Genomic DNA, 576,716 nt, shown 5'->3' with positions numbered 1-576,716 from the left:
GGCGTTGTGACCCACAGACGCCCCACTACCACTTACCACCAGGAGGCGGCACCCTTGTCGGCAGGGCCTGTGGGAGCTGATGCGCAGGCTTTGAACAATGACCCGGCTCCAGACCTGCACCATCAGGTCCAAGAGCTAGCTAAAAGCGTTGCTGCGCTAACCCGAACTGTGCAGTCTTTACAGGTTTCCACTCCAGGGAAGATCCAGCTGGCATCCGGACCGGAATTGTCTTGCAGAGGTGATTTTCCTTTTACAGCAGGTAGCCAAGAACGCCAGCTCCGGTGAGCAGCGAGTGCTCCAAAAAGAGATCCGGGCACTGATGCGACGGCAACAGGTGGAACTCTCCGGCGGTGAGATTGGTAGCGTGAGAATGTGTGACCCTTTCCCTATTGCCATGCCCCCAAAAAGTGAAATGATGATTTAGTGCCGGGCAGCTATTGGTCTGAGAGGTAGAGATTACCAGGCAATGGTAGAACCAGTTTACTCAGACAGTAGGCCCACCATCTTGACAGCACGGGGGGTGGTTAATGTACGCCATGGGAGGGTGCCCGTTCGCATAATCAATATCGGGAAGAGGGAAGTGTACCTGCCCCGGTATGCCACGCTAGCCAAATTATATACCATTAACCAAAATGCTATACAATCTGTGGAACCCTTGCCTCCATCTCACCCGGAGGAAGGTAACGGCTCTAAGAAAACAATGGAGGACTGGTGTCAGCAACTACATTTGGGTACTGACTCCACTCCCTCACACCAGAAACAGGGAGTCTATCGGGTGGTTCAAGAGTACGAGAGAGTGTTTAGTAAACACCCGTTAGACTTCGGGCGAGTCAAGGGGGTAGAACACCACATCCCCACGGGAGACCATCCTCCCATAAAAGAGAGGTATCGACCCGTACCCCCTGCACACTACCAACACGCCAAGGGGATGCTTAGAGACATGAAGGAGGCTGGGGTGATCAGGGATAGCTGTAGCCCCTGGGCAGCTCCACTAGTCTTAGTCAAAAAGAAAGACAACACCATGAGGATGTGTGTAGATTACCGGAAAATCAACCGTATCACACACAAGGATGCGTACCCCTTACCAAGGATAGAGGAGTCTTTGGCTGCTTTAAGATCTGCTAACTTCTTCTCTACCTTGGATCTCACTAGTGGGTACTGGCAGGTTCCTGTAGCAGAGGCGGACCGGGAGAAGACCGCATTCACCACCCCGATGGGACTTAGCGAGTTTACCTGTATGCCGTTCGGACTCTGCAACGCACCAGGAACCTTCCAACGATTAATGGAGTGCTGTCTGGGCCACAGAAACTTCGAGACGGTCCTGTTGTACCTGGACGATGTCATCGTATATTCTAAGACTTATGAGGACCACCTGAAACACCTGGCGGAAGTGTTCGAAGCTCTGGCAAGCTACGGCCTAAAGGTGAAACCCTCCAAGTGTCACCTCCTGAAACCAAAGGTGCAGTACCTGGGACACGTGGTGAGCGCTGACGGAGTGGCTCCCGACCCTGATAAGATAACCGCAATTAAGGAATGGCCAAGTCCCTCCAGTGTAAAGGAAGTGCGGCAGTTCCTCGGGTTGGTAGGCTACTACCGCAGGTTCATCCCCGGTTTCACCAAAAAGGCAGCTCCTATGTAGGACCTCCTGATAGGCCAGTCCCGGAAGGCCAAGAACCAGAAGCCGCCCTTCAGATGGGAGAAGTTGGAAGAAGAGTCCTTCCGCCAGCTGAAGATGGCCCTCACGGGGGATGAAATCCTGGCGTACCCGGATTACAGCCAGCCCTTTATCCTCTACACCGACGCAAGTAACATCGGGCTAGGAGCCGTGCTGTCCCAGATCCAGCAGGGGAAAGAGCGAGTAATCGCTTACGCCAGCCGAAAACTGCCACCCACTGAAAGAAACCCTGAGAATTACAGCTCATTTAAGCTAGAGTTCCTGGCAGTGGTGTGGGCAGTCACCGAACGCTTTAAGCACTACCTCGCTTCTTCCCGGTTCGTCGTGTACACGGATAACAACCCGTTGACACACCTGGACACGGCAAGACTCGGTGCCCTAGAGCAGAGATGGATGGCCCGCCTGTCCAACTACGAGTTCACCATCAAATACCGGGCAGGACGCTCCAATACCAACGCGGACGCCCTGTCCAGGATGCCAAACCTACCGGACGTAGGAGAAGATCCAGAGGGACTGGAAGAAGTCGAACTCCCCGCGTTTCACCGTCATGGGACTATCCAGTATTCCCATCGGGTAAGGAGTAAGCAAGGCGCTACGCTTAACCCCTTACCTCACTACAACTGGGCGGAAACGCAAGACAGTGACCCTGCCGTCCGGCTGGTGAAGGAGATGCTGACTCGGCCAGAGGCTCGCCTTGATCCAGACGCTCCGGAGGAAGCCAAGCAACTGTGGGCAGAAAAGAGTAGACTGTTCCTTTACAAGGGGAAGTTGTGCCGCAGGATGGTTAACTCCCGGACGCATGAACTAATCTGGCAAGTAGTGGTGCCACGACGAGACGCAGCCATGGTGATGGAGGCATACCACGATGGAGCTGGGCATTTCGGATGGAAGAAGCTGGAGTTCCTGCTGCGCGGGCGGTTCCATTGGATAGGCATGAGGGGAACCATCGAGAGGTGGTGCAGAGACTGTGGCCCGTGCAACCTGAGGAGGAAGGACCGTGCCAGCCAGAATACTCCCCTGCAGTCCATCGTCACCCGGCAGCCGTTGGAACTGGTAGCCTTGGATCATGTAAAACTGACCCCAAGCAGAAGTGGCTACGTCTACGCATTAACCATCGTGGATCACTACTCCCGGTTCTTGGTTGTCGTCCCCGTCAAGGACTTAACAGCTCGAACAGCAGCTAGAGCCTTCCAGCAGCATTTCTGCCGTCCAAACGGGTACCCGGACCAAGTGTTGACAGACCAGGGACCTGCCTTTGAAGCGGAGGTCTTACAAGAATTCTGCACTCTGTATGGCTGCCGGAAGATAAGGACGACACCCTATCATCCGCAAATTAATGGACTTTGTGAGAAAATGAACCAGGTGGTGATAGATCTTCTGAAAACATTGCCCCTGGAAGAACGCAGTCTGTGGCCTGAGAGGCTGCCCGACCTAGTGGACCTATACAACCACATCCCGGTAGGTTCCACCAACTGTGCCCCGGCTTACCTGATGAGGGCAAGACCTGGGAAGCTACCTGTTGACCTGGAGATGGGAGTCCTGACACCCGAGGACACTTCACCAGAAGCAGACTGGGACACAGAGAGGCAGCAGCAGTACCGGAAAGTACAGGAGAGCGTGGAGCGAAGTCTCTGTCAAGCTAGGGAAAGACAAGAGAAAACTTACAACCAGTGTGCTCCCGCTGTTCCCCTGGTACCCGGAGAGCAGGTCTTGAAGAGGAAAAGGCGGCTCCACAAGTTGGACGACCAGTGGGAGAAGGACCCGTACATCGTACTGCCCTCAAGCCACGACAACCCAAAGGTCTGTACCATCAGTAAAGACGGAGGGGAAACCACAACCATTGTATCCCGGGATCACCTGAAGAAGTGTCCCGAACAGCTACGGAACCCTGAAGAGGAACAAGAAGACCCTCGACCCGTAGAGGAAAGGGAAGATATGGTTAGTACTGTGCTCGGAGACTTCCCTCGGTCTTGGACTCAAGTCAATGGCGCAGTTGTGGTACCCATACTCACCTTCCTCCAACCAGCATCCCAAGCACCTACGGAGCAACAGCTAGAGCTGGAAGAACAGCCGGTCCAGGAGGCAGAAGACCCCACACCAGCAGACCAGGAGGATCAACCCTCTGCTTATAGTGAACCTGCCATGCCTCTAGTGAGCCAAAGGGCCCGTGGACAGCTGCCCAGTTTACCCTTGACAGTTCCTACACCCTGTAGTTCGGGGCTAGACAGTCAGCTCCGTAGGTCCACTAGGGCCACGAGAGGCCAGTTACCCGCACGATGGAGGATTTGAAGTGTATAAGTTGTTTTATTTATGGTTACCTGTTTTTCTTGTTGCTTGTAAATAATTATGTGTTTCTAGTTATTTTTAGGAGTCCTTGGTGGATTTACCGGGAATCCTTGTACAATTAGTTGGAGCGTAACCCAGGATGGACTAAAAGACTGATAAGGACTCGGGGCAGGACAGACCCCTACCTGGTTACGTCTCCCTGTTTTGGTGAAATGGACACCTTTGTTTTCTTCAAAACTGCACCAGGTTGCGGACACGCCGTAACCATCTTTATGTGTTTTTCTTATTGTATTATTATTGTTTATACCTTGTTATGTTTTTTCTAAAAATATGTTTAGTCCCGGAGTACTAAAGTTCACTAGGGGGGAATGTGACACCCCAGGGGTCTGGTTGCCACAGTGATAGAGATATTACGTCTGAGAGCAGGTGGGAGGTCTCTTGGTCAGGGATCCTATGCATGCCACGCCTCCTGCCCAGTCCTGGGAGGGGAAGAACTTCCCCTTTATAAACCTAGGGCTGAGGCAGGGTTAGTGAGTAGAGAAGAAGTAGAGACAGAGAAAAGAAGCAAATATAGGAACAGAACATCAGGAGCTCTGTGGGAGCAGTGTTACAAGGAGTCAGGGGCTGGCAGCTGCTGAGCTCGCCCTGACTGAGAAGATTTCTTACCGGACCCGGAGTCCGAGGCTGTGGGGACTAACTCCTACCCAGCAGCAGAATCCGTCAGGCAGGGGATTCCAGGTCCTCTGGCCAAGAAACCCGACGGCCCCGAGTCACCGGCCATACGGGTGAGCACCACACGGTACACTGAGGGACGTGGGCTACTTATACCTGCCTCTAGCAAGGTAGCCAGAAGAGTACAGTTAGTTTGGGAGGCCTACAACTCCGCCTGGCCAGGGGAGATCCCATCTGCTCAAGGACTGACCAGGCCCCAATCGCTAGCCAGTACTCCGGGAGGGTCTATCTTTGTCACCAGTAAAGACCCTGAACTACACCGTACCGTCTCCGAGTGGTTCCTGCTACCCCCATCATCCACGTCAGCTGCCCTGAGGCCATACCCCTCCCGTTGGGGGTCACACTATCACGCTGCACAATCCTACCACCGGCCTCAGCGGTCTGCCCTGCAGCAGCAGCTCCTTAGCTGTACTCAACGGGTGGCATAGTCGTCCAACATCTACCGCTGATACATCGCCGCTCAGTTTGACTCCCTGGGCACGGACCGGGTCACCGCCACGAGACTACAACCCTCAACAGATCCGGCTCCGGGTAAGCTCCCGCGTGCGCAACGCAGCGCGACACAGGCCCAGGGGCGCGTCATATACAGCAGACGATGCACCCGCCCTAATGATAATATACGGACCTGTTACATGTATACAGCAGACGTTACACCTGCCCTAATGATAATATACGGACCTGTTACATGTATACAGCAGACGTTGCACCCGCCCTAATGATAATATACGGACCTGTTACATGTATACAGCAGACGTTGCACCCGCTCTAATGATAATATACGGACCTGTTACATGTATACAGCAGACGTTGCACCCGCTCTAATGATAATATACGGACCTGTTACATGTATACGGCAGACATTGCACCCGCTCTAATGATAATATACGGACCTGTTACATGTATACGGCAGACGTTGCACCCGCCCTAATGATAATATACGGACCTGTTACATGTATACAGCAGACGTTGCACCTGCCCTAATGATAATATACGGACCTGTTACATGTATACAGCAGACGTTACACCCGCCCTAATGATAATATACAGACCTGTTACATGTATACAGCAGACGTTACACCCGCCCTAATGATAATATACGGACCTGTTACATGTATACAGCAGACGATGCACCCGCCCTAATGATAATATACGGACCTGTTACATGTATACAGCAGACGTTGCACCCGCCCTAATGATAATATACGGACCTGTTACATGTATACAGCAGACGTTGCACCCGCCCTAATGATAATATACGGACCTGTTACATGTATACAGCAGACGTTGCACCCGCCCTAATGATAATATACGGACCTGTTACATGTATACAGCAGACGTTGCACCCGCCCTAATGATAATATACGGACCTGTTACATGTATACAGCAGACGATGCACCCGCCCTAATGATAATATACGGACCTGTTACATGTATACAGCAGACGTTGCACCCGCCCTAATGATAATATACGGACCTGTTACATGTATACAGCAGACGTTGCACCCGCCCTAATGATAATATACGGACCTGTTACATGTATACAGCAGACGATGCACCCGTCCTAATGATAATATACAGACCTGTTACATGTATACAGCAGACGTTGCACCCGCCCAAATGATAATATACGGACCTGTTACATGTATACAGCAGACGATGCACCCGTCCTAATGATAATATACAGACCTGTTACATGTATACAGCAGACGTTGCACCCGTCCTAATGATAATATACAGACCTGTTACATGTATACAGCAGACGTTGCAGCCGCCCTAATGATAATATACGGACCTGTTACATGTATACAGCAGACGTTGCACCCGTCCTAATGATAATATACAGACCTGTTACATGTATACAGCAGACGTTGCAGCCGCCCTAATGATAATATACGGACCTGTTACATGTATACAGCAGACGTTGCACCTGCCCTAATGATAATATACAGACCTGTTACATGTATACAGCAGACGTTGCACCTGCCCTAATGATAATATACGGACCTGTTACATGTATACAGCAGACGTTGCACCCGCTCTAATGATAATATACAGACCTGTTACATGTATACAGCAGACGTTGCACCCGCCCTAATGATAATATACGGACCTGTTACATGTATACAGCAGACGTTGCACCCGCTCTAATGATAATATACGGACCTGTTACATGTATACAGCAGACGTTGCACCCGCCCTAATGATAATATACGGACCTGTTACATGTACACAGCAGACGTTGCACCCGCCCTAATGATAATATACGGACCTGTTACATGTATACAGCAGACGTTGAACCTGCCCTAATGATAATATACGGACCTGTTACATGTATACAGCAGACGTTGCACCTGCCCTAATGATAATATACGGACCTGTTACATGTATACAGCAGACGTTGCACCTGCCCTAATGATAATATACGGACCTGTTACATGTATACGGCAGACGTTGCACCTGCCCTAATGATAATATACGGACCTGTTACATGTATACGGCAGACGTTGCACCCGCCCTAATGATAATATACGGACCTGTTACATGTATACGGCAGACGTTGCACCCGCCCTAATGATAATATACAGACCTGTTACATGTATACGGCACACGTTGCACCCGCCCTAATGATAATATACAGACCTGTTACATGTATACGGCAGACGTTGCACCCGCCCTAATGATAATATACAGACCTGTTACATGTATACGGCAGACGATGCACCCGCCCTAATGATAATATACAGACCTGTTACATGTATACGGCAGACGTTACACCTGCCCTAATGATAATATACGGACCTGTTACATGTATACGGCAGACGTTACACCTGCCCTAATGATAATATACGGACCTGTTACATGTATACGGCAGACGTTGCACCCGTCCTAATGATAATATACAGACCTGTTACATGTATACGGCAGACGTTACACCTGCCCTAATGATAATATACAGACCTGTTACATGTATACGGCAGACGTTACACCTGCCCTAATGATAATATACGGACCTGTTACATGTATACGGCAGACGTTGCACCCATCCTAATGATAATATACGGACCTGTTACATGTATACGGCAGACGTTGCACCCGCTCTAATGATAATATACGGACCTGTTACATGTATACGGCAGACGTTACACCCGCCGTAATGATAATATACAGACCTGTTACATGTATACAGCAGACGTTACACCTGCCCTAATGATAATATACAGACCTGTTACATGTATACGGCAGACGTTGCACCTGCCCTAATGATAATATACAGACCTGTTACATGTATACAGCAGACGTTACACCTGCCCTAATGATAATATACAGACCTGTTACATGTATACAGCAGACGTTGCACCTGCCCTAATGATAATATACAGACCTGTTACATGTATACAGCAGACGTTGCACCTGCCCTAATGATAATATACGGACCTGTTACATGTATACAGCAGACGTTGCACCTGCCCTAATGATAATATACAGACCTGTTACATGTATACAGCAGACGTTGCACCCGCCCTAATGATAATATACGGACCTGTTACATGTATACAGCAGACGTTGCACCCGCCCTAATGATAATATACGGACCTGTTACATGTATACAGCAGACGTTGCACCCGCCCTAATGATAATATACGGACCTGTTACATGTATACAGCAGACGTTGCACCTGCCCTAATGATAATATACGGACCTGTTACATGTATACAGCAGACGATGCACCCGCTCTAATGATAATATACGGACCTGTTACATGTATACAGCAGACGTTGCACCCGCCCTAATGATAATATACGGACCTGTTACATGTATACAGCAGACGTTGCACCCGCCCTAATGATAATATACGGACCTCTTACATGTATACAGCAGACGTTGCACCCACCCTAATGATAATATACGGACCTGTTACATGTATACAGCAGACGTTGCACCCGCCCTAATGATAATATACGGACCTGTTACATGTATACAGCGGACGTGGCACCTGCTCTAATGATAATATACGGACCTGTTACATGTATACAGCGGACGTGGCACCTGCTCTAATGATAATATACGGACCTGTTACATGTATACAGCAGACGTTGCACCTGCCCTAATGATAATATACGGACCTGTTACATGTATACAGCGGACGTTGCACCTGCCCTAATGATAATATACGGACCTGTTACATGTATACAGCGGACGTGGCACCTGCTCTAATGATAATATACGGACCTGTTACATGTATACAGCAGACGTTGCACCTGCCCTAATGATAATATACGGACCTGTTACATGTATACAGTGGACGTTGCACCTGCCCTAATGATAATATACGGACCTGTTACATGTATACAGCGGACGTTGCACCCGCTCTAATGATAATATACGGACCTGTTACATGTATACGGCAGACGTTGCACCCACCCTAATGATAATATACGGACCTGTTACATGTATACAGCAGACGTTGCACCCACCCTAATGATAATATACGGACCTGTTACATGTATACAGCGGACGTTGCACCTGCCCTAATGATAATATACGGACCTGTTACATGTATACAGCGGACGTTGCACCCGCTCTAATGATAATATACGGACCTGTTACATGTATACGGCAGACGTTGCACCCACCCTAATGATAATATACGGACCTGTTACATGTATACGGCAGACGTTGCACCCACCCTAATGATAATATACGGACCTGTTACATGTATACAGTGGACGTTGCACCTGCCCTAATGATAATATACGGACCTGTTACATGTATACAGCGGACGTTGCACCCGCTCTAATGATAATATACGGACCTGTTACATGTATACGGCAGACGTTGCACCCGCTCTAATGATAATATACGGACCTGTTACATGTATACGGCAGACGTTGCACCCGCCCTAATGATAATATACGGACCTGTTACATGTATACAGCAGACGTTGCACCCGCCCTAATGATAATATACGGACCTGTTACATGTATACGGCAGACGTTGCACCCGCCCTAATGATAATATACGGACCTGTTACATGTATACGGCAGACGTTGCACCCGCCCTAATGATAATATACGGACCTGTTACATGTATACGGCAGACGTTGCACCCGCTCTAATGATAATATACGGACCTGTTACATGTATACAGCAGACGTTGCACCCGCCCTAATGATAATATACAGACCTGTTACATGTATACGGCAGACGTTGCACCCGCCCTAATGATAATATATACGGACCTGTTACATGTATACAGCAGACGTTGAACCTGCCCTAATGATAATATACGGACCTGTTACATGTATACAGCAGACGATGCACCTGCCCTAATGATAATATACAGACCTGTTACATGTATACGGCAGACGTTGCACCCGCCCTAATGATAATATATACGGACCTGTTACATGTATACGGCAGACGTTGCACCCGCCCTAATGATAATATATACGGACCTGTTACATGTATACAGCAGACGTTGCACCTGCCCTAATGATAATATACGGACCTGTTACATGTATACGGCAGATGTTGCACCCGCTCTAATGATAATATACGGACCTGTTACATGTATACGGCAGACGTTGCACCCGCCCTAATGATAATATATACGGACCTGTTACATGTATACAGCAGACGTTGAACCTGCCCTAATGATAATATACGGACCTGTTACATGTATACAGCAGACGATGCACCTGCCCTAATGATAATATACAGACCTGTTACATGTATACGGCAGACGTTGCACCCGCCCTAATGATAATATATACGGACCTGTTACATGTATACGGCAGACGTTGCACCCGCCCTAATGATAATATATACGGACCTGTTACATGTATACAGCAGACGTTGCACCTGCCCTAATGATAATATACGGACCTGTTACATGTATACGGCAGATGTTGCACCCGCTCTAATGATAATATACGGACCTGTTACATGTATACGGCAGACGATGCACCCGCCCTAATGATAATATACGGACCTGTTACATGTATACGGCAGACGATGCACCCGCCCTAATGATAATATACGGACCTGTTACATGTATACGGCAGACGTTGCACTCGCTCTAATGATAATATACGGACCTGTTACATGTATACAGCAGACGTTGCACCCGCCCTAATGATAATATACGGACCTGTTACATGTATACGGCAGACGATGCACCCGCCCTAATGATAATATACGGACCTGTTACATGTATACGGCAGACGTTGCACCCGCCCTAATGATAATATACGGACCTGTTACATGTATACGGCAGACGTTGCACCCGCCCTAATGATAATATACGGACCTGTTACATGTATACGGCAGACGTTGCACCTGCCCTAATGATAATATACGGACCTGTTACATGTATACGGCAGACGTTGCACCCGCTCTAATGATAATATACGGACCTGTTACATGTATACGGCAGACGTTGCACCCGCCCTAATGATAATATACGGACCTGTTACATGTATACGGCAGACGTTGCACCCGCCCTAATGATAATATACGGACCTGTTACATGTATACGGCAGACGTTGCACCTGCCCTAATGATAATATACGGACCTGTTACATGTATAAAGCAGACGTTACACCCGCCCTAATGATAATATACAGACCTGTTACATGTATACAGCAGACGTTGCACCTGCCCTAATGATAATATACGGACCTGTTACATGTATACGGCAGACGTTGCACCCGCCCTAATGATAATATACGGACCTGTTACATGTATACGGCAGACGTTGCACCCGCTCTAATGATAATATACGGACCTGTTACATGTATACGGCAGACGTTGCACCCGCTCTAATGATAATATACGGACCTGTTACATGTATACAGCAGACGATACACCCGCTCTAATGATAATATACAGACCTGTTACATGTATACAGCAGACGTTGCACCCGCTCTAATGATAATATACAGACCTGTTACATGTATACAGCAGACGTTGCACCCGCTCTAATGATAATATACGGACCTGTTACATGTATACGGCAGACGTTGCACCCGCCCTAATGATAATATACGGACCTGTTACATGTATACAGCAGACGTTGCACCCGCTCTAATGATAATATACAGACCTGTTACATGTATACAGCAGACGTTGCACCCGCTCTAATGATAATATACGGACCTGTTACATGTATACGGCAGACGTTGCACCCGCCCTAATGATAATATACAGACCTGTTACATGTATACGGCAGACGTTGCACCCGCCCTAATGATAATATACAGACCTGTTACATGTATACGGCAGACGTTGCACCCGCCCTAATGATAATATACAGACCTGTTACATGTATACAGCGGACGTTGCACCTGCTCTAATGATAATATACGAACCTGTTACATGTATACAGCGGACGTTGCACCTGCTCTAATGATAATATACGGACCTGTTACATGTATACAGCAGACGTTGCACCTGCTCTAATGATAATATACGGACCTGTTACATGTATATGACGCGCCCCTGGGCCTGTGTCGCGCTGCGTTGCGCATGCGGGAGCCTACCCGGAGCCGGATCAGTGGAGGGTTGTAGTCTCGTGGCGGTGACCCGGTCCGTGCCCAGGGAGTCAAACTAGACGGCAGTCTATTAGTAGTAAATAGTTGATGACTACGCCACCCGTTGAGTGCAGCCAGGGAGCTGCTGCTGCAGGGCAGACCGCTGAGGCCGATGGTGGGATTGTGCAGCGTGATAGTATAACCCCCAACGGGAGGGGTATGGCCTCAGGGCAGCCGACGTGGATGATGGGGGTAGCAGGAACCACTCAGAGACGGTACGGTGTAGTTCAGGGTCTTTACTGGTAACAACGATAGACCCTCCCGGAGTACTTGCTAGCAAACGGGGCCTGGTCAGTCTTTGAGCAGATGGGATCTCCCCTGGCCAGGCGTAGTTGTAGGCCTCACAAACTGACTGTACTCTTCTGGCTACCTTGCTAGGAGCTGATGTAAGTAGCCCACGTCCCTGAGTGTACCGTGTGGTGCTCACCCGTATGGCCGGTGACTCGGGGCCTTCTAATGGCTTCCGCTCCACGATGGCGGTGCTGGTCCCACGCGTGTGACCGTGCCTTCGGGCTTCTGGGCCAGAGGACCTGAAATCCCCTGCCTGACGGATTCTGCTGCTGGGTAGAAGTTAGTCCCCACAGCCTCGGACTCCGGGTCCGGTAAAGAATCTTCTTAGTCAGGGCGAGCGCTGCAGCTGCCAGCCCCTGACTCCTTGGAACTCTCCTGTTTCCTATGCTACTTCTTGTCTCCACTCTCCTTGTCTGACTCACCCTGCCTCAGCCCCGGGTTTATACAGGGGAAGTTCTTCCCCTCCCAAGACTGGGCAGGAGGTGTGGCATGCACAGGATCCCTGACCAAAGGACCTCCCACCTGCTCTCAGACATAACATTACATTACTGTGGAAAACCAGACCCCTGGGGTGCCACATTCCCCCCTAGTGAAATTTAGTACTCCGGGACTAAACACATTTAGAAAAACATAACAAAGTATAACAATAACAACACAATAAGAAAAACACAGAAGATGGTTGCGGCGTGTCCGCAACCGGGTGCAGTCTTTGAAGAAAAGCAAAGGTGTCCATTTCACCAACACAGGGAGACGTAACCAGGTAGGGGTCTGTCCTACCCCGAGTCCTTAACAGTCTCTAGTCCATCCTGGGTTACGCTCCAACTATATACAAGGATTCCCGGTAAATCCACCAAGGTTTCCTAAAAACAACTGGAAACACAAAATTATTCACAAGCAACAATACACAGAAAAACATAAATAAAACAATTTATACACTTTAAATTCTCCAGCGTGCGGGTAACTGGCCTCTAGTGGCCCGAGTGGACCTACGGAGCTGACTGTCTGGCCCTGAACTACAGGGTGTAGGAGCTGTCGAGGGTAAACTGGGCAGCTGTCTACCGGCTCTTTGTCTCACTAGGGGTACGGCAGGCTCACTATAAGCAGAGGGTTGATTCTCCTGTTCTGCTTGTGTGGAGTCTTCTGCCTCCTGGACCGGCTGTTCTTCCAGCTCTACCCGTTGCTCCGTAGGTTCTTGGGATGATGGTTGGAGGAAGGTGAGTACGGGTACCACAACTGCACCATTGACTTGAGTCCAAGACTGAGGGAAGTCCCCGAGCACGGTACTAACCATATCTTCCCTTTCTTCCACGGGTCGATGGTCTTCTTGTTCCTCTTCAGGGTTCCTCAGTTGTTCGGGACACTTCTTCAGGTGGTCCCGGGATACAATGGCTGTGGTTTCCCCTCCGTCTTTACTGATGGTACAGACCTTCGGGTTCTCGTGGCTTGAGGGCAGTACGGTGTACGGGTCCTCCTCCCACTGGTCATCCAACTTGTGGAGCCGTCTTTTCCTCTTCAAGACCTGCTCTCCGGGTACCAGGGGAACAGCGGGAGCATACTGGTTGTAAGTCTTCTCTTGTCTTTCCCTAGCCTGACAGAGACTTCGCTCCACGCTCTCTTGTACTCTCCGGTACTGCTGCTGCCTCTCTGTGTCCCAGTCTGTTTCTGGTGAAGTGTCCTCAGGTGTCAGGACTCCCATTTCCAGGTCAACAGGTAACTTACCAGGTCTCGCCCTCATTAGGTAAGCCGGGGTACAGTTGGTGGAACCTACCGGGATGTGGTTGTATAGGTCCACCAGATCGGGCAACTTCTCAGGCCACAGACTGCGTTCTTCCAGGGGCAATGTTTTTAGCAGATCCATTACCACCTGGTTCATTTTTTCACAAAGTCCATTAGTTTGCGGATGGTAGGGTGTCGTCCTTATCTTCCGGCAGCCATACAGATTGCAGAATTCCTGGAAGACCTCCGCTTCAAAGGCAGGTCCCTGGTCCGTCAGCACTTGGTCCGGGTACCCGTGTGGACGGCAGAAGTGCTGCTGGAAGGCTCTAGCTGCTGTTTGAGCCGTTAAGTCCTTGACGGGGACGACAACCAAGAACCGGGAGTAATGATCCACGATGGTTAACGCGTAGACGTAGCCACTTCTGCTTGGGGTCAGTTTTACATGATCCAAGGCTACCAGTTCCAACGGTTGCCGGGTGACGATGGACTGCAGGGGAGTCTTCTGGCTGGCCCGGTCCTTCCTTCTCAGATTGCACGGGCCACAGTCTCTGCACCACTTCTCGATGGTTCCCCTCATGCCTACCCAGTGGAACCGCTCGCGCAGCAGGAACTCCAGCTTTTTCCACCCGAAGTGTCCAGCTCCGTCGTGGTATGCCTCCATCACCATGGCTGCGTCTCTTCGTGGCACCACTACTTGCCAGAGTAGTTCATGCGTCCGGGAGTTGACCATTCTGCGGCACAACTTCCCCTTGTAAAGGAATAGTCGACTCTTCTCCGCCCATAGTTGTTTGGCTTCCTCCGGAGCGTCTGGTTCAAGTCGAGCCTCCGGCCGAGTCAGCATCTCCTTCACCAGTCGGACGGCAGGGTCGCTGTCTTGCGTTTCCGCCCAGTTGTAGTGGGGTAAGGGGTTCAACGTAGCAGCCTGTTTACCCCTTACCCGGTGGGAATACTGGATAGTCCCATGACGGTGGAACGCAGGGAGTTCAACTTCTTCCAGTCCCTCCGGATCTTCTCCTTCGTCCGGCAGGTTGAGCATCCTGGACAGGGCATCCGCGTTAGTATTGGAGCGTCCTGCCCGGTATTTGATTGTGAACTCGTAGTTGGACAGACGGGCCATCCACCTCTGCTCCAGGGCACCGAGTCTTGCCGTGTCCAGGTGTATCAACGGGTTGTTATCCGTGTATACGGTGAACCGGGAAGAAGCGAGGTAATGCCTAAAGCGCTCGGTGACTGCCCATACCACGGCCAGGAACTCTAGCTTAAATGAGCTGTAATTCGCGGGGTTCCTTTCGGTGGGTCGCAGTTTTCGGCTGGCATAGGAGATCACTCGTTCTCTCCCCTGCTGAATCTGGGATAGTACGGCTCCTAGCCCGATGTTACTGGCGTCGGTGTAGAGGATGAAGGGCTGGCTATAGTCTGGGTACGCCAAGATTTCATCCCCCGTGAGGGCCATCTTCAGCTGGCGGAAGGACTCTTCTTCTAGCTCTTCCCATTTGAAGGGCGGCTTCTGGTTCTTGGCCTTCCGGGACTGGCCTATCAGGAGGTCCTGCATAGGCGCTGCCTTTTTGGTGAAACCGGGAATAAACCTTCGGTAGTAGCCTACCAACCCTAGGAACTGCCGCACTTCTTTTACGCTGGAGGGGCTTGGCCATCCCTTAATTGCGGTGATCTTATCGGGATCGGGAGCCACTCCGTCAGCGCTCACCACGTGTCCCAGGTATTGCACCTTTGGTTTCAGGAGGTGACACTTGGAGGGTTTCACCTTTAGGCCGTAACTCGCCAGAGCTTCGAACACCTCCGCCAGGTGTTTCAGGTGGTCCTCATAAGTTTTGGAGTATACGATGACATCGTCCAGGTACAACAGGACCGTCTCGAAGTTTCTGTGGCCCAGACAGCACTCCATTAATCGTTGGAAGGTTCCTGGGGCGTTGCAGAGTCCGAACGGCATGCAGGTGAACTCACTAAGTCCCATCGGGGTGGTGAATGCGGTCTTCTCCCGGTCCGCCTCTGCTACAGGAACCTGCCAGTACCCGCTAGTGAGATCCAAGGTAGAGAAGAAGTTAGCAGATCTTAAAGCAGCCAATGACTCCTCTATCCTTGGTAAGGGGTACGCATCCTTGTGTGTGATACGGTTGATTTTCCGGTAATCTACACACATCCTCATGGTGTTGTCTTTCTTTTTGACTAAAACTAGTGGGGCTGCCCAGGGGCTACAGCTATCCCGGATTACCCCAGCCTCCTTCATGTCTCTAAGCATCCCCTTGGCGTGTTGGTAATGTGCAGGGGGTACGGGTCGATACCTCTCTTTTATGGGAGGATGATCTCCCGTGGGGATGCGGTGTTCTACCCCCTTGACTCGCCCGAAGTCTAACGGGTGTTTACTAAACACTCTCTCATACTCTTGAACCACCCGATAGACTCCTTGTTTCTGATGTGAGGGAGTGGAATCAGTACCCAAATGTAGTTGCTGACACCAGTCCTCCATGTCTTTCTTAGAGCCGTTACCTTCCTCCGGGTGAGATGGAGGCAAGGGTTCCACAGATTGTATAGAATTTTGATTAGTGGTATATAATTTGGCTAGCGTGGCATACCGGGGCAGGTACACTTCCCTCTCCCCGATATTTATTATGCGAATGGGCACCCTCCCATGGCGTACATTGACCACCCCCCGTGCTGTCAAAATGGTGGGCCTACTGTCTGAGTAAACTGGTTCTACCATTGCCTGGTAATCTCTTCCTCTCAGACCAATAGCTGCCCGGCACCAAATCATCATTTCACTTTTTGGGGGCATGGCAATAGGAAAAGGGTCACACATTCTTACGCTACCAATCTCACCGCCGGAGAGTTCCACTTGTTGCCGTTGCATCAGTGCCCGGATCTCTTTCTGGAGCACCCGCTGCTCGCCGGAGCTGGCGTTCTTGGCAACCTGCTGTAAAAGGAAAATCACCTCTGCAAGACAATTTTCAATTACGTTAGTTCCTAGAGTTATTTTTGGGTGACTCTCATGTTTATCAATATCTACAATGATCAGTCCCTGTGCGGCCAGTTCGACTCTACCGATTTTGAGGGCCACCTCCTTAAATCCGATCTGTGGCACGGGCTGGCCATTGCTGGCGATGATACTCAAGTCGTCGTCAGGGTAGTGGGTAATATCCGAGTCATTCCAGTACTGCTTGAAGAGCACGTACGGGATGGTGGTGACCTGTGACCCGGTATCCAGTAGGGCACTCATGGGAATGCCATCCAGTACCACAGGCAAGACTGGACGTCCTCCCACATATCTGTCGCGCCAGTTCGATGGGCCTGGTGATCTTTTTCCTGGGGGTTGGCCCTCTACCCCAGGTTGTGCCCGTTTAAAGAACAGTACCTTTCCATATGTCCGGGTTGATTGCAGCGGCGGCAGATGGGTCGTCCGTCCTCGCTGTATCGGTCACTGGGTCTTCCTCTGGCCGGTGGGGTCCTCCTTGGTCGACGCCACGGGATGTCCTCCGGTCCGGATGCCAGCTGGATCTTCCCTGGGGTGGAAACCTGTAAAGACTGCACAGTTCGGGTTAGCGCAGCAACGCTCTTAGCTAGCTCTTGGACCTGATGGTGTAGGTCTGGAGCCGGGTCATTGTCCAAAGCCTGCGCATCAGCTCCCACAGGCCCTGCTGACAAGGGCGCCGCCTCCTGGTAGTAAGTGGTAGTGGGGCGTCTGTGGGTCACAACGCCACCTGGTGCCGGTTCTCGGAGCACCCGGATGGCTCTGTCCTTGAACTGTGCAAAGTCCAGATGGGGATCCTGTAAGGCCATTGCCCGCAACTGGGTTCGGTGGGCATTGCAATATAAACCCTCTATAAATTGTTCAGTCAACAGCCTGTCCTCGTTTCCCACCCCATCAGGGTCGGTCTGCTTTATGGCCCTCAGGGCCTCTTGTAGGTTTAGTGCATAGTCCCTTATACTCTCATGCGCTCGCTGCTTGCACCCGTAGAATCTAAGCTTAATCTCGGCTGAGGTGCGGGTATCAAAGGTGTCCTTCAGCCGGGTTAGTATCCCTGCGACAGTCTTCCTCCCAGGTGGCCAGGATTTTACTTCCCTTTTGGCTGCCCCGGTTAGTTGGGCCACCAGGATGCTCACTTTTTGCTCTTCTGTGAGGGGGTAGACCTGGAAGAGGCTATCCAGCTTTTCTCTAAAGTCATGCAGAGTATGTGACTCCCCTGAGTACTGGGGTAGCCAAGCTGCTCCCGGGATATAGGGCATGGTGAAGGGCATAACTGCAGCAGCGGTAGCGCTGGCGGGGGTTGGGGCAGTGAAGCTCTCCTCCGTATCCGACATCTTCCTCCCCCCTAGTGGACCGTGGCCTACCTTGCGATGATCCTCTTCCGTAGGCCGCGGCTCCGCAGTGGATCGTCAGGGTTGAGGACCTTCCGTCGCGCTCCTGTGACGTCGGCGTCTGCTGGGCTCCTTCCAGGACCTTACGCAACGTCCGGACGTGAGGCGGGGCTTCAGTTCTCGCGCGCTTTCGGAGTCCACGCCCCTCTTCTTCCCGCGCGGCGTCCTCAAGATGGCGTCCAATGGCGGGAAAACTCCACAGATGGCGGGAAGAAGGTCGAAGATGGCGCCGGATGGCGGGAAAACTTCGCGGATAGCGGGAATCTTCACCACTGGTAAGCTTGAACAGTCTTTGCTTTTCAGGCACGCAGTACCCGGTGGTTGCGGGCACGAAATCCTGCCGACTACGCCAAAGTTGACGCGCCCCTGGGCCTGTGTCGCGCTGCGTTGCGCATGCGGGAGCCTACCCGGAGCCGGATCAGTGGAGGGTTGTAGTCTCGTGGCGGTGACCCGGTCCGTGCCCAGGGAGTCAAACTAGACGGCAGTCTATTAGTAGTAAATAGTTGATGACTACGCCACCCGTTGAGTGCAGCCAGGGAGCTGCTGCTGCAGGGCAGACCGCTGAGGCCGATGGTGGGATTGTGCAGCGTGATAGTATAACCCCCAACGGGAGGGGTATGGCCTCAGGGCAGCCGACGTGGATGATGGGGGTAGCAGGAACCACTCAGAGACGGTACGGTGTAGTTCAGGGTCTTTACTGGTAACAACGATAGACCCTCCCGGAGTACTTGCTAGCAAACGGGGCCTGGTCAGTCTTTGAGCAGATGGGATCTCCCCTGGCCAGGCGTAGTTGTAGGCCTCACAAACTGACTGTACTCTTCTGGCTACCTTGCTAGGAGCTGATGTAAGTAGCCCACGTCCCTGAGTGTACCGTGTGGTGCTCACCCGTATGGCCGGTGACTCGGGGCCTTCTAATGGCTTCCGCTCCACGATGGCGGTGCTGGTCCCACGCGTGTGACCGTGCCTTCGGGCTTCTGGGCCAGAGGACCTGAAATCCCCTGCCTGACGGATTCTGCTGCTGGGTAGAAGTTAGTCCCCACAGCCTCGGACTCCGGGTCCGGTAAAGAATCTTCTTAGTCAGGGCGAGCTCTGCAGCTGCCAGCCCCTGACTCCTTGGAACTCTCCTGTTTCCTATGCTGCTTCTTGTCTCCACTCTCCTTGTCTGACTCACCCTGCCTCAGCCCCGGGTTTATACAGGGGAAGTTCTTCCCCTCCCAAGACTGGGCAGGAGGTGTGGCATGCACAGGATCCCTGACCAAAGGACCTCCCACCTGCTCTCAGACATAACATTACATTACTGTGGAAAACCAGACCCCTGGGGTGCCACATATACAGCAGACGTTGCACCTGCCCTAATGATAATATACGGACCTGTTACATGTATACAGCGGACGTTGCACCTGCCCTAATGATAATATACGGACCTGTTACATGTATACAGCGGACGTGGCACCTGCTCTAATGATAATATACGGACCTGTTACATGTATACAGCAGACGTTGCACCCGCCCTAATGATAATATACGGACCTGTTACATGTATACAGCGGACGTGGCACCTGCTCTAATGATAATATACGGACCTGTTACATGTATACAGCGGACGTGGCACCTGCTCTAATGATAATATACGGACCTGTTACATGTATACAGCAGACGTTGCACCTGCCCTAATGATAATATACGGACCTGTTACATGTATACAGCGGACGTTGCACCTGCCCTAATGATAATATACGGACCTGTTACATGTATACAGCGGACGTGGCACCTGCTCTAATGATAATATACGGACCTGTTACATGTATACAGCAGACGTTGCACCTGCCCTAATGATAATATACGGACCTGTTACATGTATACAGCGGACGTTGCACCTGCCCTAATGATAATATACGGACCTGTTACATGTATACAGCGGACGTTGCACCCGCTCTAATGATAATATACGGACCTGTTACATGTATACGGCAGACGTTGCACCCACCCTAATGATAATATACGGACCTGTTACATGTATACAGCAGACGTTGCACCCGCCCTAATGATAATATACGGACCTGTTACATGTATACAGCAGACGTTGCACCCGCCCTAATGATAATATACGGACCTGTTACATGTATACGGCAGACGTTGCACCCGCCCTAATGATAATATACGGACCTGTTACATGTATACGGCAGACGTTGCACCCGCCCTAATGATAATATACGGACCTGTTACATGTATACGGCAGACGTTGCACCCGCTCTAATGATAATATACGGACCTGTTACATGTATACAGCAGACGTTGCACCCGCCCTAATGATAATATACAGACCTGTTACATGTACACAGCAGACGTTGCACCCGCTCTAATGATAATATACGGACCTGTTACATGTATACGGCAGACGTTGCACCCGCCCTAATGATAATATACGGACCTGTTACATGTATACAGCAGACGTTGAACCTGCCCTAATGATAATATACGGACCTGTTACATGTATACAGCAGACGATGCACCCGCCCTAATGATAATATACAGACCTGTTACATGTATACAGCAGACGTTGAACCTGCCCTAATGATAATATACGGACCTGTTACATGTATACAGCAGACGTTGAACCTGCCCTAATGATAATATACAGACCTGTTACATGTATACGGCAGACGTTGCACCCGCCCTAATGATAATATATACGGACCTGTTACATGTATACGGCAGACGTTGCACCCGCCCTAATGATAATATATACGGACCTGTTACATGTATACAGCAGACGTTGCACCTGCCCTAATGATAATATACGGACCTGTTACATGTATACGGCAGATGTTGCACCCGCTCTAATGATAATATACGGACCTGTTACATGTATACGGCAGACGATGCACCCGCCCTAATGATAATATACGGACCTGTTACATGTATACGGCAGACGTTGCACCCGCTCTAATGATAATATACGGACCTGTTACATGTATACAGCAGACGTTGCACCCGCCCTAATGATAATATACGGACCTGTTACATGTATACGGCAGACGATGCACCCGCCCTAATGATAATATACGGACCTGTTACATGTATACGGCAGACGTTGAACCTGCCCTAATGATAATATACGGACCTGTTACATGTATACAGCAGACGATGCACCCGCCCTAATGATAATATACAGACCTGTTACATGTATACAGCAGACGTTGAACCTGCCCTAATGATAATATACGGACCTGTTACATGTATACAGCAGACGATGCACCCGCCCTAATGATAATATACGGACCTGTTACATGTATACAGCAGACGTTGAACCTGCCCTAATGATAATATACAGACCTGTTACATGTATACGGCAGACGTTGCACCCGCCCTAATGATAATATATACGGACCTGTTACATGTATACGGCAGACGTTGCACCCGCCCTAATGATAATATATACGGACCTGTTACATGTATACAGCAGACGTTGCACCTGCCCTAATGATAATATATGGACCTGTTACATGTATACAGCAGACGTTGCACCCGCCCTAATGATAATATATACGGACCTGTTACATGTATACAGCAGACGTTGAACCTGCCCTAATGATAATATACGGACCTGTTACATGTATACAGCAGACGTTGCACCCGCCCTAATGATAATATATACGGACCTGTTACATGTATACAGCAGACGTTGAACCTGCCCTAATGATAATATACGGACCTGTTACATGTATACAGCAGACGTTGAACCTGCCCTAATGATAATATACGGACCTGTTACATGTATACGGCAGATGTTGCACCCGCCCTAATGATAATATATACGGACCTGTTACATGTATACAGCAGACGTTGAACCTGCCCTAATGATAATATACGGACCTGTTACATGTATACAGCAGACGTTGCACCTGCCCTAATGATAATATATGGACCTGTTACATGTATACGGCAGATGTTGCACCCGCCCTAATGATAATATATACGGACCTGTTACATGTATACAGCAGACGTTGAACCTGCCCTAATGATAATATACGGACCTGTTACATGTATACAGCAGACGTTGCACCCGCCCTAATGATAATATATACGGACCTGTTACATGTATACAGCAGACGTTGAACCTGCCCTAATGATAATATACGGACCTGTTACATGTATACAGCAGACGTTGAACCTGCCCTAATGATAATATACGGACCTGTTACATGTATACAGCAGACGTTGAACCTGCCCTAATGATAATATACAGACCTGTTACATGTATACAGCAGACGTTGAACCTGCCCTAATGATAATATACGGACCTGTTACATGTATACAGCAGACGATGCACCCGCCCTAATGATAATATACGGACCTGTTACATGTATACGGCAGACGTTGCACCCGCCCTAATGATAATATATACGGACCTGTTACATGTATACAGCAGACGTTGCACCTGCCCTAATGATAATATACGGACCTGTTACATGTATACGGCAGATGTTGCACCCGCCCTAATGATAATATATACGGACCTGTTACATGTATACAGCAGACGTTGAACCTGCCCTAATGATAATATACGGACCTGTTACATGTATACGGCAGACGTTGCACCCGCCCTAATGATAATATATACGGACCTGTTACATGTATACAGCAGACGTTGAACCTGCCCTAATGATAATATACGGACCTGTTACATGTATACAGCAGACGATGCACCCGCCCTAATGATAATATACAGACCTGTTACATGTATACAGCAGACGTTGAACCTGCCCTAATGATAATATACGGACCTGTTACATGTATACAGCAGACGATGCACCCGCCCTAATGATAATATACGGACCTGTTACATGTATACAGCAGACGTTGAACCTGCCCTAATGATAATATAGAGACCTGTTACATGTATACGGCAGACGTTGCACCCGCCCTAATGATAATATATACGGACCTGTTACATGTATACGGCAGACGTTGCACCCGCCCTAATGATAATATATACGGACCTGTTACATGTATACAGCAGACGTTGCACCTGCCCTAATGATAATATACGGACCTGTTACATGTATACGGCAGATGTTGCACCCGCTCTAATGATAATATACGGACCTGTTACATGTATACGGCAGACGATGCACCCGCCCTAATGATAATATACGGACCTGTTACATGTATACGGCAGACGTTGCACCCGCTCTAATGATAATATACGGACCTGTTACATGTATACAGCAGACGTTGCACCCGCCCTAATGATAATATACGGACCTGTTACATGTATACGGCAGACGATGCACCCGCCCTAATGATAATATACGGACCTGTTACATGTATACGGCAGACGATGCACCCGCCCTAATGATAATATACGGACCTGTTACATGTATACAGCAGACGTTGCACCCGCCCTAATGATAATATACGGACCTGTTACATGTATACGGCAGACGTTGCACCTGCCCTAATGATAATATACGGACCTGTTACATGTATACGGCAGACGTTGCACCCGCTCTAATGATAATATACGGACCTGTTACATGTATACGGCAGACGTTGCACCCGCCCTAATGATAATATACAGACCTGTTACATGTATAAAGCAGACGTTACACCCGCCCTAATGATAATATACAGGCCTGTTACATGTATACAGCAGACGTTGCACCTGCCCTAATGATAATATACGGACCTGTTACATGTATACGGCAGACGTTGCACCCGCTCTAATGATAATATACGGACCTGTTACATGTATACAGCAGACGTTACACCCGCCCTAATGATAATATACAGGCCTGTTACATGTATACAGCAGACGTTGCACCTGCCCTAATGATAATATACAGACCTGTTACATGTATACAGCAGACGTTACACCCGCCCTAATGATAATATACAGACCTGTTACATGTATACAGCAGACGTTGCACCCGCCCTAATGATAATATACAGACCTGTTACATGTATACAGCAGACGTTGCACCTGCCCTAATGATAATATACAGACCTGTTACATGTATACAGCAGACGTTGCACCCGCCCTAATGATAATATACAGACCTGTTACATGTATACAGCAGACGTTGCACCTGCCCTAATGATAATATACGGACCTGTTACATGTATACGGCAGACGTTGCACCCGCCCTAATGATAATATACGGACCTGTTACATGTATACGGCAGACGTTGCACCCGCCCTAATGATAATATACGGACCTGTTACATGTATACGGCAGACGTTGCACCCGCTCTAATGATAATATACGGACCTGTTACATGTATACGGCAGACGTTGCACCCGCTCTAATGATAATATACGGACCTGTTACATGTATACGGCAGACGTTGCACCCGCCCTAATGATAATATACGGACCTGTTACATGTATACGGCAGACGTTGCACCCGCCCTAATGATAATATACGGACCTGTTACATGTATACGGCAGACGTTGCACCCGCTCTAATGATAATATACGGACCTGTTACATGTATACGGCAGACGTTGCACCCGCCCTAATGATAATATACAGACCTGTTACATGTATACAGCAGACGTTGCACCTGCTCTAATGATAATATACGGACCTGTTACATGTATACGGCAGACGTTGCACCTGCCCTAATGATAATATACGGACCTGTTACATGTATACAGCAGACGTTGCACCTGCTCTAATGATAATATACAGACCTGTTACATGTATACAGCAGACGTTGCACCCGCCCTAATGATAATATACGGACCTGTTACATGTATACAGCAGACGTTGCACCTGCTCTAATGATAATATACAGACCTGTTACATGTATACAGCGGACGTTGCACCCGTCCTAATGATAATATACGGACCTGTTACATGTATACAGCAGACGTTGAACCCGCCCTAATGATAATATACAGACCTGTTACATGTATACAGCAGACGTTGCACCCGCCCTAATGATAATATACAGACCTGTTACATGTATACAGCGGACGTTGCACCCGCCCTAATGATAATATACGGACCTGTTACATGTATACAGCAGACGTTGCACCCGCCCTAATGATAATATACGGACCTGTTACATGTATACAGCGGACGTTGCACCCGTCCTAATGATAATATACGGACCTGTTACATGTATACGGCAGACGTTGCACCCGCACTAATGATAATATACGGACCTGTTACATGTATACGGCAGACGTTGCACCTGCCCTAATGATAATATACGGACCTGTTACATGTATACAGCGGACGTTGCACCTGCCCTAATGATAATATACGGACCTGTTACATGTATACAGCAGACGTTGCACCCGCACTAATGATAATATACGGACCTGTTACGTGTCTACTGCAGACGTTGCACCTGCCCTAATGATAATATACGGATCTGTTACATGTATACAGCAGACGTTGCACCCGCCCTAATGATAATATACAGACCTGTTACATGTATACAGCAGACGTTGCACCCGCCCTAATGATAATATACGGACCTGTTACATGTATACAGCAGACGTTACACCTGCCCTAATGATAATATACGGACCTGTTACATGTATACAGCAGAGGTTGCACCTGCCCTAATGATAATATACGGACCTGTTACATGTATACAGCAGAGGTTGCACCTGCCCTAATGATAATATACAGACCTGTTACATGTATACAGCAGACGTTACACCTGCCCTAATGATAATATACGGACCTGTTACATGTATACAGCAGACGTTGCACCTGCCCTAATGATAATATACAGACCTGTTACATGTATACAGCAGACGTTGCACCTGCCCTAATGATAATATACGGACCTGTTACATGTATACAGCAGACGTTACACCCGCCCTAATGATAATATACAGACCTGTTACATGTATACAGCAGACGTTACACCTGCCCTAATGATAATATACGGACCTGTTACATGTATACAGCAGACGTTACACCTGCCCTAATGATAATATACGGACCTGTTACATGTATACAGCAGACGTTACACCTGCCCTAATGATAATATACGGACCTGTTACATGTATACAGCAGACGTTACACCTGCCCTAATGATAATATACGGACCTGTTACATGTATACAGCAGACGTTACACCTGCCCTAATGATAATATACGGACCTGTTACATGTATACAGCAGACGTTACACCTGCCCTAATGATAATATACAGACCTGTTACATGTATACAGCAGACGTTACACCTGCCCTAATGATAATATACAGACCTGTTACATGTATACAGCAGACGTTACACCTGCCCTAATGATAATATACGGATCTGTTACATGTATACAGCAGACGTTACACCTGCCCTAATGATAATATACGGACCTGTTACATGTATACAGCAGACGTTGCACCTGCCCTAATGATAATATACGGACCTGTTACATGTATACAGCAGACGTTGCACCTGCCCTAATGATAATATACGGATCTGTTACATGTATACAGCAGACGTTGCACCCGCCCTAATGATAATATACGGACCTGTTACATGTATACAGCAGACGTTGCACCTGCCCTAATGATAATATACAGACCCGTTACATGTATACAGCAGACGTTGCACCTGCCCTAATGATAATATACAGACCCGTTACATGTATACAGCAGACGTTGCACCCGCCCTAATGATAATATACGGATCTGTTACATGTATACAGCAGACGTTGCACCCGCCCTAATGATAATATACGGACCTGTTACATGTATACAGCAGACGTTACACCCGCCCTAATGATAATATACGGACCTGTTATATGTATACAGCAGACGTTGCACCCGCCCTAATGATAATATACGGACCTGTTACATGTATACAGCAGACGTTGCACCCGCTCTAATGATAATATACGGACCTGTTACATGTATACAGCAGACGTTGCACCCGCCCTAATGATAATATACGGACCTGTTACATGTATACAGCAGACGTTGCACCCGCTCTAATGATAATATACGGACCTGTTACATGTATACAGCAGACGTTGCACCCGCCCTAATGATAATATACGGACCTGTTACATGTATACAGCAGACGTTGCACCTGCCCTAATGATAATATACAGACCTGTTACATGTATACAGCAGACGTTACACCTGCCCTAATGATAATATACGGACCTGTTACATGTATACAGCAGACGTTACACCTGCCCTAATGATAATATACGGACCTGTTACATGTATACAGCAGACGTTACACCCGCCCTAATGATAATATACAGACCTGTTACATGTATACAGCAGACGTTACACCTGCCCTAATGATAATATACGGACCTGTTACATGTATACAGCAGACGTTGCACCTGCCCTAATGATAATATACGGACCTGTTACATGTATACAGCAGACGTTACACCCGCCCTAATGATAATATACAGACCTGTTACATGTATACAGCAGACGTTACACCTGCCCTAATGATAATATACGGACCTGTTACATGTATACAGCAGACGTTACACCTGCCCTAATGATAATATACGGACCTGTTACATGTATACAGCAGACGTTACACCTGCCCTAATGATAATATACGGACCTGTTACATGTATACAGCAGACGTTGCACCCGCCCTAATGATAATATACAGACCTGTTACATGTATACAGCAGACGTTACACCTGCCCTAATGATAATATACGGACCTGTTACATGTATACAGCAGACGTTGCACCTGCCCTAATGATAATATACAGACCTGTTACATGTATACAGCAGACGTTGCACCTGCCCTAATGATAATATACCGACCTGTTACATGTATACAGCAGAGGTTGCACCTGCCCTAATGATAATATACCGACCTGTTACATGTATACAGCAGAGGTTGCACCTGCCCTAATGATAATATACAGACCTGTTACATGTATACAGCAGACGTTACACCTGCCCTAATGATAATATACGGACCTGTTACATGTATACAGCAGACGTTGCACCTGCCCTAATGATAATATACAGACCTGTTACATGTATACAGCAGACGTTACACCTGCCCTAATGATAATATACGGATCTGTTACATGTATACAGCAGACGATGCACCTGCCCTAATGATAATATACAGACCTGTTACATGTATACAGCAGACGTTACACCTGCCCTAATGATAATATACGGACCTGTTACATGTATACAGCAGACGTTGCACCTGCCCTAATGATAATATACAGACCTGTTACATGTATACAGCAGACGTTACACCTGCCCTAATGATAATATACGGACCTGTTACATGTATACAGCAGACGATGCACCTGCCCTAATGATAATATACAGACCTGTTACATGTATACAGCAGACGTTACACCTGCCCTAATGATAATATACGGACCTGTTACATGTATACAGCAGACGTTACACCTGCCCTAATGATAATATACGGACCTGTTACATGTATACAGCAGACGTTGCACCTGCCCTAATGATAATATACGGACCTGTTACATGTATACAGCAGACGTTGCACCTGCCCTAATGATAATATACGGATCTGTTACATGTATACAGCAGACGTTGCACCCGCCCTAATGATAATATACAGACCCGTTACATGTATACAGCAGACGTTGCACCTGCCCTAATGATAATATACAGACCTGTTACATGTATACAGCAGACGTTGCACCCGCCCTAATGATAATATACGGACCTGTTACATGTATACAGCAGACGTTACACCCGCCCTAATGATAATATACGGACCTGTTACATGTATACAGCAGACGTTGCACCCGCCCTAATGATAATATACGGACCTGTTACATGTATACAGCAGACGTTGCACCCGCTCTAATGATAATATACGGACCTGTTACATGTATACAGCAGACGTTGCACCTGCTCTAATGATAATATACGGACCTGTTACATGTATACAGCAGACGTTACACCCGCCCTAATGATAATATACAGACCTGTTACATGTATACAGCAGACGTTGCACCCGCCCTAATGATAATATACAGACCCGTTACATGTATACAGCAGACGTTGCACCTGCCCTAATGATAATATACAGACCTGTTACATGTATACAGCAGACGTTGCACCCGCCCTAATGATAATATACGGACCTGTTACATGTATACAGCAGACGTTACACCCGCCCTAATGATAATATACGGACCTGTTACATGTATACAGCAGACGTTGCACCCGCCCTAATGATAATATACGGACCTGTTACATGTATACAGCAGACGTTGCACCCGCCCTAATGATAATATACGGACCTGTTACATGTATACAGCAGACGTTGCACCCGCTCTAATGATAATATACAGACCTGTTACATGTATACAGCAGACGTTGCACCTGCCCTAATGATAATATACGGACCTGTTACATGTATACAGCAGACGTTGCACCTGCTCTAATGATAATATACGGACCTGTTACATGTATACAGCAGACGTTACACCCGCCCTAATGATAATATACAGACCTGTTACATGTATACAGCAGACGATGCACCCGCCCTAATGATAATATACAGACCTGTTACATGTATACAGCAGACGTTGCACCCGCCCTAATGATAATATACAGACCTGTTACATGTATACAGCAGACGTTGCACCCGCCCTAATGATAATATACAGACCTGTTACATGTATACAGCAGACGATGCACCCGCCCTAATGATAATATACGGACCTGTTACATGTATACAGCAGACGATGCACCTGCCCTAATGATAATATACGGACCTGTTACATGTATACAGCAGACGTTACACCCGCCCTAATGATAATATACAGACCTGTTACATGTATACAGCAGACGTTGCACCCGCCCTAATGATAATATACGGACCTGTTACATGTATACAGCAGACGTTACACCCGCCCTAATGATAATATACGGACCTGTTACATGTATACAGCAGACGATGCACCCGCCCTAATGATAATATACAGACCTGTTACATGTATACAGCAGACGTTGCACCCGCCCTAATGATAATATACAGACCTGTTACATGTATACAGCAGACGATGCACCCGCCCTAATGATAATATACGGACCTGTTACATGTATACAGCAGACGTTGCACCCGCCCTAATGATAATATACAGACCTGTTACATGTATACAGCAGACGATGCACCCGCCCTAATGATAATATACAGACCTGTTACATGTATACAGCAGACGATGCACCCGCCCTAATGATAATATACAGACCTGTTACATGTATACAGCAGACGATGCACCCGCCCTAATGATAATATACAGACCTGTTACATGTATACGGCAGACGTTGCACCCGCTCTAATGATAATATACAGACCTGTTACATGTATACGGCAGACGTTACACCCGCTCTAATGATAATATACGGACCTGTTACATGTATACAGCAGACGTTGCACCCGCCCTAATGATAATATACAGACCTGTTACATGTATACAGCAGACGATGCACCCGCCCTAATGATAATATACAGACCTGTTACATGTATACAGCAGACGTTGCACCCGCTCTAATGATAATATACAGACCTGTTACATGTATACGGCAGACGTTACACCCGCTCTAATGATAATATACGGACCTGTTACATGTATACAGCAGACGTTGCACCCGCCCTAATGATATATACAGACCTGTTACATGTATACAGCAGACGATGCACCCGCCCTAATGATAATATACAGACCTGTTACATGTATACAGCAGACGATGCACCCGCCCTAATGATAATATACAGACCTGTTACATGTATACAGCAGACGATGCACCCGCCCTAATGATAATATACAGACCTGTTACATGTATACAGCAGACGATGCACCCGCCCTAATGATAATATACAGACCTGTTACATGTATACAGCAGACGATGCACCCGCCCTAATGATAATATACAGACCTGTTACATGTATACAGCAGACGATGCACCCGCCCTAATGATAATATACAGACCTGTTACATGTATACAGCAGACGATGCACCCGCCCTAATGATAATATACAGACCTGTTACATGTATACAGCAGACGATGCACCCGCCCTAATGATAATATACAGACCTGTTACATGTATACAGCAGACGTTACACCTGCCCTAATGATAATATACAGACCTGTTACATGTATACAGCAGACGTTACACCCGCTCTAATGATAATATACGGACCTGTTACATGTATACAGCAGACGTTACACCTGCCCTAATGATAATATACAGACCTGTTACATGTATACAGCAGACGTTACACCTGCCCTAATGATAATATACAGACCTGTTACATGTATACAGCAGACGTTACACCTGCCCTAATGATAATATACAGACCTGTTACATGTATACAGCAGACGATGCACCCGCCCTAATGATAATATACAGACCTGTTACATGTATACAGCAGACGTTGCACCCGCCCTAATGATAATATACAGACCTGTTACATGTATACAGCAGACGTTACACCCGCTCTAATGATAATATACGGACCTGTTACATGTATACAGCAGACGTTGCACCCGCCCTAATGATAATATACAGACCTGTTACATGTATACAGCAGACGATGCACCCGCCCTAATGATAATATACAGACCTGTTACATGTATACAGCAGACGTTGCACCCGCCCTAATGATAATATACAGACCTGTTACATGTATACAGCAGACGTTGCACCCGTCCTAATGATAATATACAGACCTGTTACATGTATACAGCAGACGTTACACCCACCCTAATGATAATATACGGACCTGTTATATGTATACAGCAGACGTTGCACCCGCCCTAATGATAATATACAGACCTGTTACATGTATACAGCGGACGTTGCACCCGCCCTAATGATAATATACAGACCTGTTACATGTATACAGCAGACGATGCACCCGCCCTAATGATAATATACAGACCTGTTACATGTATACAGCAGACGTTGCACCCGCCCTAATGATAATATACAGACCTGTTACATGTATACAGCAGACGTTACACCCACCCTAATGATAATATACGGACCTGTTATATGTATACAGCAGACGTTGCACCCGCCCTAATGATAATATACAGACCTGTTACATGTATACAGCGGACGTTGCACCCGCCCTAATGATAATATACGGACCTGTTACATGTATACAGCAGACGTTGCACCCGCCCTAATGATAATATACGGACCTGTTACATGTATACAGCGGACGTTGCACCCGCCCTAATGATAATATACAGACCTGTTACATGTATACGGCAGACGTTGCACCCGTCCTAATGATAATATACGGACCTGTTACATGTATACGGCAGACGTTGCACCCGCACTAATGATAATATACGGACCTGTTACATGTATACGGCAGACGTTGCACCTGCCCTAATGATAATATACGGACCTGTTACATGTATACAGCGGACGTTGCACCTGCCCTAATGATAATATACGGACCTGTTACATGTATACGGCAGACGTTGCACCCGCACTAATGATAATATACGGACCTGTTACATGTATACGGCAGACGTTGCACCTGCTCTAATGATAATATACAGACCTGTTACATGTATACAGCAGACGATGCACCCGCCCTAATGATAATATACGGACCTGTTACATGTATACAGCGGACGTTGCACCTGCCCTAATGATAATATACAGACCTGTTACATGTATACAGCAGACGATGCACCTGCCCTAATGATAATATACGGACCTGTTACATGTATACAGCGGACGTTGCACCTGCCCTAATGATAATATACGGACCTGTTACATGTATACAGCAGACGTTGCACCCGCCCTAATGATAATATACGGACCTGTTACGTGTCTACTGCAGACGTTGCACCCGCCCTAATGATAATATACAGACCCGTTACATGTATACAGCAGACGTTGCACCTGCCCTAATGATAATATACAGACCTGTTACATGTATACAGCAGACGTTGCACCTGCCCTAATGATAATATACAGACCTGTTACATGTATACAGCAGACGTTACACCTGCCCTAATGATAATATACGGACCTGTTACATGTATACAGCAGACGTTGCACCTGCCCTAATGATAATATACCGACCTGTTACATGTATACAGCAGACGATGCACCCGCCCTAATGATAATATACGGACCTGTTACATGTATACAGCAGAGGTTGCACCTGCCCTAATGATAATATACAGACCTGTTACATGTATACAGCAGACGTTACACCTGCCCTAATGATAATATACGGACCTGTTACATGTATACAGCAGACGTTGCACCTGCCCTAATGATAATATACAGACCTGTTACATGTATACAGCAGACGTTACACCTGCCCTAATGATAATATACGGACCTGTTACATGTATACAGCAGACGTTGCACCTGCCCTAATGATAATATACGGACCTGTTACATGTATACAGCAGACGTTGCACCCGTCCTAATGATAATATACGGATCTGTTACATGTATACAGCAGACGTTGCACCCGCCCTAATGATAATATACGGACCTGTTACATGTATACAGCAGACGTTGCACCTGCCCTAATGATAATATACGGACCTGTTACATGTATACAGCAGACGTTGCACCTGCCCTAATGATAATACACGGATCTGTTACATGTATACAGCAGACGTTGCACCCGCCCTAATGATAATATACGGATCTGTTACATGTATACAGCAGACGTTGCACCCGCCCTAATGATAATATACAGACCCGTTACATGTATACAGCAGACGTTGCACCTGCCCTAATGATAATATACAGACCCGTTACATGTATACAGCAGACGTTGCACCCGCCCTAATGATAATATACAGACCCGTTACATGTATACAGCAGACGTTGCACCTGCCCTAATGATAATATACGGACCTGTTACATGTATACAGCAGACGTTGCACCCGCCCTAATGATAATATACAGACCTGTTACATGTATACAGCAGACGTTACACCCGCCCTAATGACAATATACAGACCCGTTACATGTATACAGCAGACGTTGCACCCGCCCTAATGATAATATACGGATCTGTTACATGTATACAGCAGACGTTGCACCTGCCCTAATGATAATATACGGACCTGTTACATGTATACAGCAGACGTTGCACCCGCCCTAATGATAATATACGGACCTGTTACATGTATACAGCAGACGTTGCACCCGCTCTAATGATAATATACGGACCTGTTACATGTATACAGCAGACGTTGCACCCGCCCTAATGATAATATACGGACCTGTTACATGTATACAGCAGACGTTACACCCGCCCTAATGATAATATACAGACCTGTTACATGTATACAGCAGACGTTGCACCCGCCCTAATGATAATATACGGACCTGTTACATGTATACAGCAGACGTTACACCCGCCCTAATGATAATATACGGACCTGTTATATGTATACAGCAGACGTTACACCCGCCCTAATGATAATATACGGACCTGTTACATGTATACGGCAGACGTTGCACCCGCTCTAATGATAATATACGGATCTGTTACATGTATACAGCAGACGATGCACCTGCCCTAATGATAATATACAGACCTGTTACATGTATACAGCAGACGTTACACCCGCCCTAATGATAATATACAGACCTGTTACATGTATACGGCAGACGTTGCACCCGCTCTAATGATAATATACAGACCTGTTACATGTATATGGCAGACGTTACACCCGCTCTAATGATAATATACAGACCTGTTACATGTATACAGCAGACGTTACACCCGCTCTAATGATAATATACAGACCTGTTACATGTATATGGCAGACGTTACACCCGCCCTAATGATAATATACAGACCTGTTACATGTATACAGCAGACGTTGCACCCGCCCTAATGATAATATACAGACCTGTTACATGTATACAGCAGACGTTACACCCGCCCTAATGATAATATACAGACCTGTTACATGTATACGGCAGACGTTGCACCCGCTCTAATGATAATATACAGACCTGTTACATGTATATGGCAGACGTTACACCCGCTCTAATGATAATATACAGACCTGTTACATGTATACAGCAGACGTTGCACCCGCCCTAATGATAATATACAGACCTGTTACATGTATACAGCAGACGTTGCACCCGCCCTAATGATAATATACAGACCTGTTACATGTATACAGCAGACGATGCACCCGCCCTAATGATAATATACAGACCTGTTACATGTATACAGCAGACGATGCACCCGCCCTAATGATAATATACAGACCTGTTACATGTATACAGCGGACGTTGCACCTGCCCTAATGATAATATACGGACCTGTTACATGTATACAGCAGACATTGCACCCGCCCTAATGATAATATACAGACCTGTTACATGTATACAGCAGACGATGCACCCGCCCTAATGATAATATACAGACCTGTTACATGTATACAGCAGACGTTGCACCCGCCCTAATGATAATATACAGACCTGTTACATGTATACAGCAGACGATGCACCCGCCCTAATGATAATATACAGACCTGTTACATGTATACAGCAGACGATGCACCCGCCCTAATGATAATATACAGACCTGTTACATGTATACAGCAGACGATGCACCCGCCCTAATGATAATATACAGACCTGTTACATGTATACAGCAGACGTTGCACCCGCCCTAATGATAATATACAGACCTGTTACATGTATACAGCAGACGTTACACCCGCTCTAATGATAATATACGGACCTGTTACATGTATACAGCAGACGTTGCACCCGCCCTAATGATAATATACAGACCTGTTACATGTATACAGCAGACGATGCACCCGCCCTAATGATAATATACAGACCTGTTACATGTATACAGCAGACGATGCACCCGCCCTAATGATAATATACAGACCTGTTACATGTATACAGCAGACGTTGCACCCGCCCTAATGATAATATACAGACCTGTTATATGTATACAGCAGACGTTGCACCCGCCCTAATGATAATATACGGACCTGTTACATGTATACAGCAGACGTTGCACCTGCCCTAATGATAATATACGGACCTGTTACATGTATACAGCAGACGTTGCACCCGCCCTAATGATAATATACAGACCTGTTACATGTATACAGCAGACGATGCACCCGCTCTAATGATAATATACGGACCTGTTACATGTATACAGCAGACGTTGCACCTGCCCTAATGATAATATACAGACCTGTTACATGTATACAGCGGACGTTGCACCTGCCCTAATGATAATATACGGACCTTTTACATGTATACAGCAGACGTTGCACCTGCCCTAATGATAATATACGGACCTGTTACATGTATACAGCAGACGATGCACCCGCCCTAATGATAATATACGGACCTGTTACATGTATACAGCAGACGTTGCACCTGCCCTAATGATAATATACGGACCTGTTACATGTATACAGCAGACGATGCACCCGCCCTAATGATAATATACGGACCTGTTACATGTATACAGCAGACGTTGCACCTGCCCTAATGATAATATACAGACCTGTTACATGTATACAGCGGACGTTGCACCTGCCCTAATGATAATATACGGACCTGTTACATGTATACAGCAGACGTTGCACCTGCCCTAATGATAATATACGGACCTGTTACATGTATAGAGCGGACGTTGCACCCGCCCTAATGATAATATACAGACCTGTTACATGTATACAGCAGACGTTGCACCCGTCCTAATGATAATATACGGACCTGTTACATGTATACGGCAGACGTTGCACCCGCACTAATGATAATATACGGACCTGTTACATGTATACGGCAGACGTTGCACCTGCCCTAATGATAATATACGGACCTGTTACATGTATACAGCGGACGTTGCACCTGCCCTAATGATAATATACGGACCTGTTACATGTATACAGCAGACGTTGCACCCGTCCTAATGATAATATACGGACCTGTTACATGTATACGGCAGACGTTGCACCCGCCCTAATGATAATATACAGACCTGTTACATGCATACAGCAGAGGTTGCACCTGCCCTAATGATAATATACAGACCTGTTACATGTATACAGCAGACGTTGCACCTGTCCTAATGATAATATACAGACCTGTTACATGTATACAGCAGACGATGCACCTGCCCTAATGATAATATACGGACCTGTTACATGTATACAGCAGACGTTACACCTGCCCTAATGATAATATACAGACCTGTTACATGTATACAGCAGACGTTGCACCTGCCCTAATGATAATATACAGACCTGTTACATGTATACAGCAGACGTTACACCTGCCCTAATGATAATATACGGACCTGTTACATGTATACAGCAGACGTTGCACCTGCCCTAATGATAATATACAGACCTGTTACATGTATACAGCATACGTTACACCTGCCCTAATGATAATATACAGACCTGTTACATGTATACAGCAGACGTTACACCTGCCCTAATGATAATATACGGATCTGTTACATGTATACAGCAGACGTTACACCTGCCCTAATGATAATATACGGACCTGTTACATGTATACAGCAGACGTTACACCCGCCCTAATGATAATATACGGACCTGTTACATGTATACAGCAGACGATGCACCCGCCCTAATGATAATATACGGACCTGTTACATGTATACAGCAGACGTTGCACCTGCCCTAATGATAATATACGGACCTGTTACATGTATACAGCAGACGTTACACCTGCCCTAATGATAATATACGGACCTGTTACATGTATACAGCAGACGTTGCACCTGCCCTAATGATAATATACGGACCTGTTACATGTATACAGCAGACGTTACACCTGCCCTAATGATAATATACGGACCTGTTACATGTATACAGCAGACGTTACACCTGCCCTAATGATAATATACGGACCTGTTACATGTATACAGCAGACGTTACACCTGCCCTAATGATAATATACGGACCTGTTACATGTATACAGCAGACGTTGCACCTGCCCTAATGATAATATACGGATCTGTTACATGTATACAGCAGACGTTACACCCGCCCTAATGATAATATACGGATCTGTTACATGTATACAGCAGACGTTGCACCCGCCCTAATGATAATATACAGACCTGTTACATGTATACAGCAGACGTTGCACCCGACCTAATGATAATATACGGACCTGTTACATGTATACAGCAGACGTTGCACCTGCCCTAATGATAATATACAGACCTGTTACATGTATACAGCAGACGTTGCACCCGACCTAATGATAATATACGGACCTGTTACATGTATACAGCAGACGTTGCACCCGCCCTAATGATAATATACGGACCTGTTACATGTATACAGCAGACGATGCACCCGCCCTAATGATAATATACGGACCTGTTACATGTATACAGCAGACGTTGCACCCGCCCTAATGATAATATACGGACCTGTTACATGTATACAGCAGACGATGCACCCGCCCTAATGATAATATACAGACCTGTTACATGTATACAGCAGACGTTGCACCCGCCCTAATGATAATATACGGACCTGTTACATGTATACAGCAGACGATGCACCCGCCCTAATGATAATATACGGACCTGTTACATGTCTACAGCAGACGTTGCACCCGCCCTAATGATAATATACGGACCTGATACATGTATACAGCAGACGATGCACCCGCCCTAATGATAATATACAGACCTGTTACATGTATACAGCAGACGTTGCACCCGCCCTAATGATAATATACGGACCTGTTACATGTATACAGCAGACGTTGCACCCGCCCTAATGATAATATACAGACCTGTTACATGTCTACAGCAGACGTTGCACCCGCCCTAATGATAATATACAGACCTGTTACATGTATACAGCAGACGTTGCACCCGCCCTAATGATAATATACAGACCTGTTACATGTATACAGCAGACGTTGCACCCGCCCTAATGATAATATACAGACCTGTTACATGTATACAGCAGACGTTGCACCCGCCCTAATGATAATATACAGACCTGTTACATGTATACAGCAGACGATGCACCCGCCCTAATGATAATATACAGACCTGTTACATGTATACAGCAGACGTTGCACCCGCCCTAATGATAATATACAGACCTGTTACATGTATACAGCAGACGTTGCACCTGCCCTAATGATAATATACAGACCTGTTACATGTATACAGCAGACGTTGCACCCGCCCTAATGATAATATACGGACCTGTTACATGTATACAGCAGACGATGCACCCGCCCTAATGATAATATACGGACCTTTTACATGTATACAGCAGACGTTGCACCTGCCCCAATGATAATATACGGACCTGTTACATGTATACAGCAGACGTTACACCTGCCCTAATGATAATATACGGACCTGTTACATGTATACAGCAGACGTTACACCTGCCCTAATGATAATATACGGACCTGTTACATGTATACAGCAGACGTTACACCTGCCCTAATGATAATATACGGACCTGTTACATGTATACAGCAGACGTTGCACCTGCCCTAATGATAATATACGGACCTGTTACATGTATACAGCAGACGTTACACCTGCCCTAATGATAATATACGGACCTGTTACATGTATACAGCAGACGTTACACCTGCCCTAATGATAATATACGGACCTGTTACATGTATACAGCAGACGTTACACCTGCCCTAATGATAATATACGGACCTGTTACATGTATACAGCAGACGTTGCACCTGCCCTAATGATAATATACGGACCTGTTACATGTATACAGCAGACGTTACACCCGCCCTAATGATAATATACGGACCTGTTACATGTATACAGCAGACGTTGCACCCGCCCTAATGATAATATACGGATCTGTTACATGTATACAGCAGACGTTGCACCCGCCCTAATGATAATATACAGACCTGTTACATGTATACAGCAGACGTTGCACCTGCCCTAATGATAATATACAGACCTGTTACATGTATACAGCAGACGTTGCACCCGCCCTAATGATAATATACGGACCTGTTACATGTATACAGCAGACGATGCACCCGCCCTAATGATAATATACGGACCTGTTACATGTCTACAGCAGACGTTGCACCCGCCCTAATGATAATATACGGACCTGTTACATGTATACAGCAGACGATGCACCCGCCCTAATGATAATATACGGACCTGTTACATGTATACAGCAGACGATGCACCCGCCCTAATGATAATATACGGACCTCTTACATGTATACGGCAGACGTTGCACCCGTCCTAATGATAATATACAGACCTGTTACATGTATACAGCAGACGTTGCACCCGCCCTAATGATAATATACGGACCTGTTACATGTCTACAGCAGACGTTGCACCCTCCCTAATGATAATATACGGACCTGTTACATGTATACAGCAGACGTTGCACCCGCCCTAATGATAATATACGGACCTGTTACATGTATACAGCAGACGATGCACCCGCCCTAATGATAATATACAGACCTGTTACATGTATACAGCAGACGTTGCACCCGCCCTAATGATAATATACAGACCTGTTACATGTATACAGCAGACGATGCACCCGCCCTAATGATAATATACGGACCTGTTACATGTCTACAGCAGACGTTGCACCCGCCCTAATGATAATATACGGACCTGTTACATGTATACAGCAGACGATGCACCCGCCCTAATGATAATATACGGACCTGTTACATGTATACGGCAGACGTTGCACCCGCCCTAATGATAATATACGGACCTGTTACATGTATACAGCAGACGATGCACCCGCCCTAATGATAATATACGGACCTGTTACATGTCTACAGCAGACGTTGCACCTGCCCTAATGATAATATACGGACCTGTTACATGTCTACAGCAGACGTTGCACCTGCCCTAATGATAATATACAGACCTGTTACATGTATACAGCAGACGTTGCACCCGCCCTAATGATAATATACGGACCTGTTACATGTATACAGCAGACGATGCACCCGCCCTAATGATAATATACAGACCTGTTACATGTATACAGCAGACGTTGCACCCGCCCTAATGATAATATACGGACCTGTTACATGTATACAGCAGACGATGCACCCGCCCTAATGATAATATACAGACCTGTTACATGTATACAGCAGACGTTGCACCCGCCCTAATGATAATATACGAACCTGTTACATGTATACAGCAGACGATGCACCCGCCCTAATGATAATATACGGACCTGTTACATGTCTACAGCAGACGTTGCACCCGCCCTAATGATAATATACGGACCTGTTACATGTCTACAGCAGACGTTGCACCCGCCCTAATGATAATATACGGACCTGTTACATGTATACAGCAGACGTTGCACCCGCCCTAATGATAATATACAGACCTGTTACATGTCTACAGCAGACGTTGCACCCGCCCTAATGATAATATACGGACCTGTTACATGTATACAGCAGACGATGCACCCGCCCTAATGATAATATACAGACCTGTTACATGTATACAGCAGACGTTGCACCCGCCCTAATGATAATATACAGACCTGTTACATGTCTACAGCAGACGTTGCACCCGCCCTAATGATAATATACGGACCTGTTACATGTATACAGCAGACGTTGCACCCGTCCTAATGATAATATACAGACCTGTTACATGTATACAGCAGACGTTGCACCCGCCCTAATGATAATATACAGACCTGTTACATGTATACAGCAGACGTTGCACCCGCCCTAATGATAATATACAGACCTGTTACATGTATACAGCAGACGTTGCACCCGCCCTAATGATAATATACAGACCTGTTACATGTATACAGCAGACGATGCACCCGCCCTAATGATAATATACAGACCTGTTACATGTATACAGCAGACGTTGCACCCGCCCTAATGATAATATACAGACCTGTTACATGTATACAGCAGACGTTGCACCTGCCCTAATGATAATATACAGACCTGTTACATGTATACAGCAGACGTTGCACCCGCCCTAATGATAATATACGGACCTGTTACATGTATACAGCAGACGATGCACCCGCCCTAATGATAATATACGGACCTGTTACATGTATACAGCAGACGTTGCACCTGCCCCAATGATAATATACGGACCTGTTACATGTATACAGCAGACGTTACACCTGCCCTAATGATAATATACGGACCTGTTACATGTATACAGCAGACGTTGCACCCGCCCTAATGATAATATACAGACCTGTTACATGTATACAGCAGACGTTGTGACGCGCCCCTGGGCCTGTGTCGCACTGCGGTGCGCACGCGGGAACTTACCCGGAGCCGGATCCGTGGAGGGTTGTAGTCTCGTGGCGGTGACCCGGTCCGTGCCCAGGGAGTCAAACTGGACGGCAGTCTATTAGTAGTAAATAGTTGATGACTACGCCACCCGTTGAGTGCAGCCAGGGAGCTGCTGCTGCGGGGCAGACCGCTGAGGCCGATGGTAGGATTATGCAGCGTGATAGTATAACCCCCAACGGGAGGGGTATGGCCTCAGGGCAGCCGACGTGGATGATGGGGGTAGCAGGAACCACTCAGAGACGGTACGGTGTAGTTCAGGGTCTTTACTGGTAACAACGATAGACCCTCCCGGAGTACTTGCTAGCGAACGGGGCCTGGTCAGTCCTTGAGCAGATGGGATCTCCCCTGGCCAGGCGTAGTTGTAGGCCTCCCAAACTGACTGTACTCTTCTGGCTACCTTGCTAGAAGCTGATGTAAGTAGCCCATGTCCCTGAGTGTACCGTGTGGTGCTCACCCGTATGGCCGGTGACTCGGGGCCTTCTAATGGCTTCCGCTCCACGATGGCGGTGCTGGTCCCACGCGTGTGACCGTGCCTTCGGGCTTCTGGGCCAGAGGACCTGAAATCCCCTGCCTGACGGATTCTGCTGCTGGGTAGGAGTTAGTCCCCACAGCCTCGGACTCCGGGTCCGGAAAGAAGTCTTCTTAGTCAGGGCGAGCTCTGCAGCTGCCAGCCCCTGACTCCTTGTGACTCTGCTGTTTCCTATGCTGCTTCTTGTCTCTACTCCACTTGTCTGACTCACCCTGCCTCAGCCCCGGGTTTATACAGGGGAAGTTCTTCCCCTCCCAAGACTGGGCAGGAGGTGTGGCATGCACAGGATCCCTGACCAAAGGACCTCCCACCTGCTCTCAGACATAACATTACATTACTGTGGAAAACCAGACCCCTGGGGTGCCACATTCCCCCCTAGTGAAATTTAGTACTCCGGGACTAAACACATTTAGAAAAACATAACAAGGCAAAAACATTAATAATACAATAAGAAAACATATAAAGATGGTTACAGCGTGTCCGCAACCGGGTGCAGTCTCTGAAGAAAGCAAGGTGTCCATTTCACCAACACAGGGAGACGTAACCAGGTAGGGGTCTGTCCTACCCCGAGTCCTTAACAGTCTCTAGTCCATCCTGGGTTACGCTCCAACTATGTACAAGGATTCCCGGTAAATCCACCAAGGATCCCTAAAAATAACTAGAAACACAAAATTATACACAAGCAACAAGACACAGAAAAACATAAATAAAACAATTTATACACTTCAAATTCTCCAGCGTGCGGGTAACTGGCCTCTAGTGGCCCGAGTGGACCTACGGAGCTGACTGTCTGGCCCTGAACTACAGGGTGTAGGAACTGTCAAGGGTAAACTGGGCAGCTGTCTACCGGCTCTTTGTCTCACTAGGGGTACGGCAGGCTCACTATAAGCAGAGGGTTGATTCTCCTGTTCTGCTCGTGTGGAGTCTTCTGCCTCCTGGACCGGCTGTTCTTCCAGCTCTACCCGTTGCTCCGTAGGTTCTTGGGATGATGGTTGGAGGAAGGTGAGTACGGGTACCACAACTGCACCATTGACTTGAGTCCAAGACTGAGGGAAGTCCCCGAGCACGGTACTAACCATATCTTCCCTTTCTTCCACGGGTCGATGGTCTTCTTGTTCCTCTTCAGGGTTCCTCAGTTGTTCGGGACACTTCTTCAGGTGGTCCCGGGATACAATGGCTGTGGTTTCCCCTCCGTCTTTACTGATGGTACAGACCTTCGGGTTCTCGTGGCTTGAGGGCAGTACGGTGTACGGGTCCTTCTCCCACTGGTCGTCCAACTTGTGGAGCCGTCTCTTCCTCTTCAAGACCTGCTCTCCGGGTACCAGGGGAACAGCGGGAGCATACTGGTTGTAAGTTTTCTCTTGTCTTTCCCTAGCCTGACAGAGACTTCGCTCCACGCTCTCCTGTACTCTCCGGTACTGCTGCTGCCTCTCTGTGTCCCAGTCTGTTTCTGGTGAAGTGTCCTCGGGGGTCAGGACTCCCATTTCCAGGTCAACAGGTAACTTACCAGGTCTTGCCCTCATTAGGTAAGCCGGGGTACAGTTGGTGGAACCTACCGGGATGTGGTTGTATAGGTCCACCAGATCGGGCAACTTTTCAGGCCACAGACTGCGTTCTTCCAGGGGCAACGTTTTTAGAAGATCCATTACCACCTGGTTCATTTTTTCACAAAGTCCATTAGTCTGCGGATGGTAGGGTGTCGTCCTTATCTTCCGGCAGCCATACAGATTGCAGAATTCCTGAAAGACCTCCGCTTCAAAGGCAGGTCCCTGGTCCGTCAGCACTTGGTCCGGGTACCCGTGTGGACGGCAGAAGTGCTGCTGGAAGGCTCTAGCTGCTGTTTGAGCCGTTAAGTCCTTGACGGGGACGACAACCAAGAACCGGGAGTAATGATCCACGATGGTTAACGCGTAGACGTAGCCACTTCTGCTTGGGGTCAGTTTTACATGATCCAAGGCTACCAGTTCCAACGGTTGCCGGGTGACGATGGACTGCAGGGGAGTCTTCTGGCTGGCTCGGTCCTTCCTTCTCAGGTTGCACGGGCCACAATCTCTGCACCACTTCTCGATGGTTCCCCTCATGCCTACCCAGTGGAACCGCTCGCGCAGCAGGAACTCCAGCTTTTTCCACCCAAAGTGTCCAGCTCCGTCGTGGTATGCCTCCATCACCATGGCTGCGTCTCTTCGTGGCACCACTACTTGCCAGAGTAATTCATGCGTCCGGGAGTTAACCATTCTGCGGCACAACTTCCCTTTGTAAAGGAACAGTCGACTCTTCTCTGCCCATAGTTGTTTGGCTTCCTCCGGAGCGTCTGGTTCAAGGCGAGCCTCCGGCCGAGTCAGCATCTCCTTCACCAGTCGGACGGCAGGGTCGCTGTCTTGCGTTTCCGCCCAGTTGTAGTGGGGTAAGGGGTTCAACGTAGCAGCCTGCTTACTCCTTACCCGGTGGGAATACTGAATAGTCCCATGACGGTGGAACGCAGGGAGTTCAACTTCTTCCAGTCCCTCCGGATCTTCTCCTCCGTCCGGCAGGTTGGGCATCCTGGACAGGGCGTCCGCGTTGGTATTGGAGCGTCCTGCCCGGTATTTAATTGTGAACTCGTAGTTGGACAGACGGGCCATCCACCTCTGCTCCAGGGCACCGAGTCTTGCCGTGTCCAGGTGTGTCAGCGGGTTGTTATCCGTGTACACGGTGAACCGGGAAGAAGCGAGGTAATGCTTAAAGCGCTCAGTGATTGCCCATACTACGGCCAGGAACTCTAACTTAAATGAGCTGTAATTCTCGGGGTTCCTTTCGGTGGGTCGCAGTTTTCGGCTGGCGTAGGCGATTACTCGTTCCTTCCCCTGCTGGATCTGGGACAGTACGGCTTCTAGCCCGATGTTACTGGCGTCGGTGTAGAGGATAAAGGGCTGGCTATAATCCGGGTACGCCAGGATTTCGTCCCCCGTGAGGGCCATCTTCAGCTGGTGGAAGGACTCTTCTTCCAGCTCTTCCCATTTGAAGGGCGGCTTCTGGTTCTTGGCCTTCCGGGACTGGCCTATCAGGAGGTCCTGCATAGGTGCTGCCTTTTTGGTGAAACCGGGAATAAACCTTCGGTAGTAGCCTACCAACCCGAGGAACTGCCGCACTTCTTTTACGCTGGAGGGGCTTGGCCATTCCTTAATTGCGGTGATTTTATCAGGGTCGGGAGCCACTCCGTCAGCGCTCACTACGTGTCCCAGGTACTGCACCTTTGGTTTCAGGAGGTGACACTTGGAGGGTTTCACCTTTAGGCCGTAACTCGCCAGAGCCTCGAACACTTCCGCCAGGTGTTTCAGGTGGTCCTCATACGTCTTGGAATATACGATGACATCGTCCAGGTACAACAGGACCGTCTCGAAGTTTCTGTGGCCCAGACAACACTCCATTAGGCGTTGGAAGGTTCCTGGTGCGTTGCAGAGTCCGAACGGCATGCAGGTGAACTCGCTAAGTCCCATCGGGGTGGTGAATGCGGTCTTCTCCCGGTCTGCCTCTGCTACAGGAACCTGCCAGTACCCGCTAGTGAGATCCAAGGTAGAGAAGAAGTTAGCAGATCTTAAAGCAGCCAATGACTCCTCTATCCTTGGTAAGGGGTACGCATCCTTGTGTGTGATACGGTTGATTTTCCGGTAATCTACACACATCCTCATGGTGTTGTCTTTCTTTTTGACTAAAACTAATGGGGCTGCCCAGGGGCTACAACTATCCCGGATTACCCCAGTCTCCTTCATGTCTCTAAGCATCCCCTTGGCGTGTTGGTAATGTGCAGGGGGTACGGGTCGATACCTCTCTTTTATGGGAGGATGATCTCCCGTGGGGATGCGATGTTCTACCCCCTTGACTCGCCCGAAGTCTAACGGGTGTTTACTAAACACTCTCTCATACTCTTGAACCACCCGATAGACTCCTTGTTTCTGATGTGAGGGAGTGGAGTCAGTACCCAGATGTAGTTGCTGACACCAGTCCTCCATGTCTTTCTTAGAGCCGTTACCTTCCTCCGGGTGAGATGGAGGCAAGGGTTCCACAGATTGTATAGAATTTTGATTAGTGATATATAATTTGGCTAGCGTGGCATACCGGGGCAGGTACACTTCCCTCTCCCCGATATTTATTATGCGAACGGGCACCCTCCCATGGCGTACATTGACGACCCCCCGTGCTGTCAAAATGGTGGGCCTACTGTCTGAGTAAACTGGTTCTACCATTGCCTGGTAATCTCTACCTCTCAGACCAATAGCTGCCCGGCACCAAATCATCATTTCACTTTTTGGGGGCATGGCAATAGGAAAAGGGTCACACATTCTTACGCTACCAATCTCACCGCCGGAGAGTTCCACTTGTTGCCGTTGCATCAGTGCCCGGATCTCTTTCTGGAGCACCCGCTGCTCGCCGGAGCTGGCATTCTTGGCAACCTGCTGTAAAAGGAAAATCACCTCTGCAAGACAATTTTCAATTACATTAGTTCCTAGAGTTATTTTTGGGTGACTCTCATGTTTGTCAATATCTACAATGATCAGTCCCTGTGCTGCCAGTTCGACTCTACCAATTTTGATGGTCACCTCTTTAAATCCGATCTGTGGCACGGGCTGACCATTGCTGGCGATGATACTCAAGTCGTCGTCGGGGTAGCGGGTAATATCCGAGTCATTCCAGTACTGCTTGAAGAGCACGTACGGGATGGTGGTGACCTGTGACCCGGTGTCCAGTAGGGCACTCATGGGAATGCCATCCAGTACCACAGGCAAGACTGGACGTCCTCCCACATATCTGTCGCGCCAGTTCGATGGGCCTGGTGATCTTTTTCCTGGGGGTTGGCCCTCTACCCCAGGTTGTGCCCGTTTAAAGAACAGTACCTTGCCATATGTCCGGGTTGATTGCAGCGGCGGCAAATGGGTCGTCCGTCCTCACTGTATCGGTCACTGGGTCTTCCTCTGGCCGGTGGGGTCCTCCTTGGTCGACGCCACGGGATGTCCTCCGGTCCGGATGCCAGCTGGATCTTCCCTGGGGTGGAAACCTGTAAAGACTGCACAGTTCGGGTTAGCGCAGCAACGCTCTTAGCTAGCTCTTGGACATGATGGTGTAGGTCTGGAGCCGGGTCATTGTCCAGAGCCTGCGCATCAGCTCCCACAGGCCCTGCTGACAAGGGCGCCACCTCCTGGTAGTAAGTGGTAGTGGGGCGTCTGTGGGTCACAACGCCACCTGGTGCCGGTTCTCGGAGCACCCGGATGGCTCTGTCCTTGAACTGTGCAAAGTCCAGATGGGGATCCTGTAAGGCCATTGCCCGCAACTGGGTTCGGTGGGCATTGCAATATAAACCCTCTATAAATTGTTCAGTCAACAGCCTGTCCTCGTTTCCCACCCCATCAGGGTCGGTCTGCTTAATGGCCCTCAGGGCCTCTTGTAGGTTTAGTGCATAGTCCCTTATACTCTCATGCGCTCGCTGCTTGCACCCGTAGAATCTAAGCTTAATCTCGGCTGAGGTGCGGGTATCAAAGGTGTCCTTCAGCCGGGTTAGTATCCCTGCGACAGTCTTCCTCCCAGGTGGCCAGGATTTTACTTCCCTTTTGGCTGCCCCAGTTAGTTGGGCCACCAGGATGCTCACTTTTTGCTCTTCTGTGAGGGGGTACACCTGGAAGAGGCTATCCAGCTTTTCTCTAAAGTCATGCAGGGTATGTGACTCCCCTGAGTACTGGGGTAGCCAAGCTGCTCCCGGGATATAGGGCATGGTGAAGGGCATAACTGCAGCAGCGGTGGCGCTGGCGGGGGTTGAGGCAGCGAAGCTCTCTTCCGTATCCGACATCTTCCTCCCCCCTAGTGGACCGTGGCCTACCTTGCGATGATCCTCTTCCGTAGGCCGCGGCTCCGCAGTGGATCGTCAGGGTTGAGGACCTTCCGTCGCGCTCCTGTGACGTCGGCGTCTGCTGGGCTCCTTCCAGGACCTTACGCAACGTCCGGACGTGAGGCGGGGCTTCAGTTCTCGCGCGCTTTCGGAGTCCACGCCCCTCTTCTTCCCGCGCGGCGTCCTCAAGATGGCGTCCAATGGCGGGAAAACTCCACGGATGGCGGGAAGAAGGTCGAAGATGGCGGGAAAACTTCGCGGATGGCGGGAAGAAGGTAGAAGATGGCGCCGGATGGCGGGAAACCTCCACGGATAGCGGGAATCTTCACCACTGGTAAGTTTGAACAGTCTTTGCTTTTCAGGCACGCAGTACCCGGTGGTTGCGGGCACGAAATCCTGCCGACTACGCCAAAGTTGACGCGCCCCTGGGCCTGTGTCGCACTGCGGTGCGCACGCGGGAACTTACCCGGAGCCGGATCCGTGGAGGGTTGTAGTCTCGTGGCGGTGACCCGGTCCGTGCCCAGGGAGTCAAACTGGACGGCAGTCTATTAGTAGTAAATAGTTGATGACTACGCCACCCGTTGAGTGCAGCCAGGGAGCTGCTGCTGCGGGGCAGACCGCTGAGGCCGATGGTAGGATTATGCAGCGTGATAGTATAACCCCCAACGGGAGGGGTATGGCCTCAGGGCAGCCGACGTGGATGATGGGGGTAGCAGGAACCACTCAGAGACGGTACGGTGTAGTTCAGGGTCTTTACTGGTAACAACGATAGACCCTCCCGGAGTACTTGCTAGCGAACGGGGCCTGGTCAGTCCTTGAGCAGATGGGATCTCCCCTGGCCAGGCGTAGTTGTAGGCCTCCCAAACTGACTGTACTCTTCTGGCTACCTTGCTAGAAGCTGATGTAAGTAGCCCACGTCCCTGAGTGTACCGTGTGGTGCTCACCCGTATGGCCGGTGACTCGGGGCCTTCTAATGGCTTCCGCTCCACGATGGCGGTGCTGGTCCCACGCGTGTGACCGTGCCTTCGGGCTTCTGGGCCAGAGGACCTGAAATCCCCTGCCTGACGGATTCTGCTGCTGGGTAGGAGTTAGTCCCCACAGCCTCGGACTCCGGGTCCGGAAAGAAGTCTTCTTAGTCAGGGCGAGCTCTGCAGCTGCCAGCCCCTGACTCCTTGTGACTCTGCTGTTTCCTATGCTGCTTCTTGTCTCTACTCCACTTGTCTGACTCACCCTGCCTCAGCCCCGGGTTTATACAGGGGAAGTTCTTCCCCTCCCAAGACTGGGCAGGAGGTGTGGCATGCACAGGATCCCTGACCAAAGGACCTCCCACCTGCTCTCAGACATAACATTACATTACTGTGGAAAACCAGACCCCTGGGGTGCCACAGTTGCACCTGCCCTAATGATAATATACGGATCTGTTACATGTATACAGCAGACGTTGCACCTGCCCTAATGATAATATACAGACCTGTTACATGTATACAGCGGACGTTGCACCCGTCCTAATGATAATATACAGACCTGTTACATGTATACAGCAGACGTTGCACCTGCCCTAATGATAATATACGGACCTGTTACATGTATACAGCAGACGTTGCACCTGCCCTAATGATAATATACAGATCTGTTACATGTATACAGCAGACGTTACACCTGCTCTACTGATAATATACAGACCTGTTACATGTATACAGCAGACGTTGCACCTGCTCTAATGATAATATACAGACCTGTTACATGTATACAGCAGACGATGCACCCGCCCTAATGATAATATACAGACCTGTTACATGTATACAACAGACGATGCACCCGCCCTAATGATAATATACGGACCTGTTACATGTATACGGCAGACGTTGCACCTGCCCTAATGATAATATACGGACCTGTTACATGTATACAGCAGACGATGCACCCGTCCTAATGATAATATACAGACCTGTTACATGTATACAGCGGACGTTGCACCCGTCCTAATGATAATATACAGACCTGTTACATGTATACAGCAGACGTTGCACCTGCCCTAATGATAATATACAGATCTGTTACATGTATATGGCAGACGTTGCACCCGCTCTAATGATAATATACGGACCTGTTACATGTATACAGCAGACGTTGCACCTGCCCTAATGATAATATACGGACCTGTTACATGTATACAGCAGACGTTGCACCCGTCCTTATGATAATATACGGACCTGTTACATGTATACAGCAGACGTTGCACCCGTCCTTATGATAATATACGGACCTGTTACATGTATACAGCAGACGTTGCACCTGCCCTAATAATAATATACGGACCTGTTACATGTATACAGCGGACGTTGCACCTGCCCTAATGATAATATACAGACCTGTTACATGTATACAGCGGACGTTGCACCCGTCCTAATGATAATATACGGACCTGTTACATGTATACGGCAGACGATGCACCTGCCCTAATGATAATATACAGACCTGTTACATGTATACAGCAGACGTTGCACCCGCCCTAATGATAATATACAGACCTGTTACATGTATACGGCAGACGTTGCACCTGCCCTAATGATAATATACAGACCTGTTACATGTATACAGCAGACGTTGCACCCGCCCTAATGATAATATAGAGACCTGTTACATGTATACGGCAGACGTTGCACCTGCCCTAATGATAATATACGGACCTGTTACATGTATACGGCAGACGATGCACCCGTCCTAATGATAATATACGGACCTGTTACATGTATACAGCGGACGTTGCACCCGTCCTAATGATAATATACAGACCTGTTACCTGTATACAGCGGACGTTGCACCTGCCCTAATGATAATATACGGACCTGTTACATGTATACAGCAGACGTTGCACCCGTCCTTATGATAATATACGGACCTGTTACATGTATACAGCAGACGTTGCACCCGTCCTAATGATAATATACGGACCTGTTACATGTATACAGCAGACGTTGCACCCGTCCTAATGATAATATACGGACCTGTTACATGTATACAGCAGACGTTACACCCGCCCTAATGATAATATACGGACCTGTTACATGTATACAGCAGACGTTGCACCCGTCCTAATGATAATATACGGACCTGTTACGTGTCTACTGCAGACGTTGCACCCGTCCTAATGATAATATACGGACCTGTTACATGTATACAGCAGACGTTGCACCCGTCCTAATGATAATATACGGACCTGTTACATGTATACAGCAGACGTTGCACCCGTCCTAATGATAATATACAGACCTGTTACATGTCTACTGCAGACGTTGCACCCGCCCTAATGATAATATACGGACCTGTTACATGTATACAGCAGACGTTGCACCTGCCCTAATGATAATATACGGATCTGTTACATGTATACAGCAGACGTTGCACCCGCCCTAATGATAATATACGGACCTGTTACATGTATACAGCAGACGTTGCACCCGTCCTAATGATAATATACAGACCTGTTACATGTCTACTGCAGACGTTGCACCCGCCCTAATGATAATATACGGACCTGTTACATGTATACAGCAGACGATGCACCTGCCCTAATGATAATATACGGACCTGTTACATGTATACAGCAGACGTTGCACCTGCCCTAATGATAATATACGGACCTGTTACATGTATACAGCAGACGTTACACCTGCCCTAATGATAATATACAGACCTGTTACATGTATACAGCAGACGTTGCACCCGCCCTAATGATAATATACGGACCTGTTACATGTATACAGCAGACGTTGCACCTGCCCTAATGATAATATACAGACCTGTTACATGTATACAGCAGACGTTGCACCCGCCTTAATGATAATATACGGACCTGTTACATGTATACAGCAGACGTTGCACCTGCCCTAATGATAATATACGGATCTGTTACATGTATACAGCAGACGTTGCACCCGCCCTAATGATAATATACAGACCTGTTACATGTATACAGCAGACGATGCACCCGCCCTAATGATAATATACAGACCTGTTACATGTATACAGCAGACGTTGCACCCGCCCTAATGATAATATACAGACCTGTTACATGTATACAGCAGACGTTGCATCTGCCCTAATGATAATATACGGACCTGTTACATGTATACAGCAGACGATGCACCTGCCCTAATGATAATATACGGACCTGTTACATGTATACAGCAGACGTTACACCTGCCCTAATGATAATATACAGACCTGTTACATGTATACAGCAGACGTAGCACCCGCCCTAATGATAATATACAGACCTGTTACGTGTATACTGCAGACGTTGCACCCGCCTTAATGATAATATACAGACCTGTTACGTGTATACAGCAGACGTAGCACCCGCCCTAATGATAATATACAGACCTGTTACATGTATACAGCAGACGTTGCACCCGCCCTAATGATAATATACGGACCTGTTACATGTATACGGCAGACGTTGCACCTGCCCTAATGATAATATACGGACCTGTTACATGTATACAGCGGACGTTGCACCTGCTCTAATGATAATATACAGACCTGTTACATGTATACAGCAGACGTTGCACCTGCTCTAATGATAATATACAGACCTGTTACATGTATACAGCAGACGTTGCACCTGCCCTAATGATAATATACGAACCTGTTACATGTATACAGCGGACGTTGCACCTGCTCTAATGATAATATACAGACCTGTTACATGTATACGGCAGACGTTGCACCCGCCCTAATGATAATATACAGACCTGTTACATGTATACAGCAGACGTTGCACCCGTCCTAATGATAATATACAGACCTGTTACATGTATACAGCGGACGTTGCACCTGCCCTAATGATAATATACGGACCTGTTACATGTATACAGCAGACGTTGCACCTGCCCTAATGATAATATACGGACCTGTTACATGTATACAGCAGACGTTGCACCTGCCCTAATGATAATATACGAACCTGTTACATGTATACAGCAGACGTTGCACCCGTCCTAATGATAATATACGGACCTGTTACATGTATACGGCAGACGTTGCACCTGCCCTAATGATAATATACGGACATGTTACGTGTCTACTGCAGACGTTGCACCCGCCCTAATGATAATATACGGACCTGTTACATGTATACAGCAGATGTTACACCCGCCCTAATGATAATATACGGACCTGTTACATGTATACAGCAGACGTTACACCCGCCCTAATGATAATATACGGACCTGTTACATGTATACAGCAGACGTTGCACCTGGTCTAATGATAATATACGGACCTGTTACATGTATACAGCAGACGTTGCACCCGCCCTAATGATAATATACGGACCTGTTACATGTATACAGCAGACGTTGCACCCGCCCTAATGATAATATACAGACCTGTTACATGTATACAGCAGACGTTGCACCCGCCCTAATGATAATATACGGACCTGTTACATGTATACAGCAGACGTTGCACCTGCCCTAATGATAATATACGGACCTGTTACATGTATACAGCAGACGTTGCACCCGCCCTAATGATAATATACGGACCTGTTACTTGTCTACTGCAGACAGGGTCGGTCTGGGCTGGCGGGATACCGGGAAATTTCCCGGTGGGCCCCGCCCCTGCTGCAGAGTAGAGGGGGGAGAAGAGAACAAAAAAAAATCCTGCGGTTTTAAGGGGCACGGGCCCTTTAAAAGCGCAGGCACAGTGTATGCAGGGACGCGCGAACGCAGCGTTCATTACCTGAACCACCGCGGCGCACGTCCCAGTGAAGCAGCTGAAGCTGCGTGTCTCCCTTCGCCGGCCGGCGTATGACGTCATCGTCATGCGCCTGCTGTGAAGGAGGCGCGCAACTCAGGAGAAGGAGGACACCGCACGGGATCGCAGGAAGGTAAGAGGTGTGTGTGTGTGTGTGTAATGGTCTGGACACACAAGGCGGGGGCCAGCAGGACACACAAGGGGGGGCCCAGCTGGACAGACACACAAGGGGGGGCCAAGTTGGACAGACACACAAGGGGGGGGCCCAGCTGGACAGACACACAAGGGGGGGCCAAGCTGGACAGACACACAAGGGGGGGCCAAGCTGGACAGACACACAAGGGGGGGCCAAGCTGGACAGACACACAAGGGGGGGCCAAGCTGGACAGACACACAAGGGGGGCCCAGCTGGACGGACACACGAGGGGGGGCCCAGCTGGACGGACACACGAGGGGGGGCCCAGCTGGACGGACACACGAGGGGGGGCCCAGCTGGACGGACACACAAGGGGGGGGGCCCAGCTGGACAGACACACAAGGGGGGGCCCAGCTGGACGGACACACGAGGGGGGGCCCAGCTGGACGGACACACGAGGGGGGGCCCAGCTGGACGGACACACGAGGGGGGGCCCAGCTGGACGGACACACGAGGGGGGGCCCAGCTGGACGGACACACGAGGGGGGGCCCAGCTGGACACACGAGGGGGGGCCAAGCTGGACACACGAGGGGGGGCCAAGCTGGACACACGAGGGGGGGCCAAGCTGGACACACGAGGGGGGAACCCTGGCTGGACATGCAAGGGGGGGGCCCTGGCTGGACACGCAAGGGGGGAGCCTTGGCTGGACACGCAAGGGGGGAGCCCTGGCTGGACACGCAAGGGAGGGGAGCCCTGGCTGGACACACAAGGGGGAACCAAGGTGGACCCAGGCAAAGGGGGGTGGGCAGGATGGGTATATGGGGGGCAGGATGGATATATGGGGGGGCAGGATGGATATATGGGGGGGCAAGATGGATATATGGAGGCCAGGATGGATATATGGGGGGGGGCAAGCTGGACTTATGGAGGCCAGGATGGATATATGGGGGGGGGCAGGCTGAACACATGGAGGCCAGGATGGATATATGGGGGGGGCTAGGATGAATATGTGGGGGGGGCGGGCTCGATACACATGGGCTAGCATAAATATATGGAGGGGCACGCTGGATATATGGGGGGTGTCAGGATGGATATATGCAGGGGGTAAGCGCAGTATGGATATATGAGGGGAGAGGCTGGACACATGGAGGCCAGGATGAATATGTAGAGGGCAGGCTGGACACATGGAGGATATATGGGGGGGACATATGGGGGCGCAGGCTGGAAACATGGAGGCAAGGATGGATATGTGGGGGGGCAGACTGGCACATGGGGGGGCTAGGATGGGTATATGGGAGGGGGCAGGCTTGATACACATGTGCTAGGATAAATATATGGAGGGGTCACACTAGACAAATGGTGGCCAGAAGGGACATATGGGGGTGCCTGGCTAGACAAGGGACTTAATTACTGTTTGGGAGCCAGATTGAGGAACATACTTTATTAGTTTATGGTGACCAGTGGGGAACATTATTACTTTAGATTCCAATTATTATTACATTATTACTTCTGTAATATAATTTACTTTTTAGGAAATTGTTTTCCATGGGATGGGACAAAAGAGAGGTCCTGTTACTGTGCAGGACGGCACTATGTTGCTTTTTTTCTTCAACTGGTGTAGTGTAGAGGTCGGGGGGGGGGGAAAGTGGGAATATTCTCTAGAAGAGATCAGTTATTAATAACTGTGTGTTATTTTCTGCAGAGATGATTCCTGGCTGGAAGAAGTGATGGCTGTCTGTGCCAGATGAAGAATAAAAGCGAAGATGAAGGACTTCACCTAGAGACATCACTGGTGAGTCAGTGTATTACATGTACACTTACACTACACACGTGGTCAAAATTGTTGGTACTCCTCGTTTAATGAAAGAAAAACCCACAATGGTCATAGAAATAACTTCAATCTGATAAATTACAAATTTTTGAAAATGAACAAATGAAAGTCAGACATTGCTTTTCTGCTTCCACAGAATTTAAAAAAAAATTAACCTCATGAAATCGGCCTGGACAGAAATGATGGTTCTTCTTCTTAACTTAATATTTTGTTGAACCTTTTGAGGCAATCACTGCAATCAAACGATTCCTGTAACTGTCAATGAGACTTCTGCGCCTCTCGACAGGTATTTTGGCCGACTCCTCATGAGCAAACTGCTCCAGTTGTCTCGTGGTTGAAGGTTGCCTTTTCCAGAATGTTTCAGCTCTTTCCAAAGATGCTCCATAGGATTTAGGTCAGGGCTCATAGAAGCCACTTCAGAATAGTCCAATGTTTTCCTCTTAGCCATTCTTGGGTGTTTTTAGCTGTGTGTTTTGGGTCATTATCCTGTTGCTAGACCTGCGACTGAGACCAAGCTTTCTGACACTGGGCAGCACATTTCTCTCTAGAATCCCTTGATAGTCTTGAGATTTCATTGTACCCTGCACAGATTCAAGACACCCTGTGCCAGGTGCAGCAAAGCAGCCCCAGAACATAACAGAGCCTCCACCATGTTTCACAGTAGGGACAGTGTTCTTTTCTTGATATGCTTCATTTTTCCATCTGTGAACATAGAGCTGATGTGCCTTGCCAAAAACTTCAATTTTTGTCTCATCTGTCCATAGTACATTCTCCCAGAAGCTTTGTGGCTTGTCAACATGTAGTTTGGAAAATTCCAGTCTGGCTTTTTTACTATTTTTTTTTTCAACAATGGTGTTCTCCTTGGTCGTCTTACATGAAGTTCACTTTGGATCAAACAACGGTGGATAGTACGATCTGACACTGATGTTCCTTGAGCTTGAAGTTCACCTTTAATCTCTTTAGAAGTTATTCTGGGCTCTTTTGTTACCATTCATATTATCCGTCTCTTTGATTTGTCATCAATTTTCCTCCTGCACCCACGTCCAGGGAGGTTGGCTACAGTCCCATGGATCTTAAATTTCTGAATAATATGTGCACCTGTAGTCACAGAAACATCAAGCTGCTTGGAGATGGTCTTATAACCTTTACCTTTTAACATGCTTTTCTATAATTTTCTTTCTAATCTCCTGAGACAGCTCTTTCCTTTGCTTCTTCTGGTCCATGTTGAGTGTGGTACACACCATGTCACCAAACAACACAGTGAGTATCTGTAGCCCTATATACAAGCACAGTGAGTATCTGTAGCCCTATATACAAGCACAGTGAGTATCTGTAACCCTATATACAGGCACAGTGAATATCTGTAACCCTATATACAGGCACAGTGAGTATCTGTAACTCTATATACAGGCACAGTGAGTATCTGTAACCCTATATACAGGCACAGTGAGTATCTGTAGCCCTATATACAGGCACAGTGAGTATCTGCAGCCCTATATATAGCACAGTGAGTATCTGTAGCCCTATATACAGGCCCACTGACTGATTACAAGATTGTAGACACCTGTGATGCTAATTAGTGGACACAACTTTATTTAACATGTCCCTTTGTCACATTATTTTCAGGGGTACCATCATTTCTGTCCAGGCCGATTTCATGAGTTTAATTTTTTTTTAAATTCAGTGGAAGCAGAAAAGCAATGTCTGACTTTCATTTGTTCATTTTCATAGATTTTTAATTTATTATTACTTTTGTCAGATTCAAGTTATTTCTGTGACCATTGTGGGTTTTTCTTTCATTAAACGAGGGGTACCAACAATTCTGACCACGTGTGTATATAGTATATACAGAACTCCTGTGTATGTCACTGGTGATCACTATATTATGTATACACTATATACAGAGCTTCTGTGTATAATGTCACTTGTGACCACTGTATTACCTGTGCACTATATACAGAGCTCCAGCGTATAATGTCACTGGTGATCACTGTATTACCTGTACACTGACACTATATACAGAGCTCCTGTGTATAATGTCACTGGTGATCCCTGTATTACCTGTACACTATACACTATATACAGAGCTCCTGTGTATAATGTCACTGGTGACCACTGTATTACCTGTACACTATATACAGAGCTCCTGTGTATAATGTCACTGGTGACCACTGTATTATCTGTACACTATATACAGAGCTCCTGTGTATAATGTCACTGGTGACCACTGTATTACCTGTGCAATATATACAGAGCTCCTGTGTATAATGTCACTGGTGACCACTGTATTACCTGTACACTATATACAGAGCTCCTGTGTATAATGTCACTGGTGACCACTGTATTATCTGTACACTATATACAGAGCTCCTGTGTGTAATGTCACTGGTGACCACTGTATTACCTGTGCACTATACACTATGTACAGAGCTCCTGTGTATAATGTCACTGGTGACCACTGTATTACCTGTACACTATATACAGAGCTCCTGTGTATAATGTCACTGGTGACCACTGTAATACCTGTACACTAAATACAGAGCTCCAGTGTATAATGTCACTGGTGATCACTGTATTACCTGTACACTGACACTCTATACAGAGCTCCTGTGTATAATGTCACTGGTGAACCCTGTATTACCTGTACACTGACACTATATACTGAGCTCCAGTGTATAATGTCACTGGTGGTCACTGTATTACCTGTACACTGTACACTATATACAGAGCTCCTGTGTATAATGTCACTGGTGATCCCTGTATTACCTGTACACTGACACTATATACAGAGCTCCTGTGTATAATGTCACTGGTGATCCCTGTATTACCTGTACACTGACACTATATACAGAGCTCCTGTGTATAATGTCACTGGTGGTAATAACAGTGTAGTTAGTATTGTGGTTTGTATTCATGATCAGTATTGTAGTATTTGGTCACTTTGGGGTGGTAATATGTGGTCTGGTCATGGTGTGGCCGTATTTGTTCCTTGTATGTAGTATTATTCGGTCACTATGTGGTGGTAATATGTGATCTAGTCATGGTGTGGCGATATTTGTCTCTTTTGTATGTGGTATTATTGGTGTTGATATAGTGGACTGTGTTGTGTATGGCAGTCATTTTGTTCTTGCTGATATTAACTAGGAAAAGATTTTTTTCCATTAGGCCACAGCCCCACCATCAGTATTCGGTCAGTATTTTTTCTCAGGAGTAGCTGCCAAAACCAGGAGTGGGTGATAAATGCAGAATTGGTGACTTGTTTCTATTATACCTTTTCTCTGATTGTTCCTCACCTGGTTTTGGCTCCCACTCCTGAGAAAAAATACTGACCAAATACTGATAGTGGGGCCGCAGCCTTAGAGATTAAATACTTGGACCAGAGCGGCAGAGATGCACTTACAGGGGTTCTCTGGTGAAAACAAGTAATCACCTCTCCACAGGATCAGTGCTAATATTGATTGGTGGGGGTCTGACTGCTGGGACACAATCGGCAGAATGTGAAGCTTTTCTCCCCATTAGACTGGAGCGGCATGTGAGATGCGACCACTCATCCAGTCATTCCCTCAGTGACTGTGAGCGCTGCTCTTTTTTGGAAGCTGCATTTTAAAATGGGGATAAGTGTCCTGTCAGGGATGAAACTTCCCCATTCTTCTGATAGGCGCGTTTTCCAATGTTCGGACCCAAACGATCAATAAGTGATCACCGATCCTGTGGATCCCATGGATCGGTGATAACTTGTTTTAACCAAAGAAGCCCTTTAATGCAAACTACCGTAATTGTACATCCCAGTTATAGTGGTGCACAGTAGATGTGCAGGAGCCGCCAGTCAATGCTCCACTATAACAGGGATAGCGGATAACAGATATTTGCATATGGCTGTAGGTGGGCCCCTAGAGTCAGTTCTCCCTGTGGGCCCCAGACACCCCAGTCCGACCCTGACTGCAGACGTTGCATCCGCCCTAATGATAATATACAGACCTGTTACATGTATACAGCAGACGTTGCACCCGCCCTAATGATAATATACAGACCTGTTACATGTATACAGCAGAAGATGCACCTGCCCTAATGATAATATACGGACCTGTTACATGTATACAGCAGACGTTGCACCCGTCCTAATGATAATATACGGACCTGTTACATGTATACAGCAGACGTTGCACCCGTCCTAATGATAATATACGGACCTGTTACATGTATACAGCAGACGTTGCACCCGTCCTAATGATAATATACAGACCTGTTACATGTATACAGCAGACGTTGCACCCGCCCTAATGATAATATACGGACCTGTTACATGTATACAGCAGACGTTGCACCCGTCCTAATGATAATATACGGACCTGTTACATGTATACAGCAGACGTTGCACCCGTCCTAATGATAATATACAGACCTGTTACATGTATACAGCAGACGTTGCACCCGTCCTAATGATAATATACGGACCTGTTACATGTATACAGCAGACGTTGCACCCGTCCTAATGATAATATACGGACCTGTTACATGTATACAGCAGACGTTGCACCCGTCCTAATGATAATATACGGACCTGTTACATGTATACAGCAGACGATGCACCCGCTCTAATGATAATATACGGACCTGTTACATGTATACAGCAGACGTTGCACCCGTCCTAATGATAATATACGGACCTGTTACATGTATACAGCAGACGTTGCACCCGTCCTAATGATAATATACGGACCTGTTACATGTATACAGCAGACGTTGCACCCGTCCTAATGATAATATACAGACCTGTTACATGTATACAGCAGACGTTGCACCCGTCCTAATGATAATATACGGACCTGTTACATGTATACAGCAGACGTTGCACCCGTCCTAATGATAATATACGGACCTGTTACATGTATACAGCAGACGTTGCACCCGTCCTAATGATAATATACGGACCTGTTACATGTATACAGCAGACGTTGCACCCGTCCTAATGATAATATACAGACCTGTTACATGTATACAGCAGACGTTGCACCCGTCCTAATGATAATATACGGACCTGTTACATGTATACAGCAGACGTTGCACCCGTCCTAATGATAATATACGGACCTGTTACATGTATACAGCAGACGATGCACCCGCTCTAATGATAATATACGGACCTGTTACATGTATACAGCAGACGTTGCACCCGTCCTAATGATAATATACGGACCTGTTACATGTATACAGCAGACGTTGCACCCGTCCTAATGATAATATACGGACCTGTTACATGTATACAGCAGACGTTGCACCCGCCCTAATGATAATATACGGACCTGTTACATGTATACAGCAGACGATGCACCCGCCCTAATGATAATATACGGACCTGTTACATGTATACAGCAGATGTTGCACCTGCCCTAATGATAATATACGGACCTGTTACATGTATACAGCAGACGATGCACCCGCCCTAATGATAATATACGGACCTGTTACATGTATACAGCAGACGTTGCACCCGCTCTAATGATAATATACGGACCTGTTACATGTATACAGCAGACGATGCACCCGCCCTAATGATAATATACAGACCTGTTACATGTATACAGCAGACGTTGCACCCGCCCTAATGATAATATACGGACCTGTTACATGTATACAGCAGACGTTGCATCCACCCTAATGATAATATACGGACCTGTTACATGTATACAGCAGACGTTGCACCCGCCCTAATGATAATATACGGACCTGTTACATGTATACAGCAGACGTTGCATCCACCCTAATGATAATATACGGACCTGTTACATGTATACAGCAGACGTTGCACCTGCCCTAATGATAATATACAGACCTGTTACATGTATACAGCAGACGTTGCATCCACCCTAATGATAATATACAGACCTGTTACATGTATACAGCAGACGTTGCATCCACCCTAATGATAATATACGGACCTGTTACATGTATACAGCAGACGTTGCACCCGCCCTAATGATAATATACGGACCTGTTACATGTATACAGCAGACGTTGCACCCGCCCTAATGATAATATACGGACCTGTTACATGTATACAGCAGACGATGCACCCGCCATAATGATAATATACAGACCTGTTACATGTATACAGCAGACGTTGCACCTGCTCTAATGATAATATACGGACCTGTTACATGTATACAGCAGACGTTGCACCTGCCCTAATGATAATATACGGACCTGTTACATGTATACAGCAGACGTTGCACCCGCTCTAATGATAATATACAGACCTGTTACATGTATACGGCAGACGTTGCACCCGCCCTAATGATAATATACAGACCTGTTACATGTATACAGCAGACGTTGCACCTGCCCTAATGATAATATACAGACCTGTTACATGTATACAGCAGACGTTGCACCTGCCCTAATGATAATATACAGACCTGTTACATGTATACGGCAGACGTTGCACCCGCCATAATGATAATATACAGACCTGTTACATGTATACAGCAGACGTTGCACCTGCTCTAATGATAATATACGGACCTGTTACATGTATACAGCAGACGTTGCACCTGCCCTAATGATAATATACGGACCTGTTACATGTATACAGCAGACGTTGCACCCGCTCTAATGATAATATACAGACCTGTTACATGTATACGGCAGACGTTGCACCCGCCCTAATGATAATATACAGACCTGTTACATGTATACAGCAGACGTTGCACCCGCCCTAATGATAATATACAGACCTGTTACATGTATACAGCAGACGTTGCACCTGCTCTAATGATAATATACAGACCTGTTACGTGTATACAGCAGACGTTACACCTGCCCTAATGATAATATACAGACCTGTTACATGTATACAGCAGACGTTGCACCTGCCCTAATGATAATATACAGACCTGTTACGTGTCTACTGCAGACGTTGCACCTGCCCTAATGATAATATACAGACCTGTTACATGTATACAGCAGACGTTGCACCTGCCCTAATGATAATATACAGACCTGTTACGTGTATACAGCAGACGTTACACCTGCCCTAATGATAATATACAGACCTGTTACATGTATACAGCAGACGTTGCACCTGCCCTAATGATAATATACAGACCTGTTACGTGTCTACTGCAGACGTTGCACCTGCCCTAATGATAATATACAGACCTGTTACATGTATACAGCAGACGTTGCACCTGCTCTAATGATAATATACAGACCTGTTACATGTATACAGCAGACGTTGCACCTGCCCTAATGATAATATACAGACCTGTTACGTGTATACTGCAGACGTTGCACCTGCCCTAATGATAATATACAGACCTGTTACATGTATACTGCAGACGTTGCACCTGCCCTAATGATAATATACGGACCTGTTACATGTATACTGCAGACGTTGCACCTGCTCTAATGATAATATACAGACCTGTTACATGTATACAGCAGACGTTGCACCTGCCCTAATGATAATATACAGACCTGTTACATGTATACGGCAGACGTTGCACCCGCCCTAATGATAATATACGGACCTGTTACATGTATACAGCAGACGTTGCACCTGCCCTAATGATAATATACGGACCTGTTACATGTATACAGCAGACGTTGCACCTGTTATGTTCTGCTACCAGAGCTAAGGAAAGAGAGGAGATCTGTCCCTACGATAGAACTCAGCTTAATCCCTATGATGTAACAGGGAACCTGATCCTGCGATCAGACCTGCTAAAGTCCTAAGCTAGTCTGTACGGAGACCTATAGATGTGGGGGAGGAATCCCTACAAGTACTAAGGACTGGGAGGAATATGGGACACCTCCTAACAGAAATAGTAGCAGACAGACGAACTAACAAAATATATAGAACATAGAGGTCAGTAGACCAAGCAAACTAACAGAGCAAGACACAGAGCACAGGCTAGCTAGAAAGTAGATATACAATGAAGTCCAGCAAAGCCAGAAGTGCGGAGCAGGATTAAATAGGCCAACAAGGTCATGTGACCAGCAAAGGAAAAAAAAAACTAAGAGCAAGGTTCTAACAGTACCCCCCCTTCTAAGAGGATCCTCCGGATCCCCTAGGACCAGGCTTATCAGGAAATCTCCTGTGAAACGCTCTGATAAGTCTGGACGCGGAAACATCATCCGACCTCACCCAAGAGTTATCCTCGGGACCGAAACCTTTCCAGGCCACAAGATACTGCAAACTACATCTATACCGTCTAGAGTTAAGGATGCGAGAAATTTCATATTCCCCGTCCTCCACCACCGGAGGAACAGAGGCAGAGGTGTCACAATCCGATACAACAGCTTTTTTCAACAGAGAGACATGAAATACCGGATTAATTCTCCAGGAGGTAGGAACCTCCAACCTAACAGCAGATTGGTTGACAACCTGAAGCACCTTAAAGGGCCCTACAAACTTGGGACCCAATTTCTTTGAAGGAATCCTCAACCGCAGATTCCTAGAGGACAACCAAACCATGTCACCAACAGCGAACAAAACCTCCTGTCGTTTCCTATCAAAGTAGTCTTTAGATTTTCTGTTGGCCTCCTGAAGATTACCACGCACATCCGTCCAAACTCTCTCCAAATCACCGGAAAAATTCTCCTCCTCAGGCATGGCAGATCCCAACTTGGAGAACGACCCAAACGACGGATGTCTCCCAGAACAGCAAAAAAAAGGCGAACAACCAGCAGAAGAAGATGTATGATTGTTCAGAGCAAATTCAGCAAGTGGCAGAAACTCAGACCACCCCTCTTGATTGTCTGCCACAAAACAACGCAAGAACTGCTCAACATCCTGGTTTTTCCTTTCTGTCTGGCCATTAGATTCAGGATGATATCCGGACGAGAACGACAAATGAACTCCCAACCTATCACAAAAGGCACGCCAAAAACGAGCCACGAACTGAGAACCCCTATCAGAAACAATGTCAGTAGGAACGCCATGAAGTCTGACAATTTCCTTGACAAAGGCCTTAGCGAGAGTTTTAGCGCAGGGCAGTTTGACGAAAGGAACCAAGTGACACATCTTGCTAAAACGGTCCACGACCACCCAGATGACAGTAAAACCCTCAGAGGGAGGAAGGTCAGTTATAAAGTCCATAGCCAAATGTGTCCAAGGAGCACTGGGAACCTCCAAAGGACAAAGCAACCCCGCAGCAGGAGTATGTGAGGACTTAGATCTAGCACATATAGTACATTGACGCACCCACTTAATGACTTCCTTCTGCCATCCAGGCCACCAAAAACTGCGACCCACCAGTCTCTTGGTCTCAGAGATTCCGAGATGACCTGCCAACCGAGATTCGTGACACTCAACAAACAAATCTCTCCTAAAGGTCCCAGGCACAAACAACCTCCCATGAGGAGTATTAGAAGGGGCATTCTCCTGTGCTTTAAGAATCTCATTTTCCAAAACGGAGTCCAAAGCAGCTATCACAACACCTTCTTGTAAAATGTTCTCCTCTTTCTCAGCACCGACTATGGGAGAAAAACTGCGAGACAAGGCATCCGCCTTAACATTCTTAGTACCAGGGATGTAAGTAACGGAGAAATTAAACCGCGAGAAAAACAGTGCCCACCTAGCCTGACGGGCATTCAGGCGCTTGGCAGCATCAAGATATATCAGATTTTTATGATCCGTAAGAACCTGAACGGGAAATTCCGCACCTTCCAAGAAGTGGCGCCAGTGTTCAAATGCGAGTTTAATAGCCAATAATTCCCGATTACCAATATCGTAATTCAGTTCAGTCTCCGAAAATTTTTTTGAAAAAAAGGCACAGGGATGTAATCCATCCCCGTTATCCTGAGACAATACTGCGCCAACCCCCACAGAGGAAGCATCAACCTCAACCAAAAACGGCCTAGTAACATCAGGCTGCATAAGGATGGGAGCAGAGGTGAACTTCTCCTTGAGATACACAAAAGCTTCAATGGCCTCAGAAGACCACTGAACCGCATCAGCACCTTTCCTGGTGAGATCAGTCAGAGGTTTGACAATACTAGAAACATTTTTTATGAATTTTCTATAGTAATTGGCGAAACCCAAAAATCTCTGTATCGATTTCAAACCAATAGGCCTAGGCCATTCCTGCACAGCCTGAACCTTAACCGGATCCATCTCAAAACCTTTGCTGGAGATAATGTAGCCCAAAAAACTAATTCTCTGTACAGCGAACTCACATTTCTCCAGCTTAGCAAAAAGCAAATTGTCCATTAATAACTGTAATACCTCACGCACGCTCCGCCAATGAGACTCCAGATCCGGCGAATAAATCAGAATGTCATCCAAATACACAACCACATTTTTACCGATCAAAGGTCTAAGGATGTCATTAATCAGATTCTGAAAAAATGCAGGAGCATTAGTAAGACCAAAAGGCATAACCAGATTCTCAAAATGACCCACAGGAGTGTTAAAAGCAGTCTTCCATTCGTCACCCTCCTTCATGCGCAACAGATTGTATGCCCCCCGAAGGTCAATTTTAGAGAACCACTTGGCCCCCATTAACTGGTTAAACAGATCAGGAATCAATGGCAGTGGGTAAGGATTGCGTACAGTAATTTTGTTAATCTCACGAAAATCCAGACAAGGACGTAAACCGCCGTCCTTTTTTTTTACAAAAAAAAATCCAACCGCCACAGGAGACTTAGAGGGCCTAATGTGACCGGCGGCCAAACTTGTCTGTATGTATTCCTCCAAAGCCTTCCTCTCAGGAATAGTAAGGTTAAATAAACGACTTTTAGGAAGAGTCGCTCCAGGGACAAATTCAATAGAACAATCATAGTCTCTATGGGGAGGCAAAACCTGCTATTCCTTCTCAGAAAAAACTCTCCAAAAATCCTGAATAGGAACAGGCAATTCTCCCCTATCCAAAGCTGCAATACGCCCGTTACAACACTTGTCATAACATTTATGGCTCCAGGATTTAATTTCACTGGTAGACCAATCCAGTACAGGATTGTGAAATTTTAACCAGGGCAAACCCAATATTACTGGAGAAGGCAAGTTATTCAACACTACCAAATCCAATTTCTCATGGTGAACACCATTAATAGTGAGAGGAAATTCACAGACCTTGAGAGTAATATTCTTCAAAGGGGAACCATCCACAGAAACCACAGCAATGGGGGATGATAAAGGTTCAGGTTTTAAATTGAGTTTTTCCACGAATCCCCCATCAATTACATTCAGTGTAGACCCACAATCGACAAACATCCGAAATTCCATTAATTTTTCCTGAGCAATCGTGGAAGCAGCTAAAAATACACCCTTGGAATTTAAACAGGCAATACGGGCATGACTGACCATTTTTTTTTCTTTCTTCATACGAAGCTCACAGCCTTTAATCAAATGACCAGATTTTCCGCAATAGAAACACAAGCCTTCAAAAAATCGACGGTCTTTTTTCTTGAGAGCGAGGTGCCACCGATCCAATCTCCATCGGTTCACCACTGTTAGTACACACATTCTCATAACCAGAAACTGACATAGCAGAGGATTTGCTCTCATTAACCCTTGCACGCAGTCTTCTATCCACCCGTATAGCTAATTGCATAGCCTGTTGCAAATCTTCAGGTGTAGGATAAGCAATTAGTAGGTCTTTAACCCTTTCACTGAGCCCAGCAAGAAATAGACTTTTCAGAGCAGAATCGTTCCACCCTGTTTGAGTAGACCAACGGCGGAAATGAGTACAATATTTTTCCACATTACCTGATCCTTGTTTTAAACGTCTCAACTCAGTCTCAGCTGATGCGACACGGTCAGGATCATCATATAATAGTCCCAAAGCAGAAAAAAAACTATCCACTGATCTGAAGCATGTATCACTAGGTTGCAAAGAAAAGGCCCACTCCTGAGGCTCTTTGCGCAAAAGTGACATTATGAACCCTACGCGCTGGGATTCATCCCCAGAGGACTTAGGTCTCAAACGAAAATACAATAAGCAAGCATTTTTGAATGAAAAAAATTCTCGGTGTTCACCAAAAAATAAATCCGGCAAACATACCTTAGGCTCCAAGAAATGTGCTCCAGAACAGTTACTCACGTGCTGACGGAGCTCGGCCACCTCCAGAGAGAGTCCCTGCAGGCGATGAACCAAATCCTGAACCGACACCATGATGGAACAGAAAAATCTTTCCTTAGAGAATTTGCGGGCTGGACTTACTGTTATGTTCTGCTACCAGAGCTAAGGAAAGAGAGGAGATCTGTCCCTACGATAGAACTCAGCCTAATCCCTACGATGTAACAGGGAACCTGATCCTGCGATCAGACCTGCTAAAGTCCTAAACTAGTCTGTACGGAGACCTATAGATGTGGGGGAGGAATCCCTACAAGTACTAAGGACTGGGAGGAAAATGGGACACCTCCTAACAGAAATAGTAGCAGACAGACGAACAAACAAAATATATAGAACATAGAGGTCAGTAGACCAAGCAAACTAACAGAGCAAGACACAGAGCACAGGCTAGCTAGAAAGTAGATATACAATGAAGTCCAGCAAAGCCAGAAGGGCGGAGCAGGATTAAATAGGCCAACAAGGTCATGTGACCAGCAAAGGAAAAAAAAAACTAAGAGCAAGGTTCTAACAGCACCTGCCCTAATGATAATATACGGACCTGTTACATGTATACAGCAGACGTTGCACCTGCTCTAATGATAATATACGGACCTGTTACATGTCTACAGCAGACGTTGCACCCGCCCTAATGATAATATACAGACCTGTTACATGTATACAGCAGACGTTGCACCTGCCCTAATGATAATATAAGACCTGTTACATGTATACAGCAGACGTTGCACCTGCCCTAATGATAATATACGGACCTGTTACATGTATACAGCAGACGTTACACCCGCCCTAATGATAATATACAGACCTGTTACATGTATACAGCAGACGTTGCACCCGCCCTAATGATAATATACGGACCTGTTACATGTATACAGCAGACGTTGCACCCGCCCTAATGATAATATACGGACCTGTTACATGTATACAGCAGACGTTACACCTGCCCTAATGATAATATACGGACCTGTTACATGTATACAGCAGACGTTGCACCCGCCCTAATGATAATATACGGACTTGTTACATGTATACAGCAGACGTTGCACCTGCCCTAATGATAATATACAGACCTGTTACATGTATACAGCAGAAGTTGCACCTGCCCTAATGATAATATACGGACCTGTTACATGTATACAGCAGACTTTGCACCTGCCCTAATGATAATATACAGACCTGTTACATGTATACAGCAGACGTTGCACCTGCCCTAATGATAATATACGGACCTGTTACATGTATACAGCAGACGTTGCACCTGCCCTAATGATAATATACGGACCTGTTACATGTATACAGCAGACGTTGCACCTGCCCTAATGATAATATACGGACCTGTTACATGTATACAGCAGACGTTGCACCTGCCCTAATGATAATATACGGACCTGTTACATGTATACAGCAGACGATGCACCTGCCCTAATGATAATATACAGACCTGTTAGATGTATACAGCAGACGTTGCACCTGCTCTAATGATAATATACGGACCTGTTACATGTATACAGCAGACGTTGCACCCGCCCTAATGATAATATACGGACCTGTTACATGTATACAGCAGACGTTACACCTGCCCTAATGATAATATACAGACCTGTTACATGTATACAGCAGACGTTGCACCCGCCCTAATGATAATATACGGACCTGTTACATGTATACAGCAGACGTTGCACCCGCCCTAATGATAATATACGGACCTGTTACATGTATACAGCAGACGTTGCACCTGCCCTAATGATAATATACGGACCTGTTACATGTATACAGCATACGTTACACCTGCCCTAATGATAATATACAGACCTGTTACATGTATACAGCAGACGTTGCACCCGCCCTAATGATAATATACGGACCTGTTACATGTATACAGCAGACGTTGCACCCGCCCTAATGATAATATACGGACCTGTTACATGTATACAGCAGACGTTGCACCTGCCCTAATGATAATATACGGACCTGTTACATGTATACAGCAGACGTTGCACCTGCCCTAATGATAATATACGGACCTGTTACATGTATACAGCAGACGTTGCACCCGCCCTAATGATAATATACGGACCTGTTACATGTATACAGCAGACGTTACACCTGCCCTAATGATAATATGCGGACCTGTTACATGTATACAGCAGACGTTACACCTGCTCTAATGATAATATACGGACCTGTTACATGTATACAGCAGACGATGCACCTGCTCTAATGATAATATACGGACCTGTTACATGTATACAGCAGACGATGCACCTGCCCTAATGATAATATACGGACCTGTTACATGTATACAGCAGACGATGCACCTGCTCTAATGATAATATACGGACCTGTTACATGTATACAGCAGACGTTGCACCTGCCCTAATGATAATATACGGACCTGTTACATGTATACAGCAGACGATGCACCTGCCCTAATGATAATATACGGACCTGTTACATGTATACAGCAGACGATGCACCTGCTCTAATGATAATATACGGACCTGTTACATGTATACAGCAGACGATGCACCTGCCCTAATGATAATATACGGACCTGTTACATGTATACAGCAGACGATGCACCTGCCCTAATGATAATATACAGACCTGTTACATGTATACAGCAGACGTTGCACCCGCCCTAATGATAATATACGGACCTGTTACATGTATACAGCAGACGATGCACCTGCTCTAATGATAATATACGGACCTGTTACATGTATACAGCAGACGTTGCACCTGCCCTAATGATAATATACGGACCTGTTACATGTATACAGCAGACGATGCACCTGCTCTAATGATAATATACAGACCTGTTACATGTATACAGCAGACGTTACACCTGCTCTAATGATAATATACAGACCTGTTACATGTATACAGCAGACGATGCACCTGCCCTAATGATAATATACGGACCTGTTACATGTATACAGCAGACGTTACACCTGCTCTAATGATAATATACGGACCTGTTACATGTATACAGCAGACGTTACACCCGCCCTAATGATAATATACGGACCTGTTACATGTATACAGCAGACGTTGCACCCGCCCTAATGATAATATACAGACCTGTTACATGTATACAGCAGACGTTGCACCCGCCCTAATGATAATATACAGACCTGTTACATGTATACAGCAGACGTTACACCCGCCCTAATGATAATATACGGACCTGTTACATGTATACAGCAGACGTTACACCCGCCCTAATGATAATATACGGACCTGTTACATGTATACGGCAGACGTTACACCTGCCCTAATGATAATATACGAACCTGTTACATGTATACGGCAGACGTTGCACCCGCCCTAATGATAATATACGGACCTGTTACATGTATACGGCAGACGTTGCACCCGCCCTAATGATAATATACAGACCTGTTACATGTATACAGCAGACGTTGCACCCGCCCTAATGATAATATACAGACCTGTTACATGTATACAGCAGACGTTGCACCCGCCCTAATGATAATATACAGACCTGTTACATGTATACAGCAGACGATGCACCCGCCCTAATGATAATATACAGACCTGTTACATGTATACGGCAGACGTTGCACCTGCCCTAATGATAATATACGGACCTGTTACATGTATACAGCAGACGTTGCACCTGCCCTAATGATAATATACAGACCTGTTACATGTATACAGCAGACGTTGCACCCGCCCTAATGATAATATACAGACCTGTTACATGTATACAGCAGACGTTGCACCCGCCCTAATGATAATATACGGACCTGTTACATGTATACAGCAGACGTTGCACCCGCCCTAATGATAATATACAGACCTGTTACATGTATACAGCAGACGATGCACCCGCCCTAATGATAATATACAGACCTGTTACATGTATATGTAGCACCCTGAGGATTCGGCTGCTACAGGGGTATTGCACCTCAACCCAGAGGTGTGATATTCCACTCCCGGGTAAGGATGGAGTGTGGAACTGAGCTCAGAACGCTGCATGCACTACACACATCCCATTTCCGAGGAACAGACCAACGGTACTCCCACTTAGAAATGTGCAGGTACGACCGAGTCTGTTCCTGGCTGGAGTGGGAGGGGGGTGGTACATCCCAGTAGTGTAGGGGCAGATAGGGGGAGCAGCCTGGGTAAAGATAGGAGCTCATTGGGTGCTGGTCACCTGAGCTCACACATAGAGGGAGTATTTAAGGTGGGCACCATCTAAGATCAGGGTCAGTCAGCCACAGTCAGTCTGTGAGAAGTCTTTGCAGAGAGGAGAGGAAGAGAGCAGAGGAGCAGAGCAGCCCCAGAGCGAGAGTGAGAGAGGAGAGCCAGAAAGACCCAGAGGGGGAGACAGAAAGGAACTCTGAGAACCCAAGTACAACCCCAGGGTGAAGAGTTGGCAATAGGGTACCGGATCCCAAACTGGTGGGGGCTAAAGCATACCTCAGCCAGAGACCGGAGGCCGTGGGCAGGATCTGCCACGGCCACCCACCACATCCACCCTGAAGGCAAACCACGTGTAGGGTCAGGGAACCCAAGGCCAAGGGTCTCCCAACAGAAGGCCCGAGGGAGCTGGACCTAGGTGGATCCCTGGTGGGGACGGCCAGAAGAAAGGACAAGAAGGGGGGCTCAGGGACACGCTCCGGACTTGCTTGGGGGTTGGCTGAATCCAGGACCTGGTGGACGCAGCACGGCTCGGGTGGTCACTCAAGGTCGGAGTGACCGGAATATCTGCAGTAAGTAAACACCCTGAACTGCACAAGCCGACTCTGTCTCTCATTACCATCATCCCTGCACCACCACAACCCCCATCCTCTGCACCTGACCCCCTGAGGCCATACCCCTCCCGTTGGGGGTTATACTATCTAAAGCTGCACCAACACCATCAGCCTCAGCGGACCCTGCTGCAGCGGCGGCCGTAGTGACCGCAATCCAACGGGTGGCGTAGTCGACATAACGAACTTTGTAACATCTGTAGGACTGCCACATACTCTGAGCTTGACACCCTGGGCACGGACCGGGTCACAGCCACTCGGAGACTACAACCCCCATCTGATCCGGCTCCGGGTATTCCCCTAAAGAATATGGCCCAGGGGGCGCGTCATATACAGCAGACGTTGCACCTGCCCTAATGATAATATACGGACCTGTTACATGTATACAGCAGACGTTGCACCTGCCCTAATGATAATATACAGACCTGTTACATGTATACAGCAGACGTTGCACCCGCCCTAATGATAATATACAGACCTGTTACATGTATACAGCAGACGTTGCACCTGCCCTAATGATAATATACGGACCTGTTACATGTATACAGCAGACGTTGCACCTGCTCTAATGATAATATACGGACCTGTTACATGTATACAGCAGACGTTGCACCCGCCCTAATGATAATATACAGACCTGTTACATGTATACAGCAGACGTTACACCCGCCCTAATGATAATATACGGACCTGTTACATGTATACAGCAGACGTTGCACCCGCCCTAATGATAATATATGGACCTGTTACATGTATACAGCAGACGTTGCACCCGCTCTAATGATAATATACAGACCTGTTACATGTATACAGCAGACGTTGCACCCACCCTAATGATAATATACGGACCTGTTACATGTATACAGCAGACGTTGCACCCGCCCTAATGATAATATACAGACCTGTTACATGTATACAGCAGACGATGCACCTGCCCTAATGATAATATACGGACCTGTTACATGTATACAGCAGACGTTGCACCTGCTCTAATGATAATATACGGACCTGTTACGTGTATACAGCAGACGTTGCACCCGCCCTAATGAGAATATACAGACCTGTTACATGTATACAGCAGACGTTGCACCCGCCCTAATGATAATATACAGACCTGTTACATGTATACAGCAGACGTTGCACCCGCCCTAATGATAATATACAGACCTGTTACATGTATACAGCAGACGTTGCACCTGCTCTAATGATAATATACGGACCTGTTACATGTATACAGCAGACGTTGCACCTGCCCTAATGATAATATACGGACCTGTTACATGTATACAGCAGACGTTGCACCCGCCCTAATGATAATATACGGACCTGTTACATGTATACAGCAGACGTTGCACCTGCTCTAATGATAATATACAGACCTGTTACATGTATACAGCAGACGTTGCACCTGCCCTAATGATAATATACGGACCTGTTACATGTATACAGCAGACGTTGCACCTGCCCTAATGATAATATATGGACCTGTTACATGTATACAGCAGACGTTGCACCTGCCCTAATGATAATATACGGACTTGTTACATGTATACAGCAGACGTTGCACCTGCTCTAATGATAATATACGGACTTGTTACATGTATACTGCAGACGTTGCACCTGCTCTAATGATAATATACGGACTTGTTACATGTATACAGCAGACGTTGCACCTGCCCTAATGATAATATACGGACTTGTTACATGTATACAGCAGACGTTGCACCTGCTCTAATGATAATATACGGACTTGTTACATGTATACTGCAGACGTTGCACCTGCTCTAATGATAATATACGGACCTGTTACATGTATACAGCAGACGTTGCACCTGCCCTAATGATAATATACGGACCTGTTACATGTATACAGCAGACGTTGCACCTGCCCTAATGATAATATACGGACTTGTTACATGTATACAGCAGACGTTGCACCTGCTCTAATGATAATATACGGACTTGTTACATGTATACTGCAGACGTTGCACCTGCTCTAATGATAATATACGGACTTGTTACATGTATACTGCAGACGTTGCACCTGCTCTAATGATAATATACGGACCTGTTACATGTATACAGCAGACGTTGCACCCGCCCTAATGATAATATACGGACTTGTTACATGTATACAGCAGACGTTACACCCGCCCTAATGATAATATACGGACTTGTTACATGTATACAGCAGACGTTGCACCTGCCCTAATGATAATATACGGACTTGTTACATGTATACAGCAGACGTTGCACCTGCCCTAATGATAATATACGGACTTGTTACATGTATACAGCAGACGTTACACCCGCCCTAATGATAATATACAGACCTGTTACATGTATACAGCAGACGTTGCACCTGCCCTAATGATAATATACGGACCTGTTACATGTATACAGCAGACGTTGCACCTGCTCTAATGATAATATACAGACCTGTTACATGTATACAGCAGACGTTGCACCCGCCCTAATGATAATATACGGACCTGTTACATGTATACAGCAGACGTTGCACCTGCCCTAATGATAATATACGGACTTGTTACATGTATACAGCAGACGTTACACCCGCCCTAATGATAATATACGGACTTGTTACATGTATACAGCAGACGTTGCACCTGCTCTAATGATAATATACAGACCTGTTACATGTATACAGCAGACGTTGCACCTGCCCTAATGATAATATACGGACCTGTTACATGTATACAGCAGACGTTGCACCCGCCCTAATGATAATATACAGACCTGTTACATGTATACGGCAGACGTTGCACCTGCCCTAATGATAATATACAGACCTGTTACATGTATACAGCAGACGTTGCACCTGCCCTAATGATAATATACAGACCTGTTACATGTATACAGCAGACGTTGCACCCGCCCTAATGATAATATACGGACCTGTTACATGTATACAGCAGACGTTGCACCCGCTCTAATGATAATATACAGACCTGTTACATGTATACAGCAGACGTTGCACCCGCTCTAATGATAATATACGGACCTGTTACATGTATACAGCAGACGTTGCACCCGCCCTAATGATAATATACGGACCTGTTACATGTATACAGCAGACGTTGCACCCGCCCTAATGATAATATACGGACCTGTTACATGTATACAGCAGACGTTGCACCCGCCCTAATGATAATATACGGACCTGTTACATGTATACAGCAGACGTTGCACCCGCCCTAATGATAATATACGGACCTGTTACATGTATACAGCAGACGATGCACCTGCCCTAATGATAATATACGGACCTGTTACATGTATACAGCAGACGATGCACCTGCCCTAATGATAATATACGGACCTGTTACATGTATACAGCAGACGTTGCACCTGCTCTAATGATAATATACGGACCTGTTACATGTATACAGCAGACGTTGCACCTGCTCTAATGATAATATACGGACCTGTTACATGTATACAGCAGACGTTGTACCCGCCCTAATGATAATATACGGACCTGTTACATGTATACAGCAGACGTTACACCCGCCCTAATGATAATATACGGACCTGTTACATGTATACAGCAGACGTTGCACCTGCTCTAATGATAATATACAGACCTGTTACATGTATACAGCAGACGTTGCACCCGCCCTAATGATAATATACGGACCTGTTACATGTATACAGCAGACGTTGCACCTGCTCTAATGATAATATACAGACCTGTTACATGTATACAGCAGACGTTGCACCTGCTCTAATGATAATATACGGACCTGTTACATGTATACAGCAGACGTTGCACCCGCCCTAATGATAATATACGGACCTGTTACATGTATACAGCAGACGTTGCACCCGCCCTAATGATAATATACGGACCTGTTACATGTATACAGCAGAGGATGCACCTGCCCTAATGATAATATACGGACCTGTTACATGTATACAGCAGACGTTGCACCTGCCCTAATGATAATATACGGACCTGTTACATGTATACAGCAGACGTTGCACCCGCCCTAATGATAATATACGGACCTGTTACATGTATACAGCAGACGTTGCACCCGCCCTAATGATAATATACGGACCTGTTACATGTATACAGCAGACGTTGCACCTGCCCTAATGATAATATACGGACCTGTTACATGTATACAGCAGACGATGCACCCGCTCTAATGATAATATACGGACCTGTTACATGTATACAGCAGACGTTGCACCCGCCCTAATGATAATATACGGACCTGTTACATGTATACAGCAGACGTTACACCCGCCCTAATGATAATATACGGACCTGTTACATGTATACAGCAGACGTTGCACCCGCCCTAATGATAATATACGGACCTGTTACATGTATACAGCAGACGTTGCACCCGCTCTAATGATAATATACAGACCTGTTACATGTATACAGCAGACGTTGCACCTGCCCTAATGATAATATACGGACCTGTTACATGTATACAGCAGACGTTGCACCTGCCCTAATGATAATATACGGACCTGTTACATGTATACAGCAGACGTTGCACCTGCCCTAATGATAATATACGGATCTGTTACATGTATACAGCAGACGTTGCACCCGCCCTAATGATAATATACAGACCTGTTACATGTATACGGCAGACGTTGCACCCGCCCTAATGATAATATACAGACCTGTTACATGTATACGGCAGACGTTGCACCCGCCCTAATGATAATATACAGACCTGTTACATGTATACGGCAGACGTTGCACCTGCCCTAATGATAATATACGGACTTGTTACATGTATACAGCAGACGTTGCACCCGCTCTAATGATAACATACGGACCTGTTACATGTATACAGCAGACGTTGTACCCGCCCTAATGATAATATACGGACCTGTTACATGTATACAGCAGACGTTGCACCCGCCCTAATGATAATATACGGACTTGTTACATGTATACAGCAGACGTTGCACCTGCTCTAATGATAATATACGGACCTGTTACATGTATACAGCAGACGTTGTACCCGCCCTAATGATAATATACGGACCTGTTACATGTATACAGCAGACGTTGCACCCGCCCTAATGATAATATACAGACCTGTTACATGTATACAGCAGACGTTGCACCTGCCCTAATGATAATATACGGACTTGTTACATGTATACAGCAGACGTTGCACCTGCTCTAATGATAATATACGGACCTGTTACATGTATACAGCAGACGTTGTACCCGCCCTAATGATAATATACGGACTTGTTACATGTATACAGCAGACGTTGCACCTGCTCTAATGATAATATACGGACCTGTTACATGTATACAGCAGACGTTGCACCTGCCCTAATGATAATATACGAACCTGTTACATGTATACAGCAGACATTGCACCTGCTCTAATGATAATATACGGACCTGTTACATGTCTACAGCAGACGTTGCACCCGCCCTAATGATAATATACGGACCTGTTACATGTATACAGCAGACGTTGCACCCGCCCTAATGATAATATACGGACCTGTTACATGTATACAGCAGACGTTGCACCTGCTCTAATGATAATATACAGACCTGTTACATGTATACAGCAGACGTTGCACCTGCTCTAATGATAATATATGGACCTGTTACATGTATACAGCAGACGTTACACCTGCCCTAATGATAATATACGGACCTGTTACATGTATACAGCAGACGTTGCACCCGCCCTAATGATAATATACGGATTTGTTACATGTATACAGCAGACGTTGCACCTGCCCTAATGATAATATACAGACCTGTTACATGTATACAGCAGACGTTGCACCTGCCCTAATGATAATATACAGACCTGTTACATGTATACAGCAGACGTTGCACCCGCCCTAATGATAATATACAGACCTGTTACATGTATACAGCAGACGTTGCACCTGCCCTAATGATAATATACGGACCTGTTACATGTATACAGCAGACGTTGCACCTGCCCTAATGATAATATACGGATCTGTTACATGTATACAGCAGACGTTGCACCCGCCCTAATGATAATATACAGACCTGTTACATGTATACAGCAGACGTTGCACCTGCCCTAATGATAATATACGGATCTGTTACATGTATACAGCAGACGTTGCACCCGCCCTAATGATAATATACAGACCTGTTACATGTATACAGCAGACGTTGCACCTGCCCTAATGATAATATACAGACTTGTTACATGTATACAGCAGACGTTGCACCCGCCCTAATGATAATATACAGACCTGTTACATGTATACAGCAGACGTTGCGCCTGCCCTAATGATAATATACAGACCTGTTACATGTATACAGCAGACGTTGCACCTGCCCTAATGATAATATACAGACCTGTTACATGTATACAGCAGACGTTGCACCCGCCCTAATGATAATATACAGACCTGTTACATGTATACAGCAGACGTTGCACCTGCCCTAATGATAATATACAGACCTGTTACATGTATACAGCAGACGTTGCACCTGCCCTAATGATAATATACGGACCTGTTACATGTATACAGCAGACGTTACACCTGCCCTAATGATAATATACGGACCTGTTACATGTATACAGCAGACGTTGCACCTGCCCTAATGATAATATACAGACCTGTTACATGTATACAGCGGACGTTGCACCTGCCCTAATGATAATATACAGACCTGTTACATGTATACAGCAGACGTTGCACCCGCCCTAATGATAATATACGGACCTGTTACATGTATACAGCAGACGTTGCTCCTGCCCTAATGATAATATACAGACCTGTTACATGTATACAGCAGACGTTACACCTGCCCTAATGATAATATACGGACCTGTTACATGTATACGGCAGACGTTGCACCTGCCCTAATGATAATATACAGACCTGTTACATGTACACAGCAGACGTTGCACCTGCCCTAATGATAATATACGGACCTGTTACATGTATACGGCAGACGTTGCACCTGCCCTAATGATAATATACAGACCTGTTACATGTATACAGCAGACGTTGCACCTGCCCTAATGATAATATACGGACCTGTTACATGTATACAGCAGACGTTACACCTGCCCTAATGATAATATACGGACCTGTTACATGTATACAGCAGACGTTGCACCTGCCCTAATGATAATATACAGACCTGTTACATGTATACAGCGGACGTTGCACCTGCCCTAATGATAATATACAGACCTGTTACATGTATACAGCAGACGTTGCACCCGCCCTAATGATAATATACAGACCTGTTACATGTATACAGCAGACGTTGCTCCTGCCCTAATGATAATATACAGACCTGTTACATGTATACAGCAGACGTTACACCTGCCCTAATGATAATATACGGACCTGTTACATGTATACGGCAGACGTTGCACCTGCCCTAATGATAATATACAGACCTGTTACATGTACACAGCAGACGTTGCACCTGCCCTAATGATAATATAGGGACCTGTTACATGTATACAGCAGACGTTGCACCCGCCCTAATGATAATATACGGACCTGTTACATGTACACAGCAGACGTTGCACCTGCCCTAATGATAATATAGGGACCTGTTACATGTATACAGCAGACGTTGCACCCGCCCTAATGATAATATTCGGACCTGTTACATGTATACAGGAGACTTTGCCTGTAGTCCCTGCCATAGCCCTATACTGGAAACCATAGAAACAGTGATATCTGTTCTAGGTGATGGTAACTGTAGCATCGGCGTCTCTGCCCCCTGCCAGGCAGAGACGCCATCCCTCTCACCTCCTCGCTCCCCGCACTCCTTGCTCGGCTTCCTCCTGCGCTCCTCTTCCTGCTGTTTCCGGCGCGCGCAGCTTCCTGGGCACTGTGCTTAGGGCGCGCGCGCTCCCTCTCTCTTAAAGGGGCCGCGTGCGCCGTCCTAAGGAGTCCCCGGCCAATTGCCGGAGGACCTCTCATATATAAGGCACCTCCTCCAAAATGGAGATGCCCAAGCAAAAGTTGTTGCACAATGTTTCTTACCTCTGCTTCAGCCCTCAGGTCCCGCTGCTAGCCTGACTATCAGTCCTGCCTGCTACCTGCCGTGCCTGCCAGCCCGCTCACCTGGGAGCACTTGCCTGTTGCCTGCCAGTTACCTGCCGTGCCTGCCAGCCCGCTCACCTGGGAGCACTTACCTGTTGCCTGCCTGTCACCTGCCGTGCCTGCCAGCCCGCTCACCTGGGAGCACTTGCCTGTGACCTGCCTGTTATCCGCTTGTTACCTGCCGTGCTTACCCGGAGGCTCCTGCCTGTCACTTGCCGTGACCACCTGCCAGCCCACCTAGAGACTCCTGCCGTCACTTGCCGTGTCTACGTGATAGCCTACCTAGGGACTCCTGCTGTCACTTGCCGTGTCTACCTGATAGCCTAACTGGAGGCTTCTGCTCGCCTGCCTGCCTGCTGTGCCTACCTGCTATTCCGGTCAGTCCCTGCCATCTGTACCGTGGGAGTCACCTGCTCCCTTACAAGGTCGTCCCCAGAGTAGCACCTGGTCCCTCGGCTCGGTCCCTCCCTGGTCACGGAGTCGTTAGCCGTCGTACGACCAGGGTCGGTCCGAGTTGATACTTAGTTACGCCCCTCTGGGTCCCTCCTTGCACCGTAGCACAGAGGTTCCACCTCCCGGACCCGTAACAGTAACATACTAGCAGGTATTAAATCTTCCCGTGAAACACCATAGATGTTGCCATTCCTGTGACATTTTATTTTATTTTCTTCATTTCAACACCCAAAGTGCACTGAAACTCTCAGGTGTTTCCATATAATAAAATGACTTACCAATATTGGTTTATTGTATTAGTAAAAAAAATAATAAAAGCTGTTTGTAACTTTATTGCATTTACGTTTTTTTGTGGAGATTAGGGACCATTCCCACTGCAGGGTCAGTTTGACCTATACCGCGGCAAAGCTCCTGGTGCATAAAGCAAATATATCAATAGACCCCTAAACAGATGAATGGTAAAACAAAGTAAGAGCAGCTGCTTGTTATCTGGCTCATACAGGGGGTCCCACTCGATGACATCCACATGCACAAATAGGCATAGAGAAGGAGGGGTGGTCCAGATTAGAATGCACCCTTAATGCAGCAGCCGTCGCTACAGTGTATGGGGCCTCTTGGAATAAATGTTTCATCTATCTCCTAAAGCGATGATTCATGTTCCCCCTGGTTCGCATAGCAGTTGTAATATGCTTTGAGCCACACATATTTGTGGCTAGTCACAGGAATCTGTAGGAGTGGCAACATGGAAAACTAACAGCAACTGCAAAGGCTGGAAAAAATCCAAGTAAACTACAGCAATGTTCCCAGGAGGAAGGTTGTCAGTTTTTCTGCTTGCATCTGGTCTGTATTAGTTTTCAACCTGTAAGGCTATGTGCCCACGATGCAGAAATGAAGCAGAAAATTTCTGCAGCATTTCTGCATCTCCGGGGCAGAAAAAACGCATGCAGATTGTGTATGCATTTTTCCTGCAGAATACATGCGGAATACATGCGGGTTCACATGCGGATTCATATGCGTTTCCGCATGCGGACTGACAAGCACTTTCCAGGCGATAGCATCACTAGGAAAGTGCTTGACAACTAGGTCACACTGTATAAATCCATGCAAACGGCATGGATTTATATAGTGTGACCGCAAAAATAAAAAAATAAAGCTATACTTACCCCCGATGTCCCGGCGTGTGCTGCAGCGCTGGTCCTGGCTTCTTCCTGGTTGCCGGCATCTCGCGAGACAGCCTGCGGTCACATGACCGCGACGTCATCTCAGGTCCTGGAAGATAAGCGCTGCCGGCAAGCAGAGAGAAGCCGCCGGACAGGTGAATATAAACTTTATTTATTATTTTATTCTTTTTTTACAGGTACAATGGTACCCAGGTCTGGATGAGAGTCTCCTCTCCTCCAGAACTGGGTACCATCCGCACATTGAAACGCATAAAATCCGCGTGTACAAATGTACAGACACGGATTATATGCGTCTCAATGCAAGTCAATGGCGGCAATTCCGCTGCGCTTCCGCAAAATTAATGAACATGCTGTGGATTTATGAGCGCTGCAGAAACGCTGCGGAAAAATCCGCAGCATGTGCATTGACATTGCGGAATGCCATTGGGGACCATGGGGTGCGGATTACCAAGCGTTTTTGAGTGCAGTTTGAGTTTTTTATTTTTTTTAAATATACTGTTATCATAGGCAGTTTGTACAAAAACCTTTCAATTGTACTCTAATAGTTATTTGACTGGAAAATTACAATGACTGCAATTCATATAGGTAATTTGGGAAAATCTGAGAAAATATTATTTGCATAATAATTTGGAACACAGTGTATAAAGCGATTTAGCACGTGAGGCGCAAGTTTTAATAGAAGTACAATAAAGATTTGTTACCTTTTATTCAAGAAGTGGAAATACTGTGATCCTTAATATTCATGGATTCATTTGGGGAATCTTTATGCACTTTTGTCTAACTTTACACCACCTAATGGTCGGTTACTTTGTGCCTTTTTTTTGTGCTTAAATTTTAGTGCAATTTGGTGCATGTTGTCCTATAAGCTCCGTTGTCAAATGAGCACAAAAGAGTATAAAAAAGTCTTTGGGGGTGTGTGAAGAAGCAGGGTGAAACGCGCCCTTTGAAAAGGCAGGGCGAAAAGCGCGTCAGAGTAGAGGAACGCGTATTTTTGCACTTGCCATTGAGTATATTACTGGTTGATAGTTACCTATTTCAACTACACTGAGCCTTGTTGTTCTATATATGAATAGATTATTATGGTAGACACCTTCGGGTGACACAAGCATTTTTCCCCTTTTTCTCTCTCATCCACCTGAGTGGGGCATGGTCTGACACTAATTAAAATTTTCGCCCTAAAAGATAGTATCGCAGTGTGTCCACCACCCACCTAATGGCCAAGCATTCCTTTTCTACAATGGAATAATTTTTCTCAAATGCCGACAGTTTCCTACATAGGTAGAAAGCAGAATGCTCCTCTACGTGTATCTCCTGAGAAAGGACCGCTCCTAATCCGACTTCTGAGGCGTCCATTTGGAGTACAAATTCCAACATGTAATAGGGAAACCTGGTGTCAGCCTCAGACTCCAGTGCTATGCTGTTTATAACGGTTACCTTATTGAACACTTCTTTTAGACTTAGGTCCCTATGTTTGGCAGACACAAAATTTTCCCCGGTCACCCCTATCTCAGGAATGTCGGCCTCCGGGGATACTACCTCCTCATCTCCCACCATTACACAGAAGGAAAACCCGTCAGGCACTTGGGTTGGTGAGGCTTCCTTAGGGCCAACCCATCTCTTAACCAAGCAATCAAGATCTCCGCCCCTCCCCCACAAGTTCCAAAATAACATAAAGTCCCTGGCCTATGATAATTGGGTGCAATAAATCCTGGACAACACCGACCTTATAGGACTCAGTACCTTGTCCGTCTCAATGACCTCTCTGGCCACTGGATAGTCTTTTGCATCCCCGTGAATACAGTGGACATGCACCTTCTTCCCAGGGATCAATTGGAGAGGGAGTGTGGCCCTCACAAGGGTCACCAAACGCCCTAAGTCTACTAGTCCAGTCATTTGCAGACCATTTACTTTCAGAGGACAAACTTGGGGCCCCTTGCCAGGCGGACAGTCCACACTGCAAGCCGGAATATATGTAGAATGAAAACTGGCGTCCCATGCTACAGTTCATTTGCTTGGTGGTCAGGGGACAACAGGCAGCTATATGACCTGGGCCGTGACATTTTCAACAAATTACATCCCTCGATGAGACCCTCAGCATGACCTCTGCCGCCCCCTTGGACTTTGGACGCTGCACCCCGTTTTTAGCCTTTGCCCCCTGATGGGACCCCAAGTATGGAATGGGTTGCCTTCCCAAGGAACCCTCAACCCCCTGATACCTTTCGACCAGTCTGACCAAGTCATCGGCGTTCCGGGATCTCCCTGGGCAACCCAAGTCTGCATCAGGCTCGGAAGGTAGTGCACGAACCTGTCCATTACAACTCGCTCTACCATCTGAGCTGGGTAGAGGACGCCGGCTGCAAACACTATTGGAAGAGGTACAGCAGATCAAACATTTGGGAGCAAGGTGGTTTGTCATGGTGATATTCCCAGCGGTGGACCCGTTATGCCCTGACAGACATTGTCACCCCCAAGCATGCCAAAATTCCTGTTTTCAATGTCACATATTCTTTGGCGTCCTATAAGACTAAATCATAGTAAGCCTTTTGTTAAGTATGGCTCCAGGACTTCCACCCACTGCTCTGGCGAAAGTTTTTCCCTTCTGGCAACGCTTTCAAAAATGGTTAAAAAGGTCTCTATGTCGTTTCCCAGGATCATTTTCTGCAAGGATCTCATCACTAGAAAAATCATCAGCTGACCCTGGAGTCAAAGCTGCCGCCCTGCCACGAACTGCCTCTGTAATTCAATCTGCTGCTGCTGTTGTTGGTGCTGGACTTGTTGCTGCTGTTGCATAAACAGTTTATTTGACTTCTGTTGTACCAACTATTGTTGTTCCTGCTGCAGCTGTTGTATACGCAGCTTACTTGTCTCCTGTTGAGCTTGCACCAAGTGTTTAATCAGGTCTTCCATGCTATCTGGTGTTACTCCCTGGTTTATAGCTGCCTTTACTCATGACATGCAGTACTTCTGTAGCAGTCACACTTGTTCCCTGGGAACGCTGCCCGCATTCTCCACCAAATGTAGCAATGCTACTCACTTGGGAGTGATATGAGGTATCACAGGAACCGTTTCTATCTACAAGTCCAGCTGGTTTATTTCAGTCCTCATAAACCACATCAGAGGAAACTCAAATACAGCCCTTGTCTGACATAACGTAAAATATAAAGCAAAAAGTCCATACAGTAGTGCTGATTAGCCCGCCTGGGTTAGATTCCAGCTTCTCAGTCCTTTTGCAAAGGCACTCAATCCAGGAGATCTGCACACCTCCACATACAGGTGTGAGACAAACAGACCATATTTCACAAAGTGAACCACACCCGGGGGTGGAGATATGGGGAGGAGCCATCTCTCCCAACTCTTTAGCTGCTCACAATCAACCTGTCATGGCCAATTAACCCCTTTTAGTCATCTATGTACTAAAGCATTACTCCAGATTTATATCCCATCCACTATGTGTCTGACATCCACCTTACAATGCTTATACTGGAAGTGTTATCCTATTGGGTGTATTTGGATTATGAATGGGACATTAATTTGAATAAGTTTCATAAATCTGTCCTTGTGCCTTTATGCCGAGGCTCTGCATTACTAGGATGATGCCAGAATAAACCGTGGTGCTGTCACAATAGTGTCTTTATTGCTGGCAGAGTGATAATAGCGGCATTCTAGAATTACATGGGGCACAGGTATAGTAGGTTCACAACCTACTTCTGACTAGAGAGCGAACTTCTGCATACTCTACATGTAAATTTAATGCAGCTTTTATTTATAAATTCTTATTCTTAAAAGGCAAATCGGATACCTATTATATTGTATACTCTGTCCTGAAGATAGTCGTCAATGTACCTGAAGAGCTTTGATCTGTTTTTATTTTTAATGTTTTTACCTTGATTTTATGTCTTTATGGCAATTGTATAATTGACCTTTTCAATGGAACCTGCTGTCTTATCAGCTTCTGACATATAGTCGGCACCCCTGTCATCAGCTTTTGGCATATGGAGCTGGCGCCCTTCTCGTCCGCTTTGGCATATGGAGCGATCAATCTCCTAGTCAGCTTTTAGCATAGGGACCTGGCGCCCCTGTGGCGCCATGTTATTATATACTAAATGCAATTATGTCTTTGTAAAAGCTTTCCATTTTGCCGTTTTTTTTTATCATTCGATCTTTAGACTTTCGGTGCCATGCATGTTATTCATTCCTTAGGGCATTGTAACAGAATGGCGACGTCACGTAGTCATTCCTGCAGTCATGCCCAGTACACATTAACTTCACTCCAACATGACAGTGTCACAGAGACATTGCTGCAAACACGCCAAATCAGAGTGATCGACATCCTCTTAGTGTTAGAACCTTGCTGTTAGGTTTTTTTTTCCTTTGCTGGTCACATGACCTTGTTGGCCTATTTAGTCCTGCTCCGCCCTTCTGGCTTTGCTGGACTTCATTGTATATCTACTTTCTAGCTAGCCTGTGCTCTGTATCTTACTCTGTTAGTTTGCTTGGTCTACGGACCTCTATGTTCTATCTATTTTGTTTGTTCGTCTGTCTGCTACTATTTCTGTTAGGAGGTGTCCCATATTCCTCCCAGTCCTTAGTACTTGTAGGGATTCCCTCCCCACATCTATAGGTCTTCGTACAGACTAGATTAGGACTTTAGCAGGTCTGATCGCAGGATCAGGTTCCCTGTTACATCGTAGGGATTCAGCTGAGTCTCATAGTAGGGACAGATCTCCTTTCTTTCCTTAGCTTTGGTAGCAGAACATAACAGTAAGTCCAGCCAGCAAATTCTCTAAGGAAAGATTTTTCTGTTCCATCATGGTGTCGGTTCAGGATTTGGCTCATCGCCTGCAGGGACTCTCTCTGGAGGTGGCCGAGCTCCGTCAGCACGTGAGTAACTGTTCTGGAGCACATTTCTTGGAGCCTAAGGTATGTTTGCCGGATTTGTTTTTTGGTGAACACCGAGAATTTTTTTCATTTAAAAATGCTTGCTTATTGTATTTTCGTTTGAGACCTAAGTCCTCTGGGGATGAATCCCAGCGCGTAGGGTTCATAATGTCACTTTTGCGCAAAGAGCCTCAGGAGTGGGCCTTTTCTTTGCAACCTAGTGATACATGCTTTAGATCAGTGGATAGTTTTTTTTCTGCTTTGGGACTATTATATGATGATCCTGACCGTGTCGCATCAGCTGAGACTGAGTTGAGACGTCTAAAACAAGGATCGGGTAATGTGGAAAAATATTGTACACATTTTCGTCGTTGGTCCACTCAAACAGGGTGGAACGATTCTGCTCTGAAAAGTCTATTTCTTGCTGGGCTCAGTGAAAGGGTTAAAGACCTGCTAATTGCTTATCCTACACCTGAAGATTTGCAACAGGCTATGCAATTAGCTATACGGGTGGATAGAAGACTGCGTGCTAGGGTTAATGAGAGCAAATCCTCTGCTATGTCAGTTTCTGGTTATGATAATGTGTGTACTAACAGTGGTGAACCGATGGAGATTGGATCGGTGGCACCTCGCTCTCAAGAAAAAGACCGTCGTTTTTCGCAAGGCTTGTGTTTCTACTGCGGAAAATCTGGTCATTTGATTAAAGGCTGTGAGCTTCGTATGAAGAAAGAAAAAAAAATGGTCAGTCACGCCCGTATTGCCTCTTTAAATTCCAAGGGTATATTTTTAGCTGCTTCCACGATTGCTCAGGAAAAATTAATGGAATTTCGGGTGTTTGTTTATTGCGGGTCTACACTGAATGTAATTGATGGGGGATTCGTGGAAAAACTCAATTTAAAACCTGAACCTTTGTCATCCCCCATTGCTGTGGTTTCTGTGGATGGCTCCCCTTTGAAGAATATTACTCTCAAGGTCAGTGAATTTCCTCTCACTATTAATGGTGTTCACCATGAGAAATTGGATTTGGTAGTGTTGAATAACTTGCCTTCTCCAGTAATATTGGGTTTGCCCTGGTTAAAATTTCACAATCCTGTACTGGATTGGTCTACCAGTGAAATTAAATCCTGGAGCCATAAATGTTATGACAAGTGTTGTAACGGGCGTATTGCAGCTTTGGATAGGGGAGAATTGCCTGTTCCTATTCAGGATTTTTGGAGAGTTTTTTCTGAGAAGGAATCGCAGGTTTTGCCTCCCCATAGAGACTATGATTGTTCTATTGAATTTGTCCCTGGAGCGACTCTTCCTAAGAGTCGTTTATTTAACCTTACTATTCCTGAGAGGAAGGCTTTGGAGGAATACATACAGACAAGCTTGGCCGCCGGTCACATTAGGCCCTCTAAGTCTCCTGTGGCGGTTGGATTTTTTTTTGTAAAAAAAAAGGACGGCGGTTTACGTCCTTGTCTGGATTTTCGTGAGATTAACAAAATTACGGTACGCAATCCTTACCCACTGCCATTGATTCCTGATCTGTTTAACCAGTTATTGGGGGCCAAGTGGTTCTCTAAAATTGACCTTAAGGGGGCATACAATCTGTTGCGCATGAAGGAGGGTGACGAATGGAAGACTGCTTTTAACACTCCTGTGGGTCATTTTGAGAATCTGGTTATGCCTTTTGGTCTCACTAATGCTCCTGCATTTTTTCAGAATCTGATTAATGACATCCTTAGACCTTTGATCGGTAAAAATGTGGTTGTGTATTTGGATGACATTTTGATTTATTCGCCAGATCTGGAGTCTCATTGGCGGAGCGTGCGTGAGGTATTACAGTTATTAATGGACAATTCGCTTTTTGCTAAGCTGGAGAAATGTGAGTTCGCTGTACAGAGAATTAGTTTTTTGGGCTACATTATCTCCAGCAAAGGTTTTGAGATGGATCCGGTTAAGGTTCAGGCTGTGCAGGAATGGCCTAGGCCTATTGGTTTGAAATCGATACAGAGGTTTTTGGGTTTCGCCAATTACTATAGAAAGTTCATAAAAATTTTTTCTAGTATTGTCAAACCTCTGACTGATCTCACCAGGAAAGGTGCTGATGCGGTTCAGTGGTCTTCTGAGGCCATTGAAGCTTTTGTGTATCTCAAGGAGAGGTTCACCTCTGCTCCCATCCTTATGCAGCCTGATGTTACTAGGCCGTTTTTGGTTGAGGTTGATGCTTCCTCTGTGGGGGTTGGCGCAGTATTGTCTCAGGATAACGGGGATGGATTACATCCCTGTGCCTTTTTTTCAAAAAAATTTTCGGAGACTGAATTGAATTACGATATTGGTAATCGGGAATTATTGGCTATTAAACTCGCATTTGAACACTGGCGCCACTTCTTGGAAGGTGCGGAATTTCCCGTTCAGGTTCTTACGGATCATAAAAATCTGATATATCTTGATGCTGCCAAGCGCCTGAATGCCCGTCAGGCTAGGTGGGCACTGTTTTTCTCGCGGTTTAATTTCTCCGTTACTTACATCCCTGGTACTAAGAATGTTAAGGCGGATGCCTTGTCTCGCAGTTTTTCTCCCATAGTCGGTGCTGAGAAAGAGGAAAACATTTTACAAGAAGGTGTTGTGATAGCTGCTTTAGACTCCGTTTTGGAAGATGAGATTCTTAAAGCTCAGGAGAATGCCCCATCTAACACTCCTCATGGGAGGTTGTTTGTGCCTGAGACCTTTAGGAGAGATTTGTTTGTTGAGTGTCACGAATCTCGGTTGGCAGGTCATCCCGGAATCTCTGAGACCAAGAGACTGGTGGGTCGCAGTTTTTGGTGGCCTGGATGGCAGAAGGAAGTCATTAAGTGGGTGCGCCAATGTACTATATGTGCTAGATCTAAGTCCTCACATACTCCTGCTGCGGGGTTGCTTTGTCCTTTGGAGGTCCCCAGTGCTCCTTGGACACATTTGGCTATGGACTTTATAACTGACCTTCCCCCCTCTGAGGGTTTTACTGTCATCTGGGTGGTCGTGGACCGCTTTAGCAAGATGTGTCACTTGGTTCCCTTCGTCAAACTGCCCTGCGCTAAAACTCTCGCTAAGGCCTTTGTCAAGGAAATTGTCAGACTTCATGGCGTTCCTACTGACATTGTTTCTGATAGGGGTCCTCAGTTCGTGGCTCGTTTTTGGCGTGCCTTTTGTGACAGGTTGGGAATTCATTTGTCGTTTTCGTCCGGATATCATCCTGAATCTAATGGCCAGACAGAAAGGAAAAACCAGGATGTTGAGCAGTTCTTGCGTTGTTTTGTGGCAGACAATCAGGAGGGGTGGTCTGAGTTTCTGCCACTTGCCGAATTTGCTCTGAACAATCATACATCTTCTTCTGCTGGTTGTTCGCCTTTTTTTTGTTGTTCTGGGAGACATCCGTCGTTTGGGTCGTTCTCCAAGTTGGGATCTGCCGTGCCTGAGGAGGAGAATTTTTCCGGTGATTTGGAAAGAGTTTGGACGGATGTGCGTGGTAATCTTCAGGAGGCCAACAGAAAATCTAAAGACTACTTTGATAGGAAACGACAGGAGGTTTTGTTCGCTGTTGGTGACATGGTTTGGTTGTCCTCTAGGAATCTGCGGTTGAGGATTCCTTCTAAGAAATTGGGTCCCAAGTTTGTAGGGCCCTTTAAGGTGCTTCAGGTTGTCAACCAATCTGCTGTTAGGTTGGAGGTTCCTACCTCCTGGAGAATTAATCCGGTCTTTCATGTCTCTCTGTTAAAAAAAGCTGTTGTGTCGGATGGTGACGCCTCTGCCTCTGTTCCTCCGGTGGTGGAGGACGGGGAATATGAAATTTCTCGCATCCTTGACTCTAGACGGTATAGAGGTAGTTTGCAGTATCTTGTGGCCTGGAAAGGTTTCGGACCCGAGGATAACTCTTGGGTGAGGTCAGATGATGTTTCCGCGTCCAGACTTATCAGAGCGTTTCACAGGAGATTTCCTGATAAGCCTGGTCCTAGGGGATCCGGAGGATCCTCTTAGAAGGGGGGGTACTGTTAGAACCTTGCTGTTAGGTTTTTTTTTCCTTTGCTGGTCACATGACCTTGTTGGCCTATTTAGTCCTGCTCCGCCCTTCTGGCTTTGCTGGACTTCATTGTATATCTACTTTCTAGCTAGCCTGTGCTCTGTATCTTACTCTGTTAGTTTGCTTGGTCTACGGACCTCTATGTTCTATCTATTTTGTTTGTTCGTCTGTCTGCTACTATTTCTGTTAGGAGGTGTCCCATATTCCTCCCAGTCCTTAGTACTTGTAGGGATTCCCTCCCCACATCTATAGGTCTTCGTACAGACTAGATTAGGACTTTAGCAGGTCTGATCGCAGGATCAGGTTCCCTGTTACATCGTAGGGATTCAGCTGAGTCTCATAGTAGGGACAGATCTCCTTTCTTTCCTTAGCTTTGGTAGCAGAACATAACACTTAGCATACAAGGGACATCTGAGCAAACATCTCGACTGTTAGAATCTATGTTGTTTTACTGTTCAGCCATCTTTTTGTGGTTTGCTGGCTTCTAATCTTTTCCTCTGGTACTGGGTGTCTTGGTCACATGATCTCCTCACTCTTTATTACTCAGCACCTGTCTCCCACTCCTCGCTGGGCATCAGTGTTGTTACGCTTGTGCTCTGGCTAAGTTGCCTTGTTAGTTCTTTGTGCTTAGGACAATTGATATCCTGGGACTTCTTGTTCCACCAGTTTTGTTTCCTTTAATCTTTGTTTCTGCAGCTAACTTTTCTATTAGGAGGTCACCTGTTTTTTGCTCCCAGTCCTTAGATCTTTTAGGGACACCCTTTCCCCTTCCTTCAGGTCTTCGTTTGAGTTCAGTGCAGGATCGTCGGTGGGGCTATTCACAAGGAATAGGGCACCCACCCCAGCGTAGGGTTTAAACTGAGTCTCAGTGCAGGGACAGCTTTTCCCTTCTATTCCTTAGTTCTTAGTTGCAGAACATAACACCGACGTCATTTAGCTTCGTCAGGAGGTTGGACCAGCAGCTCAACAATATCATTGGTCATAACTTTAAATCAAACGTGCCCTCCTGCAAAACAAGACAGGAAAAACCCTTTAATAACCTGTAACAACATGGCTCTTACTTCCTATTCCAAAAGCGGATAACAGGTTCCCCTTAAGGGTAAGTATGTGAACACGACGTCTTATACCTTAGTTTTTCAGGCAGAAGACACTTCCGGAAAATGCCAGCGGTGTCACAAATGTATCTGAACTTTATTTTTCATGGTGGTGTCACTTTCTGCAGGGTACAATAAGGCCATTCAGGGCAAGCCAACGGTGAGCGGGGACTCCATATCGTTTCTTAGGGCGCCAACCCAGGCAGCAAGGCGGGGTAAAAAGTAGGCCGAACTAGGGCCAGAACCCCTGCCTCTATACGTGTGACCTATCCCTGCCATACTAAGCCCCCCCTTTAATATTTATGAATTAAAGTTGCAGTATAGTAGGAGGGTCTTTTTTAGTTGTTTGATAACTTGGGACCTGTTTTGTCAGGCTGTGTGCCCACGATGCGTTTTTTAAGCATTTCCGCAGCGGCAAAACGCTGCAGAAACTCTTAAAAAATGCATGGTACAAGGTTCCCCAATGATAATCCGCATGTGCTGTGCACATGCTGCGGACATTTCTGCTGCGGATTATCATTGTGGAAAAAAATGCAGCACTACCAATTATTTTGCAAAAGTGCTGCGTTTTCGCCGCCATTGACTAGCATTAGACCGCATGGATTACGCATCACTGCATAAGTAGATGCGCATTCCATGCGTTCTAATGTGCGGATGGTACCCAGGTCTAGAGAAGAGGAGACTCTCCTCCGGACCCGGGTACCATTGAAAACTGTAAAAAAAATAATAAAATAAAAAATAAATATATACTTACCTTCTGGCGGCCCGCGGTGCACTCCTCCTTGCTTGGCAGCAGTTTGCGATGGAATGAAGGACCTGCGCTGACGTCAGAGTCATGTGACGAGTCACGCGACGCTGACGTCGGCAGGTCCTTCACTCTACCGCTGCCGGGACGGAGGGAATCAAGACTGCGGGGGCCATCGGAGGGTAAGTATACATTTATTTTTTTACATTCTCTCGGGTCACACTATATAAATCCATGCCGTTTGCATGGATTTATACAGTGTGACCAAGTTGTCAAGCACTTTCCAAGTGATGCTAAAATCGCTTGGAAAGTGCTTGTCAACCTGTATGCGGAAATGCAAGTGAAGAACGCTTCACATCCGCATGTCCCTGGCAGGAAAACGCATGTACAATCCACATGTACAATCCGCATGTACAATCCACATGTATAATCCGCATGTATAATCCGCATGCGTTTTTTTCTGCCAGGGAGATGCAGAAAATCTCAGGAAAAAATCCTGAGCATTTCTGCATCGTGGGCACATAGCCTTATTTGGTTTATGTGTTTTTGCCAAATACATGCTGTCACCCTTGGGTAGGGAGAGCTGCCGGCCAGTCCGAGCATTGCGGTACGATCCTTATCTGAGTTATAAGGTCGCCTGATTCCCCAAGAGAGAATGGGGCGGGGAGAAGCTAATGGGGGCCTACCTAAGATCAATCAGCCAAGATGCATAGTCCTAGGCCGGCCTCTCAAATTATGTTTTTTATGAAACACTGCAGCATTTCAGAGAATGACATAACCTGGCTGCGATTGTGCATTCAGTGTCTGATCCATGCTGCATGAGGTTCAGGCAGCATGAATCTGCTGACAAGTTCTCTTTAAATACTGTGATCTTGCCCGGGCAACTGTTGGGCTGCCCAAAGTCCCCTGCTGCGTGACCGTGCTGTGCTGATCATGTAGGCCCCCCATTGCCGCCATCTTGGTACTCTTTTGAAGTCTATCCGTAAGCTGAACTTCATAGGAGATCAGTATTTATGCTGCAATAATGAAGTACTGCAATATATAATATAAGCGATCAAATGAATGCAGGTTAAAGTCCCCTACGGAAACTATAAAATAAAGTGTAAAAAAAAAAAGTTTTTAAAGATTAAAAAAACATATATACTTCAAATCACCGCCTTTTCCTGTTAAAAATAAATAAAAATAAGCATATTTTGTATTGCTGCATCCGTAAAGGTCTGATCTATGAAGACATCAAATTATTTCACCCGTAAACATCATTAAAAAAAAGAAAGAAAAGAATCGGAACAACACAACCGCTGCTTGTCAGTGTCCGTCCCTCCATCAAAAACTGCAAGAAAAAGTTAGCAAAATGTACGTAACCCAAAATGACGCCAAATAAAATCTACTGCTCGCCATTAACCCATACAGTGCCATCAATAGGAAAAATAAAAATGATGTATCTCAGAAAATGGCAACAAACCAATTTTTCTCTTTTTTTTATTAAAGTTCAGATTTTTTTTAAGACACTAATAAAAGAAAGAAAAAAAAAAGATAACGTTTGGTATCAGGTCATTTTTACCGCACAATGAGCGCCATAAAAGATAAGTAAAAAACAATGGCGGAATTTAGTTTGTTTTTTTTTCCCACCATTTCACCTTTTTTTTTTCCTGTTTTCCAGCACATTTTATGGTAAAAATAAATTGTATCAACAAATTTTAAACAAAAAAGAAATCTAATAACAAACCAAACTAAACAAAAAAAAATAACAATAAAAAAAAAAGTTTTAGCTTTTGGAAGAGGAAAAAAAAGAAACCTGCCAGGAAGGGGTTAAAGGAGTGTTCTATAGTCGGGAAGTTGGATGGAGTTATATGGAGGTGGCTGTGACGTAAGAATCATAGAGTTTTATCGCAGGCAGTCAGACTGGGGCCGCTACAGATTCCTTCCACAGTTTACTGACTTGCAGGAATTCTCCACTGAGATCCTAATAAGGACACGCGCTGCCCCGATGCTCGGAGACTTCTGGCAAGAAACCCGAAGAGTCAAGCCCAACAGAGCGGCCCTGAGCCACGCCTTCCTGTCAAATCACACGTGTTGTAGTCACATGACTGTCTTTACTATGCGTTGATTGGTTAACTTTCTTCACAAGTCACGCCTATTTTACGTTGCCGTGGAAACCGATCCTGACTCAACGCCAGGTGGAGCGTGATTGGCTAATAAAAGAAAAGAAAAAAAGTAGCGTCGTCCAATCGTATAGCGTATTTTACCATAGCTGCATGTTGATTGGGTCTTCGTTTACGCACTGGCCAATGAGCGCAGAGGGCGGGAGCGTATAAAAACTAGCGCAGTAGAGAGCGTTACGCAGTTGCAGGACAACTTGGTCAGGATGAGTTCTCCTATCTCGCTTGCTGTGGGCATTGATCTGGGCACCACCTTCTCCTGCGTTGGGGTGTTTCAGCTAGGCAAGGTGGAGATTATCGCTAACGACCAGGGTAACCGTACCACTCCGAGCTATGTGGCCTTCACAGACACCGAGAGGCTGATCGGAGATGCTGCCAAGAATCAGGTGGCCATGAACCCAGCTAACACCATCTTTGACGCTAAGAGATTGATCGGCCGACGCTTTGACGATCCAACCGTACAATCCGATATGAAACATTGGCCTTTTACTGTGATTAATGATGGGGGCAAACCCAAAGTGCAGGTGGAGTATAAGGGGGAGGTGAAGACGTTCTTCCCGGAGGAGATCTCGTCCATGGTTCTGACCAAGATGAAGGAGATCGCTGAGGCTTATCTGGGGAAGAAGGTGCCCAGCGCGGTCATCACCGTCCCCGCTTACTTCAACGACTCGCAGCGACAAGCGACCAAAGACGCGGGGACCATCTCCGGCCTCAACGTCCTCCGCATCATCAACGAGCCCACCGCGGCTGCCATCGCCTACGGGCTGGACAAGAAGGGCAGCGGGGAGCAGAACGTGCTGATCTTTGATCTGGGCGGCGGCACCTTCGATGTGTCGGTGCTAACGATCGACGACGGCATCTTCGAGGTGAAATCCACAGCCGGAGACACTCACCTGGGCGGCGAAGACTTTGATAACCGCATGGTCAATCACTTCGTGGAGGAGTTCAAGCGCAAGAACAAGCGGGACATCAGCGGGAACAAGCGAGCGCTGCGACGGCTGAGGACGGCCTCTGAGCGGGCGAAACGTACCCTATCCTCCAGCACGCAGGCCAGCATAGAGATCGATTCCCTCTATGAAGGCGTCGATTTCTACACCTCCATCACCCGCGCCCGATTCGAGGAGCTTAATGCCGATTTGTTCCGTGGCACCCTAGAGCCAGTGGAGAAGTCACTCCGTGACGCCAAGCTGGACAAGGCCCAGATCAAGGAGATTGTGCTGGTCGGTGGCTCCACCCGGATCCCTAAGGTCCAGAAGATTCTTCAGGATTTCTTCAACGGCAAAGAGCTCAACAAGAGCATCAACCCAGACGAGGCGGTGGCTTACGGGGCAGCGGTGCAGGCGGCCATCCTCACCGGGGACAAGTCCCAGAATGTTCAGGACCTGCTGCTGCTGGACGTCGCCCCATTGTCCCTGGGCATCGAGACAGCAGGAGGAGTGATGACCCCACTCATCAAGAGGAACACCACCATCCCTACCAAGCAGACCCAGTCCTTCACCACCTACTCCGACAACCAGGCCAGTGTGCTGGTGCAGGTGTTTGAGGGCGAGAGGTCCATGACTAAGGACAACAACCTACTGGGCAAGTTTGACCTGACCGGCATCCCACCTGCCCCTAGAGGAGTGCCACAGATTGAGGTGACCAATTTTTCTAATCTTTCATTGTATCTATAGTATCTCAGCTGCTATGTAATAGGCATAGATATATCCAGGTGACATTTTCTTCTGTCTGTGCAGCACAGTGGTTACATTGTATCCACAGTAGATCACAGTTGTTACATTGCATCCATAACAGGTCAAGGTGACCAGCACTTATATCTGATTGTTACGTTGTATCCATGGCGTATGATCAGCACTGTCACATTGCATCCATACACAGATAGCATATATTCTTGTACCGTGTTAGCCAGTAGATAGAAAAATATTTCGATTTGAGAGTCCTCAGTGGTTGATACCTTTTAATGGCTAACTGAAAAGATGGTATCAACCACTGAGGACTCTCAAATCGAAATATTTTTCTACACAGATAGCAGTGACTCTTCTCTCTTTTCTGGCTGTATAGCACAGTTGTTATGTGGTATCCAAAATAAATGAACCTGAACTAGAGAGAAATCATGGAAACCAATCTGGGCATCACTAGTACCTGGTACCAACCTGATGGTTTAGACTTTAGTAGACCAACTTAACTTGGGGGAAATGTTAAAATAATAATTTCTGGATAGTAGAGGTATGTTTTCTTAGGTCCTGACTTAAATTGTGACACAATATTCTCATTTGTAGCATTTTGTAATATGCTTTTGGCATTTTTTGAGTCTGCCATACACCATCAATAGTTTTGACTGACAGCTATTCGACCATACATATGTAAGATCTGAGTCACTCGCTTTAAGGCACCTCTGTCAGCAACTTATTTCCAGAAATAACAGGATCGAGCTATGAAATTCCACATTTCCCTTCCTTCCCTCTGGCATTATCAGGCTGCCTCAGGACATCCCCATACACTTCACATACAGAAGATTTTTTTATTATGTATTTTTTCCATGTTATTTGTAACTGGAGACTAGGAAAGGAAGAGAGAATGGAGCGTCTATGTGATATAGATTTATTTGTGTTCCTGTGCAACTTTTTATGTTTTGCATCACTTTTATTCAGCACCTGCCTTGATAGAAAATGTGACCACACTAAAAATTATATATAATATATGTGTGTATGTATTATTATTATTATTATATATATTTTTTTCTCTGTATGGATCTGTGATAGGAATTGCCGACATCATGATTTATCCCAACATTGTAGAAAAAAAATAAATGGTAAAACTAATTCAGTTTTCTGTGATGAAAATTCCATGACTGCCCCCATATATTTTGGGATGGGACCACACTCTTTGGCCGGCTACATGAATCCCAATTTCCTCCCACTGGGATGTCCAATAGCTGCAGAATTTGACTTCAAAATCTTGCCGCCATTGGGCATCATAATGGGGTGGATTTTCCAATGCATGTAGCCAGCCTAGGTATGTGGTCTTACCCTTAAAGGGGTTGTTCACCTTTTTGGGTACATTTATTTATATATTTTTACTTGTATACATGTATATGAAGCTAAAAATAATTTTTGCAATTGGGTTTCATTAACATTTTTGTACTGTTTCCCTTCTATAACCTCTGGATTGCGCTTTATATTGTTGGCTGCAGAATGAGTAAACTGAGAATACATCAGTGAGCATGTTCTTGTAGTCTGAAAGGAGTTTTTATAACTTTTTAACATGTCCTTTTTCTGAGCAGCTCTCAACTGATTTAAGACCACAGACCAACATCAAAGTTGAACCAAGAAGCTTGTAAAAGTAAAATGGTGCAATGTTTTTAATGGAATCCAATAGCAAAAGGGTTTACATGAAAATACTGACATAAGTCACACCTTTTTTTTTTTGTAAAAACGACAGTGTTACAGTACGTTTGCTCATCGCAGGCTTTTTTGCATTTGTTTCAGGTGACTTTTGATATCGATGCCAACGGCATCCTGAACGTGACGGCGGCCGACAAGAGCACCGGGAAAGAAAGCAAAATCACCATCACTAACGACAAAGGTCGGCTGACCAAAGAAGACATCGACCGCATGGTGAACGACGCCGAAAAGTATAAGGAGGAAGACGAATCCAACAGGGAGCGCGTATCGGCCAAGAACGGGCTGGAGTCGTACACCTACCAAATCAAGCAGACGGCCGAAGACGATAAGCTGAAGGGTAAACTAAGCGACCAAGACAAGGAGAAGATATTGTCCAAGTGCAAAGAGGTCGTCGAGTGGCTGGAGAAGAACCAGATGGCCGAAAAAGAAGAATTTGAGCACAAGCAAAAAGAGTTGGAGAAGTTGTGGAACCCAATCATGAGCAAAGTGTATCAGGGTGGGGCTGGCAACCCCGGCCCTGCAGGAGCTGGGGGCCCGACCATAGAAGAAGTAGATTAGATTTTTTTCATTAAAGGATTTTTCCAGTTTCAGAAATCCCCTTTCCTTCCCCACCCCAACTGCATTATTAAAACAAAATGTGCCTTACACTTGTGACTTACCCAACCTCCCCGGGTCCAGCACTGAGGTCTCTGCCGCTGATGTCTGTTGTTCCTGCAGACTGTAAGAGAGCAGCAGCGGGGACTCAGGGTGTGTAAAACCAGTTTTGTTTTTTTTTTTTTAAGAAAAGCAAAACTGCAGCCTGGAGAGGGGTTACCTGAAACCAGAAATCTGCTTTAAGGGCTATATATCACTGATGGTTATATGCAGATACCAGTATATTATTCCCTTTTCCTTTAAAGGGCTTCCAGCTTCTACATTTTATCTGTAGCACTTATTAGAGAGAGCTTAAATGACCATTGACATTTCAGAGAGGATATGCCAGAAATGCCTAATTAATGCAGGCCTCGCCCTTAACCCCCACAACCTATGTAGAGAGTAGAGCCCCGTCTTGTGTCCCTGTGACTTGATGATTCTATTCCCATGCATATCCCACCTGACACTTGTCGCTTATCTTCTGGATATGCCATAAATGTCTGAGATGGGACCCCTCCCCCCCCCCACTTCTTCAAAGGAAATTTCCACCTTTTTATGGAAGTTTTACCCAGTCCCAGTAAAACAATTGCCAGTATCTTAGACTTCACAATTACTAGTATGCACTATGGGTCGGCATTGTTCTCTGGGACTGTTGACTGATCTGAAGAAACTGCCACAGATATAGACCAATTAGGAAACTTCCACAAAGGTGGAGATTTCCTTTAATTCCTGTTGACTTTTTTTTCATTGCTATTACAGTTGCCAAAGTCATTACATAGCTTTACTGCTCAGGGTGGTGTGCGTGGGTTTCTAATAAATGGTTCCTCCGGCATAATGATGTGTCCTTCATTGCTGCATTATAATTAGAGGATAAAAATGACATCACGGTTACATATGGCGGAGGACCTTGTAGTGACGGAGGACCTCATAATGACCACCTAATGGCTCAGTGTAGGTCAATACCAAGACCGCTGTTGTTTGGGCGTGCACAGTAAGACATGTTCCTCCAGACGTCTTAGCTGTCTTTTGAAGGGTTCAATAAAAATGATGCACTGTTTGCCTTCTATAGTCTATGTACTGAGCTCTCTATTGCTGGTTGCAGAATGAGTTATCTGGTAATCTGTCAGTGAGCTTCTGGTGGAGAGTTCCAGACAGACCACATCAAAGCTGAGCTACATGTTGAAGTTTGTGATAAATCAGCTGAGAGGAGCAGATAACAGTTAACAAACATCTTCAGAATAGCTCACTGACAGATTGTAAGAGAACTCATTCAGCCGCCGTCAATCTGCGGCTAAACAAAGAGGCTATAAACGCCAAACTGCAACATTTTTAATGTAATCCAATTGAAAACATGATTTTTTAGCCCAATATACACACTTTTAAGTAGAAAACAAATGTTCCCAATAGTGTCCCTTTACTCTAAGATGTGGTTCAAGGGAGTCCAATTCAGATTACTGGGGAAGCCTGTGGTCATCTAAGTTGTGCACTCGTGAACCGCACGGCGTTCAGGACTTATGGCCGCTCGCATGGTCTAAAAGAAGCTTCGAAATTGGGAATTTTTGGAAATCTTAACACAAAACAGCCTCCTAAGAGTTGTGAAACGTTGGCTTAAAGGGAACCTGTCACCAGTTTTGAGTCTTTCAACAAATGTCACCACCTTTATCTGCTCCTGTGCTGCATTTCACAAACATGTATATTGTCGAGACACTAAAGCTGGTTCCCTTTAAGTCAGTCGTGATGATTAGCCTCCAGGGTGCCTGCCAATAACGTGTATAGGAGCGGCCAGGCAGCGACGTACCTGCATGTTGGATTTCATCATCCATGTTCCCGCAGGACATAGGTCACGACTGATAGGCAGGGAAAAAGCAATCACGCTATGTGGATGGTTGGCTTTAGGATGTTTGGGGATCAGGGCTTGCACCGTGTGCCGTCCTGTCCATTTTAAATACCCATGTTGTGTATTGGAATTATTCACACGTTTAAAAAAAAAAAGGCACGGCGAAACCATCAGTTTTTAATGGATCTGCAAAAACGGACAGGGGCATATGAGTGTGATACATGGAGAGGCAGCCTCATCTGTGGTCAGGACTGATGTAGGTAACCCTAAGGCTATGTGCACATTCAGTATTTGCAGCATAAAAATCTGCAAATACTGATGTGTTGGCAGGAAATATATAATACAGGCATTTTTTGCATGCATTTTTCTCATTCATTAGTATGGGTGAAATCTGCAGCAGAAGCGTTGAAAGAATTATTAATCCGCTGCAGTTTTAATTCTGCTGCAAATCTGCAAGGAACAAATAAGCAACGTGTGCATGAGACTTCAGCAATCTCATTCAATTGGTTGGTACCAGGAAATCCTTCAGGTTTTGTGACAAATCTGTGCAGAAAAAAAAAAAAAAAAACGAGACAAAAACGCAAGGTGTGCACAGACACTTAAGAAGTATTGAGGCCAGTAACGTACACAGAGCAGTGGGGGGGGGGGCACAGAGCAGTGTGTGTGTGTGGGGGGGGGGGGGGGGGGGGAAACACCCCTTAGATGGACACTACCAGTTATGTTCCTGATTAGAGGTTTTTGGAACTGTTCACACCCAGCGTCGACGCTGCAGAATTCCTGCGTGTTCTAGCACCCACAAATGTCCGTCCTCCTTTTTGTTAGTCTGGGCCGTACAGAAGAAGCCAGGTTCTTTCTGCCTTTAGGTTTAGGGATTGCGGCCACCATGATCCAGGGATCGTAAGAATTCCGCATCAGTCATTTCTATCTTCTCGGCACCATTTGTCTTAACCAAGTTCTTTGTATCAGAAAAGTTTACAGAATATTGGGAAGTCTTAAGTTTATTTCTTCTAGCAGGTGACTGTTTTCGCCCTTATCTTCGTGCAGAGGGAAGTTTAGTGCCTGAGCTTGTCATTCATTATTCCTCATATGTTCAATTTCTTCTTATGGATAATAAAATATTTTCTCAGCAGGGCGGTGAATGAGGTTTTTTTTTTTACATTTTGCACTAAGTGGCTCTGACATCAGGGGTCCCCCATACATACATGGCTGAAATCTAATAAGTTTTATCCAATGTGAATGGACACGTATATTATAGGACACTATGACCGTAGCATTACTTCCAGTACCATGACCCTTAGGGCTCTTGCGTCCAGGAACCTCGGTCCGATCACAGACCGGACTGACTGCAGATTTCCTGACCTGAGCTCAACAGTCTCTTAGACATATATAAAGCTGTCGAGTTTGGGTCAGGAGACCTGCAGATGGTCCGTGCATTGCGGTCTGTGCTCGGACTGATTTTCTTGGATGCCTGTAGGAGCCCTAACAGGTTCTCTGCTACTTATGATTTATTAGGACTTCTGCCAGTCCGCATAATAAAGAGGCCTCTACGGTCCTGCACAAACATTCATTGATGACCTATCCATTGGAAAGACCATTAAAGGGGTTGTCCAAGTTCTGCAGGATAATTTATAGCTTACTGATCGGTGGGGTCCGAGCGCTGGGATCTTCACTGATTGGCAGAACGGGGAATTTTTATCTCTGTTGCAAAATAGAGCAGCAGGTCAGATGCCCGACTACTGCTCCATTTATTCTCTATGGGACTGCCAGAAAAAGCAGAGCGCAGCGCTCAGCAGCTCCACAGGGAATGAACGGAGCTCTGGTCGAGCATACGTTCTGCCGCTACATCCTAACGGGGATAAAAGTGCCCCATTCTGCCAGTCACTGCGGGTCCCAGCTGTCAGATACTGACAGATCAATAAGATATCACCTATCTTTAATGCTAAACTCACAACCCCTTATACATATATTCTTGTATATGGCTCTTCCTCACCCCTCTGCCACCAATCTTATGTCCTGCAGAAGCAAGGAATCTTGTATGTTGATATTCCCCCATCCTTTTTTCAGCTGACGTCTGCTCTCGTCGATCTGACCAGTATCGGTCATACCCCATACAGGTTGGATCAATGACCAATGCAGAGAGACATGTAAGTCGACCACCACATTAAAGAGGTATGAGACGGCCCCTATCTTGGGAAAGGTCTGGGACCGGCATCTATCAGACAGTTATGGTATTTACTGTCGATGTGGAAATACCCCTTTAAGGGGAATGTGTCATTAAAATGTTACAGATTGTTTACATTTGGTTTTTGTGTTAAATGTACTTTTAATACCTGTTTAGCAATGTTTTTTTCCCTGATAACATACTTTATAAAAAAAAATATATATATCTTGCAATTTTTACTCTGGCCCTTAGGGATATTTTGGATTCTTAACTTCAATTTTTTTAAGGAATGTACATGGACATTAGCCTCAATGGTCAGACTCTAACCCTGTCTTTTATATTGAAGCATCTAATGAACGTGTGAAAAGGTCATTGTGAAAAGAGGGAGAGGAGGTGAGCTGTAACATCACCTATTGTGATTGTTGGATCCTGTGTTACTAGCTGTGTATAGAGGTGTTATCAGTTCTTGTACAGGAGGAGGTGAGCTGTGATATCTGTTGTGATTGGTGGATCCTGTGTTATCTACTGTATATAGAGGTGTTATCAGTCATTGTACAGTAGGAGGAGGTGAGCTGTGACATCACCTATTGTGATTGGTGGATCCTGTGTTTCAAGCTGTGTATGGAGACCTTATCAGTCATTGTACATGAGGAGGGGGAGGAGAGCTGTGATATCTGTTGTGATTGGTGGATCCTGTGTTATCTACTATATATAGAGGTGTTTACATTCATTATACAGGAGGAGGTGAGCTGTGACATCTCTTGTGATTGGTGGATCCTGTGTTACCAGCTGTGAATAGAGGTATGCCTGTCATTACAAACCTGCCTCTGCTAATGAGACTACTGAAAACGTCCTGAAAGGACAAGAAGTATGAATCTAAACTAACCCCAGTGGCCAGTGTGATTACGGTATATATATATATATATATATATATATATATATATAATTTATTATTATTTTTTTTTATAAAGATAATATGAAAAAAAATATTAAAACATGTATGTAACGCAAAATCCTGATTTCAACAACTGGTTATTTTCTGACGACACATTCGGTAAGCTCGGTGGGGCCGCATAGCGTACACTCGCTGCCTACATATTCACTATAGTTTTTTGCTATGAAAGGAGATGGCAGTTTTGAAAGTTGGTGAAATCCCAAAGAAGAATTTACACAAAGCGCCGGATGTTTGGTTTGGTTACAGTAGATGTGGACGGTGTATACAGCGCTGCGTTATACGTAGATGACAGAGGCTGGGACTGTCGCATGTTTGGCACATAATTATATCTGTGTAATGGGAATTAGTAGCTGGCATCAACTTCTAAATAAACCTCGGGGAGCGGTGACTACTAATAATCTGTAATGTCCCCGAGATGAAAGGTAAGAATGTGGAAAATTATCATTAACGCAGTCCGAGCCCTGACGGATGAGTTTATGGTTCACACATTATAACATCGGGACGTTTTGTTCTCTTGTATTTTTTATTTTTAATTTCCTGTCTGTTTCCCAAACCAACGACCGAGCTGCATCTAATCCTGTATACCTGCCCCCAGCTGTGCTGTATCTAAGCCCCTGTGCCTGCGCCCCTGGCTGCGTCCGGTCGTCCTGCCCATTCACTGATACAATAGAATAGTTACCAAGCGACACAGGAGCGCAGACAAACACTGATTACAGTCCGGTCTGGTGACCGTCCATGGAGCAGGTAAGGGATCTAACCCTCCAGACACATCACTGGCGATATATAACCTCGCCTGCAACTAGAAGTCACTTTTTAGTTACATATTGACTATAAAATCAAATGTGATTAAATATCCTGCTACTATTTATGCAATTCCGTATATTTATTGTGGTAGTAATACAATGTAGCTATACCTGGCACTTGTCGACTAGTAAATAATCTTATAACTGGCAAATATGTAACGTAATCTTCAAATATTTATTATTTACATATAATATTCTAATATAATATTACTCAATGGTTTCTTTTTACAAAGATAAAGCAATTGCATAATATATGTAAGTAATAAATTGAAGATTAGGTTACAAATGTGATTGTCAACCTGCCAGCTGTAAGGTCATTTACTAGATATAGATATATGTACACACACACACATATATATTATATATGTAATATATACATACAGTACCTGTCCTGGTCTCAATTTTGGACTTGCATTGGACAATGTCCTGTGCGATAATTTGTGTCGATGTACCCATTTTTATAATAACAGATGTCTTGCAGTATGTTGTATGTTGTCCCCCCCCCCTTAAAAAAAAAACTACAATGATTTGACCAAAAAACATTTCTGTACAGTTACCTATTGCACAGTGCTAAAGTAGCCACAAAACATGAATACTACCCTACAGTGGTCATATAATGGCAACATACAGTATAGTGTCCAAATAACAGCTTCATACATAAAATAATCTGATAACAGTGGAATAAACTGCTATACAGCTAATGGCAATAGTCCAGTCAGGCTCTGATTCATGCTGCAGCCGCACAGCCGGGCTCTGATTCATGCTGCAACCGCACAGCCAGGCTCTGATTCATGCTGTAACCGCACAGCCAGGCTCTGATTCATGCTGCAACCGCACAGCCAGGCTGTGATTCAAGCTGCAACCGCACAGCCAGGCTCTGATTCATGCTGCAGCCGCACAGCCAGGCTCTGATTCATGCTGCAACCGCACAGCCAGGCTCTGATTCATGCTGCAACCACACAGCCGGGCTTTGATTCACGCTGCAACCGCACAGCCAGGCTCTGATCCATGCTGCAACCGCACAGCCGGGCTCTGATTCATGCTGCAACCGCACAACCAAGCTCTGATTCATGCTGCAACCGCACAGCCAAGCTCTGATTCATGCTGCAACTGCACAGCCAGGCTCTGATTCAAGCTGCAACCGCACAGTCAGGCTCTGATTCATGCTGCAGCCACACAGCCAGGCTCTGATTCATGCTGCAACCGCACAACCAAGCTCTGATTCATGCTGCAACCGCACAGCCAAGCTCTGATTCATGCTGCAACCGCACAGCCAGGCTCTGATTCATGCTGCAACCGCACAGCCAGGCTCTGATTCATGCTGCAACCGCACAGCCAGGCTCTGATTCATGCTGCAACCGCACAGCCAGGCTCTGATTCATGCTGCAGCCACACAGCCAGGCTCTGATTCATGCTGCAGCCTCACAGCTAGGCTCTGATTCATGCTGCAGCCACACAGCCGGGTTCTAATTCATGCTGCAGCCGCACAGCCAGGCTCTGATTCATGCTGCAACCTCACAGCTAGGCTCTGGTTCATGCTGCAGCCGCAGAGCCGGGCTCTGATTCATGCTGCAACCGCACAGCCAGGCTCTGATTCATTCTGCAGCCGCACAGCCAGGCTCTAACTTTTCAGTTGTGGTGATCAGTGCATCTTGCCCTTCCAGCCAGCCTGGAGCAGTGTAGTGTTAGATGCCGGTGTTGGGGTCCCGGGCTGTTCTTCTTTCCTTACCAGAGAGTGAGGCACCACCAGTTGTAGTACCTCTGTGGCGACTGAATCCTCAGGGGCGCCACACTCCCCCTTGGTAAAACACAGCACGTCCGTGGGCTGGAACAGAGCAAAACAGGGTATTTTAGACATGCAAAAATTTTAGAATGCATTCTCATATAAGATTGATCATAACTTTTTCTTCCCTTTATGGGAGGCACATTACTTGAACGTTGCAGGTACTTTTATCAAACATTATAAAACTAAAACATTTCTTTTATAAAACATTTTCAGCCGGCTACAGCGCGATCTCTAACCAGGTGTCCATTTTTTTTCAACAAGGTGCAAAATCAGCAGCATGAGGGACCCGTCCGAAAAAGCTCAACGTAGGCCCTGGGCGTGGCCGCAGGGCATAAGTGATCCAGGTTCTGGACCTCGTCTTCGGCCACGCCAAACGGGTTTCTGTTCTGAGGTCTGTGGTTGTGTATATAAAACCAATAAAGAGCACTTCAAGAAGCGCAACTATCCACAGGTGTAAGTCTTTGGCTGCTCACAGTCCTCAGCCTGTCAGTCTTTGGACCCTTACGTGTAACTGGGCAACAAACACTAAGTCACTTCACCCTTCCGGGCAACTTATGTACAGTTCAAGTTCAGTTCAGTTCCATCTACTGCGCTCCGTAGTGGTATCCCCACTGGGGATGTTCCTGGTGCTCGCCGACTGACCCGGCCGCGTCATCAGCCTCAGGCTGCAGGGGCATGTCCTCGTCCTCCTTAAACACGCGATGGACTCGGAGGGCTTACTACCCGCGTTCCCCATGGTGCCTGGTGTAGGAGACATAGTCACCAGGGTATAAATTTCGGTCAGGGTGTCCTTGTTGTAGGTGGGACTCGACATCCCGCCTGTTTACAAAAATGTCCCGGTCGAATTCTGGGTCGCGAATAAAGCCCCATCCGGCTTCTTGGTTGAACTTGACTATTAGTCCCTCCTCCTGGGGACTAGGCCGAATGGACTCATTTTGGCGTACTTGCGCTTTGGCGGCCTTGCTTCTGGCCTCCAATTACTCAGAGCGCACCCGCCAGGTGCGCCGCTCCTTTGCTAGCTGCCGGAGCTTCTCCCTGCAGAACTCCTCCCTCTGCAGGGCTTGGGCCTGGGTCGCCTGCGGAAACCCCATCAGGCCCCCCCCCCGGTTGTCCCACCTATACTCTTCTCCTTCATGGCGGGCGGCCGGGGGCGCTGGTGCGGGGAGAAGAGGGCGTTGCTGCAGGTCCTCGAACTTGGCAGACCAGTCAAACGAGGGAGCTCCGTACACCCACTCGGGTGCCAGGGCTGGCTGTTCCGGGAGGGAGCCGAGCAAGAGGTCCGCGGAGTCAGCGCCCGGGGGTGGAGGTTCCGGGCTTAGCAGCTGCTCCAGGGTGTACGTGGCTGGGGACTGAGGGTGATGTAGGAGGCCCAGGAGCAGGTCAGCGCTTTCAGCGCCCGGGACGGGGGAACTTCTCCTACCTGGTCCTGTGCTGGATGCGACCTCCTGGCGTTCATCTGGCTCCGCCTGGGCCGGGGTGCTGCTGGTGGCACGCCACGCTGGCCGCCGCCGTGCTGCGATCTTCGCCAGCAGCTCCGTTTTCCACCTGGCGATCGTCGCTTGCTGGGCCTTTTCCAGCTGCTGGCTCAGCTCCTGTACCTCGCCTTGGAGGAATTCGGTCTCCTCCGGGGACAGCTTAACAATTGCCCCCTCCAGGGTGAGAGGGGTCGCCAACTCCGGCAGGCCAGAGGCAGAGGTTTGGTCCTGACCTCCTTCCATGCTGGCTGCCGGGTGCAGTCTGTCTAGACTGGTTAAGACCACACCCTGTCTCCACTTCTTCTCTCCTCCTCCTCTCCCCTTTCGGGGGCGGTTCCATGGCAGCCTGTTGTCGGTCACTCCCAGGAGCGGCTCCCCCACTTTGACAGACACATCTACATACATGGTCACTGTTGCTTGGGGCCGGCCTCCCTATTGGCGCTATTCTGGAACCCTGCCCACGATGGGAGGTGATTCCTTGTTGTCTTTGAGTACGCACATAATGGTGCCTGTTCTTCTGGGGCGGGCGCCACATTCAGTGAAGATATACAGTTCAAATAAGGCACACAGTACCCGGTGGGAACGGGCACGAAATCCTGTTCGTGACGCCAGGAAAGAGTGATGTCTCGCCCAGGGGGATATATGGGGGAGACTCGGTACCCGGGCCTTTACCTTCTTGGGATGTCGTGGCAGTTGGCTCCCGGGCCCGTCCTCTGGGTCACTCTTTAAAAAGGGGTTTTAGTGTTTTTGTTAACAGTTTGTCTCGTGACGCCACCTGTGGTTTCTGGTAATAGTTACCAGCACTGCTGCAGACCTCCGGGGGTGATGGGATGGCAGCTGGGATGTTTCTGCTCCCCATAGTTGGAGCGGGCCCCCGGGGCAGAGTTGATAGAAGGGATGTAGGGCATTGTAACCTAGGAGGGATGATGGCTCAGCGGCAATAACCGACAGAGACAGTGGAGTGCAGTCGTCCGATTTTACTCAGGAGTTCTTTTTAGATTCCTCAGGTACACTATACAGGTTACCGCTTCCCGCGTCGCGCTGCGTTCACCAAGCAGGGATTCAGAAGTCCCTCCAGCAATTCGAGAGTACTTATCGCGACCCCCTTTCTATATGTTCCTTTCCTCAGCCGACTTTCCGCGCTGGGTCTCTCCCTCCTGCCCTGCGCCTCACAAACTGAGTCCCAAGATGACGTCCTCGGATCCTTCAGGGTCACCTGGAGTTCCCTGATCCTACACGGCTACCTTTCTTGGCTACTTGGATGCGAGTATGGCAACTGCACCATAAAAGTCAGAAGCCTCCGGTTTCCTAGCCGAGACTTGAAGTGACACGTCTAGCTCAGGGACCGGTTCCCTTCTTGCGGCCTGGTCCCTCTGACACTTGACAGATTAGAGCGTACGGGTGGCTTCCTGCTCCTTCCGTACCCCTGGGACCCCTTCAGTTACTGGAGCCTTCCTCCTCTGCTCCCCTCCTCTTCTCTCCTCTGCTGGGCCTCATTCACTAGGCCCAACCTGGAGCAGAGCTCCTGCAGATCACCTGCTCCTCTCACTAGACTCCGAACTCTCTCCTTACTCACTGCACACTCACTCTAACTAAGATGGATCCCCTATTTATACTCCTAACAAATGCTCCCCTAAACTCCTTCCTCCACCCACACCCACTACTTGGTTCCCCCTCACTCTGGTTCCCCCTACTCCAGCCAGGGACAGGGCTCAGCAGAACACAGTGCATCTTGCCCTTCCAGCCGGCCTGGAGCAGTGTAGTGTTGGATGCAGGTGTTGGGGTCCCGGGCTGTACTCCTTTCCTTACCAGAGAGTGAGGCACCACCAGTTGTAGTACATCTGTGGCGACTGAACCCTCAGGGGCGCCACAATTGCATTATACATCTAACAAGAGAGGACGGTATGTAATAAAAAACAGGGCGCTATAGATAATCCGATATGTAAGGGACAGTGCTGTACATAACAAGAGAGGGCACTGTGTAATAAGGGGCAGCAATATACATAATAAAGGAGACTATGTAAGATATATATATGTGGCTATATATATATATCTGTAGCTTTGTCGCCATGAAACGAGGGGGGTCCAGACATATTTCTTGCACAGGGGCCCCAAGCTGTCAGTTTCCGCCCCTGTTCTGATTCATACCACGCAGTCAGGCCAGGCTATGATATATGCTGCAACCGCACAACCAGGCTCTGATTCATGCTGCAGCCGCACAGCAGGGCTCTGATTCATGCTGCAGCCACACAGCCAGGCTCTGATTCATGCTGCAACCGCACAGCCAGGCTCTGATTCATGCTGCAGCCGCACAGCCAGGCTCTGATTCATGCTACAGCTGCACAGCCAGGCTCAGATTCATGCTGCAGCCGCACAGCCAGGCTCTGATTCATGCTGCAGCCGCACAGCCAGGCTCTGATTCATGCTGCAGCCGCACAGCCAGGCTCTGATTCATGCTGCAACCTCACAGCCAGGCTCTAATTCATGCTGCAGCCGCACAGCCAGGCTCTGATTCATGCTGCAACCGCACAGCCAGGCTCTGATTCATGCTGCAGCTGCACAGCCTGGCTCTGATTCATGCTGCAACCGCACAGCCAGGCTCTGATTCATGCTGCAGCCGCATCGCCAGGCTCTGGTTCATGCTGCAGCTGCACAGCCAGGCTCTGATTCATGCTGCAGCCGCACAGCCAGGCTCTGATTCATGCTGCAACCGCACAGCCAGGCTCTGATTCATGCTGCAACCGCACAGTCAGGCTCTGATTCATGCTGCAACTGCACAGTCAGGCTCTGATTCATGCTGCAACCTCACAGCTGGGCTCTGATTCATGCTGCAACTGCACAGTCGGGCTCTGATTCATGCTGCAACTGCACAGTCAGGCTCTGATTCATGCTGCAACTGCACAGTCAGGCTCTGATTCATGCTGCAACTGCACAGTCAGGCTCTGATTCATGCTGTTACCGCACAGCCAGGATCTGATTCATGCTGTAACCGCACAGCCAGGCTCTGATTCATGCTGCAATCGCACAGCCAGGCTCTGATTCATGCTGCAGCCGCACAGTCAGGCTCTGATTCATGCTGCAGCCGCACAATCAGGCTCTGATTCATGCTGCAACCGCACAGCCAGGCTCTGATTCATGCTGCAACTGCACAGTCAGGCTCTGATTCATGCTGCAACCTCACAGCCGGGCTCTGATTCATGCTGCAACTGCACAGTCGGGCTCTGATTCATGCTGCAACTGCACAGTCAGGCTCTGATTCATGCTGCAACTGCACAGTCAGGCTCTGATTCATGCTGCAACTGCACAGTCAGGCTCTGATTCATGCTGTTACCGCACAGCCAGGATCTGATTCATGCTGTAACCGCACAGCCAGACTCTGATTCATGCTGCAATCGCACAGCCAGGCTCTGATTCATGCTGCAGCCGCACAGTCAGGCTCTGATTCATGCTGCAGCCGCACAATCAGGCTCTGATTCATGCTGCAACCGCACAGCCAGGCTCTGATTCATGCTGTAACCGCACAGCCAGGCTCTGATTCATGCTGTTACCGCACAGCCAGGCTCTGATTCATGCTGCAGCCGCACAGCCAGGCTCTGATTCATGCTGCAACCGCACAGCCAGGCTCTGATTCATGCTGCAGCCGCACAGCCAGGCTCTGATTCATGCTGCAACCGCACAGCCAGGCTCTGATTCATGCTGCAGCCGCACAGCCAGGCTCTGATTCATGCTGCAGCCGGACAGCCAGGCTCTGATTCATGCTGCAGCCGCACAGCCAGGCTCTGATTCATGCTGCAGCCGCACAGCGGGCTGTGATTCATGCTGCAGCAGCACAGCCGGGCTCTGATTCATGCTGCAACCGCACAGCCGGGCTCTGATTCATGCTGCAACCGCACAGCCAGGCTCTGATTCATGCTGCAACTGCACAGTCAGGCTCTGATTCATGCTGCAAGCGCACAACCACGCTCTGATTCATGCTGCAAACGCACAGTCAGGTTCTGATTCATGCTGCAACTGCCCAGTCAGGCTCTGATTCATGCTGCAACCTCACAGCCGGGCTCTGATTCATGCTGCAACTGCCCAGTCAGGCTCTGATTCATGCTGCAACCTCACTGCCGGGCTTTGATTCATGCTGCAACCGCACAGTCAGGCTCTGATTCATGCTGCAACTGCACAGTCAGGCTCTGATTCATGCTGCAACTGCACAGTCAGGCTCTGATTCATGCTGCAACCGCACAACCAGGCTCTGATTCATGCTGCAACCGCACAGCCAGGCTCTGATTCATGCTGTAACCGCACAGCCAGGCTCTGATTCATGCTGCAATCGCACAGCCAGGCTCTGATTCATGCTGCAGCCGCACAGCCAGGCTCTGATTCATGCTGCAGCCGCACAACCAGGCTCTGATTCATGCTGCAACCGCACAGCCAGGCTCTGATTCATGCTGTTACTGCACAGTCAGGCTCTGATTCATGCTGCAGCCGCACACCCAGGCTCTGATTCATGCTGCAACCGCACAGCCAGGCTCTGATTCATGCTGCAGCCGCACAGCCAGGCTCTGATTCATGCTGCAACCGCACAGCCAGGCTCTGATTCATACTGCACCCGCACAGCCAGGCTCTGACTCATGCTGCAGCCGCACAGCCAGGCTCTGATTCATGCTGCAACCGCACAGCCAGGCTCTGATTCATGCTGCAGCCGCACAGCCAGGCTCTGATTCATACTGCAGCCGCACAGCCAGGCTCTGATTCATGCTGCAGCCGCACACCCAGGCTCTGATTCATGCTGCAACCGCACAGCCAGGCTCTGATTCATGCTGCAGCCGCACAGCCAGGCTCTGATTCATGCTGCAACCGCACAGCCAGGCTCTGTTTCATGCTGTAGCCGCATAGCCGGGCTCTGATTCATGCTGCAACCGCACATCCAGGTTCTGATTCATGCTGCAACCTCACAGCCGGGCTCTGATTCATGCTGCAGCCGCACAGCCGGGCTCTGATTCATGCTGCAACTGCCCAGTCGGGCTCTGATTCATGCTGCAACCTCACAGCCGGGCTCTGATTCATGCTGCAACCTCACAGCCAGGCTCTGATTCATGCTGTAATCGCACAGCCAGGCTCTGATTCATGCTGCAGCCACACAGCCAGGCTCTGATTCATGTTGCAACCGCACAGCCGGGCTCTGATTTATGCTGCAGCCGCACAGCAAGGCTCTGATTCATGCTGCAGCCGCACAGCCAGGCTCTGATTCATGTTGCAACCGCACAGCCAGGCTCTGATTCATGCTGCAGCCGCACAGCCAGGCTCTGATTCATGCTGCAACCGCACAGCCGGGCTCTGATTCATGCTGCAGCCGCACAGCCGGGCTCTGATTCATGCTGCAACAGCACAGCCAAGCTCTGATTCATACTGCAACCGCACAGCCAGGCTCTGATTCATGCTGCAGCCGCACAGCAAGGCTCTGATTCATGCTGCAGCCGCACAGCCAGGCTCTGATTCATGCTGCAGCCGCATAATCAGGCTCTGATTCATGCTGCAACCGCACAGCCAGGCTCTGATTCATGCTGTAACCGCACAGCCAGGCTCTGATTCATGCTGTTACCGCACAGCCAGGCTCTGATTCATGCTGCAGCCGCACAGCCAGGCTCTGATTCATGCTGCAACCGCACAGCCAGGCTCTGATTCATGCTGCAGCCGCACAGCCAGGCTCTGATTCATGCTGCAACCGTACAGCCAGGCTCTGATTCATGCTGCAGCCGCACAGCCAGGCTCTGATTCATGCTGCAGCCGGACAGCCAGGCTCTGATTCATGCTGCAGCCGCACAGCGGGCTGTAATTCATGCTGCAGCCGCACAGCCGGGCTCTGATTCATGCTGCAACCGCACAGCCAGGCTCTGATTCATGCTGCAGCCGCACAGCCAGGCTCTGATTCATGCTGCAGCCGGACAGCCAGGCTCTGATTCATGCTGCAGCCGCACAGCCAGGCTCTGATTCATGCTGCAGCCGCACAGCGGGCTGTGATTCATGCTGCAGCAGCACAGCCGGGCTCTGATTCATGCTGCAACCGCACAGCCGGGCTCTGATTCATGCTGCAACCGCACAGCCAGGCTCTGATTCATGCTGCAACTGCACAGTCAGGCTCTGATTCATGCTGCAAGCGCACAACCACGCTCTGATTCATGCTGCAAACGCACAGTCAGGTTCTGATTCATGCTGCAACTGCCCAGTCAGGCTCTGATTCATGCTGCAACCTCACAGCCGGGCTCTGATTCATGCTGCAACTGCCCAGTCAGGCTCTGATTCATGCTGCAACCTCACTGCCGGGCTTTGATTCATGCTGCAACCGCACAGTCAGGCTCTGATTCATGCTGCAACTGCACAGTCAGGCTCTGATTCATGCTGCAACTGCACAGTCAGGCTCTGATTCATGCTGCAACCGCACAACCAGGCTCTGATTCATGCTGCAACCGCACAGCCAGGCTCTGATTCATGCTGTAACCGCACAGCCAGGCTCTGATTCATGCTGCAATCGCACAGCCAGGCTCTGATTCATGCTGCAGCCGCACAGCCAGGCTCTGATTCATGCTGCAGCCGCACAACCAGGCTCTGATTCATGCTGCAACCGCACAGCCAGGCTCTGATTCATGCTGTTACTGCACAGTCAGGCTCTGATTCATGCTGCAGCCGCACACCCAGGCTCTGATTCATGCTGCAACCGCACAGCCAGGCTCTGATTCATGCTGCAGCCGCACAGCCAGGCTCTGATTCATGCTGCAACCGCACAGCCAGGCTCTGATTCATACTGCACCCGCACAGCCAGGCTCTGACTCATGCTGCAGCCGCACAGCCAGGCTCTGATTCATGCTGCAACCGCACAGCCAGGCTCTGATTCATGCTGCAGCCGCACAGCCAGGCTCTGATTCATACTGCAGCCGCACAGCCAGGCTCTGATTCATGCTGCAGCCGCACACCCAGGCTCTGATTCATGCTGCAACCGCACAGCCAGGCTCTGATTCATGCTGCAGCCGCACAGCCAGGCTCTGATTCATGCTGCAACCGCACAGCCAGGCTCTGTTTCATGCTGTAGCCGCATAGCCGGGCTCTGATTCATGCTGCAACCGCACATCCAGGTTCTGATTCATGCTGCAACCTCACAGCCGGGCTCTGATTCATGCTGCAGCCGCACAGCCGGGCTCTGATTCATGCTGCAACTGCCCAGTCGGGCTCTGATTCATGCTGCAACCTCACAGCCGGGCTCTGATTCATGCTGCAACCTCACAGCCAGGCTCTGATTCATGCTGTAATCGCACAGCCAGGCTCTGATTCATGCTGCAGCCACACAGCCAGGCTCTGATTCATGTTGCAACCGCACAGCCGGGCTCTGATTTATGCTGCAGCCGCACAGCAAGGCTCTGATTCATGCTGCAGCCGCACAGCCAGGCTCTGATTCATGTTGCAACCGCACAGCCAGGCTCTGATTCATGCTGCAGCCGCACAGCCAGGCTCTGATTCATGCTGCAACCGCACAGCCGGGCTCTGATTCATGCTGCAGCCGCACAGCCGGGCTCTGATTCATGCTGCAACAGCACAGCCAAGCTCTGATTCATACTGCAACCGCACAGCCAGGCTCTGATTCATGCTGCAGCCGCACAGCAAGGCTCTGATTCATGCTGCAGCCGCACAGCCAGGCTCTGATTCATGCTGCAGCCGCATAATCAGGCTCTGATTCATGCTGCAACCGCACAGCCAGGCTCTGATTCATGCTGTAACCGCACAGCCAGGCTCTGATTCATGCTGTTACCGCACAGCCAGGCTCTGATTCATGCTGCAGCCGCACAGCCAGGCTCTGATTCATGCTGCAACCGCACAGCCAGGCTCTGATTCATGCTGCAGCCGCACAGCCAGGCTCTGATTCATGCTGCAACCGTACAGCCAGGCTCTGATTCATGCTGCAGCCGCACAGCCAGGCTCTGATTCATGCTGCAGCCGGACAGCCAGGCTCTGATTCATGCTGCAGCCGCACAGCGGGCTGTAATTCATGCTGCAGCCGCACAGCCGGGCTCTGATTCATGCTGCAACCGCACAGCCGGGCTCTGATTCATGCTGCAACCGCACAGCCAGGCTCTGATTCATGCTGCAACTGCACAGTCAGGCTCTGATTCATGCTGCAAGCGCACAGCCAGGCTCTGATTCATGCTGCAACCGCACAGTCAGGTTCTGATTCATGCTGCAACTGCCCAGTCAGGCTCTGATTCATGCTGCAACCTCACAGCCGGGCTCTGATTCATGCTGCAACTGCACAGTCAGGCTCTGATTCATGCTGCAACTGCCCAGTCAGGCTCTGATTCATGCTGCAACCTCACTGCCGGGCTTTGATTCATGCTGCAACCGCACAGTCAGGCTCTGATTCATGCTGCAACTGCACAGTCAGGCTCTGATTCATGCTGCAACTGCACAGTCAGGCTCTGATTCATGCTGCAACCGCACAGTCAGGCTCTGATTCATGCTGCAACCGCACAGCCAGGCTCTGATTCATGCTGTAACCGCACAGCCAGGCTCTGATTCATGCTGCAATCGCACAGCCAGGCTCTGATTCATGCTGCAGCCGCACAGCCAGGCTCTGATTCATGCTGCAGCCGCACAACCAGGCTCTGATTCATGCTGCAACCGCACAGCCAGGCTCTGATTCATGCTGTAACCGCACAGCCAGGCTCTGATTCATGCTGTTACTGCACAGCCAGGCTCTGATTCATGCTGCAGCCGCACACCCAGGCTCTGATTCATGCTGCAACCGCACAGCCAGGCTCTGATTCATGCTGCAGCCGCACAGCCAGGCTCTGATTCATGCTGCAACCGCACAGCCAGGCTCTGATTCATGCTGTAGCCGCACAGCCAGGCTCTGATTCATACTGCAGCCGCACAGCCAGGCTCTGATTCATACTGCAGCCGCACAGCCAGGCTCTGATTCATGCTGCAGCCGCACAGCCAGACTCTGATTCATGCTGCAGCCGCACACCCAGGCTGTGATTCATGCTGCAACCGCACAGCCAGGCTCTGATTCATGCTGCAGCCGCACAGCCAGGCTCTGATTCATGCTGCAACCGCACAGCCAGGCTCTGTTTCATGCTGTAGCCGCACAGCCGGGCTCTGATTCATGCTGCAACCGCACATCCAGGCTCTGATTCATGCTGCAACCTCACAGCCGGGCTCTGATTCATGCTGCAGCCGCACAGCCGGGCTCTGATTCATGCTGCAACTGCCCAGTCAGGCTCTGATTCATGCTGCAACCTCACAGCCGGGCTCTGATTCATGCTGCAACCTCGCAGCCAGGCTCTGATTCATGCTGTAATCGCACAGCCAGGCTCTGATTCATGCTGCAGCCACACAGCCAGGCTCTGATTCATGTTGCAACCGCACAGCCAGGCTCTTATTTATGCTGCAGCCGCACAGCAAGGCTCTGATTCATGCTGCAGCCGCACAGCCAGGCTCTGATTCATGTTGCAACCGCACAGCCAGGCTCTGATTCATGCTGCAGCCGCACAGCCAGGATCTGATTCATGCTGCAACCGCACAGCCGGGCTCTGATTCATGCTGCAGCTGCACAGCCAAGCTCTGATTCATGCTGCAACAGCACAGCCAAGCTCTGATTCATGCTGCAGCCGCACAGCAAGGCTCTGATTCATGCTGCAGCCGCACAGCCAGGCTCTGATTTTTCAGTTGTGGTGATCAATAGTCTCAGTTGCCAAGCCATTTGTGGCATCTTCAAAAGTGCTTAGGTCATACTAGCCCTAATGTTGCCCTGCCAGGTATGGGTTTCTATTAATGGAGTGCATATCTATTGGTAATTTTTGCTTTAATGAAAAAGCGGCAGAAAATGTCCTTCTCAGTTGCCTAGAGTCTGTACCATGGGAACAGCTAAAATCTAGATGATATGTTTCTTCATCATTTTACCTACAGGCAACAAAAGTTCCTCCAGGAAAATGGTACTGGAAAGAGGAAACGAAAACACTTGAATTTACAAGGTACATTTTTTAAATGTATTTTCTGCAAGGAAGATGCTGGACAGGATTGAGTGTTACTAAGGCTCTGGCGATGTCAAATCTAGGATGAATGTACAGAGAATACGAGAGTCCTGGATATATCAGGCTACTGTATGTTAGGATATAACTGCTTCATCCGTATTGAAAGCAGAGTCACCTACAACTGGATGCAAAAAGTAAACCTATACCATGCATTTTAGTCCTACAGTTATATCTTATATTTCAGCTCACACACCATTTAATAGGGCCGTTTGAACATGGCTGCTGAGCCTGTGCCCCAGCCGTATATAGGCTGGGGCACAGGCTCAGCAGCCATGTTCAAACGGCCCTATTAAATGGTGTGTGAGCTGAAATATAAGACCCGGACAAATCCTTTTTATGGTTGGACCACAACTTTCAATGACTTTGGTGCAAAAATATCTTCATATGGACAAATGGTAAAGTTCCCACAAACTTTGTATTGGATCTGTGCCTTCAAATACTTCAGAAACAATTGCGTCATTACTATAATTTACCCCCAAAATAGAGCCACTCCTGAAAACAATAATATCAGTGCTAAACAGTGCCCTTTACTGTGCCTCAAATGTTAATGGTGCGGAACACAGCAAAAGCGCCATTTTTCTATTGCCCCACACAGTAGTAGTGATCTCCTATGAGTCCCCAAACAGTAGCACTGCTCCTAAAATAATCATGCCCTAACTTTCCCTTATAAAGTACAATTTCTCAGAGTGCGCTCTATAAAGCAATAAAGCACCAAGTGCCGCATAACATCTTCTTAACATATAAGAATGCCAGAAGTGCGCCCCAGAAAATAAAATTGCCCCCTTAAAAAGTAATACCGCCCTCCATAAAAACATTAAGTTTGGCCTTAATATTTAATAATGCCCCCTAGGTACCCCACCTCTAAAAATTAATAGTGGCCCAAGTGGCTGCTTAAAATGATAAACGCACCAGCAAAAAATTTTTTACTCACCTAACCTTCGATCCACATAAATCCACCAGCCAAGTTTTTTCCTACCCAGCTAGCGATCAAGTGCACATGGGGCAATATGGTGATGTCATTGCACTGCACGCTCCGAGATGCTAACTTCCTGTGTTGACCCTGCCATTTTGTAGGATGCAGGCCTAAACTGACCGGCATCCTACAAGATGGAGAATGGTGTTATGCTTGTGTAGTAACTCACTTGGGAAAATAGGTAATATGCTAAAAAAACTGCAACCGACCTTGCTGATTCCTGTACAGACTAGATATCCTGACACCGCAGTCCCTAATTGTATCTGCGTGAGCAGAGATAGCCCTAACCACAGACTCGCAACTCGGATCTAGACTGCCTAAAAGGCCGTCGAGTTGCTTCACGTTCCCCCTAACGAACCAGAGGGCAGAGCAGAGTATGAATTATGTACAAGAAGTGTGCTGAACAAAGGAAAGTTCCCAGAGTGAGTAAAGTAAATAATGAAATACCAAATAAAGAATAAAGCAAGTATTCTTAACAAATATCATGTCTACTTCTGAAAGATGAACAGAAAATAGGTGCAACGTATAGCAAAGAAACAGCAAAGCGAAAACCCTTAGCTGGCATTTCGCAGATTGGCTCTAAATACCAACAAAATCGCAGAACATCCAAAAGAATCAATCAACAGCAGAAAAAGTGGGTATGGGAACAGAATATAAAGCCTCATCCGAAAGGTGATAGGCAGACAAATGAAAACACCTGTGTTAAGTTGGACAGACTGCAGCCAGAATAGCAGAACCCAAACACCCAGAGAAAAGGTGTGTCTCCTGTGGCACGACGGAAAGAGATGCCAACCACCACAAAAGATAAGCTCAAGGGATCTAATCCAGGAGCCCATGGCTCCCTGCTCTACTAGAGGTTTTGACTGTGGCGCTAACAGTTAAGGGTGGGCCTCATGAGTAAGTGGTCCCAGAGTGACTGCGCCGTTAGTAGCTAGCTGCGTCAATGCCGCATAGCCATAGGATAGGATCCCCAGAAATCATTCATTGATCAGCCAAATTGTGGATAGATCCTATATTAACAGATGTGGATAACCGGATACCAGAATATGTGTTACAGCAGATTATTTGCTACACAAAAAAAATCAATCTAGAGCCAATGTGGACTAAAATAAGTCTTCCAGATATTTACTTCCAATACCTAACGTATATAAAGTATTACACCCCCTAGGTATTACCAATAATGCAAAAAGGGACCTATCTAACTGGTGTGATGCGCTAACTGGGCTCCCATCATGGGGCCATATTACATAAGTATAAATGCACAGTATTCTCTTCTGACTATCCTATGGACCCATTCTTTTCACCAGTCTCTTGATTGATGGGGTCCTGGCAGAGGGACACCCTGCAATCATGGATTTATCACTACCTGTTGTTATAGGTGATAAATCCTAAGGACCTATTAAATTCTCCTTCCTTTCAAAAACAATGGAATGGATCTTGAGCAAAATTTATCACCAATCACAGGAAGAGTTAAAAGCATGATAGCGTGGGGTCCCACTGCCAGGACCCTCAGCCATCATGCAATTGTGGAATTTAAAGAGAGAAGAAAATACTGATAAATGGCATCATGTTGCGAATATAGTTTGCATGTAGCCGCCAACTAAATAGAGCCCGTTTTTGCATAGTGGGTAATATCTGACGGGTGCAATACTTTATCTATGTGCAGTTATCTCGTAGACATTGTGGACCCAGCATAAGGGATCAGAAGTGCATAACTGGTGTATTTCTGTGGTCGCAGCTGAACAATGGCAGCCTTATAGCAGCACACTACTTCTGGTTTGCTTTTTGCATAGCAAATAATCTTCTGGAACACATGTTCTGATCTGTCTTCTATTATCACATCTATTCTGTTGCAATGACTGGAACATTGGAGAATTTACAATATGATAATATCTTGGCACTGGCGGATCCTGGCCTTACAGTATTAGATTTCCAGCAGCTTAGCCGGCCTTGCCAGACCACAAAAGTCCATTTATAGCCCATCATCTGGCAGGACTTTACAATAGACCATTGCTTTACGTTGAGTGATATTTAAAGTCGGAGAAGAGATGGATCATGGTATAACTCATCTACTGTTCAGCCGTCTCTGAGTTTATCTGCTCCAGGAAAAGCTGGGTAAAACATGTACTCCAACATGGAGAAGGGCATTCCTCCTTCCATGGTGTGCAGAGCTGGGAGATAACCCATATATAAGCAGGAGGGACAGAGAGGGACATTGACCCGTAGAGATTGATGAGTCTGTTTTTTAGCTGGTTCAATGTAGCTAGTGATGCCATTTTACCGTGCACTGGATGACTTCCGTATTGTTAAAAATAGACTAAATGTATTATTGCTTTTTTTCTTAAGAGGTTTTCCAATGATTAATGTGGATGAACTGTCAATCAGAGCTTTAGAACAGTGATCGTCATTGATTCAACTATTTTCGAGGAAAAAAAAAAAGGTCAATTCTGATATGTGGTCAATCCTCATTAAAAATGTGGACATTAAGATGATGTATGATATTGGGGGTGTGGAAATAACAAGTGTCCTGGACCATGAAGGTTCAAAAACCTCGCCTGGTTCATGAATGGTCAGAGACCTCTGAGAGGACACCTGTATTACAAATATATAATAGATTGGGGTCGTGTTGTAGATTTTGAACTGGGGTCAAGGAACTTAATATAATACCTATGATATCATGGTCTTTTTTGGTTTATCCCGTACTTGACAACATTTTTATGGTAAAAATTAATGAAAAGTATCTGGCAAATTTATATCACAGCCAAACCCTTTTCTAAACTATGCCCCTCAACACCCATTACCCGCTTCTCCAAACACAATTATTGCCTGTCTCCCTGATTGAAGAAACCACTTGGAATAGCTGTTGTCCGTGAGGTTTCAGGCAGGTTCAGTAGGGCCGAGGAGACTTTCTGATTTTCCCTGGAGTATAGTAGATCCCCCTTTACTCCAGGAGCTTCCTTGATGTTCAGGAAGATTTTGAAAGAATGACTGATCCATTGCCTTAAAGAGCTGTTCTAAGCTTCTTTCTTTAGGATTGTACTTTGCTGCCCAACTTCTATACATTGAAAACGTATACAAAGACATAATGTCAGTGTAAGAACCCCTCTGAATTAGGTGACCTTGTTGTGGCAGGTGGGTTCACACAATTTGATCAAAATGCTAAAAATCTTATATTTAAGTGAACACAACAGTAATGCAATTGGGAAATGACTCAAATGTTCAGTGTTTGGATTTATATTACCGCTGGATGCATTTTATCATTTTTTGTAAACGTTTGTGTCCTACTTCATTATTATTTAAGACGATCAGACTTTCGATGGGGACCTGGATCTAAATCTCCGGAAAGAAGTACCACTGACAGAATGACTAAATCTCCTAAACATAACAAGAAGGGACAACATGAATTTGTGACTCTAGATGATGTCAAAAGTAAGTGTCATTCATGTTATATGTATAAAATCTCAGAGGCATGTGTATACAGGGTACATGTATATATAGAAGAAAGCTACCTTGCTGTCTAATGGTCCAAAAAGGGACAACCACCTGAATTTCCTAGAGTTCCCACTGTCTCAATGGGCAGATGAAACCAACCCTCGGGGAGTCCTAGAGAAAGATTATGCACCCCAGTTAGAGTAAGTGGGGTCATAATGATGTGGCGGGAGTGGGCTAGAAGAGTCAAGGACAAGCAGGCTCAAGAGAAGTAGGACTAGGCACCAGGAGGGTAGCGGCCAGGTGATCAAGGTGACTAGTGGGCAAGGGCCTGGAGGATATGTTCAGGAAGGGAACATCCAGGATGCAGAAGGTGTGGTAGCACCCTGGACCTAGAGCTTGATGAAGCCCAAAATATTCCTCAGCCACAAGACCCATTACAAATGTTGGGTTCAATATAAAAGCACTAAAGATTACCTAAAAATATACAATATCCTACAATTTCATATTCGCCAAGAAGTCTTGGCTAATGACGAATAATTGTAGGATACAGTATTACAAATATCCAGTGATAAGTATGACAGATTTTGCGTGGGGGAGAGCCATAAGTTTCAAGTTATATCGCTGCCTAATTTATTCGTATTCTCTTGCCTATAGGGGTAAGTGGTCGGCCATAGTTCCCCTCAAAAGAGTAAATTAATATATAGTTGATGTACAGTCTAGAACAAGGAATGGATGGGATTTTGTTGCAGTTCTGTACGGGGCGGGTGGCTGCGATCAGCAGAAGTCCCATAGGTCAGACCCTTCACCAATGATAATGTTGTGGCAGATCCAAGTGATCATCAGATGCCAGATTAATGATGTTTGTTTATGAAATGAGAAAACTTGAGAACACACGTTACGTATGAATCCATGAATCCACTGTTTTCCAGGAGTGGCATTAAACTTGATAGAAGAACAAGAACGACTTTACTTTACTTTTGGATTTTCCAGCATTCTCAGGTACGTCCAATCCACAAATAAAACATAAATCACATTACTCACTGACACTGCTCACTGTGCCCGCGCTTCGGCCATCGCTGTGCTGAATGCCTGCGGCCGAATGAAAGAGCCAGGCGGCCGCAGGCATTCAGCAATGTCAGGGTTTTTTTTGTTTGTTTTTTTTTAAACGGTGGACCCCTCTCTGGGAGGCAGGAGGTAGCACCCTAGGCGGGTGCCTACCCTGCCTACACCTCGTCCTGGCCCGTATTTGGTGCTAAATTTATTTTCGAAAAATGTATGCACCGATTGGATTTTACAAGTTTTTTTTCCCTGCACATTAAACTTTGATGTGGTCTGTGGTTATAAATCAGCTGAAAAGAGCTCATAAAAAAAAGAGTGACGAAAGAGTCACAAACTCACCATCAGAGAGGTATAGCGAGTTGACTGATGGTAACCAGTTAGCTCATTTTGCAGTTAGCAAGGCTATATGAGGCAAACGGGGCAACATTTTTTATGAGACCCAATTACTAAAATGATTTTTAGCCTCGATTACATGAATTTAATTAAACTAAAAAAAATTGTTCCCAAAGGTGGACAACCACTTCTGTTGTGTTTGGCTGGAACTCCCCCTTGTACAATCAAACTCCAAACGTTTAAAGTGTTGACATGTTGGGTGATGAGGTTATGTGGGATATGTTGTCCATGTAATTGCACTTCTCTCATTCCATATGTGGATATTTCTCTTATTTATAAAAGACATATTTAAAATGGCGCCAGTGCGTGGTCTTCACAGCAGCTGGGGCGTGCCAGGGATAACGGCTGATGACAAGAATGAAGTGCATTATAACAAGTTTGTGGTGCAAAAAGCTCTGGAAATGTCTGGAAAGTTGGAGGTTTTCTTAACAAGTCAGAAGGAAACTACTTTACTGTCCAACGGCTGGAAAAAGGGATAACCGCCTGAGTTTCCTAGCGTTTTAGTGAGGCAATGGTCGGCACTGCAGAGTGTAGTTAGAAGTTCCAGGAGGGCTCTGCCCAGGTAACCAAGGTGACTGGTGGGAGAGGGCCTGGAGGATATGTTTAGGAGGGGACCATCCAGAAAGAGTGTGATAGGCACCACTAGTGGGTGAGGGTCTGGAGGATATGTTCAGGTGAGAACTGTACAGGAAAGTGCAATAGGCACCATTAGTGGGTGAGGGTCTGGAGGATATGCTTAGGAGCGGAGAGTTCAGGAAGAGTGTGATAGGCTCCAGTAGTGGATGAAGATCTGGAGAATATGCTCAGGGAAAACTGTACAGAAAGAGTGTGATAGACACCAGCAGTGGGTGAGGGTCTGAAGGATAAGCTCAGGATGGGATCATCCAGGAAGAGTACGAAAGGCACCAGTACGGGGTGAGGGTCTGGAGGATATGTTCAAGGGGGTAGTGTATGGGAAAAGTGCAATAGGCACCAGTACAGGGTGAGGGTCTGGACGATATGCTCTGCTGGAACTGTACAGGAAGAGTGCGATAGGCACTAGTACTAGGTGAGGGTCTGGAGGATATGCTCAGTAGAGGACCATCCAGGAAGAGTGCGATAGGCAGCAGTAGTGGGTGAGGGTCTGAACTAAAAGAATAGTGTGCAAGTAGAGTGGAGCCGCCATAACAGCGGTGTGAGTGTGCAGCTCATGGAGAGAACTGGGGGAGTAGTAGATATGACCGATACAGTGTCAGTGAGTCCAGGATTTTTCTGGTTGGTGACATGAGCCCAGACGCGCCAGGGAACAGATTGTGCATATGCTGAAGTCGCATTATGTTTAGTAACATTAAGAACTTAAGTGCCTCCATACAGGACATAGGATAAAGCTCAGGCTGCTCAGTTTTCCTGCTCTCTTTGGTATCTTGTTGGGGAGCCATGTACTCAGCCTGATTGCAGAGGACACCGAGACCTCCAATCTGCCCCTTACAATCCTAAAATTAATTTAAATATTGTTCTTTGCATTGATGATGGATGATGGACGGGACTGTCCCTGCCAGCATTATGCATGAGTTGCTGAGATTTATCCTCGGTGCCTTCATTTCGGCAAGTCGTGTCGGAGTTGTGCTGCCCCTCTGGCCAATGACCATGAATTCTTCACATTTAAGTAATCAGTCAATGATCGGTCGGACATGAGAAGGTCATTGCATCTTCATGTGCAATAGTTTATCTTGCAGGTAAAAAAATGAATAATTATCATGTTTTGTATTAATTATTTATTACATCCTTTTATATTTAGATCCCAGCAACTTGATGATTTCCTCATGGTTCTGATTAACTACTTGTATTGCTTTTTGATTAAACAGTCACGTAGTAAACAACCCAAATCTTTTCTGCCGTAAGTGTTTTTATGTATGATGTAGGGATAAAAAAAAGTTTTTTGTTGTACTGGGATTCTGTATAAATATGAGACACATCCTTAAAGGGGTTGTCTTGTGAAACTGAGGGAGTGTCACATTGGCTATCCCTGCAAAGGAAACGCAGTATTGATGTAATTCACAGACAGGCTGATGGCACCTCTCCACTCTGCTTAATAGAGGGCTGTCTTAAAGGGATTGTCTGCTTTCGGGACATTTTTATTTCTTTTAACGTAAATGCATGCATATGCATCTAAAAATATTTTTTGCAATTGGGTTTCATTAAAAATTTTGCACCGTTTGGATGTTACAGGGTTTTTGTTTCTCTTAACATTCAACTTTGATGTGGTCTGTGGTCATAAATCAGGTGTGGAGAGCTCAGAAAAGTCCTATAATAGAGTTACAAACTCACCATCAGATCTGCATAGTGGGCTGACTGACCGATTCTCAGTTAACTCACTCAGCAGCCAGCAATAGATAATGCAACAAAGAGGCTATAAAAGGCAAACAGTGCAATTTTTTTTAAAGAAACCCAATTACAAAAAATATTTTTAGCCCCAAATACATGAATTTATGTAAGAAAAAAATACATGCATTTAAATAAGAAAAAAAACACAACCCCTTTAACTTAGCTGAGCCCTTATGATTCACAGAAAGACTTAGCCTTCTCTATAATAAATGACAGTGCTTGTATAACAGTTTACAAAATTAAAATCATCAATGTATGGAATGTTCCAAGCAATTTCAGCTCTGAAGCTTGCAAAATTGTGAATGCAGCTCTGAAATATAATATAGGCTGTAAATTATCAGGGCAAATTAAGAAATGAAATGTATTTAAAATGTTTCTTCATTTTTAGAATGATTCTGTGTTTAACCTGTAAAATATTCTTGCTTTTCCTAGGAGACCAAAAGTTCTAGAAGAGGAAGAGATGGCGACCCTTAATAAGACACTAGAAGTTGCAATGAAGCACCTTGCTTTTAAATACTCTGTTCTTGTACTTGGAGAGGGAATGGACAAACAACATCATTTGGCATGTGGAAAGTATGATATCCATAGATAACAAATGTGCCATTATCTATACCACCCATAAGGGGTATATAAAGGAGAACATCATAGCATTTCCCAGTATAACTTATAAGCAGTCATAATGGTTATCTTCCAGATCCTACAATAGGAGACATGTTTTTGGTTCATTTTCCATATCACTAGCTATATTAAAGAAGCACTCCCATCAAAGCTTTTATCCCCTTAATATATTGCAGTCATCCTATTACATAGCTCTGTGTACTTACAATTGCTCCTTTTGCCTTTCTACCCAGCTAATTCTTCTCTTTTCTCTGCTCCATGTAGAAGCAGGAAGTCTCTTTTCCTTGCAGGACTCATTGCCTTCTTCAACTCCTGACCCATCTGCTCCCTCGTCCTCCTGCCAGCAACTTTTGCAGTGACTCATGACTTGTGCAGAGAAAATTGACCTCCTGTTTCTACATAGAGCTTAGAAGGATTCAGCTAGTCAGTTTTTAATAACGTGATGTCAGAAACCTAATGGAAAACAGAAGAATTATCTGGGTAGAAAGGCAAAATGAGCAACTGTAAGTACACAGTGCTATATAATATGATGATTGCAATATATTACGAGGACAAAACTTTCATGGAAGTGCTTCTTTAAATGAAAATCCTGAAATCTTGCAGTTTTTCACTGACTACTGATACTTCTGTTTTGTAGAGATCGCCTCCTTCATTGCACTGCACATAGACCTCTGCATAGGTCACAGAGCATGCCCACAATACTCTCCCATAGAAGCTGTTTGAAAAAATGTAATATCATGTAGCAGGCATGTGAATGAATGGCCTGTAGTGATTTAATGCACCATGCATTTAGTGATTCGATATAGAAGTCCTTTTACATCTGTATACAAGATAAAACTGCACTAAGTGGCATACATGAGCCCTAACACTAGCCATGTAATTCAACATGCCCAATCCTTTTTTTCCCCATCATTGACCAAATGAACATAAGCCAAAAATACCTTAAAGGTTTTTTTGGGGGGTATCACAATATTGATTGACTAGGTACTGCAGAGCAAACAATTAAAAGGTCAAACAGTTCCGACCCTTTAAAACCTGATCAATGGGGGGTGAACAGAATCAGACCGCCTCCGATCTGATATTCATTACCACCATACAAATGATATCAGTCAAACGATCGCTCGCCAGGCTGCTATCTCTTTCTACTTCCCCATACAAGTGAGCACTTGACTCTACCGAGTGTTCATGTGTTTTACATGGGGAGAGAGGAGTAAGCTGATGTCAGACAACTTATCTCTCCTGAAAACAAAAGGATCGACTTTTGAAATTACACCCTGACATCATCTGTAGGAGAAGAGTCGGGAGGCCCCCATATAGATTTACAAGTTTAAATCGCCGGATTCCTCCTACTTTAATCTAATATATATATGGGGGACTTAAGAATAGAGCATAATTACTGTGATTCTGGAAACCCCCTTTAAGGCTGTAGAATAGATACACAAGGATGTTGTCTTTTATCTTTGTGTTTGTTCCTTTCAAAAAGCACAAACCTGATGACTGAATCTGGAACTACACCGCGTCTTTTGTCCATTTTGTGTAGTCTTTTTGCTTTCAGTCATCCGGATCGGTGTATTTTGCACTGATGTGGCGGTATAAAGCCTTTTCTTTGCGTTGGCACTGTTGTTTAGAACGTATTTTGCTGGCATTTTGCTCCCCATTGTTTGTTAACTGTTTACATACTTGTGCACAGGCCAAACTGGGATCATGTAAGGACGGGCGGCGTCTTTGCTCGTTGTAGGGAGAGGTTTACTTGTACTTGCACCAACAGTAAGGCCATTTTAGAAAGGAGCGCCGGTTGGAGACACTTATTAAAGCTTTGTTTTCTGCTGAGGAGTCTTTACTCAGCAGTTTTGAGACAAGTCCTGACATCTGTTTATATATCCTACTTGTATTTCTGCATTCAGAGGAATACGTTCAATTTCTGGGCCCCTATCCAAAATTTGTATCAGTCCCTCTTCCTAAAATGTGTCTGGTGTCTTCATTATGTGACTTTGCCCCCTTAAAGAGGTTTGTCTCTTTTTTATTAAATGGGTAAAATCGCAAAGTGCTTGTAAAAACTAGCAACTTTGTAAATGACCTCTTATTAAAAATCCTTTCTGTCCTCAAGAACGGAGGGATTTTTAATTTCACAGATTACTGTTCATTGCCAAAGTTATTGGCCATTTTAGAAGTGGCCAGTTTCCTAGGCAAAGAGCACATGCTTGCAAGTGCCAGTGTGCAGCTGGCCGGGTCTCTGAATCCTAGCGCTCCTCTGATACTGCAGAGACAAAGCTGCCTCTGCCTGTTTTCTTAGAGGACAGGTTGCTGGTTTAGGTAGCCTGTATTTTGCCCTATCAAAGCAATGCCCACACAGACTACGAGGTGCATAACGATCACGGTCGCAGTGAGTTTGACCTGGGCCAAAGGGGAACTTGCTGACGCTCGTGCTTATTTCAGCTGGCACATTCTGCTGAAATGCATTAAATGTGTTAGAGAACAGCAGAAGAACAGGGAGCATTACTACAGGATGGACCCAGGAGCTGGGACATTACACCAGAAAGGGGCCCAGGATGGGGGGCATTATTACTGGAAGGGTCCAGGGTGGGGACCTCAAACTAGAATGGAGGAACTTATTACTGAAAGGGCCCAGGATGGGGGACATTACTATGGTAAGGGGCCCAGGGTAGGGGACATTATTCCTAGAAGGGTCCAAGATGCGGTATTACCCTAGAATGGGGGACATTATTACTGGAAGGTTCTAGGATGCGGATATTACACTAGAATGGGGGACATTATTCCTAGAAGGGTCCAAGATGCGGATATTACACTAGAATGGGGGACATTATTCCTAGAAGGGTCCAAGATGCGGATATTACACTAGAATGGGGGACATTATTCCTAGAAGGGTCTAAGATGCGGATATTACACTAGCATGGGGGACATTATTACCGGAAGGCTCCAGGATGCTTATATTACACTAGAATGGGGGACATTATTCCTAGAACGGTCCAAGATGCAGATATTACTGTAGCATCAGCGTCTCTGCCTCCTGCCCTGGTCCGGCGTCTCCTCCTCCTTCCGCCTGCTCCACGCCTTGCACCAACCTTCCAAAGGTCGGTCTCTCCCCAGGTCCTTGCCTCAGCATCTGTTAGGGTGAACACTTTGGTATGTTCACTAGTTGCCTGCTCCTGGCCTAATGGATATGATCAAGTGCATGCAAGAAAGAATAACATCAGACACACACACACAGTCGGATGTAAGCTCTCCTTGATCAGCTATGGCACAGCTCCAAGTGTGTTTATTCAACCCGAACATAGACTTATATTAACACTGTATGTGGGCTCGGTTAGCTCAGAATGTGAATAACCAGGTGTACTGATTGGTTAGTACGTGTGGTCGTGGTCCATGAGGTCATCCGGGGGCGCAGTCCCTAGGTCATCAGGGGGCGTAGTCCGTGAGGTCATCAGGGGCCGTGATCCATGAGGTCATCAGGGGGCGTAGTCCATGAGGTCATCAGGGGGCGTAGTCCATGAGGTCATCAGGGGGCATAGTCCATGAGGTCATCAGGGGGCATAGTACATGAGGTCATCAAGGTGGGTTGGTCCATGAGATCATCAAGGGGCGTAGTCCATAAGGTCATCAAGGTGGGTTAGTCCTTCTATAGACTGCAGCTTCCTCCCAAAACAGAGCATTGCGTGATGAAACAGGAAATGGCAGCCATCTTTTGATCTAAACAACCTTATGTAAGGTGAAATAATACACTTTGTGGGTCTTTTCTCTCAATCTCCTATGCCTTGAGGTTAATTAAGTATTTGAGCCTATAGCTCTCCTCAACACATCCATCCCTGAATCTATGCAGGTAGACCAGGTAAAGATGGTCAAGTTTCGCCAGGAGGTCCACCAAGCCGAGGGAAGATTCATTTACTGTAGCAGTTCAGAGCATCTTGTTATGATCTGCTACAAGAACTAAGGAAAGATAGGAAAACTGTCCCTACAATAGGACTAAGCTGATTCCCTACGATGCAGCGGGCAACCTGTTCCTTGTGAACAGACCCGCCTTCGGACTCAGCTAGTTTGAACGCAGACCTATAGATATAAGGGAGGGGTCCCTAAAAGTACTAAGGACTGGGACAAAATTGGACACCTCCTAACAGAAGTTGTAGCGGAGCAAAAAGACAAAAATACTTAGAGGTCCAAGGACCAAGCAAACTATAGAGAGAGGTACAAAGCACCTGGCTAGATTAAGAGTCAAAGTAACACTGAAGTCCAGCAAAGCCAGAAGGGCGGAGCTGGAATAAATAGGCAGCAGGTCACGTGACCACAAAATAGAAAAAACTAACAGGAGGGTTCTAACAGTACCCCCTCTTCTATGAGGATCCTCCGGATCCTCCAGGCCCAGGCCTATCAGGGAACCTCCTGTGAAACGCTCTGATAAGTCTAGGAGCAGAGACATCATCTGCCCTTACGCAGGAGTTATCCTCAGGACCGAAACCTTTCCAAGCGACGAGATACTGCAATCTCCCTCTATACCTTCTGGAATTCAGGATACGAGAAATTTCATATTCACCGTCTTCCACCACCGGAGGAACTGTGACAGTGGCATCCCTATCCGATACATCAGCTTTTTTCAACAAGGAAACATGAAACACCGGACTAATCTTCCAGGAGGTGGGAACCTCCAACCTAACAGCAGACTGGTTAACCACCTGAAGCACCTTAAATGGTCCCACAAACTTCGGACCCAATTTCTTAGAAGGAATCCTCAACCGCAGATTCTTTGAGGACAACCAAACCATGTCACCAACCGTAAACAAAACCTCTTGACGTTTCCTGTTAAAATACTTCTTGAACTTTTCGTTAGCCTCCTGAAGATTACAACGTACATCAGTCCAAACTCTCTCCAAATCACCGGAAAAATTCTCCTCCTCCGGCACAGCCGACACCAATTTGGAGAACGAACCAAACGACGGATGTCTCCCAGTACAACAAAAAAACGGAGAACACCCAGCAGAAGAGGATGTATGGTTGTTAAGAGCAAATTCAGCAAGTGGCAGAAGCTCAGACCACCCCTCTTGATTGTCTGCCACAAAACAACGCAAAAACTGCTCAACATCCTGGTTCTTTCTTTCAGTCTGTCCATTAGACTCAGGATGATTCCCAGATGAAAATGACAAATGGACTCCCAACCTGTCACAAAAGGCACGCCAAAAACGAGCCACAAACTGAGATCCCCTATCAGAAACAATGTCTGTGGGAACACCATGGAGTCTGACAATTTCCTGGACAAAAGCTTTAGCGAGTGTCTTAGCGCAGGGTAGTTTAATGAAAGGAACCAAGTGACACATCTTGCTAAAACGGTCCACGACCACCCAGATGACAGTGAAACCCTCAGACACAGGAAGGTCAGTAATAAAATCCATTGCAAGATGCGTCCAAGGTGCACTAGGAACCTCCAGAGGGCAAAGCAACCCCGCAGCAGAAGCATGTGAAGCCTTTGATCTAGCACACACCGTACATTGACGCACCCATTTAATGATTTCCTTCTGCCACCCAGGCCACCAAAATCTGTGACCTACCAGTCTCTTGGTCTCAGAAATTCCTGGATGACCTGCCAACCGAGACTCATGATACTCCACAAACAACTCTCTCCTAAAGGTTCTAGGTACAAACAACCTCCCATGGGGAGTGTTAGATGGGGCATCCTCCTGGGCTTTCAGAATCCCATCTTCCACAATAGAGTCCAATGCTGCTATCACAACTCCTTCCTGTAAAATGCTCTCCTCCTCCTCGGTACCAACCATGGGAGAAAAGCTACGAGATAAAGCATCAGCTTTAACATTCTTAGTACCCGGGATGTAAGTAACAGAAAAATTAAACCGCAAAATAAAAAGTGCCCACTTAGCCTGACGGGCATTCAAGCGCTTGGCAGCATCTAGATAGATCAGATTCTTATGATCAGTGAAAACCTGAATGGGAAATTTAGCACCTTCCAAGAAATGACGCCAATGTTCAAATGCGAGTTCGATAGCCAGCAATTCCCGATTACCAACATCGTAATTAAGTTCGGTTTCTGAAAATTTTTTTGAAAAAAAAAGCACAGGGATGAACCCCATCCTTGTTCTCCTGAGACAAAACCGACCCCCACCGAAGAAGCATCAACCTCGACCAAAAAAGGCTTGGTCTCATCAGGGTGCATAAGGATGGGGGCAGAACTGAACCTCTCCTTGAGATACACAAAAGCTTCAATGGCCTCAGTAGTCCACTGGACCGTATTCGCACCTTTCCTGGTGAGATCGGTCAGCGGCTTAACAATTATAGAAAAATTCTTAATGAATTTTTTGTAATACTTGGCGAAACCCAAAAACCTCTGTATCGATTTCAAACCAATAGGCCTAGGCCATTCCTGCACAGCCTGAACCTTCACCGGGTCCATCTCAAAGCCCTCGCTGGAGATAATGTAGCCCAAAAAACTTATTCTCTGCACAGCGAACTCACATTTCTCCAGCTTAGCAAAAAGTGAATTGTCACTTAATAACTGCAATACCTCACATACGCTCTGCCAATGAGACTCCAGATCCGGCGAATAAATCAAAATGTCATCCAAATACACCACCACATTCTTACCAATCAAAGGTCTCAGGATGTCATTAATAAGGTTCTGAAAAAACGCTGGTGCATTGGTAAGACCAAAAGGCGTAACCAGATTCTCAAAATGACCCACCGGGGTGTTAAAAGCAGTCTTCCATTCATCACCCTCCTACATTTGCAACAAATTGTATGCCCCCCAGAGATCAATTTTAGAGAACCACTTGGCCCCCACTAACTGGTTAAACAAGTCAGGAATTAACGGCAGTGGGTAGGAATTGCGTACGGTAATTTTATTAATTTCGCGAAAGTCCAGACATGGACGTAAACCGCCGTCCTTTTTTTTTACAAAAAAAAATCCAACAGCCACAGGTGACTTAGAAGGTCTAATGTGACCAGCAGCCAAGCTCGTCTGTATGTATTCCTCCAAGGCCTTTCTTTCAGGGATAGTAAGATTAAATAAGTGACTCTTGGGAAGAGTAGCTCCAGGAACAAACTCAATGGTGCAATCATAGTCCCTATGAGGAGGGAGAATTTGCGACTCCTCCTCCGAAAAAACCTTCCAAAAATCCTGAATAGGTACAGGTAATTCCCCTTTTTCCACAGCAGCAATGCGACCGTTACACCATTTATCATAACACTTAGGACTCCAAGATTTAATCTCATTAGTAGACCAGTCCAGTAAAGGATTGTGCAGTTTTAACCAAGGCAAACCTAAAACTACTGGAGAAGGTAAATTATTTAATACCACTAAATCCAAATTCTCTTGGTGAATACCATTAATAGTGAGGGGAAATTCAAAAACCTTGTGAGTAACACATTTCAAAGGAGTGTTATCAACAGCAACCACAGAAATAGGAGATGACAAAGGTTTGGGTTCCAATTTAAGTTTTTCCAAAAATCCCTTATCAATCACATTCAGTGTAGAACCACAATCCACAAATACCTGAAATTCAATCAACTCCTCCTGCAATGAGGTGCTCCCTGAAAGAAATACTCCCTTAGAGTTTAAACAAGCAATACGGGCGTAACTGACCTTTTTTTTTCTTTGTTTAACAGAAGCTCACAGTTCTTAACAAAATGGTCAGATTTACCACAATAAAAACACAATCCCTTGGAAAACCTGTGGTCTTTTTCCTGAGAGCTTAGTGGCATCGCCCCAATCTCCATCGGTTCTCCGCCGTCCGAGCAGACCCTCTGATGACTAGGAGCTGCCATAGCAGGATTTTTCTCTTCATTAACCCTAGCACGCAGTCTCCTGTCCACACGTATAGCTATTTGCATGGCTTCTTGTAAGTTTCCAGGTGCAGGGAAAGCAATCAGCAGATCCTTAACCCTTTCACTTAAACCAGCAAGAAACAAACATTTTAATGCTGAATCATTGTATTCCACTTCAGAAGACCACCTTCTGAAGTGTGTACAATAATTTTCAACATCACCTGACCCCTGCTTTAAACGTCTCAGTTGTGTCTCAGCAGATGAAACTCGATCAGGATCATCATACAACAACCCCATAGCAGAAAAAAAATCTTCCACTGATCTAAAACACGGATCATTAGGTTGGAGAGAAAAAGCCCATCCCTGTGGTTCCTTGCGCAAAAGTGACATGATAAACCCAATGCTCTGTGATTCATTCCCAGAGGACCTGGGTCTCAGAGTTGTTTGATCGCCTAAAGGGCGCCAAGGTCTTTACTAAGCTCGATCTCCGTGGCGCATACAATCTGATCCGGATTCGCCAAGGTGACGAGTGGAAGATGGCATTCAACACTCGGGATGGCCACTACGAGTACCATGTGATGCCCTTCGGACTCTGCAACGCACCAGCAGCCTTCCAGGAACTGGTGAATGACATCTTCCGAGATCTTCTATATTCATGCGTGGTAGTGTACCTGGACGATATCCTAGTGTTCTCTTCGGATCTGCCCTCACATCGAAGAGACGTTCGACAGGTATTGCAGAGGCTCAGGAGGAGTCATCTGTATGCCAAATTTGAGAAATGTGTTTTCGAACAGACATCTCTTCCCTTCCTGGGATACATAATCACGGAAACCGGGCTCATGATGGATCCAGAGAAGGTATCTGCTGTCCTAAAGTGGCCCTGACCTGAAGGGTTGAAGGCTATACAGTGGTTTCTGGGATTCGCTAATTATTATCACCTGTTCATTCCTCATTTTTCCTCCTGGACTGCTCCCATCTCTGTCTTGACCCGCAAAGGGGTCACTCCCAAGCAATGGACCCCAGAGGCGGAAGAAGCCTTTGTGTCCTTGAAACAAGCCTTCTCTGCTGCTCCGGTGCTTCATCGTTCTGACTATAACAAGCAGTTCTTCCTGGAGGTGGATGCCTCTTCCTCTGGGGCCGGGGCAGTTCTCACCCAGAAAACCTCGTCTGGACGAATGGTGACCTGCAGCTTTTTTTCCAAGCTCTTCTTGCCCTCAGAAGGCAACTATTCCATTGGAGATCGGGAACTGCTGGCCATAAAACTGGCGCTGGTAGAGTGGCGGTTCCTACTGGAGGAGGCCCTGCATCCAGTGGTCATCTACACGGACCACAAGAATCTCGCCTACTTGCAGTCCGCTCAACAACTCAATCCTTGTCAGGCCAGATGGTCCCTGTTTTTTGCCCGCTTCAATTTCATTCTCCACTTCCGACCGGGATATAAGAATATCAAGGCAGACGCGCTCTCCAGATCGTTTCTGTCAACTGACCAAGAGGAGGAGCCTCAACACATCATTGAGTCCTCCAAAATAATTACTGTTGCTCCGTTTGATCTGTCTCATCTTCCCCCTGATAAAACTTTCGTGGCGGCTCCGGATAGGAAGAGGGTCCTGCTCTGGGGTCATTCGTCTAAACTAGCAGGCCATGCCGGACAGAGGAAAACGTCCCTGCTTATTTCCCTACATTATTGGTGCCCGGCCCTACGTAAGGATGTTGCGGATTTCGTCTCTGCCTGCTCTTCCTGCACCCGAAACAAGATGCCTAGGCAACTTCTGACGGGTCGACTGCTTCCTTTACCCGTGCCTTCCACCCTGTGGCAGCATATCACAATGGATTTCATCACGGATCTTCCTGTATCAGCCGGATGTACTGTCATTTGGGTGGTTGCTGACCGCTTCTCCAAGATGGCTCATTCCTCTACCCGGTCTACCCTCTGCGCCAGAGCTTGCTAAAGTGTTCTTTCTGCACATCTTCCGTCTCCACAGCTTACCTCTTCATATTGTCTCGGATAGAGGGGTCCAGTTTACTTCACACTTCTGGAAAGCCATGTGCAAGCTGCTAAAAGTTGCATTAGACTTCTCTTCGGCTTATCATCCACAGTCTAATGACCAGGTTGAGCTTATCAATCAGATCCTCACTAGCTCCATCGGCACTTTGTCAACGCCCACTATAGCAACTGGGTGCAGCTCCTGCCTTGGGCCGAATTTTCCTACAATGATCATGTGAGTGAGTCCTCTGCCAAGTCTCCGTTTTTGTGGTATACTGTCAGCATCCCAATATTCCGTTTCCTATTTCCACTTCTGTTGATAATCCCGCCGCAGAGTCTCTTGCTAAAGACTTTTCTGTGATCTGAGAGGACACTAAGTCTTCAGTGCTACAGTCCTCTGAGCGGATGAAGAGACATGCAGACAAGACACATCTGCATCCGCTGGTGCTTCGTCCAGGGGACAAGGTTTGGTTATCATCCAAGTATGTGCTCTTCAAGATACCCTTATACAAGTTGGGTCCGCGGTTCATCGGTCCTTTCGAAATTTTGAGTCAAATCAATCCGGTGGCGTAAAAGTTGAAACTCCTTGCCTCGTTACGGATCCCCATTTCCTTTCATGTGTCTCTCCTCAAGCCTGTCGTCCTCAATTCCTTCTCTGACGATTCGGGTACCACTTCAGCTCCAGTCTCCGCTGAGGACGTTTTTGATGTAGAGAACATTCTAGCTACCAAAAGGGTAACAGGAAACTTTCTTTCTTGTGGATTGGAGGGGGTTTGGTCCTGAGGAGAGATCTTGGGAGACCAGGGAGAACATTCATGCTCCCCTTCTTCTGAAAAAATTTCTTGCGGGCTTGAAGAAGAGGGGGCGTAAAGGGGGAGGTACTGTAGCGTCGCCTGGCAGAGACTCCGCTCCCCTTACCGCCGCGGCCCTGGTCCGGCGTCTCCTGCTCCTTCCTCCTGCTCCCACACCGTGCCTGCCCGGGGTGCGCGCACAGCGCGCAGATCCCCGGGCACTGCTCTTAGAGCACGCGCGCGCGCTCCCTGTTTCTTAAAGGGGTCGCTCACGCCATCCTAAAATGTCCCCGGCCAATGGAGGTGCCTGCGCAATGTTGTAGTTTGTTGTCTAAACACTCTCTCCAGCCCTCAGGTCCCAGTGCTTGCCCGCCAGCCTGTCTATCAGCCGTGCCCGCCAGTCTGTCTATCAGCCGTGCGCGCCAGCTTGTCTATCAGCCGAGCCTGTCCGTCTTCCTGCACTACCTGCCTGCCTACCAGCCATGCTCATCTGCCAGACCATCTGCCGTGCCTGTCCGCTTCGGCTACCAGTCCCATGGGGGTCGCCTACTCTCTCAAGGTCGGTCCCAGAGTGGCACCTGGACCACCTTCCCGGTCCCTCCTTGGCTCACGGAGTCGACTAAGCCGCTGTGTAGCCAGGGTCGGTCCAGGTAGGCTCTTAGTCACTCCCCTCTGGTGCCTCCTTGCACCACGGCACAGTGGTTCCACCATCCGTATCCGTAACAATTACAATAGAATGGGGGACATTATTCCTAGAAAGGTCCAAGATGCGGATATTAAACTAGAATCGGGGACATTATTACTGGAAGGGTCCAGGATGTGGACATTACACTAGAATGGGGGACATTATTACTGGAAGGGGAACAGGTTGCATGCCATTATATCAGGAAAGGGCCCAGAATGGATGACATTAGTACAGGATGGGGGACATTATTAGATTATGGGGGGTCCAGGCCCAAATTTTGCTTCTGGGCTGATCAGACTTTAGTTATTCCACTGTAGACTACTACAGTGTTTTAAAAAGAATTGCCTCTGAATTTGGTAAAGTATCTGCAAAAATTTGTGGGCATATTGGATTTGAATATGCCCATTTGTTTGCCCCTACAGGACGTAAGGTGCCACCAGAACTGTCTTCAGTGACATATCTCCATCTCTCTATTAAAAAGCATGGACACTAGGGAGGAGCGAGGAATACGTGTCAGATTTTTTTTTAATAAAACATTCTTTGCACAGTAGGATTTGTGCATGCTTTTTATATGCTTTGTCATAATATCATAAACTAAAAAAAAATATTTCGCTAGTCCAAAAGCTGATTGCAGTTCCCTATATATCTGTGTTACAGAGGCCGAGCTTCTTCTACACTGAGAGACCGCAGATTCTTTGAGGTACGAGTATCTCTCCTGCTCTTGTAATGATGGGAATCAAACATGAAACTTGAGTAAGGGCTGATTATTATTACATGTCAGCTTCAGGTGGGAACATTCCTCGTCCTGCGAGAAAATGATAGTCATGTATTATAGTCATATCCCACCTGGCACCATATCAGATGAGGGATAATCCATTGTATATGAGCAGAACTTGTAGTGTTTTCCTCTACGCTGCTGTTTTTTTTTCCATCTATTTCCTCTTCTCATTTTACAAGCCAAAATTAAATATAATAAAACAATTCAATACATTACTATTATAGGAAATATACTGGACTGCATTGTTTCCTTCAGAATTAACTTTTGTAGTCTATCCATTGTGATGCTTCTGCATAGCAGACAGATATTAGATACAGTAGATAGATAGATAGATTGATAGATACAAATAGATATGTGATTGATAGATATTAGATAGATAATGAAGTAAATATATTAGATAAAAAGTAGATAATTGATAGATAAATAGATATTATATAAATTGATAGATATTAGAAATATATTAGATAGTTATGTGATAGATAGATGTGGGATAGATAGATCGATGGATAGATAGATAGATAGATAGATAGATAGATAGATAGATAGATAGATAGATAGATAGATAGATAGATAGGAGATACATAGGCCATATATAACACACAATTTCATCTGCAGTTCAAATTACAAAAAAAGTCTGAATTTCTGCAAGACTTTATAAACAGGACCAGATTTATAACTCTAGCTGCCCTCGGGCAAAACATTTCGTGGGGGCCCCTCCTTTTTTAAAAGGAAGCGTAGGGAGGGAGACGTGCTAAAATTATTCAGGCATAAGATAGAAATGTATTCACTTACAATATATTATAATATTGCACACAGAAGTAGAATTATAGCAGAAATAACCTTAACATTACATGATATGCCCATATTGTGTATGAACCTATGCCACTACAGTGCCCAAGTAATAATACCCAAATATTAACACCGCCAGACACTGTCCAAATAATAAAGCTATATAATATTTAAATAATGATATCACTACCATATACTGCCCCATAGTAAAGCCTCCATTATGCTGGGTCTCATATTTATTTTTATAGTATATATATTCTTGTATAAAAGCCTCCAAAAAGTTTGGATCTGCACAGTTATCAGTCTCATTGTGCATAGAAGATAATGAAAAGAACACTTTTTTTTTTTATAATTAATCCCAATTCGGTTCATTTCTCACATTGGCGTGTCTGTTCCCTCCAGTGCTTGTACAGCTACTGCATTCAAGTTGGCTGGGTCGTGTTCAGACGCAAGAAACTGGAAGCAATTCAGGAAGAGATTGGCAGAATATTGCGTACTGATCATTTTAATCCTGCCCTAAGGATGACAGATATCATGCCAGGCAGAAACCTGTCTGGGAATAAGAAGAAGAAGATGGCTACATATGCTAATGACAGGTGAAAGACGATATTGCGTAAGACTCAATTGCGGGATCAGCATTCATTCACAACGACAGTGGGTAATCAAACAGAGGTCTTTACATTGGTCATTATATGCATTTTCCCCTCTGCTGGCTCTACAGTCATGGCCAAAAGTTTTGAGAATGACGCCAAAATTATATTTTCACATGATCTGCTGGCCTCTGGTTTTTATTAGTGTTTGTCTGATGTTTATATCACCTACAGAAATATAATTGCAATCATATTATGAGAACCAATAGGTTATATTGACAGTTAGAATGAGTTAATGCAGCAAGTCAATATTTGCAGTGTTGCCCCTTCTTCTTCAAGACCTCTGTAATTCTCCCTGGCATGCTCTCAATCAACTTTTGGACCAAATCCTGACTGATAGCAGTCCATTCTTGCATAATCAATGCTTGCATTTTGCCAGAATTTGTTGGTTTTTGTTTGTCCACCCGTCTCTTGATGATTGACCACAAGTTCTCAATGGGATTAAGATCTGGGGAGTTTCCAGGCCATGGACCCAAAATCTCTATGTTTTGTTCCATGAGCCATTTAGTTATCACCTTTGCTTTATGGCAAGGTGCTCCATCATGCTGGAAAAGGCATTGTTGGGCGCCAAACTGCTCTTGGACGGTTGGGAGAAGTTGCTCTTGGAGGACATTCTGGTACCATTCTTTATTCATGGCTGTGCTTTTAGGCAAGACTGTGAGTGAGCCGATTCCCTTGGCTGAGAAGCAACCCCACACATGAATGGTTTCAGGATGCTTTACAGTTGGCATGAGACAAGACTGGTGGTAGCGCTCACCTCTTCTTTTCCGAATAAGCTGTTTTCCAGATGTCCCAAACAATCGAAAAGGGGATTCATCAGAGAAAATGACTTAGCCCCAGTCCTCAGCAGGCCACTCCCTGTACCTTTTGCAGAATATCAGTCGGTCCCTGATGTTTTTTCTGGAGAGAAGTGGCTTCTTTGCTGCCCTCCTTGAAACCAGCCCTTGCTCAAAGAGTCTCCGCCTCACAGTGCGTGCAGAAGCACTCACACCAGCCTGCTGCCATTCCTGAGCAAGCTCGGCACTGCTGGTAGTCCGATCCCGCAGCTGAAACAGTTTTAAGATACGGTCCTGGCGCTTGCTGGTCTTTCTTGGGCGCCCTGGAGCCTTTTTTACAACAATGGAAGCTCTCTCCTTGAAGTTCTTGATGATGCGATAGATTGTTGACTGAGGTGCAATCTTTGTAGCTGCGATACTCTTCCCTGTTAGGCCATTTTTGTGCAGTGCAATGATGGCTGCACGTGTTTCTTTAGATATAACCATGGTTAACTGAAGAGAAACAATGATACCAAGAACCAGCCTCCTTTTAAAGTGTCCAGTGATGTCATTCTTACTTAATCATGACTGATTGATCGCCAGCCCTGTCCTCATCAACACCCACACCTGTGTTAATGGATCAATCACTAAAACGATGTTAGCTGCTCCTTTTAAGGCAGGACTGCAATGATGTTGAAATGTGTTTTGGGGGTTAAAGTTCATTTTCTGGGCAAATATTGACTTTGCAAGTACAGTAATTGCTGTTAAGCTGATCACTCTTTGACATTCAGGAGTATATGCAAATTGCCATTACAAAAAATGAAGCAGTAAACTTTGGAAAAATTACTATTTGTCTCATTCTCAATACTTTTGGCCATGACTGTATTTCTAATGTTCAGTTCTCCCTGAGCTAGTGGAGCAGACACACTGCTATTAATGTTAATATTATTTATATTTACAGCATCATTGATTCTATGTGTCTGTACATGTGAACAGGCTGCTATGATGCTGCCCTTACACCGCACACACAGACACGAGGGATTCCTATATCTGTGTAACATATGTTCAGACGTAGCAGCATGGAGGACATTATAATGAGCAGTGTAGCTGTGAATCCATCACTGTGGTGAGATAAACACTTACTACAAAGCAAAAGCACTTCCTCCTTCTCACTTCTCGCTAGGTTTCAATAGGCAGCTGTAATATGTTCCCTCAGTGAGCTGGACGTCCATCTTGATTTAATCAAAGATTGATTTTAGAGAGAACCTATGATAAAATCAAAATGAACATATTCACTATAGTAAGTAAATAAATGAATAGTAATTTTGATAAAAAAAAAGTCGTAAAAGCCATCCCAGGTGTAGGCAATCAGGACGGTCCCTAACTCTTGTAGTTCAGCTCACTTACGTGTCAACAGACCTCAATATAGATGAGAACCAAGCAGGACCCAGACCCGACTGCTCAGACACCTGTGCGTGGAAAGCTATATAAATAAAATGAGCAAGCCAAAAAGGGGGAGCCACGCCTCTGTTTGTACAAGGTACAAAAAACTAAAGCAAAGCCAAAAATAAAGAGCCGGATCATATACTGGTATAAGTGCAGTGCATAGGTGTGCATTCACACTGTGGCCATGTAACAGACCGAACCTAAGATAGAATCAGAATGAATGTGAATGCACTCCTAAGCATTGCACTTATAACAACATGTGTTCCAGCTCATTTTTTCTGTTTTGCTTCAGTTTTTTTTGTACTTTGTACTGTAGCAATGCCAGATAGGCTAGGGTTAAAGGCTAGCTCTGCAGGCTTTGATTTTTGCACCTGGCTGGCTCTGTATATACACAGCCTAGTGTTCATCTGAGTCAGTCAGCTTAGGGAAGCTGAGCAGACTGGATGTGTCTTGAAGCTGAAAAGAGAGACAAGCCAGAATCCCTCTCTGAGAAGAGTCTGAGCAGGCCATATGCAGAGAAGCACAAGTATCAGTGGACGGTATGGACAATAGCTGTTTTGTTTCACCGAGCTGGGGCTAGCGCAGCCATGTAGGAGTAGTCAGGGTCTGTTCTGTTTAGTTAGTACCTGGTCAAGGCTAAGGATTTATGTTTATGGGTTTGTTTTAGTGCAGTGGAAAGCAATAAAAACTGCACGCGTTTGGACCAAAACTGCATTGCCTGTGTGAATGCTACCTAAGACTTAATGCCTACCAGATAGAGTGAATCCCTATAGTACATACAGAGGCGTGGCTCCCTTTTTGGGGCTGTTCATTTTGTCTATATAGCTTTCCACGGACAGGTGTCTGAACAGTCAGGACCCAGGTCCTTCTCTGCCCTTAGCTATTTTGATGTCTGCTGACACACAGGGGAGGTAAAAGAGTTAGGTACAGTCTTGATTGGGGTCACCTTGTCGCGGTGGGATGGCTTTTACGTTTTTTAATCAAAATAGTGTTACCTAAGTCTCTTATGTTATTTATATGTATTATTACTATTTGCTTTCTTACTGCAGGGTATTTGCTCATTTTGTTTTTATCTTAGGTTAAGTCTGTTAAATGGCCACAGTGTGAATGCGCACCTATGCATTACACTTATACCAAAGATTGCTTTTAGCAGTTTGTCACAGTAAATTATGTGCACAGGAAGCAAGGAGAGGAGGGGAATGTGGCTCATAAGAGGAGAAAGATGCAAGTTTCTCCAATACTTTACAACCCCAACTCTCTTATAGCCATATTTTATTCACAATAGGTCGACCCTGTCCCACCTTTTTTTTAGATGTTTTGATGTCATCAGTCTCTAAATGTGTTCATTTCTTAAAATGAAATGAAAATGTTTAATATTCACCTTCTGATCTGTATGTTGTGTTGTGAATAAAATACGACTATAAGAGGTTTCCATATCAGTGCATTCTTATTTTCTTTACATTTTATACAGCGTCACAACATTTTTTGGAATTGGGCTTGTATATTACAGAGTTTCTTATCATTGTACTATTGATTTATTCAAAGTTTGTTGGCCGTGTATTTCTTTCCCTGTGATAACTGAGCTCCTCCGGCTGCCAGCATTGTCCTGTGACTACATTTGCATTCAGTATACTAACCACAGGATACCGTGTCATAGTACATTATAATAGAGACTTACTAATGTCCCCAGTTTGCATTAACATTGCACAGAACACGAGGTTTGCAGCTGCACAAACAGCTCGGGAGCCGCACCTTGAACTACAACTGATACTGATACATGTAATTGATAACACACCCATCATGTATTATTAATATTATAGATTGGTCTGATGTTAAAGAGAACATATCAGTAAGAATCTTCCTGAAGTAGTGCAGGACAGGAAAACATTCCCAAGAATACCTATACTCTCGTCAGCCGGTGCCCTGTTGGACTCCAAAACTAGGCTTCCAAGTGCACCTATGGGAATATAAGTGCACTTGCAGTCCCCGTCTCTTCTTCTTCCCGCCCTTTGCTTCTTGATTGACAGCGGAGAGCATAGGGGACTTTATGCAGCAGAGTCTTTGTCAATCAATAAGTGGGTGGCGGGGTGGAGGGAGAAGATGAGCTGAGGACTGCAAGTGCACCGATTAGCCCACAAGTGCATTTCTGATCCTAATTTGCGTATGATTAAAATACAAATATTGTTGCAGCAGAGCGCCGGATGACAACAGAATAGATATTCTTGGATTCTCACTTTTTCTTTATTAGGCTGTGGCTCAAGGTGACTTTCCAAACATTGTTGAAGATGGCACCGTAATGAAGGCGAGTGTGGTTGCATTGCAGCCCATAACCGGCGACACACACTTTGCAAACAATCCTTATCCGTTGGGGTCCTAATTATGGTGCAATGCAGCATTGCCATGCCGCCATCTTTAGCTGCACATTAGTTATTAAATGGATGCAGCCTGGATGGTGCGGAGATTGCAGCCCACTGCATGCCGACTGATACAGCACGCCATACTGTATTACTACTGCCATAGTCGTAGAGTTCTGTATTTTATGTATAAAAGATTTCTTTTTGGAACAGGAAAACTAATGCGAAAAGAATCCCCATAAAGAAAATCATCACCCAGCGCTCCCCCGTGCTCAGCTCCTTAATTCCAACTCCTAAGGAAAGATCTCAATACCTGTTCCAGCAACATGAGCTTCACCCTAAAGGCAGTGATCAAATGGATATGGAGGAGCCTCTGGATTACAACATCCCAGCCTGGTAAATAAATGATCATGCCTGTTATTCTTCAGTACCTGCTCTGTATTGGCAATTTGTGTTTTAATGTATTTTAAAATTTCTGTCTCTATGCAGCCACCACTAGGGGGAGCTAAAAACAGACAGATGTATACAGATCATATTGAACACACAGGGAGCTGCGCAAATCTGTATGCAGTGAGCTCCCCCTAGTGACAGCTGCAGGTAATCTATAAAAAAACGAATTTAGAATGCCTGAGCCCCATACTGACAATCTGTTGTTCCTGTCATTTTTAGTAGAGCTGCTTAATTAACTATATAAGGGCTGGTCTTCTATATTGAAAACAGATAAATATTCCCATGTTCCCAAGGTATTAATAAAAGAAAGTGGATGAAATCTTTGCCAAAACCCCTGAGCTGTCTGCTCAAAATATATTTTTGAAGCTGATCTGCTTGAAAATTCACATTAAAAAAATTTCAAATACACATTGAATTTTTTTAATGTGAATTTTATAGTGAATCTGCTTCAAAATCCACATAAAAAAACACAATGGTATGTTCACACGCTGTGATTGCACTGCATTTTTTTGCTACAATTTTACAAAATCACAGTGAAAACGCTACACAAGTGCCTGATGTAACGTATCCTAAATTCTCATAGATCTCCAGGATATGTTCACACGTGGCGTTTTTATACTTTTTTTTTTCTCTCTAAAAAACGCATACTCTGGTTGGAAAATCTGTACGTTTTTCATACTTTTTGGTGCGGCCTTAGGTGTGGTTTTTTTCATAATTTTCTGTGTTTTTGTTGCTCAGCTTTCATTGATCTCAGTGGTGAGAAAAGCAGTAAAAAATAAGTAAACCTTTTTCCTGCCAAGGAGGTGCAGAAACGCTGCTGATTTTCTGCAAGCAATTCCTGAACGTGCGCACATAGCCTTAAGCGTTTTTTTTCCTGCTTTTGGAAAACCCATCTGCAAACTGTTCCTTACTCACCCTTCCCAGGTGAAGCACTGAGTCTCTGCAACTGTTCCCAGTGTCTGTTACTTCGTCACGTCAAGAGCGCTGCAGCCATTCAGTGAGCTCAGTGGCTCATGCCCTCAGCTCAGGGATTGGCTGCAGCGCTGCCGTTGTGATGTCAGCGTTGCAGACAATAACAGACACTGAGGCTCAACACTGGACCAGGTGAGGATGAGTAAAGCAGTTTGTTTTCTTAAAGCAAACTGCAGCCAGGGGACATGGGTTTTTCTGAAACTGGAAAACCCCTTCAAGGTCCTAATGCTTTTTGTCTCAAGCTAATGTTTTGCACTCCTGTCATTGGAGCACATACACTGCTACACTTACATACAAAGGGCTTGATAGTAACAGGGCTGCTGCACACTGGAACATAAGAGTAATATGCGAGGAGGGGTGCAAGTACGAGCCAAACATCCGAAAACAAGACAAGACATGAGATCAGCTTCATCTCACGCTCCTCTTTGTCTCCACAGTATTGGGATAATCGGAGAACCTCTGAAACAATTCCACTTTCATGACCTGACGCCATTTGGACTTGATGAAGACGAGGAACCAGATCTGGAAAAACATAATACTGCTTCATCCTTGGACTTCCAAGGCTTCTCGGGTTCTCACTCACCCGTACGGCCCGCTACTGGCCGCCAGAGCCAGGTTATATCGAGAGCCACCACGGAGGCCACGTATTCTGATATTTACTGACAACTATGAGGACTAACTATCCAGACTATGGACTACCCGCGCTAAAGATTTACCAAGTCATCATCTTATGCTGTATCCATTATTATTTAACATTAAAACCGTTCATCTTTTTTTGATTATCAGTTTCATCATTGTGTTATGTTAATGACTGAAAAGTCACTGCCTCCTTCAAGGCTAGGACCCTCTTCTCCCGCTGTTGTCAGTATTTCTATGATTACAGGTCACTCTGTCTTTGTCCAATTTCTAGGATGGGGTAAAAGTAATTGTCATAATTCATAAATGATCTGTCTTAGGCTTTATTCACACATCAGTATTTCATAAGTATTTGTATGCTGAAATCAGGAGTGTGTCCAAAACACAGGACAGGAATCAATCTTTCAATAATAGTTTTTCACAGTAAATTCCACTTCTGGTTTTGGCATACAAACACTGATGCAAAATATTGACGTGTGAATAATCCCCAAAGTATGTGTTCTCATGGGTCGGTAAGAGGCAGCAATGCCAAAAATTGTCAGATAAACTCATGTTTTACAATGAATTTCCTGCACTTTTCCAAAAGTTGAAACAATGGATTTTAATATGCTTCACTAGTAAAACAAAAATTTGCCGTACAGAATCGGCTCATGGGACTACACCCTAGCTGTGCAAATCTTTAATATGTCATTTTCTATAGAAAACTAATTGATAGATAGATACAGGGGCAGACATATCATTGGTGCAACCTATGCGGCTGCACAGGGGCCCAAGAGGTGAGGGGGCCGATTTTTAAAGCAGGTGCAATTTTTCATTTTTAGGAGCTCTTGGGCTGCAAAGGGCCCCTATATTGTTCTTGCACAAGGGCCCTTTTCTGTCAGTGTCCGCCAGTGGTTAGATAGATTAGATAGATAGATAGATAGATAGATAGATAGATAGATAGATAGATAGATAGATAGATAGATAGATAAATAGATAGATAGATAAAGTATTCAGACCCCTTTAAATTTTTCACTCTTTGTTTCATTGCAGCCATTTAGTAAATTCTAAAAAGTTCATTTTTTTCTCATTAAAGTACACTCTGCACCCCATCTTGACTGAAAAAAAACAGAAATATAGAAATTTTTGCAAATTTATTAAAAAAGAAAAACTGAAATATGACATGGTCATAAGTATTCAGACCCTTTGCTCAGTATTGAGTAGAAGCCCCCTTTTGAGCTAGTACAGCCATGAGTCTTCTTGGGAATGATGCAACAAGTTTTTCACAGCTGGATTTGGGGATCCTCTGCCATTCTTCCTTGCAGATCCTCTCCAGTTCCGTCAGGTTGGATGGTGAACGTTGGTGGACAGCCATTTTCAGGTCTCTCCAGAGATGCTCAATTGGGTTTAGGTCAGGGCTCTGGCTGGGCCAGTCAAGAATGGTCACAGAGTTGTTCTGAAGCCACTCCTTTGTTATTTTAGCTGTGTGCTTAGTGTCATTGTCTTGTTGGAAGGTGAACCTTCGGCCAAGTCTGAGGTCCAGAGCACTCTGGAAGAGGTTTTCATCCAGGATATCTCTGTACTTGGCCGCATTCATGTTTCCTTCAATTGCAACCAGTCGTCCTGTCCCTGCAGCTGAAAAACACCCCCATAGCATGATGCTGCCACCACCATGTTTCACTGTTGGGATTGTATTGGGCAGATGATGAGCAGTGCCTGGTTTTCACCACACATACCACTTAGAATTATCACCAAAAAGTTCTATCTTCGTCTCATCAGACCAGAGAATCTTATTTCTCATAGTCTGGGAGTCCTTCATGTGTTTTTGAGCAAACTCTATGTGGACTTTCTTATGTCTTGCACTGAGGAGAGGCTTCCGTCGGGCCACTCTGCCATAAAGGCCCAACTTATTGGAATACAAGGCTAAAAGGATACCACTTATTTGCAAGAAACAGACTTGATAAACGAGGAGGAGGTGTCGCATTGTATGTTAGAAAAGCGAATATCTGCACAGAGATTGAAGCTTCAGAGACTGGGAGTTCTGTGGAAACTGTTTGGGTAAGAATACAAGGAGAGAACAACGGAAAGGACACCATTGTAGGCATTTACTACAGGCCACCTGGGCAAGCTGAAGATATGGATGAACTCTTTATGTATGAAATGACCAAGTTCTCCAAAAAATATGACGTAGTGGTCATGGGAGATTTCAACTATCCAGACATTTGTTGGGAATCTCTCTCAAGTAAAGCTAACAGGTCAAGCAAATTCTTATCTTCTCTTGCTGACATGACTCGCCCCCTGGGCCGTGGGGCACGCGGAACCGGGCAATAGGGAGACACTGGGAGTAGTAGTGGCGGCCCGGTCCCGCGGCTCAGGGTGGTCAGACCAGTGGCAGTCTTTTAGATGTTTTAGATAATGTCCGACTACGCCACCCGTGGATTGCGGTTATTAGGAACCGCCGCTGCAGGGCAGACCGCTGGGGCCAATGATGTATGCAGCTGGGATGGTGCGACTCCCCACGGGAAGAGTGCGGCCCCAGGGCAGAGTAGTGGATGGTGGGAGTGATGGTGGTGAGAGTCCCAGTACCGGTAGTGCCAGAGGAGCGAAAAAGCACACAGACAACGTACTGCAGTCCAGGGTCTTTACTCACGGTTAATATCCAAGTCACTTCTGCAGGGAATGACCGCCCGAGCCGTGCTGCGTCCACCAGGTGAGGGGCTCGGTCAACTCCCAGGCAGCTCAAGAGTATGGCTCAGGACCCCCTTCAATCCTTTCTCTGGCCTGCCTCACCAGTGACCCACTTTTGTCCAGCTGCCGCGGACTCGTGCGGTTAAACGTGGGCCCCGTCCTCCGCTGTCCTATATGGTGCCTTCCTAGCAGGTTTGATGAGGTGTCGCACCAATAAATGATCACGACGTCCGGTCTTTGGCTGAGGGTAGTTTCTCCTCCACCAACTTGGGATCCGGCATCCTTAATCTGCCTGACCCTTCACCCTGGATTCTCGTGGGTTCTTAGGGTCCCTTCCACCTTCTTGTTCCTGAGCCCTTCTGTTTCTCTCTCTTCTCCTTCTTTCTTGTTCTGTCTTCTCCTCCTTCCCTTGGCCTCTTCTCCAGGCCCACTTCTCCTTCTCCTCTCAGGCTCTGGCCTTTTCTCTAGGCCTGCCTCTGAGCAGAGCTCCTACAGAGCCTCTGCTCCCTGTCTTCTCTGACTGGACTTCTCTTCTTCTACTCCCAGAACTAAGATGGTGCCCACCTTATATACCTCCCTCTGACCATGAGCCCAGGTGACCAGCAACCAATGGGCTCCTTCCTACGCTCAGGAACCAACCCCTATCTGCTCCTACAGCACTGGGTGTTCCACCCCCCTCCCCACTCCAGACAGGGACATAGTCGGTCGTGCCTGCACTTCTGTCTAGTGGGAGCACCGTTGAGCTGTCCCTCGGAAATGGGGTGTGTGTGCTGTATGCAGCTAACTGAGCCCTGGTCCATACTCCATCCTTACCCGGGAGTGGAATATCACACCTCTGGCAGAGGTGCAATACCCCTGTAGCGGCCGAACCCTCGGGGCGCTACATTCCCCCCTGGTAAACCACAGCACGTCCTTGGGCTGGAAAAGAGCAAAAACAGTTAATTACAGGACATGCAAAACTTTTTAAAACTTTTCACATCAGGAAACAGGCAACACGGTTCAGTTCCCTTTATGGGAAACACTTTTCTTTTCTTGGCACACTATTATAAAACACATACTAATACTTCTGGAACTCTTTTGACATATAAACATTATGGAAAACATTCACAATACTATTTAGCAACATATAAAAACTTTTCATATAAAACATTTGCAGGAAAACATTTTTACAACACATTCTTGGATCCTGGCGGTGGTGGAACTTGCGACCAGGTGTGCACTCTTCTTGTAAGTGCAGGAACTTTGGCAAACTTGTAAACACGAGGGACTTGCTGTCCCGAGGTAGACGTGGTAGTCTTTTTATAAAACCAGTAGGGGGCGCTTTAGGAAGCGCAACTATTTACAGGGGATTGGCCGCTCTCAGTCCTCGGCCAGTTTTGGGAAGGGGAATGGCTGCTCACAGTCCTCAGCCTGGCAGGGGATGAGGGGCACACTGGTAACAGTCTCTTAACAGTAATCAGTTCTCTGTACCCTGACGGGTAACTATGTACACAGGTACGTGGCTACTTACTAGTAGCGGTGTCCTCCATATGCTCCTTCTTCCTCCTCATACTGTTCTTCAGACCCATCCGGGTTCTCTTGGCTCTCCTCATAGCCGTGGTGTTGTAGTTCTTCCTCAGTGAGCCGATGAACATGTAGGGCGTACGGTCCTTTTGCGCCCACGTGGCGGGTGAAGGTGACCACATCACCAGGGTACATGTCACGGCCATGGTGTCCCTCGGGTAGATGACTCTCAACGTCCCTGCGGGTCACAAAGACGTCGCCTGCGGTTTCTGGGCCCCTGATGAAAGCCCAGCCGTTTTCCATGTGGAATTTGACTATGGTCCCGGTGATTGGGGGACTACGGGCTGCTCGGGGGTCTTGGCGGGCCTTGCGTTTCTGTTCGGCACTCTGGGCCTGCAGCCGCTCCTCTCTGATGCACCTCTCTCGTCGTTCCCGCTCAAAGGTCGCCAGTTGTTGATGACAGGCCTCCAGACGACGGACCGCGTCTGCCCGGGTCTCTTGAGTGAACCCCATCAAGTTCTCGCCGGCAGGGTCCCACTCAAATTGGACGTCCTCCAGTGGGGGTAGGGTTACCTCTACGGGTTCTGGAGCCGGTATCAGAGGCTCGCGCGGGGGCTGGGCCTTCCATGGCTGACTGCTGGTTACTACAGCCGGCCACTCCAGCGGCAGTCCATCCGGACTGGAATGATGTGCAATCAGGTCCACACCCAGCCGTGGTATAGTAGAGGGACCTGATCTGGGAGCAGCGCCCGGGGGCACTCGGCCTTGCGACCAGGCTGGGGGTCTCTCGGCTGCGCTAGGTGGCAGTCCCGTCCGGGACAGGGGCGCAGGCTTAGTAATGGCGCCCGGGTCATCCAGGCCTTGCGACCGGGCCGATAACGCTTCTCGCTTTACGGCGCCCGGGGTCAAGGGGTGTGGCGCCAGGCGGGGCGTGGCCGCGGCACTTGCCGCTTGAGGCCTAGCTGGGAGCAGTGGCGGCGCGGCAACAGGTGCGGTGAGTGGGGCTTCGGGTGCTGCGACGGGAGGCTGGGGCAGGCTTGCTGTTCCTGGGCCTGGGGTGGTGACGTCCCCTTCACTTGCCTCAGTCCTCGTGGCTCCCTCCGCGGCGTCGCCTCCGGTCCTCTCTCCTCCTGCGCCATCCTCAGAGGCAGGCAGACTCCGGGGTGCGGTTGAGGCTTGTCGCTGGTGGATTCCAGCCTGCCGGGCCAGCTCTTCTCTCCACTCACTGAGCGCACCCCGCTGCGCTTGGACCATCCTCCTCTCCAGATCCTCCAGTGCAGCTCGCGCACGCTCAGGGTCTCGGGGGAGCTGCGCTAGGACTTCTGCTAGGCTGCAGAGCGGTTCGGCCTGCAGCAGGCTCCAGGCCAGGAGGCTGGTGCTGCTGAGGGCGTCCATCCCCGGGTGCGGTCTGCCTGGACTGATCCAGACCACCCCCTGCCCCGCAGTTTTCTTCTCTTTCTGCCCCCATGGGGGGTGGTCCTGGGGCATTCTGCTGACAATCACTCTCAGGGGCAGCCCTCCCACGTTGACGGACATTTCCACAGCCGTGCTCATGGTTGTTGGGGGCGGGCTTCCTCTTTGGCGCCATTCTGGGACCCAGCCCACGATGGGAGGCGGCCTCCTGTGGACTTTTTGCGCGCACATTATGGCGCTCATTCTTCTGGGGCGGGCGCCATCTTTAGTACCGTAAAACAGTCTCTTTTCAGGCGCGCAGTACCCGTGGTTAGCGGGCACGAAATCCTGCCGACTACGCCAAAGCTGACTCGCCCCCTGGGCCGTGGGGCACGCGGAACCGGGCAATAGGGAGACACTGGGAGTAGTAGTGGCGGCCCGGTCCCGCGGCTCAGGGTGGTCAGACCAGTGGCAGTCTTTTAGATGTTTTAGATAATGTCCGACTACGCCATCCGTGGATTGCGGTTATTAGGAACCGCCGCTGCAGGGCAGACCGCTGGGGCCGATGATGTATGCAGCTGGGATGGTGCGACTCCCCACGGGAAGAGTGCGGCCCCAGGGCAGAGTAGTGGATTGTGGGAGTGATGGTGGTGAGAGTCCCAGTACCGGTAGTGCCGGAGGAGCGAAAAAGCACACAGACAACGTACTGCAGTCCAGGGTCTTTACTCACAGTTAATATCCAAGTCACTTCTGCAGGGAATGACCGCCCGAGCCGTGCTGCGTCCACCAGGTGAGGGGCTCGGTCAACTCCCAGGCAGCTCAAGAGTATGGCTCAGGACCCCCTTCAATCCTTTCTCTGGCCTGCCTCACCAGTGACCCACTTTTGTCCAGCTGCCGCGGACTCGTGTGGTTAAACGTGGGCCCCGTCCGCCGCTGTCCTATATGGTGCCTTCCTAGCAGGTTTGATGAGGTGTCGCACCAATAAATGATCACGACGTCCGGTCTTTGGCTGAGGGTAGTTTCTCCTCCACCAACTTGGGATCCGGCACCCTTAATCTGCCTGACCCTTCACCCTGGATTCTCATGGGTTCTTAGGGTCCCTCCCACCTTCTTGTTCCTGAGCCCTTCTGTTTCTCTCTCTTCTCCTTCTTTCTTGTTCTGTCTTCTCCTCCTTCCCTTGGCCTCTTCTCCAGGCCCACTTCTCCTTCTCCTCTCAGGCTCTGGCCTTTTCTCTAGGCCTGCCTCTGAGCAGAGCTCCTACAGAGCCTCTGCTCCCTGTCTTCTCTGACTGGACTTCTCTTCTTCTACTCCCAGAACTAAGATGGTGCCCACCTTATATACCTCCCTCTGACCATGAGCCCAGGTGACCAGCAACCAATGGGCTCCTTCCTACGCTCAGGAACCAACCCCTATCTGCTCCTACAGCACTGGGTGTTCCACCCCCCTCCCCACTCCAGACAGGGACATAGTCGGTCGTGCCTGCACTTCTGTCTAGTGGGAGCACCGTTGAGCTGTCCCTCGGAAATGGGGTGTGTGTGCTGTATGCAGCTAACTGAGCCCTGGTCCATACTCCATCCTTACCCGGGAGTGGAATATCACACCTCTGGCAAAGGTGCAATACCCCTGTAGCGGCCGAACCCTTGGGGCGCTACAGACAACTTTATCTTCCAAAAGGTAGGGGAGAAAACAAGGGGATCTGCTACTTTGGATCTAATCCTTATAAACAGGGAGGAAATGGTTGAGGAGGTAAAAGTGGCTGGAACTCTAGGAGGCAGCGATCATGCTATTATAGAATTTTGGATAACTAGAAGAGGAAGACATGTGAAGACTCAAACTTCAAGGTTAGATTTCAGAAAGGCAGATTTTAAGCGACTCAGAAAGAGAATAGGAGGGATCCAATGGCTGGATGTCCTTAAGGACAAAAATGTCCAGGAAGGATGGGAAATTTTTAAAAATGAGATTCTCAAAGCACAATCGTTAACAATCCCGAAAAGTAGGAAGAATGGGAAGCATTTAAGGAAACCAGGATGGATGAACACAGAACTTAAACACATGCTAAAAAAGAAAGAAAGAAATGTTTATCAAATGGAAAGAGGGAGGCATATCTAAAGAAGATTATAATGCAGTCTGCAGATCCTGTAGAGCACGTATCAGGTAAGCTAAAGCTGAGAATGAATTAAGGCTTGCAATAGATGTCAAAAGCAATAAAAAAGGATTTTGGGGGTATGTCAAAAGTAAAAGAAAAGTCAAAGATGCTATAGGATTTTTACAGGATGAAAATGGTGAAATGGTAAGAAAGGATGTTGAGAAGGACGAACTTTTTAATTCCTATTTTGCATCTGTTTTCTCTCAGAAAGAAAATGTAACATCAACTGATCTTCACTGTCCTATTAAAGGAATAGAAGAATCCAGGTTATCTGTAAACAGAGAGATTGTGAGGGAATATTTAGCTAATATAAATGAGTTCAAGTCTCCAGGTCCAGATGAATTACACCCCAGAGTACTGAAGGAGATCGTAGAAGAAATTTTAGAACCACTCTCCATAATCTTTGAAAATTCTTGGAGAACAGGAGAAGTCCCAGAAGACTGGAGAAGAGCAAATGTTGTTCCTATCTGCAAAAAGGGGAAGAAGGTGGACCCAGGGAACTATAGGCCGGTGAGTCTGACTTCTATACCAGGAAAGATCTTTGAACAAATTATTAAACAACATGTATGTAAGTACCTGGATAAGAATGAAGTGATTAACCAGAGTCAGCATGGGTTTGTAACTAACAAGTCATGTCAGACTAACTTAATTTCCTTCTATGACAGAATCACTGACTGGGTGGATCAGGGAAATGCTGTAGATATAGTATATCTTGACTTCAGCAAAGCATTTGACAAAGTATCTCACACCATCCTTATTGAAAAAATTACCAAGTATGGAATGGACAAGGCAACTGTTAGGTGGATTCATAACTGGCTTAGTGATCGGACTCAAAGAGTGGTCATAAATGGCTTCACATCCAGTTGGATGAATGTCTCAAATGGGGTACCACAGGGCTCTGTCCTGGGACCTGTATTGTTCAACATCTTTATCAATGATTTAGATGAAGGAATTGAGGGTAAACTTATTAAATTTGCTGATGACACAAAGCTAGGAGGGATAGCTAACACTAGAGAAGAGAGAGAGAGGATTAAAAAAGACCTAAATAAACTGGAGCAGTGGGCAGCAACTAACAGAATGTTTTTTAACAGGGAAAAATGCAAAGTACTACATCTGGGCAATAAAAATGAAAAAAGCATATACAAAATGGGAGCAATAGAGCTAAGCAACAGTACATGTGAAAAAGACTTAGGTATACTAATAGATCATAGACTGAACATGAGTCAACAGTGTGATGCAGCAGCAAAAAAGGCAAATACAATTCTGGGATGTATTAACAGAAGCATACAGTCTAGATCACGTGAAGTCATTATCGGACTTTACTCCTCTTTAGTCAGACCTCATCTGGAATACTGCGTCCAGTTTTGGGCACTACATTTTAAAAAAGACATCGACAAACTGGAGCAAGTTCAGAGAAGAGCGACCAGAATGGTGACCGGTCTGCAAACCATGTCCTATGAGCAACGGTTACAGGATTTGGGAATGTTTAGCTTGCAACAAAGAAGACTGAGAGGAGACTTAATAGCTGTCTACAAATATCTCAAGGGCTGTCACATTGTAGAAGGATCATCTTTATTCTCATTTGCACAAGGAAAGACTAGAAGCAATGGGATGAAACTGAATGGAAGGAGACACAGATTAGATATTAGAAAAAACTTTTTGACAGTTAGGGTGATCAATGAGTGGAACAAGCTGCCACGAGAGGTGGTGAGTTCTCCTTCAATGGACGTCTTCAAACAGAGGCTAGACAGACATCTGTCTGAGATGATTTAGTGAAACCTGCTTTGAACAGGGGGTTGGACCAGATGACACAGGAGGTCCCCTCCAACTCTACCATTCTATGATTCTATGATTCTATGATTCTATGGTGGAGGGCTGCAGTGATAGTTGACTTTGTGGAACTTTCTCCCATCTCCCTACTGCATCTCTGGAGCTCAGCCACAGTGATCTTTGGGTTCTTCTTTACCTCTCTCACCAAGGCTCTTCTCCCACGATTGCTCAGTTTGGCTGAACGGCCAGGTCTAGGAAGACTTCTGGTGGTCCCAAACTTCTTCCATTTAAGGATTATGGAGGCCACTGTGCTCTTAGGAACCTTGAGTAATGCAGAAATTCTTTTGTAACCTTGGCCAGATCTGTGCCTTGCCACAATTCTGTCTCTGTGCTCCTTGGGCAGTTCCTTTAAGCTCATGATTCTCATTTGGTCTGATATGCACTGTGAGCTGTGAGGTCTTATATAGACAGGTGTGTGCCTTTCCAAATCAAGTCCTATCAGTTTAATTAAACACAGCTGGTTTCCAGTGAAGGAGTAGAACCATCTCACATTTCACAAGGAAATGGACAGCATGTGACTTAAATATGAGTGTCTGAGCAATAGGTCTGAATATTTATGACCATGTGATATTTCTGTTTTTCTTTTTTAATAAATTTGCAAAAATTTCTACATTTATGTTTTTTTTTTCAGTCAAGATGGGGTGCAGAGTGTACTTTAATGAGAAAAAAATGAACTTTTTAGAATTTACCAAATGGCTGCAATGAAACAAAGAGTGAAAAATTTAAAGGGGTCTAAATACTTTTTGTACCCACTGTAGCCTCCGTGTTGCACGGTCTATTGCTGGCTGTAGAATGAGTTAACTGAGAGTATGTCACTGAACTCCCCATTAAGGTGTGACAATTAGTTTGTAACTCTTATCTGTAAGTTTCTGAGCTCTTCTCATCAGATTTATGACCACAGACCACATCAAAGTTGAATGTGAATGGAATTAAAAAGCCTGTAAAACAATGCAAAATCTTTAATGAAACCCAATTGCGAAAATAATTTTTAGCTTCAAATGCATGCATTTAAGTTAAAATGAATAAATAAAAATGTCATCAAAGGTGGACAACCACTTTAAGACACCCTGCTTGGGACAGCCCTCCATTTAGCTGAGTGGAGAGGCGCCATCAGCTTGTCTGTGTGTTACACGCACTCCGCTAGGTTCAGATAGGGGCGAGACAGGTTCAATGAATTCTTTGGAATCCTGGGGGAACCGTTACTCAGGGCGACCATAGACCATGTGCTGCAGCTTCTCTCAGGCACACAGGGGTATTGACCCTTAGGCACAGACACGTAGGTTGTTTTTCTTGCTGACCAGACACACTTGACAAGAGTCCTCATAAACGGTAGAACAGTAGCATTTAATAAGAAGCCGCACAGCCAGTGCAAGTTAAGTCTTATGAGCAACAGGCTCCCATTGACAAACAGTACAGATTCCTTAGCAGCACAGCAGTTCACAGTTTTCCCCATAGTACAGGACAGCAAGATTTTAATGCAAAGGCACATTAATGAACACAGCATTCTTTACAGCACAGTGAGATGGAGGAGGAGGGGAGGGTTTGCTGAGGGAGATGATCCCTGTGACACCATTTCTCACAGTCCTTATCTTTCTGCTTGACAATACACTGCACTGCTAGTTCAGGAACTCTACCTGACCTGTGCTTAGCTTCACTCCTGACTCGAATCCTTTTCACTTGCAGGGGCGCTTCTGTCAGATGCAGAACACGCACACCACCTCTCTCTTGGGCTCCAGCCAGACAGTAAACAACTTCCCCACAATCCCCCTGGTGCTCCGCTAAAACCCTGCCTGTCTCCTGTGACTGTGTTAACCCCTCTAGTTGCTGGATGCTTCTGGAGCACAACACTTCCTGTCTCATGTGCTTGTGTTACTTTTAATAGTTGGTGAATGCTTTTAAAGCAACAGCACTACTTGTGACTGTCACACTCTGCAACAGCACTACTTCTGCATGTCACACTCTTCCCTCCTTTTTGAATGTCGTCCTCGACATTCGTCTTAATTGGTCAATCTGACCAATTCTGAGACAGTGGTGAAAGTTGGATAGCTTTATATACAAATTGGCATTGACAAATTGGTATAACGTTCATAAACATTGATAACAACCTATTCATACGACCTTTTTCTTGTAGGACGCCTGTAAGAAATAAACAATTAACAAAATTAAAGCAATCAGCATCTCTTCAGCTGGAGCTTTTCGTACATCTTCAACTAGCTCTCTCTAGTCACTTTACCAGTTATTTGATTATACAAAGTCTATTAAGAAAAATCAAAGCATGAAAACAAGTCTTTCCCGTAGGCAACATCTTCCATACTGCCTCTCGGTGGTGAATACCACTCAAGTGGGCTTACCTGGTCCGCAGGCAGAGATACCTGTTTCCAGTCAACAGTTCTTGGCACTTGACTCTGTTCACCAAGTGTCTCATACATCAGCATCATGGGCCTCCTCACTTCTCAAGTCGACATCCTCCTGGTGGGTTGTTCCTCAGATACCATGGGTTCTTCGGTCACAGGAATTTCTTCCGCCGCACTAATTTCCCGTGCTTCCTCAGATACTCTTGCAGCTGCCTCTGTAAGTTCATGTACTTCTCCTGAGTCACCTGTTTCCGCACGGTCTGGTAATTCTGCTCCTCCTGAGTGTCGATCGGTCTCTTCAAGGACCGGTGTTCGATCATCAGATCTGAATTGGACTTCATCTGCACTCCTTGGTACGAACTCTGGAGCCTCAGGACTTAGTTCACTCTCCTGAGGATGGTACGTCCCTCTCCTTGCCAGTCCGAGAAATACGACGGTGTGTCCTTCTCCATCGGAACTTTCAAGGTCACTATCCACCTCCGGAGCTTCAGTCTGTGGTGGTCCCTTAGTCAATCTCGGACGATGGCGGTCTACTTCTGGGAAGCCTTTGTAGCATCGGCGTCTCTGCCCCCTGCTAGGCAGAGACGCCGTCCCTCTCACCTTCTTGCTCCGGGCGCGGCGTCCTCCAGCGCTCCTTCCCTCGCTGCTGCCGGCGCGCGCTCCTTCTCTCTTAAAGGGACCGCGCGCGCCGTCCTAAGGAGTCCCCGGCCAATTGCCGGAGGACCTCCCATATTTAAGGCACCTCCTCCAAAATGGAGGTGCCCGAGCAAAGTTGTTGCAAAGCATACTCACCTCTGCTTCAGCCCTCAGGTCCCGTTGCCAGCCTGACTACCAGTCCTGTCTGCCTGCTTGTCTTCTCTTCAGCCCGATAGTCTGTCTCCTGCATCCGCCAGTCTGTCTATGGGCAAGTCCACCTGCGAACCAGGAAGCACCTGCCAGTTACCTGCCTGCTACCTGCCGTACCTGCTAGCCCGCTCACCTGGGAGCGCTCACCTGCTACCCGCCTGCTAGCCTACCTGGAGGATCCGCCGTTACTTGCCGTGACCACCTGCCTGCCAGCCAAGAGACTCTTACCTGCTCAGCTGTCACTTGCCGTGACCACCTGCCTGCCAGCCAAGAGACTCTTACCTGCTCTGCCGTCACTTCCCGTGACCACCTGCCTGCCAGCCAAGAGACTCTTACCTGCTCTGCCGTCACTTCCCGTGACCACCTGCCTGCCTGCCAAGAGACTCTTACCCGCTCAGCCGTCACTTGCCGTGACCACCTGCCTGACAGCCAAGAAACTCTTACCTGCTCTTCTGTCACTTCCCGTGACCACCCGCCTGCTCACCCAGAAACTGCTACCTACCTGTTGTGTCCACCCGCTACTCCGGTCAGTCCCAGCTATCTGACCCGTGGAAGCCACCTGCACTCTACAAGGTCGTCCCCAGAGTAACTTCTGGGTCCCCCCTTGGAACGCGGCACAGAGGTTCCACCACCCGGACCCGTTACAGTCTTGTTGTGGTGGGAGATAATCGCAGGGTAGTAGTAAATTCCGATGGACTATTCTGGTTTTCTTGTCTCACGTTTCCAATCGGATTTCATACATTGGGCTGTCATCAGCTTTCCTCCTTACGACCACATACTCCTTATCTTCCCAGTACGAACAAAGTTTTCCTGGACCGCTTTTCTCACATACGTTCTTGATTAGCACCCGGCTTCCCGATGCCAATTCTGCTCCATAACATTTTCTCCTTACTCTTGCTGTGTCCTTGCGTAACCACTTTGGACGCTATGTTGTATGCTTCTGCCATCCGTTCCTTCCATTTCCGAACGTACTACGGATACGTCCTGTAAGTCTCTGACACCGGAGTATCAAACATGATGTTGATTGGCAGTCTTGGCGATCGTCCATACAATAGGAAAAAGGGTGAGTTGCATCGCTCTTTATACAGTTATAAGCATGTGCCACTTTTGACAGAGAACTCTTCCAGTCCTTCTTCTCATCAACTGTTAAAGTGCGCAACATCGACAATAATGTCCGGTTAAAACATTCCACTTGTCCATTACCCTCTGGGTGATAGGGCGTTGTGTGGGATCTCTGAATTCTACAGTACTTTCCTAGTTTGGGAAAGAGCTGGTTCTCAAATTCTCTTCTTTGGTCAGGGTGTAGCCTTGTAGGGAACCCAAACCTCAAAGCAAAATCATTGAAGATCTTCTCTGCCGCTCTTCGACCTGATTTATTGGTGGTGGAATATGCTTGGGCAAATCGAGTGAAATGGTCCATCACCACCCAGATGTATTCGTAACCACCCTTGCAAGTCTCGAGATGTAGAAAGTCTATTGAGACCATCTCAAACGGATACGTAGTTTGGATGTTGCCCATAGGTGCCCAGGTTGATGTGTTGGGATGTTTATCTTTCAGACATGCACACTCCCTGGTCACGTACCTCTCAATATCTCTCTGCATGTACGGCCAGAAGAAACGTTCACGGATCAAGTTTGATGTCTTTTCCACTCCCAGGTGTCCCATGTTATCATGAAGTTCTTTGAAGACCAACCTACAGAATACTCTGGGTAGTACCAACTGCTGGTTTTGTCCTCCTTTACGATACAGGATACCGTCTTCACTGAGGTAGAGCTTCATCCATTCTTTGCCCTGCAATGGTTTACAGGAGATTTACACGTTTGGCAATGCAGACAGCTGCCTAGATAGGAGGCTGTGTTTATGACCCAGCAACTACCTCCCTTTTATTCTGGGTGTATATATACCTGATGTGTCTAGGTGGGCGTCGCCGGTTATACTCATTCCTACTTGGAACTTGGCTGAAGTAGCATCACGTCCTCTTTGGAGTCTTGAGGCCGTGTGCCCTGTTAGAGTTTCTTCTAAAGCTAAGTTGTAATTCCCCTGTGTTGTTTTCCCCTTTGGTTTTTAGAGTGCTAGTGGAGGTTGACTAGTGCTCATCACCTTCCACCCCCAGTTGTAGCCTTATGCCAGGGATAGTAGGGCGAGGCACGTGAGCGGCGACAGCTGCGGAGGCAGTATAGGGACGGTAGGAGAAGACAGGGTGACGCTAGTCCAGTTTAGGAGGTAACCACTTCCCCTTTCCCTAGTGTCTGGGCTCCCTTTACCTTTCCCCCCTGTATTGCACTCACACCTGGTGTGACAGATAGAGCTTCGTCCATTGTTTAATTAAAACAGATACTGCTGGTGACTCATTGTCTCCCGTTTACTTGGAAAACGGTTTTGGTCAACATAAAGTGGTATTCTACCAATTATCTGATCTTCCCGTTGTGCTCTATGGATTTTCCCTTTTGGTAGTTGTTGAATAGACTGGGGGTGATCTTGTTCTCCCTCTTTTATGGTGGTTTCTACCATCAACGGACACCACAATGGTGTGTCTTCCTCCTGATAAGCTTGTACTGCTTGGGTAGTGCTCTCAATTGCTTCCAGACTGACTTCCTCTGATCATTCTTGCATGAACTCTTCAGGCTCTAGTGGCATTCTTGACAATCCGTCAGCATCCGCATTGCATTTTCCTGGCCTTTGTTACGGATCCGGGTGGTGGAACCTCTGTGCCGTGGTGCAAGGAGGGACCCAGAGGGGCGTAACTAAGTATCAACTCAGACCGACCCTGGTCGTACGGCGGCTAACGACTCCGTGACCAGGGAGGGACCGAGCAGAGGGACCAGGTGCTACTCTGGGGATGACCTTGTAAGAGAGCAGGTGGCTCCCACGGGTCAGTTGACTGGGACTGACCGGTATAGTGGATGAGCACAGCAAGCAGGCAGAAGTCTCTGGGTTAGCTGACAAGTGGTCACGGCACTTGACGGCAGAGCAGGCTGAAGTCTCTAGGTTAGCAGACAGGTGGTCACGGCAAGTGACGGCAGGAGCCTCCAGGTAGGCTATCAGGTGGTCACGGCAAGTGACGGCCAAGCAGGCTGAAGTCTCTTGGTTAGCAGGCAGGTGGTCACGGCAAGTGATGGCAGAGCCTTCAGGTAGGCTAGCAAGTAACAGGCAGGTAACAGGCGAGTGCTCCCAGGTGAGCAGGCTAGCAGGCACGGCAGGTAGCAGGCAGGTAACTGGCAGGTGCTTCCTGGTAAGCAGGCGGGCTTGCCCATAGACAGACTGGTGGGTTGAACGGAAGACAGACTGTCGGGCTGGGGAGTAGTCAGGCTGGCGGACTGGAACAGTAGTCAGGCTGGCAACTGTACCTGAGGGCTGAAGCAGAGGTAAGAATACTTGTGCAACAACTATTGCTCGGGCACCTCCATTTTGGAGGAGGTGCCTTATATATGGGAGGTCCTCCGGCTATTGGCCGGGGACTCCTTAGGACGGCGCGCGCGGCCCCTTTAAGAGAGGGAGCGCCCGCGCGCCCTAAGCACAGTGCCCGGGAAGCTGCGCGCGCCGGCAGCAGCAGGAAGAGGAGCACGGGAGGACGCCGGGACGGCGTCTCTGCCTGGCGGGGGGCAGAGACGCCGATGCTACAGTACCCCCCCTTTACGCCCCCTCTTTTTTAGGCCAGACAAAAAATTTTCTAGGAGAAACGGGGCATGGATGTTCTCCCTGGGTTCCCTAGTTCTCTCCTCTGAGCCAAACCCCTTCCAATCCACCAGAAAAAAGGTTCTCCCTCTTACCCTTTTGGTGGCCAGAATATTCTCTACCACAAAAATGTCCTCAGCGGAAACCGGAGCAGGGGAGGAACCTGGATTGTTGGAAAAAGAATTAAAGACAACAGGTTTGAGGAGAGATACGTGGAAGGAGTTGGGAATCCGTAAGGTGGCTGGGAGTTTTAGCTTGTAGGCCACTGGATTGATCTGTTTAAGGACTTCAAAAGGACCGATGAACCGAGGGCCCAACTTGTAGGAAGGTATTTTGAGCTGAACGTGTTTGGAGGAGAGCCAAACCTTGTCTCCCGGATGGAATTGAGGCGGATCCAGACGTCTCTTGTCAGCATGTCTCTTCATCCGCTCGGAGGACCGAAGAAGTGCGGATCTAGCACTCTCCCAAATGGTGGAAAACTCACTGACCAGAGACTCCGCAGCAGGGTTGTCCACAGAAGCGGAGACGGGAAACGGAATCCGGGGATGTTCACCATAGACTATAAAGAACGGAGACTTGGAAGATGCTTCGCTCTCATGGTTATTGTAGGAGAACTTGGCCCATGGCAAGAGATCCACCCAATCAGTATTGTGAGCGTTAACAAAGTGCCGGAGGTAGCTGGTAAGGATCTGGTTGATCCGCTCCACTTGACCATTGGACTGTGGATGGTAAGCGGAGGAGAAATCCAGGGTGACATCCAGCAGCTTACACGTAGCTCTCCAGAAACGTGAGGTGAACTGAACCCCTCGATCTGACACGATGTGGAGGGGTAGGCCATGAAGACGGAAGATGTGAAGGAAGAAGTCCTTAGCTAGCTCTGATGCAGACGGGAGACCAGGCAAAGGGATGAAGTGGGCCATTTTAGAAAAGCGGTCAGCGACCACCCAAATGTCTGTACAACCGACAGAGACAGGGAGATCTGTAATAAAGTCCATAGCAATGTGTTGCCATGGGGCATCAGGTACGGGAAGAGGCAAGAGATGACCGGCAGGTAGATGTCTGGGAACTTTGTTGCGGGCACAGGACGAACAGGCTGAGACGAAGTCTACCACATCCTTGCGCAGGGTAGGCCACCAGTAATGCCGGGTGATAAGCAGGAAGGTCTTCTTTTGGCCAGCATGGCCGGCTAGTTTAGATGAATGACCCCAGCGAAGAACCTTCTCATGATCTGGTACTGCTACAAACGTCTTACCGGGTGGAAGACAAGTTACATCCAAGGGAGCCACCTTCATCACCTTGGAGGGGTCGATGATGTGCATAGGCTCCTCCTCTTGATCGGAGGACAGGAAGGATTGGGACAAGGCGTCGGCTTTGACATTCTTGTCCGAGGGGCGGAAATGCAGGACGAAGTCAAAGCGGGCGAAGAACAAAGACCACCGGGCCTGACGCGGATTGAGTCTTTGGGCATTTTGGAGATATGCCAGATTTTTGTGATCCGTATAGATGATCACCGGGTATAGAGCCCCTTCCAGCAGGTAGCGCCATTCCTCCAGTGCCAATTTAACGGCTAACAATTCTCGGTCTCCAATGGAGTAGTTGCGCTTAGACGCGGAGAAGAGTTTGGAGAAGAAGCCGCAGGTAACCATTCTCCCGGATGAAGACTTTTGGGTGAGCACCGCTCCGGCTCCGGAGGAGGAAGCATCAACCTCTAGGTAGAATTGTTTGTTGCAGTCCGGACGGTGCAGTACCAGGGCGGAGGAGAAGGCTTGCTTTAAGGAGAGGAAGGCCTCCTCAGCTTCGGGCGACCATACCTTAGGATTTGCTCCCTTACGGGTGAGCGCAGATATGGGAGCAGTCCGGGAAGAGAAGTGCGGAATGAAGAGACGATAGTAGTTGGCGAAGCCCAGGAATCGCTGAATAGCCTTCAACCCGTCCGGACAGGGCCACTTTAGTGTTATGAACTGCTACAAGCACTAAGGAAAGATAGGAATTCTGTCCCTAATATAGGCCTAAGCAGATTCCCTACGATGCAGCGGGGGACCTGTTCCTTGTGAACAGACCCGCCTAAGTCCTCGGCTAGTCTGAACGCAGACCTATAGATATAAGGGAGGGGTCCCTACAAGAACTAAGGACTGGGATATAGTTGGACATCTCCTAGCAGAAATACGCTGTGTTCCAAATTATTATGCAAATAATATTTTCTCAGATTTTTCCAAATTACCTATATGAATTGCAGTCATTGTAATTTTCCAGCCAAATAACTATTAGAGTACAATTGAAAGGTTTTTGTACAAACTGCCTATGATAACAGTATATTTTTTAAAAAATAAAAAACTCAAACTGCACTCAAAATGCATGTTCAAAATTATTATGCACAGCAGAGTTTTCAACCTTTTCATTTTAATAAAGAACAAAAAAATGGTCATTTTTGAAATTATAAGCATTAGCAGGTTATTACAAACTGAAATCAAACAGTTTTCAACTCAAAACTTTATTCTAGGTGATGTTACATTTGCACGTAGGACCGCTTGTTCAAAAGGAGCTTCTGAACTCTCTCGTCCATTGAATTTGTCAGGTTTTGGATGGTTTCTGCTTCAATTGTTTTGCATGAGGACAGAATACCCTCCCAGAGCTGTTGCTTAGATGTGAGCTGCCTCCCGCCATCATAGACACTCCTTTTGATGATGCTCCAGAGGTTCTCAATGGGGTTGAGGTCAGGGGAGCATGGGTGCCACACCATAAGTTTGTCCCCTTTTATGCCCATAGCAGCCAGAGATGTAGATGTGTTATGTACAGCATGAGATGGGGCATTATCATGCATGAAATGATCTCGATGGTCCAGATGGATAGAGTGGAGGATGGCTGGTTGATGGACACCCCATGCAAACACGGCTACGGCGCTATCAAGGAGGAGGTGGAGTAATGTTTTGGGCTGGAATCATGGGGAGAGAGATTGTCGGCCCCTTTAGGATCCCTGAAGGGGTAAAGATGAACTCCATAATGTATGTTGAGTTTCTCAAACAGCACTTCCTTCCATGGTTCAAGAAGAAGAACCGTGTATTCCGCAGCAAGATCATTTCATGCATGATAATGCACCGTCTCATGCTGCACATAACACATCTGCATCTCTGGCTGATATGGGCATAAAAGGGGACAAACTTATGGTGTGGCACCCATGCTCCCCTGACCTCAACCCCATTGAGAACCTCTGGAGCATCATCAAAAGGATTGTCTATGATGGCGGGAGGCAGTTCACATCTAAGCAACAGCTCTGGGAGGGTATTCTGTCCTCATGCAAAACAATTGAAGCAGAAACCATCCAAAACCTGACAAATTCAATGGACGAGAGAGTTCAGAAGCTCCTTTCGAACAAGCGGTCCTATGTGCAAATGTAACATCACCTAGAATAAAGTTTTGAGTTGAAAACTGTTTGATTTCAGTTTGTAATAACCTGCTAATGCTTATAATTTCAAAAATGACCATTTTTTTGTTCTTTATTAAAATGAAAAGGTTGAAAACTCTGCTGTGCATAATAATTTGGAACATGCATTTTGAGTGCAGTTTGAGTTTTTTTATTTTTTTAAAAATATACTGTTATCATAGGCAGTTTGTACAAAAACCTTTCAATTGTACTCTAATAGTTATTTGACTGGAAAATTACAATGACTGCAATTCATATAGGTAATTTGGGAAAATCTGAGAAAATATTATTTGCATAATAATTTGGAACACAGTGTAGTAGCAGAGCAAAGACAAACAAACACAAAGTACTAGTGGTCCAAAGACCAAGCAAACTACAGAGTTAGGTACAAGGCAGCTAGCTAGCTTAAGAGTAAATGAAACACTGAAGTCCAGCAAGGCCAGAAGGGCGGAGCTGGATTATATAGGCAGAAAGTCATGTGACCAACAAAATAGAAAAAAGACTAACAGGAGGGTTCTAACAGTACCCCCTCTTCTATGAGGATCCTCCGGATCCTCCAGGCCCAGGTCTATCAGGAAACCTCCTGTGAAACGCTCCAACAAGTCGAGGAGCAGAGACATCATCCGCCTTTAACCAGGAGTTATCCTCGGGACCGAATCCTTTCCAAGCGACGAGATACTGCAATCTCCCTCTATGCCATCTAGAATTCAGAATACGAGAAATTTCATATTCATCGTCTTCCACCACCGGAGGAATAGAGACAGTGGCGTCCCTATCCGAAACATCAGCTTTTTTCAATAAGGAAACATGAAACACTGGATTAATCTTCCAGGAGGTGGGAACCTCCAACCTAACAGCAGATTGGTTAACTACCTGAAGTACCTTAAACGGCCCTACAAACTTCAGGCCCAATTTCTTAGAAAGAATCCTCAACCGCAGATTCTTAGAGGACAACCAAACCATGTCACCAACCGTAAACAAAACCTCTTGACGTTTCCTGTCAAAGTACCTCTTAGATTTTTTGTTAGCCTCTTGAAGGTTACAACATACATCAGTCCAAACTCTCTCCAAATCATCAGAAAAATTCTCCTCCTCCGGCACAGCCGATACCAATTTGGAGAATGACCCAAACGACGGATGTCTCCCAGTACAACAAAAAAAAGGAGAACACCCAGCAGAAGAGGATGTATGGTTGTTAAGAGCAAATTCAGCAAGTGGCAGAAACTCAGACCACCCCTCCTGATTGTCAGCCACAAAACAACGCAAAAACTGTTCAACATCCTGGTTCTTTCTTTCTGTCTGTCCATTAGACTCAGGATGATATCCAGATGAAAATGACAAATGAACTCCCAACCTGTCACAAAAGGCACGGCAAAAACGAGCCTTGAACTGAGGTCCCCTATCGGAAACAATGTCGGTAGGGACACCATGGAGTCTGACAATTTCCTTAACAAAAGCCTTAGCGAGTGTCTTAGCGCAGGGCAGTTTGATGAAAGGAACCAAGTGACACATCTTGCTAAAACGGTCCACGACCACCCAGATGACAGTGAAACCCTCAGAGGCAGGAAGGTCAGTAATAAAATCCATAGCAAGATGCGTCCAAGGTGCACTAGGAACCTCCAGAGGGCAAAGCAACCCCGCAGCAGGAGCATGTGAAGACTTAGATCTAGCACACACAGTACATTGACGCACCCACTTAATGACTTCCTTCTCCCACCCAGGCCACCAAAAACTGCGACCTACAAGTCTATTAGTCTCAGAAATTCCTGGATGACCTGCCAACCGAGACTCATGACACTCCACAAACAAATCTCTCCTAAAGTTCCTAGGCACAAACAACCTCCCATGGGGAGTGTTAGACGGGGCATCCTCCTGGGCTTTCAGAATCCCATCTTCCAAAACAGAGTCCAATGCAGCTATCACAACACCTTCCTGTAAAATGCTCTCCTCCTCCTCGGTACCAACCATGGGAGAAAAGCTGCGAGATAAAGCATCAGCTTTTACATTCTTGGTACCCGGGATGTAAGTAACAGAAAAATTAAACCGCAAAATAAAAAGTGCCCACCTAGCCTGACGGGCATTCAAGCGCTTGGCAGCATCAAGATAGATCAGATTCTTATGATCAGTGAAAACCTGAATGGGAAATTTAGCACCTTCCAAGAGATGACGCCAATGTTCAAATGCGAGTTTAATAGCCAGCAATTCCCGATTACCAACATCATAATTAAGTTCGGTCTCAGAATTTTTTTTTTTAAAAAAAAGCACAGGGATGTACTCCATCCTTGTTTTCCTGAGACAAAACAGCACCGACCCCCACCGAAGAAGCATCAACCTCGACCAAAAAAGGCTTGGTCTCATCAGGCTGCATAAGGATGGGGGCAGAACTGAACCTCTACTTGAGATACACAAAAGCTTCAATGGCCTCAGTAGTCCACTGAACCGTATTCGCACCTTTCCTGGTGAGATCGGTCAGCGGTTTAACAATTATAGAAAAATTCTTAATGAATTTTCTGTAATAATTGGCGAAACCCAAAAATCTCTGTATCGATTTCAAACCCATAGGCCTAGGCCATTCCTGCACAGCCTGAACCTTCACCGGGTCAATCTCAAAGCCCTCGCTGGAGATAATGTAGCCCAAAAAACTAATTCTCTGCACAGCGAACTCACATTTCTCCAGCTTAGCAAAAAGTGAATTGTCACTTAACAACTGCAATATCTCACGTACGCACTGCCAATGAGACTCCAGATCCGGCGAATAAATCAAAATGTCACCAAATACACCACCACATTCTTACCGATCAACGGTCTTAGGATGTCATTAATAAGGTTCTGAAAAAACGCTGGTGCATTGGTAAGACCAAAAGGCATAACCAGATTCTCAAAATGACCCACCGGAGTGTTAAAAGCAGTTTTGCATTCATCACCCTCCTTCATTCGTAACAAATTGTATGCCCCCCGGAGATCAATTTTAGAGAACCACTTGGCCCCCACTAACTGGTTGAACAAGTCAGGAATTAATGGCAGTGGGTAGGAATTGTGACGCGCCCCCTGGGCCTGTGCTGCTGCTGCTGTGCAGGGGGAATACCCGGAGCCGGATCGCTGGGGGTTGTAGTTCTCAGTGGCGGTGACACGGTCCGTGTCCAGGGTGGTCAAACCAGTGGCAGTCTAAATGTTGTAATAAGTGTCCGACTACGCCACCCGTGGATTGCGGTCATTGGGGACCGCCGCTGCGCTGCAGACCGCTGAGGCTGATGTTGTTTGCGCAGCTGAGTATGGGATGACTCCCCACGGGAGAAGTATTGCCTCAGGGCAGCTAATGTGGAAGATGATGGGAGTGATGGTGTGAGGGTCCCAGTGCTAATGGTGCTGGAGCGGCAAGGAATCACAGAGACGTGAGGTGCAGTTCAGGGTCTTTACTGATGGTACAAGACAGACCCTCCCGGGAGTACTGGCTAGTATAAGGGGCCTGGTCAGTCTGCGAGCAAGCAGGAGTTCCCCTGGCCAGGTGGAGTTGTAGGCCTCCCCGTTAATCTGCACTCTTCCTGGCTACCTTGTTGTCAGCGGTTACAAGTAGCCCACGTCCCTGAGTATACCGTGTGGTGCTCACCCGTATGGCTGGTGACTTGGGGCCTTCTGTTAGCCTCCGCTCCTGGATGGCGGCGCTGGTCCCTTCCTTGTGACTGAGCCTCCGGGCTTCTATGGCCAGAGGACCTGGAATCCTCTGCCGGCTGGTTTCTGCTGCTGGGTGTATATCAGTCCCCACAGCCTCGGACTCCTGTGTCCGGCTTTAGTATCTTCGTCCAGGGCGAACTCTGCTCAGCTCCAGCCCCTGGACTTCTGCTACTGCTCCTACAGAGCTCCTGTTCTTGCTTTCCCTCTCCAGCTTCTGACTGCTCTAATCCCGCCCCAGACCCAGTTTAAAAGGGTAGATTCCTCCCCTCCCAGGTCTGGGCGGACCGTGTTGCATGCTTAGGGATCCTGACCAGAGAAACCTCCCACTTGCTCTCAGACATAATATCTCTATTACTGTGGCAACCAGACCCCTGGGGTGTCACATTCCCCCCTAGTAAATTTTAGTACTCCGGGACTAAACATATTTTTTAAAGAAACATAAATACAAGGTATAACAATAATACAATAACATATTTACAAGAAACTTTAGTCTGTAGAGGTCACGGCGTTTCCGTGACCGGGTGTCCATATCACCCAAGGTGAAGTTTATGAAACAAAGGGGGTGTCCATGTCACCCAACAAGGCGAAGTCTTGGCACAGAATAGGGGACCTGTCCAAAGCAAACCCCTTGCGTTGTCCTTGGGCGTGGCTGCAAGGCTGGAGCTAACTACTTTGGGCCGCAAGTAGGCCACGCCAGACAGGTTTTCTCTTCTGCGACCATCTTCGCAAGAGGCACCAAGGTGCAACTATCTACAATACTGTTCCGGTTATCCAGTGTCCATAACCTGTTAGTCCAAATAAATCTGCAGGGTAACTGAGAAACATAATTAGTAACAGGCAACAAACATAAACCATAAACATTTTTCAATAAACAGTCAACTCTACAGTGCATTGGTTTAGATTCTCCAGCGAGCGGGCATCTGACCTCTAGTGACTCTAGTGGACCTACGGGGCTCACTAACTGGTTCTGCACTACAGGGTGTAGGAGGTGTTATGGGCAAGCTGGGCAGCTTTCTGCGCACTCTTTGGCTCACTAGGGGCACGGCAGGCTCACTACTAGCAGAGGGTTAATTCTCCTGTACTGCTGGTGTGGACTCTTCTGCCTCTTGGGCCGGCTGCTCTTCCAGCTCTACCGGTTCCTCTGTAGGCACTTGCGGGGCTGGCTGGAGAAAGGTGAGGACGGGTACCACGACAGCGCCGTTTACTTGTGTCCAAGACCGGGGGAAGTCTCCGAGTACGGTACTGATCATTTCTTCCCTTTCCTCTGCGGGTTGAGGGTTTTCTTGATTTTCTTCAGGGCTTTGCAGCTGCTCTGGACACTTCTTCAGGTGGTCTCTGGAGACAATGGCTGTGGTTTCTCCTCCATCCTTACTGATTACGCAGATTTTTGGGTTCTCATGGCTTGATGGCAGTACGGTGTACGGGTCCTTCTCCCACTGGTCGTCTAACTTGTGGAGCCGCCTCTTCCTCTTCAAGACCTGCTCTCCAGGTACCAGGGGAACAGCGGGAGCATACTGGTTATAAGCCTTCTCTTGCCTTTCTCTAGCTTGAGACAGACTTCGCTCGACGCTCTCCTGTACTTTCCGATACTGCTGCTGCCGTTCTGTATCCCAGTCTGCCTCTGGCGAGGTGTCCTCAGGCGTCAGGACTCCCATATCCAGGTCAATAGGCAGCTTACCAGGTCTTGCTCTCATTAGGTAAGCCGGGGTACAGTTGGTGGAACCTACAGGGATGTGGTTATACAGGTCCACCAGATCGGGCAGTTTCTCAGGCCACAGACTGCGTTCTTCCAGGGGTAATGTTTTTAGCAGATCTATCACCACCTGGTTCATCTTCTCGCAGAGTCCATTGGTTTGAGGGTGATAGGGCGTTGTTCTTATCTTCTTGCAGCCATACAGGTTGCAGAACTCCTGGAAGACCTCCGCTTCGAAGGCTGGTCCTTGGTCTGTCAGCACTTGGTCCGGGTACCCGTGTGGACGGCAGAAGTGCTGCTGGAAGGCTCTAGCTGCTGTTTGAGCCGTTAAGTCCTTGACCGGGACCACCACCAGGAACCGGGAGTAATGATCTACGATGGTGAGGGCGTAGACATACCCAGATCTGCTTGGAGCCAGTTTCACATGGTCCAGGGCTACCAGTTCCAGTGGCTGTCTGGTGATGATGGGCTGCAGGGGAGTCTTTTGGCTGGCACGGTCTTTTCTTCTCAGGTGGCACGGGCCACAGTCTCTGCACCACCTCTCGATGGCTCCTCTCATGCCTACCCAGTAGAACCGTTCACGCAACAAGAACTCCAGCTTCTTCCATCCGAAGTGTCCTGCTCCGTTGTGGTATGCCTCCAGAACCATAGCCGCGTCTCGTCTTGGGACCACTACCTGCCAGGTCAACTCATGTGTTCGAGAGTTAACCATTCTCCGGCACAGCTTCTCCCTGTAGAGGAACAGCTTACTTTTCTCCTTCCACAGTTGCTTGGTCTCCTCCGGAGCGTCTGGGTCAAGACAGGCATCGGCTTGGGTCAGCATTTCCTTCACCAAATGGACTGCGGGATCACTGTCTTGCGTCTCCGCCCAGTTGTAGTGGGGCAAGGGATTGAACGTCACGGAGCGCCTGTCCTTCACACGGTGGGAATACAGGGTAATCCCATGACGGTGGAACGCAGGGAGCTCAACTTCTTCCAGATCTTCTGGATCTTCCCCTACGTCCGGTAAGTTCGGCATTCTAGACAGGGCATCCGCGTTGGCATTTGAGCGTCCTGCCCGGTATTTGATGGTGAATTCAAAGTTGGACAGGCGGGCCATCCATCTCTGTTCCAGGGCACCGAGCCTTGCAGTGTCCAGGTGTGTCAACGGGTTGTTATCCCTGTACACGGTGAATTTGGAGGAGGCAAGGTAATGCTTGAAACGTTCGGTCACTGCCCACACTACTGCCAGGAACTCCAGCTTGAATGAGCTATAATTCTCAGGGTTCCTCTCTGTGGGCCGTAGCTTTCGGCTGGCGTAAGCGATTACCCGTTCTTTCCCTTGCTGGATCTGGGACAGTACGGCTCCTAGCCCGATGTTGCTTGCGTCCGTGTGGAGGATAAAGGGCTGGCTGTAGTATGGATATGCCAGGATTTCATCCCCCGTGAGGGCCATCTTCAGCTGGCAGAAGGACTCCTCTTCCAGCTTTTCCCACCTGAAGGGCGGCTTCTGGTTTTTGGCTTTCCGAGATTGACCTATCAGGAGGTCCTGCATAGGGGCTGCCATTTTGGTGAAACTGGGAATGAATCTTCGGTAGTAGCCTACCAACCCGAGGAACTGCCGCACTTCCTTTATGCTGGAGGGTCTTGGCCAGTCCTTAATCACAGTGATCTTATCAGGGTCGGGAGCCACTCCGTCAGCACTCACCACGTGTAACAGGTACTGCACCTTTGGTTTCAGGAGGTGACACTTGGAGGGTTTCACCTTTAGGCCGTAATTCGCCAGAGCTTCGAACACTTCTGCCAGGTGTTTCAGGTGGTCCTCGTAGGTCTTGGAATAGACGATGACACCGTCCAGGTATAATAGGACCGTCTCGAAGTTCCGGTGTCCCAGACAGCATTCCATCAACCGTTGGAAGGTTCCTGGTGCGTTGCAGAGCCCGAACGGCATACAGTTAAATTCGCTGAGACCCATCGGGGTGGTGAATGCGGTCTTTTCCCGGTCCGCCTCTGCTACAGGAACCTGCCAGTACCCGCTAGTGAGATCCAAAGTAGAGAAGAAGTTAGCAGATTTTAATGCAGCTAAGGACTCTTCTATCCTTGGTAACGGGTATGCATCTTTGTGTGTGATACGGTTGACCTTCCTGTAGTCTACACACATTCTCATGGTGTTGTCTTTCTTTTTCACTAAGACTAGTGGAGCTGCCCAGGGGCTACAGCTGTCCCTGATTACCCCAGCCTCCTTCATGTCTCTAAGCATCCCCTTGGCGTGTTGGTAGTGTGCCGGGGGTACGGGTCGGTATCTCTCCTTTATGGGAGGATGGTCTCCCGTGGGGATGTGGTGTTCTACCCCCTTTACTCGCCCGAAGTCTAGCGGGTGTTTACTAAACACTCTCTCGTACTCTCGAACCACCCGATAGACTCCCTGTTTCTGGTGTGAGGGAGTGGAGTCAGTACCCAAATGCAGTTGCTGACACCAGTCCTTCATTGGTTTCTTAGAGCCGTTACCTTCCTCTGGTTGAGATGGAGGCAAGGGTTCCACGGCCTGTACAGAATTCTGGTTTATGGTGAACAATTTGGCTAGCGTGGCATACCGGGGCAGGTGTACTTCTATCTCCCCGATATTTATGATGCGAACGGGCACCCTCCCATGGCGTACATCGACCACCCCCCGTGCTGTCAAAATGGTGGGCCTACTGTCTGAGTAGACGGGTTCTACCATTGCTTGGTAGTCTCTACCTCTTAGACCAATAGCTGCCCGGCACCAAATCATCATCTCACTTTTTGGGGGCATGGCAATAGGGAACGGGTCACACATTCTCACGCTACCTATCTCACCACCAGATAGTTCCACCTGTTGCCGCTTCATCAGTGCCCGGATCTCCTTTTGGAGCACACGCTGCTGGCCGGAACTGGCGTTCTTGGCAACCTGCTGTAAAATGAGAATCACCTCTGCAAGACAATTTTCAATCACATTAGTTCCCAAGGTTATTCTAGGGTGACTCTCATGACGGTCTATGTCCACTATTATCAGTCCTTGTGCCGCCAGTTCGACTTTACCGATCTTAATGGTCACCTCTTTGAATCCCACCTGCAGCACGGGCTGAACATTGCTGGCGATGATACTCAGGTCGTCATCTGGGTAGCGGGTTATGTCCGAGTCATTCCAGTACTGCTTGAAGAGCACGTACGGGATGGTGGTGACCTGTGACCCGGTGTCTAGTAGGGCACTCATAGGAATGCCATCCAGTACCACAGGCAAGATTGGACGTCCCCCTACGTATTTATCACGCCAGTTTGATGGGCCTGATGGTCTTATGCCTGGGGGTTGGCCCTCTACCCCAGGTTGTGCCCGTTTAAATGACAGTACCTTGCCACATGTCCGGGTTGATTGCAGCGGCGGCAGATGGGTCGTCCGTCCTCGTTGTATCTGTCGCTGGGTCTTCCTCTGGCCGGTGGGGTCCTCCTCAGTCGGCGCCACGGGACGTCCTCCGGTCTGGATGCCAGCTGGATCTTTCCTGGAGAAGAGACCTGTAAAGACTGCACAGTTCTGGTTAGCGCGGCAACGCTCTTAGTCAGCTCTTGGACCTGATGGTGCAGGTCTGTAGCCGGGCCACTGTTTAAAGCCTGCGCATCAGCTCCCACAGGCCCTGCAGACAAGGGCGCCGTCTCCTGGTGGTAAGTGATAGCAGGGCGCCTGTGGGTCACAGCGCCACCTGGTGCCGGTTCTCGGAGCACCCGGATGGCTCTGTCCTTGAACTGTGCAAAGTCCAGGTCAGGGTCCTGTAAGGCCATTGCCCGCAACTGGGTTCGGTGGGCATTGCACAGTAGACCCTCAATAAATTGTTCAGTCAACAGCTTATCTTCATTTCCCACGCTGTCAGGGTCTGCCTGCTTAATGGCTCTCAGGGCCTCTTGTAGGTTTAGAGCATAGTCTCTTATACTCTCATGTGCCCGTTGTTTGCACCCATAAAATCTTAGTTTTATTTCGGCTGAGGTGCGGGTATCAAATGTGTCTTTCAGCCGGGTTAGTATGTCTCTGACAGTCCTCTTCCTCCCAGGTGGCCAGGACTTTACCTCCCTTTGGGCTGCCCCGATTAATTGGGCCACCAGGATGCTCACTTTTTGCTCTTCTGTGAGGGGGTACACCTGGAAGAGGCTATCCAGTCTTTCTCTAAAGTCATTTAGGGTATGTGACTCCCCTGAGTACTGGGGTAGCCAGGTTGCCCCCGGGATATAGGGCATGGTGAATGGCATGACTGCTGCAGCGGTTGCGCTGGCGGTGGCTGTGGCAGTGGAGCTCCCCTCGGTATCCGGCATCCTCCTCCCCCCTAGTGGACCGTGGCCTACCTTGCGATGCTCTTCTTCCGTAGGCCGCGGCTCCGCAGTCGATCGTCGGGGTTGAGGACCTGGCGTCGCGCTCCGATGACGTCAGCGTCGCTCTTCCTCCCTTCCAGGACCTTGCGCAGCGTCAGAGCGTGGGGCGGAGCGTGGGGCGGAGCTTCGGATCTCGCGCGCTTTCGGCGTCCACGCCCCTCTTCTTCCCGTGCGGCGTCCCGAAGATGGCGTCCGAAGGCGGGAAGCAGCTGCGGATGGCGGGAAGAAGGCAGAAGACGGCGGGAAACGGTCCAAGATGGCGTCTGATGGCGGGAATCGGCTCCGGATGGCGGGAAACGACTCCGGACGGCTGGAAACTTCACCACAGGTAAGTTCAAAAGTCTTTTTCAGGCACGCAGTACCCGGTGGTTGCGGGCACGAAATCCTGCCGACTACGCCAAAGTTGACGCGCCCCCTGGGCCTGTGCTGCTGCTGCTGTGCAGGGGGAATACCCGGAGCCGGATCGCTGGGGGTTGTAGTTCTCCGTGGCGGTGACCCGGTCCGTGCCCAGGGTGGTCAAACCAGTGGCAGTCTAAATGTTGTAATAAGTGTCCGACTACGCCACCCGTGGATTGCGGTCAGTGGGGACCGCCGCTGCGCTGCAGACCGCTGAGGCTGATGTTGTTTGTGCAGCTGAGTATGGGATGACTCCCCACGGGAGAAGTATTGCCTCAGGGCAGCTAATGTGGAAGATGATGGGAGTGATGGTGTGAGGGTCCCAGTGCTAATGGTGCTGGAGCGGCAAGGAATCACAGAGACGTGAGGTGCAGTTCAGGGTCTTTACTGATGGTACAAGACAGACCCTCCCGGGAGTACTGGCTAGTATAAGGGGCCTGGTCAGTCTGCGAGCAAGCAGGAGTTCCCCTGGCCAGGTGGAGTTGTAGGCCTCCCCGTTAATCTGCACTCTTCCTGGCTACCTTGCTGTCAGCGGTTACAAGTAGCCCACGTCCCTGAGTATACCGTGTGGTGCTCACCCGTATGGCTGGTGACTTGGGGCCTTCTGTTAGCCTCCGCTCCTGGATGGCGGCGCTGGTCCCTTCCTTGTGACTGAGCCTCCGGGCTTCTATGGCCAGAGGACCTGGAATCCCCTGCCGGCTGGTTTCTGCTGCTGGGTGTATATCAGTCCCCACAGCCTCGGACTCCTGTGTCCGGCTTTAGTATCTTCGTCCAGGGCGAACTCTGCTCAGCTCCAGCCCCTGGACTTCTGCTACTGCTCCTACAGAGCTCCTGTTCTTGCTTTCCCTCTCCAGCTTCTGACTGCTCTAATCCCGCCCCAGACCCAGTTTAAAAGGGCAGATTCCTCCCCTCCTAGGTCTGGGCGGACCGTGTTGCATGCTTAGGGATCCTGACCAGAGAAACCTCCCACTTGCTCTCAGACATAATATCTCTATTACTGTGGCAACCAGACCCCTGGGGTGTCACATTTGCGTACGGTAATTTTATTAATTTCGCGAAAGTCCAGACATGGACATAAACCGCCGTCCTTTTTTTTTACAAAAAAAAATCCAACAGCCACAGGAGACTTAGAAGGTCTAATGTGACCGGCGGCCAAGCTTGTCTGTATGTATTCCTCCAAGGCCTTTCTCTCAGGGATAGTCAGATTAAATAAGCGACTCTTGGGAAGAGTAGCTCCAGGGACAAACTCAATGGTGCAATCATAGTCCCTATGAGGAGGCAAAACTTGCGACTCCTCCTCAGAAAAAAACTTCCAAAAATCCTGAATAGGTACAGGTAATTCCCCTTTTTCCACAGCAGCAATGCGACCGTTACAACATTTATCATAGCACTTAGGACTCCAAGACTTAATCAAATTAGTAGACCAGTCCAGTAAAGGATTGTGCAGTTTTAACCAAAGTAACCCCAAAACCACTGGAGAAGGCAAATTATTTAATACCGCCAAATCCAAATTCTCTTGGTGAATACCATTAATGGTGAGGGGAAATTCAAAAATCTTGTGAGTAATACATTTCAAAGGAGAGCCATCAACAGCAACCACAGAAATAGGAGATGACAAAAGTTTGGATTCTAATTTAAATTTTTCCAAAAATCCCTTATCAATCACATTGAGTGTAGAACCACAATCCACAAATACCCGAAATTCAATCAACTCCTCCTGAAATTAGGTGCTCCCAGAAAGAAATACTCCCTTTGAGTTTAAACAAACTATACGGGCGAAACTGACCTTTTTTTTTTCTTTGTTCAAACGAAGCACACAGTTCTTAATAAAGTGGTCAGATTTACCGCAATAAAAACATAATCCCTTAGCAACCCTGCGGTCTTTTTCCTGAGAATGGGGTGACATCGCCCCAATCTCCATCGGTTCTCCACCTTCCGAGCAGACCCTCTGAAAACTAGGAGCTGCCATAGCAGTAGATTTCTCTTCATTAATCCTAGCACGCAGTCTCCTGTCCACACGTATAGCTAATTGCATTGCCTCCTGCAAGGTTCCAGGTGTTGGGAAGGCAATCAGCAGATCCTTAACCCTTTCACCTAGACCAGCAAGAAACAGACATTTTAATGCTGAGTCATTCCATTCCACTTCAGCCGACCATCTTCTGAAGTATGTACAATAATTTTCCACATCACCTGATCCCTGCTTCAAACATCTTAATTCAATTTCAGCAGATGAGACTCAATCAGGATCGTCATACAACAACCCCATAGCATAAAAAAATCTTCCACTGATCTAAAACACGGATCATTAGGTTGGAGAGAAAAGGCCCATCCCTGTGGTTCTTTGCGCAAAAGTGACATTATAAACCCAATGCGCTGTGATTCATTCCCAGAGGATCTGGGTCTTAAACGAAAATATAATAAACAAGCGTTTTTAAAGGAAAAAAAATCTTGCTGTTTACCATAAAAAAAATCTGGCAGTCCTACCTTCGGTTCCACAAAATGCGCTCCAGGACAGCTACTCACGTGTTGCTGAAGCTCGGCCACCTCCAAAGACAGTTCCTGAAGGCGTTGAGCCAACTCCTGAACCGACATCATGCTGATATCTGGATTTCTTTCCTTAGAGTGTATTATTTTTGTTTTGGGCTGGACTTACTTATACAGTTACATAGTTACATAGTTTATAAGGCCGAAAAAATACAAGCGTCCATCCAGTTCAGCCTATTTCTTGTGCACTGCAGCTATTCCGCAGCGTTGATCCAGGGGAAGGCAAAAAAAACCCATGCGGTATAGGCCAATTTACATCATTGAGGAAAAATTCACTTCCCGACTCCAATCTGGCAGTCAGATTAAATCCCTGGATTAATTAACTATCACTAAGCATAAGATGTAATTTTATTGTTCTCAAGAAAGGCGTACAGGCCTCTCTTGAACTCATTAAGTGAGTTGGACATCACCACTTCCTCTCCCAGAGAGTTCCAGAGTCTCACGGCTCTGACCGTAAAGAATCCCCTTCTATGCTGGTGCAGGAACCTCCTTTCCTCCAGACGCATAGTGTGCCCCCTCGTCTTTGTCACCATCCTTGGTATAAACAGGTCATGGGAGAGATCTCTGTACTGCCCCTGATGTATTTGTACATGTTTATGAGGTCTCCCCTAAGCCTTCTCTTTTCCAACATAAATAGGCCTAATTTTGACAACCTCTCTGGGTATTCTAGTCCCTACATTCCCTTTATTACCTTAGTTGCCCTCCTTTGTACCCTCTCTAGCTCCAATATGTCTTTCCTGAGCCCAGAACTGTGCACAATATTCTAAGTGCGGCCTTACCAGCGCTTTATACAGAGGAAGAACAATGTTCTCATCATATGCCCCTATTCCTCTTCTGATGCATGCCATGACTCTATTTGCCTTCGCAGCTGCTGCCTGACACTGGGCACTCCAATTTAATTTGCTGTTAACCAAGACGCCCAGGTCCTTCTCCATGTCAGATTTCCCCAGCGGTTTCCCATTTAATATGTATGGGTGACTGCTGTTTTTCTTTCCCATGTGCATGACCTTACATTTATCGGCATTGAACCCCATTTGCCATTTTTTGGCCCAACTCCCCAATTTATCTAAATCCTCCTGTAGCTGTGCCCTATCCTCATCTGTGTTAACTACTTTCCAAAGTTTAGTATCATCTGCAAATATTACTATTTTACTATGCAACCCTTCCACTAGATCATTAATAAATATATTAAATAATATAGGGCCCAAGACAGACCCTTGAGGCACCCCGCTAGTAACCCTGACACACCCTGAGCTTACTCCATTGATAACCACCCTCTGCTTTCTATCACTCAGCCAGCTGTTTACCCACTTGCACACATTATCCCCCAGACCAAGCATTCTCATTTTATATACCAACCTTTTGTGTGGCACGGTATCAAAAGCTTATGAGAAGTCAAGGTATACAACATCTTACTGTTAGGAACTGCTACAAGCACTAAGGAAAGATAGGAATTCTGTCCCTAATATAGGACTAAGCTGATTCCCTACGATGCAGCGGGGGACCTGTTCCTTGTGAACAGACCCGCCTAAGTCCTTGGCTAGTCTGAACGCAGACCTATAGATATAAGGGAGGGGTCCCTACAAGAACTAAGGACTGGGATATAGTTGGACACCTCCTAGCAGAAATAGTAGCAGAGCAAAGACAAACAAACACAAAGTACTAGTGGTCCAAAGACCAAGCAAACTACAGAGTTAGGTACAAGGCACCTGGCTAGCTTAAGAGTAAATGAAACACTGAAGTCCAGCAAGGCCAGAAGGGCGGAGCTGGATTATATAGGCAGATAGTCATGTGACCAACAAAATAGAAAAAAGACTAACAGGAGGGTTCTAACATTTAGGACAGCAGAGAGCTTCTCAGGATCCATTCGTAAGCCTGTCTGGGAGATAACGTAGCCTAGGAATGGAAGAGAGGTCTGCTCGAAGAGGCATTTCTCGTATTTAGCATAGAGGTGGTTCTGCCTGAGCCTAAGCAGGACCTGACGAACATCCCTCCGGTGTGTGGGAAGATCCGGAGAGAAGACCAAGATATCGTCCAGGTATACCACCACACAGGAGTAAAGAAGATCACGGAAGATGTCGTTGACCAATTCTTGGAAGACAGCGGGAGCATTGCAGAAACCGAAGGGCATCACACGGTATTCATAGTGATCGTCCCGGGTATTGAATGCCGTCTTCCACTCGTCTCCTTGACGGATTCGGACCAGGTTATACGCTCTACATAGATCCAGCTTGGAAAAGATCCTGGCGCCCTTAAGGAGATCAAACAACTCGGAGATGAGCGGTAGGGGATATTTGTTTTTTATCGTGATCAGATTGAGTCCTCTATAATCAATACAGGGGTGTAGCGAGCCATCCTTCTTCTTGACAAAGAAGAATCCGGCTCCAGCCGGGGAGGTAGACTTCCGGATGAATCCCCTAGCCAGATTCTCCTCAATGTACTCCGACATGGCCCGGGTTTCAGCCGCCGACAACGGGTAAATACGCCCACGGGATGGAGTGGCGCCAGGTACCAGGTCGATCGGGCAATCATGTGGCCTATGAGGTGGCAATGTCTCTGCTTCCTTTTTACCGAAGACATCCGCGTAGGACCAGTAAGGAGCCGGTAGACCGGGTAAATTAGCTGGGGTAGGTGGTGGACGAGTCGGGCGAACCGGAAACCAGGCAAGTCCTATGGCAGTGCTGACCCCACCGGAGTACTTCACCGGATTGCCAGTTCAGCACGGGTTCATGTATCTGGAGCCAGGGTAGACCTAGCAAAGGGAGTGAGAGAGTCCGGATAGCACATGGAAGGAAATTTTCTCAGAGTGCAGCATTCCCACCTGCAGGGTTATGGGTTAAGTGATGAGCAGGATGGTCACCAGAAGGAGTCTTCCATCCACGGAGGCGACTGATAATGGTTCAGCCAGAGGTTTGGTGGGAATTCGGTATCTCTCTACCAGGGACTGGGAAATGTGGTTTCCTGCAGCTCCAGAATCCAGGTGAGCGATTTCAAAATGACGGTTCTCTCCCCAGGAGATAGAGACAGACAAAGTCAGGGATGGAGAGGGCTTACTTTTGCCTAGGACGACCTCTCCGAACGGTCCTAGACACTGGAGTTTCCCGGCTTCTCCGGGCAGGAACGGATCTGGTGCTCCTTACTGCCACAATAGAAACAGCTCCCCTCAGCTCGGCGTAACTCTTGGCTAGAATTGACCATCTTGGTCTGGTCGATCTGCATGGGTTCGGGCGAGTGCGCCCGGGGAGTGACTGGTTGAGAGGCAGGTCTCTGGAAAGTGGGAGCAAGGCGGGGAAACTTTTTCTCTCGGGTGGTTTCTTGGGGGCGTTCTTGGAACCGGATGTCAATCCGGGTAGCTACTGACACCAGGTCATCCAGGGTGGTAGGAATGTCCCGACCGGCTAGCTCGTCCTTTATCCGACCGGAAAGGCCCTCCCAGAAGACGGACACCAGGGCCTCGTTATCCCAGGCAAACTCAGAAGTGAGGGTACGGAACCGTATGGCATATTAGCCCACGGTGAGATTCTCTTGGCGGAGACGTAGCAGAGAGGAGGCTGAAGAGGTTTTTCGTCCTGGTTCATCGAAGACTTTCCGGAAAGCAGAGAGGAAAGATGACAGGTCGGACACCAGGGGATCCCCTCTCTCCCACAGGGGATTTAGCCATGCCATTGCCTCCCCAGTGAGATGGGACATGATGAATGCCACTTTGGCCCGGTCGGAGATGAACTGATGTGCCAAGAGTTCAAAGTGCAGGGTGCACGGGTTTATGAAACCTCGAGCTAAGGCTGGGTTGCCACCAAAACGAGGAGGTGCAGAAAGCCGGGGACCGGGGCTGGATGCCATGGTATTGGTGGGCAGCGGCGCTACCGGAGCGGGAGTCGTACGACTCGAGGTGAACGCAGGAGGAACAGGCAGTGTGTCCAGGTGGGAGTTGACACTCCGCAGGTAGTTCAGGATGGTTTCCTGTTGGGATCTCTGATGGGACACCTCCTGGTATAGGTCAGAGAGCGAGGGAGCTTGGGTGCCACCGGGTTCCATGGCCCGAGCAAACTGTTACGGATCCGGGTGGTGGAACCTCTGTGCCGTGGTGCAAGGAGGGACCCAGAGGGGCGTAACTAAGTATCAACTCAGACCGACCCTGGTCGCACGGCGGCTAACGACTCCGTGACCAGGGAGGGACCGAGCAGAGGGACCAGGTGCTACTCTGGGGATGACCTTGTAAGAGAGCAGGTGGCTCCCACGGGTCAGATGACTGGGACTGACCGGTATAGTGGATGAGCACAGCAAGCAGGCAGAAGTCTCTGGGTTAGCTGACAAGTGGTCACGGCACGTGACGGCAGAGCAGGCTGAAGTATCTAGGTTAGCAGACAGGTGGTCACGGCAAGTGACGGCAGGAGCCTCCAGGTAGGCTATCAGGTGGTCACGGCAAGTGATGGCAGGAGCCTCCAGGTAGGCTATCAGGTGGTCACGGCAAGTGACGGCCAAGCAGGCTGAAGTCTCTTGGTTAGCAGGCAGATGGTCACGGCAAGTGATGGCAGAGCCTCCAGGTAGGCTAGCAGGTTACAGTCGAGTGCTCCCAGGTGAGCAGGCTAGCAGGCATGGCAGGTAGCAGCCAGGTAACTGGCAGGTGCTTCCTGGTAAGCAGGCGGGCTTGCCCATAGACAGACTGGCTGTTATGTACTGCTACCAGAGCTAAGGAAAGAGAGGAGATCTGTCCCTACGATAGAACTCAGCTGAATCCCTACGATGTAACAGGGAACCTGATCCTGCGATCAGACCTGCTAAAGTCCTAAGCTAGTCTGTACGGAGACCTATAGATGTGGGGAAGGAATCCTTACAAGTACTAAGGACTGGGAGGAATATGGGACACCTCCTAACAGAAATAGTAGCAGACAGACGAACAAACAAAATATATAGAACATAGAGGTCCGTAGACCAAGCAAACTAACAGAGTAAGATACAGAGCACAGGCTAGCTAGAAAGTAGTTATACAATGAAGTCCAGAAAAGCCAGAAGGGCGGAGCAGGCTTAAATAGGCCAACAAGGTCATGTGACCAGCAAAGGAAAAAAAACCTAAGAGCAAGGTTCTAACACTGGCGGGTTGAACGGAAGACAGACTGTCGGGCTCGGGAGTAGTCAGGCTGGCGGACTGGAACAGTAGTCAGGCTGGCAACTGTACCTGAGGGTTGAAGCAGAAGTAAGAATACTTGTGCAACAACTATTGCTCGGGCACCTCCATTTTGGAGGAGGTGCCTTATATATGGGAGGTCCTCCGGCTATTGGCCGGGGACTCCTTAGGATGGCTCGCTCGGCCCCTTTAAGAGAGAGGGAGTGCGCGCGCGCCCTAAGCACAGTGCCCGGGAAGCTGCGCGTGCCGGTAGCAGCAGGAAGAGGAGCGTGGGGATCGGGGAGGTAAGAGGGACGGCGTCTCTGCCTGGCAGGGGGCAGAGACGCCGATGCTACAGCCTGTACTTGATGCTGAAATTGAAGTCAGTAAGTTCAGCGACTCATCTCTGACCCGTTGCATTCAGTTTGACTGTAGTAAGGACATAGGTCAAAGGGTTGTTGTCAGTGTATACCTCAAACTCTTTGCTGTAGTAGAGATAATCTCTAAATCGTTCACAGATAGCCCATTTCAGTGCCAGGAACTCCAATTTTCTGGAATGTAGATGGTAATCATGCTCGGCATCTGTCAATGTTCTAGAACCGTAACCGATGACTCTCAATTTTCCATCTTGATGCTGATAGAGGGCAGCTCCCAGTCCAACTTGAGAAGCGTCACAATGAAGAACAAATGGTAAATTGAAATCAGGATATCCCAAGATGGGTGGTTTTACCAGGTAGTCTACTAGTTCTTCCAATACCTCCTTGTGGTCTGCTGTCCAGAGAATGGGCTGTTGGGATGAAACGGCGTTGTTTCTTTTAAGCCTGGTCCTACCCGCGTTTTTCTTTTTTTCCGTGGGTGTTGTCGTCTTTGTTGTCCCCCCCAAGAGGAGGTAAAGTGGGATGGCAATCCTGGAGAAGTTCCGAATGTAAGTACGATAGTAGAAGAGGAATCCTAATATCTGCCTCAACTCCCCGACAGTAGAGGGCCGCTTGTCTTTTAAGGCCAGTACCGGAGCGATTTCTGCTGGGTCCATGGTGTATCCTTCTCCGGACACAATTTTCCCTAGAAATCGGACTTGCCTTTTGAACAGTTCACACTTCTTTGGGGTCAACTTAACTCTGTGCTGTTGATACTTTTGTAATATGGTCCTCACGTGTTCAACATGTTCCTGGAAGGTTTTGCTGTGTACCACATTGTCATCCAAGTACGGCTGGCAGATATCGTCCCTCAATCCTTCTAAACATGTCTCCATGCTACTCTGGAATTCTGCTGGAGCTGAACTGAGCCCAAACGGTATGCGGATCCACTAATATAACCCCCACGGTGTGATGAATGCTGTCAAGGGTCTACTGGACTCTTCGACAAACCCTTGGTGGTATGCCTTACCCTGATCGAGGACAGAGAACCAGGTACTTCCTGATAGGCTATCCAGCATATCTTGGACCTTTGGTATTGGGTGCCGATCAGATACTGACTTTCGGTTTACTTCCCGGTAATCACAGCAGAGTCTCAACGTACCGTCCTTCTTCCTAATACAAACAATAGGAGAGGAATAAGACAACTTTGACTTTTGGACCTGGCCTCTGTTGATTAGGTCTTGTAAATACTCTTTCACTTCACGGTGTAATGGTTTCGGCACAAACATGTAACTTTGGGTTACTGGAGTCGTGTCTTTCAAATTGATCTTCAACTGCAACGATGGGATACAGTCTATATCAGAGTCATCTTTGGAGAATGCATGACACTCTTCTCTCAGCATCTGTTTTGCTACCGCTCGATCTTCAGCACACAAGTGTTCCAGGGGTACTGGGGGATCCCAGGACTCCGAGGTGGGTCATGCAATTTCTTCTCCTGGGCAACTCCTGTTCATTGATGGGGAGCCTGAATTCACTGTAGACTCCTGGGCAGGTCCCACACTGGCTGGATATACCGTTTTAACGGTTTCAATGTGACCTAACACAGTCTTTGGATCCAGTCTAATTTCTTGTTTCGTAGTATTCATCACCGGTACTGTCACTCGAACAAACCCACCAGTAGGAATAGCAAGCACAGTCTCACCTTGAACTAGGCCTTATGGAAGTTTTGAGGAGTCTTTTGGCACGAACAGTCTTTTCTGGACTTTTCTTCCTGGTTCTACCCGTACTCCACACCTCACCCCCACCATTTGGTTTGCAGGGATGATGGCTGTGCGCCAGCCTACCATGACTTCTTTTAGGTCCATTGTATTCTGTGCTTTCTTTACTCTATGAATCACATTTTCCTCCACAGCGTTGGGTTATGGCACGTGATGTGGCAATTGCATCCACCACCAACGTCCCTGACTTGTGTTTCATGATGATCTCACTGATTACATTATAACCCAGGATAGGATCCTCTACCACGTTCTGATCACTGGTCACGAGAAAAAGTACCAAAAGCTCAATTGTGTTGCTGTTCTTCGTGGCCCTCAGTTGGAAAGTCACTTCCACCCAGCCTTTGAAAGGGATTTCAGTCTGATTGATGGCTTTGCCGTGGAGTTCCACTGGTCCTAAGAGTTCTTTTAGCGACCAAAGGCAGGTATGTGGCAGGTACCGCCTTCTCCATTCTTCATTTAAAAGGCTCGCTTGGGCTCCTGTGTCCCACAGTGCTTTTGCCAGGAGTCCATCTAGCTGGTACTGTATAAAGCACCTTTCACCGCTTAGGCTGATGAGGCTATCTTTACTGACCGAGGAATCCTCCTCCTAGGAGTACATCGTTTGACCTCCGCACTGGGCATTAAGTAACTGATGCCCCTGTCTCTCTTGCAGCTGTTGTAGACGGGAACACTCTTGGGGATAGTACTGACGCAGCCGTTTTACCTCATGCGCCATTTTGGGGTTTGGTGAGATTTGGATTTGCTTCTGGGGCCTCCTCCATGTCGCGGTTACCAGCCGTCCCGCACTGGCAACCTCCTGTCTTTTAACCCAAACGACCGTGACCATTGGCATTCCTTGGCATAATGTCCTTCCTCACCACATCTTAGACAGTGGACACACACCGTACTCTGATTTGATGAACGGCACGCTTCACAAGCCGGGTATCTTCTGTTTTGGAACCCACTCCTGGGTCTGAGGGATACAAGTTCTGGCCTGGAACGAATCAACTTTTTCACCTCAATCAACTCGGCTCGCAGTTCTCCTATTACTTTTTCCCAGTCAGCTCTGGCGGTTCTCTCTTTTGTTGGTGATTTAAGGTTCCCTCTTGGAGGCGGCACTGGAGGGTCTCCATGATGATCTTCAGACTGGCCACTGGGGGTCTCCAACTTCAGCTGACTCATTTTGGTGATTTTAGGAGCAGAGCCTTTCTTTAACTTCTGTTCGCTCTCTGACTCCAAACTAGCTGCCTCATTCATTTTTTCAATTAGGACTTCGTCCAGAATGCCAGGATCTTCAAGGTACTGTTTCAGCTGCAACTTGATGTCTTTGCTGATTAACCCTGATCCAATGATCTCAAGAACTTCTTCTGGACTAGTCCAGCATCAAACTTCTCTTCCGCTTCTATATCTCTAGATGCAAACAACATTCTATCCTTCAGTTCAATTGCTCTGAACAAGAAACTTTGCGGTGATTCACTATTTTTCCGTGAGAGGTTAATGAGTTGGTGGAACAATTCTGAAGTACTCTCTTTTTTAAAGTGCCCTTTTAAAATCATCTTCAGCTGTTGAAAGGTCAGTTGACTCTTCATTTCTAGCATACTCCAGAGGTTCAGTCCTGGGCTGATCGCTTTCACCACCCCCTCAACGATCTCATCTGGCTGGTAGCCTTTCTGTAAGCCTGCATCGATCTGGTGCAACAAGTTCATATAAGACAGTTTCCCTTTCTGTTCACACTCTCCAATCTGTCCCAGGATCTTGAATTCTTTCCTTATGGTGATTTGTGGTGTTAGAGAGGACTGTCTCCCTGATTTATCTAACCCGAGCAGGTTAAAGGTCCTGTCTGAGTCTGTCACCCATTCAGAGGTTTTGGTCGATTCCTGCAGGGCTGTTGTTAGGGCTTTGAATTGTTCTTTCAATTCTTTTAGTTCAGTCTGTGGACGGAGATTCCCGCTTTTAGTAATTGGTGCTGCCCCTCCATCCTCCAACTTCAACCTGGTTAGAAACTGTGTTAGTTCCTGGAGGAATGTCCCCATGATGTCTTCAGCTTGTTTCTCCCCCAGCTCATCCATTTGTGCATTAATGGCAGCTAACAGTTGCCTGTGGTTGTGTGCTTTAGAAATCTGTTCTTCTGACATCTTTATATGTTCTGCTACATCCCCTTTAACTGGTGTAGCAGAGTTGAGTTGAGGTGCTGTGCTGCTGTGTTTTTCCAGACACTTTTCATCTTCTCCCTCAACACTCTAATTCCCGCTCAGGATTCCCCGTACGGGCCATCAATGTTACATGCACGCCGCTAGGTTCAGATAGGGGTGAGACAGGTTACATGAATTCTTTGGAATCCTGGGGGAACCGTTACTCAAGGCGACCATAGACCATGTGCTTCAGCTTCTCTCAGGTACACAGGGATATTGACCCTCAGGCACAGACACGTAGGTTGTTTCACTTGCTGACCAGACACACTTGACAATAGTCCTCATAAATGGTAGAACAGTAGCATTTAATAAGAAGCCGCACAGCCAGTGCAAGTTAAGTCTTATCAGCAACAGGCTCCATAATAATAATAATTTTTATTTTTATAGCGCCAACATATTCCGCAGCACTTTAAAATTTTATGGGGGACTTATACAAACAATACAGAATAAGCATAGCTCAAATCAAAAGGAGTGAGGGCCCTGCTCGCAAGCTTACAATCTATGAGGACATGGGGGAGACACAAAAGGTAAAATGTACATGTATTGTATAATGCAGCCTTGATATACTAAATAGGATAAATAATAATACATGGACTGGTCGCCAGCCAGTATGTGTACAGTCCTGACCGAGGCTATTAAGTGCATCGATGGTATGAACCTGAAATTGAAGAAGATTTTAATATGTGGGAAAACTGGGACGGACAGATAGTGTGTTGAGGCGATACACCAGTCTAAAGAAATGGGTTTTTAGGGTCCGCTTGAAACTGTGGGTATTGGGAATTAATCGAACTGTCCTGGGAAGTGCATTCCAAAGAATTGGCACAGCACGCGAGAAATCTTGGAGACGGGAGTGGGAAGTTCGGATTATGGAGGATTTTAGTTTTAAGTCATTGACAGAATGGAGGGCACGTGTAGGGTGGTAGACTGAGACAAGGGATGAGATGTAGGGGGGTACTGAAGCATGGAGCGCTTTGTGGGTAAGCGTGAGAAGTTTCAATTGAACTCTATATTGGATGGGCAACCAATGCAATGACTGGCACAGGGAAGAGGCATCAGTGTAGCAGTTGGCGAGGAATATGATTCTGACTGCTGCGTTAAGGACGGATCGGAGAGGGGAGAGTTTAGTAAGAGGGAGACTGATTAGTAGAGAGTTGCAATAGTCGAGACGAGAATGAATAAGAGCTACAGTTAGAGTTTTTGCCGAGTCAAAAGTGAGAAAAGTCCTGATTCTTGAGATGTTTTTGACGTGTAGATGACATGAACGAGCGAGTGATTTGATGTGAGGAGTGAAGGAAAGATCTGAATCAAAAATGACCCCAAGATAGCGGGCTTGTTGCTGGGGAGTAATGGTTGAGCCACAAACGGAAATGGCAATATCGGGCTCAGGTAGGTTAGTGGAGGGAGGAAATACGAGTAGTTCAGTTTTTCACAGATTCAGTTTTAGACAGAGGGAGGACATAATGTTAGACACAGCAATGCAGTAATGTAGTAATGCAGGGGTGATGTCCGGAGCAGAAGTGTATAATTGGGTGTCATCAGCATAGAGATGGTACTGAAAACCATCAGCATAGAGATGGTACTGAAAACCGAATCAACTGATTGTTTGTCCAATAGGAGCGGTGGATAAGGAGAAAAGAAGGGGGCCTAGGACTTATCCTTGAGGAACCCCGACAGTAAGGGGAAGGAGAGAGGAGGAGCCGGCAAAAGACACCGAGAAGGAGTGGTCAGAGAGACAGGAGGAGAACCAGAAGAGAAAGGTGTCCTTGAGGCCAATAGTGTGGAGCATGGTGAGGAGGAGCTGGTGATCCACAGTGTCGAATGCTGCAGAGAGATCCAGGAGAATCAGCAGGGAGTAGTGACCATTAGATTTAACTGTTAGTAGATCATTAGAGACTTTAGTGAGGGCAGTTTCAGTAGAATGTAAATGTAGCATCGGAGCCTCTGCCCTCTGCCAGTCAGAGACGCCGTCCTTCTCACCTTCCCGCTCCTGGCGTGGCGTCCTCCAGCGCTCCTCTCCCCGCTGCTGCCGGCGCGCGCTCCTTCCCCGGCCCTGTGCTTAGGGCGCGCGCGCGCTACCCCTCTCTTAAAGGGACCGCGCGCGTCGTCCTAAGGAGACCCCGGCCAATAGTCGGAGGACCTCCCATATATAAGGCACCGCCTCCAAAATGGAGGTGCCCGAGCAAAGTTGTTGCACAGTATATTTCCTCTGCTTCAGCCCTCAGGTCCCGTTGCCAGCCTGACTACTGTTCCAGTCCGCCAGCCTGACTACTCTCCAGCCCGACAGTCTGCCCTCTGCTCCACCCGCCAGTCTGTCTATGGGCAAGCCCGCCTGCTGACCAGGAAGCACCTGCCAGTTACCTGCCTGCTACCTGCCGTGCCTGCTAACCCGCTCACCTGGGAGCACTCGCCTGTTTTCCTGCCTGTTACCTGCTAGCCTACCTGGAGGCTCTGTCGTCACTTGCCGTGACCACCCATCTACTACCTAGAGACTTCAGCCTGCTTGGCCGTCACTTGCCGTGACCACCTGATAGCCTACCTGGAGGCTTCTGCCGTCACGTGCCGTGACCACCCGTCAGCTAACCCAGAGACTTCTGCCTGCTTGTCGTGCCCACCTGCTATACCGGTCAGTCTCAGTCATCTGACCCATGGGAGCCATCTGCTCTCTTACAAGGTCGTCCCCAGAGTAGCACCTGGTCCCTCTGCTCGGATCCTCCCTGGTCACTGAGTCGTTAGCCGCCGTCCGACCAGGGTCGGTTCGGGTAGATACTTAGTTACGCCCCTCTGGGTCCCTCCTTGCACCGCGGCACAGAGGTTCCACCTCCCGGACCCGTAACAGTAAAGAGCGGAAACCAGATTGTAGAGAGTGTTGTCTAAGTGATTTTGGATTAGATGGGAATGGACCAGGCATTCCAGGAGTTTAGAGATAAATAGAAGATTAGAAACAGGTCTGTAGTTGGCCGTGCAGTTCTGGTCAAGGGATGGTTTTTTAAGTAATGGATGTATGCTGGCGTGTTTAAAAGAAGAGGGAAAGATACCAGATGAGAGGGAGAGGTTGAAAATTTTAGTTAGGTGAGTGGTGACAGCTGGAGAAAGGGACTGAAGGAGATGTGAGGGAATAGGGTCACTGGTGCAGGTAGTAGGGCGAGAAGATGCAAGGAGCCTGATCACTTCATCTTCCGTGACTGGTTTGAAGTCAGAAAGTGAGCAAGATACAATGTGGCAGGGGAGAGCATGCATAACGTTTGGGGATTGGGAGAAAATTTCCTGTCGGATATGGTCAATTTTTTCTCCAGTGGCAAACAGTACAGTTTCCTTAGCAGCACAGCAGTTCACAGTCTTCCCAGTAGTATAGGACAGCACAGTTCTAATGCAAAGGCATATTAATGAACACAGCATTCTTTACAGCACAGTGAGATGGAGGAGGGGGGGGGAGGTTTGCTAAGGGAGATGATCCATGTGACACCATTTCTTCCATTCCTTATCTTTTTGCCTGACAATACTCTGCACTGCTAGTTCAGGAACTCTACATGACCTGTGCTTAAAAAAAGGAGGGTGACCCGAAGAAAATGAACGATACTGGGTCATCAATATGTGAAAAAATGTATAAATATCTTTATTAATATCATAATTACAGACAGATGGAATAAAGTGCGTCAGACAAATAAATAAAAAGCAACACCTAAGGTGCTCATAGTGGTAGGTACTGAATTAATATATTAAATATAGGGATATGCAAAGGGTATGTACAATACACAATACACAATATAGTAAATCACGTGCTATCCATAGGCTATGTGGCTTGGTTTGCATACATTGTACTATCAACATAACCATAGCATTATATTACCTCAATCACTTAGAGTCTGAACCAGCCACGTAGAGCACCTCCCCCATAAAAATAACAACTAAAGTGCTCGTAGTGGTAGGTACTGGATTAATGTATTAGGTTATTAAATATAAGGACATGCAATGGGTATACATAGTATTGTTATGATCTGCAACATAGGCTAAGGAAAGAAGGGGAGAGCTGTCCCTACAGTAAGACTAAGCTGAGTCCCTACGTTGTAGCGGGCAACCTGTTCCTTGTGAACAGACCCGCCTTCGTCCTCGGCTAGTCTGAACGAAGACCTATAGAGAAAGGGAGGGATCCCTAAAAGAACTAAGGACTGGGACAAAATGGGACACCTCCTAACAGAAGTTGTTGCAGAGCAAAAAGATAAACTGACAAAAAGTACTAGAGGTCCCAGAGGACCAAGCGAACTAGAGAGAGATAGGCACAAAAGCACCTGGCTAGAGAGACAGTCAAAACAACACTGAAGTCCAGCAAAGCCAGAAGGGCAGAGCTGGAATATATAGGCAGATGGTCACGTGACCGCAAAACACAAGTTAGAAACAAAAACAAACAGGAGGCTTCTAACAGTACCCCCTCTTTTATGAGGATCCTCCGGATCCTCCAGGCCCAGGCCTATCTGGAAATCTCCTGTGGAAAGCTCTGACAAGTCTAGGGGCAGAGACATCATTCGCCCTTACCCAGGAGTTATCCTCGGGACCGAAACCTTTCCAAGCGACGAGATACTGCAATCTCCCTCTATGCCCTCTAGAATTCAGGATATGAGAAATTTCATATTCGCCGTCTTCCACCACCGGAGGAACTGTGACAGTGGCATCCCTATCCGATACATCAGCCTTTTTCAACAAGGAAACATGAAACACAGGATTAATCTTCCAGGAGGTGGGGACCTCCAACCTAACAGTAGACTGGTTAACCACCTGAAGCACCTTAAATGGCCCCACAAACTTCGGACCCAATTTTTTAGAGGGAATCCTCAACCGCAGATTCTTTGAGGACAACCAAACCATGTCACCCACAGTAAACAAAACCTCTTTACGTTTCCTGTTAAAATACTTCTTGGACTTTTTGTTAGCCTCTTGACGGTTACAACGTACATTAGTCCAAACTCTCTCCAAATCACAGGAAAAATTCTCCTCCTCCGGCACCGCCGACCCCAATTTGGAGAACGAACCAAAAGACGGATGTCTCCCAGTACAACAAAAAAAAGGAGAACACCCAGCAGAGGAGGATGTATGATTGTTAAGAGCAAATTCGGCGAGAGGCAGAAACTCAGACCACCCCTCTTGATTGTCCGCCACAAAACAACGCAAAAACTGTTCAACATCCTGGTTCTTTCTTTCAGTCTGTCCATTAGACTCAGGATGATACCCAGACGAAAATGACAAATGGACTCCCAACCTGTCACAAAAAGCACGCCAAAAGTGAGCCACAAACTGAGGTCCCCTATCAGAAACAATGTCGGTGGGAACGCCATGGAGCCTGACAATTTCCTTAACAAACGCCTTAGCGAGTGTCTTAGCGCAGGGTAGCTTAATGAATGGAACCAAATGACACATCTTGCTAAAACGGTCCACGACCACCCAGATGACAGTGAAACCTTCGGACACAGGAAGGTCAGTAATAAAATCCATTGCAAGATGCGTCCAAGGCGCACTAGGAACCTCCAGAGGGCAAAGCAACCCCGCTGCAGGGGTATGGGAAGCCTTTGACCTAGCACACACCGTACATTGACGCACCCACTTGATGACCTCCTTCTGCCACCCAGGCCACCAAAAACTGCGACTGATAAGTCTCTTAGTCTCAGAAATACCTGGATGACCTGCCAACCGAGACTCATGATACTCCACAAACAAATCTCTCCTAAAGGTTCTAGGCACAAACAACCTCCCATGGGGAATGTTAGATGGGGCATCCTCTTGGGCTTTAAGAATCCCATCTTCCACAATGGAGTCCAATGCTGCTACCACAACTCCTTTCTGTAAAATGCTCTCCTCCTCCTCGGTACCAACCATGGGAGAAAAGCTGCGAGATAAAGCATCGGCTTTAACATTCTTAGTACCAGGGATATAAGTAGCAGAAAAATTAAACCGAGAAAAAAAAAGTGCCCACCTAGCCTGACGGGCATTCAAGCGTTTGGCAGCATCCAGATAGATCAAATTCTTATGATCTGTGAAAACCTGAATAGGAAATCTAGCACCTTCCAAGAAATGACGCCAATGTTCAAACGCGAGTTTAATAGCCAGCAATTCCCGATTACCAACATCGTAATTAAGTTTGGTTTCTGAAAATTTTTTCGAAAAAAAAGCACAGGGATGTACTCCATCCTTGTTCTCCTAAAAAGATTTCCTCCAGGCTATTTGCGCTCCCGAATAACTTGTAAGTACAAGCTATAGTATTATCCTGTATGGATCTTTATTATTTCTCCAATAACATGTACATACAATGCATTTCGACAAATAAAATGTCTTCCTCAGGTATTTTGTTATAAGTAGTGTTGAGCCACCCCCGTAGTGTTCGAGTTCGGTTCGGTTCGTCGAACACCCGTGTGTTCGCCGAACTGTTCGTCGAACTGTTCGTCGAACACCTTCGAACACCGTTAAAACCAATGGCAGGCAAACAAAAACACATAGAAACACATAGAAAACACCTTCAAAGGTGTCCAAAAGCTGACAAACTGCTCAGAAGACACAACTAACACATGGAAAAGTGACAAGTACATATAGTCATGCGAAAAGAAAAGAGGTGGAGGAGTAAAAGGAGGGGGAGACACAGATATAGGCATGTCATGCCCTTCTAAAATCCAAAAAGTGAGAAGCCGAGACGGCCAGTCCGCTCCTGCCCGTGCCACCTCCGTGTCGCCGGGTTTGTGCCAGAGCCGCGGTGAACCCTGACGGCCAGCCCCCCTCTCCCAATACTGGTGCCTGTCCGCTGGTGGGTCGAGAGAGCCCCCCTGTGGTGGAGGCAGCTCTAAGCTTTTTAATTTAAACTGTCCCTCTAATTTGAATGAATACACTTTAAATCCATTTACAAGGATCTATTGGAGGGCAAGTCTCATGCCAGCAGCCGCGTAATTCCAGCTCCAGTAGCGTCCACTAAAGCTGCTGCAGTTAAAAAGCTTTTATAAGGATCGAGCTCGGCTGTCCACCGCAAGGCATCCTAGTGCCAGTCCCAGCCCCTATGCCTTGGGGTGCCTCCTGATGCTCTTCACTAAGTATCCCGTGGTCCCGAAGCATTTCCTTTGAAAAAATTAAGTGTCCAAACTACAGGTGGTGTAGCTTGCTTAACAGCCGGGATAATCCGCTGACTAGCAGACACTGCTACTAGGCACAAAGTATTTCCTGGGCTAGATGCAGTTAAAAATTTGTAAGTAGATACTCTCGTTGGATGCTGAGAAAGCATTCCATAGAGTCTCCTGGCACGCCATATATGATTCTCTTAAAAAGCTTGGGGTAGGGGTCTAGGGGACCCTTTTATAGCCAAAATCACGGCCCTGTATCACAATACGTCACCTAGGCTGAAGATAAATGGAACTGTAGCACCGAGGGCTCGGTTGCTACAGACGTATTGCACCTCACCCAGAGGTGTGATATCTCACTCTCAGATAAGGATGGAGTGTGGATCAGGACCCGACACCTGCATGCATTACACCACATTGCCGTGGGGCAGGGCGACCAATATGCCCCTGAGATGGGCACGACAGTCCCTGTCCCTGGCTGGAGTGGGGGGAGGGAACACTGAGGAAGGGGAACCCTGCAGTGCAGGAGCAGGGAGGAAGCAGTTCCTGGGTGCATTGAGAAGGGAGTATAAAAGGTGGGCACCATCTTAGTTCAGTGCAGAGAAGTCTGAGCAGAAGTGGCAGGGAGCAGGGGCTCTGCATGAGCTCTGCTCCGGAGGCGGGCCTAGTAACAGAGGCCCAGGCCTGCAAGAGGGAGAAGGAAGGAAGAGAAGCGGAGAAGGCTCCAGGAACGAGGAATGAAGGGATCCCAGGGGTGCGGACGGGCGAGTCGCCACCGCACGCCCGAATCCACCTGCGTGGAGGGGTCAGGCCAAAGGGGGAGACCGGTCCCCGAACTAGTGGAGGCAGGAAACGACCCTCAGCTAGAAACCGGAGGCTCTGACATTTTATGTGGCGCAGCCCCTTGCTCCACCCGCTAGGAAGGCACCACATAGGGTCAGGGAAACTGGCGCCAAGTTTACCAAGATGAGGCCCGAGGCAGCCGGACAGAAGTGTTGGTAAGAAAGGCCAGACAAAGGACACACAAAGGGGGTCCTGTGAAGCGCTCCAAAGTTATCTGGGAGTTGTCTGAGCCCCTCACCTGGTGAGTACAGTACGACGTGGGCAGCCGTTACCTGCAGACGTGGTCTGGATAATAAGAACTGTGAGTAAAGGCCCTGAACTGCATCACTGACTCCGTGTCGTTACTGCTGCTGCCCTGCACCATCACCCCCATCCTCCGCATACACTGCCCTGAGGCTATACTCCTCCCGTGGGGAGTTATGCTACGCTCTGCTGCACCCACAACACCAGCCTTAGCGGTCTGCCCTGTAGCGGCGGTTCACTCTGACCGCAATCCACGGGTGGCGTAGTCGGACATTTAAACATCAAAACCACATAAATAGTTCCGCCACTGGTTTGACCGCCCTGAGCCACGGAACCGGATCGCCGCCACGAAGACTACAACCACCAGCATCCACCAAAAAGGGTCCGGCTCCGGGTGTCCCAAGGCCCAGGGGGTGCGTCAGAACATTTTCATCACCTTTCACAATCACCAATGGGACAAGGCAGGGATGTCCTCTGTCCCCTCTCTTATACATCCTAGTGACGGAGCACCTGCTCTCATCAATTCGCCATAACCCCAATATTAGGTGGATTGAGGTGGGAGGCACCGAGTACAAGTGCTCTCTATTTGCTGATGATGTCCTAGTATATATCACTCAATCACATATATCCATACCTGCTGTTATGGCTGAAATAGATCACTTTGTTACATGGTAAAATTTTAAAATCAATGCAGCGAAGTCTGAGGCCCTCGATGTCTCCCTCCCTAAATCCATATAGGATTCCATCCAGTCCAACTTTCCCTTTGCCTGGCCCTCACAGGGTATCAAATACTTAGGAATTCCTATTTATAGAGACCTCTCCCATCTATGTTATCTTAATTTTGGGCCCTTTATTGAACAATTCCATACAGACCACGGTTGGCAAGTTGGAACTGTGAGATTCACTACGTGCACCACTGGTATTTTGTGGAAAAGCACATGTAAGATTCTGCAACAGTCTCTGCTGATACTCCTGCATGCGTGCATCCCTTTCTATGGCAGGAATAATTTCTGCAAATTTACTTTTGTACCGGGGATCTAACAGTGTGGCAACCCAGTAGTCAGGATTATTTCTAATTCTCACAATTCGAGGGTCATGTTGCAGGTAGTGCAGCAAGAAGGCACTCATGTGTGTTGCGCATCCAGGAGCACCAAGTCCCTGTTGTGTTGGTGGTGAGGTAACAATCATGCTTCCTTCCTCTGTCCTCTCCCCCCAACCTCGCACAACAGAAATGTGATCAAGGTCTCCCTCATCTGATGAGTCTTCCATCAGTTCGTCCTCCACTTCTTCCTGGGCTCCTGCACCTTCCTCACTAGTTTGGCTGCTACCATGCGCCCTGGTAAAATCATCTCCCCCACCCTCACATGCCTGCCGCCCTGGTGCTGCCGACCGTCTGGACCTTGCAGATGTTAGCCCTTCCGCATACAACTCCTCCTCCTCTACTTCCTCCACCTCCTCTTGTGCCACCACCTGACTCCGAATTCTGTTTAACATGTGCTCCAGCATGTAAATCACCGGAATAGTCATGCTGATAATGGCATCGTCAGCACTAAACATCTTCGTCGCCATTTCAAAACTGTGCAGAAGGGTGCATAGGTCCCTGATCTGAGACCACTCCTCCAGCGTGATTTGCCCCACCTCTGAATCTCGTTGGCCCAGGCTATACGTCAGAACGTATTGCACCAGGGCTTGTCGGTGCTGCCACAGTCGCTGCAACATGTGCAGAGTTGAATTCCACCGGGTAGGCACATCGCATTTTAGCCGGTGAAGTGGCAGGCCCAACGACTTCTGTAGAGATGTAAGTCGCTGAGCTGCGGGATGCGAACGGCGGAAGTGAGCACACAGCGACCGTGCCCTCTGCAGAAAGCCATCTAGTCTGGGATAGTGGGCTAAAAATTGCTGGACAACCAGGTTCAACACGTGAGCCATACAAGGCACGTGTGTGACATTGCCCCGGCGAAGGGCCGCACCCAGGTTTGCAGCATTGTCGCACACGGCCTTCCCTGGTTTCAGGTCCAGTGGAGACAACCATTCATGAAATTGGTTCTCCAAAGCTGACCACAACTCCTCAGCTGTGTGACTCACATTTCCCAGACATTTCAATGTAAAAACCGCCTGATGACGTTGAGCCCTACTGCCAGCATAGTAAGGAGGTGTGCAGGATCCCTTCTGCGCAGTTAGAAAGCTTGTGGCATGACCAGACAGGCTTTGGGTGCAGGTGGAAGACCGAGAGGAGGTTGAGGAGGCAGAAGCAGTGGAGGAAAAATGACATAAAGAGGATTGACGCACAACTCGTGGGGATGGCAAGACTTGGACAGCAGCCCCTTGTCCTGCTGTCACCATAGTTACCCAGTGCCCAGTCAGCGACATGTAACGCCCCTGTCCATGCCTACTCGTCCAAGTGTCTGTGGTGAAATGCACCCTGTCACACACAGAGTTTCTCAAAGAAGCGGTGATGTTGTGTGCGACATGCTGGTGGAGCGCAGGCACACCTTTCTTTGAGAAGTAGTGCCGACTGGGCATCTGGTACTGGGGCACTGCGACGGACATAAGGTCTCGAAAATCCTCTGTGTCCACCAGGCGGAAAGGCAGCATTTCTGTAGCCAAGAGCTTGCAGATGGTGAAATTCAACCTCTTAGCTTTCTCATGGCTAGGAGGAAATGGTCTTTTACTTGTCCACATCTGAGGGACCGAGGGCTGGCTATTGTGCTTAGACGGGGTTGATAAGGGTGTCCCCGGCAAACTGCCGGTCTGTGAGGAAGATGCAGGCGGACATGTTAGGTTGCCTTGATCCAAAGGTGGTGCTATCGATGTCGGACAGCGCTCAAGACCAGCTGGTGTTACCACCTCCAAAGAAAATGATGACCTGCCAATCACGCTGGCTGTTGCGGGTAAAGAGGTGGCAGGTCTGCGCCCCAAAACAGGTGTGACTGCTGTCCCCCCAGTCACAGAGGATGAAGAGGCCGCGGATGCACAAGATATGGCAGACGGTGGTTGGCCCGGCCGGCTAGACCGCATTGTAGCACACTGAGCTTCCCACTGCAACTTATGCTTCATGTCCATGTGCCGGTTCATGCATGAAGTACTCAAACTATGTATTTTTTGGCCTCTACTTAGCTTTTGCTGACAAATGTTACAGATAACACGAGTTGGGTCATCTTTATCGATCTGAAAAAATGCCCAGGCTATGCAAGGCTTAGCACCCATGCGACCTGAAGAGCCACCACGACTTGTGGTGAGAGGCAGAGTTGTGTTTGAGGATGCAGTTGTTGACGTGCTTCCAGTACTACGTCTCTGTCCAGGAAGGCGCAACCTGACCTCGTCGTCACTAGCATCTTCCTCCACCTCCTCTGCTGACCTCATCTCTTGGCTGACTGTGGGTTGACAGTAAGTGGGATCTCCGACCTCATCATCATCACCCTGTGCGTTATCACACCCGTCGTCCTCAGAGCCAACCTGTTCCTGCCCTGACAAAAAACTAAAGTTGTCGCTCCAATCAGGTATTTGAGTCTTATCATCGTCTTCCTCATTGTCTCCACCAACAGGAGTTACAGTTTGGGAATGAGGGTCTACATTATGGTCAGAACCTTCTGCGTCTGGTCCTGGATCCGACTCATAAAGATTCTGGGCATCAGTGCAGATCATTTCCTCATCTGGATTCACAGAAGCGCTGGAGTCGACCTCTGATTCCCAGGCTATAGTATGAGTAAACAGCTCTGCAGACTCAACCATCTGTTCTACCTCATACTCAGACGGGCAGCTGGAGATTTGGGAGCTGTGAGGAAGCAAGTGCGATTTGGGTGACACCTTTGAGGACTGGAGTATTTGTGATGTTGAAGTTGATGTGGAGGAGAGCCCACTTAAAGGAGCACTTGATATCCGTTGAAGCACCTGCTGTTTTTGTGCCTCATCTGGAATTTGTAGCGATTGGCGTGGCCGTAAGAAAGGGATCTTATCACATTGTCCGCTAAAAGAAGTAGACATTTTAGTTTGGCTGGAAGATGGTCTTTCTTCTGCACCTACCCCACGGACACAACATTTTTTCCCCTTCCCAACACGCCTATTCCCCTTTCCACCAGCAGCAGGCCTTTTTCCACTCATTTTGGTGGTTAACTAATTCACAATTCTGGAGTTGTTTGCACAAAAAAACAATGGATGGTAACCGAGCAGAGCTGAGTGGCCAAACTGTGGTATTAGGCCAAAACTATTGGCTGGGTTAGATGCAGAAAAAAATTATATTCAATTTGCAACCTGATGGAGGTCAGTATAGATGGACTAATAGACCAAGTCCCACACACCGCTAGAAGCCCAAATATTTTTTCAGAGCTAGATGCAGAAATTTTTTTTATTCAATTTGCAACCTGATGGAGGTCAGTATAGATGGACTAATAGACCAAGTCCCACACACTGCTAGAAGCCCAAATATTTTTTCAGAGCTAGATGCAGAAAAAAATTATTTTTAATTTGCAACCTGATGGAGGTCAGTATAGATGGACTAATAGACCAAGTCCCACACACTGCTAAAGCCCAAATATTTTTTCAGAGCTAGATGCAGAAAAAAATTATTTTTAATTTGCAACCTGATGGAGGTCAGTATAGATGGACTAATAGAACAAGTCCCACACGCTGCTAGAAGCCCAAATATTTTTTCAGAGATAAATGAAGAAAAAAATTATTTTTAATTTGCAACCTGATGGAGGTCAGTATAGATGGACTAATAGACCAAGTCCCACACACTGCTAGAAGCCCAAATATTTTTTCAGAGCTAGATGCAGAAAAAAATTATTTTTAATTTGCAACCTGATGGAGGTCAGTATAGATGGACTAATAGACCAAGTCCCACACACTGCTAGAAGCCCAAATATTTTTTCAGAGCTAGATGCAGAAAAAAATTATATTCAGTTTGCAACCTGATGGAGGTCAGTATAGATGGACTAATAGAATGATGCTATGCCCAAAAGATTTTACTTCACTAGGTGCAGTAAAAAAATTGGTATTCTATACACAGGTGGTATATCTTGCAACACAGATAGGCTACTCCACTGACTAACACACTCTGCAATAGGCCAAAAAGGATTAGCTTTGCTAGATTCAGCCAAATGCTGTGAAAAAAACTTGCACAGCACTGGCACAGACCTGCCTGGCAAAAACTGATAGGAACTGATGTAACCTAGTCCTGAAAAGGACTCCAATTACAATTAGTCTTTACTCCCACAATCTATCTATTTAAGAGCACAGACCTGCCTGATAAAAGTCGTAGGAAATGCTGTAACCTAGTCCTTAAAAGGACTGCAATCACAACTATTCCCTACTCCCAAGCTATCTGTATATTTGTGCGAAAATTGGCTTGAAATTAACAAGGTATAGCGCACACAGCAACAGCGGTGCCGTCTAACACGCAGCTGCAGCAGTGAGAAAATGGTGGCGACGGGGAAAATGGCTTGGTCTTATAGGGCAAGGACATGTGACATACACTGCCAATCACACATGCCCTTGCTTGTGTGAAAAAAAGCACTTAGCTCCGTGTGTGCGCTGCTGATAGGCTGACAGATTGCACCTCCCCACTGCAAATGCGGGAAAGAGAAAAAAAAATGGAGATCTTCATTGTTCCTGCAGAGATCCATCCCCTGCCCCTCCCCCCGCCCCGCTGTACACTCAAACTGCGTATTAACATTAATTTTCATCATTACTGAGAAAAAATCCAGTTATGATTTTGGTGCACGAACAGTTATCGAACATAACCTCGAACAGCCGAATTTTTCTCAAATTGTTCGTGTTCGCCGACCGGCTCGAACACCGCCCAAAACAGCTCGAATTTGAGATTGGCGAACAGTTCGAGTAGAACAACGCTCATCTCTAGTTATAAGTGCTACTTAGTTCTGATCAGCTTTTATAAGAAGTGTTACTATTGGGCGGCATGGTGGCGCAGTGGTTAGCATTGCAGCGCTGGGGTCCTGGGTTCAAATCCCACCAAGAACAACATCTGCAAGGAGTTTGTATATTCTCCCCATGTTTGTGTGGGTTTCCTCCAGGTTATCTGGTTTCCTCCCACACTCCAAAGACATACTGATAGGAAATCTAGATTGTGATCTCCGATGGGGACAGTCATGATAATGTATGTAAAGCGCTGCAGAATATGTTCTCGCATTCTGCGCCAATTCTTTGGAATGCACTACCCAGGACAATTCGATTAATTCCCAATACCCCCAGTTTCAAGCAGACCCTAAAAACCCATTTCTTTAGACTGGCGTATCGCCTCCACACACTACCTGTCCATCCCAGTTTTCCCCCATATTAAAATCTTCTTCAATTTCAGGTTCATACCAATCATGCACATAATAGCCTCTTTTGTGTCCCCCCCATTTCCTCATAGACTGTAAGCTTGCAAGCAGGGCCCTCACTCCTTTCGATATGAGATATGCTTATTCTGTATTGTCTGTATAAGTCCCCCCTAAAATTTGTAAAGTGCTGCGGAATATGTTGGCGCTATAAAAATAAACATTATTATTATTATTACTATAATGGTCTGGGTGTGGAGCACATATGGTTAATTTTGACACACCCATTCCAAAAAGGCACTACAAGTCAGTAGTTAGTAAAAAGGAAAAAATCCCTATATAAATAGATATATAAATACATAAAAAAGTTAAAATGTGATATATATAACTGCTTACATGATTGTTGTATGTTACGAAACTTTTTAAAATACTGTTAAAAAACAGTCATTATAAAAATATATATTGGAAGACTCATAAAAACTATAACATATAAAATAAACAGTATCCAGAGGTATAGTAATTCTTCCTATATCCCCTCAATAATATCATTCAGCCCATCTGGGTGTAAAGTGCCCATTTTAAATATCCAAAAGGATTCTTTACGGTTTAATCTCTCAGTGCGGTTTGGACAATTCTCAGGGATTTGTTCCACTGGTGTAACTTTTATGTTGAATTTTTTATTGTATTTCAAGCACAAGTGTCTAGATAGGCTGTGTTTTTCGCATTATGCCTGTGGCCATTCATACGTGTTCTTAAGGTCTGCATGGTACGTCCTACATACTGAACGCCACAGGCACATGTGATGACATACACCACAAACTGGCTGTCACAAGACAGCTTCTGTGTAATTGGGAAACGTTCACCCGTATTATTGCAAAGGATTGTATCCACATTGTGGTCAATAATTTCACAACAGCAGCATTTTTTCAAATGACATCGTGTTACACCGATTTTTTTATAAATGTTCTGTCTATGTTCCCATTTATTTGGATGATTTTCTGACCTCCCTGTGGTGCTGATTTTAAGTTACTGGGAGCAATAATGCCTCTCATGGTTTGTCCCCTGCGAAAGGTGATATTCGGTCTTTGTGGCAGGATTTTTTTCAGATATGTATCCCTTTTGAGTAGATACCAATATTTATTCAATATCTTTCTGATGTCATTATTATTCCGATTGAAGGCTGTTACAAAATTATACTGCCATCTATTGTTTCTTTTTTTTACTTCCTCACAGTTTTTATTATTTTTATCCTTATATTTGACCAAACATTCATCCTGAGTTTTCTGTAAATTTGCTGCATAAGCACTCATGGTCAATTTTTTTGGATATTTTTTATCATCAAATCTGTTGATTAGAATTTTGGACTGTTTAATATAGTCATCTGTAGTCGTGTTATTTTTTCTAATCCTGTGAAACTGACTGTAGGGAATATTAGATTTCCATTTTTTATAATGCGCGCTGTAATAATGTAAAAAACCATTTGCGTCTGTTTTTTTAAAAAAGGTTTTACTGATGATCCGTTTATCTTTATGTGATAACTCCAGGTCTAAAAAGTCAAATTTTTCCTTACTAGTTTTAGCGGTGAATGTAATCCCCCACTGGTTTCTATTCATCTCGCTGATAAACTGCTCCGCTTTTTCCTCACTCCCCCTCCATATAATCATTAAATCATCAATAAAATGACGGTATAGCACTATATTCTCAGTATAATGTTGTTGGTTTATTGGCGATGAGGACTCGAATAGCCCCATGAACAAATTTGCGAAACTTGGGGTTACCCGCGTCCCCATCGCTGTACCGAGTTGCTGTATATAGCGTTGGTCTTGGAAAATGAAGACATTATGTTCCAATATAAATTTAAGACCTTTCAGAAAGAATTCCCTCTGAAGGTCTGGCATATCTAGAACGCCATTCAGATAGTGCTCCACCGCTTTTATTCCCAGGTCGTGTTGGATATTCAAATACAAGGCGTTTACATCCATAGTGATGAAAAGAAAGTCATCCTCCCATATGATGTTTTTACATTCACTTAGTAACTGATTTGAATCCATTAAATATGAGGGTAAAGTTTTAACTATATCCTGCAAAAACAAGTCAATGTAATGGGACAGCTGTCTTGTAAGGGAACCGATGCCTGCTATTATAGGCCGGCCCGGTGGGTTATTTAGACATTTGTGTACCTTTAGAAGGTGATAAAATATAGCTGTATTAGGGTTCTTATTTATCAGAAATCTTCTCTCTTTTTTGTTTATAATGTTTTTCCCAAAAGCTTCATTAATTAAATCATAGTATTCCTCCAAAATCTTTTTAGAGGGATCCTTGCTCAATTTTTTATAATATTTCTCATCAGCAAGTATTCTATGAGCTTCTTTCAGGTATATTTCCCTATCTTGAAGTACAATACCCCCTCCCTTGTCTGCTTCCCTTACTACTATCTTAGTATTTTCCTTTAGATTTTTCATAGCCCTCCTTTCTTCCCTAGAAATGTTTTGCTTATAACCATTTGTTTTTATGTTATCATCATTTTTCTTTTTGGATTTTTCATTCACATTTTTATTTTTTATACCAGCAGTTTTTGCATTAATATTGAGAAATTCTTCATTTATCAACGAGAAAAATGTCTCCAAATTACTACCCCGGTGATGAACCGGGTTGAATTTGGACTGTGGGCATACTTCTTTATGTAAAAAACTATCCAAATTTTCATCAGGTTTTTCCATTATATGTTCAGCTTTATCATTTTCTGAGCATTCCTGTATAGAAAAATGACGTGCTATTGTAAGCTTATGGATATACTTATTTAAATCTATAAAAAGGTCAAAGACTTTTGCTTCTTGTGTTGGACAAAAACCTAGACCTTTAGAAAGGACAGTTAATTCCGATTTTGTCAAACAGTGTTCAGAAAGATTAAAAATCTGGATTGTATTTTTCTTATTTTTATTTTCTTCTGCTATAGCTTCTTTTCCTTTTCCACAGTCTGCACTTTTTTTCTTTTTTCTCCCTCCTCTGGACCCCCTGTCTTCCTCAGGTATTATGTTGGTGTGTCAAAATTAACCATATGTGCTCCACACCCAGACCATTATAGTAATACTTCTTATAAAAGCTGGTCAGAACTAAGTAGCACTTATAACAAAATACCTGAGGAAGACATTTTATTTGTCGAAACACGTTGTATGTACATGTTTTTGGAGAAATAATAAAGATCCATACAGGATAATACTATAGCTTGTACTTACAAGTTATTCGGGAGCGCAAATAGCCTGGAGGAAATCTTTTTCGGATATTTTTCCTATGATAACTCTGCTTGAGTTAAACAATAGCCACCAGGGATCTGCAGCATACCGCTCAAAAAGGAAGATCATTACTGGATGTTCTGTGGTTCTAAGGGACCTATAAGCAAGTGACCAAGGCCTAATAAAGGTGAGTGCAACTAACACCTATCTGTGATCTGACCATACACCTACATTTAGATCGGTGCGCTCTCTGCTTTCTTTTCCCTCTCTCCTGCTGGACATCCTTGTTCTCCTGAGACAAAACTGCACCGACCCCCACCGAAGAAGCATCGACTTCGACCAAAAAAGGCTTGGTCTCATCAGGCTGCATAAGGATAGGGGCAGAACTGAACCTCTCTTTGAGATACACAAAAGCTTCAATGGCCTCAGTAGTCCACTGAACCGTATTCGCACCTTTCCTGGTGAGATCGGTCAGCGGCTTAACAATTATAGAAAAATTCTTAATGAATTTCCTGTAATAATTGGAGAAACCCAAAAATCTCTGTATCGATTTCAAACCAATAGGCCTAGGCCATTCCTGCACAGCCTGAACCTTCACCGGGTCAATCTCAAAGCCCTCGCTGGAGATAATGTAGCCCAAAAAACTAATTCTCTGCACAGCGAACTCACATTTCTCCAGCTTAGCAAAAAGTGAATTATCACTCAATAACTGCAACACTTCCGGACATGAACATAAACCCCCGTCCTTTTTTTTAACAAAGAAAAATCCAATGGCCACAGGCAACTTAGAAGGTCTAATGTGACCAGCAGCCAGGCTAGTCTGTATGTACTCCTCCAAGGCCTTTCTCTCAGGTATAGTCAGATTAAATAAGCGATTCTTGGGAAGAGTAGCTCCCGGAACAAACTCAATGGTGCAATCATAGTCCCTATGAGGAGGTTAAACTTGCGACTCCTCCTCTGAAAAAATCTTCCAAAAATCCTGAATAGGTACAGGTAATTCCCCTTTATCCACAGCCGCAATGCGACCATTACAACATTTATCATATCACTTAGGACTCCACGACTTAATCTCATTAGTAGAACCAGTCCAGTAAAGGATTGTGCAGTTTTAACCAAGGCAAACCTAACACGACTGGAGAGGGTAAATTATTTAATACCACCAAGTCCAAAATTTCTTGGTGAATACCATTGATAGTGAGGGGAAATGCCGCAACCTTGTGAGTAATACATTTCAAAGGAGTGTTATCAATTGCAATCACAGAAATAGGTGATGACAAAGGTTTAGATTCCAATTTAAGTTTTTCCAAAAACCCTTTATCAATCACATTAAGTGTTGAACCACAATCCACAAATACCTGAAATTCAATCAAATCTTCCTGCAATGAGGTACTCCCTGAAAGAAATACTCCCTTAGAGCTCAAACAAGCAATACGGGCGTAACTGACCTTTTTTTTTTCTTTACTTAAACGAAGCTCACAAAACTTAATCAAATGGTCAGCTTTACCACAATAAAAACACAATCCCTTGGAAAACCTGCGGTCTCTTTCCTGAGAGTGGAGTGACATCGCCCCAACCTCCATCGGTTCTCCGCCGTCCGAGCAGACCCTCTGGGGACTAGGAGCTGCCATTGCAGGAATTTTTTCATCATTAACCCTGGCACGCAGTCTCCTGTCCACACGTATAGCTAATTGCATGGCTTCCTGCAAGGTCTCAGGTGCTGGAAATGCAATCAGCAGATCCTTAACCCTTTCACTTAGACCATCAAGAAAAAAACATTTTAACGCCGAATCATTCCATTTCACTTCTGAGGACCACCTTCTGAAGTGTGTACAATAATTTTCAACATCACCTGACCCCTGCTTCAAACGTCTCAGTACTGTCTCAGCAGATGAGACTCGATGAGGATCATCATACAATAGCCCCATAGCAGAAAAAAAATCCTCCATTGACCTAAAACACGGATCATTAGGTTGGAGAGAAAAGGCTCACCCCTGTGGTTCCTTGTGCAAAAGTGACATGATAAACCCAATGCGCTGTGATTCATTCCCAGAGGACCTTGGTCTCAACCGAAAATATAATAAGCAAGCATTTTTAAAGGAAAAAAAATCTTGCTGTTTACCATAAAAAATGTCAGGCAATCCTACCTTGGGTTCCACAAAATGCGCTCCAGAGCAGCTACATACGTGTTGCCGGAGCTCGGACACCTCCAGAGACAATCCCTGCAGGCGTTGAGCCAAATCTTGAACAGAAACCATACTGATCCCCGGATTTCTTTCCTTAAGTTTTTGTTTGGGCTAGACTTACTGTTATGATCTGCAACATAGGCTAAGGAAAGAAGGGGAGAGCTGTCCCTACAGTAAGACTAAGCTGAGTCCCTACGTTGTAGTGGGCAACCTGTTCCTTGTGAACAGACCGCCTTCGTCCTTGGCTAGTCTGAACGGAGACCTATAGAGAAAGGGAGGGATCCCTAAAAGAACTAAGGACTGGGACAAAATGGGACACCTCCTAACAGAAGTTGTTGCAGAGCAAAAAGATAAACTGACAAAAAGTACTAGAGGTCCCAGAGGACCAAGCGAACTAGAGAGAGATAGGCACAAAAGCACCTGGCTAGAGAGACAGTCAAAACAACACTGAAGTCCAGCAAAGCCAGAAGGGCGGAGCTGGAATATATAGGCAGATGGTCACGTGACCGCAAAACACAAGATAGAAACAAAAACAAACAGGAGAGTTCTAACAAGTATACAGTGCAAAATGTGAAAAGTCACATGATAATTATAGGCATGTGGCTATATATCATCGATTTACATAGATTATATTATCCCACATAACCATAGCAGTATAACCATTGCATTATATTACCTTAATCTTTTAGGGTCCAGACAAGCCACACAGTGCACCTCCCCCGACGCGCGTTTTGGCGTAAGCCTTTCTCAAGGGGCGTAAGCCTTATCTTTCTGCTTGACAATACACTGCACTGCTAGTTCAGGAACTCTACCTGACTTGTGCTTAGCTTCACTCCTGACTTGAATCCTTTTCACTTGCAGTGGTGCTTCTGTGAGATACAGAACACACACACCACCTTTCTCTTGGCTCCAGCCAGACAGTAAACAACTTCCTGACAATCCCCCCTGGGGCTCTGCTAAAACACTCCCTGTCTCCTGTGACTGGGTTAACCCCTCTAGTAGCTGGATGCTTCTGGAACACAACACTTCCTGTCTCTTGTGCTTGTGTTACTTCTAATAGTTGCCAAATGCTTTTAAAGCAACAGCACTACTTCTGCATGTCACACTCTGCAACAGCACTGTTTGTGACTGTCACACTGCAACAGCACTACTTCTGCATGTCACACTGAATGTGAATGTAGAAGAAAACAAAGAGCCTGTAAGCAAAATGGTGCAAAAATTTTAATGAAGCCCAATTGCAAAAGTGATCGTTAGCCCTAAATACATGCATTTAAGTAAAAAATATATATAATAAAAATAGACCCCAAAGGTGAATAAAGCATTGAATAACAAGATGACTTGACTGTTTTAGCAATTCTTGTATTTCCCATTACATAACGATTGTAGAGCAGCTTCTCTTAGTACTCTGCAGATTTGGTATCCAACCAATGTGATGGCGGCGGCTCCAGTGGTGGCGACAGCTGGTCCTGTGCTGCGGCTAGTTGTATCAGGGCGACATCTAGCGGTGAATTTTCAGAATGACGGCGTGTGTACACCTTACGGTTGCCTTGGTTTTCAGTCACGCGAGATTTGGATCGGGAAGTGGCCTGCAGCGCCGCCGTGTGCAGGCCGTGACCGGGGCCGGCTGCTCAGCTCCATGTGAGGATCAGTCGCCACCATGAGTAGCCGGGTGTGTAAGAGCTGCGGCTGCACGGACATAGATGTGGACGCGGCCCGCGGAGATGCGGTGTGTACGGGCTGCGGTTCGGTGCTGGAGGACAACATCATTGTGTCCGAGGTGCAATTCGTGGAGACCGGAGGCGGCGGGTCCTCGGCGGTGGGACAGTTCGTGTCCTCAGAGGGTAAGAGACTGGGCATGTGCAGTGCCAGGAAGGGTGGGCACAGTGCTGCATGCAGTGCCAGGAGAGGTGGGCACAGTGCTGCGTGCAGTGCCAGGAGAGGTGGGCACAGTGCTGTGTGCAGTGCCAGGAAGGGTGGGCACAGTGCTGTGTGCAGCGCCAGGCGCAGTGGGGGGCACAGTGCTGTGTGCAGTGCCAGGAAAGGTGGGCACCATGCTGTGTGCAGCGCCAGGCGAAGTGGGGGGCACCGTGCTGTGTGCAGCGCCAGGAGAAGTGGGGCACCTTGCTGTGTGCAGTGCCAGGAGAAGTGGGGCACCGTGCTGTGCCTGGAGAGGTGGGGGGCACCGTGCCGTGTGCAGCGCCAGGCGCAGTGTGGGGCACCGTGCCGTGTGCAGCGCCAGGCGCAGTGGGGGGCACCGTGCCGTGTGCAGCACCAGGCGCAGTGGGGGGCACCGTGCCGTGTGCAGCGCCAGGCGCAGTGGGGGGCACCGTGCCGTGTGCAGCGCCAGGCGCAGTGGGGGGCACCGCGCCGTGTGCAGCGCCAGGCGCAGTGGGGGGCACCGCGCCGTGTGCAGCGCCAGGCGCAGTGGGGGGCACCGTGCCGTGTGCAGTGGCCGGAGCTGAGGAAGTCATTGAGCTGCTACATCTGTCATGTATATTGTGGTGCCAGTGGTTGTGTGCTGTGGGCAGTGGGGCACAGGGGTCTGTATACAGAAGGCAGCATGGCGCAGGGGCCTGTGGGCACAAAGGGCAGGAGCGGGGCGCAGGGGCCTGTGGCACAGAGGGCAGGGGCCTGTGGGCACAGAGGGCAGGAGCGGGGCGCAGGGGCCTGTGGGCACAGAGGGCAATAGGACATGGTGCAGTCTGGTACGGGCAGTCGTCCCTCTTTCTCCTGGCACCACTTTATACGAGCTGCTGGGTTATTTGCCTCCCTCCTGTGTGAATTCCTGTCATTTCTCTGAGGACGGCCTGTTGCAATGAGCGACTGCTCCAGTTTTTCACCTTTTTTCATGCACCTTGCAGATAGGGGGCGCAGCATACAATTGTTTTGTAAATCAATGTAATTAATATCTCTGACTTATCCTAGAATATTGTCCATGATGAGAATATGCAGAATGTACATGAAGTGTTGTCGGCTTCGCTGCTGATGCAGGAAACTGCTCGGTAGATCTGGAACGATCTGCGATTGGTTTTGTAACCTGGTGCGATGTCTGTGCTGGTGACTTGTGTGTTTCCTTTGTTGTACGCTGGTTACTATGTGGTTATAACACAATGATCCGCCTGTGTCTGTGCGGGGTATTAGGCTGATGTGGCTGATGCTGGTTGCCCCCCTTAGCCGTCAGCTGACCACTCTCTCTCCACTCCTCCATACATATGCCTTTTTTCCCAGAAGTAAGCTGATGTCAGACACCTCTGGTGGCTGTTAATCTATTGGGAAAAACAAAAGAATCGGACATATGGAAATTCAACATGTGTGATCCTTCTTTTCTCTGACATCTGTTAATATGGGTCATGCCCAACCTGATGTATAGGGGAGGTTTGGCTGATTTTCATCTCATGTGAATGGGCTCGTTCACCCTGCTGTATAAATCGGATGAGTGTACTGCGAGAAAACATTGCTTGTCACAGCATCCGGGTTCACACGCTATTCTCAGTGCGGTCCGGTGGCCATAGTGAGTAGTCACGTTACTGATCGTTGTGTGACGTCCATATTATAGATTACGGACGACCCTGTGGATTATTTTTTTATATATGTAATAAATGGGTAAAAGAGGGTAATTGCCGGGGAGTGCTTTTTACAATTAAAGGATTTTTGTATGTGTGTTTCTTTTTTTGACTACAGGGTTAGTAATGAGGGCGTCTGATAGACACCTCTCCATTACTAACCCCTGGACTTTATGTCAGCAGACGTTACACAGCTGACATCAACCCCAAAACCATTACCCCAATTTACACCGCACCGCGGCAGTCGGTAAGAGCCGAGGCTAAGCGCCAAAATTGGTGCATCTAATGGATACGCCATTTCTGGGGTGGCTGAGTGCTGGTGTTGTCAGTCTGGGTAGGGGCCAATAACCTTGGCGCCTTCCCAGCCTATTAATAACAGCTCACATCTGTCTGCTTAGCTTTTGCTGGTTATTAAAAATAGGGGGACCCCACATCATTGCGTTTTTGAGGGCCCAGAAAAAAATGACAGCTGTGAGCTGTTATTAATAGGCTAGGAAGCTCCATGGATATTGGCCCCTTCCCATAATAATAATCCCAGCTCACAGCTGTCTGCTTTCCCTTAGCTGGTTATTTAAAAAGGGGGGACCCCATGCCATTTTTTGAAATTAAGTATTTACTTAGTAGGTTAAATAAGGCTAAACACCCTTTAGTGCCACATGAAAGGTGCTAAAACTGTGCTAGTTTATTATACATAGGGGGCTTGTATCATTAAATATCTACAGGACATCTATCCTATTTATTCTATCTATCTCAGTTTGTAAACTAGCTTTAAATGACTGAGAATTACAGTATGTAAAAGCCGATGTTAAAAAAAGGTTTGCATACAGATTACATATGCATGTCATTCGGATGCTAGGTGAGAAAAATCACATTGTACTTTTATGACACTTGTCCTAATTTTCTGGAACAACGTCGGACCGATTTATTTTATACGTTTGTGTGAATCCAGTCTGAAAGGGATTGTTTGGGATTACATTTTGTTGTCCCATTGGGTTTCAGCTTTAGAAAATAACAAACACAAAGCTATTCTCACCCTTCCAGTACCAGTGCTCCCATGGTGACATCACACTTACCATGCACATGACCACTGCAGTCAGTCAGTTATTGGCTGCAGTGTTCACTTCTGATGTAATAGTGACGTTACTGCTACAATCTGTCCTGTCATCAAACACCGGGCATCGCTATATCCAGAGAGGGCCAGTATAGCGCTGTTATTTTCTATAGCTGCAGCACTATCAGACAAGAAAGTTTTGTTCCTGGACAACCTATTTAGAGGCAATGTGTCATCAGAAAACTATCTATTGTTTAGATCAGATTCTTATGCTAATTGTATTTTTTTTTTAGTAATTTTTTCATTTTTTAAATCAGAATCCAAGAAATTCTAAAATCTGGCAACAAGGGCTAATATTAGACTTCTACGTCCTACACATAAACATTAGCAGCAATAGACCAACCCAGACCCTATTTGTTTTTATAGAAATGTTATTTGAACATGCTCTAATCTGGGCAAAGGTCATCCTGCAGGGAGGGGGAGGAGGTGAGCTGTGATATCACCTATTGTGAATGGTGGATCCTGTATTATCTACTGAATATGGAGGTGTTATCAGTCATTGTACAGGAGGAGGAGGTGAGCTGTGACATCATCTATTGTGAATGGTGGATCCTGTGTTATCTGCTGAATATGAAGGTGATATCAGTCATTGTACAGGAGGAGGAGGTGAGCTGTGATATCACCTCTTGTGAATGGTGGATCCTGTGTTATCTGCTGTATATGAAGGTGATATCAGTCATTGTACAGGAGGAGGAGGTGAGCTGTGATATCACCTCTTGTGAATGGTAGATCCTGTGTTATCTGCTGTATATAGAGGTGTTATCAGTCATTGTACAGGAGGAGGTGAGCTGTGAAATCTATTGTTAATGATGGATCCAGTGCGATCATTCATTTGTAATTCTGTCTGTAAAGATAATGAGACAGCTGAAAAGTTATCTATATAGAACAGGAAGTGTGAATCTAGTACAGGTGCTTCTCACAAAATTAGAATATCATCAAAAAGTTCATTTATTTCAGTTCTTCAATACAAAAAGTGAAACTCATATATTATATAGTGTCATTACAGAGTGATCTATTTCAAGTGTTTATTTATGTTAATGTTAATGCTGATGATTATGGCTTACAGCCAATGAAAACACAAAAGTCTATCTCAATAAATTAGAATAATTAACAAAAAACACCGGCAAAGGCTTACTACACGTCTAAAAAGGTCCCTTAGTCTGTTTCAGTAGGCTCCACAATCATGGGGAAGACTGCTGACTTGACAGATGTCCAGAAGGCAGTCACTGACGCACTCCACAAGGAGCGTAAGCCACAACAGGTCATTGCTAAAGAAGCTGGCTGTTCACAGAGTGCTGTATCCAAGCATATTAATGGAAAGTTGAGTGGAAGGAAAAAGTGTGGTAGAAAACGGTGCACAAGCAACCGGGATAACCGCAGCCTTGAAAAGATTACGAAAAGGCCATTCAAACATTTGGGGGAGATTCACAAGGAGTAGACTGCTGCTGGAGTCATTGCTTCAAGAGCCACCACACACAGACGTATCCAGGACATGGGCTACAAGTGTCGCGTTCCTTGTGTCAAGCCACTCATGACCAATAGACAACGCCAGAAGCGTCTTACCTGGGCCAAGAAGAAAAAGGCCTAGACTGTTGCTCTGTGGTCCAAGGTGTTTTCAGATGAAAGTACATTTTGCATTTCTTTTAGAAATCAAGATCCCAGAGTCTGGAGGAAGAGTGGAGGGGCCACAATCCAAGCTGCTGGAGGTCTTGTGTGAAGTTTCCACAATCAGTGATGGTTTGGGGAGCCATGTCATCTGCTGGTGTAGGTCCACTGTGTTTTATCAAGACCAAAGTCAGCGCAGCCGTCTACCAGGAAAGACTGAAGCTTCATGCTTCTCTCTGCTGACAAGCTTTTTGGAGATGGGAATTTCATTCTCCAGCAGGACTTGGCACCTGTCCACACTGCCAAAAGTACCGATACCTGGTTTACACACAACAGTATCACTGTGCTTGATTGCCCAGCAAATTCGCCTGACCTTAACCCTATAGAGAATCTATGGGGTATTGTCAAGAGGAAGATGAGAGACACCAGACCCAACAATGCAGACAAGCTGAAGGCTGCTATCAAAGCAACCTGAGCTTCCATAAGGCTATGTGCCCATGATGCAGAAATGCTCCGGATTTTTCCTGAGCGTTTCTGCATCTCCCTGGCAGAAAAAACACATGCGGATTTTACATGCGGATTGTACATGCGTTTTCCTGCCAGGGACATGCGGATGTGAAGCGTTCTTCACTTGCATTTCCGCATGCGGGTTGACAAGCGCTTTCCAAGCGATTTTAACATCACTTTGAAAGTGCTTGTCAACTTGGTCACACTGTATAAATCCATGCAAAAGGCATGGATTTATATAGTGTGACCCCCAAAGAATGGTTAAAAATAAAAAAATAAATATATACTTACTTTCCGATGGCCCCCGGAGTCTTGCTTCACTCCGTCCTGGCTGCTGGCAGATTGCGGTACACTGAGGACCTGCCCACGTCAGCATCGCGTGACCCGTCACATGACTATGACGTCAGCGCAGGTCCTTCAGTGCATCGCGATCTGCCGGCATGGGAGGACTAGCGCAGTGGGGGCCGTCAGAAGGTAAATATAACATATATTTTTTATTTTATCCTTTTTTTTTTTTTTTTTTTTTTTTTACAGGTTCTATGGTACCCGGGTCCGGAGGAGAGTCTCCGGTCCTCCACACCTGGGTACCATCTGCACATTAGAACGCATGGAATGCACATCTACATATACAGTGATGCATAATCCATGCGTTCCAATGCAAGTCAATGGCGGCGAAAACGCCGCGCTTCCGCAAAATAATTGGTAATGCTGCGTTTTTTCCGCAATGATAATCCGCAGCAGAAATTTCCGCAGCATGTGCATAGCACATGTGGATTATCATTGGGGAACATGGCAGGCCTTCTACCATGTGTTTTTTAAGCATTTCTGCAGCGGAATTGCCGCTGCGGAAACGCTTAAAAAATGCATTGTGGGCACACAGCCTTACACCTCATCAGTGCCACAGGTTGATCGCCTCCATGCCACGCCGCATTGATGCAGTAATTGATGCAAAAGGAGCCTGACCAAGTATTGAGGGCATTTCCTGAACATACATTTCAGTAGGACAACATTTCAGATTTTAAAACATTTTTCAAGCGGTTGTTATAAAGTATTCTAATTTACTGAGATAATGACTTTTGTGTTTTCATTGGCTGTAAGCCATAATCATCAACATTAACAGAAATAAACACTTGAAATAGATCACTCTGTGTGTAATGACTCTATATAATATAGGAGTTTCACTTTTTGTATTGAAGAACTGAAATAAATTAACTTTTTGATGATATTCTAATTTTGTGTGAAGCACTGTATTAGTCGTAGTAGCTAGTGTGAAAATTGCAAGACTTTCGTTGTGTGTTGGGTACCGGTGAATATGATGAAGCCTTATGGATATAGAGATTTCCTGCCTTATTTGCTGAACATGTAGACATAGTGAGATGTGAACACGGGTTTACCTGGGCTGAGTTGTCACATCAATGATACACTGAGCCGATCAGTGCTGTTCATACAATCTCTCACTTTCTATATAGTTTGCTTATTGTCTGCTGCTTATCTCTATTTGCATAAAAAGTTGGCGGTGATGATGATGTTACGACCCTAACACCTTTAGAGGAGTCCAGGATCAGCTGGTATCGCACATTCGTCTAAGCAGGTGTGTATTTTTGCTGTGTCAAAAACGCAGCTTCTGACAGTTCCAGCAAAGTTTCCTTTGCAGATACGCTGAGCTTGTGCAGATTTTCCCCCATAGACATGGGTTAGATGCGGAAAATCCGCAGATTAAAAAAAAGCGCTTAATCCGCACATGACTGTACCAATAAAATTTTGCTAAAGCCAAATAACAGAAAGTATAAAAAACAAAGCAGCTTTATTCAAAGTATGACAGCAAAAATAAAGGAAAACCAGAGCATCAAAAACGCAATAAAAATAAAACAATTAGCCTCATTTACCTAATAGGTGCAATATCAAAAACTCACCAAATACTCATCTTTGGAACATAGCCTAATGTATATGGGTCCTCCGATGTCAGGGGAAAGGAAGATGGGGCTGCTGGAATTCAACATGTCCCATCCTTGTGTTCTCGGGGAGATAAGCTGATGTAACATCGAGATTTTTCATTTTACAGCAAGCCTTTTTTTTTTTTTTTCTGCATCACTTTTTTTATGCGTATTTCTGATTTGATCTGCTACAAACTTGGCATTAAACTCAAAAAGCTGAAAAAAACGTAGGGGAAAAAAAAGCTTCAAAAGCTGCATCGGAACTGCAAACTGCAGCAAAAATCCAATTGGATTTGTGACTTAGCTTTCTCTTAAAATCAGATTTTTTTCATCTCTATGTGAAGCCATTGAAATAATGTAAACTCTGTACTTTTCCCTAATAGAGGAGGTTACAAACCTTGTAAACGAGAACCTGGTTGAGAATAATCCAATATCTATTTCGATATGATTGACATTTGGATCCATGCTAGGTTCCGTACCGCCACATAGTGCGGGACATGAATAGAAAGCATTATCGTCCCGCTCCTGATCCTACGTCTTATTTCTTTCTCTGGAGCCTGCGTGGCGTGTGACACATAAGAGGGAGAATTGATTTTATATTTTCTAATTAGATTTGCTCTTAGCAACTTGACATAAGCAGAAAATCAACAAATGTCAGAAAAAATGGATCTTTGTGAGCGTACGATCTGGCGAGTGACATTGTTATGCAAAGCAAATATCCGCTCCTGAGCTTTTTCCCGTCATTGGAGTTTGAAGACCTCTTTATATCTGCACCTTGATCAGACCCATTACAGCTGGACGGGAAATCAATCCCGTACCCTGGCTGCCAGCCATGCTGCCATTACTATACTGGCAATATTGAACCAGTGTACTTCTTAGAGTTAAGCAGTAAAGTAGCACTGTCCTCGGCTTGTTAGCTGGTAGGGGGCTGCTGATATAGAAGTTTTTACAAGTGCACAGACCTGTATACAGTCACTATAAGGCTGCGTGGCCACTATGCGTTTTTCAAGCGTTTTTGCCGTGGAATTTCCACAGCGAAAATGCTTAAAAAACGCTTGGTAATACGTGCCCCATGGTCCCCAATGATAATCCGCATGTGCTGTGCACATGCTGCAGAATTTTCTGCTGCGGATTATCATTGCGGAAAAATACGCAGCATGTCCATTAATTTTGTGGACACGCAGCGTAATCGCCACCATTGACTTGCATTGAATCGCATAATACCGCATGAACACATACAGATATTAAGCGATTAAATGTGCGGATGATACCCTGGTCTGGACAAGAGGAGACTCTCCTCCAGACCCGGGTACCATAGAATCTGTTAAAAAAAAGAATTTAAAATAAAAAATAAAGATTATACTTACCGTCTGATGGCCCCCGGTGTTTTCTCCGCTATGTCCGGTTTCTTGTACAGCTCGCGATGGTCTAAAAGGACCTCGGCGGTCGCGTGACCTGTCGCATGACTAAATGACGTCATGAAAGGTCCTTTCACACCACTGTGAGCCATACAAGAGACCGGACGCAGCGGAGAAAAGACCGGGGGCCTTTGGAAGGTAAGTAAAATCATTATTTTTTATTTTTTACCATTTTTATTCTTTTTTTAACTATTAACTTGGTCACACTATATAAATCCATGCCGGTTGCATGGATTTATATAGTGTGACCAAGTTGTCAAGCACTTTTCCAAGTAATGCTAAAATCGCCCCATAGACTGTCTGTTAAAACCACGGATAACACTCTTACGCGAATATTGGATGTCTGAATGGGGCCTAATGCAGAGGGCTCGGGGACCTCTATATAGACTGAAGAATTTGTCTGCTTTTTACTAACACTTTTTTTTGTGTGCTGAAAGTGTGAGCTGGAAAAATAAATGCATGTACAAAGCTCAAGAAAGACATACACCTTAGATCATACATGTCAAACTCTGGCGCGTGGGCCAAATCTGGCCCCCAGGGTGATTATATTTGGCCTGCAACACCAGAACCTCCACCCCTAAGTGGGGCCCATTATACTGTATGGAGGACTATGTGGGGCCCATTATACTGTATGGAGGACTATGTGGGGCCCATTATACTGTATGGAGGACTATGTGGGGCCCATTATACTGTGTGGAGGACTATGTGGGGCCCATTATACTGTGTGGAGGACTATGTGGGGCCCATTATACTGTGTGGAGGACTATATGGGGCCCATTATACTGTGTGGAGGACTATGTGGGGCCCATTATACTGTATACTGGTTGGCCCATGACTTTGTCCAAGTTTTTCATTTTGGCACTGTGTGTGTTTGAGTTTGACATCCCTGCCTTAGATAAATCAGCTGATAATCCAATGTGCAATGGGGTCTGCCAGTATCTAATTCCAAATTGCCTTATTAGTCATTGCCCAGAAGCGTCTCATCATACAGTACCAGTTACAATAAACGTGCATGCTCAGCCGATCCGTGCAGATGTGTGTATGTGGCAGTTGGAACAGATATGTATCCTCTGTCTTGAAATGCAAGTTGCATAGCTGCCCACGCACACAATACAAGATGTGCTGCAGTTTCTTCTTTGTACAGTAGATGGCAGTATTTATAAGATTCAAGTTTTCAGTGTGTGTGTGTGTGTTTGTGTGTATATACACGCAACTGCAATTAAACAATTATTAAAATATTTATACTAAAATTGTTATTTTATAGTACATATATATAATACAGTTTACACTCAAAATTTATCATGCAGTTTGTGTTCACTACACAGCCTTATCTCTCTCAATCTTTTCTAGGTATTGGAAAATCTTCCACACTTGTCGGGGGATTTCACACAAATTTGGGAAAGGAATCTCGGACCCAAACACTACAGAATGGTACGTAGATGACATGACGTTTGTTCTATACGATAGAAGCGAGCACTACATAAAATCATAGGCCTACGTCCATGTTTCTTCTCTCGTAATTCTTAATTTTCCAAAAATGTAAACGGAATTTAGAAAAGGAATTTATTCTGCAAAGTTTCTTAATGGATAGTGTCTCCTGAGCTTGGCTCACTTCTTTATTTTTGGTAATAAAAGTTATTTTCTCACAATAAAATCTGCCATGTCGCCAACACATTTCTTTTCCTGATGATGGAGGAGTAACTGGTGGGACCACCCGAATTCTCAGAGTTATGGGGGTCACAGTATTAAGTGTTTTATTTATAATTTTTACCTTCACAGCGACGCTCATAGCCTCCATCAGTACAGGGAACTGCAAAGACGGCCCCATGTTACCTGAATGGTCTTAGTTCTTCGGATCAGAGGGTCCCGGTGCTGGACTTTAAAGACCATCGGTGATAATGTTACCACATATCTAATAACAAAGCAATATGCAATGACATTAACCCCTTAGTGACCGAGCCAATTTTTTTAAAATCTGACCAGTGTCCCTTTATGTAGTAATAACTCTGGAAATGCTTCAACATATCCCATTGATTTTTTAAGATTGTTTTTTTCGTGACGCATTATACTTTATGATGATGGTAAATTTAGCTAGATATGTTTTGCGTTTGTTTATACAAAGATCAGAAATTTTAGAAATATTAAATTTTTTTTTTGCAATTTTCAAACTTTGATTATTCCTTTAACCCCTTAACGCCCGCGTAACACATTTTTACAGCGTCAGTTAAGGGTACTTATGCCTCAGCGCCACTCTTTCACAACGCTGAGGGATAAGTGAATAGCGGCGCCTGGCGGCGGCGCTGATTCCCGCGGGTGTCAGCTGTCTGTGCCAGGTGACACACTGCAGTATCGGCCCTGGCCGGTTTCGATGCCGGTTACCATGGTACCCTGAGATCATGTGATGATCCCAGGGTACGGTGGCCTGTGAGATCCAGCAATAAGATGGATCTCACAGGCACAGTGAGTCAGTGACTCACTGACAGGTCTCATGCACTGCAGTACAGGAGTACTGCCGTGTATGAGACCAGCGATCAAAGTGAAAATTACACGTGTCCCACAGTGGGACTTTGTGAAAAAGTAAAAAAAAAAGTGTAATAAAATCTGTAAAAAAAAAACATAAAACAAGCTCACACAAATTGCTAAAACCCGTTTCACCGCTCAAAATGCAGTGTTTGGGATAAAACAAAAATAAACGAAAAAACATACACATAATTGGTATCGCCGCATCCAGAACGACCCGCTCTACAAGGCTATGTTTACACCTATTTTTTCTGTTGCAAATCTTCTGCAAATCTGCTTCTAACTTTTCTCTGGCAGGAGAAGAGCTGCGTTAAAAATGCAGGTTTTGTTGCGTTTTTTACTGCATATTTGCTGCGTTTTTTTGACCACCCATTACTTCCTATGGGTGAAAAAACGCAGCAAATACGGTGCGTTTTCTGCTGCAAAAACGCTGAAAGAAGTGACGTGCTCTATTTTCCAAACACGCAAGCAAGGCAGAAAATACGCAGCAAACAAATAGCAGCATGTGTGAACAGAGAATTCTGGTTTCTCATAGACTTTGCTGGTACTGCTAGACGCAGCTGAAAATTTGCATAAAAATCTGCTGCTAAATACGTAGCAAAACACAACATGTGTAAAACTGTCCAAGTATTTATTCCATTTGGCGAACGTCGTAAAAAACAAAACAAAAAAACATGCTATTTCATCATACTGAGTCACAAAAAAAGTGAATAAAAAGCGATCAAAACGTCGTATGTAAAAAAAATTATAGTAATAAAAACGCCAAACCGTCCCGTAAAAAACAAGATCTCAAGGTGCTGATGGGATTAGAGAGGGAGCCCCCACACTCTGTTAACCATCTAGATACTGTAGCCTCTGACAGCAGCATTTAAGGGGTTAAACAGCCATAGTCAGAACCAACACTGATGCAAGTTATCAGCTATAGTGCACAGCTGACAACTGCTGGATTGTCACCCATCGGGGGATGCTAGTCTCTTATATGGCAGGTCAGTAAAAAGATGTGTTGGTGGTCACTAGTGGATTCAGCCCACATTCACACGTTCAGTATTTGATAAGTATTTTACATCACTATCTGTAAGCCAAAACCAGGAGTGGAACAATCAGAGGAAAAGTATAATAGAAACAAGTCACCAATTCTGTATTCATCACCCACTCCTGATTTTGGCTTACAAATACTAATATAAAATACTGACCAAATACTGAATGTGTGAACGGGGCCGAAAAGATGGATATACTGAACAATCCAATTCAATTAGTGACACCGTTGTTTCACCTGGTGTGTATAATGATGAGGACCACAATAAATTTCCTTTTAAAGGGATTGTCTGGTCTCTCCATATTGATGACTATCCAAGCAGATCTACATTTGACTAATCCATCTACTGTCCAACCTGTTTTTCCAGTTTAAAGGGCATTTTAACCATGAGATTGGCGGGGGTCCGACATCAGACTCCCCCAGTAATCAGCAGAAAACACCTCCAGCAGCCAGATGTAACACAGAGAACATAGTCCCTTCTATCTAGGCAACTGTCTTTGTTATATGCTCTGAAGAAAATATTGTGTTTCTTACATTTTTTTTGTCCCCAAGGAAGGGCTTTTGGGTTGATTTTGATTGTATATTGTATTTCTGAAATTACTGTAATGTATGTAAAAAAATACATCTGGATATATCTCTGTGACTTACACAGTGTCAGAGCTGTTTACCGTTTTGACTCGTACTCAAATAACAATTCAATTATATTTTTAATTTATATATTTTTAAATGAAAAAAATATATATTTACCCTCAAATTTAACTATTTAAAAGAGTTGGTCACTACCTGGACAACTCCTTTTTAAAAGAAGTAGTGCTCCCCTCATGTAAACACTGCAGCCAGTCAGCAGCTGCTATTGAATTAAGGCCATGTTCACACCTTCAGTATTTGGTCAGTATTTTACATCTGTAAGCCAAAACCAGGAGAGGAACAATCAGAGGAAAAGCATAATAGAAACATGTCACCATTTCTGTATTTATCACCCACTCCTGGTTTTGGCTTTGAAATACTGATGTAAAATACTGACCGAATACTGAACGTGTGAATGTGGCTTAAGAGCGCAGCTTCTGAATTTCGGGGATCTGTCAAAGCTGAAACTGTGCTAGTGCAGGAGGTCAGTGCCTGCTATTTTTGGGACTACTTAGTGTATGAAAAATTTTGCAATGCAAGAGCTGAGCCTGATCTGTGCGGCACAAGGTGGCGGCTGTGTCGTGCGGCGCAAGGTGGCGGCTGTGTCGTGCAGCGCGGGTGGCGGCTGTGTCGCGCAGCGCAAGGTGGCGGCTGTGTCGTGCGGCGCGGGTGGCGGCTGTGTCGTGCGGCGCAAGGTGGCGGCTGTGTCGTGCGGCGCAAGGTGGCGGCTGTGTCGTGCAGCGCAAGGTGGCGGCTGTGTCGTGCAGCGCAAGGTGGCGGCTGTGTCGTGCAGCGCAAGGTGGCGGCTGTGTCGTGCAGCGCAAGGTGGCGGCTGTGTCGTGCAGCGCAAGGTGGCGGCTGTGTCGTGCAGCGCAAGGTGGCGGCTGTGTCGTGCAGCGCAAGGTGGCGGCTGTGTCGCGCAGCGCAAGGTGGCGGCTGTGTCGCGCTGCGCGGGTGGCGGCTGTGTCGTGCAGCGCAAGGTGGCGGCTGTGTCGCGCAGCGCGGGTGGCGGCTGTGTCGTGCAGCGCAAGGTGGCGGCTGTGTCGTGCAGCGCAAGGTGGCGGCTGTGTCGTGCGGCGCAAGGTGGCGGCTGTGTCGTGCGGCGCAAGGTGGCGGCTGTGTCGTGCAGCGCAAGGTGGCGGCTGTGTCGTGCAGCGCAAGGTGGCGGCTGTGTCGTGCAGCGCAAGGTGGCGGCTGTGTCGTGCAGCGCAAGGTGGCGGCTGTGTCGCGCAGCGCAAGGTGGCGGCTGTGTCGCGCAGCGCAAGGTGGCGGCTGTGTCGTGCAGCGCAAGGTGGCGGCTGTGTCGCGCAGCGCAAGGTGGCGGCTGTGTCGCGCAGCGCGGGTGGCGGCTGTGTCGTGCAGCGCAAGGTGGCGGCTGTGTCGCGCAGCGCGGGTGGCGGCTGTGTCGTGCGGCGCAGGTGGCGGCTGGTTGGGATTGTACCTCCCCTGAGGTGAAGCTCCGCTCAGGTTGCACTTTTTACCTCAGAGTCTTTCAGGCGGCGTTACGTACAGACGTGTTCTGTGGTAGAGATGTAAATTCTGTGGGATTTTTACCACAGAAATTACATAAATTCTCTCCCTTTTTGCTGCAAATGGTCAAAAGTAGGTGGGAATGTTTAGTTTTTGGTCACGATTTTTTTTTTAAAATCCTGTGAAATCTGTATTTCTAGTCAGACTCCAATTTTAGAAGATGTTTCTGACTAATATATTCTGTATCGCAGCCGGTATTTATACCTGAACCACCTGTGTGTGGGGGAAAAAATGGCAGTTTCTTCTGATTTTTGGCTCAGATTTGCCAATGTATTCCAGTCTCTTCCACTATAAATGGCTCAGGCGTGCCTTTCTGAGGTAAAGGAAGCCATTGCTTCCTCAGTCATTGCCACCCGCTATGTGAGCCGGAGCGGTGTCACTTCTCTGAGGTAACTGTGGAGAGTCCTCCATCTTGCTCCTGTCACACCTGCACTACAAAGGTCCAGAGCGGCTTTGTACAGAAAGACCCTTATTAACTCCCTAATGACACTGACCATTTTCGTTTTTGCTCTTTATTTTTTTCCTCATTTCTTTTTTTGTTTAGTGGGATAAGTTGTAACTTTTAATTTTTCAGCATCCACGGCCATTTTTGGGTGTGCTTTCTTCATACATCCAGCAGGGGGCTCTATGGTCTTACATCTATAATTTATTTTCTAGCCTCAGTGCAATGAATCCGTTTCCCCCCTGCGCTGTGGCCGCTGTGCAGCTGATTGTGTGAGTTCTGCTCTTCAGCTGAAGTTCTCGTGTACTCGCCATATTTACCCTCTCATCATGGTTTGCTGTGAGGCGGACCGGGCTGCAGCGTGTCGTCATCTGCCAGTAACTGCCCGCTCAGCAGAATGCTCCTTCCAGCCGCTTGTAAGTGAATAGTTGCCCTTGTATACCGCTAATCGGGCATGACATGATGGGAAGGAGACAGGAGCAGGGCTGTATTACACAGCGAGATGTTATACTGACAGCCTGTTACCACATAATAAGCACCTCTCCTTGGATTACAGTAATAGGCCTGTGTTACAATCCATATTCTGGATGTCCAGGTCTATGGTGCCGTCATTGTGGATCAGAAGAGGCCATGAAATGCAGCTTAGTTCAGCAGGCTGCTATCTCTTCTGACCCCCGCCCCATACATCAATGCACATCTCTTATTTTCCCTGAAAACTAAAAATCTATTGAAATTCGAACTGCCGCGCCCTGCGTCTGCCTGCCCCCGGGCCCTGCGTCTGCCTGCCCCCGGGCCCTGCGTCTGCCTGCCCCCGGGCCCTGCGTCTGCCTGCCCCCGGGCCCTGCGTCTGCCTGCCCCCGGGCCCTGCGTCTGCCTGCCCCCGGGCCCTGCGTCTGCCTGCCCCCGGGCCCTGCGTCTGCCTGCCCCCGGGCCCTGCGTCTGCCTGCCCCCGGGCCCTGCGTCTGCCTGCCCCCGGGCCCTGCGTCTGCCTGCCCCCGGGCCCTGCGTCTGCCTGCCCCCGGGCCCTGCGTCTGCCTGCCCCCGGGCCCTGCGTCTGCCTGCCCCCGGGCCCTGCGTCTGCCTGCCCCCGGGCCCTGCGTCTGCCTGCCCCCGGGCCCTGCGTCAGCCTGCCCCCGGGCCCTGCGTCAGCCTGCCCCCGGGCCCTGCGTCAGCCTGCCCCCGGGCCCTGCGTCTGCCTGCCCCCGGGCCCTGCGTCTGCAAGCATGCCCCGAGAGCAAGCTGTCAATCAAAGTGCACGGGGGCGTGTTTACAGTGTCTTCCCACAATGTAAGTGCTGACTGTAGCCGCTCTGGCCATGCCTTTATGACTGAAAGCTGACAGCTTCTGGGAGGAATAAAGTTAATTTTCTCCCTGTAGCCACACACTCAGTATGGCAGCTGGACAGCATTGTAACGCTAATTTCCTGCAGATTAATAGCATTTAGGGACATATCACTTTTAAGGTCCATGAAACGGCTGATATTTAATCTGCTCGTTTGCCGATCTATATCGGCTTGTGTAACCACGCTAGCAGTCAACCGATGGATGAGCAAAACTCTTGTTCAACGGGTGATTGCATCGTTCATGCCGACATTACAATCATCCTTATCGGCAGATATCGTATTGTGTGCTGCCGATTATGATATGAAAGATCGTATCCAGACTTGATTGACTTAGGTCTTCTTTTCAACCTACTTAACTATGTATTGACTATCATTCTGGTCATACTGGTAAATGACCCCCAATCTGCCATCGTTTAACGCCTGCTGCCATCAAACGTAAATAGGTCTTTAGGGAATGCGTGTAAGTGACGTTTCCTCTGCACACTTCCCACAATAAGATCCACTGAAGATTTCATTGTGAAAATGGACATTTCACTGTTTGCATTGCAAATTTTAATCCAGAACGCCGGATAATTTACACTGTAGATATTCTCCGCAGTCAGTGCATAAGATTTCTTAAAAGCTTCTCCACAGAGCTGTGACTGTAAAAGAAGGATGGAGCAATCCAGCGGTTATGGCTCCGTTTGCTCCGTACCCTTAGGGTCCAGACACATGGCGGTTTTCATGATCCGAATGGATGGATATGACATTAAACACACAACTGTAATAAGAGTAGCTAACATAAAAGCACAGATGCTCCAAGAAGTTACAGACACCTTTCTTCCATTGTTAATCCAGACATCCCTGCAGACTGTACTTCACCATATCCAGCCCTCTGATGACTTTTGCAGGCCATGTGCAGTCAGAGGAGTGCCCAGTAGGTGGCATCTACACAAATAACTTAAGAGCAGAAGGAATTTCTTTTGTCCTCTGCTGGATTTCTTTGTATTTTGCAGGGTCCAGATCTTACAGGAGGAATGTTGAGTCAGATCCAGTTGTTGTGGCTTATAAATAGATGCTTTTCAAATTAGATTCTTTTCTTCTCGGAGCTGAGCGGTCGCCCTGGTATGCGGGGCACAAATAGCTTTCACTGGTAATCTTACCACAGATTATTCTCATTTTCTTTCCAATTTAAGATGCATGCACATGTTGCGGATTAACACCCCTCCCCTTTATAAATGGAATTTTATTAGACTTTGTGCTGCGATTGTTCTTTGCAAGACATTATATGAACTGCTCTGGAAAATTGCGTACAATTGCACAAGTTAAAGCTCATTGCAAAATCACAAATTGCTTTTTTTTTTTTTTTTTGTGAAACCATGGCAAAATCCCTGCATTTTGTGTCAAGCTTTGTTGCAGATATCTAATCCAGAGCGCTGCTGCTGTGATGCACATCGGCTGCAAAATCGTAGGACATTGCTAACAATTGGCAGCAATGTATCCCCTTTCACTTCCAAGGAAGTAAATAAAAATAGGAGGTCAAAACGTTGCCATAGTTTTGTAGAGCAAAAATATTTGCAGGTCCTGCGGCTACGTCGATCTTCCTCCTATCTTCTGGTGTCTCCAGCGCCTCTTCTGAGTTGTAAATCCCGCATGATATTGGACGCATGTTGTGCTTTGGTGATGACGTTTTGCCGAGCTTACAAATCAGAACAGGAGGCAGGGATGCCAACATATAAGAGGAGGGCACTAGGTTCTGGTCCAGCAACCATAGGCTGCCCGCATAGCCACCAGCCAGGGTCCTGCAAGTCTTTTTGCTCAACTCTACTATCTATTTAACTTCAAGAAGCTTTGTAAAATGGCCACGTTGTGACCTATTTTTTTTTTCTTGCTTCATGACCTTGGAAGAGGAAGTGGATGCATCGCTGCCAAATGTTAGTAGCGCCTAAAGTTATTTGTATCTTTTATGTATAAATATTTTCCACGGTTTGTCACTGTGGATCTGTTTGCAGCTAAGCAGACCTGTTTTAATATGTAAACATCTTCTAGTGTTATGGACTACGAACTATATTTAGAGTAATAGCGTGTTACATTGTAGGAGCCCTATACAAATAGATGTTTAGGATCCCCACCTGGAGGCCGCTGAGCACCTCACCCTGCATGGGAGCCACCTGAGAACCCGCCGCTCAGCAGGTCCCTGCTTTTGGGAGCCCCGCCGCTCAGCAGGTCCCTGCTTTTGGGAGCCCCGCCGCTCAGCAGGTCCCTGCTTTTGGGAGCCCCGCCGCTCAGCAGGCCCCTGCTTTTGGGAGCCCCGCCGCTCAGCAGGTCCCTGCTTTTGGGAGCCCGCCGCTCAGCAGGTCCCTGCTTTTGGGAGCCCCGCCGCTCAGCAGGTCCCTGCTTTTGGGAGCCCCGCCGCTCAGCAGGTCCCTGCTTTTGGGAGCCCCGCCGCTCAGCAGGCCCCTGCTTTTGGGAGCCCCGCCGCTCAGCAGGCCCCTGCTTTTGGGAGCCCCGCCGCTCAGCAGGCCCCTGCTTTTGGGAGACCCCACTCCTAGGAGGCCACTTTCAGCTGCCCCATGCTTTTTGGAACCACCCTGCTCAGCTGCCCACACTTTTAGGCCCCTTTCAACTGCCCCTGCTTTTTGGAGCCCCCAATCTTGAGAATCTCATTCTGATCAGTAACATATGGGTGCTTCCGTAAATGACACTGCATGTGAAAAGCCAGCACTGTTACAGACCAGGCCTATATGGGGGGTATGGGGGGGAACACATGAAGTCCCCAAGGTCCTGTGTCATAAACCATCTGCCCTCCATGTGCTGCAGTATGGTGTCTGTGTGCTGCCCTTCACATCTGGGAGAATAGATTGTTAGATTTTGGGGTTCCCTTTGGGCCTGTAACAGGATACGGGTGCCATATTGTAGATCTGTACAGCCAAGTGTTTGACTCCTTTAGAGATGCTTATCTTCTGTGACATGGGACTGATTGCCTGTTTTCAGAGGATTAAAGACTCATTGTCAGCACTCTCATCCACTGCCCGAGGGAATGACTACCTTCACCGACTGATAGTTACGGTGTCACAAGGTGGACAGTGACTTAACATCTGTCATGTCAAAGAGCTTGTAGCAACCTGACCCCCTGGTATTGTTTACCATGGTAATACGAGGACGGCTTATAAACTTGTGGTAAGTGGGGGTCCCGGGTCCCCTTGAACATTGTACAGCTTAGGAGTGCACACAGTATGGATTCAACAGAATAATTAATGCCAGATATGAAAAAACTGCAGTGAAAATGTACTCTTTTTGAGCGTTTTTGGTGATTTTATAGGAGTCTATAGGAACAATGTCAGAAAAAATCTCCATACCCAGATCATGCTGCAGTAAAAAAAAATAAAAAGCTTACTTGCTTCTCAGTTTGCTACAGACTTTAACATCTGAATGCAGTATTTTGGAGGGTGGAAAATGCAACAAAAATGCTGCACGTGAGCCCAGCGTAAATCATCACAATTAATTTCATTTTCAAAAATGATAGATAACACAACAGATTAAATGAGGTCGCTGACTTTGATGGAGGAGGATGCTTTGATAGAATAACCAAACCCCTTAAAGGTTGTCTCCTAGGTGTTACTAATCGTATAGTCATAATGTCTAGAAACGCTTTAACCTTTGACTCATGTCCTCGGGGCAGGACTTCCAGGCAGCATTGCTGATCACATCCAGCCTGGCGTATAATGATGTGTGCGACCCTTCTGCTACTGACCTCCTAATGCCGTGCACACAATCATCCGGGGTCGTGCGTCCCCTCTGTAAAATGGGTTTGTTGCAAAATGAATAGATTATCCTTGTCCATTCATGACTATAAGACCTGGTGTACTTCTGATCTATTGCTTTTGCTTTCTTTCATCATCTACTTTCAACAAAATATGGCTAAAAGCTTCCTAGGAAATGTATATGTGGCCAGTTCATGCGCTTCACATTCTTTTCTTTTTTTTATTACATATACCGTAACTACCATTAAAATACAGATCTGGCTGATTGGCATTCTGACAGCGGTCCTATAATCCATAGTCTAAGGGTCCGCATACACATTAGACAAGACTGCTCAACCTTTGCTTTTGGCAGAACTGGTCAACCATCTAGGTTGTTTGTGACTTTTTCCTAACAGATCTGGGCGCCTCCTGACTTTTCCCCAAAAAAGTGGAGAGAAGGATCGAGAAGATGGGATTTCAGGGCCCTACTCTTTTTGTTTTCAGCAGAGAAAAGCCGCTCAAAGAGGAATCTGGCAGCTGCTTTCTACTTTTCCTTTTTGAAAACACCTAAATTATCAGCCAAGCTGAGCGCCCAAAAAGTGTATGGGGGTCTCAGGATCGATAACTGTCAAATGAACATTCAGCCAACGGCTATCTCATTAATATGGCCAGCTTAAAGGGGTATTTCCATCTTCAAGATCCTATCCCAATATTTAGTAGGTGGAATAATAATAATAATATTAGCAAATACCTCCAATTAGAAATGAAGTATAGTTCTTCTGATTTGCTATGTTGCTTACCTCATGAGCAGGGCATTGCAGTAGATTAGGTATCCATGGTTACAACCACTCGTATAATGACAGTTAGTTGTTAGTAGTCGTAATCATGGATACTAAGCTACTGCAATGCCCTGCACATTAGGTAAGCGACATAGTGAATCAGAAAAACTATTCTTCATTTCTAATTGGAGATATTTGAAGTGCAGACAGGCGGTAAGCGTCCGTCATCCGTCCTGTGCCTCACCTTCCCTTGCGGACTATAGGAGTGACGGACATAGCTGAGATCAGCACTTGGCTGTTAGCCCCTTAGACGGTGGCGCAAGGTGTGCATTTTTGTTCTTGAGATTTGTGGGGGGTACAGTAAATACAGATACAGTAGTGAACACCCCTCTTGGGTTTTCTACTTCTGATGTGGTATAGTATCACTTTAACAATTCTAAGTATTAATGTAAAATAATTGATATTGCATTGAATGCTGTATGTAGGTTTACGTGAATATTACGCCGGACGATCACGTTCTTGAACTGTAACTTTATTATAGATAATCCGCTTCAGTGCTTCTGCCGCATTCACGGTAGTAAAACTTTACAAGCGGCTGCTACCTTGACAACGCTGCCATTTTTTTTTCTTTGTCCGTGCGAAACGAAGATGTGGGATCTGTGGAGGAACGTGTCTTTTTAGCATACGGGGAAAAATAGTCCCCCCAAAAAGCAACACTGTTTACTAATTATATTTGACTTAATTGCATCGCTCCCTGTACAACCTCCCTCCACATTGTAGAGCGGTCATGGGCGCCCATTCCACACTCAGACATTTGTGCGGCCCCACCGTACCTCAGTATACCTTCTATTTGGAAAATAACAAATATCATTGGGATATGGCCCATCGGATGTGGAATTAAAGAACTATTCGCTCCCAAAAATATTTCTTCTAATGAATAAAACTTCCGTCATATGCCACACCCAGTTCTTATAGAGCCACAGGACGCCCCATGTCCTGCCATACAACATCCTGCACCTCTGAAATGTCAGGCCTGTTTTGGTGTAATAAACTGTAAAGACCGTTTACTCTGGCTTTGATTGATGTTTTAAGAACTGGATTGACACTCCTTTAAAGGGGTGTTCCCATCTACACGATCCTATCCCAATATGTTGTAGGTGTAATAAAATTAGCAAATAGCTCCAATTAGAAATGTAGGATAGTTCTCCTGATTCGCTGTGTTGCTTACCCCATGTCCAGGGCATTTCAGTAGCTTAGGTATCCATGGTTATGACCACGTACTAAGAACTAACTGTCACTATATGAATGGTGGTAACCATAGATACCTAAGATACTGCAATGCTCTGCACATGGGGAAAGTGACACAGCGAATCAGAAGCACTATACTACATTTCTAATTGAAGGTATTTGCTATTATTATTATTATTCATGGACCGGCTGATTATTAACCTGTCTGATGATGTAGAGTAACGGCATGTTCCTTTTTTCCAGGGAAGAGACAGATCCATAATTTGGGAGTCCAACTGCAGCTCAACAAGCACTGTCTGGACACCGCCTTCAACTTCTTCAAAATGGCCGTCAGCAAGCACCTGACCCGCGGTAGGAAGATGACGCACGTTATAGCCGCCTGTCTCTACCTGGTCTGTAGGACAGAAGGAACTCCTCGTATCCTTTTTATTTTTCTGGTAGTATAACAAGCAGCACGACATTTTTTTTTTTTTATTTTTGCAAAGTCTTTTCTGTGTGAGCGTTTTCCACCTTCATGAGCTATAAATGCGCTATTAGGCCCCACTACCTGTCAGAATAAACATTGTGCAATCCGCCTTGAACAATACCTGTTACTTCTCACCTCTCCGTAATGTTACATTAAGTGTGACACTTTTATTCATTTTCTTACTCGAGCTGGAAAATCCGGTCTCCTGAGACTCCTGTTGTTACACGGAGATGTAGGAGGCAGCTATTTTAGCATCGCCGTGTAGCGACTGTTCCCAGCTCCCTCACGTTCTGCCGTTACCAAGTATCTGCATGAGGTATCTCAAGGGCATTGTCCAGGGAGACCCAAGACATGGTTGGCGGTGGTTGTCTGAGGGCTTAGTAATGCCTACCTTGTACTGTCTGATTGCCAGATAATCGGATTAACTGTGTCTATTAATTGTCTGCGTCTGCAGCCGGCGTTCACAAAACACCGTGTCACTGACCTCTTGTAGAGGTGGACATTTTGGTTTGCAGGGGTCTCTTGTACAGCCTGGGGGTTTTGGCTTAATGTTGGAAGGCTTATTGTAAACCTTATCCTAGGAGTTTGCTAAAGAAATGCACAGAAGGCTCTCAGGGAAATAAATGCTCTGCTGGAAAATCAAATGTGTAAACTGCGTCTGATAGACAACTCCATTCTAGGAAAATAGGAAGGTTTTATTCCAGGAGGATCAGAAAAGATGAAGACGAGATTTCTCTCCTTCCCGGTGGTGCATTTACATGATCACAAGCACTGATCAACTATATACAGTACACGCCAGTCAGCGCTATATTAAAGGCCTAATCACACAGGGCCGATACAAACAGTATTGGGACAAAGATCGTTAATAACATCGTACTGTACTCCTACAGCGCATACAGTGGGTACGGAAAGTATTCAGACCCCTTTAAATTTTTCACTCTTTGTTTCATTGCAGCCATTTGGTAAATTCTAAAAAGCTCATTTTTTTCTCATTAAAGTACACGCTGCACCCCATCTTGACTGAAAAAAAAACAAAACGAAATGTAGACATTTTTGCAAATTTATTAAAAAAGAAAAACTGAAATATCACATGGTCATAAGTATTCAGACCCTTTGCTCAGTATTGAGTAGAAGCACCCTTTTGAGCTAGTACATCCATGAGTCTTCTTGGAAATGATGCAACAAGTTTTCACACCTGGATTTGGGGATCCTCTGCCATTCTTCCTTGCAGATCCTCTCCAGTTCCATCAGGTTGGATGGTGAACGTTGGTGGACAGCCATTTTCAGGTCTCTCCAGAGATGCTCAATTGGGTTTAGGTCAGTCCTCTGTCTGGGCCAGTCAAGAATGGTCACAGAGTTGTTCTGAAGCCACTCCTTTGTTATTTTAGCTGTGTGCTTAGGGTCATTGTCTTGTTGGAAGGTGAACCTTCAGCCAAGTCTGAGGTCCAGAGCACTCTGGAAGAGGTTTTCATCCAGGATATCTCTGTACTTGGCCGCATTCATGCTTCCTTCAGTTGCAACCAGTTCTGTCCCTACAGCTGAAAAACACCCCCATAGCATGATGCTGCCACCACCATGTTTCACTGTTGGGATTGTATTGGGCAGGTGATGAGCAGTGCCTGGTTTTCTCCACACATACCGCTTAGAATTATCACCAAAAAGTTCTATCTTCGTCTCATCAGACCAGAGAATCTTATTTCTCATAGTCTGGGAGTCCTTCATGTGTTTTTCAGGAAACTCTATGCGGGCTTTCATATGTCTTGCACTGAGGAGAGGCTTCCGTCGGGCCACTCTGCCATAAAGGCCCGACTGGTGGAGGGCTGCAGTGATAGTTGACTTTGTGGAACTTTCTCCCATCTCCCTACTGCATCTCTGGAGCTCAGCCACAGTGATCTTGGGGTTCTTCTTTACCTCTCTCACCAAGGATTTTCTCCCACGATTGCTCAGTTTGGCTGGGCGGCCAGGTCTAGGAAGACTTCTGGTGGGCCCAAACTTCTTCCATTTAAGGATTATGGAGGCCACTGTGCTCTTAGGAACCTTGAGTAATGCAGAAATTATTTTGTATCCTTGGCCAGATCTGTGCCTTGCCACAATTCTGTCTCTGAGCTCCTTGGGCAGTACCTTTGAGCCCATGATTCTCATTTGGTCTGACATGCACTGTGAACTTTGGGGTCTTATATAGACAGGTGTGTGCCTTTCCAAATCAAGTCCTATCAGTTTAATTAAACACAGCTGGACTCCAATGAAGGAGTAGAACCATCTCAAGGAGGATCACAAGGAAATGGACAGCATGTGACTTAAATATGAGTGTCTGAGCAAAGGGTGAATACTTATGACCATGTGATATTTCAGTTTTTCTTTTTTAATAAATTTGCAAAAATGTCTACATTTCGGTTTTTTTCAGTCAAGATGGGGTGCAGAGTGTACTTTAATGAGAAAAAAATGAACTTTTTAGAATTAACCAAATGGCTGCAATGAAACAAAGAGTGAAAAATGTAAAGGGGTCTTGAATACTTTACGTACCCACTGTATATTATCGGCAGCACATCCTCAGCGATGATTTGACTGTTTGCTCATTCGGCAGCATATTTACACGGATCAGTGAACGTTCGTTTGCCTATTGTTGGGTCGCATAAAGGTTTTAACAAAGTATCCGTGTGGGTAAATGGAGAAATCAAGACTAATTTCCATGTCTGTAAGATCAAAGATCTGTTTGTAAACTCAAAAGATAGAAAAACTTCTAGTTTGAATATTTTCTGCTTCTCTGTCCACAGCTAAACATATAAGCAAATGAAGCCTGTCATAGACATTAGATGGCTCAGCATTGTTCAGCCGATCTCAGGCCGCCGTATGGTCAGCTATCTCAGGGAAAACAATTCGATCAGAACTCCAAAATCGGACATGCACGATCAACATCTCGCCCAAATATTAGTCACCCGGCATCCCCATACACATTAGACTATTGGACGAACCCGTTGATATTGGCTGGTTTGGACCATCCTAATTTAATGTGTATGCGGGCCTTAAGGGTTAGTTTAGACCAGATGATGATCAGTGGTTTATTGATCTGTTTAGAATTCTATGTGCACAGAAAGATCATTAATACGATCTTTCTGGGCACATAAAAAAATAAATCGTCATGATAAGCAGGACGATGTGCTTATCGAATGATTTAAGTGCCAGCAGAGACAATCCGATCGTCTCATCGAACAAGCATTTTGCTTGGGTAGCTGCCTATTTATACAAGCACATAATCGTCAAACAAGCATTCTCATCTAAATGAGCTTTAAGTCCCATTACATGTTCATACATTGCATTTTTCCTCCGAGTATCCGCAGCAAAATCCGCAGGTGCAGGTTTCACCAGCTGCAAACGGAGAAATCCTTACTGAATCCACACAAAGAATTGACATGCTACGGATTGTAATATATATGAAATTTATTAAAATCTACTTTACTTAGATGGTCCTATATTATGCTACGGATTTTCTGTACACAAATCTGTCCTGAAATTCTGCACCAAATATGCAACTTGTGACCTTCTGATTTTTTTTTTTTTTTAGTTCTGCCAATCATCTTATGAGTGTGTGGATGTCCCTACCCCCTCATAACAGTAGATCCTTTTGTTCTTTTAGGAAATAAACTGACACCAGCGATAGCTGACAGCGGGTTATTCTCTTCTCCGGTTTGAGACATGCTGACACAGCCGGGCATGCATGCATATGGGGGAACCAAATGGATAGTTGTCACTCAAACGAGCATGTAGCCAGCAGCTTTCTTAGGTGTACGCGCGCCCTTGCAGTGTGCCGCTTCAATTGCTTCCTAATTTCTGCTTGCTTTTCAAAATCCCATTTGCTGCAGTGTAACATCTGGCAGCAGAGGTCACAATGCGTTCGTTGTAACTGACCTCCGGCTGTATTTCACTTACATACAGACTTTGCCTAACAGATCAAAACTTGGCACTGCTGAGCGGAGAAATGGTAAAGCTGCTTGGCAGCAATCGGTCCATGCCAGGCTCCCTCTCAAACTGCATTAGTAATCAGATTTTTTTCAGGTGGAGTGCCTGACCTTTCAGTAGACACTTCTGCATTTAATGAACAGATCTGCGATGTGATCATGGCTTTCCAACATTAGGGTAGAGCCTGGCTTCTGCTTGTAGGACCTGACTGATCTGCTCTTTGTTTGCCCTGCATGTTGCCCGGCTTCTGCTTGTGGAGCTGACTGACCTGCTCTTGGTTTGCCCAGCTTTTGCTTGTGGAGCTGACTGATCTGCTCTTTGTTTGCCCTGCATGTTGCCCGGCTTCTGCTTGTGGAGCTGACTGACCTGCCCTTTGTTTGTCCTGCATGTTGCCCGGCTTCTGCTTGTAGAGCTGACTGACCTGCTCTTTGTTTGCACTGCATGTTGCCCGGCTTCTGCTTGTGGAGCTGACTGACCTACTCTTTGTTTGCACTGCATGTTGCCCGGCTTCTGCTTGTGGAGCTGACTGACCTGCCCTTTGTTTGCCCTGCATGTTGCCCGGCTTCTGCTTGTGGAGCTGACTGACCTGCTCTTTGTTTGCCCTGCATGTTGCCCGGCTTCTGCTTGTGGAGCTGACTGACCTGCTCTTTGTTTGCACTGCATGTTGCCCGGCTTCTGCTTGTGGAGCTGACTGACCTGCTCTTTGTTTGCACTGCATGTTGCCCGGCTTCTGCTTGTGGAGCTGACTGACCTGCCCTTTGTTTGCACTGCATGTTGCCCGGCTTCTGCTTGTGGAGCTGACTGACCTGCTCTTTGTTTGCACTGCTTGTGGAGCTGACTGACCTGCCCTTTGTTTGCCCTGCATGTTGCCCGGCTTCTGCTTGTGGAGCTGACTGACCTGCTCTTGGTTTGCCCAGCTTTTGCTTGTGGAGCTGACTGATCTGCTCTTTGTTTGCCCTGCATGTTGCCCGGCTTCTGCTTGTGGAGCTGACTGACCTGCTCTTTGTTTGCACTGCTTGTGGAGCTGACTGACCTGCCCTTTGTTTGCCCTGCATGTTGCCCGGCTTCTGCTTGTGGAGCTGACTGATCTGCTCTTTGTTTGCCCTGCATGTTGCCCGGCTTCTGCTTGTGGAGCTGATTGACCTGCTCTTTGTTTGCCCTGCATGTTGCCCGGCTTCTGCTTGAGGAGCTGACTGACCTGCTCTTTGTTTGCCCTTCATGTTAAGATGTCGTGTTTGTTTTTGAGCAGTGTCGTCTTCCTGCCTCGTCCTCCTTTCTGGATTCCCGGCCTTGTTTAGCTTGTTGTAATGCATTGCATTAAAGTTTCCCCTAAGCAACAAAGCTTTTACATGTCGCCCTGCAATTACTTTACATAAATCTTCCTGCTGATTTAACCATTTCCAGCTTCCAGGCATTGCTGTCGCCACCAGCTTGTATGTTTAGAGGGGAGTGCACTTACCTTTCTGGTGTCTTTCAGGACATCTGTCACTACAGCTGCGGCGGCAGAAGGGGAGGCCGGTCATCCATTACAATACATTGTTGTCAGGCTTTCTTTTTAAGGTTTATCACATTGCATCTCTCACCTGCGTACACTGCTGCCAGGTGTTTTGTGGGCTGAACTAATACTATGCCTATAGCTCAGGCAAACTAGAGAGGAAACATTTGGCAATTCTGAGAAACTCCCTTGTGTCCTGAATTAAACCTCAGCATCTAATGATCTGTCTTTCTATAGATAGTAAAAGCAGGTACCCCCCAAACCTGGGATGCATCATATTTTCTCTTCTGAGCATCACATACCTTTTGTCATGCAAACTAAATAATAATTTTAGCATATGTTAGTGGTTACCTTCAGTTGCAATAGGTTTCCGACTGCAACCTTCATTCCACCTTATATGCAGTTTGCAGCCTACTCCAATTTTTCGATTTTTCTCTTTTGCGATTGTCTTTCTCAGGAATATAGGTTGGATATTGTGTGTATCTATGGTGTCTTCAATAGCTCATATATTGACACAGCTTCTATCCTGCTCTTATTTTCTTTTCATTTACTTTCCTTCTTATTTGTAGCCTGCTTTCTATGCCCTCATAGAGACACTATATACTTAAACTTCTCCCGTACTGTGGAGATCTGATTACAATTCCCTCCCGACTGTATCTCTAACACTTAGAGAAGAGAGGTAGGGGCATCAGGAACAGCTCTGTTAGATGTTGATCAGTTTTGCACATCTCTTTGGCTAGATAAAGGACTTGCAGCAGCAAATAGGACATAGTTTTAATAAAAAAAAAAAATTAGAAAGTTGTTTAACTTTATATTTAGTATCCTAATTAGCAATATATTGTGTATGAAGATATATAAAGGATTGGTCATATTGAAATTCAACATGCTCAATCCATTTTTTCCCCCTGTGATCTTCCAAACAAGCTGTACACTTAATATATATTACATGGTTGGCTTGTTCCTCAAAAACTGGGGTTCTTGGTGCTTAATGTAAATGGTCACTTATAGATTGTCGTCTGTGTCCACATTTGCTTTATCTCTTCCTTTTATTTCCCTTTTCTGCTGAATTTTCCTCTCATTACAAAAAGGCACGGCTACATTGTTATCTGCCTTGTCTTTGAATTGTGCTGCGTCGGATCAATAGCATCTGATTAAACCAATAATTACCTGCTTCTCTCTCCGCCACCTGTTTATTGCTCCAGCCTGTCCCAAATATGCTGGTTTATATTGTTTTTTTCTGTTTTTTTCATTTCGTGTAAAAAGTTCTTGGAGAATTGCTGTTGGGATTCATGCATCTCCTTAGGAGAGTCCACTTCTTCTACGTTTCCCATCTCTTCTGTCTGAGGTTTAATAAAAGCCATTTCAGTGCAATTGTGCTCAGAACGGCTTTGCAATTGAAATTAGATTGGGAGGTTCCTGACTTTTTCACAGAAGAAGAAATTTTCTTGGACTCAAGGGAAATAAAAAAACAAAATAATAATAATACAAAAGGAGATGTAGAGCAACCCCAGCGATATTTTCTGTGTATCATTATGTCATATTCATATAAAGCCTGAGGAATATCTGCAGCTTTCTATTTTCTGCAGAAAATGAATCTGTTCCTCTACCGTAGCTCTCATAGGCCATGTTCCCATTTAGTGTAAGTGCTAATTTTTAGGGGTTTTTTTTGTGTAGAAAATCTACTTCATTTAACTGTCCAACCAAACTGAATGTGTTTTCATGAAAACTTGTGCCCACTGTGCTTCTAAAGACTCTGGGGAACTGTGCGGCTTCTGGTGCATTTTTTCTCTGATGTCCTCTATGGGGAGCCTGAAAAGAAATGATGCTTAAATTCTGTACCAAAAACTAATTAAATGAAAGGAAAAATAAAAAAATAACGCAATAATCAGAGAAGATTGTTATTGCAGAAAATATGTAAAAACAAAATTCATCATTTACACTCAAGTGTGTACTGAGCTGTATTGGTGCTCATTTGACTTTCTTGATATTATGAAAGCATCCTCTTGGATGGATATTTTTTAGGATAGCCCTAGCTTAGTACAATGAAGGTATTTTGGCACCCTGTAAATTATGCATCACATTTTAGATATGCTTAAGGGCTCTTTTGTCTCTACTGCAGCTCTCCCCCTTAAAAATACCTGAGGTTGGATCCTGATTGATTAAATTGTGTCTCAATCTGTGCCTCTTTTTTTCTTGCTCTTTGCGCCTCTGCTTTTCTCTCTCTCTTTGCGCCTCTGCTTTTCTCTCTCTCTCTTTGCGCCTCTGTTTTTTTTCTCTCTCCCCCTCTCTCTCTTTGTGCCTCTGGTTTTTTCTCTCTCTTTGCGCCTCTGGTTTTTTCTCTCTCTTTGCGCCTCTGGTTTTCTCTCTCTCTCTCTTTGCGCCTCTGGTTTTCTCTCTCTCTCTCTCTTTGCGCCTCTGGTTTTCTCTCTCTCTTTGCGCCTCTGGTTTTTTCTCTCTCTTTGCGCCTCTGGTTTTCTCTCTCTCTCTCTTTGCGCCTCTGGTTTTCTCTCTCTCTCTCTTTGCGCCTCTGGTTTTCTCTCTCTCTCTCTTTGCGCCTTTGCTTTTCTCTCTCTCTCTTTGCGCCTTTGCTTTTCTCTCTCTCTCTTTGCGCCTCTGCTTTTCTCTCTCTCTCTTTGCGCCTCTGCTTTTCTCTCTCTCTCTTTGCGCCTCTGCTTTTCTCTCTCTCTCTTTGCGCCTCTGCTTTTCTCTCTCTCTCTCTTTGCGCCTCTGCTTTTCTCTCTCTCTCTTTGCGCCTCTGCTTTTCTCTCTCTCTCTTTGCGCCTCTGCTTTTCTCTCTCTCTCTCTTTGCGCCTCTGCTTTTCTCTCTCTCTCTCTTTGCGCCTCTGCTTTTCTCTCTCTCTCTCTTTGCGCCTCTGCTTTTCGCTCTCTTTGCGCCTCTGCTTTTCGCTCTCTTTGCGCCTCTGCTTTTCTCTCTCTCTCTCTTGCGCCTCTGCTTTTTTCTCTCTCTTTGCGCCTCTGGTTTTTTCTCTCTCTTTGCGCCTCTGGTTTTTTCTCTCTCTTTGCGCCTCTGGTTTTTTCTCTCTCTTTGCGCCTCTGGTTTTCTCTCTCTCTCTCTTTGCGCCTCTGGTTTTCTCTCTCTCTCTCTTTGCGCCTTTGCTTTTCTCTCTCTCTCTCTTTGCGCCTCTGCTTTTCTCTCTCTCTCTCTTTGCGCCTCTGCTTTTCTCTCTCTCTCTCTTTGCGCCTCTGCTTTTCTCTCTCTCTCTCTTTGCGCCTCTGCTTTTCTCTCTCTCTCTCTTTGCGCCTCTGCTTTTCTCTCTCTCTCTCTTTGCGCCTCTGCTTTTCTCTCTCTCTCTTTGCGCCTCTGCTTTTCTCTCTCTCTCTCTTTGCGCCTCTGCTTTTCTCTCTCTCTCTTTGCGCCTCTGCTTTTCTCTCTCTCTCTCTTTGCGCCTCTGCTTTTCTCTCTCTCTCTCTTTGCGCCTCTGCTTTTCTCTCTCTCTCTCTTTGCGCCTCTGCTTTTCGCTCTCTTTGCGCCTCTGCTTTTCTCTCTCTCTCTCTTGCGCCTCTGCTTTTTTCTCTCTCTTTGCGCCTCTGGTTTTTTCTCTCTCTTTGCGCCTCTGGTTTTTTCTCTCTCTTTGCGCCTCTGGTTTTCTCTCTCTCTCTCTTTGCGCCTCTGGTTTTCTCTCTCTCTCTCTTTGCGCCTTTGCTTTTCTCTCTCTCTCTTTGCGCCTCTGCTTTTCTCTCTCTCTCTTTGCGCCTCTGCTTTTCTCTCTCTCTCTCTTTGCGCCTCTGCTTTTCTCTCTCTCTCTCTTTGCGCCTCTGCTTTTCTCTCTCTCTCTCTTTGCGCCTCTGCTTTTCTCTCTCTCTCTCTCTTTGCGCCTCTGCTTTTCTCTCTCTCTCTCTCTCTTTGCGCCTCTGCTTTTCGCTCTCTCTCTCTCTTTGCGCCTCTGCTTTTCGCTCTCTTTGCGCCTCTGCTTTTCTCTCTCTCTCTCTTGCGCCTCTGCTTTTCTCTCTCTCTTTGCGCCTCTGGTTTTTTCTCTCTCTTTGCGCCTCTGGTTTTTTCTCTCTCTTTGCGCCTCTGGTTTTCTCTCTCTCTCTCTCTCTTTGCGCCTCTGGTTTTCTCTCTCTCTCTCTTTGCGCCTTTGCTTTTCTCTCTCTCTCTTTGCGCCTCTGCTTTTCTCTTTCTCTCTCTTTGCGCCTCTGCTTTTCTCTCTCTCTCTCTTTGCGCCTCTGCTTTTCTCTCTCTCTCTCTCTTTGCGCCTCTGCTTTTCTCTCTCTCTCTCTTTGCGCCTCTGCTTTTCTCTCTCTCTCTCTCTCTTTGCGCCTCTGCTTTTCTCTCTCTCTCTCTCTCTTTGCGCCTCTGCTTTTCGCTCTCTCTCTCTCTTTGCGCCTCTGCTTTTCGCTCTCTTTGCGCCTCTGCTTTTCTCTCTCTCTCTCTTGCGCCTCTGCTTTTCTCTCTCTCTTTGCGCCTCTGGTTTTTTCTCTCTCTTTGCGCCTCTGGTTTTTTCTCTCTCTTTGCGCCTCTGGTTTTCTCTCTCTCTCTCTCTCTCTTTGCGCCTCTGGTTTTCTCTCTCTCTCTCTTTGCGCCTTTGCTTTTCTCTCTCTCTCTTTGCGCCTCTGCTTTTCTCTTTCTCTCTCTTTGCGCCTCTGCTTTTCTCTCTCTCTCTCTTTGCGCCTCTGCTTTTCTCTCTCTCTTTGCGCCTCTGCTTTTCTCTCTCTCTCTTTGCGCCTCTGCTTTTCTCTCTCTCTCTCTTTGCGCCTCTGCTTTTCTCTCTCTCTCTCTCTCTTTGCGCCTCTGCTTTTCTCTCTCTCTCTCTCTCTTTGCGCCTCTGCTTTTCTCTCTCTCTCTCTCTTTGCGCCTCTGCTTTTCTCTCTCTTTGCGCCTCTGCTTTTCTCTCTCTTTGCGCCTCTGCTTTTCTCTCTCTCTCTCTTGCGCCTCTGCTTTTCTCTCTCTCTCTCTTGCGCCTCTGCTTTTCTCTCTCTCTCTCTCTCTTTGCGCCTCTGCTTTTCTCTCTCTCTTTGCGCCTCTGCTTTTCTCTCTCTTTGCGCCTCTGCTTTTCTCTCTCTCTTTGCGCCTCTGCTTTTCTCTCTCTTTGCGCCTCTGCTTTTCTCTCTCTTTGCGCCTCTGCTTTTCTCTCTCTTTGCGCCTCTGCTTTTCTCTCTCTCTCTCTTTGCGCCTCTGCTTTTCTCTCTCTCTCTTTGCGCCTCTGCTTTTCCCTCTCTCTCTTTTTGCGCCTCTGCTTTTCTCTCTCTTTGCGCCTCTGCTTTTCTCTCTCTCTTTGCGCCTCTGCTTTTCTCTCTCTTTGCGCCTCTGCTTTTCTCTCTCTTTGCGCCTCTGCTTTTCTCTCTCTCTCTCTTTGCGCCTCTGCTTTTCCCTCTCTCTCTTTTTGCGCCTCTGCTTTTCTCTCTCTCTTTGCGCCTCTGCTTTTCTCTCTCTCTTTGCGCCTCTGCTTTTCTCTCTCTCTTTGCGCCTCTGCTTTTCTCTCTCTCTCTTTGCGCCTCTGCTTTTCTCTCTCTCTCTTTGCGCCTCTGCTTTTCTCTCTCTCTCTCTTTGCGCCTCTGCTTTTCTCTCTCTCTCTCTTTGCGCCTCTGCTTTTCTCTCTCTCTCTTTGCGCCTCTGCTTTTCTCTCTCTCTCTCTTTGCGCCTCTGCTTTTCTCTCTCTCTCTCTCTTTGCGCCTCTGCTTTTCTCTCTCTCTCTCTCTTTGCGCCTCTGCTTTTCTCTCTCTCTCTCTCTCTCTTTGCGCCTCTGCTTTTCTCTCTCTCTCTCTCTCTTTGCGCCTCTGCTTTTCTCTCTCTCTCTCTCTTTGCGCCTCTGCTTTTCTCTCTCTCTCTCTTTGCGCCTCTGCTTTTCTCTCTCTCTCTCTTTGCGCCTCTGCTTTTCTCTCTCTCTCTCTCTTTGCGCCTCTGCTTTTCTCTCTCTCTCTCTCTTTGCGCCTCTGCTTTTCTCTCTCTCTCTCTCTTTGCGCCTCTGCTTTTCTCTCTCTCTCTTTGCGCCTCTGCTTTTCTCTCTCTCTCTCTCTTTGCGCCTCTGCTTTTCTCTCTCTCTCTCTTTGCGCCTCTGCTTTTCTCTCTCTCTCTTTGCGCCTCTGCTTTTCTCTCTCTCTCTTTGCGCCTCTGCTTTTCTCTCTCTCTCTCTTTGCGCCTCTGCTTTTCTCTCTCTCTCTTTGCGCCTCTGCTTTTCTCTCTCTCTCTCTTTGCGCCTCTGCTTTTCTCTCTCTCTCTCTTTGCGCCTCTGCTTTTCTCTCTCTCTCTCTTTGCGCCTCTGCTTTTCGCTCTCTCTCTCTTTGCGCCTCTGCTTTTCTCTCTCTCTCTCTTTGCGCCTCTGCTTTTCTCTCTCTCTCTCTTTGCGCCTCTGCTTTTCGCTCTCTTTGCGCCTCTGCTTTTCTCTCTCTCTTTGCGCCTCTGTTTTTTTCTCTCTCTTTGCGCCTCTGTTTTTTTCTCTCTCTTTGCGCCTCTGGTTTTTTCTCTCTCTTTGCGCCTCTGGTTTTTTCTCTCTCTCTCTTTGCGCCTCTGGTTTTCTCTCTCTCTCTCTTTGCGCCTTTGCTTTTCTCTCTCTCTCTTTGCGCCTCTGCTTTTCTCTCTCTCTCTTTGCGCCTCTGCTTTTCTCTCTCTCTCTTTGCGCCTCTGCTTTTCTCTCTCTCTCTTTGCGCCTCTGCTTTTCTCTCTCTCTCTCTTTGCGCCTCTGCTTTTCTCTCTCTCTCTCTTTGCGCCTCTGCTTTTCTCTCTCTCTCTCTTTGCGCCTCTGCTTTTCTCTCTCTCTCTCTTTGCGCCTCTGCTTTTCTCTCTCTCTCTCTTTGCGCCTCTGCTTTTCTCTCTCTCTCTCTTTGCGCCTCTGCTTTTCTCTCTTTCTCTCTCTTTGCGCCTCTGCTTTTCTCTCTTTCTCTCTCTTTGCGCCTCTGCTTTTCTCTCTCTCTCTCTCTTTGCGCCTCTGCTTTTCTCTCTCTCTCTCTCTTTGCGCCTCTGCTTTTCTCTCTCTCTCTCTCTCTCTCTTTGCGCCTCTGCTTTTCTCTCTCTCTCTCTCTCTCTCTCTTTGCGCCTCTGCTTTTCGCTCTCTCTCTCTTTGCGCCTCTGCTTTTCGCTCTCTTTGCGCCTCTGCTTTTCTCTCTCTCTCTCTCTTGCGCCTCTGCTTTTCTCTCTCTCTTTGCGCCTCTGCTTTTCTCTCTCTCTTTGCGCCTCTGGTTTTTTCTCTCTCTTTGCGCCTCTGGTTTTCTCTCTCTCTCTCTTTGCGCCTCTGGTTTTCTCTCTCTCTCTTTGCGCCTCTGCTTTTCTCTCTCTCTCTCTTTGCGCCTCTGCTTTTCTCTCTCTCTCTCTTTGCGCCTCTGCTTTTCTCTCTCTCTCTCTTTGCGCCTCTGCTTTTCTCTCTCTCTCTCTTTGCGCCTCTGCTTTTCTCTCTCTCTCTCTTTGCGCCTCTGCTTTTCTCTCTCTCTCTCTTTGCGCCTCTGCTTTTCTCTCTCTCTCTCTTTGCGCCTCTGCTTTTCTCTCTCTCTCTCTCTTTGCGCCTCTGCTTTTCTCTCTCTCTCTTTGCGCCTCTGCTTTTCTCTCTCTCTCTCTTTGCGCCTCTGCTTTTCTCTCTCTTTGCGCCTCTGCTTTTCTCTCTTTGCGCCTCTGCTTTTCTCTCTCTCTCTCTTGCGCCTCTGCTTTTCTCTCTCTCTCTCTTGCGCCTCTGCTTTTCTCTCTCTCTCTCTCTTTGCGCCTCTGCTTTTCTCTCTCTCTTTGCGCCTCTGCTTTTCTCTCTCTCTTTGCGCCTCTGCTTTTCTCTCTCTCTTTGCGCCTCTGCTTTTCTCTCTTTGCGCCTCTGCTTTTCTCTCTCTTTGCGCCTCTGCTTTTCTCTCTCTCTCTCTTTGCGCCTCTGCTTTTCTCTCTCTTTGCGCCTCTGCTTTTCTCTCTCTCTCTTTGCGCCTCTGCTTTTCCCTCTCTCTCTTTTTGCGCCTCTGCTTTTCTCTCTCTCTTTGCGCCTCTGCTTTTCTCTCTCTCTCTTTGCGCCTCTGCTTTTCTCTCTCTCTCTTTGCGCCTCTGCTTTTCTCTCTCTCTCTCTTTGCGCCTCTGCTTTTCCATCTCTCTCTTTTTGCGCCTCTGCTTTTCTCTCTCTCTCTTTGCGCCTCTGCTTTTCTCTCTCTCTCTCTTTGCGCCTCTGTTTTTCTCTCTCTCTCTCTCTTTGCGCCTCTGCTTTTCTCTCTCTCTCTCTCTTTGCGCCTCTGCTTTTCTCTCTCTCTCTCTTTGCGCCTCTGCTTTTCTCTCTCTCTCTCTTTGCGCCTCTGCTTTTCTCTCTCTCTCTCTCTCTTTGCGCCTCTGCTTTTCTCTCTCTCTCTCTCTTTGCGCCTCTGCTTTTCTCTCTCTCTCTCTTTGCGCCTCTGCTTTTCTCTCTCTCTCTCTCTTTGCGCCTCTGCTTTTCTCTCTCTCTCTCTCTTTGCGCCTCTGCTTTTCTCTCTCTCTCTCTTTGCGCCTCTGCTTTTCTCTCTCTCTTTGCGCCTCTGCTTTTCTCTCTCTCTTTGCGCCTCTGCTTTTCTCTCTCTCTTTGCGCCTCTGCTTTTCTCTCTCTCTTTGCGCCTCTGCTTTTCTCTCTCTCTCTTTGCGCCTCTGCTTTTCTCTCTCTCTCTCTTTGCGCCTCTGCTTTTCTCTCTCTCTCTTTGCGCCTCTGCTTTTCTCTCTCTCTCTTTGCGCCTCTGCTTTTCTCTCTCTCTCTCTCTTTGCGCCTCTGCTTTTCTCTCTCTCTCTCTCTTTGCGCCTCTGCTTTTCTCTCTCTCTCTCTTTGCGCCTCTGCTTTTCTCTCTCTCTCTCTTTGCGCCTCTGCTTTTCTCTCTCTCTCTCTTTGCGCCTCTGCTTTTCTCTCTCTCTCTCTCTCTCTTTGCGCCTCTGCTTTTCTCTCTCTCTCTCTCTCTCTCTTTGCGCCTCTGCTTTTCTCTCTCTCTCTTTGCGCCTCTGCTTTTCTCTCTCTCTCTTTGCGCCTCTGCTTTTCTCTCTCTCTCTCTCTTTGCGCCTCTGCTTTTCTCTCTCTCTCTCTTTGCGCCTCTGCTTTTCTCTCTCTCTCTCTCTTTGCGCCTCTGCTTTTCTCTCTCTCTCTCTTTGCGCCTCTGCTTTTCTCTCTCTCTCTTTGCGCCTCTGCTTTTCTCTCTCTCTCTTTGCGCCTCTGCTTTTCTCTCTCTCTCTCTTTGCGCCTCTGCTTTTCTCTCTCTCTCTCTTTGCGCCTCTGCTTTTCTCTCTCTCTCTCTCTTTGCGCCTCTGCTTTTCTCTCTCTCTCTCTTTGCGCCTCTGCTTTTCTCTCTCTCTCTCTCTCTGCGCCTCTGCTTTTCTCTCTCTCTCTCTTTGCGCCTCTGCTTTTCTCTCTCTCTCTCTTTGCGCCTCTGCTTTTCTCTCTCTCTCTCTTTGCGCCTCTGCTTTTCTCTCTCTCTCTCTCTCTTTGCGCCTCTGCTTTTCTCTCTCTCTCTCTCTTTGCTCCTCTGCTTTTCTCTCTCTCTCTCTCTCTTTGCGCCTCTGCTTTTCTCTCTCTCTCTCTTTGCGCCTCTGCTTTTCTCTCTCTCTCTCTCTCTTTGCGCCTCTGCTTTTCTCTCTCTCTCTCTTTGCGCCTCTGCTTTTCTCTCTCTCTCTCTTTGCGCCTCTGCTTTTCTCTCTCTCTCTTTGCGCCTCTGCTTTTCTCTCTCTCTCTCTTTGCGCCTCTGCTTTTCTCTCTCTCTCTCTCTCTTTGCGCCTCTGCTTTTCTCTCTCTCTCTTTGCGCCTCTGCTTTTCTCTCTCTCTCTTTGCGCCTCTGCTTTTCTCTCTCTCTCTCTCTTTGCGCCTCTGCTTTTCTCTCTCTCTCTCTCTTTGCGCCTCTGCTTTTCTCTCTCTCTCTCTTTGCGCCTCTGCTTTTCTCTCTCTCTCTCTTTGCGCCTCTGCTTTTCTCTCTCTCTCTCTCTTTGCGCCTCTGCTTTTCTCTCTCTCTCTCTCTTTGCGCCTCTGCTTTTCTCTCTCTCTCTCTCTTTGCGCCTCTGCTTTTCTCTCTCTCTCTCTTTGCGCCTCTGCTTTTCTCTCTCTCTCTCTCTCTTTGCGCCTCTGCTTTTCTCTCTCTCTCTCTCTCTTTGCGCCTCTGCTTTTCTCTCTCTCTCTCTCTCTTTGCGCCTCTGCTTTTCTCTCTCTCTCTCTCTCTTTGCGCCTCTGCTTTTCTCTCTCTCTCTCTCTCTTTGCGCCTCTGCTTTTCTCTCTCTCTCTCTCTTTGCGCCTCTGCTTTTCTCTCTCTCTCTCTTTGCGCCTCTGCTTTTCTGTCTCTCTCTCTCTTTGCGCCTCTGCTTTTCTCTCTCTCTCTCTCTTTGCGCCTCTGCTTTTCTCTCTCTCTCTCTTTGCGCCTCTGCTTTTCTCTCTCTCTCTCTCTCTTTGCGCCTCTGCTTTTCTCTCTCTCTCTCTCTCTTTGCGCCTCTGCTTTTCTCTCTCTCTCTCTCCCTTTCTATACCTCCTTTTTTCTGTGCCTCTCTAATCCAGCCGTATTTCTCTAGCCATTGTGTAGTACTTAATTCCTCTTGTGGTGGTGCTGCAGGTTAATGAAACACTTCCAGAGTCTTGGCTTGGCTAAATTACACTAACACAAACTGACCGGCTGCACTAAACAATCGCTAATCAGTGGACATTTACACAGACAGTCCTAAACTATGTGCAATGATCCATCTGTAATAGAATAAGTGCCCATAGCCTGCCATTGCTATCGGTAGCACGAGTCCTGATTACATAGGACGATGTGCTGCCGAGAATGGTGATTTTTAAGCCTGTATTTGCACCTTAAGCAGGCACCTGCCTTTTGATTTAAAGTTAAGTTACTTTCCTATCCTAATCACAGAGTATGGTCTGGATGAACATCTTGTACTCTGGCGTCTATGGCTGTCACGTTGTATTATTGCCGATAAGCATTACTACTGAATTTTCTGTTTTTCATGCAGGATTAAGTTTTTTTACCTTCTTTCCGGGGCAGTAACATCGTATATTTGCTTGGATTTTTGGATATAAAAGTAATTTCCCCTGAGCCCAAGCCTGGGTTTTATGATACGTTTTTGTTTTGCCCTGAGGAGCCACACTTCACAAACTAATGAACTGGATCATGGACAGTAACGTGAAGTTGGCAGGAAGGCTCAGCAGCTGATGTTGTCAGCGATCCCACCCTCTGTTTCAAGGTTGCGGCACCGGCCCATCTGTTAAGTCTCTTGGCACAGGGAGTGTCCAGCTTCACCCTGAAATCATCGAAAGAGACAAGTGCGTGTCAGATCTAAGCAGCTGGACGTTTCAGATAAGGACTCAATAATACATGTAGAATATTTTAGCTGTTTGGGTGATATGTATATACTTCTGTACAGTCATCCTGTGAAATCATGGCTGCTTTTCTACTGGAACCGTCCATGGAAAAATTGTAGAACGAGAGAGATCGAGATCCTTACATGCACCACCACTCTGTTCAGTGACTCTGTTTTTGAGATGGGTACGGTCCCCTCATCAATCTGCCCATCTGTCCCATGCTGCCGAGAATGGAGTAGTGTCAGTGCATGCGAGTGACTGCTCCTTTCTCGACAGCATGAAATGGGACCCCATGAATCAAAAAAAAAAAAAGTAAATAGTCATGCATGTGCGGACACCTCTCCATACTCAGTGGTGCAAGGCAAAAATCCTTTTCTTGAGATATGTGCTTATTCCAGAGTTGGGACCCCCATCTCTCAAAGCTTTTATTGGAAATCCTTTGGATATGCCATAAATTTCCAAGACTAGAAATGATTGCATATCCACAGGATATTATGTCCAAGACTTACTTTACGTAAATGATACCGTACATCAATGACAAAAGTGATGGTTATGTATAAGAATCTGGATGATCTTTCCTTCCAGTAGAGGAGATAATTCTCTTTTTTGAGGTGGAAATAGAAAATGGATCCACATTATCTGGTGATTGGACCACGATCATTTCGACTGACCAAAACTTGGGAATTTAACCACTCATTGGCGCTTTATGTTGTCTCCCTGATCTAGGATGTTAATGTTGGGTTTGATGGTATGAACAATTGGACTGATTAATTCTGGGTGATCTTGGTCTTCTATGTATAGCCTTGTGAAAAAAAATGGGAAAAAGGACCCCATTAGGGTAATTGGTGATAGATTGAATAACCCTGCCATTGTTTATTGTGAAAGCATTGACGTTCCTGAGCAGTGCATTATCAGTGTTGTTTCTACTTTAAGGTTAAGTTGACCCAGTAAAGAAGGAGGAACGTGCCTTGAGCGGTTCTGTTATCCTACAAGTATTTTAAGTAGCTATTGTGGGTAAATGGAAGACTTTAGTGGACTGTTTAGACAGTGTTATCTGTGGTGTCCATCAGACCGTCATCCCAGGTGTCCAGCACTTGTATAAATACTGCCAGGCTCAGACATAACTTCCCCTGATCATTTCCTGGTGTTACTCTCTAACCTTGAGTCCTTTCTTTTCTAGTATCTGCTGCTCTTTATTTTTGCCAAAATCCTGCTATTCTTAAGCACTCAAAACTTTACAGAATTCAGATTACTCAATAACCATCCCGTATTGGATGTGATGTTATATGATTCTTCACCTGAAACTTACAATGTGGCATGCCTATAAAGGTCATTGGCGGTGCAGTAAATGGTACTTTTGGCGATGCAAAAGAAAATGTAGGGTCATGTTTGCTTTTAGTAGAGGTGTAGCCATGCATGCCCCACCGATTTCCGCGACCTTGTGCTTTCATTCGATACCGTGGTGCACCTATGAGCATCCTCCGCACCTCTCCTGATTAGCAGACCCGGGAATGACGCCATTCGTACTTCACACTGCAATGATAACGTCACGCCGAGCTTACGAATCAGAAGAGATGCCGGAAAGCAGGAGGAGGATCACAGGGCTCCTGTTAAGTGGCCGCTGCCACAAAATACTTCCGTGGCCGCCGGACCAGGGTCGTGTGAATCAGTTCGCTCGTCTCTACACATTTTTACGATCCCATACAGTGTATAATTTTGTTTTCTTTTTCTTTGTTGCCATGTTGCATTTTTTTTTTTTTTTTTTTTTTAAGTATAATATAGTCTTTTTCCGAATTTTTTGTTATCTAAATGAAAAAAAAAAACATTGTTAGTAAACATCCAGGGTGACAGAGAAGTGAAAGGTCAGGAATAACCCTGGTTATCTGGCTTGGTTTGACATACATCCACAATTACTTGTGACAGGCGGGGTAACAGCATTGCCGATTAACCCGCTGATAGCATTGAAGGTTCCTTTATAAGACACTATTTGTCCTTGGTTTTAGAATTTCAAGGATGGTATCAAAGTGACTGATGCCCAGTACTAAACCCGTAGGATCTTATTTTTGACATCTAAAGGTCAGTTCACATGAACCGGCCGGTGGCACTAAATGACCGCCAATCAGCTACTTGTTCACTGATCGTCAGTCATTTTACATCTGTAATTGATTGCTCAGTGCCCATAATTTGCTATTGTTTTCAGCATCACACAGGGCGATGCACTGCTATGAACTATGATCTTTTAGATACGATGTGCTGCCATGAACAATGATCCTTTGGGCAAACCAAAAGATCATTTCACCCTACAAACAAGTGTTTTCTTGTTCGCGGGGTGACTGTCATCCTGTTTAAACTGCATGATTATTGCGAAACGAGTGTTCTTTGGAACAGTCGTTCATGATAGTTGTGCAGTGTAAATGCACCTTAAAGAATAACTGCAGGTTTTGTTGTTTTTTTTTCCCCATATATGAAGAGTACATATATAAAAATGAGAAACTTTTTCTCCTCCTGAACTGATTTTTCAATCTCATTATTCTCAATTCACAGGTAAAATCTGTCTTCAGTGAATAATTTTTTCCCCTGAAAAGACAGTTGGTGCTCATAAAGTTCTATGGAGAACTGTAACTGCCGTTTTGAACTTTCAGCGGAATGTCTGCATCTTCCTCTAGCTCCTCCCTCCTCCATAGAATTTTAAAAACACCAACTGTAATCTCCTATCTCAGTAATCTGAACTTCAGTCTTCACTGAATACCGATTTTACACATTTCACCTATGAATTGAGTGAACTGTCAATCCATATCTGATGAGATATGTTAAAGTTGCTTGTTTTCATGTGTAATATTGATTTATTAAATAAAAAATTAAAATGGAGGTTACTCTCTGTTCATCACATCAGAAGTGTTATGTATGGAGTCTGCACCTTTATATACCTCTGACTTGTATAGCTGTGATATATTGGCCACAATCTAAATTAAAAAAAATAATCATGCAATATCAACAAAGTTCTTGGATCGCATCTCACCCCGCACGTCTGTGGATATTTAAAGTCGTGTGGTTGCCATTTAATAACATTTCAGCCTGGATTTTTTTTTATTTACTCATGAAAACAAACTACCATTTGCGAACACATGGGTGGCTAAAAAGTTTCCAGCAGTTAGGTTTATGGTACATGCAAGGTTCTTCTTGGGTCTGTTTCAGGATGGCTGGGTCAAAGAGAAATCTTCTGTGTTATATTTACTTATATTGCCTGAATTCATAGTTTAATTACTTTATGGCGAATAGTAAAAGTTTTTAATCCAGAGTCTTGTGCTTAGAGGCCTCTTTTAAAGACTGGTTGAGCACCAATTTTCAAGTTCCCTATCCAAGAAGTTAAAGGAAATGGCTTATGACTCCATTGAGGACCGTCATCTATTGGGCAGAGCAGAGAGTGACCGTAGGGTGCTTCTTACTGTGGAGCATGTCCATGAAAAATACAGACAGACCATTATTTTTAATGGGGACTGTGCAATGCTGTCATGCTAGGTATTGGAAGAACCAAGCGTATGACAGGATAAGGGGGGGGGGGAGCCCAGCAGCTAAGGAAAGGAGGAATGGAGACCCCTAAGCAAATCTAACAACACCCTGACTTCCCTATCGTCCCTAAATAGGTTCCACATCTATCGCCGAGCAGGATACCTTAGCATTGGCTGTCCCTAGAGCTAGGCCATAGGTAGGGAGGGGGAGGAGTGAGCACTAGTCAAACCCACTGCAATGAAAAACAAACAAGGGAAACAGGCAAAGGGATGCACTTGGCTTTGAGAAGACACCAGAGAGATCACTACAATCCACAGAAGAACTCCAAAGAGAATCCAGCCGATCGCCAGAACTCCAGACCCGAACAGAGGATTTTACTCTATCACCAGTGACTCTCTGGAAAAACTGAGTGTATTTAAAGATCCAGCAAGGGTGTGTTAATCAGCAGCAGAAGGATGAGATCACCGCCGGGTCCTACAGAGGGAGGGATTATGAAAGAATCAAGGTGGTGTCTGCAAGGCCAAGAGCAGTGACCTTCTACAGCCGGATCCAGAACGACTGTCTGTCAAACCTGACACACCTGTGACAAATGCTTCATTTTTTTCTGTAGCTTGCTGCATTTATCTGTCACACATTAGGGGATGACAAGACAAGCTCCCCAAAGGTATTTAATAGAGCGGTAGGACACGCTGCATTCAAACTTCTCTTGACATACCCCTTCACACAGGTTTTTCTTTTTTGTTTTTGGAAACGCTAGGAATGTCGAGTTTTTTTTTACAAGCGTTCTTGGTTGCATTTTTTTTTTCAAATACTTTAGAAAAGCTAATGAAAAAGTGGCTGAAAAAAAAATGGCACAGTGCATCTAATGGAAAAAAAATTCCAAGGGCTAAAAAAAATGCATGAGAAGAAGTTTAAAGAAAAGTCACAAAAAGCACGGTGTAGTGCATGCAGTGTTTCACCGATTCTTCCTTGCTGTCGGATTTGCTTGCTGAATATCTGCAATGTGATACAGTACCGGCTATGTAGATGACGTGCCGCAGATTGTAAAATCTGCATTGGGGTCAGTTTACAAATGGAAAATTATCACAATGTGCAGCTGAAGTTTCTGAAATCTCCACTAGTGTTTAACATCTCCTCTTTGTGTTGTGGAAATTTTCTGCCAGTAAATCGACCTCTGCGAGTAAATTATTGCAGACTTCACCCTTCATAGAATGAAATCTAGACAAAGTCTGCATATATCACATGCGGATTTTGATGCAAACATGCTTGTATTTACGCAGCAGAAAACTTGCATCGTGTGCACATACACTTATAAGCTAGTATTTTGCTACAAAAAAAGAAAATGCTGTGAATAATGCAGTGTTTTTCCTAAAAAAAATTGCTGTGTGACGCCTCCTTGATTTCTGGGGGTGACCACTGCGGGACACACAAAGCAGGCAAAGCCACTATTGTAAAAGATGCCTTTTAGAGAACCATATTGGATCCCTGGTATTATTTATGATTATTATGTGTTCCCTTCTCATTCATAGTCGTGGATTTTTTTTTTATATACTTGTATATTTCCTACAAATATATTTCCCTCTCTCCAAGGCTTCTCTTATTTTCCCTTAAATGTCTGCATCACAATTAACATTTTAATCAGTAGCTTGCGTCTGTATGGAGACGGCAGATGTTGTTATGCCACCAGTCCATACCTCCCTTCCTGGGGGAGGGGGTAACCAGGGACGTCCATTCTCTTTATGCGCTTTTATATACGTGCCGTCGTATGGGAAGCCTGTGATATGAAAAGGATCCAAATGAATATTTATAACTTGGATGAAAGTCAAACAAAAGTATTATAGCGGTGCCAAGTGACATCAAATAATCAAATATGTAAATCAAATCATGTATTGAAATAAGCACCATTTGGCTGTGAATTGTGGAGAAAATCTGCGTTTTTCCTTCTCTTTATCTGAGCTACATGTAAGCAAGTGTGTGTGTGTGTTTGTACGGTATGTACACCGCATATTGCAATGTCCTGATCTGCTTGGGTAACGTCATATACATTTTTTTTTTTTTTAAGAATTTCCAATTAGGGTTGAACAAAAAGATTTGCAGGGTCCTGGTCCGACGTCTATGTCAATACTTTTTGGCAGCCGAGGCAGTGCAAACTTTCTTAGCCGGCACTTGAATGGCAGCATCCTGGGCACTTCTTGGTTCTACAAGCAAGACTCACGTGACGTAATGACGTCACAACACAAAGCACAAGAAAGGCAGATGCGCCGTCATGATCTCACGGTACGAAGCACAAGAAAGGCCGACGCAACATCATGATGTTACTGTATGAAGCACAAGAAAGGCAGATGCGCCGTCATGATCTCACGGTACGAAGCACAAGAAAGGCCGACGCGACATCATGATGTTACTGTAATGAAGCACAAGAAAGGCCGACGCGACATTATGATGTTACTGTATGAAGCACAAGAAAGGCAAATGCGCCGTCATGATCTCACGGTACGAAGCACAAGAAAGGCCGACGCGACATCATGATGTTACTGTATGAAGCACAAGAAAGGCCGACCTGACATTATGATGTTACTGTATGAAGCACAAGAAAGGCCGACCTGACATTATGATGTTGCTGTATGAAGCACAAGAAAGGCCGACGCGACATTATGATGTTACTGTATGAAGCACAAGAAAGGCCGACGCGACATTATGATGTTACTGTACGAAGCATAAGAAAAGTAGATGTGACGTCATGATGTCACGGTACGAAGCACGAGAAAGGCCGACGTGATAGCACAGTGGCTCAGTGGTTAGCACTGCCGCCTTGCAGCGCTGGGTTCCTTGGTTCAAATCCCACCAAGGACAACATCTGCAAGGAGTTTGTATGTTCTCCCTGTGTTTGCTGGGGTTTCCCCCCACACTCCACAGATATACTGATAGGGAATGTTGATTGTGAGCCCCAATGGGGACAGTGCCGATAATGTCTGTAAATTGTCTGAATTGTAAATTGCTGCGGAGTATGTTGGCGCTATATAAATAAAAAGATTATTATTATGATGATATCACGATACGAAGCACAAGAAAGGCAGACACGACATTATGATGTCACTGTATGAAGTATAAGAAAGGCAGACATGACGTCATGGTACGAAGCACAAGAAAGGCAGATGAGCCATCATGATGTCACAGCACAAACCGCAAGAAAGACAGAAACGACATCATGATGTCACGATACGAAGCACACGAAAGGCCGACGCGACATTATGATGTTACGTGACGTCATGATGTGGCACTTACATTTTTGGCTAGTCCTTGGTGCACTGCGCGCATGTGCTTGGTTTGATCAGTCATTCTGTGCTGACAGATCCCCTATAGTTTTGTCAGGTTGTTCCTTACGGCATGAATGATTTGTTAGGTTTCCCTTTGATCTTGGATTTATATATGCATTCTGCGTTTTTTTGGGGTCTCTATCAAAATCATTAAGTGTTATAGAAAGCTTCACGAGAAAAGTCTATTGGTCACGTCTTGATCTTGGCTCCATTGTGCTGCAGAAAAATGTTTCCTTATGCAGATTGATCTCTCCTGACAAGTGTTGCTGCTTCTCCTTCTAATGAGGTTATTGTGGAGTTTTGTAAGGAATTCACAATGCAAACATGTGAGCTTGTACTCCTCAGCACAATATATAGATGAAGTCAGCAGCGCGGATGAGGCCCACACACCGAGGTCACAACCTGTGCACAATGCCCTCCTGATCCCGACACCGGTCACTGATGACCTGATCCCTACTCCTTTCCAGGGAAAGTTGTAACAGGGGTCAAACAGCAGCTGGGCACATGGAAGGAAACCAAAACCATAAATGTGAGAATATTACCTTCCGAAGTTACTTAGCTGAGCAATTGTCACTGTCTTAAAATTCACTGTTGGGGAGGGTAGGGGTGTCCCGACTCTCCACCGATGGCCGATATTGGACGAAAGAAGCGTTGCAATCCAACATTGCAGAATCTTTCATTCTCATGGGCGATAAGCCACAGGCAGGAGGTGTCAGGCCAATGTCTCCCCAGTAATAACACGTGCACGCTCAGATGAGCTGAGAATGCATGTGTATGGGGCTGTCTGGTGGTTGAGTGAGGTTTAGGAAATACCTGACCTTCATGTCTCCAGTTCTGATCATCTTCAGATAAAATTATTGTACTTGGAAGAAAGCCTCATAAATTACAGACTTTACCTTTTAGTCACTATTTGGACATTTTGAAGGCAGCTGACTTAAAACACCTATACTTTATGGTTTTATTACTTTTTTTTTTTATATACTTTTGTTTGCTTTTACTCCACGCCTCTCCTTCGCTTACCTGACCTCGCTTTAATAAGGTCCGCTGTAATGTTAGTAAGGAAGAAAAGCAAACAGTGAAGCAGTCAGTATTCTGGGCGGCTGATAAAACCAATCTGTGGCTTTTTAATTAAGGAGGAAATGTCAGCGAGCCAGGGACGTCTAATAGCCTATCAGATTGTAGATTACCTGCCCGGCGTTCTGGCACCGTGATTTCTCCCACAATAAAAGTGTTCATTGATAGAGCACAGAATGGAGCCGCTCTAAGCGCTCGGCAGCTCGTTTCTGCCTTTTAACAGAGCGGCTTCTGTGTGGACGACCGGCTGATTCACGATTGAACCACCAGATATTTCTGTGCGATCATCTGCGCTCCATGAAAAGCAAAAGTTTAATAATAAGGACTCTGTGTACATTAACCAGGAGGCGACGTTTCATCAAAAGAGGAGATTTTATCATTTTGTTTTGCCGGAGGCTTCATTGCCAATATTTGCGACGTTTCATACGATGTTTGATAAATTTGAAGCATCTGTAGAAAAATTCCACATTCAAAAACAGTTTACAAATTTTTATTTTCTTTGATTATTTGATAAGTAGTCAAATAGGAGCATTTTTTTTCCAGGCAGAAACACATGTTGCTTCATCCTCTCTGAAAATAAACCAGAACGTTGTGCATTCTAAGAGTTTTTTCTCTTTGAAATCAATAGAAAATTTATTCTAGAGTAAATGATGCGGAATTTGATACAGAACTTGGTCCAAAATCCACAACATTGCAAATGGGAATAGATTTTTTGATGTGGATTTTGAATATGTTCTATTTCAAAATCCACATCAAAATATATTCAGAGCATTTGAAGCGTTTTTTTTTTTTTTGGGGGGGGGGGGGGGGGGATTTTAAAGGGTATGTTCACACCGAGTATTTTTTATGTGAGTTTTTCTGGTTCAAAAATCCATGCAAAAAAAATTTTGTATACAGAACTTTTTTCTGTTTCTATTCAGTTTTCAAACTGCACCAATGGCTCCAAAGGCACTTTTTAACATTAAACTGGATAAGAAGCTTATTCAAAGAGTACGTCAAATAGTTTTTTGTGTTGCTTTTGGAACAGAATCTGCTCTGAAATCCACGCCTGTGTGCACATTACTCTGAGGTTATGTGAACACACCATTTTTTTTTTTTAAAAAACTTTTCATGTACTTTTTGACGTAGATTTTGATCCAGATCCACGTAAAAAAAAAACACTCATCCCTGTGTTTACCCAAGTGGAGTGAAAATCAAGACTTTTTTAATGTTGTTTTTTTTTTTTATTATAAAGCTGCAATTCATGTATGCATTATTTGTATTGATAACAGCCACATTTTTAAAAGTGACATAAACCATCCAAAAAGTTGCCAATTTTCTTTTTTTTTTTGCAAAAAATTGTAACAAAATTTGCAACTTTTTGATGCCACAAAAATCCTTGATGAATCACCCTCCCCCTTATGTTTCTGGGTCCCAGGGGCAGGGATTTATTTTACTTTTTGTCTGTCTCAAGACTCTGAGGCTGTGATGGCTGATAACAGAGAGCAGTATTTTGCATTCGAATGGGAACATGCAAAAGAAAACTTTAAGCACAAAGATGCCCACTGTGCCATCCGACTTGTGGATGTTTAGCTCACACTTGTTTCCGGCTGGGAATAACATTGCGTATTCTAGAGAAGGCAGGACATTGTTCTTTGTACTTTATACTTTTCCACACCCTTCCCTGGCTTTCCTGTTGACTCAGATTCCTGTTTTGGGCCATACAGTCCTGCCTTATGTGCGAGTGCAAGGTGTAGTTTTTAGGAATTGGCAGTGCATAAGCATCATCTAATAAAACAAACGCCCCATCCACCCAAAAGAAAGCACATAAAAAAAACCTGAGTCAGTCTGCTCCTTTATTCAGCTGGAGTATATCTGTGGACAGACTGGCCATAAATAAAAACAACTTTAGAAAAGTTGGATGATAAACCAGGGAACGTTCACAATTTGTTGCAAAAAATTCTGCAACTACATGTGAACAGGCTTTCCAAACTTCCAGTCTGAACCTGGCCCCCTTATTTCTGCTGCATGGTATGCAAGCTTTCTCTTTTCTGTATTTCTAGTATAACCAGCAATTAAAGGGTTTCTTTGGCTTTTAAAGGGTTTATCCAGCACGTCTCTCTTCCTCCTCAAGAGGCACCGCTGATGTTGAGTCGGTGGCTACTTTCCAGGTCTCCTATTCTAATTAATAGGACCTGTGCACCATGCCCGCCAATATATAGGGAAACGTCAGCAGCGCCACCCAAAGAGTGAATTAAAGGCGCTGATAACCCCTTTAAGCAGAAACTGGCTGTACGTCTATTGCAACCGGGACTGCTAGGCGTGTATGTGTATGGGGGTAGGTGTGGGGGTATATCTCAGACAAACAAGCGACTTATCCAATCCTCACTGGCAGCTTGTGAGATCTCCAGATGGTGGTGGTAGTAGTAGCATGCTGTGTCTCCATCTGACAGTAGAGGTTATTTTGCAGCATGTTCGGTGGCAAAGCTTGCCAGCGCTGCAGGAGACAGAAGTGCACCTATCTGATTGTATCTTCTCACAGTATGTCCACGTAATCCACGTCCAGAACGAAGGAACTTGTTTTACTGCATAAGTGCTACTCCGTGTATACATTAGTACTGCAGACCCTCGTTACTCTACACACATTTGACTAATCAGACATTCATCTCCGTTGGAGCCAAGGCTGACCATACAAAGATGATCCCTAACAAATATAATTGTAGGTAACTGAGGATAGCAGCTCAATTTATGCCCTGTCATTACGTCCTATTAAACATGCATGAACGGTATTTTCTCTAGATGAACCACTAAAGTGCATTTAGTAAAAGGGCAGTAGGATGAAGGGGAATAAAGGACACTCTGTTCCCTTTCCTATATTTCTATTTCACTAAATAATCGAAATAACCATCTGGACTATATTTTCTCACCCTTCTCTTACTTTACTGTTCCTCTGTTACTCCTCCTAGAAATCTAGAATAATTTGGGTGTAACCGACTCACGCTGTCCAGTCATTGCTGACGATATCAGACTGCAAGGACACACCCACTTAAAAAAAAAAATGGTAACACCTAGTTGTCAGATTATTTAGAAATATTCATGGGGGATAATAGAGGAACACCACACATTGTTGCAAGAAAATATGTTTCTTAATTTTTACTTAATGGGGATGCAACATTTTACAAAAAAAAAAGTCACGAGATGCAAGCAGGGCTGTGGAGTCAGTAAGCCAAACCTCCGACTCCTCAATTTCCACGACTCCGACTCCACGACTCCGACTCCCTCATCCACGGCTCATGTTTAAGTGATAAATTTACTGTAGCACAGATTCATCTCCGCTAAAAGTCTAGACCCTTAGATCAGGAATAGGACAGACATTTATAGGACATTTCATAACTTTCCCAAATTCTTCTGAAAAAATATTCCCCACAAACTGCATTGAACTACTGCACCCAATTTATTATATATTTTAGGAGTCAGTCGGCCCCTTTTATACCGACTCCACCAAAATGGGCTCCGACTCTGACTCCACAGTCCTGCTATTGTGTTTTTTTTCAAGGTTTTGTGGCATGTTGTATGTGGAATCACCACTAAACTCAAAAAACACATCAAAAGTTTGTCAGAAAACTACTGTACATTTTGATTTTTAGACACAAATTTTCCCTGAAAATTGTGTCTGATTTTCCCATCTCAAGAAAAAGCAAAACAAAACCAAAAAAACCTCAGTGTGAACATGCCCTTGGCCCATAGATTGCTATAGATGACATGTCACACCCTTGTACCAAGCCGTCATTTTTAGCCCCTACCGGATTTCTATTGAACCTATGGATGAATTTGGCTCACATTTCCTGGGGAGAACAGTGTCTGGCCAAATAACTAGTCTCTAAACATCTCGGGAATTGTAACAAGTGGTTTAGAAAAACATACCTACTCTAAACTGCTACCATAGTATTATACAGGGTTGTAATAACTTTATAAAGCTCGTAGGATCACATAAGGTTAGAAATTAGCGTGTGATACTTGTGAAGAGTCCGTGGGGCGGTCCTGTGTCCTCCACAGTCATGCAGGAGAATCTAGGTCCAGTGGCATCCCACACATGGGCAGATCGAGGCAGGGCCCAGGCCACCTTTTTTCCTTGGGCTGGCTTGTATGCCAGGACAGCATAATAATAATAATCTTTATTTTTATATAGCGCTAACATATTCCGCAGCGCTTTACATACATTATCGACGCTGTCCCCATCGGGGCTCACAATCTAGATTCCCTATCAGTATGTCTTTGGAGTGTGTGAGGAAACCGGAGAAGCCGGAGGAAACCCACGCAAACACGGGGAGAACATACAAACTCCTTGCAGATGTTGTCCTTGGTGGGATTTGAACCCAGGACCCCAGCGCTGCAAGGCTGCAGTGCTAACCACAGTGCCACCGTGCCGCCCTGAGACCAGGACCGCCCCCTTGACTCTTTGCAGGTAGCACATTATAACTTTATTTCTACCTCTATACTCCCGTCGTTAAGGAGTCTTTTCCTCTCCTGTCTCACACTATGGTGGTGGTTTAGGGACGGCACATGTGATGACACAGTGCAAGATGCTTCAGTCTTCAGACCTGATGGAAAGGCTTCGAGCTTTGTTTTCGGACCGCTCAGATGTGCAGTCAGGGGACGGGAGGATGAGCACGCCCTTATTGACTTCCTGCACAGCTGCTCGGCCCGTTAGTCCATTTACTAATTCCACCAATTTGTGCATTGAACACTGTCTGCAGAAACGCGTTCTCAACCCTTTTAGTAGCGATCCATCCCGTCGTCTCTGATGCTGATGTAAAGTGCCACAGTCTGTCTGGGCAGACAGATTACATGTGTTTGTAGCCGGCTACTCATCTGCAAGGAGAGGGGAGTTTATCGTCTGTCCTTAAAAGCTTCAGGAAGAGAATGAGGATTAGGAAGATTATTTGTGATGTTTAACCTGTTCATCCGCACAGCTCAGCGCCGCGTCTCTTCTGGTGTCCTTTGCAAATAGAAACTTTGGGGGGTTTGGAAGGATTAATCAATTGTGTTGGAAGATTCGTGCAGTTAGGCGAAAAAATGGCACCACTTTTATCCAGATGGTGCAAATGTTCTAATTTTATTGGACCGGTTTCTTTACTTTCTGTAATGGGTTTCTTATGTCCTGTAAGACCATATGGACGTTACATATGGAGATCTCCTGCCCGGGACCCTCCTCTGAGCCAGAATATAGAGCAAGTCTGTAATACATGGACGGCCATGAATGGCTGCTAGGTAACATTTACTACTGCTTCCCGTGGCAAAATTGTGGGTGGTTCTAGTAACCCAATTCCTAGTCAGTAGCTGATCGCTCCTTAAAGAAGCACAATAGTTATACAGTCCATTAAGTGGAGGAGCCATCAGAGCGATCAGCTGATCTCTAGGAATCGGGCTCCTGGAATTGCCCGCAAACAGCTGTAATCGCCTTGGAAGCAGAAGTAAATGTAGGCATTCAGACGAATGGCCGACCATGTATTACAGATATTTCTAGTATACTAGGAATATCTAACTAATTACTGCTAGAAATTGAGGTGTGGATAGCACGGGGCGGGGAAGCGCTCCAGGGTCAGGCTCTTCCTTCAGTTGAGGGCTCATTCAGATGTCCGATTTTTGCATACTAGTGCTATCCATAATTTTAATGGATAGCACTCAGACCTGTGATAGTCTATGGGGCTATTCACATGTCCGATTTTTTTTTTTCTTGCACCAAGAGGTTCGCGTAAAATCACGGAGACATCTGATTTTGATCTGAGGGGCAGATCAAAATCATCAATGTAAGTCTATGGGTCTGTAAAAAAACAACAACAACTGACTGCACTCGGGTGACATCTGAGTGCGGTCCGCTTTTCTCAGACTGTCATAATGTTTTTTTTTTAATCTCTTCACATATGGAGAAAATTGGATGACTTGTACCACACTCTGATCAGAATAATTAGTCCGTTTTTTCTGCGCGTGGAAAAATCGGACGTCTGCATGAACCCTAAAGCTTACACATTTTGGCCAAAACTTGCCAAAGGTTGAAGATCACTGTAAGGTGTCAGCGGGTAAACATTTCAATCTGATTTTCAATCGTAAAATTGCGGTGACGAAATGCAACCACTTCTATGGAGATTTCTCCATGGAACTGGGCCGTATGACGGCCCTGTAGCTTGGCCTGCAAAACCGAATATTCTCTGTTTTTATTATTTTATTTTTTTGTGCCTCCATTTTGATTAGACATTATGTGGAGCAAAGAATGACAAAGTGGTATCATTGGTGTAATCGTCATGCGCTTAACTGTCCATACATGAGGTTTTTTTTGCTCTTTTGTCTCCGGGTACAGCAATGTGTTTTTATTTTTATTTTTTTTCAATATTTTTCGTTTTGTCTTTTTTGGCTGGTTTTAGAGCTTCCAATAATTACACGGTTCTTTTTTTTTTTCCCTTTTCATTCCTATATGTATCTGTCACCCTTTTTTTTTTTAAATGAAATTTGTACTTTCCAGTTTGACATGTTGGCTTGTTGCAATTGAACAGCTGGATGCCACAAGTGAATCCTTATATATGACCTTTATTGTCACCATTTATAGCAAAGTATGATCTATATTTGATCATGGGGTGGGTGGGAGAAGAAACATTCCCAACTGCTAGCCGAGAGAGAGGTCTGAAGATGATATAGTGTAGTAATTAGAGGACGGGAAATGATCATAGATTGTGTTATTACAAGGGCTGGAGGTGACCTTCCTCTGAGGAAACACAACAGAAAGGTGGAGGATAATGAATTCTCCTTGTGGACAATGGAAATGTCGTTTGGTAGAGGACAAGGAAGGAGAATACTAGTAGAGGTCCATTGTGTGTGTATTTTTTGTAGAAAGGCTTCATGTGCCCTTTTAATTGTACATGTATCCAGCATGTATGTAATAAAATCAATACTTGTCCATATTGGTACAAACTTTTAAAAGAAAATGTCCACTTTTTATTTATTTTAAATGCGGTACTTCTAAAATGGCAACTTTGCAAAACGTCTTGCTAAAAGGGTTATCATCTTCTATGTTAAGGAGCGCATCGGCTTCCTTCCTTTCCGAAGTGACACGCTTGTGGTGATTGACAGTTCGGACCAGTGGCCTGGCTGCTTCGAACTGTGCTCTCTTCACTTCTGCAAGCTTAGTCATCTTTGCGCAGGGGCACCAAGCTGGGGTCTTAACCACCCCTTCCTTTCCTATCCCAAAAAACAGGAAAAAAAAGGTGAAGGGGGTGGTTTAGATTTACAACTGCAGCCACCCCCATGCCACTGAGATGGCCATCATGGAAGCAAGAGGAACAGAAGGCCAAACTGAGTAGAGGAGGGTAAACGGGGGGCGCCAGGTAGTGTGACCATGCAGTGCATGAAAAATGTATAGTCACTTTTTAGTGCCCAGGATGGAGGGTTAGGTAAAAACTCCTCATTCTGTGTCTCCACGGTAACAGACTACAAACAAACCTTGTGTAGTCTGATCTTGCAGTTCTATTGCCATTCATTTGGTGAAACAGAGATTACCCATAAAATTGTGTGGCCATTGCGGAAGCTAAGTTTTGGGCACAGGGGACAGCTCTTCTTATCCCATCGCTCACATATGTGATTGCCCACTTGTAGTTGATCTTTCCATAGCTTTAACCCAAGTAAAAAAATGGTGTTAATAGGAATTTCTCCTTCTAGTTTCTCTAACATTCTGAGGCCCCATGGAGCCCATTGTTTGCCGGCGTGTAGCCCTAATAAACAGGAACAGGGCAATGCCACCTCCTGCTCACAGAATGTACTAGCTGGTAAATCTGTCCTCATATTTATGATTTCTTTTAACCCCTTGAACGTTATAAATGTGTATAGGTTGCCAAATGTTCCTGATAGATATTTAAATAGTGTGTGTGTGTGTGTGTGTGTGTGTGTGTATATGTATGTATAGATATGTATGTATAGATATGCGTGCGTGTGTGTATATGTATGTATGTATAGATGTGTATGTGCGTGTGTATATGTATGTATAGATGTGTGTGCTCGTGTGTGTTTATATGTATGTATAGATATGTGTGTGTATATTATGTATAGATGTGTGCTTGTGTTTATATGTATGTATAGATATGTGTATGTGCGTGTGTATATGTATGTATAGATATGTGTGTGTTTATATGTATGTATAGATATGTGTGTGTTTATATGTATGTATTGATGTGTGTGTATATGTATGTATAGATATGTATGTATAGGTGTGTGTGTGTGCGTTTGTGTTTATATGTATGTATAGATGTGTGTGCGTGTATAGATATGTATGTATAGATGTGTGTGTGTATATATGTATGTATAGGGGGGTGTGTGTGTGTGTGTATATACACACACACACACACACACTTTTTTTTTTTCTTGTAAATGGGCACATTTGAAGGATTGTTGCCTCCGTTTAGTGCGTGTGTATGAATATAGCACCATTGAATTACACCGCTGACATGTATTGTTGCTCTCCGCATGCAGCGTGATGGAGGATAACAATTTGCACTAAATGAATACGCCTTATTCCTTTATTTAGATTCCTCACGCATGTATGCAATTTCTTTGTCTTTTTCAGTCCTCCCTTTCTTATTTAGTGTAAACAGTAAATATCAGTATATATATTCACTTTTTTGGGGACATTTTAAAGGGAACCTGTCTGGAGTTTTTTCTTTCATATACTGCTGCCACCATCTGATATGCATCTTAACACACATCCCTACAAGCACTTTTATATTCCCACAATAATGTGGCATATGTTTGAAAAATGGTTTTATAAAGGTGGTCCTACGCTGCATGCCAGTTTGTGCAAAGTTGCCCATCTGGGGTCCATGGACCGTGCTCTGCACAAACTCTGTCTGCAATTGCCAGCCCTCTGATTATTGACGCAGATGAGGTCTCTGTACTCTTTTGTAGGAGACATCAATCAAAGACGGAGGGGCGGCATTTGCAGACAGATAGGTGTGATGCCAAAAGTGATCAGTACACAGAGCTGGGCTTTTATAAAACTTTGTGAAGGGATGCTGGGGTTACTGTGGAGATATAGGAGTGGTAGGGACTGCATTAAGGAACATATAAGGAACATATAAGGAGGTGGCAGCCATTTATAAATGGAAAACCTGCTGACAGGTTCCCTTTAACACGACCTTCAGCTTTCTCTGGTGACTAGAATACAAGTGGCCACAATCTGATCGCCCTTGTGGTTTTATAACACCTGATTTGCAAACAATGCTAAAAACCTACAAAGTATGTTACCTAAGTTCCTATGTTAAATATATATTTTTAAGAACCTTTTCGTTATTTTTTTTTTATCATTATTATTTTCCATATCTTATTTATATCAAAATAAATGTTAACAAAGTAGCCACCATTCACAATAGGTGATGTCACAGCTCACCACCTCCTCCTCCTCCTCCTGTACAATGACTGATAACACAACGTCCACCATTCACAATAGGTGATGTCACAGCTCACCACCTCCTCCTCCTCCTCCTGTACAATGACTGATAACACAACGTCCACCATTCACAATAGGTGATGTCACAGCTCACCACCTCCTCCTCCTGTACAATGACTGATAACACAACGTCCACCATTCACAATAGGTGATGTCACAGCTCACCACCTCCTCCTCCTGTACACTGACTGATAACACAAGGTCCACCATTCACAATAGGTGATGTCATAGCTCACTGCCTCCTGTATGACTGATAACTCCTCTATATACAGTAGATAACACAGGAGCCGCTATTCACAATAGGTGATGTCACAGCTCACCTCCTCCTCCTCCTGTACAATGACTGATCACACCTCTATATACAGTAGATAACACAGGATCCTCCATTCACAATAGGTGACGTCACAGCTCACCCCCTCCCCCTCCTGTACAATGACCTCTGTACAGATCCCACCCACAACACTCTCCATAGAAGTCGGTGACCAGGTCTGGTCTGTTCTTTCCTATGGTACATGTTGCTGCTGTAAAACATAATACTAAAAGCTGTTAGCAGCTCAGCCAGGATGGCCGCCCCATCATCCTGTAGAGAGAATTGATTATTATTCTATCATCGGAAAATTAAAACTATAAGGAAAAAAAGAACATTCATTGGTATGTGGTGTAGTAAAAACTAATCTAGGCGATACCTCCCCTTTTTTAGAGTCTGTCTTTAAAGCTTGTATTCCCCTTGAAATAACTCTGGAGCTTAATTTCTTAGGACTCTGATTTGTTTATTCCTCTTGGACACGTGTGGAATATATTGTGTTCGAATCCCTATATCCAAAGCTCCTCCTAAATATAATGTCACCTATATATGTTGGAGAATACTCTACCATAAACTTCTTGCCTTCGGCTGGATCCGAACCCCAGTGCGGCGGGGCAGCCGTGCCCACTCCTGAGCCTCCCAGCTGCACCTTGTGTTACTCGATTTTCGTGCCTTTTTATGTTCACAGGATCCTACTGATACTCCTCCGACCTGTGCGTCTGGCAGCCATTTATCCCCCCCCCCCCCCCGCTTAAAGCTCATACTGAAAATACAGAATTTTAGAAGGAAACACAAAGCTTTTATGCTTGATAGTCTATAGTCCATACGAGCAGGACAGGACCGTGCTTCCTTCTGTTGTCATGGATGATCTCGGGAGATTAACGTTGGCCCAGGTACAAATCGCCGCCGCTGAGCTCATCTGTCATGCACAAGTAAGATACACCTTTCTGTGGTTCCTTTTTCCTTTTGTTTGCAGTTATCCGACTTTGCAAAACATATTTCCTTTATTATCCCCATTAGACGTTTGGGTTGGCAGCTTTTCCATCCAACTCTGCTGCCTGATGGTTCCTGTGGAGCCCTGCCATGACGGCAGTGCTGCCTGTAATTGGACCTGATTATACGGGAGAGTGGCCGTCTTCTCCTCCCCGCCTGCTCCTCGGGCTTTCAGAGCTGTAGAAACCACTCAGCTTCACACTGCTCCTCTTATTAACAGAGGCTAGTTAGAGACCACATCTAATGTCTTTGTAGAAAACTAGCGGCACAGGTGAATATGACGCGGCGCCCCCCTCAGGACTTTACAAAGGTTGTAAAAGTCGGGGATAATAATGACCCACAGGTGGCGTTACCCTACGGCCATATGGCGTCCTCTGGTGCTTTCTATACCCTTTTGTAATCCCCGCGGTTTCATTTTATATATCTGCTACTGTATTAATAAATGATGAGGACTTTACGCCGTGTCCTAGGGGAGACATCACTGTAACCTTTTCTCTTACTCTTTTCTGAGCTTCCTCTATTTTGGCTCAGCTAGGCTGTTGTACGTAGGGTGCACTCGTATGCGGCCCCCGCTTTCTGGAGTGCTATGGTTTCACCTATAGATTGGTATTAGACTGTCATTTTGTGGATTTCGAGGCAAACTCGCGTTGAAATCTGCATATATTCCAAGCAGATTTGAGATGCAGACTTTTACTCTTCGCTTTGCATACACTGAAATCCTTCATAAAAATCCAACATCATGCCGATTAGAAAATCCACAGCATGCGGTCAATCCCGTCTGCCATTTTAGTTCCACTACACTGTTGTTATAAAACCTCATCCACATGCATTGTACAGTAAATTGCTGCTTATTTTCAGTGCAGAAACCAGACTGAAAATGAGCCACATATGAAAAACATCAGTACAGAAGCCAACATGTATTTCCGCAGCAGAATTCGAAGGTCAACGCACAGATTTCCTTGTAGAATCAAGAAAAATTAGTATTGTGCTGATTTTTCTCTGTAGTGGTGGCAAAATTTTGCACACATATAAACAGTGTGTATATATGCAGTTTCTGCATCCCTATGCAGTGTATGAAAAAAACCCAAAAGAAGCATCCTCACCTACCCGGGTCACCAGTGCGCCAATACTCTCCGTTCTATATGCCCAGCCAGTCTTCATTGAGATGATTGGCTGCAGCCTTCACATTCCATTCAAACGTTAAGAAACTGGAGGCTGCTGCTAATGAGTTGCCACTGATTGGCTGCAGCAGATACGCAATTCATCCATACCATATATTAATGAAGGGAGACCAGCTTAGAACACAATACGTGGTGTGGAAGAGCAGCACCGGACCGCGCGGTGACCATAGGCACATGACTGACCGATCAGACTGCACAGTGTTTGTGTTAATTTTGTAACAGAGACTCATGGTTCCGAATAAGAGCTGCATACCCAAAATGGTAGGCAAAAAAACAAAACCTTACATAAAAGTTGCTCCTTTTTAATTTTAGATGTATTTGATCGGTTAAGAAGTGAAAGATCCTTTATCACAGTGCACATTAAATGCACCGTCCTGTATGTTTCAGGCAAGTAAAAGGTAGTTGTTTCTTTACAGGACATTCAGTTTTGATTCACTGTTTCCCTGCTAAAAAAAATATTTATTTCCTGTGCATTTACATGTATATACTATTTAGCTCCTTGTTATTTTTAGTGGAGGTTTCCAGCCTTCTCTCCATATCCCTAATAACAAGTCACGCTGGGGTCCCGTCATATCCTGCCCCTACATATTAGTGCAGTCTCCTGTTTTCTCTCATTCCTTGCCATATACACTGAAAGGTTTGTTGTTTAATTTACGACTTGTTTGCACCTCTGCCATTAAACATCTTTGCACCCTGTGTTCACCAGCCTCCTTCTTCGGTGGGCGCCAGCGACATTAATATGAGTGGAGTGGGGGGCTTAGTGCGGCAGACACATAGCAGTAGGTGTCAGAAACCCACCGTACTGTGACGTTTTGTAGGGTATCCGTTCTCTACAATAAGGGATGTGTTGCGCCTCACATTAGATCTAGCCCCCCGCTCTCTTTTGTGTCACAGTTTTGGCTCCTTCCCTTCCATTTTCTTCAGGTCTTTCAGCTTCTTGTGTATATACATCAAAGATTAATTTGCGGAGGCTAATGAGCCTTTTAAAAAGCTGACTGTAAACAATTTCTGCGAGCGTATTGTGCGGCGACGAGGGGGGTGGGCATGGCACAAAAGCTGCTATTCACTCCACAGCCAAGCCACTTTACCCATGTTTGTCAAGTGTTATTGCTTAGAGGCAGGATGGCGTCTCTCTCACTGGGGGTTATTTCGGCCTGACCATCATGGCAGACGCTGCCGACACATTCACTGTGTGCACAAAAGCTTCAGAAGAATAGAAATACTCCGAACTGGTGGTGGATAGAAATGCTCTGACCCCTTCATAATGTCACAGGGGACACTAAACTTTTAAAGATTTGAACCTGGCAAAAAAAAGCTACGTATCTAATTTATGCATGTGTAATATATATGTGTGTGTGTATATATTATATTAATATATGTATATATTTATATTATATTAATATATGTGTATATATATATATATATATATATATATATATATATATATATATGTATATATATAATGTAAAAAAAATATATATATATAAATATATATGAAAATACATATTATTCGCAACAGGGGATAATGATGAGAATAGTAGTGTCTGCTCCCGTTGTCTCCACCTCTTAAAATAAGAATAAAATAAAAAAATCCATTTACTCACCTAAGTGTCCCCCCCCCCCTGTAATCCATGCGACCGCTCAGCAGAGCAGCATCGGGAGAATGAGCCCATGCAGCGAGCGGCCCCGGAGCTGCGCTCAGTGAGTGACGGCACTGTTCGCTGCAGGAGTCATTTTCCCCGACTCCTCTGCTGAGCGGTCGCATAGATTACAGCGAAGGACACTTAAAACAGGTGAGTATATGGATTTTTTTATTTTATTGTTATTTTTACAGGTGGAAACACCGGGATCAGACTACAACTCTCATCATTATCCCCTGCTGGTGCTGATCGCAGCGCCGGCAGGGGACTATGATGAGGGCAGCGTTCAGTACCCGTCACTTGGGAACAACGCTAACTGTAAACTGATTCCCAGGCGCGGGTACGTGTCACACTGATGGCATCTGTGTGCGGTACGTGTTTAAATTGACCCGGACACACGGTTCGTTGAAACACTGACATGTGCACAGACCCATAGATTTGAATGGGTCTGTGTGTGTCAGTGTCTCCAGTATGTGTGGAAACTGTCACCACAATTACCGGACACACTGACCTGTGAAAGAGCCCTTAGACTGTTTGGGCATACACTCTCGAAAATGATGCATGACGGGGGCGCACGTTCGCTCTGCCAGCACAATTACACTCTATATGGCCCTGTCTGCCATAGACTCAGAAATTTTGATTGTATATAAAAAATATATATCATTATTATTTCATTTTTTTAAATTCCAATCTTATTGAAACATTTGCATGTATTTTTTACTAATGACCCAATGCACTACACTGCTCAAATTTGTGATCAATATCAGACTGTTTAGTTGCATGGAGATCTTCAGCTGGCACGACTTGTGTATCGGCGGGATGATTCATAGCGGAGAAGGCCGAGGAAACATAATATTCTGACATATCAGCTGCTGAACGGTTAAACATTCAGACTCCGGTAAAATGGCATGCATGTTTAGCAGCAGCACTGAGGTCCCACATTACCTGCTGTGAGGGCAGAGCTGATTAATGATTCCTCCCCATACACTGCAGCTTATGAGTTTCATTTGCCAGGGCTTGTGATTTATGACACCTGTTTGCAATCTCCCTGGGTTTGGAGGAGGGCACTGTCTGGTCCACTGTCTCTCCCCACTCAGGCTCTGTGTAATATGTCTGAGGGGAGTAAGCATGATTCACATCCTAAATTGCTCAGGCAGCTTTGAGTCAGCCTTACAGACCAGTGGCTCCATGCATTGATCCTCCTCCCTGCGCTCTTCATAAAACCTTCACTATGAGAAAGTGCATTATGCAGTGTCGTTGCTGCATCTTAATGAAAATATATGTACATTTCACAGCAGGTCTCTGGGACTCGGTGGCTTATTTGCCACTGTAAATGAACTCTTATAAGCTTTTTCTTTTTCCCTTTACTAGTAGGTTTATCACTTCTAGTATATTTATTGTATAAAAATGGCCTCTTAGAGACTTCATTCTCAGCTAGTGGAGGACTTGTGCTTACCAGAGCAGCCTGTCTGCAAAAGCAGAGCTGCAGCAAGAAAAGAGCATCAGCCTAAACCACGGATGAGAGAGAAAGATGGTTTTAAGATGTTGCTGTAATGTATCATTCCAAAAGGTAAAAATGCAGCCAACACTAAAGAAAATAAATGGTAGATGCTTATTACCCATGCATAAATCATGTTCACCTAAAAGGGGTATTCCCATCATAGACATTTATAGTATGTCCACAGGATAGGCGATACATGTGTGATCGCTGGTGGTAAAACCTCTGATCCTGAGAACAGGGATCCCAATGTCCCCACTGTGAATGGAGTGGTATTGACAGGTGTGGACTAGGTGTACTGTGAGTTGATTTGGGACCTGCATTCATTAGACACTTTCTGAACACTTTATTTGGGACAGCTTGTCAGTCTATGCAATAGGCGATACATGTGTGATCGCTGGTGGTAAAACCTGCGATCCAGAGAACAGGGATCCCAATGTCCCCACTGTGAATGGAGTGGTATTGACAGGTGTGGACTAGGTGTACTGTGAGTTGGTTTGGGACCTGCATTCATTAGACACTTTCTGAACACTTTATTTGGGACAGTGTGTCAGTCTACGTAATGCGATGTCCTGGACTTCAAGCAGACGTCGCTAATCCTTATTATAAAAAGCTTCCCGCTGTGCGCGAGGTTAGGTCAGTAAAGCTTTTCAGCTTCTGTATGTGAACTGTGAATGTTTCCATTCCACATAGATCTTGAAAACGGAATGGGACTAATACACAAAGGACTATTTTATTAATCGCATGAATTTTCATTATAAACTGGAGTTTGCCCACTTTCATATCGTCTTGTTGGGAAAAAGCTGATCACAAAGTCTCCCCCCTCTTCCAGTGATCAGCAGCGATCTATGGAAAAACTTGAAAGTAAGTGTTTAATTTCCCTGCAGCGCCACGTCTGGGGAAATGAATCATTACACAGTTCTGTGTGTTTCAGGAGAGGACTGGTCCTCCAGCGAGTAGACACACCAATAATGCCAACCTCCCAATCTGAGCCCTCTGGGCACTCACTCCCCATCTCCAGTACTCTCCTGGTCTTGGGTTGGCAGTATTATTTCGATAATTTATTTTATTGTGTGATGTGTAATTATGTACAGCTATGCTACTGATTATAATTTTATTTGCCTTTTGTGCACAATATATCTGGTGATATTGAGCTAAATCCTATTAAGTGGGCGACCGCTGTCAGGCTTTATATCCCAGGTTCACGCAATACTCATGGAGATGGCTATGCATCCTATTAGCAGCCGCTTCCTATGGCGTTGTTTGGGATGAACTCAGTCATCCTCTCTTTACGCTCGTGAAGGATGGGAGTGATTTTTTTTTTCTTGTTTAATTGTGTGAATGGCTGAGATTGTATTCTCAGCCTTAATTTGCTCCATACGATTAATTGCAGGGGACTCGTCTGCAGCCGCGTCTGCTTTTATCTCCTCTTAATTTTGCTGTTGCCGTTGTTTTCCCTGCCCTTCCTCAGGCCCCGAGAGTTTTTTATTTTTTTTTTATTTTAATTTAGGGTCTTGGATCGCCATTACCTCGGAGCCTGTGATATTAAACGAGTGGTTTTAATTAAAGATCTGCTTGTTTGAGAGCCAATTTATTAAGGTTCTCTGACCTCTCAGCTTGCTACAAGAGAACGCAGACCTTCATGTTTGTGCAACTCCTTCCTTTGAAATGTCTCACCCACACAGTGACTAGCGAGATATTGGCAAACTCTTCACTGACTCAGAGGGAAGGGTCTGTGCGTATCATCCCTGAGTCTTCCAGTATACTTGGGCCTCGGAGAGGATGTTATTTTTCAGATAAGAAAATATAGGACGTGCTGCTGTAATTTCCAGTAATGTCCCTTTTGTTCTCCAGTCCAATTTTCATGCACCCTATGCATTAATGTATTAGATTTTTCTGTTCGGGATCCTTACCTCCTGGCCTAAGTGAATAGCAGTGTAATGATTCACTTCTCCTGTGGAGGCGCTGCTGTCAAATTGAATCCTTAATCCTTTAGATAGCTGCATTTCTTCGGCCAGTGCTATCTCACCCGACTTGCCGATGCAGAGGAGCATTTGCTCCTCTGCCCTGACAGTCATCGGTGTCTGAGGTCCCTATACACATTAAACTGTCGGCCGAACCCATCGATATCGAAGCATTCGGCCCATGTTATTCTAATGTGTATGGGGCCAGGTTTACTCCCAGATTACAGCTGATCATTGGGGGGTCTCAGCAGGTGGACACTTCTTTGTTAATATTTATCAATACTGTCTAATAGACAGTGCAATCTTAAACCATGTACACACAGGTTTTTTTTAAGGTGTTCAAAACTGAAAACTCCTCTAACCCCCCCCCCCCCCCCAAAAAAAACCTGTCTTTAAAATTGTGCTTGTGACAGCTTCAAGAAAACTGCAAATAAATAAAATAAAGACTTATATAAATACACCCCAGGACAGCTCTTTCTGTTGCTTTAGGAGTATTTGTATACCTTTTGAGTGCATTTGAAATATTGTTGTCATTTCTAGTTCAGGAATTACCTGTCATTTCACTACGGTGACCCATTCTTGCTGTTTTATGCTTTTTTTTTTTTTTTAAAAAAGAATAATCTTATCTAAAATTAAGATGCATGACGCCCTATGAGGGAAAAATCGCTGTCCTCCCCCCACCCCCTTCCTATCCAGAAGAATAGATAGCGACGCGGGTCTCAGGTTGTCTTGTTCGTGCCCCGGAACCATTGGGACTTTACAGTAAATAAATACCACTGCATTTTCCTGGGCGTAAAGTATGCAAATTGTGTCTTTAATATGTGAATTTTAATATGCGCCCTTGTTGTAAGATTCATAAAATAACAATATGCATGAAGAGAAGACAATGGCCAGGCAGCGTGCCCATTTCTGAATCATTATTTAGTGGAGAACGCAGGATACAGAACAGCCATCCATCACATCTACTGACAAGAGGATCACTCTGCAGAACCGCCGTGTGGATGGGTTAACCCCTTCATGTTAGGACATGACACCAGCAAGCCTTTTTTCCCTTAGTCTGTATACTCGGCTTATTTGTAGGATCTTGTGCTCTGTCTTCCTGGGCTCGCCATACGTGAAAATAAAGAGCCCAACCTACACACGGTTTTTCCTAAAAGAAGTGCTCAGCAAACACAATTGGTGCTGATCGGAAAATTTTGATTCTGGAGTGCAGCGCTTCCTTACCATATGGTGTGAACGGCGCAGGTAATCAATGTGTGACTGTTTGCACTTTGACCCTACAAGCCTGTTCAAATTATCAGATGCGGCACCCTTAGGCCCTGTTCCAACGTGCATAAAAATCAGCTTTTTTTCGTGCCAGTGTTATTTATTTATTTTTTTATACATTTTCCTATATATGTATTTTTTTTGTGATTTCAGTGCAGGTTTGATGCGTTTTTTAACTCAAATTTTTTTGTGTGCAGAAGCTTAAAAAATGCAATTGTGTTATGTTTTGTTTTTTACATCAATTTTTTTTCAAGCACCCTATGAAATAGTGCAAAGAAAGAACTCAAAAAACTCCCAAAACATGGTTTAACAGTGTCTTCAAATGCACAGTGGACCTGAGTTTTCATGAAATATCATTCACTTTGCTTGTGCTTCAATTTTCCAGGAAAAAAAAAAGATGCATTGTTCGTTACATGGGAACGCGGCCCAAGGGTAAAAACAGAAGACGCATCCAAAACGGCTGCAGGTTTTTAGGCCCATGATTTTGCAGAACAGCCGTTTCATCTGCAAAGTCTGCATAGTGTTAACCACTGAGCCACCATGCTCATGATGGCTGCGCCATAGCCTCTCCATCTGAACTTACCCTTAAATGTCTCTAAAAACTGTATTCCAGTACCTGACACGGGAGCATCCATATGTGCCCATTGCTGGGTCGGGTACTGCACCTAACCCCATTCAAATCAATGAGGCTGAGCTGCAAGTATTTGGATCAGCATCAATTAGTGGGTTAAACCGTGCCGGACCCTCACCAATCACAAACTGATGACCTAAAACCATGGCAAAATAGTTGTGTGACTAAAGCTTAAGGCCTAATATACAAGTATTGCCACTCCATACTAGCGCTGGACTGCAGTCCTGCACCCCAATGGGGGTCTACACCACCTCAGTATGCCTACAATTGCAAAATAAATCCTATGTCCCCTGAGGCATTGATATTCCCTTGCTGTGATGCTGTATAGCAGTACGAGGATTGTCTGCAGCTCTATAGTGCGGTACCATAAGGACTCCAATTATCACCATGTAGGATTCCTGCACACGACATGTGATTTTTCTCTTTTTAAACCAGGTCTGTCCTCCATCACAATTCAAAGGGGAAGAAATAAAAGGTTTTCTATGTTTGTCCCAGAAGGTGTCTGCTTTCTCGCTCCTGACACCTTAAATGTGTAAATTGAATTTGGGAAAGTGAACGGGACATAGACTTTTATTTTTATTTTGTATATGTTTACTAATGGTTTTCCCTTTTAGGGTCTCTTCTTTTTGAATCTCTATATTTGACAGATGGAAAACGTATTGTGAATGTGCAGTGAGCTGGAACACATGTCGATCGGCTCAGATTCCGACAGGAATATTCCCCTCTTCTTCTTAATAAAGACCATAAATCCGTACAGTCCGGGGCTTTCTGTTTATTTTTACTGTCTTTTGGGAAATTTGTAGTGGAAAATAATGAAATTGTTCATGTTTGTTCCCCCTCTTTTCCCTTTTTAGTTCAGCAGACTACAAGAACCCTTTGTGTCTACAATGTATTTCCTTGACTCTACTCCCAGATATGTTACTTGATCTCAGCGACCTTCTTCAGGTATGGTATAATCTTCCAGCAGTCTCTGCTTTGTGTTAACTAGCTTTATCACTACCAGCTGGGTGTTGTGGTGGATAATGCCTTTTATTGTGTGCACACTTGGATATATCAAGGACACCGCACCTGCAGTGTTTCGATTCCCTGTACTTTCATGCACCGAGGTGAACACTTTGCAGATGCCAAGGCCCGTGGCAAGAGCTCTTTGGGATAGAAGCCAGTATAGGATGATGATGTGAGGAATCCAGCTGCACTGACTTGTACTGGGAGTTTCTTGCTTTTTTTTTCTTTTGAAGTTCTTAACTCTTTAAAGATTTTTTTTTTTTGCAAATTTTAGACAAGACGTGTACTTTTAATGTCCTTTAACTTGGTGCAACCAATAGGTCTCATTGCCGTCGAAACTGCATTTGCACGATCGAGCGCTGATCAACAGTACAGCAAGTCAGTTGGCGCTTGCTCGAAAGCCTTTTTACACAGGTTTACGCAAAAGTATGGGGCAAACAATCGTTAAAGGTTTGTTCTCAACATAGCAAGTTATTACCTATTCACAAGATAGGCGAAAACTTTCTGATCGCTGGGGGAGACCTACCAATGGGTCCACCACCAATCCTGAAAACGGGGCTCGGAAATGTCCTGTCGAAAATACAGTATAGCAGCCTCATCGACGATGAATAGAGCTAGCCATCACTCTCTAGTCATTTCATATGACGATGGGGTCCCGGCGATGGGACCATCACTAACCAGAAACTTATAATTTGCAATGTTGAGCATAACTTTTGGTTATGATTTCATCTCCATGCAGTTTGCATATTCCTTGCAGCACATTTCCTGTTGATGATGTTTGTTCTTCATAAGAGATGTGTTCCCTTGAGAAACGTCAGCCGATCACTGCCATGTTTACATGGGCTAATAATCGGGGATAGGTTGCGCTATCAATAGGAAACTGTATCTCATTTGGGTCGTCACGTTGCATTTTTCTTTTTAACTATAAGTAAATTATCCCTCATTTCCACCAAGGTAAGGTGTCCTTTTATATTACTGGTAACACAAGCACATGCCTTTTTAAAGTATAGTTTTAACCACTGTGGAGAAGATGAGAAGTATGGTGGCTCAGTGGTTAAGCACAGAGTCCTTGCAGCAAATGTTGATCCTGGATTCAAATCCCACCAAGTCCAAACATGAGTATGAAAGTTGTGGGTTCTTTGCTTCTTCCAGGTGCTCTGGTTACTGGGGTTTTCCCAATGCAAAGTCTTATTTATGGCACCAGCGTGCTGCATGAATTAAGAAAAAAAAAAATGTTTTTGATTGTCGCCGCTCTACCCCTAACAGCCCAGTGTTCCCTGCCGATTTCCTGACACAAAAAAATGACCTGTGACCACTGCAACTAATCAGCAGATGTTGATCAGCTGCAGCTTTCACAACTTTAAATTTCCGTCCAGGTGGAAAAAAAAAAAACTTTGAACGAAAGAAAATCAGTGGCTGCTGATTGTCTGCAGTGGTCATGTGACTTTGTTTGTCATGAGACCAGTGGGGAACACAGAGTTGAGCGGATTGGAAGAGCAATGGTATGGGAGGTAAATATAGATTTTTTTTTTTTTTTCTCATTAAATGATACAACACCCTTGGGTCATTAATATAATACAACAGAAAAAAATGTGCCATTCTCCATTGGATGAAGGCATGTCTATATTCCTAGTTTGCCAGAGCTTAGAGAAATCATATGGACAAGAGTCGTTTTTTTGAGACATCATATTTAAGGGAAAACTATAAAAGAAAAAAACACAAAAAAATTTAATAAAATTTAGTTCCTCCCTTTCTCCTCCTTTTTTAGATTCTTCCTTTTTGTTTCATTTTATAGTTAAAACTAAGATATATAAAGAACTCTTACCCGTATTTTAGGAGCATAGCTTTGTCACCCTTCCCCCCCCCCCCACTCACTGTCCACACTGCTGTAAGACAACTAGCTGCAGCAGGAGCCTCTCCCCTATCTTCAGTACCACATAATAGAGCTGCCCCCTTTATTTTCTGTGTGGCACTACAATGTTGAGAGGTGGGGGGGGGATTTTTATCTTTGCTGTGGGAACTTCTAAGTTCTGTGTACAACGGTGGGCAAATATTTCCCAGAAAGCTGGGTGATGACCAATAACAGAACCCTCTTGGTACGCAGGTAATGTATATTTAGAGAGGTCTGGTGAAAAGACGTTATCACTAGTGATGAGCGAGTATGTTCTGTTAACCCTTTCGCCGAGCAGGCTCGGGTGCTCGCCGAGTATCTTCAGCGTGCTCTGGTGTTATGTTTTAGTCTCTCCGTGCTCATGATTTGCGACTATTTGACAGCTTTAATACATGTGAGGAATGCCTAAGAAACTGTCATTCCACACATGTATTAAAGCTGTCAAACAGTCTCAAATAATGAGCACAGAGTGACTAAAACATAACACCCGAGCACGCTGAAGATACTCGGAAAACACCCGAGCATGCTCGTAAATCTCAAGTAACGAGCATGCTTGCTCATCACTAGTTATTACCTATCCATGGCATACAGTATAACTTTTAGACAGGTGAGGATCCGACCACTAAGACCCCCCCAACAATCGCCAGGAGGAGGCACTTTTATCCCAGGGGCATTCCTATGCTATGGAGCTGCCAGAAGAGCTGAGCACGGCACTCGGCTGTCCCATAGAGAATGAATTGAGCGGAGGTTAGGCATGCGCACTGCTGCTCCATTAGCAAAAAAACATTCATGTAGCGCAAAATCATTACTTGGTCTGGGACTAGAATATATACCATCCCCTACCTTAAGTAATTTAGTCAGAGGGACTGACTACGATCAGACAGTGGAGTACTCCATACAGATTCTACAAAACAACAACGCTAGCAGAGTAGCCATGAACCACCAGTGAAGTTAAAAAGATAATTTATTGAGAAAATTCATAAAAAATAGTTACCATTACATACATATGAGTCAAATAAGGAAAAAAAGTGGCGAGCATCAAAAAAGATCCAATGTATCAGACAACAGTCAATATACAGTACACCTATTCAATAAATCATAATGACCCACATATTAATGAAGAGGCCAGATGGCTATAATAAGGTGTACAGGTTAAGAATAGTGTTGCTTACCCATGATGAGCCCACCACGCTGCCCCGACGCGCGTTTCGCATATAGCTTTTTCAAGGGGAGGTCACTGCATTGTAGCGGGGGTAAAAGTGCCCATTCGGCAACTGGTGGAGTGCTTTTACAGCCATACCACTACTTTCGTTTTAAAAATGTGCTGCCAGGTTCCCTTTATTAGATCAGGGGAGATCTGACTACAGAGAGTCCACTTTTCTGGACTGCTGTTTCTATCCCCATTAGTCCCATGGTCTTTGAATAAAGTGGAAGCTGACATGTACAGTTGCCGCTTTGTCCAAATGGGGCAATCTACCAGATATCACTTTGCCAGTTGATGGGAATACCCAGGATTCAACTAAATATATATATTTTTTAAAAGTTCTGATGTTTCCAGATAACGAAGAGAATGTTTTCCGCTTGTCGAATAAGTTCATGCTGCCTCCAAAAAAGGTTACGAGAACTGGCAGTGCCTCGTCTGATCATCTTGTGCCATTTTCATCTGCGAGTAAAAATAATTGCTGTTGCATGCCCCTCTGGCCCTGCCTAGATAGCCCATCTCCTGCATATTACAGAGCAGCTGGTCCATTTTATTTCAGTCTCCCCAGCTGTCCTGGTAAATGGCATCCCTCTGAGCGTTATTTATTGCAGCGTGGCTTTATTTTCAGACAAGTGAAAAGGAACTGCAGGAATGGTAAACCTTTAATGAATTTTTACCTCCAAAATAATTAACATTCTGTAACATTCAGCCAGGCATTTTTTGACAAGGGTCTATCTGCTACCCCCAAGGCCGTACATCTCCCCTCTACTCTCAGCCGTATACTACATGCTGTTAACTTTGTAGAGGGATTAATGTTTGAGTTATCGTAATTGTGCAAAGAAAGAGGTTTGCAATATTAATTCCTTATTATATGTGAGCAGGAACAACTGCTGGAACTTTTATGATAGATGGAGACATCATAGGTGACCCTCAGGGGGGGAGCTGAATGTGCTGCTTTTACGAAGATGGTGTCGTTCCTATACCCAAAATCATACTTACCTGGTCTCCGTAGTTTTAGAGATTCATTTGGGTGGTCTCTATAAGGGTCTGCTCCTTCACCATGGCTGCAAGTTCAGGTCCAGAGCAACAGCTGCCATCATGAGTGAGACGAGGATAGGGGCAGTGGACAATTAGGTGGAATTTGTCAGTAGCCTTGACCCCTCAAAATTTGTGAGTAGTAAAGCAGTCTTAAGGGGTAGTCCACTTGTTTATAACACATTATTAATACGTCCAAAGTATTAAAAAAAAAAAAAAAAAAAAAAGAAAAGAACCCGATAGGGTGGAGTACTCCGAAGTAAATACCATGTCCCCAACCATCTCTGGGACTCCTATTTCAACAGCGGCTGCTGATTGGATGCAGTGGTTATATTTTGTGCGATTCAGGAAAAATGATGTCATCACTGTCTAGTTTGCCTTGGACTTGAACTTTGGGGTCTGAGGAGAGTGGTGGGATGCATATTCCAAATCCAAGATATCTGTCCTGCCGCTGGTTGTTGTAGGCTGTCCAGGAACCTGTGAAGTAAGTATAGACTGTGAAGGCAAAATGTATCTCTAGAACAAAAACACAATGCATAACATTTTTTCTGAATTATAGTCTATATTATAGTCCAGAGCTGAAATCACAATTCTGCAAATTTAGGAGTTGAAATCTCTCAGCATTTCTTGGTGGCTGAATGTCTGCAGTGTTTTTTCTGGTCATTTCCATTCTGAGAAGCATTGTCTTGTCAGTAGGACCTCAGCTAAGCTGTCATCAAGCTTGTGCAAGATTCACAGCAAGGAGAATAGTGAATACAGCTCTGGAGTATGAGAAAGTTTATAAGTCTGAATATGAAATAAGTAATAAAAAAAATGCTGTATTCGGAGAGTAACTTGGATTTTCATGTAGATTATATAATGTGGTCGGCTCGGTGCTATGCTGGGATCCTGGCTTGGAATCCGACTTATCTGGGTTCCTTACCTTTATTATTGTTATGTAAATGAATAAAATAAATGGTAATTAATAAATAAAGCATAAACTACATAATTCATAGACTTGCCCTATCCAGGGGTTATCTAATATGGAAGAGGAACCGAAAAAAGTGCTGAACCAGTTGGCACGATTTACTGTGATCTTGGTGAACAAGTGTACAAATAAGGCTGAGGCACGACAATAGTTTTTTTTTTTTCATTGGGTTTTTATTCCTGTTTTGGAATTGTAAAATGAATATTCCTCCTTTCCATTATCTGGAGGAGTACATGTCAGTCCCTCCATGTAATACCTCATTTTCTCTATAGTGGCCGCTGTAGGAAAACATGTAAGGTCGGACCCTCTGCAATCAGCAGATCACCCGGTCAGCTGCACTCTGAAAGGGAGTCCTCTCGATGAGATAACCCTATCAATAATGATTATATTGTAATCTGTATACCAGGCCCCCTGCAATATCTGTTTAGGACAAGAGCTCCATATAATAATAATTATAATAATCATTGAACGTAAAGACCTTTTACTCAGGCCTGATCATTGGCCCATGTAAAAATGGCAGCAATCTGCAAACACTTTTGTCTGCTAAATACATCTGTCAGGCGACAGCCTGAAAGATAATCGTTACCCACGGCACGTCTACTCCTACGAACTGGGGATATGCTGCCAATATATGCATGGGGATCGAGTGATCATTCACATCCAGCCAATAAATGAAAGCTGATCAATCTGTTAGAGCATTGATCAGGGCAAAAATATGGATATATCAAAGGACCGCAAATCTGTGGGATTAAATAATGTCACATGTTGGTCTGCCTGATATTGACGTCCCTCCCCCGCTTACTACAGTGGCAGGTGGTGTATCACATAATGTAGTATTGACACCCATTGTTTTGGGGGATATGCCCCATCCTAAACTTTGGAATATTACTAGTAATTAATTTATGTTTGGAATTTATACATACAAGTGGGTATGGAAAGCATTCAGACCCCTTTTAAATTTTTCACTCTTTGTTTTATTGCAGCCATTTGGTAAATTCTAAAAAATTCATTTTTTTTCTCATTAAAGTGCACTCTGCACCCCATCTTGACTGAAAAAAAACAACTGTAGAAATTTTTGCAAATTTATTAAAGAAAAACTGAAATATCACATGGTCATAAGTATTCAGACCCTTTGCTCAGACACTCATATTTAACCCTCAACTGGTGAGGTGGGGTTTTTGTCACGCAACTGGTGATGTGGGGTTTCCTATACCCCAGTGTTTAGAAATCTTTTATTTTTACAGAAAATGCAAAGATCACGTTTGTTTTAATCTTATTGCCGATTGATTACACATGAGTATAACAAATTTTTGACACCCACAAATGGATGGAAGCTAGTGAGACACGTATCCTCATATCAGCATTTTTCAAAGAATGGCAGCCGAACAAAAATTCCCTGGGGTGTGGCAAACCCCACCTCACCAGTTGAAGGTTTAGTCACATGCTGTCCATTTCCTTGTGATCCTCCTTGAGATGGTTCTACTCCTTCATTGGAGACTAGCTGTGTTTAATTAAACTAATTGGACTTGATTTGGAAAAGGCACAAACCTGTCTATATAAGACCTCACAGCGCATGTCAGACCAAATGAGAATCATGAGCTCAAAGGAACTGCCCAAGGAGCTCAGAGACAGAATTGTGGCAAGGCACAGATCTGGCCAATGTTACAAAAGAATTCCTGCATTACTCAAGGTTCCTAAGAGCACAGTGGCCTCCACAATCCTTAAATGGAAGAAGTTTGGGACCACCAGAAGTCTTCCTAGACTTGGCCATCCAGCCAAACTGAGCAATCGTGGGAGAAGAGCCTTGGTGAGAGAGGTAAAGAAGAACCCAAAGATCACTGTGGCTGAGCTCCAGAGATGCAGTAGGGAGACGGGAGAAAGTTCCACAAAGTCAACTATCACTGCAGCCCTCCACCAGTCGAAAGGGCTCATTAAATGTTTTTAGCACCAAATCCATCCTTTCCAGTGATCCTTCTCAGCGCTCTACAGACCGCTTCTTTTTTTTATATATCTATATTCTCTAGTCCCTCTCTTGAGGGTCAGCTTCAAGAGTAGCTTTGTGCACCAATTGCCAAACCTTCCCTGCAATTTCCACCCCTCCCTTGATAATTTGAGGACCTGCGGCGAGGGGGCCGCTTCTTTCCAACCAATAGGACCTGCGGTGACGCGCATCTGATCCCGAGTCACGTGGTCCGCGACCAGGAAGCGGTGCGCACAACCAGCGGTCCGCAGCACGTGGCGTGCCCACCGACCTGCACCACGCGGTGAGATTCGCTCTCTCCCCTCACCCTCTTGACAGTCACCGGGGTTGTGCAGGGGCATGCTTGCGCTCTGCAGTGTCTCTGAAGGATGGCATTCTGGATGGCAGCGTTCTGCTACCATCCAGCCTGCCATCTCAATGCCGTCCCAGCGTGGGAGAATTCTCCTGCTCAAGCGGTGACGTCATTTGCCGGCACCGCATGCGCAGGAGAATTCTCCCACGCTGTCAGTGACGTGCATGAGGTGCGCTGAGTTCATTGGACATGAACTCTGCTCATCTGGATGCCGTCACAGCGAGACACTGAGGAGCTTCTCAGTGTCTGCGACATGGCAAGCTGGATGGCCGCGTTCTGCTGCGATCCAGCCTGTCATGTCAATGTAGCAGAGCTGAAGCCATCCTGGGAACCATGGAAAGGTAAGGATGAGGTTGGTTTATTATTTTACTTTTATTGCAGGAGATCGTTGGCTTCAGCTGGAATGGGCGTGACGGTAAGTAGAGTTTAATTTAGAACAATAAAGAATTGTGTGTTTATTTCAATTAAAGGACTTTATTCTGGGTGTTTGTGTTTTTTTTAGCTTTCACTATGGGGTTAGTAATGGGGGTGTCTTATAGACGCCTCTCCATTACTAACCTGGGCTTGATGTCAGCTGGCATTATAAGCTGACATCAACCCCAACACTATTACCCCACTTCCACCGCTACAGGGCAGTGGGAAGAGCGAGGCTAAGTGCCAGAAATGGCGCATCCTATGGATGCGCCATTTCTGGGGCGGCTGACGGCTGGTGTTTCTAGCCTGGGAGGGGGCCAATATTCATGGCACCCTTCCTGGGCTACTAATATCAGCCCCCAGCTGTCTGCCTAGCCTTTGCTAGCTATTAAAATAGGGGGGACCCCACGTCACTTTTTTTTTTTAGGTCCCCCATTTTAATAGCTAGTAAAGGCTAGGTATTCCGCTGGGGGCTGATATTAGTAGCCTGGGAAGCTCCGTGGGTATTACCCCCTTCCCAGGCTTCAAACATCTGCCCCAGCCGTCTGCTTAACCTCCGCTAGAGACTAAAATTACGGGGAACTCCACGCCAATTTTTTTTTTTTTAATAAATCCTTTATTTTAATACTAAATGACATGTACAGTAACCAACACTGTCACTGTACTTCATATATATGTGACTGACATGTTTCTATCTATCTAATCTATGTGTGATGCTCTATTCTTTCTGTTCTAAATTGTCGGGTACCGATGTATGCCGCTGATGAATTGCCGGCCGGCTTTTTTAAAGAGACAAAAACACTATTATTTTTTTTTTTAATAAATCCTTTATTTAAACACTAAATAACAAGTACAGTAATCAACACTGTCACTGTACTTATTATATATGTGACTGACATGTTTCTATCTATCTAATCTATGTGTGATGCTCTTTTTTTTCTGTTCTAAATTGTCGGGTACCGATGTATGCCGCTGATGAATTGCCGGCCGGCTTTTTTAAAGAGACGATGCATGAAAATTGGAGGGCACTAGTGTGTTCCAAGTGCCCTGCTATGTTTTTCATTCACCCTCCTATATATTCTGCCTGCCTGACGTTTAATTGAGCACTGTGCCCATCGATTTGGGCAATTTTTGACCTTCTGCAGACCGCCGGGGGGGGGGACCGCCAGAAAAATGCTCGAGTTTCCCATAGACTTACATTGGGCTCGTTGCTCGGGTCGAGCACCCGAGTATTCCAATGTGCTCGACCCGAGCTTCGAGCACCCGAGCATTTTAGTGCTCGCTCATCACTATAAGTAGATGCTATACTTGAATTCTCCATGATGTAACAATTCCAGAACAATTTGTTCTCATGACTTTCTATTTTTCATTCCTTTGTTTTTCCTCTTGAAAATGTATGAATACTTTGCAAAACTGGTTACTATTCCACTGTCTGTACACAGTCATGTACCAAGGGCAGTGTCAGAGGGTGTAGAGACGCCCCTCCAAATAGTAACACTTGCCTATTTATTCATACATTTCAGGAAAAATAAGAGGAGTGACACAAATAGAGACATGGCAGGAGCTGATTGGCCCTCTATGAAGGGAATGCTTGTAACAGGGCTGTGGAGTCAGTAAGCCAAACCTCCGACTCCTCAATTTCCACGACTCCGACTCCCTCATCCACGGCTCATGTTTAAGTGATAAATTTACTGTAGCACAGATTCATCTCAGCTAAAAGTCTAGACCCTTAGGGTCCGTGCCCACAATGCGTTTTTCAAGCATTTATGCTGCGGAATTTTTGCAGCGTAAACGCTTGGGAAGCGCTTGGTAATCCTTTGCCCATGGTGCCCAATGAAATTCCGCACTTTCAATGCCCATGCTGCGGAATTTTCCGCAGCGTTCTTGATGTGCGGAAAAATCCGCAGCATGTCCATTATTTGTGCGTTTACGCATGCAGAATTGCCATCTACAATGCATTAGAAAACGCAAGGCAATCCCGCATGTGCAAAATGCTTAAAAAACGTGCGAAAAACGCATGTCAAATTCCGCACGCTTTTTTCCGGGGAAGGAGATGCCGAAATGAAGCTGAAATTTTCTGCTTCATTTCTGCATCGTGGGCACATAGCCTTATATCAGGAATAGGACAGACATTTATAGGACATTTCATAACTTTCCCAAATTCTTATGAAAAAATATTCCCCACAAACTGCATTGAACTACTGGACCCAATTTATTATATATTTTAGGAGTCTGAGTCGGTCCATTTTATACCAACTCCACCAAAATGGGCACCGACTTGAACTCCACGACTCCGACTTCACAGCCCTGGTTTGTAAACCAGGATTTTTTGTTACATTTATTTTTTACATTTTTATAAATATTCCCTTTTCACCATGTTGTTTTCATCTATATGTAAAGAAAATTCATAAGTATTGCAATTTTCACACTGACCACTAAGCATTAAGACTCCTACTTCCTGTACAACGACTGATAACTTCTCAATGTGTCATAGATAAAACAAGACCCACCATTCATTGTAGGTGATGTCACAGATCACTTTCTCCTCCTGTACAGTGACTGATAACCTGTGTATATAGTAGATAACACAAGACCCACCATTCACAATAGGTGATGTCACAGCTCACCTCCTCCTCCTCCTGTACAATGACTGATAACACCAGTATATACAGTAGATAACACCGGCTCCAACATTCCCAATAGGTGATGTCACAGCTCACCTCCTCCTCCTCATGTACAATGATTGATAACACTTCTATATACAGTAGATAACACAGGATCCACCATTCACGGTAGGCGGTATCGCAGCTCACCTCCTCTACTCCGGCACACTGGCCTGTGCTCAGATTGTTACATCCTTGGGTAATATTTCTATACAATATACCCAATATGGGCGAATCAGTCTTTGGCTCCATGTGAAGAACAGGAAATATGAGTCTAATATTAGGCCTAGATGCTGATGTCAAAATTGAAACTTTTTTTTTTTTTTAGTGATATGAAAAAAATTTAGAAACACATTTAACATAATAGGTGATTTTGTTTTATGACACATCCCCTGTAAAACATGTAAGGTTTTACTGCTCTGATTTTCATAGCGCTGATTGCAATCTGAATAAAATGAAAAACCAGATTCCCGTTCATGTGGAGCCGTACAACGGCCACTGGGCCAAATGTGCATTAAACGCCAGACTTCCCTTTGATTATAGGCTTTTTGGCTTTTTTCCCTTCTATTCCTGAAGGTGTAATGATGTTTGTGTTGTTCTGACAGGTGAACGTGTATATCCTGGGGAAAACCTTTCTTCTGCTGGCCAGAGAGCTCTGCATTAATGCTCCCGCTATAGGTAACTTTATGACTCACTTTATATCTTTCACTGTGCGGCTCCATTGTAAATGAGGCAATCACTCACGGGAAACATTTCTATTCTTGAACAACCTGTGGCTATGTGGCGCTATAATTCCCAGCATGCATTTCAGTACACAGACGGGTCATTTCCAGCAAACGCATTGATTCTGTAAGCAAGTTGCGAAAAAAAAAAAAGGAAACTGTGGAAGCTGAGTCTACGTGATAGCAGACTGCTGAAATATGTATGACGTATAATAGCCATAGATAAGACATGTTGTTTATGTTCCTGGTTACTGCAGAAATCCTTGAAGTGGAGATTCTGCAGAGAGTGAGGGTAGGTGCACAAACAGCTGATTAAATGCAGAATTTTCTATGACTGTTCCATGGTGTTAAAGTGGATTTACACTGGCCATTTATCATGAACAAATGTTCCTAAGAACGCTCATTTCCCAATAATCGTGCTGTGTAAACAGATTGTCGGTCACTCTAGAAAAGCGCTTAGAAATCAACACTTCCATCGTTCTCAGCAGCACATTGTGTAATCAGGACGTGCTGCCGAGAAGAATGACAGCCTGTGTGCAGTGAACCGATTTTTTGATATGCGCTGCTGATTTAGACACAATCCAAAAGTTCTCAGGAAAAAGTGGTTTAATGTCAATGCGTTTCTGACTCCTTCCTCAGGACAACCACAAAAAAATATTTATTTATTTTTTGTTTTGAGGAAGGAGTCAGACTCTGAAACGCGTTGACATTAAATCACTTTTTCCTGAGAACTTTTGGATTGTTTCTAAATCAGCAGCGCGTATAAAAAAAAAATCCACTCTACTCTGGTATCTCTGAAAACACTTGTGGATATTGCAGCAGCTGACATTTTCACCTCATCTCTGGCTATGTCTCCCTTTCAAGTGAGCTTAAAGGGGTTGTCCACTACTAGGACAATCCCTTCTTGAACTAAATGTTTGGCCCCAATAAAATAAAAAAGCTTATACTCCCCTCCTGTGCCTCCTCTGTTCCAGCGCGGTCGGCACTCGCGGTCCCGGGACTCCCATGCTGTTGTTGTGACACGTGAAGCCGGTATCCAGTCAGCGCTGGCGTCACTGTCTCCACCTTCGGACAAATCAAAAATTAAGGGGGGAATGCTCTCAGACTTCCTCTTCATGTTCAGTTTGACAGAAGGCGGGGACAGTGACGCCAGCTCTGATTGGGTGCTGGCGTCACATGTCACGGCAACAGCACGGGAGCCTCGGGACCGCGAGTGCCAACAACTTGGGAACGGTGCCAGGACGGGAGGTGAGGATAAGCTTTTTTTATTTTATCGGGGCTAAGCGTGGGGTTTGAGAAGGACTTATCCAAGAAGTGGACAACTTCTTTAAACCTTTTCTTCCTCCCTAATTTATTTGGATAAGACCCTATTGTGCATTGCTTTTTTTTTCATTTACTACGTGCAGTGAATGGTACATAACTGATTTTTCTCTGCACATAGTAAATGTGGTAGGTTATTAATTGACCGATAATCAGCAGACAAGCAGCCGATTGGCGGTTGTGAACTACAAAAGTCAGTGGTGTAAATCTGCCCTTAGTTTTTGCATCAGGTACATGGATATCTGCTAACTCCATTCAGGCACGTTGGATTTCAATATATCCCCAATTCGCTTTTCCAATAAGAGATAAGCCACGGGCAGGGGTGTTGTGTCCTCAACATATTCCTATCTACCCATGAAAACAAACATTACCTCTTCTGTGTATGCGCTTCCAGTTGTCAACTGTGCCATATGTTTGATCTGCATTAAACACTGCAGTCTGTGAGCATGTCCAAAGACCTAAAGGGAACCTATAGGGACGATTTTACTTCTCTTAGTACCACAATAATAAAGATAATCCGATGCGTCAGCACTGACAAAATAAAGCTTTGAAGCCTTATGCAAATTAGCCTGGAAGTGCTTTGGGGGCGTACCCGAGCACTTGTAGTATACCAGCTAGCTGCCGAGCTCATTTTTATGTGGTTTTAACTCCCTACCTAGATAGGATGTACATGTAGCAATACATCCCATGTCGGACACAGTATATGGAGCTGCCTCAGAAGCTGAGCCTGCTCAGTACACGGGTAGGTGGTGGTTTTTCTATACAGTCAGCAGTGCACCTACGTCTAACTGCAGCGACTGGACCTCACTCCTATTGCTGCTGTTTAACCATTTTCATTTCTGAGACTGACGGCGGAATTTCAGTGACTATGATCTGTATGGCACTAGTTCTTGCATCCATCGCCCTCACCGGGCCTGCAGCTGGGCTTCATAGAAGATCATAATTTTTAGTATATACTATACTAGGAGTTTAAAAAAAAAGTGTAAGTAAATAAAAATGTAAAAAAAATAATAAAAGTTAACCCTTTTGTCAATACAAAAATGAAGAATAAAATAAAAATATTTAATGTCATTGCGCTTGTGACAGTGTAATCTACAATATAGACCAAAAGTTTGGACACCCCTCATTTAAAGATTTTTCTGTATTTTCATTACTTTGAAAATTGTACATTCACACTGAAGGCATCAAAACTATGAATTAACACATGTGGAATTATATACTTAAAAAAAAAAGTGTGAAACAACTGAAAATATGTCTTGTATTCTAGATTATGCAAAGTAGCCACCTTTTGCTTTGATGACTGCTTTGCACACTTTCCATTCTCTTGATGAGCTTCAAGAGGTAGTCACCGGAAATGGTCTTCCAACAATCCCAGAGCTGCTTAGCACTTGTTGGCCCTTTTGCCTTCACTCTGCGGTCCAGCTCACCCCAAATCATCTGATTTGGGTTCAGGTCTGGTGACTGTGGAGGCCAGGTCATCTGGCGTAGCACCCCATCACTCTACACCTTGGTCAAATAGCCCTTACATAGCCTGGAGGTGTGTTTGGGGTCATTGTCCTGTCGAAAAATAAATGATGGTCCAACTAAACGCAAACCGGATGGAATAGCATGCCGCTGCAAGATGCTGTGGTAGCCATGCTGGTTCAGTATGCCTTCAATTTTGAATAAATCCCCAACAGTGTCACCAGCAAAGCACCCCCACACCATCACACCTCCTCCTCCATGCTTCACGGTGGGAACCAGGCATGTAGAGTCCATCCGTTCACCTTTTCTGCGTCGCACAAAGACACGGTGGTTGGAACCAAAGATCTCAAATTTGGACTCATCAGACCAAAGAACAGATTTCCACTGGTCTAATGTCCAATCCTTGTGTTCTTTAGCCCAAACTTGTCTCTTCTGCCTGTTGTCTGTCCTTAGCAGTGGTTTCCTAGCAGCTATTTTACCATGAAGGCCTGCTGCACAAAGTCTCCTCATAACAGTTGTAGAGATGTGTCTGCTGCTAGAACTCTGTGTGGCATTGACCTGGTCTCTAATCTGAGCTGCTGTTAACCTGCGATTTCTGAGGCTGGTGACTCGGATAAACTTATCCTCAGAAGCAGAGGTGACTCTTGGTCTTCCTTTCCTGGGGCGGTCCTCATGTGAGCCAGTTTCTTTGTAGCACTTGATGGTTTTTGCAACTGCACTTGGGGACACATTCAAAGTTTGCCCAATTTTTCGGACTGACTGACCTTCATTTGTTAAAGTAATGATGGCCACTTGTTTTTTTTTACTTAGCTGCTTTTTTCTTGCCATAATACAAATTCTAACAGTCTATTCAGTAGGACTATCAGCTGTGTATCCACCAGACTTCTGCACAACACAACTGATGGTCCCAACCCCATTTATAAGGCAAGAAATCCCACTTATTAAACCTGACAGGGCACACCTGTGAAGTGAAAACCATTTCCGGTGACTACCTCTTGAAGTTCATCAAGAGAATGCCAAGAGTGTGCAAAGCAGTCATCAAAGCAAAAGGTGGCTACTTTGAAGAACCTAGAATATAAGACATATTTTCAGTTGTTTCACACTTTTTTGTTAAGTATATAATTCCACATGTGTTAATTCATAGTTTTGATGCCTTCAGTGTGAATGTGCAATTTTCATAGTCATGAAAATACAGAAAAATCTTTAAATGAGAAGGTGTGTCCAAACTTTTGGTCTGTACTGTATGAAATTCTAAAGTTAACTTGTAGGGTAAGCGGGGTTTATTGAAACGCCTGAATTGATAATTTTTGGTAATCTTGCATGCCAAAAATATGCCATTAAAAAGCTTTCAAAATGCTGTACGTACCCCAAAAGGGTACCAATAAAAAATACAGCTTTGGACACAAAAAACAAGTCCTCAAATATGTCTTTTAAAGAAGGAAATAGTGGCACAAACCAATATATATATATTTTAACAAAAGTTTGAATTTTTGTTTGACAATTAAAAATGCAAACAAAACTGAGTTTGGTATTGCTGTAATCGCACTGATCTTAACCTGATTGCCATTAAAATAAAACTAAAATGCAGTAGATAAATTTGGAATCGGGGTAGTTTCATATTTTCACCCAGCTGGATTTTTTTTCCCCTCTATTTTTCACTACATTATATGGTAAAACTGCAACTCCTCCCTCAAAAGAAAAAAAAAAAAAATCGGAATAAAAATGATAATAAAAAATGTTGTAGCTCTTGTAAGTTGCGGAGGAAAGAACAAAAGCTCAGAAACAAAAATGTGCTTGGTTGTGAATAGTTTACAGCTTGATTTCTTAATGTTCGCATATGGAATCACTACAGGACAGGTGTCACTCTTTTTGTTGCACTGGGATTTACTCGGCTATACCGCTAGTTTCAGTTGTAAGATAGTCCTGACTGATTCCCTGTAAAAGGATTTTAGTGGATTAGAGAACATGGCTTATTTTTTTCTTACCAGAAACGGCGCCACTCCTTTCCATAGGCTCTGTCTTGTACTGCAGCTCCTCATGGATTGGAGCTGCAGTACCGCACACGACCTGTGGACATATATGCCACTGTGGTTTTCTAATCCTGTACCGCCCCTTTAAATGCCAAAGCAGCAGCATTTTGATTGATAAATATCGATATATTATGGATATTCTCTTTAAATTTCCATAAACACGAGTTAAATTTTCCACCCTGTTTTCCGATAATTTGGAAATCTGATGCAAACCTGCAGCCTCTACTGACGTAAAAGCACAGGAGTGCGGCATTATACTAACCTGATGATTGGCTATGCGCATGTATAATTAGCAAGTGACCCACATACACAGACATGTCTTTTTCTGCTGTTTCCCTGCGCCATAAAACAAGTTATCACTCCGAAAATCTTAAACACAGTCAGAAAGCAGCTTGTAAAACACCAGTACACCCAGGACTCCAAGATTAAAGGAGAGATTATGTTGGTCTGCTGCAATTTCTTAAAGTCATAGCGACTTGCCTTAGTAATGCCAGGGTTTGTCTGCACCACAGGGAAGAGCAGATACAGACCTGCTCAGGTGTTTACAGCAAATCCTCTTATTAATGGGCGTGACGCTCCGCTCTGTTGCACTTTTATTAACATCAGCAGCAGGATTTCCTTTAGAAACAGATTCCGAGTTTAAGGAGGGCATTGGGGTCTGTGCACACGTTGCATTTTTTTCTGTGCAGTTTTTTTTTTCTTTGTTAAAAAAATTGCCGGAATTGCTGTTTTTGTTGAAATTTTTTTTGCAAATAACTGAAGAAAACACGACACAAAGTCTTATTTACAACTGGATAGTGGTAATAAAAATGCCAATTCATCTATGGCAACCCAAGAACTAATGACTTTTTTTAAAAATTTGTTTTTACTGTAAAATTAAATTGCCTAAAACAAAAGAAAAATTATCAGTTTGCTATCGCCGTAATAGCACTGAATACATTTTATGTATCTTTTATAAAGTAACGCAGATTGAATGACGTAATGGCAGAACCCAAACGTTTGTGGCGTTTGTTGTTTTAAACCCTCTATATTATAAATACCCGAAATACAACTTGTTCTGCAAAATTTAAAAAAAAACAACAAAAACAGACAGGTAACTTTAATGGAAAATTTAAGAAAAAAAAAATATTAGTCTTGTAATTTGAGACAACCCCTTCAATTAGCCTTGGGTGACCTGTATTGCTGTGCTTTACCAATAGGGGCGCTGCACTATAAAACAAGGAAAGAAGAAAATTTAGCCTGTTGGGATGTGTTTTCTCAGCAATATGCTATAATGGCCTCTATCGTTGTTGCCTGGCTTAGTCTTAGGAGCTCAGTATGCGAGCGGTTCACTGTTAGTATACGGTAATGGAGGTTTTGTCCTTTTGTTAAACTTCAGCAGAAAAAAGTTAATCTTCCACTCATTGATTGTCCAGCTTTACGTGCGCGGTTAGTGATGTCGTTCCTGTCGCTTAGCAGTATTTGCTTGAATGGTGACGCTGTACTCCACGATCGTGCAGCCGGGCATTTTGTTTGTGGAGCCAGATAATAACATTGACCAAGTACAAATACAGGCCCGGTCAGGTTTCATATGGACATAGCTGACTGCACATGCATTTACAGTAATTTGAGGTTGGCGAAGTAGGGTTGAGTAACTGTAACCATTAAAGCCCCCCCATGGGTGTCTGCCGAATTATGGGTGGACAATGCTCCAGTCGGCAGCAATCGTGCCTGATTCTTCCGTACTCCTGGAGCACTCGTTCTGCCTCATGCTCTTGTGTTCTCTATGAACGAGCTGTTATCAGTCATCTCTGGTGGTAGCTTATCTCCAGGAGAACAAAGGGATGGCCGCCCGAAATCGGACAGAACTCTCCCAGCAATCATCTATTGGGCGGCTCATACACATTAGACTGTTGGCCAAACCCATTGATATCGGTGGGTTTGTCCAACATGAGTCTAATGTGTATGGTGGCCTTAAGTCCCAGAACTAGTGATAAGCCCCCCATACACAATATATAGCTGCCTGCCTAGCGATGGTTTGGCTGAATTTTTTTGGTCTACAGCTGTCTCTCCCGACTCTTCCATATAGAGGAGCGCTCATCTCTAAGTTCTCTTGACAGAGCCACTGCCAGACTCTCAAAAGGATCGGCAGTCGGAAATCAGACATGCTGAATCCTTTTCTCCCGTAACATCAGAAAGTCAGGAGACCCTTAAAAACACTAGACTGTTGGCCCGATACCACTTACATCGCCAGGTTTGGTCCTACTTTAGTCTAATGTGCGTGGGAGCCTTCAAAGGTTGCTCCACTAATATAAAACTAGTGGAGCGACCCTTTAAACTTTATCATGCCTGGAGGTTAACCTGCGATCTTTCTGACAGACATGTGAATCTCAGGACCATACACTGCATATTTATGACATGTAGTTCTTAGCAGGTTAAAGGGGCTTTCTGAGGTTTTAAAAAAATTAAACCAACTAGAGAAAAAGTGAAAAACTAAGGGGCCATGTGAGAAAAAAAAATCACTCTCCTAATGTAATCCCCCAATGTAATTCTCCACCTATATGACTGGTATGAATAGGGGGTGATGTGAGCGGTGACTTAGATCCATCGCATTCTGTTTTCCATTGATGTTCATACATCCACAGCCTGGCGTGTAATAGTAGCTGCGTGATACAGGTTCAGTGTAAGCGGTGCTCGAGCAGAACATCGCAGAGCACTTAAAATGAAAAATCCAAAGCCACCGTTTACTTAGCCTAATTATGTCACGCTCCATTTCCTCCAGTTTTATCACACGTGCCTCTATTTGCAGAATTCTAAAATATCGCGGCCTATCAAGACTTTGATCAGATTTATATCCGATAGAAAATAAACATGTAATTCAACAGTTGTGCTGCCAAATATCTCATTGTGCGCCATTTATCCTGGCCTTTCTAGACGTAATGGAGTTCAAGAGGAATCTATTAGTGAAATATGGCAAAAGCAGATAACTCTTCAATGTATCCATAGTCCTCTATCCAACCAACCCACCGAGAACGTTTTGCTTTGGCGTTCTTCATGCCGATATACATTATTTTTTTTTTTAGTAGTCTGGTGCCCACAAATATTGAAATAATTGTGTGTGTGTGTATGTGTGTATATATATATATATATATATATATATATGTGTATATATGTGTGTGTGTGTATATATATATATATATATATATAATATAATGTGTATATATACACAGTACAGACCAAAAGTTCTCATTTAAAGATTTTTCTGTATTTTCATGACTGAAAATTGTACATTCACACTGAAGGCATCAAAACTATGAATTAACACATGTGGAATTATATACTTAACAAACAAGTGTGAAACAACTGAAAATATGTCTTATATTCTAGGTTCTTCAAAGTAGTCACCTTTTGCTTTGATGACTGCTTTGCACACTCTTGGCATTCTCTTGATGAGCTTCAAGAGGTAGTCACCGGAAATGGTCTTCCAACAATCTTGAAGGAGTTCCCAGAGATGCTTAGCACTTGTTGGCCCTTTTGCCTTCACTCTGCGGTTCAACTCACCCCAAACCATCTTGATTGGGTTCAGGTCTGGTGACTGTGGAGGCCAGGTCATCTGGCGTAGCACCCCATCACTCTCCTTCTTGGTCAAATAGCCCTTACACAGCCTGGAGGTGTGTTTGGGGTCATTGTCCTGTTGAAAAATAAATGATGGTCCAACTAAACGCAAACCGGATGGAATAGCATGCCGCTGCAAGATGCTGTGGTACCCATGCTGGTTCAGTATGCCTTCAATTTTGAATAAATCCCCAACAGTGTCACCAGCAAAGCACCCCCACACCATCACACCTCCTCCTCCATGCTTCACGGTGGGAACCAGGCATGTAGAGTCCATCTGTTCACCTTTTCTGCGTCGCACAAAGACACGGTGGTTGGAACCAAAGATCTCAAATTTGGACTCATCAGACCAAAGCACAGATTTCCACTGGTCTAATGTCCATTCCTTGTGTTCTTTAGCCCAGACAAGTCTCTTCTGCCTGTTGTCTGTCCTTAGCAGTGGTTTCCTAGCAGCTATTTTACCATGAAGGCCTGCTGCACAAAGTCTCCTCATAACAGTTGTAGAGATGTGTCTGCTGCTAGAACTCTGTGTGGCATTGACCTGGTCTCTAATCTGAGCTGCTGTTAACCTGCGATTTCTGAGGCTGGTGACTCGGATAAACTTATCCTCAGAAGCAGAGGTGACTCTTGGTCTTCCTTTCCTGGGGCGGTCCTCATGTGAGCCAGTTTCTTTGTAGCGCTTGATGGTTTTTGCAACTGCACTTGGGGACACTTTCAAAGTTTTCCCAATTTTTCGGACTGACTGACCTTCATTTCTTAAAGTAATGATGGCCACTCGTTTTTCTTTACTTAGCTGTTTTTTTCTTGCCATAATACAAATTCTAACAGTCTATTCAGTAGGACTATCAGCTGTGTATCCACCAGACTTCTGCACAACACAACTGATGGTCCCAACCCCATTTATAAGGTAAGAAATCCCACTTATTATACCTGACAGGGCACACCTGTGAAGTGAAAACCATTTCCGGTGACTACCTCTTGAAGCTCATCAAGAGAATGCCAAGAGTGTGCAAAGCAGTCATCAAAGCAAAAGGTGGCTACTTTGAAGAACCTAGAATATAAGACATAGTTTCAGTTGTTTCACACTTTTTTGTTAAGTATATAATTCCACATGTGTTAATTCATAGTTTTGATGCCTTCAGTGTGAATGTACAATTTTCATAGTCATGAAAATACAGAAAAATCTTTAAATGAGGTGTGTCCAAACTTTTGGTCTGTACAGTGTCTGTGTGTGTGTGTGTGTGTGTGTGTATATATATATATATATATATATATATATATATATATATATATATATATATATATATATATATATATATATATATATATATATATATATATATATATATATATATTAGTTATAGTGGCGGTAGTTGGCGTATCAATAAGACCTGCTGCGAATAAGACAGCTACGACAGAATGTCAATGTGTAAGTGAAATAGATAAAATGAATTTGCGCTGGGCTAATTGACTAAAGAGGAAATGGAAGGATTGGATAAAATAAATACTATATTTTATTAATAAAAATCAATATATTAAAAATTCGATGATCAGAGGAAGGGGGTATATCTAGTAATGGTTATGATGGATTTTCTCCTCAAATGAATGGATTGATAGATGAGTAGATATAGTGGGTTCCTGATTAGAACCTTTTTATAGGTCATCCCCTAGTAGGAAAGAAACAAAGTTGGCTTACCTATTCATATATCAGCTAGACATTCATTGAGGGATATTTGATCACCAGACCAGATGAATAAGATATCATCAATAAAGCGTTGCCAGCGGACCAGGTTCGCGCGTAGTGCCCCACCTGGGTAGATGGTGGGGCCTTCCCACCTGCCAATGTATAGGTTAGCATAACTAGGCGCAAACCTGGTCCCTATGGCAGTGCCCTACCGCTGGATGTAGTAGCTGAATGAATTTATAGCTGATATGAATAAAAATGACTTTTATTTAAACTTCACCTCCAGCACGAGTACCCAAGCAATTAATTTCCTAGACCTAAATATTTACATCGAAGATGGTCATATATGCACCTGTACATATACGAAACCCACCGACGCAAACAGCTACATATCTATCGACAGCTGCCATCTTCCCAGCTGGCTCCTGAATGTACCCCGTGGCCAACTCATGAGGCTACATCGTAACTGTTCAAAAGCTCAGGACTTCGAGGAAGAAGCTGACACTCTAATTAATAAATTATTGGAGAAAGGTTACGATCCACAATTTCTCAAAGCCGCTAAGGACAGCGTGATAGATATACCATGAGGAATATTCCTAGTTAACCACTCCAAAATAAACCAGGAAACAAAGGAGAAATACCGTTGATGTTCCTATCATCACGCCATTTAATTCTAATACACATTTATTCAGAAAAATAGTGAAAAGACACTGGAGTATCTTAAAAGACGACAGTCATAGGTGACCAGATACCACAAAATCCCAGATTTATTTTTAAAAGGGCATGTAATCTAGGTAACATCATTGTTCCTACAATACATAACCACCCAAGACAAAATACCGCATTTACCCCTTTTACTAAAGATGTGGTAGGTTTTTTCCCTACAAAAAATGTAAGGTATGTAAAATTTTACATACCCAAAATCAAAAAGTCATCAAAAAACGAGAAATTGAATACCAAATCTCAGACTTTATTACCTGCTCTACCAAAAGGGGTGATTTTTGCCCTAAAGTGCCCTTGTGAGAAAATTTATAAAGGACGCACATAACGTCCCATGAATAAAAGAATAAGTGAACATCTCTGCAACATTAATAATACATTTAACGGTCATCCCCTCTCTAAACACTTCACAGAGAAACACAAGGATTCTACTCTAGGTATACAGGTGATGGGTATACAAATGGTTCACAAACACTGGTGCCAAGGTGACTATTTTAAGCAAATGTCTCATGCTGAAAGCAATTGGATTTTTAAATTGGACACCTTGAGACCTAAAGGGTTTAACAGTGAAATTGAGCTCTTTGCCTTTAATGAGTGATCACCTGACAAAGGAAACCGTTTAGTTTCTGAAACGCGTTAGTTTGTGGTCCAAACCAGCCTCCGTACTTGTGCAAGTCACGTGTCCATCACGTGCCACGACGTCACGCAGGTCCTAGCCGGACCAGTGCAAGCGCGCTTCCCACCAGGAAACCGTGAGGAGTGTGAGTCACCGGTTGGCACTTCTCACACACAGGATTCTGCTTTGGCTCCCGCTCTATGGACTCAATGCAGGTCATTCTTACTGCTACAGCACAATCCCAGCAGGCTGAGGACACGGCGCCTCACCCCTACGCCATCGCAATAACACAGACATACTCACCACGTGCCCCCCACGCAGCAACGACGTATTGAGCACTGCCTTTTGCTCTAACTAAGTGGAACCAGGACTCCAATCAGTAGCACTGTTTCCCTCTATCATGGGGCATCTCATCAGTATACGCTACATTGGCAGCACCACCCTCTCTGGTCCTGTTTTACGTGGTCCCTACTCTGCTGGACCAGTTCATGTGCATTCTGCACTCCAGCAGTAATTTAAGGCTCATCTTTATCAGCCCTATACACCTGGAGGCCGCCGTATAGGTACCACAGCAGGTATCAGTGTTATCAACACCAGTCTGCATCACTCTGCTGTTCTCTTACCGTGGCCCAGGGAACATCATCTACACCAATACTCCAGTATCTCTCTCACCCACCAATACCAGGTAACCAACCACCTTATAGGGCACAAGTCACACCTAAACCACCCTTCTTGGCGTTACTTTCTTCTAACTTTATCTGGCTTCAGTGCTATCCAGCCATCATTTCACCGACCAATCAACTACTCTGCGCTGAACGTTCCCCTCGTACCTACCAGGTATCGATAGTGAACTCACTTACCTAATGACTAGGTAAGCCAACTTTCTTTCTTTTCTACTAGGGGATGACCTATAAAAAGGTTCTTAGTAGGAAACCCTCTACATCTGCTCATCTATCTATCCATTCATCAGAGGAGAAACTCCATCATAACCACTACTAGATATACCCCCTCCCTCTGATCATCGTATTTTTAAGATATTTATTTTTATTAATAAAATATTGTATTTATTTTATCCAATCCTTCTATTTCCTCTTTAGTCAATTAGCCCAGCGCAAATTCATTTTATCTAAATAGTGAAATAAGTGTACAGCGGGTTAGACTTTTTATGACATGGAAGATTGTGTATTATATACTTCTGTTTATACTGTGGCATACATGGAAGGTATAAGTGAAGATACCTCCTGACGTACGCTGCATACTGCAATGTGAATAGACTGTTAGAGTAACTAAACGTTTGCTGTTATATTTTATATTTTGTTCTCTTAATTGCAAGTAGACCAGTGGGAGTCTGGATCCTGAGACCCACAAAAATCGCTCACAACGCTTGGAGAGCTGTACAGGAAACAGGAGCGCGCACAGAGGGGGGAATGGATGCAGTAGAAATAGACTTTTGATTGCATCTGTATGCTAGCTGTGCACCTCTGGCTGCGTTGACTAGTCATTGCTTGGAGGTCTTAGAAACCAGACCCCCACCAATCTACTTGCAATTAAGAGAACAGCATATGAAAAATAAGCGCTTAGGTACTCTTTAACACTATTGGTTAGACACAGTTGGTGGTGTGCTTCACATGGTGAAGTCGGGAGGAGAATTCGTCAGGCAGCGGTTCTTCTCCAGTGTTGTCTGATGCATTTGGCCCTCGAGCGCCATTCTCTAATGACACAGTCCTAAACACGTGCCCATCCTCACGGTGTCTGTCACCCTTACCGCTTTGTCCTCCTTAGATTTCTTTTTTAAAGAAACTGTCAAGCCCCTATCCATATGAAATGATGTCCCTTGATTAGCTCATGAGTGGGCAGAATTGACCAGCTTGACTTAATTTTCCTAACGGAGATATTGCAAGAGACATTAAGTATTAGATGGTGCCAACTGAAAGTAATGGCCCAAGCCCGGGTCCTCCAGCGCTGTCCCCAAATATCCCTGCATCAGGTCTAATTTTTTGGGATTTTCTTAGAATTGCACGGGTTACATAATTATTCTCAGGCATTGTTTTGACTTTTAGGACATTGCTCCAAAGGAAGAAGTGCTCTTTACAGCAGCTCTCCACCGTCAGTTTCATAGGGAATGGGGCAGAAAACTCTTTAAGTGGGCCATGCATGAAATTCAATACTATTATAATAAGTAATGCAGTGCTTTTGAAGAAGCGTAGAATATTCCTAGTGTCAGGTGTGCCTATTGGTTTTTCCACTTGTGATTTAGAGGCAAATGTTTTTTGTCCAAATAGATCTAATGTTCCATGACAACTGGTTACTTAGTTAAATTGCTAGCATTTAATATCTACTGTATGCCCCAAAAAATGCTGTGTAATGTGCTCATCCACAACAATGTTTTGAATACAATGTTGTAAAACTTGATTACCAGGAAGTTCACCACCAGAATTATCTTTAGTTCAGTTTCGCAATTTAAAAATTCAATTTGGCAAATTTCTAGCATATAAAGACCCATGCCTCCTATTTCTGCGTGTCCTTTATGAACAGGACACCTCAGATGGCTCAGATTATCTCACAGGAAAGCAAAAGGGTCGGCATTGAAAACAAAAGGGTCGGCATTGAAAACAAAAGGGTCGGCATTGAAAACAAAAGGGTCGGCATTGAAAACAAAAGGGTCGGCATTGAAAACAAAAGGGTCGGCATTGAAAACAAAAGGGTCGGCATTGAAAACAAAAGGGTCGGCATTGAAAACAAAAGGGTCGGCATTGAAAACAACTTGTTTTATGCTTCTTTCTCCCCTGAGATGATCTGTCAGGAAAGATTTTTGGTCATTCTCGCTGAAATTGGAGGAGGTTTCCAAGTAAATGCCCCCTTCATAATTAGATGAAAGTCAACTAAACCCAATTGTCTTATCTGAAGTGTATGGCAGCCTTCCAATGATATCGGTGCAGAAAAGCATCAGACAGTTGGATTTTCAGTGCCTGATCCTTTTTGCTTTTAGGAGAGATAAAACCAGCAGTAGCTTTCTCCTCTCCCCAAGAGCTTATACTGTGGGGAAATCTGGAGTCAGTCTTGTATCTAATGTGTATGATTAGCTTTAGCGACTCCTTTCTGTTTCCTAAATGTAACCTAATGAGATTTTTGAACACTTTCCGTAGTCAGCTCTGTTAGTAAATTTCTCTATAGCCTCATTCTGCATCCTCATATTAATTATTAACTAGTTCAAGACCGGGTACCATTTTACTCCGTCCCTAACATTTTTGCCTGTTTTATCACAGTACATCGGGCTTCATTTTAATTTTTTGCTGATATTGGGGAAATTGTAAATACAAAAAATTATCTATTTTTTTTTACCTTTTTTTTTTTTATTTGGACATATTTTTTTTCTTAATGGAGCAGGGCTAGAAACATCAATTTGGACTGTCAGGTTTTTGGTTTTTAGTCTTGTTTTATTTTTTCACTTATTTCACACTTTAAAGACCTTTAGGGGGCTTTTTAACATTAATATATTCTTTTCATTGCTGATTTTCCCTGTAACTGGGGTTGGTTTTATTAGCCCAAGTTACAGTGGAAATTCAGACTCCTGGATGCATAGCGGAGCTGACTAGGTCTCTTAAGACCCAGCAACTCCTGTTGCCTCCTTACACCCAGTGATCACATTATTGCTGGGTCCAGAGGAGGAAGCATTGTCAGTGCTTCCTAATCTGTATACAATGATCAAGCTAACATACATGGCAATAAACCAGGTTTTCCTTTTCTGTGGGGAGTCTGACTTATCCCAAACCCACACCTGCATAATCTGGTGCAAGTTGCTTACCATACATTGACGTTTTATACTGTCAGTGCAGAGTAAAGGGTGGACTGACGTTTATAGTCTACGGACTGTCCAGAAGTAATTAAGGTGCCGGGATCACTGATTTTATGACGCTGGCATACACAAATAATACATAGACTCATGCACATGATGCACTGAATAGAAACAAACCTTGACCAATCAAATATATAGGACGTACAGAAACGCATAAATGACATAGACCAGGCAGATGTGGGTATAAGTAAAAATCTTTTATGTAACATATTTAATCGCTGCTCCTCTGTTGAGCAAGCTAAATTTTACCAAGTTATCTATATACAAAATAAATGCACATTATGTGCAGATTTTTTTACCATTTCCCCTGCATGGAGCAGTTTTAATAATTCAAATAGATTATAAATAAATAAAATAAGATTAAACTCTAAAAGCAATCCTTCAGGTGGATTTTCGACAGCCCGTTTGTTACATTCCATACCGTTTACAAGGACAGATTTACCCTTCACCCTTTTTCAGTGCATGGCAGGACAACCAGGGAGTGGAAAAAGGGGCGAGCTATCGTGTTTTGCCGGCCGCTCTAGGAAAAAAAAAAAAAAAAAAAAGAGTCGTCGGTGTGCTTTAGCAGTAGTCTGGAGGTGAAACGCGTCATGCATAAAAGATCAGCTCTGGAATTTGCCCCCCTTGTACACCAGTCCCGTTGGTACTGTCCGATGAGCACTGAAACTGGAAAGTCACTTTTCCGCACTGCACTTCCGTCATGCCCTCTTGCCCAAAGTAACTGAGCTCGTTGCCGTCCAGGATGGCACTGACTGTGTAAAATGTGTCCTGCTCCACCTGCACGGGGTGCTCAAACCAGACGGAAAAAGTGTTACTACAACCATCGGAGACAAATTTAGTCAGATTTTGAGCAAGGACGACCCCTTGCCTTTTCAGTTCAATTTTGACACTATATTCTGCTTTGCCACAGCTCGATCCATAAAGCCCAAGTCCCGCTATAAATATCCTTTTGTCTACCGCAAACTGGATGCTGTCGCAACGTCCCCTGTATCTCCACTGGTTACTGCGGTAGGCCGAAGACTGGAATCTGTGGCATCTCTGAGGTGCAAGACCCTTCCTTTTAACGAGCGGGAACTCTAGCTGGGGTTTGTTAGCAGCCGTGTACCACAAGAATATACTGCGCGTCTCCTCCAAGGTTAAAATGTCCGACTGGGCAGCTCCATTGGCAAATTCCTCTAAAGTCATGGTGGGAATCCGTACCAAGTACAATGCTTTTCCCAGTACATTCCTCCTGTTTGTAGGCGTCACCGGCAGGCCTTGTCGTTTGCATTCGGCCTCTGCCCATTTCAAAACCGCTTCGAATACAACGTCTTCTTTAGTGTTAAGCGTTTCCCGGGTCACGATAATCTCTAGGGTGGGAAGATCAATCTCACAGAAGCCCTCTGACTTCAGCGCCAATTCAGCCTGCGCATCAATCACTTCCCAGCAACGCAAAGTCAGATCCGGCTCCTCGAAGAGGCGGCTTTGAGAAAGTAAGACGCATGCGTTTTTAGCCTCTAGGCTTGTCTCAAGAAAGTTCACACAGGCCTTGGCCAACGCTGGTACAATATACTTCTTGGCAGCATAGAGCGTTGCAAGCACAGTGTCCGCTTCCAGGTCAATTTCGTCGCTATACAAGTACCTAAGGAAAGCAAGAACAAGAGTCAAATATTTGCACAAAAAAATTCTCTAATTTAAAATTTGCAAATTTTTTTTTTCAGTTCCTGGTAACGACTGTGCTCGTTACATAAGAAGTCAAAGCTTTTTTTTGTGGTTTTTCGAGAACGGCTATTTTACCAACCGTTCTGAGAGCGAGCCATTAATGCCAGTCAGAATTATGCATATTTTATAAGCTTTCATGTTTGCTGCCGTATTTCTTTTCCAATTCTTTAATGACCCCACTTACTTTAAAAGGATTAAAAAAGCAGCAGGTTCCACATCCGGGATATGGATTTCAGATTTGACCTCCGCTAGATCTCCATAAAACATAGCATAAAACACCGAGCTCCCAACGGCCAAAATATACTGGAAATAAACAAGAAAAATATATCAAATTTTTAATTTTGCAAATAAAAAAAAAAGACAATTTATATTTTTCACAATTTTTGTTTGAAGGGAAAGGTTCAACGTACCTTGTGAGCAGGGACTTTCTTGCAGGCCCCAATTGGCCCCACAATGAAGTGCACATCAGCCATTAGCTCGTTGTTAAACATCAGTGCATTCCTAAAGGGAGAATATATACATATATATTTAGCCGGAAGAGCTCAACAAGAATACTCCAGTCTAAATCCAACTACAAAGGCCGACGCGAGCGTCTCTAATTGAAGTGGCCTTCCCTTTCTATGTAAATGACGGGATGAAAGAGATGACACATCCTTTTCATGGGCGTACAAGAAAGGTCTGCTCATTTTAATCTGCGAGATTTCACCTTTTGTCAAAATTTCGCTGCAGCCTGTTTGTCTCCTACGTTTGTCAGCTGCCTCGTACCGGTCTTATATGGGTTAATCATGCTAATCTGAGGGATTTTCCTGAGGATTCATAGAAATTCTCAATGGCTTTACTTTAGATTACTGGAAATAAAATCTAAGATAACATAGCTTTGCCTGGAAAGCATTTTTTTTTAATGCATTCGTCTATGCAGAGAGTCAAGTGAGCAGAAGTGATGCTATCAACTAGCTTCTTGCCTAATATAATAAATTGACTGCATAACTCTTAATGCAAGAATATGGGCAATGAAGACCCTGGAAACGGCAAATCTTCCTGTATGATCACAATATTTGTTGCAATACATAAAACCGAAATCTAACATGATCTATGGTGTGCACCGTTCCCAACCACAGAAACGACGACTTCATGGTGAGCACAGAACGAACCAGAAGATCCCCTGCCATATTCACATTCATGCAACTGGGTGATCTATTAAAATTGTGACAGTGGCAGAAAAAAAAGGTACTTAAGATCAATGGCTGTGCAACAATCCATGGTGGTGAATGGGTTGGTCTCTTAAGCTTGTCAAGACATCAACAAGAAAAATCCATCTCCCATAGTTTTCTGTTATAGGAGAGTGGTTTAGTATTGCAGAAAGAGCTCTACTTGCGTGATTTGACCCAGTGCCGTTCTGGTTGGTCCTGACAGCTCTGCAGTGAGGAATCCCCCTATCTATATCACAATGCTTAAACCATGTCCTGTTCCTGCTGATGCTCGTAGCAGATTAGCAATGGCTGAGTGCATGAGCTGCTTGCTAACTCCGTGCAGCGTCGGTGGGGGATGCCTGTCAGCTGAATACGTGCAGGACCTGCATATGGGACCAACGGCTTCAGCTCGTCTTAGAGTATTTGCATTGACTAGCGATTATGTCTGTTGCTCACTTCTATTGTCTATTACGATAAGGTCGAAGTAAGCTCTTTTCTAAACTCCTCAGTCCCATACAGTATTTAATATGGCATTGGACCAGTGGTGGTCTGACCTACATATTAGGTAGCTAGGATAATATACGAGAAAGCATAGCTCTGGTATCCTAAGGAAGACGATCTATACTTGCACCAAGTAAAGGATAAATTATGTATCTGCAGTTTGATAGATACCCTTATGATTGCACCATCATGGGTTGTTAAGCCCAGTGTCTATATGTCCATCTATGACACTTAAGTGCAAACCTGGCATAAGGATTAGCTAGATCTGTGGCTGCTGTCCTGTCGGGAGGCAATAGCCTTATCTTAGCAGTGTTCGTATGTTATAACCCTGTTACTGCGGTGTCATTGGCACGCATGGTTGCTGCATCAGCCTCTGCGACCCCTGTGCGTGCACTGCCAGGCTCGTCTACCTTTACGGTGCACTGCCAGGCTCGGGTACCTTTTACAGTGCACTGCCAGGCTTGGGTACCTTTGACTATGGTGCACTGCCATTCTCTGGTACCTTTGACTACAGTGCACTGCCAGACTCGTCTACCTTTGACTACGATGCACTGCCAGGCTAGTCTACTTTTGACTATGGTGCACTGCCAGGCTAGTCTACCTTTGACTATGATGCACTGCCAGGCTCATCTACCTTTGACTATGGTGCACTGCCAGGTTTGTCTACCTTTGACTATGGTGTACTGCCAGGCTCATCTACCTTTGACTATGGTGCACTCCCATTCTCTGGTACCTTTGACTACGGTGCAATGCCAGGCTCATCTACCTTTGACTATGGTGCACTGCCAGGCTCAGGTACCTTTTGACTACGGTGCACTGCCTGCCAGGCTCGGGTACCTTTGACTGTGGTGTACTGCAAGGCTCGTCTACCTTTGACTACGAGGCTGGACTCTTCTGCAGTTGCAGTCGGTACCCCCCCCCCCATCCTCTATGACTTCAAATAATGACTGCAGTATCCTGCGATTGCCCTGAAAAGTTACAGTTCCCTTGTGCATGCACATTGGTTGCTCTCGGCTCGTCTAGGATTGACCTATGGGTGCCAGGCCGGCTGCAGGGGGCACTGTGCTCACCTCTCCCTCAGGGTCGGGTGGAAGGACTGCCAGTTGGTGCTCTCGATGTTGTTGTTGTTCAGGTTCTGCAGCTGCGGTGGTGGCGGTGCGTTCTGCTGGATCTGGAGGGCGTTCTTCTTGGCGGTGACCGCAGCAGCGTTATTACTGTTGGCAATATTCGTGTTTGCACTAGCAGGGTAAAGCTCTGCAGCCATCTTCCTCTTGAGAGCCAGAGGCACTATCTCATAGCATGCTTGCACCTTGCCGTTAGCCCGGGCGCTCTTTTTAGACTTCTTTAAGGTCTCTGGAAGCAGAAGAAAGAAAGTCAAACACTTCATGATCCTGCCATTCAGGCAGCCTGGGTCTAGTGGCATGGGCAAGGGGAAAAAACTAGCAGGAGCTCCTCTTTTGTACGCATGAATCACGGACGCTGTGATTTAACTTCCAAAGTCACCAGGATTAAATTCGTCCATAAGCAAAAAGAGAAAAACACCATGCAGTTATGTAATCGACCTCGGTGACGTGCACGCCAATACAATCCACGGGGAGCAGTCACAAGCTGCTGCACCCATAGGGGAAAGTAAACAAAATGCCCGGTTACCAGCTGCTCCGGCGGTCTATGTTATATCCAGGGCTCCTCTGGGTGCAGCAGGCAGAAGTTTCTTGCACGCACCCTATTCCTTTGCTGCCTGCCATGCATTATAAGGATGGTTTGGTGGCCAGTGTGGGTGCACCAGCTGCCAGTGGTGCAGCTTTTGTGTATGCTGGCATATGCATAGCACTGGGGATAGGAGACAAGAATAGAGAGGCGCCTCCTCCCCCACCTCTCTCCAGTGTGTGCTGCTGGCTTCAGGCTCTACGTGTAGATGTGGAGAGAATTGGGCAAGGCTTGAGCTCAAATAGCAAGCTGGGGCTGCTGACGTCACGAGGCTAGGAGCCAATCGCAGGGTAGAGTCCTTGCCATTCACAGCAGCCCTTGCACCAACAAGCCTCTGTGTGTGCAGCTTAGCCTGGGAGAGAGGTGGGAGGACTCTGTAACCTCCCTCCCTCCATCACACAATATGTCATTCTTCTGTACTCCCACCCAAAGCCCCTGATCATCAATCCAAGTGCACAGGATAAACCCATAAAAAAGGAAGGGGATGCACTCTGCATGGGCAAAGTGCAGAAAAAGCAGCATATACTGACCTCTGAGAACCAGCGAAACATCCAGCAGAACTCAGCACAATGCATAGAGTTCATACGTGCAAAAGAATGGGGTGCAGGATAGAGCAACATCCCCTAAAGGAGCATGAAACCCAGGCAAAGATCTGGTATAGATGGACCCTTTGCACCCTGATCAGAGTGAATGTTGCAAGAAAGACCAAGAGAGCAGGCTACATGCACATAGTCTGATGGGTGCAGTATAGTAAAGGGAAGCCAGGAAAAGAATGCTACATGTTGCAATGTAATTGCAGGGATTAAAGTTTACTGAGATACATGTAGCAATTAATAGACATTTGCAAAGTTTAGCTACATAAAGGAAGATCCCTCCCTCCCCTCCCTATAAACACACATCTGGCAGCAGTGGGAAAATCGATTGGGTATTGTTTGCAAATCTCAGCACTGCGTATAGGACATGCCAGCCTGCAGCATTGCACAGCCCATGCCCACATCCCATGCCCACATCCCATGCCCATATCCCCCCATTGTACCTCTGTGGAGCTAGGAGCTGCTCTCTGTATCCACACTTATGCACAGGAAAGTTTGCAGAGCAGGATCGTTCATGGAGTGCGGAGCCATGATTATGGAAATGGCAGGAAGACTGAGAGGGCGGACTCCAGGCAGCAGCTCTTCCTCCTCTGTGCACACATCTGGGGTGGACGATTCCACTGGTGGCCAATAGAGGGCGCCCACACTCCTGAACATCAATGCAAAAGTTATGTCTGTGACTCCTAAATGCAAACTCAAAACCTGCCAGCTTAGGCTCACATTGATTTTTTTTTGTATATAAATTTATGTTTTTATATTTTTTTATGTATTTTTTATTGACTTTTAGAACAATATGTATTTTTCTCAGTCAAATAGTAAAAAAACAACAGATTTTACTCATGAAAAACCGTTAGACTTCTATTATTGATGCCACACTAGCTGTCACCCAGCTTTTTCAGAGTCCTGAATGTCAAAGCTGTTGACTTTCTGCAGAGCAGGCGGAAAGGTTTTGTGTTTGACAAAGGAAAATACACACTAATGATAGGACAGGGAATTGGCTTGTGTGTAATGAAACATTATTTCAAGCAGGGCTGTGGCGTCAGTAAGGCAAACCTCCGACTCCTCAATTTCCACGACTCCGACTCCACGACTCCCTCATCCACGGCTCATGTTTAAGTGATAAATTTACTGTAGCTCAGATTCATCTCCGCTAAAAGTCTAGACCCTTAGATCAGGAATAGGACAGACATTTATAGGACATTTCATAACTTTCCCAAATTCTTATGAAAAAATATTCCCCACAAACTGCATTGAACTACTGCACCCAATTCATTATATATTTTAGGAGTCGGTACTTTTTATACTGACTCCCGACTCCACAGCCCTGATTTCAGGGAGCAAAAACTTCAATGCACATTTACCAGGAAAAGGAAAAAGTAAAATATAAAAATAAAAATGAATAATTGTCTTATCAGAGAGTTTTCACACAGGTTGGATAGAAAGCAAACTTTAAGTCTGTGTTTGGCATTTGGAAAATTTTCTGCGTGAAATTTCATCAATCCCCCAACACGCTTCAGAAATTGACCTGCAGCGTGGAATTTAAACTTGCAGTGTATCAATTGTTTTCTGCTGATTTTCGCCTTTTATGTCACCTTTAGCAATGCTTCGGTGAAATCCACAGTAAGTCTGCATGCAACGTTCACCATGTGTAGACATGCCCTTAAAGGGAATCTGTCACCCCCCTGGGCGATATCAGATCTCTACTATGGCCATACAGGTGATAGAAAAGTAAATCTATACTTAACTGTATGACCCATAGCAGAGGTCTGATTGCAAAGAAAAGCGCTTTAATCATTTCTTTTTTTCACATGCTTGGCGTCCGGGGGACGGGAAGAAATCCCCGCCTATGTGCTTATTATTCCCCTACATCCCCGCCTCTCTGCTTAATTATCATAGCCCCCCTCCCCTGCACGTCACAGGGTCCTGTGACGTGCACTGTGCTCCCTGACTTCCGGGCGTGCGCACATAGAGCGCGCTTTGCTTCATCCCGGCCCCGTCTACCTGTGCTCTGCGCCGCAGGTTTCTATTGCGCAGGGGGGGGGTCACTGTCACTTTCCGGCGCCTGCGCAATAGAAACCTGCGGCACGGAGCACAGGTAGACGGGGCCGGGATGAAGCAAAGCGCGCTCTATGTGCGCACGCCCGGAAGTCAGGGAGCACAGTGCACGTCACAGGACCCTGTGACGTGCAGGGGAGGGGGGCTATGATAATTAAGCAGAGAGGCGGGGATGTAGGGGAATAATAAGCACATAGGCGGGGATTTCTTCCCGTCCCCCGGACGCCAAGCATGTGAAAAAAAATAATTGATTAAAGCGCTTTTCTCTGCAATCAGACCCCTGCTATGGGTCATACAGGTAAGTATAGATTTACTTTTCTATACCCTGTATGCCCATAGTAGAGATCTGATATCGCCCAGGAGGTGATTGATCCCCTTTAAAGTTTTGTTTGTAACGCAGGGAAACCTAATCCTCATGTTGCTTATGATGAGCGGTTCTCCAACAAATTTAAAGGAGTTGTATAGAAAACGAAAAACATGGCTACTTTCTGCTAAACAGGGCAGCGGAGTCTGGAAAAAATAGTGACTTTAACACTGGCGTCAAAATTACCCTAGTCTTGGCTAGTATCCTAGTATTGGCTGCAGCGGTGACATCACGGCTGCAGCCAGTCACTGAGCTCAACTGCTCTGCTGATGTAGACAGAAGCCGCTTAACGGGGTGATTGGCTGCAGCTCTGATTTGCGCAGTAGTCGTGATATCACCACTGCAGACCTGAGCAGTCGTCATTTGGGCAATGTGGAAATGAGTAAAGTTTATAAACTTGTGTTATAATCTGTCAATCTAAGGCCCCTAGTTATTGAGTAACTAAAGTAAAATGGTTCTTACTAATTATTATACACTACAACTATGAAGGAGATGGATTCAGAAGTTTGGCCTACCAGCTCCACAGCTCTGTTTTTCTTAAAACAGCGCCATATTGGTCTATATGTTGTGTGTGGTATTGCAGCACAATCACTTCAATGGAGGCCTGAACCACGGACTTGAAGAGGGCAGCAACAATGATTTTATTTTCTACGTTTGGGTCACTAGAAGTGTCACCCAGCTTTTCTTGCATCCTGAAGGGCAAATCTGCCCTGGTATTTAGTTATATTGAATAAAAAAGGGCATGTACTACTCCATTGCTAAACAGATTTCTCTTTAAGATTGGTGGACGCTGACGGCCATATTTCCTGACCAGCATGGTCACACATGTCCTATGTCTCCCTGATTCTGCATTTACACAATGATTAAGCCGCAGACTCGGGCTCTTACATCTGATTATTCTGAAAGGCTTCACAAGCCATAATGTGTTTTGTAATTCTGTGCAATCTCCAGCAATTGAGGTTTTCTCCTCCTATTACATTTGCACTAGCATCATATTGCGGAGAACTTAGAGGTCCGAATAAAATGCCTCCAAACCTAAAGGGACCGCAGTGAACTCTAAGCGCCCCCCCCACATTGCTACCGAGCGTAGCATGAATATTTCATCCGATATAAGTCTTCCACCCCCTGGATCCCCACCGTGCTGCTGCAGTTCAGTAGCTTTGATAATCCTGTCATGGTGTGCAATGGCTTCAGTACCCATCTATGCATAACTGGGTCAATTAAAAAAAAAAAATTATATATGGCAAGACCTGATAAGAAGCAAGAGGAGGAGATATGGGATAGATCATCTGTCAGGTCTGATTGTGCATTCTCTGCAAGTCACTGACATGGAGGAAACGGGGGAGAAACAGATGGATCAATAGGACAGGAAAGGCTGAGGAGATTGATCATTTAACAATGTAGACTTATTATCGTGTTTGCCATTAGTTATATCCGAATACTGTAGGCAAAAAAGGGTATGTTCACATGCTGCATTTTTTCATGCGGGAAAAAATACAACAGCGCAGTGTTTTACAGTAGCAGCAAAATAAATGAGATTTCTAAAATCTTTTTCCCTTTTTGGTGCTTTTTTTTTTTTTTTTTTTTTTTTTTTTAACTGCAACTTGTCATTTCTTTTAGTGTTTTTGTCGTATTTAAAGACATTTAATTTAATAGATGAAAAGAAAACAAAAAATGCGGGTAATTTGCACAGCGTCTTTTTTTTTTTCCTGCGGGACAAAATATGCTGCTGCAAAAAAAATAATAAACCTACTTCATGAACATACCCAAATACTTTAATCCGGAATCATCAGAACCTGAGGGATCCTGAGTGATGAAATATTTTGGATTAACTGTCAGATATAGGAAATAAATTAATACAAATTGGTTTTGTAATGTGGAGCAGTTTTGCAGCAGTCCCATGAAAATTTTGGCAAATTGACTACGACTCTTAACTCATCTATCATTGGACTGAAGGGAAGGGAGACCTTCAGAAACATTAAACTGTTGGCCAATCCTGCCAAAATTGATCTGATCTGATGTGTGCGGCCACCTTCCCTGGCTCTTCTTGGTACTTTTACACATGAACAGTTAAACTCCTACACAATCCATATATTACTAGGCTCAGATGCACGGAAATGCAGAAGACACCGGTATAGGACAATGCAAGCCAATAAAATCAATGCAATCTTTATTAATACTATATAAAAGATCAAATCTACAATAATAACAGAGAATACAAAGAATGGAATACACAAACAATAAAAAGCAGGGGTGTAACCTTAAGAAAAATAAATTCATAGTTGACACTTTGCTGGATAGTTTATAAATATAGCTATAGGGGTATACAAGTTAATAATGGGCAGCACAGTGGCTCAGTGGTTAGCACTGTTGCTTTGCAGCGCTGGGGTCCTGGGTTCAAATCCCACCAAGTACAACATCTGCAAGGAGTTTGTATGTTCTCCCTGTGTTTGCATGGGTTTCCTCCGGTTTCCTCCCACATTCCAAAGACATACTGATAGGGAATCTAGATTGTCAGCCTCAATGGGGACAGCAGTGATGATGTACATAAAGCGACTTGGAATTAATGGCGCTATATACATGAGTAAAATAAATAACTATATAGTGTAGATTAGTGAATGATCATAAACTATATATGGGAGTAAGGTAACTAAATACATCAGTTGCAATAAACCCCCATTTAAAATAACTTGTTGAGTAGTATACACTGGTAAGTGATCATGAAATGTATATGGTAAGTAAGTACAGTGTTTGCAATAAACTCCCCCCATGTTATTTTTTTGCCATATAATATGATCTAATGCGTGATCATGGAATATATAGGGTAAGTAACTACAACAGTTGTAAAAAGACCTCCATTTATAACAAAAAAAAAATCAGTTAGGCTATATAATAAACAGATCCATGGCATACCCACATAGCTCCAATAGTGCCACGCCAAGGTGATGTCCCGACGCGCGTTTCACAAAAAACTGCTTCGTCCAGGGGTCGGAATTACCGCAGGAGTTTCCGTAGCCGATATTCAGTAGAATCTACACCACATGATCCACCATTGTTGTGGGAATGCTGCATATGACCCGCATATTTCACTGTCAGGCTGCAAATAATGAAATCCATGGTAAAAAAAAAAATAAAAAATTTACACACTGGATATCAAATCAACAGCAGTACCTAATTTTTCTGTGGCTATTCTCTGTTATGGACGAGATTTTATAAAAAATGTTGCTACAGTAATAAACATCCGAAACATTCGCTGCTACAAAACTTTTGATTTTTACCAAAGCGACAAAAAAAAAAACTATTTCAAACCTGCACATGTACATTTACAACATTTATATTTTGATTAAATCTAAGATTTCAAAGCACCAAATGTATAATTATTTGCACAGATGAGAGGATTTACAGTAAAGATCATTTTGTGTTTTTTTTTCTTCCTCTTGCACTAATTGTCTTAAATAAGAGACACATGAGCCCTGGTGTAAATCTCAGCTGGTATCACATTACCTCCCCCTCTGCCATGACCCCATCCATATTCCAAATTATCCATGCTTGTCAAGAATAGACAGTGACGGGTGCATATGGTGTACAGTAATGGGGGATTGGGGCTTACACCAGCTTAGGTACAGTATTTTTTTTTCCTTTATCAGCTCAATAAGCACTTCTATATATCTACAAATTAGACAAAAAGTAAAAACTTTTTCTGTAGCTATCTTGAGTTCTTTCTCAAGTTATATATCGGATGGGATTTTTTTCCAGTATGCCCACTGTAATCATTCAGGAGAAAGTGAAAACATCTTATTGTTTAGGACCACAGTCTATAGTCCTAAGTGGCCAGGAATGGATAGATGAGCTCTTCTTAAGACCTGATATGTTGGAAAGTCTTACTCAGTCATTTTCTACACTATGTATAATGTAGGGGGGAATTGCCCCAAAAATTGGAACTGGTACTTAACCCAACTCCCTCTACTGTGCCGCCATATCAAACATGGGTGAGACCGAAGTGAACAAGGCTACTGCTATAATCTGGGCGAACATACACCTGCAGAAGTAACCCAGGAACCCGAGATGGATAATTGTTTTTTCTTTTAACTTGTCGAGGACTCATTTGCTGCTGAAGACTATTGGGATTGTGTTTCAGATACCGTATCTGCACAAAGTTGCTACCTTCACCATGTTTGGTGTTTGAGGACAATATCTACAACTTTATGGGGATAGTCACTTCCACACCTTCCAGTCGTTATACCAAGCTTATTCCCCATGATTAGAAGATTGTCATGGATCTGCAGCTACTTTCTGTACATTATGTTCTTCTCTCTGCTCCTTTTTGGCTTCCAGCATCAGGCGATGGACAGAGCCCAGTATTCTGTAAGGACAATTAAGTTCAATGCGCAGCCTGAAACTGATTTCCTCTCCCATCCTGACAAAACAGGACTGCAGCGTTAATTTTACATGAAACATCCCCAAACTTTTTGCTTCTTCTTTTTTTTTTTTAGCAGATATTCTATTCTAAATGTCCCTTTTAGCCCCCCTAGCACTTGGTGAACAAACCTTTTATATGGTCTGGCTTACATCAACAGGCCCCTGATAGTGGGATCTCATATGTACACAGTGTAATAGCTTGTGATATTACGCCTCGATCTTCTCTGTGTTTACTCCACTTTGGTATTGTGCCAGTTTCTTACAGATAAAAAGACGGTCTCCACCCTAGATAACTTACAGTTTTGTTTTGTTTTTTAAACCAGACCTGGATCCATCAGAAAGAAATGTTAGCGCTTGTTCACAAGTAGCGTTTTTGCTGTGTGTTTTTTTTTTTCCCCGCCATGTGGTTTACAGTAGAAGCAAAAATAAATTAGATTTATCAAATCTCATTCACATGGTGCATTTTTCCTCCTTGCATTTTTATGAGCTCTGGTTCGTTTTTGCAACGTTTTTCAGTATCTTCAATCTGTTATTTACCCATTCAATTGAATGCGTTAAAAAACGCATGAAAAACGCACGTAATGTGCAATTTCTTGCAAAGACTGTTTGTTTTTCATGGGGGAAAAAAGCTGCAGATAGCACTGTGTGCACATACCCTTAGCCTTTTTTCTTTTATTTTTCCCATCCTTTTTTTAGTTCACTTTTGGCATTAACTCAATAATTTAAAAAAAAAACATGTTTGATTCCAGATTTAGAAAGATCATGATTGATACATAATCTCTTGTATCATATGCTCAATCTATGAAAGGTAACCTCTGTCCCTGTGTATGGACATCATGGATGGAGGGTCTCTTACTCAGAATCCCTCTTTATGACCCAAACCAGAGCTTCTATGTAGGAGGGTCTCCCTTTTGGGTGATTTAAGAGATATTACATGAGTGACTATTCATCTGAATAGCCATGGATGAAAACAGGATCCAGCATAATGACTGGTCTAGTCTTTTTTTGTGTACGAAAGAAAAACTTGTGTGAATTGGACCGTACACATAGTAGTCCCAGGAGCCCTGTATTAGTCCTCTGGCCATCCTGTCCCCGCGGACAGTACATACCTCCTTCTTAGAGGATTGCAGCCATTAGGTGATTCCCTGGAATATGGGAGCAGCTCTGGGTTACAGCACAAGCTTTCCCTTTATCCCTATTGTGGGATCTACATTGAGTGGTAAACAGCCATTGTTTGCTTAGTCTTTCCTGTTTCTCTGCCTTTCCCAGAGGTGACAAAAAAGGGAGGAAATCTGTGACCTTCCCCCAACTCCTTGTTGTTTTTTTGCAAAAATAAAAAGTCCGTCCTGTACACAGCTCATGGTTTCTTGTGAAATATTCTACGTTGCTAATCATATGTGATATGAAAATTAGATAAAATATTACTGCCATCCTGTTCAATATAAAAGAAAAAAAGAAAATACTTGTAAAATTGTGGAGGAAGTCCTCATCCATGCGTTCATGAATAGGATTCGGTTCTGATTTCTGAGTGTATATTAACCAGTCCTATAGCGATGATTAGCTTTTATTGTATTTAGGTGCTGATATTCCTACCCTTGTTACAAAACTTCCTGAAAAAATCTGTAGTATCTTCATTTATTGAGGGTTATTTACCCTTATGTAATAATTCACCTGTGCTGACATATAGTGCAGAAAGGCACCAGCTGCAATCTGGATGATTAGTGGATTTACACCCTTTTTTACCATTATTATATAACCTATTTTTTGCTGACATATGATTGGCATTTTTTAATTGTTTATTATATCTTGATATTAAGTGTTCGACTCCTGTCTTTAGTTTATATATTACAGAATATTATAAGGTACCATTATGGTTATGAATCGTCCTGTCAAATTACCTGCGTTATTTCGGCTAAATTATAGTAAGGCAGAATTACCTGAATGTTTCATCAAAAATAGACCTATTCTTGAAATCAGGTTTTTATGTTAAATGTATGTTTTTTTTGTTTTTTTTTATAATGTCTCTTCAATTTTCGATATCACTATTTATATATAAAAAAAATAATCTTTTAATACAATTTTTACACTGGTCATTGTACCTAATATTAAACACTCACAAGTCTGTTTTGTCTGCAACGGTGACGTCATGTCGACATCGCTTGTCAACGCTGCAGCTAATCGCTAATCTCAGCTTTCCTTGCTCATTGATTGGCTGCAGCAGTGATGTGCGCTGTCGACGTGACGTCACCGCTGCAGCCAAAACGGTGCGGACAGAGAGCCACCACTGAACTCGAGAAGGGTGAGCTGTGAGCACCTGCTTTGTTTGTTATTTTAGAGAATTTAGGATCCACTTTACTGAAAGTGGAAAACCACTTTAAAATTTAAGTTGTGTTATTGTCAATTGAGCATCACTCACGGTTTCGATAGTTTTCGTGCAAATCCTCAGGAGTCAGGATCTAACAAGAAGTGTGTAATGTCTGTGTGCTGCCGGCATTGGACTGATACATAACACTATGACTTGTATCATCGTGTATAACAGTGGACCTAAGGCTATGTTCACACACGTTGGATTTTGCAGCGTATTTTGCTGCAGATTTTTATGCAAATTTTCAGTTGCTTTTTGCAGTACCAGCAAAGTCTATGAGAAACCAGAATTCTCTCTTCACAAATGCTGTTTTTTTTCTGCTGCGTATTTTGTGACTTGGTTGTGTTTTTTGAAAATAGAGCATGTCACTTTATTCAGCGTTTTTTCACCCATAGGAAGTAATGGGTGGTCAAAAAAAAAGCAGCAAAAAATGCAACAAAACTTGCGTTTTTAATGCAGCTTTTTTCCTGCCAGAGAAAAGTTAGCAGCAGATTTGCAGCAGAAAAAAACACAACGCTCATGTTCAGCCGACATCTACTCCTCCTGACCACAGTATACACATGCACGCTCATGTACAGCCGACATGTACTCCTCCTGACCACAGTATACACATTCACGCTCATGTTCAGCCGACATCTACTCCTCCTGACCACAGTATACACATTCACGCTCATGTTCAGCCGACATCTACTCCTCTTGACCACAGTATACACATGCACGCTCATGTTCAGCCGACATCTACTCCTCCTGACCACAGTATACACATGCACGCTCATGTTCAGCCGACATCTACTCCTCCTGACCACAGTATACACATTCACGCTCATGTTCAGCCGACATCTACTCCTCCTGACCACAGTATACACATTCACACTCATGTTCAGCCGACATCTACTCCTCCTGACCACAGTATACACATTCACACTCATGTTCAGCCGACATCTACTCCTCCTGACCACAGTATACACATTCACGCTCATGTTCAGCCGACATCTACTCCTCCTGAGCACAGTATGCACATTCACGCTCATGTTCAGCCGACATCTACTCCTCCTGACCACAGTATACACATTCACGCTCATGTTCAGCCGACATCTACTCCTCCTGACCACAGTATACACATTCACACTCATGTTCAACCGACATCTACTCCTCCTGACCACAGTATACACATTCACGCTCATGTTCAGCCGACATCTACTCCTCCTGACCACAGTATACACATGCACGCTCATGTTCAGCCGACATCTACTCCTCCTGACCACAGTATACACATGCACGCTCATGTTCAGCCGACATCTACTCCTCCTGACCACAGTATACACATGCACGCTCATGTTCAGCCGACATTTATTCCTCCTGAGCACAGTATACACATTCACGCTCATGTTCAGCCGACATTTATTCCTCCTGAGCACAGTATACACATTCACGCTCATGTTCAGCCAATATTTATTCCTCCTGAGCACAGTATACACAGTCACGCTCATGTTCAGCCAACATTTATTCCTCCTGAGCACAGTATACACATTCACGCTCATGTTCAGCCAACATCTATTCCTCCTGAGCACAGTATACACATGCACGCTCATGTACAGCCGACATCTATTCCTCCTGAGCCCTCTGTACACATACATGCTCATGTACAGCCGACATCTATTCCTTCTGAGCCCTCTGTACACATACATGCTCATGTACAGCCGACATCTATTCCTCCTGAGCACAGTATACACATGCACGCTCATGTTCAGCCGACATCTACTCCTCCTGACCACAGTATACACATGCACGCTCATGTTCAGCCGACATTTATTCCTCCTGAGCACAGTATACACATGCACGCTCATGTACAGCCGACATTTATTCCTCCTGAGCACAGTATACACATGCACGCTCATGTACAGCCGACATCTATTCCTCCTGAGCCCTCTGTACACATACATGCTCATGTACAGCCGACATCTATTCCTTCTGAGCCCTCTGTACACATACATGCTCATGTACAGCCGACATCTATTCCTCCTGACCACAGTATACACATGCACGCTCATGTTCAGCCGACATCTACTCCTCCTGACCACAGTATACACATGCACGCTCATGTTCAGCCGACATTTATTCCTCCTGAGCACAGTATACACATTCACGCTCATGTTCAGCCAACATTTATTCCTCCTGAGCACAGTATACACAGTCACGCTCATGTTCAGCCAACATCTATTCCTCCTGAGCCCTCTGTACACATACATGCTCATGTACAGCCGACATCTATTCCTCCTGAGCACAGTATACACATGCACGCTCATGTACAGCCGACATCTATTCCTCCTGAGCCCTCTGTACACATACATGCTCATGTACAGCCGACATCTATTCCTTCTGAGCCCTCTGTACACATACATGCTCATGTACAGCCGACATCTATTCCTCCTGACCACAGTATACACATGCACGCTCATGTTCAGCCGACATCTACTCCTCCTGACCACAGTATACACATGCACGCTCATGTTCAGCCGACATTTATTCCTCCTGAGCACAGTATACACATTCACGCTCATGTTCAGCCAACATTTATTCCTCCTGAGCACAGTATACACAGTCACGCTCATGTTCAGCCAACATTTATTCCTCCTGAGCACAGTATACACAGTCACGCTCATGTTCAGCCAACATTTATTCCTCCTGAGCACAGTATACACAGTCACGCTCATGTTCAGCCAACATCTATTCCTCCTGAGCACAGTATACACAGTCACGCTCATGTTCAGCCGACATCTATTCCTCCTGAGCCCTCTGTACACATACATGCTCATGTACAGCCGACATCTATTCCTTCTGAGCCCTCTGTACACATACATGCTCATGTACAGCCGACATCTATTCCTCCTGAACCCTCTGTACACATACACGCTCATGTACAGCCGACATCTATTCCTTCTGAGCCCTCTGTACACATACACGCTCATGTACAGCCGACATCTATTCCTTCTGAGCACAGTATACACATACATGCTCATGTACAGCCGATATCTTTTCCTCCTGAGCACAGTATGCACATGCATGCTCATGTACAGCCGACATCTATTCCTCCTGAGCCCTCTGTACACATACACGCTCATGTACAGCCGACATCTATTCCTTCTGAGCCCTCTGTACACATACATGCTCATGTACAGCCGACATCTATTCCTTCTGAGCCCTCTGTACACATACACGCTCATGTACAGCCGACATCTATTCCTCCTGAGCACAGTATACACATGCACGCTCATGTACAGCCGACATCTATTCCTCCTGACCACAGTATACACATGCACGCTCATGTTCAGCCGACATGTACTCCTCCTGACCACAGTATACACATGCACGCTCATGTTCAGCCGACATTTATTCCTCCTGAGCACAGTATACACATGCACGCTCATGTTCAGCCGACATCTATTCCTCCTGAGCACAGTATACACATACATGCTCATGTACAGCCGACATCTATTCCTCCTGAGCACAGTATACACGTACACGCTCATGTACAGCCGAAATCTTTTCCTCCTGAGCACAGTATACACATGCACGCTCATGTTCAGCCGACATCTTTTCCTCCTGAGCACAGTATACACATGCACGCTCATGTACAGCCAACATCTATTCCTCCTGAGCACAGTATACACATGCACGCTCATGTACAGCCAACATCTATTCCTCCTGAGCACAGTATACACATGCATGCTCATGTACAGCCGACATCTTTTCCTCCTGAGCACAGTATACACATGCACGCTCATGTACAGCCGACATATTTTCCTCCTGAGCACAGTATACACATGCATGCTCATGTACAGCCGATATCTTTTCCTCCTGAGCACAGTATACACATGCATGCTCATGTTCAGCCGACATCTTTTCCTCCTGAGCACAGTATGCACATGCATGCTTATGTACAGCCAACATCTATTCCTCCTGAGCCCTCTGTACACATACATGCTCATGTACAGCCGACATCTATTCCTTCTGAGCCCTCTGTACACATACATGCTCATGTACAGTCGACATCTATTCCTCCTGAGCCCTCTGTACACATACATGCTCATGTACAGCCGACATCTTTTCCTCCTGAGCACAGTATACACATGCATGCTCATGTACAGCCGACATCTATTCCTCCTGAGCCCTCTGTACACATACATGCTCATGTACAGCCGACATCTATTCCTCCTGAGCCCTCTGTACACATGCACGCTCATGTACAGCCGACATCTATTCCTCCTGAGCACAGTATACACATGCACGCTCATGTACAGCCAACATCTATTCCTCCTGAGCACAGTATACACATGCACGCTCGTGTACAGCCAACATCTATTCCTCCTGAGCACAGTATACACATGCACGCTCATGTACAGCCGACATCTATTCCTCCTGAGCACAGTATACACATGCACGCTCATGTACAGCCAACATCTATTCCTCCTGAGCACAGTATACACATACATGCTCATGTACAGCCGACATCTATTCCTCCTTAGCACAGTATACACATGCACGCTCATGTACAGCCAACATCTATTCCTCCTGAGCACAGTATACACATACATGTTCATGTACAGCCGACATCTTTTCCACCTGAGCACAGTATACACATGCACGCTCATGTTCAGCCGACATATTTTCCTCCTGAGCACAGTATACACATGCACGCTCATGTACAGCCGACATATTTTCCTCCTGAGCACAGTATACACATACATGCTCATGTTCAGCCGACATCTTTTCCTCCTGAGCACAGTATACACATGCACGCTCATGTTCAGCCGACATCTATTCCTCCTGAGCACAGTATTCACATGCACGCTCATGTACAGCCGACATATTTTCCTCCTGAGCACAGTATACACATGCACGCTCATGTTCAGCCGACATATTTTCCTCCTGAGCACAGTATACACATGCACGCTCATGTACAGCCGACATCTTTTCCTCCTGAGCACAGTATACACATGCACGCTCATGTTCAGCCGACATCTACTCCTCCTGACCACAGTATACACATTCACGCTCATGTTCAGCCGACATCTACTCCTCCTGACCACAGTATACACATGCACGCTCATGTTCAGCCGACATCTACTCCTCCTGACCACAGTGTACACATTCACGCTCATGTTCAGCCGACATCTACTCCTCCTGACCACAGTATACACATTCACGCTCATGTTCAGCCGACATCTACTCCTCCTGACCACAGTATACACATGCACGCTCATGTTCAGCCGACATCTACTCCTCCTGACCACAGTATACACATTCACGCTCATGTTCAGCCGACATCTACTCCTCCTGACCACAGTATACACATTCACGCTCATGTTCAGCCGACATCTACTCCTCCTGACCACAGTATACACATGCACGCTCATGTTCAGCCGACATCTACTCCTCCTGACCACAGTATACACATGCACGCTCATGTTCAGCCGACATCTACTCCTCCTGACCACAGTATAAACATGCACGCTCATGTTCAGCCGACATCTACTCCTCCTGACCACAGTATACACATGCACGCTCATGTTCAGCCGACATTTATTCCTCCTGAGCACAGTATACACATTCACGCTCATGTTCAGCCGACATCTACTCCTCCTGACCACAGTATACACATTCACGCTCATGTTCAGCCGACATCTATTCCTCCTGAGCACAGTATACACATACATGCTCATGTACAGCCGACATCTATTCCTCCTGAGCCCTCTGTACACATACATGCTCATGTACAGCTGACATCTATTCCTCCTGAGCCCTCTGTACACATACATACTCATGTACAGCCGACATCTATTCCTCCTGAGCCCTCTGTACACATGCACGCTCATGTACAGCCGACATCTATTCCTCCTGAGCACAGTATACACATGCACGCTCATGTACAGCCAACATCTATTCCTCCTGAGCACAGTATACACATACATGCTCATGTACAGCCGACATCTATTCCTCCTGAGCACAGTATACACATGCACGCTCATGTACAGCCAACATCTATTCCTCCTGAGCACAGTATACACGTACACGCTCATGTACAGCCGAAATCTTTTCCTCCTGAGCACAGTATACACATGCACGCTCATGTTCAGCCGACATCTTTTCCTCCTGAGCACAGTATACACATGCACGCTCATGTACAGCCAACATCTATTCCTCCTGAGCACAGTATACACATGCATGCTCATGTACAGCCGACATCTTTTCCTCCTGAGCACAGTATACACATGCACGCTCATGTACAGCCGACATATTTTCCTCCTGAGCACAGTATACACATGCATGCTCATGTACAGCCGATATCTTTTCCTCCTGAGCACAGTATACACATGCATGCTCATGTTCAGCCGACATCTTTTCCTCCTGAGCACAGTATGCACATGCATGCTCATGTACAGCCAACATCTATTCCTCCTGAGCCCTCTGTACACATACATGCTCATGTACAGCCGACATCTATTCCTTCTGAGCCCTCTGTACACATACATGCTCATGTACAGCCGACATCTATTCCTCCTGAGCCCTCTGTACACATACATGCTCATGTACAGCCGACATCTATTCCTCCTGAGCCCTCTGTACACATACATGCTCATGTACAGCCGACATCTTTTCCTCCTGAGCACAGTATACACATGCATGCTCATGTACAGCCGACATCTATTCCTCCTGAGCCCTCTGTACACATACATGCTCATGTACAGCCGACATCTATTCCTCCTGAGCCCTCTGTACACATGCACGCTCATGTACAGCCGACATCTATTCCTCCTGAGCACAGTATACACATGCACGCTCATGTACAGCCAACATCTATTCCTCCTGAGCACAGTATACACATGCACGCTCATGTACAGCCGACATCTATTCCTCCTGAGCACAGTATACACATGCACGCTCATGTACAGCCGACATCTATTCCTCCTGAGCACAGTATACACATACATGCTCATGTACAGCCGACATCTATTCCTCCTGAGCACAGTATACACATGCACGCTCATGTACAGCCAACATCTATTCCTCCTGAGCACAGTATACACATACATGTTCATGTACAGCCGACATCTTTTCCACCTGAGCACAGTATACACATGCACGCTCATGTTCAGCCGACATATTTTCCTCCTGAGCACAGTATACACATGCACGCTCATGTTCAGCCGACATCTTTTCCTCCTGAGCACAGTATACACATGCACGCTCATGTTCAGCCGACATCTATTCCTCCTGAGCACAGTATTCACATGCACGCTCATGTACAGCCGACATCTTTTCCTCCTGAACCTTCTGTACACATACATGCTCGTTCAATTGACAGACATTTTCCCAAACCTTCCCTGTACGTATTGACGAGCACGAAAGATCAGGCATGTTGAATTCCAACATGCCCTTCGTCTGTCCTTTGTCATCTGCTCTCATTAGGACAGTAGAGATGCCCCCAGACATATTAGATGATCTGACGGTCCTGCTGAAATCTTCTTATCCTTATAGGCACCTTCAGTGATTTGCTCTCCTGGCGCACTATTGTGAATCCATCTCTGCTATTGTTTCATATTGTACAGCACTGGGGAGAACATATTGCACCTAGCTTTATGGAAGTCGTCTTATTGCCGGTCTTCCCTGCAGTAAATACTCGGGTCTCTTCATGATATTGCATTGTGTTTCCACAATGAGATTGCAGATAATGGCAGCATGAATCATAAAGCAATCCAGCAAAATGGCCATTTTTTTGCTACACACGATATTTCTTCCATTTCCTTTCATAGTGATCACACTTTACACTGCACGTTCGTAGTTCCCAACATTCGCTTGATCACTTTGTTACTGTGCCATACACTGAAATAAATGGGATAATAGGAGCTGTTCGGCAGTGATCCGGCAGCTGCACTGTGCAGCCCCAGTCAGAGCTTACATAGGGCCACTGACGGAGATAACAGCAGATCCTATGCAGACGGCATCAATATCATATGCCCGGAGAACACCTTTAAAACGGCTTTTTCATCTCATGCATTTATGACATATACAGGTTCACTTGGAGCTGCTGGAATAGTCAGTGCTTGCATGGTTCTCACTATTGACCTCCATTGCTCTGAAAATAGTCAAACTCAAATTGCTTGACTTTTTTTCAGAACTCCCATAAGTCTCTACCAGCAGCAGTCGGAGGACTCCCCCGTTCTTGAGTTACAGTGGTGTTCAAAAGTCCTGCATAGGCGTGAAGAAAACTATATATTTCATACTTTTGCATCTCTACAGTGAAACTGGTGGAACATATATGTTTTTGTAATCACTCATTGTATGCCATACTCATTTTTGAATGTCCCAAGTGTATAAATTGTTATGGTATGCGCATTTTTGATCATTTTTTTTACATCATAACCATACCTACACCAGTACTGTGTGTAGAATGGTGAACAGGTTTCTAAGTTCATTAACTTCCAATGCAAGTTCACACAGACTTAAATTTTACTTTTTAAGATTTATTATTTTCTATTTAATTCAGAGTCCTGAAAAGGGCCTTTTGACTGCATCTTTAGCTTCTAATACTTTATTGGCCAGCCTTTGCTCTTGAGCACCAACTTGCATCTCTGTGGCATTGAGTGAACAAGCTTCTGCAGATGTTCACGAGTGATGATGTGGTTCCAGGCCGGCATCAGAGCCTCAATCAACTCTCTCTTGGTCCTTGGCTGTTTTTTAGATATCTCTATTGATACCTTGTTCCACAAATTTTCAATTGGATTGAGGTCCGGGGACTGGGCTGGCCAGTCAATAGTAGCCACCTTGTTCTTTTTTTTCCATTCAGTTACTGTCTTAGCTCTGTGACAAGGAGCATTGTCATCCTGGAAGATATAATCCCCTGAAAACAGGTGTTGAGCAGAAGGCAGCATTTTCTTATTAAGGATGTCTATGTATTTTTTTGCATTAACCATACCCTCCACAATATGAAGCCTTCCAACACCATTGGCTGCCATAGAGCCCCAGACCATTACTTTCATCGGATGTTTCACAGAGAAGCTCAAACACTCTGGCTTGTACTCTTCATGTGGAAATCTTCTCACATAAGACTTGCCATCATTTCCTAAAATGCAAAAAGTGCTTTCATCACTAAATAGCACTTTTTCCCACTCCTCCTTCCTCCATTTTGAATATTTCAATGGCCACAGTTTTCGCCTTGGTCTTTGTATGGCTGCCATCAATGGCTTCTTTCGGGCCTTGCACCCTCTCAATCCTGTTTCCAAACATCTCTTCCTAACAGTTGATGTTGATACCTCAATATTGCACTTTTCTTGCCATTCTCGCAGAAGCTGAGGAGAGGTGAGCTTTTGATTGGCAAGGGATGTTCTTATCAGTACTCTATCCTCCCTTTTAGTTGACTTTCTGGGCCGACCAGATCTGGGCTTGTCCTGGGTAATTCCAAGCTGCTTATGTTTCTGCAAAATTCTTACGACTGTACTCTGATTACAGCCGACCTTCCTTGCGATCTGGGGGCCAGTATAACCCTCTTCATGTAGCACCACAACTCGCACACGATCCTCCGCTGACAAAAATCTGAAGGCTCCCATCATAAAGCTCTACAGTATGATTCACTAGATAGACCAACAGATAAAACAGACAAAGCAACAGATGTGATGCAATGTAATGGAATGGAATGTGATTGGCTGCCATATCCAGGTTATGATTGGTCACAAAAACCTCATCTGTGATTGGCTAATTTTGGATCTGAAGCTGTACAATATTTATTTGTGCTTTCAATTCCCATATTGTTGCAATAATTTCAGGCAAAACTGCTTCAAAAGCTAAAAATATTACAGGGAGAGAATGCAAAATTGTATTCTGAACAAAACCATATATAATATGTCATATTGGCATCAAAGATATTCGACAGAAAACGTTTAAAACTTGAAAAATCAATTTATCCTATGCCTATGCCGGACTTTTGAACACCACTGTAAGTGGAGCACAGATTGTTATTAAATTACGTTAAGAAATTTATTGGCACTGAATAATAAGCTTATTAGATACAAAAAATGTTTTTCAAGGGCACAAATATTTAATGTAACCCTCTTCTTCCAGACCCCTGTTTATACATTCCTCGATTTGCACATTTGCTGGAGTTCGGAGATAAGAATCATGAAGTGTCTATGACTGCCTTGAGGCTGGTCCAGAGGATGAAGAGGGACTGGATGCACACAGGACGGCGGCCATCTGGACTTTGTGGTGCAGGTGAGTGAATTCATTTATTGCTAGGGAAGAATATGTCAGTACCCATAAAGTTTGATGAAACCTCATGGCAGTGTACAGGGAGCTATAGTGCTCAGTGTACAGGGAGCTATAGTGCTCAGTGTACAGGGAGCTATAGTGCTCAGTGTACAGGGAGCTATAGTGCTCAGTGTACAGGGAGCTATAGTGCTCAGTGTATAGGGAGCTATAGTGTTCAGTGTATAGGGAGCTATAGTGTTCAGTGTATAGGGAGCTATAGTGCTCAGTGTATAGGGAGCTATAGTGCTCAGTGTATAGGGAGCTATAGTGCTCAGTGTATAGGGAGCTATAGTGCTCAGTGTATAGGGAGCTATAGTGCTCAGTGTATAGGGAGCTATAGTGCTCAGTGTATAGGGAGCTATAGTGCTCAGTGTATAGGGAGCTATAGTGCTCAGTGTATAGGGAGCTATAGTGCTCAGTGTATAGGGAGCTATAGTGCTCAGTGTATAGGGAGCTATAGTGCTCAGTGTATAGGGAGCTATAGTGCTCAGTGTATAGGGAGCTATAGTGCTCAGTGTATAGGGAGCTATAGTGCTCAGTGTATAGGGAGCTATAGTGCTCAGTGTATAGGGAGCTATAGTGCTCAGTGTATAGGGAGCTATAGTGCTCAGTGTACAGGGAGCTATAGTGCTCAGTGTACAGGGAGCTGTAGTGCTCAGTGTATAGGGAGCTTATAGTGCTCAGTGTATAGGGAGCTTATAGTGCTCAGTGTATAGGGAGCTTATAGTGCTCAGTGTATAGGGAGCTTATAGTGCTCAGTGTATAGGGAGCTTATAGTGCTCAGTGTATAGGGGGCTATAGTGCTCAGTGTATAGGGAGCTATAGTGCTCAGTGTATAGGGAGCTATAGTGCTCAGTGTATAGGGAGCTATAGTGCTCAGTGTATAGGGAGCTATAGTGCTCAGTGTATAGGGAGCTATAGTGCTCAGTGTATAGGGAGCTATAGTGCTCAGTGTATAGGGAGCTATAGTGCTCAGTGTATAGGGAGCTATAGTGCTCAGTGTATAGGGAGCTATAGTGCTCAGTGTATAGGGAGCTTATAGTGCTCAGTGTATAGGGAGCTATAGTGCTCAGTGTATAGGGAGCTTATAGTGCTCAGTGTATAGGGAGCTATAGTGCTCAGTGTATAGGGAGCTATAGTGCTCAGTGTATAGGGAGCTATAGTGCTCAGTGTATAGGGAGCTATAATGCTCAGTGTATAGGGAGCTATAGTGCTCAGTGTATAGGGAGCTATAGTGCTCAGTGTACAGGGAGCTATAGTGCTCAGTGTACAGGGAGCTATAGTGCTCAGTGTACAGGGAGCTATAGTGCTCAGTGTACAGGGAGCTATAGTGCTCAGTGTACAGGGAGCTATAGTGCTCAGTGTACAGGGAGCTATAGTGCTCAGTGTACAGGGAGCTATAGTGCTCAGTGTATAGGGAGCTTATAGTGCTCAGTGTATAGGGAGCTTATAGTGCTCAGTGTATAGGGAGCTTATAGTGCTCAGTGTATAGGGAGCTTATAGTGCTCAGTGTATAGGGAGCTATAGTGCTCAGTGTATAGGGAGCTATAGTGCTCAGTGTATAGAGAGCTATAGTGCTCAGTGTATAGAGAGCTATAGTGCTCAGTGTATAGGGAGCTATAGTGCTCAGTGTATAGGGAGCTTATAGTGCTCAGTGTATAGGGAGCTTATAGTGCTCAGTGTATAGGGAGCTTATAGTGCTCAGTGTATAGGGAGCTTATAGTGCTCAGTGTATAGGGAGCTTATAGTGCTCAGTGTATAGGGAGCTTATAGTGCTCAGTGTATAGGGAGCTTATAGTGCTCAGTGTATAGGGAGCTTATAGTGCTCAGTGTATAGGGAGCTTATAGTGCTCAGTGTATAGGGAGCTATAGTGCTCAGTGTATAGGGAGCTATAGTGCTCAGTGTATAGGGAGCTATAGTGCTCAGTGTATAGGGAGCTATAGTGCTCAGTGTATAGGGAGCTTATAGTGCTCAGTGTATAGGGAGCTTATAGTGCTCAGTGTATAGGGAGCTTATAGTGCTCAGTGTATAGGGAGCTTATAGTGCTCAGTGTATAGGGAGCTTATAGTGCTCAGTGTATAGGGAGCTTATAGTGCTCAGTGTATAGGGAGCTTATAGTGCTCAGTGTATAGGGAGCTTATAGTGCTCAGTGTATAGGGAGCTATAGTGCTCAGTGTATAGGGAGCTTATAGTGCTCAGTGTATAGGGAGCTTATAGTGCTCAGTGTATAGGGAGCTTATAGTGCTCAGTGTATAGGGAGCTTATAGTGCTCAGTGTATAGGGAGCTTATAGTGCTCAGTGTATAGGGAGCTATAGTGCTCAGTGTATAGGGAGCTATAGTGCTCAGTGTATAGGGAGCTATAGTGCTCAGTGTATAGAGAGCTATAGTGCTCAGTGTATAGAGAGCTATAGTGCTCAGTGTATAGGGAGCTATAGTGCTCAGTGTATAGGGAGCTTATAGTGCTCAGTGTATAGGGAGCTTATAGTGCTCAGTGTATAGGGAGCTTATAGTGCTCAGTGTATAGGGAGCTTATAGTGCTCAGTGTATAGGGAGCTTATAGTGCTCAGTGTATAGGGAGCTTATAGTGCTCAGTGTATAGGGAGCTATAGTGCTCAGTGTATAGGGAGCTATAGTGCTCAGTGTATAGGGAGCTATAGTGCTCAGTGTATAGGGAGCTATAGTGCTCAGTGTATAGGGAGCTATAGTGCTCAGTGTATAGGGAGCTATAGTGCTCAGTGTATAGGGAGCTATAGTGCTCAGTGTATAGGGAGCTATAGTGCTCAGTGTATAGGGAGCTATAGTGCTCAGTGTATAGGGAGCTATAGTGCTCAGTGTATAGGGAGCTATAGTGCTCAGTGTATAGGGAGCTATAGTGCTCAGTGTATAGGGAGCTATAGTGCTCAGTGTATAGGGAGCTTATAGTGCTCAGTGTATAGGGAGCTTATAGTGCTCAGTGTATAGGGAGCTTATAGTGCTCAGTGTATAGGGAGCTTATAGTGCTCAGTGTATAGGGAGCTTATAGTGCTCAGTGTATAGGGAGCTTATAGTGCTCAGTGTATAGGGAGCTTATAGTGCTCAGTGTATAGGGAGCTTATAGTGCTCAGTGTATAGGGAGCTTATAGTGCTCAGTGTATAGGGAGCTTATAGTGCTCAGTGTATAGGGAGCTTATAGTGCTCAGTGTATAGGGAGCTTATAGTGCTCAGTGTATAGGGAGCTTATAGTGCTCAGTGTATAGGGAGCTTATAGTGCTCAGTGTATAGGGAGCTTATAGTGCTCAGTGTATAGGGAGCTTATAGTGCTCAGTGTATAGGGAGCTTATAGTGCTCAGTGTATAGGGAGCTATAGTGCTCAGTGTATAGGGAGCTATAGTGCTCAGTGTATAGGGAGCTATAGTGCTCAGTGTATAGGGAGCTATAGTGCTCAGTGTATAGGGAGCTATAGTGCTCAGTGTATAGGGAGCTATAGTGCTCAGTGTATAGGGAGCTTATAGTGCTCAGTGTATAGGGAGCTTATAGTGCTCAGTGTATAGGGAGCTTATAGTGCTCAGTGTATAGGGAGCTTATAGTGCTCAGTGTATAGGGAGCTTATAGTGCTCAGTGTATAGGGAGCTTATAGTGCTCAGTGTATAGGGAGCTTATAGTGCTCAGTGTATAGGGAGCTTATAGTGCTCAGTGTATAGGGAGCTTATAGTGCTCAGTGTATAGGGAGCTTATAGTGCTCAGTGTATAGGGAGCTTATAGTGCTCAGTGTATAGGGAGCTTATAGTGCTCAGTGTATAGGGAGCTTATAGTGCTCAGTGTATAGGGAGCTTATAGTACTCAGTGTATAGGGAGCTTGGTCATCAAAACACAGCTGAACTCCTGCTCGGAGAGGACTGATAGTACAGCCTTCCTGTCTGTGGGGTTTATCCCTTTGACACAGTCAAGAGCGCTTTTTTTGGGTTGATAAGCTCCCGAAACACTAGGCGTGAGAATGGTGGCACATGCTCTCTGGAAATTACTGCTCTTGGGTGGCTATGCTCCCGGGATGCTAGGAAGGGATAGGGAAAGTGGCGCATGTGCTCAGGCATGTGTATATATAGTGAATTTTTTATGTATATATGTGTATATACAGTTGTGCTTGAAAGTTTGTGAATGTTCAATGTTTTTGCATAAATGTCACCTAACACTACATCAAATTTTCATAGAAGTTCTACAAGTGGATAAAAAGAACCAAATGAAAGAAATGAGTGTAAACTATTAGACTTTGTAATTTTTTTTTTTTATTGATGAAATTGATCCAATATCACACGTCTGTGAGTGGCAAAATTATGTGAACCTTGAGGATTAGGCGATAATGTGAAATTAGAGTCTGGTATTTTCAATCAATAGGATGACAATGGAAATCAAACAAAGTCTGATCTTCACAACACACGTTTGTGGAAGTGTATCATGTCCCAAACAAAGGAGACATAATGAGGGCCTTAGAAGAAGAGTTGTTGATGCTCATTAATCCGGAAAAGTTTACAACATCTTTTTTTTTTTTTTTTTTTTTAATCAAATCATTTTTATTGAAAGTTTTTCATTAGTTTTTTTTACAATAAATATCACCATTAACAAGACTATACTTTATATACACCAGTACATACAAAATAAAACAAAAGATAACACAACCTAACACAGAGGTTACAAACATGCATCATCCCAGCATATCTATCCAGCTAGCTCTCTACTGTCCAATAATTTGCAGGTATTATATATTGCAATCAGAATTCTGTCATCTTGGTTACCTTTACATAACCATATTATTATAGTAAACATTTTGATCATATATATATAGGTGTGTTACAGCACTTATAATACATGTTAAAGAATCCTACACACATTATACTGAGATATCAGGCCTCAACATCACCCCAAACCCCCCAATAAGTCAAATTGTCTCTCCAATAACAACCCTCTGATGGCATTCCAGGTGTATCCAACCATGGACCCCATATTCTCTCAAATTTATTCATTGTGATTCACTTTTTATATATACCCTTTTCCAATCTGATTAATGTTATTTACCCTATTTTTCAATTCACCAATTACTGAAGTTTCGAAATTAATCCACTTTGATGTAATATGTTTCTTAGCCTGAAATAGAATACGTGAAATCCCTATTAGAACAGGGTCAAATTCCATTACAACCTTTTAATGTTCCCAATAAGCATTTTTTGGCATCTGGTTGAATATCCATTTTATATACCCTCTTTATAATAGACAAGACACCTTTTCAATGTTTTCCGAACTCCCGGCATTCCCATAGCATATGTAGTAGAGCCACATCATCCATTTTACATCTTGGACATTCAGCATCGGATCTATATCCTATATTACATAGGAACCTAGGCTTCTTGTATTTCCTATGTATTAATATAATCTACAGTAGGAAAATCTCTGTTCCTCATTTAAAGATAGTTGGGGTACCAGCTCTTATGCCGAACTCCATTGATCCTCCAGAATCGCCCCCACATCTTGCTCCCATTTTTGTCTAGCTGGTGAAAAGAATTATGTTAAATAATTAAGAAGGATTTTGTAAATATCAGAAATACGGCCTTTGATGTTTCCTTTTTCCAATACTAAGTTAATAAAGGTATTATTTTCTATCCGAAGGTGGGTTAATTTTAATTATGCATTAAATGAATGCCTAAACTGAAGATACTTATAAAATTGCCGGCGGCACGGGGGTTCAGCGATTAGCACTGCAGCCTTGCAGCGCTGGGGTCCTGGGTTCATATCCTACCAAGGACAACATTTGCAAGGAGTTTGTTTGTTCTCCTCTTGTTTGCGTGGGTTTCCTCTGGGTACTCCAGTTTCCTCCCACGTTCCAAAGACCTACTGTGACGAAACAGCTTCTTATCTTAATCAGCCAGATGTTTAGATTTGTTAGGGCAAGAGAAATACACTATTGTGTTTGTGTGAATGTATGTGTATTTCTGTGGCTGGTCAAGAAGGACATACTATTATGTGTATATAAGCCTGAATGTTGACTTCTCTTCCTCTGGAAACAATAATTTTTGTTAATATGCTAATTACATATTATACTAAAGCCAGCTAGATGTTGATTTACGAGAGCCCCCTGCTATACCAGCTATGTCAATTGATTAAATTCACAAACAATGAGACCTGAGCCCTGTGGTATAATATCATCCCTAATGCTTGACCTGTGAATGTGTACTTGAAAGGACAGTTGTAGCTATTTAAGGGACATATGCCTCTGTAGCAGGGAGAATTGAAAGAGAGAATCAAACATCAGACTCTTCAGGACATCAGCTTGCTAGCATGGCTTCATCCAGAGAGACACAGATTTGGATTCTACATTATTCTGACCTAACGGTACACTGCTCTGACTGGAAGGATACGGATCTGCTCCAGAGAACTGATGGATACATTTTGGGGAAACCAGGTTGAGACAATGAGGTCACCTGGCCCCATGGAGATGCTGTTTGGGGTTGCAGGGTAGGACCCTCCGGTCGCCTGGAACCCATGGAGACGTCCAGAGAAGCCAGATTGGGACCAGCCGATCATCTGGCCCCATGGAAACTCTTGGAGAGGCCAGGGTGGGACCCTCTGGTCTTCTGGCCTTGTACCTCGATGGACTAAGCTTGCCTCTACCTCCTCTTTGTGAGGGCCCGCCAGAAGCGGGAGGCCACTGGTTGAGGTAGTTGGCCCTGGAAGTCCCAAAGTTGCAGTTGTTCTATCCCAGGCGGGCCAGCGGAAGGGTGGCCATTGGTGACCAATCACCAAACTCTTCAATAATATTCATAATAGGATCAATAGACTTCTGGACATCACCAATATATATCCGTATACAGGGAAACCCGTTCATCCAAACCACTATATTCAAAGCCTACTATATCTGGGCTGGAGTGTAACATACAGGCCAGAGGTTTGATGGCCATTTAGAAAAGAAGGGGAGAGAAGGGACATCCTCTTCGTGCGTGTGCCCCTCCCCAACGCAATTGAACTAGATAAAAGACCATTGTTTCTTATTTTAGCTTGAGGTCTAGAGTGCAAAACCTGTATATATGATAGAAATTTAGGACCCACCCCAAAACAATTAAAAACCTCCCACAAGTATCCTCCATTCTACGCTATCAATTCCTTTGGCAGCATGAAGAGAGAGAATAGCTTTATGTCCCATTATTACATTTGATTTCTGAATATTCAAAAAAAGTCTTCTTAAATGTATTGCTGTGGACTGATTTTGCATTAAGCCTGATTGATGGATAACCTGCGTAATAATATGAAATAATCTATTTTGCTAGGGCCTTTGCAATAATTTTGCTGTCCACTGATAGATAGATGACAGATGGGGCGATATAACTCGGGGCGCAGCGGAGCTTTCCCCGGTTTCAAAACGACAACTAAAATTGCCTCACTCATGGATTTTGGCATTTGACCAGATTTTATGGCCTCATTAAAAGTTTCCAGTAGTTGGGAAATCCAGAGATCCCTATATTTTTAAAAAAAATTCACATGGCAGTCCATCGGATCCGGGTGCCTTTTCATTGGCAACAGATTGTAAGACTTCCTCTAGTTCTGATATTGTTAATGGGTTTTCTACAAGGGGCGTTCATTAAAGATTTCCCCTGACCCACTTCCTGTGGACTGAGAGCTATGAAACTTGGCACAGTTATTAGTCCTTCTCTACATAGGTGCCACCTAGGGACACACACCTCTCCCATCTCTTAAAGCGACTGTAAACACCTCGCTTGTAGAAGTCGATAGTTTGCTCCAAAAGCCACTTTTCGACTTCGGAAATCAAGAGTCTCATCATCTGGAAAATGCTTACCCTTCAAAAATAACTTATTTTTGGAAAGAGGTGGAAGTCCGAAGGTTCGAGGTCGGGTGAATAAGAGGGATGCAGTAGAATTTCAAAGCCACAGGAGCATGCTTCCATTTGGGCAACATATGAGTTGTGCATTGTCTTGCAGATTTTTTCTACGGACTCAACACTTAGCTTGACATTTTGGTCAAGGTCGCTAATGGTTACACGGCGATTTTCCAAAATGGCGACCTCCACTTGCTGGATGGTGTGTTCATCAATAGCAAAGTGGGGTCACCCTGGAATTGGACCTGTTTGCACCAAAGTCCAACTACATTTCAATTGACGATACCAGTTTTTGACTACATCATATGATGGGGAATCATCACCATAAACCTGTGTCATCTCATTGAACGTCTCCTTTGGTGTGCAGCCTTTCAAGTAAAGGAACTTGATGACTGCTCTATATTTCACTGGGTCCATTGTCAAACCTCACACCACTTCAGCGCCTGTAAAATCAAGTTCTGAGTTGCAAATTGGCACGTAACCTATAGAGACTTATACCATTACACATGTGAAGTTTCAGCATCCTGTGATATACAAGTGGGTCAGGGGAAATCTTTAATAAATGCCCCTCGTAAGTAGGAGCTACTTTCCTTTGTAAACGTAAGTAATTTTATTCCGTCTAGAAACGACCCAAGCTCTTTCCCATTGCCATTAAACCTTGATTTATACACTACCGTTCAAAAGTTTGGGGTGACCAAGACAATTTTGTGTTTTCCATGAAAACTCCTACTTTTATTTATCAAATGAGTTGCAAAATGAATAGAAAATATAGTCCAGACATTGACAAGGTTAGAAATAATGATTTTTATTAGAAAGAATAATTTTCTCCTTCAGACTTTGCTTTGGTCACAGAATGCTCCTTTGCAGCAATTACAGCATTGCAGACCTTTGGCATTCTAGCTGTTAATTTGCAGAGGTAATCTTGAGACATTTCCCCCCATGCTTCCTGAAGCCCCTCCCACAATTTGGATTGGCTTGATGGGCACTTTTGGCGTACCATACGGTCAAGCTGCTCCCACAACAACTCAATGGGGTTGAGATCTGGTGACTGTGCTGGTCACTCCATTACAGATAGAATACCAGCTGCCTGCTTCTTCCCTAAATAGTTCATGCATAATTTGGAGGTGTGTTTTGGGTCATTGTCCTGTTATAGGATGAAATTGGCTCCAATCAAGCGCTGTCCACAGGGTATGGCATGGCGTTACAAAATGAAGTGATAGCCTTCCTTATTCAAAATCCCATTTACCTTGTACAAATCTCTCACTTTACCAGCACCAAAGCCACCCTATACCATCACATTACCTTCACCATGCTTGACAGATGGCGTCAGACACTCTTCCAGCATCTTTTCAGTTGTTCTGCGTCTCACAAGTGTTCTTCTGTGTGATCCAAACACCTCAAACTTTGATTCGTCTGTCCATAAAACTTTTTTGCAATGTCTGTGTTCTTTTGCCCATATTAATCTTTTCCTTTTATTAGCCAGTCTCAGATATGGCTTTTTCTTTGCCACTTTGCCCTGAAGGCCAGCATCCCGGAGTCGCCTCTTCACTGTAGACGTTGACACTGGCGTTTTGCGTGTAATATTTAATGAAGCTGCCAGTTGAGGAGCTGTGAGGCGTCGATTTCTCAAACTAGAGACTCTAATGTCCTATTCCAGTCACCTTTGTTAGTAAATCTTACAGGAGTTGTCTCAAATTCTTAAATGGGTAAAATTGCAAAGTTCTTGTAAAAATCAACAACTTTGTAAGTTACCTTTTATTAAAAATCCTCTCCGTTCTCAAGAAAAGGGGAGATTATTAGTTTTATACTTATTTGTACAGCTCATCCCCAAATGTATTAGCCACCCTGCTGTCTCAGAGGCAACCTAGGCAATGAGCGGACGACGCTCACAGGCTGCAGAGACGACGTTACCTCTGCAAGCAGCCTGGCAGAGAGCACAGGTCTGAACTGTCAATCTTCAGAAGCCCGGCATCCACAAACCCAGGAAGCACAGGAGCAGTGCGCTCTTTAATATATAGCATAAGAAAACCCCTTTAAGTGTTCAGCCCTACATAAAATTAGAGCGATGATCTGCCGAGTCCACGACACTTGCAGTGGTAGATAGCCTTTGAAATTTATTGAGACCGGGCAGCACGGAGCATTCCTGTCCACACCATTACACTTGTCATTTTATCTTCACATTATAGCACTTTCTTCTAGGGAAGCTTATTAAAGTTTAAGGGGGGGAGAAATGACCTTTCCGGCATGACCTATTCAGCGCAGATTATATCCGTACAGAGGCCATCCGACAGGAACGTTTCACTAGGAAATATCGTTCTCATAAACGCCGCTCGCCAACAAATCGTCTTTTTTTTCTCCTCAGCACTTTAATTGTCGCACTAATATGAAATGCATCATTGGTTACGATGTGTTTTTCCTCCGTCATCTAATCGCAAATACCAAAAACATTAGAAGTTTGGATGATTACGGATTGCACATTAGTTATGATGTGTGGCCTCCATCTGCTCTCATTGGAAACGATGATGACACAGTAATTCTCCTTCGCTCCCCACTATTACATGCTTGTTCTATAGAGGCCATTTTTCTTGTGAGAGCTGAAAAGGCTCCTAATAGGTCCTAATCTTCTGAATGTATAACCCGTCATTGTGTGAAGACTCGCTCTTGTTCACAAAGGTGTAGTATAATGTGTGTAGAAACACAAACTGTACAGAGCCGGGTGTATGCTACAGGGAGATGAAAATCATCATCTGTCACGTGGATATGAAGCGAGTCGCTCTTACAAACGGGCTATAATTTATTCATTAAAAATGGCTGTATTGGACGAGAATAACAGCGCCACTCTTGCTCATGGGCTGTATCTGGTACTATATCTCAACCTTGCTTACCATAATGTGATTGTGTGGCTATGCCATGTACAGCTCGTAGACCAAAGTATCCATGTTTCTAGAAGAGAGAAAAACAGTCCGTTTTATCTTATCCAACACCTGTAGGTGATTTTTTTCAAATATTAAAAAATATGTTAGTAGTAGTATTTGTATTATTATTTTTCTTTTTAGTATTTGAATTATTATTTATTAATTAGTATTAATACATTGGTATTAATTATTGTATTAATAATATAAAATAATAAAATACAATATGATTTTTTCCCCCCAAATATATGCAAATATTCTTTTTTTACTAAAAGGCATGTTAAAGGGGTTGTCCAGGATTTAAAAAAAAAAACATGACTGCTTTTTTGGCACTGCAATACTACGGGCTGTACTTGGCATTGCAGTGCACTGACATTCATCATTGCAATATTGAGCACAACACCTGGCCGGGGGATGGCGCTGTTTCTGATAGAAAACAGCCATGTTTTAGTAATCCTGGACGGACCGTTTAAAGGACCTTAGTTTAGTTTCCATTTGAGCAAGTCGCGTTGGGTGTCCTGTCCCACATTGGAGCTCAGCTGTCATTTTTTCCCTACCTCTATGATCAGAGGAACTTCCAATCTTTATTGTTGAAACCTTTGCAGGTAAAGTGACATAATAAAAGGTGACTACCGTTATTCAATATTTCCTGTATGGAAATTAGGGACTGGGAAAATCCTGTGTAGCCCACCCTGGGGACTTAGAAAGGACCACAGTTGTCTATATGCTGAAAGTGGTAAAAAAAAAAAATATTATTTATTTATTTTTTCCCCTCCTGAATAAAACAGAACACTAATGAAAAAAATGATAGTTATGCCAGCTGACATGTGAAGCAGCTTAAAAAAATTAGTAAGCCAATAAAAAATGGTCAAAAAGGGGTCAAAGTCCCCTATTTCTAGATAACAAACCAAATATGTTAACTATATAAGTAGGAGACAAACAAAAGTCGATTTTGACTGCAGAATCAGACTACACTTTGTAGTCTGTTGCCATGGAAACACAGATTTACATAGAGAAAAAAATTCTTTAGTTTTTTTCGCTAAGATTTTTATACCAAGTGACATAATTTTTCATTTCAAATGTATTAGAAAACTTGAAAATAAATTGTTTGCTAAGGTGAAGACATTGCAGATTTCCTCCAGAGCACTGTAGCCCAGACAGCACCATGATACTTGATGCAGAACGCCACCATTATAATGCATAGAGCGGTGCTGACGCACATCAGCTTTCTACAACTCATTGTCCGTGTCATTTTCTTTGACCTTGTGAAGAATGAATCTTCTTTATATTTAATGGCATGTATGTATGTTTTCACCTTTTGTTTGATTTGTGGGGTTTTTAATATCAGTGCTGTATTGCGGAGCTGATAAAAAGCCGGGCTGTGATTATGATCCACATTTTATATATCATCTTAAAATCACCCCAGTAAAGCCATGGCGTATCGGCGCACAAAATGATATCGGTCGCTCAGCATTTCCTGAGCGTTTTTCACCGCTGTAAGCTTCAGCCCATTGAAGCAAATGAAAGGTTTACAGCAATTACCAGGACTCAGCTAATAGCGGAGTTTGTAAACGGGGGGTTGAGACGAATGTGTGCGCATCTTACTGCCTAGAATACCAATCAGCTGTTGTGAGTGCCGGCTGGTGATGCAGTGACATTCCTGGGCCCGGCAGAGACCACCTTGTATTGTTTATTCACCTGTTTTGCTGACTTTTGCTTTCTCCTTTCTGCAGCTCTCCTGGTCGCATCCAGAATGCACGATTTTCGGCGAACTATTAAAGAGGTCATCAGAGTTGTAAAAGTTTGCGAATCCACCCTGAGAAAAAGGTGAGCATGAAATATAGAACCTTGGTAATGGCTATGAAATTAAAATATACATCATCTAATATACTGTATACCCACAGAAGAAGGCTCTGTGCGTTTCACCCACTTTTCATTGTAAAAAAAATGAAAAATATTGTTCCCTATAATGTTCTCACACTTTGTATAACTGTATATTTTGTTTAATACATAATAATATGCAAGAAAGCTTTCAAATACTAAGAAAAGGAGAACATCTGAACGTTGTTCCATATAGAGAACATATGTCGATATAGAGTGGAAGGATGGAAGATGGATGGACTGGAAGGTTGATAGGAGATTGATGGGTGCGGTGGAGGGACGGACGGCAGGAGGGAGGGACTGACGAATGGCAGGTGGAACGGACGGAGGGAGGGAGGGAGCGAGGGGCGGCAGGAGGGAGGGAGCGAGGGGCGGCAGGAGGGGGGAGGGAGCAAGGGGCAGCAGGAGGGAGGGAGCGAGGGGCGGCAGGAGGGGGGAGGGAGCGAGGGGCGGCAGGAGGGAGGGCGCGAGGGACGGCAGGAGGGAGGGACGGATGGGCAATTAGAAGGGTGGGTGGATAAATGGTTGGTGAATAGAGTGGTGGGTGGATGAATGAGTAGATTAACAAATAGGCAAGCAGATTAATAAATAGACAGATGGTAAGAACAATGCATGGACAGACAGATGGAGAGAGAGCTATAGCCGTTGTTAAATATCAACCATTATAACAAAACACAAGGTATAAGAAGAGGGCTCTGAGAAGATTTTTTTTATTATCGTTGATGGCAACAATGTTTCCCTATACTGAGGCCATGAAATGTCAGACAATAATTGATGAATCATTCAGTGTTACTCACAACTTCTTCCCTCCCAATTGAAAAACAAACAAACAAATTATCAAACTCCTAATTATTTCCAGAAAACTAAACAACACCTTTAAAACTATTAGTGCATCTTCTGGCCTACCCAGCTGGCACATGAAGGGGCACAGGGAGTTTTTTATTCTGCCCACTAGTTGTGCTTTGCCTAGGTTGTTACTTAATTGTCACTATGTAGCAGCGGCTGGAGTGGTTTACAGGAGCAGCAGCACAAATACCACAAAAATGCTTCTATTCTCAGAAAAGCAGAGTTATTCTGACATTTTGGAAGGGGGATTTATGCCAGTGCTATGGCATTTTGGAGATCACCGTTTGTGATTACATTGCTAGCACCAGTTCTTTGTTGTTTTATGTTAGATCTACTCCCAATGGAGTGAAAAGTTTTAACGCTAAAGGCAAAAGTAATTTTTATATTGCAATTAAATGTGAAGTCAGAAGTGTCCAATGGAAATGTCAGATGTGATTATTAGAAAGATCTCTCAACTTTATAAAAAATATAGCAGTTTTTATAAGATGTGATATTTCCTCTTTTACTTTGGCCTACACTTCATATCTGAATTATAGAAGAATTGTTTTTATACTGAAACTCCTTCATCAAATGGATAAGTTCTGATATTGTGCTGCTGCTTCTCGGGCTGGTTACAATCACTGTATCCGGATATTCACTATTTAGATGAAAATATTAGGACATGTACAGATTGCAGGAGCTTTTGGATTTGGTTCCTGCTTTGTGGCTGTGGCAGCCTGCACTCTTGTGGGAAGGGTTTTTACTAAGTTTTGGAGTTTTTTGTGGGAACATTTGCTAATTTTTCCATACAAGTATTTGTGAGGTCATACACTGATATTGGACAAGAGGACTTGCCAATCTGCATTTCTGTTCCTCCCAGAGGTGATGGATGGGGTCAAGGTCAGGGCACTATGCCGCCTGTCAAGTTCTACCATGCCAAATTCCTCCAACTGTACTTTTAAGGACCTGGGGACAGTCATGGTTTAACAGAAAACAGTCCATTGGTGGCGGCTTTACACCACTCCATCCTGCGTTTGGGATTGTGCTTGCAGCTACTCAGCCATAAAGCTCCTGGTGGGGGCGCAGTGTTTGTGCTGATGTTATTGCTAGAGGAGGTTTGGACTCTGCAGTTATGGAGTCAGCACAGCATTGGTGACTCTTCTTCCCTCAGTACTGATATTATGTAGGTTCCCTCAAGCCTCCTGAACAGCTCAGATCTGCAGAGGCATCGACTCCACAAAACTTATACATTGACAGCAAATCCTGTAAGTTGGGACCTCCAATGAATTAGACCTGGCCACCTTCTTCCATTGCTGCTTGTCAAGTTCTGATGCTTACATACCAATTTTAGGCATTTTTGGTGATGGACACTCGTCAACATGGGCAATCTGCCCTACGGCTACACGGCAAGCTGTGATGTTCTGTGTCCTGACACCTTTCTGTCACTTCATTAACATGATCAGCAAATTGTGCTACAGTAGCTCTTCTGTGAGGCCGGACCAGGTGGGCTAGCCTGTACCATCCCAAGCCCATTAATAAGCTCTGGATGCCCAAGATCCTAACTTGTTTCACTGGTTGTCCTTCCTTGAACTCGTCTTGGTTGTTGTTAGTAATTGCGTACGGGAAAAAAGAGCAAGACCTGCCCTTTTGGAAATGCACTGACCTAGTAGTCTGACAAGGATCGAATCTAAAGTCGCTCACCTCCTTCCACTTGACAATTCTTCCTGCTTCCAACTCATCAACTTCAAGAACTGGCTGTTCACTTACTGTTTACCCTCAACAGGAACCAGTGTCACCAAAAACTGGTATGATTCAATGTCAGTGACGTTCAACTACCTATTGACTGCAAGTAGAGGTCTTGAAATATAAGGAATGCAAAAATGTTTATTGGAAAATTGCTTTTTCTGTCATTCCTTTTGATGTGGACTCCTACTCTTGTGATCATTGGGGGTATCAGTAGTGTGGCCTTCATCAATCACATATTTACAAGCTCTTTTGAATTTGGGGGGGATATTCCCTTTAATTATAATTAATACAACCATTAATACGAACGAGTGTAGCAAAACCTCCGACATCCTAATCATGAAAGTGTTTCATGTGTCTGTGACAGAAGGCTTGAACTTAGCAGATGAGGCTTCCTTGATGCCTCCTTCGGTGGGGTGTCCTCCGCAGGGTGGATCCGCTTTTCTTTTTTTTTTTTCATACGAGTTCCCATGCTGTGCAGCAAAAAGGCCACATTTTAAAGCCTTTGAATTTTTCTAAAATGAAAGATTAAAAGTGAAATATAGCAACTTGGATGCTTTCCATCAGCCGACTCCCTGCAGAGGTGCTTATGAAATGACGGCAGACGTGGACCACTGCCTAAATGCACTTTTGGTGTCACCTGATCTCTGGGGGTTGTGTGAGTGCTTCGCCATCCAGCTCAGCTTTATGTCCTGTGGTGTCTAAATGCTATATGCAGTGATTAAGGCAGCCAGCCGTTCTTAATAGAAGAAGAATTGGAGGAGAAATCGCAGCAGAAAACGAGAACATTTACTCATTGGAATCAACCTGTTTGACTATGGAATCGTACAGGGATCTGTGCCTATAGGGTGATGTTTATTGCTGGTTTAAATGTTCATACCGATCATTCACACCCCCATCATCCGAAGTGACAGCCTGATTTCCTTTGACGAAAAGTAAACGATGGAACTTGAATCTTTTATCCAAGGAAAGCAGAAGACGGCGATGAAGATATTTACTGTATTTACCGTGCCATTCCACAAAGCCTGATTGTCGGTTTTGGAACGATCTCGTGTCGCTTTCATCTGCCGCGTTTACCGATATGAAAAGGAGAAGTTTTCTTCAATGACTGGCGTTAAATTGAGTTTGTCAGGGCTAGGAAAGCGAATAAAATATAGATCTGATTGAGACTTTTTTTTTTCATCTTGGAACCTGGATGGTTTGTTTACAATTTTCTGAGAACGCGGGAAGTCTCAGTTCTGTCTAATAGGAACGGCATGGCCCCACTCTTCACACATGTACATAGGGAACCTGTCAGGATGATTTTACTACTGAAACCAAGTGTAAAGTAAAGCTGCCATATTTAAAATAACCAGTTTTTATTTCACTCAATTAAAACAGAACTTAATAAGAAAATATATATAAAAAAGGAGAAATAGCAGAAGGGTCCCACAGACAACAGGTTGAAAAGTATTATAATGGGTAGAAGCATGGACAAAAATGCTAAATAAACATCCATTATTTATCTGTTGCACGTGGCACTTTATTTGGCGAGTACTGACACCAGTCTGTTTATTTTGCATTTTTGTCCATGCTTCTACCCATTATAATACTTTTAAACTTGTTGTCTGTGGGACCCTTATGATATTTCTCCTTTTTTATATATATTTTAACAAGTTCTGTTTTAATTGAGTGAAATAAAAATTGTTTTAAATATGGCAGCTATACTTCATTTTTTGATATTGGAGTTGCTGTACAATTGAAGTACTGCGTTTTAATAGGCTTTTTTCTTGCATTGGGTTATATTGAAACTAAGTGTGGCTGTATACAGTAGGTTGTAGTACAATAATAAAAATGATGCATGCAAATTAGCCTAGAAGTTCATTGAGGGCGTTTTGATACATTAACACGCCCTTTGTGCACTTCTAAGCTAATTTGCATGTGGCTTCAGAACTTGATTTCTCAGCACTGGCACATCAGATCAGGATATCCATATACATTTTAGATGATCGGCTGGTCTTGCAGAAATCATGGGTTTATATAACCTGTATGGCCGCGCTGATTTGCATGCAAACACTGTTAACAGGTCCCCACCTACTATGTGCCATTGATAATACTGGTGTTTTCCTAATGTACATGATAGGTTGGCCTCCTCAATTGCAAACGTGTCTGCGATCTCTAAATCCTAGATTATTTATGCCACTGTAACTTTGTTCTTCCACCTGATCCTATGTTGAATAAGGTGATAAGTTAGTACCAGTTTGGGCTGTAGAGTTTTTAGGCCACCATACGACACTTTGTGCAACACTCCTATTCCAGATAAAATGGTACCATGCGCAAGGTGAGGTGCTCCGCATGCAGGTTTATAATCCTTGGATCCAGAATATCATATATAGTTTTGGTTAACATCCTTGATTAGTATAAAAAATATATCTTCAGACATAAATGGAGATGTACCAACTGTGTATCAAATCCAAAAAAGGAACTGAAGCATATGTTGGTATATGTGTAAGAGCAAGTTCACACTGGGGACTGGATATGACCGTCCCAATTGGCGTACACCTTGTTGCGGTGGGATGACTTTTACACTTATTTTTAATCAAAATAGTTTTAACTAACCGGGCTGTGGAGCCTGTGCAGTGAGGCTGTGTGATTACCAACTTCACTGCGCATGCGCGGGGAACATCGCGCGTCATAGCACATGCACAGTGAAGCTGGTAATCACACAGCCTCACTGCGCAGGCGGCCAGACATATACAAGTGCGCCTGCGCCCCACAATATCAGCGCTTCACGGGAGCAGGATTCAAATACATGACTGAATATCACAAGCACTCCCCTATGACTGAAAATGCAGGTAGGATCTAAGTATATTAAAGGGGTTGTCCACTACTATTTAAAATATGCCAAAGCGTTTTTATGATGAAAAGCAGCTTCTTTGTAATTACCTCCCTATGCCTTTTCTGCCTGTGAGCGGCGCTATCACTGGCCACTAACAGGCTGCACGTGACCCCCCCTCTGACGTCCCGTCTATTGAGGCGTGACTCAGCGCTGGGGTCCCCACGGTGGCTTCTGGGTTGTGGGCGGGGTTACCCCGCGCGTCACACCTGGCATCCACCGCGCGCTTTCCCAATGAATGGGGAGAGCCAGAGCGCGCTGTGGATGCCGGGTGTGACGCGGGGTAACCCCACCCACAACCCAGCAGCCACCGTGAAACGCAGAAGACAGAGACCCCCGGCTGCAGCCTGGACTTGTCGTGATGTCAGCGGATGTCAGCGCCGGCTGCATCTGGGGGTCACGTGATGCCTGTGAGCGGCCAGTGATAGCGCCACTCACAGGCAGAAAAGGCAGAGGGAGGTAATTACAAAGAAGCTGCTTTTCATCATAAAAACGCTTTGGCATATTTTAAATAGTAGTGGACAACCCCTTTAAGCGTTATAACCTCATTATAGCTGCAACAATTTTCATGAAAACAGCTTGGTAGTGATGCACATTGCATCACTGACAGCTCTATGGGGGCAGTCTAGAGGGCAGCTAGGACGTGACAGGTTCCTTTTAACGAAGTACCCTATGTTTTTTACATGTACTATTACTGTGTACTTAATACAGGGTATATGCTCACGTTGGGGTTTTTTATTGGGTTTTTTCATCTGTTTATCATTAGAATAATTAATAGAAAGTCCAAATTCATTAAAAAAACGTTGGCCTGTGAAAGAAGAAATCGTACATGACATGGACGTCATTAAAGGCACTCGTACTTTGTTGCACAAGCTTTGGTAACAATGATGGCCTCCACATGTTTTTTTGCAGCCATCTGTGAGCTTCTTGCACCGGTCTGCTGGTAGATTCTTCCACTGCAATTCTCCTAAGATCGTGAATACTTGCAGGCTTTTTTCCACAATAGCAGATTTCATTTTTCTCTAAAGATTTTCGGTTGGATTTACATCAGGACTCATTGCTGGCCGGTGTAAAGCAGTCGTCTTTTTTTTTAATTTCTTCTTGGCTATCGGGTACTTTTGGATGTGTGCTTGGGGATTTTGTCTTGCTGTAGGATCCACATGGTTTGACTTAAATCTAGTTTTGTAAAAGTCTTTTCACACTGGCCCAACAGCGGCACTAAAGGACTGATGAACAGCTACTGGTTTGCTAATCGGTGGATATTTAATAGTTTACACAGGCAGACCGTGCTACTGTAATAGATGGTTCAGCGCCAATAAGCTGCGATTGTTCTTGTACACAGGATGACATGCTGCCCAAAAGATCGTGTCACCCTACGAACGGTTGATCATCAGCCTATTCAGTCTGCGCAATTATCGTGAATGGGGATTTCCTTGAAACTCTTGTTGCCGATAATCGTGTTGTAAACGCAGCTTTTAGGAACATATTTTGCCCTAAAGTGCTTTGAAAATCCTCTGATTTAATTGTTCCTTTAACTCTTTCAAGACCTTCAGCCTCAGCGGCAAGAAAGCAGCCCCAAAACATTATGTATCCTACACCACTAGGTAGTGGTTAGTTTTGTTTATATGCCTAATTTCTCATGCATGAGCATAACGCAAGTATGCAACGCCAAAGAGCTCTGATTTGGTTTCATCTGTTAATATAACATTTTCTCAGAAAGCTTGTGGGTTTTTCTGTAACTTTTACCAAAGTTGAGTTGCTCTTTTTTTTTTATGCTTTTCTTTCACCAGTTTGTCTTTAGTTTCCTGGTGGTGTACTTGTAGAGTCCTACATTAATATGTAATATTCAGGTGTGCCAATATTGTGGACCACAACTGCTTCATGCTCATAATTATCATGTTCTTTCCCCATGTCTTACGTATTTAATGTAATGCCCATCTTTTTTTCAGGTTAACAGAATTTGAAGACACCCCAACGAGTCAATTAACCATAGATGAATTCATGAAGATAGATTTGGAAAAGGAATGTGATCCTCCGTCCTTCATTGCAGGTCAGAGGAAGATCCGGCTACAGCAGGTAAAGCCTTTTATCTATATCTCCGTCATTAACCATTCCTTGACCTGACTACAGCTAATTCTCCTTCATAGCCAGAGCAGCTCAGCTTTATGCTGAAAAATAATTAGGTTTATCGAATTCCAAATATAAGATCAAAGACTTAAAGGCAAACGTTCAGGGCCCAGTGGGATGAAGGGGGTTTGTGTTTTCAGACCAGGTTCCCACATAAATAGCTGTGGAAGTAGCTGTGAACACTGCATCTAAAAGATGATAGAAAAAAAAAGCTAAGCCTCTGCTCATGTAGCATAAAGGCCTAGCATTGAATATATCTCCCATGTATAAAAGTAAGCAATAATAGTGCATCACAATGCTATTCAATCTTTATCATTTCAGCTCGAACAAGAATTTGCAAAGAAACTGGACGATGTGGAAGGTAATGTTCATTAAAAAGGAGAAAACATTAAAGGGAATCTGTTAGTACAAAATAACTTTTCAAACTAAGCACAGGCGCTTAGTGCACCCTTGGTGTGTCCGAGCAGCACAGTGCACCCTTGGTGTGTACGAGCAGTACAGTGCACCCTTGGTGTGTCCGAGCTGCACAGTGCACCCTTGGTGTGTCCGAGCAGTACAGTGCACCCTTGGTGTGTCCGAGCAGTACAGTGCACCCTTGGTGTGTCCGAGCAGTACAGTGCACCCTTGGTGTGTCCGAGCAGTGCAGTGCACCCTTGGTGTGTCCGAGCAGTGCAGTGCACCCTTGGTGTGTCCGAGCAGTGCAGTGCACCCTTGGTGTGTCCGAGCAGTGCAGTGCACCCTTGGTGTGTCCGAGCAGTGCAGTGCACCCTTGGTGTGCCCGAGCAGTGCAGTGCACCCTTGGTGTGCCCGAGCAGTGCAGTGCACCTTCCCACCTACTTACCATATATATCCTCCCGGTTCTTCAGTGATTGACAGCTCTAGCTTTACAGAAGCCAGAGGATGACAGGGATAAAAAGAAAATAGATGGTAACGTGCACTGAAGTGTTTGGCTACACCAAGGGGGCCCCTGAATGCTTTTTCATGTTTTAAACAATCATTTTATGGTGAAAGACTTTTTGTTTAGAAAAAAAAGTGACTCTTCAGAAACAGAGCCACACTTGTCTGGTATTCTAGCTTAACTATAGCAATACTACACACAACCTGTGGACAGGCTATGGCGCAGCAAGTAGCAGAGAGGCGGCTGCAGTTCTGTCTTTTCAAGTCTAGACTACATTCACACATCCATTTGAGTGTTAACATCCAAGAGAAACAGAAGAATTTTTTTTCTCAGGTGTCATCCTGTTTGCATTTTAGCGGCTTCCTGTTTTCTCTGAAGCAGGTAGACTGTGTGAACGTTATTTTATACCCGTGGAATCTTAACAATGGATCAATTAAAAACGGATGAAACTCTGATGGATCTCTGAAATACAACGTCTAGCATGTTTCATGCAGATCCCTGTAAAATGTAATGGCCGAGTTTGAGCCAGCAAGCACTGGGATGTGTCACGCACGGATATGCCATACAGGAAAGATGCTACTTCTTACAACAAGACTTTAATCATCCAGTAAATGTAGTTCACGTGTGCAATCTCGTTTCTGTAACAGGAGAAATCACATCTTATCAAGACGAAATAGAGAATGAGCTGGAAAGCAACCGGCCGAAGCCAAAAGGAATTTACGCCTCTTTCAGCAAAGACGGTGAGACGGAGTAAATGAGCAAAAATCTGAAGATTAATAAATGTAATGCAGGATAAAAGGGTTAAAGGAGTTTTCATTAATTTGATATTGATGACCTTATACTTAGTATAGCTCATCAATATTGGAGTGATGGGCTGGCTGACAGTTCGGCCCCCCACATTCAGCTGTTACTACGTCTGGATGGAGCACTGGTGGTACTCTCCATACATTGTGTACATCCGGCCGCTGGGAGGTGTTGTAACAGCTGAACGAGGCGTGCCGGACAGTCAGCCCCTACCACCCCGATAATGTCCAACTATACTAATATTAACCCCTTTAATGCTAGTCTAACCCCAGTGCTGCTAGATTGCCCAGCCAGATTACCTATATTGTGATGGCCGATAGCCCAATGTCATGTTGGTGACTTGTACGTTAAAAACAAAAAAAGGAATCAAACCTTCCCCGCTAAAAAAAAAAAAAAAAAGGATAATCCAACAAAGTGTCCTTCTCCCTTGTGATGCTGACCTCTTCTCCATAGATGCAGACGACTCCTCCAGTATGTTAGGAGAAGATGACCGGGAGGACGAGGAGCTAGAAGCGGCTGCAAATCACTTAAACAAGGATTTTTACAATGACCTGTCTGAGAAGACAAAATTGCATTATGAGCCTACCATCCAGCCTATTCCTATAGAGACTCTGCTGGGGCCTCTCCCCACCGCTGCAAGCTTAGGGATCACAGACTCCATCAAGGAATGCATCGACACCAAGGGACAAGGGAAATGTAAGTGCAGAACGGGCTCTACTACTGCTACTATTTGCTTGCTGCCTACTTTTATTTATGTAGACTTTGTCACCAGAAAATCCCCTATTGTTTGAATCTGTTTTTTTATTTGTCATATTACTATCAATATATAAAAAAAAAATCAAAAGTCTTGCAAATTATGCATTGGCCACTAGGCCTAATATTAGACAGCTACTTTCTGTTGGGCACATGGACACTCACAGCAAAAGACTTACTCAGACGCTACTGAATTGTATTTAAGCTTTTAGTGAGCATTGTCTGATGATGGCAAAGGTGATTGTGAAGAGAGAGGAGGTGAGCTGTGACATCGCCTATTGTAAGTGGTTTATTCTGTGTTATCTACTGTATATAGAGGTGTTATCAGTTATTGCACAGGAGGAGGAGGTGAGCTGTGACATCACCTATTGTGAATGCTGGACCCTGTGGTATCTACTATATATAGAGGTGTTATCGGTCATTGTACAGAAGGAGGAGGAGGAGGTGAGCTGTGAAATTCTGACTTGGACCTTTCAGCACCACTGTATGGCAGCTATTAGGATATTGCTGAGATGACCAGCCATTGTATTAATTATTAGTGTTACTCAGTATTATACAATCCTGTAGAAGTAATTAGGGCAGACTCGTCTGTGTTGTCTCAGCTGTTCCTGGATATTCTTGTGTAGAGGTTTGTACTTTTCCCAGAACATAAGGAGCCCGGACCACACAAGGATTGTATGCAAGACAGAAGACGAAGCGCAACCTGCATGGTTCTCACTGAGCCTTATGTACAAAAGGCCAATAGTAGTTGCCCATTAGTATGGACAGGTAGGCACGGACCGGTGTTAGAGAGTGTGTGGTGACACTGGGCACCTGCATGCACAGGTATAAGAACACCTCATGCACCTTGTTAGGTTCTCTGCTATGGATCTGTTCGGTCTGCATGCCACAGACATATTTTTAGGAAAATATTATGAGTAGTCTGTTTTATTGCTTTATTATAGTCAGTATCCATATATTTCCTTCTGTTATTATGCCTTTAGCGGGTTGGTTTTCATCTCTGTAGCTGAGGAAAGCGTGGGTGTCTCACCTGAAGGTGGTGGCCATATTGGCTGAGAACCAACTTAAAGCCCAATGGAATTTTTATGAAATTGCCACAAAAGTGCAAATAATAGATGTTGGTGTGTTGTATAGCGACTGTACGAACCGGCCGCGTGTCTCCTGACCCAAATGTGACAGCTTCATGAGTGTCCAGGAAGCAACAGAGTCAGCAGCTCACGGCCCGACCGTACGTTGTGGCCGGTCCCCATACCACGGCCCGTCCTCACGGCACGGCCCGTCCTCTGCCATAAATCATGAACGTGTCCAACCTGCCTTGGGATGATACCGCAGGGTACAGCAAAAGCACAGCAGATTTACAGAAATGCATGCCAGATTTTTATCTCATCTGTTGTAGGAGTTTTGGGGGCGCCGTACCCATTAGACTGTCGGTGTGACCTGGCTATTCTGGGATTCGGCTGACTGGTTATGTCTTGATCGTATGATGAGAGTGCAGAGCCCTCACACAATGTGTTTTTTATCCAGTATGAAGCAGTGCGATCATTCCCTGTCGTGTGTGTGATGTCTGTCTCCGTTCACTAAACACGGGCTCTTCCAGTGTATTTTTACCTGCAGTATTTTCCGCTCGCTCTGTGCATGCTTGTCTTGAGTTGATGCCAGCTCATGCGTTTCACGATTCAGGGCATAACGGCCGCCCATGCTGGATTCACTCGTGGGTATAAAGACAAAGCAGACTTTGGCAGAGGAGAGACTGACAACACTGTGCACAACTAGAGCACACCGATAATTCACACACGGGTATGGGTGGCTCCCACACACACCCTCATAATACGGGTCTGGCGTCTAATAAATCATTTAAGCAAACTTGCACTTTATACTGACAGCAGTAGTTTAGTATTTTATTTTCTGCTTGGATTACAATTCCTTTTTCTTATAAGTGTGAGTACAGACACTGCAGACTCTCTGCATGGAAATGCGTATGGAGAGGGTATTAAATACAACCCTGCACGGATTTGACACATCAAAACTTTTGATCTATGAAGGTCCAAGAGTTCAGATCCCCAGTAAGCGGGGAAGAAGCATTAAATCGAGTGCCGATCCATTTCGGACTATGCCTGGACAGGTGGTGATCATAGCGTTTGCGCTCATAGAAGGTGAATGAGTTACTGCTCATATCTTCAACGCGTTTCGAGCCAAACATAGTGTGAGAGAAGCAGACTTCTAAGCGGTTCAGCATGGCACTTTTTTTTCTGTATGGGAAAAGAAAAAGCATCATGTCAGTACTTGACACAGGAAAGTCTTAAAATTTGCCAATTTGGCAAGAAAAAAATCCCCATATTAAAATAAAAAAAAAATGCATAAAAAACAAATGATTCATGCAGATTTTAAAAAAAATAAATTAACTCCATACTAAGGGACTGTACAGACATAGGAATCTCTGCGATATGCATCATATTTTACACAGGCTTCAATGGACCGTTAAAATATAACAGTGGCCACACACGTGCGCCAACTCTGCATTCGCAGGACTGCCGGAGATAACTGAGCGCTGTGGTTGTTTTTATTTCCTGAAGCCCCATAAGCAATGAATGGGAGCAGTTTCCAGCGGAGCATTTAGAGCCCTGTCCTCTGATTTTTATGACTCCTTTAATGTTGCTCCGAGCGCTGCAAAATTATCAGGATATGGGAAACGTCTATAGGTGACTTTATGTCTTTCATCTTTATCAGATGATATATTTTATCTCCTGTATCATCAGAAACTAGAAAAAAAAATATCTTTAGCCGATGATTTTATAATAACTCAATTAGTATTAAGACTCCTAGTTTTTTATTTGACTGTAAATGTATCGGTCCTCCGATGACGGGGCACAAGCCCGGCCACTGTCAGACTGATGAGACAGATCATTATAGCATTGCCATACCGTTCATTTCCAGAATGTTGACACTGCAGAAGTTTACATACACTATATAAAAAGACACACATGCATGTTTTTCTCAATATTTGACATGAAATCGGAATAAACTTTTTCTGTTTTAGGTCAATTAGGATTACCATCATTTTTAATATTTGCCAAATGCCAGAATAATTAGACAGAATGTTTTAAGGCATTTTTATTACTTACTGTAAAGTCAAAAGTTTACATACACGAAGATTACTATGCCTTTAAGCAATTCTGGACTGTCCATATGATGTCATGTGTTTGGAAGCTTCTGTATTTTATTGCACACCTGAAATGCACTGCTTCTTTGTGTAGCATCATGGGAAAGTCTAAAGAAATCAGCCAAGATATCCGGAAGAGAATTGTGGACTTGCACAAGTCTGGCTCATCCTTGGGTACAATTTCAAGATACCTGAAGGTGCCTCGTTCATCTGTGCAAACAATTATACGCAAGTACAAACAAGATGGGAATGTCCAGCCATCATACCGCTCAGGAAGGAGACTGGTTCTGTGTCCCAGAGATGATCGTGCTTTGGTCCGACATGTGCATATCAACCCAACGACAAAAGCAAAAGACTTTGTGAAGATGATGGCGGAAGCTGGTAAGATTGTGTCAATAACCACAGTGAAGCGAATACTGTATGAACATGGGCTGAAAGGCCATTCTGCCAGGAAGAAGCCATTACTCCAAAAGAAACCTAAAAAAAAGCCAGATTAACGTTTGCAAATGCATGCAGGAACACAGACCTTAATTTTTGGAGACATGTCCTGTGGTCTGATGAAACTAAAATTGAACATTTTGGGCATAATGACCATCGTTACATTTGGAGGAAAAAGGAAGAAGCTTGGAAGCCTAAGAACACCATCCCAACTGTGAATCACGGGGGTGGCAGCATCTTGTTGTGGGCTTGTTTTTCTGCAGGAGGGACTGGGGCATTTCGCAAAATAGATGGCATCGTGAGAAAAGAAGATTGTGGCAATACTGAAGCAGCATCTCAAGACATCAGCCAGGAAGTTAAAGCTTGTGCGGAAATGGGTCTTCCAAATGGACAATGACCCGAAGCATACTGCCAAAATGGTAACAAAGTGGCTTAAGGATAACAAAGTCAATGTTTTGGAGTGACCATCACAAAGCCCTGATCTCAATCCTATTGAAAATTTATGGGCAAAGCTGAAAAGGCTGCGAACAAGGCGACCTACAAACCTGGATCAGTTACACCAGTTTTGTCAGGAGGAATGGGCCCAAATTCCGACCAACTATTGTGAGAAGCTTGTGGAAGGATATCCCAAACGTTTGACCCAAGTCATTCAGTTTAAGGGCAATGGGACCAAATACTAATGAAATGTATGGAAACTTTTATGACTTTGCAGTAAGAAATAAAAATTCCTTAAACATTCTCTCATTATTCTGGCATTTGGGAATACTAAAAATGATAGTAATCCTAATTGACCTAAAACGGGAAAGGTTTATTCTGAATTCATGTCAGATATTACGAAAAACATGCATATGTGTCTTTTTATATAGTGTATGTAAACTTCTGGTTTCAACTGTATATGTACCGTATGTGTGTTTCCATACCCTCTGATGGATGTCATGAGTATGATTTTATATATATATACAAAGTGTATGCATTGTTGCTTATGGCTGTTTTTTTTGCAGACACAGGTCCTGATTCATTAATGCATTTGCACCTATTTTTTGTCGAATTTTTGGTGTTTTTTTGCACCAAATTCACCTTTACATTTGTAGCTTTTTTGTAGTCAGGTTTATTTTGTGATCTCCCTGGTTTTGTAAAGTTTGCCACTGTAGCCATGGTTTTGGGTTTCCAGGTGTTTTCACCTGATTCATCATTTGCGATTTTTCAAAAAGTCACAAAATTTGTTGCAAATGTACTCCAGTAATGGATGCTTACATATAGCTGGAAAAAAAGTACCGTATACTGATGTACACCAAACCAACAGAGGCCATAAAAAGCACTCTCTCTTTCTTTTCTTTTCTAAAGTGTTTAGGACGATGTAGTATTTCAGGTCAGCTGTGCAAATGCCTGTCTAACCGTGGAGGAGCCGGAAAAGTGTAAAATAAAAAAATATAAAATATGAAAAAATATTAATAAAAAAATGTGCAATGGTTTTGTATACACTTTGGTATCTCAACGTGAAACTTTTTCGCTTCCATATCCATAATGCTATGAGCAGTTATACAAAATGTCCAACACCAGGTCAGTGCTGGTGGAGGTGGCTGTTCTCCAGCATTTGTCAGACTAGTTATACAGCACTTTTCCTCTGATAATTACTCTGATCAAGGACCTACAGTAGACACTGTTAGTACATGGAAGTCAAAGGTGGAAAGAAGTGGAAAAAGTAAAAAATGAAAAAGTAATATCTGTGTTTTGTTTTTGCACTGAGTAATAAGTCCCATCTAAAGCAGGAAATTAATCTCCAGATGTCCCAAAATTGTGCGCTCAGCATGACAGGCCGCTGCTGCGTGTTATGGGGTAGATGTCAGTTTCAGTCATTCGTTCATATTTACTTGTTGCTGTATTTAATATGGCGAACGAAACGATACATGTGAGAATTTATCACGGAGCTGACATCTGTGAGAGTGGACGGCATGACGGCAGAATGTAATTACATAGGGCATGTCTTTTTTTTTTTTTTTTAAAGTAAATAAATGCCGTTTCCAATCCTGGCACATTTTTTTTTTTAAATTCTGTGTTGTGCCATTCTGTTTTAATTCTTCCAGGAAATTATTGAATCAGTTTAAAGGGGTTTTATACCTTTTAAAGGACTTTTTTTTTTCCTTTAAAAAAAAAATTATATATATATATATTAAATGCGTGTATTTCAGGATAAAAATCATTTTTGCTATTGGGTTTAATTAGAAATTTTGCACCGTTCGGCTTTTACAGACTCTTTGTTTCCCTGCACATTCAACTTTGATCACCATTGCTGATAAATCAGCTGAGACAAGCTCTGAAAAAGACAGATAAGAGTTACTAACTTCCCCATCATTTAATTTGAATGAGCTCACTGATGGATTCTCTGTTAACTTATTTTGCAACCAGCAATAGACAGTAAAAACAAAATTGTCCGCAAAGGTGAACAACCTCTTTAACGTCTTCTGGACCACCCATAGAATTTAAACATCTGAGCAGTCCACTCTTTACCCTGCACTGACAGTCTGAAGCGTCAATGCAGAGTACGCTGCTTGTACTTGGTCATGAAGCTGCAGAAGCAGGGAGTCGACTGTCAGAAGCGGGGAGTCAACTGTCAGAAGCAGCCGGACTCTTTATAGAGAAGGCAGAGACTCTATTACCATCTCTGTCTTCTGGATTACTGTATACTCAGAGCTTCCTCCTCCGGACCCAGCAGCCATGTGATAGCTGTGTGTAGGGAAAGAGCAGCCCTAGGTGCAGGGAAAATTGGCAATAAAAAAATATATAAATTAATATGTTAAAATTAACTTTTGGTAGGGGGGGCACAAGTATGTAAAATTAAACAAACTAAAAAAAGAAAAATACTGCTAATCTGAATCGCTGTTTCTAGGCCTACCCCTGTTATAAAAAAAAAGTCTAATATGTAAAAAATAATTTCTCAATTTCTTCGGAAAGAGGAACGCAGTTTAAAATGTTTTGTTTTTTTTAAGCTGTCCTTTCTGGTCATAAAAATAAAATAAAAAAGTGAAAAATAGACACGTATTTCCTATTTTTCTTGACTTTTTCCCTGATATCAGCAAAAAAAAAAAAAAAAAAAAAAAATATATATATATATATATATATATATATATATATATATATATATATATATATATATATATATATATATATATATACCTGTTCATTAATGAGGGAAAATTACCCGGGCGTGGACTGGTTAACAAAGGGTATTGCCATTTCCTACAACAGAGGGGGGGTCCCTCCATTGTCTGATGATATCAGCTCAGTTTGGGGAGTGTCAGACTGTGTAGAGGCTTTGCCCTATTGGCAAGAAGAATGGTGGCCCTCCCTCCCCCCCCCAGGAGGATTTATAGAGGAACAATGCAATGCAGAGAAAAGAGGCTCCTTATTTTATGGTGTGTACGATGTTCTAAAACAAGACAGTGAGGAAAGGTGATGTGTGAATTACATTAACGATGCGTTTTGTTATGGTAGTTGCTTGCAGTGGTTAAATGTGTCTATTAAACTGTATAGCCGGTATGAAGGGAGCGTTTCGTGTTTGGACGGTCAGCGGGCACGCACAATGGATTTGAAGCGTGTACCGTGCCAGCTTTTTCTTGGCCATTGAGCTCCTGTCGTTGGCTCGCTGCTCACCAGACTATATTTTATCTAAGACGCCCCCTGGTGCCCTGTGCCAGCTGTATAAATCACCATTGTTCTTCTGGATTACATCACCTTCCCGTCCCCCTCCGGGAGACCAACGTCCGTGTTCACAGCTTATCTGACATTCAGGGGAACAGTGCTTTAGGTCTTGTCTGGTTCCAAAAACTGGGTGTACCCCGGGTGTTTGTAGGCCCTTGGTCCTTGGTCTGTCACCCTCATCTAAACAGATGTAGAGGATGTTTGCCGTGCTCTCCTCATAACTCGATATCTGGCCTGTTTAGGCTTATGTTTAGGCTTATGTTAAAACTGACCATGATATCTATACAGTAAAAGTCTAATAAGGGCCAATTGGTCTGAGTATCCTGCTAAACCGGCCCGGTACAAAAATGGCTCTAATGGCGGATTATGGCTATGTTCACACATGTTGGCTTTTTTCTGCGTCACAAATCTGCAGCAAAACCTAATCTCTGGCAGGAAATCGGCTGCGTCAAAAACGCAGGTTTTGATGCGTTTTTTGGGGCATTTTTTATGCGTTTTTTTCACTGTCCTTCTGTCTTTATTTATGCATGTACATACATTTCTGTGAAAAAACAGAAGTCCCGTTCTATTTTGCCATCAAAAACTCTGAAAAGACGCTGATGCCAATTTGGTGTGTTTTTTTCAGCGTCTTTTTTCACGCCTATTACTTCCTATGGGTGAAAAAACGCTAAAAGAAGTGACATGCTCTATTTTCCAAAAACTCAACCAAGGCACAAAATACGCAACAAAAAAAAACACCACGATGTGTGAACAGAGAATTCTGGTTTCTCATAGACTTTGCTGGTACTGCAAAACGCAGCAGAAAATTGGCATAAAAATCTGCAGCAAAAAACACTGAAAAACCCAACGTATGAACATAGCCTTAGGTTGGAATAATGCCGTTTTTGGTACAAGAATAACTTCATATAGGATGGGAAATATCATGGATGGCCTTGTGCCTCTCTATCTGGCTATCTGGCTGAATACTTGTCTGGGTCTGGCTCATCGCTTGTTTGAGTCCAGCCTAACAGGGGTTTGGAGCTGGATGCCCTGTTCTCTCCATTATTCAGGATCCCCTCCCATTGCCTGTAGTTTCCATAAGTTCAGAATTTGCAAAATGTTATTGTTCCACTCATTCTGGATTGTTGGGGACTCTGGATGGGTGAGATTTGTAGGTTACATACAGCAGAATTTTGGCATAATTTGAGCTACAAAACTGTTGTCAATGCCATGTTCTTCATTTATTGTAAGATGTAGACGCTTTTTTTTTTTCTTTTTAATTATTTGACAAGGGAGAGTGCCTTTGTGAAAAGCAGTATGGCTTTCTAGCAAAGGGGTGCAGTCTAAAATCCAACACCGGGCGCCAAAATTGGAACAAATATATGCTGCAAATTATTAACTCAAAGTAAGCAAAGTAATACAACTTCTACCTGACAGTCTAGTGATGCACCACATTTATCATCCAGACTGTCTAGTCAGCAGAAAATGACTGATCAAACCAAGCACAGGCATTCAATGCACCCTTCCCATCTACTTGTTTTCCATCTATCTCTTCCCTTCTCTGACTCCTGTAAAGCCAGAGCTGTCAATCCAGGAAGAGGAGGACAGAGATAGATGGAAGACAAGAAGGTACGCTGGACAGTATGACCACGCTAAGGGAGCTCCAAGTGCCTGTGCTTGGTTTGATCAGTCATTTTGTGCTAACAGACTCCCTTTAATATGAGACAGGATTAGTAAATCTGTTTTATCCATAGCTGCAATCTCCGTGGCCTCCACGAACAGCTCGTTAATAAAAATAATTATTGTAATGTCTACCTTCACAGCTTTTTTATCTTTGTAGCATTTTTAGTTATTTTTTTTTTTTGCAGCATGCTTTGGGTATGTTGTCTTTTTTTCTGGAGTTTTACCCCCATGGGCTTCTCTATATGACTTCAAACACCGCAGGGAGAGCATGTAAGAAATGTAACATCAAATACTCATGTAAGAAAACGCTACGAAGAAGTAGCGAAGCTCAGGGCAATTTTGACAAAATTTTTGAAAAAATAGTCTGTAAAGGAGACCTAAGAATTCTACCGCTCTACGAACCAGCGTGCAGTCATCTGGATGTCACAATCCGGCATATGTATTGTATCTTCTCTGTGTTTTCCAGTGTGAAGCTTTTCACTGCCGCTCTCTTGTGCCTTCTGTCCCCTCATTAATTTCCAGATAGCCCCGGCATAAAACACACCTCCAGCAAAATCCGACGTTCAAAGTAAGATATCTTCTTGTGCTGCGTAGGGAAAGTCAGAGGAGACGGGGCTTTAATTGTGCTGGTGACATTTCCGAGATTTGCTACTGTCTCAGCCCTTGGCATTTTGTATTCATTTATATTCACAGGTACTCTGTAAAAATAGAGTAATTGCAGTTGATGTTTCAATAAGAGCAGGTTCTCCTAACCCACCCTGAGCATACAGGAAGCGGGAGATTCTGGGTCAGGCTTGTTATTGCACCCAGCGTTTTACATAAATACATGGGAATTACTTCTTATTTAGGCTTCATGAATGTTGGAAACGTCGCTGGCGGTGCAATGGAGGGAATGGTGCTGGCAAGTTAATTACTTTTCTGTATGTGCGACATGATGGCTTATGCTACAGTCACTTCTGAATTGTGTAGCAATGTGTTATTAGGCACATATAATTAGTGATGGGATGGCTGGTGTGTTCATTGCTCATGTAAGAGGCACATATGCAAGAAATGGGATCCTGGTCATATCTGGCCCTCAGAATAAAGTATCTGTAAATATACGAATTGCCAGGTATCTGATCTCCTCCTACAAGATGTCAGGTATCTGATCTCCTACAAGATGTCTGGTGTCTGATCTCCTCCTACAAGATGTCGGGTATCTGATCTCCTCCTACAAGATGTCAGGTGTCTGATCTCCTCCTACAAGATGTCGGGTGTCTGATCTCCTCCTACAAGATGTCTGGCGTCTGATCTCCTCCCACAAGATGTCTGGCGTCTGATCTCCTCCCACAAGATGTCTGGCTTCTGATCTCCTCCTTCAAGATGTCGGGCGTCTGATCTCCTCCTACAAGATGTTGGGTGTCTGATCTCCTCCTACAAGATGTCGGGCGTCTGATCTCCTCCCACAAGATGTCTGGCGTCTGATCTCCTCCCGCAAGATGTCGGGCGTCTGATCTCCTCCCGCAAGATGTCGGGCGTCTGATCTCCTCCCGCAAGATGTCGGGCGTCTGATCTCCTCCCGCAAGATGTCGGGCGTCTGATCTCCTCCCGCAAGATGTCGGGCCTCCTCCCGCGAGATGTCTGGCGTCTGATCTCCTCCCGCGAGATGTCTGGCGTCTGATCTCCTCCCGCGAGATGTCTGGCGTCTGATCTCCTCCCGCGAGATGTCTGGCGTCTTATCTCCTCCCGCGAGATGTCTGGCGTCTGATCTCCCCCAGCGAGATGTCTGGCGTCTGATCTCCCCCAGCGAGATGTCTGGCGTCTGATCTCCTCCCGCGAGATGTCTGGCGTCTGATCTCCTCCCGCGAGATGTCTGGCGTCTGATCTCCTCCCGCGAGATGTCTGGCGTCTGATCTCCTCCCGCGAGATGTCTGGCGTCTGATCTCCTCCCGCGAGATGTCTGGCGTCTGATCTCCCCCAGCGAGATGTCTGGCGTCTGATCTCCCCCAGCGAGATGTCGGGCGTCTGATCTCCCCCAGCGAGATGTCGGGCGTCTGATCTCCCCCAGCGAGATGTCGGGCGTCTGATCTCCCCCAGCGAGATGTCGGGCGTCTGATCTCCCCCAGCGAGATGTCGGGCGTCTGATCTCCCCCAGCGAGATGTCTGGCGTCTGATCTCCCCCAGCGAGATGTCTGGCGTCTGATCTCCTCCCGCGAGATGTCTGGCGTCTGATCTCCTCCCGCGAGATGTCTGGCATCTGATCTCCTCCCGCGAGATGTCTGGAGTCTGATCTCCTCCCGCGACATGTCTGGCCTCTGATCTCCTCCCGCGACATGTCTGGCGTCTGATCTCCTCCCGCGACATGTCTGGCGTCTGATCTCCTCCCGCGAGATGTCTGGCATCTGATCTCCTCCCGCGACATGTCTGGCGTCTGATCTCCTCCCGCGACATGTCTGGCGTCTGATCTCCTCCCGCGACATGTCTGGCGTCTGATCTCCTCCCGCGACATGTCTGGCGTCTGATCTCCCCCAGCGAGATGTCTGGCGTCTGATCTCCCCCAGCGAGATGTCGGGCGTCTGATCTCCCCCAGCGAGATGTCGGGCGTCTGATCTCCCCCAGCGAGATGTCGGGCGTCTGATCTCCCCCAGCGAGATGTCGGGCGTCTGATCTCCCCCAGCGAGATGTCGGGCGTCTGATCTCCCCCAGCGAGATGTCGGGCGTCTGATCTCCCCCAGCGAGATGTCGGGCGTCTGATCTCCCCCAGCGAGATGTCGGGCGTCTGATCTCCCCCAGCGAGATGTCTGGCGTCTGATCTCCTCCCGCGAGATGTCTGGCCTCTGATCTCCCGCGAGATGTCTGGCATCTGATCTCCTCCCGCGACATGTCTGGCGTCTGATCTTCTCCCGCGACATGTCTGGCGTCTGATCTCCTCCCGCGACATGTCTGGCGTCTGATCTCCTCCCGCGACATGTCTGGCGTCTGATCTCCTCCCGCGACATGTCTGGCGTCTGATCTCCTCCCGCGACATGTCTGGCGTCTGATCTCCTCCCGCGACATGTCTGGCGTCTGATCTCCTCCCGCGACATGTCTGGCGTCTGATCTCCTCCCGCGACATGTCTGGCGTCTGATCTCCTCCCGCGACATGTCTGGCGTCTGATCTCCTCCCGCGACATGTCTGGCGTCTGATCTCCTCCCGCGACATGTCTGGCGTCTGATCTCCTCCCGCGACATGTCTGGCGTCTGATCTCCTCCCGCGACATGTCTGGCGTCTGATCTCCTCCCGCGACATGTCTGGCGTCTGATCTCCTCCCGCGACATGTCTGGCGTCTGATCTCCTCCCGCGACATGTCTGGCGTCTGATCTCCTCCCGCGACATGTCTGGCGTCTGATCTCCTCCCGCGACATGTCTGGCGTCTGATCTCCTCCCGCGACATGTCTGGCGTCTGATCTCCTCCCGCGACATGTCTGGCGTCTGATCTCCTCCCGCGACATGTCTGGCCTCTGATCTCCTCCCGCGACATGTCTGGCCTCTGATCTCCTCCCGCGACATGTCTGGCCTCTGATCTCCTCCCGCGACATGTCTGGCCTCTGATCTCCTCCCGCGACATGTCTGGCCTCTGATCTCCTCCCGCGACATGTCTGGCCTCTGATCTCCTCCCGCGACATGTCTGGCCTCTGATCTCCTCCCGCGACATGTCTGGCCTCTGATCTCCTCCCGCGACATGTCTGGCCTCTGATCTCCTCCCGCGACATGTCTGGCCTCTGATCTCCTCCCGCGACATGTCTGGCCTCTGATCTCCTCCCGCGACATGTCTGGCCTCTGATCTCCTCCCGCGACATGTCGGGCCTCTGATCTCCTCCCGCGACATGTCGGGCCTCTGATCTCCTCCCGCGACATGTCTGGCCTCTGATCTCCTCCCGCGACATGTCGGGCCTCTGATCTCCTCCCGCGACATGTCGGGCCTCTGATCTCCTCCCGCGACATGTCGGGCCTCTGATCGCCTCCTACAAGATGAGGCCTCCATATATCCGGCCAGCCTTTATTTTCCACATCACAATGGTAGTGAAACAATTTCCGAACTGATCCCATAGGTTGTTCCCGGCACTTGACGCTCAGTTGTTCCCCCAGTCCGGGAGCATGCTGTTTTTACTCCGGTTATGGACCCCTGGCCGGCGCATAACTTGTCATTTGTGGCGTCCAACTCCGATATAAACCTACTGCCGGAAACAAGGAAACCCAGCCATACACGAGGGGTGACAGCCACTGATGGACAATATTTGAATTGCCAAAAAGCATGAATCTATATACAGAGCTGATCACTCACTGTTATAAAGTTACAGTATTCTCACAAGTTTGCTCCACATTATCGGGGATTTGCAGATTGTCTCGTGTATGGAAACATCTTACTTTGGGTGAAAGCAGTAATTAAACGGGCTGGATTTCATCCCTCTTGTGAGTAGTATTGTGGTTGTCAGCCCCCTATTCTTCGAATACCTTACAAATGTTACCATGCATGTTAGAAGAGGAGTCGTTCAGAAAGTTTGGCTGCGACTCTGGTTACGCTGCCAAAAGATTACTGCTAAGTAGCAGCACCTTACAAGTGAATGAGACCGAAGTGCGGCTGACACGGTACCACGCCTGCGACAAGCAAGTTGCAAAAAATCCAATTGGTTCTAACTTTTTGTGACTTGCTTGTAGCAGGTGTGGTATTCTGCAATGTAGCTGTGGCATAGAGCAATTTTTGGCAGCAAAACCTGTGGCTGGGAAGCCCCAGCATAAAGGAAACCTGTCCTTAACTGAGCAACCGTGACAGGTTCCTGCAACATGGACAGTAAGGCTTTGTCGCTTTACTCACCCTGCCCGGGTCCAGCGCTGAGTTTCCCCCCGTTGCTCCCGGTGTCTGTTATTGTCTGCAGCGCTGACGTCACATCGACAACTCTGCAGACAATCAGTGAGCTTAGCGGCACTAGCACGGAGCTTACTGATTGGTTGCAAAACTGTCAAGTTGACTTCACCACTGTAGACAATTGCAGACACTGGGAACAGCAGCGGAGACTCCGTGTTGGACCCGGGGAGTAAAAGCAAACTGGTGGGGGAACAGAGCTGTACAAAGCTGGTATTCCTTTTAAAGCCGATAATAGATTTCACAGTATAAACTGCATATATTCTTAAATAGATCTGTAGACCTGATGACACCAGTATACTTACTTGAGAAAATCCACGTCAGATTGGTTTTATAATTCTGCTATTAAAATGAGCCTTTTATGAGTCCAGCTCTGTTTTATTATTGGGACGATGTAGCCATTTTGACATGGATTTTCAAAGTAAGTTCATCAGCCTCATCAGATGCAGAAATCTAATAAATGATGCCATTTATATTTTGAAATCTAGTGACAGGTACACTTTTTAAAGTTGCCGTTTCTTGACACAGTTTCCAGATGGGGTATTGGTGTGGCCCCCTGCTAATCAGTAATAATGGTGCGGCCCCCCACTATCAGTCTGTGCGAACCAGTGGGGAATGGTTGTCCGCGTCACACTTTTTAGTTGCACCTTTGCTTGTTCACTGTTTAGTTCTAATAATAAATTCATATGGATTTTTTTTATTTATCGGATGTTATGTGATTATTTGAAGCCAGCCATGACGGCTCCAGAATTTGCCCTATTTCCAGGTGTGTCCTGGCCTGCTCATAGGGCGTGAGAGATAAGAGCGTGTTTACCTTTCTGCGGCTTCCAGATTATTGTCCATTTTTATCTGGGAATATAATAATGTCGTAGTTTCCAAAGCTTTCACCAGGATGGTGCTTCCTGTTGAGCAGTGATATTCTGTGCAGCGCCTCGGACTTGTGCGATATGTTCTCCACCGAGATTTACTCTTAAAGGAGAAGCATTGATGACCGTTCTCATCGTGTGCTGTAAATTGGGGGAATGTGATTGCAAAACCACAATATGTCCTGGACTCAACTTTGACAAGCTGGAGCATGAACCCTTCATGCAAGCAAGTGCTTTTCTTGCATGGCTTTATTAGTAATATCATGTATGCCGTGTATTAATGAAGATGCATATTTTATTTTCAGACATTTTTCCACTTTCCATGGCTAAGAATTGATGCTTCGTTGCTGGGGGACAGATTAATGTGTGGCACAACGCACCTGAACTGCTATACCTGGCATTGTGGCATTGCTTGAGGCACGTGTAGTATTAGGCAGAGCAGTTGTGCTTGTGAACACTACCAGTTCATCATTTGCATTATTTTTTTTAAGTCACTTTTATTTTTTGTCTTGTGCCATTTTTTAGTTTTTTTTTTTTATTATTATTATTTTTTTGTAAAATAAAAAACTTTATTCTTGTTTTAAACTTTTTTTTTTGTGACTTTTTAATGCAAAAGTCGCATGCTTTGCTAAAATGGCGCAAGATTTGTGTATAAACACAACTGAAGTACATCTGCCCAAACCTTTTTAGACTTTTTTTTTTTTTTTTTTTTAAAGTCTCAATTGATGAATCTGCTGAAAACACAGTGGTAACCATAAAAGAAAAACAGGCAAACGCACATAAGATAGACTTTAAAACCAGCGCAAATTAAAAGAATAAAGGTCAAAGGAAAAATAGGCAAAAAATGGCGAAAACTAGCCAAAAAAAACCTTCAATAACGATTTAGACGTAAAGTTTCTACTCACAGACCCCACCCAGAAAGCTGACAGTCAGGAGCGTAAAGGAGAGCGTGAACAGGGTGCTACGTGCACATGGGCCGTGCACAGAATGGATTTTCTGGCTGGAAATTACAGAAGGAAAATCATTAAGATTTGAGAGTCCTCAGAAGGAAAATCTGCATCGGTTTGCAATAACAGAATGAGCGAGATGTCCCGAAATAATAATCACACGCTGCGAAGAAAGTCCCCATCATAACCTGAGTGACGCTGCAATTTGTAGTCCATATCATGTCAATTTTATCTGCTGATTGTACTGATGCAAAGGGTGATTTATGCAGCAGATTTGCAGTTTTTAATACCACTTATAGGAATATACCTACGTGGGCAGCATAGCAAATGAATCTGCTCGGATTAGTCGAGCGTACATGTACTCTCTGTGGCCAGAGTGGAGTAAGGCTCTGCCAGACTCATGGCAGCGACTTAGCTATCTGGAGAACTAACCTTTTCTTGCCCGGCGTCGTCACTCGGGAGAGGTAGGAGGCCCCTGTATACACATTAAATCAGTGCTCCCCATCCTGTGGGTCTTCAGCTGCTGCAAAACTACAACTCCTATCATATACTGACAACTGCAGGGAATGATGGTAATTGTAGTTTTGCAGCAGCTGAGGTCTACAGGTTGGGGAAAGCTGCATTAGAGAGTCATCCGGTCTTGACATAATTGGAAATTTTGAGCAATTTTATTCCTGTGTATTGGGACCTTTACGTTACTAAGATGAGAAAAAAATATCAAAATCAGTTTTACGTGTGAAAATGAGTCCTGTCCTAACGAAATATCATTGTGTAAGGCAGAGACGAAGCTGCAAGCATGGACGTGTGTAGATTTACTATCCGTGTTACATTTGTGATTTTTATAATTCTTCCAGGAAGTTTCTCATACTACACTCATACACTGCATAATATTTGTATTGTCTGACGGCACAATCGGCGACACAGACCAACTTGAGTCACTATTTCCTTGGTGGTTCTACTTGGGCAAATACTAATCAGAATTGGACTGTAATTCTACTTTGGAAAGGAGTGTAGAAATCAGTGGTGAGACTTACAATAAATCTCTCTGTCATGCAAATAGGAAAATAAAAAGCAAATATTTGATAACTTGAAGCAGTTTCTGTAGAATGAAATTAATAATTTCTGTAGAAGAAATGACATTTCTCTGTACTATTTGCGTTGTTCCGGCTTTGTGGGAACTCATTTGTTAGAACATGTTGATATATTTAACCACTGAGTTTACAGGAACAAGTGTGTATTCCTGATAAAGAACATGATTGCAAATCCTCCCCAAATTCAGAAAAGATACCGTAAGTCATTCTTAGTTAGAAACCGCTAACGTATACTCTTGTGGAAACATCACTAATGCTGTAGGATTCATCAGTTTACGAGAAGGCAAAAATGACACCAATTGCTAGGGTTTAGAGATCCTGAGAATTGGGACAGTTCCTCGACACTTAGGACTAGGTGTGCGCCCCAAAATTGGTTGAATGAGCCATGCTTTTCTCCTTGCCATGCACCTTTTTTTTTTTTTTACATGACGGAATTTGTCATATGATTTGAGATCATTTCTTTTTTTTCAATGCAATGTTTCTTTATTATGAGAAAATTGTCAGCATCTTTTTTACTTTTGCTGAAATGTTTTTTTTTTTTTTTTTGCATTGCTGGTAAATGTATTTTCTTGTTTTTGAACATGCAAATGTACTGTGTTGTGTAATGTCTGTGAAACCTATTAGACGTCTTGTGTCAGGGTTTGTTGGGAAAACATTCAATATAACTTTTATGGAATCCTTGTTTTTTGTAGCATAGGAGTCCAGTGAGTGGGCCATCTGGTGATTGACAGCTGTATATGCATGCATAGTCAGACAGGGAAGATTGTCAATCACTGAATAGAACCGCCTACTGGACTCAAAGCATCGAAGCACCAGGGATTTCACTAAATAAAGCCCAAGTTATACTGAAACTTTTCCCACTGAAATGTACATCAATCTAAGCTTCTCCTTTTGCAAATTAGGCTAATCTTCATTTTGGGCAGCTGATTTCCAGAAAATTAGAGAAGGATTTGTAGAAGGATAATCTTATGTTATATTTATCAGGATACGTTGTTACTTATCTCATAGTATGCAGTATTTGCCCGAAGGAATAGCTAGTATTTAAATCCATCCCAAATTTCCATCTCTTCCAGACTCCAGTACTGTAAAGTTGTCCAGGGGCAGCGTGGCACGTCCTACAGGAGAGCATTAGCCATTTGATACCAAATATGCAGAATTAATCATAGACACTGACGTTAAATGGCACATAGTACTGATACTGTGAGAGTATAGGAAGGCTGACTCTGTAGGACAACACCACATATTGCCCTGATGTGTGGCTGTAATGTGATGAGCAGACCACAGGGGTCACACAATCCTTGTACACCTGGAGTTTGTTTCCTGCAGTGTCAGGGAGTGCTCAGATTGCATGTGCAAAAAACGCATAAGTGCTTCACAAGAGATCAACACTGGTTTGTAAGGACACTGGGCTTCTTTACTTGGGAAGTGGATAATTGGAGTATACTGGGGTAATGTGTACACTGAGAGGGTGGAGATACCTCGGCAATGTGTACACTGAGAGGGTGGAGATACCTCGGTAATGTGCACACTGTGAGGGTGGAGATACCTCGGTAATGTGTACACTGTGATGCTGGAGATACCGGGGTAATGTGTACACTGTGAGGGTGGAGATACCTCGGTAATGTGCACACTGTGAGGGTGGAGATACCTCGGTAATGTGCACACTGTGAGGGTGGAGATACCCCGCTAATGTGTACACTGTGAGGGTGGAGATACCTCAGTAATGTGTACACTGTGAGGGTGGAGATACCTCAGTAATGTGTACACTGTGAGGGTGGAGATACCTCGGTAATGTGCACACTGTGATGCTGGAGATACCGGGGTAATGTGCACACTGTGAGGGTGGAGATACCTCGGTAATGTGCACACTGTGATGCTGGAGATACCGGGGTAATGTGCACACTGTGATGCTGGAGATACCGGGGTAATGTGTACACTGTGATGCTGGAGATACCGGGGTAATGTGTACACTGTGAGGGTGGAGATACCTCGGTAATGTGCACACTGTGAGGGTGGAGATACCCCGCTAATGTGTACACTGTGAGGGTGGAGATACCTCGCTAATGTGTACACTGTGAGGGTGGAGATACCTCGCTAATGTGTACACTGTGAGGGTGGAGATACCCCGCTAATGTGTACACTGTGAGGGTGGAGATACCTCAGTAATGTGTACACTGTGAGGGTGGAGATACCTCGGTAATGTGCACACTGTGATGCTGGAGATACCGGGGTAATGTGTACACTGTGATGCTGGAGATACCGGGGTAATGTGTACACTGTGAAGGTGGAGATACCTCGGTAATGTGCACACTGTGAGGGTGGAGATACTCCGCTAATGTGTACACTGTGAGGGTGGAGATACCTTGCTAATGTGTACACTGTGAGGGTGGAGATACCTCGCTAATGTGTACACTGTGAGGGTGGAGATACCTCGCTAATGTGTACACTGTGAGGGTGGAGATACCTCGCTAATGTGTACACTGTGAGGGTGGAGATACCTCGCTAATGTGCACACTGTGAGGGTGGAGATACCTCGGTAATGTGCACACTGTGAGGGTGGAGATACCCCGCTAATGTGTCCACTGTGAGGGTGGAGATACCCCGCTAATGTGTCCACTGTGAGGGTGGAGATACCCCGCTAATGTGTCCACTGTGGGGGTGGAGATACCCCGCTAATGTGTCCAATGGAGGGTGGAGATGTAAGCCTGATCCAAAATGAGAAGTATTATGAAAACCAGACTTTTGGGTTTGGTTGCATTTCTCTTTAAATGAAGACTACATAAAGCAACCATTTCTATTCGGCGGGTTTGTTCTTTCCTGAGAATGTCCTTTCAGTTCTGCGCAAAGTAACAAGAAGACATTTGCCATCTCACTGCCATTGGTAAACAATCCAATAATTTAACATTGCATAATTTATTGAGAATTTCCTGTTGCGCACTCCATTTAAGGAAATCCTCATTTATCTCTCAATCCTAGCAAAAAATAGCTCCGTCTGCTGCGGCGGAAGCAGCGAAATTAATTTAGAAAGTATACATCCTTCTGTTGCGCTTGTAATCTGCAGACATGCTCACAAGAAACATTGCCATATTTAGCATCTTGTGTCAAGACCATTATTTACAATATGTGAGCAGCATGGAGCCAGATTACCAGTAGAAAGGCTTCTAATCTGCAGCTGCCTACTGTGCCAGGGTCATAGGAAAAGGCAATCGACCAGAGAACCTAATCTGCTCCAGATGTACGGGCTTAACCCCTTCAGTTACTGAAGAGCAGTTTTAACACCAAAAGTTAATCTCCTTGCTGCTGTGAATGAGGAGTTGGTCCTGAACACTCAGTAGTCCTAATCTTTGTAGTCTAGTAAACTGCAAATGCCAAAATCACCTGACATGGCTGAGTCTCATTGTCTTGCAACAGCTGGAAGAACCATGTCTCCTAACATCCCCTGGCTCGGCTGGAGTCAGCTTCTGAACAGCTGGGGTACCACAGCTCTCTATGTCACAAGACTATCTTCAGTAATAGGAACACGGATAGAAAATGGGAAATTTTCAAAACAGTCCTACATAGTCACTGTAGAAGGTACATACCTTATGGGAATAAAAGGGCGAGGAATAGGAGGAAGCCAATGTGGCTAAATAAGGAAGTCAAGAGGGCAATGAAAAACAAAAAAAGGGCTTTCGGTAAACTTAAACAAGAAGGCAGCGAGGAAGCGCTAATATCTTATAGGGAAAAAAACAAAATCTGTAAGAAACAAATAAGAATAGCAAAAGAGGAGACAGAGAGACTAATTGCCAAGGAAAGTAAAACGAATCCCAAACTGTTCTTTAACTATATAAACAGTAAAAGGATTAAAACTGATGGAGTTGGCCCATTGAAAAATAACCTGGGTAAAATCATAGAGGGCGATGAGGGTAAAGCAAACCTACTCAATAGCTTCTTCTCCACTGTTTTCACAAAAGAAAACAATTTATCGGAGGAAATGCAGAGTGATAAAGTAAACCCTCCACTAAATATCACCCACCTAACCCAGGAGGAAGTTCAGAAACGCCTAAATAATATCAAAATAGACAAGTCACCAGGCCCAGATGACATACACCCCCGGGTACTAAAAGAATTAAGTAATGTGATAGACAGACCGCTCTATCTTATATTCAAGCACTCTTTATGGACAGGGACTGTCCCACTAGACTGGCGCCAAGCAAATGTGGTACCAATATTCAAAAAGGGGTCTAAAAGTGACCCTGGGAACTATAGACCAGTCAGCTTAACGTCTGTTGTGGGTAAATTGTTTGAAGGATTTCTTAGAGATGCTATTGTAGAATATCTTAATGATAATAACTGTCTAACTCAATATCAACATGGATTCATGAGGGATCGCTCCTGCCAAACAAACCTGATCGCCTTCTACGAGGAGGTGAGCTCACAGCTGGACCGGGGAGAGTCAGTGGATGTTGTATACCTTGACTTCTCCAAAGTGTTTGATACCGTGCCACACAAAAGGTTGGTATATAAAATGAGAATGCTTGGTCTGGGGGATAATGTGTGCAAGTGGGTAAATAGCTGGCTGAGTGATAGAAAGCAGAGGGTGGTTATCAATGGAGTAAGCTCAGGGGGTGTCAGGGTTACTAGCGGGGTGCCTCAAGGGTCTGTCTTGGGCCCTATATTATTTAATATATTTATTAATGATCTAGTGGAAGGGTTGCATAGTAAAATAGCAATATTTGCAGATGATACTAAACTTTGTAAAGTAGTTAATACAGATGAGGATAGGGCACAGCTACAGGAGGATTTAGATAAATTGGGGAGTTGGGCCAAAAAATGGCAAATGGGGTTCAATGCCGATAAATGTAAGGTCATGCACATGGGAAAGAAAAACAGCAGTCACCCATACATATTAAATGGGAAACCGTTGGGGAAATCTGACATGGAGAAGGACCTGGGCGTCTTGGTTAATAGCAAATTAAATTGGAGTGCCCAGTGTCAGGCAGCAGCTGCGAAGGCAAATAGAGTCATGGCATGCATCAGAAGAGGAATAGGGGCATATGATGAGAACATTGTTCTTCCTCTGTATAAAGCGCTGGTAAGGCCGCACTTAGAATATTGTGCACAGTTCTGGGCTCCGGTGCTCAGGAAAGACATATTGGAGCTAGAGAGGGTACAAAGGAGGGCGACTAAGGTAATAAAGGGAATGGAGGGACTCGAATACCCAGAGAGGTTGTCAAAATTAGGCCTATTTACATTGGAAAAGAGAAGGCTTAGGGGAGACCTCATAAACATGTATAAATACATCAGGGGGCAGTACAGAGATCTCTCCCATGACCTGTTTATACCAAGGATGGTGACAAAGACGAGGGGGCACACTATGCGTCTGGAGGAAAGGAGGTTCCTGCACCAGCATAGAAGGGGATTCTTTACGGTCAGAGCCGTGAGACTCTGGAACTCTCTGGGAGAGGAAGTGGTGATGTCCAACTCACTTAATGAGTTCAAGAGAGGCCTGGATGCCTTTCTTGAGAACAATAAAATTACATCTTATGCTTAGTTAATTAATCCAGGGATTTAATCTGACTGCCAGATTGGTGTCGGGAAGTGAATTTTTCCTCAATGATGTAAATTGGTCTATACCGCATGGTATAGGAATAGCGGAATAGCTGCAGTGGACAAGAAATAGGCTGAACTGGATGGACGCTTGTCTTTTTTCGGCCTTCTAAACTATGTAACTATGTAACTATGTAAGACGTAGCTAGAAGTTGTTTCACAACACAGTATGGTCTGTAGTTGGCTCAATACCATAGAGAGTCATCGCTCCAGAGGGTCCGCCATGAGGGGCCTACCATCTGCATAACCTTCTATCCACTGCCTGTTGTCAGGTGTAATCCACCTCTAGTAGCAGAGTCAGCAAGACAGATTACAGGAAATGGGAAAGGGTCTTTGTCTGACTACTGGAAGTTGTGGCTGTCCTCTCTCTCTACAGGAAGTGGTGGCTGTTCTCTCGCTCTCTCTACAGGAAGTGGTGGCTGTTCTCTCGCTCTCTCTACAGGAAGTGGTGGCTGTTCTCTCGCTCTCTACAGGAAGTGGTGGCTGTTCTCTCGCTCTCTCTGCAGGAAGTGGTGGCTGTTCTCGCTCTCTACAGGAAGTGGTGGCTGTTCTCTCGCTCTGTACAGGAAGTGGTGGCTGTTCAGGCTCTGTACAGGAAGTGGTGGCTGTTCAGGCTCTGTACAGGAAGTGGTGGCTGTTCAGGCTCTGTACAGGAAGTGGTGGCTGTTCAGGCTCTGTACAGGAAGTGGTGGCTGTTCAGGCTCTGTACAGGAAGTGGTGGCTGTTCAGGCTCTGTACAGGAAGTGGTGGCTGTTCAGGCTCTGTACAGGAAGTGGTGGCTGTTCAGGCTCTGTACAGGAAGTGGTGGCTGTTCAGGCTCTGTACAGGAAGTGGTGGCTGTTCAGGCTCTGTACAGGAAGTGGTGGCTGTTCAGGCTCTGTACAGGAAGTGGTGGCTGTTCAGGCTCTGTACAGGAAGTGGTGGCTGTTCCGGCTCTGTACAGGAAGTGGTGGCTGTTCCGGCTCTGTACAGGAAGTGGTGGCTGTTCCGGCTCTGTACAGGAAGTGGTGGCTGTTCCGGCTCTGTACAGGAAGTGGTGGCTGTTCCGGCTCTGTACAGGAAGTGGTGGCTGTTCCGGCTCTGTACAGGAAGTGGTGGCTGTTCCGGCTCTGTACAGGAAGTGGTGGCTGTTCCGGCTCTTTCTCATTCTCTTCACAGGAAGTGGCAGGTGGTCTTGTCTTTGTCACTACAGGATGTGGGGTGGGTTTTTACTTCTCCAGGATGTGGGGGGGGGGGCAGGTCTTTGTCTCTACAGGATGTGATTGTGGGTTTTTATCACTACAGGAAGTGTGGGTGTGTCTTTGTTTCTATAGGAAGTGGTGGTGTGTCTTTGTTTCTATAGGAAGTGGTGGTGTGTCTTTGTTTCTACAGGAAGTGGAGGGTGGGTTTTTACCTCTACTGGATGCGGGGGAAATTGTTTCTACAGGATGTGGGGGTGGGTTTTTGCCTCTACAGGATGGGGGGGGCTTTGTCTCTACAGGATGTGAGGGTGGGTTTTTACCTCTTCAGAATGTGGGAGGCGGATTTTTGTCTCTACATTATGTGGGGATGGGGTTCGATCCCTACAGGAAGTGTGGGGAAGGGGGGGGGTCTTTGTCTTTACAGGAAGTTGGGTTTTCATCGCCGCAGGAAGTGGGGGGGCGCGTCTTTGTTTGTACAGTATGTGAGGGTGGGTTTTTATCTCTACAGGAAGTAGGGTGTTTCTTTGTCTCTCTACAGGAAATGGGGGCATTTATTTGTCTTTACAGGATGTGGGGGAGTGGGTCTTTGTCTCTCTGCTTTTATTTTGCAGCCTTTCACACTGTATACAGACATAAGCAAAGCAGAAGCATGCTTAAAAGTGAGGAAAAAAAAGTTCCTGCACACAAAGTGCTGGCAGAATACTGACTAAAACAGTGGATGGCATGAGAGTGAAGATGAGAATAGTGACAGCGCCTGGTCATATTAGACTGCTATGAACACAAAAAAACATTTTAACTTGTTCTGGTGGATAAGACCATCAGTGAGGGAGATAAAGCCGTACGAGCCCCAGCCCCAGGGGCTTTGCCCAGCAGACAATGACATGGATGCTGCTCTCTAGCCGGATTGCGTGCTTCTTCATTCTTCCTATCGCCAATAAGAGGTAGTTGGAGTCAGACACCATCCTGTCAGAAACCACCTTTAAATACTATAAAAGTATAAATACAAATGTTACTGCCTGTGCTAAATAGCTAGTAATTCCCAACTTTTTACCATGGTAACTCCGGGACTCAGTCCAACTATCCCCATTCCTGTAAAAGTGACTGATCTGCGGGGGAACACCCAATCACTTTCCTGAGAACAGCAAGTTCCTAAGGTTGTGTGCTCTTTGTTGTACTACAATTATAGGTCTTATAACCAAATGTTCACATTTCTAAACCAGACATAGAAACGTCAGGCTTCTTTCGGCAGTGGACACCAGGGAATAAGTCTTTCCACGCTTCCTTTATTTAGTAGTGAGGCCGACGTCATAAGAAATGTACCAGCACTAATCATAGTTCTTCTTGTGTCTTCAGAGGAATCATAAAAAAACAACCGAGCTTGCTCCAATAGCTGCTTTTTAACCATTGAGCTGGTGAATTGCCGCTGCGTATCTGCACGGTCGCGCTTTGTGCCCCCTCAGAGATGTCATCGCTGGTTGCCGATGAGCTGTCATGGCAGCCGGGGGCCTTCTGAAAGCCTCAACGATGCCATCTTGGTCCTACTGATGTCATCACTTGGGGTCCCGGAAGTAGAGACCTGCAGATTGGTGAAGTTAGACATGTGGGGGGTGGTTCAAGGGGTAAGTTACGTTCTTTATACTTTGGTGTGGAAAATGATGCTATATAAGCAATGGAAATTGAGATTGCTACAGTTTCCCGATGTGCATGGAGATACAGCATGGCCCTAAATTTTTTTTTTTTTTACTCTGCATAGAATAGTGTTGTCAATTATGCCATTCAATAAAGCCACATCTAGTAAAGCGGGATTTGCTTACAGTGGCACCCTATCAGTGGGCTGTGCCACCAGTTAACCTGAACACAGTGTTAAAAAAAAAAATCACTGCAAAATCCTACGTGTGAATCCATCACAATGGTTCTCCCATGTATACAGGTGTATGGGGGCGCAACCAGCGCTGCCGTTGGCTATGACCTCCTGGGTCACGGGTTTAGAAGAAGTCTGATATGTTTTTCTATTTGTTGAACGATAGTGAAGATAAAAGCCGGTGACTTGCCTTTGTGTACGCAGCACCTGCGCAGGGCTCTATAGTAATTCCTCTTTTGAAAGTGGAGTTATGCTGTTGCCTATAGCCCGCAGGTGTAGAAAACAGCTTATTGCTTCTGAACCACATCAAACCACACAGATGGAAGCTTTCTTCCTAAATATCTTTCATAGGTGGCAGATGAGACGCAGCGTTACATCTGGGTGTGTGTAATAGATGATTTCCAGTTTTTTATTGCAAGGAACCAGGAAAAGTTCAGATGATTAATTTGCTGTATTTTATCCTCGTCATCCAATTATTATAGGGGAAGTTAGTTACAAATGTGCTTCCTTGGAAGGAACCCTAATGCTAAAGAGTTCTTATCTTATTTTCTGGTATTTTTAGGGATTTTCAAGTATCTAGCTAAGAGCAGTGAATGGGTTCAATAAAAAATAACATTAATATATAGAAGCATAACATAAATTCGTGAATGAGGGTAATGTAATATTTGCATGCGACTGAACAGTGGTCCCCAGAGTCGTTGTTACCGGTGGTCTCTTGCCACCTCAGTCCGACACTGCTCATAACACTGGTTATTCTGTAATAATTTCATAAAGTTATATAGTTGGAAAGAAAATTTAATGCAATGCAACACGTTTTTAGGAAAGAAATTGAAGTAGAACCGCAGCTATAGGCAAGAATATTGAAATGCATAGAAAAAAAAAATCTTCAAACCTTTAGCCTTAATTACGACCTTCTAACGCTTTACCATGGAGGGAACCTAGTTGTTAAGTTCTTCAAGTTTAATAATGTGAAACCAAGATTGTGTTAATTGTGTTTTATTCATTGTTTTTTTCTGAATAACTAGTTTCTTTAATCGGCTCCATAGGTTTTTGATTGGTTTAAGGTCAGGGTTATCTCCAAGCCATTCTAGCTGTGTAGTATAATTATCCTGAACACAGCAACATGACATAGAGCTGAAACCTGTTGAAATACCTTCCTAAACATTGAAATTACAATGCCAAGAAGGAAAGGTCGTGGTGGAATTCTGAAAATCAGGATAGACCTGTTAATATGTAAATTAAGAAAAAATTGGAAACAACATTTTCAAAACATCTCAATTTATTCAGTATGAAGTATGAGCGCAATGTGCAGAAATCCCCACAGTTACAGCCTTGGCTGCTATAACCGTGATATTAATGGTCGTCTGAAGAAGGTTCAGCCACGCTGTATGCACTTGGACAAATCATCAAAATCCGCTGCTGGCAGCTGACTTTGTATTCACTATCCAGTGAAGTAACAGATGTGCTCGATAGGAGACAAATGGTAGAAGAATCCTTTTTAACACCCCCTTGGTTGAAGGGAACATCTGTATATTGGGCGCCTCAAAACTTCAAAAGCCCAAATCTCAGCAACACATACATATATATTCAGGAGTCCTACAGTCCCATTTATTGCACAGATTCTGCCCACATCCTTCATTAACATACCGGAATCATACCAGTGATGGCATAAAGCAGGCTTCTCCTTGTGTACTTTATGCCATCACTACTGAATAGGAAGATTCTGGTCTCATCAGTCCTGATAATTCTGTCCCATTGTTCCTCTCTGTGTAGTTACCTTGGATTTGAGCCCACTGTAATTCACTTTCTATAGACTCTGTATTTCTATATTTTAGCAGAATGTAGAGTAGCATTACCGTGTTCAGCAGGGTTGTACAGGTTATATATTCCATTACAGACTTTTTTTCTCTTGCTTTCGCTCAGTTGTTGGATCCCGGTTTGTTATCTTTGAAAGTGCAGTTTCAGCTCTTATGGTTGTAACTCTGCTGTGCCCTAACCTGTCGGTAATTATATTTTATGACAGGACTTAATAGTCGAGCATCATTCAAAGGTGACAATTTTAATGGATCTTAAGAAAAAAAAAACTATTACTGTGTAATATATTTTATTTGGGGAGGATAAATGCAGACAATAAAAATATTCTCTATATTATGGGCAAGTCTAGACAATTGTGCGGCCTGAAATAAAGTGCGAACTAAAACCTTCTAGGATATTATATAAAGGTGAACAATTTAATGTTGTTGTAATTTTCTGCTCATTAGAGAGAACCTGACAGCTGATACATGCTGCCTGATCCACAGGCAGCACATGTCAGACACTGGATGCATGATATCAGCCAGGTATGTTTGGCTCTAAGATTCTTTAGTGTTTCAGAGAAAAACGTATTTTAAATACAACCGGGGACCGAGACGCACGGGAGACTAGTCTTACAGCCGAGTCCCCAGTGGCTTCTTCCCATTCACTCCCCTTGAGTGACTGATCGCTCACTGTGTGAGTGTATAGGGAGCGAACTGTCACTCCAGCGGGCAGGGAGAAGCTGCTGAACTATATTGATGGCTTTGTGCACTTTTTTTTTTTTAACTGAAGATTAAACAACATAGTTAGTTGGGGTGACTAATCTGAAATTAAGATATGGACATCTTTTGGGGCAATTATTTTTACTTGGAAGCATGTATTTAAAAAAAAAAAAAAAAAAATTGCATTTCACTGTCATTAAAAATTTTGCACCATTTGTCTTTTACAAGCTCTCTATTTTTCAGGTCCGTGCTAGCTGCAGAATGAGTTAACTGAGAATTTGTCAGTGAACTCTTTATCACCTTGAGTTTTGTAGCCTCTTTTATTTGTATTTTTCTGAGTTCCTCTCAGCTGATTTTCTTACCACATCAAAGTTTAGCTCTACTTTTGATGTGGTCTGTGGTCATTAATCAGTTTAGAATTGCTCAATGAAAGACAGATAACAATTTTAACTTTTACCTGTCTTTTTCTGAGCTCCATCGTCACATCAAGCTCTCTGAGTCTCAATTAAATTATTCTCCAGCCAGCAATGTGCAGAGAAAGAGCCTTGTATTATTGAGCATAGCAAGAGCAGGGATTTCAATAAATAAAGTACAGAGTATTGTGAATCTATCCACACAAAACTATATCTTCTGCTCTATTATGATGATAATGTATGTAAAGCGCTGCAGAATATGTTAGCGCTATATAAAAATAAAGATGATTATTATTATAATATACAATATACTGATGGGACTACATGTACAACGTGACATTCTCCCTACCACGGGCAGCATGAATCATTAAAAGATCCTCATAGTGAATCAAAGCCTGGCAGCACGACTGCTGCAGGAGCGTTTCAGAAAAAATATAGTTACAACATCCAGGGCGACATGAGACTGAGACGAGACTAGTCCATCGCCAGTTTTTCCCAGCACCTCTTCAGGTGATAGACAGGTCTCTCCCATAGTGAAAGACCTGTCAATTGTCTGGATCTCTGCTGGGAAAGGCCGGCTGGTGGTGGCACCTGACTAGTCTCTTCTCTATTATCCCCTGGCTGTTGTAACCATATTTTCTGAAATGCTCCAGCAGCAATCACGGTTTGGGCAGTATGTCTCCAGTGATATGTTCCCTATAATGGCTGATGATCCTTCCAGAAGCTCAGAACTATTTTCTTTGACATCTATGGATCTGATGCATTTTTACAAGTAGCCATAAATTAATTTGATCTTTTTCCCAGATGAGAACAGTCTGTGGTGAGGCACAAGTGATATCATCTCGTGTGCTGTGATCTCATCGTCATCATCGTAGAGAACATCTGTTTTTTTTTTTCCTGCTTCTGCTTGAAATGTCTGAGCTCTTTCAATAATTCATGTGCTCTCTATTCTCCGGCCAGAGAGCTGGAAGTAGCAACAAATTAATTAGTCGGAAGTACTTCTAGTAATTGCTGGCCAGACTGAATGCTTCATGGTACACTCTTAATTACTGTGTTTTGGAAGAAGTCGCGCGCGTTTCATCCGCTGTTGCTGCAGGACTCGCAGTATAGAGCACAGAAGGGCATTCATTCTGCTTTACAAGACTTGCTTTATGGAAATATGGCATTTTTAAAACTGAAATAATTTTGTAAATTTAAACAAAAATCAACGTCTCAATATTACTGCTTATTCCACATATACATAACAGGAAAATTGTGATTTTTTTTTCACCCTTCATTGTAATTTTTCAAGTTGCTTACATAGCAACTCCTTAATTAATTAATTTCTAAGACTTCTGTCTTCTGTAGCATCTAATGCTCTAAGTGCAGTCTGTATTCAGATAATATTCGTCAGATAAGTTTAGCGTGCGACTGGCATAACTTTTTTATCTAACAGCCATTTCTCCCGACCTCCCCATATACATATACACTCAGTTTGGATGTGCATGCATGTGTTCTTGGTGGGAAGAGAAAATTAAGTTGCTGGCAGCAGCTTATCCCCTTTTGAGAAAAAAAATGACTGTACATGTCAAAATCCAACATGCCCAATCACTTTATACTCTTGTCATCTGGGTGCCACTCTGGACATTAGACAGTCAGCTGATCAAGCAAATCTCGAGAGGTTGGACTTCTTTGAATCTAATGTGTATGGCCACCCTATGGCTCTGTTAGTGCTGGCGATGTGGATTGGCTAGATCCATCATACTAATGACAAAATCGTTGCACACCGGTCCCTTAGATTTCTGATGAAGTCAGTCTGGTTACACTTATTTCATATCCTGCCATTTCTAAAACAGATTTTGGAATTGACATTTTTACAGTGAATCCAAAGGGCACTTTTAAAACAAGAGTTGACATTATTGAGGGGGATTAAAGAGGTCACGTTGAAGGTAACAAAACACGTGAAGATCCTTAAAGAGATGGCAATGTGTAAAGGATTTGGAGTCCTAAATTTTATCTTTTAATTAAAGATGCATCTTTTGAGCAACACTTTCCTTTTTTGCTAGAACAGAGGTGACATCTGTTTTTTGTGCACCATTTTCACAGTATTTAATCTCTCTGCCATGAGTAGTTACTGGAGGTCCCTCACCTTCAGGTTCGGTATAATTAATATTTTAATATTGGGGGATTTCTCTGTTATGTTTCGTGCTTTTAGTTGACAAGGAAACTTGAAGCGGATGCATTCTCTGTAATCCTGAAATGCTTCTTACATTTCAGCCGGTGACAATGCGGAAGATGGAGAGCTGGACCTTAATGGGATTGACGACAGTGAAATAGACAGGGTGAGACCCGATTTCTCCTTTTATGTCAAGCGATATAAATGTGTTTAATAAAGTCTGTTTTCCAGTGTCTATTATTGCTCAGTTTGTTGTGTGGAGAAATAAATGGACTTATTAGCGAGAGCACTGCTGGGAGCGCTGCTGGTGATCTATGTGACGAATATTACATTGTTAGAGAGCAGTAAATAAGCATTATGCATATACTGCGGGCAAATCGGACAACCTGAAATATATACAAGGTCCTGACCGGGCATCAAGCACATCCGTCCAGGAGAATCGATGATATTGGGAAAGTCTTAGCCAGCAGCCATACAGGCGTTACAGATATACCGCTCCAAAAGTAGACTAATTTCCCTTTTTGTAATGTTCATGGACAACTTTAAATCTAAACAATATATGTCACCTCTACACAGAAGAAGTATGTGTGATCACTTGGGGGTCAGACTGCTGGGACCCTCGCTGATCACAGAAACTCATCACACGCTTGATTTGGGGTTGGACCACAATGCGAAGGCTCATTTAAAATGAATGGACCTCATTGATTTCAAGTCTGGTTCTTGTAGTTCTTCATTGCCAAAAGCTGTGGTGGGCATAGTAATTGACTTGTATAAATAAGCATTGTAAGGTGCCAACAATAAAGAGGACCTCTCTGCTCCCCTGGAATATTGCTATTAGTAAATACGCATATTCTCTGGGAAATAACAATACGGAACATTATTTTTAACCTGCCATTGTATTGTATTACCTCCTGGAGATGTATGAATACATTGACGACTTGGTGTTACCAGTGCCATTGTCGAATATGTCTTCCTACACAGCCTGACACCCTCAGCCCTGGCTGTACACTATCGGATCCTGTGTGAGGGCTCGCTCCATAGGCACAGGGCTCACAGATCTTATCTAAAAAGACATGTCCCGGTTGGGCATACGGAGGAGCACCTGAACCGGCCATTGCTGAAGCACATCTGAACTGGATGTTCCTACACATCAAGATGTAGCCCTGAATTCTGCCCCTCTAGGCCTGAGCTCACCTGGTGTTTTTCCGTCTTCTACCCCTCAGTATATTCTGAATGAAAAAGAAGCTGAAATCAAGACGGAGCTGTGGATGAGAGAGAACGCGGACTACCTGCGGGAACAAAAGGGTAAGCGCCTTGATTTCGCATTCACTCTTTGACGTCTCGATATGTCGGTGAAAGTGACAGGATGCAGCAAACATCATTCATGTTTTGTTAACATCTCACATCTCCTTCTTTCAGAAAAGGAAGAGAGAATCGCAAAAGAAAAAGAACTGGGTATATATAAGGAACAGAAGGTAACCCGTGACGTGCATGCAGCCCTACGTTGGACAGACTTCTCATTCTCACTCTGTGAAATCATTATAAATAAGCAGACTGTAATGAGATAATTGTACCATAAACCAAAGACCAGACCGAGACCTAACACATACGTAGTGTACGTCCGCACTCCACAAATCCGTGCGGAAGAGGGACGATCACAACGCGTGAGTCTCAGGGTTTGTGCTCCCCTCATTAAAGGAAAACACGCACAGTGAACATGCTAAAGAGCAGGAGGAACTAAACAGATTGATATACATAGGTTTGTGCAAAAGAAGTCAGGATAAGTTACAGATTGTCAAAAAAAAAATTGTATTCATAATTTCATTAAAAGTGGGAAAACCAAATGCCCCTATTAAAGACTAATTAGTACACTCATAATTACGGTGTTTACCGCAAACTAAACCATTTGGGGCAACAGGTAGGATCACATTAAAGGTTGCACACTGATATATCTCACCTTGCAGATCCCTAGCCCATCAATCATGCCATATGTATCAGGCCACTATCTCCATGCATCCCATAAATGTCTTGAACATAGGTAACAAAGAGAATGACGGCACTTCCACTACAAAAACATCTATATACTCAGTGTTACAGTGTGCTACTTTATTTGTTCATTGAACATAGGTAAGTCCGCCGATACAGGGAGACCGGGGTCCAATGGGGTCCCAAATGATAACAATCCAGACCTGTGAGTGTACTAAACAACATAAGTGACAAACCGTGCATAAAGTGATTATGTGCATGTAAAAAACATCAAAGACAAGATTCCCAGTCTGATATTAGCCTCCAAAAAGAAGGCTACCCACAGCATCACAAAATATGGCTACACAAGCCCTATTACAGGCCCTCAAAGCTGGTCACCTGCCTTGCAGCGGAGGATGGCACCTAAGTTAAATTGGGCATGTGGCGCCCCTGCTCCACGGTTTCTCTCCTTAACTGGCACTAACCAGCCCTGGAACTAAACAACCTTACATGTGAAAATCAAAACAACATTGCAATAAGTGAGAACTTATCTTGATATTAATAATAATAATAATAATAATTATTTATTTATATAGCGCCATTGACTCCATTGTGCTGTACATGAGAAGGGATTACATACCAAATACAGATATCACTTACAGTAACAAACTAACAATGATAGACTGGTACAGAGGGAAGAGGACCCTGGCCTTGCGGGCTTACATTCTACAGGATTACTAAATCAGGCTGACAACTCCGATTAAAGGGAAGGATTGGAGTTGAGAGAGAACCTGTGGATGTGACATAAATATAACCATTTAAGAGGATCAGAATCCATTAATTTGGACGATGGCTAAAAGAAGTGTTACGAAGTAGTAATTAATGCTGTTTCCTTACATTTTATATAGAATATATTCAATATTGAGATGCACTTCACATTTTGTAATGACCTAACGGGCACTTTCCCCGTGGCCTCTAGAGACTTTAATCTAACAAGCTTTTCATAAAGGAAAATAAATGCGGAGTGTTGCATCAGATTCATCTTCTTCAAAGCCATAAGCCCCCTAGAAGTTCCCTTTCTGGCAGACAGCTTAGTTTCTCCGCTCGACTTTGAAGATCATGAATTGGAATGACCGACCTAAAGGACAGAGAAACTTCAAAGAGAGAAGAGGTCAGGACACATAGGGGGGAGTGGGAGCAATCATGGAATATAATGAAGTGATGCGAGGTCGCTGGACTTCGGGCCCTTGGCCATGACACTGTTCATTAGTTTTTATTACTACTCTTCCTGCCGGCTGTTTACTTCTTTAGGTGATATCATGTATTGTTATATGGACCCTAATATCCGTTACTCTCTTTATCACTGTGTGTGTTTAGAGTTTTATTCTCATCCATAACTGAAGAGTCCTGATAGCAATACTATAATGGAAATGTTACTTACAGGGAAGGTCTAATTTATGAAAAAAAAAATATATATTATGCAATGCTTAGTTCAGGGTCTAATGAGGAAGAGTACAACCCCCAGATAAAAAAGCAAAAAAAAAAAACAATAAGGGTCACCAGCATACTTGCCATTCAAGAGCCTGGGAGATCTGGATTACAACCTTGTGGGTGCTGTAAGGGATGCCATATAGGAGTACAGGTGCATTACCATGTACAATCAGAAGGACTTGGCAGCTCCCATTAAACTCAAAGTATTGGCAGAGTTTGCAGCACTCTGTATAATGGGGGCCCCGCACAGTCTGTACTGAGTGAGTTAATGTGTTGGGAATATTCACATGGACGGGTACATTTCCCCCCATACATTCCTATAAGCTGCTGTAAATAGAGATATTATTTTCATCCACCAGCCGTTTGTAGATCCTTTCAGCTCCAGTCTGTTTTCATTGTCTGCTCGCTTTGCATTCAGCTCAATTAAAGCACTTTATTCTGGACGATAAATTCTTTGGCCCTAAATTAATTTTGCCGAGCAGAAATAATTGCAATAAACCAACGTGGAATATAAATAATACTTATCATTGTAAATCTCAAACTGCAAGATGGGCGGCCGGAGAAACAAAATGTTTATTATTCAGCCCTGTGCCAGATCCTGAGTAGTCTAGACACATTGAGATCACTAGGTAATGCTGCCATTACTAGATCTGATACCAGGGTGCTCAGCCTCCTTGTGATTTATCCTTCATGGCTCCTCTAATTGCCAAATACAGGTATCACAAGGAGCCGTGTGACAAAATCAGCTCTGCTGTATTGCAGTGTCATATCCATGCAAATGTGCGTTCTCCTGGTAAGAAAGAAATCCATTTTGCTAGTGCTACCTATCGGAGGTAGCTACACATTTAAGCCCCCCATACCCAATAGGTGGCTGTCGTTCGGCCGGCAGCAATCTCATCCCGCTCTTTCATGCACAGGAGCGCTCGCTTGGCCGGCACTCATGTGTTCTCTATAAGAGAGCCATCACCAGGCTTGCCTGGGAGAATGAAAGGATTGGAAATAAAACATGCCAGATCCTTAACTCTCTGTAAAATCAATTGTTCAGGGCCCCTATTCACATTAGACCAATGTTGGCCAAACCCATAGATATTGACAGGTTCGGCTGACATTAGTCTAATGTGCACAGGGGACTTTGGTCCATGTCTGACCCATTAACGAGCCTTGCAGCTTGACTGATCATATTAAAAAGCCAGGCACCCATCTTCAGACTGCTCCGCAGAGTCTTTGTCCCTGATCAGTGAGGAGTCATGTTACAGCACGTGTTAATGGGTCAGACATTAACTTATTGGGTAGCTACCTCCAATAGGTGGCATTACAGAGATGTTTTTCTTTCTTTCCAACAGAGAGCCATGGTTTCCCCTTGGAGCATGGCTACTAAAACTCAAGAATTGGATAGTCTTTGCAAGGAGAGCCATCCATTCCTCCCCTACTGTGCTATGCATAAAACAAATGGGTAAATTATAAAGTCCGCTCTATTGCATATGGACATCAGATAATTACATTTAATAAACATTCTTAAGCAGATGTTCTCTATAATATATGAAGACCAAAGTGAAGATAAAGAGGACCTTTCACTTGCCATAAATATGTCATTATTTACCTGGTGTAAATGTCGCTGTGCCCCTGAATCTGGCATTGTTTTCCTTTTGTTCCTGTTCCCAAGATCTGGAATCCTCTTCCCTGTATATCTAGTCTTTTTGGGCAAGTGGGGGTGACCTCAACGCTCCTCTCCATGAGTCATCTAAAGGACCACACCCAGTTTTCTAAAAAGACTTAGATTTATATGCAGGAAAAAGAGAGAGACAGGGCCATATCTCAGGAACAAAGGAAAAACACTGGATTCAGGAGAACAGCAGAATTTACACAAGGTAAAACAAAAAGGACATATTGATGGCAAGTGACCGGTTCTCTTTAAGATCTTCCTAGAAGAATGACTTGTTTTGTGTCATGTATTTATTGCAGCACACTTGGGTGGATTTATATACGGCTCATGATTTATCAATTCATTTATATTATATTTGGATATTGTGTGAACCATGCTCAGATTTTTATGCAGTGACATTTTTAATCTCCATGATCCCGGGGGTCTGCTCGTGACATTTGTAGCTGTTCGGAAGGTGTTTGCGATGGTTATAAAATATGACATTTCTCCAATTGAAACAGTGTGAGCAAAGAACCAGCGTCGGATCAATACAGCGCTTTTTTCTGTGCCCCCTCCCCCTTGCCCTATCGAAGGTGATATTTTTTGCAACATTGCATTGATCTATTGACGTTCCGTGTCTGAAGCCCTGATATAACTAGCTGGTGTAATGTGTAAGTAATGGGAGGTGTGGAATATGCACACGAGTACACACGTATATAGCATTCTGGTTTTATAGTTTGCCATCATGGAGCATTTGCAGTGTTGCTTTCTTGTTGACAACCCAAAAGGTGTATACGTTGTTCTGAGATCTTTTAGTTGTCAGCAATTGATCTATTGTTACAAGTCCCTAATGTTCAACATGTCTTTATGGTGTTTTTGGGAGTTTTAGGTCCACCACAACGACTTTGGAATATTTAGCATCGCCCAATTTACAACATACATGATTCCTTGGATCTTACTGGTCCATGGTAGCATCATAGTTGTCAGCAAGTAATTGTTATAAGGCCTTGTGATTAGAACCATCTGTCAGTCGGCCAATGTCGTGATCCAATAATTTTCTTTTTCCGTTCTTTTCTTTCTTCAGATCAGCCATTTGAAGCAATGGAAAGGCTCAAAATGTTTTTATTTTTACCAACAGGAGGTTTCAAAACTATTGTCAGTATCATCTCTATTTTTTAGGTCCGTGTTTCTCCCTGCTATATTTAGAGTTGACACTTGCAGCACTTTACCGTCACATTTATACAAGGACTCTATTTTCTCCTGATCTGCACCCTCCTCCTATGGCTGGGCTGTCTGCCGTGGATTTATCACAATTTATCAGAGCTGGCATATGCAGAACATGTTAAATTGGCTAATACATTAAAACCATCTGTAGCATAAATTAATTCAGTCACAGGGCAAATGTGATTGATCTGTTGGTCCAGACTCATGCCAAGTGATGAAGCATCTGTGGTCCGGGGTCCCTGTATTATGGTTTTGTGTCTGGGAATCTGCTATGACTAGTGATATCTGTACAGTAGTAGAAAGTATTGAGAACTTCCCGAAGAATCCTATTGGATCCCATAGACTTTTAATAGGATCCATAAGGGTTCCTATGCAAGTGATGCAACCGGTGCCTTTTTGCTGCCAAAAATGCCAAAGTCTTCAAAGGATGTGCCCATTTTTGCAAACACTCAGTTCCCCTACTTGTCATAATAGTATATAAAACAAAGCTAATGTGAAAGAGAATGATAACCCTGAAATATATATATATATATATATATATATATATATATATCTATATATACATACAGTACAGATCAGAAGTTTGGACACACCTTCTCACTTAGAGATTTTTCTGTATTTTCTTGACTATGAAAATTGTACATTCACACTGAAGGCATCAAAACTATGAATTAACACACGTGGAATTATATACTTAACAAAAAAGTGTGAAACAACTGAAAATATGTCTTATATTCTAGGTTCTTCAAAGTAGCCACCTTTTGCTTTGATGACTGCTTTGCACACTCTTGGCATTCTCTTGATGAGCTTCAAGAGGTAGTCACTGGAAATGGTCTTCCAACAATCTTGAAGGGGTTTCCAGAGATGCTTAGCACTTGTTGGCCCTTTTGTCTTCACTCTGTGGTCCAGCTCACCCCAAACCATCTCGATTGGGTTCAGGTCTGGTCACTGTGGAGGCCAGGTCATCTGGCGTAGCCCCCCATCACTCTCCTTCTTGGTAAAATAGCCCTTACACAGCCTGGAGGTGTGTTTGGGATCATTGTCCTGTTGAAAAATAAATGATGGTCCAACTAAACGCAAACCAGATGGAATAGCATGCCGCTGCAAGATGCTGTGGTAGCCATGCTGGTTCAGTATGCCTTCAATTTTGAATAAATCCCCAACAGTGTCACCAGCAAAGCACCCCCACACCATCACACCTCCTCCTCCATGCTTCGCGGTGGGAACCAGGCATGTAGAGTCCATCCATTCACCTTTTCTGCGTCACACAAAGACACGGTGGTTGGAACCAAGGATCTCAAATTTGGACTCATCAGACCAAAGCACAGATTTCCACTGGTCTAATGTCCATTTCTTGTGTTCTTTAGCCCAAAAAAGTCTCTTCTGCTTGTTGCCTGTCCTTAGCATTGGTTTCCTAGCAGCTATTTTACCATGAAGGCCTGCTGCACAAAGTCTCCTCTTAACAGTTGTTGTAGAGATGTGTCTGCTGCTAGAACTCTGTGTGGCATTGACCTGGTCTCTAATCTGAGCTGCTGTTAACCTGCGATTTCTGAGGCTGGTGACTCGCATAAACTTATCCTCAGAAGCAGAGGAGACTCTTGGTCTTCCTTTCCTGGGGCAATCCTCATGTGAGCCAGTTTCTTTGTAGCGTTTGATGGTTTTGGCAACTGCACTTGGGGAGACTTTCAAAGTTTTCCCAATTTTTCGGACTGACTGACCTTCATTTCTTAAAGTAATGATGGCCACTCGTTTTTGTTTACTTAGCTGCTTTTTTCTTGCCATAATACAAATTCTAACGGTCTATTCAGTAGGATTATCAGCTGTGTATCCACCTGACTTTTGCACAACACAACTGATGGTCCCAACCCCATTTATAAGGCAGGAAATCCCACTTATTAAACCTGACAGGGCACACCTGTGAAGTGAAAACCATTTCCGGTGACTACCTCTTGAAGCTCATCAAGAGAATGCCAAGAGTGTGCAAAGCAGTCATCAAAGCAAAAGGTGGCTACTTTGAAGAACCTAGAATATAAGACATATTTTCAGTTGTTTCACACTTTTTTGTTAAGTATATAATTCCACATGTGTTAATTCATAGTTTTGATGCCTTCAGTGTGAATGTACAATTTTCATAGTTATAAAAATACAGAAAAATCTTTAAATGAGAAGGTGTATCCAAACTTTTGGTCTGTACTGTGTGTGTATGTGTATATATATGTATGTATGTATATATATATATATATATATATATATATATGTATGTATATATATATATATATATATATATATATATATGTATGTGTATATATATATATATATATATATATATATATATATATATATATATATATATATATATATATATATGTATGTGTGTGTATATATATATATATATATATATATATGTATGTGTGTGTATATATATATATATATATATATATATATATATATATATATATATATATATATATATATATACAGTACAGACCAAAAGTTTGGACACACCTTCTCATTTAAAGATTTTTCTGTATTTTCATGACTATGAAAATTGTACATTCACACTGAAGGCATCAAAACTATGAATTAACACATGTGGAATTATATACTTAACAAAAAAGTGTGAAACAACTGAAAATATGTCTTATACTCTAGGTTCTTCAAAGTAGCCACCTTTTGCTTTGATGACTGCTTTGCACACTCTTGGCATTCTCTTGATGAGCTTCAAGAGGTAGTCACTGGAAATGGTTTTCACTTCACAGGTGTGCCCTGTCAGGTTTAATAAGTGGGATTTCTTGCCTTATAAATGGGGTTGGGACCATCAGTTGTGTTGTACAGAAGTCTGGTGGATACACAGCTGATAGTCCTACTGAATAGACTGTTAGAATTTGTATTATGGCAAGAAAAAAGCAGCTAAGTAAAGAAAAACGAGTGGCCATCATTACTTTAAGAAATGAAGGTCAGTCAGTGCGAAAAATTGGGAAAACTTTGAAAGTATCCCCAAGTGCAGTTGCAAAAACCATCAAGCGCTACAAAGAAACTGGCTCACATGAGGACCGCCCCAGGAAAGGAAGACCCAAGAGTCACCTCTGCTTCTGAGGATAAGTTTATCTGAGTCACCAGCCTCAGAAATCGCAGGCTAACAGCAGCTCAGATTAGAGACCAGGTCAATGCCACACAGAGTTCTAGCAGCAGACACATCTCTTCAACAACTGTTAAGAGGATACTTTGTGCAGCAGGCCTTTTTGGTAAAATAACTGCTAGGAAACCACTGCTAAGGACAGGCAACAAGCAGAAGAGACTTGTTTGGGCTAAAGAACACAAGGAATGGACATTAGACCAGTGGAAATTTGTGCTTTGGTCTGATGAGTCCAAATTTGAGATCTTTGGTTTCAACCACCGTGTCTTTGTGCGACGCAGAAAAGTTGAACAGATGGACTCTACATGCCTGGATGGAGGAGGAGGTGTGATGGTGTGGGGGTGCTTTGCTGGTGACACTGTTGGGGATTTATTCAAAATTGAAGGCATACTGAATCAGCATGGCTACCACAGCATCTTGCAGCGGCATGCTATTCCATCCGGTTTGCGTTTAGTTGGACCATCATTTATTTTTCAACAGGACAATGACCTCAAACACACCTCCAGGCTGTGTAAGGGCTATTTGACCAAGAGGGAGAGTGATGGGGTGCTACGCCAGATGACCTGGCCTCCACTGTCACCAGACCTGAACCCAATCGAGATGGTTTGGGGTGAGCTGGACCGCAGAGTGAAGGCAAAAGGGCCAACAAGTGCTAAGCATCTCTGGGAACTCCTTCAAGATTGTTGGAAAACCATTTCCGGTGACTACCTCTTGATGCTCATCAAGAGAATGCCAAGTGTGTGCAAAGCAGTCATCAAAGCAAAAGGTGGCTACTTTGAAGAACTTAGAATATAAGACATATTTTCAGTTGTTTCACACTTTTTTGTTAAGTATATAATTCCACATGTGTTAATTCATAGTTTTGATGCCTTCAGTGTGAATGTACAATTTTCATAGTCATGAAAATACAGAAAAATCTTTAAATGAGAAGGTGTGTCCAAACTTTTGGTCTGTACTGTATATGTATGTAATATACATACAGGGTGGTCCAAAAGTAGGTGGACAGAAAGTGTAATAAAATGTTCCTGTGCTGAGATAATCTTATAAATGTTCCCCTGCTGTGTACTGTGTAATGGCTGTGTCTGACTGTACAGGAACATGGTCTGATCATACCACAGCTCCTGGGCAGGGGTGGAAGCAAAAGAGTATACAGACATTACAGCAGGGGATTGCAGCTGATTCTTTATTTGAAGAAAAACATTGTTTAAAAACAGGCAGGGAAATGTTTTACCTCACAAAAAGTATCAGCTGTGATCCCGTGCTGTAATGTCCATATACTCCTTTGCTTCCTCGCCTGCCCAGGAGCTGTGGTATGATCAGACCATGTTCCTGTACGGTCAGATACAGCCATTACACAGTACACAGCAGGGGCACATTTACAAGATTATCTCAGCACAGGAACATTCTATTACACTTTCTGTCCACCTACTTTTGGACCACCCTGTGTGTGTGTGTGTGTGTGTGTGTGTGTGTGTGTGTGTGTGTGTGTATGTATGTATGTATGTATGTATATATATATATATATATATATATATATATATATATATATATATGTGTATATATATATATGTGTATATATATAAGTACAGGGATAACTATTGGATATGACATAAATCTATAGGTGATGCAGATCCCCGCAGTGGGACATGAGTCTACTTTGAGAATGGGGCCTTGATATACTCTGCTGTCATTGGAGAGGTGTTTGGAAATTCCATTCATTTGTATGGGAATTCTGACCCCCTTTCCATTGAAAAGCCATGTGTAATGGAGCCTCACTCTGTAGATTGGTGCAGATCCCATTGGCATGGATATGCCGTTAATGTATGAGATAGGAGTAACCCTCTAAAAAAAAAATTTTTTTTTCTTTGTTTATAGCCAAAAAAGTCTACCAAACGCCGAGCCCCCATTCAGGCCAGCACGGCTGGAGAAGCCATAGAGAAGATGCTAGAACAGAAGAAAATCTCTAGTAAAATTAACTACGATGTTCTGAGGGACCTTAACAGCAAAGGTGGCAGCACCCCCAAACACGAGAAAACTGAGGAAACCGTCACCGAGACCAAAGTGGCCCGAAGGAAAACCTCTGCCAACAGGAGCGTGACCAGCGACATCAACAGCACAAACAAAAGGTAAGTCAGCCTCATCCTAGTGATTGATGGGCAGCATATGGCTGATTTTTTACAGTCTACAGGAGGAAATTTTATTTTCTCTTGGTCTTATGATTTTTCTATTAGGAGAGTTGTGTTATAAAATACGCTGCCAAACCCCACACACATGTGTCTTGTGTCACGTGGGAGCACCGTATCCCCTCGCAGTGTCGGCGTTCTCTTTCTCTTCTGATCTGCTCGCCTTCCACTTCATTGACATGACACATAACATGCTGCAGCGTTATCATGCCGAACTGCATGAAAGAGCCATCCTTCCTACTGGAAATGACAGGCAGAGATGTCTAGTGATGTAGAAATGCCCCGCACTGGAGACGCTGCGCTGTTCAAAGTACGTTCATATCATTGATCATGGAGTGATATTGTGGTGACCGGATGCTGTATTGTGCAGGGAGGTAGAAGATTGCTGAAACCTGCTGAAATATAATCACATCGCTGATAGCCTTCATAATGTTGGGGAACGTTTCCTCTTGTCTATTGCAGGAAACTACTACACCTATAGTGAACCCATGGATCTTGCAGAATTTATTTTTTGCCTGGTACTCTGCCATGTCCCCTTTATTGACCTTCTGTTGAATTCATCCTTGTAGTAGGGCAGCAATAAAGAGATCTGCAGCCATCTATCTATCCACGTGGCTATTCGCTTAAAGTGGAGCTCTACCTTTGCATAAATTATTAATTTTTCGCTCAACGTTTCAATTAAGATTCAATTCTATCCCATTTTCCACGAATGTCACCTATTGACAGGATTTGCTAAAAACTTTTTAAGGGTTTGTGCACAAGACATGTTTTAGACACTGGAGTACCATCATAGTTTTTGCTACAGGAAGACACTGCAGGAAAATGCCGGCCTCTCATAGCAAAGTGAATGGGATTTAAAGAAATCTCATTCCCAGTTTTTTCTTGTTTGTTTGTTTTTTACTCGCCTACGGGTGCGTGTTTGAAATCCGCAACATGTCCATTTCTCTTGTGATATTTTTTTAGCAGATATTCCCAATAGAATTGCATTAGATACGGAAAATCCCCAAGTAAAAAAATGCAGGTAATCTGCAGATGACTGTATCAGTAAAGTTTTGTCAAAGCCAGGAACTATCAAAAACAAAGTAGTTTTAAAGGGGTTTTCCCATGAACAAAAGTTTGTTTTAATCAATAGATCTTGGAATAATAATAATTTCCACAATTGGATGTGTTTAAATAAAATGTCCCTGTGCTGAGATAAACTTATAAATGTGCCCCTGCTGTGTACTGTGTAATGGCTGAGTCTGACTGTACAGGAACATGGTCTGATCATACCACATCTCCTGGGCAGGGGTGGAAGCAAAAGAGTATACAGATATTACAGCAGGGGATTGCAGCTGATTCTTTCTTTGAAGTAAAACATTATTTAAAAACAGGCAGGGAAATGTTTTACCTCAACAATCAGCTGTGATCCCCTGCTGTAATGTGTATATACTCTTTTGCGACCTGCCCTGCTCAGGAGCTGTGGTATGATCAGACCATGTTCCTGTACAGTCAGACACAGCCATTACACAGTACACAGCAGGGGCACATTTATAAGATTATCTCAACACAGGAACATTTTATTTAAACACATCCAATTTTGGAAGTTATTATTATTCCAAGATCTATTGATTAAAATGAACTTTAGTTCGTGGGAAAACCCCTTTAAGTAAAATGTGACATACCAAAAAAGATACAAGAAAATGCAATAAGATTGCATGGGAAAAGCAATAACTTAATCTAGGTAATGGGTGCAAAAATACAGCAGAAAATCTGCAACATCAAATACTCACTAAAAGCTCAATATGGGAACATGGCCTAATTTAGGCCCTGCGCACACCTCCCTATGTAATGGCTGCCATGACACTGATCCAGACACGCCATACGTTTGGCTTGGAATTGGGTCTGTTGAGAATCCCTGCAGTGTTCCTGTCCTTTTGATGGCAAGAACAGCAATGTATGTTGCTCCATTCTTGTTGTCAAGTGTTGGAAACTTTGCTAGAATTTGGACTCAAATGTAATAATCTTCATTAAGACATTGAGAGGGAGGTGGGAATGTGAATGCATTAAAACTGGCATTTCCTATGCTGTTTTTGATCACAAGCCCGCCGGAATAAGATGCTCCAAATTCATTAGGTAGCATATACCCTTTAAAAATGTGATGCATCTTTAGGCTATCTATGGCCCCAGAAGAAAAATCTGGAGTAGATTTCTGCTATGATTGACGCTTTTTAGTTATTATAGTGAATCTAACCGGCTGTGATTTCCCATACCCCTGTCAGTACACGCCACCCATCTTTAGTGAAAGGAGACATGGCCAGTAAAAAAAAAAAGTCAAAAGTAGCAAATATATTTTGCAACTTTTATATTGTCTATAGTTCTGATGCAGATTCATGTATTTCCATAGTAACAGACTACAAACAGACCGTGTGTAGTCTGATCCTGCAGTACCACTAACATTTAATAGGCTAGCAAGGGTAAAGCCCCCTATACACATAAGACTAACATTATCCAAATCTTCTAGTCTGAACGGGTTCATCTGACAGTCTAATGTGTATGGTGGCCCTGGATAGATGATTATCGGGGGACTTAAGGATCCGGCATGTCCGATTTTGGACTTCCGATCCTTTTATTCGGCCTGAAACCAGCATTCAGCGGTCCTGTGTATGGGAGAGACTGCCAAGATGGCTACCGGCTGAATGATCTGCTGAACCATTGTTTGACCAACAGCCATCTAGTGTGTATGGGGGCTTTAGGTGGCAGATGGATGCCAAAAGGAGTGCAGGATCAGACTACTTACTTGTATCTACCCCTATTTTTTCTTAACCAAAAGTCTTTTTACTCAGGAAGATATTCTGTGCATAGCGAGCGCCAATCGACACTATAGCAAGCTGATCAGCGCTTGTTGGCTTCCATTTACAAAAGATTGTGAAGTGTATTGTGCAATCATTCTTTCTCCCCCCTCACTTTAGTTTATATCGGAAGACTAATAATTTTTAGGCCTGCACAAAAAAGGAGTTCAGCTGACAAGCGTTTTCTCTTCTGTTGGCCGAACACTGGGCAACGAATGGGAAGGAACGTTCCTATGAATCATCATCAGCCCGGGTTACATTTGGTAGATGGTACCCCCCTTTTAATCTACGAGCTGTTTCTCTTAGTCGGTAGCATCAAACATAAGTTTGCAGGGAGATGTAAAGATCTTACAAAAAATGTACATGTTTTCAGTGTAGTGGTACCAACCAGATGGGAATGGGTTAACAAATTCCGGGCATCGCTAATTTCATCATATGCCTTAAGAATGGAGTCCCACATGAGAGAAGGCCTACTTGATATTTCCTTTTATCTAGCTGTCAGACTTGTCTTGTCCGTTTCAGATCTATCACAGCGCTGAGGGAAATGAAATCCCTCTCGAGTATAGCAAACTGCCTGAGACTCCGCTGTGTTTTCCTAGAGGCAGTGGGGGTCATAGAAAGTTAATGTGATTTATCATAAAGCTGGATTGCAGGCTGCAGAACACTTGGGGGGCTGGCGGTGCAGTCAGGCGGCGGCTGTGCGTTACCAGATGATTCACTGACAATTCTCACATCCTGAAAAGATCCCTTCTCTTTCTTCTGCCTGCTTAGCCATTGTCAAGTTTTATAAAGTTAATCACACGTTTTATTTTTTTTTCTCCTTGAAGATAAGATTAGTGTCAAACCAGCTCGGATCCTATATGAATAATCTACACATGAACTACTCCAGCCGTTTTATGTAGGCAGGCAGTTTAACCCTCTAACCTGCTTAATCGTCATTTTTGATCATGGTTCATAGCTGCGCTGGCGCTTTGAATATTTAGGAAGCACCGGATGTGCAGCTAGGACTACCTTTTATGTTACTGTTACTTATTCTGGCTTCGCTGGATTGAAACTCTTTGAATGGAGCGGAAAATCACAGCTCGATTCAATATGTTTCAGCCGCTGGTGGGAACTGCAGAACAGCTTGTTTTGCAAAGAATAGGAGCTGTTCTGCAGTACTCGGCTGCTGCTGCTACTACACATTGAATGGAGCTGCTAACCTATTCCTTTAAAAATGCACCAGATTTATTAATATGGGGCATCTTTACACTGTCTAATCGAAGTTTACTCCAAATATTAGTTTACTTACTTTGAGCCAAAAAATGTGTGCCACAATTTTTCGTGCTAGTTGTTGCATTTTAGGCCATGCTCCTTATCACTAAGAGACGCCCTGTTTACATGCCCGCTTGTTGGGCAAGGCAAAAAAAGTGTATAAAATGTATAATAATCATGTTGCAAAAAGAAATCTTAATTTGGGATTCTTGATAAATATTCATATTTTACTGGAAGATAATTAAAAATGACTGCAGAAGACAAAGAAGCAAAGACTGAAAATATATAAGAGGAATGGTGGAGTTTGGTGAGACTAATGGGTTCTTTCACAAGCAAAATTTTGTCAGGGCCCATTATCAGGGCTCACAGTTATAACATAGGATTGGTGGACAATGGGATTCCTGCAGTTCTGAGAAGGATATCTCCAAAATGTCCAGTGCCTATATCAAGAGATGACCGATCAGTGGGTTCTTCCTTAAAAATTTATTTTTTATTTTACAATTTTTATTTTTTTCTTTCTTAATTGGAAAAATGTTCATACGTTTGATATGAATTGTTGTGATCTTCAAAATTAATGTCTTTTTGTAGAGTCCATGGATTAGTCTGTAGACTTTATTATAGAGATGGATGTTTTCTGCTGTTTATGAAAAATACTCGTATCAATTACCATTAAGCTCAGCTCGCAAAAAGTCGTTAATTATCAGCGAGACAGCAGTGTGATTATCAGGGAGCCATTGTGTCTGCATTGTCACCTTTACTGCCAGTAATGTCACCACCATGGCCGTCCCAGGAGGAGAACCATGACACCTCTTCATGTCATGTCAATTTGTCTATTGCCGCCCATGCGTCACCTAACCCATTCGCTTCTGAAGTGATGACGATTATCATATTATTCTCCATCGTCAAATTCATGAACTACTGTATAGTTTAATATACTTGTCTCATATATTTGTGTTCCCTGCAATGTATCTGACTGCAGGTGTGTAGCTGTATGGAGTGCAGAAAGAACAGTCGTACCTAGGCCATTCTGCCTGATGAAGCCCCAAAGACGTCTGTCTATATAATCTCATATATATGGTCTGTCCTTATCCAGAAAAGCATTTGTGAGGTCAGACATTGACGTTAGATGAGAGGGCTGACTTGTAATCTCCATTCTAGTTCTTCAGAAATGTGTACAAGGTGGTTGAGGTCAGGGCTTTGTGCGGTCAGTTTCATTCTTACACAAACATGCCTTTATAGACCCTGTTTTGCGCACTGGGCACAGTTATGGGAACCAAAAAAAAAGTCCTTTCCCAAAGTTGGACACTACGATTGCCCACGGTGTTTTCGTGTACTGCAGCATTATAGCCACCCATTCAGCCATTTGCTCTCTGTCCTGACTCGTCCATACTCATGGACATTCGGTTCAGATGAACATTTGTGCATTTAAAGGAAAGAGCAGAGAAAGGCACTGCCAAAACGTTGGGTGTTAAAATTCTTCACTTTCACCAGACAACCTCTTAAGCCCTCATATACAAAGTAATCACTTATCCATTTATTCTATATGGGGGCTGCCAGGAAAAGCCAAGTGCAGCACTTGGTACTAGGTAGTCCCATAGGGAATGGATGGAGCTGCTAATAAGCATGCGCACTGCCGCTCCATGCTAACTGGGATAGAAGTTCATCATTCTGCTGATTAGTACAAGTCCCAGCAGACAGATCCTCACTGATCATTAACTTATCACCTATGCTGTGGATAGGTGATATCTTATTTTCACCCTTTTACCCCCGAGGGTGGTTTGCACGTTAATGACCAGGACAATTTTTACAATTCTGACCACTGTCACTTTGAGGTAATTACTCTGGAACGCTTCAGCGGATTTCACTGATTCTGAGTCTGTTTTTTCATGATATATTGTATTTCATGATAGTGGTAAAATTTATTCAATATGAATCGCTTTTATTTGTGAAAAAATCGGAAATTTGGCAAAACTTTAGCAATTTTCAAAATTTGAATTTTTATGCCCTTAAATCAGAGACATATGTCACACAAAATAGTTAATAAATAACATTTTCCACATGTCTAACATCGGCACAAATTTTGAACCAAATTTTGTTTTTTATTAGGGAGTTATAAGGGTTAAAAGTTGACCAACGATTTCTCATTTTTCCAACAAAATTTATAAAACCATTTTTTTAAGGACCACATCACATTTGAAGTCACTTTGAGGGCCCTTTATGACAGAAAATACCCAAAAGTGACACCATTCTAAAAACTGTGCCCCCCCCCCCCCCCAAGGTGCTCAAAACCACATTCAAGAAGTTCATTTAACCCTTCAGGTGCTTCACAGGAATTTTTGGAATGTGGAAGAAAAAATGTACATTTAACTTTTTTCACAAAATTTTTTACTTTAGACCCCAATTTTTTTTATTTTCGCAAGTGTAACAGGAGAAATTGAACCATACCATTTGTTGTGCAATTTCTCATGAGTAAGCCGATACCCCATATGTGGGAGAAAACCACTGTTTGGGCGCACGGCAGGATTCGGAAGAGAAGGAGCGCCATTTCACTTTTTGAATGTAAAATTTGCTTGAATAATTAACAGACGCCATGTTGCGTTTGGAGAGCCCCTGATATACCTAACCAGTCTAAACCCCCCCACAAGTGACACAGTTTTGAAAACTATACCCTTCAAGGATTTTATAAAGTTGTATAGTGAACATTTTGAACCCAGAGATACGACACAGAATTTGATAACATTAGGTCATTATATTGAATAAGTTGTCTTTAGTCTTGAGCGCAAGTGCTTGCTACTTGAGTTTGCATTGGGTACTCAGGTATGCACCATGTACAGCGTGTGCTCGAGTGACATGAGCTCGAGTCCCCGCCCGCATGTTTCATGGTTATTAGACACCAACAAAAAAATATGGGGATCTCTTGTGCAAGGCAGGCAATCCCCGCAAGGTTTTTTAGCCGCTAAGCATATGGGGCGGAGACTCGAGCATGTCACTCGAGCACCCTTGATACATGGTGCATACCTGAGCACCCAGTGAAAAATCAAGCAGCAAGCACTTGCGCTCAACACTGGTCGCCATATTGTCATCATTTTTTTTTATTTACTTTTGAAAAATCCCAACACAACCCCAACCCTAGCACAACCCTAACCCTAGCGTTTATTCTTTACTCCGTTTCTTGTGCGGTATAAGTCATTAGATGACTTTATTCTTCGGGTTGGTGCAATTACAGCGATGCCAGATTCATATTCGGTTTTTAGCTATCACACACTAAAAGACACTTTTTTTTTTGCAAAGACTAGTTTTTGCATCGCCATATTTTGAGAACTATAATTTTTCCATATTTCAGCCGACAGAGTCATGTGATGTCTTGTTTTTTGCAGGACAAGTTGACGGGTTTTTTGGCACCCTTTTTGGGCACATGACATTTTTTTATGGCTTTCTATTTCGATTTTTTGGAGGCAGAATAAACAAAAACCAACAATTCCGGAATTGTTTTTATGGGGTTTTTTTTTATGCTTTTCCGCGTGTGGTAAAATTGATAAATCAGCTTTATTCTTCGGGTCAGTACGTTTACAGCGGTACCACATTTATATAGTGTTTTTTTTTATGTTTTGGCGCTTTTACACAATAAAAACTATTTTATAGAAAAATGTTGGCTGAACGTTGGCTTGTTTTATTGCGGGACAAGACAATTTCAGTGGTACCATTTTTATTTAAGTTTGTCTTTTTGATCACGTTGTATTGCATTTTTTGTTTGGTGGTATGATCATAAAGCATCATTTTTTGCTTCGTTTTTTATTTTATTTTTTACCGTGTTCACTATAAGGGTTAACTACTGGGACAGTTTTATAGGTCAGGTCGTTCTGGACGCGGCGATACCAAATATGCGTACTTTGATTGTTTTTTTTCCCATAATACTTATTTATGGGTACAGTGTATGTATATATATATATATATTTTTTTTTTTATTATTATTATTATTTTTTTTTTAAATGTAGGTCACCTGCCCCATGTCTGATACTCACCTTCCGGCGTATTCATCCTTTTCCAGCATTGCTCCGGTCAGTCTCCAGTGATAAGTGACCTGCCTGTAGCTCCAGCTTTTCGTGGAGCTGCGCGGAGGTCACTTCTTAATACAAGTCTATGACGGCCTCATTCTGGCCTTGTTCTGGCTCTCATAGACTTGTATTGAGAGTGTGTGATGTAGCTTCTGACTTCCAGCCAGTCAGAAGCTACTGTCACATCATGGTGCAGGGAGACCGGAGTGGCACCGAAAAAACGGTGAAGACGATGGAGGGTGAGTATATGACCGAGAGCAGTGGGCTTACTTTTAAAGCACCACTCCAGCGCTGAAAAAAAACCAAAACACTGGAGTGGTGCTTTAACTGGACAACCCCTTTAAGTCTTCCCTTCACTACACCGCGTGCAGAATTATTAGGCAAATGCGTATTTTGATCACTTTGATACTTTTTATACATGTTGTCCTACTCCAAGCTGCATAGGCTTGAGAGCCAACTACCAATTAAGTAAATCTGGTGATGTGCATCTCTGTAATGAGGAGGGGTGTTGACTAATGACATCAACACCCTATATAAGGTGTGCTTAATTATTAGGCAACTTCCTTTCCTTTGGCAAAACGGGTCAGAAGAGAGATTTGACGGGCTCTGAAAAGTCCAAAATTGTGAGCTGTCTTGCAGAGGGATGCAGCAGTCTTGAAATTTCCAAACTTTTGAAGCGTGATCACCGAACAATCAAGCGTTTCATGGCAAATAGCCAACAGGGTCACAAGAAGCGTGTTGGCCAAAAAAGGCGCAAAATAACTGTCCATGAATTGAGGAAAATCAAGCGTGAAGCTGCCAAGATGCCATTCGCCACCAGTTTTGCCATATTTCAGAGCTGCAACATTACTGGAGTATCAAAAAGCAGAAGGTGTGCGATACTCAGGGACATGGCCAAGGTAAGGAATGCTGAAAAACGACCACCTTTGAAGAAGAAACATAAGATAAAATGTCAAGAATGGGTCAAGAAATATCTTAAGGCTGATTTTTCAAAGGTTTTATGGACTGATGAAATGAGAGTGACTCTTGATGGGCCAGATGGAATGGCCAGAGCCTGGATCAGTAAAGGGCAGAGAGCTCCACTCCGACTCAGACGCCAGCAAGGTGGAGGTGGGGTACTGGTATGGGCTGGTATCATCAAAGATGAACTTGTGGGACCTTTTCGGGTTGAGGATGGAGTGAAGCTCAACTCCCAGACCTACTGCCAGTTTCTGGAAGACAACGTATTCAAGCAGTGGTACAGGAAGAAGTCGGTATTGTTCAAGAAAAACATGATTTTCATTCAGGACAATGCTCCATCACATGCATCCAACTACTCCACAGCGTGGCTGGCCAGTAAAGGTCTAAAAGAAGAAAAAATAATAATATGGCCCCCTTGTTCACCTGATCTGAACACCATAGAGAACCTGTGGTCCATCATAAAATGTGAGATCTACAGGGAGGGAAAACAGTACACCTCTGGGAACAGTGTCTGGGAGGCTGTGGTGGCTGCTGCACGCAATGTTGATCGAAAACAGATAAAGCAACTGACAGAATCTATGGATGGAAGGCTGTTGAGTGTCATCATAAAGAAAGGTGGCTATATTGATCACAAATTTTTTTGGTTATTGTTTTTGCATGTCAGAAATGTTTATTTCTAAATTTTGTGCACTGATATTGGTTTACCTGGTGAAAATAAACAAGTGAGATGGGATTTTATTTGGTTTTTATTAAGTTGCCTAATAATTCTGCACAGTAATATTTACCTGCACAAACAGATATCCTCCTAAGATAGCCAAATCGAAAAAAAAAACTCCAACTTCCAAAAATATTAAGCTTAGATATTTGAGTCTTTTCGGTTGATTGAGAACATAGTTGTTGATCAATAATAAAAATAATCCTCTAAAATACAACTTGCCTAATAATTCTGCACATAGTGTAGAACTAAGTGGCTTAGTCCAGACCCTGAGAAACAACCCCATGGCGTTATCCCTCATCCACCAGAATTTACAGCAGGCACAAAGCAGTCAGGCAGGTAACCAGGGGCGGACACAGACTGTAGTGGGCCCCTGTGCAAGAAATTTTGGGGGGCCCCCCCTGCCCTTCATAAGGCAACAAAGTTATGTAAACATAACCCCCCCATGTGCAGCTCTCATCCCCCCCATGTGCAGCTCTCATCCCCCCCATGTGCATCTCTCATCCCCCCCATGTGCATCTCTCACCCCCCCATGTGCATCTCTCACCCCCCCATGTGCATCTCTCACCCCCCCATGTGCATCTCTCACCCCCCCCATGTGCATCTCTCACCCCCCCATGTGCATCTCTCACCCCCCCCCCCCCATGTGCATCTCTCATCCCCCCCCACCCCTAGTTAATTAATTGTATTTAAAAAAAATAAAACTATACTTACCCCCATACGATCCCTGCAGAATCCTGGTGCTCGTCCACGTCGCTGCCACCAGGTTCTCCTGACGTTCGGCCATGTGACGGCGCCACATACATAGCCATCAGCTTTTGTTTTGGCCAAAAGATTTTTAAAGCCGCCACCACGATAAGGTAGACTCTTCTGGGCGGGCCCTACTCTAACCTATTAAAATTTTCTTAAAATATCCAATACTCTTTTTAGATATATTTTTATTTAGTTTTCTTTAAGGGCATGTGTCATATACATTTTTTTTTAAAATGACCAATACTACCACATACAGGGAATACCGCCACACCATGACCAGACCACATATTACCACAACATAGTGACTGAATAATACCACACAGAAGGGAGAAAAACTGCCACCACATTACTAATATTACCACCACATTACTAATATTACCATAAGTGTCATTATACACGGGAGCTCTATACATGGTATGTATAACGTAAGTGTCCAGGTAATCTAGTGATCACCAGTGAAATTATACACAGGAGCTCTGTATATAGTGTCAGTGTCCAGGTAATACAGTGATCACCAGTGACATTATAAACAGGAGCTCTGTATATAGTGTCAGTGTACAGGTAATACAGTGATCACCAGTGACATTATACACAGTGTACATGTAATACACTGACTCACCGGTGACGTCTCTAGGTGAAGTCCTTCATCTTCGCTTTTCTCCTTCATCCTGCACAGACCGCCATCACGTCTTCCAGCCAGGACTCGTCTCTGCATAAAATAACACAGTTATCTAGAGCACATTCCCCAACTTCTACATTACGCTGCTGAATACAGACGTGCACCCACCATTAATATATGGTTAGTTATTATGCAACCTACCATTCCAAATATAAATTGTAATCCACCACGGTGCCCCCCATTAACTGTAAATAGGCACTTAATATATAATTTAATTAGAACCTCTACTCTTTCCGCCAATTTGTTACCAGTCACACTCCTGCATTCGCAACGCCCCCTACTCTATACTTCCTGCTCCCCGCATTCAATATTTACATGCACCCCCTGCCCCAATTCATTATATCATGTCCGTGCTCTCCCCACCCCATCATCATTTACTCTCCCCCACCCCACATTCGTTATGTGCAGCTCATTATCCCCCTACTCCCAATTCCCCCATGTGCAGCTCTCAAACCCCCCCATGTGCACATCTCTCATCCCCCCCCACATGTGCATCTCCCATCTCCCCCCTCCCATATGTGCATCTCCCATCTCCCCCCTCCCACATGTGCATCTCCCATCTCCCCCCTCCCACATGTGCATCTCCCATCCCCCCCCACATGTGCATCTCCCACCCCCCCCACACATGTGCATCTCCCATCCCCCCCACACATGTGCATCTCCCACCCCCCCCCACACATGTGCATCTCCCATCCCCCCCACACATGTGCATCTCCCATCCCCCCCCACACATGTGCATCCCCCCCACACATGTGCATCTCCCATCCCCCCATGTGCATCTCCCATCTCCCCCCATGTGCATCTCCCATCTCCCCCCATGTGCATCTCCCATCTCCCCCCCCACACACGTGCATCTCCCATCTCCCCCCCACACACGTGCATCTCCCATCTCCCCCCCACACACGTGCATCTCCCATCTCCCCCCCACACACGTGCATCTCCCATCTCCCCCCCACACACACGTGCATCTCCCATCTCCCCCCCCCCACACACGTGCATCTCCCATCTCCCCCCCCACACACGTGCATCTCCCATCTCCCCCCCACACACGTGCATCTCCCATCTCCCCCCCCCCACACACGTGCATCTCCCATCCCCCCCCACATGTGCATCTCCCCCCCCCCACATGTGCATCTCCCATCCCCCCCCACATGTGCATCTCCCATCTCCCCCCCCACATGTGCACCCCCCCCACATGTGCATCTCCCATCTCCCCCCCACATGTGCATCTCCCATCTTCCCCCCCACATGTGCATATCCCATCTCCCCCCCCCACATGTGCATCTCCCATCTCCCCCCCACATGTGCATCTCCCCCCCCCCACATGTGCATCTCCCATCCCCCCCCACATGTGCATCTCCCATCCCCCCCACACATGTGCATCTCCCATCTCCCCCCATGTGCATCTCCCATCTCCCCCCCCACACACGTGCATCTCCCATCTCCCCCCCACACACGTGCATCTCCCATCTCCCCCCCACACACGTGCATCTCCCATCTCCCCCCCACACACGTGCATCTCCCATCTCCCCCCCCCACACACGTGCATCTCCCATCTCCCCCCCACACACGTGCATCTCCCATCTCCCCCCCCACACACGTGCATCTCCCATCTCCCCCCCACACACGTGCATCTCCCATCTCCCCCCCCACACACGTGCATCTCCCATCCCCCCCCCACATGTGCATCTCCCATCTCCCCCCCCACATGTGCATCTCCCATCCCCCCCCCACATGTGCATCTCCCATCTCCCCCCCCCACATGTGCACCCCCCCCACATGTGCATCTCCCATCTCCCCCCCCACATGTGCATCTCCCATCTTCCCCCCCACATGTGCATCTCCCATCTCCCCCCCCCCCCACATGTGCATCTCCCATCTCCCCCCCCCCCACATGTGCATCTCCCCCCCCCACATGTGCATGTCCCATCCCCCCCCACATGTGCATCTCCCATCCCCCCCCACATGTGCATCTCCCATCCCCCCCACACATGTGCATCTCCCACCCCCCCACATGTGCATCTCCCATCCCCCCCCCACATGTGCATCTCCCATCCCCCCCCCACATGTGCATCTCCCATCCCCCCCACACATGTGCATCTCCCCCCCCACATGTGCATCTCCCCCCCACATGTGCATCTCCCATCTCCCCCCCCACATGTGCATCTCCCATCTCCCCCCCCACATGTGCATCTCCCATCTCCCCCCCCACACATGTGCATCTCCCATCTCCCCCCCCACACATGTGCATCTCCCATCTCCCCCCCACACATGTGCATCTCCCATCTCCCCCCCCACACGTGCATCTCCCATCTCCCCCCCCCACACATGTGCATCTCCCATCTCCCCCCCACACATGTGCATCTCCCATCTCCCCCCCCACATGTGCATCTCCCATCTCCCCCCCCACACATGTGCATCTCCCATCTCCCCCCCCCCACATGTGCATCTCCCATCTCCCCCCCCACACATGTGCATCTCCCATCTCCCCCCCCCACACATGTGCATCTCCCATCTCCCCCCCCACACATGTACATCTTCCACCCCCCCCACATGTGCATCTCCCATCTCCCCCCCCACACATGTGCATCTCCCATCTCCCCCCCCCACACACACATGTGCATCTCCACACACACACACACACACACACACACACACACACACACACATCTCCCATCTCTCCACTCCTAGTTAATTGTATTTTAAAAAAAAATAAAACTTGTTATACTTACCCCCATGCGATCCCTGCAGAATCCTGGCGCTCGTCCAAATCGCTGACAGCAGGTTCTCCTGACTTCCGGCCAAGTGACGGCGCCGTCACATGACCGGAAGTCAGGGGAATCATGAAGGCGCTGCTGCAACAGCGCAGCGCAGCGCTGAGACGTCCCGGACCCGGCGCTTAGCATGGAGCCGGGGGCCTCATGAGGAGAGAGACGCACAAGAGGGGGGCCCCCGAGGGGGCCCCTACCGGCCGGGCCCCATACTGGAGTCAGGGCAGTCATGCCCTGATGGCGGCCGTGCTGGAGGCTGGAGGGGCCCCCTCTCCCTCGGGGCCCCCGTTCAATGAACCGGCTGCACGGGCGGTAGTTCCGCCCCTGCAGGTAACGTTATCCTGGCATTTACAAAACCCAGGCTCGTCCATCAGCGCCACATAGAGAATTGTAAATCGTAACTGCACAGAACATGTTTCCATTGCTCCAGAGTCCAGTGGTGGCGGCTTTACACCGCTCCATCCAACACTTTGGCATGCTACTGCTCAGCCATGAAGCTCCTAGCAGGGGTACAGTTTTGATGTTAATACAAGATGAGGTTAGGACTGTGCAGTTATGGAGTCAGCAGAGTGTTGGTGACTTCTCTGCCCTGTCCCCTCCACACTCGGTGACCCTACTCTGCAACTTTACGTGGTCTCCATTTTTTAGCTGAGTTGCTGTAGTTCACTCCACTCAAAGATAATGGAGGAATATTTAGGAGGGAAGAAATGTCATGAACGGACTTGTTGCAATGGTGGCCTTTATTAAAAGATCATGCTGGTATCACTGAGCTCTATTCTGTCACAAATGTTGGTAAACGCAGACAGCATGGCAAGGGGTTGGATTTTATACTCTTGTGCCAATGAAACTGAATGAAAAACCTGAAATCAATAATTAAAGGGTTATTCCCACAAATGCATTGTTTTTCACAAAGCACAGTAAATGCATATTTATTGTTAATATACAGACTAAACCCAGCATAGTTTTTGTTTTTTGTACCTTTGTGTCTTTTTTCATCTTTACCTGCCCCTATGTGCATCCAGCTTCACATAGCTGAATGAGTGGTCATATTCTTACTTCTAAAGCTACATTTCCCAGCAGCACCTTGCTTCTCCACAGTGATGCAGACACTACCCTCCCTCTCGTGTGCTCCTGACTATCCCCACCTCTGAGTTATTGTGATGACATGGGGTCTTCCGTGGACGCAATACTACTCGGACAACACAGGGTGAGGGTAATACAGTGTGTTTATTGAACTGCCAAACAGATAATAAACATATAGAACAGTCCCAGCAAGATGGTGCAATATTACACAGTCTTACCCTTCCACTGGCCCGCCCCGAATAGATCAGCTGTGACTTTGGGACTTCCAGGGCCAACTACCTCAACCAATGGTCCCCCGCTTTTGGCGTGCCCTCACAGAGATGAGGTAGCTGCAAGCTTAGGAAGCTGACAGTCCATTGAGGTACTAGGCCAGGAGACTTGAGGGTCCCACCCTGCCTTCTCTGAGAGTTTCCATGAGGCCAAAAGAACGGCTGGTCCCATCTGGCTTCTCTGAACCCCTCCATAGGTTCCAGGCGACCGGAAGGTCCCACCTAGCAATCTCAAACAACATATCCATGGGACCAGGTGACCTCATTGACTCAACCTCGTTTCCCCAAATGTATCATTGGGTTCTCTGATGGTCAATGGAGCAGATCTGTATCCTTCCAGTTAGAGCCGTATACCCTTAGGATCCAAATCTGTGTCTCTCTGGATGGTGTCATGCTATCCATCTACTGACCTGAAGAATGTCTTTCATTCTCCTTGTAAAGTCTCTGAATCTTTTGATTCTTCTTGCAGCAGGATAGAAAACCCTTTTTATATTTACATATGTGGCTAAGGTCATCAGTCACAGGTCAGGGGGAAAGGTGAGATGCAGGGCTCAAGTCTCATTGTTTGAGCATTTAATCAATTTGCATAGTTGGTATCCCCCTGCTCTTGTAAATCAACAACTAGCTGGCTTAGTACAATATGTAATTAACGTATTAATGTTATGATCTGCAACATGTTCTAAGGAAAGATAGGGGAAAGCTGTCTCTACAGTAAGACTAAGCTGAATCCCTACGATGTAGCGGGCTGCCTGTTCCTAGTGAACAGACCCACCTTAGTCTTCGGCTAGTCTGAACGAAGACCTATAGAATTAAGGGGAGGGGTCCCTAAGAGAACTAAGGACTGGGACAAAAAAGGGACACCTCCTAAACAGAAGATGTTGCAGAACGCAAAAAGACAAACTGACAAAAAGTACTAGAGGTCCCAGAGGACCAAGCGAACTAGACAGAGAAAGGCACAGAAGCATCAGGCTAGAGAGACAGTAGAACACAAGTCCAGCACAGCCAGAAGGGCGGAGCTGGAATATAAAGGCAGATGGTCACATGACCGCAAACCACAAGATGGAAAAAACAAACAGGAGGGTTCTAACAATTAACAAACACTATTGTTTCCAGTCAAGAGAAGTCAACATTCAGGTTTATACAGATACTAGTATGTCCTTCTTGACCAGTAAAAGAAAAACACATAAACTCAACAGTAAATACAAGGATAATAGTGTATTTCTCCTGGCTTAACAAATCTAGACGTCTGGGTAATTAAGATTAGAAGCTGTGTTGTCACGTTTAATAAAGCTAATTAAAGGGGTATTACCATCTCCAAGATCCTATCCCAATATGTAGTAGGTGTAATAATAATAATATTAGCAAATACTTCCAATTAGAAATGTAGTATAGTATTTTTGATTTTCTATGCCACTTACCTCATGTGCAGGCAATACAGGACCTTAGGTATCCACGGTTACGACCACTAGCAGCTAGCTATCTGTCACTTTATCAGTGGGCGTAACCATGGATACCTAAGGTCCTGCAATGCCTGCACATGAGGAAAGAGACTTCCTCATTTGTGATTTTGCGAATAACTCTTTAAAACATGTATCCCAATACTCTTGTCCATATGATATGTATCTATCCCACATCTATCTATTCATCTATTCTATCTCTTTATCACTCTATCTCTGTATAGCTATAGGCACCATCAGTGTTGTTGTGTACCAAATAGTTATACTATGAATACTTATTTTAGGTTTCCGATTTCCAGGTGGTCGGTAAGCACTAGCCTTTTCTTGTATAAGGTAAGCGAAGTGCAATGACAAAATTCCAGATACAAGGAAAATAGGCTCATGTGTGATCCCCGGCAGAAATCAATTGGTAATCTTGGCACTTTTATTTATTAAATAAGGTGATTGACACTCGGGGCATGGCACCTCTGCTTCTAAGCTTCTTCAGATCTGACTATAAACAACATTTCACGTCTTAACCCCCTGTGGTCAGTAAAGCCCGCTCTTCAAATTGATTTATATAAGACATGTGCCTGCTTTTCCTGACTAATAAGAGTCGATTAATTGGATGTTTTTTCTTGCCATCAATATATTTGTTCCTAGAAAGTGGGTGCTGATCTAATAGTATGGGGGGTTTAAGAGATCCTCTCAGCTCTCCTGATTTGTCTATTTTAATATATTCTTGTGTTTTCCATAAAAGTCCATTGCTGGAGTGCCATTTCTCAGAATTTCGCATTCTGCTGTACCTCTAATAATCCCTCAGGATATAACTATACGTGTGTCTGTGTCTTTGTCATTAGAGTGTATCCCTACTCTGACATTATCAGCACTGTTTGTTTGGTGTCAGACTATGTAGGACACATCATTTACTCCCTATTTATTCGATTTATTCATACAATTCCAGGAGGAAGAATAAAAGTACACAACAGTGTAGACTTCTAACAAAAGGTGCCCTAGGGTCATGTCAGAAGAGCTAAAAGGCCACTGTGGTCAACCATGTTCAGATAATGGGGCTTCTTATACACCCATTTACCTATATATCATATTATTGTGTAAATTGCTGCTGCATAAATCACAATCCTTTATGGTCATCATTTTTAGTGATGCCAGCATATATAGGTTCTAGTTTGTAGCCTGCAAATACAATCCATGTTGCAGACCAGTAACAGGATCTGTAGCCATAGCTGACATGTTATAGGCCCTGTACTGCGAACCTTTGTAGAAATCTTGTGCCTCCATTTTTACAGACCACAAACAATTCAGTGTGTGGTGTGATCCCACAGTTAAGCATTTTATAATGTACATGAGTAAAGAGACACCTCCAGAGAAATTGCAGAGACAAGTGCACAGGATACAGGGAGGAGAGAACACAATATAGAAGGACACTGAGCTCTGAACCAGCAGGTCCACAAGCCAGGATCTTTGACAAAGCAGAGATCAGTGTATGTTTTGCTATACACTCTGTTGGGCATGTAATTGACAGTAATATATACATCACTGGCAATTATAGCTTGCACAGTCATGTTAGTGAGGGACAGAGGAGATAAAGACACATTGGGCACAGCTTTGAGAGAACAGATGAGAGAAAACAATATGAAAAGACACTGAGCTCTGAACCTGCAAGTCCACAAGCTGACTTGTCAGATAAAGCTGAGAACCATGTAAGTTTCCAAATAAACTATTAGGCACATAATTGCCAGTAATATAAAAATGACCATTGATATTTATTTGTTAGCATTTTTCTTTGGCTTTTTAGTTATTTTCCTGCTAGAAGCTGCAGCTGCATTTCTTTGCCTGTGGGGAGATCAGCAGGCTTGTCTATGTCTAGTTCCTCTGCACAAGCTGTTATGTAACATGGACAAGGGTCTCTTCACTTACAGATTGTCACTGCACTTGCTTTTTCGACTACAAGGTCTGAGAAGAAAGCTGATTTATTATGTATTTAATAAATGATTGTGGCACTGCCTGTGGGCAGCTGCAACGGGACCTTCACTCCTGATGAATAACGAATGGCAATGCTAAATGATTGACAAGGCAGAAGGAAGGAACAAGACTGTGCATAGAGGGGGAAGTAAAAAATGTTATGCCGTAACACTAGCAGTTAATCTGCCCATATTGAGCGCTGTTCGACAGAATAGCAGGTTGATTGCCATTCCTTGAGCTTTGCTTTATTTGCACCAATCATCTGTATGTTCCCACTGTATGGGTATATACGGTCATTACTACAATCCTTCATATCTATGTGGTTTACATGTTCTCGGCAGCACATACAGTAGTTTTCAAAATAATAGCAGTCCAATATGACTAACCAGATTAATCACTGTTTTTGGTATGAATTATATTACCACATGTCAAACAATTTACCAGTTGGTGTTGTAGATTCTAAGAAAACCAACAGACTCTGCATTCATGATCTGCATGTTTTTGAGTCTGTGTATTTGAATAATTAATTGAAAGGGGTGTATTCAAAATAATAGCAGTGTTGAGTTCAATAAGTGAGGTCAATCATTCTGTGAAGAAATAGGTGTGAATCAGGTGGCCCTTATTTAAGGGTGAAGCCAGCACATGTTGTACATGCATTTCTCCTTTAAAGCCTCAGAAATATGGGTCGTTCGAGACATTGTTCAGAAAAACAGCGTACTTTGATTAAAAAGTTGATTGGAGAGGGTAAAACTTAGGAAGTGGTGCAGACAATGATAGGCTATTCAGCTAAAATGATCTCCAATGCTTTAAAATGGAAAGAAAAACCAGAGAGACGTGGAAGAAAACTGAAGACTGCCATTCGAATGGATCGAAGAATAGCCAGAATGGCAAAGGCTCAGCCAATGATCAGCTCCAGGATGATCAAAGACCGTCTCAAGTTACATGTGAGTACTGTGACAGTTAGAAGACGCCTGTGTGAAGTTAATCTCTTAGCAAGAAGTCCCCGCAAAGTCCCACTGTTAAAAAAAAAAAAAAAAAAACAAAAAAAAAAACACAAAAAAAAAAAACCATGCACTGAAGCTTATACAATTTGCCAAAGAACACATCAATTGGCCTAAAGAGAAATGGAAAAACATTTTGTAGACTGATGAAAGTAAAATTGTTCTTTTTGGGTCCAAGGGCCGCAGACAGTTCGTCAGATGACCCCTAAACTCTGCATTCAAGCCACAGTACACCCTGCAGACAGTGAAGCATTGTGGTGCCAGCATCATGATATGGGCATGTTTCTCTTACTATATAGTGCCGGACCTATTAACCACATACCGGGAATCTTGGACCAGTTTGAATATATTAAAATACTTGAAGAGGTCATGTTGCCTTACGCTGAAGAGGATATGCCCTTGAAATACGTGTTTCAACCAAAAAACAACCCTAAACACACAAGCAAAATCTTTGTTCCAGTCCACCAAAATTGAGGTTATGGAGTGGCCAGCCCAATCCCTGGAAATTAATCCAATAGAACACTTGTGGGATGAGATCAAAAATGCCGTTACTAAGGCAAAGCCAACAAATGCCACAAAAATTGTGGGATGTAGTCAAAGCATCCTGGGCTGGAATAACAGTTGACAGAAGTTGGTTGACTCTATGCAACATAGATGTGAAGCAGTTCTTAAAAACTGTTGGTATACAACTAAATATTAGGTTAGTGATTCACAGGAATGCTAAATCCTAAAAACAAAAAGAGTACATATTGTGAGTTTGTAAAGACAAATGCAGACACTGCTATTTTTTAGAACAGCCCAATGTTTATTTTTTGGTATTTTCTATAAAGTAGTTAAAGGGAACCTGTCACGTCCTAGCTACTATCTACACTGCCCCCAGAGCGTTGTCAGTGATGCAATGTGCATCACTAACAAGCTTTTTTCATTAAAATTGTTGGCATTATAATGATTTTATAACCTTTGATATACTTTGTCCTCCCTGCTCTTTTTCAGTCATAGGGGTGTGACTCTCATATTCAGTCATGGGTGGGCGCAGCATTCAGTCACTGCTGGCATCGTCCACTTATTTGAATATTGCTCCCCGCAAGTGCTATTATTGTGGGGCGCATGCACATTTCTACATGTCCGGCCGCCTGCGCAGTGAGGCTGTGTGATTATCAGCTTCACTGCACACGCGCTATGTTCCCCTCGCATGAAGCTGCGAATTACACAGCCTCACTGCGCACACGCGGGGAATATACCTCTTGCACATTGAAGCTGCTAATCACACAGCCTCACTGCGCAGGCGGCCGCACATGTACAAATGCGCGTGCACCCCACAATATCAGCGCTTGCCGGGAGCAATATTCAAATACATGGGCTGCGCCAGCAGTGAGTGAATGCGGCGCCGCCCATGACTGAATGTGAGAATCACACCCCTATGACTGAAAACGCGCAGGTAGGACAAAGTATATCAAAGGTTATAAAATCATTATAATACCAACAATTTTAATGAAAAAGCTTGTTAATGATGCACATTGCATCACTAACAAAGCAATGGGGGCAGTGTAGAGGGCAGCTAGGACATGACAGGTTCCCTTTAAAAATTATATACATTTCTCCATGTTTTGAATTAGAAAACAGTGTGCAATGTTCCCAATGCTGGAAATAAAAACTAGTATAAAGATTTTGTTCTTAACTCATGTTTTTGAACACACTGCTATTATTTTGAACACTACTGTACCTGTTTACACAAGGGGAAGTGCTGCTGGTTATCCAACTTTTCATCGTTTGCCAGCTGATTGATGGCATGTTTTACATTGGGAATGGACATTTATCAGCCCATGTAAAAGGGCGTAAAGTATACCAACCTAGCTACTGTAGGGCAATCTAGTCGTGGCCAGTGGCACACAATATTGTAGCTTTGTAAGCCACAAGTTTATCAGTGAGATGAAAGTGGTACAACTAACAGAAATAAAGGAGAGTAGGTTTTGAGGACACTAAATACTTGGTCTTTTCTTTGCCTAGAATATTTCTTTTGTTTCATGTTTGCTTTAGACAGCTTGTTCCGGGGGCATAAACCTTTAGATGGTTCCATTTGTAGAAAAAAAAAAAAAAACACAATTTATTATGAATTCTAATCTATCGTCGGTGGCATTGTCAGGCCGGTAGAGAGTTGCCAGTTCAGCTCAGTGTTGTAATGAATATAATAGCTCCTTAGTCAGAATGCAAGTGCCCTAGTCGTGATTTGATGGTACCTGCAATTTAAACTGGCTCTCCTGGAAGATTTATCGATGATGTGTTTCTCCTTTCCAGTCCATTGACTATCCTGCACTTTTCTAGGGGAACAAAGAGCTCACATTGAGGTCTGACTGCAGCTTTTATGATTTACCTTGCTTTAACTAGAAGAAATATCTTTTTAAATTACCCAGGAAGCTCAATCTTTAGGAAGGGGGGGGGGGGTCCAGGCCACGAGATGTTTCCAGCGCACATCTGAGCTCACTAATGATATCTAAGAGGACAGGATGTATTATTAGAGTAATAATCTTGTCTGGTTAATCCCGTGAACACCTTGTCTGGAGAAGAATGGAAAAGTACTGTGAGGAACACAGTGCTGGAGGTTGTACTCTGAGGGATGTAAATACATTAGGAGCAGCTTTTATTGTCAGGCATATTGGTAAAATCTGATTATTTTCTCTTTGATGTTCATCCTGAGTTTCTTCAAGGAAGGAGGGAGCAATGAGACGGATTCTGCAGCCTTCTGTTCCACACGTACACAGAAAGAACCTAGAACGTACAGGCAAAATGGTCCTCTGATATGTCATCGATATATGTGAGAAGACCACGTTGGTGATACCTGTGATTTTGGCACACCACTGGTTTCCAGAGCAAAAGGAAACTAGATGCCTTAAATCCTACATTTGCACCTCAGTTTATTTACTGAAGATCTGATCCAACATTTTTGTAGATTTCTGTGTTTGGTCGGCATTATTTTCCTGTGTTTGTTCTTCATAAAGTCCTACCACTGTATCACAGAGTTCTTATTGTCCAACACTGAGGGCACCTATTTTTTACATATGTTCTGGATCTTTACATTTTGCATTTTGTGGATGTTATTGTTGCTCCTCTTAAGGCTTTGTTCTTATGTTTGGCGTATTCAGATACAGCTCCCGCCATAGGCTCCAAATGTATCCAAAGGGCTTCCTATACCCAATGCTGGACAAATAGGCATCCTTTTGGCCTCCGTTATGGTGGTACACATTATCTTAGTATACTTTTTTTGTGTTATAGAATATCATAATACTCTATACTATTTTATATGCCTATACAGTATGATAGGTGGCAGCCTTCTATAGCAGGTATATGCCGCACAATCAGTCAGACATTTGCCTCTGTTACGCTCGCGCCCGGACTGACTGGCGTGAGCGTGATTAGTGATCCCACTGTACCATGAACCGAGGAGTGCCTGGAGGGGCGTAACTAAGTATCAACCCGGTCCGACCAAGGTCGCACAGCGGCTCAGTCGACTCCGTGAACCGGGGAGGAACCGAGCAGAGGGACCTGGTGCTACTCCAGGTCAGACCCTGGTCACAGCTGTTGACCCACACCGGGGAATGCAGGAACAGGCTAGCTGGTAGGGAGATAGGTGGGTACTGGCAGGCACGGCTGGTATGACGGCAGGTGGGTACTTAGCAGACACGGCTGGTATGTAGGCAGGTGGGTACTGGCAGGCGCGGCTGGTATGCAGACAGGCGGGTGCTGACAGGCACGGCTGGAATGCAGACAGGCAGATACTGGCAGGTATGAACGCAGGCTGGATAGGGACCAGTACAGACTGGGATACGGGAACAGAGCCGCAGGTGCGGTGGACTAGAAGAGCAAAACCGCAGGTGCGGTGAACAAGCAGATCGGAGCAAAACCGCAGGTGCGGAGAACAAGCAGACCGGAGCAAAACCGCAGGTGCGGTGAACAAGCAGAGCGGAGCAAAACCGCAGGTGCGGTGAACAAGCAGAGCGGAGCAAAACCGCAGGTGCGGTGAACAAGCGGAGCAGAGCGGAACCGCCGGAGCGGTGAACAAGCAGAGCAGAACGGAACCGCAGGTGCGGTAAACAAGCGGAGCAGAGCGGAACCGCCGGAGCGGTGAACAAGCAGAGCAGAACAGAACCGCAGGTGCGGTAAACAAGCGGAACAGAGCGGAACCGCAGGAGCGGTGAAAAAGCAGAACAGAACCGCAGGTACGGTGAACAAGCAGAACAGAACCGCAGGTACGGTGAACAAGCAGAACAGAACCGCAGGTACGGTGAACAAGCAGAACAGAACCGCAAGTGCGGTAAACAAGCAGAGCGGAACCGCCGGAGCGGTGAACAAGCAGAGCAGAAGGTGAAGGAAGACAGGACAGGGCTCTGTTCACATGGAACAGACTGGAAAATACAGGAAGATGGTTAGAACACAGGAGGTAGATACGGAGGCTGGGAAAGGGGACAAGCAGAACCAGATACACACAAGGTACTTACAATGAAAGTAGCGAGTGGACACAAAACTCACAAACAGAAGTACAGAGACAACGAGTTGGAGTTAGGAGCAGGTTCAGACACTGAAGGCAAAGGGAAGGTACAGACAGAGAGAGAAACAAGTAACAGACACTGTTCAGACAGGAGCTGAACCGGGAACAAGATACAGGAACGAGCCTGGGAACTCAACCCCCAGGATGGCGTAAACAGACTAGAAGTCAGAGATACAGGTAGCGGCCCTGGGTACTCAGCCCCCAGGGTGGCAGAACAGACTAGATATAGGACAGGACCTGGCAACTCAGTTGCAAAAGACAAACTGAGTGAAAGTGTTTGTTTGCTCAGGCACCTCCTACTGGGTGGAGGGGGTTTAAGTATCCAGTGATTCACAGCAATAGGCTGGGGACGCATTAGGACTGTGCACACAGTAGCTATAAGAAACAAGCAGAAAGCCGCGCTGACGCCCTAAGCAATCAGACAAGAGACATGGACACAGCAGGTACTGGAGCAAAGAGTGCAGCATGGACTGACAGATAAGATTGCGGTCTTGCATGGTGGGAGGTGGTGCACCATGCAAGCACGCCGCCAGGGATGTTACAGCCTCCAATGTAGACTTGTCATAGCACAAAGGTAGACTGGTGACCATTATTTCTGTACACCATCACTGGGTACAGGACAGACTTTGCTCTGTCCGTGATTTACCGTGAGGATTTCCTGTACCATTTAGAGAAGGCACAGGAGTTTCTTTGATGCACATGCCAAATGTGTTCCCAAAACATGATGTGAACAGAGCCTGTTTTTGTGTGTGGGCAAGAGAGACCATGGAGTCACCTGTAACAACACTATAACTCGTGGTAGAATTAGTTTGTTTTCACCTAAAGTATAACTATCTTTTTCTTTTATTATTATTTTGATTTTTGTTTTACATAAAAATATTTTACCTCCTTACATTGGCATGTTCTGTGGGCCATTGCGGTAGATTTTTCTCTACGATGTCCAAATGCCTTAATTTTGCTCCTTTTATAACTGGATAGTTTGAGGCCAATTAAAAATGAAAAAAGTGATGGGAATAGAAGCTCAGCTAACCCCAGTTCCTGATAAACTATCTTCTGTGATGGAAAAAGAAAGATTGCGAACCGTGAACATTTACCAACAGCCCCCCCCCCCCCCCCCCATGAAATCCTGTATACGGGCTCATCGTTTGTACTAACGCTATCTGTATATTACAGTGCTAACAATTAATATAAAACATCCATCAGGACAATTTATAGATAATAATTTCTGGGATATTTTACGCTCATAGTAACTTTACCATTATAGCAAAAGTTGTATGATAACCCCCCCTGCCATAGTCGCTCGCTGCCAAAATGTTCCTGCCGTAAAGATGTCTGCTCCAGGGCTGTTCTTGTATATAACACAAGTCTTTTTGATAGACTGCAATTAAAGGTAAGACGATCTGACAGAAGATCCAGACAGACATTTTCCTTTTCTTTTGGAAGTTATGCCCCAGGGACAAATGTAAGGAGGAGCATTGAGAGGAGAGGAATCTGAGTATTAAGTATCATTCACAAGTTTCTTTTCCAAGTCTGATAATTTTTATTTGCAGGTTGATGTTCTATAAGTGTATGGTGGGTTTGTGTGAGGTGACTGGATAGAACATAGGGATGGATACTGGAAGGGGATTTCCAAAAATTAATCTGTGTGTCGGCTTTTCCAGGTGTGTCCCTTCACCTTGTGGCACGTTTTTTTTTTAGTGATGGCCGTTATTATGAATATTTTTTATTCCCTTTTGCCAGGTGCAAGTTAGTATAGTTTTATGATGTCTAACGTTTCAATATAGAGCAGAGAGAGGAAACCCTGAACTATCTAAGGGCCTCCATACATGTTTTATAGCTGTCAGATGATTCTCCCAAAGAACAAAAGGATCGGCCTTTGGAAATCAAAAAAATCTTGACCCATACAGTGGTGGCCAAAAGTATTGGCACCCCTGCAATTCTGTCAGATAATACTCAGTTTCTTCCTGAAAATGATTGCAATCACATTCTTTGGTATTATTATCTTCATTTAATTTGATTGCAAGGAAAAAACACAAAAGAGAATGAAGCAAAAATCAAATCATTGATCATTTCACACAAAACTTCAAAAATGGACCAGACAAAAGTATTGGCACCCTCAGCCTAATACTTGGTTGCACAACCTTTAGCCAAAATAACTGCGAACAGCCGCTTCCGGTAACCATCAATGAGTTTCTTACAATGCTCTGCTGGAATTGTAGACCTTTCTTCTTTGGCAAACTGCTCCAGGTCCCTGATATTTGAAGGGTGCCTTCTCCATACTGCCATTTTGAGATCTCTCCACAGGTGTTCTATGGGATTCAGGTCTGGACTCATTGCTGACCACCTTAGAAGTCTCCAGTGCTTTCTCTCAAACCATTTTATAGTGCTTTTGGAAGGGTGTTTTGGGTCATTGTCCTGCTGGAAGACCCATGACCTCTGAGGGAGACCCAGCTTTCTCACACTGGGCCCTACATTATGCTGCAAAATTTGTTGGTAGTCTTCAGACTTCATAATGCCATGCACACGGTCAAGCAGTCCAGTGCCAGAGGCAGCAAACAAACCCCAAAACATCAGGGAACCTCCGCCATGTTTGACTGTAGGGACCGTGTTCTTTTCTTTGAATGCCTCTTTTTTTTTTTCCTGTACACTCTATGTTGATGCTTTTTCCCAAAAAGCTCTACTTTTGTCTCATCTGACCAGAGAACATTCTTCCAAAACGTTTTAGGCTTTCTCAGGTAAGTTTTGGCAAACTCCAGCCTGGTTTTTTTTTGTCTCGGGGTAAGAAGTGGGGTCTTCCTGGGTATCCTACCATACAGTCCCTTTTCATTCAGACGCCGATGGATAGTACGGGTTGACACTGTTGTACCCTCGGACTGCAGGGCAGCTTGAACTTGTTTGGATGTTAGTTGAGGTTCTTTATCCACCATCCGCACAATCTTGCGTTGAAATCTCTCGTCAATTTTTCTTTTCCGTCCACATCTAGGGAGGTTAGCCACAGTGCCATGGGCTTTACACTTCTTGATGACACTGCGCACGGAAGACACAGGAACATTCAGGTCTTTGGAGATGGACTTGTAGCCTTGAGATTGCTCATGCTTCCTCACAATTTGGTTTCTCAAGTCCTCAGACAGTTCTTTGGTCTTCTTTCTTTTCTCCATGCTCAATGTGGTACACATAAGGACACAGGACAGAGGTTGAGTCAACTTTAATCCATGGTAACTGGCTGCAAGTGTGATTTAGTTATTGCCAACACCGGTTAGGTGCCACAGGTAAGTTACAGGTGCTGTTAATTACACGAATTAGAGAAGCATCACATGATTTTTCAAACAGTGCCAATACTTTTGTCCACCCTCTTTTTTAGGTTTGGTGTGGAATTATATCCAATTTGGCTTTAGGACAATTCTTTTTGTGTTTTTTCATTGAAGACAAATTAAATGAAGAGAATAATACCAAAGAATATGTGATTGCAATCATTTTCAGGAAGAAACTGAGTATTATCTGACAGAATTGCAGGGGTGCCAATACTTTTGGCCACCACTGTATATCCCTTAACTTCATCTGTCGAGAGGCCCTCCTGTACATTAGTTGGTCGGCGGATCCTACCAAATTTGGACGACCTTTATCTATTGTGTATGGGGCCCTTAAGGCTCTGTGCAGAGCTGCCCACATCATTCTGTGACCCAGCATGAGACATTTGTTTTGCCCGTACCATTAACAAAAGGAATTGTGTTATGTATCTACAGATAGTTAACCACTACTATAAAGAAAATGTATCTACTGATAGCTGTCCACTACTATAAAGAAAATGTATCTACGGATAGCTATCCACTTCTATAAAGGAAATGTATCTACGGATAGCTATCCACTACTATAAAGGAAATGTATCTACGGATAGCTATCCACTACTATAAAGGAAATGTATCTACGGATAGCTATCCACTACTATAAAGGAAATGTATCTACGGATAGCTGTCCACTTCTATAAAGGAAATATATCTACGGATAGCTATCCACTACTACACTGTGTTCCAAATTATTATGCAAATAATATTTTCTCAGATTTTCCCAAATTACCTATATGAATTGCAGTCATTGTAATTTTCCAGTCATATAACTATTAGAATATAATTGAAAGGTTTTTGTACAAACTGCCTATGATAACAGTATATTTTTTAAAAAATAAACTCAAACTGCACTCAAAATGCATGTTCCAAATTATTATGCACAGCAGAGTTTTCAACCTTTTCATTTTAATAAAGAACAAAAAAATGGTCATTTTTGAAATTATAAGCATTAGCAGGTTATTACAAACGGAAATCAAACAGTTTTCAACTCAAAACTTTATTCTAGGTGATGTTACATTTGCACATAGGACCCCTTGTTCGAAAGGAGCTTCTGAACTCTCTCGTCCATTGAATTTGTCAGGTTTTGGATGGTTTCTGCTTCAATTGTTTTGCATGAGGACAGAATACCCTCCCAGAGCTGTTGCTTAGATGTGAACTGCCTCCCGCCATCATAGACACTCCTTTTGATGATGCTCCAGAGGTTCTCAATGGGGTTGAGGTCAGGGGAGCATGGGTGCCACACCATTAGTTTGTCCCCTTTTATGCCCATAGCAGCCAGAGATGCAGATGTGTTATGTGCAGCATGAGACGGGGCATTATCATGCATGAAATGATCTCGATGGTCCAGATGGATGGAGTGGAGGATGGCTGGTTGATGGACACCCTATGCAAACACAGCTACGGCGCCAACAAGGAGGAGGTGGAGTAATGTTTTGGGCTGGAATCATGGGGAGAGAGATTGTCGGCCCTTTTAGGATTCCTGAAGGGGTAAAGATGAACTCCATAATGTATGTTGAGTTTCTCAAACAGCACTTCCTTCCATGGTTCAAGAAGAAGAACCATGCATTCCGCAGCAAGATCATTTTCATGCATGATAATGCCCGGTCTCATGCTGCACATAACACATCTGCATCTCTGGCTGCTATGGGCATAAAAAGGGACAAACTTATTGTGTGGCACCCATGCTCCCCTGACCTCAACCCCATTGAGAACCTCTGGAGCATCATCAAAAGGAGTGTCTATGATGGCGGGAGGCAGTTCACATCTAAGCAACAGCTCTGGGAGGGTATTCTGTCCTCATGCAAAACAATTGCAGCAGAAACCATCCAAAACCTGACAAAGTCAATGGACGAGAGAGTTCAGAAGCTCCTTTCGAACAAGGGGTCCTATGTGCAAATGTAACATCGCCTAGAATAAAGTTTTGAGTTGAAAACTGTTTGATTTCAGTTTGTAATAACCTGCTAATGCTTATAATTTCAAAAATGACCATTTTTTTGTTCTTTATTAAAATGAAAAGGTTGAAAACTCTGCTGTGCATAATAATTTGGAACATGCATTTTGAGTGCAGTTTGAGTTTTGTATTTTTTTTTAAATATACTGTTATCATAGGCAGTTTGTACAAAACCTTTCAATTGTACTCTAATAGTTATTTGACTGGAAAATTACAATGACTGCAATTCATATAGGTAATTTGGGAAAATCTGAGAAAATATTATTTGCATAATAATTTGGAACACAGTGTATAAAGGAAATGTATCTACGGATAGCTATCCACTACTATAAAGGAAATGTATCTACGGATAGCTATCCACTACTATAAAGGAAATGTATCTACGGATAGCTATCCACTACTATAAAGGAAATGTATCTACGGATAGCTATCCACTACTATAAAGGAAATGTATCTACGGATAGCTATCCACTACTATAAAGGAAATGTATCTACGGATAGCTGTCCACTACTATAAAGGAAATGTATCTACGGATAGCTATCCACTACTATAAAGGAAATGTATCTACGGATAGCTGTCCACTACTATAAAGGAAATGTATCTACGGATAGCTGTCCACTACTATAAAGGAAATGTATCTACGGATAGCTATCCACTACTATAAAGGAAATGTATCTACGGATAGCTGTCCACTACTATAAAGGAAATGTATCTACGGATAGCTATCCACTACTATAAAGAAAATGTATCTACGGATAGCTATCCACTTCTATAAAGGAAATGTATCTACGGATAGCTATCCACTTCTATAAAGGAAATGTATCTACGGATAGCTATCCACTACTATAAAGGAAATGTATCTACAGATAGCTGTCCACTACTATAAAGGAAATGTATCTACGGATAGCTGTCCACTTCTATAAAGGAAATGTATCTACGGATAGCTATCCACTACTATAAAGGAAATGTATCTACGGATAGCTATCCACTACTATAAAGGAAATGTATCTACGGATAGCTATCCACTACTATAAAGGAAATATATCTACGGATAGCTATCCACTACTATAAAGGAAATGTATCTACGGATAGCTATCCACTACTATAAAGGAAATGTATCTACGGATAGCTATCCACTACTATAAAGGAAATGTATCTACGGATAGCTATCCACTACTATAAAGGAAATGTATCTACGGATAGCTATCCACTACTATAAAGGAAATGTATCTACGGATAGCTATCCACTACTATAAAGGAAATGTATCTACGGATAGCTATCCACTTCTATAAAGGAAATGTATCTACGGATAGCTGTCCACTACTATAAAGGAAAGCAGAACATATGGCGGTCATGAAGGTGAAAGATCAAAGCTTTTAACCCCTATGAGGGTATGTGGCACAATCTCCTCCTTTTTATTGTGTAAAGTGTCCTTCCCTTCCCGTTTGCTGCGCAGATGGAGAGTGCAGGCACTGCCAGTCTTCTCATATACTTTGCTCTCTAATGTATCGGAGTAATGCTCAAGGTGACATCTGTCCAATTGCATAGACCCTCATCTTGTACTGCAGTGTTAGCTGTCAGCTTTAAGGGCTTGTAATATCATGATGTGATCCTTAGTAACAAAAGTCAAATGTTCTGTAATATGGCATTGATACTGAAAGGTTAACACCGACGTTTCACCAAGAACAGGCTCAGCTTTAAAAGGTGCATCTATTACAAAGGCGCTATGCACAAAAATGTGCTCCATTTTGTACATATGATTGCACTTACTAATGTACTTTATCTAACGTACCATGACATCCCAATTCAAGTGCTGGTTGTGGAAGCTGTACTTCTGCTTTGGTTTCAGCACAAGACAGATCGTCCTTCCCTCTTCTTATATCAGGACATGACCACTGTATTGAAGGGGGCTGGCTTAGCTATTGGACCGATCCAGACAGAAAGCCACATTTGATATGCACTAATGCCGTCCCCACACACTGGAGGAATCTTTCTCCCATGTCAAACTTGGAAGTAGAACTGCAGGGAGAAGGAGAGTGCTGCTGAAAATATTCATAATTACAATTATATAACATTTCACACACAATAAAACATATTTTTGCCTCTGGACAACCCCATTTAAAGGTTATGTACATTGCAGGTCATGGAGGATATATGCATGACAAGAGTCAAAGAACACTAGAGAGAATCCCTGTGCCATGCTTTACCCCCCCATGCATAAAATAGTCGATCAGTTTTGCATTGTACATTCAACTGGTGGGATGGCTTACTTATATGGATCATGAAATACAAGAATATGCCTACTAGACCTCAACTCGCATAATCCATTTGTATGTCAGAGCAACAGATTTTAACCTTTTGTCACATCTTATCTCTGGATGGAATTGTGAGATAGCAACCAATATTATTGCCCTTCTGGTACAGATACCTGGCTCTATACCGGACAGTCCCATAAATCCACCAGCTTTTGTAAAACATGGTAGATATATTGGGTAAGGGGTATGGTCTGCACACAGGGCACATAACATGGCAGATAAGCAAAACAGTGTTGTGCCTTGTGGGTTACTGAAGATGCATTTACAGTAGCCGACCGGTGGCAGACAGCTACATGTTTGCTGATCAGTATTCATGTAATAGCCTGTTTTCACAAGTCAATGCTGCTTTGAATGCTCACTGAACAAGCGGTAATTTGTTCTCGGCAGCACAGATCCTGCTACCGAGAACAATGATTTTTTGGGCAAAAGATAATTTCACCTGACGAACAAGCTTTTTGTTCATTTGTTAGATTATCCCTACCCTGTTTAAACTGCATGATTGTCGTGAAACGAGCATTCCTCGGCTGTGTAGATGCGCCTTTAGTCATGAGTGTTTCTGTATGTTCGCGTAGTATATACTATACTAATTCCACCTTCTGCGTGTAATCTTTTCACAATCATAATTTAATTCCCTGCCATGAGTGTAGCATGCAAGGCTTAACACACCGAGCCACCCAGACTTGTAATTAGCCTCTCCTAGCAGAAATAGGGTGCAATATTTCAAGGCATTTTGACCAGCAGCCTCATTTAATGTGATTCCGCCAGACAATAATTACACTAGCCGCCCCTGAGAAGGTCTCATTTATTTAACTTTCTGTTCACATGCAGCCACGTCCAAGAAAATGTGACCGAGAGATGTGTAAAGATCTCAGCGACGGCTTATTTCATCCACATCATTATTAGCGGCCTCGCTGTTTGCAGATGGGTAATTACTGCTCTGATTAAAATGTGGATTTCTAGTGAAGTACATGATCTGCACCATCAACAAGTCGTGTCCTCCACACCCATGTAACGCTGCGCTATGAAGTCTTCTTACTTGGAGGGGGACACTTCAGTTCTGCAATAAAAACTCAGAACCTACCTTAAGCCAAAAATAAAAAACTTGCATGAGCTCTACTCGTGTGCCGTAACTGTGGGCAGGCTTTTACCTTGTGTCTGATGCATTAGCTGCTTTTTCTGTCACTTGGTAATCAGGTTTATTCCAGAGAACCTCAGTCTTATGCAAGTAAATGGCTATATAAAGATACTGTTCTAAAATGGTGCAGGTGATAGAGCGGATGTCCTAGACTTGTCGATCAAACTGAAACAGGTAGCACGTATTTGCCATCTTACCCAAAATGTCTGGTAGGCCCATGGAAAAAATGGAAGACCCATCCGGACTCCTGGTACTCTGGGAGTTTTTTTGTGTCTCGTAAAGGCAGGGAGTCCGTGAGCAATGGACTGAAATGGGTATGGAAATAGCAAGATTATAGACAAAATGTAGAGTCACCAGTCAGCTGCCCGGAGTAGAATTGTGTTAGTAAGTGCATTCACGTCTGTGCATGCAGCACAGTTTATATGAATGTGAGCAAATCAACAGAAAACAGCCATACAGTGCAGTCTCAGCTTATTGATGGATAAGGGTGTATGGGCACGGCTCTGTATGTTCACCTCCTACATATGCATCCACATGGGCCATAACAAGTCTCAAGCAGGCTGATACATTATTAGCGTGTCTTATTGTATCAAGCATGTCTGAAAAGTGCCATGCACCTCGTTGCAAGTCTTACTCCAGTCAAAGCACTGCTTTGATCCTGCAGAGGCAAAGATGCCTGTGCTGGCAGCATTGGGACCTTATAATTCAGACCAGCGACGCAATGATCCTGCGTTTCCGAAATGCCATACAAGCAGGAGCACAGCACCCCCGAGCAAGCAAGAACCCAGAAGGCTGGGTAGTTGTGCGGTTTTAACTTCTGAAATGTGTAAAATTGCAAAGTGCTTGTCAAAAAAAAAAAGTAACTTTTCAATTTACTGGACAGCACCTCTTTTTAAAAAGCCTCTTTTTTCTCAAGAACGGAGGATTTTAATTGTTGTGTACATCTCCTTCCCTAGGTTCCTTGGTACTCGATTAGTGGTGGCAAGAAGCGACCTCTTTGCAGGCTCTGTAATATAGATCTTGTAAATCCTGGTCTGAAGCTGGCCGGATCACTCGATCGTGCCACCTTCAGTGTCTTTGCTCCGAACTTCTCTCCTCCAGAGCAAAGCTGTCGCTGCTAGAAGCAAGTGAAAGAGCACAGTTTGGACGAGCGGTGCGGCCATGCTGATGGTCTATACCAGTGGTCCCCAACTCTTCAAGAGTCATCAACAGGTCATATTTTCAGGATTTCCTTTGTATTGCCCAGGTGACAAGCAAGAATTTCTTTACCTGTGCAATACTGTGGAAATTCTGAAAACTTGACCTGGTTTGGTGACTCTTGAGGACTGGAGTTGGAGAACACTGGTCTATACTGTCAATCATGAAAAGGCAAATAGGAAGCTGTGAGACAAGGGAGCAGTGTTCTCCTGAAGATAGAAGAGAATAACACTTTAAGGCAAGCTGTTGTGATGCATCTTAGAGCTAACTATTCTTAGTGGTGGGCAGATGGGAATATTGCTCTTATTAAAGAGACCTAGCTGGTGAATGGAGAACAGCCATACAGATAAATAATATCGGCCAACCAGAGGCACCCATCCGTAGACAGCACTGTTTTGGGGTTCTTGCCCTTTATTGGTACAGAGCAGGGTACCACCCCTGAGCAGCGTCCTCAACTAATCAGTACCCTGCTTTATACTGTAAAGGGGCAAGAACCAGAAAAACCGTACGGTCTAAAAATCTGAAAAAAAAGAGAGTTCTGCTGGTGAAGCCCCTATCCAGTATGTATTTTCTTTATATGAAAACTCTTGATTTCATGTTGTTCTGGAGCAAAAATTTTTGCACGAAGTATCTTTGTTTCCAGCTGCACACACTGTTGGTATGATGTTACGTAACACGTCCACTCCTAAAGAAGTCTGCAGCTAAATTTAATAACCGTCAGAGAACAGAGAACAATGGAAGAGTGAACAGTGATGATTCACTCTGTATCTGATGTGTTTATACTTCAGGGCTTATGGGATCGCAGAGAAAGGCATTGCGCAGTTTCATCATATATTATATATATGTGCGTGTGTTGGGGAATGATCTATGGTTATTTAATGTGTAGATGAAGCAGAGCGGAGTTTATCGGTTTTTCACGGAATAACAGGTTTTCATAGCACTGTAAGTAAAACCTTGCAACAGTGCAACAAATAAATGCCAAATTTAGCTTTGCTACATCTGTCTAAAATAGATATTCCTTATACATTTTTAGGGTATTATAGCTAATACTAAGGTACTACCTCAAAACCTACCCCATCTTGGGGACTGCAGATTGCCAGGAGGGGTTCGAGCAGCCCGGACATATCTTCCACATGATTATACCGCCAACCTTCAGAACAAGCACAACTTGTGTTTATGATGTAGGAAATATATATTGAATTATGACTGACACGTCTGCATCTTACAAGCACCATCTTCTTTCCAGAACTTCCCACTGTATTTAATGCTTTTTCAATACCCAGAGGACAGAATATAAATAACGCTTCCGAGCATATAAAAATGGTGTTCAATGCTCATTTAAATATCATTTTAATGATGTGCGCAGTAAATAACACATAAATTAATTTGCATTGTGCTCATTTAAATATCAATAGAAATGAATATAAAATTGCTAATTAGTGACCGTTTGCACATACAACAACTGCTACTTTTGTGATCGCTGTGGATTTCTTTTCATGGATCAGTAGCGTGAAGAGAAAAAAGCCAAATTTCCAACATTATTTATGTTTAACCCGTTATCTGCCAGCTGTGTGTGTGCCAGAAACTGAAAAAGAAAGCACGTGGGGTTTTTTTCTTAAAGAAAATCATAATCAGACCGCCGATGGATACCCCGAACTAGACCTCTGATGATAACTAGAGTAAACGGGGTGAATCCCTCAATCAGTATAGGTAAGTAGAAGATTTGCGAAAATATTGAATACTTAAACTACATCACTTAATAAATATCAGGTGTTGTATGCAGGAAAAAATGGCTACTTTCTTCCATATACAGGTGCATCTCACTAAATTAGAATTTCATCAAAAAGTTAATTTATTTCAGTTCTTCAATACAAAAAGTGAAACTCATATATATTATATAGTCATTGCAAACAGAGTGATCTATTTCAAGTGTTTATTTCTGTTAATGTTGATGATTATGGCTTACAGCCAATGAAAACACAAAAGTCATTATCTCAGTAAATTAGAATATTTTATAACACCAGCTTGAAAAATGTTTTTAAAATCCGAAATGTTGGTCTACTGAAATGTATGTTCAGTAAATGCACTCAATACTTGGTCGGGCTCCTTTTGCATCAATTACTGCATCAATGCGGCGTGGCATGGAGGCGATCAGCCTGTGGCACTGCTGAGGTGTTATGGAAGCCCAGGTTGCATTGATAGCAGCCTTCAGCTCGTCTGCATTGTTGGGTCTGGTGTCTCTCATCTTCCTCTTGACAATACCCCATAGATTCTCTATAATAGATTCTCTATGGGGTTAAGGTCAGGCGAGTTTGTTGGCCAATCAAGCACAGTGATACTGTTGTGTGTAAACCAGGTATTGGTACTTTTGGCAGTGGAGACAAGGGCCAAGTCCTGCTGGAGAATGACATTTCTGTTATGTTCTGCTACCAGAGCTAAGGAAAGAGAGGAGATCTGTCCCTACGATAGAACTCAGCTTGATCCCTACGATGTAACAGGGAACCTGATCCTGCGATCAGACCTGCTAAAGTCCTCAGCTAGTCTGTACGGAGACCTATAGATGTGGGGAAGGAATCCCTACAAGTACTAGGGACTGGGAGCAAAATGGACACCTCCTAACAGAAATAGTAGCAGACAGACGAACAAACAAACAATATAGAACACAGAGGTCCGAAGACCAAGCAAACTAACAGAGTTAGATACTGAGCACTGGCTAGCTAAAGAGTAGTAATACAATGAAGTCCAGCAAAGCCAGAAGGGCGGAGCAAGACTAAATAAGCCAACAAGGTCATGTGACCAGCAATAGAAAAAAACTAAGAGCAAGGTTCTAACAGTACCCCCCCTTCTAAGAGGATCCTGCGGATCCCCTAGGACCAGGCTTATCAGGAAATCTCCTGTGAAACGCTCTGATAAGTCTGGACGCGGAAACATCATCCGACCTCACCCATGAGTTATCCTCGGGTCCGAAACCTTTCCAGGCCACGAGATACTGCAAACTACCTCTATACCGTCTAGAATTAAGGATGCGAGAAATTTCATATTCCCCGTCCTCCACCACCGGAGGAACAGAGGCAGAGGCGTCACAATCCGACACAACAGCTTTTTTCAACAGAGAGACATGAAACACCGGATTAATTCTCCAGGAGGTAGGAACCTCCAACTTAACAGCAGATTGGTTGACAACCTGAAGCACCTTAAAGGGCCCTACAAACTTGGGACCCAATTTCTTAGAAGGAATCCTCAACCGCAGATTCCTAGAGGACAACCAAACCATGTCACCAACAGCGAACAAAACCTCCTGTCGTTTCCTATCAAAGTAGTCTTTAGATTTTCTGTTAGCCTCCTGAAGATTACCACGTACATCCGTCCAAACTCTCTCCAAATCGCCGGAAAAATTCTCCTCCTCAGGCACGGCAGATACCAACTTGGAGAACGACCCAAACGACGGATGTCTCCCAGAACAACAAAAAAAAGGCGAACAACCAGCAGAAGAAGATGTATGATTGTTCAGAGCAAATTCAGCAAGTGGCAGAAACTCAGACCACCCCTCTTGATTGTCTGCCACAAAACAACGCAAGAACTGCTCAACATCCTGGTTTTTCCTTTCTGTCTGGCCATTAGATTCAGGATGATATCCGGATGAGAACGACAAATGAACTCCCAACCTGTCACAAAAGGCGCGCCAAAAACGAGCCACGAACTGAGGTCCCCTATCAGAAACAATGTCAGTAGGAACGCCATGAAGTCTGACAATTTCCTTGACAAAGGCCTTAGCGAGAGTCTTAGCGCAGGGCAGTTTGACGAAGGGAACCAAGTGACACATCTTGCTAAAACGGTCCACGACCACCCAGATGACAGTAAAACCCTCAGAGGGGGGAAGGTCAGTTATAAAGTCCATAGCCAAATGTGTCCAAGGAGCACTGGGAACCTCCAGAGGGCAAAGTAACCCCGCAGCAGGAGTATGTGAGGACTTAGATCTAGCACATATAGTACATTGACACACCCAGTTAATGACTTCCTTCTGCCATCCAGGCCACCAAAAACTGCGACCCACCAGTCTCTTGGTCTCAGAGATTCCGGGATGACCTGCCAACCAAGATTCGTGACACTCAACAAACAAATCTCTCCTAAAGGTCCCAGGCACAAACAACCTCCCATGGGGAGTGTTAGATGGGGCATTCTCCTGTGCTTTAAGAATCTCATCTTCCAAAACGGAGTCCAAAGCAGCTATCACAACACCTTCTTGTAAAATGTTCTCCTCTTTCTCAGCACCGACTATGGGAGAAAAACTGCGAGACAAGGCATCCGCCTTAACATTCTTAGTACCTGGGATGTAAGTAACGGAAAAATTAAACCGCGAGAAAAACAGTGCCCACCTAGCCTGACGGGCATTCAGGCGCTTGGCAGCATCAAGATATATCAGATTTTTATGATCCGTAAAAACCTGAACGGGAAATTCAGCACCTTCCAAGAGGTGGCGCCAATGTTCAAATGCGAGTTTAATAGCCAATAATTCCCGATTACCAATATCGTAATTCAGTTCAGTCTCCGAAAAATTTTTTGAAAAAAAAGCACAGGGATGTAATCCATCCCCGTTATCCTGAGACAATACTGCGCCAACCCCCACAGAGGAAGCATCAACCTCAACCAAAAACGGCTTAGTCACATCAGGCTGCATAAGGATGGGAGCAGAGGTGAACCTTTCCTTTAGAAACCCAAAAGCTTCAATGGCCTCAGAAGTCCACTGAACCGCATCAGCACCTTTCCTGGTGAGATCGGTCAGCGGTTTGACAATAATAGAAAAATTTTTAATGAATTTTCTATAATAATTGGCGAAACCCAAAAACCTCTGTATCGATTTCAAACCAATAGGCCTAGGCCATTCCTGCACAGCCTGAACCTTCACCGGGTCCATCTCAAAGCCCTCGCTGGAGATAATGTAGCCCAAAAAACTAATTCTCTGTACAGCGAACTCACATTTCTCCAGCTTAGCAAAAAGAGAATTGTCAATTAATAACTGTAATACCTCACGTACGCTCCGCCAATGAGACTCCAGATCCGGCGAATAAATCAAAATGTCATCCAAATACACAACCACATTTTTGCCGATCAAAGGTCTAAGGATGTCATTAATAAGATTCTGAAAAAATGCAGGAGCATTAGTAAGACCAAAAGGCATAACCAAATTCTCAAAATGACCCACAGGAGTGTTAAAAGCAGTCTTCCATTCGTCACCCTCCTTCATGCGCAACAGATTGTATGCCCCCCGAAGGTCAATTTTAGAGAACCACTTGGCCCCCACTAACTGGTTAAACAGATCAGGAATCAATGGCAGTGGGTAAGGATTGCGTACGGTAATTTTGTTAATCTCACGAAAATCCAGACAAGGACGTAAACCGCCGTCCTTTTTTTTTACAAAAAAAAATCCAACCGCCACAGGAGACTTAGAGGGCCTAATGTGACCGGCGGCCAAACTTGTCTGTATGTATTCCTCCAAAGCCTTTCTCTCAGGAATAGTAAGGTTAAATAAACGACTTTTAGGAAGAGTCGCTCCAGGGACAAATTCAATAGTACAATCATAGTCTCTATGGGGAGGCAAAACCTGCGATTCCTTCTCAGAAAAACTCTCCAAAAATCCTGAATAGGCACAGGCAATTCCCCCCTATCCACAGCTGCAATACGCCCGTTACAACACTTGTCATAACATTTATGGATCCAGGATTTAATTTCATTGGTAGACCAATCCAGTACAGGATTGTGCAATTTTAACCAGGGCAATCCCAGCACCACCGGAGAAGGCAAGTTATTCAAAGCTACCAAATCCAATTTCTCATGGTGAACACCATTAATAGTGAGGGGAAACTCACAGACCCTGAGAGTAACATTCTTCAAAGGGGAGCCATCCACAGAAACCACAGCAATGGGGGATGACAAAGGTTCGGGTTTTAAATTGAGTTTTTCCAAGAATCCCCCATCAATTACATTCAGTGTAGACCCACAATCGACAAACACCCGAAATTCCATTAATTTTTCCTGAGCAATAGTGGAAGCAGCTAAAAATACACCCTTGGAATTTAAATAGGCAATACGGGCATGACTGACCATTTTTTTTTCTTTCTTCATACGAAGCACACAGCTTTTAATGAAATGACCAGAATTTCCGCAATAGAAACACAAACCTTCAGAAAATCTGCGGTCCTTTTCTTGAGAGCGAGGTGCCATCGCTCCAATCTCCATCGGCTCTCCACTGTCAGTACACACATTCTCATGACCAGAAACTGACATAGCAGAGGATTTGCTCTCATTAACCCTTGCACGCAGTCTCCTATCCACCCGTATAGCTAATTGCATAGCCTGTTGCAAATCTTCAGGTGTGGGATAAGCAATTAGCAGGTCTTTAACCCCTTTCACTAAGCCCAGCAAGAAACAGACTCTTCAGAGCAGAATCGTTCCACCCTATTTGTGTAGACCACCGACGGAAATGAGTACAATATTTTTCCACATTACCTGATCCCTGTCTCAAACGTCTCAACTCAGTCTCAGCAGATGAGACACGGTCAGGATCATCATATAATAGCCCCAAAGCAGAAAAAAAACTATCCACTGATCTAAAGCATGTATCACTAGGTTGCAAAGAAAAGGCCCACTCCTGAGGCTCTTTGCGCAAAAGTGACATTATGAACCCTACGCGCTGGGATTCATCCCCAGAGGACCTGGGTCTGAAACGAAAATACAATAAGCAAGCATTTTTAAATGAAAAAAATTATTGGTGTTCACCAAAAAATAAATCAGGCAAACGTACCTTAGGCTCCAAGAAATGTGCTCCAGGACAGTTACTCACGTGCTGACGGAGCTCGGCCACCTCCAGAGAGAGTCCCTGCAGGCGTTGAGCCAAATCCTGAACCGACACCATGATGGAACAGAAAAATCTTTCCTTAGAGAATTTGCAGGCTGGAATTACTGTTATGTTCTGCTACCAGAGCTAAGGAAAGAGAGGAGATCTGTCCCTACGATAGACCTCAGCTTGATCCCTACGATGTAACAGGGAACCTGATCCTGCGATCAGACCTGCTAAAGTCCTCAGCTAGTCTGTACGGAGACCTATAGATGTGGGGAAGGAATCCCTACAAGTACTAGGGACTGGGAGCAAAATGGACACCTCCTAACAGAAATAGTAGCAGACAGACGAACAAACAAACAATATAGAACACAGAGGTCCGAAGACCAAGCAAACTAACAGAGTTAGATACTGAGCACTGGCTAGCTAAAGAGTAGTAATACAATGAAGTCCAGCAAAGCCAGAAGGGCGGAGCAAGACTAAATAGGCCAACAAGGTCATGTGACCAGCAATAGAAAAAACCTAAGAGCAAGGTTCTAACAATTTCCATCTCCAAAAAGCTTGTCGGCAGAGGGAAGCATGAAGTGCTCTAAAATGTCCTGGTATATGGGTGCGCTGACTTTGGTCTTGATGAAACACAGTGGACCTACACCAAGCAGCTTGGATTGTGGCCTCTCCACTCTTCCTCCAGACTCTGGGACATTGATTTCCAAATTAAAATTGGAACTCTAGAACCTTGTGGAGTGTGTCAATAACTGCCTTCTGGACATCTGTCCAGTCAGCAGTCTTCCCCCATGATTGTGGAGCCTACTGAAATAGACTAAAGGACCTTTTTAAACGTTTAGGAAGCCTTTGCGGGTGTTTTTTGTTAATTATTTTAATCTACTGAGATGATGACTTTTGTGTTTTCATTGGCTGTAAGGCATAATCATCAACATTAACAGAAATAAACACTTGAAATAGATCACTCTGTTTGTAATGACTCTATATAATATAGGAGTTTCACTTTTTGTATTGAAGAACTGAAATAAATTTACTTTTCTAATATCCACCACTAGTACCACCACTTTTGTAATATTGTTGCTATACTATAAACATAAAACCAAAGAAATGAGCTGGAGCATAAGTTGGTATACATACGTGGTATTCTGGAGGGAATATCCTTCTGTCTGAAAGAAAAGAAGAATATGGATTATCGATAGGCAGTGTATGGCACTACTATAGTGTTTCAGGGAGCTACGTCTGACAATTGTGCCATGCACCAGACTCGCCTCCCACAGAACTTAACAGTGAGCTATGTTCCGTGCGGCACTTATTTAAGTGTTATTTTTGTATACTCGAATGACGTATCAAAAATCATTTGATAGTTTACTTGGAGCAGGGAAATGTTTCTAATTCCCCTCATGATAACAGTGCTGCTGGGATCATTTCAGTACCCGGAACACGCACAACCTTGATATCTCATCATTATGGATGAAGATACATGGAAGGTTTCGGAGAAAGCGAAATGCTGTATGAAACATAGAGGCCCGGCAAACAATAAGCAGACGGTGTAATTGGCAGATGTCTGCAAGACCCACAGAAAACCAAAATACTCGCACATCGTACTTTCAATTAAGAACACTGCAGGGAAAACATCCTACAATTAAAATAATTGATAATTTAATAGCTCAATGTTCTGTCCTAAATGATGTATTTATTATACTTGTATACATCTTTAAGGAACATTGCTCTTAAAATAAGGTTGGTTAAAAAAGTACATTTGGTTATTTTAGTTACAGCTTTTTCTAGGAAAGATTGAGTGACAACCTGGGTGGATCAGCTTTCTCAGAAACAGATATAACCAAGAAACGGTTACCTGGAATTTCTAAATACTTTATAGAATAAGATGTAATGTTTTCTTGTGTTTTTTTTTCTTTTAGAGATGATTGCAGGCAAAGTAAACTTCTTTTACAATGTATAAAGTTATACAAAAAGTCCCTGAATTAGAGGGGCTGTCCACTACAGTATTTTGTTTCCCAAATGAGCCCATGGTGGTCTTAAAAAGAAAATAAAAATCACAAATATTGGACAAATCCTCTGTTTCACAGCATTGCAGCCTGTGACCCCCACCTGTCTCCTCACTTCCTCTTCTGTCCGATCCAGAAAAGAGCGTTAGATGACTGTCTATTGTCACGTGATTTCACCTGTCCTAAGGGGAATCAAGCGGACTATCTAGGGACACGGGCAGAGGCATGCAGGTGTTGTGAGGGTTCATTGGTTGAACATCTTTTTTTGGGGGGGTTGGGGCTGAGGTCTCCCTACTATCACTCCCCAAAATCCTAAGAACTTTGACATCCACCACAGGGTCCAGAAGGCCCTGGAGTCAAGTTGATATGATGAGACAACCGCTTTAAACAGTTCAACACCAGAGTATTTTCCCTTTTTTTTTTCTTTTATTGTAGTACATTAGGTTTAAAAACTGACTTTTTTTTAAGGTTAGTTAAATACATTTTTATAGGAAAATATGCTCCTTCCTGTTATAATTAATATTAAATAGGTTATGTATAGTTTTGGGTCATCGAGGATAGTGTTTTAAGCTGTGATTTGAGCAAGCGGTGGTGTTTTATTTTTTTTAATACATATATACTTTTGGTTCATTAGTTTAGTTTCTATTGCTAATATCTCTGTAACTGGGGTAGACATTTTAGCCCCGGGTACAGCATGCTGAGATATACAGCAGAAGATATGTAGAAGGCTCCAAGATAATAAAAAAAAAATAAAGCATATTCTCCTTACCTATTCCTGTTGCTCCTCTTCTAATGCTAGTTGGGCCCACTGCCTCTTTTTCTAATGGGGATGGTGATTTGACCGCTGCAGCCAATCCCTGGCCGCACCAATGACTAACACATTGTTGCAACAGGTCACATGTTCATATAACCAGAATAAGATGTACAGGGACCCACAGGGAAACCAGGAAATGTTAGAAGAGGAGCAGTGGTGATTGAGAAGTTGTGTATGCTACATTTTATTTTTTGCATTATTTATTTTTATTTTTGTTAAATCCGGTGCTGTACAACCCTTCAAATTTGCGTGTTCAAAGTGCGTCACCAGGCTAGGAAAACTTAAAAGCAAGTGTTTGTTTCCTCCACCATAGGGGAAAATAAAGCTCAGAAAACCCATTGGGCTGCCAGTATAATGCATGTTAGTGGTGGGTCCTGAAGAGAGGGGCGCTGACACTTTGTAGGAATTCTCTGATGTTTCTGAATGAAGGGCTCCCCTATATTAAGTGAGGATCCCAGAAGCTCTTGGTACTGTTATGTGATTTGGCAATTAGTCCCGTATAATGGCATATTATATGGTAGCGGTGACGTGCACTTTTCTTTGATCCGACCAGTACATAGAAAACCTCTCTTTTGTGTGAAAATTGCATTCATGCAAGTGAAGCTAGAACAACGTTTCCAGGAGTAAATAATCATCTGCGCTGCCATGTAATGCTATTATTGAGCCGTACATTATTGTGAGCGCAGTAGACAATATATGGTGTGCAGGTGATATTTATAACCTGGATAAATTCTGCCTGCGCTTCTTGGACCTGTATTGATGACACGGCCTCTGTGACTGATTAGATGTGACAGTTTTATTTCTGCTTCTGTCTTTTCATTTCGGCCTCCTAACAACCATCTGGCAGAAGGAAGGCACTTGTAACATGGCCTGCACACCCGCTAGATATTACAAGCTTTGTGTCTGCTTCCTGACACCGGCCAGATGAGCCAGAAAATTGTGAAGTTCATCTCATCAGATCTCTTGTCAATCTGTGAAATCGTGGCAAATTGCATGCGGGACGCCGTGTAGTAACAGAAGGACCCCAAAGAAACCATGACGTACAAGTAACGGTTCTTTATTTTCAACCCCTTTTTTATTAGCTAAGGTCATTTAATTCTTCATGAAAATATTTAGGGGCCTTTTAGGGGGACTTTGAGTTACTTTTTTACCTAGTCAATCCTTTTATGGGAGTTTCTGTAACACATTCATGCAATAATTGTAGTAACAAAAATGTCCAATCGGTCGTCATCTCACCCATAATAATCACTAGTAGTGTTGAGCGAGTATGTTCTGTCCGAGCATGCTCAGGCCGAGCTCCGAGTATTTATAGCTGCTCGGTGATATGGTTGAATCGCTCCCGTGTGCATGATTTGCAACTGTTTGACAGCTTTATTACATGTGAGGAATGTGTAAGAAATAGACATTCCTCCCATGGAATAAAGCTGTCAAACAGTCGCAAATCATGCACACGGGAGCGATTCAAACATATCACCGAGCAGCTGTAAATACTCGGAGCTCGGCCCGAGCATACTTGGACTGAACATACTTGCTCAACACTAATCACTAGTAGTAGTGTCCATGTCAACAACTAAATTGATCCTCCTAGCCATCCTTGTTTTACCAGAATCTCTTCTGTTGACCTGTGTAAAAGTTTGCCACCTTTACTATGCAAATTGTCTCTTCAGAGAGGAAGAGGACTTGAACTCTAGTGCCACCTATTGGAAGCAAGAATCCTAAAAGTCAATATCGACTTTTCAACAAGCCTTGCAATATACAGTACAGACCAAAAGTTTGGACACAACTTCTCATTTAAAGATTTTTCTTGACTATGAAAATTGTACATTCACACTGAAGGCATCAAAACTATGAATTAACACATGTGGAATTATATACTTAACAAAAAAGTGTGAAACAACTGAAAATATGTCTTATATTCTAGGTTCTTCAAAGTAGCCACCTTTTGCTTTGATGACTGCTTTGCACACTCTTGGCATTCTCTTGATGAGCTTCAAGAGGTAGTCACCGGAAATGGTCTTCCAACAATCTTGAAGGAGTTCCCAGAGATGCTTAGCACTTGTTGGCCTTTTGCCTTCACTCTGTGGTCCAGCTCACCCCAAACCATCTCGCTTGGGTTCAGGTCTGGTGACTGTGGAGGCCAGGTCATCTGGCGTAGCACCCCATCACTCTCCTTCTTGGTCAAATAGCCCTTACACAGCCTGGAGGTGTGTTTGGGGTCATTGTCCTGTTGAAAAATAAATGATGGTCCAACTAAACGCAAACCGGATGGAATAGCATGCCGCTGCAAGATGCTTTGGTAGCCATGCTGGTTCAGTATACCTTCAATTTTGAATAAATCCCCAACAGTGTCACCAGCAAAGCACTCCCACACCATCACACCTCCTCCTCCATGCTTCACGGTGGGAACCAGGCATGTGGAGTCCATCTGTTCACCTTTTGCGTGTCGCATAAAGACACAGTGGTTGGAACCAAAGATCTCAAATTTGGACTCATTAGACCAAAGCACAGATTTCCACTGGTCTAATGTTCATTTCTTAGCCCAAACAAGTGTGTTCTGCTTGTTGCCTGTCCTTAGCCGTGGTTTCCTAGCAGCTATTTTACCATGAAGGCCTGCTGCACAAAGTCTCCTCTTAACAGTTGTTGTAGAGATGTGTCTGCTGCTAGAACTCTGTGTGGCATTGACCTGGTCTCTAATCTGAGCTGCTGTTAACCTGCGATTTCTGAGGCTGGTGACTTGGATAAACTTATCCTCAGAAGCAGAGGTGACTCTTGGTCTTCCTTTCCTGGGGCGGTCCTCATGTGAGCCAGTTTCTTTGTAGCGCTTGATGGTTTTTGCAACTGCACTTGGGGACACTTTCAAAGTTTTACCAATTTTTCGGACTGACTGACCTTCATTTCTTAAAGTAATGATGGCCACTCGTTTTTCTTTACTTAGCTGCTATTTTCTTGCCATAATACAAATTCTAACGGTCTATTCAGTAGGACTATCAGCTGTGTATCCACCTGACTTCTGCACAGCACAACTGATGGTCCCAACCCCATTTATAAGGCAAGAAATCCCACTTATTAAACCTGACAGGGCACACCTGTGAAGTGAAAACCATTTCCGGTGACTACCTCTTGAAGCTCATCAAGAGAATGCCAAGAGTGTGCAAAGCAGTCATCAAAGCAAAAGGTGGCTACTTTGAAGAACCTAGAATCTAAGACATATTTTCAGTTATTTCACACTTTTTTGTTAAGTATAGAATTCCACATGTGTTAATTCATAGTTTTGATGCCTTCAGTGTGAATGTACAATTTTCATAGTCATGAAAATACAGAAAAATCTTTAAATGAGAAGGTGTGTCCAAACTTTTGGTCTGCACTGTAACTTCGGATAAAAGCCAAACCAGAAACTCAATTTGCAGACATGTTGTTTCGGGGTGTTGCCCTTCCTCAGTGCAAAGTATGGGATCTGATCTGGTTTGGCTTTTGTCCTAAGTCATATTGCAAGGCTCGTTGAAGGGTCAATATTGACTTTTTGGATAGCTGCTTCCAATAGATGGCAGAAGAGTTGTAATCCTCTTCCTGTCTGAAGAGACAATTTCCATATTTTATTTCCCAGAATAGCATGCATGCCGTATAAGTCTCCGCACTCTGACATGCCAGGCTTTACATGTCACTCTCCACAAGGAGAAACGTTATCCCTTAGGCCACCTTTACTAAAAAGGGGAATTCAGTATTGGGGAGGTGTCGTCTACCCAGCATAGGCTGCCCCTGGGGTCCCATAGCAGCCGCATTGTATACGGTATCTACTCCCTTGATCAACAGGATGTGTCTTTTCATCTTTTATTGTTTGTTTTTTTCTGTAAACCATTTGCCCCCTTTTGACCACAATATGCCCACCATGTGTTCATATGGGTGTTGTCACAGCTTTCCCATTCTTCATACTGGCAAATATGTGAACGTATACAGTGATACAGCCTATAGTGATGTTCCTTGCTGCATTTCTAGATGGATTTTACTATTCATGAAGTCTCTGAAAGCTGTGCAACTTTTCCTTCAGCAGATCTGGTGGTCTGTATATAAGTAAGCTGCAGTCTAACATTTGGAAATACCATTTTTTGGGGGACAAATCTGTGTAATTTTCTTGGAAAAATACATTGGTGCTAGAATAACTTATAATGAAGCCTTTCAGTATGTGATCAGTTGTCGTTCAGGTTTTCGGTGTTACTAGATTCTGAGCCCAGGGGTGTACTTGTCCGCACCCGTCTACCGTTGAACGGTTCCTAACTTTTGGGTCTGCAGCAGTTAAACCTAGTTAATTACAGTTGTTCCCCTCTTGCCTGTAGCTAATAGTCACTGATTTCATTATGTGTCTGTTTTTGGATGATGTGATTTGTTTGTGTATTCTAATTCAGGCATTAAATACTTATTCTATTAGTTTGACATTTGCAGGGAGTGCGTAGCACTAATTGTACTGACATCAGGGATCCATGTACTGCAGGCCGCTGCTTTCTAAAAATCTTTCCTCCTTTCTCCGTAAACATATAAAACTGCCACGAAACAAAAATGTAACGTATTTAGTTATGAGTAATAGTCATGTCCTATGTAATCTTAAATGGAAATTTCCCAGGATCATTGGATGCATCAAAATAAATCTGATTTGGTAATAGTTCCAATGAAATATTAGTTACTGGATTATCTAGACTTCTAGTGACCTGCTTGATGTTGTATGGCCTTGGAAGCAGTGTCCATGACCGGGTCTAGGAGTAGATACAAGATGGGTTTCTGTGTCCGATCTACTTGCCCAGAATTCTGCTAAGCCGTTAGGATATGCTATTGATGTCATGTCTGATCCCCGATGATGGCTAGAATTATAGTGCCAATGGCACTGCTTTGTGTTTTTGGTGGCTGCGTGATCATCCATAGATCGCACCGTCTCCAGAAAAAGTCCACCATTACTGCCACATTGTTTTGGTGATCACATAGATCAGACTGGTGGCTGGGAGTAGGACTGCTGGGACCCTCGACCAATCCCCAGGATCCCGTTTGAATGGAGCGATGGTCTTGCACATGCACCACTGTTTCGCTCATGGTCTATGGGATGGAGGTAGCGAGTGCTACACAACCTATACACTAATTTGTGCTGCTCCTCCTCTATAAAAAGCTGCTCATAGATTGCACAGCATTCCCAAGCTGACAGGTCCCCTATAGTCAAACATTGATGCTCAGTAATAGCCTGTTTTTTCAGAAATAAACTGTTTTTACTTGTTAACCTTTCAGAGATCGATAACACGCCCAACGTGGGCGTTAATACCTTATGTCCCACTAGAGAAACAATATGTTGGGCAACGTTACTTTTAATTAGAATTGTACAAGTCTTCGAGGTGTTCGTACATGTTTACACCTCAGCGAGATTTCCTCCGTACAATGTGAGCTTTGTGCTCTGTGCGTGTAACCTGTGTACCGTCCTCTCTCTTCTGAATGTTAATCTTCAGGGTAAATGTGTTATTTCTCCAGGACCGTTGTGTCTTATTGGACAGAGATCAATGTCTGTGATTTCCCGACCTCACCATCCTCCTTTATGGTAGTTTTGCACATACAGTAGGTCTGGTCTTATTAATGTACTTCCAACCATTGCCACAATGCTATTTGGTGCTAGTATGTCACTATAAATACTGACTGTAACGCGTTCTTAGTGGCCCCACACCAATGAGGAAAATGGTGGTCCTATGCCCAGCCAGCTGGTTGTCCCCACAGAAATTAATGGCGAGCTTACACTCATCACTCTTTATTGAAGTCTATAAGAATTTGGCGGACTTCACGCATCCATATTTCATGGTCCATGAATGAAGCGCCATTTCCGACTGGCCAAGGATCTTGTGGCCTAATAGGCATATATGAGGCTGCTAGTTTGGGTCAGGAAATCTCGGTCCGTACACGGGCCATAAAATATAGAACGTCACACCACAACCCTTTGCCCTTTACATAACTCCAAAAGTCTTCCATATCATCTTGAGAATGCAGTGGATGGGAAATAGAAACACAAGCCTGACTCCTTTTGGTCTCAGAGGTGGGACCTTCACTCATCAGGTATACACTGCTTATATGTTAGATAAGCCATAAGTGCCTACAATGAGAATGACCCATCATGTAAAGTCATCACCTACCCAAAGGATAGGTGATAAACTGTGGATTAGAAGAAGTCCCCGGGCAGAATGGAGTATTGGCAGCTCATGTGCGCCACCACTCCATTCTCCAGAGGACTGCTCGGAAAAGATGAGTGCTGTACACTGCCATGCTCTGCAGGCCCATAGAGAATGAACGGAGCAGTAGCGCATTTCCGGGCCCCATTCTCTGAATCAGTGATTGGCCCCTCTCCAATCTGTGAGTAATCACCAATCCTTTTAATGATGAGGGAACTTTTGAAATTGAAAAGCCAACAATGTGCTTCCTAACTCTCTCAACAGGTTACAATTTCATAATGTCAGAGCGCTAATGTCCGTGCATAGACATTGCCACAGGTGTTCTCTGCCCTGTTAGGGGGAATTGAGGAATAGACGTGGCTCTGTTCACACCAGCATTATGGCTTCTATTCAACAGCTATGATGGATCAGTTTCCACCGACCTGAAAGCTGCAGTGAGTTAATAGGATACAGCATTACACAATCGGTGGCACAGAAATGCTCTACGTGAAAATAACACACTTGTAGCAGTATTGTACTTGCGATTTCACAGCACTGATCTCTGAAGGTTATTATAAGAAAAGACCTTTACCTATATAGTCAGGAAATGGTAATTTCGGGAACATTGTATATGCAGCGTGACTGCTTTAGTTGCCCTAAGCGAAACATTAGCAACAAGAATATTGAATAATTCTCAACTCTAAATTGTGGACATACTTGTAACCTCCTTATATTCTTTTATCATGTACCTGAAATGTAAGATTTATATGCACATATGACCTCCGTTTCTATGTTTTATTTGCAGATACATGTGACTCTTATTGCAAATCCTTTTCCTTACTCACAGATGGCGTCTTTGTAATGGCTCTTATGTGATCACTGGTCTGTGCCAGGCAGTGGTCAGCCGGAGCAGCAGCCCTGAGGTTGTGGTTACTACCATTTTATCATATGCCTGCTTTTCCTTTCCTTCATTAATGCCTACTGTTTAGCTGTCTCACCGGGGCACAGCTGTGATCAGAGGCTCCAGCTCATCTGGACTGTCACATGGGAGTCTGAGGTGGTCTAAAGACCCTTCTGTAAGCTCAGATCCCATCTTGCTTATGTGCATTTTGTGTCGTATACTGGGAAAGCTCTCAATGTATGCACCAAGTGTGAACAGGCTCCGTACACATAACATATGCCAAAGTAGTGTCATCTGGGCATATGCTGAAACTGTATGCATTGGCATATTTTCACTACTACATTTTCCTAGGTGGAAGGACATGGTAAAAATGTATATCTAAGTATATACACCTTGGAGTATACTTCCTTTTTTTACATAATGTGAGTCAATGGTCATTGTGACTCACTATAGTGGCTTTCGATAGAAGCTTCCCTTGGAAGTATATGATGGATAAACATAGCCTTGCTTTCAAAAGCCCTTGCTGTTCTGTTCCTTTCAAAGCTTTACACTGCAGCCTTGATTTATCAGCCTGAATGCTATGTACACTGCTCAAAAAAATAAAGGGAACACTTAAACAGTAGAATATAACTCCAAGTAAATCAAACTTCTGTGAACTCAAACTGTCCACTTAGGAAGCAACACTGATTGACAATCAATTTCACATGCTGTTGTGCAAATGGAATAGACAATAGATGGAAATGATTGGCAATTATCAAGACACACTCAATAAAGGAGTGGTTCTGCAGGTGGGGACCACAGACCATATCTCAGTACCAATGCTTTCTGGCTGATGTTTTGGTCACTTTTGAATGTTGGTTGTGCTTTCACACTCGTGGTAGCATGAGACGGACTCTACAACCCACAGAAGTTGCTCAGGTAGTGCAGCTCATCCAGGATGGCACATCAATGCGAACTGTGGCAAGAAGGTTTGCTGTGTCTGTCAGCGAAGTGTCCAGAGGCTGGAGGCGCTACCAGGTGACAGGCCAGTACACAAGGAGACATGGAGTGGGCCGTAGGAGGGCAACAACCCAGCCGCAGAACTGCTACCTCTTCCTTTGTGCAAGGAGGAACAGGAGGAGCACTGCCATAGCCCTGCAAAATGACCTCCAGCAGGCCACAAATGTGTATGTGTATGTGTCTGCACAAACGGTTAGAAACCGACTCCATTAGGGTGGTATGAGGGCCAGACGTCCACAGATGGGGGTTGTGCTCACAGCCCAACACCGTGCAGGACGCTTGGCATTTGCCACAGAACACCAGGATTGGCAAAGTCGCCACTGGCGCCCTGTGCTCTTCACAGATGAAAGCAGATTCACACTGAGCACATGTGACAGACGTGACAGAGTCTGGAGACGCCGTGGAGAGCGATCTGCTGCCTGCAACATCCTTCAGCATGACCGGTTTGGCAGTGGGTCAGTAATGGTGTGGGGTGGCATTTCTTTGGAGGGCCGCACAGCCCTCCATGTGCTCGCCAGAGGTAGCCTGACTGCCATTAGGTACTGAGATGAGATCCTCAGACCCCTTGTGAGACCATATGCTTATGCGGTTGGTCCTGGGTTCCTCCTAATGCAGGACAATGCCAGACCTCATGTGGCTGGAGTGTGTCAGCAGTTCCGGCAAGATGAAAGCATTGAAGCTATGGACTGGCCCGCCTGTTCCCCAGACCTGAATCCGATTGAGCACATCTGGGACATCATGTCTCGCTCCATCCACCAACGTCCCGTTGTACCACAGACTGTCCAGGAGTTGGCTAATGCTTTAGTCCAGGTCTGGGAGGAGATCCCACAGGAGACCATCCGCAACCTCATCAGGAGCATGCCCAGGCGTTGTAGGGAGGTCATACAGGCACGTGGAGGCCACACACAATACTGAGCCTCATCAGGAGCATGCCCAGGCGTTGTAGGGAGGTCATACAGGCACGTGGAGGCCACACACAATACTGAGCCTCATCAGGAGCATGCCCAGGCATTGTAGGGAGGTCATACAGGCTCGTGGAGGCCACACACAATACTGAGCCTCAATTTGACTTGTTTTAAGGACATTACATCAAAGTTGGATCAGCCTGTAGTGTGTTTTTCCATTTTCATTTTGGGGGTGACTCCAAATCCAGGCCTCCATTGGTTAATACATTTGATTTCCATTGATGATTTTTGTGTGATTTAGTTGTCAGCACATTCAACTTTCTACAGAACAAAGTATTCAATGAGAATATTTAATTCATTCAGATCTAGGATGTGTTATTTGAGTGTTCCCTTTATTTTTTTGAGCAATGTATAAACACAAGGTAAAAAAAAAAGAAAAGAAAAAAAAACAACTAAATTTACAAGTGGGAAAACATGATTATCCGGGAGCTCATCAGGCAAACTTGTCTGAATGTTTGTGGTGATCTCAGAGAGCCTTTTTCCTAGCAGACATTTTATTCATATTTACAAAGCCGCCTACAGAAGTGAACGCTTCCCCTTCGTATCTTCCTAGAGTGCTGCTATTTTACAGCTGAGCTCGTCTTCGGATGAGCATAGTGCTGTACTTAGAAATGGAATTTTAATTGGTAATATTGAGTGCCATTCCTGTCCCCATCTCTTGTTTTTTTTCCCAGACATTTATAGCTGTAAAGGGCTGTGATTATGCCAAGCATATGGGCCTGCGGTGAGCTCATTTTGAAATACTGTGGGACCCAGCATGATATTTTTTCCCAAACTCATTTTCCAGCTGGTAAAGTAGCTTACACTGTATTATATAATCATGTACATGACTGACCAGCAGCAAAACAGCAGACACGGATGATCTGGAGAAAGTTTCTGCTGATCTATATGGATATAAAAAAACACCAGTGGTTCAGTTGGCCCGAAAATCCAGCTGAAGATTGGAAGCCGATTTTGCTTCTTCAACACACACTGTTATTAGAGGGTCTCTTACTGGATATTTCTGCATATGGACATTTGCTGTTCAGTTAGGAAAGTGACATCTGGCACCTGCCACAGCAGCAGTAAAGGCTTGATTGTGTGCATGGAGAATACTAAGCATCCACTCCCTCGCTGATGATAGGTGAGCAAGAAGATGGTCAGCAGTATTTGCATCTCTACAACCTCAATCATATCCTGTGGGTCTTATCTGTATCCTGCAGTGAGGTGGTGCTTTCAGGGGCTTTGCCTCTGCCTCTCAATTCTGCTTTGGGAGTGAGTCGCCATATAACCCCTTTTGACTTTGTATCACTTAGTATCAGTAAGTATGGCCTTATGTTCATATGCTCCCAGACATGTCTGCTACTGCTACTGCCTGTACATGTCAGGTCATTGGCCAAGCCTACTGTAATCTGCAATCTGACTTTCGTGCACTTGTCAGCCTTTTGCTAATGCATTTAAGCAGAGATACAACATGGGCATGACTAGCAGAGTAGCGGGCTCAGGTGCTGCTAATAATAATAATAATATAATAATAATTTTTATTTTTATAGCACCAACATATTCCGCAGCACTTTACAATTTTAGGTGGGACTTATACAATCAATACAGGATAAGTATATCTCATATCAAAAGGAGTGAGGGCCCTGCTCGCAAGCTTACAGTCTGAGGAATGGGCCATACAATAAAAATAAGAGCCTTTTTCCACCCAGGTATAAAATGCCATTAGTGATGTCTACGGACCATGAAAGGGGTGTGCAAAATTGAATGCAGACCTTTCTAAAGCTTTCTATGGAACTGCATGGTGACCACTGCTGCATGTATTATTCTCTGCATTATGCCAGGGATGCACGTTCTGGGACATCATGTGCTTTATATTTGCACGTGACATCCTTTTTGTTTTGTTTTTTCTTTCCTTCATGTGATGTCACAATGTACATGTCGTTTTTATACACTATGCCTGACTTGTAGTATCACTGTGTAATTCTTGTGTTGTGTTGTATTGTCACTGTGACATCACTGTGTGCATTATCCCTGTACTGTGACATCACTGGATGCATTATCCCTGTACTGTGACATCACTGGATGCATTATCCCTGTACTGTGACATCACTGGGTGCATTATCCCTGTACTGTGACGTCACTGGATGCATTATCCCTGTACTGTGACATCACTGGATGCATTATCCCTGTACTGTGACATCACTGGATGCATTATCCCTGTACTGTGACATCACTGGATACATTATCCCTGTACTGTGACGTCATTGGGTACATTATCCCTGTACTGTGACATCATTGGGTACATTATCCCTGTACTGTGACACCACTGAGTGCATTATCCCTGTACTGTGACATCACTGGGTGCATTATCCCTGTACTGTGACATCACTGGGTGCATTATCCCTGTACTGTGACATCACTGGGTGCATTATCCCTGTACTGTGACACCACTGAGTGCATTATCCCTGTACTGTGACATCACTGGGTGCATTATCCCTGTACTGTGACATCACTGGGTGCATTATCCCTGTACTGTGACATCACTGGGTGCATTATCCCTGTACTGTGACATCACTGGGTGCATTATCCCTGTACTGTGACATCACTGGGTGCATTATCCCTGTACTGTGACATCACTGGGTGCATTATCCCTGTACTGTGACACCACTGAGTGCATTATCCCTGTACTGTGACACCATTTGGGTGCATTATCCCTGTACTGTGACACCACTGGGTGCATTATCCCTGTACTGTGACACCATTGGGTACATTATCCCTGCACTGTGACGTCATTGGGTGCATTATCTCTGTACTGTGACGTCACTGTGTGCATTATCTCTGTACTGTGACGTCACTGTGTGCATTATCCCTGTACTGTGACATCACTGTGTATTATTATCCCTGTGCTGTGACATCACTGGGTGCATTATCCCTGTACTGTGACATCACTGGGTACATTATCCCTGTACTGTGACACCATTGGGTACATTATCTCTGTACTGTGACATCACTGGATACATTATCCCTGTACTGTGACGTCATTGGGTGCATTATCCCTGTACTGTGACATCACTGGTACATTATCCCTAACTTGTGATATTGCTGTATGATTCTTGTGTTGTAATGTCACTTTGTGCATTATCCCTGCACTGTGACATCATTGTGTGCATTATGTCTGTGCATTAGGAACAGTAAAAACGTTTTAGGCTTTTTCTGAATTTGGTGCTGAAGTTGGTCACGGAGAGGAGGGGTCTCATTACACGTGTATTTGTTTCGCGTAGAGAGGCACAAGGTGAAAGTGGTCCGCTTCTGATATATGCACTTATCATCTCCAACTACTGACCTCTAAGTATAGACCATTCGTGTTTCATTTATCCGCAGTCCTTTATATAATGGGTGTTATAGAAGACAATATGACCATTACATGTTACTGTGGGCTACTATTTAATGGGAATGTGTCATATGAAGTCTAATACTTTACAGATTAAAAATGCTTTACAGCGGTGACATGGGCCATAGACAGCAGGAGACAGGATCTGGCTCACTGACTTACATGGGACGAGTGTTGTGACCAGTTATAGTGAATGAAAAGCCGTTTGGTAACAGGAATGTAAGTTCGCATCCATAAACCTCTAGTAAGCATTGCCCACTAGTCATCAAATTCTCATTAGATGCAGAATATCCTTACTAATTTACAGTAAATAGTTTCTGAATGAACTCGCTCTAATACACGCGTCTGGTTATGAAGACTCTTCATAGAGGATAAATCGCATGTCTCCTGCAAGATGATCTTCTCTGGAGTCGCCTGTAAATATACAGTTTTATGGAACGCACAGATCGGTCTCTGACTTTTATTTAGTCTGTATTACATTTTAATATTTTTTGTTCTTTTAGTATCTGTATCTAAGATCTGGCGGGGGATCTGGAATGAGCTTGTAGCACGCCACAGAATATGTTGGTGCTATATAAACCTTGAATAATAATTGAGAGATAGAGAGCTGATGGAATAAAAAATTCCTACGATCATCATATATGTGTATAATTTACATAAATCTCCTCCGTCCTGTCATCCGTAAGTGCACAGGAATGTGCCCGGGAAACCTTCTTTTTGGAGTTGTCTGTGTAATTGAGGTTATACCGTTGGTAATGATATGTTCCTTTACAATGGACACATTGACAGGGCACAGTTGCGTAGAAATTCCCAAAGCCTTTATAGACTTTGTTCACGAGGCCTTGTCACAACCTGCTTCTCTCTATAATAGGGACCAAATTATAGCAGCCATTCCCCCATTTCAAAGTTTTCTTTGTTAAAGCGCTCAGTTCGTCTTTTGCTCCCTCCTCTCCATTTGTCTCCTCTTCTTTGCCAGCGAGATGAAGTGAAAATTAACATGGGCTAGAGAATGAAAGGAGCTGCCTATCGCTGACTGCAGTGATGCATCGTCCTCGGTCACTCTGAAAAATGACCCGGCTCTGGCACATTACAGCACACCGCCTCTGCATGGTGGGTAGGTGCAGCAATGGCAGCCAGGAAGATAAGGCTCCATATGGCGGCCACGGCAGCAGCTGCTCGCTTTCTCAAAGGTCAGGACACGTGGAAAAAGCAATCTAGCTCTATTCTTGTTAAGTGAAACTGGGGAAAGTCTCTCCCGTCTCCAGAGAATCACTTATTTCAGAATCTTAATAAATATGTGTAACTCCTGGAGCACAAGGTCTTACTAACAAAAAGAACAGCAATTAAAGGGGTTGTCCATTTAATCAATTAGGGCACTATAGAAAATAAAGACCTCTCTTGCAGCGGCACCGTTCTAGCGATGTCTGCGCGGACCGGCGGATCAGTGGCTTCTGATTGGCCGCAGTGATCCAGTGACACACCAATGTCACGTCACCCACCGCGAACAGCAGCACTGACATTGTTGGAATGGCATCGCAGCGGGGGGGTGGGTATATATTATTTTTACTCTCTGTGGAGCCCTGAATTGATTAAGCTGGGTTTGCCCGGTGGTGAACAACCCTTTTAAGAGGATGACAACCAGAATCTATAGCAGGGATTCTCAAACTCTGCTAAGTATTTGGGCCGCACATAGAAAAAATGTGAATTTGAAGGGCCACATTCTTTGCACGATGACATGAAATTTTTAATGATACCGTATTGTTTTTTTTATACACCCTTTGGATCATTTTTTGAGCATTTTTGGCTTTTTTATTTTATTCTTTTAAATGCATTCACTTTATGGGCTTTGGTACGGTTTTTACAATTTTTATTTACTTTTTGTGTCCCCTAATTGGCCACATACAGTGATTTTTTTTTTTATTACAATTAGCACCATATAGTAATTTTGACCAACTTCTTTTAGTAATGTTCCCATCCTGGTGCCCATCTTGTAGTAATGTTCCCATCCTGGTCCCCATCTTGTAGTAATGTTCCCATCCTGGTCCCCATCTTGTAGTAATGTTCCCATCCTGGTCCCCATCTTGTAGTAATGTTCCATGCTGGTCCCCATCTTGTAGTAATGTTCCCATCCCGGTCCCCATCTTGTAGTAATGTTCCCATCCCGGTCCCCATATTGTAGTAATGTTCACATCCTGTTCCCCATCTTGTAGTAATGTTCCATGCTGGTCCCCATCTTGTAGTAATGTTTCCATGCTGGTCCCCATCTTGTAGTAAAGTCCCCATCTTGTAGTAAAGTCCCCATCCCGCTCCCCATCTTGTCGTAATGTGCCCATCCCGGTCCCCATCTTCATCTTATAGTAATGTGTCCCCGGTCCCCATCTTCATCTTATAGTAATGTGTCCCCGGTCCCCATCTTCATCTTATAGTAATGTGTCCCCGGTCCCCATCTTGTAGTAATGGGCCCATCCCGATCCCCATCTTGTAGTAATGGGCCCATCCCGGTCCCCATCTTGTAGTAATGGGCCCAGCCCGGTCCCCATCTTGTAGTAATGGGCCCAGCCCGGTCCCCATCTTGTAGTAATGGGCCCAGCCCGGTCCCCATCTTGTAGTAATGGGCCCAGCCCGGTCCCCATCTTGTAGTAAAGGGCCCAGCCCGGTCCCCATCTTGTAGTAAAGGGCCCAGCCCGGTCCCCATCTTGTAGTAAAGGGCCCATCCCGGTCCCCATCTTGTAGTAAAGGGCCCATCCCGGTCCCCATCTTGTAGTAAAGGGCCCATCCCGGTCCCCATCTTGTAGTAATGGCCCATCCCGGTCCCCATCTTGTAGTAATGGCCCATCCGGGTCCCTAACTTGTAGAACATTCAACTGGAAATAATCACTGACTTTGGCGGCCCTCAGGACCAGGCCGCAATCATTACAGGGGGCTCCGGTGCCTGCAGGGTGCATTAAGCAGCCTCAGGGGCTGCATGCAGCCCTTGGACCACTTGTTTGAGACCCCTGATCTATAGAATAGGTGATAAATGGATGATCGCTGGAGGTTGGACCATAGATACCCCCACCAATCTCGAGAACAGGTTTCTGTGTCCCCAGCTCATATACACAGTGAATAAAGCAGTGGTCATGTGTACGCACTACTGCTCCATTCATATAGAAGAACACCAGGCCCCATTTTTGTGATTGATGGGGTTCTAGCGGTTGGATTCCCAGCAATGATTCATTTATCACCTACGTTGTAGACCACATTGCATAGGGTCACTTGGTTAGCAGTGTAACGTGCTGTGGTTTGTTTGGTTGCTGCTACATCTGTAAACGTAAGCCCACGCCAGTCTAAACAAAAAAAAAAAAAAATTGGGGAATGAATTGCTTTGAGCAGGCATAGATTTGCAGAATTGTCTGGCTGTAGTAATAATAATTCTGTCAAAAAAATTGTAATCCACATACCATACTTCATATCAGTTTTTAAACTGAAGTGTGAAACTTTATTTTGCAAAATTTCTGGCACGCACTGATTTATATATATATATATATATATATATATATATATATATATATATATATATATATATATATATATATATATATATATATATATATATATATATACTGTACATACTGGGTTCAATCTGTATGCAGTAGACTCCTAAGCTCCCCCTAGTGGTGGTGGGTTTGGGCAGCCAGAATAGTATGCAATTTTTGCATGTGCAAGGGATTTGGAGCTTTGTGCCAGGAAAAAAAAATCAAAACCGAATCTGTAACAGCTGTAAAGAATGTTTAATCTATGAAGTACATGGTATGGGCCTTCTCTTGAGTTCTCATTTTTTCCTCATGTTCAATTTTATTCTGCTTTTAAAATGGTGGACATAACTTGTACCAACCGTTCCCAGACTACTGAGTGATAAACTGATGCAGTGACATGAGAACTGGGAATACAATACTGTATACAGCAGTTTTGGTCGGTTTCCTTCGTCTTATTCGATTTTCTCACCTTCAAATGTTAAAGCATATTACTAGTATATACCACAACATATTGATCGATCCTCAAAAACGAAGATCAATGTTCCTTTGGTATTTCTCCTGCAGAGCAGTGTTCCTGGCCACCTACTGTGCAGGGACATGCAACATAGATCCGTTCCAGTGAATAGGGCTGAGTTGCAGTTTTCTGCACAACAGGTGTCCTGATGTGCGGCAGAAGCCATAATGGGACCTTGGTACTGTTGTACAGAGTAAATCTGGGAAGAAGCCACATTCTTAAAAGATCTGGATGCTTTCAGGGGGGAAAGGGATTTGTTTTTTATCCAAATGCATTATTTCTGTCAAAAAAAAATATTTTACAATTCGCACGCTTGTGATAATGTACCATATGACTTCAACATCCCCTATGAATAACTGTACATAGTAGACTTCAAAATAAGCTAAAGGTTTTGTTTTTTTCCTAAGATGGTATGTTATTCCCTATCCATAGGATACCCCAAGAAATACTGCAAATACAGTGAAAGTTATTTGCACCTACTTAAAATTCATAAACCATGGGAGTGCTGGAATAAGCAGAGCACTGTAATCTGCTATCTCACGCAGTCCCATAAACTGTGAATGCAGCAGACAGTGCATGCGTCTGATCCATTAAGCCAGGACTCTTCAGAGCCTTGTTCTGTGACCTTTAAAGTGAATCTGGCAAGTAACAGCCATGTTTCTCCTGCAAATGACCAGGACCATTGGGTGGCACAGGCAACATATAATGTACAATAGTTACCAGAAGCTACTCCTCAGCTCCTGCAGGGGCTAAAGTAAGGCACTGATGTATCAATACTGGTGTTTTGTATGCCAGTCTTGATGAAGATGCGCCACATTAATTGAGGCGTGCTGCTCCTTAATTAATTTGATGCATCTTTCAACTGTAATGCACGCTACCAGAAATGTTCTCCATTCAGCGGCTAGACATTTCTCTCATATTTTGTGCCAAGTTTGTGGCATAAGTCATCATGAATTTGTAAGGCCTTGCCCCCATCATGCGTGGGCTACATCCACTTTTCAAAAGTTGGAGGATCTGCTGGGACTAGTGTGAATAAAAAAAACATTGTGACATTTTAATAACTTTTACACCAGAAAACTGGAGAAAACTGCTTGGTTTTGTTTTAAGATCTTCCAGTGATAACTTCACTATGTGCTAAATGGTGGTCACTTATACAGGAAGACTAGTACCGTAATTATCAGCAACCGGCAGTGTTGTAGTGAGGCATGAAGATCTACAAAACGTTTGCATCTAGAACTTAGCAACAAAAAAAAAAATGACCCATGTTTGGTGCATTTTAACGATGCATCAAGTTTCATACCCATTTATCTTGTGTATTAGATACTTTTTGCTTCTCATTCAATAAGGAAATGTGGTTTAAAATGCAAAGTACATCAAATGTTAGGAGCTAAAGGAGTGGTGTAAAGTTAGAAAAAATGTCTAAAGCTGCCCCAGATTTATCATTCTGCATGAGCCATTGTGATAAATGTGGAGCATTTTCGGATTATGTAGTGTAAGTATACACTGTTTGTTTAGTAGACGGGATTAGTGAATCAGCGCCAGTGTGTGTGTATACTGCAGGGATGGGTGTTTATAATGCTTCTGCTCTTCTGACATCACAGCTTTATTCTTGCAATATACTGTGAATATTATTTGTTGCAGGTCATATGTACTGCTGCCTGTTGGTATTGCTGAGCTTTGCTTGCTCCTTCATCTTTTATTAATTGCAAGGAGCAGCCGTGATCACTTTCTATTTTGTCTTTCAGATTAAGGCCGTTGGTTTCTACGCAACCACCGAAGAAGGCAGCAGTGGAGCAGGTACCTGTCAGATTGCATTTTATTACAATAAAGGTCAGGGGAAGTTACAGCTGGGAAGCAAAGAGACTGAAGTCGTGTCTTGTTTACAGCGCTTCCATTAGGCTGGCTCCAGTGATCTGGGCGTTGATTATTTTCATGTACCCTCCATACAAAGCCAGGGAGAACTTTTACTGTGTGGTTACTGTGAACAGATGCATCTCCATACACACATATACTCACCAGATACCAGAACAGTGTTCCCCCGTGGTGAGAGAGCTCACGTACAGATGCACATATGCCAGTCTGGGGTCAATCATAAGGAATACCCGCTGTTTGATTAGTCTGCCAGCGCAGAACGAGCCCGGATTGTCTTGTTCTAGTGACAGATGCTTGCAACGAGAATGACATTTAATGCATAGAACTGAAATCATCCCATGTGAAATATTAAATACCCTTTGGCTGCCTGTCATTAAAATGAGATGTTTTGTAAAGTAAACCATCATTTTATGTTCTAGCAGATGATCCTAAGCTTCATATATAGCCATGGCCTTGGCCATGGAACCTGTGTTGCAGCCAAAATCTCCATATAGCCCTAGCATTAAGGTGAATGATAGTGAGTAGCGAAAACAAAGGGTATGGCCATTCTGTACATAATGGACATAAGTTACAAATTGATAGCACATGCAGTCAATTTTGAAAAGTATAGAACCTCTTTAATTGTAAAGGTTGTCTCATCAGGTAAATTCCCTTCATAGTTATTATGGTAAACCTTTTAGAGCAGGGTTCCCCAACTCCAGTCCTCAAGGCCCACCAACAGGTCATGTTTTCAGGATTTCCTTAGTATTGCACAGGTGATGGAATTATTGCCTGTGCAGGTGATGTAATTATCACCTGTGCAATACTAAGGAAATCCTGAAAACATGACCTGTTGGTGGGCCTTGAGGACTGGAGTTGGGGAACCCTGTTTTAGAGCACCACTCCTTTAAGAATGTGCAATTGGAAAATCCAGACCACTTTAGATCAGGTTAAAGGACAATTAGAGCGTGTGTACACAGAATTTTTTTTTTCTTGAAGGGGTGAAAAATGACAAATTTTTCAAAACCTGAGGTTGGAAAAAAAAAAAAAACGCTCAAAAAACTGAAGATATAAAGAGGTTTAACTATAGAAATAATCTTCAATAATTTTTGTGATTTTTTTTTTTTTAAGTGGATCCATTTCCTAAAACTGTGTGCACATGCTGTTAGGGTCTTTTTTTTTTTTTAGTTTTCAGAGTGGAAATTCAAAAGTTATTGAAGAATTTTGAGATGCGCATGGTGAGTTTCTGCTCCAAAAACTCTGTGCACAAAGCCTTACTCTATACACCATCTCTTTCTGCGGTACTATGTACAGACGCTGCACAATGTATGGCGCTGTGCCAGTTCCAGTGCATTAAAGCCCCTTCATTAATATCAGATCAATGTGGGATCAGCCGCTTGTACTCCACCTATCAGCTACATGTCCCACAGATTTGCACCTAGTACTCATGATGGAGGGTTGTAAAATAATACCAGGCAAATATTTTCACACACATTGCAGATGGACATACTTCAATATTCCATATTCTGCCTGAGATTCCAAGTGATCATATACCTTTAATACTTATATAACAGCATTTTAAAGAGTAGAAATAAAGTGCAATATAATCTTGGCAGACAGTAAAGTATTCTGCCCAGGGACACACATTATCACTTTTACTCTTCATTACAAAAATGGCAAATTTATAGAAGTTCTCCAGGATGGAAATAGGCAGGATAATTAGGAAGAGGTCACATTTTAATTAGACCATTTCTTTTCTTCTTGTGGACTTCTCAAGTCAATGAGCAGCTTATTTTGGGTTCCACAGCACTCTCTTGCATTTCTCATACTGGATGAAAATTCTCAGCATGATCCGTCCAAAAGAACAAAGTTTCTCCTGTGCCACTTAATCCCTTTTTCTAGGATTGGTTATTTATGACTGGTTTAGTACTGAACTTCTGTAGGCATAGAACAGAGCAAATCTCCAAGATGACTGTGAACTTCCATAAGCAGGCATTGCACCTTGAAGTGGCTCGTTTGGAGAAATATAATCTTAAGAGTTTTTTGTAATCTTTTAAATGGATTTTTTGCTTTAGATATTAGTCCTCTGGTTTCTCTCCTAACAGCTTGTTTGCTAGAATAGACTGGATTCTTATTTCTTAGTATCAGTGGCCTCTAACCTCCTCTGTTTAGCTGCTGCACTGGCATATCTCTGTAAGTGAGTAGACTACTATGTCTGAGTGTCCGCCTCCAGTAGGCGTACATGCCCGAAAATGATGCACGACAGAGCGCACATTCACTCTGCCAGCACCATTATCGTCTATGACCCCATTGGTGTATATGTCTGAATCACGTTTTGCAGGGGGGTTCGGATGTAAGTCCCTATGGAGCCACTGAACAAGTGCCTAAACATACTATGGAATAATCTCTGAGTGCACATGGGTGAACAAATACACTTCCGTGTTTATTGCAGTTCTCTTTGGATCGCAAAATAGCTGACACTTGTAACTTTCCATCTTCATTTACAATAAGTAGAGCAGGTCTGGAATAACTGACTATACATATTAGATAACGTTCAATCCATCCCTCAAAGCTAATGTTTAGGGAGGCGACCAGACTGCTCCACCAACATCTCCAGGACAAAACAGAGATATTGCATGCTGGCAGATAGTCAGTGGTGCCCCCTATCTAATATCTATGGAGGTGCCGCAATATCTGCTGTTGAGATGGGATCTGAACATGTCTGATCCTTTGTTCCCCCCCAAAGATGAGCTCTTTGCAGAGTTGTCTGGCAGCAGTCTATTGAATATAGTAATACATACTAAAGACCAATCCTCACCCATGCAGCTGATGTTGTTCTTTATTTTGTAGGAATCCAGCAGCCCTGTGGAGAATCCGTCTGTTGTGGTGGAAAGTGGACCAGTTGCATATAACCATGAGGAAGAAGCAGAGGAAGAAGAGCAGGAGGAGGATGAGGAGTATTGTGTCAGTGCACTTCAGCTGATGGGAGGCAACGGTAAGTACAGATATATGGCACTGGGTTAAATCTCTGTGGGCACAGACTGGCATTTAAAAGGGTTGTGCAGGGTCTTTCTCTTCTGCTCAGTGTGACATCGAGTGTGGGTATACGCTGCTCCCGCCGGATGGGACAGCTGCTGAGGCAATCCTTCAGGGATTGTGCACGTCCTGTACTAATTGATAGGTCACATGCACAATAGCTGCCAGGCATCGGACGGTCGCCTCTGCAACTCCAGCCTGGGGTGCGCCAGCATATCTTCATGCTCAATGCTGACTCCTTATCTTCTTCTGACACCTTAAAGTAGACCAAATGTAGTCATGTATGTCTTTAAAGCAGACTCGATCAGCCAAATGGCACAATATCTTTTGTACTGTCTTGACTATTAGAAGAGCCATCCTGTCTCTTATGCTATGCTGCCCTTACACATGTCAGCATAGTCTGATGATACATCCACTCTAAAGTATTTCTCTGTTCTTACAAAATGGAGCAGAAGATAGCAGAATATTCTCAGAACACCACAGTCTTCCCATTATCCCTCACTGCCTTGTATAAAGGTAAAATAAGCTGCAGCCCTTGGTTGTCAAGTTTTCTGCAAAACTTTAAAAGGGTCATCCAACAATTTTTAAAGATGGGCATTAAGCATGGAATCCATAAAAGTTAACTTCTGCTCACCCACTAATTGTGACTCTGCTTTTGTTCCTTTGTTTTTTAGTGGAGTGTCTAAAAGTGATGAGGTTCTGATCATGTACATGTGACTGCTTTAGCCAATCACTATGATGGTAGCATGGTCGGCACATGACTGTTGAGGACTGTTATTGGCTACATGGGTCACATGCACGTAGTCGGAATAGCATCACTTCCAGACACTCACAGTCCAACATGAGCACAAGAATGGTGGCGCTGAAGTGGTGAGGAGTCAGCAGGTCGGTATCATGTTTGTTTGTTTTTTTAAATGCACCTCTTGATTTGTGCACAATTTAACAAAAATGTTTGATGACTTCTTAAGGTTTGGTTAAAGAAATGTGACTTTTTTTTTTTTTTTTTTTCCTAAGAATATTATCTAAAGATCTTTTACACTTAAATATGGCTGGTGTTACAGTTCCTACCAGGGTTATCCATTTCTCCTGGATGTAAGAAGCAATATATTACTGGGCATAGTCTCATAGACATAAAGCAGAGTTACGCTTTATGTAGCTATAGCAGCAACCATGCTGGTTGTCACCCAAAAACAACTGAACAACTTGACTAGCAAAAATAATAGCTGAAATGTTTTTTAAAAAAGAAAAAAGTTTCAAAGCATCCATTCATTTTATCTGCACATTTTTGAGACTTTTATCGTTTTCCATTTTACTACTCCAAAGAAAGTAACAAGATGATAAGAGAATTTACAAACCTTAAAGCTGCTTTACCAGCGAGTCAGTTTATCAGCCGGCCATAATTTTGTCTCCATGTAGCATTTATGGCATGCTAGGACTTAATCTCCCCGTAAATCCAATGATTAACAAGACAATAACCATGAACACTTCCTTCAATGCCATTGTTATATAGCTGCACGTTAAGTGTAACATTTTGCTTTTTTTTTTTTTTTTTTCCAGATTATGGCTGTGAGCTGGATGATGATGATGGTTATTGACTAACGTGGTGTGGATAACAGCGGAGATCACTATCCAGTGATTATGTAATATATGGACTTGTATCTATTATGCTGTTCTGTGATCAGCACAATTACAAATAATTCGAGTTTTGTAATTGATCTTACAAAATTCCATTCATTTTGGTCAGTTCTCATTGGCCATGGACCCATAAGCATTTAATGGGTTACTAGTACTTGAAACTTATGTTGTTGTAGCTTTCCTTTTTTCTATTGCTATTATTATTTTTATGTCGTAATTGTTTTGATAAATCTGTACTTAGTATTAAACCAGTGAGAGCATGGATTTAACAATAATGTGTTGTGTTCTATCTAGTAACATTCACCCTTTAGCTATACACTTACACTACAACAAAACAGAATTTTACCTAGAAATGTGGCTAGACTAAATCCCTCTTCTGTTTTTATTTAACAGCTACAACCAAAACAAATACAGAGTTATACCTAGAGCTGGTACTGAGGGGGTGAGGCCAATCCTGTACTGCCCCCAAGGATCTGCTTTATACATAAGTTTTACCTGGCAAGTTAATTTAATGCAGATCTAAGAAAAGTTTAGTTGATCACATTTTGATTACTTCATTATCATCCATGCTATTTTAATGCAGAAATAATAAGCTACTGGTGTTGCTTTCTATCCATGTAAAACAAAAGTTGAAAAGAGAAAATATTAATGTCTCCGGATCGCATCCTGTGGCTCCTTATCGATTAGGTTGTTGGAGGAAACAGCAGCAACTACCTATATGTGGCCAACGTAACACTGCCACGGAGTATATACACATGGTTCTCCTCTTTATCATTAGCACTCCTTGCACATTGGACTTCTCCACAGCTTTCTCTGTGGAAATGTTGCAAATTTGCAAAAATATGAGGCCATTGGCAATTAATTAATAATGTTTATCAAGCTTTCAGTGTACCTGTATCCAAGTCGTGGTAGTATCTGGCCATATTATATTCTATCACGAGTGCAGGATAGAAATAAATGTAACAACTCAAAGGGGGGGTGGTAAGGATATGTGTTTTTTATGTTGTGTGAGGCACTTAAGCAGTGAAGAAGAGTTTATCTAGTATTAGACAACCCATCTAAGGTCTGTTTTATAAGAGTAGTGTAGAAGCTGAGAAGCCCAGTGGCTAGATGAGGGAAATATCCGGTTCTACAGAACATAAGTAGTGGTGTCATTAAGTCTACTGATGTGTCAGCCTACAAGAAACCACGAAACTGACAGGTGAGAATAAAGGCACACTTAAATGAGAAAGGGTTAAAGTTTTTTTGTTTTGTTTTGTTTTTTTTTAATTACTGACTTGTTTTTATATAGTGAGTTGTAGATGTGCATCCTACATGTAAATCTGCATTTGCGTCAATTATCGGGGACGTGTCACGGTAAGTTTCCAGCATTGTCACTTGTAATAAACTGGAGCTATATTAGGATGATGACTTACTTTACAGGACTATTTATACAGCACAGACGTTTCTGCCTGACTTATCAACGAAATTATAAAACAAAAGTGGAAATTATTCCTGAAATTAGTCCAGCAGAAACTGTGGATCTTATTTTCCAATTGTAATGTGATATACAGGAAAACATGTATTTCAAGGTAGAATTGAGGAAAAAGATTTGCAGGACCCTGGCCAGGGCTGGCGTCAGCACCCGGGCAAGTGCCGGGGCCCTGAGCAGGCAGAGGGGCCCACTGGCGGTCGCGCATCCCGCCGGGCTATGGGCGGAGGAGAGCGGTGCCAGCTTGCTCAGGGCCCCGGCAGCCGGATACTTACCACTCCCCGTGCCTCCGAAGATCCGCTGTCTTCCTGCTCTGCGCTCCCTGTGACGTCTCAGGTCAGAGGGTGCGGTGACGTCTTTCCACCGCGCGCTCCCCTGAGCCGTCACAGGGAGCGCAGAGTGGGAAGATACCGGCGACGCTGGAGTCCTGACCCGAGCAGCGGCAGCAGGTGAGGAGGAGTGAGGTGAGTATTTGATTTTTTTTTTTTTTTAATGTATGGAGGCTTAGGGCATAATATGGGGGGGGGGGTGTGACATCCTGCATGGGGCATTATAAAGGGGGGGGAGGTGACATCCTGCATGGGGCCTTATAAAGAGAGGGGGTGACATCCTGCATGGGGCATTATAAAGAGAGGGGGTGACATCCTGCATGGGGCATTATAGAGAGAGGGGGTGACATCCTGCATGGGGCATTATAGAGAGAGGGGGTGACATCCTGCATGGGGCATTATAGAGAGAGGGGGTGACATCCTGCATGGGGCATTATAAAGAGAGGGGGGGTGACATTCTGCATGGGGCATTATAGAGAGATGGGGTGACAGCCTGCATGGGGCATTATAGAGAGAGGGGGTGACAGCCTGCATGGGGCATTATAGAGAGAGGGGGTGACATCCTGCATGGGGCATTATAGAGAGAGGGGGTGACATCCTGCATGGGGCATTATAAGGAGAGGGGGGGGTGACATTCTGCATGGGGCATTATAAAGAGAGGGGGTGACATCCTGCATGGGGCATTATAAAGAGGGTGGTGACAATCTGCATGGGGCATTATAAAGAGGGTGGTGACAATCTGCATGGGGCATTATAAAGAGGGGGTGTGACATCCTGCATGGGGCATTATAAAGAGGAGGGGTAACAGCCTGCATGGGGCATTATAAGGGGGGGAACAGCCTGCATGGGGCATTATAAGGGGGGGGGGCAGCCTGCGTAGTGCTTTATGTGGGGGGAACAGCCTGCATAGAGCATTATAAGGGGGGAGGGCAGCCTGTATGGGGCATTATGTGGGGGGTAACAGCCTGCATGGAGCATTATAAGGGGGGGGACAGCCTGCATGGAGCATTATATGGGGGCCAGTATCCTGTATGGAGCGTTATAAGGGGACCAGTATCCTCTATAGAGCGTTATATGGGGGCCAGTATCCTGTATGGAGCTTTATAAGGGGACCAGTATCCTGTATGGAGCGTTATATGGGGGCCAGTATTGCATATGGAGCCTTATATGGGGGCCAGTATTCCGTATGGAGCCTTATATGGGGGCCAGTATTCCGTATGGATCCTTATATGGGGGCCAGTATTCCGTATGGATCCTTATATGGGGGCCAGTATTCCGTATGGGGCGTTATATGGGGGCCAGTATTCTGTGTGGAGCCTTATATGGGGGCCAGTATTCCGTATGGGGCGTTATATGGGGGCCAGTATTCCGTATGGGGCGTTATATGGGGGCCAGTATTCCGTATGGGGCGTTATATGGGGGCCAGTATTCCGTATGGGGCGTTATATGGGGGCCAGTATTCCGTATGGGGCGTTATATGGGGGCCAGTATTCCGTATGGGGCGTTATATGGGGGCCAGTATTCTGTGTGGAGCGATTCGCCGGTTTCTGAGCTATTGTGGAATTTACAATAGATATCGCTCATGTAATGTAAGAAGTGAAATCTTTGCATTGTACTATATATATATATATATATATATATATATATATTTCTCCGCCGTATCTCTGCATCATGAATCGTGGTATGTATTAAAGGGGCCCACTGAGACTCTTTCGCCCGGGGCCCAGAAAAACCTGGAGCCGGCCCTGACCCTGGCCCAGAGCCCTGTGAACATCATCTTACCTGCCGGCATCAATAACTGATCTCCTGGTTAGTAGTGGACCCCACAACATCTTGCGTTCCTTGGCCACAACAATAATGTCATCATGGTGCTGGTGATGCTGGCAGGTAGGAGGAGGTCCGACTTGGCTGTTAGACCAGGGTCATGTGAATCTCTTTGCATTATTCACATTTACTACCATTTGAAATGTATCTGTCTCCATCTATATATATAATCGTCTTATCCCGTCTGTCTGTCTGTCCGTCTGTCCAGGAAATCCAGCGCCGCTGATTGGTCCGGCTGCGGACAATCAGCGACGCGGGATTTGAGAAAAAGATCGCAGCTGTTAGCGGCTCATCTGCAGGATGGAGGTCCGTGGGGATGCAGTGGGGAGATAAGCGGCGCTAGCCGCTCATCTCCCCGCTGCTGGCAGCACAAGTACCCCGACGGGCGGCGCCGCTGACCTCCATGCGGCAAATGTGAAGGGAGGGACGGCGCCGCTGCCCGCTCCTCAGTAATACGGTTCGCTGATTGGTCGCGGCTGCTGGCCGCGACCAATCAGCGAGATTGGCGCCAAATTTAAACAACGCTCTGCTGATTGGTCGCGGCCGCCGGCCGGCTGCGACCAATCAGCGAGATTGGCGCCAAATTTAAACACCGCTCTGCTGATTGGTCGAGGCCGCCGGCCGACTGCAACCAATCAGCGATTTTGGCGCCAAATTTAAACACCGCTCTGCTCATTGGTCGAGGCCGGCCGCATACATATTCTAGAATACCCGATGCGTTAGAATCGGGCCACCATCTAGTGTTATTCATAAGGATCCTTGTTCCTTAGATAAAGATTTTGCTCTCCTCTTAAAACATCTTAGGAAACTGATATTGCAAAATATTCTTGAAATGAAATACATAGGTTTCTTGTTTTTTTTTGTTTTTTTTAAGGGAAATTGAACCTTTGGAGCCATGTAGAAACCGTATGATCATTATTCCCTTATTTATCTATTGTATAAGCTGGTATTTTAGAGCCACAACAGGTAAATACGATTCCTTTGGGCTGTTCTCAGTGATGGAGCAAAGCAGTCATCATTCCTGCTGCAAAGGTTAAAATGGTGGTAATTGATTAGAAAAACATGGTTGCTCTTATGTCCTACCTGTCCACAGGTTGAGTATATTATTACTGCTCAACTTCTTTGAAGTCAGTGGAGATGAGCTGCAGTACCACACGCAACGCACACGACAGATGTGGCATTGTTTTTGAAGGAAAGCAGCCATATTTTTCAAATCCTATCCAACCCGTCTAAGGCCCCCTTCACATGTCCTGATATTTCCGGTACTTTGAAAACCAGTATCTGTGCTATCCGTATCCGTGCGTACGTGTGTGGCATCCGTGTGACACGTACTGGAATAGAATGCAGAATAGAAATGACAGATGTTTAGGTGTTAGATGTGCAGAGATAGAGATATAATCAGTGCGTTGCGTGTGTAGTGTACTGTACATGTATTTAGCTAATAAATAAATGAAAAAAACTACGTGTGTCCCCCTTATTTTTGATAACCAGCCCAGGTAAAGCAGACATCTGCAGGCTGTTATTATCAGGTTGGGAAGGTCCATGGATATTGGGCCCTTCCCAGCCTAAAAATACCAGCCCGCAGCTGCCCCAGAATTGGTGCATCCATTAGATGCGTCAGTTCTGGCGCTTTGCCCGGTTCTTCCCGATTGCCCTGGTGCTGTGGCATTCGGGGTAATGGTAGTTGGGGTTGATGACAGCTGTTAGTCTTTATTCAAATAAAGTGTTTTTTTCTGTTTTTATTTTTTATTACTGAGTTAGTATAATGGGGGTGTCTGATAGACACTTCTCCATTACTAACCTCAGGGTTTGATGGCAATTCACAGCTGTCATCAACCCCAACTACCATTACCCTGAATGCCACCACATCAAGGCTATCGGGAAGAGCTGGACAAAGCGCCAGAATTGTCGCCTCTAATGGATGCGCAATTCTGGGGCGACTGCTGACTGGTATATTTAAGCTGGGAAGGGCCCGATATCCATGGATCTTCCCAGCCTGATAATATTAGCCTGCAACTTGTCTGCTTGACATTTGCTGGTTATCAAAAATAGGGGGGACTACGCATTTTTTTCACTTATTTATTAGCTAAGTACATGTACAGTAAACTACACATGCACAGCACTAATTATATATCTCCTGGATATCTTTCTATTGATCTACCTGCACCATATCTATCTCCATCTTTGTACATCTGACACCTAAACATCTGTCATTTCTATTCTGCATTGTTTTCCGGTTACGTGGCACACGGATGTCACACTATGTCATCCGTGTGCACGTGTGTGGGACGTATTGACGTCCGTGCTGCCAGGAAAAAAACAGTCATGTCCATGTGTGGGAACACACTGATGTGCGCAGCCCCATAGATTATATAGGGTGTGCGTGTGTAAGTGTCTCCAGCACGTGTGAAAACTCACTACAAGTACTGGAAACATTGACCTCTGAAGGGACCCTAAGGTTGCTCAACCAGCTACTCTAAAAAAAAAAATAAAAAAAATCTTTCATGTATACTAATTATTTTTTTTCCATTAAATTAGAATAATATTTTAACACCAGTCTGTAGTTCCTTTCTTCCCCTTACTGCCAGTTGAGACGAACCTATATGTGATCAGTGTGATGACTGTGTGCACAATATAGTGACCATTGTAAGGGAGTTTTTTGAGTTTCATAGCTTGTGCACCCATGTGCAATGCGTATGAAGGCACATCGTCAAATTCCTGGACCAAGAATACACGTGTGTGTGAACTCTGTTTTTATCACTTGCTTTCTACCAAGGTGTCCTAAATCCTACTGCCTAGCGGCATAAACAGTAGCTGCACATGGAAGTTCTTGACAGCTTTTTCTGTGAAAATGTAGTGAATTTACATTGCAAAGAGTGAAACTCACAGCAGATGACATGCTGCAGATTTTCAATACACAGCATTGGTCACTTTCCGCTCCCGGGGTATGTTCACACTGTGCTGTTTTCCAAAAAAATGGCGGGAAAAAAACAGTACCAAAACGATCAATCCAATAATTTATGTGGGAAAGTGGCTTGCTGTTTATATGTTCAGACTTTTGAACGTCTTATAACGCTTCAGACTTTGAAAGATGCCAACGGTTTCAGTGAAGTGAAGTGATCTGACCATACTTCTGGCTTTTTCTGCTAGGAAGATGCTCCATACTTTACAATACAAGTCTTTGGGTAGACTAGAGAGATGCCCGGAAGACGCTAGTGTTTTCTTCATTGTCCAGAAAAAGACAGTAAAAAAAAAAAAGCTGAAAATACACTACACAAAGACGTTACAGGTGGACAGAGAAAAGGAGCGATTCCTAAAGCATCTTCTGCTTGAAAAAAAGATGTTTTTGCACTCCAGAAAAAGACATAACGTGAACATACCCTTAGATTACAATGTCCAGCTGCAAATGCAACTCTTACTCCTCCATCACTAGCCCCTCTGCTGTCAGATGCAGTGAGGTTTGAGGGCCTGTGATAATTGTGTCCACACATTGGGACAGCCACTCTCTCCAGTTCCCATTATTGGCACCTACATTTTGCAGCGAGATAATCAGGTCTGCTATGGAAATAAAGACAAACAGAAAGCTGGAGCTCTGCGCTCTACTGACACTTTGAGGCCAATTATAAAACTCTGAAAGCCTCATCCTCTCCAGATCAGATAGCTGATGTGTACACTGTATTTCTTTTTCTGTGTTTGTCTTGAATCACAACTCAAAGACCTTAGAAAACCTAACTTGACAGAGATGAGCTCTTCAGACACAGCAGAAACAAGGTCACAACTACCCCATTTATTGTCCACAATCCATCTTGTTCACTTGTGCCCTGTATGTTAAGAGGATTGTAACAGTCTTCTTTAGGACAAGCCGATGCAGGTGAGAAGAGCATTAATATGCCATGCAGCACACCACTTTTTTTTTTCACATTGCACCCACAAAGTTAAATGTATTTAATTGGGATTTTATTTGATATACCAACACAAAGTAGCAAGTATTTATGAAGTGTAAAGGAAATTATGCATGGTTTTCTAAATATATAAAAAAATATAAATCTGAAAATTGGGACGTGCATTTGTATTCTGCCCCCTTTAGTCTGATACCCCTAAATAAAATCCCGAGTTACTAATTGCCTCCAGAACTCACATAATTAGTAAGTCGAGTTGTGAAGAAGAACAAAGAAGGGTTATTTTATAACAAAAATATCCCAAGCTCTGAACATTTCACGCAGCACTGTTCAATCCATTATCCGAAAATGAAAAGAGTATGGCACAACTGCAAACAAGGGCCGTGGAGTTGGTAAGCCAAACCTCCTACTCCGACTCCTCAATTTCCATGACACCGACTCAGACTCCCTCATACATGGCTCATGTTTAAGTGATAAATTTACTGTAGGAAAATGGTAACATCAGGTTTTTAATCATTAGGACACAATAATCAAGTCATTTAGATAAGCATAAAATATATTTATAAGCTAAGAGGAAAAACAAACTAAAACATCAAGCATACAGAGACAATATATACTGGACTATTGATTTATGCACAGTTTATTGAAAGTTTAGATATGCTTTAAGAAGTACTTGCCTTAATCCTGCTTTCCTGTTCACTCCAGCAGTTCTGAGATGAATGCAGGCAATCCTTTCCTGTGAGTTTGTTTTTTTTCCCCTTATCTGTTGAGAAGGAGCTTCACTACTTATCATGTACATAAACTGCAGCACAGATTCATCTCAGCTAAAAGTCCAGACCCATAGATCAGGAATAGGACAGACATTTATAGGACATTTCATAATTTTCCCAAATTCTTATGAAAAAATATTCCCCACAAACTGCATTGAATTATTTTACCCAATTTATTATATATTTTAGGAGTTGGTCCATTTTATACCGACTCAGACTCCACAGCCCTGATTATAAACACTCATTACTATATATATACTACAGAGTATAGGGATACTCCCATTACATGCTTACTTTGCACAGTGACACTGTTGCACTTTACTTTGTTTGGAATAGTCGCCTATATGTTTAAGGAATTGGTTTTGGATACATTGTATGCGGCTACCCTGCTGGTTTATTGTCTTTTGTAATTATGTCTTCTAATACCCCCTTGTGGTTATGTCGCTTTTAGTGTGTTTTCATTTTATTGTTAATTCCTTAATAAAGATTTATGTTGAAATTTGATTTCTACTTTTGTGATTCAGTTAGTGGTTGTATTTTGGAAAATTTGGGTAGGTCTTGTTTAAAATATGACCACGTGAGGTATTTGCCTATAGGGTTAGCATATTTTATAATAAATTATATTGAGATATACATTATTGAAATTATAGATTCTAACCTTTTTTGTAGCTGATTGTTGTTTTGATCCACTCATTGTCTAGGCGAAAGCCAAGTACAGCTTTTAGTAAATTGTATCATAGTAAATGAATGGAGAAGAAATTGAGCAAGACCACCTCCTCTACATTCAAGACATTCTCGGGAGGATCCCAACTGTTAGGTGATAACTTACTGATCTCGTAGGGTCTCTCCTTACCCCACAAACTGAATTGAACTACTGTACCCAATTTATTATAGATTTTAGGAGTCGGTCCATCTTATACCGACTCCACCAAAATGGACACCGACTCCAACTCCACAGTCCTGCTGCAAACCTACCAAGATATGGTCGTCCACCTAAACGGTCATCCCAAGCAAGTACTGTAACAATCAGAGAACCAGCCAAGAGGCCCATGTCACTCTGGAGGAGCTGCAGAGATCCACAGCTCGGCTGGGAGAATCTGTCCACAGGAAAACAATTAGGCCATGTTCAAACATTCAGAATTTGGTCGGTATTTTACATCAGTGCTTGTAAGCCAAAATCAGGAGTGGAACAATCTGAGGAAAAGTATAATAGAATCATGTGCAACACTTCTGCATTTTTTACCCCCTCCTGATTTTTACTTGACAAATACTGAACGTGTTAACGTGGTAATAGTCATATACTCCACAAATCTGTCCTTTTATGGAAGAGTGGCAGGAAGAAAGCTATTTTTTAAAAGCAAACCAGTTTGCAAAAAGCCATGTATGGGAGCACAGTGAGCATGTGGAAGAAAGAGCTCTTGTCAGATGAGACCAAAGTAGAAATTTTTGGGCTAAATCCCAAACTCTGTGTGACTGAAAACTAACACTGCACCCTGAAAACACCATCCCCACCGTCACACATGGTGGTGGTAGCATCCTGCTGTAGGGAGGCTTTTATATAGCATGGACAGGGAAGCTGGTGAGAGTTCATGGGAAGATGGTTGGAGCTAAATACAGGGTAATTCTAGAGGAAAACTTGTTAGAGGCTGCAAAAGACTTGAGACTGGGTTGTAGGTTCACCTTCTAGCAGGACATTGACCCTAAACATACTGCCAGAGCTACAATGGATGGTTTAGATCAAAGTACTGTATATTCATGTATGTGAACAGCCCAGTCAGAGTCTAGACCAAAATCCTATTGAGAATCTGTGACAAGACTTGAATATTGCTGTTCACATACTCCTATATCCAATCTCACTGAGCTAGAGCATTTGCGGAAAGAAGAATGGGCAAAAATGTCACCTCTAGATGTGCGAAGCTGATAGAGACAGACCCCAAAAGACTGGCAACAGTAATTGCAGCGAAAGATGGTCGTACAAAGCATTGACTCAGGGGCCTGAATACAAATGCACCTCGCAATTTTCAGATTTATATTTTTAAAACATTTACAAAACCAGGTATCATTTTCTTTACACTTCAAAAATACCTGCTACTTTGTGTAGGTATATCATATAAGATACATTTAAGTTTGCTGGTGTAATGTGAAAAAAATGTGGAAAAGTTCACGAGGTATGAATACTTTTTCAAGGCTCTGTATATACGGTTTATATTTATAAAATATATATATATATATATATATAATATATATATATACACTGCTCAAAAAAATAAAGGGAACACTTAAACAACAGAATATAACTCCAAGTAAATCAAACGTCTGTGAAATCAAACTGTCCACTTAGGAAGCAACACTGATTGACAATCAATTTCACATGCTGTTGTGCAAATGGAATAGACAATAGATGGAAATTATTGGCAATTATCAAGACACACTCAATAAAGGAGTGGTTCTGCAGGTGGGGACCACAGACCACATCTCAGTACCAATGCTTTCTGGCTGATGTTTTGGTCACTTTTGAATGTTGGTTGTGCTTTCACACTCGTGGTAGCATGAGACGGACTCTACAACCCACAGAAGTTGCTCAGGTAGTGCAGCTCATCCAGGATGGCACATCAATGCGAGCTGGGGCTAGAAGGTTTGCTGTGTCTGTCAGCGTAATTTCCAGAGGCTGGAGGCACTACCAGGAGACAGGCCAGTACACCAGGAGATGTGGAGGGGGCCGTAGGAGGGCAACAACCCAGCAGCAGGACCGCTACCTCCGCCTTTGTGCAAGGAGGAAAAGGAGGAGCACTGCCAGAGCCCTGCAAAATGACCTCCAGCAGGCCACAAATGTGCATGTGTCTGCACAAACTGTTAGAAACCGACTCCATGAGGGTGGTATGAGGGCCCGACGTCCACAGATGGGGGTTGTGCTCACAGCCCAACACCATGCAGGACGCTTGGCATTTGCCACAGAACACCAGGATTGGCAAAGTCGCCACTGGCGCCCTGTGCTCTTCACGGATGAAAGCAGGTTCTCACTGAGCACGTGACAGAGTCTGGAGACGCCGTGGAGAGCGATCTGCTGCCTGCAACATCCTTCAGCATGACCGGTTTGACAGTGGGTCAGTAATGGTGTGGAGTGGCATTTCTTTGGAGGGCCGCACAGCCCTCCATGTGCTCGCCAGAGGTAGCCTGACTGCCATTAGGTACTGAGATGAGATCCTCAGACCCCTTATGAGACCATATGCTGGTGCGGTTGGCCCTGGGTTCCTCCTAATGCAGGACAATGCCAGACCTCATGTGGAGTGTGTCAGTAGTTCCTGCAAGATGAAGGCATTGAAGCTATGGACTGGCCCGCCTGTTCCCCAGACCTGAATCCGATTGAGCACATCTGGGACATAATGTCTCGCTCCATCCACCAACGTCACGTTGCACCACAGACTGTCCAGGAGTTGGCGGATGCTTTAGTACAGGTCTGGGAGGAGATCCCACAGGAGACCATCCGCAACCTCATCAGGAGCATGCCCAGGCGTTGTAGGGAGGTCATACAGGCACATGGAGGCCACACACAATATTGAGCCTCATTTTGACTTGTTTTAAGGACATTACATCAAAGTTGGATCAGCCTGTAGTGTGTTTTTCCACTTTAATTTTGGGGGTGACTCCAAATCCAGGCCTCCATTGGTTAATAAATTTGATTTCCATCAACTTTGTGCAGAACAAAGTATTCAATGAGAATATTTCATTTATTCAGATCTAGGATGTGTTATTTGAGTGTTGCCTTTATTTTTTTGAGCAGTGTGTGTGTATATATATATGTGTATGTATATATATATATATATATATGTCTATGGTTGCAGCTGATCTCTACAGTGGATGTAAATATATTCATGAAAGCTCTTTGTTTAAAGGTAATCTGTCGTCATTAAAAAGCAGTCTTTACCTGTAGCCATAGTTCTAATCTCGGGTAAATACTGTTTTAAATATATGTGGCAGTAAGTTCAGCTGCAGAGACAAAATTAAATATTTTCTCTGCAGCTGCTTGCTTACAGTCATCTGCTTCTTGACGGACATCCTGCCGTGTGCGCTGAGCAGGATGTCAGTCAAGAAGGAGGAGGAAGTGATTATAGCCCGCTCCTTGTGTAGTGAGCACTGACTGTTCACAGTCCCAGCGCCACCCTGTTTTGTTTTCTGATGACTTGTTCTCTTTTACATAAATATCCAAATAATTTAGCATAAACTACTTTATATTAATATTGATTGCCATTAATCTCTGTTCCACAGTCATATTAAAATGCTTTCTCATTATATATCTTGCAGACGGTAAGATATCTCCTGCTGGTTCAGTGTCTGGACAAACCCAGTCTGTGCTCTTTTGTGGTCCAGTACTCGGTACAGTAGTTTGATTTATCGGATTGCTCTACAGGATCTGAGCTCAGTGGTTACATGGGGTTCACATTTTGAATAGATTTGCGGTTATTCTGAAGCATAATTTCACTGCAGTCACACTGCAGCAGACACATGTTAAATGAGAGATGCATGCAGGTTTTTTTCAGTGTTTTCTGTGGTTGTGTGCCGCATAGTAGAGCTATAGGCCAGCCAGCCCTCAATTGTGATTTTCATGTGTTACACCATTCCTTTTATTCTACAGACGCACTTGTAACCTTTCTAGAACTGTTGCTTTTAAAAACTGTTGTTCTGGGTTAATCTGTCGCTATAGGGTTGATTTCAAATGGATATTTAATGCAGCTCTGGATAAGTATTCCCAAAGCCACTCAGTATAATAGAAATTTATACTATACTGTTGTGATCAGAAGTCAAGCCATGTCTTATAACTACCGTGATTTGTTTTCTTGTATGTTTACATCCCTCATCAGTCACAGACCTCATTTACTTTTGTGATCTCCCCGCCTTGTATTTGGCAGGTCTGGAACTATACATTAACCGCACTAGTGTGCCGCGCATATCTAATCACATTTGTCTGTTCCTATTGCTAAGAGCTGTCAAATCTGCTTGTCACAATGACATTGCAGAGATCATGGTTTATATACCAAGTGTCATAGGTGGCTGAGCGGTAAATGCAAATATCCAACTATTATAACCATGGGAAGTAGATGTAATCTGCTCTGCTGATTCCAATAAGGATCCAAAGACAGGATTTGAAGAAAGTGGTTTGTTGTCAACGCGTTTCAACGTCAAACTGACTCCTTCCATATGTGGTTGTTCCTGAGGAAGGAGTCAGTTTGACATTGAAACGTGTTGACAATAAACCATTTTTTTCAAATCCTGTCTTTGGATTCTTATAATCTGCGCTGCTGATTCCAATATCTACTTTCCATGGTTATAATTTTTACACGCTCGTGGATACTGCAGCAGCTGATATTTTTTGCAGTATCAGTGGTTGTGCTATACACAAACCTATCAGGTGAGCATAATACACTCTACTGTATAACTTGGATATGACCCTAATGCGCTTTGCATTTTTTATCTAGCAATATCCAGCTATTAGTTTACTGGCTCCACCAGACAATATTATCTCCTGGCACCGCAAAGAAGGGGGCATATTGAGATTCTGCTATTGGGGACACTCAGGATTGTTGGGGTATATTACTAAATTCAAAATAGTTGCAAGTTATCGTGCACAACCCGTGTACTGCATAATTTGTGACGTTTTACATTTTTCAACCCCCACTCTACTCTCATGGCACTCTTCTGAAAAGTGAGAGGAGCTTTAAGGAAGGGCCAGCCCAACAGATTTACTATAAATTATACTGAAAAGTGAAGTAAATTAGAGTGAAAATCTACCACTGATTTTCAGGCTCACGCATACAAGCAAATTGTCAGACTTACTAAGAGACATCTGCCTCTTATTAAAAAGCTTGCTGGCTAAAAATGCTCCAGATTTATTAAAACCATTATAAAATACGCCGGTCCCAATATATTTCTATTTTGGACAGAGCCTTAATAGGGCTGCCATACATGTGCATGAGACTTTTGTCTGACCATGTGCTTCTGGTTTTATATATGGATATTTTCTGTTAATTTCATACAAATTAAACAGGAATGTATGGCAGAATTGCTCTGTAGGATTGTGCTGTACATACGGCACGTTACAAAATGATGTACAGCGGCACGTTGAGTCCCGTACTGCTCTTGTAGGACTCCATGTGCTGCATACAGCATGGGGGCTGCATTTATAAGACCCTCATGCATACTAGATTCATATTGATTAAAACATTTTGCACAACTCTATTATCATACTTATCAATCCAATGATTCAGGACAGTCTTGGGCTCTTGTTCACATCTGGATTGAGCACGCCATCTGGAGACTTCAACACAGATTCAATTATATGTTACAGAAAAAAAATAGCATAGCTTTCAGTGTTCTTCCCAATAATGGACACCACAACGGTACCTATTCTAAGCTAATGGGGTCTGTTAAGGGGGCGTCTGATGTCAGTTGTGTGAAGAACTCATAATTTTTGGATCTTATAATGGAATTGAAAAGTGGAGATGAAAATGCATTTGTGCACACAGCACTATAATAATGTAGCCAATATTATGATGACAGATCCTTTATGATCATTACAGTAACTTGTAGACGTATGATATTGCTGGGGCGGCTGTGCTTATTGCATCTTTGCCTGTTGTCACTTAACCATTATTTAATTTCTTAGGAACCTCTCCAGCAATGTGCTTCTGATGTACCGGAAGGGAGCACGCAACTGAATGCCACTAAAGCCTTTTTACAAGTAACTGCGGATGTTACAGCAATGTCTTAATGTGGTGCTGAGCAGTAATAGATGAAAGGGCTCGTCTAGGGGCTTCTCGAGCCAATAGACAGGGGTTTCCAGTTATTTTTTCATGTTGGCTTCAGAAATCGACTTGCAATCTGTCCTCTGTGGTGATGAAGCATTGTCTCCTGGGCTGTAAGTCACTGTTCTTGACAAGCTAAACACTTACAGCTGTTACATTGTGCTTAACTGCCAAGAAGTCTTTTCACATCCTCCAAATCTCTGCAAGTGAGACATGAAGGATGGTGTGTCATAAAAGGAGGAGAAAAAGAACACGGCATGAACATTGATAGATGACTTTCCCCAATGTCAGGGTCTAGGAGTTGTTGGACAGGATTAAAGTCCTTCTTTCCTTTATTGCTTGGAATATCATAATGGTTATCTTCACAGCCATTCGATACGGTGAGCCTTCTATCTGCACATTAACATTTTATGAAAGAGCTAGGACAGGATAATAATGACTAGTTCTGTGCTCCATAGCCATCCATGGATACAACCCAATGCATCAGTATCGTAGCAGGTGACAAAATTATAAATGGCTGATTGCTGCCCTACTGCATGGAGTACTGATTTTAATTGTGGCCTGTCTAGATGACCTTACAGGGGTATTATTGTTTCGGTAAATGTAATGAAAAGTTATATTTTTTTTCTAGAATTTCTGTATTTCCTATGGGTTTTAAGACCTTTGCTTGATGTCATTTGATAAGAATTTTTATTGCTTTCAGTGATTGTAAATCTGTCCTAGTCATATGAATGATGCATGGGTAAAGCTGGCTATACACAGGAGTCAGCCAAACGCTTGCTCAGCAGACAGCCATCTCTCCTGGCTCTTGCGACCAACAGGGAGAAAAGAGAAAGCAGCTGCCATACACCTCTGGCAGTGGATTTTCTTTCCTGAAAATAAAACAGATTGTCCATTGAAATTCAATGTCTGATCCTTCTCTTCCTTGACATTACTTGTCGGGGAAGAATCAGGAGGCCCCAATACACATCCGATAGTTGTCTAAAACCTGCCAAAATCAGTCATAAAAGTACACATGACCAATACAGTTATTTTTTTATTTTTTTTACTCCCCAGCATAAACCATTTGTGTGGGACCACATCAGACTGAGATTTTCAACTCCATATCTACATCAGAATCTGAACCATGTGGATGGGCTTGCTACTGTGCCAATTCACAGACAGGTACAATGTTCTGTAATTATGTCCTTTGTGAATTTACTCCTAGGACCTGTATACACTGGCCAATCCACGGCCATGAATGACCGGCTACATAGAAGCCGCCAGGCAGTCATTTAATAGCTTGTTTACGCAGGCCATGCACACAGAACGATCAGTAGGCTGCATTTGTTCTCGGCAGCACAGGTTCTATTTATCGTTCTCGGAAGCACATTGTCCTGTGTAATTTTTTTAAGCAAGCTAAAAGATATCCAGCGAATGAGCATTGTGCTCATTCACTGGGTGATCAGTAGCCTGTTTACACTGCACAATTACTGAAAAACGAGCATTACTAGGAACACTCTTTTCCATTAATCAGGCACTGTAAATTCACCTTTGGGCTAGGACTATACTGAGACTTTTTGCTGCACTGTACTACTGATTGGTTTCTAATTACTGTCAGCTTCTCTCCACAAGATTGCATACTATTCATTGTATTTGTTTTGACTGCAACTGTACTGATCCATTTAGCCTTAGTCTAAAAGTTACCATTGAATTAGCGTTAAAGAATGTATGACATTCTAGAAATTAATTTAACTTTTCATTGTACAATGAATTGTAGCAGAAAGAATTTTTTCCCCCCAAAACAGCGCCGTTCTTCTCCATGCAGCTCAGTTTTATTCAAGTGAAAGCTGCGATACCAGGCACAACCCGTGGAGAAGAGTGGTGCTCTTGAAAGTAGAGATTTTTCCCAAGTCCTTGCAATCTCCAAATCTCCTTTATTCATTTATATATATATATATATCTCTTTCTCAAAAAAAAAAATTCTTGCTATAAAATTACAGTCCTGGTTTTCCTCGTCCCATCCCCAGTATACCTGACTGCAGGGAGTTTGTGGAGCCTATAACTTATACAACTGAATAAAACTCTGTGACCATAAAGAAGAAATTTATATATTAATCCGCTGTGCTATCGCTCTTTAATATTTCTCTATAAATTGGTAATAAAATGTCCCAGAAAAAAAAAAAAGCTAATTTCTTTGAAATATTCTGTTCCAAATTAAATTCCTGTGACCAATTCTCCCTGGTAACTGAGTGTTCAGTACTAAGATAGATCCATTATAGGCGCGTTCTTGCCTTGTAGGGGCAGCTAAATGGTTTGAGAGATAACTCCCGGGAATTTAATGCGGCATGACAGACTTGATAGGAGTGGGGTTTTACTTTCTCACCCAGAAGCAACAACTTCTTATCAGTGTTAGTCACAGTTTAAATGACCTACATTCTGGAATTGGGCTTACCAGTAAGTTCTTTTCTGCTTCCTTAGAGAAACGTACTAGCCAAATATATATATATTTTTTTGCAGTTCACTTTTCTTTGCTAATTTTTCTTGCTGTGTTTTTGCAAAATTCTTTCAAAGATAAAAACTTTCTGGGCCTTAAAATAATAGTTTTAGTTAGTAATAGTTTTGGAATTTGCCATAAACTTCTTCTTCAATCGTTGTTTAGGTATGGGAAAACAAGTTGAATGAACATGACCCTGTAACTTATCAGGAAACATGATTATTTTCAATGGTTTTAACCACCATTTGACGTTTTATTTTGCAGTTTCTTGAACCTTTACAGAAATTTTCTCTTCCCCTGTTGCAAGACTAAGCCCAGGTGGAGTTTGAATGGATATTCTGAGAATCAAAAACTAAGGAGAGACCCTACGAGATCAGTAAGTTATCACCTAACAGTTGGGATCCTCCCGAGAATGTCTTGAATGTAGAGGAGGTGGTCTTGCTCAATTTCTTCTCCATTCATTTACTATGATACAGTTTACTAAAAGCTGTACTTGGCTTTCGCCTAGACAATGAGTGGATCAAAACAAAAATCAGCTACAAAAAGTTTCGCATCTATAATTTCAATAAATAATGTATATCTCAATATAATTTATTATAAAATAATTTATTATAAAATATGCTAACCCTATAGGCAAATACCTCACGTGGTCATATTTTAAACAAGACCTACCCAAATTTTCCAAAATACAACCACTAACTGATCACAGAAGTAGAAATCAAATTTCAACATAAATCTTTATTAAGGAATTAACAATAAAATGAAAACACACTAAAAGCGACATAACCACAAGGGGGTATAAGAAGACATAATTACAAAAGACAATAAACCAGCAGGGTAGCCGCATACAATGTATCCAAAACCAATTCCTTAAACATATAGGCGACTATTCCAAACAAAGTAAAGTGCAACAGTGTCACTGTGCAAAGTAAGCATGTAATGGGAGTATCCCTATACTCTGTAGTATATATAGTAATGAGTGTTTATAATCAGGGCTGTGGAGTCTGAGTCGATATAAAATGGACCAACTCCTAAAATATATAATAAATTGGGTGCAGTAATTCAATGCAGTTTGTGGGGAATATTTTTCATAAGAATTTGGGAAAAGTTATGAAATGTCCTATAAACGTCTGTCCTATTCCTGATCTAAGGGTCTAGACTTTTAGCGGAGGTGAATCTGTGCTACAGTAAATTTATCACTTAAACATGAGCCATGTATGAGGGAGTGGGAGTCGTGGAGTCGGTGTCATGAAAATTGAGGAGTCGGAAGTTTGGCTTACTGACTCCACAGCCCTGCTTATAATACTATAGGCTATATATTGTATCCTATGTCCATCTTGCTATCCAGCTGTACACGTCATATATGTTACCCCTGATGAAGGCAGACGCCGAAACGCGTGTCGGGATGTTTGTGGCGCCATACCAACAGGTGGAGATGCCCTCAGGTCAGTACATAGGATTATATTTGATGTGGTAACATATATGATGTGTACAGTTGGATAGCAAGATGGACATGGGATACAATATATAGCCTATTGTATTATAAGCACTCATTACTATATATACTACAGAGTATAGGGATACTCCCATTACATGCTTATTTTGCACAGTGGCACTGTTATACTTTACTCTGTTTGGAATACTCGCTTATATATGTCTAAGGAATTGGTTTTGGATATATTGTATGCTGCTACCCCGCTGGTTTATGGTCTTTTGTAAGTATGTCTTCCAATATCATCCCCATGTGGTTATGTCGCTTTTACTGTGTTTTCATTTTATTGTTAATTCCTTAATAAAGATTTATGTTGAAATTTGATTTCTACTTTTGTGATTCAGTTAGTGGTTATATTTTGGAAAATTTGGGTAGACAATGAGTGGAGTGGAGATGGCGTATGCACATCTCTTCTAAGTCCAAGATGGAGCTCTGCAGAGCCCAATTCTCGAAAAATGCTGGAAGTCCGAGTTGTTGGACCTTCCACCATCAGTAGGAAAATCCTCCATCATTTGACAGGGGATACGTTACACCTGCACAAAGCCGCTCCATTTAATGTCTATAACACTGAATTTACAAAGATAGTTCAGAGCTGCATTTGGCTACTTTCGTTAGTCCCATATACAGTAAGTGGCGCGACCAAGGACAAATGGGGGGGTTAACCCTAGAACGCATACCTGGGGCCTCGCAGGCCTGCACTGTTAATTGTTTTCTATTTTCTGCAAGAATACTTTAGTTAGAATTTTGAAACTCTAGGTATGCCTCAGGAATATAGTTGTTTGTCATTTCCAGTTGTTCATTTATTTTTATTACCGGCATTTTCGGTATAACAACTCTTTTTTGAAAATACCCATTTTTATGGTCATGCGTTCTAGGGTTAAACAAGTCCTCTGTTCTGGTGATAGGTGGGTAATTTCACAGCACCTATCTGTTTGACCTGAATAACCCTTTAATATTTTGTCTAAGGCTACGTTCACACGTTCAGTATTTGGTCAGTATTTTATATTAGTATTTGTAAGCCAAAATCAGGAGTGGATGATAAATGCAGAAGTGGTGACTTGTTTCTATTATACTTTTTCTCTGACTGTTCCACTCCTGGTTTTGGCTTACAAATACTGATTTAAAATACTGATCAAATACTTAACGTGTGACCGTGGCCTAATGGTGATATAAAATGTCACTCTAGGCTGAAAAATTAGCTCCTGTTTTGATCCAGTCTGCAGTGACAGCCTGTTTCACCACTGTTGGTCAATATGAGAACTGCAGTTTTAAATATTTTTTTATAGTCAACATCAGAAAATAAAAAAAATAGGCTGCAAAAATATACAAAATGTGTCTGTTTTTAAAACCATCTTATAAACAGTGTCCCTTTAAAAATACATTTTGTTTTTGACAGATGTTCTCATAAGCTGGCCAGAAAACTTTTTTATTTGTATGAAAAAAAAAATGTTTTGTTCCTTTTTCTGGCAGCCAAAACTGGTGTGGGCGCGGGTTTCCTATTCCTAGACCGGCCCAACTATTTTTAGCTAACGATAGTGGATGATTAACACCTGCCTTTCCTGTTGTATATGAGTGAATATGAAGGCTGATAATATAATACCGGTTCATGCAGAAGCTCTAGAATATGCAGAACAGGGGACAGAGCAATAAATCTAGTAGCTCCCAGTGCATCTGCATCTTCTAACAGAGGGAGCCATATTTTATTTGAGGGAACCTTTGGTACATGTGCCACAGCTGACATGTAGTATGTGTGTAACATGAAGTGTGGGTATGTGTAGCAAATACAATGTACAGTGCCTACAAGTAGTATTCAACCCCCTGCAGATTTAGCTGGTTGACACATGCAGAATTAACTTGGCATTGTGACATTTGTACTGTAGATCAGCCTGGAAGTGGGAAATGCACTGCAGCAAATTTTTTTTTTTTTTTTTAAACGTTAAAAGTTAATTCAGAGTGTCATTTATTATTCAACCCCTCAAACCACAAGAATTCTGTTTGGTCCCCCTAAAGTATTAAGAAGTAGTTCAGGCACCAAGAATAATGAGCTTCACATGTGTGAATTAAAGATCTCTTTTGCCAGCCTTTTCTGACTATTTCAGACCCTCCCCAAACTTGAGAACAGCACTCAGACATGGTCAACATGGGAAAGACAAAGGAGCATTCCAAGGCCATCAGAGACAAGATCGTGGAGGGTCACAAGGCTGGCAAGGGGTACAAAACCCTTTCCAAGGAGTTGGGCCTACCTGTCTCCACTGTTGGGAGCATCATCCGTAAGTGGAAGGCTTATGGAACTACTGTTAGCCTTCCACAGCCAGGACAGCCTTTGAAAGTGTCCTCCCGTGCCGAGGCCAGGCTTGTCCGAAGAGTCAAGGCTAACCCAAGGACAACAAGGAAGGAGCTCCGGGAAGATCTCATGGCAGTGGGGACATTGGTTTCAGTCAATACCATAAGTAACGTACTCCACCGCAATGGTCTCCGTTCCAGACGAGCCCGTAAGGTACCTTTACTTTCAAAGCGTCATGTCAAGGCTCGTCTACAGTTTGCTCATGATCACTTGGAGGACTCTGAGACAGACTGGTTCAAGGTTCTATGGTCTGATGAGACCAAGATCGAGATCTTTGGTGCCAACCACACACGTGACGTTTGGAGACTGGATGGCACTGCATACGACCCCAAGAATACCATCCCTACAGTCAAGCATGGTGGTGGCAGCATCATGCTGTGGGGCTGTTTCTCAGCCAAGGGGCCTGGCCATCTGGTCCGCATCCATGGGAAGATGGAAAGCACGGCCAACCTGGAGATTTTGGCCAAGAACCTCCGCTCCTCCATCAAGGATCTTAAGATGGGTCGTAATTTCATCTTCCAACAAGACAACGACCCAAAGCACACAGCCAAGAAAACCAAGGCCTGGTTCAAGAGGGAAAAAGTCAAGGTGTTGGAGTGGCCTAGTCAGTCTCCTGACCTTAACCCAATTGAAAACTTGTGGAAGGAGCTCAAGAATAAAGTCCACATGAGACACCCAAAGAACCTAGATAACTTGGAGAAGATCTGCATGGAGGAGTGGGCCAAGATAACTCCACAGACCTGTGCCGGCCTGATCAGGTCTTATAAAAGACGATTATTAGCTGTAATTGCAAACAAGGGTTATTCCACAAAATATTAAACATAGGGGTTGTATAATAATTGACCCACACTTTTATGTTTAAAATTTAATAAAATTCAACTGAGCAACATAACTTTTTGGTTTGTAAGATTTATGCTTCTGTTCATAAAACCTACTCTCGTTTGCAGTTTGAAGGCTCTAACTTATTTGCATCTTATCAAACCAGCTAAATCTGCAGGGGGTTGAATACTACTTGTAGGCACTGTATGTATAACCTGCAGAATGTGTGTAGCATACAGTGTGTGAATAGAATGTGTGTAGCCTGCAGTGTGTGCAACATATAGTGTGTGTGGGTATGTGTGACATAAAATGTGTGTGTGTGTAGCATGCAGTTTGTGGGTTTGTTTGTCTAACAGTGTATGTGTAACATGGAGTGTATATGTATGTAGCCCCTCAGTGTTTGTGTTTGACTAGTATGTATGTAACATGCAGTGTGTAGCATGAAGTTACTCGGACACTTCCGCGCTGTGCCAGTCATTGCACTGGCTGCCTATACATTATAGAATCCAATTTAAATTGCTTGTTCTCACCCACAGCTCTCCACAGTGCAGCACCCCCCTACATCTCCTCCCTCATTTCTGTTTATCGGCCTACCCGATCTCTACGCTCCGCAAGCAACTTTAGACTAACATCCACACTAATCTGTATCTCCCACTCCTGGCTCCAAGTCTTCTCCCGAGTTGCACCTATTCTTTGGAATGCTCTACCCCAAGAAATTAGGACGAACCACAACTTACACAGTTTTAGGCGCTCCCTAAAAACAAAAAAAACACATCTGTTTAGGGTGGCCTATCACGTTCCCAAATCGAAGTCCTTTTATATATTTATAGCCTGTTCATTATTTCTCCAAACATAATTCTCCCCCTAACTCCACCGCACCCAAAAGCACTACAAATACTGTCTGGTGATGAGCTCATGCAGCCTTTATCTATCCCTCATCCCCTCAAGATAGCCGGACCATCAATGTAAATAAGCCCCTATACTTTGTGTCACCCCCACCTCATTTTAGATTGTAAGCTCTTACGAGCAGGGTCGTCATTATTTTTGTTTTAATTATTGTATTATCTTTAACTTTGTTACTTATGACTGTTGTATATGAACCTCTGAATTGTAAAGCGCTGCGCAATATGTTGGCGCTATATAAATAAAGATTATTATTATGAAGTTTATTGTGTGTGTGACATGCAGGGTGTGTAACATATACAGCGTGTGTAACATGCATGTGCCTGTGAATAGTATGCCATGCGTGTTTGGCTAACCTACAGTTTGTGGGGGTTTGTGTTTAGCATACAGTGAGTGTATATATATATATATGTAACAAACGTGTAGAATGTAGTGTGTGTTTAGGTAAAATACAGTACGGCGATATGTGAAGTGTGTACCCACATAATGCATGTTACACAAACATATAATACTTGTTATATCTGCAAACTCCATTTTACACATGCCCACACACACTGCATGCTTGTGTGAGGCATGCCGTAACAATGTGTTCAACATGCATTGTGTGTATATGTGAAAAACTGAGTGTATAATATGCATTGTAAAAGGCAGTGTGTGTATGTGTAACATACAGTCATGGCCAAAAGTTTTGAGAATGACACCAAAATTATATTTTCACATGATCTGCTGGCCTCTGGTTTTTATTAGTGTTTGTCTGATGTTTATATCACATACAGAAATATAATTGCAATCATATTATGAGTACCAATAGGTTATATTGACAGTTAGAATGAGTTAATGCAGCAAGTCAATATTTGCAGTGTTGCCCCTTCTTCTTCAAGACCTCTGTAATTCTCCCTGGCATGCTCTCAATCAACTTTTGGACCAAATCCTGACTGATAGCAGTCCATTCTTGCATAATCAATGCTTGCATTTTGCCAGAATTTGTTGGTTTTTGTTTGTCCACCCGTCTCTTGATGATTGACCACAAGTTCTCAATGGGATTAAGATCTGGGGAGTTTCCAGGCCATGGACCCAAAATCTCTATGTTTTGTTCCATGAGCCATTTAGTTATCACCTTTGCTTTATGGCAAGGTGCTCCATCATGCTGGAAAAGGCATTGTTGGGCGCCAAACTGCTCTTGGACGGTTGGGAGAAGTTGCTCTTGGAGGACATTCTGGTACCATTCTTTATTCATGGCTGTGTTTTTAGGCAAGACTGTGAGTGAGCCGATTCCCTTGGCTGAGAAGCAACCCCACACATGAATGGTTTCAGGATGCTTTACAGTTGGCATGAGACAAGACTGGTGGTAGCGCTCACCTCTTCTTCTCCGAATAAGCTGTTTTCCAGATGTCCCAAACAATCGAAAAGGGGATTCATCAGAGAAAATGACTTTGCCCCAGTCCTCAGCAGGCCACTCCCTGTACCTTTTGCAGAATATCAGTCGGTCCCTGATGTTTTTTCTGGAGAGAAGTGGCTTCTTTGCTGCCCTCCTTGAAACCAGCCCTTGCTCAAAGAGTCTCCCCCTCACAGTGCGTGCAGAAGCACTCACACCAGCTTGCTGCAATTTCTGAGCAAGCTCAGCACTGCTGGTAGTCCGATCCCGCAGCTGAAACCGTTTTAAGATACGGTCCTGGCGCTTGCTGGTCTTTCTTGGGCGCCCTGGAGCCTTTTTGACAACAATGGAAGCTCTCTCCTTGAAGTTCTTGATGATGCGATAGATTGTTGACTGAGGTGCAATCTTTGTAGCTGCGATACTCTTCCCTGTTAGGCCATTTTTGTGCAGTGCAATGATGGCTGCACGTGTTTCTTTAGAGATAACCATGGTTAACTGAAGAGAAACAATGATACCAAGAACCAGCCTCCTTTTAAAGCGTCCAGTGATGTCATTCTTACTTAATCATGACTGATTGATCGCCAGCCCTGTCCTCATCAACACCCACACCTGTGTTAATGGATCAATCACTAAAACGATGTTAGCTGCTCCTTTTAAGGCAGGACTGCAATGATGTTGAAATGTGTTTTGGGGGTTAAAGTTCATTTTCTGGGCAAATATTGACTTTGCAAGTACAGTAATTGCTGTTAAGCTGATCACTCTTTGACATTCAGGAGTATATGCAAATTGCCATTACAAAAAATGAAGCAGTAAACTTTGGAAAAATTACTATTTGTCTCATTCTTTTGGCCATGACTGTACAGTGCGGAAAAGAAATATTTGATACACTGCCGATTTTGCAAGTTTTCCCACCTACAAAGAATGTAGAGGTCTTTAATTTTTATTGTAGGTACACTTCACCTGTGAGAGACAGAATCTTTAAAAAAAAAAAATCCAGAAAATCACATTGTATGATTTTTACTGTAGTGCCGGCGTCCCTGCCCTCTGCTAGGCAGGGACGCTGTTCCCCTCACCGCTCTGCTCCGTGCCCGGCGTCCCTCTCCCGCTCTGCTGGCAGCGCGCGCTCCTTCCCGGCCACTGTGCTGAGGGCGCGCGCGCGCGCCCTCCCTCCCTCTTAAAGGGGCCGCGCGCGCCGTCCTAAGGAGTCCCCGGCCAATGGCCGGAGGACTTTACCATATATAAGGCACCTCCTCCAAAATGGAGGTGCCCGAGCAATGTTGTTTGCACCTGTGTCTCACCTGTGCTTCAGCCCTCAGGTCCCGTTGCCAGTTACCTGCCAGTTACCTGCCAGATTCCTGCCTGATTACTTGCTACCTGCCTGCTAGTCTGAGGTCCGACGGTCTGCCTTACTAATCTTGTCAGTCTGTCTAAGGACCAGCCTGCCCGCTCACCTGGGAGCGCACATCAGCTACCTGCCTGCCTGCCTGAGGTCCGACGGTCTGCCTTCCAACTCCTGTCAGTCTGTCTATGGACCAGCTTGCCCGCTCACCTGGGAGCGCACATCTGCTATCTGCCTGCTAGCCTACCTGGAGGCTCCGCCGTCACGTGCTGTGACCACCTGCCTGTCCTGTGACTCCTGCCCGCTCATCTGGGAGCGCTCTTCTGCTACCTGTCTGTTTGCCTACCCGGAGGCTCTGCCGTCACATGCTGTGACCACCCGCCTGTCCAGAGACTTCTGCCCGCTCACCTGGGAGCGCTCATCTGTCGCCTGTCCGCTGGTCTTCCTGGAGGCTCCGCCGTCACATGCTGTGACCACCCGTTCATCCAGAGACTCTCGCCTGCTCACCTGGGAGCTCACGTCTATCTTCAGCCACCACAGGTCGTACCAACCCTATACCTAGAGACTGTCCCGGTCACTTGCCGTGATCTCCAGCCCGTTCACTCAGAGACTGTCCCGTTCACTCAGAGACTGTCCCGTTCACCTGCTGAGACTTCCAGCCCGACTGCCTGCCTGGTCGCCACCCGCTCCCTTACAAGGACAGCCCCCTTGTATAGTAGCCCAGAGGTTCCGCCTCCCAGACCCGTTACAGTTTGCTCGGGCCATGGAACCCGGTGGCACCCAAGCTCCCTCGCTCTCGGACCTGTATCATGAACTGTCCCGTCAGAGGTCCCAACAGGAGTCCATCTTGGGTCACCTGCGGAATGTCAATTCTTTCCTGGACACTCTGACTGCTCCGCCAGCAACCTCCGCCAGTGCCATGACCACTAATACCATGGTATCCTACCCCGGACCCCGGCTTTCTGCACCTCCTCGCTTCGGAGGCGACTCCGCCCAGGCTCGGGGCTTCATAAATCAGTGCACCCTGCACTTTGAACTCCTGTCCCACCAGTTTAACTCCGACCGGGCCAAAATTGCCTTCATCATGTCCCATCTCACCGGGGAGGCCCTGGCCTGGCTAAATCCTCTATGGGAGAGAGGAGACCCCCTGGTGTCCGACTTGCCTGCCTTTCTCATGGCTTTCCGGAAAGCCTTCGACGAACCTGGACGGAAGACCTCATCCGCATCATCACTGCTACGGTTCCGTACCCTTGCCTCGGAGCTGGCCTGGGATAACGACGCCTTGGTATCCGTCTTCTGGGAGGGTCTGTCCGGCCATATTAAAGATGAACTTGCCGGTCGGGACATTCCTACCACTCTCGATGACCTAATAACTCTTGCCACCCGGATTGACCTACGGTTCCAGGAGCGTGCCAAAGAGGTCACCCGTGAGAGGGGGTTTCCACGTCTAGCTCCTACTTTTCAGAAACCCGTCACTCCCTCCGTTTCTCCCCAGGTACACTCTCCTGAGCCTATGCAGGTCGACCAGACCAAGATGGTCAAAACCCGTCAGGACTTACGCCGTGCCAAGGGGAGCTGCTTCTACTGTGGCAGTAAGGAGCACCGGATCCGTGCCTGCCGGGAGAGGTCGGGAAAACGCCTGTGTCTAGGTTCGCTCAGAGAGGTCGACCTAGACAAGAATAAATCCTCTCCATCTCTGCTGCTGTCAGTCTCAATCATCTGCGGGGAGAACCGTTATTTCGAACTAGCCCAACTTGACTCTGGAGCAGCCGGGAATCTTATTTCACAGTCCCTGGTAGAGAAATACCGCATCCCCACCAAACCTCTGGCTGTACCCTTGTCTGCTGCTGCCGTGGATGGGGGCCTCTTACCACGCCCCATCCAACTCATCACCGAATCCATTACTCTGCAGGTGGGAATGCTGCATTCTGAGAGTATCTCCCTTCATGTTCTGCCTGGACTCTCTCACGCCCTCTTGCTAGGCCTACCTTGGCTCCAGAGACATGCACCCGTACTTGACTGGCAGACCGGAGAGGTCCTTCGCTGGGGACAGGACTGCCATAAGACCTGTCTGGTTCCCGTCCATCCCGTCCATCCTTCTCCTACCCCAGCTAATCTACCTGGACTTCCGATTCCTTATTGGTCTTATGCTGATGTCTTTAATAAAAAGGAGGCAGAGACACTACCCCCTCATAGACCATACGACTGCCCTATCGACCTGTTACCTGGTACTTCTCCTCCCCGTGGGCGTATTTATCCATTATCCGCTGCTGAGACCCGGTCGATGTCCGAATATATTGAGGAGAATCTGGCCAGGGGATTCATCCGGAAATCTACCTCCCCGGCGGGAGCAGGCTTCTTCTTCGTCAAAAAGAAGGACGGCTCTCTCCGTCCCTGTATAGACTATAGAGGCCTTAACCAAATCACGGTGAAGAATAAGTACCCGCTTCCGCTCATTCCGGAGTTATTTGATCGTCTGAGGGGGGCTAGAATCTTCACCAAACTGGACCTCCGTGGGGCGTACAACCTGGTTCGTATCCGTCAGGGGGATGAATGGAAGACGGCATTCAACACCCGGGACGGCCACTATGAATATCTGGTAATGCCCTTTGGTCTCTGTAACGCTCCTGCCGTCTTTCAAGAGTTGGTCAATGACATCTTCCGGGACCTTCTCTACTCCTGCGTAGTGGTGTACCTGGACGACATCTTGGTCTTCTCTCCGGATCTCCAGACTCACCGGAGGGACGTTCGTCAGGTCCTGCTCAGGCTCAGGCAGAATCACCTCTTCGCTAAATACGAGAAGTGCCTCTTTGAGCAGACCTCGCTTCCGTTTTTGGGCTACATCATTTCTCAGACCGGCCTACGAATGGATCCAGAGAAACTGTCTGCCATCGAGAAATGGCCTCGACCGGAGGGGTTGAAGGCCATTCAGCGATTCCTGGGCTTCGCCAACTACTACCGCCTCTTCATACCACACTTCTCTTCCCGGACTGCCCCAATTTCCGGGCTCACCCGTAAAGGTACTAATCCCAAAGAGTGGCCGCCCGAAGCAGAGGAAGCCTTTCTTTCCCTAAAACAGGCCTTCTCTTCCGCCCCGGTGCTGCATCGCCCAGATGGCAATAAGCAGTTCTTCCTGGAAGTTGACGCCTCCTCCTCTGGAGCCGGAGCGGTACTCACTCAAAAATCATCTTCCGGGAGAATGGTAACTTGTGGCTTCTTCTCTAAACTCTTCTCCTCCTCAGAGCGCAATTATTCCATAGGAGACCGAGAGTTATTGGCCATCAAACTGGCATTGGAGGAGTGGCGCTACCTGCTCGAGGGGGCTCTTCACCCGGTAATAATTTACACTGACCACAAGAACTTGGCTTATCTCCAGCATGCCCAGAGACTTAACCCGCGCCAAGCCCGGTGGTCCTTGTTTTTTGCTCGCTTTGATTTTGTTCTTCATTTTCGCCCGGCTGACAAAAACGTCAAAGCAGACGCCTTGTCCCGATCCATTCTGGTGTCCGATCTCGAGGAAGAACCAAAACATATCATCGATCCCGCCAGAGTAATGCAGGTGGCTCCCGTGAGTCTAAATCGTCTCCCTCCCGGTAAGACGTTTGTTTCAGTACCTGATCGGGAGAAGATCCTACACTGGGGCCATTCGTCTAAACTAGCTGGCCACGCCGGTCAGAAAAAGACTCTCCGGCTTATTGCCCGGCACTACTGGTGGCCTACCCTGCACAAGGACGTAATAGACTTTGTTTCTACCTGTGTGTCCTGTGCTCGCAACAAAGTCCCGAGACACCTGCCAGCCGGTCGCCTCCTTCCGCTTCCTGTGCCTGCTGCCCCCTGGCAGCATATTGCTATGGACTTCATAACTGATCTCCCCGTCTCTGCCGGTTGTACGGTCATTTGGGTGGTCGCTGACCGCTTTTCCAAGATGGCTCACTTTATTCCCCTGCCAGGCCTTCCGTCTGCACCCGAGCTGGCTAAAGACTTTATCCGCCACATCTTCCGTCTTCATGGCCTGCCCCTCCACATCGTGTCGGATCGTGGGGTACAGTTCACCTCACGTTTCTGGAGAGCCACTTGTAAACTACTAGACGTCACCCTGGACTTCTCTTCCGCTTACCACCCACAGTCCAATGGTCAAGTGGAGCGGATCAATCAGAACCTGACCAGTTACCTCCGGCACTTCGTTAATGCCCACCATTCTGACTGGGTGGATCTCCTGCCATGGGCCGAGTTCTCTTATAATAATCACGAGAGCGAATCCTCCTCCAAATCCCCGTTTTTTGTAGTCTTTGGTCAGCATCCTCGGATTCCTTTTCCTGTCTCCACCTCTGTGGACAACCCGGCTGCGGAATCTCTCGTTAGCAAATTTTCCTCCATATGGGAGAGTACCCGGTCCGCACTCCTTCTGTCATCCGAGCGTATGAAAAGACACGCTGACAAAAAACGCCTGGATCCTCCACAATTTCGTCCAGGAGATAAAGTCTGGCTCTCATCTAAATATGTTCGACTCAAGATACCTTCTTACAAGTTAGGGCCTCGGTTCATCGGTCCTCTGGAGGTCATCAGTCAGATCAACCCGGTGGCCTATAAATTGAAACTCCCGGCCAACTTACGGATCCCTAATTCCTTCCATGTATCTCTCCTCAAACCCGTGGTGCTTAACTCTTTTTCCAAGTCTACAGGTACGCCTCCTGCTCCGGTTTCTGCTGAGGACGAGTTTGAGGTAGAGAACATTCTTGCCACCAAAAGGGTAAGAGGAAAGACCTTTTTTCTGGTAGATTGGAAGGGGTTTGGTCCTGAGGAGAGAACGTGGGAGCCCCGGGAGAACATCCATGCCCCTCTCATCCTAGCTAAATTTCTATCTGGCCTAAAAAAGGGGGGCCTAAAGGGGGGGGTACTGTAGTGCCGGCGTCCCTGCCCTCTGCTAGGCAGGGACGCTGTTCCCCTCACCGCTCTGCTCCGTGCCCGGCGTCCCTCTCCCGCTCTGCTGGCAGCGCGCGCTCCTTCCCGGCCACTGTGCTTAGGGCGCGCGCGCGCGCCCTCCCTCCCTCTTAAAGGGGCCGCGCGCGCCGTCCTAAGGAGTCCCCGGCCAATGGCCGGAGGACTTTACCATATATAAGGCACCTCCTCCAAAATGGAGGTGCCCGAGCAATGTTGTTTGCACCTGTGTCTCACCTGTGCTTCAGCCCTCAGGTCCCGTTGCCAGTTACCTGCCAGTTACCTGCCAGATTCCTGCCTGATTACTTGCTACCTGCCTGCTAGTCTGAGGTCCGACGGTCTGCCTTACTAATCTTGTCAGTCTGTCTAAGGACCAGCCTGCCCGCTCACCTGGGAGCGCACATCAGCTACCTGCCTGCCTGCCTGAGGTCCGACGGTCTGCCTTCCAACTCCTGTCAGTCTGTCTATGGACCAGCTTGCCCGCTCACCTGGGAGCGCACATCTGCTATCTGCCTGCTAGCCTACCTGGAGGCTCCGCCGTCACGTGCTGTGACCACCTGCCTGTCCTGTGACTCCTGCCCGCTCATCTGGGAGCGCTCTTCTGCTACCTGTCTGTTTGCCTACCCGGAGGCTCTGCCGTCACATGCTGTGACCACCCGCCTGTCCAGAGACTTCTGCCCGCTCACCTGGGAGCGCTCATCTGTCGCCTGTCCGCTGGTCTTCCTGGAGGCTCCGCCGTCACATGCTGTGACCACCCGTTCATCCAGAGACTCTCGCCTGCTCACCTGGGAGCTCACGTCTATCTTCAGCCGCCACAGGTCGTACCAACCCTATACCTAGAGACTGTCCCGGTCACTTGCCGTGATCTCCAGCCCGTTCACTCAGAGACTGTCCCGTTCACTCAGAGACTGTCCCGTTCACCTGCTGAGACTTCCAGCCCGACTGCCTGCCTGGTCGCCACCTGCTCCCTTACAAGGACAGCCCCCTTGTATAGTAGCCCAGAGGTTCCGCCTCCCAGACCCGTTACATTTACATAATTAAATCGCATTTTATTGCATGAAATAAGAATTTGATCACCTACCAACCAGCAAGAATTCTGGCTCTCCCAAACCTGTTAGTTTTTCTTTAAAAAGCCTACTACTCTGCACCTTGGGATTTTCCGTTTTTGCATTTTTGTTTTTTGTTCCCCTTGTTCCCAGAGCCGTAACGTTTTTTTTTTTGGGGCAATATGGTCGTGTGAGGGCTTATTTTTTGCAGGATAAGTTGCATTTTTAAACGCCATTACTAGTTTTACCATATTGTGTACTGGAAAACGGCAAAAAAATTCCAAGTGCAGTTAAATTGCAAAAAAATGCAATTCCACAGTTACTTTTAGTTTTTTTACTTCTCACGTTTACTGGATGCTAAAACTGACCTGCCAGCATTATTCTCCAGGTCATTATGAGTTTGTAGACACCAAACATGTATAGGTTCTTTTTTATTTAAGTGGTGGAAAAAAAATCCAAAGTTTGCTTTAAAAAAAATTAAATAAATAATAAGGCGCCATTTTCTGAGACCCGTAGCATCTCCATTTTTTGGGATTTGGGGCTGGGTGAAGGCTTATTTTTTGCGCGCCGGGCTGACGTTTTTATTGATACCATTTTGGGGTAGATACGATGTTTTGATCGCCCGTTATTTCATTTTATTGCAATGCTGCGGCGACAAAAAATGTAATTCTGGCGTTTGGAATTTTTTTCTCGTTATGCCGTTTACAGATCGGATTAATTTTTTTTTATATTGATAGATCGGGCGATTCTGAACCCGGTGATACCAAATATGTGTATGTGGGGTTTATTTTTTATTATTTTATTTTGAATTGGGCAAAAGGGGGGTGATTTAAACTTTTATATTTTTTTTATATTTTTAAACATTTTTTTTTACACTTTTTGCTTTCTTCTATAGTCTCCATAGGAGACTAGAAGCAGCAACTGTCTGATCACCTCTGTTACATAGAGGTAATGAGCAGATCACCTCTATGTAGCAGAAATGCTTCTGTACTATGAGCGCCGACCACTAGGTGGCGCTCATAGTGATCTTTACATGACAACCACTGGGATCTGCTGCAGACCCAGGGTTGTCATGCCCACCCATCAGTGACCCGCGATCACGTGACGGGGTTACCGATGGGTGGGGTAAGTGACTTGCTTCCGGCGCGGTGCCATTAAATGCCGCTGTCAGAGATTGACAGCGGCATTTAACTGGTTAACAGCTGCGAATGGATCGTGATTCCACCCGCGGCTGTTGCGGGCACATGTCAGCTGTAAGAATCAGCTGACATGTGCCCGGTTCAGTGCGGGCTCAGCGCCGGAGCCCATGCTGAATTTGGGGTGATGGCCTGGGGCGTACTAATACTCCCCAGGCCAGTAAGGGGTTAATAATTGCACCCATTTGAACTCGTTACCTGTATAAAAGACACCTGTCCACACACTCAAGCTATCACACTCCAACCTCTCCACCATGGCCAAGACCAAAGAGCTGTCTGAGGACACCAAGGACAAAATTGTACATCTGCAAAAGGCTGGGATGGGCTATAGGACAATAGGAAAGCAGCTTGGTGAGATAGCAACAACTGTTGGCACAATTATTAGAAAATGGAAGAAACACAAGATGACTGTCAATCTTCCTCTGTCTGGGGCTCCATGCAAGATCTCGCCTTTTGGGGTAAGGATGATTCTGAGAAAGGTCAGGAATCAGCCCAGAACTACATGGGAGGACCTGGTCAATGACCTGAAGACAGCTGGGATCACAGTCTCAAACATAAGGGTTCGTAACACACTACGCCGTCATAGATTAAAATCCCATCAGGGCACGCAAGGCTCCCCTGCTCATGCCAGCACATGTCCAGGCCCGTTTGAAGTTCACCAATGACCACCTGGATGATGCAGAGGAGGCATGGGAGAAGGTCATGTGATCAGATGAGAACAAAATCGAACTTTTTGGTATGAACTTCACTCGCTGTGTTTGGAGGAAGGAGGAGGATGAGTACAACCCCAAGAACACCCTCCCAACTGTGAAGTATGGTGGGGGAAAAAATCATACTTTGGGGGTGCTTTTCTGCAAAGGGGACAGGACGACTGCACCGTATTGAAGGAAGGATGGATGAGGTTATGTATCGCGAGATTTTGGCCAACAACCTCCTTTTTTTCAGTAAGAGCATTGAAGATGGGTCATGGCTGTGTCTTCCAGCATGACAATGACCCAAAACACACAGCCAGGGCAACTAAGGAGTGGAAAAACCTACAAGAAGCAAAAATGAACAAAAACCCTGCTGTAAAAAAATAAAACGCAAAAGTGCATTTAAATAACATAAGGTTCTTAGTAACACTGTTTTTGATCAAAAATAGTATAAAAGTCATCCCACCACTGCACGGTGACCCCATATTCGGGATGGTCCTACTCTGTCTAATATTAAAACCTTACCATGTGTCAAAGTTGACCTCAGTGTGTGAATAAGGGCAGACAACGGACCTGGTCCCGAACTGTGAACAGAAGCCCAGGGAAGCTATATACCGACTATAAGACACACCGGACCATAAGACGCACCTAGGTTTTAGAGGAGGAAAATAAAAAAAAAAAATTAAGCAAAAAATGTGGTCATGATGCACTGTTAAGGGGGAAGGGGTCTGCTTCTGACACTGTTATAGGGGTAATGTCCCCCAATTCTGTTAATATCCCCCATCCTGGTATATATGTCCCCCTCCTTCCTGTTATACGTGGCCCCCATCCCTATATGCATGGCACCCCTGATCCCCATCCTGGTATGCATGGCGCCCCCTGATCCCCATCCTGGTATGCATGGCGCGCCCTGATCCCCATCCTGGTATGCATGGCGCCCCCTGATCCCCATCCTGGTATGCATGGCACCCCCTGATCCCCATCCTGGTATGCATGGCACCCCCTGATCCCCATCCTGGTATGCTTGGCACCCCTGATCCCCATCCTGATAATGCATGGCCCCCCTGATCACCATCACACTGCGCACAGAAAAATAAACAGGTATACTCTCCTCCAGCGCTGGGTACTGCTCTGCTGCCGACACTCACTGTGTGATCCGCACATGGCAGGGCGCGCATGGCGTCCCTGCCATGTGCCCTCACACAGTGAAGTGCTGTGCCGGAATAGTCACTGCTCCCCGCGCCAGGACTCTGTGAGTGGGGAGCAGTGACCATTCACTCTCTTCAATACTGCGCACACTGTAGCCACAGCGTGGCTCCTGCTGCCGCTCTGCTGTCAGTGTGCCAGCTATTAAAGACCATGAATACTCACTACAACCCATGGGAGTTAGACACCTGCAGTGTGCGCGCTATTAAGGAAAATGAATATTCATTGCTCTCCATGCCCATGGGCGTGGGGAGCAGTGAATATTAATTTTCTTTAGCAGCGGGCACAGCGTAGGCTGCAGCCTCCTGTGCCCCGCTCATCCCCCGCTACACAGCTAATTCTTCTGTTTTCTATGCTCTACATAGAATCAGGAAGTTTCTTGTTCATGCAGAAATCCTTCCTCTCTTCAACTCCTGACCCAGCTGCGCCCCCTCCCTCCCCACCATAGACTTTTGCAGTAACTAGTGACTCATACAGGGAAAATTGACCTCCTGTTTCTACATAGAGCTTAGAAGGATTCTGCAAGTCAGTTTTTAATGACATGATGTCATAGACCTAATGGAAAAGAGAAGAATTAACTGGGTAGAAAGGAAAATGAGCAATTGTAAGTGCACAGAGTTATATAATATGGTGATCGCAATATATTAAGTGGATAAAAATGTTAATGGGAGTGATTCTTTAAAATGAAATAGCTTCCAAAAAAATGCAGTACCAATTTATTAATGAGAACACCAATGTATTACAGCTATGCTGTGATATATCTACTCCTTGTATCCTCTGCATATATAATCCGGCTGCCGCCCACTGCTGGCTCTGAACAGTAATTCCTCTTGACTTGGGCTCATGAACAATGCCCGGTGCAGAAGGAGGGCAGGAAACACCTGGCGGCTGGCGTTTATTTGGAAAGTGTCCAGTTCATGTCTTTGGTAAATATCCCCTGGGCTTGTATCAGTGAGCAGTATATAGTGGTCACATGGACTGGCTTAAGACTTCCTCATATAACAGCTGTGTGGTGCGTACACCGCACTCAGCCATAACAACCTCTATGTTCTTAAATACAGCATCTGAGGCGGTAGGGCTGTCAACCTGTGAATTATTCCTTGCAGTATTATTCACCAGCCACTGAAAGCTTTTAGGAGTAAAGCAAAGGGAACATTTTTTTAACAACATGAAATTCCCACTGCAATCTCTGCGCAGTTGGGCTCACAGTTGCAGCTCACTGGCTATTTTTTATTTTGTACTTAAATATTGGATAGTGACCGATCAAAATTAAGTCACCAGGGAAAAAAGCACAGCAAAATCTCAACAGATAAGTGGTATGCAATGGTATGTGCAAAAACCACTGCAGATTTTGATAAAGAAATGAACCAGCTTCGGCACATTTAACCATTTTGCATTGATTTTCACAGAAAAAAAACTCACATTCTGCGGATCTCAAATATACAGAGCCATGTTGTTTCCTCTGTGGATTTTCTCTGTCGTGTGTGGATGAGTTGTTGTGTAATCTCACAGCAATTCTTCTATAAAAAGCAGCAGATTTTCCACACTTTGCCCCAACTACTCTGCCAGGCACTGTGCCACATCATTCTGCTGAATAAACTGTATGTTACAGACGGGGCTATGGAGCCTGTAAGCCAAAACTCTGACTCCCACTCCGACTCCTCAATTTCCATGACCTCCAACTCCATGACTCCAACTCCGACTCCCTCATCCACGGCTCATGTTTAAGTGATAAATTTACTGTCGCACAGATTCATCTCAGCTAAAAGTCTAGACCCTTAGATCAGGAATAGGACAGACATGTGTAGGACATTTCATAACTTTCCCAAATTCTTATGAAAAAATATTCCCCACAAACTGCACTGAACTACTGTACCCCATTTATTATATATTGTCGGTCGGTCCATTTTATACCGACTCCACCAAAATGGACACAGACTCCGACTCCACAACTCTGACTCTTACTCCACAGCCCTACTTCCAGATACAGAGGCTCATAATGCTGAATAAAGATACAATATCACAGTGCCCAACCACCAGATAACGTCTGACTACAACACCTGTCACAGTGCCACATCATATTTCTGTATGCCCTCACATGCTACAGATACAGTGCCCTATAGTGCTGAACAGTACCACAGAACAGGTCTCCCTCCACAATACTATGTGGCCCACTATATTGCCAAATAAAAAGCCCCTACATGCCACAGATACATTATTTATTTTACTCGCTTAAATAGCACTATTATGTCCACAGCGCGTTAAAGACATGATCATCATCACTGTTCCCATTGTAGCTCAAAATCTAATTGCATCCTACAGTACAGACCAAAAGTTTGGACACACCTTCTCATTTAAAGATTTTTCTGTATTTTCAGGACTATGAAAATTGTACATTCACACTGAAGGCATCAAAACTATGAATTAACACATGTGGAATTATATACTTAACAAAAAAGTGTGAAACAACTGAAAATATGTCTTATATTCTAGGTTCTTCAAAGTAGCCACCTTTTGCTTTGATGACTGCTTTGCACACTCTTGGCATTCTCTTGATGAGCTTCAAGAAGTAGTCACCGGAAATGTTTTTCACTTCACAGGTGTGCCCTGTCAGGTTTAATAAGTGGGATTTCTTGCCTTATAAATGGGGTTGGGACCATCAGTTGTGTTGTGCAGAAGTCTGGTGGATACACAGCTGATAGTCCTACTGAATAGACTGTTAGAATTTGTATTATGGCAAGAAAAAAGCAAAGTAAAGAAAAACGAGTGGCCATCATTACTTTAAGAAATGAAGGTCAGTCAGTACGAAAAATTGGTAAAACTTTGAAAGTGTCCCCATGTGCAGTTGCAAAAACCATCAAGCGCTACAAAGAAACTGGCTCACATGAGGACCACCCCAGGAAAGGAAGACCAAGAGTCACCTCTGTTTCTGAGGATAAGTTTATCCGAGTCACCAGCCTCAGAAATCGCAGGTTAACAGCAGCTCAGATTAGAGACCAGGTCAATGCCACACAGAGTTCTAGCAACAGACACATCTCTTCAACAACTGTCAAGAGGAGACTTTGTGCAGCAGGCCTTCATGGTAAAATAGCTGCTAGGAAACCACTGCTAAGGACAGGCAACAAGCAGAAAAGACTTGTTTGGGCTAAAGAACACAAGGAATGGACATTAGACCAGTGGAAATCTGTGCTTTGGTCTGATGAGTCCAAATTTGAGATCTTTGGTTCAAACCACCGTGTCTTTGTGCGACGCAGAAAAGGTGAACGGATGGACTCTACATGCCTGGTTCCCACCGTGAAGCATGGAGGAGAAGGTGTGATGGTGTGGGGGTGCTTTGCTGGTGACACTGTTGGGGATTTATTCAAAATTGAAGGCATACTGAACCAGCATGGCTACCACAGCATCTTGCAGCGGCATGCTATTCCATCCGGTTTGCGTTTAGTTGGACCATCATTTATTTTTCAACAGGACAATGACCCCAAACACAACTCCCGGCTGTGTAAGGGCTATTTGACCAAGTATGAGAGTGATGGGGTGCTACGCCAAATGACCTGGCCTCCACAGTCAACAGACCTAAACCCAATCGAGATGGTTTGGGGTGAGCTGGATCGCAGAGTGAAGGCGAAAGGGCCAACAAGTGCTAAGCATCTCTGGGAACTCCTTCAAGATGGTTGGAAGACCATTTCTGGTGACTACCTCTTGAAGCTCATCAAGAGAATGCCAAGAGTGTGCAATGCAGTCATCAAAGCAAAAGGTGGCTACTTTGAGGAACCTAGAATATAAGACATATTTTCAGTTGTTTCACACTTTTTTGTTAAGTATATAATTCCACATGTGTTAATTCATAGTTTTGATGCCTTCAGTGTGAATGTACAATTTTCATAGTCATGAAAATACAGAAAAATCTTTAAATGAGAAGGTGTGTCCAAACTTTTGGTCTGTACTGTACATACACACAATATAAAAAAAAAGAGTTACATGATGGGCCAACTCGCATAGTGAAGATCAGACTTTTTATCTATTATTATCAACTGATTAAATTCCAGCAGGTTGTTTTGTTTGTTTTTTTTTGTTTTGCATTGCAAGTGACAGATACTTATATTTTAGTACCCTGCCACGTTCAGCCAAATGCCCCTCTGCCACACAGGACACTGGTATTCTAAATGGCATACAGATACACAGATTTTGCAATGGATATCAGGAGCTTCACGTTACATCTCCAAGAAGATGAAATATATAATAGGGTAACCTATAACTGCAGGATGAGAGGTTGTTTATAACCTGCAAACACAGAGATACATCAGCATAGGAGGTGAATACACAAACAGAATGAAACTGATAATTGAGACTATTTGTTAAGTTGCTTTGTGTACTGGAGCGATACAAAAGCTAATTGGATGCAGTATTTGGCGGTCTTTGTCAGACCCATAGATATTGAATAAAGTGGCATTCTAAGGGTATGTGCACACAGTGTCTTTTAGATGCATCATTTTCCTGTAAAACACATTTCAGTAAAACGCCGGTGGGGTCCTTCGTTAACCGTCTCTTTTGACGTCCTTTGCGGCAGCTTTGCCACTGAAATTTTTCTTATATTAATTTGTATTACTAGTGAGCAGCTTCCAAGAGGAAGCAGAAAGGAGAGTGGTCAGATCACTTCTTTTAACAGTTTTGCAGCCTTGGAACCAGAAGCGATGAGAAGAAGTTCAAAAAGACTGAACATAAACAGCAAGTCGTTTTTACATTGCACATGTTAATACAGTAGTTTTTAGCTTTTTTTGTAACGTGGAAACTCTTCAGCTTGGAACCTGTCTGAAAATGCCGCTGTGTGCACATACCCAAACGCCATGTAAAATGTGGTTGAGCTACAGGACAAATGAACGCTTGCTGCCTGGATCCCTCACTGATCAGAGCCGATCACTGAGGGCCCTAGGGTCGTATACCTTGTAATCTGCTTATTCTCAGGGGACTTTTCTAACAATCACGGACAACTCTTGTAACAATTTGTCCATTTTTTACCTATAGTATTTGTAGGATATGTATGGACTCCTCTATATTGGGCTCTAGAATCCTCATTATCTTATTTCCTCGGTGACTATGGTTATTGTACACTTCCCATTACACAATTAGTTGTTTTTTCCACTTCTTCCACCTCTGCCAGCAGCATAATTATGGTATATTCTCCGTATTTAAAGGTAATTGTAAATGGCAGGACTCCATTTAACGGCACAAAAAAACAACATGTAAACAAAACATAATTTTAATTGTCTGTTTAGAAAGACGGATTTACCTTTAAGCTACAATTTTCTTTCGCTGGAATCTGTGAAAATTATATCAACTTGTCTTTTAGGTGCCAGTTTAATTCAGTTGTTCCCTGTCTCGGTTGCACTGTGAAAGCCGCCAGTGACAGAATGTGACTCATAAACATTTATTCTGTCGTTATTTTCTACTTCGGAGAAATCCCCTCACTACTTGTGTTGTTTATGGCTTTTGTGCCTACAGAAAGCCACTTTTGTCGCTCATTGACAAGAGGCATTTTGATTTGTATGCCTTAATACAAGCTGGCATCTAATTATAATTCAGCCTGTGATCATTTCGGTCATGGAGAAATTAGCTGATAATTCATCTTGGAGTCTGTATCGAACCAAGAACAGACCGGTATAATTATTCTAATCAAGATATATTTTCCACTTCTGGGGCACTGCTCTCTGCAAGTTTCTGGGCCTGAAAGCATTTTAACATCTTGCCCTTTTTCTATCTTAAAGACAAACAACGCTGATGGCTGGCAAATTACATTATTGTGGAGCTGGCAGCTGAGGATGGGTAAATAATAGTACCAAGGAGCGGTTCCTGACAAAAAGAAACTGCTAATAAATAATGTTTTCTTAGAGGATTTTAGAAACATTTTACTTGTTTCAATTCACAATGAGACACTTTTCTTCATACTTACAACTTGATCATTAGAATACATACTTCCAAAAACAAAACTTATGTTATTACTATAAACAGCACCCAACAATCATTATGCTAAAAAGTCATTTAGTGTCTTTTCAATGAGCCCAACATCTAGCCTTGGTTTGCATTGCACTTCATTGACCTTAGTGAGCTCATTTGCGGGACCACAATTAATCAGGCAACTCTGATCTAAAAGTTTTTGGTGCTTTTATGTTCACAAGGTAACAGGACAAGAGCCTGTGAGCATGTGCAGTAGGAAGCTCTGCTGCTGTGACCTAGACCTAGAGATAACCTATACTTCACTGTCTGTCTTCAGGTCACAGTAGCCGTTCAGCATTCAGAAAGACTGTGTGGACAGCACCTACATTCCCCCGGTATCTCCAATATTCAATCAGATAGGATGGACAGCAGTGTAAGCAGCCTCTTCTTACCTCAGCACTCCAGGCATCTCCAGCGTTAGATAGACATTGTAGAAAGCAGTGTGGGCAGCCTCTTCATACCTCAGCAATCCTGGATCTGCAGTATTAGATCAGTTAGACAGGGTGGGCAGCAGTGTAAGCAGCCTCTTCTTACCTCAGTATTCCTGGTATCTGCAATATTAGATCAGAGAGGGTGGACAGCAGTGTGAGCATCCTCTTCTTACCTCGGCACCCCTGGTCTCTGCAGTATTAGATCAAAATATCTACTGAGAGCACATCTTACTACACATTAAGGAAGGGGTGGAATTTCTTATTGCACATGCTAACAGGCACCTGTCCTATTAACGTTCAAGAACAGGTAACAAGACGGCAGCTATTTTATAGTGACTTCGTCCCTAGATTAAGGGTATTTAAAGATGTACTCTAATTGTTTTTTTTGTTTATCACAGAAAACCGTTTCAAGGAAACAAAATGTATATGCCAACACATATCAGCTAGGAATATGCAGAACAAAACATACTCTATCATCAACCCTATGGAATTATAAGTGTACTGTATAAGATGAGCATGTACACTGATCAGTTTAAACACTGCCTTACATGAGAAATTACATTTCTGCCACTTATAAATTAGTGGAGTAGTTTATAGAATATTTCAATAAAATATTGAGAAATCCTAATGCAATATATTAAGAGTTTTTGCAGAAATGAGTGGCTGTTATGGGAACATGTAAGATTAGAAATTCTGTCCAGTCAATGCGCAAAATATTACGGAGTGGGAATTGTTGAACAGATTGATAGATAGTTTTGTAGGAAAAGCTTCGTATCACTTGTATTTTTCGTTATTGAAATCTTTGCTCTTTTTATGCTCAGAAGTCCACTTGGTGGTCCTAATCAGTTATTGACAACCTTCTCTGTGTAAGTGTTCATGCTGACTTAGCCATCAGTCACTGAGTAGGGCCGCCTACTGGACTCATTTAACTTATATTTTATTAATTGGAATCTCCCTTCTTTGTTAAATTGAATATTTTCCCTTATACAGTGAAGGAAATAATTATTTGATCCCTTGCTGTTTTTGTAAGTTTGCCCACTGACAAAGACATGAACAGTCTATAATTTTAAGGGTAGGTTAATTTTAACATTTAGAGATAGAATATCCAAAATAAAAATCAAGAAAATCACATTGTATAAATTAGATAAATTTATTTGCATTTTGCAGTGAGAAATTAGTATTTGATCCCCTACAAACCATTATGAGTTCTGGGTCCTACAGACCAGTTAGACGCTCTTAATCAACTTGTTACCTGCATTAAAGACAGCGGTCTTGCATAGTCACCTGTTTAAAAGACTCCTGTCCACAGATTCAATTAATCAATCAGACTCTAACCTCTACAACATGGGCAAGACCAAAGAGCTTTCTAAGGATGTCAGGGACAAGATCATAGACCTGCACAAAGCTGGAATGGGCTACAAAACCATAAGTAAGACCCTGGGTGAGAAGGAGACAACTGTTGGTGCAATAGTAAGAAAATGGAAGAAATACAAAATGACTGTCAATCGACATCGATCTGGGGCACCATGCAAAATCTCACCTCGTGGGATATCCTTGATCATGAGGAAAGTGAGAGATCAGCCTAAAACTACACGGGGGGAGCTTGTTAATGTTCTCCAGTCAGCTGGGACCACAGTCACCAAGAAAACCATTGGTAACACATTACGCCTCAAAGGTTTAAAATCCTGCAGTGCCCGCAAGGTCCCCCTGCTCAAGAAGGCACATGTGCAGGCCCATCTGAAGTTTGCCAATGAACACCTGGATGATTCTGTGAGTTGTTGGGAGAAGGTGCTGTGGTCAGATGAGACAAAAATTGAGCTCTTTGGCATTAACTCAACTCGCCATGTTTGGAGGAAGAGAGAACACCGTCCCCACTGTCAAGCATGGAGGTGGAAACATTATGTTTTGGGGGTGTTTCTCTGTTAAGGGCACAGAACTACTTCACCGCATCAATGAGAGAATGGATGGAGCCATGTACCCTAAAATCCTGAGTGACAACCTCCTTCCCTCCACCAGGACATTAAAAATGGGTCGTTGCTGGGTCTTCCAGCAAGACAATGACCCAAAACATACAGCCAATGCAACAAAGGAGTGGCTCCAAAAGAAGCACATTAAGGTCATGGAGTGGCCTAGCCAGTCTCCAGACCTTAATCCCATAGAAAACTTATGGAGGGAGTTGAAGCTCCGAGTTGCCAAGCGACAGCCTCAAAATCTGAATGATTTACAGATGATCTGCAAAGAGGAGTGGACCAAAACTCCTCCTGACTAGTGTTGAGCGAGCACTAAAATGCTCGGGTGCTCGAAGCTCGGGCCGAGCTCGCCGTGTTACTCGGGTGCTCGACCCAAGCAACGAGCCCAATGTTAGTCTATGGGAGACTCGAGCATTTTTCCAGTGGCACCCCCGGCAGTCTTTTAAAAGCCTAACAAGTGCCCAAAACGATAGTAGCATTGCTCAAATGACATGGGGACAGCATGGGGATCACCCCAGGAAGCATTTCTGACCCCCAGGTCACTGCTATCAACAACGTGGTCAGAGGTATTAAGCCACTTTTACGGGCTCACAATAAAACGTTCAAAAACGAAAGTGAAACTTTTTTCCTGTGAAATATGTTAAGGAACATCCTTTCCAGGGAAAAGACTTGTGTATACGTTAAAATAAATGACCAAAAACAAAAATACTCCTCCACACCTTCGGCTATGTTCACAAGTAGCATTTTTTATGCGTTTTTGCACGTTTGTATTGCTTTCAACTATGACAAATGCATTCACCGGGAAATGTCATTTTAACATTTTACAACCTTATCTGGCCATGTGCTGTGTGACACATGCATAAAGTGCTGAAAAGACATGGGAACAGCATGGGGAAGACCCCTGGAAGCATCTCTGACTCCCAGGTCACTGTCTAAAAGTGTGCCCATCATAAGTGATCCTTGCCGCATCAGAAGATGCAGACTTGCAACTATCCCCATGCAAGTTCTAGTCCCAGGGTAGTGTTCAATTGTACCTCCCCCATTCCTTGCAATACAAGCGCAAGTATGCAGCCTGCCACCCACCCACCCCCAGGCTGCAATACCATACTGCTTGCTTGCTTGAACTTGAAATTGGGCCTTTTAGGCATGTGGAGGCGGAATCTGGCCACCACGTGATGGCTGTGTTGGCGGCCTGGAATCCATACTCAGTCCCCAGCCGCCCGGCGGCCGGGTTTCCATACTCCGGTCCCCAGCCGCCCCGCGGCCGGGTGTCCACACACGGTCCCCAGCCGCCTGGGGGCAGCCGGGTGTCCATAAACGGTCCCCAGCCGCCCCTATTTCTCCTTGGAACATCCCCCCACACACTTTTCTTAGCCCGGCCTGCTTTAGGCAGCATTGGACGAGCCCACCAGAGAACCAGACTCCTCCGGTGGGCCCTGACTTCTCCATCGGTGGAGTTGAGAGTGCCAAGGTGAGGAGCATGATGATGATGACAGAAGTTAGCATCTGCTATGTTTTCTTTTAATGCAAGTGTAAGTGTGCAGCCTGCCACCCACCCACCCCCAGACTGCAATTCCATACTGCTAGCTTGCACTTGAAATGGGGCCTTTTAGTTTGGAGGAGGCCGAAGCTGGCCACTACCTCATGGCTGCTTCGGCAGCGAGGTATCCATACTCAGTCCCCAGCCGCCCCTATTTGTCCTGGTGTGCCTTATACATAAGATTAAGCGCGTATACCAAAACATTACCTGTGCCCTCCCCAGTGCATTTAGTGGGAAGGAGAGCCTATTCCGCTGTAGTGTGTGCATGCCAAACCCTTGTTCATGGTACATGCGAAGATGCCTCCCACCTTGCACCTGTCGTTGCAGACTTGCAACTATCCCCATTCAAGTCCTTGTCCCAGGGCAGTGTTCAATTGTACCTCTCCCATTCCTTGCAATGCAAGCGCAAGTATGCAGCCTGCCACCCACCCACCCCCAGGCTGCAATACCATACTGCTTGCTTGCACTTTAAATTGGGCCTTTCAGGCATGTGGAGGTGGAATCTGGCCACCACGCCATGGCTGTGTCGGCGGCCTGGTATCCATACTCAGTCCCCAGCCGCCTGGTGGCCGGGTGTCCCCGCTTGCTCCCCAGCCTCCAGGGGGTGGCCGGGTGTCCATACTCGGTCCCCAGCCACCCCTATTTGTCCCGGTAACCTTTCCCACACTTTTCTTAGCCTGGCCTGCTTTAGGGCAGCATTGGCCGAGCCCACCGGACTATCAGACTCCTCCGGTGGGCCCTGGCTTCTCCATCAGGGGAGTTGAGAGTGCCAAGGTGAGGAGCATGATGAGGATAATAGAAGTTAGCATCTGCTTTGTTTTGTTGTAATGCAAGCGCATGTATGTAGTAGCGGCTAGGCCTGAGGTGGTCAGCGTTTTGGCGCATATCCTACCTCCTCCGAGGATTGCTGGATGTTTTCCTGCTACTATCCAAGTTCTATGACTCCCGTTAAAACAAAGCTTCAGGTGATAAATGATGGATGAGGTAGTGGCAAAGGAGAAAGAGCAGGAGGAACAGGGACCATTCACATCAATATCAGGCCAGTCAACCAGATATGTCTTGTAGGATATGTTTCTGTAACAAAAGGAGCGGTTCGGCTACACAGTTATAGGGCATACAGTGAGTGCAATGCCTACCAAAAATTTCGAGGCACTCCAATGCCCCTTGGAAATGACATGGAGGTCAGAGGGCGTTAACTAAACCTTTTTTTCCATTTATAGCAACTGGGTCTCCTGTGCACTGTTGGCCTAAGCAGTGAATGGAAGGCTTTCCAAAAATTATGAGGAACTGCAATGCCCCTTACAAGAGCCATGTGTGGCACCCCAGGGGTCTGGTCACCACAGTAATAGAGATATTACGTCGGAGAGCAAGTGGGAGGTTTCCTGGTCATGATCCCTTAAACATGCAACATCCTCCTGCCCCAGTCCTGGGAGGGGAGAATTCTGCCCTTATAAACTGGATCTGGGGTGGGGTTGAGTGAGTCAGAGAACAGTCAGAGTCAGAGTGAGAGCAAGGGAAAGTAACAGCAAGGAGCTCTGTAGGAGCTAGGAGCTAAAGACCAGGGTCTGGAAGCTGAGCAGAGCTCGCCCTGGCAGAAGACAATAGGAACCGGACACAGGAGTCCGAGGCTGTGAGGATTTATATATCCAGCAGCAGAAACCAGCCGGCAGGGGATTTCAGGTCCTCTGGCCATAGAAGCCCGGAGGCTCAGTCACAAGCAAGGGACCAGCACCGCCGTCGTGGAGCGGAGGCTAGTAGAAGGCCCCAAGTCACCAGCCATACGGGTGAGCACTACACGGTACACTCAGGGACGTGGGCTACTTCTACCCGCTTACAGCAAGGTAGCCAGGAAGAGTGCAGACAGACGGGGAGGCCTACAACTCCACCTGGCCAGGGGGACTCCTGCTTGCTCACAGACTGACCAGGCCTCTTATGCTAGCCAGTACTCCCGGGAGGGTCTACCTTATAATCATCAGTAAAGACCCTGAACTGCACTGCAAAGACTCTGAGTCGTTCCTGCTGCGCTCGTGCACCATCATCCCCATCATCCACACTCACTGCCCTGAGGCTATACTCCTCCCGTGGGGAGTTATCCCATTCTCTGCTACGCACACACCAGCCTCAGTGGTCTGCCTCGCAGCGGTGGTACTCCCTGACCGCAATCCACGGGTGGCGCAGTCGGACAATTAACCTCAAAACCTAAGAAAGACTGCCACTGGTTTGACCAGCCTGAGCCACGGGACCGGGTCACCGCCACGCAGACTACAGACCCCAGAGACCCGGCACCGGGTATCCCACACATGTGTACACACGGCCCAGGGGGTGAGTCACATGCAGTACAGCATATTACAAACATAAGTCCCATTATTGGAGAGTGGGTGTCCCATAGTATTTGCTTATGCTTTCCAAGCAAAAGCTGCCAAAAATTAGGACGGAGCAACTTCCAATGCCCCTTACAAGAGCCATGCAGTACAGCATATTACAAACATAAGTCCCATTATTGGGGAGTGGGTGTCCCATAGTATTTGCTTATGCCTTGCAAGCAAAAGCTGCCAAAAATTAGGACGGAGCAACTTGCAATGCCCCTTACAAGAGCCATGCAGTACAGCATATTACAAACATAAGTCCCATTATTGGGGAGTGGGTCTCCCATAGTATTTGCTTATGCTTTCCAACCAAAAGCTGCCAAAAATTAGGACGGAGCAACTTGCAATGCCCCTTACAAGAGCCATGCAGTACAGCATATTACAAACATAAGTCCCATTATTGGGGAGTGGGTGTCCCATAGTATTTGCTTATGCTTTCCAAGCAAAAGCTGCCAAAAATTAGGACGGAGCAACTTGCAATGCCCCTTACAAGAGCCATGCAGTACAGCATATTACAAACATAAGTCCCATAATTGGGGAGTGGATCTCCCATAGTATTTGCTTATGCTTTCCAAGCAAAAGCTGCCAAAAATTAGGACGGAGCAACTTGCAATGCCCCTTACAAGAGCTATGCAGTACAGCATATTACAAACATAAGTCCCATTATTGGGGAGTGGGTCTCCCATAGTATTTGCTTATGCCTTGCAAGCAAAAGCTGCCAAAAATTAGGACGGAGCAACTTGCAATGCCCCTTACAAGAGCCATGCAGTACAGCATATTACAAACATAAGTCCCATTATTGGGGAGTGGGTCTCCCATAGTATTTACTTATGCTTTCCAAGCAAAAGCTGCCAAAAATTAGGACGGAGCAACTTGCAATGCCCCTTACAAGAGCCATGCAGTACAGCATATTACAAACATAAGTCCCATTATTGGGGAGTGGGTCTCCCATAGTATTTGCTTATGCTTTCCAAGCAAAAGCTGCCAAAAATTAGGACGGAGCAACTTGCAATGCTGGCACCCTGGTGGTATAGTGGTGGTGGAGGCTGAGGATAAGGAGAAGAAGATAAAACAGCCGAAACGAGGAAGCGTATACCCATGTGTGGGTGTGAAGCGGTGCATGTGAATACACCTCCCGAAATAACACAGTGGATTTGACTTTATGTTACTCTGCTGTCATTTGGTGGTGATGAGAAGTCTGGCCCAATCCAGCCCTTGTTCATTTTGATAAGAGTAAGCTTGTCAGCATTGTCAGTTGACAGGCGAGTGCGCTTATCAGTTATAATTCCCCCAGCGGCACTAAAAACACGCTCCGATAACACGCTAGCGGCAGGGCAGGCCAGGACCTCCAAGGCGTACAGAGCGAGTTCATTCCAAGTGTCCAGCTTGGATACCCAATAATTAAAAGGCACAGAGGAATCACGGAGGACGCTGGTACGGTCGGCAAGGTACTCCCTCACCATCTTTTGAAACTTTCCACTCCTTGTGAGAGTACCCCGCGCCTCAGGGCCTGTAAGCTGGGCGGGTGTCAGAAAACTGTCCCAGAACGTTGACAGTGTTCCCCTGCCTCTGCTGGATTGGAGTTGCATCTCTCTCGCCTGTACGCCTTGGTTGGGCAACAAACTGTGACCTCTGCCGCTAGCGTGTTCAGATGGGAATTTTTTTAAGAGTTCTGCAGCAATGGCCTTCTGGTACTGCCCCATTTTTGTAGACCTCTCCACCTCAGGAATAAGAGAGTGAAAGTTCTCCTTGTAGCGGGGGTCTACAAGTGTCACCAACCAGTAATGACTGTCACCCAACATTTTGACAACGCGAGGGTCACGGTTAAGGCAGCGTAACATAAAGTCAGCCATGCGTGCCAGACTGGTAACGGGCAAGATTTCCGTGTCCTCACCAAGATGACGACTGACCATGCTCTCCTCCTCCTCCTCTTCCTCCTCCCCCCTGTCCTCAGGCCACCCACGCTGAACTGACGGTATGACACTTGTACAGGTACTACCGTCTACAACGCATGATAGCAGCTCCTGTTCTTCCTCCTCCTCCTCCTCTCCCTCATTGTCCCCCAATGCACGTTGGGATGAGATGAGGCTGGGCTGTGTGTAATCGCCCGCTACGGCTTCTTGATCCATCTCATCATACTCTGGCTGCAATACCTCCTCTTTAATTCTCTGCAGAGAGCGTTGCAAAAGACACACAAGTGGGATGCTGACACTAATGATGGCGTCATCGCCACTCACCATCTTGGTGGCCTCCTCAAAGTTTGTCAGGGTGGTACATATGTCAGACATCCAGGTCCACTCCTGAGGTCTTATGTGTGGAGTCTGACCTGAATATCGACGGCCTTGTTGCAGCTGGTACTCCACAACTGCTCTCTTCTGCTCACAAATCCTTTGCAACATGTGGAGGGTAGAGTTCCAACGTGTGGGGACATCACACACCAGTCGGTGTGCTGGAAGTTGCAAACGCTGCTGCAACACAGCAAGGGCGGCGGAAGCTGTAGCCGACTTGCGAAAATGAGCTGACAGGCGGCGTACTTTCACGAGCAGATCTGGCAACTCGGGGTACGATTTAAGAAACCGCTGAACCACGAGGTTAAGCACATGAGCCAGGCATGGTACGTGTGTGATCTCACCTCGCCTCAGAGCCGCCACCAGGTTACGGCCATTGTCACACACGACCATGCCGGGATGTAGGTTCAGCGGTCTCAGCCACAGATCTGCCTGCTCTTTCACAGCTGTCCACAACTCACAAGCAGTGTGAGGTTTATCACCTAAGCTTATGAGTTTCAGCACAGCCTGTTGCCGCTTGGCGGAGGCAGTACTGCAATGCTTCTAGCTTGTAACTGATGTGGTGATATCTGAGATGGAGGCTGAACATGAGGAGGAGGAGGAGGATGCGCAGGAGCTGTACACTGTGGGGGCAACTTTGACTGACATAGAGCCCGCAATCCTCGGTGTGGGGAGGATGTGTTCCATCCCAAGGTCCGACTGGGTCCCGGCTTCCACTATGTTTACCCAGTGTGCCGTCAGAGAGATGTACCGTCCCTGGCCACAAGCACTTGTCCACGTGTCCGTTGTCAGGTGGACTCTCCCAGTAACTGCGTTGTTGAGGGCACGGCAGATGCTTTGGGACACGTGCTTGTGTAGTGCGGGGATGGCACACCGGGCAAAATAGTGTCGGCTGGGGACCGAGTACCGAGGGACAGCCACCGCCATAAGATTGCGGAAGGATTCCGTCTCCACCAGCCTAAAAGGCAGCATTTCCAACGCAAGCAGTCGTGAAATGTGTGAATTTAGGACTGTGGCCTGTGGGGCGTTAGCTGCGAATTTCCGCTTTCGTTCAAAGGTCTGGGATATGGACAATTGAACGCTGCGGTGGGACGTGGACGTTGATGCTGTTTCTTGAGAAATTGCCATAACAAGTGAAGACTGAGAGGAGGGGGCATCTTTACATGCAGTATGGACAGGGGATTGCCTTGCACACACAACAGGGGGTTCTATTGCACGCACAACAGTGGAAGAAGCAGTGGTGACACCCGCTGACACTGGTCGTGGACCCTGGGTTTCGCCCCACAAAGTCGGGTGCTTTGCTGCCATGTGCCTGATCATGCTGGTGGTGGTCAGGCTGGTAGTTTTGTCACCCCTGCTGATGCTGGCATGGCAGGTGGAACATATGGCCTTTTTGGGGTTATCAGCAGAGTCTTTAAAAAAATTCCAGACTCTGGAAGACCTACCGCTTGTACTGGCAACGTCCCTCGTGTTGGTGTTACGGGGAATGGTTGCCTGCCTTCTGTCTGCGGCCACCACACTGCTTCTTCCTGCCTGTTGGGGTACTCTGCCTCTCTCCCCCTGTGTGCTGCTGGCCTCACTCTGCATGTCTTTCTTCCACGTTGGGTCAGTTACTAGATCATCCACCACCTCCTCCTCTTCCACTTGCGCACCACGATCCTCCTCCTCACTTCCTGGCAATTGTGTCTCGTCATCGTCCACCTCTTGTGACAGATTGCCAACGTCGACTTCCTGTGGCCGTGGCTGTTCAAATATTTGGGCATTGCAATATGGGATCTCCTCTTCCACCACTTCAAGCGGAGCAGGCAAGGGGCACAAATATAGAAATGGACCAGTGAACAGCTCTTCAGAGTGTCCAAGTGTGGGATCAGTTGCTGTCTGACGACACTCGGCATGGTGGGAGGAAGGAGCATCAGGGTGAGGAGCAGTATGCGGTCGAGACTCACGGCTACTAAGAGTTGACTGTGTGGAAGACAGACCGGAGGTGGTGGTGCCCAGGTAACTGGAAGTATTATCTGCTATCCAATTAATAACCTGTTCACACTGATCAGTTCTCAATACTGGTGTTGTTCTGTGCTTCCCTAGTAATTCGGTCAAGAAGTGGGAGCGAGAAGATGTGGCTGTTGGTTGTGGCACATTTTCACCTTGGCCACGGCCCCGTCCTCTGCACGAACCATCACCAGAACGTCCACTTCCACGTCCCTTGCCACGCGCCTTGCCCATTGTAAATGAAGTAAAATAGCTTACACTTGCACTATCAATGGAAAAAGGGTAATAAAGAGTAGATTAGAACCGTGGAAGAGGAAAACCACAGTTATTGTTTACTGGGGTATACCACACTTTTTTAAATAGAGATATTTGCGGCTGAACAGTGAGCGACACACTCAAACTGCTTTTTTTTTAAGATACCAAAGGCCCAAAACTGGATAGTACAGCGATTTGACCCGTGGAACTACGAAACCATACTGAGATGTCGGGCCTACACAAGACTATTTTCAACAGATATATTTTTGTGTCACAACAGTCAGGAGACACTACTGTTTTTCTTTACGGAAAATATACCAAAACCTGAATAATAGAGATTTTTTACCGTGGGATGGCAAAACCACAGTTATTGTTTACTGGGGTATACCAGACTTTTTTAAATATATAGATTTGCGGCTGAACAGTGAGCGACACACTCAAACTGTTTTTTTTTTTTTTAGATACAAATGGCCCAAAATGGATAATACAGAGGTTTGAAAAAAAAAGGAGGATTTAGATGAAAAAAAATGATTTTTCCTGGCCCCCGACACCTGGTGCTAAGTCCAGCAATTTCAGCAACAGGAGCGCACAGGACTGTAATGCAGCGTTTGCTGGTATAACCACTGTGTCTCCTATACAGCCTGCCTGCCTGGTATCTGGGATGGATATTAGTCCTGAAAAGGACTGTTTGTTTGTTCTGGCAGCCTTTACAGGCCCTACACTACCTATTTCGCAGTTTATATCTCTCCCTAAATCAGCAGCGCTGTCCCTACACTGTCTAATCCGGAGCGACTGTGTCCAAGATGGCGGCGCCCGGTTTTAAATACTCGAGGTGACGCTGTGCGGCCAGCCAATCACTGCAATGCCCACAACCAACATGGCTGCAGCATTACAGTGACTGGCTGGCAATCCCTGCACGTTCATTGGCTCTTTAAAGAGCGCCAAACATGCAGGGCGGAGACCCGAGCTCCCGCCCGAGTAACCTGGAAATGCTCGGTGCTCGCCGAACATCCCGAGTAGCGTGATGCTCGGGCGAGTACCGAGCAGTGTCGAGCATGTTCGCTCAACACTACTCCTGACATGTGTGCAACCCTCATCATCAACTACAAAAAATGTTTTTGCCACCAAGTATTAAGTGTTGTTTGCCAGAGGAATCAAATACTTATTTCTCAATGCAAAATGCAAATACATTTATCTAATTTATACAATGTGATTTTCTTGATTTTTTTGGGGGGATATTCTATCTCTCAATGTTAAAATTAATCTACCCTTAAAATTATAGACTGTTCATGTCTTTGTCAGTGGGCAAACTTACAAAAACAGCAAGGGATCAAATAATTATTTCCTTCACGGTACCTATGTATGAATCTGTTCAGCTTCTCCTGCTCTATAACAATCTGCCTGCAGACTGCAGAATATTTCCATGCTAACAGGTTCCCTTTAATATCTTCTTGGTATTGCTGACCTTGAGGTATATACTATATATATGTTCAGTAGCAATGCATAGGCTTTTCTTCACTAATTTATTCTCAAGTATATTTAAGATTTTCTTTTAAAAATTATTCCCTTAAAATGCAAGCTCATTTGGTTGCCAATCTCCGCAGCTTGTTGATGAATATAAAGAATTTCCCATCACAAGATGATCACTTAATTAGGATTTACAGCTCAAAAAGGATTTCTGCAGAAAGGAATTTCTAATTGGAAATGATATTATAACTATAAATACATATGTGTCACATGCATACCTCTCACAGTTGTCTTAAAATAAAAATCAGTAATGTAGTTTTGTAGATAGATATATTTAGGTATATAAAAAGAGAAAAATGAATTATCTGGCATTGCTCCAGGTGCCCATTGATGCCTTGTAAATTGTGTTTTCTTATTTTACACGTTTACACACTGCAGCTCTAATTGTCTCTCTCACAGCCAAGAGTCTCAGCACTAATAAGCAACTTGCATGCAACAAATCCTTATTTCCTTGTGCCTTTGTCATTTAAATAGTTATTCCCATCTTCATACATGGACATTGTCAAATAGTACAAGCACTTTTGCAATTTGCTGCTTCTTAAAATTTGCAGCCGTTCTTGACATATTAACACTTTTCCTTTGTATATAGCTCGTTGCCTGGGAAACCGACCACTTCTCTTGTCTAGCTTCTAAGCACTTGACTAAAGCTGGCTGTTATCGGGAGATAACAGTGCCCTCTAATGATCCTGGCGAGCTTCAAAACAGTTCTTGCATGCTCAATAAAAAAGAGCTGGTAAGCACTGCGCATGTTATGCTGTCTAGAAGCAGTGATCGTTCTCCAAGGCAACGAACTGTAAACAAGAAAAAAATTGACAATATTTCAAGAACGGCTGAAAATGTTAATAAGTAGTACCTTTCAAAATTGTTTGTATTTACAAGCTCTATCTGACAATAACAAAAAATAGAAACGTTGTATATCGGTTCACCACATTTGAAAAATCCCTTAAATCGAGGTGCGGTGCACAGAAGCTCCAAACAACTTCTGGGTATAATATAGCCGCAAAATGGAAAAATCCAGCATCCGCAGGAAATGTGGTAAGTACAGTACAGACCAAAAGTTTGGACACACCTTCTCATTTAAAGATTTTTCTGTATTTTCATGACTATGAAAATTGTACATTAACACTGAAGGCATCAAAACTATGAATTAACACATGTGGAATTATATACTTAACAAAAAAGTGTGAAACAACTGAAAATATGTCTTATATTCTAGGTTCTTCAAAGTAGCCAGCTTTTGCTTTGATGACTGCTTTGCACACTCTTGGCATTCTCTTGATGAGCTTCAAGAGGTAGTCCCTGGAAATGGTTTTCACTTCACAGGTGTGCCCTGTCAGGTTTAATAAGTGGGATTTCTTGCCTTATAAATGGGGTTGGGACCATCAGTTGTGTTTTGCAGAAGTCTGGTGGATACACAGCTGATAGTCCTACTGAATAGACTGTTAGAATTTGTATTATGGCAAGAAAAAAGCAGCTAAGTAAAGAAAAACGAGTGGCCATCATTATTTTAAGAAATGAAGGTCAGTCAGTGCGAAAAATTGGGAAAACTTTGAAAGTGTCCCCAAGTGCAGTTGCAAAAACCATCAAGCGCTACAAAGAAACTGGCTCACATGAGGACCGCCCCAGGAAAGGAAGACCAAGAGTCACCTCTGCTTCTGAGGATAAGTTTATCCGAGTCACCAGCCTCAAAAATCGCAGGTTAACAGCAGCTCAGATTAGAGACCAGGTCAATGCCACACAGAGTTCTAGCAGCAGACACATCTCTTCAACAACTGTTAAGAGGAGACTTTGTGCAGCAGACCTTCATGGTAAAATAGCTGCTAGGAAACCACTGCTAAGGACAGGCAACAAGCAGAAGAGACTTGTTTGGGCTAAAGAACACAAGGAATGGACATTAGACCAGTGGAAATCTGTGCTTTGGTCTGATGAGTCCAAATTTGAGATCTTTGGTTCCAACCACCGTGTCTTTGTGCGACGCAGAAAAGGTGAACGGATGGACTCTACATGCCTTGTTCCCACCGTGAAGCATGGAGGAGTAGGTGTGATGGTGTGGGGGTGCTTTGCTGGTGACACTGTTGGGGATTTATTCAAAATTGAAGGCATACTGAACCAGCATGGCTACCACAGCATCTTGCAGTGGCATGCTATTCCATCCGGTTTGCGTTTAGTTGGACCATCATTTTTTTTTTCAACAGGACAATGACCCCAAACACAACTCCAGGCTGTGTAAGGGCTATTTGACCAAGAAGGAGAGGGATGGGGTGCTACGCCAGATGAACTGGCCTCCACAATCACCAGACCTAAACTTAATCGAGATGGTTTGGGGTGAGCTGGACCACAGAGTGAAGGCAAAAGGGCCAACAAGTGCTAAGCATCTCTGGGAACTCCTTCAAGATCTAAATATTTTAAATAATTTTTACAGGTATCTTGACATTTAGAAAAAGGGGCTTGCCTAAGCAGAGTTATACAATGTGCCACATTTGTAGAAGAAGGTATCACATCACAGTCATTAATCACATCACGGGATATCTCAAAAATGTCTAACTGATATGGGTACTGCATCATGTGGAAGGAGACGGTTGGGGGATTGCAGCTGCTTTTTTCTTGCCATAATACAAATTCTAACGGTCTATTCAGTAGGACTATCAGCTGTGTATCCACCTGACTTCTGCACAACACAACTGATGGTCCCAACCCCATTTATAAGGCAAGAAATCCCACTTATTAAACCTGACAGGGCACACCTGTGAAGTGAAAACCATTTCCGGTGACTACCTCTTGAAGCTCATCAAGAGAATGCCAAGAGTGTGCAAAGCAGTCATCAAAGCAAAAGCTGGCTACTTTGAAGAACCTGGAATATAAGACATATTTTCAGCTGTTTCACACTTTTTGTTAAGTATATAATTCCACATGTGTTAATTCATAGTTTTGATGCCTTCGGTGTGAATGTACAATTTTCATAGTCATGAAAATACAGAAAAATCTTTAAATGAGAAGGTGTGTCCAAACTTTTGGTCTGTACTGTATATTAAAACATTATATTTTATTAGCAACATAGTTAAAAAAGGGAAAAATTAAAAATCAAAATAGACAAAGATAATAAAAGGACACGGGTCTATGCGTTTCGAGCATAACCGCTCCTAGTCCTGGCAGCATGTGTGTCTATTAACTAGTAATATATAGAAAAACAAAATTGAGAAGAAATTAATTTCTCAATTTTGTTTTTCTATATATTATATGCTGTCAGGACTAAGAGCAGTTATGCTCGAAACGCGTAGACCCGTGTCCTTTTATTATATTTGCATTTTATTATTTAAATTTTTTCCCTTTAACTAGGTTGCTTATAAAATAATGTTTTAATGCCTTAACGACCGCCGATTCACATTAAAACGGCAGCCGTTAAGGGGCCTTATTACCTCATTGCCGTTTTAAAACGGCGATCGGGAATAAGGCTGTAGCACTCCCAGAGTCCAAAAACTTCTGGGGTTGCAGATACAATGATTTCTCTCTCTTGCGACATGATATACATGTCTGAGGAGAGAGAAATGATGCCCCCCCTAGTACTTCCGCCATCCCCGGGCCCTCCTGATCCGTCCCCCGGCCCTCTGTGTCATATTCCTGTAAAAAATGATGGCGGACTCATGCACAGTGCGCCCGCCCATATCTGCCGGCTGTTACCCGGCAACAACAGATAATTTTTTTTTTATTGGTTCCTTTTGATCACTGTGACATCACAGTGATCAAAAGCCAATAATTAATCAAATCTTCCTTTGTCACCCCCTAAGTCAAATAAGAATTCTAAAATAATAAAAATATTTTTGTTCATTCTTTGCAGTTAGGGTTGGGGTTAGGATTATGTTAGGGTTAGGGTTGTCTTAGTGTTACGGTTGGGGTTAAGATTGTGTTAGGTTAGGTTAGTGTTAGGGTTGGGTTTACGGTTAGGGTTGTGTTAGGGATAGGCTTGGATTGGAGTTAGGGTTGGGATAAGGATTGTTTGTTTTTTTCAAAAGTAAAAAAAATGATTACGATATAACAACTAGTGTTGAGCACAAGTGCTCGCTACTCGAGTTTACATCGGGTGCTCGGGTATGCACTGATTATCGCGGGTGCTCGAGTGACATGCTTGAGTCTCCGCCCCACATGTTTTGTGGCTGTTAGACACCCAAAAAAAAATGCAGGGATTGCCCGTGTATGGAATGTTATCAAATTCTGTGTCGTACCTCTGGGTTCAAAATGCTCACTGTACACCTGGATAAAATCCTTGAGGGGTGTATTTTCCAAAATGGGGCCACTTGTGGGGGGGTTTCCACTGTTTAGGCACATCAGGGGCTCCCCAAACCCGACATGGCTTCTGCTCTTGATTCCAGCCAACTTTCCGTTCAAAAAGTCAAAGGTGCTCCTTACCTTCCGAGCTTTGCCCTGTGCCCAAACAGTGGTTTTCCCCCCGCATATGGGGTATCTGCATACTCAGGAGAAATTGCACATCAAATTTTGGGGTCCTTTTTCTCTTGTTACCCTTGTGAAAATAATTTTGTTGGAAAAATGAGAAATCGATGGTCAACTTTTAACCCTTCTAATTTCCTAACAACAACAAAAAAATTGTGTCAAAAATTGTGCTGATGTAAATTAGATATGTGGAAAATGTTATTAACTTGAATTACATTGAAAAATGTTCCAAATTTTCACCAAATTTCATTTTTTTTTCACAAATAAATGCAAGTCATATCGAATAAACTTTACCACTATCATGAAGTACAATATGTCATGAAAAAACAATATCATAATCAGTGGCATCTATTGAAGCGTTCCAGAGTAATTACCTCATAAAGTGACACTGGTCAGAATTGTAAAATTTGGCTTGGTCATTAAGGTCAAAATTGACTGTCAATAAGGGGTTAATATACTTCCCTCATTTACTGTGGATGCTGTATTTTTCAATTTTGCTGCTATATCTATATGACAATACCTATTTATAAAGATGGGAATAATTCTTTAACAAGGATATGTCTAAAAAATTAGCAAGTTCAAGTTATGGCCTATTTAAACGAGACAATAATTGGCGATCACATGTTTGTATCAATGTTTGTTCCCATATATCGGGCCATCTAACCAGGCCGACAGTCACACTCATTTATCAGATGCAATGATGTTTAATGGCTCCTTTGGATGGGCCGATCCAGGCAGAGAAATGACCTCTGATTATCTACATACAGGCCGCTGGGTGGTGACTTACTGGCCTGTTTAGACAAGCCAACAATAATTTTATGCGCATAAAATGATTGTTAATGTGATCTTTCGGAGTCATAGAATATTATGTTTTTGGCAGCACATCTCATGCCAATTATGCTGATTTTTAAGCCAGTTTAAAAATCATTGCACCCGACGAATGAGGGTTTTGTCAGTTTAGATGGGCCAATAGTCGTGAACATTGGTTCCTACGAAAGTTTGTTCACCAGTTATTGGCTTGTCTAAATAGACCAAAAGCTTAAGATTAAAAATCATTATCAGCAGCACATCACCCCCTTATGCCATAATATTCTTTGGGACCAGAATGATCGTATTAATGATTGTTTCTGTAGATATAGAATGTTTGTCATCTGTCTAAACAAGTTAGTAAACAACCGCTGATCAGCTTGTGGTCATTTAACAGCTTGGATCAACCAGTCTAATGCGGACGTAATATTATTGATGTATTGGTCACTAAAAGGTCATACAGCTTTTCAATTTCCTGCTTACACGGCCTCATTTTATTATGACGTAATCATGTGGTAGCAAGAAATATATTAATTTCAAGAACGTATCCCTGCTGACCCTTACATTTATCTCTCATTCTGAATGACTGATTTTGCTCCCAAACGTCATTTTTGTCCTTTATTTTTTACTTACACAGACACAGCTGTTCGCCAAAATTTCCTGTTACCCTTTGCAGTCAGCAGAGATATATAGCGCTGGATTAATAGAAAGCCTTACTTCTGGTCACTAAATAGCTTTGGAATTATGCTGCTGTCAGGATATATCTACATCAGTATAAATTTGGATTTACTGTCTGTGATTTACTGGTCGATTGATTGATGCATTGAAAGAGTAATAATAGCATCACTGAAAGATGGTTATAAGAACGTAAACTTGTGAGTAATTTATTTGCATTGTTTTCTAGCTCAGCAGGATAACTAAATGCACACATACAGCATCCTTGACCATTTGATCCATGATCTGGCTGCTTTGGACTGTAAGTTGGTGCATCACAGTTGATGTTAATTATTTAACTTTCCAAGGGCAGTGATTTTTGTGCTGCTGATGGATCCCATTATAACTCGCTTTGATTACAGACCTTCAGTCTTCTATTGTAGATGAAATTCATAGGAACAGTAGTAAGAAAAACAAAATATATATATATATATATACATACAGTACAGACCAAAAGTTTGGACACACCTTCTCATTTAAAGATTTTTCTGTATTTTCATGATTATGAAAATTGTACATTCACACTGAAGGCATCAAAACTATGAATTAACACATGTGGAATTCTATACTTAACAAAAAAGTGTGAAACAGCTGAAAATATGTCTTATATTCTAGGTTCTTCAAAGTAGCCACCTTTTGCTTTGATGACTGCTTTGCACACTCTTGGCATTCTCTTGATGAGCTTCAAGAGGTAGTCACAGGAAATGGTTTTCACTTCACAGGTGTGCCCTGTCAGGTTTAATAAGTGGGATTTCTTGCCTTATAAATGGGGTTGGGACCATCAGTTGTGTTGTACAGAAGTCTGGTGGATACACAGCTGATAATCCTACTGAATAGACTGTTAGAATTTGTATTATGGCAAGAAAAAAGCAGCTGCAATTCCCTAACCAACCGTCTCCTTCCACATGATGCAGTACCCATATCAGTTAGACATTTTTGAGATATCCCGTGATGTGATTAATGACTGTGATGTGATACCTTCTTATACAAATGTGGCACATTGTATAACTCTGCTTAGGCAAGCCCCTTTTTCTAAATGTCAAGATACCTGTAAAAATTATTTAAAATATTTAGAACTGTTCGATAATTCAGCTATTCCTTCTGAAAATGTATATGGAAATGTATACATTGGCAACAATTATGTCCAATCACTGCTGACATTGTCAAACTGTAGAGGGACAGGTGGATGATGACAGCCAGTTGTCAATTAATACATATATTTCCAGGAGGCGCAGCATAAAACAGAGTTCAAAGAAAAAATGTTTCTGAATTTTTGTTTCGTGCAGATGACAAGTATTTACTAAAGCAAACAAGATGCTAGAATTAATTACCTATCTAAGGAAAAATTCTAAATATAGGATGGATAAAAATGGGCTTTAGGAGAAGAGGGTGGAATAAATAGATCAGTCTTTGTCATGTAAGATGCTCCAATGTATTATGTGTCCGTCTTTCCGTAAGTGCTCCACATTTACCGGCACATGCATCCCTTTCATGTCTGCTGATTGCTATACTCAGATGCAGCATGTTTAACCTTGTGATTGGTCTTTTCATGTCCCTGCCATTGCGCCCTATGTGTATTCATAAACACATTCATTACTCTCCCATCTATCAAAATAAATCCCATCACTCCAGTAACACTAGAAACCTTGCTTTAGAAAAGTGGGAGTTTTATTATTTTTTTTTTGTTTTAGATCTGATCAGCTGTGTTGTCAGGAATCGAATCTGTGTGTGACTGTGTTTGATGAAAATGCACTGGAGCAAATGATTCTCTTTCAACGATACAAATATTTAGAAATGGAGGTGTGAATTCCCACTTCATCTCTGAGCAGCAATATGTGCACGTCTGAGCCACACATTTCAGACAGACGGCGGATCAGCTTTCTGTGCCCAAGAAGACTGAGGAATAAAAAGGTTTTACTAAAATCTATAATAATTGTTAAAATTGTATTTCCTGATATATCCATTACATATGCCATCAATGTCTGTTGGGTAAAGTTCCAAAAACTGGTATTATAGCCTACGGCTTAATTAATTTCTAAAACATAAAAATATTAATTTAAAATAGAAATATAAAATATGCCTAAACAAGTAAAATAATAGTAAGTAATTTTAGGCCCACAGACTGTTACAGTAAGTTACGAAATTGTGAATCTCTCTTTGTAAAACCAAACAGGATGCCACTAGACCTGATGGCCGTGTATCCACAGCTCACACTCCCGAATTCACACTATGCCCAAGGCTAGGGAAAGACAACTGCTCAGACGCTACATTTCCTACTGTCAGGAAAGTGTTAATTAAGCAGATGTCTTACAGTGTTATTTGCCTTATAGCAAAATTTTTCGTCACTGTATGATGGTATCATTTAGGAACAGAAAGTTCTGCGCCAGGCACGAATCAGCCTAAGGCTTTGTTCGCACCTGGCTCCATCGCAGGTTCCATCACCTTAAAAATAAGAAAATATACAGAATGTTTTTACTTTTTTCTGTTAAAATTACATACACCCTAATAGTTACCCAACACACCCCATTATAGTCAAAAGGGTCTGTTGGGATCCATTTGTGTGCATCATTTGACAGATCCATATCCTGCATGGCTTTTGTATTTTTGTTCCTATAGCTCAGCTAAAGAGAATCATAGACCACCAAAAGCTATCAAGCTTATCTTAAATCTTAGGGGCGATGGATCCAGCAAAATCATGATGGTTGTGGTTGGAGAGAGAGTCTATATTGGCAACGTCTGTATTTTGAGACATTGTATTTTTGAGACATTGCCAATAAAATCTCTCTCTTCAATCTCATCCATCGTGATTTTGCTAGATCCTGCCCCCGCAAGATATCGGGTTGATAGTTGTGGTGGTCCAACCCTCTCTTTATTTTAATTATTTCTATATTTGAGTCACCCCCAGCAAAGGGATAGAGTTATGCCACTCATACACAACCCTAACCTTTTGTGCCATCGAGACGTCATTTGTCTCAACGCCCTAAACCTACCAGTTCCCGTTTTCTTTTGTGTGTTCCTATAGTGAAGAAAAAAAAAAAACAAAGCTCAGAATGTTAGTGTGAACCTAGCCTTAGGCTGGCTAAGCACCCACGTCCCTATACTATGTAGGAAAACGGTAAAGGCACAATTGCTTATCTGGCTATATATCGCTCTCTCACTATCCACATACATAATTGTCTGTTCTATATGAATAATTTGTACAGTGATTTAGTCTCCTATATTGGCTTTCGAAGCTGTCATCTATTGGTTAGGGGCCTATTTCATTATATTCATGAACAGTAACTAATCCTTCCACCATCATCTTATCTGTGATTTTATAGGAATAATTTCTCTGCTTTTATTATAACTAGATCTCCGCTCATTTGTCTGAAGGTTACATGTCTGCTCATTCTGAAATGTTGAGTAAATGCAATTGAACGCTGCGCAATGCTGGCCAGTAATGCCGGCTCCGGTTATCTGTTGCACATCATTACAGATGCGGGGTGACCTTATCCTCAGTCTTCATAAATGAAATAAAGCTATGAATAATAAAATTACACAAGCTCTGAAGGAAGGCTGCAGCCATACTGTCCATGTCTGTTATCTAATGTTCAATTTATGACACGAAAGAAAGATGGAAACTAGATGACTGAACATAATCCAGAGAGCATCAGCTTCAGATTTCACCCAGAGCAAAAGCAAGACCCTTGTGGGAAAAGGAATTTTAATGTAGAGATTTATCCCTTATACATAAGTTCCCAACCCTCCCGGATCTGACGGGACTGTCCCGATTTAAGGGCTCAGTCCCGCTTCCAATCACAGCTTTTCTCCCGACTTCTATACTTACCTCTCCAACGCATCTTCATTGCTCCCTCCATAGCTGCTCCTCCTCAAAAGGCGGGGCTGCTCTCTGCATAAATTAAATTACTCACCACTTCTCCTAAGATCTGGTCTCCCCGGGACCCAAACTCACATCTTTATGTTCAAAGGCTGTTGCTTTACCAATGAACCACAGCCCACACTGACGTAGATAGGACAATTTAGTAATCTTGACCTCTATTGCAGGCAATGAACCCCGAAACAGATTATACATGTCCATATAGATACATTGTGTATAACAATGTATTTTTATGGTGCCTGTATACGGAGGTGAAAAATATATATTTATTTGTTATTATAAAAGTAGTAAAAATAATAAGCAATTACAAAAACGTATTTTTTTTTCTGTGAGTCTCCCGGTCACTGAAACCACAAGCTTAACATTCCAGGCAGGAAGGAGCTTAAGAGAACTTTGTATATTTGATCTGTATTGCGGGCTCTGACTACAGGCAGATTATACTGATAGAAATGTATCTCTATGGAGACGTATATTCTGCTTCTAGGTTCATTGCCCGGTCAAGATTACCAAATGCTTCCGTGTTTGTCATTATAAGCTGTGGCTCATTGGTAGAGCAACAGCTTGAGAAAAAGGAGACATGAGTTTGAGTCCCTGGGAGTCCTGATCACTGGAATACATAAATTAATGTATACATTGAGCAGAGAGAAGTGGCCCTGCTACAGAGTGATGAAGAGAGGCGAGTATAGAAGCTGGGACATGATGGGACATGGCTGAATCCAGGACAGTTGGAAGCTTTATGAAGGGGTATGGGCTACATATGGGGGTGCAGGCTACATGAGGGACATATGGGGGTACAGGTTACATGAGGAGCAACATATGGGGAATGCAGGGCTACATGAGGGGGTACAGGCTACATATTGGGGTACTGTATGTGATGTAGCTCCACAAAGGAGGGGAGCTGAAGATCCAAGGAATTTTTACTGTATACAATGCGTATTTATTGAGGGCACAGTATGGAGAGGGGGCATTGAAGAAGGGTTTGGAGGCTGTATTTTATAACGCAGGTACAGTGTGTAGGGTGGACAGTGTATAGGCTATAGTTGTTAAAGGAGGATTGTTTGACAGTTATTGTTCATAAGGAAGGATGGTGTGGCGGCCATAGTTCATAGGTGTGAGGGATGGGGTGGTATTATAATATAAAAGGGGGGACGGTGTGGAGGCAATATTTTATAGGAGAGGAGGCTATGTATCATAAGAGGGACAGTGTGGGTGTCACTTGTTTGGGCAGAGAGCACAGTGAGGAGAAATTATTTATTTAGGGCACACAACATGGGCAGCTATTTTTATTTAATTTATTTATAAAAACATTTTTTATTTTTAAGGGCACTGTGTCAGTATGTGCTGCAGAAGAATTGAGAAGAGGGACGTCTGTGGAGACGAGCTATAGCTTCGGGACAGATGATGAAGAAAAGGAGGAGAAGAACTGCAATCAGAGGAGATGTCACCCATAAGGTACCTGGATCTAAGGCTGCATTTACACTGGTCAATCGCGGCGCTTAAATGACCATTGACCGGTTTTATGAAGTCGATCAGCAGTCGTTTATTAGCCTGTTTAGACCGACCAACTGCACTTTCATGTGCACAAAGCGATAATTAATATGATCGCTCTGTGCACATAGAATAAAAATGTTCTTGATATTCAAAGATATTTAAGTAAGCTTAAAGGGAATCTGTCACCACATTTGACCTATGTAAACGATTAATATAGGCATAACAGGTTATAGACTGCTGAGGAGAGTGATCCCTGTATGCCTTATATCAGACGCCTTGTTGCTGATAAATCTATTTTATCCATTTATGTAAATTACCTCTTCCAGGTTATGGGAAGGATGCTGTCTGGAAGATAACGCTGCCTCCGCACGTCATATCCATATACCTCGCCAGCCATCAACGTCACTCAGTCCCTGTGTCGTCGGCAGCTTGAGAGGAAATCTCGCATTTGCACATTATTGTTCTCTTCTTTCCTCCGGTCTTCCGCCCTTCTATAGGCGCAGGCATCAAGTGTCTTCTGCGCAAGTGCCGTTCCCAGTGTTCAAGTGTGATTAGACGCATGCGCCGGAGAACACTGGAAACGGCTCCTGCACAGAAGACATATGATGCCTGCGCAGAAGACATATGATGCCTACGCCTATAGAAGGGCGGATGACTGCAGAGGAAAGAAGAGAACAGTGATGCTCATGTGCGAGATTTCCTCTCAAGCAGCCAACATCACAGGCATAGAGTGACGCTGATGGGGGTGAGATATATGGAGATGAAGTGCGGAGGCAGCGTTATCTCCCGGGCAGAATCCTCCCCATAGCTCGGAAAATGTCTTTTACATAAACAGATAAAAGAGGATTTATCCACAACAAGGTATCTCGCCCGAGTCTTCCATACACCGAGTTCTTCGGTGTTCTCTATGAGAAAGCTGCTGTCAGACATCTCTGGTGGTGACCTATCTCTTAAACAATAAAAGGATCAGCAGTCTGATAGCAGACATGGCAGATCCTTACCTCACCCGACAATCATCTGTCAGGGGCCCCTTACATATTAGACTAAGTTCCCCAGGTGAGCATTTGGTGTATGGGATTAATCGAAATCTCATGCCCACTGGGCTTTTTTTTTTTACTTTGCTGAAACTGCACTGTGGTGAGATTTTAAAATCTACAACAAGTCAATTTCTCTTGCAGTAAATATCTGTTTTATTTGCAGATTTTACCCATAGACTTGAATATAATGAGGAAAATCCACAGATAATACATTCCAAGTTCAGTGAAATTGCAAAAAAAAGTGCAATTCCACAGCTGTTTTTTTTTGCCATGTTCACTAACAACTAAAAGTGACCTGCCATTATGATTCTCCAGGTGATTACGAGTTCGTAGATACCAAACATGTATAGGTTCTTTTTTTATTTAACTGGTGAAAAAAAAATCCAAAGTTAGTTAAAAAACAAAAAAGCCGCCATTTTCCGAGACCCAGCTCATTTTTTGCACGCCAAGCTGACGTTTTTATTGATACCATTTTGGGATACATACAATTTTTTATCACCCGTTATTGCATTTTATTGCAATGTTACAGCAACCAAAAAAATGTAATTCTGGCACTTTGATTTTTTTTTTTATTACACCATTTACCGATCGGGTTAATTCTTTTTATATATTGATAGATTGGGCGTTTCTCTGAATGGGGAGAAAGGAGGGAATTTGAATTTTTATATATTTTTTAAAAACATTTTTTTTTACTTTTCACTGGCTTCAATAGACTCCATGGGAGACTAGAAGCTGCGATCATCTAATTGCCTGTGCTACACACAGCAGCGCTTCAGCTGGGTGGCACTCATAGCATCCCAGCAATGACAATGCAGGGGTCTCCTGCAGACTCCAGGTTGTCATGCCATCCCATCGGCGACCAGCGCATGTGACAAGGGCGCAGATGAGCAGGATCAGTGACGTGCATCCAGCGTGGCCATGTTAAATGCCGCTGTCGGAGATTCCAACCGCGGCTGTTAGGGGCACATGACAGCTGATCAGATCAGCTGTCATGTGCCGGGAAAGATGCGGGCTCAGTGCTGAAGCCCGCGCCAAAGGGGGAGACGCGCCATGCGCCGTACATGTACAGCACATGTCGTGAAAGGGTTAAAGGAGTTTTCCCAGAATCAAAAGTTATCCCTTATAATAATAAAATAATTTTTATTTCTATAGCGCCAACATATTCCGCATCTCTTTACATTTTAGAGGGGAATTGTACAGACAATAAAAGATATTACAGAATAACAATAATCACATAAATCAACAGATACCAGGAGGAGAGAGGGCTCTGCTCGCAAGCTTACAATCTATGAGGAAATAGGGGCGACACGAAAGGTGGATGGTAACAATTGCTTGTATTGTATGGTCAACCGCACAACCTTATCCATAAGATACGGGATAACTTAGTGATTGCTGGACCATCCCTTGTGATCTCGAAAATGGGGCTCTTCCTCCTGAGAAATGGGCCAGAGGAGCAGGTGCACTTTCTCAACTTCAGCTTCATTCATTGTCTATGGGCCTGCAGAGAAAGCAGAGTATAGCGTTCCACTATCTTCAGCAGTCTTAAAGACAATGAATGAGCACATGCACCTCTGCTCTATTCTCTGGATAGCTGGAGGTCCCATCAGTCAGACCACCATTGATTAGTAAGTTATCCATCTATGAATAGCAGATAACTTTCAATTCTCAAAATAACTTGTTAAATCAATTGTTGCATAGGCTGAAAAAAGACTTAGGTTCATCAAGTTCTGGCTTTCTCCACTAATTATACATTGTCACTAAATTATCTATAACCCACAATATTATGTGTACAGAGGAAATCATCCAGCCCTTTTTTGAAAGCTGTTATAGTGTCGGCCATCACTACCTCTTGTGGTCGGCATTCCAAGTCCGACTGCTCTGACTATAAAGAACCCTTTCCTGTTTAGCTGCCGGAATCGCCTTTCTTCCACCCTTAAAGAGTGCCCCCTGGTCCTTAGTATGGTCTTTGGAAGGAATAAGTCATCTGCTAGTCCTTTGTACTGACTACACATATATTTATACATGTAAATGAGATCCCCTCTGAAACGTATTTTTTCTAAGCTAAACAAGGCCAACTTTTCCAACCTCTCATCAAATGAGAGGCCTTCCATCCCTTGTAATAGTCTAGTTGCCCGCCTTTGAACTGACTCTAACTTCTGAATATCCTTTTTAAAAGGTCAGTTTTTAATATCCAACATAGTTTGGTGTCGTCAGCAAAGACTGACACTTTACTCTCAATCCCATCCACAAGGTCATTAATAAAGAGATTAAAAGGAATCGGTCCTAGCATAGATCCCTGCGGTTCCCACTGCCGACTATATCCCATTTAGAGAACGTACCATTTATGACGACTCTTTGTTTCCTATCATTTAGCCAATTCCTTACCCACCATCTACATGTAGTTTCGCCAAGTCCCAGCTTCTGTTGCTTCAGTATAAGGCTGTTATGTGGTAGTGCATTAGGTCTGAAGCTCTGAGCAGGTAAATACTACTGCTTTTTTTGCTGTGTTTTTTTCTTGAATCTTAGGGGAATTTTAATTCTTCTTATTGTGGCTTTGCTTTTTGTGTTTAGCGTAGGGACTCGTAAGCATGAGGACCCTTGATCTCAAACATCCCCAAAACATCAACGATCCACCTCAGTGCTTTACTGTAGGAATGGTGTTCCTTTCATCATAGCCCTTGTTGACCTCTCTCCAAATGTAACGTTTATGGTTGTGGCCAAAAAGTTCAATTTTGGTCTTATCACTCCAAATTACCTTGTTCCAGAAGTTTTGAGGCTTGTCTCTGTGCTGTTTGGCGTATTGTAGGCGAGATACTTTGTGGTATTCTCGCAGTAATGGCTTTCTTCTGACGACTCGACCATGCAGCCCATTTTTCTTCACGTACCTCTTTATTGTGCATCTTGAAACAGCCACACCGCTAGTTTTCAGAGAGTCCTGAATTTCAGCTGATGATATTTGTGGGTTTTTCTTTGCATCCCGAACAATTTTCCTGGCAGTTGTGGCCGAAATTTTTGTTGGTCTACCTGACCGTGGTTTGGTTTTTACAGAGCCCCTGATTTTCCATTTGTTAATCACAGTTTGAACGCTACTGACTGGCATTATCAATTCCTTGGATATCTTTTAGTATCCCTTTCCTGTGTTATACAGTTCAACTACCTTTTTCCGTAGATCCGTTGACAATTCTTTCGCTTTCCCCATGACTCACAATCCAGAAACGTCAGTGGCTGGATGAAAGATGTAAGAGTCTGTCTGGATCCCAGAAACTCACTCAGCTTTTATGCACACACACTGATTACAAGCTAACAGGTCACAGGTGAGGATGTTACCTTTAGTAGCCATTCAAACCCATTTGTGTCAAATTCAGTGGATGTTATCAGGCCAAAATCACCAGGGTATGTGAACTTTTGATCAGTGTCATTTGGATGCTTTTGGTTGTCATTAAGATTTAAAAAGAGAAAACCCAGTAGTCTGACAATAAATGGCTTCACCCAACCAATAACCATGAGTGGAGAAAAAGTTGTGTGATCATTCATATTCAAGGACAAGAAAGGAAAAATTCTGCCAGGGTATGTAAACTTTTGAGCACAACTGTATATTTCTGTAGGTCATCTCTTATAATGCCCTCAAAAACAGAGTAGAAAAAAAAGTCTGTTTTTTTATGCACTGTGCCTGGTATTGCAGGTCATCCCCATTTATTTAAATAAACCTGAGCTGCAATGGCAGATAAAACCCTGGAACAAAGATGGCACTATTTCTGGAAAGAAAGAAAAAAAAATAACTTTTTTAATCACGGAAAACCCTTTTTATTGTTGCGACAAAAGTTTGTATTTTTATTCCCATCAGAGATGTAATCAATCCAATTTTCCCCATGGGCAAAACCTATGCTAATTAGCTAATAACGATGGTTCGGCCGACAGCTAAATAAAGTGTATGGGGGGCATAAGCTGTTGAGCAGTTCTTGACAGTGAAATGTATTTCTTCCTGTTTACGGGTAACTCAAATGACACACTTTAGTACACATCATGTTTATTTTGTCATCATTTCTGTCTTTAACCATTAGAACCCGAGCTCATGTTTATTTCCGCATTTGGTGAGGAAGTTGTCGTGATGGTTTAGCTGAGAGATGTGTATGCTTCTAAATCAGAAACTATCGCATTTCACATTCTATTCTCAGAGCTGCTGCTATTGTTTTCCTCGCTTTATTTTTGAAGTTTGGGCTTTTTGACATGAAAATTAGGCGTCTTATCTTTCCTCCTTTTATCTGTCCAGCGGTCCTTTTAATCAGCGTTTCCTTCTTGCTTGGGTTTGAAAGGCTTTCTTCCCTGATTTGTGTTTTGACAAACTTATTAAACACATCTGTAAGTAACAAACTCCATCAAAGCACATGTGCAGTGTTTTTAGTTCCTAATCCAGGGAGATGTTTTCTGTACTATCTCTAAATTTTCAGGATTTCGGTTTTTGACAGTAGTTACATTGCTTGTTACCCTAAAGTGCAGTTAATTGGAAATACAATGTAACATCTACAATACCACAGAGTAAAGAATCAAGTTAAGAATTCTCTGTGATCTCCATCGTGTTAGTTATTGTAAGGCTCATTTTTTTGTCATGTAAATATCAGTTATTTATAACTTTATACATTACGATGACGTCTGATAACACCTATCAGGTGCCAGATTAAAGGTATTTTTCCATACTTATTCATATTCTACAATATTGTTAAATGTATTGTCTCATAATCTCTTTAATAAGAGAGACACTTCAGCGATCATCTGACTGCTCCAAAGATCCCAAAGAGATGATTTTGCTAGAGAAAGTAGCAGTCAGCTGCTCATGTATTACCCGGTAAACTGTTACATTTTGGTTAGGGAGCTGCTCATGTCCTATTACATGTGGCCATTAGCAGATTATAATATGGGTGGTTCAGGCAGGTTTCCCAGGACTCGAGGCTCACGGGTGTCCATAATTGAATTTGCCACTGTACCATTGTATAAAAATGACATGGTAATACCTTCTTGCTCCTCTTCAGGTCCAGAGTCTATTGCATTAGCGCCTGACACCTTCTCGCTATAGGGTATAGTGTGAGACTGCACTTACAATATCCTAACACTAGAAAGCAACAGTAATAATAATGATAATCTTTTTATTTATATAGCGCCAACATATGCCGCGGCGCTTTACAATTCAGACAATTTACAGACATTATTGGCACTGTCTCCACTGGGGCTCACAATCCACATTCCCTATCAGTATGTTTTTGGAGTGTGGGAGGAAACTGGAGAACCCGGAGGAAACCCACACAAACACGGGGAGAACATACAAACTCCTTACAGATGTTGTCGTTGGTGGAATTTGAACCCAGGACCCCAGCGCTGCAAGGCTGCAGTGCTAATCACTGAGCCACCGTGCTGCCCCAGTACCCAAATGCAGTAGTACCTGGACCCGAAGAGGAGCAAGGGGGCTGTGTACTCCAGTTAGGTCTGAGGTTCTAAATTATGGATTTTCATAGATTATGGTTAGAGCTCTGAAATTATGGATCTATGATCTAAAATTAGAGATCTGGTCCAGGGTCTGCATTGTAGAGGTCAGTTCTGGGGGTCTTATATTTATTTAGGGGTGAGGAGTCTGAATAGTTTTGCTATAAAGACTGGATTTAACTGCAGAAGCCAGGGACCAATTGGGAAACGTCATCTTAGTGGTTTGGGCTGGATAAAGAAGAATAGTAAAGAGAATTATTACCTTTTAGTCACTGGATTTGTAAAGTATCTATTATCTCTCCTGACTAGTGTTGAGCATTCCGATACTGAAATATCGGGTATCGGCCGATATTCGCGGTATCGGAATTCCGATACTTAATTCCGATACTTTTACAATATCGAACACCGGAATCGGAAGTTCCCATAATGCCTGCGCTCTGCAGTGTCTCTGAAGGATGACAAGCTGAATGGCAGCGCTCAGCTGCGATGCAGCCTGTCATCAGAATGCCATCCCAGCGTGAGAGAATTCTCCTGATTGTTTAAAAGCCGGCGGGCGGTAAAAAGCCGCCGGCTTTTAAACAATCACACAGCCCCATACTGCTTCCCCGCAGCCTCCCACCCCGATCCTCCGCTCCCCCCGCCACCTCCCATCCCGATCGTAAGTTAGGACCGGGCGGGGAGCGCAGCACCAAGGAGCGGGGAGCGAAGGACCCGGGTGGGGAAGCCAGCAGTGAAGAGACTTCACCGCCAGCTTTCCCGTTCTGTGCTGCGCTTTCCCGCCGGTTATTTCAAATGAACAGCTGAGGTATCAGGTGATGCCGATCAGCTGTTCATTTGAAGTAGCCGCGGTGCCCTCGGAGGGTTCATGTGAGTTCATGCTTGACTGCATTGCATGAACTCACATGAACTTTCCCACGGTCGCACAGGTCAGCCTCACCTCCCAGACCCGTCATGATTAGTGTGTGTGGGTGTCTGTGCGATGTGTGCGGGTGTGCGCGGTGTCTGTGCGATGTCTGCAGGTGTGCGCTGTGTCTGTGCGATGTCTGCGGGTGTGTGCGGTGTCTGTGCGATGTCTGCCGGTGTCTGCGTGCAGGCAAACATAGGCCGATGTGACACTACTACTCCCATCGGCCTATGTCTGTCCCCCGTCCACTCCTGCCAGCAGGATCAGCTCGATGGGAGCAGTAGTTCCCATCAGCCTGATCCTGCTATTTAAACTGCCCCATGGTCCCCAATAAATTTTAAATACATGTCATTGGTGGCCAGTGGTTACCTACAATATATTAGTTTATACATTACCTGTCCCCGTCGATCGCCACCTAAAATAAAGTAAAAAATAAAAAACTACACCTATACTCACCTAGACACCTAATTCCCCGAAGCCATCGATCTCCTGTAATAAAATATAAAATAATAAACCACAACCTTATCCTTACCCCTCCGTAGTAGTTCACGAGTGTCCCACGATGATCTCCAGTTCAGAGCAGCCACATAGAATGTGACCGCTCTGAACCGCTGCCGCCGCTAGAATGATGGGGCCGTAAAGCAGCCCCGTCATTGCATAAGCGGGTTCGCTGGAGTTCAGGCTGCGCTGCTCCGGTTAGCTGCTTTACGGCCCCGCTGTACCGTGAGAAATTCCCACGGTACAGCAGTGCCGTAAAGGAGGTCCCCGGAGCTGCGCTGACTGAATGCACTCCGGTGACCTCAGTCAGTGGCTCCCGCTGCCGGGAGCGGATGTGTTCCCGGCAGTGTGAGCTTACAGCAGCCATGCACAGCTGTCACCATCTCCAGATGTGACAGCTGTGCATGAGAGATCAGCGCAGGAACGTGGACAGGTAACTATTTTTTCTTTTTAGTAAACTAAGAATTAAATAAAATGGTGTGTTTTACTTCAAATAAATTATTTTTTTCTGGGTGTAGTGTGTGTTTTTTATTTTTAACACTTTGTAGGTTAGTAATGGGGGTGTCTTATAGACGCCCATCATTACTAACCTGGGCTTCATGGCAGCTGGCGCTGACATGAACCCCACCACTATTACCCCCTGTCACCGCACCAGGGCAGCGTGGAAGAGCGAGGCTAAGTGCCAGAATTGGCGCATCCTACGGATGCGCCATTTCTGGGGCGGTTAACGGCTGGTGTTTCTAGCCTGGGAGGGGGCCAATATTCATGGCACCCTTCCTGGGCTATTAATATCAGCCCCCAGCTATTGGCCTAGCCTTTGCTAGCTATTAAAATAGGGGGGACCCCACGTCATTTTTTCGGGGGGGGGTCTCCCATTTTAATAGCTAGTAAAGGGTAGGTATTCAGCTGGGGGCTGATATTAGTAGCCTGGGAAGCTCCGTGGGTATTACCCCCTTCCCAGGCTTCAAACATCTGCCCCAGCCATCTGTTTAACCTCCGCTAGAGACTAAAATTATGAGGGATCCCACGCCAATTTTATTTTTAAGAAATCCTTTATTTTAACACTAAATGACACTTGAGGGGTTAATAAAGATGCAGTCCCTAAATTATTATTTATTTTTTAATTAATTTTTCCCAAAAATTTTGACGTGGGCTTTGCTATATTTTTGAATGCCAGCCAGGTGCAGCAGGCAGGAACGGGCTGCCCCCAACTCCCAGCTGCCTATTTGTACCTGGCCGGACACAACAATATAGGGAAGCCCTTTTTAATTATTTCATGAAATAATTAAAAAAAAATTGACGTGGGGCTTCGCACTATATTTGTGTCCAGCCAGGTACAGGAGGCAGGAACGGGCTGCCCCCAACCACCAGCTGCCTATTTGTACCTGGCCGGACACAACAATATAGGGAAGCTCTTTTTTTTTTTAATTATTTCATGAAATAATTAAAAAAAAATTTACGTGGGGCTTCGCCCTGTTTTTGTGTCCAGCCAGGTACAACTAGGCAGCTGGGGGCTGGAATTCGCAGCGCTGGGAGGCCCAAGCTTTCTGGGCCACCCGCGCTGCAAATTGCAGCCCGCAGCCACCCCGGAAAATGGCGCGATCATAGAAGCTCCATCTTCTGGCACTGTACCCAACTCATCCAGGGCCCTGGTGCGGTGGCTCACTGGGTAATAAAGGGGTTAGGGCCAGCTTGGCATTATCAGCTGGCCCTAAGCCCGAAATTCATGGGGTCACGCCAATATTAGACATGACCACCATGAATTTCTAGTAAAGTATTTAAAAAAAAACAACACCCAGAAAAAAGTCCTTTAATTGAAATAAACACACAATTCTTTATTGTTCTAAATTAAACCATACTTACCGTCACGCCCATTCCAGCTGAAGCCAACGATCTCCTGCAATAAAAGAAAAATAATAAAGCAACCTCATCCTTACCTTTCCATGGTTCCCACGACAGCTTCAGCTCTGCTACATCGAGATGACAGGCTGGACCGCAGCAGAACGCTGCCATCCAGCCTGTCATCCCGCAGACACTGAGAAGAGCAGGCATGCTTGCGCTCCTCAGTGTCTCGCTGTGACGGCATAAAGATGAGCCGAGGTCATGTCCAATGAACTCGGCTCACCTCATGCACGTCACTGACAGCGTGGGAAAATTCTCCTGCACTCAGCGCTTCAGCGTGAGAATTTTCCCACGCTGTCAGTGACGTGCATGAGGTGAGCCGAGTTCATTGGACATGACCTCGGCTCATCTTTATGCCGTCACAGCGAGACACTGAGGAGCGCAAGCATGCCTGCGCTTCTCAGTGTCCGCGGGATGACAGGCTGGATGGCAGCGTTCTGCTGCGGTCCAGCCTGTCATCTCGATGTAGCAGAGCTGAAGCTGTCGTGGGAACCATGGAAAGGTAAGGATGAGGTTGCTTTATTATTTTTCTTTTATTGCAGGAGATCGTTGGCTTCAGCTGGAATGGGCGTGACGGTAAGTATGGTTTAATTTAGAACAATAAAGAATTGTGTGTTTATTTCAATTAAAGGACTTTATTCTGGGTGTTTGTGTTTTTTTTAACCTTGACTATGGGGTTAGTAATGGGGGTGTCTTATAGACGCCTCTCCATTACTAACCTGGGCTTGATGTCAACTGGCATTATAAGCTGACATCAACCCCAGCCCTATTACCCCACTGCCACCGCTACAGGGCAGTGGGAAGAGCGAGGCTAAGTGCCAGAATTGGCGCATCCTATGGATGCGCCATTTCTGGGGCGGCTGACGGCTGGTGTTTCTAGCCTGGGAGTGGGGCCAATATTCATGGCACCCTTCCTGGGCTATTAATATCAGCCCCCAGCTGACTGCCTAGCCTTTGCTAGCTATTAAATTAGGGGGGACCCCACGTCATTTTTTGGGGGGGGTCCCCCATTTTAATAGCTAGTAAATGCTAGGTATTCCGCTGGGGGCTGATATTAGTAGCCTGGGAAGCTCCGTGGGTATTACCCCCTTCCCAGGCTTCAAACATCTGCCCCAGCTGTCTGCTTAACCTCCGCTAGAGCCTAAAATTACGGGGAACCCTACGCCAAATTTTTTTTAAATAAATCCTTTATTTTAACGCTAAATGACAAGTACAGTAATCAACACTGTCACTGTACTTCATATATATGTGACTGACATGTTTCTATCTATCTAATCTTTGTGTGATTCTCTATTCCTTCTATTCTAAATTGTAGGGTACCGCTGCTGAATTGCCGGCCGGCTTTTTTAAAGAGACGGTGCATGAAAACACTATTATTTTTTTTTATAAATCCTTTACACTAAATGACAAGTACAGTAAGCAACACTGTCACTGTACTTCATATATATGTGACTGACATGTTTCTATCTATCTAATCTATGTGTGAAGCTCTATTCTTTCTGTTGTAAATTGTCGGATACCGGTGTATGCCGCTGATGAATTGCCGGCTTTTCGCGTAATACATTCTACATTATTCTTAGTTGTTTTACTTCATGTAGAATTAACCTACAAGGAAAGAAAGGGTTTATTTTCATTCCGATATTTGTGTCCCGTTGACTTGCATTGGTTTCCGGTATCGGAATCGGCGATATCCGATACTTTTTGGGTATCGGTCCGATCCAATCCGATACGATATTTCCTGATATCGGAAGGTATCACTCAACACTACTCCTGACACATCTGGTAGGGTAAATAAATGCTTTGATTCCACAAAAAATTGCTACTGGCTATCTGTTCTTGCTCATGTAGGCGGCTTCTGAGCAAGGCACTCCGCTCTGTGATATTTATAAGTTCTTATAAAATATATGAAAAAGTTTGGTTCAGATGAGAGAACTTCTGGAATCAATGTGTGGCGCCCCTGAGGGTTCAATCGCCACAGAGGTACTGCACCTCACCCAGAGGTGTGGTATCTCCTTCTCTCAGGTAAGGAGGGAGTGCTGCCCGGAACCCCAACACCTGCATCCAACACTACACTGCTCCAGGCCGGCTGGAAGGGCAAGATGTATGCGCAGTGCTGAGCCGTGTCCCTGGCTGGAGTGGGGGGGGCCCAAAGGTAGGGGAAACCAGTAGTGGGTGTGGGTGGAGGAAATAGTTTAGGGGAGCACTTTGACAGTAGGTATATAAAGGGAAGCCATTTTAGGGTGGTAGAACAGAATGGACAGTTGAGTAGAGGAGAGAGTGAAGTCAGTCTAGAAGCAGAGTCTCTTTAGGAGCTCTGCTCCACAAGTAGGGCCCAGTCCTAGAGGCCCAGGAGGGGAGCAGAGGAGTAGGCTCCGTTCTAGTAAAGGGATCCCAGGGGGTACGGCGAGTGCAGGACGGCACCCGTACGCCCCAAATCTGTCAGAAGACAGAGGGATCGTAGGCCGCAAAAAGGGGACCGGTCCCTGGACCAGTCGTGTAACTTCAAGTCTCGGCTGGAAAAACTGGAGGCTTCTGGCTTTTATAGTCCAGTTGCCAAAGCCTCATTCTAATCTCTGTGAGGGTCAAGCAGGTCCGGGAACTCCAGTTAGACAGGAGGGACTTCAGAGCACCCGAGCGGGACTGAGAGTGGGGAAGCGCAGGGCAGGAGGGAGAAGACCCAGCGTGAAGAGAGGAACGCAAGAAAGCGGGGTTCCGTCAGGTGCTCTTAAACTACCTGAGGAAGAGCTAAACCCTCGTTCTGGTGAACGCAGCACGACGTGGAAGGCTGTAAGCTGGACAGTGCAACCTGAGGAACTTAACAACTGTGAGTAAAGACTCGGATGACTGCACTGCGTTGCCTCCGTCCATTATTTCAGCTGCGCCATCTTTCCCCCTGTACTACAACGCCCAGTGTAACCAACAACACCTACACTGCCCTGGAGCTAGCTCTTCCTGTGGAGAGCCACACCATCCCTGCTGCCGTAACACCAGCTCCAGAGGACTGCTCCGCAGCGGCGGCTCCCTTTGGCCACATTCCACAGGTGGCGTCACGAACTTTACAAATCCCCTATAAATAACTTTCCCCTTTTTGTTGACCGCCCTGGGCCACGGACCGGGCCAGCCACCGTGATATCCTCCATTGGCATCCATAGGCCCGGCTGCCAAGTAACCCACGGCCCTGGGAGCGCGTCAAATGACTGTCAGAATAGGGAGCTAAAACTACTGCATTACTGAGATCATGGTAACATCGGCAAGGAGCATGGTCCCTGAGTCTTTGTGCTTTCTCCATGCAGTCAGGGTTCTCTCACTCTAAGGCTATGTGCCCACGATGCAGAAATGCTCCGGATTTTTCCTGAGCGTTTCTGCATCTCCCTGGCAGAAAAAACACATGCGGATTGTACATGCGGATTGTACATGCGTTTTTCCTGCCAGGGACAAGCGGAAGTGAAGCGTTCTTCACATGCATTTCCGCATGCGGGTTGACAAGTGCTTTCCAATCGATTTTAGCATCACTTGGAAAGTGCTTGACAACTTGGTCACACTATATAAATCCATAGTGTGACCATAAAGAATGTTAAAAAATAAAAAAATAAATCTATACTTACCTTCTGATGGCCCAAGGTGTCCTTATCTGATCTGTCTTGGCTTGCCGGCAGCTCGCGGTACACTGAAGAACCTGCCGACATCAGCGTCGCATGACCCGACACATGACTAAATGACGTCAGCGCAGGTCCTTCAGTCCATCGCGATCTGCCAGCAAGCGAAGACAAGCACACCGGGGGCCATCAGAAGGTAAGTATAATATTTATTTTTTATTTTATTCTTTTTTTTTACAGGTTCTATGGTACCCGGGTCCGGAGGAGAGTCTCCTGTCCTCCACACTCGGGTACCATCCGCACATTGAAACGCATGGATTCCGCATCTACAGATCCAGTGATGCGTAATCCATGCGTTCCAATGCAAGTCAATGGCGGCGAAAACGCAACGCTTCGTCAAAATAATTGGTAGTGCTGCGTTTTTTTCCGCAATGATAATCCGCTGAGAAAATTTCCGCAGCATGTGCACAGCACATGCGGATCATCATTGGGGAACATGGCAGGCGTTCTACCAAGCATTTTTTAAGCGTTTCTGCAGCGGAATTGCCACTGCAGAAACGCTTAAAAAACGCATCGTGGGCACACAGCCTAAGGCTGGGGTATCATGTAGAGTTTAACATGCTTCTGAGATAAGGCTGCTAAGAAGCCACTTTCCCATGTGCCATTAGAAATGAATCGCAAATGGCTTGCCTATTGCTAATGCACGCACAGTTTTGCACAAACCATGCGGCTATTAACAATAAGCAAGCCATTGACAATTAATTTCTAATAATGCAGCAGAAATGTGCTGTTACTTTTAGGAAGCAGCTTCTTAGTAGCTACACCTTGGGTCTGCAATATGTGAAACTCCATCGTAAAAGCATAAGTTAAATTGCCAATATAGGGAATCGTTCACTAAGCTTTTGTCACCCAATCTGAGAGAAGCATCACTTATAGACCCTTTTTCTCAGAATTCTTTTTATTAAGGAGATTTTTAATTATTGCAGCAAATGGTCCGCTTGAAACACAATTTTCCCTCCACATAAGAAGAACAGCTTTATCTACAGACCCCCAGCTATGTGTCACTTACTGGGCTGCTTGCTGTAAATTTAATAAAATCACTGTTTTATAAGCAGGAGATTATCACTAGAGAACTCGTAAAACTACTGCCATGTAGTTCCCCATATTCATGAGCTCTGTATAACACTGACAACTTTCTGCCTATGCACAGTGTACACAGAAAGAGGACAATCGGTGGTGTTGGCTCAGCATTCAGAGAACTGATAGATCTGCAGCAGATAAAACAATGGTTTTATCAAAAACGGTAGCAAACAGCCCAGTGAGTGATACATTGCAGGATCCAGGGTCTCTACCACTAAATCATGTTGCGATCAGACGGGGAGCAAAAACCTGGTGACAGGTTCCCTTTAAGGATATCAGATTGGGAAAAGGAAAATTACATCAGAACTCAGGGACTGAAATAAGTGATTGCGTTGTGTTTATGAAGAACCTCACATCCATTTTTAATAAAGTGGTTGTCACCCATGATAGATGGTGTAGTGTATACATTGTGGATCTCATCAATGTCTTATTACAATAATTTATCCCTGGTTTAACTGTGCATTATATACAGGTAGTAAGGAAATGTAGCGAACTTTCCATTTTTCAGTTTTGTCTTTGTACCTTCTGTTAACAGAAAATGAAGGTCATCAGATGACCTCTAAGCGCTTTATTGCCATATGTCCTGATATTACTGCTCTTGTATTACGTTTCACTTTTCCCCAGTGATCGCTGGGCCTGCTGCTCCCTATATTCTCAGTAACATATAAGGCAGTTTTACATTTGTACAATCTCCACATTCAATGAGAATTCCCAGGATGACTCAAGAACAAAGTAAAAGCTTCACAATGTCAATGTCTTTACAAATAAATTCTGAGTGCTATCAATTTCTGAAACTTATATAACAATTGATCCCATTTACTCTATTGATGTGAGCGGTTTTACACCTTGTGGATTCGGTACATTGTTTGCATAAATGCATTTCAAAGCAGTCATTCTTAATGGCTCAGTTCCTCTGTTTACATCTGCAATGTTTATTTTCCTCCATATTTGTTCTCTTACAGGCACAGAAATAAAAAATAATAAAGCAGAATCTGGACTTCTTGAACTCTGGTCATCAATGGCGACAAGACTACATGCAGATTGGACAAAACCTGATATTTTTCTTCTGTTTTGCATCCATGAATTCTGCACTGTATAGAAAAGAACTTAAGTTTTTCTTCTCAGTATTGGGGAAAATGCTTCAAATGCCCATAAAGACATCTTATATTTTGAAATAACAGGATTGCTGGCTGAGACTATCACTAGGACAAACGTACAGTGACTCTTTATCTCACAGTAGGCAGGGAACCTGTAGTATGGATGGGTAGGGGCTATATGTATATCGCACTACTTTCCTTATGTTGTCTTTCAGTCAAACACACTCTACGGTTTCATTTTATAATCAAAATTTTTATGGCAATACTGATTTCCAATTCTCCAACATTCATTCAAACATTGATAATCTGTCAGCAGGTCTTGCTATGTAATCTGACAGCAGCACAATGTAGGGACAGAGACCCTGATTCCTTTGATGTATCAATTACTTTACTGGGTGCAGCAGTTGTGATACAATCCCGGTTTTCTCTGCTGCAGTTTTAGCTGAGCTCCAAATGCTGAGCCCTGTGTAACCCCCCCCCGCCCACACCACTGATTGGCCGCTTTCTGTGTACATTGTATAGGGAAAGATAGCTTTTAATCAGTGCTGTGGGTGTGGTTGGACCAGGAGACACAAGACACCTAGTTCTGTAGTGATAATCTCCTGCTGATAAAACATTGATTGTACTTAATCAACAAAACACAGCCTACAAATCACATCGCTGGAATCACGGTGCTCTCAGATTACATAGCAAAAACCTGGTGACAGATTCCCTTTACATGATAATGTAGCACCCCGAGGGCTCGGCTGCTACAGGGGTATTGCACCTCAAACCAGAGGTGTGATATTCCACTTCCGGGTAAGGATGGAGTGTGGACCAGGACTCAGTAAGCTGCATGCACCACACACACCCCATTTCCGAGGGACAGCTCAACGGTGCTCCCACAGAAGTGCAGGCACGACAGCATCTGTCCCTGGCTGGAGTGGGGAGGGGGGAGGAAAACCCAGTGGTGTAGGAGCAGATAGGGGAGGGTCTCTGGGCATAGGTAGGAGCCCATTGGTTGCTAGTCACCTGGGCTCACACATAGAGGGAGGTATATAAGGTGGGCACCATCTTAGAACAGTGTTCAGTCTGAGGAGGAGTGACAAGGAGCAGAGCTGCTGCATGGGCTCTGCTCCCCAGGCAGGCCTTGTCAGGAGGCCGGGGCCAGAGAGAGAGAGAGAAGAAGGAACAGAAAGGAAAGTAAGAAAGGAACAAGAACATCAAGAAAGGCCCAGAAACACGAGGACAGAGGGAACCCTAAGGACCCAGGAGATTGCGGGTGACGGGTTGGCAGAGCAGGGTACCGGAACCCACATTGGTGGAGGCAACAAATTCCTCAGCCAAAGACCGGAGGTTGTGACCACATCTTGGTGCCACCCCTCACTACATCCACCAGGAAAGCATACCATATAGGGTCAGGGAAACCGGAGATAGGTTTCGCCAATAGAAGGCCCGAGGAAGCTGGACAAAGGTGGGTCACTGGTGGGGACGGCCAGAGAAAGGAAAAGAAGGGAGCCCTGTGCCACGCTCTGGAATTGCCTGGGAGTTGGTCGAGTCCCCTGCCTGGTGGACGCAGCACGGCTTGGGCAGTCATCGCCTGCAGGATTGGCACGAATAACAACTGTGAGTAAAGCATTGGAAACTGCAACCACACGTCTCTGTGTTTCATCGCCGCACCAGCACCATTAGTACTGGACGCTCACACCATCACTCCATCCTAGCTGCCCTGAGGCTATACTCCTCCCGTGGGGAGTTATCCCATACTTGGCTGCGCTTATAACATCAGCCTCAGCGGCCTGCAGCGCAGCGGCGGTCCCCACTGACCACAATCCACGGGTGGCGTAGTCGGACATTTGTTATTACACTAAGACTGCCACTGGTTTGACCACCCTGAGCCACGGACCGGGTCGCCCCCACACTGAGACTACCACCCCCAGCATCCCACCAGAGGCCCAGTTCCGGGTTCCCTACGCGGCCCAGGGGGCGAGTCAATAACATTATAACTGCCTTTAGCCACCACTGGAGGGAGCTTAGTGTGTACACCTTTAAAGTTAGGTTCAGTGTATAATTTATATGAAGCAAGCCCCCTTATGATGATGGCTTTTGTCAGCTAATGTAGTTTTATTTGTCTGTATGGCTGTGAGAAAAGAATCAGGGGTATTAGAGCTCAGTATCAGGAAAAAAAGGACTGAAAAAAATTCAGCGCAAAATTTTAGCCATAAAAAATTTTGGACGCACGAATGTGTCCATTCCTACCTCTCTGGGAAGGAAGAAGGGCACAAATGTATTTAGAATAAAAAATAATGGTGTTCTCAGGTGGACATTCACTAAATCTAGATGGATGATCTTCTTTCTACTAGGGCTCATTCAGATGTCAGTGGACCAATATTCATCTTTGTTTAGTCTGTGTGTCAGCTTCTACCATCAGAGGTTCATCAGGTTTTCTCAAGCTTCTCCTATCAACCCAATATACAGGGTGGTCCAAAAGTAGGTGGACAGAAAGTGTAATAAGGTTATGAAGGGGGAGATTTATCAAACACTAAATTGCAGCCGCCTGTCTGGATCATCCTCCAATAACCCATGAATTCAGGGGCGGACACAGACTGTAGTGGGCCCCTGTGCAAGAAATTTTGGGGGGCCCCCCCTGCCCTTCATAAGGCAACAAAGTTATGTAAACATAACCCCCCCATGTGCAGCTCTCACCCCCCCCATGTGCATCTCTCATCCCCCCCATGTGCATCTCTCATCCCCCCCATGTGCATCTCTCACCCCCCCCCATGTGCATCTCTCACCCCCCCATGTGCATCTCTCACCCCCCCATGTGCATCTCTCACCCCCCCATGTGCATCTCTCATCCCCCCCACTCCTAGTTAATTAATTGTATTTAAAAAAAATAAAACTATACTTACCCCCATACGATCCCTGCAGAATCCTGGCGCTCGTCCACGTCGCTGCCACCAGGTTCTCCTGACGTTCGGCCATGTGACGGCGCCACATACATAGCCATCAGATTTTGTTTTGGCCAAAAGATTTTTAAAGCCGCCACCACGATAAGGTAGACTCTTCTGGGCGGGCCCTACTCTAACCTATTAAAATTTTCTTAAAATATCCAATACTCTTTTTAGATATATTTGTATTTAGTTTTCTTTAAGGGCATGTGTCATATACATTTTTTTTTAAAATGACCAATAATACCACATACAGGGAATACCGCCACACCATGACCAGACCACATATTACCACAACATAGTGACTGAATAATACCACACAGAAGGGAGAAAAACTGCCACACCATGACCAGACCACATATTACCACCACATTACTAATATTACCATAAGTGTCATTATACACGGGAGCTCTATACATGGTATGTATAACGTAAGTGTCCAGGTAATCTAGTGATCACCAGTGAAATTATACACAGGAGCTCTGTATATAGTGTCAGTGTCCAGGTAATACAGTGATCACCAGTGACATTATACACAGGAGCTCTGTATATAGTGTCAGTGTACAGGTAATACAGTGATCACCAGTGACATTATACACAGTGTACATGTAATACACTGACTCACCGGTGACGTCTCTAGGTGAAGTCCTTCATCTTCGCTTTTCTCCTTCATCCTGCACAGACCGCCATCACGTCTTCCAGCCAGGACTCGTCTCTGCATAAAATAACACAGTTATCTAGAGCACATTCCCCAACTTCTACATTACGCAGCTGAATACAGACGTGCACCCACCATTAATATATGGTTAGTTATTATGCAACCTACCATTCCAAATATAAATTGTAATCCACCACGGTGCCCCCCATTAACTGTAAATAGGCACTTAATATATAATTTAATTAGAACCTCTACTCTTTCCGCCAATTTGTTACCAGTCACACTCCTGCATCCGCAACGCCCCCTACTCTATACTTCCTGCTCCCCGCATTCAATATTTACATGCACCCCCTGCCCCAATTCATTATATCATGTCCGTGCTCTCCCCACCCCATCATCATTTACTCTCCCCCACCCCACATTCGTTATGTGCAGCTCATTATCCCCCTACTCCCAATTCCCCCATGTGCAGCTCTCAACCCCCCCCATGTGCACATCTCCCATCTCCCCCCTCCCACATGTGCATCTCCCATCCCCCCCCCACATGTGCATCTCCCACCCCCCCCACACATGTGCATCTCCCATCCCCCCCACACATGTGCATCTCCCATCCCCCCCACACATGTGCATCCCCCCCCACACATGTGCATCTCCCATCCCCCCCACACATGTGCATCCCCCCCCACACATGTGCATCTCCCATCCCCCCCATGTGCATCTCCCATCTCCCCCCCACACACGTGCATCTCCCATCTCCCCCCCCACACACGTGCATCTCCCATCTCCCCCCCACACACGTGCATCTCCCATCTCCCCCCCCCACATGTGCATCTCCCCCCCCACATGTGCATCTCCCATCTCCCCCCCCACATGTGCATCTCCCATCTCCCCCCCCCCACATGTGCATCTCCCACCCCCCCCACACATGTGCATCTCCCCCCCACATGTGCATCTCCCATCTCCCCCCCCACATGTGCATCTCCCATCTCCCCCCCCACACATGTGCATCTCCCATCTCCCCCCCCACACATGTGCATCTCCCATCTCCCCCCCCACACATGTGCATCTCCCATCTCCCCCCCCACACATGTGCATCTCCCATCTCCCCCCCCACACATGTGCATCTCCCATCTCCCCCCCCACACATGTGCATCTCCCATCTCCCCCCCCACATGTGCATCTCCCATCTCCCCCCCACACATGTGCATCTCCCATCTCCCCCCCACATGTGCATCTCCCATCCCCCCCCCACATGTGCATCTCCCATCTCCCCCCCCACACATGTGCATCTCCCATCTCCCCCCCCCACACATGTGCATCTCCCATCTCCCCCCCACACATGTGCATCTCCCATCTCCCCCCCCACACACACACACATGTGCATCTCCACACACACACACACACACACACACACATCTCCCATCTCTCCACTCCTAGTTAATTGTATTTAAAAAAAAAATAAAACTTGTTATACTTACCCCCATGCGATCCCTGCAGAATCCTGGCGCTCGTCCAAATCGCTGACAGCAGGTTCTCCTGACTTCCGGCCATGTGACGGCGCCGTCACATGACCGGAAGTCAGGGGAATCATGAAGGCGCTGCTGCAACAGTGCAGCGCAGCGCTGAGACGTCCCGGACCCGGCGCTTAGCATGGGGCCGGGGGCCTCATGAGGAGAGAGACGCACAAGAGGGGGGCCCCCTCGGGGGCCCCTACCGGCCGGGCCCCATACTGGAGTCAGGGCAGTCATGCCCTGATGGCGGCCCTGCTGGAGGCTGGAGGGGCCCCCTCTCCCTCGGGGCCCCCGTTCAATGAACCGGCTGCACGGGCGGTAGTTCCGCCCCTGCATGAATTAGACGTGGACGATAAGCTTTCCACACAATAGATTTCAGGATTCGCATGATAGAAGCTCGTGAAATTCCCAATTCCAGAGAGGCTCTTCTGTGGACTTTTTTGGACTCTGAACAAATGTTTCAGCAACAAGTTGTTTATTATCTTCTGTACAGACTGTTTTGGGTTGACCAGTTTTTGGAGCATTAAGGATTGAGCCAGTGGCTTTGAATTTGTCACGAATGCGGTAAATGGTTTGTCTCTTTGGGGCTTGAGTACCAAATGTTTCAACCTAATTTGCTCTAACGGTTTCAGCATTTTGAGATTTCCAATACTCTGTTAAAATCCATTTTCTTTGATCTGTATTTAAATTATTTGCCATTATGTGTTATCTGAAAAGAAAACAGATTTGGGGGAGATCTGTGAAAACTAGATCTGTGAAACTGGCTCAGTTGCCATTAGCAACCAATCAGATTCCACCTTTCATTTTCCGAAGAGTCTGTGAGGAATGAAAAGTGGAATCTGATTGGTTGCTAAGGGCAACTGAGCCAGTTTCACTTTACACCATGTTTGATAAATCTCCCCCTTCATAACCTTATTACATTTTATGTCCACCTACTTTTGGACCACCCTGTATATAAAAAAAAAAAAGAAACATTTCTTTTTTAATTATTCAATATTTTTTAACACAAAAAAACAGGTGTATTTTTGTGTTGAAGTGATACTTTTTAGCTTTCTAATAATGGGATGTTAATCAGATTGACATGTTTCTTACAAAAAAAAGTTTATTTGTTATTTTATATATAAAATTTATATGCTTTATGTTGTGTTTTTTTGTTTTTTTATATATATATGAAAAAAACGGAGAACAATGCAGGATGAAGCACTCCTCCTCTTCCTCTTTTTGTAACCCCTCCCTCTCTCACCCTGGCAAAGGACTATAAAAGAAGGGTCAAGTTAATTTTTTCCATACACCTGAAGAAGACTACAAACAGCCAAAACGCGTTGTGTATATAGGTTTTATTGTTTTATATTAGTGTGAATAATTAAATTTTTTTTTTTTTTACTTATGAGCAACCTGAAGTTCCTGCACCTTGATCTCACTTGGTGGCAAAGACAGCGCCATCACCTGGTTCTTCCTTTTGGCATCCTCTTTGTGGGATACTCCTGTCTCAGGATTCAATCCCACCTCACAAGCGGAAGTTGTGCCTCTGCTTGCACAACCGCATCAGGTGAGCAATTTCCTGTAGATACTCACCCTTTTAATTGATCAAATCTTACTACGCTTGGATAGCGCCACATCTTTTTCCTTTAGAAAATCTATTATCGTTTATCAACCCAATATAAAAAGAGGACAACACAAGGACAAAATTGGATATGCCCCCATGTTTTGATACGGACCACTTGATTTGCAATAAGACATGTCCCCATAGACCAGGGGTCTCAAACTCACGGCCTCCACGGCCCCATTGTGCTGTCCTCGGCCCCTGAGGGAATCACGTCCCAGTCCATGGGCTGCGAAGTCAACGTTCCTTTTCAACTGAATGTGCATCTTCGGGACATTATTACAGATATCTGGACATTATTACAGGAGTGGGGACATTATTACAGAAATGGGATTGGGAACATTATTATAGGACGCGGGGCAGAATTACTATAAGGGGCTAATTGTGAAACAGTAATACTGTATGGGACCGATTGGGGAACAAAAAGAAGGAAACATTTTTTGAAAAAATATTAAAAATAAAGTGTAAAAAAATAACGGAAAAATATTTGACCACTAAAAATGCTGTTTTATGTAAAAAATGAAGTAAAAAAGACGACCTGTACCATAATCCATCTGATAAACGCCATTTAAAACAATAAAAAAACTGCCAAAAATGTAAAAAAAAAAAGATGATCAAAAAGTCATGTAGAAAAATATTGGTATCACTGAAAACGTCATCTTCTCTGCAAAGAACGCAGCCCTTCATATTCAAATTTTTTCTATGTACGGCCAATTTACCTGGCTGAGTTCGAGACCCCTGCCATAGACTATAATAAGTATGGGTACTATCTGTGAAAAGAACTAGTGGAACTCGTACGTGAAAAACTGAAGTCTGAACGAGGCTTTACAGTTTACAAGATGATGGTATTGAACAAGTAATGGATTACTGAATTTGGCTACTGATCAAACACAACTAATGATTATGGTCATCAGGTGTCTGCAGACCTAGTAAAATGAAATTTAATTGTTCAAGGCCTTCTTTTTATAAATGTAATGACTCATGTAATTTGTATAATTGAGACAATTACATCATTAAATTAGCCAATTGTGGTCTTGATTATGTTGCTGATTTTGGTATCAATGTAGAAAACGACAATGAGGTCGTGTAGACTGGAAGGTACTCAAGTATTGCTTTACATCTGGTTTCAAAATGGCCAATGTTCAAATATAAAGGCTAATTCTAAAATCAATACACCAATTAAAAGCATTGTGAGCTAAACATCACATGAAAACTAGACAGATAAAATACACAAAAGCGAAATAGCGTCTTATCCAAGCAATATAGAGGAAACAAAAAGGTAGATGTGCTTACCTAGTGAGGTTGTGTGTGACACAACCATTAAAAATGCAAGAATTCCAGCTGCTACAGAACTGTGTACGAATAAAGCCAAGGGTGATGGAAGTAACCTGCGCTGCTGAATATCAATGACGAGCCAAGACAAAATGAAGGAATGGTGGTTTAAAGTCAATGCGTTTCATAGTCACTATGACTCCTTCCTTAGGACTACCACAGGTTGTCCTGAGGAAGGAGTTGGACTGACTCTGAAACACGCTGACATTAAATCACCATTCCTTCCTTTTGTTTTGGATCATCATTGATATTCAGCAGCGCAGATTACTTCCATCTCCCCTGGCATTATTCGATGACAAGTAGGCAGCAACAAAATCCCTAGGGGTGGTTCATCAAAAGACATTAGCATCAAGGGATGTAATTTTGTGTGACACCCCAGGGGTCTGGTTGCCACAGTGATAGAGATATTACGTCTGAGAGCAGGTGGGAGGTCCTTTGGTCAGGGATCCTGTGCATGCCACACCTCCTGCCCAGTCTTGGGAGGGGAAGGACTTCCCCTATATAAACCTGGGGCTGAGGCAGGGTAGGGAGTTCTGAGAGGAGAAGACAGGGAGCAGAGCTGCTGTATGGGCTCTGCTCCACAGGCAGGCCCTGTCCAGGGGCCTGAGCCTGGAGACAAGGAGAGTGGAGACAAGAAGCAGCATAGGAAACAGCAGAGTTACAAGGAGTCAGGGGCTGGCAGCTGCTGAGCTCGCCCTGACTAAGAAGATTCTTTACCGGACCCGGAGTCCGAGGCTGTGGGGACTAACTCCTACCCAGCAGCAGAATCCGTCAGGCAGGGGATTTCAGGTCCTCTGGCCCAGAAGCCCGAAGGCACGGTCACACGCGTGGGACCAGCACCGCCATCGTGGAGCGGAAGCCATTAGAAGGCCCCGAGTCACCGGCCATACGGGTGAGCACCACACGGTACACTCAGGGACGTGGGCTACTTACATCAGCTTCTAGCAAGGTAGCCAGAAGAGTACAGTCAGTTTGGGAGGCCTACAACTACGCCTGGCCAGGGGAGATCCCATCTGCTCAAAGACTGACCAGGCCCCGTTTGCTAGCAAGTACTCTCGGAGGGTCTGTCGTTGTTACCAGTAAAGACCCTGAACTACACCGTACCGTCTCTGAGTGGTTCCTGCTACCCCCATCATCCACGTCGGCTGCCCTGAGGCCATACCCCTCCCGTTGGGGGTTATACTATCACGCTGCACAATCCTACCACCGGCCTCAGCGGTCTGCCCTGCAGCAGCAGCTTCCTGGCTGCACTCAACGGGTGGCGTAGTCATCAACTATTTACTACTAATAGACTGCCGTCTAGTTTGACTCCCTGGGCACGGACCGGGTCACCGCCACGAGACTACAACCCTCCACTGATCCGGCTCCGGGTAGGCTCCCGCGTGCGCAACGCAGCGCGACACAGGCCCAGGGGCGCGTCATTTGCGCCAAGAATATTCATTATTTTGCCTTTATTACATTGATTATATATATATATACACACACACAGATGTACAGATGTAGCAGAGCCAAAGTGGTAATTTAATATATATTTTTTTAATTATGTTCACTTGTAGTGCAACAGAAAACAAAGCTAAAAGGCATGATATCCCCAAGAGTCGTTCCATGTGACTGGCTATTCTACATCTGTATATGTATTGTTTGCACGTAAATGAATTTTATTCTTTACATGATGAATTTTGTACACAAACTGTGATCAGTTTTACAGGTTGTTTGGCAGCATTCTTATAAGAAGAGATCAGGTGCAGCAACAGTGCCAAAAATAACATTGGTCCACGGCTACAATAAAGAATCAGTAACACAGAATCATCCTGAATCATGCGTAAAATGCAGAAATTGTATCCAAATGAATAGTCTGCCAAATAGCTGTTCATTTCATATGAATATCACTGCTGTGGTATCTGGTATTTGACTTTTTTCCCCCTACCCTAAAAGGTTTATCAAATCCAAGAGAAACCCCAGGAGGTTGTTCTGTCTGAATACACAGCGGTAATTAATGCGTGTCTCCTAAGGAGTCCAAATCTCATTTTTAGAACTTCAAAGACTACATGATACCTTTGACTGCGAGGTGTCTACATCTGAATGTGTAATGTTTGATGAAAGAGGATTATCTTTCCGCCCTTAAACCCACATACTGGGAAGCTTTCCCTGACTGAAGCAAAGCAATGTTCTCTATCAGCTCGTACCAGATTCTAGCAATGAAAGTTTCAGGATGTAAACAGACGTTAATTAGAGTACTACAAAATATTTTACAAGAGCCTGAATATTTTGGGTACGTTGATGCGGTCTGTAAACGGACCAGTCATTGCAAAATGTGTTTTTGCTTAGATATGGTATTTCACAGGGGTTGACACACCAGTGGTGCGACCTGTGCAGCTGCATAGGGGTCCAAGAGTAGGGCGGACATGTCACACAACGCGCGTGTGCCCGGCTCGCATCAGGATGTGGTTGTCTGCGCGCATGCGTGACCAGTGGCACCCGGTAATATAGCGCTCCTCATTAATAAATTATATACAGCTGTGTTCACCCTATATAAATCTGTTCCACCCCTGCTCCACCATACTTTCTGATGAAGCAGTAGTGAAACGGCGTTGGAGGGCTGTGAGGGGTTTGTGGTATGTCCTCACTAAACTGTGTCCTCTATTGACATTTATTATCATGTCCTGTAATCATGTGTCTGTATAGTCTATATATTGCATTCATAGTTTAAGTCATGCTTCCAGGGATTCAAAATCTTTTGATTGCACTTTAAATATATATCAACATACGTGGATTTCATGATAAACTCCCTTTAAGCATCTAATTATTTAAATTTGATCAATAAGAATATATTATTATTACATCAATGATATAGAATAATTATATATAACATCATTGGTGAAGCAGATATATATGGACAAACTCTGATATTATAATTGTTCAAATGTGATACCAGCATATGGATTTTCTGGCAGGAGTATTTACTCTCTATAGTGGGCATACCCCTCTACCCTCTTGAGCTACTTTTTATTTGTTGTGTTTTTTGTATTTTTACAATTGTATTTTAATATGCCCTTGTTTTGTGTTGTTTTTACTGTATATCATTTAATCAGTACGGAAAAGATTGATTTTTGTCCTTTTTAATACCAATTTTTTGGGTGTACATCACTGATGCAACCTGTGCAGCTGCATAGGGGTCCAAGAGCCACACAGGGGCCAAAAAAAAGTAAGTGTGCCACTTCCACATCCAAAGCAGATTGAATTGTGCAATATGATGAGCTATTGGACTGCAAAGGGCCCATATACTGTTCTTGTGAAGGGGTCCTTTTCTCTTTGCATTCGCTCCTGTCCAAGAGATTGGGAGAACCGCTTCCAACTCCAAAGCAGTAAGCAGTTTCTGTCACAGACACATCAACTAGTTTCATTATGATAAAGTTTTGGATTGAAGAAAGTCCATGTACTGTTCTTGCATATATACAGTGGGTACGGAAAGTATTCAGACCCCTTTAAATTTTTCACTCTTTGTTTCATTGCAGCCATTTGGTAAATTCTAAGAAGTTCATTTTTTTTCTCATTAATGTACTCTCTGCACCCCTTCTTGACTGAAAAAAAACAGAAATGTACAAATTTTTGCTAAATTTATTAAAAAAGAAAAACTGAAATATCACATGGTCATAAGTATTCAGACCCTTTTCTCAGTATTGAGTAGAAGCCCCCTTTTGAGCTAGTTCAGCCATGAGTCTTCTTGGGCATGATGCAACAAGTTTTTCACACCTGGATTTGGGGATCTTCTGAAATTCTTCCTTGCAGATCCTCTCCAGTTCCGTCAGGTTGGATGGTGAACGTTGGTGGACAGCCATTTTCAGGTCTCTCCAGAGATGCTCAATTGGGTTTAGGTCAGGGCTCTGGCTGGGCCAGTCAAGAATGGTCACAGAGTTGTTCTGAAGCCACTCCTTTGTTATTTTAGCTGTGTGCTTAGGGTCATTGTCTTGTTGGAAGTTGAACCTTCGGCCAAGTCTGAGGTCCAGAGCACTCTGGAAGAGGTTTTCATCCAGAATATCTCTGTACTTGGCCACATTCATGTTTCTTTCAATTGCAACCAGTTGTCCTGTCCCTGCAGCTGAAAAACACCTCCATAGCATGATGCTGCCACCACCATGTTTCACTGTTGGGATTGTATTGGGCAGGTGATGAGCAGTGCCTGTTTTCTCCACACATACCGCTTAGAATTATCACCAAAAAGTTCTATCTTCGTCTCATCAGACGAGAGAATGTTATTTCTCATAGTCTGGGAGTACTTCATGTGTTTTTGAGCAAACTCTATGCAGGCTTTCATGTGTCTTGCACTGAGGAGAGGCTTCCGTCGGGCCACTCTGCCATGAAGGACCGACTGGTGGAGGGCGGCAGTGATAGTTGACTTTGTGGAACTTTCTCCCATCTCCCTACTGCATATCTGGAGCTCAGCCACAGTGATCTTCAGGTTCTTCTTTACCTCTCTCACCAAGGCTTTTCTCCCACGATTGCTCAGTTTGGCTGAACGGCCAGGTCTAGGAAGACTTCTGGTGGTCCCAAACTTCTTCTATTTAAGGATTGTGGAGGCCACTGTGCTCTTAAGAACCTTGAGTAATGCAGAAATTCTTTTGTAACCTTGGTTAGATCTGTGCCTTGCCACAATTCTGTCTCTGAGCTCCTTGGGCAGTTCCTTTGAGCTCATGATTCTCATTTGGTCTGACATGCACTGTGAGCTGTGAGGTCTTATATAGACAGGTGTGTGCCTTTCCAAATCAAGTCCTATCAGTTTAATTAAACACTGCTGGACTCCAATGAAGCAGTAGAACCATCTCAAGGAGGATCACAAGGAAATGGACAGCATGTGACTTAAATATGAGTGTCTGAGCAAAGGGTCTGAATACTTATGACCATGTGATATTTCAGTTTTTCTTTTTTAATAAATTTGCAAAAATTTCTACATTTCTGTTTTTTTTTTCAGTCAAGATGTGGTGCAGAGTGTACTTTAATGAGAAAAAAATGAACTTTTTAGAATTTACCAAATGGCTGCAATGAAACAAAGAGTGAAAAATGTAAAGGGGCCTGAATACTTTCCGTACCCACTGTACTTTTCTAGTTTTGGTATAACCCGCAGTGGTTTCAAGGGAACCTGTCATGTAAAAAAATGCTCTTATCCTGTGGATAATCCTGGGGTTAATCTGCAGGTTAATAGCGTTCTGACACGGTGCGGCGCCCACACTGAGAGTACCACCGGGAGGAAATAAACTTTATTCCTCCAGCCAGGCTTGGTCTTTTAGTCATTGGGGTGGTGCTGGCACGGTTTTAGTCACTGCTTGGTGCATAGAGAGCGTCAGCTGTAACCAGGTCCACTACACTGACTGACAGTCGACTGGAAATTTTCTGCCATGCACCCCTGTCATCATTAGGGCTGGCTGTCAGTCAGTGACAGGGGTGCATGGCAGAAAATTTCCACTGCAGAATTGGTTGCAAATTTGCAACACATTTTATGGTGTGAGGATCTGATAGAAGGTTAGGCCACATACTGCACCCCGTTATAAAGCACTGCAAAATCAGTGGAATTCAGTGAGCATAATCTGCATAATAATGAAAATCCTGCAAATTTGAAAACACACATCATGCACTGATTTTCATGTGGATATTTTTCTGCTACATGTGAATAGTGTTTGGAAAACCCAATTTAAGTTGCACTATACTGTAATTTTCTGTGTGCACATACTGTACCTGTGAACATGGCCTAGACCAACATGAGCCAACTATTTTTATGATGCGCCATCAGTCCCAACAAAAAAACACGTATCATATAATCCTGCCTGGTCAGACACAAACTCATTGCCTTAATGTCAGATTACAAATGAGCCATGGAATAATACTGGGTGAGCTCTCAAACAAACATGGCTGACAAACTGATACAGGGATGCAAAGCCTGACACATATTGTCTGGTTATACATAACATCCCCTTCACCATGAAGCTCTGCATGGTGAATCCCATAGCCTAGACATCCTGGGAAAATGATCCCAGATAGACCGATCACTGAGAGACATTATTTTGACAGCAATTCTTTGCAGATACAGTGGGGGAAATAAGTATTTGATCCCTTGCTGTTTTTGTAAGTTTTCTCACTGACAAAGACAAGAAAAGTCTATAATTTTAAGGGTAGGTTCATTTTAACATTGAGAGATAGAATAGCCCAAAAAAAAAATCAAGAAAATCACATTGTATAAATTAGATAATTTTTTTTGCATTTTGCAGTGAGAAATAAGTATTTGATCCCCCTGCTCAAGAAGGCACATGTGCAGGCCCGTCTGAAGTTTGCCAATGAACACCTGGATGATTCTGTGAGTTATTGGGAGAAGGTGCTGTGGTCAGATGAGTCAAAAATTGAGCTCTTTGGCATTAACTCAACTCGCCGTGTTTGGAGGAAGAAGAAGGATGAGTACAACCCTAAGAACATTGTCCCAACCGTGAAGCATGGTGGGGGAAACATTATACTTGGTGGGTGCTTTTCTGCAAAGGGGACATGACAACTGCACCATACTGAAGGGAAGATGGATGGGGTCATGTATTGCGAGATTTTGGTCAACAACCTCCTTCCCTCAGTAAGAGCATTGAAGATGTGTCGTGGCTGGGTCTTCCAGCAATACAATGACCCAAAACATACAGCCAAGACAACAAAGGAGAGGCTCAAAAAGAAGAACAGTAAGGTCATGGAGTGGCCTAGCCAGTCTCCAGACCTTAATCGCATAGAAAACTTATGGAGGGAGTTGAAGCTATGAGTTGCCAAGCGACAGCCTCAAAATCTTAATGATTTAGAGATGATCTGCAAAGAGGAGTGGACCAAAAAAGTGTATCTAGTTTATACAATGTGATTTTCTTGATTTTTGGGGGGATATTCTATCTCTCAATGTTAACATTAACCTAGCCTTAAAATTGTAGACTGTTCATGTCTTTGTCAGTGGGCAAACTTACAAAAACAGCAAGGGATCAAATAATTATTTCCCCCCACTGTAGCTATGGCTTCTTAGTTGCTCTTGAGCTACAGTATAGGAGTAATTTCTCTGATTAGGTTTGCATTTTGCTGTACCCCTAGAGGTTTCTGGGCACCTGTCTTTGAATCGCAGGGGTAATATTAGCTCCTTGGATATACTTAAATGGCATGAAGACTTCTATAAAGATAAACCTGTTAGAAAACTTTATACTGACTGACACAAGGAAGATATATAATGATCCATTACCAAAATAGGATACCACAAATAAATCTTGGAGACTCATTTGTAACAAGCTAATTGGTAACTGTGTAAGGCTGTGAGTGAAAGCTACTTGCTCGTTAGCCACTTGGGGACTGAAATATAACTTTAAACCCTTATGCACAGTTATAGCTAGGCCTAGGCTATCCCCCTCCAAGGGAGAAGATTCGGTTTGCTGTTCTAGCCCTTTATCTAAACACATTGGCCAAAGCAGAGCAGATTGTTGGCATCTCTATAGCTCTGCACCTATTCACCTCTAGCAGCCCCCAGCACATATACCCCAATGCCTATAAAATGACAGGCGCACTAAAGTGACCCCATAACAAAGTCATCATGGCTCTTTAGACAGCTGCCTATAGCCGAACATACATTGGTAGCGCTGTTCGAATGTGCAGTATTACATAACCAGTGACGATGTAGAGTACAAGTCTTCAGACTAAAAAGCGGGATGTGAAATCTTAAATGTATCAGTTACTTGGCTTTGGCCATGGCTTCATGGGAGACGACTAGTGGTGAGCGAGCATGCTCGACACTGCTCGGTACTCGCCCGAGCATCTCACTACTCGGGATGTTCGGCGAGCACCAAGCATTTCCGGGTTACTCGGGCTGGAGCTCTGGTCTCCGCCCTGCACGTTTGGCGCTCTTTACAGAGCCAATGAACATGCAGAGATTGCCAGCTAGTCACTGTAATGCCGCAGCCATGTTGTTTGTGGGCATTACAGTGATTGGCTGGCCGCACAGCGTCACCTCGAGTATTTAAAACCGGGCGCCGCCATATTGGACACAGTCGCCTGGGATCAGACAGTGTAGGGTCAGTGCTGCTGAGCTAGGGAGAGATTTATACTCCGAAATAGTTAGTGTAGGGTCTCTAAAGCCTGCCAAATCAAACAAACAGTCCTTCTCAGGACTACTATCCATCCGAGATATCAGGCAGGCAGGCTGTATAGGAGACGCAGTGGTTATACCAGCAAACGCTGCATTGCAGTCCTGTGTGCTCCTGTTGGTCAAATTGCTAGACTTATCACCCCGGTCTCAGGGGCCAGGAAAATTGTATTTTTTTTTCATCTAAATCCTGTATTCTTTTTTTTCCTCAGTCAGACTGTCCAAATACGCATCTTATTAACCTTTTGGTATCCCCCCCCCCCCCCAAAAAAAAATAAAAACTGAGTGCGTCTGTGACTGTGCAGACACCAATATATCTGTTTAAAAGAGTCTGGTGTAGGCCAGAAAAATATAACTGTGGTTTTCCAGTTCCACGGGTCATATCTCTGTATTATCCTGTTTTTGGCATTTTTTGCCGTAAAAAAAACGGTAATAGTGTATCCCTGACTGGTCAGACACCAATATATCTGTTTAAAAGAGTCTGGTGTAGGCCAGAAAAATATAACTGTGGTTTTGCAGTTCCACGGGTCAAATCTCTGTATTATCCTGTTTTTGGCATTTTTTTGCCGTAAAAAAAAACCCGTAATAGTGTCTCCCTGACTAGTCAGACACCAATATATCTGTTTAAAAGAGTCTGGTGTAGGCCAGAAAAATATAACTGTGGTTTTGCAGTTTCACGGGTCAAATCTCTGTATTATCCTGTTTTTGGCATTTTTTGCCGTAAAAAAAAACAGCAATAGTGTCTCCCTGACTGGTCAGACACCAATATATCTGTTTGAAAGAGTCTGGTGTAGGCCAGAAAAATATAACTGTGGTTTTGCAGTTCCATGGGTCAAATCTCTGTATTATCCACTTTTGGGCCTTTTTTACATTAAAAAAAACAGTTTGAGTGTGTTGCTGACTGCTCAGGCCCAAATATATCTATTAAAAAAGTCTGGTATACGCCAGTAAATTAGAACTGTGGTTTTGCAGTTCCACGGTTCAAATCTCTGTATTATCCAGCTTTTGGCCTGTTTTACGTAAAAAAAAAAAAAAATAGTGTCTCCCTGTCTGTTCAGTCACAAATATATCTGTTTAAAAGATTCTGTTGTAGGCCAGAGAAATAGAACTGTGGTTTTCCTCTTCCACTGTTCTAATCTCCTTTTTATTACCCTTTTTCCATTGATAGTGCGAGTGTAAGCTATATTACTTAATTTACAATGGGCAAGGCGCGTGGCAAGGGACATGGAACTGGACGTTCTGGTGATGGTGCGTGTAGAGGACGGGGCCGTGGCCAAGGTGAAAATGTGCCACAACCAACAGCCACATCTTATCGCTCCCACTTCTTGACCGAATTACTAGGGAAGCACACTACAACACTAGTATTGCGAACTGATCAGTGTGAACAGGTTATTAATTGGATAGCAGATAATACTTCCAGTTACCTGGGCACCACCACCTCCGGTCTGTCTTCCACACGGTCAAGTCTCGACCGCATACTCCTCCTCACCATGATGCTCCTTCCTCCCACCATGCTGAGTGTCGTCAGACAGCAACTGATCCCACACTTGGACACTCTGAAGAGCTGTTCACTGGTCCATTTCTATATTTGTGCCCCTTGCCTGCTCCGCTTGAAGTGGTGGAAGAGGAGATCCCATGTAGCGATGCCCAAATATTTGAACAGCCACGGCTACAGGAAGTCGACGCTGGCAATTTGTCACAAGAGGTGGACGATGACGAGACACAATTGCCACGAAGTGAGGAGGAGGATCGTGGTGCGCAAGTGGAAGATGAGGAGGTGGTGGATGATCTAGTAACTGACCCAACGTGGCAGGAGGACACGCAGAGCGAGGCCAGCAGCACACAGGGGGAGGGAGGCAGAGTACCCCAACAGGCAGGAAGAAGCAGTGTGGTGGCCGCACACAGAAGGCAGGCAACAGTTCCCCGTAACATCAACACGAGAGACGTTGCCAGTACAACCTGTAGGTCTTCCAGAGTCTGGAATTTTTTTAAAGACTCTGCTGATAACCCCAAAAAGGCCATTTGTACCACCTGCCATGACAGTGTAGCACCCTGAGGATTCGGCTGCTACAGGGGTATTGCACCTCAACCCAGAGGTGTGATATTCCACTCCCGGGTAAGGATGGAGTGTGGAACTGAGCTCGGTAGGCTGCATGCACTACACACATCCCATTTCCGAGGAACAGGCCGACGGTACTCCCACTTAGAAATGTGCAGGTACGACCGAGTCTGTTCCTGGCTGGAGTGGGAGGGGGGTGGTACATCCTAAGTAGTGTAGGGGCAGATAGGGGGAGCAGCCTGGGTAAAGATAGGAGCTCATTGGGTGCTGGTCACCTGAGCTCACACATAGAGGGTGTATATAAGGTGGGCACCAACTAAGAACAGGGTCAGATGCAGAGAACAAGTCAGCAAGCAGAGGAGAAGAGAGACCCAGAGTGAGAGAGGAGAAGAGAGAGAGAGACCCAGAGGGGGAAACAGCAGAAAAGGACTCCAAGATCCCAACTTAAATCCCCGGGTGAAGAGTCGGCACAGGGTACCGGAACCCAAGCTGGTGGGGGGGCAAAACACACCCCAGCCAGAGACCGGAGACCGTGGGCAGCGTTTGCCACGGTCACCCATCACATCCACCCCGAAGGCACACCACATGAAGGGTCAAGGAACCCAAGGCCAAGGGTGTCCCAACAGAAGGCCCGAGGGAGCTGGACCTAGGTGGATCACTGGTGGGGACGGCCAGAGAACGGGACAGAAGGAGAGCTCAGGGCCACGCTCCGGACTTGTTTGGGGGTTGGCTGGATCCAGGACCTGGTGGACGCAGCACGGCTCGGGTGGTCACTCGAAGCTGGAGTGACCAGTACAACATCTGCAGTAAGTAAACACCCTTAACTGCACAACCCGACTCTGTCTTCATTGCCGTCTGCACTGCACCACCACAACCCCCATCCTCTGCACCTGTCCCCCCTGAGGCTATACCCCTCCCGTTGGGGGTTATCTCACCAAGCTGCGCACCCACCATCAGCCTCAGCGGACCCTGCTGCAGCGGCGGCCACAGTGACCGCATCACAACGGGTGGCGTAGTCGACACAAAAGAACTCTTAATAACATCTGTAGGACTGCCACATAACACTGAGTTTGACGCCCTGGGCACGGGCCGGGTCACAGCCGCTCGGAGACTACAACCCCCCATCTGATCCGGTGCCGGGTATTCCCCTCAAAAAGGAATATGTCCCAGGGGGCGCGTCAACTTTGGCGTAGTCGGCAGGATTACGTGCCCGCAACACCCGGGTACTGCGTGCCTGAAGAAAAGTGCAAGTTTACCTCAGAAAGAAGTCTCCTGCCGGTTCCGGAGGGTCCCCGCCATCGGACCCCATCACCAGTCGTTTCCCGCCGATTGTCCGCCATTTCCAGCTTGTTCCCCCCATCTGCAGAGTTTCCCGCCACTGGGCGACGCTTCCCGCCAAATCCGCAGAGTTCCCGCCTTGGAAGAGCAGCGGACGCCATTATGGGCGTGCCAAAGGAGGGCAAGAGGCCACCTCCCATCGTGGGCCAGGACAGAAAATGGCGCCAAAAGTGGAAACCGCCCCCACCAACAGAGACTGTGATGCTGGAGGTGTCTGTCAGCGTGAAAGAACTGCCCCTGGAGCTGACAGTCACCGAGTTGCCCCGGGACCGCCCTCGAAGTGGGAGGAGACGAAAGAAAAGAACGAAGATGGGTGCCGCCTGGAGCAGTCTGGAGCGAGCGCACCCGGAGACAAGAAGTCTAACGAGGAGTCTAGAGCGAGCGCACCCGGAGGCAAGAAGCCTGGAGAGGAGTAGCGGAGGAGCTTACCCGGATATGGAGAGAAAGCAGAACAGCACCGGCCCGCTGGCCAGGAGTCTGCTAGAGACCGAGGAAGGAGAGCAGAGCAGCACCGACCCGTTGGTCAGGAGCCTGCTAGAAACCACGACCCCACTAGGCCTAGTGGAGGTCCTTGCACAGCTCCCCCGAGACCGGGAGTGTGCACAGACTGCCCTGGAGGGCCTCGCACGGAGGATGGCCCGGGTGCAGCGAGAGACATTGGCGGAATGGAGCCGGGAGATGGCCCAGCAAGCTGAGACCAGTCAACGGAGCACGCTACCCTGGAAGAGGAAACAGACCGCCTCTGAGGATGGCGCAGGAGGACCAAAGGCCGGAGACGACGCCGAGAAGGGAGCCGAACGCATGGAGGCAGGTAAAGGGGACGCCTATACCCCAAGCCGGGAAACCGCCCACCTGCCCCAGCTCCCCGTCGCAGAGCCCGAGAGTTCCCCTGCTGTGCCCGTAGCCGCCATGTCACCGCTATGGACTAGGCCCCGACCGGAAGCCGCCGCAGCGACCCCTGTGACGTCACGCGCCTCGACCCGGAGCGTGAGAAAGCAGGAAATACCACCAGCCTGGTCGCAAGGCCTAGTACCCCCGGGCGCCGCATCACCAACAGCGCCCCCTACCTCCGCGGAGCCTCCGGCCTGGCCGCAAGGCCAGGTAGCCCAGGGCGCCGCCGTCCTAACGGTGCCCTTCACCTTCCAGGTGCCCCAGGCCTGGCCGCAAGGCCTGGGCAACCCGGGCGCCACCACCCCCGCGCCCGTAAAACCAAGGGTGCCACACCTGGGGGAGGACTTGTTCAGCCAGCTCACATGGCCGGACGGGCGGCCCTTCATCTGGCCCGAAGAATTCCATGAGCTGGAACGGCAGCAGAGACTAGGGCCCTTGTGCGAGCCCCTGATTCCGGCTCCGACGCCCGTGGCACGGATCTCGCCCCCGCTTGAAGAGGCCCAATTTGAGTGGGACCCCACCGGAGAAGACCTAATGGGGTTCACTCAGGAAACCAGGGCAGCTGCAGCGGAGCGTGCTGAGTGTTGCCGACAGCAGCTCGAAGAGTTTGCGAGGGAGCGGAGAGAGAAGCGGGTCCGGGAACAGCAGGCCCAAGTACGGAGTGCCGAGCAGAAGAGCCGGACCAGGAGGGACCCCCGTGCAGCGCATTGTCCCCGCACCATCGGGACAGTGATCAAGTTCAACCAGCAGCATGGGTGGGGCTTCATTCGAGACAACAACACCCCCGGCGACGTCTTTGTCACGCGCAGAGACGTGGAGTCCCATCTGCCGGAGGGGCACAGAGGTCGTGACCTCTACATCGGAGACGAGGTCACCTTCACCCGGCACAAGTGTGCCAAAGGACCTTACGCCCTCCACGTACACCGCCTGACGGAGGAGGAGTTGCGGTGCGAGGAGGAGGAGCAAGAGGACCCGGACGGGTCTGAAGTTACAACCAGCTATAAGCAAAGAGCAGGAGGAAGACGCCGTTGAGTGCGGCAGAGCAGTAGATATAAATAGTTACCCGACCGGGTACTAAAGAAACTGTTGCTACATATATATAGTCCCCGTTGGGACCAGCATGAGTGAACTTTTACCCGTTATTCCGTAATCCATACCAGGCTGAGGACTGTGAGCAGCCATTCCCTTCCCTTTACCTGGCCGAGGACTGAGAGCGGCCAACTTTCCCTGTAAATAGTTGCGCTTCCTAAAGCGCCCCCTACTGGTTTTATAGGAGAACCAGTTGTCCAGAGAGACTGTCGCACTTTACCCGGTCACACGTTGCACAGTGACCAGAGGAGGAGCCAGAGGCGACGAGAATGTTTTATTTGCTAATATATGTTGTTTTATATGTTTATGAAAAAAAAAAAAAAAAATTTGTATGTTTTGGTGTTATTTATGTCTTACAGCCCGAGGACGTGCTGTGATTTACCAGGGGGGAATGTAGCACCCTGAGGATTCGGCTGCTACAGGGGTATTGCACCTCAACCCAGAGGTGTGATATTCCACTCCCGGGTAAGGATGGAGTGTGGAACTGAGCTCGGTAGGCTGCATGCACTACACACATCCCATTTCCGAGGAACAGGCCGACGGTACTCCCACTTAGAAATGTGCAGGTACGACCGAGTCTGTTCCTGGCTGGAGTGGGAGGGGGGTGGTACATCCTAAGTAGTGTAGGGGCAGATAGGGGGAGCAGCCTGGGTAAAGATAGGAGCTCATTGGGTGCTGGTCACCTGAGCTCACACATAGAGGGTGTATATAAGGTGGGCACCAACTAAGAACAGGGTCAGATGCAGAGAACAAGTCAGCAAGCAGAGGAGAAGAGAGACCCAGAGTGAGAGAGGAGAAGAGAGAGAGAGACCCAGAGGGGGAAACAGCAGAAAAGGACTCCAAGATCCCAACTTAAATCCCCGGGTGAAGAGTCGGCACAGGGTACCGGAACCCAAGCTGGTGGGGGGCAAAACACACCCCAGCCAGAGACCGGAGACCGTGGGCAGCGTTTGCCACGGTCACCCATCACATCCACCCCGAAGGCACACCACATGAAGGGTCAGGGAACCCAAGGCCAAGGGTGTCCCAACAGAAGGCCCGAGGGAGCTGGACCTAGGTGGATCACTGGTGGGGACGGCCAGAGAACGGGACAGAAGGAGAGCTCAGGGCCACGCTCCGGACTTGTTTGGGGGTTGGCTGGATCCAGGACCTGGTGGACGCAGCACGGCTCGGGTGGTCACTCGAAGCTGGAGTGACCAGTACAACATCTGCAGTAAGTAAACACCCTTAACTGCACAACCCGACTCTGTCTTCATTGCCGTCTGCACTGCACCACCACAACCCCCATCCTCTGCACCTGTCCCCCCTGAGGCTATACCCCTCCCGTTGGGGGTTATCTCACCAAGCTGCGCACCCACCATCAGCCTCAGCGGACCCTGCTGCAGCGGCGGCCACAGTGACCGCATCACAACGGGTGGCGTAGTCGACACAAAAGAACTCTTAATAACATCTGTAGGACTGCCACATAACACTGAGTTTGACGCCCTGGGCACGGGCCGGGTCACAGCCGCTCGGAGACTACAACCCCCCATCTGATCCGGTGCCGGGTATTCCCCTCAAAAAGGAATATGTCCCAGGGGGCGCGTCAACAGCATCAGCAGGGGTGACAAAACTACCAGCCTGACCACCACCAGCATGATCAGGCATATGGCAGCAAAGCACCCGACTTTGTGGGGCGAACCCCAGGGTCCACGACCAGTGTCAGCGGGTGTCACCACTGCTTCTTCCGCTGTTGTGCGTGCAATAGAACCCCCTGTTGTGTGTGCAAGGCAATCCCCTGTCCATACTGCATGCAAAGATGCCCCGTCCTCTCAGTCTTCACTTGTTATGGCAGTTTCTCAAGAAACAGCATCAACGTCCATGTCCCACCGCAGCGTTCAATTGTCCATATCCCAGACCTTTGAATGAAAGCGGAAATTCGCAGCTAACGCCCCACAGTCCTAAATTCGCACATTTCACGACTGCTTGCGTTGGAAATGCTGCCTTTTAGGCTGGTGGAGACAGAATCCTTCCGCAACCTTATGGCGGTCCCCAGCCGACACTATTTTGCCCGGTGTGCCATCCCCACACTACACAAGCACGTGTCCCAAAACATCTGCCGTGCCCTCAACAACGCAGTTATTGGGAGAGTCCACCTGACAACGGACACGTGGACAAGTGCTTGTGGCCAGGGACGGTACATCTCCCTGACGGCATACTGGGTAAACATAGTGGAAGCCAGGACCCAGTCAGACCTTGGGACGGAACACATCCTCCCCACACCGAGGATTGCGGGCCCTATGTCAGTCAGAGTTGCCCCCACAGTGTACAGCTCCTGCGCATCCTCCTCCTCCTCATATTCAGCCTCCATCTCAGATATCACCACATCAGTTACAAGCTGGAAGCATTGCAGTACTGCCTCCGCCAAGCGGCAACAGGCTGTGCTGAAACTCATAAGCTTAGGTGATAAACCTCACACTGCTTGTGAGTTGTGGACAGCTGTGAAAGAGCAGGCAGATCTGTGGCTGAGACCGCTGAACCTACATCCCGGCATGGTCGTGTGTGACAATGGCCGTAACCTGGTGGCGGCTCTGAGGCGAGGCGAGATCACACACGTACCATGCCTGGCTCATGTGCTTAACCTCGTGGTTGAGCGGTTTCTTAAATCGTACCCCGAGTTGCCAGATCTGTTCGTCAAAGTACGCCGCCTGTCAGCTCATTTTCGCAAGTCGGCTACAGCTTCCGCCGCCCTTGCTGTGTTGCAGCAGCGTTTGAAGCTTCCGTCACACCGACTGGTGTGTGATGTCCCCACACGTTGGAACTCTACCCTCCACATGTTGCAAAGGATTTGTGAGCAGAAGAGAGCAGTTGTGGAGTACCAGCTGTAACAAGGCCGTCGATATTCAGGTCAGACTCCACACATAAGACCTCAGGAGTGGACCTGGATGTCTGACATATGTACCATCCTGACAAACTTTGAGGAGTCCACCAAGATGGTGAGTGGCGATGATGCCATCATTAGCGTCAGCATTCCACTTGTCTGTCTTTTGCAACGTTCTCTGCAGAGAATTAAAGAGGAGGCATTGCAGCCAGAGTATGATGAGATGGATCAAGAAGCCGTAGCGGGCGATTACACACAGCCCAGCCTCATCTCATCCCAATGTGCATTGGGGGACAATGAGGGAGAGGAAGAGGAAGAACAGGAACTGGTATCATGCGCTGTAGACGGTAGTACCTGTACAACTGTCATACCGTCGGTTCAGCGTGGGTGGCCTGAGGACAGGGGGAAGGAGGAGGAGGAGAGCATGGTCAGTCGTCATCTTGGTGAGGACACGGAAGTCTTGCCTGTTACCAGTCTGACACGCATGGCTGACTTTATGTTACGCTGCTTTAACCGTGACCCTCGCGTTGTAAAAATGTTGGGTGACAGTCATTACTGGCTGGTGACACTTTTAGACCCCTGCTACAAGGAGAACTTTCACTCTCTTATTCCTGAGGTGGAGAGGTCTACAAAAATGGGGCAGTACTAGAAGGCCCTTGCTGCACAACTGTTAAAAAAATTCCCATCTGAACACGCTAGCGGCAGAGGTCACAGTTCGTTGCCCAACCAAGGCGTACAGGCGAGAGAGACACAACTCCAATCCAGTAGAGGCAGGGGAACACTGTCAGCGTTCTGGGACAGTTTTCTGAGACCCGCCCAGCTTACAGGCCCTGAGGCGCGGGGTACTCTCACAAGGAGTGGAAAGTTTCAAAAGATGGTGAGGGAGTACCTTGCCGACCGTACCAGCGTCCTCTGTGCCTTTTAATTATTGGGTATCCAAGCTGGACACTTGGAATGAACTCGCTCTGTACGCCTTGGAGGTCCTGGCCTGCCCTGCCGCTAGCGTGTTATTGGAGCCTGTTTTTAGAGCCGCTGGGGGAATTATAACTGATAAGCGCACTCGCCTGTCAACTGACAATGCTGACAAGCTGACCCTTATCAAAATGAACAAGGGCTGGATTGGGCCAGACTTCTCATCACCACCAAATGACAGCAGAGTAACATAAAGTCAAATCCACTGTGTTATTTCGGGAGGTGTATTCCCATGCACCGCTTCGCACCCACACATGGGTATACGCTTCCTCATTTCGGCTGTATTTTGCGCTTTTCCTTATCCTCAGCCTCCACCACCACTATACCACCAGGGTGACCTTGGTCCGTGTTGCCAGCATTGCAAGTTCCTCCGTCCTAATTTTTGGCAGCTTTTGCTTAGAAGGCATAGGCAAAGACTATGGGAGACCCACTCCCCAATAATGGAAATAATGTTTTTAAGATGCTGTACTGCATGGCTCTTCCAAGGGGCATTTAAACCGTCTTGTTAAGATACTGCAACCTCCATGTCTCTTCCAAGGGGCATTAAAACCGTCGTGTTAAGCTACTGCGACCTCCACCACTCTTCCAAGGGGCATTGATATTGTCTTTCTATTCCACTGTGACCTCCACGTCTCTTCCAAGGGGCATTTAAACCGTCTTTTTAAGCTACTGTGACCTCCACCACTCTTCCAAGGGGCATTAAAACCGTCTTGTTAAGCTACTGCGACCTCCACCACATTTTCAAGGGGCATTTATATTGTCTTTTTATTTCACTGCGACCTCCACGTCTCTTCCAAGGGGCATTAAAACCATCTTGTTAAGCTACTGCGACCTCCACCACATTTTCAAATAATGGGTAGAAGGTTTTTAGTATGCTGTAATCCACGTCTGTTTCAAGGGGCATTGCAGTTCCTCATAATTTTTGGAAGGCCTTCCATTCACTGCTTAGGCCAACAGTGCACAGGAGATCCAGTTGCTATAAATGGAAAAAAACGGTTTAGTTAAGGCCCTCTGACCTCCATGTCACTTCCAAGGGGCATTGGAGTGCCTCGAAATTTTTGGTAGGCATTGCACTCACTGCATGTCCTTTAACTGTGTAGCCGAACCGCTCCTTTTGGTACAGAAACATATCCTACAAGACATGTGTGGTTGACTGGCCTGATATTGATGTGAATGGTCCCTGTTCCTCCTGCTCTTTCTCCTTTGCCACCACCTCATCCATCATTCATCACCTGAAGCTTTGTTTTAACGGGAGTCATAGAACTGGGATAGTAGCAGGAAAACATCCAGTAATCCTCGGAGGAGGTAGGATATGCGCCAAAACGCTGACCACCTCAGGCCTAGCCGCTACTACATACATGCGCTTGCATTCCAAGAAAACAAAGCAGATGATAACTTCTATCATCATCATCATGCTCCTCACCTTGGCACTCTCAACTCCCCAATGGAGAAGCCAGGGCCCACTGGAGGAGTCTGGTTCTCTGGTGGGCTCGTTCAATGCTGCCCTAAAGCAGGCCGGGCTAAGAAAAGGGTGTGTGGGGGGATGTTCCAAGGAGAAATGGGGGCGGCTGGGGACCGTTTATGGACAACCGGCCGCCCCCAGGCGGCTGGGGAGCGTGTGTGGACACCCGGCCGCGGGGCAGCTGGGGACCGAGTATGGACACCCGGCTGCCTCCTGGCCGCTGGGGATCGAGCGTGGACACCCAGCCGCCGGTCGGCTGGGGACTTAGTATGGATACCTCGCTGCCGAAGCAGCCATGAGGTAGTGGCCAGTTTCGGCCTCATCCAAACTAAGAGGCCCCATTTCAAGTGCAAGCTAGCAGTATGGTATTGCAGCCTGGGGGTGGGTGGGTGGCAGGTTGCACACTTACGCTTGCATTCCAAGAAAACAAAGCAGATGCTAACTGCTATCATCATCATCATGCTCCTCGCCTTGGCACTCTCAACTCCCCTGATGGAGAAGCCAGGGCCCACTGGAGGAGTCTGGTTCTCTGGTGGGCTCGTCCAATGCTGCCCTAAAGCAGGCCGGGCTAAGAAAAGTGTGGGGGAAGTTGACAGGAGAAATAGAGGCGGCTGGGGACCGTTTATGGACACCCGGCCACCCCCAGGCGGCTGGGGAGCGTGTGTGGACACCCGGCCGCAGGGCAGCTGGGGACCGAGTATGGACACCCGGGCCGCTAGGCGGCTGGGGACTGAGTATGGATACCTCGCTGCCGAAGCAGCCATGAGGTAGTGGCCAGCTTCGGCTTCCTCCAAACTAAAAGGCCCCATTTCAAGTGCAAGCTATCAGTATGGTATTGCAGCCTGGGGGTGGGTGGGTGTCAGGCTGCATACTTGCGCTTGCATTGCAAGGAATGGGGGAGGTACAATTGAACACTGCCCTGGGACAAGGACTTGCATGGGGATAGTTGCAAGTCTGCATCTTCTGATGCGGAAAGGATCACTTCTGATGGGCACACTTTTAGGCAGTGTCCTGGGTGTCAGAGATGCTTCCAGGGGTCTTCCCCATGCTGTTCCCATGTCTTTTCAGCACTGTATGCCTGTGTCACACAGCACATGGCCAGATAAGATTGTAAAATGTTAAAATGACATTTCCCGGTGAATGCATTTGTCACGGTTGAAAGCAATACAAAAGTGCAAAAACGCATAAAAAATGCTACTTGTGAACATAGCACAAGGTGTGGAGGAGTATTTTTGGTTTTGGTTATTTATTTTACCTTATACACAAGTCTTTACCCTGGAAAGGATGTTCCTTAACATATTTCACAGGAAAACCGTTTCAGTTTTGTTTTTGAACGTTTTATTGTGAGCCCGTTAAAGTGGCTTAATACCTCTGACCACGTTGTTGACAGCAGTGACCTGGGGGTCAGAAATGCTTCCTGGGGTGATGCCCATGCTGTCCCCATGTCTTTTGAGCACTGTCATTATCGTTTTGGGCACTTTTTAGGCTTTCTACAGACTGCCGGGGGTGCCGCTGCAAAAATGCTCGGGTCTCCCATAGACTAACATTGGGCTCGTTGCTCGGGTCGAGCACCCGAGTATCACGGTGAGCTCGGCCCGAGCTTCGAGCACCCGAGCATTTTAGTGCTCGCTCAACACTAGAGACGACCAAGGAGAACACCATTGTTGAAAAAAAATCATAAAAAAGCCAGACTGGAATTTTCCAAACTACATGTTGACAAGCCACAAAGCTTCTGGGAGAATGTCCTATGGACAGATGAGACGAAAATGGAATTTTGGGAAAGGCACATCAGCTCTATGTTCACAGATGGAAAAATGAAGCATATCAAGAAAAGAACACTGTCCCTACTGTGAAACATGGAGGAGGCTCTGTTATGTTCTGGGGCTGCTTTGCTGCATCTGGCACAGGGTGTCTTGAATCTGTGCAGGGTACAATGAAATCTCAAGACTATGAAGGGATTCTAGACAGAAATGTGCTGCCCAGTGTCAGAAAGCTTGGTCTCAGTCACAAGTCATGGGTCTTGCAACAGGATAATGATCCAAAACACGCAGCTAAAAACACCCAAGAATGGCTAAGAGGAAAACATTGGACTATTCTGAAGTGGCCTTCTATGAGCCCTGACCTAAATCCTATTGAGCATCTTTGGAAAGAGCTGAAACATGCCGCCTGGAAAAGGCAACCTTCAAACACGAGACAACAGGAGCAGTTTGCTCATGAGGAGTGGGTCAAAATACCTGTCGAGAGGTGCAGAAGTCTCATTGACAGTTACTGGAATCGTTTGATTGCAGTGATTGCCTCAAAAGGTTGTTCAACAAAATATTAAGTTAAGAAGAACCATCATTTCTGTCCAGGCCTACTTCATGAGTTTAATTTTTTTTTAAATTCTGTGGAAGCAGGGTTGAAAAGCAATGTCTGACTTTAATTTGTTCATTTGCTTCCAATAGGTGGCGCTATAGAGTACAAGTCCTCTTTTTCTCTGAAGAGGCAATTTGCATATTAAATTTCCCAGAGGAGCATTGCATGGTGAATAAGCATCCTTACCTTGACGTTCCAGCGTTGGTGTGTCACTCTCCTTAAGGAGAAACGCTACCCCTTAGACCTCAGTCCAGAGCCTCTCACCTAGCCAAATCAGACCTCATACTTTGCACTGACGAGGGCCAACAGCCTGAAGCACCGTGTCTGCAAATTGAGATTCTGATTTGGCTTTTATCCTAAGTCATATTGCACGACTCGTTAAAGGGTTGATTGTGACTTGTACTCTATAGCGCCACCTATTGAAGCAGCAATCCTACAAGTCCTCTTTTTCTCTGAAGAGGCAATTTGCATATTTCATTTCCATAGATTTTTAATTTATTATTACTTTTGTCAGATTCAAGTTATTTCTGTGACCATTGTGTGTTTTTCTTTCATTAAACAAGGGGTACCAACAATTTATGACCACGTGTGTAAATATATATATATATATGGGTTCAGATGCTAGTGTTTACTAAGCAATGTCCCATCAAAGTGATGTGGGTGAAGTAGAATTGCCCACCTGAATGAGCTCGTGGCAATTTCTCTGTGCCATCTTTAGCAGAAGTAGTGCTATCATTAGAAGAAGCTTTGCTACCAAACGTTGGTCTCAAGTATTAGGCTGCGTTCCCACGATGCGTATTTCATGCGCTTTTGGTGCAAAAATTTCCGCAGCGTAAACGCATGATAAACGCATGGTAAGCCTTCTGCATGGTCCCCTATGCAATTCTGCACTTTCAATGCCCATGCTGCGGATTTTTCCGCAGCGTTTATGCTGCGCTCAAAAATCCGCAGCATGTCCATTATTTTTGTGGAAGCGCGGCGTAATCGCAGCCATTGACTTGCATTGAGATGCACATAATCTGTGTCAGTACATTTGTACTCACAGATTATATGCGTTTCAATGTGAGGAAGGATGGTACCCAAGTCTGGAGGAGAGGAGACTCTCATCCAGACCTGGGTACCATTGTACCTGTAAAAAAAAGAATAAAATAAAAAATAAAGATTATATTCACCTTCCGACGGCCCCCGGTCTCCTTCCCTGTGCTTGCGGGCAGGACTGAAGGACCTGCGGTGACGTCACAGTCATGTGACCGCAGGCCCTTCAGCGCAGTGTCTTGTGATATCCCGGCAGCCAGGTACGAGCCAGGAACGAACGCGGCAGCACACGCCGGGCCATCGGAGGGTAAGTATAGTTTTGTTTTGTTTTTTAGCATTCTTTCAGTCACAGTATATAAATCCATGCCGGTAGCATGAATTTATATAGTGTGACCTAGTTGTCAAGCACTTTCCAAGTGATGCTAAAATCGCCTGGAAAGCGCTTGTCAATCCGCATGCGGAAACGCATGTGGAAACGCATGTGAATCCGCATGTATTCCGCAGGAAAAACGCATGCACAATCCGCATGTACAATCTGCATGCGTTTTTTCTGCCAGGGAGATGCAGAAGTGATGCAGAAATTTACTGCTTCATTTCTGCATCGTGGGCACATAGCCTTAATATTAGAATATCAGGTACAATAGTTTACGTATGCTACTCAGACCTGCTCTTTTGGTGATACTGTTCTTTATTGCCTTATTCATGTAGACCTGGCATGGCAGGACAATAGTATTTTCATATAATACTTGGATTAAATTGATGGGGACAATTTAAAAAGAAAGAAACTGTAATTAAGACTTGAAAGGTCAACTCGTCCTGGAAAATGACAGCAGAGGAATTATTATCCAGTAGAATGATGAACAGACTCATTGCCTCGGAGAAGAACGAGACACTGAGAAACTAATGCCTAGCTTCAAACTCATATCATGCAAAAAGTGCTGCCCATAAAATTGTTGATTGCTGAGATTAATACCATTTTAGCCCAAGATATCAAAGACTTTGATATATGCTTGAAGCTGATGAGAGCAATTTGTTCTTTGACGTTTAAAAAGCAGGATTTTCAAGAAGACTTTTCTGTTAATCTGGAACCAAAATTAATAGTGATGAGAGGGAGATTAGGAGGGCACTTGTAATTAACACTACTCCAACGAGCCAAATTGTAGGGAGGTGGAAAAACCAGACCAATTACCTCTGCCTGGAACACGTGCGCTCATTAAAAATTAAAGGGGGGAGAGAGACAACAAAAAGTCTATTTTGCACCCCAGAAATGTGTTAATTTGTATAATTACTTTTCATCTTCTTGTTTGCAACATTTTAACCTCTTGGTTACTTAAGCAGAAAATCCAGACTCACACTTGAACATGATTATCCAAAGATATTTTCTAAATTGCACAATGAAAAGTTAGAGAATATATAATATTCATCTCTTTGTAGAGAATTTCCCTATTGAGATATTCTGTATATGCACCTTGTTAGGGCAAATGGAAGTCATAAAGAAAGGGCCACCGCTTTGAACTCCCTCTATGTACCAGGGTGGATGTACATGCCATTACCTGCAAAGATTCTTTTTAAAGGGGTGGTCCTTATAGAAGACCCTTTTAAGATCTATCTGTACCAAGGGTTCATTTTAGCACCATCAGGGGGCAGATATTTTATGGTTAACTTAACTTGTACCCTAATGAAATAGTGACACATTTACATCAAGTTTAACCTCTATACAGACATAGAAAGAAAAAAAAACTATAGTTATTGCAGAAAGTGGGCACACTAGGTGAGGTGGATCCTCTAAGCCCAAGGCAGGGTGGGCACACGGGCATCAGTGCAGCAGGTGGGTGCTGCACGCGGAAAACAGCAGAGTTACTGAAGACAAACTAAAAGTCTTAAAGGGGTCCTGAAAGCCGCAAGCAGACAGGAGACATTCTGGAAACCACAGGTAGACACGTAGAGGCAAGCTAAAGGTCTTAAAGTGGTCCTGGAAGCCGCCAGCAGACAGTAGACGTCCGGGAGGCCACAGGCGGACACGTAGAGGCAAACTGGAAGTCTTAAAGGGTTCCTGAAAGTCACGAGTGGACAGAAGACATCCTGGAAACTGCAGGAGGACATGTTGACAGCGGGATTATTGGAAGCCGCAGACAAACAGGTGAAGTCTTGAAAAACACTGACAGGCAGAAGGGTTACTGTGAGCCGCAGACAAACAGGTGAAATCCTGAAGAACACTTACAGGCAGCAGGGTTACTGAAACACACAGACTAACAGGTGAAATCCTGAAGATCACTGACAGGTAGCAGGTTTACTGGAAGCTGCAGACAAGTGAAGTCCTGAAGACCCCTGACAGGCAGCAGGGTTACTGGAAGTAACTCAGGAACTGAAAACCACAAGCAACCAGGAGACCGCCTGGAACCTGTGGACAGGAACTGTGCACAGACAAACTTAAAAAGTGACTAGAAAGTCTTAATGCAATACTAAGACACAGGTGTGTGTCTTAGGAGACCTTATATTGGCCTACCAATACCATACCACACATTGGAGCATGCCAGACTACTTGAAAAGCCTGACATGAAGCACAAGAAAATCTAATGGATCGGGGCAGGTGTGTAAGAGTGTGACAGAGGCTGTCATATGCCTCTCCCTCTCTAAACAGTCTTTGTACCAAGTGTATGGTTTTATTGTATTTTTGTGACTGTATTAATATGTGAATCTGCATATAGTTTCATAGGCACTAATGTATGCGGATAATGTAATGTATTGTGATTAATGTATAATGTTATTCATGTATAGTGTATAGGGAAAGCATAGGATATAGTTTAGTATTTAGTTAGTGATAGGAATATTAGGGCAAATAGGCAGTTGTGGGCCTATTAGTGTATAACATTTAAGGAATAGTTTAGGACATAGGAAGTTTAGTGCATGTTGTTAGAGGGTAGAGCGAGAGCCTCTACAGCTAGTCTACCCCTGGGCGCCATGTTGAATAATCTCCCAAAGTTTACCGGAGACAACATGATGCTGCGGGATTGGGTAGAACGGGTTAAGAGCATGTTACGGATGCACCCAATGACCCCCGATATGCAAGCAGAGATAGCTTTGCTGGCTTTAGAAGGAGAAGCTCGACAGTCAGTAATGTTTCGTTCCTCCACTGACCAAAATACGGTGGAAAAGGTGGTACGGATCCTAGAAGAAATGCATGGGGACCCTACTAATGTGGCAGAGTTAAGGATGCGACTGTTCCAACAGGTACAAAGGGAGGGGGAGACTGTGACCCAATATGTCAACGCCCTACAGAGTGTGTACACTTACATCACTAGGAAAACATTCCTAGAAGACGTGGGAGTGGGGCCCCCGGACATAGTACTTAGGGACCAGTTCGTAGCCGGCCTCAGAGATGCGCAGCTGAGACAGGCCTTGCGAGAGCGCTTGCGCACCAACCCGCGTATGACATTTCTAGAGGCAGGGGCAGAGGCCCTCGTGAGGGAACAGGAGATGGGGGTAGTGACCCTGGCAGGGATAGTCCGGGGCAATGCAGTGCCCCCGTCGCCCACGGCCGAACTAGAATGGGCCCGAGAGATGTGGCGGGAGATCCAAGAAATGCGAGAAGAGTGGTACAATATTCGAGTCGCTCAATCAGTGAGAGCCGGAACAGTTGACCCGAGACCCCCAGGCGAAGTAAATGACGAGCCCAGATCCCGGGTTGAAACAGAGCCCAATCGGGTGGCCTGACGACCCCCTGCAGACAGGGGACCAACGTGTTGGAATTGTGGGGGCATGGGGTATTACGCCAGGAGCTGTGCCAGTCGAGGAAGGCCTCTGTCCCGGTAGCCGTTAAACTGACGGGTTCCGGGTGTGAGGGACGCAACCCAGAGCGGAGGAAGGCAGTGAGTCCCGAAGACTTAACATCCATGAGCCCGACAGTGTGGGCCGAGCTTGGCGGACGGGCGGTTCACTGCTTGATCGACGCGGGATCTCAAGTGACCACCATGGGAGAAACTTATTTCCGTTAGCGGCACCCAGAGATGGCACGAAATGAAGGGGGTCCCTTGATAAAGCTCACAGCCGCTAACCAAC

The 576,716-nt window shown here is 45.0% G+C and overlaps 4 protein-coding genes and 1 long non-coding RNA gene across 10 annotated transcripts; 4 read left to right on the top strand and 1 right to left on the bottom strand.

Annotated features, from left to right (window-relative positions):
* The first annotated feature begins 96,756 nt into the window (after positions 1-96,756).
* On the top strand, positions 96,757-100,788 carry HSPA2 (heat shock protein family A (Hsp70) member 2). Its single transcript, XM_073638671.1, has 2 exons — positions 96,757-98,243; positions 100,095-100,788. Exons 1-2 carry the CDS (start codon positions 96,813-96,815, stop codon positions 100,566-100,568), a joined length of 1,905 nt encoding a protein of 634 aa, XP_073494772.1. The 5' UTR covers positions 96,757-96,812; the 3' UTR covers positions 100,569-100,788.
* A 5,473-nt stretch (positions 100,789-106,261) lies between these two features.
* On the top strand, positions 106,262-148,773 carry PPP1R36 (protein phosphatase 1 regulatory subunit 36). 2 transcript variants are annotated; one of them, XM_073638672.1, is made up of 10 exons: positions 106,262-106,340; positions 119,609-119,673; positions 124,008-124,135; positions 125,068-125,137; positions 127,368-127,466; positions 128,387-128,527; positions 140,472-140,514; positions 141,784-141,977; positions 146,800-146,982; positions 148,446-148,773. In XM_073638672.1, exons 1-10 carry the CDS (start codon positions 106,332-106,334, stop codon positions 148,669-148,671), a joined length of 1,158 nt encoding a protein of 385 aa, XP_073494773.1. In that variant the 5' UTR covers positions 106,262-106,331; the 3' UTR covers positions 148,672-148,773. The 2 variants fall into 2 exon arrangements, with proteins under 2 accessions (XP_073494773.1, XP_073494774.1); XM_073638673.1 differs by lacking the exon at positions 127,368-127,466.
* Positions 148,774-211,953: 63,180 nt separating this feature from the next.
* BRF1 (BRF1 general transcription factor IIIB subunit) lies at positions 211,954-462,437 on the top strand. The gene is made up of 18 exons (XM_073638665.1): positions 211,954-212,258; positions 221,906-221,986; positions 234,045-234,218; positions 278,690-278,721; positions 289,891-289,963; positions 330,306-330,455; positions 342,997-343,090; positions 350,537-350,663; positions 351,036-351,075; positions 352,260-352,352; positions 352,870-353,112; positions 383,732-383,796; positions 384,854-384,935; positions 385,050-385,105; positions 394,964-395,214; positions 457,389-457,440; positions 460,345-460,489; positions 462,088-462,437. Exons 1-18 carry the CDS (start codon positions 212,075-212,077, stop codon positions 462,123-462,125), a joined length of 1,980 nt encoding a protein of 659 aa, XP_073494766.1. The 5' UTR covers positions 211,954-212,074; the 3' UTR covers positions 462,126-462,437.
* On the bottom strand, positions 281,619-311,583 carry BTBD6 (BTB domain containing 6). 5 transcript variants are annotated; one of them, XM_073638668.1, is made up of 5 exons: positions 311,427-311,583; positions 309,754-310,036; positions 307,403-307,493; positions 307,177-307,295; positions 305,474-306,912 (listed from the first exon to the last, which is right to left on the bottom strand). In XM_073638668.1, the coding sequence occupies exons 2-5, from the start codon at positions 309,945-309,947 to the stop codon at positions 305,880-305,882; spliced, it is 1,437 nt and encodes a 478-aa protein (XP_073494769.1). In that variant the 5' UTR covers positions 309,948-310,036; positions 311,427-311,583; the 3' UTR covers positions 305,474-305,879. The 5 variants fall into 5 exon arrangements, with proteins under 5 accessions (XP_073494771.1, XP_073494769.1, XP_073494768.1 ...); XM_073638667.1 differs by lacking the exon at positions 311,427-311,583 and adding an exon at positions 310,334-310,626; XM_073638669.1 differs by lacking the exon at positions 311,427-311,583 and adding an exon at positions 310,557-310,597.
* Positions 462,438-525,818: 63,381 nt separating the features above from the next.
* On the top strand, positions 525,819-544,037 carry LOC141152869 (uncharacterized). The gene is made up of 3 exons (XR_012247176.1): positions 525,819-525,961; positions 526,608-526,737; positions 542,291-544,037. It is a non-coding gene; the product is annotated as an uncharacterized lncRNA (long non-coding RNA).
* Positions 544,038-576,716: the final 32,679 nt, after the last annotated feature.

This window comes from Phyllobates terribilis, unplaced genomic scaffold (genome assembly GCF_046119375.1).
Source record: "Phyllobates terribilis strain yellow unplaced genomic scaffold, ASM4611937v1 Scaffold_7__3_contigs__length_470593459, whole genome shotgun sequence".
Taxonomy (NCBI): Eukaryota; Metazoa; Chordata; class Amphibia; order Anura; family Dendrobatidae; genus Phyllobates; species Phyllobates terribilis.
This window is presented reverse-complemented; position numbering and strand designations above follow the sequence as displayed.

Coding starts and splice junctions, on each gene's coding strand:
- HSPA2 (XM_073638671.1), top strand. CDS start 96,813: ATGAGTTCTCCTATCTCGCTTGCTGTGGGCATTGATCTGGGCACCACC. Junction 98,244..100,094: donor GAGGAGTGCCACAGATTGAG/GTGACCAATTTT, acceptor CATTTGTTTCAG/GTGACTTTTGATATCGATGC.
- PPP1R36 (XM_073638672.1), top strand. Junction 140,515..141,783: donor GAGACCGCAGATTCTTTGAG/GTACGAGTATCT, acceptor TGTTCCCTCCAG/TGCTTGTACAGCTACTGCAT. Junction 146,983..148,445: donor GATTACAACATCCCAGCCTG/GTAAATAAATGA, acceptor TTGTCTCCACAG/TATTGGGATAATCGGAGAAC.
- BRF1 (XM_073638665.1), top strand. CDS start 212,075: ATGAGTAGCCGGGTGTGTAAGAGCTGCGGCTGCACGGACATAGATGTG. Junction 278,722..289,890: donor ATCTCAGCGACCTTCTTCAG/GTATGGTATAAT, acceptor TTGTTCTGACAG/GTGAACGTGTATATCCTGGG. Junction 351,076..352,259: donor GAAACTGGACGATGTGGAAG/GTAATGTTCATT, acceptor TTTCTGTAACAG/GAGAAATCACATCTTATCAA.
- BTBD6 (XM_073638666.1), bottom strand. CDS start 310,106: ATGCCACTAGACCCAGGCTGCCTGAATGGCAGGATCATGAAGTGTTTG. Junction 307,494..309,753: donor CACCCGACCCTGAGGGAGAG/GTGAGCACAGTG, acceptor TTCTCCCTTTAG/GAATGCACTGATGTTTAACA. Junction 306,913..307,176: donor GCTTTTTTAATCCTTTTAAA/GTAAGTGGGGTC, acceptor TGCTTTCCTTAG/GTACTTGTATAGCGACGAAA.